The sequence below is a fragment of the Oryctolagus cuniculus genome, chromosome 4 (assembly GCF_051225735.1).
Source record: "Oryctolagus cuniculus isolate XC-2025 breed Fujian yellow rabbit chromosome 4, ASM5122573v1, whole genome shotgun sequence".
Lineage (NCBI taxonomy): Eukaryota > Metazoa > Chordata > Mammalia > Lagomorpha > Leporidae > Oryctolagus > Oryctolagus cuniculus.
Genome location: NC_142870.1, coordinates 100074506 through 100651221, shown reverse-complemented (window position 1 = coordinate 100651221; position 576716 = coordinate 100074506). Strand labels below are relative to the sequence as shown.

Sequence of the window (576716 nt, the reverse complement as noted above, 5' to 3'; positions counted from 1 at the left end):
AGGTATAGGGTATTGTTCGACTAGTAGTGTTGTTTTTGAGTTTCATAGATAAACATATTAAGGACAGAGATCCTGCGAAGGAAGCATGAACCCATTGACTCCCGTTGTTGATTTAACAATTGGCACTCTTATTTATGACGTCAGCAATCACCCGAGACTCTTGCTATGAGCTGTCTAGGCTATGGAGGCCCCTTGAGTTCACCAACTCTGAATTTGTTTAGTCAAGGCCATATCACAGTGGAGGTTCCTTCCTCCCTTCAGAGAAAGGCGCCTCTCTCCTTGATGGCCTGATCCTTCTGCTGGAGTGTTGTTCGCCAAGATCCTTCATTTAGATTGTTTTTTGCCACCGTGTCATGGCTTTCCATGCCTGCGAGACTCTCATGGACCTTTTAGTCAGATCCGAATGTCCCAAGGGTTGATTCTGAGGCAGGAGTGCTGTTTTGGGCATTTGCCATTCTATGAGTCTGCTGTGTGACCTGCTTCCCCCGCAGGATCATTCTCAACCCTTTTGATTCTATCTTTCATTATTTGCTTACACTGGTCTTATTTGTGTACTCTCTTCGACACTTACCCTATCTTTTGGATCGGTTGTGTATTTATATTTGTCTCTTTATCAAGTGTGCTGGCATTGGAACCTGCCTCCTTGGTAAGATTGAGTTGAAATCCCCTGGCACATTTCCAGTTCCACCATTGGAGGTAGGTCTGATTGAGTATGTGCCGTCCTATATATCTCCTCCCTCTCTTATTCCCACTCCCATGTTCCACAGAGATCAATTTCCTATTAATTTTTAAACGCTTAAGAATGGTTGTGCATTGATTGCAGAGTTCAACCAGTGGCCTTGTGTAGAGCATACCGAGCAACAACAACAACAACAAAAATACTAAAGGAACAAAATAGTAAGTTTTTCCTCAACAGTCTAGACAAGGGCTGCTCATGTCATTGTCTCTCATAGTGTCCATTTCACTTCAATGGGTATCATTTTAGGTGCTCGTTTAGTTGCCATCAATCAGGGAGAACATGTGATATTTATCCCTTTTGGACTGGCTTATTTCACTCAGCATGATGTTTTCCAGCTTCCTCCATTTTGTTGTGAATGCCTGGATTTCGTTGTTTTTTACTGCTGTATAGTGTTCCATAGAGTACATATCCCATAGTTTCTTTATCCAGTCATCCGTTGATGGACATTTAGGTTGATTCCATGTCTTAGCTATTGTGAATTGAGCTGCAACAAATATTGAGGTGCAAATGGCTTTTTTCACCCCTTTAATTCCATTTGGGTATATTCCAAGGAGTGGGATGGCTGGGTCCTGTGGTAGTGCTATGTTCAGGTTTCTGAGGACTCTCCAGACTGTCTTCCATAGTGGCTTTACCAGCTTGCATTCCCACCAACAGTGGATTAGTGTCCCCTTTTCTCCACATCCTCGCCAGCATCTGTTGTTGGTTGATTTCTGTATGTAAGCCAATCTAACCGGAGTGAGGTGGTATCTCATTGTGGTTTTGATCTGCATTTCCCTGATGGCTAGGGATCCTGAGCATTTTTTCATGTGCCTGTTGGCCATTTGGATTTCCTCTTTTGAAAAATGCCTGTTAAGGTCCTTGGCCCATTTTTTTATTGGGTTGTTTGTTTTGATTCTGTGGTGTTTTTTGATCATTGTGTAGATTCTAGTTGTTAATCCTTTATCTGTTGTGTAGTTTGAGAATAACGTCTCCCATTCTGTTGGTTGCCTCTTCGCTTTCCTGACTGTTTCCTTTGCTGTTAAGAAACTCTTCAATTTTAGGTAATCCCATTTGTTTATTTTGTCTTTGATTACCCGTGCCTGTGGGGTCTTCTCCAGGAATTCTTCACCTATTCCAATATCTTGAAGGGTTTCCCCTATGCTCTCAATTAGTTTCATGGTGTCGTGGCGCAACTCTAGTTCTTTGATCCATGTTGAGTGGATTTTTGTATAAGGTGTAAGGTAGGGGTCTTGCTTCATACTGCGGCATGTGGACATCCAGTTTTCCCAGCACCATTTGTTGAAGAGGCTGTCCTTGTTCCAGGGGTTGGTTTTAGGTCCTTTGTCAAATATGAGTTGGTTATAGATGTTTGGATTGATCTCCGGTGATTCTATTCTGTTCCATTGGTCTATCCATCTGTTTTTGTACCAGTACCAGGCTGTTTTGATTATAACTGCCCTGTAGTATGCTTTGAAGTCTGGAATTGTGATGCCTCCAGCCTTGTTTTTATTGTAAAGGATTGCTTTAGCTATTCTGGGTCTCCTGTTTCTCCATATGAATTTCAGCATCGTTTTTTCTAGGTCTTTGAAGAATGACTTTGGTATTTTGATTGGTATTGCATTGAACTTGTAAATTGCTTTTGGGAGAGTGGACATTTTGATGATATTGATTCTTCCAATCCATGAGCATGGCAGGTTTTTCCATTTTTTTGTGTCATCTTCTATTTCTTTCTTTAGTGTTTTGTAATTTTCATCATAGAGGTCTTTGACCTCCTTGGTTAAATTTATTCCAAGGTACTTTATTGTTTTTGTGGCTACTGTGAATGGGATTGATCTTAGTAGTTCTTCCTCGGCCCTGGCATTGTCTGTGTATACAAAGGCTGTTGATTTCTGAGCGTTGACTTTGTATCCTGCTACTTTACCAAACTCTTCTATGAGTTTCAGTAGCCTCTTATAGGAGTTTATTGGGTCCTCTATATATAGTATCATGTCATCTGCAAACAGGGATAGTTTGACTTCCTCCTTTCCCATTTGTATCCCTTTAATTTCTTTTTCTTGCCTGATGGCTCTGGCTAAGACTTCTAGGACTATATTGAATAGCAATGGTGAGAGTGGGCATCCCTGTCTGGTGCCAGTTCTCAATGGAAATGCCTCCAACTTTTCCCCATTCAATATGATGCTGGCCTTTGGTTTATCATAGATTGCCTTAATTGTGTTGAGGAATGTTCCTTCTAACCCCAATTTGCTTAGGGTTTTCATCATGAAGGGGTGTTGTATTTTGTCAAATGCTTTCTCTGCATCTATTGAGATAACCATATGATTTTTGTTTCTCAATTTGTTAATGTGCTGGATTACGTTGATTGACTTTCTCATATTGAACCATCCCTGCATACCAGGGATAAATCCCACTTGGTCCGGGTGAATGATCTTCCTGATGTGTAGTTGGATTCGGTTTGCCAGAATTTTATTGAGTATTTTTGCATCTATGTTCATTAGGGAGATAGGTCTGTAGTTTTCTTTCTCTGCTGTGTCTTTTCCAGGCTTAGGAATTAAGGTGATATTGGCTTCGTAGAAGGAATTTGGGAGGATTCCCTCTCTTTCAATCGTTTGGAATAATTTGAGAAGAACTGGGGTTAGTTGTTCTCTAAATGCCTGGTAAAATTCGGCAGTGAAGCCATCCGGTCCTGGGCTCTTCTTTTTCGGTAGTGCGTTTATTACTGATTCAATTTCTTCCATGGTTATGGGTCTGTTTAGATTTTCTATATCTTCACGGCTCAGTTTAGGAAGGTTGCATTTGTCCAGGAATCTATCCATCTCTTCCAGGTTCCCCAATTTGTTAGCATACATCTCTTTGTAGTAGTTTCTGATGATTCTTTTTATTTCTATTGTGTCAGTTGTTACATTTCCATTACTATCTTTGATTTTACAGATTTGGGTCTTCTCTCTCCTTTTTTTGGTTAGTTGGGCCAATGGTGTGTCAATTTTGTTTATTTTTTCAAAGAACCAGCTCCTGGTTTTGTTGATCTTTTGTATTGTTTTTTTGGTTTCAATTCTGTTTATTTCTTCTCTGATCTTTAGTATTTCTTTCCTCCTTTTGGATTTGGGCTTGATTTGCTGCTGTTTTTCTAGTTCCTTGAGGTGCATAGAGAGTTCATTTGTTTGGTTCCTTTCCAGCTTCTTGATGTAGGCACTAATTGCTATAAACTTTCCTCTTAGCACTGCTTTTGCTGTGTCCCACAGGTTTTGATAGGTTGTGTTATCATTTTCATTTGTTTCTAGAAATCTTTTGATTTCTCTTTTAATTTCTTCGATGACCCACTGTTCGTTTAGGATCATGTTGTCCATTCTCCATATATTTGCATATGGTGTAGAGATTCTTGGGTTGTTGATTTCAAGTTTCACTGCACTATGGTCTGAGAAGCTGCATGGTATAGTTTCAATTTTTTTGAACTTGTTGAGGCTCCCTTTATGGCCTAGTATATGGTCAATCCTAGAGAATGTTCCATGTACTGGGGAGAAATACGTGAACTCTGTGTCTGTGGGGTGGAGGGTTCTGAAGATATCTATTACGTCTATTTGGTCTATGGCGTCAATTAGCTCAGTTGTTTCCTTGTTGAATTTCTGTCTGGTTGATCTGTCCATTGGTGAGAGTGGGGTGTTGAAGTCCCCTGTTACTATTGTATTTGAGTCTATATCTCCCTTTAAATCCTTTAGTAATTCTTTCAGGTAGCCAGGCGCCCTGTAATTAGATGCGTATACATTTATAATAGTAATGTCTTCCTGTTGGATAGATCCTTTAATCATTATATAGTGCCCTTCTCTGTCTCTTTTAATAGATTTTATGTTAAAGTCTATTTTGTCTGATATTAGGATGGCCACACCAGCTCTTTTTTGATTTCCATTAGTTTGGAGTATCTTTTTCCATCCTTTCACTTTCAGTCTGCGTGCATCTTTGCTGATGAGGTGTGTCTCCTGAAGGCAGCATATAGTTGGATCCTCTTGTTTTATCCAATCCTCTAGTCTGTGCCTCTTTGTTGTGGAATTAAGACCATTCACATTCAGTGTGATTACTGTTAAGTACTGTCTTTTTCCCTTCATGTTTCCTGAAACGAGCTGTTTATGTATTTTGAACTTTGTTTGTGGGTTACTCTACATTCGCTTTTTTTTGCAGTGAAGTTCTTGTTTTTGTATTTCTGTGTGCAGCACGTCTTTGAGCAAGTGTTGTAGGGTTGGACGCGTGGATACAAATTCTTTCAGTTTCTGTTTGTCGTGGAAGATCTTTATTTCCCCTTCACTCACAAATGATAGCTTTGCAGGATATAGTATTCTAGGTTGGCATTGTTTGTCTTTTAAAACTTGGAATATATCATGCCATTGTCTCCTTGCCTGTAGTGTTTGCGATGAGAAGTCTGGGGTGAGTCTGATTGACTTACCCCTGAATGTGATTTGTCGCTTTTCTCTGGCACATTTTAGGATTTGTTCTTTGTGTGTCACTGAACTGAGTGTTGCCACAATGTGTCGTGGTGAATTTCTCTTCTGGTCTACTCTGTTCGGGGTCCTGGTTATCTGTTGTATTTGTGTGTTGTTATCCAGCTGTCTTTGTTTAAAGTTTTCTGATATTATTTCATTGAAGACACCGTCTAATCCATTCTCTCTTTCCACCCCCTCAGGGACTCCTATTATCCAAACATTACACCGTTTGATTGAATCTTGCAGGTCTCCGACTGTGTTTTTTAATTTTTGAATTTCTTCTTCCTGCAATTGAACTGACTGTATTATTTCTGGAAGTTTGTCTTCGAATTCTGATATTCGGTCTTCTATTTCATCTGTTCGATTTCCGAGGGATTCCACGGTGTTTTTTATATGGTCAATTGAGTTTTTCAGTTCTAGTATCTCATTCTGGCTTCTCTTTAAGATCTCTAATCCTTGGGCTTGTTTTTCATTCAGCTCTTGACACTGTTTCTCATTATTTCTAAGTATTCTGATTATTAATTTTCTGAATTCTTTTTCTGGCATGTTTTCAACTTCTTCTTCTTCTGCCTCTGTTGGTTTAGCCTGCTCCATTGGCAAATTTATATTATCTTCTATGTTTTTTTGGTTTTTGGTTTTGTTTTTTGGCATTCCGTCTGGGTGATTTTTCGGGTTGATTTCCCTCTACTATAGGCTGCTGTGAGTCTCTACCAATATCCTGTGTAACCAGGCTGCTCTACACAGCCCGCAGGTAAACAGACAGGATGGCTGCTCTCTGCCCACTGCAGCTCTGGATCCTGTGCTTTTTCCCCACCAGGAGGCGCTATTCAGTAACTTGAGTAGTCGGGTCTCAGGGCTTCGGGCTGCCCTCCCTCGAGCACCTTCAGCTCCACCTTTGGGCTCCGCCTCCGAAGGTTAGTGTGGAGGCAAAGATAGTTCTCCTTTAAGCCCAAATGTAAACAAACAAAATGGCTGCTTCCCGCCCGCTGGAGCTCCGGGGAGGCGCCAAGAGACACTGGCTTACTCAGTCTCTCAATTAGTGTCCCTGAATCGTGCACTCTCTCCGCCGGCGCCACTCACTCTGTTCCCGTTCTCTATTTGCTCTCCCACTCAGTCGTGCACGTCCCAGTGTCCGTCCATCTAGGTGATTGTCATTATGATGCTCACTCCCTAAATGACTGTGGATAAATCACTTATTAGCTGTGAACATCACCATCCTTATTTGCATACATGCTTCAGACTAAATGGTATCTGAGATCATATCCAAATATATTTTATTTTATTTTAAAGATTTTATTATTATTCAAAAGGCAGAGTCACAGAGAGAAAGGGAGAGACAGAGATCTTCCATCCACTGGTTCACTGACCAAATGGCCACAACAGCCAGGGCTGGGCCAGGCTAAAGCCAGGAGCCTGGAGCTCCATCCAGGTCTCCCATGTGGGTAGCAGAGGCCCAAGTACTTGGGCCATCTTCTGCTGCCTTCCCAGATTTATTAGCAGGGAGCTGGATCAGAAGTGGAGCAGCCAGGACTCAAACTGACACTCATATGGAATGCCAGCATCACAGGCATCAGCTTAACCCACAATGCCAGCCCCACAAATGCTAGCTTTTTAGTAGATCTATAAAATGCCACCATCTTCTAATAGTATTTTCTAAATATGAAGAATGGCAGGCATGCCTGACAAAATTCCAAAAGATCATTCTAGTGCTACTGTCCATGAATGTCAGGGTGAATCAGAAGTCACATTTGAAAGGCAAGCACACTTGAAGTTGATACAGTACTATTTGTGATTTTCATAACCTGTTCCTGGACTTCCTTGTCAAATTAATTTTTCTTTATGAGCAAGACAAATCCTCCCTCCTTCTGCCTAACAAAACAAGGGCTAGGTAACAACAAGCACAGGTTATAAAATCATATCCACAGTTGAAGTTCTAGCAGGAAAGGGATGAACAGAAAACAGCTGCCTGGCCACCTCATTCATGTCTTCATTCATTGAACAAATTCGGATGAAAATGGCTTTGTGACAGGCTCTGTGAGTGAGAACAAGACACGCAAGTTCTGTGAGTACGTAAAGCTAATGGAAAAGATAAAGAATTAGTGCATAATAAAGACATGGATAAAATAACATCAGAAACCCATAAGTACTAGGAAGAAAAAGTGATTTAAGACAAATGACTAGGAATATGGGTGAAGGAAGTATCCTGAGAGGGGGGTCTTCAAGGGACTCTCGTTAGGGTCTTATTCCTAAGAAGATAATGGGTCACCTGAGGTCTGAAAGAACAAAAGAAGCCAGCCAGGTGAGGACTTAAGAATATGGTGGTACAGTCAGACTGCAGGGGCCCTACAGTGGGAATTGGTATGATGTGTTCCAGAAATGGAAAAAAATCCAATATGAGTGATGGCGGAAAAAGAAAAGGACAGAGCTTGGGGGCCACAAAAAAAGAGTTCAGATTTTATTCTAAGTGTGATTAGAAGGGGTTGAATTCTCTTGAACAGGGAATAATATTATTTCATTTATATTTCTATGAAGATCACCTTGTTATTGTGTGAAAATAGCCTGCAACATTGGAATTATTCTAGAAATATGACATTAGTTTAATGTTAAAAAATTATGCAACTAATCATATTAGCAGATAAAAGAGGAAAGTTATGATAATTTCAACACATATAGAAAAAGCACTTGATTAAAAACTTAATATGTAATCAAGATTTTAAAATTACCAACCCAGTAATAAGAATTTCTTTAAATTGGTAAGATCCATAGCAAACATAATACATAATGATGAAAAGTTAGAAATATTTCTTTTTTTTAAGATTTATATTTATTTATTTGAAAGTCAGACTTACACAGAGAAAGGAGAGGCAGAGAAAGAGGTCTTCCATCTGAAGGTTCACTCCCCAGTTGGCTGCAATGGCCAGAGCTGCACGGATCTGAAGCCAGGAGCCACGAGCCAGGAGCCTCCTCTGGGTCTCCCACATGGGTGTAGGGGCCCAAGGACTTGGGCCATCTTCCACTGCTGTCCCAGGCCATAGCAGAGAGCTGGATAGGAAGTGGAGCAGCTGGGACTCGAACCAGCACCCATATGGGATGCTGGCACTTCAGGCCAGGGCATTAACCCCTGCGCCACAGTGCCGGCCCCTAGAAATATTTACTTTAAAATTAGAACCAATACAAGAGTACCCACTATAACATCCTTTCAACATTGTACTAGATATTCAAACAAGGAGAGTTAAAGAGAGGGGGGATAGGGAGGGGCCGGTGCTGTGGCGCAGTAGGTTAATCCTCCGCCTGTGGTGCCAGCATCCTGGGAAAGCAGTAGAAGATGGCCCAAGTGCTTGGGCCCCTGCACCCACGTGGGAGACCCGGAAGAAGCTCCCGGCTCCTGGCTTTGGAACGGCGCAGCTCTGGCCATTGCGACCATCTGGGGAGTGACTCAACAGAAGGAAGAGCTTTCTCTCTGTCTCTCCCTCTCACTGTCTGTAACTCTACCTCTCAAATAAATAAATAAAATCTTAAAAAAAAAAGAGAGAGAGAGAGAGTGAAAGAAAGTGATAAAGGTTCATAACAATAATATATAAAGCTATAACACAAGAAAAAACTGTCATTAGTCATGAAAGATTGCTAATATAAAAATTTCAAAGAGTTAATAAGGGTCTTTAGCAATATTATTAGACACAAAATAAAAATCAGCTGTATTTCTATTCTGCAATAACTGGAAGATAAAATTTTTAAGTAATGCTTATAAAAGGTTTTAAAATTAGGAGCTGGCATTGTGGCACAGCAGATTAAGCCACTACCTGTGATTTAGTTCCTTGCTAGTACACTTGAGAAAGCAGTAAGAGACAGCCCAAGTACTTGGGCCCCTGCACCCATGTGAGAGACCCAGAAGAAGCTTCTGGTTTCTGGTTTCTGGCTTCAGTCTGGCCCAGCCCTTGCCACTGTGACCATTTGGAGAGTGAACCCTTAGAAGAAAGATATTTCTCTCTCTCTCTAGCTCTCCTTTTGTCTTTCAAATAAATAAATAAATACATCTGTTTAAAAGTATCAAAAAGTAAAAGTATAAAAAGTAAAAAGTAGCAACAACTAAAAAGAAACATTTTTTTAGAACTAACTCTAACAAAAGAGTTACTAAAAGAGTTTTTAAGTAGAAGTGCTTTAAAAAGATAAGCACAGGGGCCAGCGATATGGTGCAGCAGGTTAACATCCTGGCCTGAAGTGCCGGCATCCCATATGGGCACCAGTTCGAGACCTGGCTGCTCCACTTTCAATCCAGCTCTCTGCTATGGCCTGGGGAAGCAGTAGAAAATGACCCAAGTTCTTAGGCTCCTGCACCCTTGTGGGAGACCCAGAAGAAGCTCCTGGCTCCTGGCTTCAGATCAGCACAGCTCTGGCTGTTGCGGACAATTGGGGAGTGAACCATTGGATGGAAGACCTCTCTTTCTCTCTCTCTCTCTCTGCCTCTCCTCTCTCTGTGTAACTCTGACTTTCAAATAAATTTTTTTAAAAAGATAAGCACAAGTTTTATTGATATACACAAAGAAAATCCAAATAAAAAGGAAAAATATCATGTTAATAAGTTGAAAGCTTGAAATCTTCAAGATATCAATTTCCTAAATTATAGACCTAAAGTAGTTACAATCAAAATCACAATAAACTTATTTGGTGGGACTTGAAAAACTAATACTAAAATTTGTTTATATGCACTTTATATATGAATTCCAAGTTGATTAAAAGCCAAATACTAGAACAAAATTATAAAACTTCTAGAAGACAATGTAGAGGACTCTATTTATAACCTCAAAATAGTGAAGGAGTTCTAAAACTAGACACAAAAAACATAGCTCACAAAGACAAAGACTGGTAAAGCTGGATACATTACATCTAAGAACAGTTAATCCTCAAAAGACATCAGAGAGGGAGCTCTCCTGCCAGGTGCTGTGCTGGGCTTCAGAAGTTCAGGTACTCACAGCATATTGTTGCTGAGGTTCCCCAGCAGAAAAGACAACCCTGTTCCTAAGGATTGGAAGAGAGTTTCTGTTAGGAAAATGGCGCAGACTTATCTATGGCGCAATCTACACCCTGACACCGTCCTAGGCTCTAGCCCCCACTGCCATTGCTGGAAGCCAGGTGGCCACATGGCCCAACTACCAGTGTCAAGCTCCACCCCCAACCTAATGGGATTTGCTGCTCCTACTGCCCTGCCCGCCACCCCAGCCCCCGAAGTTTTAAAAGGACCTGTTTCTGAACACGTGTCACTCTCTTCTTTTCTCTCTCTCTCTCTCTCTCCTTCTGTCCATCTCCTGATTTCTCTGTCTCTCTCGATCTCTCTTATGTTCTCCTTCTCCCTCTTTTCTTTCTTCACCCCTTCCCTCCAGTCTGCTGAGTTTCCCGCAATAAACCCTTTCCTCTCCTCCAATGTTTGGTGTGTTTTTTGGCAGCCTTACAACTTCTTTTGATTTTCTCAGCATCATCTAGGAAGTATATCGCTGCACTTTCCAATGTATCCACATTCTTTGGGTACTGAAGTAGTAGAAGTGTTGCTTCAGAACTAAAACAGGAAATGTGTATCTCAGGAAAAATTAAATTTTACTCCAGGTGGGGGTCCTCTGCAGTCACCGACAAGCCTGATGTTTGTCATCTAACACATGAAAATTGTACGTCAGACTTAACAAGCGTTCAACATAAAATGATCTGAAACAGTGTAAATAAGCATAGGCACCTCTGAAACAATTCTTAGTCACCTAGAATAGTTGAACACGACAGTGCCCTGTCGTCTACCAATTTCAGCCCTAGATATAAAACCTAGAAAAACTCTTACCCATGTTCTTCAAGACACACGAACAAAAATGTTTATAACAGCACTGCTTCTAGTGGCAAAAAAAAATTGGAAATAACCTCAATGCCCATCAAGGCGGGATTTATAATATGTTATGATACATTCATTAAGTAGAATACTATACAGCAATGAAAATTAAACTACAGCTACATGATCTAAATGACTAAATCTCAAACAATGTTAAACTAAAAATTTAAGCCACAAGAGTATACATGAAGAATGATTTTTATATAAAATTCAAAAGTGGGCAAAATCATGTAGTGTACTATCTAGGGATATATTACTAGATGGTAAAAACAAAGAAGAAAAGTAATGAAATGATTAATGCAAATTCTAGGTAGCAATTACTTCTGGGGATGAACTAGTGCCATACGACTCAGCAAGAGCACACACAGGGATTCTGAGGGATGGTACGGTGAAGTTCAATCAATTAGACTGTGAGTAGGCACATGACTGTTCACTATTATTCCTTAAACTATACATAAAGGTTTTCATACACTTTTTTATGTGTATGCTGTATCTCATATAAAGTGGGAAAGTACAGAGAGGCTGTAATAGAGACAAAACAAAAATTCTACCAACATCTAAGAGTAATTATCAGGATGTTAATCTACAAAATGTGAAGCTAATCAGTTAAACTCTCTTGCGGCAGTTTTTGGGGTCATGTCATTATTCCTCCATTCTGTTTATATCTGACTATGATAAATGTTTGAGACATCCTTGCTGAACTTTTACCACAGGAGACATTCATGTGGGTTTTTTATATTGTTTAGAAATAATTGTGATAGACAACAATTTTCACACTCTATTAATAAATCATGTGGCCTTGAAGAAGTTACCAGACTTGGCTGAGTCAATTTCCACTTTGCAAGATAATGCTGTGGCAAAGACACCAACTGCTTCTTATCTCTGTGCAATTAGGTGGGGCCCTATGACTAGTTACAACCAATGGGCTGCAAGGAGAAGTGATAGGAAACTTCCTGGACAGAGGGTTTAAAACCATTCACACGCTATTGTCCCCCTGCTGAAGCTCTCTGGAAGCCACATGAGAAGTAGTAACAGAGAGTTCTTGCTTATAGAGCTGCCCGGGAAACCACCAGACTGAGGATGGACTCTGTGAGTGGAAAACAAACTTCTATGTGCTAAACCACTGGAAACTCTAGCTCTGTTTTTAATCACAACATAACCTAGCCTATCTCTGATAATACAAAAACTTACCTTGGAGTTAGAAAGCATGCTCCCCAATGGTTACTATCCTCATACTATTTTTGCAATTCTCTGGGTATCCTTCAATGAAATTTTTTGCACATGTCAAATAATTTATTATTTTAAATATTTTTTATTTTGAAATAATTTCAGACTTATAAAAGAAATACAAAATTAGAACAAAGAATTTCCACATACCTTTCACACAGCTTCCCCACATATTAACATACAATATAACCTATAGTATGGTAATCAAAACCAAGAAATTCAGTATTTTGACAAGACTATCACAGAAGTGAGGCTATAGTCATTTCTGTGCAGCATAGCAGAAGGCACATGATGTGACTGTGCCTAATTATAGGGGATATGACCTTTGATGAATTGTTGAAGGTGGTGCCCACCTGATTTTCCCACTATAAAATAACAATTTCTATGCTATGGTTTGGATGGGTCCCCACAAATTTGTGTATTGGAACTTTGATCCCCAACGCAGCAATGTTCAGAGGTGGAACCTAATAAGAGGTGATTGTGTGACGAAGGCAAAGTCCTCATGAGTGGATGAATGTTGGTATCATGGGAGTTAGTTATGGAGACAGTGGGTTGTTGGTAAAATGAGGCCACTCTGTCTTTTCTCTTCAGTATGCCCTAGCCTGCCTCTGCACCTCTGGTCATGTTACAATGCAGCACAAAGGCTCTGGCCTGAGGTCATGGCTACACACTTGGACTTTCAGCCTCCCAGACCATCAGTTAAATAAACTTTATCAATTACCTAGTCCCCAGTATTCTGCTAGCAGCAGAAAATGGACCAAGACAGTAACTAAAAGTGCCTTGTGGAGAGATACTTTGACACTATGTGAATTTTTTTTAAAAAGATTTATTTCATTATTTGGAAGGCAGAGTTACAGAGAGAGAGAGAGAGAGAGAGAGAGAGAGAGAGAGATCTTCCATCCTCTGGCTCATTCCCCAAATAGCCACAAGGGCTGGGGCTGGGTCAGGCTGAAACCAGGAGCCAGGAGCTTCATCCAGGTCTCCCACGTGGGTGTCAGGGCCCAAGGACTTAAGCCATCTTCCACTGCTTCCCTAGGAGCATTAGCAAGAAGCTGGATTGGAAGTGGAGCAGCCAGGACCCAAACCAGGGCCTGTATAGGATGCCAGCATCAGAGGCGGTGGCTTCACCCTCTATGTCATAATGCTGGTCCCATATATGAACACTATGTCTAAAAGATCACAATACTTCCACTAATTTAGTATCCATTGCTGTTTCGTGCCTGAAACAATTCTCACTGTAGTGTTAGCCAAATGTGAACATTCCATTTCCGTTATCATTCAACATTTATTAACTAGACTTCAACTGTTAGGAAGAGCTTTTCTGTCTCCTCCATTTTTAAATGTATTCAATTATTTATTTATATTGGTTTGGACTCACATACATTCATTTCTGTGAACAATAATTCATTACTGTCATCATTTAATCTAGATTTGGCCATGAGGAGGTTCTTAAAGTTATCTCATGTCATTCTGATGTGTTCCCATTATTATTTAAGCACTTTGTTATTTTCTGGCACCACGAGATGTTCTAGGCTTGTTCTCCTACTTTCCTTGCCCCAACCCTGGAATCAACCATTTCTCCATAGATCCTGGGTCTTTTTATTGGAGTGTGATGTTTAGAAACCAAGATCCAGGAGGCTGACACTGTGGCATATCGGGTAAAGCCACTGCCTCCAGTGCTGGCATCCCATATGGGCACCAGTTCAAGACCCAGTTGCTCCACTTCCAATCCAGCTCTCTGCTATAGCCTGGGAAAGCAGTAAAAGATGACCCAAGTGTTTGGGCCCCTGCATCCACATGGGAGATGGGGAAGAAGCTCGAGGCTCCTGGCTTCGGATCAGCCCAGCTCTGGCTGTTGCAGCCAAGTGGGGATTAAACCAGCAGATGGAAGACCTCTCTCTCTGTCTCTGCCTCTGCTTCTCTGTAATCGTACCTTTCAAATAAATAAATAAATCAAAAAAAAAAAAAAAAAAACACAGTAGAAACCAAGACCCAGCACTAGTTGTGCCTGACAATTTACAGTACCTTGGCATTTGGGAATTTTCAGATCTCTTCTTGTACTGATTATTATGATTTTTGTTAACAAAAAAAAATGCCTTTTATCTTCTGTTTACAGCTCACCTATTTATGCTAAAAATAATCCAAAAGTCCTAAGGGATGCCCATGCATCAGTTTCAGACGTGGACTTAATTTGCTGGGTCACTAATACTTTTTAAATTAATAGATTTCACATAAACAAAGTGTGGTTTCTCTTGAAAATCAGGAATTCAGCTGAGCATAGTGATTAAGCACATGGACTCAGGAGTTGAACTTGGGCTTAAACACTGGATATGCCTCTCAACAGCCATGACCCCTTGGGCAAGTTACTTAACTATGCCTCAGTTTCTTCATCTTCTAAACAAGGAAAACAACTGTATGCAATCATAGGATTGTTCTTAGAATTAAATGAATTATTTATAGAAACTATTTATTTATTTATTTTTAGAACACAAATTGTAGTTTTTACTTAAGCAGTTACATGAATGAACTTTTCTTTCACTGACAACCCCATTTTAATCATTGAACAAATTGTACTTAAATTAACAGTAGTAAAAATGTAAAAATTCAAATTTAAACATGAAAATATGGAAGAATAATGATAAAAGAATAGGAAGTATCTTCATTACCAAACAGATTAACAAATTTACAGACACTCAAATACTTTCTGAAGCATATCAAAACACCTCATTAAAAGTCACATTCATTTGAGAGGCATCAATACATATTCAGTACTGAGGCTATTTGTAGCATTTATAGTACATACAAAGCAGCGTTGGACAAATATGGTTCACATTTGAGAAATACAGATTTAAGCTTTATGCTACAACTTGCCAATTTAACATTACATCTAATGCAGTGACAATTACTCATTTCATATTTTTTTCTTCTGAAATTCAGTAAGCAAGTTATCATTTAAGCACATGGAATAATGCCATATCTTCTTCCTTATAATAGCAAATTTTGAAGTCCAAATATTTTATATCATGGACACTTTACCTATCTGTACAAAGGCTCCCAAATACAGTACAGTCATAAAGTTTCTTCTTTTTAGATTCTATTAATTTATACTTAATTTAGTACAGAAATATGCAGGACATTACTCCAGATTATTGGGCAACAAAAATGTCAGTGTGTCACTACCTATATTAAAGTGCAAGCATACCATAGCCACAACCATGGCAAGTGAATGCCCTCACTTGTCCTACACTGCTTCTAGGTTACTTTCCACATCACAGGGGTTAGTTTAATGGATACCGACAGGTCTCAACTTACCTCTGAAAGTCCCATTATTAAAAATCTTGAAATTTAATTAATGGAACATCTACAGTCTCAATAAGCTAGTTTTTTTTTTCCTTACTCTTTACTAACTAGTTCAAATACAATATGTAATGTTTTAAATTTTTATAGACACCTTATTAAAATGATTAAGGGTATCTAAAACAGCATGAGAAGGTAAAATGTTAACCAAAAAAATAACGCTAAGAGTATTTTTAAGACTACTTTTTCCTAACTAGAAAAGCTATGAGATTCATAATGAACACAGATATAATGACACTTTAACCCTGCTGTTTTACAGCATCAATAATAAGAGTAAATGCATGAAGCACAGAGAAGAAGAGCAGGATTTCAGGGGAAGACTGTGGTAAACACTTGAACTTTGGAAGCCTCAAATACAAAAGGGGTCACAGTGCTCAGAAGCACTATCATTATTTTCATCCTTTAAGTAGCTCAGATCATTTCTAATTTTATCATTTCAATTCATTTCTAATTTTATCAAGAAATAAAACCTAATTAATTACATAATGCATCTTACAATTTCAGTTTTCAAGTATTCAAGTAATGAAAACCCAAGTATTTTCTTTCGTGGCAACAACACACTTAAGGATTGAATTTCTTTTTTTTTTTTTTATCTTTTATTTAATGAATATAAATTTCCAAAGTACGACTCATGGGTTACAATGGCTTCCCCCCCCCCATACCGTCCCTCCCACCCACAACCCTCCCCTTTCCCACTCCCTCTCCCCTTCCATTCACATCAAGATTCATTTTCGATTATCTTAATATACAGAAGATCAGCTTAGTATACCTTAAGTAAGGATTTCAACAGTTTGCTCCCACACAGAAACATAAAGTGAAAAATAATAGATGATTTTTTTTTTAAATGATGATGAAATCAGATCAGACCTATTGTCATGTTTAATCCCAGTGAGAGTCAAGTTGGGAATTGATAATTTCTTTTTTTTTTTTTTTTTTACAGAAGATCAGTTTAGTGTACATTAAGTAAAGATTTCAATCGTTTGTACCCCCATAGAAACACAAAGTGAAATATACTGTTTGAGTACTCGTTATAGCATTAAGCCTCAATGTACAGCACGTTAAGGACAGAGATCCTACATGAGGAGTAAGTGCACAGTGACTCCTGTTGTTGACTTTACAAATTGACACTCCTGTTTATGGCATCAGTAATCTCCCTATGCACCAGTCATGAGTTTCCAAGGCTATGGAAGCCCCTTGAGTTCTCCGACTCTTATCTTGTTTAGACATGGTCATAGTCAAAGTGGAGGTTCTCTCCTCCCTTCAGAGAAAGGCACCTCCCTCTTTGAAGACCTGTTCTTAAGGATTGAATTTCAAACACAGGGAAAATTCATTTAAAATAACTGATACACTCTTCTGCCCAAAGACATAAGAGCTAAGACTTAACACTGTAATCACACAAATGGTATGTAGTAAGAGAAGGAAAAAAAAACAAGATGGTCCAATATAATCAATGTCTTTTTTTAAAAAAAGGAAAAAAAGAGATTCAGAGACAGATTGCCTTGATAAATGGCTAGACCCAGCAACAGGATATTCTGAAACCTATGGAACTACAGAAAAAAACAACAACAACAACAACAACAATAACAACAACAAAAAACAGAGTAAGTTCAATTTCCCTGCCATTTTTTCATAAATGTTCCTAATGTTCCTATTATTTACTTTGGATCTCCTTTGTACTTTTACTGGGAAATTTTCTGTCTTCACATTCTTTCGAAGTAATGAACAATGTTCCTGTGTTTCTGTGTGTAGCATATCCTTAAGCATCTTTTGTAAGGCAGGATGATAAATTCTTTCAATTTCTGTCTGTTATGGAAGGTCTTTATTTCACCTTCATTCATAAAGGAAAGCTTGGAAGAGTACAATATTCCAGGTTGACAGTAGTTTTTTCTTAAGACTTGGAATATATCTGGCCATTCTCTCCTAGCCTGCAGGGTTTCTGATTAGAAGTCAGCTGTGAGTCTAATTGGAGATCCTCTGGAAGTTATCTGGTGTCTCTCTCTCTCTCTCTCTCGTGCACATTTTAGAATCTTTTCTTTATGTTTTATTGTTTGACTACAATGTGTTGTGGTGAGGATCTTTTCTGGTCATGTCTATTAGGGGTTCTATGTGCTTCCTGTACTAGGACATCCCTTTCTTTCTCCAAATTAGGGAAGTTTTCTCTAATCATTTCACTACAAGAACTTATCCTTTCTCTCTTTCCACACCTTCAGGAACTCTTTTTTTTTTAATATTTATTTTATTTATTTGAAAGACAGAGTTACAGAGAGAGGTAGAGACACAGAGAGAGAGGTCTTCCATCCACTGGTTCACTCCCCAGATGGCTGCAATGGCCAGAGCTGCACTGATCTGAAGCCAGGAGACAGGAGCTTCTTCTGGATCTCCCTCATGGGTGCAGGGGCCCAAGGACTTGGGCCATCTTCTACTGCTTTCCCAGGCCATAGCAGAGAGCTGGATAGGAAGAGCAGCAGCTGGGACTAGAACCATTGCCCATATGGGATGCTGGCACTTCAGGCCAGGGCTTTAACCTGCTACACCACAGTGCCAGCCCCCAGGAACTCTTAAGACCCATATGTTGAGTCATTTGATAGTTTCCCATAAATCTCCAACACTGTTTTTCAGTTTTCTAGTTTCTTCTTTTTGTTTGGTCTGACTGTAAAATTTCCAGATTTTTCTCCTAACTTGGATACTCTTTCTTCTACCTCACCAAGTCTGTTGTTAAGGCTTTCCACCGCATTTTTATTTGATCTGTTGATTCCTCATTTCTAATATTTCATTTTGATTTCTCTTTAAAATCTCAGCTTCATGGAGAAAATGTTCATTCATGTCATGTATGGATTTACTTCTAAGTAATCCTATGATCATTCTCTCTCTATTTCTCTGTCACTCTGCCTTTCAAGTAAATAAATGAATCTTTCATACAAGAAAAGATATGTTTATTTTGGTGCAAAAAAAAAAAACTTACCAAATAAAAATTTTGTATTCTTCTAAAAGTTCATTAAAAAACACATTATGAAAAAATTAATCATGAATTGCAAAATATTTTTGCACCAAAAAGAAATTATGTTTTAATTCCACTTTTTCCACAAACCTATTGAAGTCCTCTTATACAATGAATATCAATCATAGTGACTCATTCTCCTAGCCAGAAGGTAGGAACAAGATCCAAGCCACTCCCAGGAATCAAAATTTTGGATTAAGTGGACAAGAGTGGGAACAGTTGCAGACAATTCATCTTGGTAGTGACACCTTAAAGAGGCTTCCATACAGGTAGTTTCAGACTCCTGAAACTCAATAATATTAGTAACTTAACCTCTCTATGCCTTAAATTCCTTAATTGAAAAATAAGTATAATATTAAAAACTATGAGTGGAAAGATGCTGAAACTAAATTAGATAAAACATGGACGCAGAAAATCCATCACTGTGTCTCAGAAGGGCATTGGAGCTCAATAAAGCAAAAGAAGGAGCCAGATTTCATAAAGAGTATTATCAAAAATTTTCATCAGAATTGCTAGAAAGGAGAAACTACAACTTTTCCTGGCATAAATGCCAAGAATTTCCAACTTTCTTGCCTATATGTAAGATCTTATATCCCTCTCAACATAACCTGGGGGATACAGGCATTTCAGCTTCATTCAGCCTGAGCCATCATTTTCTCTAAGCTTCTAAGAGCCACCCTAGCAATGAGCTTGCAACATCATCTGAAGTCCTTGCCAGGGTATCAAATCTCATATCCCAAGAGAGTGGCCCCAACAAGCTCATCCTTATCCAGTCTTTAGTTTTAGCCACGTTGACCAAGAACCTCTCCTAGCTCCTTCCAGTGCATGCTAATTCTTGCAGCTCCTTTAGGGTATGGTCTTTTTCTCTCCATGTCAAGGCTAGCATGTCGCTGGATGGGTAATAACTTAATCTTAGTTACACATTGGCCTGGCAGCCAGGAAAGGAAGTAAAGACAGATCTCAGAGAGCCCCTAGAGCAGGGCAGAGACCTCAGTGATGCCCATTGGTAATATGAGATGGGAGCACCAGATTTCAGAAGGGAAGGTTGGGTGCCTCTGGAAGCTCTAAGGGTTCAGAGAACTCTGAGGATCCGAACCCTTAGGCGTTATCCACAGATGTCCTCATCCATGTCAGGATCTCCAGCTTCCCTCCAAGCCTTCACCCTGGAATACCAAGCAAGCCTTGGTTGAGCATTCCATTGTCTCTGAGGCTTGGTGACTCGGGCTGTTAAGATTTGAGTAAGGATTTCAGCTATTTCTACTCTCCCACCGCAGTTGATAAAAAGGACTTTTGGAGTTACCAAAAAGTTCCCATGACCTTCAAGTGACTTTGCAAATGTTTTTTCAATGCCCTCAACTTTTTATTATTCCTCAGTAACACACAGAGGCAACTTAACAAACCAATTTCATGAGCTGGTATACACTGTCTCCCCACTGCCATATGAGCACTCTTCAAAAATCTGACTTATTGTACCAGCTAAGGTGTTCTACCTTATATATACTTAATATGTATAAATATTTATATATATAAAAACTTATACACAAGATTTATCATTTTTGCCATTCTGGTCAATATATTATGTAAAGAGGCAAGTTTGGGGCCAGCATTGTGGCATAACGGGGAAAGCTGCCACCTGTGATGTTGTCATCCCATATAAGCATCTGTTCTTGTCCCAGCTGTACCGTTTATTATCCAGCTGCTTGGACAATGGCCTGGGGAAAGCAGCAGAAGATAGCCCATGCACTTGAGCCCCTGCCACCCAAGTGAGAGACCTGGATGAAGCTCCTGGTTCCTGGTTTTGCCCTGGCCCAGTTCTGGCCATTGCAGCCACATGTTTATGCCAGAAATAAAAAGATGATAGATAGGTCAAAGCAATAGTGTAAAAAATTAATTTATGAGGATACTTCAGAAGGTTTATGGAAAATACATATTATGAAAATATTATGTATGGATTGTAAAATTTTTGCACTAAAACTTATCTTTTAATTCCAATTTTGCACAAATTTTTTGGAGAAGCTTGTACCTCTCTGTAAATAATTAAAAATCAAGCCAAAATATCATAAGGAATATGTAGAATTAAAATAATACTCTTAGGGCTGGCACTGTGGTACAGCAGGTTAAAGCCCTGCTCTGCAGCATTGGCATCCCACATGGGCACCAGTTTAAGTCCCAGATGCTCCACTTCCAATCTAGCTCCCTGCTATGGCATGGAAAGCAGTAAAAGATGGTCCAAGTCCTTGGGCCCCTGCACCTGCATGAGAGACCCGGAAGAGGCTCCTGGCTCCTGGCTTCAGATTGGCGCAGCTCTGGCCATTGCAACCATCTGGGAAATGAACACCAGATGGAAGACTTTCTCTCTCTCTCTCTCTAACTCTTTCAAATACATAAATATAATTTTTAAAATTATTTCTTTATTTGGAAGGCAGAGTGACAGAGAAAGAGGGAGATCGTCCATCCACTGGTTCACTTCCCAGATGGCTACAACACCCTGGTCAGACTGAAAGCCAGGAACCAAGAACTCCATCATGATCTCTCACCTGGGTAACACAGCCCATGGTACCTGAGCTGTCTTCTACTGCTTTCCTAGGTACATTATCAGGCTTCTAGATTGGAAGCTGAGCAGTTAAGAGATCCACTAAGGGTTGCCAGTGTGGTAGGTGTCTGTTTAACTTCTGTACCACAATGCCAGCCCCAGGTGTAGGCATCTTAACAAGCACATTAACCACGAGGCCAAACACTCACCACAGAACACACAGTTTTGCATATATGTGGACATTTGTCAAAGTTAATTCTGTGTTTGGCTACACAGTGTGCCACAGAATGGTCACCAGACTGAAGTTACATAGTCTCTGACAACAGTGGAAAAATGCTGGAAATCAGTGATAAAAGGTAACCAGAATGTTCCAGGTTTGGAGAATAGATGTGGTTATGGGACTTTGAGATGTTTCCTAATTCTATCACTTAGAAAACTGAGACAGACTGTTGCTCCCCCTCTTCATGGAGGAACGACACTAAACCCTGCCTAGGCTTCGTATCCGAGTCACGGCCCCATTATGTCGCTCCCCCTCTTCATGGAGGAACGACACAAGACCCTGCGCTGTTCTTTTGTCTGCTCGGCCCTTCCCAGGTTTGCTGCTGGTTCTTCCCGGGTTGGCTACCGACCCTTCCACCTCCGTGGAAGGGCGGTTCCCCCTGCCACTTTCCCCACTTCCGTGGGGGAGCGGCACACCGCCGGCCGGCTCTCTCGGGGGCTGCACAGGTGTTCCTTCAGATAGATGTTCCTGGTGCATGTTTTTTTTTTTTTTTTTTCTTCATTTCTAGAATTTTTTTTTTAAACTTTTATTTAATAAATATAAATTTCCAACGTACAGCTTTTGAATTACAGTGGCTTCCCCCCCCCATAACTTCCCTCCCACCAGCAACCCTCCCATATCCCGCTCCCTCTCCCATCCCATTCACATCAAGATTCATTTTCATTTATCTTTATATACAGAAGATCAATTTAGTATATATTAAGTAAAGATTTCAACAGTTTGCAAGCACACAGAAACAGTACTATTTGAGTACTAGTTATAGCATTGATTCACATAGTACAACACATTAAGGACAGAGATCCTACATGGGGAGTAAGTGCACAGTGACTCCTGTTGCTGATTTAACAATTGACACTCTTATTTATGGCATCAGTAATCACCCTAGACTCTTGTCATGAGCTGCCAAGGCTATGGAAGCCTTTTGAGTTCACCAACTCTGACCTTATTTAGACAAGGGAATAGTCAAAGTGGAAGTTCTCTCCTCCCTTCAGAGAAAGGTACCTCCTTCTTTGATGGCCCATTCTTTCTGCTGGGAATTTACTCACAGAGATCTTTCATTTAGGTGTTTTGTGTTTGTTTTTTTTTTTTTTTTTTTTTTTTTTTTTTTTTTTTTTTTTTTTTGCCAGATTGTTTTGGCTTTCCATGCCTGAAATACTCTCGTGGCCTTTTTAGCCAGATCCGAAAGGGCAGTGTGGATTCTTTTTTTTTTTTTTTTTTTTTATTTATTTTTTTTTTATCTTTTATTTAATGAATATAAATTTCCAAAGTACGACTCATGGGTTACAATGGCTTCCCCCCCCATACCGTCCCTCCCACCCACAATCCTCCCCTTTCCCACTCCCTCTCCCCTTCCATTCACATCAAGATTCATTTTCGATTATCTTAATATACAGAAGATCAGCTTAGTATACCTTAAGTAAGTATTTCAACAGTTTGCTCCCACACAGAAACATAAAGTGAAAAATAATAGATGATTTTTTTTTAAATGATGATGAAATCAGATCAGACCTATTGTCATGTTTAATCCCAGTGAGAGTCAAATTGGGAATTGATAATTTCTTTCTTTTTTTTTTTTTTTTTTACAGAAGATCAGTTTAGTGTACATTAAGTAAAGATTCCTGGTGCATGTTGTCTCTCTCCTCCTTTATAGTCCTCTTCCACCAATCCCAACTCTGCTACCCACACGCCGAGTACGCTGCTCTCCTCCAATCAGGAGCAGGTCCTACAGTTTATTGGTTGAACTGGAGGCAGCTGTGTAGAAGCTGTTTCTCCCTTCTCAGCACCATATTGTGGGAGAGCAGATGCATAGAATAAGTCTTAATTCCAGTAACTTAGTCTAGTCCGAGTTGCTCCCCACAGATCCCCCTTTCTTTTTATTTTTGGCGTTGATAGGCACCTGTCTTCGGTGCCCCGCAGCACACACTCTGCTCTGCTTGCTAGAGTTGCCCACAGGTGCTTACAAGCCCTACCAATCAGGCAAACCGAATCCGGGTCCTCTCTTCACCATGTTGTGAGGAGGTTTTTAGGCGCTGATGCGTGCCTGTGTTCGGTGCCCTACAGCGCATGCTCTGCTCTGCTAGAACTGCCTGCAGGTGCTTACAAGCCCTACCAATCAGGCAAACCGAGTCCAAGCCTTCTCATTGCCGTCTTGTGGGGAGACTTATTGGTGTTGATAACGTGCCTGTCTTCGGTGACCTGCAGCCGCCCACAGGTGCTTATCGTCTTACTAATCAGGCAGACCGAATCCAAGCTCTCTCATTGCCGTGTTGTGGGGAGGCCTTATTTTTCTCTATTTCTCTATCTCCGGGCATTCCTATTTCTCCTATTTCTATCTGCCAGCATTCCTATTTCTCTCATTTTACTTCTAAACTTCTGTTTCTCTTATCCCCGCGGCTTCCCAGCGCCCGCCCCGAGGCTGCTTCTCGGCACCTCACCCCGCGGCGGCTTCCCGGCTTCGCGCACACTCCGCGGTCTCTGCGCCCTTCGTGCCCGCACCACGGCCTCGTGCTAGCCCCACGTTCCCTATCTATTCGCGCCCCGTGTGCTCTCCCCACTTGTGCCCCACGCACTCTCTCTGTGCACAGCAGCTTCCGCGAATCACACAGCCTAGCTTACGTTTCCACCACCGGTATTCAGTCTAAGTTCCCCGGGCTAACCTGGCGAATTCAACCTAGCTCACGTCTGCGCCTTTCGGTTTGGCTTCCCGTCTTTTGCTCCCCGGGCTAATCTGACGGATTCCAACCTGGCTTACGCGTCCGCCTCTAGTTTTAGCTTTTCGCCTTTTGCTCCCCGGGCTGACTTGAAGAATCCCAAGCTAGCTTACATCTCCACCTCAGCCTGCCCCCACGGCTTCATCCTCCCTAACATTTTTCTCTACCCGGTATGTTTCCTAACTTTTCTTCCAACAATATTCCCCTCTCACTTTTCCTGGCTTCTCCCCACAGTCCGTGTCCGAGTCTAAGTTTCTTCTAGGTTTCACTTTTGCTTTCAACCTTAGAGATTTCTCCCAGCTTCCCCCCGTAGTCTGTATCCGAGTCTATGCCTAGGCTTTTGATAGCTTCTTCCGGCACCTTTTCCGTCCGGCTTTTCCCTAGGCTCTTTGCTAGTCTCTCTCTCCGGTATTTTTCCCACTTCTTCCCGCTTCTTCCCTCCTAGGTTTCCTATCCGAGTCACGGCACCATTATGTCGCTCCCCCTCTTCGTGGAGGAACGACACTAAACCCTGCCTAGGCTTCATATCCGAGTCACGGCCCCATTATGTCGCTCCCCCTCTTCGTGGAGGAACGACACAAGACCCTGTGCTGTTCTTTTGTCTGCTCGGCCCTTCCCGGGTTTGCTGCTGGTTCTTCCCGGGTTGGCTACTGACCCTTCCACCTCCATGGAAGGGCGGTTCCCCCTGCCACTTTCCCCACTTCCGTGGGGGAGCGGCACACCGCCGGCCAGCTCTCTCGGGGGCTGCACAGGTGTTCCTTCAGATAGATGTTCCTGGTGCATGTTGTCTCTCTCCTCCTTTATAGTCCTCTTCCGCCAATCCCAACTCTGCTACCCACACGCCGAGTACACTGCTCTCCTTCAATCAGGAGCAGGTCCTGCAGTTTATTGGTTGAACTGGAGGCAGCTGTGTAGAAGCTGTTTCTCCCTTCTCAGCACCATATTGTGGGAGAGCAGATGCATAGAATAAGTCTTAATTCCAGTAACTTAGTCTAGTCCGAGTTGCTCCCCACAACAGACCTTCAGAAATACTAGGAGAGACAAAACACCACAAACTCCTATTATGTGAAAGTAGAGAAAACAAATTGTTCAACCAAAGTTTCCACTGTGTACCACTTAATGGCCAAATTTTCACATTTCTTGTAGATTTAATGTTTTGTAATTGTTTGGTTTTCAGTCCCCCTGGCATGTTCATATGCATAATCCTAGGGTAAAATTATCCCAGTTTGAAAAGCATCATTCCAGTTTCCCTAAAGAGAATCTGTGGATTATGCTGGTACATGTGAACACTTCAGATTTTGACTGACTGGTAGATTTTTCCATCAGTGCTGAATGACATTTCATCTTTATACTATTGATTTACATTAAGGTAGTAACATAAGAAACATTCATATGCAATTCACTAGTACACCTGTTTTAGTTCTATTCTTGAGAGATGGACACAATTTCATATAATATCTCCTTGATGCATTTCCATGAAATAAATCTCTTTGATATCTCAGTCAAAAAAAAAAAAACTTTCCTTTTCCCCAGAAACTGGTTTGTTTTTAAACTGACACAGAATATTATAATTTGATCACTGTATCGATCATCTACCAAGGCAACCCCAATGATTCCAGGCTCCTGATACTCTCATTCTGGCTTAATATGTCCCACAATGTATCAGCTGTGGTCTATGTGACCCACAAAATACTACAGAAATGTCAGTATATTGTTCCAAGACCAGATCATAAAAAGCAACACAACTTCTCGCTCCTTCTCTCCTAATCACTCTGGGGAATTCAGCTGCCACACTGTTAGGACCTTTACTCAACCCTGTGGAGAGGTACAGGGGATAACTAATGCTTTCTGCCACTTGTAGACCAGCAAGGAGCTGAAGTCCTTAGCCTCAGCCAGCTGCCATGCCATGAACTGTCTTGGAAGTCAGTGCTTCATCCCCAGTCAAGCTTCACATTACTGCAGGTCATGAAAAACTCTGAGACAGGCCGGCGCCACAGCTCAATAGGCTAACCCCCTGCCTGCGGCGCTGGCACACCGGGTTCTAGTCCCAGTTTCTGTCCCGGTTGCCCCTCTTTCTGTCCAGCTCTCTGCTGTGGCCTGGGAGGGCAGTGGAGGATGGCCCAAGTCCTTGGGCCCTGCACCCCATGGGAGACCAGGAGAAGCACCTGGCTCTTGGCTTCGGATCAGCGCAGTGCACCGGTCGCAGCACACCTGCCGCGGCAGCCATTGGAGGGTGAACCAATAGTAAAGGAAAACCTTTCTCTCTGTCTCTCTCTCACTCTCCACTCTGCCTGTCAAAAAAAAAAAAAAAAAGAAAGAAAGAAAGAAAGAAAAAAAAGAAAAACTCTGAGGCAAAACCACCTGGATAAACCCCTCCTAGATTCCTTATCCTCAGAGACAATAACATTTGTTACTTGAAGTAGTTAGGTTTGAATAATTTTTATGCATTGACAGATAATTTACAAATCTGCTTTCTTTTGGCTGTTCAGAGTTTTAGGCTTGTATATGAGGCTTACAGGATACCGAATGAGTATTTCTTTATCTGGAATGCTAGGAACCAGAAGTGTTTTGGATTTCAGATGTATTTGGATTTTGAAATATAGTATTTGCATATACATAATGAGATCTGGGGAATGGTACCCAAGTCTAAACATGCAATTCATTTCTGTTTCACATGCCTTTTAACACATATAGCTTGAAGGTAATTTTATGCAGGTTTTCAGAATGCCTGCATTTTTGTTGCTACCTGTCACAAGAGGTCAGGTATGGAATTTTCCACTTGTGACATCATGTTGACATGCAAAAAGTTTTAGATTTTGAGGTACTTCAGATTTCAGATTAGGGATGCTCAATCTGTACAGGACCCTCATCATGTGTTTTTGTCTCCTTTTTTCTTTATTTCCTGATTTTTGCTTTTCCCTTATTTCAATTTCCTCTCTTGTTGATTTAGTTTATTATAATATATGCTCTAAGCCAGTTCAAATAGTTTTGGGGAATGAAGCAATGTATTTTTATCATAGAATATATCCAGAGGAAGATAATAGAATTTAATCAAAGAAATAAACATTGCATTTAGACCTGTTTGAAGCTTTGTTCATCATAGAAGAAATTATCCAAGATTTTCTTAAAATACTTTAAAATAAATTCTAGGTAGAAGGAATGGGAAATTATTGAATAAAATTTAACTTAATTAAAATTAAAATTATACTTCTATCCTCTGAGAACTGATTCCCAGTTACTAATCCATAAAGACATTTTACCAGTCTCCTGGAAAACAAGAAAAATAAGGACAGTGCAGTCAATTTTCCATTAAATTAAATTCATTCAACTTAAACTGGTGTTGGGATTATGTTCTTCCTCATTTTGACATATGTATTTTTTATAATATGATCATAATATTGGATGGTGATTGTTTTTCTGGTTTTATTAATCATACAGTTTCCCCATTTTCTCCTAGCATTCATGTGTTTCAGTTTGGCTTTGTCTTATTAAATGTTGCCTGTACGTGAAACCACTAAGCACAGAAACCACCCCTCTTAGAGAAGTACTGAGAGGTGGGGGAGCATGGCAGGGCGATGCACAAATCTTACAGCAGGACAATGTTCAAGGGAGGAAAAAAAACTGACCTATTCTTTCCATACATGCTTTGTTGCCATAACACTAACTTCAGAAGGAAAGCTCAACCACCATACACCTTATGTGTTCACCCCCACCCCATGGCCTGGATGGCTGTCCTTGCTGTGGAGAGGTAGATAGTACTTTCTACTTTTGAACCTCGTGCTCTGCAGAGATAATATGAGAGATCATCCAGGTTGTTTTGCATGCTAAAATTACCTGTAGTCTGCAGAGTGTCTCCAGATAACATAAGCAATTTGCTTTAAATGTATACAGCTACTAAGTATAATCAATCAAATTTCATTAATAATGGCCTAAATTCATGGCAGTTTTTGTATATAAGGATACTTCACAAAGCTTTATGGAAAATGGAAAGTTAATTTTACTGCAAAAATATGTTTAAGGGCTGGTGCTGTGGTGCAGTGGGTTAATTCTCCTCCTCCAGGGCTGGCATCCCATATGGGCACTGGTTCTAGTCCCAACTGCTCCTCTTCTGATCCAGCTCTCTGCTATGGCCTGGGAAAGCAGCAGAAGATGGCACAAGTGCTTGGGCCCCTGCACCCGCATGGAGACCCAGATGAAGCTCCTGACTCCTGGCTTCAGATTGGCTCAGCTCTGGCTGTTACATTTGGTGAGTGAACCAGCAGATGAAGACCTTTCTCTTTCTCTCTCTCTCTCTCTCTAACTCTACCTCTCATGTAAATAAATGAAATCTTAAAAATAAATAAATAAAAATATGCTTAAATCCACTACAGTTTTTTGGTACTACATGCTTTCCATAAACTTTTTGAAGAATCTCTTGTGTTTTTTTTTTTTTTTTTTAAAAAAAGAGTTATTCATTGGGGTTGGCACTGTGGTGTAGCAGGTAAAGCTGCCGCTTGCAGCGCCGGCATCCCATATGGGTGCTACGTCGAGTCCCGGCTGCTCCACTTCTGACCCAGCTCTCTGCTATGGCTTGAGAAAGCAGTGGAAGATGGCCCAGGTCCTTGGGCCCCTGCACCCACATGGGAGACCCGGGGGAGTCTCTTGCTCCTGGCTTTGGATCTGCGCAGCTCCAGCCATTGTGGCCAATTGGGGAGTGAACCAGTAGATGGAAGACCTCTTTCTCTCTCTTTCTCTCTCTCTCTCTGCCTCTCCTTCTCTCTGTGTGTAACTCTGCCTTTCAAATAAGTGAATAAATCTTTATTTATTTGAAAAGCAGAGTTACACACAGAGAGGAGAAGCAGAGAGAAAGAGAGAGAGAGAGAGAGAGGCCTTCCATCTGCTGGTTCACTCCTCCAGATGGCTGCAACAGCTGGAGCTGTGCCAATCCAAAGGCAAGGGCCAGAAGCTTCTTCCAGGTCTTCCTTTTGAGTGCAGAGGCCCAAGGACTTGGGCCATCTTCCACTGCTTTCCCAGGCCACAGCACGGAGGTGGATCAGAAGTGGAGCAGCTGGGACTTGAATCAGGGCCTATATGGGATACCGTTACTGCAGGCAATGGCCTTACCTACCTTGCCACAGTGCCAGCCCCTCCTTGGTACTTTTATCTTCTCCCAATTACCAAATATAAAAATATACAAGTACTCTGAAGTGGGCATCTTTAAAATTTTTCTTTTGTGCTTTTAAAAAGGAGCCCTTGAAATGATATGGAACCTGGGGCCGGCGCTGTGGCACAGCAGGTTAATGCCCTGGCCTGAAGCACCAGCATCCCATATAGGCACAGGTTCTAGTCCTGGCTGCTCCTCTTCCGATCCAGCTTTCTGCTGTGGCCTGGGGAAGCAGTGGAAGATGGCCCAAGTCCTTGGGCCCCTACACCCATGTGGGAGACCCAGAAAAAGCTTTTGGCTCTTGGCTTCAGATCAGAACAGCTCCAGCCATTGCGACCAACTGGGGAGTGAACCATCGGATGGAAGACCTCTCTCTCTCTCTACCTCTCCTCTCTCTGTGTAACTCTGACTTTCAAATAAATAAATAAACATTTTAAAAAAAAAGAAATTATATAGAACCTCTAATCCTAAATAATTGCTTTTGAATAGAGGGAACTAAACAAAAAATCATAAAGCATGATGAAGTACTTGAATCTTGTTTCCCATAATACAGTCTCCTGCAGAGGGTTTTTAGCAATGATAGATTCAATCTGACATGTGATTCTTCTTTATTTTCTTTGTAAGGTCAAGTGGTTTCTTTTCTGCTATCACCAAATGAAGTTAAATGGCCTCACTTTTTATTTTTATTTTATTTTATTTTATTTATTTATCTATTTTTGACAGGCAGAGTGGATAGTGAGAAAGAGAGACAGAGAGAAAGGTCTTCCTTTGCCGTTGGTTCACCACCCAATGGCCGCAGCAGCTGGTGTGCTGTGGCCGGCGCACCACGCTGATCCAATGGCAGGAGCCAGGTACTTATCCTGGTCTCCCATGGGGTGCAGGGCCCAAGCACTTGGGCCATCCTCCACTGCACTCCCTGGCCACAGCAGAGAGCTGGCCTGGAAGAGGGGCTACTGGGAAAGAATCCGGCGCCCCGACTGGGACTAGAACCCAGTGTGCCAGCGCTGCTAGGTGGAGGATTAGCCTATTGAGCTGCGGTGCCGGCTCACTTTTTTTTTTTTTTTTAAAGATTTATTTATTTATTTGAAAGTCAGAGTTATACAGAGATAGAAGGGGAGGCAGAGAGAGAGAGGTCTTCCATCTGCTGGTTCACTCCCTATTGGCTGCAACGGCCAGAGAGAGCTGCGCCAATCCAAAGCCAGGAGCCAGGATCTTTTTCTGGGTCTCCCACACAGGTGCAGGGGCTCAAGGACTTGGGCCATCTTCTATTGCTTTCCCAGGCCATAACAGAGAGCTGGACTGGAAATGGAGCTGCCAGGACTCAAACCAGCTCCCATATGTGATGTCGGCACTGAAGGCTGCAGCTTTACCTGCTATGCCACAGTGCCAGCCCCATAGCCTCACATTTAAAGGTGAAGTTATATCTTCCTCATATTATCACAATAATTTGATCATTAGTCTAATATCTTATTTATGAAGTAATAAAGACCAATTTTCATAAGCCACACTAGAAAATCAACAGCTCCATAAAACAAAGGGTTCCAGTTTCCACAAATAATGGAGGTAGGCAGAGCTCGCAGCTGGTCAGTGGCAAGTCAGTAAGTTCTTTATCTCTGATTTTTTTTTGAATGTTTAAATAGCCTCTAGGATTTTACTGTACTTCCCATTCCATTTTATCTCACCTGAGCTTTGTCTTCCCTGTTGATAACCTATATATTGTGAACTTACATCTTTCCCAATGCTTTACATTGTACCCTTTTTGTAACAGAATCTCAAGTTCAGACTTAATCTAAACAGTGTTAAAATGTGGGGAGGATGTGTCTGAAACTATTCTGCTACTTTTTAGCAAATGGACCTAAAAGAAGAGTGGCAATTAGTTCACCTCCCTTATTTCTCAGACAACTCTTCCACTACTGTTTTTCAACTTCTTTGATGCTTGTTTTCCAAACAAGGTTTCCTTTCTCCTTGCATCTGGAGAATAAATAAAGCTCAATAAAGTTAAGAAGAAGAAAAATCTTGCATCTTAGAGATGGAGAGGAAGGATAAAATCATACCTAAACTCTATGCTTGACTTCAGAAGAGGCACTCAGTGGCCTGTGGGACTTGACTAATGTCATACCATTGCTTCTAGTAATCAGGACTAGACTTCAGGAGTGCTCGTGCCAGCCTGGAGTTTCTTATCTGTAGGAATTTGTGCTACTAACAGTACAAATGGGTGGAGAGTTGAGAAAAAGAATAAAGGTGAACTATTTTAATAGAGCATTCCTATTCCTTTTTGATGGCTCTCAGAGGAAACTCTGAGAGGCCCTAAGAGTAGAAGGACAGAAACTCCTCTATCCCCAATCCTTTCCATCATAGCAAGTGCTGGCTTGGAAAAAACTTAATTTTACATCTGCCTTGAAGGTCTAGTAATGACATCACGATGAGCCCATCTAGCCAACATTTCCTTCAGATCCACAAGTTTGCTAAAAATGAAGTAAAATCCAAAAACATATTATCCTTTCCAAAATGCAGAATGAAAGGGGAGAAGGGAGGGAAAGAGAGAAAACTACATCATGGTAAGTATGTAAGCACTGTCACAGTCCCTCCCGACTGTTGTAATCAAGCATCTTAGACTGGGTCATTGAAAAACACCAAAAATGTATTGCTCACAGGTCTGCACAGGAGCAAGTCCAAGGTCAAGGCAGCAGAAGACTGTCTGGTGGGGGCTCCCCTCTCAGAGCTGGTGCGTTCTGCATGGCTTCATGAGGGGGAAGGGGCAAACCAGGGTTCTTGGGCCTTTCTCTCAAGGTCACTAATCATTCATGAGGGCTCACCACCTCCCCAGTTCCCCACCTCTTAATACTGTCATTGCGTTGGAGATTAGGCTTCAACGTATGAGTCTGAGGGGCACACACACATTCAGGTCACAGCAACAACAAGTCAGAGGATAAACTAAATATCTTCTGACATGCATTCACTTAGATTTTTTTTAAAAAATCAAGAAATAATATGTGGGCCAGCGCTGTGGCATAGTGAGCTAAGCCTCCACCTGTGATGCCGGCATCCCATATGGACACTGGTTTGTGACCCGGCTGCTTCCCTTCTGATCCAGCTCTCTGCTGTGGCCTGGGAAAGCCGTGGAAGATGGCCCAAGTGGAGACCTGGAAAAGCTTCTGGCTCCTGGCTTCAGACTGGCCCAGCTGTAGCCGTCGTGACCATTTGGGGAGTGAACCAGTTGATGGAAGACCTTTCTCTCTGTCTCTCTCTCTCTCTCTGTAACTCTACCTCTCAAATAAAAAAATAAAATCTTAAAAAAAAGTTTCTAAGAATCCTGCAGGACAAAATATGAAGGAAGGAAGGAAGGAAGGAAGGAAGGAAGGAAGGAAGGAAAGAAAGAGAGAGAGAGAGAGAAAGAAAGGAGGGAGGAAGGAAGGAAGGAAAGAAAGAAGGAAGAGAAAGAGAGAAAGAACTGAGGTCAGCATTGTGGCATAGCAAGTAAAGCCATGGCCTGCAATGCAGGCATCCCATATGGGTGCTGGTTCATGTCCCGGCTGCTACACTTCTGATCTAGCTCCCTACTAATTACTAATGGCCTGGGAAAAGCAGCAGAAGATGGATTTAAGTCCCTGTCACCCATGTGAGATATCCAGATGGAGTTCTTGTCTCCTGACTTTGGCCTGTCCCAGTCCCAGTTATTGTAGGCATTTGGGGAGTGAATCAGGAGATAGAAGATTCTCTCTCTCTCTCTCTCTCTCTCTCTCTCTCTCTCCCTCTCTCTCTCTCACTCTAAATCTGATTTGCAAATAAATTAATAAATCATTATTTCAAAAAAATAAATAATATGACCTACTTCATTTTTGTATTTAAAAATCTTCGCTCCCTCTCCAAATCCGGCTGCTCTCTATGTTTGCTCGCCATTCCGCTGTCCGCTGCGCTGACGACGGCCATGGAAGAGGAGATTGCCCTGTCTGTCATAGACAGTGGCTCTGGCATGTGCAAGGCGTTCCCCTCCATCGGCACCAGGACGTGATGGTGGGCATGGGCCAGAAGGACTCGTACATGGCTGATGAGGCACAGAGCAAGCGCGGCATCCTGAGGCTAACGTACACCATCGAGCACTGGCACTGTCACCAACTGGGACAACTGGCACCACGCCTTCTTACAACGAGCTGGGCATGGGCCCCCGAGGAGCACCTGGTGCTGCTGACAGAGGGCTCGCTAAACCCCAAGGTCAACCGCGAGAAGACGACACAGACCATGTTCGAGAGGTTCAGCACGCTGGCCATGGCTATCCAGGCCGTGCTGCCACTTGCATGCGTCCAGTCGCGCCACCGGCATTGTGATGGCCTCGGGCAACGGCATCAAGCACACGGTGCCCATCTGCGAGGGTTACGAGGTGCAGCACGCCATCCTCCCGCTGAGCCTGGCCGGCCGCGACCAGACGGACTACCTCGTGAAGATCCCCACAGAGCACGGCTCCACCTTCACCACTACGGCTCAGTGCGAGATCATGCCCGACATCAAGGAGAAGCTGTGCTGCGTGTTGCTAGACTTGAACAGGAGATGGCCACGGCCGTGTCCTCCTCGTCCCTGGAGAAGAGCTAAGAGCTACCTGACGGCCAGGTGATCACCATCAGCAAAGAATGCTTCCGCTGACCAGAGAAACTCTTCCAGCCCTCCTTCCTGGGCATGGAGTCGTGTGGCATCCATGAGACCACCTTCACGTCGATCATGAAGTGTGATGTGGACATCCATAAGGACTTGTACACCAACCCGGTGCTGCCGGGGGACCACCATGTACCCCCGCATTGCTGAGGGCAAGCAGAAGGAGATTAGCACCTGGCGCCCAGCACCATGAAGATCAAGATCATCACTTCCACTGAACACAAGGACTCGATGTGGATCGGCGGCTCCATCCTGGCCTCAGTGTCCACCTTCTAGCAGGAAGAGTACGACGAGTCGGGCCCCTCCATCGTGCACAGCAAATGCTTCTAAATGGACTGCGGATAGATACTTAAGCACCTGCCATGTAAGCTGATTCGGAAGTTAGGTTTGCTCTGGCAAATGTACACACCTCGTGCCAGCCTTGCCAAACTAGAATAGCCTCTAAAAACAAAGTTGTCATAATGTCAGCATTGGGACACAAAACTGTTGCTGATTTCTGACCTTGTACTTGAGTCCTCTTTTTTTAATTTTTTTTAATTTACAAAATAATTATTTGCCCATTAGCAATACATATTAAAAAGTAACAAGGAAATATAAACAAAAATGCAATTACATAAATTAAAAAATTAATCTCATAGTTAATTCTACTTTCCTTTTTTTTCTAAAAGCTTTTATTTAATGAATGCAAATTTCATAGGTACAACTTTAGGAATATAGTGGTCCCCCCCCATATCCATCCTCCCACCCCCACTCCTGTCCCATCTCCCAGTACGTGTTTAATGCCCTGTACACATCTATGGTTTAACTTCCGGCCGTGTGGCTCAGTCACCTGGTGGCTGGAGTGAGATGTCGGCTGCGCTGCGCCTTGGTGGGTCTGCGGGTCTGTGCAGGGCATAAGCGCGGCAGAGCGGACATTCCAGGCTTTCTCCGAGGCTGGCAGGAGTTGCTAAGGCAGCTGTCACTTCCTCGCTGTCAGCGGGGCGGGGTTCAGAACTTGAGGACCAGTTTCTTATCTTACCTGGTTTTCCTGCTGGAACACCGTGGGTCATACCTGCCTTGAGTTGGAAACGGTTTGCATTTACATCTGTAAGTTTATTCATCCTTTTAATTTATGTAAGATAGACAATTCTTAATTCTTTAAGAGATGACAACAAAACTTGTTTTTCTACTGTTACAAGAGAACATTAGGCCCCAGCAACACTCGTGTATGGAGAAATAAAAGTGCTGTGATAAAAACAAACAAGTAAATAAATAAATAAAAATAAATCATCATCAGGGGTGGTACGGCATAGCTGGTTAAGCGACACCGGCATCCCAAATCAGAGCATGAATTTGAGTCCTGGATGCTCAGCTTCTGATCCAGGTCCCTGCTAATGAGCCTGAGAATGCAGTGGAAAATGGCCCAAGTGCTTGGGCTCCTGCCACCTACATGGGAGACCAATATGGAGTTCCTGGCTCCTGGCGTAGTTCTGGCCCAGGCCTGGCTGTTGCAGCCATTTTGGGAATAAATCGGCAGACAGAAGATCTCTCTTCTCTCTCTGTTTAGCCCCCTTTCTCTGTCACTCTGCTTTTCAAATACATATAAACATACATACATACATACATACATACATAAAATATTTTTTAAAAATTATCACCAAGAAAACATCAATGAACTTTCAGCCATTAGGAACCCAGGACACGGCAATACTGTACAAATGTTCTCCAAGATGCATGCCATTCCATAGCATTATCTTAAAGTGGTTACTTTCTTTTTTTCTTTCTTTTTTTTTTTTTTTTTTTTTTGACAGGCAGAGTGGACAGTGAGAGAGAGAGACAGAGAGAAAGGTCTTCCTTTGCCATTGGTTCACCCTCCGATGGCCGCTGCGGCCGGTGCGCTGCGGCTGGCACATCGCGCTGATCCGATGGCAGGAGCCAGGTACTTCTCCTGGTCTCCCATGGGGTGCAGGGCCCAAGCACTTAGGCCATCCTCCACTGCACTCCCTGGCCACAGCAGAGAGCTGGCCTGGAAGTGGGGCAACTGGGACAGAATCCGGCGCCCAGACCGGGACTAGAACCCAGTGTGCCGGCGCTGCAAGGCAGAGGATTAGCCTATTGAGCCGCGGTGCCAGCCCGGTTACTTTCAATTATTAAAACTATATTGGGGGGCCAGCACTGTGGCACAGCAGGTTAAAGCCCTGGCCTGCAGTGTCAGCATTCCATATGGGCGCTGGTCCAAGTCCCAGCTGCTCCACTTCCTATCCACCTCCCTGCTATGGTCTGGAATAGCAGTGGAAGATGGCCCAAGTCCTTGGGCCCCTGCACCCATGCAGGAGACCCAGAAAAAGCTCTGGCTCCTGGCTTCGAATCGGTGCAGCTCCAGCCATTGCAGCCAATTGGGGAATGAACCAATGGATGGAAGACCTCTCTCTCTCTCTCTCTCTGCCTCCCTGCTCTCTGTGTAACTCTGACTTTCAAATAAATAAAAATAATTCTTTTTAAAAAACTATATTGGTTATCCTTATTATCTCTTAAATTTTATGCAGGTTCTTTTACTGATTTAGTTTAAAACATCAGCTCTAACGTAAAAAGTCAGTTCATAATATTATATAGCAACATTATGATGGCACCTCCTCTTTTTATTGAAATTTTAACAATGGCTCAAATTTTAAAATGAATCACGAAGGCCAATACTCCTCCAAACAGCAGAATACCATTTTCATTAAAAAGAGCACTACAGTGTCAGCTCTATTACACTAGAGGGCAGCAAACAATTACAGAGGTCAAATAAAAGGAAACACTTGACTATCCCCTGCATACTGAAGCACTGGGGTAAGTGGGGAGATCATAGTGATACTGGGGAAAGAGAAAGAAAACTTTTAGCTGGATGACTCCTGAACATACTTCAAGATGTATCATTTACTTATTCCTTCATCCAACAAACATTAACAGATTAGTGAGCAAATAGACGCAAGTACTATGGGAATATTTCCTCTCTGCTGATTTTATAATTCTCAGAAACCAAGTGAAGGCTTAATTTGTTACTCTTGTAGGTGCAAGAACTATATTTTCATCTTTGTTACAGCTTTGATACATAGTAGGACCTCTGATTTTATAGCCTGCAATCATAACAGGCAGTCTTATACCTCTGTAGTTTACAGATGTGTTCTCTGTATGTGGAATGATGCCCCAACACCTACATACATAAATGCACACACACACACACACACATCTACACCACTCCTTTCTTTTTTTAAGGCTTATTTATTTATTTATTTTTATTTGACAGATAGAGTTAGACAGTGAGAGGGAGAGACAGAGAGAAAGGTCTTCCTTCCATTGGTTCACTCCCCAAATGGCCGCTACAGCTGGCATTGCGCCGATCCGAAGCCAGGAGCCAGGTGCTTCTTCTTGGTCTTCCACGTGGGTGCAGGGGCCCACGCACTTGGGCCATCCTCCACTGCCCTCCCGGGCCACAGCAGACAGCTGGACCGGAAGAGGAGCAAACAGGACTAGAACCCGGCACCCTTATTTATTTATTTGAAAGGTAGAGTTACAGGGGGGTGGGGGTGACAGAGGGAGAGATCTTCCATATGCTGGTTCAGTCCCTAAATGGCCACAATGGCTAGGGCTGGGGCTGTGCCAGGCAGAAGCCAGGGGCTCCTTCTGGGTCTCCCACATGGGTTCAGGGGTCCAAGCATTTGGGCCATCTTCTGGTACTTTTCCCAGGCACATTAACAGGGAGCTGAACCAGAGTGGGGCAGTCAGGATTCAAACCACCTCCCCTTGCAGGCCACAGCTTAAAAAGCTGCACTACAGCACCAGTCACCACACAACTCCTTTCAAATAGTTTTTGTCAAGCCTTCAGTGACCATCATAAGCATATCAGCATGATATATCTTCTCACAATTTACTGAGAGTGGGTACATAGAGTAGTTCTGTGTTACGTAAATATAACAAATATAGACTGACTCTTCCACTTGACCTTGAACAACATGCTATATTTTATACAGTCACTATCCAGTAGGTTTCCTTAAAATTATATTAAGTGATTATGTGTGTTATAGGAAATCAAGCTTCTATTTTTATGTCAGCAGTCTGACTATAACTTACAAATGTAGGTGCTGATGTCTTCTAATTTGATGGGGTAGCTTATGGGTGAGACATATGAAACTGGCAAATAAGTCAGAAGTCCCTCCAAGAGATATTCAGATTCTTAATAATACATTGTTTTGTCATAGTGATACTCAGAAGAAATACAAAGTCAGAGAGAAGAAGCAGAAAAATAGAAATAGAATATGAGAATAAGGAAGAGAATAAGGGGGAGAAAGAAGTAGAAGGGGAAGAACAAGAGAAAAGAAGGAGAACACCACGTCACTCACGATTCTAAACACCTTACTTCACTGACTCATTAGAACAAGCTTATGGTAGATACTGCACACATTCCCATTTTACAAAACAAGCTCTTAAAGTTTGAGAAACTTACTCAGAATCAGTCATTAGGTGATAGGGTACACAAAGATTCCACTGACCTTCAACTTTGTCTGAAAATTTCTATTAGACTAATTCAAAGCTCAGTTTACATGTTAAGCAAATAATATGTAGGTTTTCTCAACCTAGTCTTGTAACACCTTGGCTTTTCCATTGTATATCATTAGGAATAGGAAAATTCAAATAAAACAGTATATAATTATAAGTGAGTGCTTCTAACTGTATTAGAAATATTTGCCAAAGATGATAAGGATTAAGGAATTTGAGTACTGGTGATATTTGATAAAATCAGATTCATGGACTTTATATGTTTAATGCACATCATGATTTATGAGTGAGCAACACAAGCAAACCTCTAGAACGTATTTAGAGCTATCTTTCTCTTACAGGATATTTATCTTTTCCCCCCAGTTTGCTTTTCTTGATTCCTGTGATATATATTTCCCATTTGTTTGTCTTTCTCACCTTCTCCCTTCCAGAATCTGGATCTCCTTCTGTCTCTTTGAAGTTTGTCAATTATCATAAATTAAAGGGAATTAGAGACAATACAATGAGAGAAAGAAAACTTAAATAAAGACTATCAATGTCTCATGAGAGAACAGAGGATATGGCTTCTATGAAACAAGAACGGGGGCTGGCGCTGTGGCTTAGCAGGTAAAGGTGCCGCCTGCAGTGCCAGCATCCCATATGGATGCCAGTTCAAGTCCCGGCTGCTCCACTTCCGACCCAGCTCTCTGCTATGGTCTGGGAAAGCAGTAGAAGACGGCCCAGGTCCTTGGGCTCCTGTACCTGCATGGAAGATCCAGAAGAAGTTCCTGGCTCCTGGCTTCAGATCAGCACAGCTCCAGCCGTTGCAGCCAATTGGGGAGTAAACAAGCAGATGGAAGACCTCTCTCTGTCTCCCCTTCTCTCTATGTGTAACTCTGACTTTCAAATAAATAAATAAATCTTTAAAAAAAAAAAAAAAGAAACAAGAACAGGATGCTATGAAAAGGAACACTCAAGGACAAGGTATGTTGGTTATCTGTTTTTGCACTAAAAATTATCTTAATTTATAAAAAAAATATTATCTAACACAGTTTCTGTGAGTCAAGAATCTGGAGGGCCTTAACTGCATGGGTCTGGCACGGAATCTCAGCCTGAGACTGCCTTCAAGCTGCTAGCTGAGCCTGTAGTTTTCCGGATTTGGAGGATTCTCTTTAAGAGGACCCATTACCTGACTACTCCCAAGAAATCCCAGTCTCTCACTATACCAACCTCTCCATGAGACTGTTGTGCATCCTTAAAATGTGGCAACTTTCTTCCCCCCAGAGCAAATCATCCAGAGAAAAAACCATCAGAAAGCCACAGGGTCTATAATCTGTCATCCAAAGTCACACATCTTCTCTTGTATTTTTTTTTTTTTTTGGTCTGTTCATCAAATGCAATTCACTAAGTACAACCCATATACAAAATGAGGAATGTAAAAAAATGAGGAATGCAAAGCTCCAGTTTTTCATGTATCAGAAATCTGAACCACAACACAAAACAAAAAGAAAACAGCTGTAAAAAGCTATCAATGAAAGTAATCTGCAAAAGATTATGAATAATACATATTATGAAAAACTGATGCCTGGATTTTAGAAGACTTTTGTAACAAAATAAACTTTTCTTTTAATTCTGGCTTTCTGTGAATTTTTGAAGTACCTTCATGTGAGCCAAGCATGACCATCAAAATAAAGATTCAATAGATATACTATAAAAGTTGAAAAAAGTCCCAAAAGTCAGAAATGGTTAATAGGAAGAAGAAAAGGAAAGAGGAACTAAAGTTTAATACAGAACTTCAAATTCCCAACTATTTATTTATTTATTTATTTATTTATTTATTTTTGGACAGGCAGAGTTAGACAGTGAGAGAGACAGAGAGACAGAGAGAAAGGTCTTTCATTGATTCACCCTCGAAATGGCCTCTACAGTCGGCGCTGCACTGATCCGAGGCCAGGAGCCAGGTGCTTCCTCCTGGTCTCCCATGCGGGTGCAGGGGCCCAGGCACCTGGGCCATCCTCTACTGCACTCCCAGGCCGCAGCAGAGAGCTGGACTGGAAGAGGAGCGACTGGGACAGAATCCCGCACCCCGACTGGGACTAGAATCCAGGGTGCCAGCACCATAGGCAGAGGATTAGCCTAGTGAGCCACAGCACCGGCCCATTCCCAACTATTTGTAATTTCAGGAAGGGAAAACAAAATAAAAGGTAGAAATAATTAATGCAAAAATGTTCTGGGGCTGGTGTCATAGTGTAGTGGGATAAGCCGCCACCTGCAATGCTGGCATCCCATATCTGAGAGCTGATTTGAGTTGTGGCTTCTCTGCTTCCAAACCAGCTCCCTACTACTGTGCCTGGAAAAGCAACAGAAGATGGCTCAAGCACTTGGGTCCCTGCTACCCATGTTGGAGACCCAGATGGAGCTCCTGGCTAGTGGCTTTGGTCTGGCCCAGCCAGGACATCGAGGCTATTTGGGGGATGAATTAAAGGATGGAACATCTCTGTCTCTCTGTCATTTTGCCTGTCAAAAAGTTAAAAATAAATCTTAAAAAAAAAGGAAAAATTCTCAGAATTGAAGAATACAAATACATAAACAAATTCATAACATGGTCTCTTACTGCTAAGGATAAAATGACCCAAATCAAAGCACAGAAACATCAGGAATAATGAGAATATCCTAAAAACTTCCAGAGTGGAAATCCAGGTCACATATAAAGGACTAGAATAAGAATAACATGGGTCTTTTCAACAACATTGCATCTAGAAAACAATGAGGCAATGTCTTCAAAGTTCCTTACGAAATGCAATTGCCTCTCTTTAATTCTATAATCAGCAAGATTATTTACTATGGCCAAATTGTATACCCTCAAAATTCCTGTGTTAAAGCTCTAACCCCAGTAGGATGGTTCTTGGGGATGGTAGTCTTTGGAAGATAATCAGGGTCAGATGAGGCCATGAGGGTGGAGCACTCATGGAATTAGGATCCTTAGATGAGATAACAGAGAGCTCCCATGCGCGCACTCTCTCTCTCTCCACCCCCACCCACCATGATGTGAGGACACAGGAAGAAGGCAGCAGCCTGTAAGCCAGGTGTAGAACCCTTACCACAACTCTATTGGCATTCTGGTCCTGCACTATCAGCCTCCTGAACTGTGAAAAATGGGTCCCTGTTGCTTAAGCCGCCCAGTTTATGGGACTTTGTTATGGCACCCCATGCTGACTGGGACACTATTAGTCATTTGTAAGGGCTGAACAAAGACATTTTCAGAAACATAAGGCTTCAAAAACACATGCTCTCTGCTCCCTTCCTTAGGATGTTAGGGAGTGTGCTTCATTAAAATGAGGGAATTTAAAAAAAAGGCATTAGGTACAAGAAGCAGGGGATTTGACATGGCCAGTGTCGCTCCCCGTCTTCATGGAGGAACGACACAGGACCCTGCGTTGTTCTTTCGTCTGCTTGGCCCTCCCCGGGTTTGCTGCTGGTTCTTCCTGGGTTGGCTACCGTCCCTTCCACCTCCGTGAAAGGGCGGTTCCCCCTGCCACTTTCCCCACTTCCGCTGGGGAGTGGCACACCACCGGCCAGCTCTCTCGGGGGCTGCACAGGTGTTCCTTCAGATAGATGTTCCTGGTGCATGTTGTCTCTCTCCTCCTTTATAGTCCTCTTCCACCAATCCCAACTCTGCTACCCACACGCCGAGTACGCTGCTCTCCTCCAATCAGGAGCAGGTCCTGCTGTTTATTGGTTGAACTGGAGGCAGCTGTGTAGAAGCTGTTTCCTCCTCTCCCAGCACCATATTGTGGGAGAGCAGATGCATAGAGTAAGTCTTAATTCGAGTAACAGTCTAGTCCGAGTTGCTCCCCACAGCCAGTGCATAAAGTGTCAGGATAATAACAGTGCAGCTTGATGTTCTAGACTAAAACAACTCAAATTTGACAACAGTGGAGGATTCCAGGAAATAAAATTGAGAGGTATATTATCTGACAGGTTTTACTATACATAGTTAATGGCATATAAAAGGAATTTTTGGGGCCAGAGTTGTGATGAAGCTGGTTAATCCCGAATTCTTGAACCTTGAGTGCCAGTTCAAGTTCAGTATGTTCCACTTCCACTCAGCTCCCTGCTAATGTGCCTGGGAAAGCAGTGGAAGATGGTCCAAGTGCTTGGGCCCCTGCACCCACATGGGAGACCTGCATGGAGATCCAGGCTCCTGTCTTCAGCCTGGCCCAGCCCCAGCTGTTGTAGCCATTTGGGGAGTGAACCAGGGATGGAATCTCTCTCTCTCTCTCTCTCTCTCTCTCTCTCTCTCTCTCTCTCTCTGTATTTGTGTGTGTGTGTGTCTTCCTCTCTCTCTGTAACTGTGCCTTTCAAATAAATAATCTTTTATAAAAAGTAATGATGAGAATATAGAAAATGAAAGAAATGAAAATATTGGATAGTTTTAACTCAAAGAAATATAACAAGTTATGTGAGAAATCATAATTATATGCATCATATGGCTCAAAGTAAACAGAATTTACATAATTAAAGGAGTCTCTGATTATAGGAAACTTTATAAAGTAAACATGGCCATTCACCTGGAAAATTATTGTTAGAATTTTTTGTTTATGTATTTTATTATATTATTCTAAGCATCACCCATCTAGGATTCAAATTCTATAATTTGAAGTAGGAGCTAAAAATATTACATTTATCAAAGTCTTCTGCTTTTAAAAATTGGCTGTATTTGGAAGCCATTGGTTGAAAGAATTCTAAGGAGAATGAAATAAACACCTTCATGTTTAAGTACTACCTTTCTCTAAAATTATTAGACATGTTTTAATATTCTACAATAAATGTATTTACTTATTTTTCCATTTAAGTGCCAGAATTATCCTCATTTTATAGATTTATGGTGGAGGAAGGAGGAAAGAATATTTAAAGCAAAGCTGAAACTAAATTTTGAGTTCTATGTAATGATCCTCATATTTATACACAGGAATGGCAACCAGTTCTCTAGCAGTACTAAGGAAAGAATAAAAGGAAATGACTAAAACTACAGCAAAATAGCCTTAGAGTAAAGAGGTTTCCTGACATTGAGATTTGTTAAACACTAACATGGATTTCTAGGGATTATGAAACATTTACCTTAAAGAGGTTTTAGAAAATCTTCCCTCCATCTGTTTTGAATTGGAGAACAAAGCCTGAAGGAAAGAACATGGCTGAGAATTCACGCATTCATTCAATAATTAGTTACTGAGCTACTGCTAAATGACTGTCCCTGTGCTAGCTTTGGAGTATTTTAAGATGGCATTTTTCAAATTTATTTGATTATGAAATAATTTTTTAAAGATTTATTTATTTGAAAGGCAGAGTTACAGAGGGAGAGGGAGAGAGAGAGAGAGAGAGAGAGAGAGAGAGAGAGAAATTGAGCTCTTTCATCCACTGATTCACTCCCCAGATGGCTACAACAGCCAGGGCTGGGCCAGGATGAAGCCAGGAGCTAGGAGCTTCCTCCAGGTCTCCCACATGAGTGCAGGAGCCCAAGCACCCTTGAAGGTGGTGGGGCCCAAACACCCTTGATAGGCCATCTTATGCTGTTTCCCCAGGCACATTTGCAGAGAGCTGGATTAGAAGTGGAGCAGCCAGGACTGAACTGGCTACCTTATGGGATGCCGGTGATCCAGGCAGCGGCTTTACCTGCGTGCTACACCACAATGCCAGCCCCGAAATAATTCTTTAAATGAGTGAATAGATATCTACAAAAGGAACTTCTAATATAAAATGCTTATTTAGATAAAAAGAAATAGAAAAAAAGCATTACAGATTAATTTTTGCATGAAAATAAAATATCATAGTTATTAACAAACTGTATCAAGCTGAGAAAACAGCTTTAATCTCAGACTTTTGTTATAAAACATGATACACATTTGCAAATTATATTTATGCACAGTTTTGTTTTTTTATTATTTTTAACTTTTATTTAATGAATATAAATTTCAAAAGTACAGCTTATGGATTACAATGGCCCCCCCCCATAACTTCCCTCCCACTCGCAACCCTCACCTTTCCCACTCCCTCTCCCCTTCCATTCACATCAAGATTCATTTTCAATTCTCTTTATATACAGAAGATCAGTTTAGCCTATATTAAGTAAAGATTTCAACAGTTTGCACCCACATAGAAACACAAAGTGAAATATACTGTTTGAGTACTGGTTATAGCATTAAATCACAATGTACAGCACATTAAGGACAGAGATCCTACATGAGGAGTAAGTGCACAGTGACTCCTGTTGTTGACTTTACAAATTGACACTCTTGTTTATGGCATCAGTAATCACCCTAGGCTCTTGTCATGAGTTTCCAAGGCTATGGAAGCCTTTTGAGTTCACTGACTCTGATCATACTTAGGCAAGGTCGTAGTCAGAGTGGAAGTTCTCTCCTCCCTTCAGAGAAAGGTACTTCCTTCTCTGATGACCTGTTCTTTCCACTGGGATCTCACTCGCGGAGATCTTTCATTTAGGTCATTTTTTTTTGCCAGAGTGTCTTGGCTTTCCATGCCTGAAATGCTCTCAGGGGCTTTTCAGCTGGATTCGCATGACTTAAGGGCTGATTCTGAGGCCAGAGTGCTGTTTAGGACAACTGCCATTCTATGAGTCTGCTGTGTATCTCGCTTCCCATGTTGGATCATTCTCTCCCTTTTTTATTCTATCAGTTAGTATTTGCAGACACTAGTCCTGTTTATGTGATCCCTTTGGCTCTTAGTCCTATCATTACGATCAATTGTGAACAGAAATTGATCACTTGGACTAGTGAGACGGCATTGGTACAAGCCACCTTGATGGGATTGAATTGGTATGCACAGTTTTATAAAAGAATTAGTTTTTTCAGAACTTGGAGGTGTTCATCAAGGTGATCAGATGAGAATTAAATACACTAATCAATCTACCTCTCTGTAACTCCATGTTTCAAATAAATAAATAAATCTTTTAAAAAATGACTGCTCTCCTCAGTGTAACTGCACAGTCGAAGTGTGAACCTTAATGCAGCTATTTTTAAAGTTCACCTGTAGAACTTCACCTTAGGATTCCATTTTGTCAAAATTTTCTGACATCAATACTTTTTTTTTTTTTTTGACAGGCAGAGTAAGACAGTGAGAGAGTCTGTCTCAGAGAGAAAGATCTTCCTCCTGTTGGTTCACCCCCCAAATGGCTGTCACGGCTGGCGCGCTGTGCTGATCCGAAGCCAGGAGCCAGGTGCTTCCTCCTGGTCTCCCATGCGGGTGCGGGGCCCAAGCACTTGGGCCATCCTCCACTGCACTCCCGAGCCACAGCAACTGGGTTCTAGTCCCGGTTGGGGCACTGGTTCTGTCCAGGTTGCTCCTCTTCCAGTCCAGCTCTCTGCTGTGGCCCGGAAAGGCAGTGGAAGATGGCCCAAGTACTTGGGCCCTACACCCGCATAGGAGACCAGGAGGAAGCACCTGGCTCCTGGCTTCGGATTGGCACAGCGCACCAGCCGTGGCGGCCATTGCTGGGGTGAACCAACGGAAGGAAAACCTTTCTCTCTCTCTCTCTCTCTCTCTCTCTCTCACTGTCTAACTCTGCCTGTCAAGAAAAAAAGAAAATCTGGTATATATACACCATGGAATATTGTTCAGGTATAAAAAAATAAATTGGGGGTCAGGACTGTGGCATAGCAGGTAAAGCCATTGACTGTGATGCCAGCATTCCAGATGAGCCCTGGTTCCCATCCTGGATGCTCCACTTCTGATCTAGCTCCTTGCTAATGGCCTAGTAAAGCAGTGGAAGATGGCCCAAGTGTTGGGCCCCTGCCACCCATGTGGGAGACTTGAATGAATCTTCTGGCTCCAGGCTTTGGTCTGGCTGTTGCGGCCATCTGAGGAGTGAACTAGTAAATGGAAGATGTGTGTGTATGTGTGTGTGTGTGTGTGAACTCTGACTTTCAAATAAATAAATCTAAAAACAAACAAAAAAGATATATATTTTACCATCTGCAGCAAATTGGATGCAACTGGCAGAAATTATGTTGAGTGAAATAAGCCAGACCCAGAAAAGCAAATACTGCATGTTCTCCCTTATATGTGTGAGCTAAAATTTTAAAAACAAGTAAAAAAAAAAGGGGGGGGGGAGGGAGAGAAAAAAGAAATGTCTCTTTGCATCAGTATTGCTGCAAATAAGTTTTTTTTTTTTTTTTGCAAATATAGTTTTGTAAAACTTTGTTTTAGGGGCCAGTGTTGTGGTGCAGCGGGTTAAACCCTAGTGCCAGCATCCCATATGAGCACAGGTTCAAGTCCTGGCTGCTCCACTTCTCATCCAGCTCCCTGCTAGTGTGCCTGAGAAAGCAGCTAGAGATGGCTCAAGTGCTTGGGCCTCTGCACCCACATAGGATACCTAGAAGAGGCCCTTGGCTCCTGGCTTCAGATCAGCTCAGTTGCAATCATTTGAGGAGTGAATCAGTGGATGAAAGATTTGTATCTCTCTCTGTCACTACCTCTCTCTGTAATTTTGCCTTTCTTCTTCTTCTTTTTTTTTTTTTTTTTTTTTTACAGGCAGAGTGGACAGTGAGAAAGAGAGACAGAGAGAAAGGTCTTCCTTTTGCCATTGGTTTACCCTCCAATGGCCACCGCGGCTGGCGCACCGCGCTGATCCGAAGGCAGGAGCCAGGTGCTTATCCTGGTCTCCCATGGGGTGCAGGGCCCCAACACTTGGGCCATCCTCCACTGCACTCCCTGGACACAGCAGAGAGCTGGCCTGGAAGAGGGGCAACCGGGACAGAATCCAGTGCCCCTACCGGGACTAGAACCTGGTGTGCCGGCGCTGCAAGGCGGAGGATTAGCCTAGTGAGCCGCGGCGCCGGCCTAATTTTGCCTTTCAAATAAAACAAATCTTTCAAAAGAAACCACTTTGTTTTGTTTTTGTTAAACCAATGCTTAAGAATGTTATACTCATACAGTTTTAATGACCTGTGATTAATTTAAAATTTATTATGTTTGGGTGGAATGGTCATTTCTCCATTCAATTATTGTTTATAGCTATTGTCTATATTCTCACTAAACTAGAAATTTTTTTCCAAAGAAACCTTTTATTTAAGCAGTACAAATGTCATAAGCACAACTTTAGGAATACAGTGATTCTTCCCACCATACCCACCAGACCACCCCCACTCCCACTCCACCTCCTCTCACTCCCATTCCCAGTCCCATTCTTCATTAAGATTCATTTTCAATTAAGTTTGTACGCAAAATACCAACTTTACTAAGTAAAGATTTCAACAATTTGCATGCATGCATACACACATACACACACACACAAATGTTTGAAAACAAGTTTTAAAATTGACACTATGAGAAGCAATTATTTGAACAGCCCTTGTCTTGACCATCAAGGAACAGTTTATTATTTCATTTTATTTATTTTTTTATTCTTTTTTCTTCTCTACCTAATACCATTGGTTGAACTCCTTACTTAACATAGAATTAATCATAGATACATTAAGTCAATTGAAAATAGATCCCAATTAAAAATAATAGTGGGAATGAGAGAGGGAGGAGCTATAAAGATCAGCACACATTCCTACAGACTTACCCCTAAGGGTGAAACTAAAAATTTGCCATGGGACTCCAAATCCCATTTAGCTGGGTGGCACTAATCCCATCTTATGTGATAAAGTGATCATATTAAGTATGGAATTGATCATATATATAGGATCATAAGTCAAAAGGATCACATAAATAAGACCAAGTGCTTGGTAATAACAATAGATAGAATTACAAAGGAGAGAAAGTTCCAACATGGAAAGCAGTCCACACAGCAGTCTCATAAAATGACAAATACACTAAACAGCACTCTGACCTCAGAATCAGCCTCTAAGGCCTGACTGAAAACACCATGAGAGCATTTCAGGCATGTAAAGCCAAGACATAGTGGCAAAAATGGTTCTGCATGAAGGATCTGTGTGGGTGAGACCCCAGTGGAAAAAAGGAGCCATCAAAGAAGGATGTACTTTTCTCTGAAGGGAGGAGAGGACTTCCACTTTGACTATGGCCTTGTCTAAAAACCAATGGAGTTTGTTAACTCAAAGGCTTCCATAGCCTTGGCACTCATGTCAAGAGCTTCGGGTGATCACTGACATCATATATAAGAGTGTCAGTTGTTAAATCAATAACAGGAGTCACTGTGCACTTGCTATCCATGTTGGACCTCTGTCCTTAATGAGTTGTACTATGAGAATTAATGGTAAAACTCGTCTTCAAACTGTACTTTATACTTTGTATGTCTGTGTGGGTGCAAATAGTTGAAATCTCTACTTAGTATAGAGTTGGTCTTCTGTATATAAAGTCAATGGAAAATGGAATGGGAGAGGGAGTGGGGGGTGGGATGGGAGTGGGGGTGGGAGGGCAGGAATGGGAGGAAGAAACACTATATCTCTAAAAGCTGTACATATGAAAATTTGTATTCATTAAATAAAAACCTTCAAAAAAGAAAACAAGTTTTACAGAAAATTCTTGTAATACAACTCATTGAGGACAGAGGTCCTGCATGGGCAGTAAGTGCACAATTAACACTCTTATGCATGACATCAGTGATCACCCGAGGCTCCTCCCTCTCTTATTCCCACTCTTATTTTTTACTGAGATATATTTTCAATTGACTTTACACACATATGATTAACTCTATGTTAAGTTGTTCAACAAACAGTACAAAGAAGGAAAAAAAAAGTCCTCAACAGTCAAGACAAGGGCTGTTCAAATCATTGTGTCTCAAAGTGCCAATATCACTTTACAGATTTCCTTTTAGGTGCTCTATTAGGTATCACAGATCAGGGAGAACATATAGTATTTGTTCCTTTGAGAATGGCTTATTTCACTAAGTATGATGTTTTCCAGATTCATCCATGTCGCTCCCCCTCTTCGTGGAGGAACGACACAGGACCCTGCGCTGTTCTTTCATCTGCTCGGCCCTTCCCGGGTTTGCTGCTGGTTCTTCCCGGGTTGGCTACCGTCCCTTCCACCTCCGTGGAAGGGCGGTTCCCCCTGCCACTTTCCCCACTTCCGCGGGGGAGTGGCACACCACAGGCCGGCTCTCTCGGGGGCTGCACAGGTGTTCCTTCAGATAGATGTTCCTGGTGCATGTTGTCTCTCTCCTCCTTTATAGTCCTCTTCCACCAATCCCAACTCTGCTACCCACACGCCGAGTACGCTGCTCTCCTCCAATCAGGAGCAGGTCCTGCTGTTTATTGGTTGAACTGGAGGCAGCTGTGTAGAAGCTGTTTCCTCCTCTCCCAGCACCATATTGTGGGAGAGCAGATGCATAGAATAAGTCTTAATTCCAGTAACTTAGTCTAGTTCGAGTTGCTCCCAGTTGCTCCCCACAATCCATTTTGTTCCAAATGACCAGATTCCATTTATTCTCCCACTGTGTAGTAGTCCATAGAGTCCATATACATATCATAATTTCTTTTTCCAGTCTTCAGTTGATGGGCATTTAGGCTGATTCCATATCTTAGCTATTGTGAATTAAGCCACAATAAACATGGGTGTAGAAATAACTCTTTTTTTTTTTTTTTTTTTTTTTTTTTTTTTTGCTGATTTCATTTCTGTTGGACAAATTCCTAGGAGTGGAATGGCTTGGTCATATGGTAGGTCTATATTCAGATTTCTGAGGTATTGCCATACTGTCATTCATAGTGGCTTTACCAGTTTACATGCCCACCAACAGTGGATAAGGGTACTTTTTCCCCCACATCCTCAGCAGCATTTGTTGTTTGCTGATTTCTGTATGAAAGCCATTCTAATGCGGGTGAAGTGAGACCTCATTGGGGTTTTGATTTGCATTTCCCTGATGGCTAGTGATCCTGAACATTTTTTCATGTGTCTGTTGGCCATTTGGATTTCCTCTTGAAAAATGTCTGTTTAAGTCTTTTACCCATTTCATAACTGGGTTGTTTGTTTTGTTGTTGTGGAGTTTCTTGATCTCTTTATATATTCTGGTTATTAATCCTTTATCAGTTGCATAGTTTGCAAATAATTTCTCCCATTCTGTCAATTGTCTCTTCACTTTCCTGAGTGTTTCTTTTGCAGTACAGAAGCTTCTCAATTTGATGTAATTCCATTTGTTAATTTTGGCTTTGATTGCCTGTGCCACTGGGGTCTTTTTCAAGAACTCTTTGCCTGTGCAAAGGTCTTGCTGGTATCAGATCATAGCTTTAGGTCTTTAATCCATTTTGAACGAATTTTTGTGTAAAATGTAAGGTAGGGGTCTTGCTTCATACTTTTACAAGTGGAAATTCAGTTTTCCCAGCACCATTTGAAGAGACTGTCCTTGCACCAGGGATTGGTTTTAGCTCCTTGTCAAATATAAGTTGGTTGTAGATGCTTGGATTGATTTTGGCATTTCTATTCTGTTCCATTGGTCTATCCATCTATTTTGTGCCAGTACTGGGTTGTTTTGATTATAACTGCCTTGTAGCGTGGCTGGTTGCTGGGTGCTGACACAGGCTGGTGCAGCTGTTACATACGTCCAGAATGTCACGTGCTGTCTATCAGCTTGTTATAGGATGCCATTGCAGAGTGATCAGGGAGCGAGAAACGTGCCTCCCCTTTGTTTTTTCTCCTTTAGTTCGGCAGATACACTATCCCCTAGGGGCTTCAAGCTGGAATCTCTCTATGCTCTTCCTGCAGCTTTTTCACCAGTGGCTTGGGCTGCTGCAGTCTGTTCTCACCTCACTCTCTAATGCTGGTGCATAGGGTCTCAGCTGCTGGGGTCCTGACTTGCGTACGTCCACACCCTCCACGTAGGTCCATTATGTCCCTCCAATTTGCATAGAATTTCCTCTGCTGTTTTCTCCCTAAATCTTCCCTGAGACTGTACTCTTTCCACTTTTTTAAAACCATCTTCTCTAGACTAGACAAATCATTTTGCTTTTTGCCTTTAAACTTCTTATTTGGTGAAGCATTAAACCTTCTTATGGTAATGTCATTTTAAAATATGTTATCTCAAAAACTAAAAAATAAGAAAGGGAGAAGGAAAGAGGGTAGAGGGAGAGGGAGAGAGAGAGGGAAGAAGGGAATAGCATTATGTCTTAGAATTGAATCCACAAATCACATTGAATTTGTTAAAAAGTAATTAAAATTTAAAATTATTTTTAGGGGCTGGCGTGTGGTGTAGTGGGTAAAGCCGCCACCTATAGTGCCAGCATCCCATATTGGTGTTGGTTCAAGTCCCGCTGCTCCACTTCCAATCTAGCTCTCTGCTGTGGCCTGGGAAAGCAGTAGAAGATGGCCAAAGTCCTTGGGCCTCTGAATCTGGGTGGGAGACCCGGAAGAATCTACTGGATCCTGGCTTCAGATAGGCTCAGCTCTGGCCATTGTGGCTATCTGGGGAGTGAATCCGAAAAGGAAAATCTCTCTTTCTCTCTCTCTCTCTCTGCCTCTCCTTCTCTTCCTGTGTAATTCTGTCAAATAAATAAATAAATCTTTAAAAAAAGAAAGAAACCAATCAGCAGTTAAGGGCGATTAAGAAGGTGCTCCATCTTCAGAATGCAACCATGCATCAAATGGAAGAGAAGGAGGCTGCTTTATAAAAAAAATTAATAATTTTTTAAATATTTGAGAGTAGAATGGTGGTGTTCAGGGACTTGGGTGAGTAGCAGGGAAGGTTAGATGTGGAAAGGTTATTTAATGAGTGTTAAGTTATAGTTAGATAGGTTTAAGAAGCTCTAGTGTTCTGTTGCACACTTGGGAGACTACAGCAATAATAATGTCCTGTATATTTGTCTAAAAATAACAACTAGGCAAAAGGATCTTGAATGTTTTCACCACAAAGAAATAATGAATGTTTGAAAAAATATTTTGCCCTGATTGAGTACAACACAATGTGTGTGTGTGTGTATATATGTAATGAAATATTACATGCTATCCCAAAAATATACATAACATTCATTAGTTAAATTTTTTAAATTTATAAATTTATATTTATAAAATTTTAAATTTATAATCTTAAAAATTATAAAAAATAATTTCTATTTTATAAGGGAATACATACTTCAAAATTTAGTGGGAAGGGAATATTTTGTTTGTGAGAAAATATATTTGTGAGTTTGTTTACTCACAAATGGCTCAAAAAAATGTGCAATAGAATGGCGTCTAATTTCACAGTGGCAAGAGAGGAAACTAAAAGCCAATGGGACAATATCTCTAAAATTCATAAAGAAAATAATTCCTTCACAGAGTTTTATACCCAGCCACATTATTATTTTCTGTTGCTGCATACAAAATTACCATAATTTTATCACACATCTTATTAACAGAAAGTTTCTGTGGCCTAGAAGTGTAGGCCTAGTATCTGGGCTCCCTGCTCAGGGTATTACAAGTTGCAATCAAAGGTCAGCTACATCTGTTGTCTCATCTGGAGCTCAGGTTCCTCTTCCAAGCTCATTCAGGGTTTTAGCACAAGTTAGTCCCTTAAAGTTGTATGACTGAGGTTCTTGTCTTCTAGCTAGCCTACAACCTGAACTGCTCTCAGCAGCATGGCTTCACTCAGGTCCTTGCACTTGGGCCCCTCCCCTCAGAACATAGCAGTTTGCTTCAACTTCATGGCCAACAAGAAAGCAGCTTTGTCTTCTGTTGAAGGCCTCGCCAGATAGGCAAGCTCCTCACAGGATAATCTACATTTTGATTAACATTTTACCCTATGTGCTGGTACCACCCACATTCAAAGGAAGGGTATACTATAGGCTGTGTGTATGAGGAGGAAATCTTGGGAACCAGCTCAGTCATCTGCATTCCATGTCCAGCCAAACCATCAGTTCAACATTGAGACATCCGGGCTCTCAACTCTAGTGTCACATTAGAATATCCTGGGGAAGTATTAAACCCTAGTATCATAAGTTCTTATTTTGATGGTCTGAGGCAGTGCCTGGGAAGGTTTTTTTCATTAATTTATTTTGTTTTTCAGCCTCTCTCATGTAATTCTAACACGTAACTGGGATGGTGAACCATTGAATAAAAATTAAAACATCTTAAATATCTAAAACTTCAGAGAATTTGCCTCCTATTCACTCTCTCCGGAACCTGCTAAAAGCATTTTCCTCCAAAACGAGGAAGTAATCAAGAAAGAGAAAAGCGTAAGATCCAGGAAAGAAGAATCCTAGAATAGAAAATAGCAAAGGGAAGTCCCAGCTGACAGGTAGCCCTGCCCGGGAGAGAAGCATGACATTCTTCAGGAGGGGATCTCTGAGAAAATAACAAGTGTGAACATAGATTATCTCATGTACCTGAGCACTGGGGGAAGAAAATTAGTACTAGGAATGTGACAAAATTGAATAATTGGGGAAAAAAAGCAAGAATAGGTAAATAGAAAAATTATCTATGTGATAAATGTTGCAATTATTTCTTTAAGAAAAATTTAAGATTTCCAGAGAAGAAGTATGCAGTATTTGGCTGTGCAGTTAACAATTTTAATCCAGTCATAATGTAATTATTGATGCTTAACTGAAAATTATATTATTATACTGAGAATATAGGATGAAAGGAAGCAAAGGTACCTATGTTTTTATATAAAAGAGCTAAATAAAGAAATTGAAAAATAATATTATTATACTAATACCTAAAATAACAGAAGAATTTAACATATTGGCTACAGAAACAAGAGTAAATAGGGAACTGCTTTTTGCACAATTTGTTCTATTTAACTATGTGTACATGTTACTGTGTTAAAAAAATTTTTAATATTTTAAAAATTTTTTAAATTTATTTTTCCCCCAAAGAAACTTCTCATTTAAGGAATACAGACTTCATGCATTTCATAAGTACAACTTTAGGAAGATAGTGATTCTTCCCACCATACCCACCCTCCCACCCACTCTCCAACCCCTCTTCTCCCTCTTCCATTCCCAGTCCCATTCTCCACTAAGGTCTATTTTTAATTAACTTTATACCCAGAAGAACAACTCTATACTAAGTAAAGAGTTCAACAATTTGCACAGTAAAAACAAAAACAAAAACAAAAAACCTGTTCCTCAACAGTTGAGACAAGAGTTGTTCAAAGTTATTGCATCTTGAAGTTAATTTCAATTCTTCTTCTTCTTCTTTTTTTTTAGAAACTTAATTAACTTTAATGAAGCACCCAAAATGATACATCTTTTGGGAGCACTTATATATAGTTATAATACAACTGTCTGAGGACAGAGGTCCTGCATGGGAAGTTAGTGCACAGTGACTCTTATTAATTTAACAATTAACACCCTTATGTATGATGTCAGTGATCACCGAGGCTCCTGACATGATCTGCCTAGGCTATGGAAGCCTTTTGAATGCACAACTCTGTCAGTATTTAAACAAGGCCATAAGCAAAGTGGAAGTTCTCTCCTCCCTTCAAAGAAAAGTACCACCTTCTTTGATGACCATATAGATTTATTTATCTGAAGGGCAGAGTCAGAGAGAGAGAGAGAGGTATCGTCTATCCACTGGTTCAATTCCCAGATGGCTGAAATGACCAGGGCTAGGCCAAGCTGAGGTCAGGAGCCAGGAGATTCCACGTGAGTGGAGGGGCCCAGGAACTTGGGTCATCCTCTTCTGCTTTTTCAGTCACACTAGCAGGGAGTTGGAAAGGAAGTGGAGGAGCTGAGACTAGCACTGGCACTTATATGGGATGCTGGCACCGCAGGCTGTGATTTAACTGGCTATGTCACTGTGCCAGCTCCCTGTGTTAAAATTTTAAAAACAGAAAAGGAAACTCACCAGTAACAACATTAAAAGAAAATAAATTACCATTTTCACCCTGCAGATTGGCAAAAGCTCAAATAATTATGACATTATCAGAATAGTGAAGTAGTTAGGGAAGGTAACAGGAAGTTGATAGATAGTTTTACTGACATTTTTCATATTTTAACTGCCTATATCTTAGGAATAAGAAATAGCTTACTATTTCTAGTTTTTAAAAATAGTTTCATATGGTATATTTATTGCTACAGTTTTTTTTTACTCAACATTATCTTTCTGAGTTCCATCCATGTTGCTATTTGTTGATCTAGTTTATCTATTTTTACTGTTTAGCAGACTCTTTTTCCACCCTCAATCCAATATTCACTTGACTTGCTCCTATATTTTTGCAGTGTTTATTCAAATCTCAGCATGGACTTTCCTGATCATCCTTTCAGAAATCACACACTTGATTTAGCACTTCTGTTAATCCTTCCCAGATTTTTCTCCATAGATCTATTACCCTCTAACATACTATGTACTTTTTAATTATTGGTCTTCCACAAGAATGTAAGCTACATGAAACCATGGGTTTTTATCTGTTCTCTTAACTGCTATTCATTTTATTCACTATTCTCCAGTTTTTTTGGAGGAGTGCTTGGCACACAGTATCATTTAATAAATATTTATTGAATGAACAAATGAATGAACTTACAGATAAGCTAATCAATAATTTGATTATTTGCAGTTTCTCCATGTTACAATACTGCCATGCTAGCATAGATAGAGTAACAGAACAGAATACAGTCCAGAAAGAGATTCAGGTATATATATGAATTTATTATATGAAAAATACGATATTTAAAATCAGTGAAGAAAGAAGACATTATTTAATAAATTGTATTTAGTTGATGGCTTCAAATGAACCTCACCTTATAGTATTCATGCCTCTGTATAGTTCTCTCCCCCCCCCCTTTTTTTTTTTGACAGGCAGAATTAGACAGTGAGAGAGAGAGAGAGAGAGAGAGAAAGGTCTTCTTTCCATTGGTTCACCCCCCAAATGGCTGCTACAGCTGGCGCTGAGCCAATCCCAAGCCAGGAGCCAGGTGCTTTTTCCTGGTCTCCCATGTGGGTTCAGGGGCCCACGCACTTGGGCCATCCTCCACTGCCCTCCTGGGCCACAGCAGAGAGCTGGACTGGAAGAAGAGCAATGGGGACAGAATCCGGCGCCCCAACCGGGACTAGAACCCAGGGTGCTGGTGCCGCAGGCAGAGGATTAGCCAAGTGAGCCACAGAACCGGCCATGACTTTCTTTTAACAAATAGAATATGGCAGAAACGAAACTGTTATCTATTCCATAACTAAGTCTTAAATAGGCTTGGCAGCTTTCACTTTTGCACTCTGAAGAGTCCCAAATTGCCCAAGAAGAAAATCAGTGACCTTGCTGAAGAAAGGACAGGAAGAGGCCACGTGAAAAGAAGAGGCTCTGAGATCACATAAAGAGGAACTGAGAGACTCAGCAAAGGGTGAGAACCGGGGCTCCAAGCTCCAACTGAGCTGTTCTAGAAAGTCTCCAGCCAGTTACATCAAGTGATCTAGTTGAGACTCGAGACTAGAGTGAAGTATGTCTCGAATATTCCAGCCAGAATTGCAACAGAGAAGAGTCATCTCTACTGTGTCCTGGGTTAAACCCTGACCTACAGAATTAAGGGAAATGAACAGATGGTAATTGTCCTAAGTTACAAACTTATGTTTTTATATGATAATAGATAACCAAAACAATTAGTATTTTTAAAAAAGCTAAATCTCTATTCATACCATACATGAAAGAGAATTCCAAATGGATTCAAAGTACATCTGTCAAAGTTAAGGGGCCAACACTGTGGCGCAGTGGGTTAACGTCCTAGCCTGAAGCGCTGGCATCCCATGTGGGCACCGGTTCGAGACCCAGCTGCTCCACTTCCAATCCAGCTCTCTGCTATGGCCCAGGATAGCAGTGGAAGAAGGCCCGGGTCCTTGGGCCCCTGCACCCATGTGGGAGACCCAGAGGAAGCTCCTGGCTCCTGGCTTTGGATCAGCTCAGCACCAGCCATTGCAGCTATTTGGGGAGTGACCAGCGGATGAAAGATTCTCTCTCTCTCTTCTCTCTTCTCTCTCTCTATCTAACTCTGTCTTTCAAATAAATTAATTGATTTTAAAATATACAATAATATCTCATCATTATTAAATGCTGGTGAGTTTTCTCAGTATGACTTCACACCTGAAAACTAAAAACAGAAGATTGACGGAATTGACTTCATAAACATTTACAAGTCTGCACTATATAAGAGACCATGAACAAAACTGAAACACAAATGACAAACTGGAAAACAGTATAGTGACATTTAAGACAAGGGTTACTAACCATAAAATATAAAGTAATTCATACAAATAACAAAAAAGGAAAATGATCTCAATGAGTAAAGGCCATGATAAAGCAACTCAGAAGAATGAGCAACTTCATGTCTAATACCTCAGGTTACTATTTTGTTATAGTACTGGCTGGCTTTTATTTACACACATTTATTTCTTATAGTTCTCAAAGCTCAGAAGTCCAAGATCATGATGCCCACGGATTTGATTCTTGCTGAGGGTCCTCTTTCTGGCTTACATATGATCCTCTTGTTGTGTCCTCTCATGGCAGGAAGATTAAGCTCTGGTCTAGCTGCTTCTCCTTCTCCTTCTCCTTCTCCTTCTCCTTCTCCTTCTCCTTCTCCTTCTCCTTCTCCTTCTCCTTCTCCTTCTCCTTCTCCTTCTCCTTCTCCTTCTCCTTCTCCTTCTCCTTCTCCTTCTCCTTCTCCTTCTTCTTCTTCTTCTTCTTCTTCTTCTTCTTCAATTTGAGAGGCAGAGGAGAGATGGAGGGAGGAAGAGGGGACTTATTTTATTTGAAAGGCAGTGAGAGGGGCCGGCATTGTGGTGTAGCAGATAAAGCTGCCACCTGCAGTGCTGGCACCCCGTATGGACAGAGGGACAAGTCCCACTTGCTCCATTTCCACTCTGCTATGGCCTGGGAAGGCAGTAGATGATAGACCAAGTCCTCGGGTCCCTGAACCCTCATGGGAGACCCAGAAGAAGCTCCTGCTCCTGGCTTTGGATTGGCCCAGCTCTGGTCACTGTGGCCAATCGCAGAGTGAACCAGTGGATGGAAAACCTCTCTCTATCTCTCTGCCTCTCCTTCTCTCTCTTGTAATTCTTTCAAAGAAATAAATCTTGAAAGAAAGAGATAGAGATAGAGATAGAGATAGAGATAGAGATAGAGATAGAGATAGAGATAGAGATAGGAAGGAAGGCAGGCAGAGAGACAGAGATCAGAGATAAATCTCATCTGCTGCTCATGCCTCAGATGCCCTTAATGGTTAGGGCAGAGGCTAGGGCTGAGGCTGGGGCTGGGCCAGGCTGAAGTTAGCAGCCAGGAACTCAATCCAGGTTTTCCATGTAAGTGACAGGAACCAAATTATTTGAGCCATCATCATTGCCTCCCAGAATCTTCATGAAAATGAGAAACAGAGGAAAGGAGAAAATGAAGTACACATTTTCAGATACTCAGGTATTTCTGAATTAAGGTATGCAAAAATAACTAAGATAAATTTTGAAGTTTTGGTTTGAATTCCAGCTGTTCCACTTCTGACACAGCTCCCTAATAATGCCCCTGGGAGGGCAGGGGAAGATGGCCCAAGTGTGTGGGTCCCAGCCAACCATGTGGGAGACCCGGATGGAGTTCCAAGTTCCTGGCTTCAGCCTGGCTCAGCCCCAGCTATCAAGGGCATTTGGGGAATGAAGCAGCAGCTAGAAGATCTCTCTGTGTCTTTCTCTGTTGCTCTGCCTTTCAAATGAATAAAATGTCTTCACAAAACTGTTCTACTTGACATTGAAGTCTCCCTTCTTTCAGAACCCCATGATCCTATTCTTCTAACACAACTAATCTAACTGGTAGGGAGGAGCAAACAAATATTTTTGTTGTTTCTGGATAGAAATATTAAACAGAATAGTAGGCAAATCCTTTCCTCTACAATGGTATTGCAACTATCTTTGGCAACTACAGAATTAATTTTAAACATAACTATTTTAGCTTAAGAAAACTGTTCTCTACTGTGATTAAAGTAAAAAATTTGTTTTCTGAGTAATATATTTTTAAAAAATGCAGTAAAACTGGTTATGCTTCCCTTAAGAGCTGTTTCTACCCACTTAACTTTATAAAAATATCTGCAAAGTATAAAATCTCAGGAGATAAGAGGCACTTGTAAGCCAGATAGTTAGAAACTAGGAATTCCTGAAGATGATTACTTCATAAAGTATCTCAAATAAATTCACACAAATTTTACTTGTGGATGTTAGTTTACTCCATACTTTAAAGAAAACTATTTGCAGAAATTCATTTCCTCGCTCCAAACTGCATATTATTTAGTCATAAAGAGATGATGTGTTCTTGATGGTTGAGAGGTACAGGTTTATTCTTTTCTTTCAGTGCTAGTGCTCATCTCTGTAACACAGGAATATAGGTAACTTCTGGCCCTACACTTCCATCTCTAATATAGGCTTGTTCCCTTTGTCACAAATCAGCACGTTATCAATATGTTGCCCATTAAATTTGATATTCACATATAAAACTGATATAAAAGTTTATTCATTCAACAAATATTGAATTTCTGCTATAAATCTCACATCTAAGTACTTTGAAAAAGCCACTGCTTTCACAGAACTCCATTGTAGTGTCATGACATATAAACAAACCCTAATAACAAATATGTATAGAGTAATTTCAGAGTTCTATTTCCAACATGGTAGTATAAGCCAACTATAACCTAAATCTCCTTTTAAATCTCCAGATAAAATAAAACAGCAACTATCTGAAAAGTACACAAAAGTGAGTGAAACATGGTAGGTGATCAAAAATTTGGAAGTATGGTCTACAATAAGATAAGTTTCCCAAGTTGTTGTTTGACCTTTAATCTAATGGTTTTGCCCCTGCATGGAAAGGCCCTCATCACACAACTGTGCAGCAAGTAGCAGCCTGGATGGCTAAAGCTAAAAACCCATTTTTCTGGCCAGGGGGATCAGGAAAAGAGGGCTCTGAAGGACAAAAGTATGGGGGAATTTCCAGAAAGGAGAAAGTGCTAGAAAAAGGATCCTTTAATTATGTATATGAAGCTACATGAATCTTGGGTTCACTCCTGAGCTATGTATATGTTGAATAGATCAAACAAAGCATAGCAATGATTTTGAAATCTGAGCTAAAATTTAAATTACAGCTAAAGTCTCAGGTTCATCCTTGAAGAGCACTTATACAGGGTAGGCTCAAAGCAGCATAGTAAAGTCCCTGGAAACTAAACTAAGATTGGAACCATTTTCCACAGAAAGCAACACTGTACCTAATCATGTTGATTTCCTACTAAAACAACAATCAAAAATTAACCTTATCCAGAGGATAATAGAACTAGAATCAAGCCAAGGTAACATTCAAATTTCCCAGTATGCAACCAAAAATTAATTGACATATAAACAGGAAAATGCACCCAATTTTCAAGAGAAAATACAACTAACAGGTTTCAATATTGAGATGTCCTAAATGCTAAAGTTATCAAAGAAAAACTTTAAAGTAACTACTAACTGTGCCCTGAAGTTAAAAACTAACACACTTCAAATGAATGGAAAGATACATTTTCTCAGCAGAGAAATAGAAACTATTTTTTAAAGAGCCAATTAGCCAATTAACAATTGAAAAACACAGTATCTAAAATTCTAAAAATCCCTTGATGGCCTCAAGAACAGAATGGAGGGGCTGGCAAAATGTATTACACCACTGCTTGCAGCATTGGCACCCCATGTTGGAGTGTATGTTTGAGTCCTAGCTATTCCTCTTTCAGTCCAACTTCCCAAAATGCACCTGGGAAGCGGCAGATGATGGCCCAAGTACTTGGGTCCCTTCTACCCATGTTGGAGACCAGAATGGAGTTTGGCTCCTAGCTTCAGCCTGGTCCAGCTCTGGTTGCTGCATCCATTTGAGGAATAAACCATGGGATAGAAAATCTCCCTCCCTCCTTCTCTCCCCATCCTCTCATCACTGTGTCTTTAAAATAATCAATCTTTGAAGAAAAAAGAATAGAATGGATATAAGAGAAACAAAAATAAGTGAACTGCAAGATAGATTAACAGAAAATATTCTGTAGAGATAAACAGAAGGAACATGAGAGAGGGGAAAAAAAGATTGGGGGAAAAAACTGAACAGAGCCTTGGAAACATGTAGGACAATATCAAAAGATTTTACACTCTCATGGTTAGATTCTCAGAAAAGGACAAAGAAATTAGAGCAGACTATATTTGAAAAAATATTCCTGAGACCTTCTCGAATTTAGTGAAATGAAATACACATATAAATTTATTTTTAAGGATTTATTTATTTATTTGAAAGTCAGAATTACACACACACACACACACAGAAAGAGAAAGAGAGAGAGAGAGATTGAGAGATCTTCCATCCACTGGTTCATTCCCCAAATGCGGCTAGACCAGGGTCTCCCATGTGGGTGCAGGAGCCCAAGCACTTGGCCATCTTCTGCTGCTTTTCAGAGACCATTAACATGGAGCTGGATTGGAAGTGGAGCAAATGGGAATTGAACCAGAGCCCAAATGGGATGCCGGTGTCACAGACAGCAGCTTTACCTGCTATGCCACAATGCCAGCCACATAAAATACATATATTTACAAATCAAGAAAAATAAAAAACCACATAGAAAAGTCAAAGAAAACAACACCTAGATATATCATAAGGAAACCATTAAAAACCCAAAATTTTATATTCTGAAATAATCCAGAGAAAAATGACAAGTTACATTCAGTGAGAAAATATCTGAATGATCACAGATGGGGCAGGAAGACAGTGACAACATCCTTAAAGTACTGGGGGGAAATGAAAAACTATTAACTCAGAATTCTATAATCAGCTAAAATATCCATCAGCAATAAAGGCAAAATTCAAATATTCTCAAGTGAAGGAAGTTACAAGAGTAATCATACTAGTAGGAAACATGAATTTTTAGGAAAGAAAAGTGGAAATTAGATAAGCAAATATAAAAGACTTTTTTCCTCTTAAGTTCCATATGACTGCTGAAAGCAAATGCAATACTTATACCCACTCTGACATAATGGCCAGAGGTTGGTTGGTAAGAGAAAGCAGTAAAATATTCGTGAAAGTTTTCTTTCCACATTTTACTTGCAGTGGTATAATATTAACACGAAGCTTACGAAAGTTTAGATGTATAAAGTTACCAACAGAGCAACTATAAAAAAATAGATAAGAATATATCCAAAAAGACAATATCTTAATTAAAATGGAATATTTAAAATATGTTCAAATAATTCAAAAGAGGACAGCAAAGTAGGACCATAAAAACAAAAGCATAGAGGAGAAACAGAAAATAAAATGATAAGACTAACCCCAACTATATCAATTAACTATAAATTATATAAACACAGAAACTAAGAAGAGATTGCCAGATTGGAATTCTTTTTTACTTTTTACTTTTTTTAAAAGTATTTCTTTTTTTATTTTGAAAATAAGAGTTACAGAGAGAGAGAGAGAGAGAGAGAGATCTTCTATCCACTGTTTCATTCCCCAGATGATCACAATGGTCAGCTCTGGTCCAGGCCAAAGGCAGGAGCCAGGAGCTACTTCCAAGTCTGCCACATGAGTGGCAGGGCTCCAGGTACTTGGGCCATCGTCTGCTGCTTTCCCAGGCACATTAGCAGGGAGCTGGATTGGAAGTGAAGCAGCCAGGACTTGAACCAGAACCCATATGGGATGCTAGTGTCACAGGTGGCAGCTTTGCCAGCTATGCCACAATAAAAAAAAAAAAAAAAAAAAAAAAAAAAAAAAAAAAAAAAACGACACATGTGTTGCCTACAAGTAACCCACTTTAAATATAGCAACAAAGTTAAGCAAAAAAAAAAAAAAAGTAAAGGTATATTATGCAAAGATGAAGCAAAAGAAAGCTGGAGTGGCTACATTTGTAACAGACAAAGGAGATTTCAGAGTAAGGATTTTGGGGCTGGCAATTGTGGTATAGTGGCTAAAGCTGGTGCCTATGACACTGGCATCCCATATGGGTTCTGGTACAAGTCCCAGTTGCTCCACTTCCAACCCAGCTCCCTAATGTGTCTGGGAAAGCAGTGGAGGATGGCTCAAATACTTGGGCCCCTGCACCCACATGGGAGACCTGCAAGAAGTTCCTGGCTCCTGGCTTCAGACCAGCCTGGCTCTGGCCTTGGTGGCCATTTGGGGAGTGAACCAGCAGATGGAAGATCTCTCTCCTTCTCTCAGTCTCTCCTCCACCACACACTCTGCCTTTCAAATACATACATAAATCAAAAAAAAAAAAAAAGGATTTTACCAGGGATAAAGAGAGATGGTACATAACAATAAAATAATCAAGTCATAAAACACTTAATTCTAAATGTGTATGCATCAGACAACAAAGTTAAAAAATATATGAAGCAAAACCACCTAGAAATCAAAGAATAGAAAAATTCACAATTATATTTGAAGACATTACTGCCTCTCTCTTACCAAAGGACAGAACTAATAGAGAAAATCAGAAATGACATAGAAGACCTCACATTATTAACCAACTTGATATAATTGACATTTATATGGCATTTCATACAAGGACAACTCATGAAATATCCTTTTGTAGGTAGTGCACATACAACATTCACCAAGATATTCTAGAGAAGTTGAAAAGAACTAAAAATATAAGAGCATGTTTTCTGATGACAATAGAACTAATAAATGCTATATAGTAGTTCACTTCTTTTTCTCTGGATTCTCCTTACAAATGATTTCAAAGCTTAGTAATAACTTAAGTGCTATTAGAGACTGTATTTTGGCACATCATGCACATTTGAGTCTCTGTTACCTTTATTTTTAATGGAAATAAATCCCTAAGGCAAATAACTATTCTCATAATTTCAGTGTATTGAACAGAACAATAACTTCAACTTGGACATTTCGCTTCATAAGTTTAGGACTCTTGGGATGCAATTGTTTAATTCTGAAGCATTCCATTTTTTTTGGTTTGATTTACAGTGTCACAATCACTATATCTTTTTCCTTTAAAACATTCGTCTTTCAATCATTAGTCACTGAGCAATGAGTTTTGTCGGATGGCTCACATACTTTAAACACTGAATAATACTGCAAATACTTTGAAAGCAAGGTAAGATATGTAAGATGAGCAGCTACCAAATAAGCTAAAGGAATCAATTGTGAATTAAATATTAAATGGTACTCTGGCAACCAACAAGAGTGTCATGCAGTCAAGTACCAGGTATGGCATTTCCTGCTATGACACGAGATTGACACGGTCAAATTATTACAAAATTCGTATCATATAATTCTCACTTATTTAAACATTTTATTCTTAGCATAATTTTTCCACCAAGAACTATTTATTAATATTTCACAGAACACTGTACTTGAAAACACAATTTGGGAAGAATGCCTTAGGTTTACTCTAACTAGAAATTGAATGTGCTTTTTAAAAATTATTATTCCTTGCTCTGGATGAACATGATGTTTTGAAACTGCTGAAAATCAAGAAAAATATTTAGGAGCAAAAATATCCTGAAATGTGAGATGAAAACTAGAGCTGACGTGGAAGAGAAAAATGGAAATTCAGTCAAGTGAAACTATGACCACATGGAGGAACAGATTCAAGATTGAGTTATACACCTGCCGTTCGAGAGGACTGGTACTGGGCAGGTTTATGCTCTAGGTGTTAAACTGGACTGTACTATCTCTAGCGTGGTTCAAGTCTAAGTTTTCTTTTCCTTAAAAGATTCAGTGGGAAACTAACCTCACACTGCTCCTACGCTCTTTCAATACAATGATAAACCACTAGGGGGAGAAAACGCAGAGCGCCGGATCCTCTACCGTACTGAGAATCTCCAAAGTCACAGATCCCCAGGGCTGTACCCTAAGGGGACTGGGGTACGAAGCACCAAGACACCAGCTTGGATCTCATCTACAGCCAACATTGCTCCTCTGTAGTCTTTTCTGTAAAAACTGGCTTCACGTGAAGGAAAGTTCGTTTTCTCAGCACTCAGAACTGAATCCCACAAGCCGATTCAAGTCGCAAAAACAAAAATGGAACACAGCAAAAGGTTTTCCCGAAATGAGTCAAGGGATTGCAGAGGGCTGTGGCAGTGCATTCCACCTTGGGGTTGGGCTACTACTTCAAACTGATTCTGGCAGAAAGACGCGCAGCAACGCTGCGTGAAAGGCCTTCTTTCTACAACCCATAACCGCTGCTGGTTAGCCACTGACAGCCGCGGTTAGCCACCGCGCCCCTCTCTCTCGCCCCCCAACTAATCTCGCTTCCTCTATGGGCGTAAAACTGAATCTCACTTGCTCCCAATATTTCATTCTACACCTCTACCCTAGCTTGCGTGCGGCTCGTAGAAACAAATATACGACGCGCACGCTGTCCTAGGATGACACAACACGCAGAGTACTGCAGAAGACGGAGAAATAAACAGTCACACGCCTGAAAAGCAGACCCAACAACACCCCCACTCCGGGCGGAAAAGCAAGGCGCAGACGCAGTGGCAAGCTGTTACCCGATTTGCCCACTTCCCCCGCCTCCTCTCTTCCATTTCACTTCCGCTCCTTTGCCCATCTGCTTCCGGGGCATTGTAGGCTCGGCCCCTCCTCAGCTCTTACCCTCCTCTGCCCGAGGAGGGGGGAGTCGAGGGGGTGGGGAAGAGTTCGTTGTTTGTTTACACGATGTGAGCGGAAAAAGACCAATAAAGTTTATTCTGGAAACAAAAGGAAAAAAAACAGGGGCGACAGAGAAAGGAGACGGGGGCGGGGGCGTGTGGCGGGGGCTAGCGAGGAGAGGGAGCGAGAAGGAGAAAGCGGCAGTTCCGGTGCCGCGGCTGAGGTCTCGGGCTGCTGCTCCCGCGGCCGCTGGGGCTGGGGCTGGGGCCGCCGGCGAGGCAGGGCTCGGGCCCGGCCGGGCAGCTCCGGAGCGGCGGGGGAGAGGGGCCGGGAGGCGGGGGCCGTGCCGCCCGCTCTCCTCTCCCTCGGCGCCGCCGCCGCCGCCGCCGCCGCCGCCGCCGCCCGCGGGGCTGGGACCCGATGCGGTTGGAGCCGCGGATCCTGGAGGAGCCCCGAGCGTGAGTAGAGCGTGGACTGGCCGGGAGCGGGTGCGGTGGCGATGGGGACCGGGTGGGTGCCGGGGACTCCCGGGCGCGCCTGCAGTGTTGGGCGGGGGCTCCCGGCCGGTCGTCTCCCCGCGGCGGAGTTCGTCTGCTATCGCCGCTCGCTCTCCTTCGCCTGCCCCTGGCCTCTCCCAGCTGCAGAGGCTACGGCTTGCCGCTCCCTCTCGGGCCGCCGCCTCACTCCTCATTTCCTCCTTCTCCTCCCATTTTTGGGGATGGGGCGATCGGAGGCTGAGGAAGTGCACCCAGGGCCGCCGCCCCGGCCGCGCTGGCTCTGTCTCCGGCGCCCTGCACGCCCACCCGGCCCGCGGGCGGCGGGGTAGCGGCGAACATCGCGGCGTGAGGGATCCGAGCACTGAGCCGCGAGCTCTTCCTGAGGGGCTGTCACACCCTAGGACTCCGGCCCCGCCACCCCGGCGGCCCTGCTTTTGCCTCTTACTGGGTTTAAATCGCCCGGCAGGGGTATTGAGGGAAAACCGGTCTCCCCACCCCATAACTCCCCTCCCACCCTTCCTTTTCGAGGTTGTTTTTTCCTTTTAACCGAGACAATCGAACGTTTGGTTCCTTCATTCATAAACTAGACACATTATCTCATGTGACTTGTGTCTTTACGAAGTCTATTATGTGATGACTGTTTGAGAGCTCCGAAGTGGCTCGGAAAGGTAGGGTAGCGCCCCGGATCGAGCTATGTAAACAGCAGACGGTTCAGCCAATGTGTTCTGACCGCGGTTTGAGGGGTTTATTTTAGGATGCTGAAGGAATTGTGGTGATGGTGGCCGACCATGTTACCAGACTCGGGAATCGAAAGCTCTTTTCTTAGATGTCAGTTGGGAAGCTGTTTACACAGTTACATAAAGGGTAAGGGGAGCCCAACAAGAAGGAGCTTTGTAGAAAACAGTCTGCATATTCTCTCATGATCCGAGTTGTGATTGCATCTTGGTGAAGCTTCCTCATTCCAGCACTGAGCCTTTGTGCACATGCAGGCTATGGATTTGCGGAACGATATTTTGGATGATAGGTGGGGAGGACGGGGTGGGGGGGAACCCCTAGGAGACATGAGTAGGTAAATGCCAGGTAACTCAAGTCGGGTGATTTCTATTGCCATTCTTGAGTCACTGCGGGCAGTGTTGATTCTCTGGGTTTTTGCTTGCACCAAACAAAATTCGTTTCGTGTAAGAAAAGACTTGGAAAATACTTGGGATACTGTGTAGCTAGTTTAGTTCGGTTCTCCAAGCAACTGCAGTCTAAGAATTTGTTAACCTGTCTGTGTATTAAAGTTTTAATGTTTCTTTAACTGAAGCATCAGATTCTGGTTAACAGTACAGATCTCCATTTAAACATCACATGTTCTGGAAAATTTTAATTATCAGACTAACAGTTCTGCAATGTCATCAGCCAAAATTATCTGAAGACAGCCGTGTATTTTGTGTGTTGGTGTTTTGTTTTTTAAATTTTCTCATCACATGTTTTGGAACAAGATTGAATGTCATTCATAACTTTTTTCAAAAATTTCTTGTTCATTTTCCCACTAAAATCACAAAATAGGTGATTGAAAGAAATGATAGCAAGTCGTAATAGTAATAGCATCATTGAAATAACAAGAAAATAAAGTAATATCAGGTTAATTATCGTTGACTATGAGTATAAAGTTTGAAAGACATTTATTCAGTTTTAAAGAATTACAAAAATAACATATATAATGCAGACCAATGTTTTTAGATTTTCAGTGAATTGGATATGGCATTAAATACAAATACCGTACATAAGCTGAAAAATCACTTTGAAAGCATGTATTCTCATCAAGTTAGGTATGAGAAGATGTTAAAGAGAAACTGTGAAAAAGCATTAGCTTTGCCTTATTCTGTATGGGACAAGACCTTCAGGAGGCAGAGTTCCTTCCTGTCAGGACAAGATCCTCTTCATCCCAAATGAGTATTCCCTTAACAAAAGGCAACAAATCTTAAAGGGGGCCCCATCCAAAATGAGTATTCTCTTAAAAGATACTTGAAGTAGATCTTAGTAACTTTTCCCCAGGAACAGTTTACTTTGTGTGTAGCTTATTCCTTAATAGTGCCCTTTACTGAGTAAAGATTTTTAAATAGTTGCAATTAGCATTTGAAGGGTATTTGCTGTGTTGATCTGTTTATTTGGAGAGAGCTAACTTTAATCCCATTTGATCTCTTCAGCAGCTAGAATAGCATTAAAAGGATCAATTTTCTAAGTTACTATTTTATATTGTGAATTCTGGAGTGGGGATGATTCTTTAAATGGAATGTGTTTCTTAAACATCCAGTGGTAGTATTAATGATTTTAAAAAATAACTTAGAAGTGTAAGCTTTAGAATGTCATGACTTAAGCAGTTTTCTTAAGTATATTTAGCTATATAACAGTCCTGTAGCTCGAACAATGTTGTTATCCCTAGGAATGATATTCTAAGTCCAGAGGTGGTGGAGGATAGATTCATTGACAAAACTGACACTTTCTGATGCCTTTCGCTATGTCATGCTACCTTTGGTTTTTAGTAAAGCTAATGAAACTAAGAGCCAGAGAAGATTCATTAGTTAAGATCACCTTTCTCTGTATTCGTAGTAATAAATATGCATAACTAATTTCAAATTGGGGATTCAGCCTGGTGGATAAGGCTTCCATGTCCCCTGTTGCCTACGTTCAGTGTCTGGCTCCAGCTCTTGACTCCAGGTTTCTGCTAAGGCAGACTCTGGGAGGCAGTGATACGGCCCAAGTGAATGATTTTCTGCCACCCATGTGGGAGACCTGGATTCAGTTCTTGGCTCCTGGCTTCAGCCTGGTCCTGTCCACCCTTGCATTATAGGCATTTGGGGAGTGAACCAGCTGATAGGAGCACTCTTGCTTGCTATTCTCTCTCTCTCTCTCTCTCCCATCAAATAAATTTTTTAAAGATTTTTTTATATTTATTTTAAAGAGTTACAGATAGGGGAGGAGAGACATACACACATATACACAGGGCTTCCAAACACTGGGATCACTCCCCAAATGGCTGCAACAGCTAGGGCTGGGCAAGGCCAAAGCCAGGAGCCAGAGCTTCTTCCAGGTCTCCCATGTAGGTGCAAGGGCCCAAACACTTAGGCTATCTTCCACTGCTTTCCCGGGTGCCACAGCAGGGAGCTGGATCTGAAGTGGAGAAGCCGGGACTGGAGGTGGTGCCCACATGGGTTGCCAGCATCAAAGGCAAGGCTTTACCTTCTATACCACAATGCTGGCCTCCAAACAGATTTTTTTTTAAAGTTAACCAGGAGTGGCCGGTGCAGTGGCAGAGCAGGTGAAGCCACTGCCCTCAGTGCTGGTATCCCATATGGGCGCTGGATCGAGTGTTTGCTACTCCATTTCCAATCCAACTCTGCTATGGCCTGGGAAAGCAGTGGAAGTTGGCCCAAGTCCTTGGGCCCCTGCACCTGCATGAGAGACCGAGATGAAGCTCCTGACTCCTGCCTGCGGATTGGCTCAGCTCCGGCCATTGCGGCCAATTGGGGATTGAACCAGCAGATGGAAGACCCCTCTCTCTCTCTCTCTGCCTCTCCTTCTCTATGTAACGCTTTCAAATAAATAAATAAATCTTTAAAAAAAATCACCAGGTAATTCTAATAGACAAGATTGTAGTGTCCTGGCTTTAAAAGACCTTTTGATCTCTCTAACTCTGCCTTTCAAATAAATAATCATTAAAAAAAAAAAAAAAGAAAAGAAAAATATGAGTTGGTGCTTGCTTCTCTCATACCTCCCCTTGGCTTTCCATGCAAATGTTGTTTGTACTTACAGAAATATTTATGTACCCTGTTTCTCTTCCTTAACTAGCTGATTCCTACTCATGTTCCATATCACCTCCTTTGGTCTGTGTTAGGTGTCTCTGCTTCCTGTTCCCCTAGCATCTTGAACTCCCACTATCATAGCATTGATCATACTGAATGCCTACTTGTTTGTCTGTATCCTGCACTGGTATTTTTTTTTAAAGATTTTTTTATTTATTTGAAAGGCAGAGTTACAGAGAGAGAGGGAGAGACAGAGAGAGAGAGAGAAAGAGAAAGAGAGTAATCTTCATCAGCTTGTTTACTCCCCAGATGGCCTCAATGGCCAGGGCTGGGCTGACCAGGAACCAGGAGCTTCTTCCAGGTTTTCCACATAGGTATAGGGGCCCAAGTACTTGGGCCGTCTTCCCCTGCTTTCTCAGATGCATTAGCAGGAAGCTGAATTGGAAATGGAGCAGCCAAGACAGGAATCGGTGCCCATATGGGATGCCAGCACTGCAGATGGTGGCTTAGCCCACTATACCACAGTGCTGGCCCCAAACCAGCCCTGTACAAGTGCTAAATTCCATGAGGGTAGGGACTCTGTCTTATACACAATTATATTCTTATTGCCATGCATGGTAGCTAATACACTATAAGCACTTGAGTGAATAAGTATATTGGAGACAGACTTCTTTACAACATGTAATAATTTATAACCAGATAAGTTTTTATTCTTGCCAAATGCATTTAAAATTTTGGTCACTACAAATATATATCCTTGAAATTAGTATGCATATGATTTTTATTTGTAGACACAATTGAGATGTTTCAGATTGTACCAGAAGTGACACTCTACTTCAAACACATACACAGGCAGAAATGATTATCATTTTTATACAGAGTACTGTACTGGAAGTCAGGAGACTGGAATTCAAATCTGTTTCACCATGAGCATTGTGTCTTTGGGCAAATCAATCTCAATATCTTTGGTCTTTATCTGTAACGGGGATTGTACTAGATTCTCGATATGGTACTTGGTGATCTCACCTTAAAATTCTGAGTGTTAACAATATGGGCTTTAGAATATGATGTCTTGGTTCAAAATCTGATTCTTAAAACTTAACTTGCAGGATTACTTGACAGATTTCCAAATCTGTATAGTGGGGGTAATTACTTAGAGTTGTTGTTGAATTAAATGAGAGAATGTAAATCCAAGAGAGTTATTTATCTGGATCAGTGCTTAATAAACCTTCATTTCCATTCCCCTTCTCAGATGTTAGATCCCCTGAGTAGATTTATGGAGATAACAGAAAGACACAGTCTGTGTATTAAGTCCTATTTTCCCTGTACATGCTAGGCACTGCAGGTGTGAAGCATTGTTGCATAGTGGGTTAAGCTGCCAACCCCCAGCGCCTGTATCCTATATAGGCACAGGTTCAAGCCACATCTGCTCCACTTCCAATACAGCTCACTGCTAATGTGCCTGGGAAAGCCATAGAGGATGACCCAAGTGCTTGGGCCCTTGTACCCTCATGGGAGACCTGGAAGAAGTTCCTGGCTTCAGCTGACCCAGCCCTTGCAGCCACTGGGAAGTGAACCAGTGGATGAAGGATGAAAGATTCTATTGGCCAGCGACACGGCTCAATAGGCTAATCCTCCGCTTGGGGCGCCAGCACACCGGGTTCTAGTCCCTGTTGGAGCACCGGATTCTGTCCGGGTCCTCCTCTTCCTGTCCAGCTCTGTTGTTGCCCAGGAGTGCAAGTGGAGGATGGGCCCTGCACCCACATGGGAGACCAGGAGGAAGCACCTGGCTTCTGGGTTCGGATCAGCGCGGTGCAGCTGCTATGGGAGGGTGAGCCAACGGAAAAAAGGAGCGATTCTCTCTCTCTCTCTCTTTATTTATTTATTTGACAGGCAGAGTGGACAGAGAGAGAGAGAGAGAGAGAGAGAGAGAGAGAGAGAAAGGTCTTCCTTTTGCCGTTGGTTCACCCTCCAATGGCCGCCACAGCTGGCGCGCTGCGGCCGGCGCGCTGCGGCCGGCGCACCGCGCTGATCCGAACCCAGGAGCCAGGTGCTTCTCCTGGTCTCCCATGGGGTGCAGGGCCCAAGCACTTGGGCCATCCTCCACTGCCCTCCCTGGCCACAGCAGACAGCTGGCCTAGAAGAGGGGCAACCGGGACAGAATCCGGCGCCCCGACCGGGACTAGAACCTGGTGTGCTGGCGCCGCAAGGCGGAGGATTAGCCTAGTGAGCCGCGGCACCGGCTCGCTCTCAATTCTACCTTTCAAGTAAGTAAGTATATTTCTGAAAAATAGGTCAGCGCCGCGGCTCACTTGGCTAATCCTCTGCTTGGGGCGCCGGCACAACGGGTTCTAGTCCCAGTCGGGGCGCCGGATTCTGTCCGGGTTGCTCCTCTTCCTGTCCAGCTCTCTGCTGTGGCCCGGGAGTGCAGTGGAGGATGGGCCCTGCACCCACATGGGAGACCAGGAGGAAGCACCTGGCTCCTGGCTCCTGGCTTCAGATCAGCGCGGTGCAGCTGCCATTGAGGGGTGAGCCAACGGAAAAAAGGAGAGATTCTCTCTCTCTCTCTCAATTCTACCTTTCAAGTAAATAAGTATATTTTTGAAAAATAGGCTGGCGCCGCTGCTTAATAGGCTAATACTTCACCTTCGAGGCCGCCACCCTGGTTTCTAGCCCTGGTCGGGGTGCCTGGTTCTGTCCGGGTTGCTCCTCTTCCAGTCCAGCTCTCTGCTGTGGCCCCGGAGTGCAGTGGAGGATGGGCCCTGCACCCGCATGGGAGACCAGGAGGAAGCACCTGGCTCCTGGCTTCTGATCGGCGTGCTGCAGCGGCCATTGGGGGTGAACCAACGGAAAAGGAAGACCTTTCTCTGTCTCTCTCTCACTATCCACTCTGCCTGTAAAAAAAAAAAAAAAAAAAAAAAAAGTTTGCCCAACTTTGGATATACTAATAATATATTGTAGTTGTATCCTTTATTTGCATTTAATCTTTTATTATAATCAGTTGATTTGGTTAAAAACTTTTTTAGATGTTCTTACTTCCTCACTCCACCTATACAGTTTAGGGAGTTTAAAGTTAAAACACATGAGTAAAAATATATTGCTTGCTAAGTAACTCACATTATTATGAGATAATTTAAATTGTTACAGATTTCACAAATCTTTAGGAAAAAATGTATACATGTTATTTATGTTGTAAATTTATATCTAATACAGGAATATCATGTTTTCTATTTGGCCTAACAATTAAATACTCAAATTATCTGTTTCATTTTGGTTTTGAGTTTGACAGTTTATCTAAGTTGTTGTCATTTATGTTAGTGGTTAAGTTTTAGTAACTTTTAGATTTCAATTGCAGGTTTTACAAAAGAGTCTTTGTATCAAGGCCAGGATTGCCATTTGAAATAAATGTGACATTTAAAAAAATTTTTAAAGAATTTTTATAGGTAGTGCTTATCAGGTGCACTTCAGATTTTAAATATTTGTGTTGTAAAAGCCAAAGAAGTCAGTGTTGCGATGTGAAAAATGCTACTCAAGGATAGATCATTTCTGCTCTGATCGTCTCTTTCCTTACTCAGCAGGAGTTTGTATGTCTCAGTGGAGAACTGCATTTTATAAAGAACTACAAAAACATGAGGCAATATTATGAAGAGGATGTTAGGCATAGATTTTTGAACAGGTGAGGACCGTGTTGTGTTCATTTTTGTATCCTCTCAACATCTAGCATAGTGCCTGAACGTAGGTTATCAAAAAGCACTGATTAAAAAAATAAGTAATATTATATTGGGAAATCAAAATACTATTCTTAGATTTCTGTCAGTTAATAGCTGTATACTTAGAACTCTGAAAATTAGATACATTGGGTGTACTAGTACAGTTGGTCATTTATTGAGTTTAGATTTGAAATATATAAGAAACATTTTTCTTTAAGTTGTTAACTAATTGCATATTTCTGTTGCTATTTGTAGACATTTTTCTTGAAAGGTTAGGGAGAGGTGGTGTGCTGTGATGAAAAGAACGTTGGATTAGGAATTAGAAAGTATGGGTTCTCCATTCAAACATTAATTAACTGCTTAGCCTTAGATCTTGATCTTTCAGAGCTTGTTTCTTCACCTGCAAAATTCTAAGGTCTCTATAATTCCCCAGCTCTCAGATCCCTAGCATTTTAAAGTCTGTTTCTGATTTCAGGAAAGAGCAAGTAAGCCACTCCCTAGAGGAGCAAGTCTATCAGTTGTGTTTTCAGAAGCTACAATCTTTCTGTCTCCTTGTTTATAAATTTGTGCGTGTTTGAAAGCCTATTTGTGAAATTCTGTGGCAGAGAAAAAGTACCATTGGAAAACAGAGGAAAGCATTATTATTGTTACTATTTTGTTTCTTAAATGTTTTTCTTCAGTAACTTTGGAGATTCACACTTAACACAGACATAGTCATCTTGGTGACTGGCATTGGAAGCAGTTAAATGACAGGCATTAAGAATAGGTCATTCACTACACACCAGTGGCCAGAGTTAGAAAGGCCAACAGACCTGTCACAGCACCCTGAACAGCCATTGACCATCACCCTTACTTATTAAAAGACTTCTAGGAAAGTATTGGTAACCTATCCCACTAGATGGTTTTTGGAAAATATATTCTAATCTTAGAAACATAATTTCAAAGGCATAGTAAGCTTCTTTTTTTTTTTTCTGTGTCTGCCTTCAGTTGTGAAGACACATGTGTGGAAAGATAAAAAATTATTGTCCTTGGTCACAAGGCAGTGATGTTTATGCTATTGATTTGTTTCTGTTAATGTTCAAATTACTCATCTTCAGCTTTTGAATATTTTTTAACAGCAAACTGGTCAGCTAGTGAGATATTGTTTAGAATTATTTTGAGTAGGTACATACTTTCAACAAGTTAGTCAGATTTCTGTGTCTTACTTTTCTTTGAGAGATCTTGCTTTTCCAAGTGCTTCTCGTGATTAACTTCCTCAGGTCTGGACCTGAAACTACTATTGTATTTCAAAACAACTGACTGACTGCCTTTACCTAAGAGCAAATGAAGTGTACTTTTTTCTTAGAAGTTTAAAAAAAAAAAAAACTTAACATACTTATTTTTAATGTTCACACGTATTTCTTAAGGTTTATTTATTTATTTGAAAGGTAGAGTGATGGGGGTTGGGTAGGGGTTCACTCCCTAAATGGCTGTAGTAGCTGGGGCTGGGCCAGGCTCAAGCTAAGAGCCAGGAACTGCATTTTTGTTTCCTATGTGTATTGTAGTGGCCCAAATACTTAGGCCACCTTCTGCAGTTTTCTCAGGTGCATGTGCAGGGAGTTGGTTTAGAATGAGAGCAGTTGGACTGAAACCAGTGCTCTGGCACTCTGATATTGGAAGTAGTATCACAAGTGGTGGCTTACCATGCTGCGCAACAACACCCGCCTCTCCTTAGCAGTTTAACTTCCTAGGCAGTTCTAAAACATTGGAGCTTTAACTAAATCATTTACTATTATTCTGTGAATATAGTTTTATGGAGCACATCATATAAAGCAACATTAGTGGGGAAAATACAGAATCCAAACTGAAACGAAACCATACATGACGACAGGGAAAGGAGAGAATTATATTTTGAAACTTATTTTTTTATTTATAAATATTAATAACTTTTAAAGTCATTTTGTTATAAAAGTTTTCTTAAAGTCTAATGGCTATTATTTGTAATTGATACATTTAGGCAGCATCTTAAAATATTTATGAAAGTGATATTTGAGTTCTTTCTTCCTAATTATACACCAGGTATAAAAGTTAAACATGGTTTTTCAAAGCAGTCTCTATACTTGTCTTGATGATAATAATAATAATAGCAAAGCTCTAAGCAATTTAGAATATTAGTAATTTAGAATATTAGTAATTTTATGACATGGACACTGGTTATTTTTTCTACAATTAAAGTGGCTAACCTTAAACTTTCTTAGTGATTGTGGGACTCCTGATTCTCCCAAAATAATTTTTAATAAATATAAGTACAGCTGTTGAAGCAGAATTAAAATGGGTCATGTTATGGTCTTTTTGTTAAGTTTAATATCTGATACAAATTGTACTCTTCCCGTTAAGTACTTTCTTTAAATTTTTTTTTTTTTTTTTATTTTGGAGGTAAAGAGAAAGGATAAGAATTCTCCTCAAATGGGACAGGCTAAAGGAGAGAGTGAGAAGGGAACTCAGTCTAGGTCTCCTGTGTGGATGTCAGGGACCCACCAGCAGGAAACTAGAATCAGGAGCCAGAGCCAGGCACTCCAGGAAGAGATATTGATGTCTTAACCCCTAGCTCAAATCCCATCACCAGCGAATACTTTTTTCCCCAGCCAAAACTGGGGTAAGTAATCTAGCAGTAGAATAGAGTATTTGAAGTAAGACAATCCTGGAAAACCCACTAAATAAGGTTATATTCTTTAGTTTTCCTTTCCTTTTCCTCTGCTAAATATTTGGCGAATGCAGTGTGTACTGCAACTAGACTATCAAGATTACTAGTTTTGTAACTTTGGGCAAGTAACTTAACTTTGGTGGCTTAGGTATTCTTTGAATGACACGTTTTGTTGCTTATCAAAGAGGGATTTTAACTACCTACAAAATAATACTTTAATGAGGATTAAGTGAATAATACATGAAAGCCTTTTGGTCAGTGCCTACCACATAATAAGCACTTTATAAATATTTGTGAACTCCTTGAGGGTAAGAACCATTTCATAGTCACTGATTTCTTTTGAAACTTTAACACTGAATAGTGTATTGAATTCTCACCATTCTGAGAATTTACTAGTGGATCCAGTCTGGGTAATGAACAATATAGATTGCCTTCTAACAAGTTTGGAGTAGCTTTCAATACTTTATATCACTGCTTGCTTTTTGTTCTATTAAAGCATTTAGGGGCTGGCAGTAAAGCACAGTGGTTAAGATGCTGCTTTGGATGCCTGCATTCATTATTGGAGTGCTTGGGTTCAAGTACTGGCTCTGCTTCCAATTCCAACTTCCTGATAGTGCACATCCTGGGAGGCAGCAGGTGGTGGCTCAACTGCTAGAGTCTCTGCCATCCATGTGGGAGAACTTGATTGAGCTTCTGCCTGGCCCAGCCCTAGCTGTTTTGAACAATGTGGGATGAACCAGTGGATGGAAGATCTCTGTGTCTCTGCCTTTCAAATACAGTTAAATAAAAATCTTTTAAACTTTTAGATTTCATTCTAGCTCAAGGAATCTGAATTGGATTTCATACCTAATTCTTTGAGAAATTAGCATATGGAGATTTAGCTTGATGGAGTGCAGGAATTAATGGACAGAAGATATTAAGTAAATGGATGTGCATTTTTTCACATGTAGTCTGAGTGTCCTGTGGATTGATTTCCCCTATCTATTTCAGGAATCTGAGAATCTCAGGAGGTATCTTAACAGCATTATACCATTGAAGCAGTGCTTGTTTTGCACTACTGGATATTTTCTTTCCCTATCTTCATACACTAAAGATAACAGTTGTGTCATATTGTCTCATAGTCCCTATGTTACTTGCTTTTTTAGAATTTCAAGTCCTGTTTTGAAATTGCTGGCATATCTGCCAATCCTACTTGCACTGAAATCTTTATTGAATGTAATATTTAACACTTTTGTTTATTATGCTGCTACCTAGTATACACTGACAAGATTTCTAAGCCTGCCTTAGAAGTCATTTATGTGAAGATAGGAAAGCAGCTGTGTGTTTTGATTATTTTCATCAGTCCAATCTCTAAGTCTTTGCCTTTAATTACAAAGGTAAATAACTTGCCACTAATAATAAGTTTCTCTGGTATTATTTCTTTGGTTTCAGTACTGTTGTTTTTATCTTATATAAATGATGCTATTAGCTCATATTTAAGTTTGTGGCAAGTGTGTGTGTGTGTGTGTGTGTGTGTATAGTTTATCTCTCATGTTTTATCAGTTTTGGCTAGACTGCCCTTCATACTTGCACAAGTATACTCAAAATGATGATTCCATAGTCTATGTTTCACATAAAATGAGATAATAAAAATCCATACTTAAAAAGACTAGCTTATTAATTTATAGAGATTACTTCAGAAAATTCTGCAACTTTTGATATAATTTGTTCATAATTGTTCAGAATTTTCATTGTCATTGGCTTTCTTTAAAAAAAAAAACACACACACACAAAAAAAACAAGATTTATTTATAGAGAAAGATCTTCCATTCACTGATTGATTCCCCAAAAGGCCAAAAATGGCCAGGAGTAAGCCAGGCAGAAGCCAGGAGCCAGCAACTCTGTCTAGGTCTCTCATGGGTAGCAGGGGCCAAGCATTTAAGCTGTCTTTTGTTAGCTTTCCATGTGCATTTTTTTTAACTTTAATAAATATAAATTTCCAAAGTACAACTTTTGAATTATAGCGGCTTTTTTCCCCCAAAACCACCCTCCCACCTGCAACCATCCCATCTCCCACTCCCTCTCCCATCCCATTCTTTATCAAGATTCATTTTCAATTATCTTTACATATATAAGATCAGTTTAGTATATACTAAGTAAAGATTTTAACAGTTTTCACCCACGCAGAAACACAAAGTAGAAAGTGCCATTTGAGTACTAGTTATACCATTAATTCACTTAGTGTAACACAGTAAGGACAGAGATCCTACATGAGGAGTAAGTGCACAGTGACGCCTGTTGTTGATTTAACAATTGACACTCTTATTTATGACATCAGTAATTACCCAAGGCTCTTGTCATGAGCTGCCAAGGCTATAGAAGCCTCTTGAGTTCACCATCTCTGATCTCATTTAGACAAGGCCATAGTCAAAGTGGAAGTTCTCTCCTCCCTTCAGAGAAAGGTACCTCCTTCTTTGATGGTTGATGGCCTGTTCTTTCCACTGGGATCTCACTCACAGAGATCTTTCATTTAGGGTTTTTTTTTTTTTTTTTTTGCCAGAGTGTCTTGGCTTTCCATACCTCAAATACTCTCATGGGCTTTTTAGCCAGATCCTAATGCTTTAAGGGCTGATTCTGAGGCCAGAGTGCTGTTTAGGACATCTGCCATTCTATGAGTCTGCTGAGTATCTCGCTTCCCATGTTGGATTGTTCTCTCCTTTTTAATTCTATCAGTTAGTATTAGTAGACATTAGTCTTGTTTATGTGATCCCTTTGACTCGTAACCCTATCATTATGATCAATTATGAACGGAAACTGATCACTTTGACTAGTGAGATGTCATTGGTATATGCCACCTTCATGGGATTGAATTGGAATCCCCTGGCACGTTTCTAACTCTACCATTAGGGGTAAGTCCGATTGAGCATGTGCCGAACTGTACATCTCCTCTCTCTCTTATTCCCACTCTTATATATACCAGGGATTGCTTTTCAGTTAAATTTATTTATAATTGTGTGTTAATTAAAGAGTTTAACCAATGGTATTAAGTAGAACAAAAAATACTAAAAAGAATAAAGTATTAAGTTGTTCCTCAATAGTCAGGACAAGGGCTGATCAAGTCATTGTTTCTCACAGTGTCCATTTCACTTCAACAGATTTCTTTTTAGGTGCTCAGTTAGTTGTCACCGATCAGGGAGAACATATGATATTTGTCCCTTTGGGACTGGCTTATTTCACTCAGCATGATGTGTTCCAGATTCCTCCATTTTGTTGCAAATGACCGGATTTCATTTTTTTTAACTCTGTATAGTATTCTATAGAGTACATATCCCATAATTTCTTTATCCAGTCTTCTGCTGATGGGCATTTGGGTTGATTCCATGTCTTTTTTTTTTTAACTTCTATTTAATGAATATAAATTTCCAAAGTACGGCTTATGGATTACAGTGGCTTCCCCCCCATACCGTCCCTCCCACCCGCAACCCTCCCCTCTCCCACTCCCTCTCCCCTTCCATTCACATCAAGATTCATTTTCGATTCTCTTAATATACAGAAGATCAGTTTAGTATACATTAAGTAAACATTTCAACAGTTTGCTCCCACACAGAAACATAAAGTGAAAAATAATAGATGATTTTTTAAATGATGTTGAAGTCAGATCAGACCTATTGTCATGTTTAATCCCAGTGAGAGTCAAGTTGGGAATTGATAATTTCTTTTTTTTCTTTTCTTTTTTTTTTACAGAAGATCAGTTTAGTATACATTAAGTAAAGATTTCAACAGTTTGCACCCCCATAGAAACACAAAGTGAAATATACTGTTTGAGTACTTGTTATAGCATTAAATCTCAATGTACAGCACATTAAGGACAGAGATCCTACATGAGGAGTAAGTGCACAGTGACTCCTGTTGTTGACTTTACAAATTGACACTCCTGTTTATGGCATCAGTAATCTCCCTATGCTCCAGTCATGAGTTTCCAAGGCTATGGAAGCCTTTTGAGTTCTCCGACTCTTGTTTAGACAAGGTCACAGTCAAAGTGGAAGTTCTCTCCTCCCTTCAGAGAAAGGTACCTCCTTCTTTGAAGACCTGTTCTTTCCACTGGGATCTCACTCACAGAGATCTTTCTTTCTTTCTTTCTTTCTTTTTTTTTTTTTTTTTTTTTTTGCCAGAGTGTCTTGGCTTTCCATGCCTGAAATACTCTCATGGGCTTTTCAGCCAGATCCGAATGCCTTTAGGGCTGATTCTGAGGCCAGAGTGCTGTTTAGGACATCTGCCATTCTATGAGTCTGCTGAGTATCTCGCTTCCCATGTTGGATCACTCTCCCCTTTATTTATTCTATTGGTTAGTATTAGCAGGTACTAGACTTGTTTATGTGCTCCCTTTGACTCTTAGTCCTTTCATTATGATCAATTGTGAACTGAGATTGATCACTTGGACTAGTGAGATGGCATTGGTACATGCCACCTTGATGGGATTGAATTGGAGTCCCCTGGTATGTTTCTAACTCTACCATTTGGGGCAAGTCAGCTTGAGCATGTCCCAAATTGGACATCTCTTCCCTCTCTTATTCCCACTCTTATGTTTAACAGGGATCACATTTCAGTTAATTTTCAACACTTAAGAATAACTGTGTATTAATTACAGAATTAAACCAGTCATATTAAGTAGAACAGACAAAAAAAAAAACTACTAAGAGGGATAATGTATTAAGTTGTTCATTAACAGTCAGGGCTATGCTAATCAAGTCACCATTTTTCATAGTGTCCATTTCACTTCAACAGGTTTCCTTTTTGGTGTTCAGTCAGTTGTCACCGATCAGGAAGAACATATGGTATCTGTCCCTTTGGGACTGGCTTATTTCACTCAGCATGATGTGTTCCAGATTCCTCCATTTTGTTGCAAATGACTGGATTTCATTGTTTCTTACTGCAGTATAGTATTCTATAGAGTACATATCCCATAGTTTCTTTATCCAGTCTACTGTTGATGGCCATTTAGGTTGGTTCCAGGTCTTGGCTATTGTGAATTGTGCTGCAATAAACATTAGGGTGCAGACCGCTTTTTTGTTTGCCAATTTAAATTCCTTTGGGTAAATTCCAAAGAGTGGGATGGCTGGGTCGAACTGTAGGGTTATCTTCAGGTTTCTGAGGAATCTCCAGACTGACTTCCATAGTGGCTTGACCAGTTTGCATTCCCACCAACAGTGGGTTAGTGTCCCTTTTTCCCCACATCCTTGCCAGCATTTGTTGTTGGTAGATTTCTGTATGTGAGCCATTCTAACCGGCGTGAGGTGAAACCTCATTGTGGTTTTGATTTGCATTTCCCTGATTGCTAGTGATCTTGAACATTTTTTCATGTGCCTGTTGGCCATTTGGATTTCCTCTTTTGAAAAATGTCTATTGAGGTCCTTGGCCCATCTCTTAAGTGGGTTGTTGGTTTTGTTTTTGTGGAGTTTCTTGATCTCTTTGTAGATTCTGGTTATTAACCCTTTATCTGTTGCATAGTTTGCAAATATTTTTTCCCATTCTGTCGGTTGTCTCTTCACTCTCCTGACTGTTTCTTTTGCAGTGGAGAAACTTCTCAATTTGATGCAATCCCAATAGTTGATTAATTTCATGTCTTAGATATTGTGAATTGAGCTGCAATAAACATTGAGGTGCAGACAACTCTTTTTATTTTATTATTTATTTTATTTTTATTTGAAAGGCAGAGTTACAGAAAGAGAGGTAGAGGCAGAAAGAAGGAGAGATTGATCTTCATCTAATGGCTCACTTCCCAAATGGCCACAGTGGCCGGGGCTGGGCCAGACTGAAGCCAGAAGCTTCATCTAAATGTCCCACGTGGGTGCAGAGGCCTAACTACTTGGGCCATCTTCTGCTGCTTTCCCAGGCAAATTTGCAGGGAGCTAGAGCTGAAGTGGAGCAGCTGGCACTCAAACCAGCACCTATATGGGATGCGAGGCTTGCAGACTGCAGTTTAACCTGCTGTGCCACAACACTGCATCCCTGCCCCTGTTGCATTTTTATTTTTTAATTTTAAGATTTATTTATTTGAACTGTAGTTAGAGATCTTTCATCTGCTGGGTCACTCCCCAGATGGCTACAACAGCCGTTGCTGGACCAAGCAGAAGTCAGGAACCAGAATTCCATCTAGGTCTCCCATATGTGTGGCAGAAGTCCAAGAACTTGGGCCATCTTATGCCGCCTTCCCAGGCACATTAGCAGGGATCAGCTGAGAACTGAACTGATGCTCATATGAGATGCCAGCATGCTCACTCACTGTGCCACAACACCCTCTGTCCTCCCAGTTGCCAAGCATTATGAGCAGGGACCTGGATCTGAAGCAAAGCAACTGAGACTCTTAACTGGTGCTTCAATAACTGGTGGTAGCTTAACTTGCTTTGCCACAATGCCAGCTCCTGTCATTTAATTTCTATTTTTTAAAGATTTATTTATTTATTTGAGAGTCAAAGCTACAGAGAAAGAGAGGAGGAGAGGCAGAGGCAGAGAAAGAGAGAGGGCGATCTTCCATCTAGTGGTTCACTGCCTAAATGGTCAAGGCAGTGGTCAGGGTTGGGCCAGGTCAAAGCCAGGAGCTTTATCTGAGTCTCCCACATAGGTGCAGGGCCCAGAGACTTGAGCCATCTTCCACTGCTTCCCCAGGTACATAGGTAGGGAGCTGGATTGGAAGTGGAGCAGCCAGAACTACAACCAGCGCATATGTAAGATACCGCCACAGTGCTTGCCCCTGTCAATTGCTTTTAAGGAATGAGTTATTAAGCATACTTCCAAACATTTGATACATGTGAAACTTTATAGAATTTAATCTCTTTTGTGGGTTAGTATGTACAGTGAAACTAATATGACGTTGGAGTACCCTAGAACTGACTAGTGTATTTCCATATTGTGGGATTTTGTCTAACCTAGGTATTGAAGTTAAGAATTAATTATTTTAAATGGCATAACCAAGAATTATAGCTGGGAAACTATACCAGAAAGTTTCCCTGATTTTCCAGATGTACCCCTGCGTGTGTATATTTTGAGTTTCCTCAAACCCAGACTTTAATATGAATCTGAGGAAGTGGAATATTATGGACTTTTTAAATGTTATGTGCCTTAATCCTCATGATAACACTGCAATATACCTGCAGTCTATCCATTTCAGAGATTAGGAAACTGACGTCCCACATCCAATCAGGACAGTAGAATCTCATTTCATTTATATGAAATCAACTGTATATATTTAGCCTAAGTTAAAAATGTGACAGAATAATAACAATTTGGATATTTGTATCATTTACCACTATTGAACTTTTGCTTCAAAGTACACATATTAAAAAAGATGAATTTGCTGTTTCTTTCCTTGGTCTCATTGCATAGGGATGAATATCTCACTGTGTTAAGTATGATTCTGTTATTCAGATGAATGTTATGGTGGCCTCAATACCCAGCCCCTGGTACTCAACTTAATAAACAGAAATTTGTTCCAACGCTGGAAGAAAAACTGCTGTTTGGGCTTGCTGAGTGATTGTCTTGGTCTCTAAGTTTGCCCAAAGCTATGGCCACAACAAACTATCATCTGTACATGTGTATTCTCTTGGATACATGCACACATACACAAACACACCCAGAGTTATGTATAAGCCTATACAGTTTAAAATAGTCAATATATTGTATATACTGTACATATAACTTTATTGGTGTTTTAGGTTGTTGTGTGTATATCGTATCTTCATATAAACCGTTTTTGTACAAGGAGACATACAAAATCCATATATGTTGTGCTTTATGTACTGACATAAAGCACATCTATAGATTATGTTTTCCCAAGCTCATTTCTGGAAGCACCCTAGAAACATCTCTTTTGGTCACTAGCCTTTCAGAAACAACTTTTTTAAAATAATATTTTTTAAAAGATTTATTTATTTGAGAGGCAGAGTTACAGAGAGAGGGAGAGACACAGAGGTCTTCCATCTGCTGCTTCACTCCCCAAATGGCCACAACAGCTGGAGCTGGGCTGATCCAAAGCCAAGAACTAGGAACTTCTTTCAGGTCTCCCGTGTGGGTGCCAGGGCCATCTTCCACTTTTTTCCCAGACCATCAGCAGAGAGCTGGATTAGAAGTGGAGCAGCTGGGACTTGAACTGGTGACCATATGGGATGCTGGAGTCACAGGCAGAGGTATAACCTACTACGCTGTAGCACTGGCCCCTAAAAATAATATTTTTGCCACTATTTTTTTAAAAGTTTATTTTTGTTTCTTTGGAAGGGGGAGAAAGCAAAAGAGAGGGCTTCCGTCTTTTCATTCACTCCCTAAATGCCCACAACAGCCATTGATGGACCAGGTTGAAACTAGGAGCTCAGAACTCAGTCCAGGCATCCCCCACATGGATGGCAAGGACCCAAGTACTTGTGTCATCATCTGCTGCTGTCCCAGGCAATAAGCAGGAAGCTGGATCGTAAGCAGAGTAGCTGGGACTTGAACCATCACTTAGATATGGAATGTGGGCATTCCAAGTGGCAGCTTGACCTGCTGCAACACAATGCCAACTTCAGAAACAACTTTTGAGGCTCATAAAACATAAGTGGCTTGTTGAGTGTAGATTAGCAGGAAGGTTAGTATTCTGGTTCTGATCTAGAATTATAAGCTAATATTCTACTTCACTGCATCAAACCCTCCCTTCTCCCCCAGTTTAAGAGAGATCATGGCCGGCGCCGCGGCTCACTAGGCTAATCCTCCGCCTAGCAGCGCCGGCACACCAGGTTCTAGTCCCGGTCGGGGCGCCGGATTCTGTCCCGGTTGCCCCTCTTCCAGGCCAGCCCTCTGCTGTGGCCAGGGAGTGCAGTGGAGGATGGCCCAGGTGCTTGGGCCCTGCACCCCATGGGAGACCAGGAAAAGCACCTGGCTCCTGGCTCCTGCCATCGGATCAGCGTGGTGCGCCGGCCGCGGCGGCCATTGGAGGGTGAACCAACGGCAAAGGAAGACCTTTCTTTCTGTCTCTCTCTCTCTCACTGTCCACTCTGCCTGTCAAAAAAATAAATAAAAATAAATAAATAAAAAGAGAGATCATATCTTTTTTTTGGTCCAGTAGTCATTTCTCCTAGCCAGCTAGCAAGAATGGCACATGATGACTTAAGGTACACTTTTCTGTTTACAAGGCTCTAGGGGAAGTGCTTCTCCCACACAGATCAGATAGGACATAATTGGGTGTTTGTACAAAGGAAATGAATATTACATAAGGTGGTGAGAGAAATATGCTAATTTGTTGCCTTGTTTGTCTTTTCTGTCTTGTAGTTTTCTCATTCTTTTATGCAAAGGGGTTAGCAGAAACCCACTTAGTCCTAAATTCTGCTTAGTATGGTTCAGTTTCCTTTAGCAAATCCATACACATAAAAGAACAGATAGGGGAAAGAAGTACAAATAATGAGAAAAGAGCAAGAAATATAAATGTTAAGTGCAGTAGTCACAGTGCAGATGTTGTGAGATAGTTGTAGTTCCTAATAATATGTTTTCATACTGTTTTAATGTGACTGAGGCATAATCCATATGGGTAATGAATGATTTTTCAAAAGTGCCTTCAAAATTTGGTTTAGAAAATATGAGCATCTTATGTATATTTATACTTTTTAAAATGAATAGTTGAGTGATTAAACAGTATTTCCCATTTATTCAGTAAACTCTGTGCTTGACAGTGTGCTAGATTCTTGGTGTATAGAGATGAACAACACAAACGTAGTGTGTAGATGTACAGAAACAACATTTTCCGGCCGGCGCCGCGGCTCACTAGGCTAATCCTCTGCCTTGCGGCGCCGGCACACCGGGTTCTAGTCCTGGTCGGGGCGCTGGATTCTGTCCCGGTTGCTCCTCTTCCAGGCCAGCTCTCTGCTGTGGCCAGGGAGTGCAGTGGAGGATGGCCCAGGTGCTTGGGCCCTGCACCCCATGGGAGACTAGGATAAGTACCTGGCTCCTGCCATCGGATCAGCGTGGTGCGCCGGCCGCAGCGGCCATTGGAGGGTGAACCAATGGCAAAGGAAGACCTTTCTCTCTGTCTCTCTCTCTCACTGTCCACTCTGCCTGTCAAAAAATAAATAAATAAAAATAAATAAATATTTAAAAAAAAAGAAACAAGATTTTCCTTGAAACCCATAAAGTACAACATAGATGGTTTTGTATCCCATTTGTATGGGAATATCTTTTGTACAAAGATATAATGTGAACAGACATTACATCTAAAACACACAGTAGTTATACACGCAGTACATACAATATGTGTAGTATTTTTTTTTTACAAGATTGATTCATTTTGAGTCACAGAGAGGAGAGACAGAGAGATCTTCCATCTTCCAGTTACTCCACAATGGCCCTAACCATGGGAGTAGGCCTGGCCGAAGCCGGGAACCAGGGGCTAATTCCAGGTCTCCCACATAGGTGACAGGAGCACAAGGACTTTGGTCATCTTCCTCTGCTTTCCCAGGCGCATTAGTAGGGAGCTGGATTGGAGTGGAGTGGCCAGGGACTCAAACCAGCACCCATATGGGATGCTGGTGTCACAGGTGGAATTTAACCTGCTGTGCTACAAAGCCAGCTCCCACATGTAGTATTTAAAAGTGGGATTATGCATGAGTTTGTGTTAGCCATATTAAACCATCTTTGCATTCTTAGACTAATTCCTACCTGGTAATCTTAGATTTTCTATTTTATTTGAGTTCTACTTTCTTCAGACCAATACAAAAGATGACTTAGAAAAGAAAGGAATAAATGCTGAAAAAGGAGTTCCACATTTCCCATTGACATGGTAAGACTGCATTCTTGGGGAGAACTAAGGGTCATCTGAGGAGGCGGTGCTGTGGCATAGTGGGTAAAGCGGCCACCTGCTGTGCCGGCATCGCATATGGGTGCTGGGTCAAGTCCCAGCTGCCCCACTTTCCATCCTGCTCTCTAGTATGGCCTAGTAAAGCAGCAGAAGATGACCCAAATCCTTGTGTCCCTTCCCCAATGTGGGAGACCTAGAAGAACCTCTTGGTTCCTGGCTTCAGATCAGTGCAGCTCCTGCCATTGCAGCCAGTTGGAGAATGAACCAGTGGATGAAAGAAATCTCTCTTCTCTCTCTCTGTGCCTCTCTCTAACTCTTTCAAATAAATAATAATAACTCTTTCAAATAAATAAAAGTCAACTGATAAATTATTAAAATGAATAAAAATATATAGCAGATATGATAAAATTTGGAAGTATTTCTCCTTTATAATAGCTGTAATTATTTAGAAACCATAACAAAATATCATTTATAACATTAACAGAGAATGTAAAAGTATATTAATAAAAAATGTAGGGGCTGGCGCTGTGGTGTAGTGGATATGGCTGCTGCCTGCAGTGCTGACATCCCATGTGGCCGCCAGTTCAAGTCCCAGCTGTTCCACTTCTGATCCAGCTCTGTGCTGTGGCATGGGAAGATAGTAGAAGATGGCCCAAGTCCTTAGGCCCCTGCACTGACGTGGGAGACCTAAAGGAAGCTCCTGGCTCCTGGCTTCGGATTGGTGTAGCTCGGGCTGTTGTGGCCAGTTGAATAGTGAACTGGCAGATGGAAGACCTCTCCCTCTCTTTCTCTGTCTCTGTCTCTGTCTCTCTCTCTCTCTCTCTGCCTCTACTTCTCTTACTCTGTAACTCTGACTTTCAAATAAATCAATAAATCTTTAAAAAAATAAAATAAAAATAAGACATGTGAGCCCCTGTGAAGAAACCAAAAAAAAACTATGTTGGGATGTATGGGTAGATGGAAGGAGGAATCTCATGTTCCTGAATGGGAAATTTTTCTATTATAGACACCCATTTTTCTCATTAACTTACAGGTTAAGCATATACCCCCTTCATTGAAAAAAATTTTTTAACGTTTGACAAATAAACAAGATGAAGATTTTTTTTTTTTTTTTTTTGAGATACTGTAAACAGGTAAGAGTGGAACAACTTTGAAGTAAAAAACTAACAACAGTCATGGAGAACTTAACCTGTATCCCTGTCATGTATAATAACCTACTATAAAGTATTGATAGTAAAGTTAGTAAAGATAGTAAAAGGAAACAGAGAGTCCAGAAACAGACACTGTAAATATGATAAAAGAATCACCAAAGATCAGTAGAAAATGAAAGACTTAATAAACATTTCTGAGAGTGTTAAATATTTGGGAAAGTGATTTGAATCTTTGTCTCATGTTATTTACTGAAATGAAGTCGAGATAAATTGGGTGAAGATTAGGAGCGGGCATTTGGCATAGTGTTTAAGATGCCTCTTGGGACACCCGCATTCCATATCTGGTTTGAGTCCTGGACCCACTCCTGATTCTAGCTTCCTGTTAATTACCCACCCTGGGAGGCAGCAGATGATGATAAGTAAACTAGTTGAGTCCCTGTCACCCAAAAGGGAGACCCAGATGGATTGAATGGATTCCTGGCTTCAGCCTGGCCTAGCTCTAACTGTTACGGGCTTTTGAGAAGTGAACCAGTAGATGAGACATCTCCTTCTGTCTCTGTCTCTCTGCCTTTCTAATCAATAAATGATTTTTAAGAAAAAAAGTAAGTGTCTTTATACTGGTCTTATTTTAAAAAGACATTTATCTAGATGGGGAAATATCCTAGGAGCTTTAAAGAACTGAAAAGACTGGAGAGGGAAAAGTTCATTACGCTTGACTCCTATGTGAAATACTGACATTTATTCTGTCTTTTTCTCCTACCTCCTTCACCCTCTTCCAGTACAAATGAGCAAGTTAAAAGATGTGCAAACCAAGGTTAGAATTCTGCAAAAGAGAAACAGATGTTTATCTTTAAATTTTAAAGCACAAATAACTTTCAAAAGCACCAGGTGAATGGGCAAAGATTTTGGGTCCATTTACTGAAGAAGATACAAGCATGTGGATCCTTGACACACAATCAGAGTAGTAAAATTTGAAAATGGAGTGATACAGTATTATTGAGCTAGCAAGAATATTTTTCTAATGGTGTTTTTGCAGATGAAGGTGTCATCAAGTGTACTTTCTCATTTATTTCCATTGTGTGTCTAAATTGGGTCAACTCTTCTGGAAAATAAGTGGCAGTTTATTCATTCATTTATTTGAGAGCAAGATAGAGCATGCATAGTACCATCTGCTGGTTCTCTTCCCAAATGCGCCCAACAACTGGAACTTTGCTGGGCCAAAGGTGAGAACTGGGAACTCAGTCCAGGTCTCCCCTGCTGGTTGCAGGAATCCAATCATTTGAGTCATTACCACTGCTTCCCAGGTTCTGCATTAGGTGAAAGCTGGAGTCAGAAGCTAAAGCCAGGTATTGAACCCAGGCATTCCAATGTGGGGTGCAGGCATCCTAATTGGCATCTTTTTTTTTTTTTTTGACAGGCAGAGTGGACAGTGAGAGAGAGTCAGAGAAAGAAAGGTCTTCCTTTTTGCCGTTGGTTCACCCTCCAATGGCTGCCGCGGCCGGCGCACTACGCTGATCCGATGGCAGGGTGCAGGGCCCAAGCACTTGGGCCATCCTCCACTGCACTCCCTGGCCACAGCAGAGAGCTGGCCTGGAAGAGGAGCAACTGGGACAGAATCCGGTGCCCCGACTGGGACTGGAACCCGGTGTGCTGGTGCCGCAAGGCGGAGGATTAGCTTAGTGAGCCGCGGCGCCAGCCTGGCATTTTAACCACTAGGATCTGTGCTCACTCCAGTGGGCAGTTCTTTTTTTTTTTTTTTTTTTTTTTTTTTTGACAGAGTGGATAGTGAGAGAGAGAGACAGAGAGAAAAGTCTTCCTTTTGCCATTGGTTCACCCTCCAATGGCCGCCACAGCTGGCGTGCTGCGGCTGGCACACCGCGCTGATCCGAAGGCAGGAGCCAGGTGCTTCTCCTGGTCTCCCATGGGGTGCAGGGCCCAAGCACTTGGGCCATCCTCCACTGCACTCCCGGGCCACAGCAGAGAGCTGGCCTGGAAGAGGGGCAACCGGGACAGAATCCGGCGCCCCGACCGGGACTAGAACCTGGTGTGCCGGCGCCGCTAAGTGGAGGATTAGCCTATTGAGCCACGGCGCTGGCCAAGTGGGCAGTTCTTATATCTTTAAAATTAACATGCCTTTGACCTAGTAGTTCCATTTGTGGCATTAAATATAATGGACAACAACTTAAGTATTCAGCAAGTAAACTGTGTTACATCTCCCATAGAAATAGGTGATCATAGAAAGTATATTTATGCAAAATTTATAATAATTTGAGGAAATGATTTTGAAGTGAAAAAATGCAAAATTATGTATGTTTTATAAGTATTACTGTGCAATATGCTTTCTCAAGAATACAAATGAGCATCACCAAAAACAGTTTAGAAGGCTGGATGTGAAAGCCAAAAATATGCACAGAAAAAAAATGTAAGAAAATATATAAAAATGCTAACAATGGTTATCTTAAACATATTTTTCAGTTTTGTTTTCCTCATTCACATATGCATCAGTGTTTTTTTTTTTTCAAAACATATGGAACACAGTCCCTTGCCCATAATAGACACTGCAGTCAGTACTTAAGTGAATTAATTTCAATAAAAAGCATGACTGACTTTTACATTGAGAGAAGTGTGTATAAATACACTCACCATCTAAGTTAAGAAAAGGAAAGGTGGGGGAAGCACTCTAGAAAGGAGCTTGACTAATAATACCTTTCATAATGTTATCACATCTCTATTTTATTTGATTCCTTTTCTGTTCTAATGTCATTACTTGCCTAAGTTAGAAATAACTGATAACCAAATCTTGGGTATTCTTTCTGTGAAATAATCTCTTGATTCCATCTCCATCTTGTACTGTAATCATTGTCTTAATTAGTCCTTTCCTATACAACTGAAATATCTTAATCAGCCTCTATACTTTTCTGCTTTCTTTTACTTTTCACAGTTATTGGACATATAAGTAAATAACAGAATGTCCTATATGTGCTGTGATAAACAGGTTTTATGTGAGAGATTGATGTGTCTTCCACACTACTGCTAAAATAATCACCCTAAAATGCCATGTTTGAGAAGAAGGTGTTCTAATAAAGTTCCCTGTCATAGTCAGACTTTAAAAATAATGCCTGTACCTCTAGGGCAAGAACTGTTTGCTGGATATCAAACTGTCTCTAACTTTCACATCCAGCCTTCTAAACTGTTTTTGGTGATGCTCATTTGTATCTCTTGCAGAAAGCATATTACAGTGTCTAGAACCTAACTAGATTGATCAGATAGGTAGGAGACATTTTATTTTCCCAACAGTTAAGGCAAAAAAGCTATGCAAGAATTCAAGTCCATTTCCATCATAGCTTTGAAAGCTCAATTTCCCAAGTTTATATGTGTTTAGCTTTGCTGTAGACTTCAGTTTTAAGGTGTTGATGGAAATCAGTTGCCAGCTGCAAAGTTCAGCTCCTGTATGCCAGAGAATACGTGTAGCTATGGTTTAAACCAAATGTTAGCAATGAAATATTTAGTAGCAACTGTTCTTTTAAAAGAAACATTTTAGATAATTAGAGTCAACTTGTATTATCCTTATACCCAGCTGTCAGCTTTTTATATTTTTGCCAATATTTCTGGAACTGAAACCAAGAAAATGGAAATTAGGGTACCACATTTTGAAATATACCAAACACTTGAAAAAATGGTATAAGATTTCCAAAAACAATATTTCAGTACCTCAAAAGACTTTCATAAAAACAGATATCCATGCTTACCTTCCCCAACACTAGTCCAAAATACAGACTTTAACAAATAGTGGGAACACTTGGAAAACTGAAGAATTTCCTCTATTAGTAGCCACCAGACTTGAAGATTATTAAAGTAAATTTGAGCATTCTAATTCCATTGCAAAAGGTTTGTCTGTTTGTAGAAACAAAGACACAGAGTTCCCCATCTGTAGGTTCACTCTGCAAATGCCTTCAATAGCTGGGGCTGGGCCACCCAGAACCAGCAGCTTGGAACATAATCTACATCTTCCACATGGGTGGCGGGAACCCAGTAACTTGAGCCATCATTATGTTTTGTACTTGAGCCCCCTTTATGTTTCACATTGGTGGGAAGCTGGAATCAGGAACCAAAGCCAGGCATCAAACCTGGGCACTCTGATATGAAACTGCAGATGTCTGAACCACTAGGCTAAATTGTCTATTCTTGTTTCTTAATTTTGTTACCGTGCTTAATCAACACCTCACTAGCTTTAGCTTTCATCTTTCTACTTTTAAGATAGTGAGTCTCCATTTCCTATCACATCAATTTTCAGTAATATTCCTGGTTCCTCACTATGATTGACAAATGATAAAAGTACCCTGTTCTTCCTTTTGAGTCTTCTCCCACCCTGCCACAGAAAGTATATACAGTTAAATTTTATACTCTCAAGTTATGACATTTACATTTTTTCTATAACCATAATGAAATCCTCTTGTGTTCTGAGTATAGGTAACTTTCAATAGTTGAAACTAATATTATTTACATTAAAATGACTATGCAAAAATGTTGTATTAGATTTCTTTCTCTAACTCTGTTCAATACCATGAACCACACAAAGAATATTCTTAACATTCAAGTCATATGGTTTATATTTTTATACACTCCTTAGAATCATGCTGTTTTCTTCATTTTAAAAATGATTTTATTTTTTATAAGCTATTCTTACTTTTTAAAGATTTATTTATTTATCTGAAAGAGTTATAGAGATAGATGAAGAGAGAGCTCTTCCATCCACTGGTTCACTCCCCCAGTGACTGCAACAGCCAGGGCTGAGCAAGGCCAAAGACAGGAGCCAAGACCTTTATCCAGGTTTCCCACATAGATGACAGGGGCCAGTGTACTTGGGTCATCTTCAGCTGCTTTTCCCAGGGCATTAGCTTGGAGCTGGATCAGAAGTGGGGCAGCCAGGATGCAAACTAGCACCCATATGGGATGTTGGCATATCAAACAGCTGCTTTACCCTCTGTTCCACCACATCGGCCCCCAGCATGATTTTATTGTTTTGTTCTTTCCCTAAAGTTTCCAGTTACTTCCTTTTTTTTTTTTTGTTATTTTTGCAAAACATATGCATTCTTCAGCATGTTGTTAATGCTGCCTAGATCTTCAAATCTTTTATTGGTTGCTTAGAATCTATTGTATTTATTTTCCTGAATGCTTGTGGACTTCATATTCTAATTTGTGCTCATTCTTTTCTTTTTTCGAAAAAAGATTTTATTTATTTATTTGAAAGGTAGAGTTAAAGACAATGAGAGGGAGAGACAGAGAGAAAGGTCTTCCATCCATTGGTTCACTCACCAGGTAGCTGAAACGGCCAGAGCTGAGCCCATTCAAAACCAGTAGCCAGGAGTTTCTTTTGGGTCTCCCATGCAGGTGCAGGGGCCCAAGCACTTGGGCCATCTTCCAATGCTTTCCCAACCCATAGCAGAGAGCTGGATTGGAAGAGGAGCAGCCAGGACTAGAACTGTTACCCTTAGGGGATGCTGGTGCCGTAGGCAGAAGATTAACTTACTGCACCACAGCATCGGCCCCTTATTATTTTCCATATTAATGCGAAACTATTTCAGAGTTGCTTTTTCTTATGTATGTTTTCTGGCCATAGGTCAGTTCCACCATTTTTCTTTTTTCTTTTTTTTTTTTTTTTTAACCTTGAATTATTGAAAGAGTTAGAAAGAGGGAGAGGTGGGGTGGGGTGGGATATTGATCTTCCATCCACTGGTTCACTCCCAAATGACCACACTGGCCAGGGCTGGACCAGGTCAGAGCCAAGAGCTAGGAGTTTCTTCTGGGTCTCCCATGTGGATGCAGAGGCCCAAGGACTTGGGCAATCTTCTGCTGCTTTCCCAGGCACATTAGAAGGGAGCTGGATTGGAATTGGAGCAGCCAGGACTTGAACAGGTGTACATGTGGGATGCTGGTGCTGAAGCCATGGTTTTACCCACTATGCCACAGCACCAGCCCCTCCACCATTTTTCAGAATATGATATCCTTTTTCTTGACCACCATCAAATGCCTTAGAATTGACTTGGGTTGGGGGTGTCATTGTGGTGCAGCTCTTTATCTTTGGCTAATACAGATTTTTTTTTTCAACTTTTGTTCATTGATGCTTTAAATCTGAGCATGTTTCTCAAACTCACTAATTTTTTCTTTTATTTCTTCAATTTTTTTTTCTTTCATTTATCTCATATTTCAGGACTGCCGAGATAACAAATATTTGGTAGCTGGACTGCATTGGTTCGTTGTATCTTTCCCCCCCTTGTTTTCATTGTGTCTCTTTTTTCTCTATGTTCTAGAAGCTCTTTTGAAAATTTGCAAATCTTAACAGGTGAAATGTTATATCATTTAATTTGTATTTTTTGTTATGAATAAAGATGACAAATTTTTATTGGCCATTTGCATTACTTTTTCAATTCATATTCTTTTACCCATCTTTATTACCCATTTTTATTATTATAAGTTTGTACCTTTTTTTTTTAAGCTTTATTTATTTGTTTGAGAGGCAGAGTTACAGACAGGGAGAGGGAGGAGAGAGAAAGGCCTTCCATCTGCTGGTTCAATTCCCAAATGGCTTCAATGACAGGAAATAGCTGATCCAAAGCCAGGAGCCAGTAGCTTCTGGGTCTCCCATATGGGTGCAGGGGCCCAAGTGCTTGGACCATTTTCCACTGGTTTCCCAGGCCATAAGCAGGGAGCTGGATCAGAAGAGGAGCAGTCTGGACTCAAACCAGCACTCACATGGAATGCCGGCACCACAGGTACAGTGCCAGTGGTCATTAGGTTGTACTTTTTATAAAAGAAGGGGTTTCTCTCTTTGTTTGTTATAAGAGGAACAAATAGTTTTTACTTCTTTACCTTTTGTTTTTGCCTACAGTTATTTTTTTCCTACCTAAGAATTTCTTTTTCTTATTGGGTTGCATTTATCATTCTTTTGTTTATTTCACTTTTACTTAAAGTCTTCATATTAAAAGAATTATATTTTTATAGTACTTTTATGATTTTACTTTTACATTGTGTTTGTTATTCTAAGAATTTATTTTAGTGTAAGGTATACATTGAAAACCCATGTTTTTTTTCCATCGTCTAGCTAATTCCAAACAGTGTTTTCCTTACTAATTTTAAGTAATTGCCATTATTATTTTTTATACCTATTTTTAAATTTCTGCTCATTGGTCTGTTGTTTGGTATAGCAGTTAAGACACCCATCTACTGTATCAGAGTACCTAGATTGGAGTCCCCTTTCTAGCTCCCAGTTCCAGCTTCCTACTGATATGGATCCTGGGAAGCAGAAGTGATGGCTTAAGTAGTTAAGTCCCTGCCACCCATATTGGAGACCTGGATTGAGTTTTCTTCATTTATCTTAAACAATACAAATTCAACATGGCTAGATATTTGTACCAGAACCATCCATTATATAACCCCTCTTAAATGTCTGAAATGATCCATACCCAGTTAGTCTGATCTGATCGTTAAGTTTGTATGCATGTGTTGAAAGATCACACTATAACCCAAAAACAAATACAATTACATTGTGTTAATTATATAGTCAAGCTTACTTTAAAAAGTTCATGGAAAGTGATATTAATAGATAAGTTTATTCTGATTAAAAAAATTTTTGAAATCAGTTCATACAAGGAGGTCTTCAGAAAGTTCATGAGGATGTATATTGTGAACAAACTTTACATGGATATCAAAAATTGTTCTCACTAAAATAAACTGATCTTCTAATTTAATTTTTCACACACTTTTTGAGGTCCCTTCATGTGTATGTATATTCTCTCCTGTTACTTCAATTATTCTAGGGTTTTTCTCTACAAAATTTTATCAACTATTTGGGTTCATTTCTGTATTTAGTTCTGTTCCCTGGGCCAATACTATACTATTTTTATAATCCAGGTTTCAGTACCTATTAGGGCTAGTCTCTTTTCATTATTTTTCTTTCAGATATTCAGCATATTAAAAGCTCCACATGTATTTCAAAATGTTCATAGAAAATGGAATTAAAAATGAGTTTGGGGCCGGCACTGTGGCAAAGCAGGTTAAAAGATGACTTCATTTTAGTCAAAACATATTGAAATTTGTGCATACAAGGGGTCTCAAAAAGTTATGAAAATGCATATTAGGAAAAAACTTTACATGATTTCAAGAATGTTTTACACCAAAATAAACTTATTTATAATTCCATTTTCCCACGAACTTTCTGAAGTATGTCATATTATAAACATTTTTACACTGGTTTAGGTTGACATAAACATTACACTTAAAGAAAACTACAAACCAGTCTCACTTAGGTATTAGTTATCCTAAATAAATCTTATGTTCCAAATTCAGTAATTTGTTAAAACATATGCACGTATCACAGCCAAATGACATTTATTCTACAAATACAGAATCATTTTATATTAGACATACACGTATTCTCTCTCTCTCTCAAACACACACACATACCCCTTCGTAAAATAGGAATAGAAAGCTGTTCTTTGACGTATTAGTAGATATCCCAAACCAGAAGCTTCATTAAGGCTTGATATTGAAAGAACAATCTAGCTGTTGTTGTTTTTTTTTTTTTTTTTAATGTGTGTTGGTATACAAGTGTGCTTCAAAACTTCTTGGGAAATTGAATTAAAAGGTGAGTTTATTTTGATGCAAAAATGTTTTTAAAGATTTATTTGAGGGCCGTTGCCGTGGCTCAATAGGCTAATCCGCCACCTAGCGGTGCTGGCACACTAGGTTCTAGTCCCGGTCGGGGCGCCGGATTCTGTCCCGGTTGCCCCTCTTCCAGCTCTCTGCTGTGGCCCGGGAGTGCAGTGGAGGATGGCCCAAGTGCTTGGGCCCTGCACCCCATGGGAGACCAGGAGAAGCACCTGGCTCCTGCCTTCGGATCAGCGCGGTGTGCCAGTCGCAGCACGCCAGCTGTGGCGGCCATTGGAGGGTGAACCAATGGCAAAAGGAAGACTTTTCTCTCTGTCTCTCTCTCTCACTATCCACTCTGCCTGTCAAAATAAATAAATAAATAAATAAATAAATAAATAAATAAATAAATAAATAAAATATTTATTTGAAAGGCAGAGGGAGGGAGAGAGAGAGAGGTCTTCCATCCGCAGGTTCACTCCCCAGATGGCCACAACAGACGGAGCTGGGCCAATCCAAAGCCAAGAGCCAGGAGCTTCTTCTGGATCTCCCAGGTGAGTGCAGGGGCCTAAGCACTTGGGCTATCTTCTACTGCTTTCCCAGGCCATAGCAGAGAGCTGGATTGGAAGTGGAGCAGCTGGGACTTGAACTGGCGCCCATATGGGATGCCAGCACTGCAGGTGGTGGCTTTACCCACTATGCCAAAGCACCGGCTCCACAAATATTTTTTGAAATCAATGTGTTTAAGGGGTACTCAAACAGTTCATGAGGTGCAGGCATTTAGTATAGTAGTTAAGACCCTCATGTCCCATAAATGAGTGCCTTAATTTGATTTCTGGTTCTGGCTCCAAACTTGACTTCCTGACAGTGCAGATCCTAGGAGGCAGCAAGTGATGATACAAGTAATTGGGTTCCTACTACCCATGTCAGAGACCTGGATTGACTTTCTATCTCCCAACTTCAGATCACATGGGGAGTGAGCCAATGGATGGGGGGAGCTCCCTTGTACTCTCTTTGTCTCTCTGGCTTTCATATAAAAAAAAATTTAAAGTAAAATGTATATTTTGGAGGGAGATGCATTCCATGTGGGTGCTGGTTCAAGTCCTGGCTGTTCCACTTTGATCTAGCTCCCTACTAATTAATGATCCTGAGAAAGCAATGGAGGATGGCCCAGGTGCTTGGACACCTGCACCCACTTGGGAGACTCAGAAGAAGCTTCTGGCTCCTGGCTTAGGCCTGGCCCAGCTCTGGCTGTTGTGGTCATCTGAAGAGTAAACCAGTGAATGGAAAACTGACCTCTCTGTCTCTCTAGAAAAAAAATTGTTTAAAAATTTTTAATATGTATTATGAAAAACTATGGATTTCATTTTTTTTAAAGATTTATTTATTTGAAAGGCAGAGTTACAGAGTCAGAGGAGGGGAGAGAGAGAGAGAGAGAGAAAGAGAGAGAGAGAAAGAGAGAGAGAGAGAGAGAGAGAGAGAAAGAAAGAAAGAAAGAAAGAAAGAAAGAAAGAAAGAAAGAAAGAAAGAAAGAAAGAAAGAAATCTTCCATTCGCTGGTTTACTCCCTAAATAACCGCAACAGCCGGAGCTGGGCCAATCTGAAGCCAGGAGCCAGGAGCTGCTTCTGGGCCTCCCACATGGGTGCAGGGGCTCAAGGACTTGGGCCATCTTCTGATGCTTTCCCAGGCCATAGCAGAGAGCTGGTTTTGGAAGTTGAGCTGCTGAGACTCAAACTGGCACCCATATGGGATGCTGGCACTGCAGACAGTGACCTTACCCACTACTCCACCCACTACTCAGATTTCCTATTTCTTGGGCCAAAAGAAACTTAAGTTTAAATTCCATTTTCCACGAACTTCCTGAAGTATGCTTATACAGGTTAAGTGTCTCTTATCCAAAATGCTTGGGACAAAAGTGTTTCAAATTACAGGATTTTTTTAAAAAATTATTATTTTTAAATATTTGCACAGACTTTAACAGTTAAGAATTTGTAATCAAAAAATCTAAAATGCTTCAAAATCTGAAACCTTTTGTGCTCTTATGTGATGCTCAGTTTTAGATTTTGTAGCATTTCAGATTTTGGATTTTTGTGTTAGAGATATTCTGGTACAATTAGATAAGAGAAAGAAAAAGTAAGAGAGAGGAGGAGGAGGAGCTGGCTCAGCAGGTTAAAGCCCTAGTCTGCAGTGCCGACGTCCCATATGGGCCCTGGTTCAAGTCCCTGCTGCTCCACTTCCAATTCAGCTCCCTGCTAATGCACCTGGGAAAGCAGTGGAGGATAGCCCAAGTACTTGGGCCCCTGAACCCACATGGGAGACCTGGAAAAAGCTCCTGGCTCCTGGCTCCATATAATCTCAGCTCTGGCCATTGAGGCCATTTGGGGAGTGAACCAGCAGATGGAAGACATGTCTGTGTCTCTACTTCTCTCTGTAACTGTCTTTCAAATAAATAAAAAAATAATTTTAAAAAGAGAAAGGATGAGACATTTTTATTTGCCAAGTTTACTTTCCATATCCATTTCTATCTCTGCTGACCACTCATATCTAACCCAAAGTGTAGCCAACATTAAAAACATTACTTCTAGGGGGACATAAAAATATTTTTACATATGCCTTTTAACCCAAATTTGTAATCCTATTAATAAAAAATTATAGTCATTTTATTATTTTAATTATTTTCTGGGTCTATAATCACATTCCCCATTTATATTCTTATTTAATTTTCACCATCAAACTAAGTGTATTATCTAAAAGTAACAAAATGACGAGGTTGGATGATTTCCCTCCTCAGAAAGTAAGCCTCAGAACTAGAATAAGTTTATTACTGTCAGCCAAGAGATTTTTTAAAAAAAATGTATTAAAAAACTTTTGACCCAGAAAAATTGCATGCATTTATGATATTCCATTACATGTCTACATTGTAATAATGTCTGCTTAGTAAACTTATCTATGTAGTCCTTAACACAAAATAGATTGTAGAACAAAGGAATATTACCAGAGATGAAGGACATTTCAGATTTATAAGGTAACAAATAGAGCAGGAAAACATAAAAAAATCTAAATATATGTGCTAAAAGAAGGCATGAAACAAAGATGGATATAAATGAAAGAACAGGGGCAGGTGGTGTGGCACAGTGAGTTAAGCCGCTGCCTGGGACTCCTGCTTCCCATATCCAAGTGCCTGGTTCCAGTTCTGGCTACTATGCCTCCCATCCAGGAAGGCAGCAGATGGAGGCCCAAGGACTTGGGCTCCTGCCACCCCCATGGGAAACCAGGATAGAGTTCCTGGCTCTTGGCTTCAGGTTGGCCCTGACCTGGCTATTGGGCTATTTTGGAATGAACCAACAGATGGAAAAGATTCTGTCTCTCTATGTTGCTCTGCCTTTCAAATAAATCAATAAAATTTTTAAAACAATTGTATTGTTAAGTGCTACCAATGAACATTCCAAAAATGAAATTAAGATACCATTTACAACAATATTACATAATTATTTAGAAATAAATTTGATAAAATATACATAGAATTGTTTTGTACACTGAAAACTACAAAATATTGACAGAAACTAAAGACAACCTTAATTGAGAAGCCATGTTTGTGAATCAGAATGCAGCATATTCTTAGAATGACAATTTTCATGAAATTGATCTATAGAGTCAGTGCAACTGCAATCAAAATCTGGTGTATCTTTTTCATAGAAACTGACAAACTGGTTCTAAAATATGTATATGGAAATGCAGAGCCATAAAACAGCCACCTACCCCCAATCAAACTTTAAAGTCTGGGAATTTACCTTTCTTGATTTTTTAGACTTTCAATAAAGCAACAGTAACCAAAACAGTGCAGTACTGGTATAAGGATAAACATAGATAAGTGGAAGAGATTTGGGAGTGTAGTAATAGAATCAATTGATTTTTTTAAGATTTATTTTTATTTACTTGAAAGAGTTATAGAGGTAGGTAGAGACAGAGAGAGAGGTCTTCCATCCTCTGGCTCACTCCCCAGATGGCCTCAATGGCCAGAGCTGCGCTGATCCAAAGCCAGGAGCCAGGAGCTTCTTCCGGGTCTCCATGCGGGTGCAAGGGGCTGAAGGACTTGGGCCATCTTCTGCTATCCCATGTCACAGCAGAGAGCTGGATTGGAAGTGGAGCAGCCGGGACTAAAATCGGCACCCATATGGGATGCCGGCATTCAGGCCAGGGCATTAAGCCACTGCGCCACAGCACCGGCCCCCATAATTGGTTTTTTAAATTGTTTTCATCTTTTGGACATTGATACCTCCCATATATCTTTCCTGCATGATATTAATGGAATAATGGAATACAACATTTTTTTTTTTTAATTTGAAAGAGGGAGTCACAGAGAGGAGAGATCCTCCATTTACTGGTTCACTCCCCAGATGGCTGCAATGACTGGGGCTGGGCCAGGCGGGAGCCAGGAGACTTCTCTGGGTCTTCCATATCAGTGCAGTGGCCCAGTTGCTTAGGCTGTCCTCTGCTGTTTGCCCAGACCATTAGCAGGAAGCTGCATTGGAAGTGGAGCAGCCAGGACTCAACCAGCACCCACATAGGATGTTTTTAACCTACTGCGCCACACCACAGGCCCCTGTTGTGTTTTTGTTTTATTTTGGTTTGGTTTGTTATTTGAAAGGGAAAATCGCAGAGAGAGACAGAAAAATTTGTTTTACAGAACATTTTTACTTTGTATATTTATTATTTTATTTGCTGAGAACACATAAGTAAACCAGAAGAGGTATTTATGTGGAAACTTGATTTTTAACAAAGTTAATTCAGTGTTGATAAAAAAAAAAAAAGTCAACAAATAGTGCTAGAATAACTGGATATCCATGTGAAGGAATTCTGAAAAGTATCTTTAACATTTTATCACCAAACCCCCAAATTCATTCAGAATGGATCCTATACCAAAACGTAAGTGCTTCCCTAGTAAATAGCTAGGACCTATTGCAGTTATAGGAACTGCAAAGGGAGAAAACTTTTAGAAGTGAATAATAAAAGTGTTTTGAAACAGCGCTATGGTTTTACCAAGACTCATAAAACTGAATTTTAAATTATACTCAAATAAAAGAAAAATAAAAATAATGCATGTATATGGTTTTAAATTGTGACCGAAAGATGAGTTAAAAACAGCAGTTCATTTCTGAACCTTCCAACCACCCTGCCTCAATTTGTCTGTTCCTAGATCAGTCCTCAGGAGAAAACCCCTTGTAACTGTTGTACTACTTCTGGCATTACTACTTTATAGTAATGGGGTGTTGTCCTGTCTCTTGGTCCACCAATATTTGACATTACATGTTAATTTCCTTGTATAACATAGTTTTAACTGTATCTTCCTTGACGTTATCTCTTCATCCTCATATATGACAATACTTCAGAAAGTTCATGGAAGATGCATATTATGAGAAAGCAGTTTGTGGATTTTGAAAGTGTTTTGTACTAAAATAACTTTTGTCATTCCATTTTTCCACGAACCTTTTGATATAGACTCGTATTTAATCATTACTGAATAAATCTGGATTTATTTAGTATTTTTGTTATTCTGGCCATATAGTATGATAATGTGAATACTGCATTGGGTTATTATTTTTTCTGTTACAACTTTGTTGTTGTTTTGATTAAATAAAGGCCTAATCTTAAAATTTTTTCTTCACTAGTTTTTCACCTGAAGTTGTCATTCCACAGGCTTCTTTGTAATAACTCTCCTGTGAGGCAGTTTGCTTATTTTCTTAAGATATCCTTCAGTCTTCCTGATTTAATCTTCAGTACTCTGTAGATCTGTTTCACAGCTGTTTTCTTAAGAGCTTCTCTTTACTCTCATCCTGGAAATTCCCTACACCTGCTTCCTGTGTTCAAGCCGTGATGTCTGTGCCCAATACCTTTTGGTTTACTCCTTCATTTTACAGGAACATGTCCCTTAGTGGCTTCCTGAAGAGGGATAACCAGGAGAGGTACATTTTTTGAGATTTTACACTATTGAATCTATCATAGTCTGTTCCCCTAGTTATGTGATATTTTAAGTGACTATAGAATTCTAGGTTGAAAATAATTTTTACTCAAAACTTTAAGACTATTCCTCTGGTATCTTCTAGCCCAATTTTGCTATTTAGAGCTGTTCTAGTTCCTAATTTTTTATTTTTGTGTTTATTTATTTTTCCCTCTTTGCAAGTGATTATTATCATTTATTTTTACTGATGTTCAGAAATTTTATGACTTGTGTGTTTTCTCATTTATTCTGCTGTGTACTCAGTTTGTTCTTGTTTTCTATACACTTGTATCCTTTAATTCTTGGAAGTTTTCTTGTGTTACTTTTTTGATGGCTTCCTCCTCTGTATTTTTCTTTGTTCTCTCTAGAATTCTCAGCAATGAAATGTTACATTTCCCAGATTGCTTTTCTAAAGTTTTACCATTCTCTACAATTATTCATCTTTTTCTTTTTATTCTGCCTTCTGGAAAATCATCTTGACTTTAACATGAAGCTTTTATAGAATTTTTTTAGCACTTAATCTCTGAGTGTTCTTTTCTTACTGGTTCATTTTGTTAAGAGTGTAGAATATTTTAATTACAATGAAATATTATAGTTTGTTTGGCATTTTCTCTGTCTCAACATTCTCTGGTTCCCACTGTGCTTTGGTCTCAGTCTTTAGTATTGAAGACATTACTCAAATGCATTAAGATCTTTGCTTGTCTTCATATTTTGAAGACATTGAAAGCTCTGAGTTTGAGGTTAGAACTCTGTTTATTGGCGGACTGTGCTATATGAGATCCTTAATTATCACTGTCTGTCTCTAGATTAATTTTAGATCCTTTCTGGAGAAAAACTATAGTCTCTTGAACGGGGCTGCTTATGTTCTATAGCTGTACTGAAGAAAAGTGGCTTTGGGTCTCATTATACCTTCACATATTCCTCTGGTTTTTGTCATAACTTTACCCATACTTACTTCTATGACTGTTGCAGTTCAAAAATCTTGTTCTGTGAGAATTATTTAGCTACTTCATTTTAATGTTCTTCACATTTGCTATGTCAGTGTTCATTCTCTCCTCCCCCCATCTTTGTATATGAAGGAGCTTCAGAAAGTTCATGATGATTGGGGGCCTAATGGTCTTGACTCCTATATTTTGAAATCAGAAGTCTATTTTCCTTTTTCAACACACTGTTCTGTAGCTTTTCCCCCACTTTTTTTTCTGCTGTGTATTGTAGATATTTCCATATCTATACATGCAGAGACATAGCATTCATTTTAACGCCTATGAAGTATTCCATAAAATGCTGTACTACTTTTGAGGCATACTTTGGTTGTTTCTATTTTTCACTTTCATGAATAGTACTACAGTGAAATTTTTTTTTAGCCTACTTTTTGGTAAACTTTACAGATACACCCATATAATAAATCCCTAGCAGTGGAATTGTGTATTACATTTAAATTTTGAATCACTTTGTCTGACTGTCTCCCAGAAAGTTTACATTCCCTCAAACAATTGGAGAGAGTTGGAGCTGGCACTGTGACACAGTGGGTATAGCCACCGTCTGTAGCATAAGCATCCTATATGAGCACTGGTTTAAGTCCTAGCCATTTTCTGATCCAGCTTCCTGATAATGTGCCTGGGAAAGCAGCAGAGGATGACCCAAGTACATGGGCCTCTGCACCCATGTGGGAGACTGGGAGACCCTGAGGAGGTTCCTGGCTTCGGAACCAGCGGATGGAAGAGCTCGCTTTCTCTAACTCTGCCTTTCAAATAAATAAATCAATCTTTAAAAATATATATTGGAGAAAAATATATTGGAGAAAGTTCTCTTGCAATTAAAGAGTTTTGTCAAGCTTAAATTTTTTTCAATCTGATAAAAACTGGAGCTATATCATTGTTTTATTTTTATATTTTAAATTATTAGGCTTGCTGCCTAATTAAATTACTGTGTATTTTTAACTTTTAAAAATTCTTATTACCTTGTCTGAGCTAATTGTAAATTACAGAAATCAGCCATTTGTCTTATGTATTGCAAATATATCCTTCCAGTTTGCCAGTGGACTTCCAGTTCAGTTTATGGTGCAGATAGTCTTTCACTTTTATTTAGTGAAATTCATCCATCTTCGTTTGTTTTGTTTTGTTTTGTTTTGTTTTTCATCTTTTTCTGTATGGCTTCTTGGTAATACAGCATTAATCTATACACCATAGTTTTCTTTCATGCTTACACAAATAATAACCAATTATAAATCATAATAGACAAAAGAACCCATTCATAAAATAAACAAAGTGATCACTTACCTATGAATAAATTGGTGTCATATTAGAACTTCCATGAAGAAATATTTTCAAACAATCAAGAAGGCAAAGATATCTTGAATAAGACACAAAAAGCACTAATCATAAAGGAAAACTTGATAAATAGAACTTAATCGAAGTTAGTCATTTTTGCTCATAAAGAAACAACATTAAGATGTCCTACAGCATGGCATAGCAGGTTAAGCTGACGCCACATCCCATATGGGTGCTGGTTTGAGCATAGCAGGTTAAGCCGACGCCACATCCCATATGGGTGCTGGTTTGAGTCCCAGCTGCTCCACTTCTCTCCAGTCCCAGCTACTGGCCTGGGAAGGCAGTAGAGGATAACCCAAGTGCTTGAGTCCCTGTACCCACATGAGAGACCCTGAGGAACCTCCTGTTTCCTGGCTTCAGGTCGGCCCAGCTTCGGCCACTGAGGCCATTTGGATGGAAGATATCTCTGTCTTTCCCTCTCTCTCTCTCTGTAACTCTGCCTTTCAAATGAATTTCTGAAATAAACATTTTTAAGATATTAAAATGGGCACAACAGTCAAACATATTTCACAAGATATACAAATGACCAGTAAGCACATGAAACAATCTTTAGTATCATTAGTCATCAGTAAGTACAAATTAAGACCATTTAATTAATAGTTATCACTAGAAATTAAAATTATAGTAAGATTCCCTCTAGAATAGCTAAAATAAAAGATTGACATCACTGAATAGTTATGAGGATGTAGAACAACTGGAACTCTGGTTTATTACTGATTAAAATGCAAAACAGTCAACCACTTTGGAGAACTATTTCTTATAAAGTTAAACATAACATTTACTTTATTGTCAAGAGGTTCCCAGAGACCATGTCTAGGTTTGATGATTTGCTAAGAGGACTCATCATGTAGTAACACTTGCAGCTGTATGACTTAATATAATGAAAGGATACATGACATGGTCGCCAAACAGAAAAGGTGAATGGGGCAAATTCCAGGTGAGACCTGGTGCAAGCTCTCAATGGTATTCTCTTAGAGTAGTTACACAAGACACCCTTTATTTGCCAAGTGAGTTGTCCTGACAACACCTGTGAAATATTAGCAACCAGTGAATTTCACTAGAGATGGGGAGGGATTTTTATCAGAAGCTTATCATACCCTCTTCCCTACACAAACCCAAATTCCTAACTCCCAGAAAAAGCAGGTATTCAGCATAAACCATATTGTTGTCAGAAATAGTTGAGACACAATGAGTCACTCTCACTAGAAAGGGGGTGAGAATCTTCCCCAAATCCAAGATTCATGTTTCCAGACCTTTCAAATAGGCCCTTTTAAGGATAAACATTCATTTAAAGAATGTAAACTCTTCTACACACCTTACAAGCCAGTATTTCAATCCATAAGTTTTTACAAAGAGGTAAATGTAAAAACAAAGTTTTTACAAAACTCTTTGAAAGAATGTTTACAGGGCCGGTGCTGTGGCTCACTAGGCTAATCCTCCGCCTGTGGCGCCGGCACCCCAGGTTCTAGTCCCTGTTGGGGCTCCGGATTCTGTCCCAGTTGCTTCTCTTCCAGTTGCTGTGGCCTGGGAGGGCAGTGGAGGATGGCCCAAGTGCTTGGGCCCTGCACCGGTGTGGGAGACCAGGAGAAGCACTTGGTTCCTGGCTTCGGATCGGCGCAGTGTGCCAGCTGTAGTAGCCATTTGGGGTTGAACCAATGGAAGGAAGACCTTTCTCTCTCTCTCTGTCACTGTCTCTGACTGTCAAAAAAAAAAAAGAATGTTTACAGTCAAAGTTGGAAACAGCCCATATCTTCAAAAACACAAGAGTAGATAAGCAAGTTGTAATATATTTTGGAATACTACTAGTCCCGGTTGGGGTGCCAGATTCTGTCCCGGTCGCTCCTCTTCCAGTCCAGCTCTCTGCTGTGGCCCGGGAGTGCAGTGGAGGATGGCCCAAGTGCTTGGGCCCTGCACCCACCTGGAGACCAGAAGGAAGCACCTGGCTCCTGGCTTGCGATTGGTGCCGCACGCTGGCCATAGCGCACCAGCCGTAGCAGCCAATTGGGGGATGAACCAATGGAAGGAAGACCTTTATCTCTGTCTCTCTCACTGTCTAACTCTGCCTGTCAAAAAAAAGAAAAGAAACAGTACCATTGAGAGACAGACAGATAGATACAACACAACCAACGCCATCCACTGGTTTACTCCCAAATGGTCACAATAGCTGGATCTGGACCTTGTGGAATGAAGCCAGGCACCATGAACACCATCCTGGTCTCCCACATGGGTGACAGTGGTCCAAATAATTGGGCCATCTTTGCTGCCTTTCCAGGCACAATTAGCAGGAAGCTGGATCTGAAGTGGAGCAGCTGGGACCTGAATTGGCACTCATTAGATACCAGTGTCAACCTGCTGCACCACAGTGCCAGCCCCTTCTTCTGGATTTGTGAGCCAAGTTTAATGAAACTATGGAAGAACTTTTAGAGGAAGGCATTTGGACTTAATTTAAAGGACGAGTATGATTAAAATGGCAACAAATGAGAGTAGAAGTAAAAGACCCTATTTACAAAGGCAATGAAAACTATAAAGGGAAAAGCTTGATCTAGTAAAACTAGAGCTTAGAGTAGGAAAAAGAGAGTAAAGGCATGGGCCAGCACTGTGATGCAGCGGGTTAATGCCCTGGCTCGAAGCGCCGGCATCCCATATGGGCGCTGGTTCAAGTCCCTGCTGCTCTACTTCCAATCCAGCTCTCTGCTGTGGCCTGGGAAAGCAGTAGAAGATGGCCCACGTCCTTGGACCCCTGCACCCACGTGGGAGGCCGGGAAGAAGCTCCTGGCTCCTGGCTTCAGAGCGGCGCAGCTCCAGCCGTTGCAGCCAATTGGGGAGTGAACCATCGGATGGAAGACTTCCCTCTCCCTCTCCCTCTCCCTCCCTCCCTCCCTTCCTCCCTCCCTCCCTCTCTCTCTCTCTCTGCCTCCCTGTGTAACTCTGACTTTCAAATATATAAATAAATAAATCTTTAAAAAAAAAAGAGTAAAGGCAGAGCATAAGTGCAGTGATAGGTGAGGCTTTGACTCTGAGTCATATTCTGTAGGCAGTTGATTCACTGCATTTTTTTTTTTTAAATTTTTTTTGACAGGCAGAGTGGACAGTGAGAGAGACAAAGAGAAAGGTCTTCCTTTTTCCGTTGGTTCACCCCCCAAATGGCCGCTATGGCCAGCGCACCGCACTGATCCGAAGCCAGGAGCCAGGTGCTTCTCCTGGTCTCCCATGAGGGTGCAGGGCCCAAGCACCTGGGCCATCCTCCACTGCACTCCTGGGCCACAGCAGAGAGCTGGACTGGATGAGGAGCAACCAGGACAGAATCTGGCGCCCCAACTGGGACTAGAACCCGGTGTGCTGGCACCACAGGCAGAGGATTAGCCTAGTGAGCTGTGGCGCCGGCCCACTGCATTATTTTCACTGAGTAATGTTATAATTAGATATGTGTTTTAGGTGATCAGTTCTGGTGACTTTATGGATAATGAATTGGGGAGTAAAGAAATTTAATACTCCAAACTTTCAGGCCCACTTTGTATGCTGTACCCTTCTTAGAAATCCTTTTCATTAAGTGCCTGTCTCTCAAACACCACACATACACATGCGCACACACACACACACAGAACCACACATACTTTCTCTGTATTTACTGTATTCTGCCTCTGTAGACTATGAGGCATAAAGGCTAGAACTCTGTCCTTTTTACTGTCATTTATATAGACATATGGATATTTTTCCTCCATCCCATTATCCATCCCTTTACTTCAACTGCCAGTGTCTTGTTGATATCAATTGCTTAACGAATGCCTGTTCAATTAAATACAGTTCAGCACTTTCTATACAAGCTCTTGGGAGTTCAGCCCAGCAGTTAAGATGTCCATGTCTCACGTTAGAATGCCAGGTTTGATTCCTGACTGTGGCTCCTGACTCCAGCTTCTCATCTGTGCACACCATGGAAGGCAGCTGTAATGACAAGTACTTGACTTCCTGCCTCCTGTATGGGAAACCTGGGTTGAGTTCTTGGCTCCCAGCTTTGGCTCCTGACTGGCCCACACCACTGGGGACATTTGGGAGGTGGATGGGAGCCCTTTCTGTCAGTCTTTCCCTCTTTCCATCTCTCAATTTAACAAATAAAAACAAAAAACTCCTTTGGTGCTAAAAGAGAGAAGATTGTGGTGAAAAGTGGTGAATTTGAGAGCAATTTAATCAGAGGAACTGACACTACTTGAGAAGTTAGTTGGATACTCTGAAGGTCTAACCTTGGAGATCAAGAGAAGTAGTGAAGTCCTGAAGAATATCCACATTTGAGTAATAAATGGAGTCAATAGGTACCAACAAAAGAAGCAGTTAAAGGAGCTCATAGGTTATTTTGAATTCTTATTCTAGAAATGGGCTTTTCAAGATTTGTGACATCAATATTTCCTTAGCTTTGTAACTTTTAATTTATGAAAATATTTTAAGATGAAATGTAAAACATAAACCTGAGAACTTTTTAACGTTTAACATTCTGCAAATAAATATCCACTTTTAGAGCATTCTGTATGTATTCAACTATTTCAATGATTTTGTAAGAGTTGGAGGTAGAATTTTGTCCTTGGAAAATAACGTTCTGCCATCAAATGGAAGATTCTCTCTCTCTCTCTCTCTCTGCCTCTCTGCCTCTCGTCTCTGTGTAACTCTGACTTTCAAATAAATAAATATCTTTTAAAAAAATAAAAAAATAACATTCTGGCAAGACAGAACAAAGAGCAGTACTGAAAAGAGCTAGACTGAAGGTAGTTTTTGTCACCACACACCAGCTATGGAAAGTAGTAAAAGCAGACAGATGGACAGTTCTGCTAGTTCTGGGGTCTGCGAATAGGAAAAAGAAACATTCTGTTCCTTTTATTCAGAAAAAGAAATTTCTAGTCTAAATTACTGGTTTTAGTAATAAGTTTCAAATTCTGACCAAAGAAACATTATTTTTTTTTACCCTGGGGATAATGACTCATGTTCTTCTCAGAATTTTGCTTTTGTGGAAAATAAATTGCAGTCATAAATACGACACTGTTATTTGAATCTTAGTGCTAATGATATGATTGTGAGTAGACCAGCAATGAGTAAGAATACTAGTATTATAAACCCCAGTTGTAACAAAGGAACAAAGCACATTTTAATTAGTCAATTCTTTTTTCTTTTTTTAAAGATTTATCTACTCAAAAGGCAGAGTCACAGAAAGGCAGAGGCAGAGAGAGAGAAAGAGGTCTTCCATCCAGTGGTCTACTCCCCAAATGGCTGCAACAGCTGGAGCCATGCTGATCCAAAGCCAGGAGCCTGGAGCTTTCTCCAGGTTTCCCACATGGGTGCAGGGGCCCAAGGAGCTGAGCCATCTTCCACCGCTTTTCTAGGCCACAGCAGAGAGCCAGATCAGAAGCAGAGCAGCTGGGACTTGAACCAGCACCTCCATGGGATGCCAGCACTGCAGGTGGCAGCTCCACCCACCACGCCACAGTGCTGACCCCTTAATTACCCGATTCTAAGAGATACCAAAATAGATTTTTTAAACTAATTAGCTTATATGCAATCTCACGAAATGTGCAATAAAAGCAGGACTCATAATTTCGCTTTTAAAATGTTTATTTGAAAAACAGAGTGACAGAAACAGATCTTCCATCCACTGGTTCACTCTCCAAATGGCCCCAACAGCCAGATCTGGGTCTGGCCAAAGCCAGGAGTCAGAAACTCCATCTGAGTCTCCCATGTGAGTGGTAGGGGTCCAAGTCCTTGGGCCATCTTCCCCTGCCTTCCCATGCACATTAGCAGGAAGCTGAATTGGCAGTAGAGCAGCTGAAAGTGAAGCATCTAGGACTCAAACCAGCATTTTAATAGGGATGCTGGAATCATAAGCTTTGGCTTAACCTGCTGCACCACAACACCAACCCTCATAATTTCATTTTTTGAAATAAGTCATTTTGAGGTGTTGTATCAAAGGGTAGATTTCTAACTTCCAGTATTGACAGTAATTTGATATTTTCCATGCCCTTTTTTCTAATGTGCTTCAAAAGCAATACAAGACTATCAAATTATAATTACATAGACCATGAGACAACTATCAAGTAAAGAGATTATTAGTATTGGCTAGATGATGTGCAAACGTTATGTTCCAGTTTTATTTTAGTCTCAATCTTGTACTTTGATAGAGGTTTGAGTATATCCTATTTGTACCACAGTAGATGTTCTCACTCTGAATTTTCACTGAATTAGTATATTAAATCATATATTCATCCTTATAATTGCTGTTACTGGGACAACAGTCTCCTTTCCGGCAGAGTCCCTGAGAGTATCTCTTTTTAAACTAGAGACTTTCCCTTTTTTTTTTTTTTAATTTATTTTTTGACAGGCAGAGTTAGTGAGAGAGAGAGAGAGAAATGTCTTCCTTCTGTTGGTTCACCCCCCCAAATGGCCGCTACGGTCAACGCACTGCTGTTGGTGTGCTGCACCGATCCGAAGCCAGGAGCCAGGTGCTTTCCCCCTGTCTCCTATGTGGGTGCAGGGCCCAAACACTTGGGCCATCCTCCACTGCACTCCTGGGCCACAGCAGAGAGCTGGACTGGAAGAGGAGCAACCGGGACAGAATCCGGCACCCCAACCGGGACTAGAACCCCGGGGTGCCGGCGCCGCAGGGGGAGGATTAGCCAAGTGAGACTTTCCCTTTTCCATTCACTTTTAATCTTTGCAGTCAATTCCTTTCTCCACTTGCCTCTATAAACTGCTTTTTAGTGAAGGCTTACAGTTTTTAAGTCCATCTCCTCTGTGTCTTACTTTAATTTCAACAAGTTAGCTAATGAATCATGAATGAAGTTATTGAGATTATATAAGCCTAATGACTTATATTAAATAATTGGATTAAAAGGGTCTATCAGCAAGCTTTATAAAAAGCACTTTAACTTACTGAATTATTATTCTTTTAAAGATTTATTTATTTATTTCAAAGTTGGAGTTACACAGAGAAAAGGAGAGGCAGAGAAGAGAGAGAGGTCTTCCATCTGCTGGTTTGCTGCCCATTTGGCTGCAATGGCCAGGGCTGCGCCAATCTGAAGCCAGGAGCCTCCTCTGGGTCTCCCATGCGGGTGCAGGGGCCCAAGGACTTGGGCCATCTTCTACTGCTTTCCCAGGCCAGAGCAGAGATCTGGATCAGAAGTGGAGTAGCCAGGTCTCGAACTGGCGCCCATATGGGATGCCGGCACTGCAGGCGGCAGCTTTACCTGCTATGCCGCAGTGCTGGCCCCACTTGTTAAATTATTATAAGTAAATTTTTTGACTCTGTGCCTTGGATGGTCAACTTTTTAATTTATTTTTGTTCTATCGAAAAATAGACAATATTGAATTCCTTCTGCTTATCACTTATTTTGTTGATTTTAAGATTTTATTTTTTGAGAGGTAGAGTTACAGACAAAGGGAGAGACTGAGAGATCTTTCATCTGCTAGTTCGCTCACCAAATGGCCACAATGGCTGGAGCTGGGCTGAGCCAAAGCCAAGAGCCAGGAGCTTCGTCTGGGTCTCCCACAAGAGTACAGGGACCCAAGCACTTGGGCCATCTTCTACTGCATTCCCAGGCCATAGCAGAGAGCTGGGTCAGAAGAGGAGCAGCCAGGACACAAACCAGAGCCTATATGGGTGCCTGTACCACAGGCTTAGTACACTACACCACAGTGCTGGCCCCTATTGTTGATTTTTTGTAAGATTTATTTTAATTATTTGATAGCCAGAGCGACAAGAAAGAGGGAGAGACAAAGGAAGAAGGTTCGCTCTCCAAATGGCTGCAATGGCTGTACTTGGCCACACCAAAGCCAGGAGCCAGGAATTCCACCCATGTCTCCCACATGAGTGGCAAGGACCCAAGTGTTTGGGCCATCTTCTGCTGTTTTCCCAGGCACCTTAGCAAAGAGCTACATTGGAAATACAGCAGCTAGAACTCTAACCATTGCTCTGATATGGGATGCTGGCATTGCAGGTAGAGTCTTAAAGCCACTGTACCATATCAGCCCTATAGTTGTTGTTTTAATTGCATCCATTTCAGTTTGTCGTTCTCATTGCTTTTTTTCCCCCTAAGGCATAGTAACATAATTTACAAGATATTTGGTACATTGTGCAATACAAAATAATTTACTTGCCAATAAATGCTTGAAAGGGCATAATAAAGGCATCTACTAATTTTTCTCTTCTGTGATTAGATTTATTCGGAAATACTTTAACCATATTTCGTTGTCTACAAAGATTTTTTTTTAATGTCTGTTCTTATGTGACTCTACATTGTTGTTGTTACTGCTGTCATTCATAGGTTTACTTTTTTTCACATCTTGGTTTAGTGACACTTAATTCTGAAATTAAGCTACCTTCTCTCTGATTGCCCTTCTGGGAGATCTTTGTTTCCTTGCTTACCAAATAGTTGTCCTACTATTACCTCAAAGTTTGTTTTAGTGAAATACCCTTTTACCAGCAGTCAAATGCTTAAGGACGCTAAGTCACTATTGAAGTTGTCAGTAATTGCTTACAACAGACCTTTTCATCATTACTAATGTGATATTAGAGTAGCCAAAAAATGGGACAAATGGCAAGCAGTCATATCAGAATATATTATTATTTGGTCTTTCTCATTGTAAAAGCAGTGCTTTGTTGGTTTTTTTGTTTGTTTGTTTTTTGATAGCAGAGTTGACAGTGAGAGAAAGAGACAAAGAGAAAGTTCTTCCTTCTTCCGTTGGTTCACCCCCCAATGGCCGCTGTAGCCAGCACACCGCGCTGATCCGATGGCAGGAGCCAGGTGCTTCTCCTGGTCTCCCATGAGGGTGCAGGGCCCAAGGACTTGGGCCATCCTCCACTGCACTCCCTGGCCACAGCAGAGAGCTAGACTGAAAGAGGAGCAACCGGGACAGAATCTGGCGCCCCAACTGGGACTAGAACCCAGTGTGCCGGCGCCTCAGGTGGAGGATTAGCCTATTGAGCCATGGCACCAGCCCAAAGCAGTGTTTTAAAATAAAATTTCCCCTATATTTCCTGTCTTTCACTCAGTGGTATAACATTTCTCTTAACATATATTTATATATGGAAAAAAAGAGGGAGTATTCACTGAATAAATAATAAAATATTTTATATATGCATTAAAGTTTAACTCAAATATTCCTGCCACGAGCTCTTTATAAGTTTATCTGGTTAAGTAAAACTGGGAAAAACTTGATTTAGCCAATAAATTTGGCATGTACGATGAGCAAGTTATGACTAGACATTAAAATATCAGCTTTAGTAAAATAAAATTTCAGTGCACTGTACATTCTGCACTTTATGTCTGTAAGAATGACAAAAATATGGTACTCATGTAAGAGGAAAGAATAACAGTTTACAGTAGTAGCCTCTAAGAAAGGTATCAGTTCAGGAACATAAACTGAGATTATGATGAAGGCAAAAGATAACAATGAGGAATAAATAACTATATATAATAACTAAGTATTGATATGATAAACAAGGATACTCCATATATCTAGAGCTAGATTTTTTTTCAGTGTCTAATTCTGGTTATGTATTAAATGCTTTGTGACACTATATTACACTAATGCCTGATTACTGCAAGCCACTAGGGACTATGCCTTGAAATGAATGAAACTAAAAGCAAGGTTCCCCTATTGCTTTTCATACCTGTTCATTAGACAGTGCCTGTTTCCACAGCACATACTACTAAAATTGAAATGACAACAGAAGACTAGCACGATCTCTTCCAATACAGAAGTGACACACTTGGCCAGTGCTGTGGCATAGCAGGTAAAACTGCCGCCTACAGTGCCGGCATCCCATATGGGATTAGTGTAATATAGTGTAATAATTAGTGTAATATAGTGTCACAAAGCATTTAATACATAACCAGAATTAGACACTGAAAAAAAATCTAGTTCTAGATATATGGAGTATCCTGTTTATCATATCAATACTTAGTTATTATATATAGTTATTTATTTCTTATTGTTATCTTTTGCCTTCATCATAATCTCAGCTTACGTTCCAGCTGCTCCACTTCCCACCCAGCTCTCTGCTATGGCCTGGGTAAACAGTGGAAGATGGCCCAGGTCCTTGGGCTCTTACACCCATGTGGGAGACCCGGAAGAAGCTCCTGGCTTCAGATCAGCTCAACTCCAGTCATTGCAGCCATCTGGGGAGTGAACCAGCAGATGGAAGACTCACTCTCTCTCTCTCTGCCTCAGCCTCTCTGTAACTCTGCCTTTCAAATAAAATAAATAAATCTTAAAAAAAAAAAAGTACAGTCACTAGGTATCTAAAAAAGTGACATACAAGTTCAGGAAATATTCCATTTTTTAGAAAAAGATTTATTTATTTATTTGAAAGGCAGAGTTTATAGAGCAGGGGAGGGAGGACAGAGAGAGAGCTTCCATCCACTGGTTCACTCCCCAAATGGCCTGTCTGAAGCCAGAAACTTCCTCATGGTCTCCCATGTGGGTGGCAGGGGCTCAAAGACTTGAGCCATCTTTTGCTGCTTTCCCAGGCATATTAGCAGGGAGCTGGATCTGAAGTGGAACAGATAGGACTTGAACTGGCTACCTTAGGGGATTCTGATGTCACTGCAGCTTTACCTGTTAGGCACAGTGCCAGCTCTGATATTCCATATTTTTTAGCTAAGCTTTTCATTTGATTTATTTATCCACAGACTATTTTCCTGCTGCAAAGTAAATTGGTAGAATCCATGTATACCTCCTCCTTGGCATGTCAGTATTGGCAGCATCACCATCATGATCATGACAGCACAAATCAGACTTTGACATTACATTTTAAGAGTACTGTCTTGCAATGACCAGTTAGGACAGTGATATATTAATGACTGCTTTGCTCATTATTTGTGTCTGGGATAGTACAATCATAGACACAGATACCTAAGGAGATAAGGAACTCTATTGGAAATAGGATTTCCTAATTCTTTCCCCCTAGCCAGATCAGTTGCACCTTTTACATAATTCTAAAGAGATGGGAATGTTGAGCTGGTTAAAAGGAAAATGATAGTTGAAAGAAAAGAAACCTAAGAAAGAGCACCTCAAAACATTCATGGAAAATGGAATTTAAAGATTTATTTTGATACACAATTTTTTGCATATGAAAGATATTCAGAAAGTTCATGAAATTTGTATTATGAAGAGCTATGCATGGATAAACATTTTTCTAAGAACTTTTTGAAGTACCCTCCTTTCTGGATGCAGCTGGTTGACTTACTGTGTCAGTACCCTCAGTCAAAGTTACTAGCTCTGTCTTCACTGGACCAGACTAGATGGAAAACCTTCTTTATGGGCCTTTTTTCCCTCTTGTGTGGATGCAAACTGTTATATACAAGAAAGATAGAGCAGTAAGTTCTACTGAGAAGCCTACAGCTGACATAATTTCACTTTGTTTATAATGGCAGCATAAGGTAGATATGTAAACTTTTCTTTCTTCTCAAGATCACAAAGTTAATCAATGGGATGCAAGCAAGTTTAAATTCATCTAAATACTGTAGAAATTATTGCCAAAAGGAATAATACTTAAATTTAAGTCCCAGTTGTGATTAAATCATTTCCTCATTCCTCATGGCATAAGGAAGTAGAGTAGCTGTTCATTTTTGCTGAAGAGAGACCAGGAGAACAGTTTTAGCAAGAGTTTGCCTAGAGGTCACACAACTCATCCATACTTGCAAGAGGACTGTTGAAGTATTGAGGATCATGTAAAGGCTTATGAGGTCATTAGGCTATATCAAAAAGAGAGGAAAGACCATTTGATAAACTTGAGGTAAAGAGTTTCTCATTGCAGATGGCTTATAGAAACATCTTGCCTTCAACTTGTTAGTTACAGATCCTTAAAATAATCAACTCAAGGGGCTGCATAGAAGGTTAAGCTGTCACCTGCAGTGCTGGCATGCACCTGTTAAAGTCTCAGCTGCTGCAATTCCGATCCAGCTCCCTCCCTCCCTCTCTGTACTCTGCCATTCAAATAAATAAAATAAATCTTAAAAAAAAAAAAGTCAAGTGAGCTGGAAGAACATTTTGATAGCCCTACCATTATCTAGCTGTTCTTAATTAAGATTTTTTAAATCATTCTTTCTTTAAAAAAGACTTACTTATTTTTTATTTGAAAGGCAGAGTTACAGAGAGAGGGAGAGACAGAAAAATCTTCCATCCACTGGTTCACTCCCTATATGGCCACAATGGCCAGACCTGGGCTAGACTGAAGCCAGGAGCCAGGAATTTCTTTTGGGTCTCCCATGTGGGTGCAGGGGCCTGAGCACTTGGCCATTCTTGGCTCCTTTCCCAAGCATATTAACGGGGAGCTGGATTGAAAATGAAGCAGCCGGGACTTCAGCCAGCACCCATGTGGGATGCTGGCTCTGCAGGCAATGTCTACACATTATGCCACGGCGCTGGCCCCAATCTAAACATTATTAAACTCTTTAATGAACTCATCTGCGTGGACCCTGATGATATACTCTTTTGTTTCCTTTTTTCCCCCCTAAATCACTAGCAGCCAGGAAACAACTGTTTTACAACTCAACCAAGTCCAATGTGGTGTTAACTTCATTGTGACAAGATAGTGAAAATACTTTTGGAGAACCTCCCAGGTTTCTGAAAGAAAAAGAGAGGAGAGAGTTGGTTTTAATATTGACCTTAGGGATGGACACTGTGGTACAGCAAGTTAAGCTACCGCTTGCAGTGCAAGCATCCCAAATTGAAGGGCCGTTTTGAGTCCCGGCTACATTGCTTCCAGTACAGCTCCCTGCTAATGTACCTGGGAAGGCAGGAGTGGATGGCACAAGTGCTTGTGCCCCTGTCACCCATGTGGGAAACCCAGTTGTTGTGGCCATTTGGGAAGTAATGCAGCGAATGGAATACCTTCTCTCTCTCTCTCTCCCTCTCTCTCTCTCTCTCTCTCTCTCTCGCCATCTCTGTCACTCTAGCTTTCAAAATAAATAAATAAATACATCTTTAAAAATTGACCTTATGTTGAAAAGTAGAGCCATGTGGTGTACTTTATTCTTAAATGAATCCATCAGCCAAGAATGGAACAATGCACAGGTGGCATCATATTTGAAGTTCCAGGAAATAGGGGAATTTTCTTCCTGAAGTGTGTAGGAGTCTCATTTTTTAAGGAGAATTACAAAGGACTGTTAGGATTGCTTTTTGGTTATCATCAATAGTAAGTTTGGAAACTTTTAATTCTTATAAAAGGTTAAACTTTTAGAACTTTTTCTCTTCACCTTCCACAAGAGCTAAAATTTTTGCTTACCAGAAAATTTGAGCATCATTTAAAGAGCCCCTACGTGTTTTGCATTTATATTAGCATGCTTCCTTGCTGGGCTGGTCTTTTCTTTGAGAAAGTCAGGTACATAATTAGACTTATGTTTTCACTGTCTTAAGTATAAAGTCGGCCTATAAGTGGAGATGTAGCTGCCAAATGTAAATAATTAGGATGGTTTTCTCCATCTGTGTGTGTGTGTGTGTGTATATATATATATAGTACTTATATATATAGTACTTATATATATATATATAATACTACTTTGTGGCCATTTTATAAGGAAGGTATCCTTTTTCTAATTAAAGAATTACCATCCATATTATAACAGAAGCATGAGACAAAGTTTTTACCCTTTTCTGGATCTGAGATGGTATTGATCCAGTACATAAGAAAGAGGGAAACTTTGTTCAGTTTCTTGCTCCAAGAACTATGTTAAAGACTTTGTGGGGAGCAGGTGTTGTGGAACAGTGGATTAAGCCACCACCTGCAAAGCAAGCAGCCCATATAGGAGTACCAATTAGAGTCTTGACTACTCCCCTTCCAACCTAGGTCCCTGCCAATGTGCCTGGAAAGGCAGCAGAAGATGGCCTAAGTGTTTGGTCCCTTGCCATCCATGTAGGAGACCAGGATGGAGTTAACTGGCTCCTGGTTTTGAACTGGCCCAGACCTGGCTGTTATATGGCCATTTGGGGAGTGAACTAGTGGATGGAAGATGTCTCTGTCTCTCTCTGTCTGTTGACTCTGACTTTCAAATAAGTAAATAAATCTTTTTTAAAAAAGACATGAGGATTGCACTGTGGCATGGCAGGGTAAGCCTCCACCTGCAGTGCCAGCATCCATATGTGCACAGGTTCAAATCTCAGGTGCTCCACTTCTGATCCAGCTTCCTGCTGATGCACCTGGGAGGGCAGTGGAGAATGGCATGAGTGCTTGGGCCCCTGCACCCATGTGGGATACCTGGGAGAGACTCCTAGCTCCTGGCTTTTGCCTGGCCCAGCCCTGGCCATTGCAGCTATTCGGGGAGTGAGCTAGTGGATAGAAGATCAATTCTCTCTCTCTCTCTCTTTCTCTCTACCTCTCCCTCCCTCCCTTCCTCCTTCCCCCATCTCCTCTTATCTCCATTTTTATTTATTTCAAATAAATAAAGATTTTATTTATTTGAAAGGCAGAGGTAGACAGAGAGGTCTTCCATCTACTGGTTCACTCCCTAAATGGCCATAACAGCCAGAACTGGGCCAATCCAAACCCAGGAGCCTGGAGCTTCTTCTGGGTCTCCCACATAGGTGCAAGGGCCCAAGGATTTGGGCCATCTTCTACCGCTTTCCCAGGCGATAGCAGAGTGCTGTATCGGAAGTGGAGCAGCAGGGACTCAATCAGCATTCATACGGCACTGCAGGCAATGGCTTAACCCACTAATCCACAGAGCCAGCCCTGTAAATAAATCTTTTTTAAAAAAAGGATTTTACATATTTTACCTCATTTAACTCTTGTAATATCACTATGAGATAATAACGATTTATTCACCTTTTACCATTAAGGTAACTGCTTTCAAATAAGCCTACCACTCCTAAGGAAGTTTTTTAAAATAATTTTTTTAAGATTTATTTATTTTACTTGAGAGGCAGAGTTACAGGCAGAGAGAGGGAGAGACAGAGAGAGAGGTCTTCCATCTGCTAGTTCAATTCCCGGAGTGGGCCATCTTCTACTGCTTTCCCAGGCTCTCAGCAGGGAGCTGGATGGAGCAGCAGCCAGGACTTGAGCAGCAGCCAGGACCTGAGCCACAGGCAGATGCTTAACCTACTATGGCACAGTGCCGGCCCTCAGGAAGTTTTAAAAATTTATTTAAGAGTTCTTGGCCGGCGCCGCGGCTCACTAGGCTAATCCTCCGCCTAGCGGCGCCGGCACACCGGGTTCTAGTCCCGGTCGGGGCGCTGGATTCTGACCTGGTTGCCCCTCTTCCAGGCCAGCCCTCTGCTGTGGCCAGGGAGTGCAGTGGAGGATGGCCCAAGTGCTTGGGCCCTGCACCCCATGGGAGACCAGGAAAAGCACCTGGCTCCTGGCTCCTGCCATCGGGTCAGCGCGGTGCACCGGCCGCAGCGCGCCGGCCGCGGCGGCCACTGGAGGGTGAACCAACGGCAAAGGAAGACCTTTCTCTCTGTCTCTCTCTCTCACTGTCCACTCTGCCTGTCAAAAAAAAAAAAAATTTATTTAAGAGTTCTCAGGGCCAGCACTGTGGTGTAGCAAGTAAGCTGCCACCTGCAGTACTAGCATCCCATATGGGCACTGATTCAAGTCCCAGCTGTACCACTTCCCATCCAACTCTCTGCTGTGGCCTGGGAAAGCAGTAGAAGATGGCCCAAGTCCTTGGACCCCTGCACCCATGTAGGAGACCTGGAGGAAGCTCCTGGCTCCTGGCTTCAGATTGGCACAGCTCTAGCCGTTGCAGCCAATTGGGGAAAGAACCAGGGGATGGAAGACACCTCTCTCTCTCTCTCTCTCTCTCTCTCTCCCTCCCTCCCTCCCTCCCTCCCTCCCTCTCCCCCTCTCCCCCTCCCTCCCACCCTCTCCCTTCCCCTCTCCCTGCCTCTCCTTCTCTCTCAGTTTAACTCTGACTTTCAAGTAAATAAATAAATCTTTAATTTAAAAAATAAGAGAGTTCTCTGTAAGGTCAGTAGAACTGAACATGATGGAATATTGATCTGAAGTGAAGCAAAAACACTGTGGTTGGACTATTTCTGCCTAAGACTAGACTGACTTAATATACACTATTTTCTTTGCTACTTCATACTGAATAAAACCATAAATTAAGAAATCCAGAGGTTTCTAAGATGTTTTGAGTTTCCTTGGTTACTCATTTGCCACAAGTGTTGTTAGATGTTAAAGCTCAATTCACTGGTTAGACTGTCTTTGTAGAATGGTTAGCTTATGTCCTTTTCTTTGTTCAGAAGGAGGCACCCCTAATTCTGTCCACTTGTCTTTACCAGTGCATGCCAATTGATCACAAGGTAGGCTGGTTAATAAAGATGAATCAACAACTTAGAGCAGAAGTATTCTACTACTAGAAAAACAAAAGTAAAATGTTAATGTTTTTTCATTTTAAGGATTAGTCATTCTTTTAGTTGTGTATTTTGAAATTGCAGTTTACTAAAAACTGTCATCTTGATCTGAAAATGTAATTGAGGTTTCCAGAGTTGCCTGATTTACAATTTACTTCTGTTTGCGTGTTGCTTTTTTTATGCCAAATCATGTGGTAATCTGCATTGACTCTTAGGAAAGATGGGAGAAGAAATATTTGGTAGAAAACTCTCTCACTCTCTCAGTTTTATCTTACGATTGTATATTACCAAATATCTCTTTGTATTTTCCACATTGTTTGACTATACTTATCTTTCCTCATAATTCTTTTTCTCTTTCACTTTTATTGATGTCTAGTCTCTTTCTGAGCTTAGACTTTAAGAAATTTTCATTCATCCTGTTGGGCACTAGAATTTTAATTTTTGAAGCTCTAATTGAGAAAAATTAGTGACTACGTATTTTAGGTTATGGTACAGTTTCTTTATGTCTCTATGAAATATTAAATTTAAAATTCATGATTTATCTAATATAAAATCAAGTATTTATTAATCTGTACTTCATTAAAGGCTCTTTATCAAATTTGATAAATTCTAACCAGATTCTTTTAACTCACCTTGTTTACATTACTGATAATTAGGCATCTACATTGCTATAGACTTTACTACCTGGACCTTAGTTATTTATTGTTGCTTTTAAAATCTGTTAACACAAGCCTTCCTAAGCTTATCCATGAGCCTCATATTAGGGAGCCCATGGCTTCATAATGCATCATGTTTCTGCAATGTATTTTCATAACATCTTTCATAGCATCATGAATATGAATTTAATAGTGAGAATGAATTGAAGTCATTACTATAGAAATATGTATTTTTTACGTACTAGTCATGAGGACTTCATTTTCTATCTTGGAGTGGTAAAGTTGTTTCTGTCATACTCAAAGCATGAATTAAATCTGTTTTCTCATGGTCAGCTTATGAAGGTCAATGAAGGACAGCACTTTGAAAGAAATGGATAATATGCATCCTTCCAGAGCTAGTGTATATTACAGCTGTCTGTTTGGACCTACTCCAGCAACAGCTCGGTGACTTTTAGTGAAAGAGTAGTGCAGAGGCCCTAACAGGGTCTCAGAAATTTTACTGAAGGACATTGGCTTCTCGTGCATTTCCAACACAGTGATACTTGTTTGAAACTATCTTCCTTGTTCCTCAAATCCAGCTGGTCTCTGAGTACCTTGGATTTTCCTTTACAAGATCATCTTCATCTATTTCTTTCTTGCTGTTCCTAAGTGCTGCTTCTTTGCTCTGGCCCATGTTAAATTTTTCCTGGAGTAATTTCAATGATTTAGTTTTTCTAGTTACTCTCCTATGTTCTAGGATAATAGTGACTGAGAAAGACCCTATCCTTGAAAAATTTAGTCTAGTAGGAAATCAAACATAGCCATAGATAATCTTGGGCTGTAACATTAAGAAAGGGAGTAATTAATTCTAGAAATATTTAAAGTAACTTTGAAGTAGAGTGATCAGAACATTGAATTATTAACCTAGATTTTAATTATGTTGTTTCTGCAGCAAACATGGACAGTTTTGTTTTCCTGTTCTAAATCAAACTAAACTGAAAATTCATTTGATAATTTTAAAACCAGAGAGTTTTATTTTTATTTTCTAGTTAATGAGCAAATAAAGAAATGTAACTTGCCATAAAAGTAAATACTGGGGGCCGGCATCCCATATGGGTACCGGTCGAGTCCCAGCTGCTCCATTTCTGATCCAGCTCACTGCTGTGGCCTGGGAAAGCAGTGGAGGATGGCCTGAGTCCTTGGGCCTCTGCACTCTACTGGGAGACCTGGAGGAAGCTCCTGGCTCCTGGCTTCGGATTGGCACAGCTCCTGCTGCTGGGGCCAGTTGGGGGAGAGAACCAGCAGATGGAAGACCTCTCTCTCTCTCTGCCTCTCCTTCTCTGTGTGTGTAACTCTTTCAAATAAATAAATACATGGTTTTTTGTTTTTGTTTTTGTTTTGTTTTACTTGACAGGTAGAGTTAGACAGTGAGAGACAGAGAGAAAGGTCTTCCTTCCATTGGTTCACCCCCCAAATGGCCGCCACGGCCAGCGCTATGCTGATCCGAAGCCAGGAGCCAGGTGCTTCCTCCCCGTCTCCCACGTGGGTGCAGGTGCCTAAGCACTTGGGCCATCCTCCACTGCCCTCCCAGGCCACAGCAGAGAGCTGGACTGGAAGAGGAGCAGCCAAGACTAGAACCTAGCACCCATATGGGATGCCAGCACCGTAGGCGGAGGATTAGCCTATTGAGCCACGGCACCGGCCCATAAATAAATCTTAAAAAAAAAAAAAAAAACTGTTGATCTGAGAATGGGGGTAGAAATGTTTTGTCAAGATATATCAAAATATACACATTTTTAAAAGTGTTGCTTTTATTATCAGAAATAAGTAAAACCATTGATCACTCAGTAGATATTTAAGCAATATCTACATTTGTGGAACATAGATATCTGGGAAGCACAAGCTGCTTATTTTAGCAATTGTGGCTGGTTGAGGTGAATAAGCAATTGAATCAGTATAGATCTATCCCCTAATCTTGCAGGTGCGTGCTTCAAAATAGCTTTCTTATTTTTAATGACTTTCTGATGCAAATATTATGTTTCAGACATAATGCACTTCTGAAATTAAAACCTGAATTAAAAATATATAAAACAGGGGTCAATGCTGTGGCGTGGTAGGCTAAGCCTCCACCTGTGGCACCAGCATCCCATATGGGTGCCAGTTCTAGTCCCGGCTGCTCCTCTTCTGATCCAGCTCTCTGTTATAGCCTGGGAAAGCAATGGAAGATGACCTAAGTGGTTGGGCCCCTCCTCCTGTGTGAGAAACCTGGAAGAAGCTGCTGGCTCCTGGCTTCAGATCTGCCCAGTTCCGGCCATTTGGGGAGTGAATCAGTGGATGGAAGACCTTTCTCTCTGCCTCTCCCTTTGTCTGTAACTCTACCTCTCAAATAAATAAATAAAATCTTTAATATATTAAACATACCTTATGTATGTTTCAAAGTATTCAAGTCAGAAAAGGAGACTTATGATTTATTTTATAGAGACTCATAATGAGCTGTCAAATAATAACTTTCTATACTCTTTCTTGGTAATATTGACTATACAATTTGTACTCAGTTTTGGTTGCTACATTTTCAGATGAATATTAGCAAATGGAGCATATCCAGTGAAAGCAAAGAAAATGATGGTAAACTGTCTTACTTGAATAATGATTGAAGGACAGTCACAATTCGGATAACTGTCAAGTATGTAATGAGATGGAGAAAACAACTCAGAATGAAGAAGATAACTTAGGAATAACATTTAGGAATAATGTTAAGTGCTCCTCAAAAAATTCCTTATCAGGTTATAAGATTTTTTTTATTTTTTAATTTTATTTATTTATTTATTTTTGGACAGGCAGAGTGGACAGTGAGAGAGAGAGACAGAGAGAAAGGTCTTCCTTTGCCGTTGGTTCACCCTCCAATGGCCGCCGCGGCCAGTGCGCTGCGGCCGGCGCACTGCACTGATCCGATGGCAGGAGCCAGGTGCTTCTCCTGGTCTCCCATGGGGTGCAGGGCCCAAGCACTTGGGCCATCCTCCACTGCACTCCCTGGCCACAGCAGAGAGCTGGCCTGGAAGAGGGGCAACCGGGACAGAATCCGGCACCCTGACCGGGACTAGAACCCTGTGTGCCGGCGCAGCAAGGCGGAGGATTAGCCTAGTGAGCCGCAGCACCGGCCTAGGTTATAAGATTTTAATACTGAAAGTACTCAGTTAAGATTTTAACTTTGTTTGTATCCCCCAGAGAGTTTCATTTGACAGTGTTATGGTGTGGTTGCAGAGGAGGGTTGTGAATGACTTCTTAGGCAGTGTGCATTTAGAAAAGTCTCCAGTTGATGTCAGATAGTTATGCTATCTCTTGGGGGGACAGCATACTGTAAAAACTACATGGTGGTTTCCATAACTTCTGCTCAACTCTGCTATTATAGTATGAAAGCATCATTGGCAATATATAAATACAGTTTGTTGAGTCTGTAAGTGTGCTTCACAATAAAACTTACTTTATAAAAGTAAGCAGTGAGCTGAATTTGCCCTGTAGGCTATATTTCAACCACCCTTACCTTAAATGATAAACTCCAGAAATACATCCTGGAATCAAAATTATATTCACCAGCATTAAGAAGAATGAAAGGGCAAACTTGTAAGCTTATATCGAAAAAAGCTAATGAGTAATAGTTGGCTACTGCCTTATTTATTACAAAAACAGAAATGTCTCATGTCTTTTTCTGTGCACCATAATTTAATTCTCATATACCAAAATTCATTCATGAATGGCTGACAGAATATTTTGTTCAACAGTTGATTTAAATAAGATTGCCTTGTGTAGTTAAATAAATATGATTGGGTTTATAGAAATTTGGGTAGTAATTCCAGTTCAATAAATGACCTCACTGTTTTCACCTTCTAAGGATATGACTGGAGTTAAGTAATAATGTTCAGCTTTTTGAAAAATTGTGAATGCCATCCCAAAACCTGCTGGGAGATTGGATTTATATTTAAATATTGGGGAAATCTCTTCACTGTCTCAGAACCGAACAAGGCTCACTTGTGTTTCAGTTTGCGTTCTCTACCTGCTAAAGATAAGAGCTGAAGATAGGTAGAAATGTCTACTTCATATTTCTAGTCTTATCTATGTCAATCTAGTTAGAATTTGCTGTATCTAAACTGCTGCCTTTTACTTATTGGAAGGCATTTTAGTGTGGTTTATCTATATCAAGTAAAAAATATTGAACACGTCTCACATTTTATAGATGATCTTTTTTTATTCATTTATTTTGTTTTCTTTTTTAAGAATCACTTTATTTATTTGAAAGAGAGTTACAGAGAGAGGTAGAGTCAGAGAGAGAGAGAGGTCTTCCATCTGCTGATTCACTCCCCAGTTAGCCACAACGGCTGGAGCTGTGCTGATCCGAAGCCAGGAGCCAGGAGCTTCTTCCAGGTCTCCCATGCGGGTGCAAGGGCCCAAGAACTTGGACCATCTTCTACTGCTTTCCCAGGCGATAGCAGAGAGCTGGATCGGAAGTGTAGCAGCTGGGACTCGAACTGACGTTCAGTCAGTTTGCTGGCACTGCAGGCAGCAGCTTTACCCGCTATGCCACAGCACCAGCCCCATAGATGATCTTTAAGGTCAGGTACTTTAAAAGTCAGCATGACCAGATTAACAAGTTAAACTTCAATTTCAAATTCTTTACTACCTTAGACTAAGTTATAAATCAAGATTGTCTATAAACAGCTATTTGGAAACATAAAATTGAGGAACTACTGTATATTTGTGTTTAGTAGTACTGCTTTGGCCAACTCATTAAAATGATGGAAATAGAGGAGATACACCATCAGCACAAAATTTCTACAGTGTGTGATCATAAGACAAGATAATTCAAAACAAAATTACAGATGAAAAAATTTTTCCTTCTGTGATCTCAAATTTCCAAATCATAGAAATTAGTATTACAAAAATTAATTTTATAATGATTTATCTTCCTCTACTGCTCTTAAATAATTTTCTTTGTAAATAGAAAAATATGCTCTTAAATTTGGTAATTCCATCTTTATCAGCATTTAATTTTTCCTGTGATTTAGCCAAGCCCTTTTATTTTACATTTTTGATACCTGGATTTCTTAATTTTAAGGATTTTTCCCTTAAAATCAGAGAATTGAGAAAATGTACTTTTTACACTTTAATGTTCATTTGTTTATATCTTTATATTTGAAAGCAATCTTTAAAGAAATCAGAATTTAAAAATAATGAAAAATATTTTTAGCTCAATATTTTAGACTCCTTTATATTCACAATGTACAACATAAAATTCAGACTGTTTAACATGGTTTTATTATCTGGCGCCTGCCTGCCTTTGGCCCTCTCTCCTTGTCACGGACCCCACCTGTTACCAACCACTTTAGACTCAAATAATAGAAAAAAAAACCAGCTTGCATTGTTACTAACAGTGGTGGCTGCATGCTTTTGTGGTCTGTGACTGTACAAACACTGTGGTGATCTGAAATGCCCTCTTCATCTAGCTGTCCTGCAGCCAAGCCATTCCCACTGTGAAATTCCTACCAATCTATAATACACTACTGAAACTTGACCTCCCAGAAGCCTTCCCTGACCCTTTCAGGCTTTTCTATAGTTCATCTTCTGTCTTGAAATAATTACCACATTGTTAAAGTTGTTTTGCTAATAATCAGTGAGTCCCTCAACAAAAGAAGGGAAAGCATCTTATTCACCTTTCTTTTCATATTGTGCTTAGCCTAGATGCTGATGTAAACAAGTACTTCTCAATAAAAAGGAGAGAGAGACGATGGTAAGGGTTTCTTTATACCTAAGCTCTAGATAGATACCATTTAAATAGGAAATTGAGCAGTTGGGGGAACTGGAGGCTACTGAGAAAGCACCAGCATCTGAGCCACTCAGAACCTTTCCAGTCTGCTGTGAGAGCCTTGCATTACCAGTGCTACCTTAGAGGTATTAGCACTAGAAATGGGCTCTGCTTTATGAAGCTCCTTATTTACTTGCTTCCCTTACTGGAAGAAACCACTTTTTTATACTCCCATCTGGCGAGTTCATAATAATTTGGAAAGATAATATTGTTAACTCTTCACCGGTTTATTAGTAATATTTAACATTCACTGAGTATTTACTGTGCGCTTATACTTTTGTTCCATATTTTCTTTTCATACATTACTTAGTAGTCCTCACAACAATCCAATAAAGTGGATGCTGTTATCCTAATTTAACAAATAGGGGAGTGGGGGATGAGGGTCAATGAGATGAACTTAACTGTCCAAGACCACACAGCTATTACCTGTGGGAACCAGAATTTGAATCCAATGTAACTTTACAGCTCATTCTCTCATTCACTGTCAGTGAAGACTGCCAATCACTAATTAAAGCCCAAATAGTATCATGGTTATAGTGTGCATTTTAAAATCATCTAAACATGGATTCCAAATTTATTTTCTGGTAGCAAGTAACCTTACTTTTCTGACCTTCAGTTTTCTTATAATATAAAATGATAATACATATCCCAAAAGGTCTGTTGACCACCTAAATGCATGGTATATACTAAATAATAAGTATTAGATCCAGTTGCCTCTTCTATACTTCCATTTATGTGAGCTCTGGAATAATGATTACTACAAAATAAGACCTGACACAAGAAGGCAAATAGCCATTAAACAAATGAGAAGGTTAGTATCCTCTATTTTCTGTGGAGTACTACCATATTGTCGCAAACCAGAGCCTGCCTTCAGGATTCCCAAGTGTTTTGTGTCTGTGATCACACTTATTCTGTTAATTTGAAGACTTATCTTCAGTATTTAATGGTTAATAAACAGAATAAATCTGTCTACTAGACTTCTGTCTTACTAACTTTTAGGAAATGTATGAGACTGTGTGAGTTATTTTTTGCACGAAATGGTTGCCCTAGTGGTTCTGTAACATAGACCTTTTAGTACCATTCAACAAAGAGAAACCATAAACACAGTTGCTGTTTTGGTGTGGCTTGTGGTTTTGGTTTTGTTTTTATTTGAACTTTTTCATGCAAGCAGATGTTCATTTAAAAGTAGTCGTTTGACATTTTTCCTTTGCATTTTTCACATTTTTTTATGTTTTTTAAACGTTTAGCTTAAGTCACTTCTATAATTGTGATTGTTCTGGTCCTTTTACTAGGCAGTGAATTTTCTTTTAAAGGTGTGGCAAATGGAATAATTATATTTTAAAAACTATTTCAAGGGATTTCTATTTTAAGTGTGAAGAAAGGTATTTCAATCTATCAAAACATAATTTTCCTATATTCTTCATTGCCCTTCAGTTAATTTCTGTTCCCAGAGGTGGGAGTAAGGCTGGAAATGTCTGCTATTCCTACTCCTCACCTTCTTCATATATTATAACTATGAACCATACCAACATCACTTGTTTGCATCCAAGGATTTGTACAGCAGAGATGTCTGATCAAATTAGCTCTTTGCTATTTCTGGGCCACAGTGGCTCTGAAGTGGAGGGTGGTAGGGGACAAAGATGCAAAGGAAACCATTTAGGCAGATCTTTGCAGTGATCTAGACAAGAAATGGTGAGGGCCTGTCCTTAGGTACTGAGAGTGGTAGGGAAGGAGTGTAGACAGATTAAAGAGCATTTGTTGATGGGTTTCATGGGTGGGGAACATCCTGCCTGCGGCCATATAAAGCCCATGAAATCATTTGGTCAGGCCTTGCCAAGACAAATGCAGGCCATACTCAAAATTCAGTAAATCTATTGCAGGCTAATTTTTTTAAATTGATAATTGTGTATGGCCTGTGAATGATGTTACAAATATCCCAATGGCCCTTGGCAGGAAAAAGATTCCCTACCCATGGATATTGACAGATAGGAGATAGATGAGAGGAGTGAAAAATGGGGATTTCTGGATTGGATGCATCATGTTGCTCACTTGCCTCTCTTTTTGTTTAACTCCTGCTTCCCTTAAAAGATTCTCTGTATGTTAACCTCCACTGATTTAGATGACCATACTGTGTACTTTCATAGAACCTGACATTTCTCTATGATAGCATTTATTCAGTTTTACAGTTGTGAGATTATACAACATACACATAATCTTCATTCTTGACTTTGTCTTATGAGGACAAGGGCTGTGTCTTATTCTTCATTTTATTCCCAGTACCTAGCATGGTCCTGAGGACAGCACCAGTACACTTTTGGTGAAAAAGAAAAAGTGTAATGTATAGCTCTTGCCTATAGTACTTGATAGAATAATCAAATATGTTAGGTTATTGGAGCCTTCTTGATAACTTTTTCTAGCTTAATTTCTTCTGCAACTGGTATTGTTCATGTTACCTTTGGTTATAGTCTTACAGTTTACCTTACTGAATAAACATATAAAGCAAGAAATAAACATGCTTTGTGGGTTTCAGTGAGATTTTCTGAAAGAACTCTTTAGAACATTAAAGTCTTAAAAAATTAAGCATCCTTAAATTATAATAACACTTAACAATTTTTAAAATATTACTAATTCTTAACTCAGATGGTAGAAACATTATACTGACAAAGTCATGATACCCTATTGTGTGTAAATCAATTCATTTCAATTAGAAATAGTAGGAATAGTTTACTTGAGAAAGTGCATGGATCATTGCAAGTTCATCAGATTTCAAGGAAAATATCTTGATGACACTTTATGTTATTATGAATATACACCTAAAGCTTACTTTAAGAGCAGAATGAGCTACAATATTAATTACCTAGGCTAGAATCAAACTACCCTTCACCCCCCAAAAAATGAAGGAAATTTAAAATATGGATTTAAGAAAAAGAGAAACTAAGCCATATAATTTCTCATTACAGCCCATTAGGAGTAGAAGTGAAAAAGGAAAAGGATTTAATTTCTCTAGGACTTACTTTTCTTTAAAATAAGAGCAGTGGATGTACAGTCTAAAAGATTATTTTTGGCTCAAATTCTGTTACTCCATAAAATAGAAGAGAATGATAAAGGTGATAAAGAATGATAAAGAAAGAATGATAAATGATATGTGATGGGAATTTTGGTTTGAATTATAGCTTACTCGTCATTCTTTCTATTGCCTCAGCTTTGTCTTAGAAAATCCACTCAAATGTTTTTATGTGACTTTATTAAATTTAATACAAGTGATTTTTCTAACCAACTGAAGTATAAGTGTTATCTAGAGCAACAGTCTCAATTAGAATATTTAAGATGAGTTTGTTTTAGCCTTGCCCATTTAAAGTACAGAAAATGAATCAGTTAACAGAGCCATTAAATGTATTCTATAGTTGCTTCTCTTTTAATAGATGTTTTCTTTCTTTGATTTAGGTGTCTGCTTTGGAACAACAATATATATAATTCCTTCAAGTAGTTTTAAATGTAAAACTTGTAAAGGATCAGAACAATGCCTCCACGACCATCATCAGGTGAACTGTGGGGCATCCACTTGATGCCCCCAAGAATCTTAGTAGAATGTTTACTGCCAAATGGAATGATAGTGACTTTAGAATGCCTCCGTGAGGCTACATTAATTACTATAAAGCATGAACTATTTAAAGAAGCAAGAAAATACCCTCTCCATCAACTTCTTCAAGATGAATCTTCTTACATTTTCGTAAGTGTTACCCAAGAAGCAGAAAGGGAAGAATTTTTTGATGAAACAAGGCGCCTTTGTGACCTTCGGCTTTTTCAACCCTTTTTAAAAGTAATTGAACCAGTAGGCAACCGTGAAGAAAAGATCCTGAATCGAGAAATTGGTATGATACAGTTTTAACTTAATGACATTGTGATCCTGCTCTAAGATGCAAATAACTATGAAGTTTAGCTATTATCTGTTACTAAAATACCTATCTGAGCCAGTACTTTTATAATCAAATAAATTGTTTTCTTAATAAAAAAAATTAGAAATCTGAAGTACTTTTTACTGATGAACTATGGAACTATTTTTAACACCCTAATGTTACCCTGTAAAGTTTTCTTTAAGAAATATCATTTGTGGGATGATGTAGATTTGTTGTATCCCAGTTTTGTTTACATAATGTTTCCTGCCTTTACTCTAAACTGCTGAATATATTACCTTTTATATATTCAGATCTACTTGGGACCTTGTCACCTCTTACTATATGTATTCATCAAGTTTTTTTTAACCCAGAGAAACTTCTTTACTCTTTTGTGATCTTCCAGATTTACACAGTTCCCTGTTTGTAAGAAACTAGTCCACATGGTATGTTTAATAGAATGTTATGTTCTTTATATAATTTTTTTAAGGTTTTGTTATTGGCATGCCAGTGTGTGAATTTGATATGGTTAAAGATCCAGAAGTACAGGACTTCCGAAGAAATATTCTGAATGTTTGTAAAGAAGCTGTGGATCTTAGAGATCTGAATTCACCTCATAGTAGAGCAATGTATGTCTATCCTCCAAATGTAGAATCTTCACCAGAACTGCCAAAGCACATATATAATAAATTAGATAAAGGTAAGAAAATTGTCAGTTTGCCATAATCATTACTATAGCAAAATTTTATGTCTGTACCTGTTTTTCAGTGCAGTCTTTTCCCACCTAGAAGATAAGCTTCTGAAAGACAGGGATTGCTTATATTGACAAGACACAATTGAGCACCAAGTATACAACTTATGTGTAATAAACTGTGTATGTATCATGCTGATCCCTACGTAAATTATTTAATCTCAAAATACTGAAGAATTTGAGTTTGAAATTTACTTTTTTTAGATACTAACAGAATTAAAGCTGATTAACTGAAAATAAAAACTAGGATAAATAGAAACATTTTATAAAATTTTGGGAAGCTTTATACATTATTTTTATTATATATCATATAAATATATGTTTATAAAGAAAAAATAGTTTTATTGTTAAATATAGTAATTAAGTCTGATCATAATGAGTGATCTTATATAGGTAGACTTGACATTTCATATATCAATTTCTAAAATGAAATGAACATGACATATAAATGACTGTTTTGGAAGTAAATGTCATAGCATTGAAGAAATACCTATATTTTTCAAGATTAAAAAAGTGAAGCTTTCAGTTTAAAATAATGTACTATATTATTCTCACACACTATTAACTATAAAATTCTGTTAGAATAAATTAAAACTTTTTTTTAATATTTATTTATTTTTTTGAAAGGTAGAGTTAACACAGAGAGGGAGAGACAGAGAGAAAGCTTAACATCTGCTGATTCACTCCTCAAATGGCCACAACAGCTGGAGCTAGGCCAATCCAAAGCCAGGAGCCAGGAGCTTCTTCTGGGTATCGCACATGGGTGCAGGGGCCCAAAAACTTGGGCCATCTTCCAGTGCTTTCCCAGGTGCATTAGCAGGGAGATGGATTGAAGTAGAGCAGCCAGGACTTGAACCAGCCCCCATGTGGGTTGCCAGGGCCACAGGCAGTACCTTTACCCACTATGCCACAGCCTTGGCCCCAAAACATCGTAACTACATTTCACTCATAGTGTTCACAGTAATTTATTATAACAAAAAACTTAATTCAAAATATTTTTCTACTACAGCATACTTTTTAAAATACTCTTCACTTTTCTTCAACATTTTACCAAAAATTTCCAATATAAAAAAGTTGAAATAATTGTACTGTAAACAGCCACACCTCTTTAACATAGTTTTTGTTAAATTAATTAATTTTATTTGAAAAGCAGAAAGAGAGAGAAACAGGTAGAGTTCTCCCATCAGCTCCCCAAATGCTCATAACATTCAGAACTGGGTTATGCTAAAGCCAGGGGCTGGAAACTCAATCCAGGTTTCCCACATGGATGGCAAGGACCCAGTTACTTGACCCATCACTTAATACCTCCAAGGATGTGCATTAACAGGAAGCTGGAATTGAGAGCAGCACTTTAACCATCAGGCCAAATACCCACCTTGCAGTTTTAGTCCTTACATTTTAATCATTTTTGTTAACTCCCTGACTTAATTGATCTTAAAAAGAGAAAATTAGAAATCCATTTCCTGTCCCTCCTAATCTCTAATACTTCCTGTTCTGTCTTTTCTATCATTCCAGTTCAGCATATGTATGTCTGTTTATTCTCTTGTTTTACTTCCCATAGCTACCAAAAATTCTGTTAATTTTGGTACTGATAAAATTCTCGTGCTATCATGAGTCACTCTTCACAGGAGATACACACATGAAGTATGTTCTGTAGTTTTAGAAGGGAAATGAGCTTAGTCCCAGGTAGTTGTGACTAGGCACAGTTTTATTTGCTTTCATAAAACATGAGATTTGGGTATGGCCTGGCAGCCCTGTCAGGTATGAAAATTCCTGTTTCTACCTGATATTTACCAGTACTTTAATTAGTTTGATTATAGTAGTCATCTATACTTTTTGAAATTTGTCTCTTGAAGTAGATATTGTGATTGCATCTAATAATGTTTTCCTGTTAATAGGGCAAATAATAGTGGTGATTTGGGTAATAGTTTCTCCAAATAATGATAAGCAGAAGTATACCCTGAAAATCAACCATGACTGTGTGCCAGAACAAGTAATTGCTGAAGCAATCAGGAAGAAAACCCGGAGCATGTTGCTATCCTCTGAACAACTAAAACTATGTGTTTTAGAATATCAGGGCAAGTATATTTTAAAAGTGTGTGGATGTGATGAATACTTCTTAGAAAAATATCCTCTGAGTCAGTATAAGGTAAGTAAAAAGTTCAAAGAATATTAATTTTTTTAAGATTTATTCATTTTATTTGAAAGAATTACAGAGAGGCAGAGAGAGAAGTCTTCCATCTGCTGGTTCACTCCCCAAATGGCCGCAACAGCTGAAACTGAGCCAATCCAAAGCTAGGAGCCTAGAGCTTCCTCCGGGTCTCCCACAAAGGTGCAGAGCCATCTTCCACTGCTTTTCCAGGCCATAGCAGAGAGCTGGATTGGAAGTGGAGCCGCTGGGTCTTAAACCAGCATCCATATGGGATGCCAGCACTGTAGGCAGTGACTTTACCTGCTACACCACAGCACTGACCCTAAGAATACTAATTTTAAATTTAAAAAGGGATAACATCAAGGAATAGTATCTTTTTTAGGACATCCTTCTAATTAATATTAGTAAGTAATATTTATTAGTTTTTATACTGAAATTATTGTTTAATTTGAGAAACTGATAATATTGGCAGTTATACTAATTCCAAAATATGTACTGTTTCATGATTTTTATCCCCTGTCAAGCAACGGTACTAGAAAGGAACTAAAATAAGCATTTTTAAAAATTCACAATCAGTTGTTCAGATGTACTATTAATAATGTCTTACTAATACTACTCTACCTTCTTTTCTATTCATTAAATGCTTATAAGAAGTAACTATGTATCGAGTATATGCCAAATACTAATTTACAGTATCAAAACATGGTATTGGCCTTCAGATTCCTTAGGGTCTAATGAGTCATAGGGGTAAGAAAATAAAACCTTATAATATATGTACAGAAACATTTATATTAAAAATGTCTGTCCTAACTACTATTTCAATGTTCAGACCAAGGCTGTTTAATATTTTAATACATCCATAATTTTGTGAGCCTCATCTATTTATGGTTTGTTGCTTTAAGAAAGCAATTGTTTCTTAGGAAATGTTTGAACAGAATATGACTTAGTAGATTGAATGTTTGTCTTGCCAAATGATTTTTCTTTTGTTAAATATGGTATTTACATAATGAGTATCTTCTGACTCTTACTGATTTTGGTTTTGTTTGTTGTGTTTTTTGCTTCCAATTAAGGATAGAACTGTAGTGTCAAAAGCTGATCTAGTTTTTTTCATATATATACTTTATATTCAGAGGTGCTTGGTTGATCGGTACTGTAACCTAATTCTAAAATGTTAGTATTTTTTAATGTTACAGATATAGCAACTACTAAGAAATACTATCTATAATGTTAGATTTTTTTAAACACCTATGCAGATTAATGTATAAATTCTCATAATACTGTTACTTGTCACTTTTAAAATGAGAAATTTTATGGGAAATGATTCCCTCCCTTTCTCCTTTCTCTCTTACAGTATATAAGAAGCTGTATAATGCTTGGGAGGATGCCCAATTTGATGCTGATGGCTAAAGAAAGCCTTTATTCTCAACTGCCAATGGACTGTTTTACAATGCCATCTTATTCCAGACGCATCTCCACTGCTACACCATATATGAATGGAGAAACATCTACAAAATCCCTTTGGGTTATAAATAGTGCACTCAGAATAAAAATTCTTTGTGCTACCTATGTGAATGTAAATATTCGAGACATTGACAAGGTAAGGTACTATGCTTATTATTTTATATAAATTATTTTACCAAAATATTTTATTGATAATGTAATAATCTGTTGACCTATAGTATATTTTCATATAACTAGAAAAGCACCTAAATCTCAGAAAATAAAAATATGTAATGAATTCTATTAGTTTCCATCTACTATAGCTATCACACAGCTCACAGTCCTTTGTCTGTAATTCTAATGTCTGTAACTCTACTAATATTCAGATAATTCTCATATCCGTAATTCTAAACTGTTAAAACTGAAAACTTTGGGGCCAGCACTGTGGCGCAGTGGGTTAACACCCTGGCCTGAAGCACTGGCATCCCATGTGGGTGCCGGTTCAAGACCCAGCTGCACCACTTCCCATCCAGCTCTCTGCTATGGCCTGGGAAAGCAGTAAATGATGGCCCAAGTCCTTGGGCCCCTGCACCCAAGTGGGAGACCAGGAAGAAGCTCCTGGCTCCTGGCTTCGGATCAGCACAGCTCCGGCCGTTGCGGCCATTTTGGGGAGTGAATCATCGGATGGAAGGAAAAAAAAAAAACTGAAAAATTTACAGGATTCATCTGGGCAACAGAACCTCATTTCACCTGAAATGAAGGTTTTCATGGTCTTTATTAATCCTACTTACTGGAAGTAGCCTTGTGTCATATTAGAGAAACATTAATTTCCTTGACATGCTATTTCAGCTCCTACAATTTTTAAGTAGTATTTAGTATATATGCCAATTTATATTTCTAAAATATGAAAAACTTTGAATTACATTCCTAGCTTAAATGGACTGTGGTCTTATTTTAATATTTTATTATTATTAATCTGTTGTTCCCATTGTTACTAATGGATGAAGGCAGCAGCAAATTTTGATGAAGAATCTATATCAGTATTAATTTATTATTACAAGCACGTGAAGAACAGAAAAGTTATGTCTGAACAAATTTTTTCATTCTCTTCATATCAGTCGCATTGTTTATATTGTGTAACATTTTATTCTGTCCAATTTGTGTGTACATATGTATATGTTGAGTATATCTATTTGTACACTTTTTTTTTTTTTTTTTTTTAGATCTATGTTCGAACAGGTATCTACCATGGAGGAGAACCTTTATGTGACAATGTGAACACTCAAAGAGTACCTTGTTCCAATCCCAGGTAAGAAAATATATGAATTGTATTTCCAAGGGTATATCAATATTTAGCAGTAGGGTCAATAAAGGGGTTTTTTGTTTAATTTATTTATTTTATGTGAGAGAGTACGAGAGAGAGGGTAAGAAAGAAAAAGAGAGAGAAAGTGGGATCTTCTACCTGCTGGTTCTCTCCGCAGATGGCCACAATAGCTAGGGCTGGCCAGGCTGAAATCAGGAGCCTGGAACTCCATCTGGGTCTTCCACTTGGGTAGCTAGCAGGGATCCAAGCACTTTTAGGCCATCTTCTGCTGCTTTCCTAAGCACTTTAGCTGGGAGATCGATCAAAGTGGAGCAGCCAGGACATGAACTGGTACTCATACAGGATGCTGGCATTGTAAGGTGGTGGCATCAACTGCTGCACTACGTTGGCCCCAATCAATAAAGTTTTATACAAGTTATATGAATTACCAGACATTTACATATAGAACCTAAGGACTTTATCAAATGAGTATCAATCACAAGATCACTTCATTGATTCTTCCTCAAATTTTACTGGAAGGGTTTTTTGATTCTCTGTTCCTGTTATATCAAGGAGGAAACAAAATCTGGCTACAGTTTGCACTAATGATTCCCCATGTTAGATTAAAAAAATCTGGCATTTTTTTTATCTCCATCAAGATAAGTAAGAGTTGTATAACAACTCCTGAAACAAACTACTCGGAAGCCATTTCCTTTAAATCACTCCCCCAAATAAATATTTATAGTATTCAATTAACAGATCTTTGGGAATAAATCAGTTTCTTGGGTGGAGTCGGGGGGTTGTTGGGAGCATTTTAAATTACTACTGAGGGTTGCCTTTGTGTCACAGTGGGTTAAGCCATGCTTGCAACACCTGCATCCGATATGGATGTTGGTTTATGTCTATTAGATCCCTGCTAATGTGCCTGGAAAAGCAGCAGAAGATGTCTCAAGTACTCATGCCACTGCCACCCATGTTAAGAGACCCAGGTGGTATTCCAGTTTCCTAGCTTCGTCCTGTCCCAACCCCTGCCTTTATGCCCATCTGGGGAGTGAACCAGCAGATGGAAGATGTTTTTATCTGGTTCTCTCTCTGTCTCTGTCTCTGTCTGTGTAATTCTGCCTTTTAAATAAATAAATCTTTTTTGAAAATTACTGATTCCATGTAATAAAATAATAAACGGTAGTGTAATTCAGGAGTAGACATTTGGCCTAGTGGTTAAGGTACCAGTAACGATGCCTACAACCTATAAGGGAGTATCTGCATTTGGATTCTGGATCCACCAATTCTAGCTTCTTGCTGATGCAAACTCTAGGAGACAGTAGGTAATGGGTCAAGTAATTGCATCTCTGCCACCTACATGGGAGACCTGGATTGTACTCCTGGCTCCCCAGATTTCAGCCTGGCCCAGCTCTGGCCATTGTGCACATTTGGAGAGTAAGCTAGCTTTCTAAGAGAGCTGAGTCCTATAAATCTATTTGTTCATCACTTTGCGCTTACTCTGTCTCTCTCTCACTCTCTTTGTGTATCTCAAAAACTTAAACAACTAAATAAATTTTAAAAGGTAGTGTACTCCAAATCTTGCCATCCTATTTCTTAACTTATCTTTATAGATTCACTTGAGAATCAGAATCCACTCCTGAATATAACAGCAGTGGTATTTTAAGAGAATTCAAATTGATATTGAAAATTAACTGTATAGAATCACAATAAAGCTGAAGTGAACTCTGTAAAAATACAACTCATAATGAATTTAGACTGAGTTCTAGGAAGTCAAGGAAAAGGTCAAGTCTTATAATTAAGTTGTTACAGAGCCTTAGGTAGAGTTCAAAGAGATAGTAGATTTATTTACCAACAGGAAGAGACAGAGTCCCTTACCCTACCTGAACCAGTATCGATCAGAAAGAACATCACTTAAGTTAGAAATTATGCTGGGCAGGGCAGTATTGTGGCGTGTGTTAAGCCTCCGCCTGTAGTGCCAGCATCTCATGGGTGCAGGTTTGAGTCCTGGCTGCACCCACATGGGAGACTCAGAAGAAACTCCTGGCTTTAGATCAGCCCCAGCCACAGCCATTTGGAGAGTAAGCCAGCGGATGGAGGATCTCTTTCTCTCTCCCTCTCTCTCTCTCTCTTCCCCTCCTCTCTCTGTATTTGTGCCTTTCAAATAAAAATATCTTGAAAAAAAAATGAAAGAAATTATGCTTGGGCAACAAACAACCTCAAGATGCCTTACTTTTTGCTGAAACAGTTTATTTTCTAGTCATGCTGCATGTTTGTCATGGTTGGACAGAATAGTTATAAGAGGAACAGAAAAATAATACTTGAGGAAATAATAGCCAGATGCTTCCAAATTTGGTGAAAACTATAACCACCAACCCAAGGAGTTCAGCAAGCATCAAGCAAAAACTCCAATAATATTGGATAAATTTATCCTGGTTGTTTCAGTACTAAAAATAAACTAGCTTTATAAAATTAAAAGATAAATTGTTAAATAATATACAGTTTAAATGTTAGAATTCTAATAAGTTAAAGTTAACTATTTAGAAAGGACTATATTTGATTAAATTTTCTTCCAGAATTCTAGTCTAAAAGGCAAAATTTTAAGGATAATATTAAGATTTGGGGGGGGGGGCAGCACTGTGGCCTAGTAGGTTAAGCCTACACCTGCAATGCCAGTATCCCATATGGCACCAGTTGAGTTCTGGCTGCTCCACTTCCCATCTAGCTTCCTGCTAATGGCCTGGGAAAGTAGTGGAACATGGCCTAACTGGCTGGGCCCATGCAACCATGGGAGACCCAGAAAAAGCTCCTGGCTCCTGGATTTGGATAGGCCCAGCTTTGGCCATTGCAGCTATTTGAGGAGTGAACCAGTAGATGGAAGAACTCTCTCTGTTTCTCCCTTCTCTGTCTGTAACTCTACCTCTCAAATAAATAAATAAAGTAAATCTTATTTTATAGAATTTTTTAAATTCTATAAACTCCGAAGTGAATGATTATGAAATTTTAAGATGGAAAAGTAGATTTAAAAATTCTTACTGAGATTAAGTGCTCATTATAAATCTGTGCTTTCCATAAACCAGATAAGTTAGCTACTTTATGATTTCATAAATATCACCAGTTATACCTCAAAGACAGACATATTTTGGAATAAACACTCATATATGAAACCATTTTCTAAAACTAAAGCATTGTGTGTGTGTGTGTGTGTGTGTTTGTGGGTAGGATGGATTGGCTTTAGAAGAGGGAAACGTGCTTTATTCTGACAGCACAGTGATGAACAAATATATTCATGAAACATAGCTCTCTGAGCATATGGGGGCAGGGATTGTGGTGCAACAGGTTAAGCCACCTCTGAGGACGTGAGCACCCTGTATCTGAGTGCCTGGGGTTTCTTCTCATCTCGTCTCTGCTTCCATCCAGCTTCCTGCTACTGCAGTCTGTGGAATGCAGCAGATGATGGCCCAAATATTTTTTTACTGCCATGTAAGAGACCCGAATGGAATTTCTGGCTCCTGGTTTTGGCCTGTCCTACCCTCGACTACTAGGGGCAGTTGGAGGGTGAACTAGCAGATGGAAGGGCTATCTCTTTCTCTCTCTTTCTCTCTTTCTCTCTTTGTCTGTATCTCTATTACTCCATCTTTAAAATAAATAAACTTACAGAAAACAGAAATGTATAGAATACTCTCTATAAATTTATAAGCAATTCTAAATATTATCTTTAGGGCAAGTGTTGTGGTGTAGCAGGTAAAGCTTCTGCTTACAATGCCAACATTCCATGTGGGCATCAGTTCGGGTCTCAGCTGCCCCACTTCTGATCCAGCTCCCTGCCAAAGTGCCTGGGAAAGCAGTAGAAGATGACCCAAGTGTTTGGGCTCCTGCACACACGTGTTGACCCAGAAGAAGTGCCTGGCTCCTGGCTTTGGATTAACCCAGCTCTAGCTGTTGTGGTCATTTGGACAGTAAGCCAGTAGATGGAAGAACTCTTTTACTGTCTGTCTGTCTCTCTCTCTCTTCCCCTGTAACTCTGCCTTTCAAATGAATGAATAAATCTTTTAAAAAAATGTATCTTTAGAATTCTGTTTTTTAAAGATTTATTTATTTATTTGAGAGTCAGTTACACAGAGAGAGGAGAGGCAGAGAGAGAGAGAGAGAGATTGAGAGAGAGAGAGAGAGAGAGGTTTTCCATCCACTGGTTCACTCCCCAATTGGCTGCAACGCCTGGAGCTGCGCTAATCCGAAGCCAGGAGCCAGGAGCCTCCTCCAGGTCTCCCACGCGGGTGCAGGGGCCCAAGGACTTGGGCCCTTTTGCACTGCTTTCCCAGGCCATAACAGAGAGCTGGATCGTAAGTGGAGCAGCCGGGTCTTGAACCTGCACCCATAGGGGATGCTGGTGCTTCAGGCCAGGGCATTAACCCTCTGTGCCACAGCACTGCCCCTAGATTTTCTTAAACTACTGTGGACTTACTAAATTCCACAGAATTTCTTCTCCCTGTATTTGTACAATAAGACTTACTAGGGATTTTGTCTTTAGAATTCTTGCCAAATTATCTTATTTTGTAAATGTTTGTTTATTTTCATTTATTTTGTAAGTAACTGTTGTTTATTTTAACTGCTATGTAATATTCTATTATTTTAATATCCCACAGTTTATTTTGCTTTGGATGTTTGGGCTGCTTGTAGTTTGGAGATGTTATAAATAATTCTGCTTGTAACATTCTGTGCATAAAATGCACACATTTCTTTGGTTTCATTTTTAGATGGGAAACTTAATTGTAAGATATATATATATATATATGTTTACTTTTTTTTCTTAGAGATTATTTATTTGAAAGGCAGATTTACAGAGAGGCAGAGGCAGAGAGAGAAAGAGAATTTCTTCTATCCACTGGTTCACTGACTTCCCAAATAGCCACAACTACCAGAGCTGCACCGATCCAAAACCAGGAGCCAGGAGCTTCCTCTGGGTCTTCCACGTAGATGCAGGGGCCAAAGGACTTAGGCCATCTCCTACTGCTTTCCCAGGCCATACAGAGAGCTGGATCGGAAGTGGAACAGCCGGACTTGAACTGGTGCCCGTATGGGATGCCAGCACTGCAGGCAACAGCTTTATCCACTACGCAACAGCACCAGCCACCATATGTTTACTTTTAATAGATTGTTTTCCAAATTGGTTGTAAATTATACCCCCACTTTTAGTGTCTGATACCTCCTATTACTACATATTCTTTCCATTCCTTTGTATCACTATCTTATAGTTTTAACCAGTTCCCACAAAATTTCAATTTGCTTTTTCCACGTGACAATTAATTTTGATGTTTATTAGCCATTTGAATATGATCCTATAAAGTACCTATTCTAGTTGATCATTTGCCTATTTTCTTGTTTGGTTTGTTTTTTTCTTAGTGATTTATAGACGTCATTCATTTCCTTCTGGGTAAAGGCTTTTTCTTGATAAGTTCTCTTTTTCCTTAAAATTTTACATAGGTGGAATGAATGGCTGAATTATGATATATACATTCCTGATCTTCCTCGTGCTGCTCGACTTTGCCTTTCTATATGCTCTGTTAAAGGCCGAAAGGGTGCTAAGGAGGTAAAGTATTTCAGAAGAAACAATTATATTTTCCTATAAAAACTATTAATTATACTACTAATTGAAATGCATTCTTTTCTTTATTTAAAAATTAATAAACCCATTTTAAATTTTAAAAATGTTTAATGAGTTGATGTACTATAGAAGAATATATTGGGAAAACTTCTGGCCGGCGCCGCGGCTCACTAGGCTAATCCTCCGCCTAGCGGCGCCGGCACACCGGGTTCTAGTCCCGGTTGGGGCGCCGGATTCTGTCCCGGTTGCCCCTCTTCCAGGCCAGCTCTCTGCTGTGGCCAGGGAGTGCAGTGGAGGATGGCTCAGGTGCTTGGGCCCTGCACCCCATGGGAGACCAGGAGAAGCACCTGGCTCCTGGCTCCTGCCATCGGATCAGCGCGGTGCGCCGGCCGCAGTGCGCTGGCCGCGGCGGCCATTAGAGGGTGAACCAACGGCAAAGGAAGACCTTTCTCTCTGTCTCTCTCTCTCACTGTCCACTCTGCCTGTCAAAAAAAAAAAAAAAAAAAAAAAAGAAGAATATATTGGGAAAACTTCTGAAATTTACTCATGATTAGTGAGTATATCCTGAGTTCATATTAATAGAATTTTTTAAACATACAAAATAACTGCATAGCAGTGACTAAATACAATTATCTGTCATCCCTGCATTGGTTCATATTTCCTACTTATTATTAAAGAAAATACATGTAATTTCAAATGATAAAAAGAGAATGAAGCAGTTAAACGTTGAAAAATCAGTCTGGCTTTTTATAAGTCTCCTATCGCTGTTACTCTAGACGATTGTTGAATTCTCCTTTCCAGGGAAGAAAAGTCTTTTGAAATGCATTTTATACTTTAATCCATAGAGGAGTGAATATTCTGCTTTGTTTTTCATAAGGAACACTGTCCACTGGCTTGGGGAAATATAAACTTGTTTGATTACACTGACACTCTGGTATCTGGAAAAATGGCTCTGAATCTTTGGCCAGTACCTCATGGATTAGAAGATTTACTGAACCCTATTGGTGTTACTGGGTCAAATCCAAATAAAGTAAGCTATTTACTTTCACAAATTAGATTTTTTAAATGATAATTAAGCATTACATATATACATATAATAAAATAACTTTTCTTCCATCTCTTAGGAAACTCCATGCTTAGAGTTGGAGTTTGACTGGTTTAGCAGTGTGGTAAAGTTTCCAGATATGTCAGTGATTGAGGAACATGCCAATTGGTCTGTATCCAGAGAAGCAGGATTTAGTTATTCCCATGCAGGACTGGTAAGGCAATTCACTCGTTGAGTTTCTTAGGTGTCAATCATAATACATAGAGTACATAATCATTATATGGGCAAGGTTTATGTATTTTAGTATATAACCCATAGATACTATGAACTCTAGGACAATATTGCAAAAGAGAAAATGCCCTATATGTTAATATTTTCATTGCAACTCTGTTTCTTTGTTTATTCAGAGATCTAGCCTGCCTATATTCAATTAACAAATATTTATTGAATCCAGTCTATTTGTAAAGCACCTGGGTAGGCAGTAGGTAATTAAGCTGTGAACTAAACAAACCTCTGTTGAATATACAGTCTAATGATAAAGTAAATATTAAACAGATAAAAGCTGAAATTTAAGGTTATAAATCATGGTAGGTACAATGAAGGAATAAAGCACGTGTTAAGAGTAAAAGAGTTGAGGGGGAAAGACTACTATTTATTGGGCTCAGGAAAGATTTTTCTGAGGTAGTAAACTTTGAACTTGAGACAAAAGCATAAATACATTGTTCTTTGAGCTTGGAAACAGAGGAAATAGCAAATCTTCACCACATTAGTTCAGGTTCCCCAGAGAAGAGGGTATATAGAATGTGATTTAAATATTAATTTAGTTATCTACTCTTGGCCATAACTTTGAAACTACAGTAAAACTGGATTCAGGGAGCATTAATTCTAATTTCTCAATGGCAAAGATGTCAGTGCTAAGATAAGATGTTTCGTTTTTTGTGTGTCTCTTTTTCTCATTTTCCGAATCCATCACTTTTTCTTTGGCCCATTTGTAGGTAATAGTTAGACCAGCCAATGAATATCGGGCCAAGAGGTCTGAAATATGTCTGTCTCAGGAACAGTAACAGCAGCACCAAGAGGTAGCATGGAATACTGCACTTGGGAATTTTGTTAATAGTTTACAGTGATCTTCCCAATAAGTTTAGCAATTCCTTTTATAAACTAAGTAATATAATAATATATTTCCTGCATTTAATTCCAACGACAAGATTCTTCCTTGAACAATTCCCTTTCTGAGTATTGGTATTTTATAACTTGTATTCTTTTTTTGAAGATTTTTCAAAGAAAAAGAAAAAAAATATTTTTACAATAGAATGAGTCACATTCTATCTTTCAAGTACCCTTTGGATCTGTAAGCAACTGTTATAAACCTAAGATACATTGTGAGATGTTAGTTCTCCTGGTTCTTTTTTTTTTTTTTTTTTTTTTTTTTTTTGACAGGCAGAGTGGACAGTGAGAGAGAGAGACAGAGAGAAAGGTCTTCCTTTGCGTTGGTTCACCCTCCAGTGGCCGCTGCGGCTGGCACACTGCGCCTATCCAAAGGCAGGAGCCAGGTGCTTATCCTGGTCTCCCATGGGGTGCAGGGCCCAAGCACTTAGGCCATCCTCTGCTGCACTCCCTGGCCACAGCAGAGAGCTGACCTGGAAGAGGGGCAACCGGGACAGAATCCAGCACCCCGACCGGGACTAGAACCTGGTGTGCTGGCGCCGCAAGGCGGAGGATTAGCCTAGTGAGCCACGGCGCTGGCTCTCCTGGTTCTTAAAACATTCAACTACTTCATTCTAGGAATTATTTCATCATTGTTCATTAATTATTTTCAACTGTGGCCGGCGCCGCGGCTCACTAGGCTAATCCTCCACCTTGCGGCGCCGGCACACCGGGTTCTAGTCCCGGTCGGGGCTCCAGATTCTGTCCCGGTTACCCCTCTTCCAGGCCAGCTCTCTGCTGTGGCCAGGGAGTGCAGCGGAGGATGGCCCAAGTGCTTGGGCCCTGCACCCCATGGGAGACCAGGATAAGCACCTGGCTCCTGCCATCGGATCAGCACGGTGCGCCGGCCGCAGCAGCCATTGGAGGGTGAACCAACGGCAAAAAGAAGACCTTTCTGTCTGTCTCTCTTTCTCACTGTCCACTCTGCCTGTCAAAAAAAAATTATTTTCAACTGTGCTAAATTTTAGCTAAACTGCTAAAAAAAAGACTGAAATAATAGGAAAATATAAAAGGACAGAATAGCCTAGAAGGATGATACACTAGTGAGATAAATCATCACTATTATATCATCTTTCAGGTTTTTTATTACACTTTCATCAGGTTTCCAGAAGTATAAAAGAAGTCTGCAAGCACCATCTTTGCAGTTTTCTCATTGGTTGGGTTTTTAAGGCTTTCAGTGAACACTGTTGAGAATTCATAATTTTTCACTTTCCACCCATAGTAACAAACAGAAGATAATTGAAGATATTTCCCAGTTATTAGACAAATTACAATATGAGGGCAAAGAGATAATAGGACTCAATAGTAGAATTTCTCAATCTAAGCACTGTTGGACCAAATAATTCTTTGTTACAGGGGATATCCTGTGCACTACAGGATGTTTAGCAACAACCCTGACCTCCAGCCAGATGCCAGGAACACCATTACACCAAGTTGTAACAACCAAAAATGTCTCCAAACATTGCTAAAGGTCTCCTGGAGTTCAGGGGAGAAAATCACCCCAGTTGAGAACCATAGCTCCTGACTGATGATGATGTTGAAACTTACTGTATAAATGAAATATCAAATGACAGTATACTTTATGAATTTTCTCAAACTTGAATAACAATGAATGGATCGTAGCTTTTTTTGAAAGATTTATTTATTTGAAAGTCGGAGTTATGGAAAAAAAACAGGCATCTCTCTCCAACAAAATTATGAGCCATTGGTGTTTTCAAAAGTAATACATTTAGACAATGTGGTTCATAACTGACAAACATACAAAATAATATTAGAGTCCATTGGACCCAAGTGATAGCAATAATGACTATTTTTCCTGGTGAATTGAGGGATGCGTATTTGTTATCTATTGCCTGGACTATTGCAATAACTTTCAAACTTGTCTCTCTCCTTCCACATAGCAGCAGAAATAATCTTTATGAAATCATGATACTTGTGGCCTGCACTGTATACAGTGGGTTAAATGGCTACCTTCAATGCTGGCATCCTATATGAGTGCCAATTCGAGTCCCATCTGCTTCACTTCCAAAATCCAACTCCTTGATAATGAGCCTGGGAAAGCAGAAGATGGCTCAAGTGCTTGGGCCCCTGCTGCCCACATGGGGGACCCAGATAGAGTTCCAGGTGCCTGGCTTCCGTCCCCTGCCAGTCCTAACTTTGTGGCCATTTGGGGAGTGAACCATCAGTTGGAAGCACACTTGTGCTCTCTTTTGTCCTCACTCTCTCTCTCCCTGGTTCTCTCTCTCTCTCTGTAACTCCTTCAAATAAATAAATAAATCTTTAAAAAATATATCACGATATTCACCCTTTAAATTGCCTTCACTAAAAGTAGAATCCAGGGGCCAGTGTTGTGGTACATTGAGTGAAGCTACTACTTGCAATACCAGCATATCATATCAGAGAGCCAGTTCAAGTCCCAGCTACTCTGAGCTTCCAATCCAGCTTCCTGCTAATGCACTTGGGAAGGCAGCAGAAGATGGACTAAGTACTTAGACCCCTACCCACCACGTGCGAGACCAGAATAGTGTTCTTGGTTCCAGAAGTTTTGGCCTGGCCCAGACCTGGTTGTTGCAGCCATTTGGGTAGTGATCTAATGGATGGAAGATCTCTGTCTCTCCTTCTATCTCTGACTCCCTCTCTGTCACTCTGCCTTTCAAATAAATGTTTAAAAATATAAAAATAAGGGGCTGGTGCTGTGGTGCAGTGGGTTAACACCCTGGCCTGAAGCGTTGGCATTCCCATATGAGCGCTGGTTCTAGTCCCAGCTGCTCCACTTCCGATCCAGCTCTCTGCTATGGCCTGGGATAGCAGTAGAAGATGACCCAAGTCCTTGGGCCCCTGCATCCACGTGGGAGACCTGGAGGAAGCTTCTGGCTCCTGGCTTCAGATAGGCGAAGCTCCGGCAGTTGCAGCCAACTGGGGAGTGAACTAGTGGATAGAAGACCTCTCTCTCTGTCTCTACCTCTCTCTGTCACTCTGTCTTTCTAATAAATAAATCTTTTTTAAGAAGAGAAAGGCGAAGTGATAGAGAAGAAGAAAGGGAAAGAGGATGTGATGAATCTTCCATCTGCTGGTTCACTCCCCAAATGGCTACAACCACCAGGGCTGGGCCAGGCTGAAGCCAGGAGCCTGGAACTCCATCTAGGTTTTGTACATGTGTGGCAGGGACCCAAGTACTTGAACTACCATCTGTTTACTTTTCCAGGCACATTAGCAAGGAGTCAGATCAGAAGTGGAGCAGCTGGGACTCAAACCAGCATTCCTATGGGATCCCTGTTTCTCAGGCTGTGGCTTAACTTGCAGTGCCATAATACCCGCCCTCCACGTATTTTTTTCTTTTAAGAACCTTGTATTATGTTCTCAGAAACCATTTCCAAATACTCAGTCAAAAGTAGCCACTCCGGCATTTTCGGTTATGTCACTCAGAGTACTTATGTCAACTATCCAGTCTTTGTCTTATTTGTTTGATTTCCCACTAAAATGGATACTCTGTTAGTACAGTGTTTCACTGTTTTTAACCCCAAAAGAAGGAACAGGACAAGGCATGCGGTGCATATTTAATCAATGTTTGTTGAACAAATAGATACCACTAATATTTCTTCAAACTGTTGAATAAATTAAACATGTTAAATGCATAAAAACTAAGTAGCTTGGATATGTGCTTTCATTTGTAGTCATTACAAATGATTGGGGGATATGTATTTGTCCTGTATAATGTTAATATACATTCATAATTATTTAAGGTAATACATCTATATTAAAGGGAATAAACATATTACTTGAAATTATATAAAAATTTATTTCCTTTTTTGTTTCCTAATATCCAGTGGGCAGTGCTTAAATGACATATTTCTTCCCCCTTATTTATTAATTTTTCCTTTTGAAATTTGAAAGCCTTGTAACAATTAGAAAGATGTGTTCCAGCAAGGAACATGAAGCAGTTTAATTTTTATTTATTGTTTTATTGTTTTTTATTCTATCAGAAGATTAGCAGATTAGTTAATAGGCAAGGACCTCATCAGGAAGAGAAGTAAGTTATTTGCTACCATCTCCTCATATCTCAATCTGGTCTCCCTGATTATCTTGGGCAGTTGCTGTTCTCTGATTGGTGGGAATGTTAACCATGTTAAGTTACTGGATCTCTGAACATAAAGTCTTGCATGAAAATGAATTATTTTATAACATTTAACAGGAACAGGCAATGTAAAGTTTATTGAAAATTGATTTGCCTTTTTTGTAGATCAGTCATGAACCCAGAAGGAAAATATGACCAAGAAAACCATATATTACTTCTTTTTACAGAGTAACAGACTAGCAAGAGACAATGAATTAAGAGAAAATGATAAAGAACAGCTCCGAGCAATCTGTACACGCGATCCTCTATCTGAAATCACTGAGCAAGAGAAAGATTTTCTGTGGAGCCACAGGTAAGTGTTGGGATGGAGATCTGTGTTTTCTGTATTACAAACGGTGAAACTTTGTCTTTAGCTGATATTATCATATTTTTACCATACTTATTACAGTAAATCATAATTTACATTATTTTTATTAACATTTCCTTTTTTTTTTTTGGACAGGCAGAGTGGACAGTGAGAAAGGTCTTCCTTTTGCCGTTGGTTCACCCTCCAATGGCCGCCTTGGCTGGCGCGCTGCGGCCGGCGCACCGCGCTGATCCGATGGCAGGAGCCAGGAGCCAGGTGATCCGATGGCAGGAGCCAGGAGCCAGGTGCTTTTCCTGGTCTCCCATGGGGTGCAGGGCCCAAGCACCTGGGCCATCCTCCACTGCACTCCCGGGCCACAGCAGAGGGCTGGCCTGGAAGAGGGGCAACCGGGACAGAATCCGGCGCCCCGACCGGGACTAGAACCCGGTGTGCCGGCGCCGCTAGGCGGAGGATTAGCCTAGTGAGCCGCGGCGCTGGCCAACATTTCCTTTTTTAAAATTATGGTTATCAATTGATATTTCTAGAAGAGCATGCTGTGTTGGATCTTAGTTTCCACATTGAAGGCTGTTTTCATTCTCAGCCTGTGATAGGATTTTTTAAAGGATTTTTGCACATCAGATTCAAGATTTTTTTAAAAGTAGTTTTAGATCAATTTAGTTTTTTGTGATTTACTTGATCTGAATATCATAGTTTTCAGTTCTCTCCCGTTTTTCTTTTTTTCTTGCACTTTCTCAGAGGGAGAATATAATGCCTTTATTTCACTTATAAAGAAAGTATCCTGCTACTTATTAAGTGACATTGTATATGTAAATATAACAGTTACAATTGATTTCTGCAGGAAGACCATTAGAATATGTTTTGTCCAGTGGCAGCAGAATTGGTGACTCTTGTGGTTCAGGTTACCTAAATAGGTGAACAATAGAAGTCATATAAAGAGTGGTAGAACATAAATTCATAATTTTTCTTAACTACCAGCTAAATTTAAGTACTTCTCCGTTTGAATTTTCCTCCTATCTCTTTGCTATTTAACTGTGTCTCAGTATATTTGTAGATACATATACAACTAGAGTTAAACACTGATATCTTTTGATTTTAAAAACCAAGATGTAAGAATGTTTTTTATTTTCTTTCACCTTTTCCACACAGACATTATTGTGTAACTATCCCAGAGATTCTACCCAAATTGCTTCTGTCTGTTAAATGGAATTCTAGAGATGAAGTTGCCCAGGTAAATGCATGTTTGGGATTACCACTTGAAATTGGCATATTATTCAAATTGGTTTATCTCAGAAAGTCTGCATAGATATAACATGAATTAGATGGTTTTTTAAATTAATTAATATTGGTAATGTAGTGGAGAAAAATAACTTCACTTCATTTCCACACATACAACTAATTAGAAGTGAAAATTTTAATCCATCTTTCAGGGAATCTTTCATATAAACTCATTTTAAAAACAGAGTTTAAGACAAGGTTTTAGAGGGTTCATTTATAACTCTCATTGCTTTTTTAAGAATGATGTCTTGTCTTCCTTATACACAGATGTACTGCTTGGTAAAAGATTGGCCTCCAATAAAACCTGAGCAGGCCATGGAGCTCCTGGACTGCAACTACCCAGATCCGATGGTTCGAGCTTTTGCTGTTCGATGCTTGGAAAAATATTTAACAGATGACAAACTTTCTCAGTATCTGATTCAGCTAGTACAGGTAAAATAATAGAAAATGGAAAAATGATGTTTTATTCTAAATCTGTGCCACATCCACAGTCTACTGCATTAAGTAGTTTTATGCTTTAAAAAGTAATAAATTTTATTATCAGTAATATCTACTTTTTTTTCTGAAAATTTTTCTTTAAATTAAGCCATGTAGAAACTGACCCTCATGGATCTGGGATTTTTGTTTTTTAATCACTAGGTCCTAAAATATGAACAGTATTTGGATAACCTTCTCGTGAGATTTTTACTCAAGAAAGCATTGACTAACCAAAGGATTGGGCACTTTTTCTTTTGGCATTTAAAGTAAGTCAAAATATTTCCCTCCTAAATTCTTTAAATATATATTTACTTGCTTTCTTAATAAATATATCAATATTTATTGCTTTTATACTTCAGATATTTTTAATAAAGATTTTTTTGGGGGGTCAGCATTGTGGCATAGCAGGTTAAGCCTCCGCCTACAGCGCCAGCTTCCCATATGGGCATCAATTCAAGAACCAGCTGCTCCACTTCTGATCCAGCTTCCTGCTAATGCACCTGGGAAAGCAGTGGAAGATGGCCCAAGTGCTTGGGCCCCTGCACCCAGGTGGGAGACCCAGAAGAAGCTCCTGGATTCAGCCTGGCACAGGCCTGGCCATTGTGGCCATTTGGGGAGTGAATCAGCAGATGGATGATCTCTCTATATCTCCTCCTTTCTCTGGAACTCTGCCTTTCAAATAAATAAAAAAAAAAATCTTTAAAAAAATAGGTAAATAAATAAAAGAAGAACCTCTAGTTTTTTTTTTTTTTTTAAAGATATAAATGTATTTTTTAGATTTATTTATATATGTTGAAAGAGTTACAGAGAGAGAGGTCTTCCATCTACTGGTTCACTTCCCAGATGCCACATCTGGGCCAGTTCAAAACCAGGGTCCAGGAGCGAGCTTTATCCAGGTCTGCCACATGGATGACAGGGGTCCAAGCACTTTGGCCATCTTCTGCTGCTTTTCCCAGGCCATTAGCGAGGAGCTGGATTGGAAGTGGAACAACTTGGACACAAACCAGTGCCCATATGGGATGCCAGCTTAGCAGGTGGCTGCTTTACCTACCACACCACAATGCCAGCCTCTATATTTTAGATTTTGTTTGGCTGGAAGAATTTTTCATAATGAAAGTATGGTACTAGTGATGAGCATTTCAACTTTTTCTCTTTAAAATTAAATAAGCAGTAAAATTCAAAACAATTTCATTCATGAGTGAGAGCTGTAACATTTTTAGATTATAATTCCATTTTAAGCAAAGCAAAATTTGCTGGGTCCAGGTTAATGTTGCCATAGGTTTCATACTACGTATGGATTGAAATATCCCAAAATTTAAAAAAAAAAATCTTACCTTGGATTTAAGAATAGTAGTGACAAAAATCCCATGTTTCTTACTAGAAAATAGGCTAAGAATACAAGATATTTTGCAGAATGTGACATTTCAAATAGTCAAAGGTCATCAACTGTATTTTTTTTATAAATCAAAAACAGATTGTTACCTAATATGGTTTTTATAAAATATTAAGATAAAAACATTGAGCCTAGAAGCTAGGTTTAAAATATCTTAAATTTAGAGGCAGTATAGAAAAGTGTGGACACATATGCCAGAAGAGTTAAAGGAGCTGGATTAGACTCTGTGAACCCTGCCTACTTATTTCATTTTGTGTCCAATTTCCTTTATTCATTTTTCAGTGTCTTACACTGAAATTAATGAATGAAAAGTAGTTGTAATAAACCTAAAAACTATAATTGTTATTAAATTTACCTGTCCAGGAACTACCTGAAAACTTGTTTTGCTTCTAAGTGATAGGTTTTGTATCATCTTATTGTTATAGTATATGTTTACTCTTTTAAGACCAATTTTTTCTTTTTTTCATTTAATCTTGTACTGATCTTTTAGATCTGAGATGCACAATAAAACAGTTAGTCAGAGGTTTGGCCTGCTTTTGGAGTCCTACTGCCGGGCATGTGGAATGTATTTGAAGCACCTGAATAGGCAAGTTGAGGCTATGGAAAAGCTCATTAACTTGACTGACATTCTCAAACAGGAGAAGAAGGATGAAACACAAAAGGTGTGTGACTGACTGTTTAGTTTGTTTTTTAAGACTCCATTCCTTCAGTGAGCAGCGTTGTTTATAAGTCCAGTGTATATTCAGATCATATAATCTCTGGAATCAAGCAGCTTAGAATTTGGGTCCAAGTTCCACTCCTCTCCTATATACAAAATGACAATAATTCTTTCTTCATCGGGTTCTTGTGAGAATGAGATTACATGAAATATGCAAAGCACCTGTTACACAGTCCTTAGAACATACAAGGTGCACAAGAAATATTAGTTGCCTTTACTTTCCTCTCCTTTCTTTTCTATATAGCCCCAAATATTAAAAATTATTCTTTCCTCATTCAATTTTATTTTCTCTTAGTACTGTTTCTGAAACTGTAATTTATGGGCAAGAGGGGATGGTACACCTTGAAAGAAAAAAATTTACCATATCCATATTGTATCTAAGTTATGAAAAAAGAAGCTAGATATAGGCATTTCTTCTAAGCCAGAGTTTTCATTTCATAAATTAGCTGTGATACAGCAGATTAATCAGGAACATGAAATTCATTACTCAGAACATTGTTGGCTTAAATAAAATTCTGAATTCTGAGAGGGAACTAAAATTGCAGGCATAGACGCAAAAGCAGTTGCTTTGAGTGGTTTTATTTTTTATTATAACAGTGGATGATAAGGTATATAAATATGTGTTGTATTAATGTTAGGATTGACAGCGGTGGGAAAAGAAATGCCTTTGTGTGAGTACAGGACACCTAGTCCACAATGGCTATTCAATTCAGTATGAAAAAAATTTTTATTACTAAAATTTAAGCATGAAAATTAATTCTTATTAATTCTTAATGCCTAACCTGCCCCTCCTCACATTTATATTTCTAATAGATGGAAATTTCCTAAAATAAAATGCCAGGTACTACATGATAGCTCAACAATCTAGACTTCAGTTTGAATTGATTAAAAGGGAATATTTCTTATAGCTATCTACCAGAACCTGAATGTAGTGTGTGACTTCATGTAACATATTTTTGTAAGTCTTTTCCCCACACTTCTCTTTAGCCTCACTAGACCTTTTTACCCAACAAAGTATAAATGTGATATTTTCTGAAAAGCCCAAAGTAAGGTCTTTGAACTACAATACTGTGGTCTACTTAGTTTTTCCTCTAGAACAAGGTGTAGCAGAGTTTTTCTTAACGGGTCAGATAGTCAACTTTTTACTGTGGTCTCTGTCTTCACTATTCAACTCTGTTATTCTAATGTGAAAGCAGTTAATATGTAGCTATATCCTAATGCAAGTTGATTAAAAAAAAAACAAAAAACTGGCTACTGACCTGCAGGCCACAGTTAGTCAGCCCTGCTCTAGAACCAAAACTCAGCAAGCAGAGTTTATCCAGCCCCTGGAAGATGTATGGCGCTGCCTTTGTTGACTCTTTCATCGAGGTACAGTGCTGTATTATAGAAACCTTCCTGTTTAGAGTGCAACCCATCCAGAAAGTGAATTCAGAGATAATACCATACCAAGGCATCAGTGTTAAAAGAGATAATAAGTTAGTTTTACTTTGTATAACATCAGTTTCTAACCATGTTGGCTCTTTTAAAATCAGGTACAAATGAAGTTTTTAGTTGAGCAAATGAGGCAACCAGATTTCATGGATGCTCTACAGGGCTTTCTGTCTCCTTTAAACCCTGCTCATCAACTGGGAAATCTCAGGTGAGGTACTTTCTTGGGAGTTTGATATATTTAAATCAATACCTTTTGTAGATAAAATTTTGATAAAAGTCAAAATGTCTATTATAATGAGTTTCTGCTACTTTAAAAAAGTTTAAAACATTTTATTGCTAATAATATAGCTAAAATTTTTGATGTCATAGGATAAGAAATGGAATATTATATCTAGAAAATTAACAGTATGTCCCCATGTCATATAAAAATGCTTAAAGCCTAAGATTTATTTTTTTCCTTGCACTCCTTAGAAGCAAATTCATAAATAAAAATTTAGAAAGTTTAAAAATTTTGCACTTCCAAAAGCTATCCTGTATATGTAGTTTACAATAAGTTTAAGGATAATAAGAATAACAAGGCTAAGGTACTTAGTAAAGTTTTTAACTATTTTAAAGGCTTGAAGAGTGTCGAATAATGTCCTCTGCAAAAAGGCCACTGTGGTTGAATTGGGAGAACCCAGACATCATGTCAGAGTTACTGTTTCAGAACAATGAGATCATCTTTAAAAATGGGGATGGTAAGGAAGAGCATTAATGAGCCTATGATCCGTGAATTTAGCTACTTTTTTCTACACAGGATATTTATGAACTGTGAAAACTAAGGAAAGCTATTTAAAGAATACACATGAGAAAAAAATATATAACAGTAAGCATATGTTTTTAATTGTTGGAATACACACACACACACACACACACACACACACGGAGTTGAGGAAATGTTACCCCAGAAGATGATACTTTAATATTAATTACTTTGAGCTGAGGGCACTTGGGGAGCAGTAGATGCAGGCAGAGGCTTTCTCTGCATTCCCCTTACCTGCCTGAAGATGGATCCTCCAGAAGGAACTCAGTTGTCCTGAGAACCAGTGAAGATCAACAGGAGGGTTGATCCCTGCAATTCCAACCCAAGTACTTCTTTAATTTTTTATGAGAATACCTGTATAGGGAAGAGAAAAATGGCTTCTCGAAAAATGGCTTCTCGCTACTCTTCTGTTTCATTGGCTGGCCTACAAATTAACTTGACATAAGACAGAGTAACAGAAGAAAAATAATATTTAATTAGATACACACAGGAGTCCCACAGAATAGGAGACATGAAGAACATTCAGATAGTTAGAGCTTCATGGCATCCTGAGCTACAGGAAAGAATAGGGGTTTTTGGCTTCTTGGGTATGAAGCATGTTATGGGAGGTTGAGGAGAGGAAATGTCTGTTAAATAAAGGTTGTCTTGATATGCTGATGAAAAGTCTCTAAGGTGATAAATGTATAGGAGCAGTCCTAAGAAGAGTAAGTGAGCGTCTCTCTGAGTGTGGTATCTACCTCCAGTTGATCTTCTTTGGTTGAGGTGGCATTTCTGAACTCCTTCAGAATTAGAAATCCTAAAATCAGTTTCTGTCATTTGCATGAATGGTGTGAGCATCCATTCATTCCATAAATACTTTTTAAAAGTATGGAAAGCTATGGGGTTGTAGCAATAAAACAGAACCCCAGCCCTCTTGAAGTTTATATTCTATCAGGGAAAAGAGGCACATTACACAAATAATTATAAAAAATACAAAGGAAGAATGTAGTCTGTTAAGGAGACTTGTAAACAAAATTCAATTTATTTGGAGTCTAGGCTGTTGGGGGAAACAGGGAGGATAATCCTTGACTTTCTATTAGGGAATGACCTCTCAGCAGGGAATTCTGTTGATCCGTCTGTTAGAATAAACAGATGGTTAAGTGAAAAATAAATAACTTTTTAAAAATTTTTGTGAAATAAAATAATGCATGCTTACACTAATGTTACACAGATATGTTAATGAGAATACTTTAGAAGTAGATTAAAGAATCGGAATTTTGCTTTCTTATAAATTATTTTGAAGAGTAGATTATAGCTTTATTTGTTTTCATTCAAAAACAATGTGCTGGTATGATCCCCAAGTTGCATTTATGACATTCAGTGGTACATATTATTTGAATTTCAGATTTACGGCAAGATATGCTAACACTTCAAATTATTCGCATTATGGAAAATATCTGGCAAAATCAAGGTCTTGATCTTCGGTAGGTAGCCATAAAAGTAAACTATTAATAAACATTAATTATAGAAGCGTATATTTATAAGGAAATGTATATATTAATAATTAACAAGAGTTGAGTACACTATGGTACTTTCATTTGTCCTCCTCTTACTTGGTTTAGAATAGCTAATGAGGTCCAGCTAGGTAAGAGCTACCTCTGACAAGCTAGTGCAGACTCTGCAACTGTCTCTGGAATGTCACCTTTAGGAACAAGATAGAGGAGACACAAAGTGCCTTTGTTTATAGTCTGAAGTAAACACATATAATAGAAGGTTCATCATAGAAATCATCTAATTCTAAAGCTTTATAAATTTTCTAATCTTATTTTGCAGCAAACTTTTTACTAAAGTTTATTGTTTTCTGTCAAACCTTGTACAATTACTAGTATTAGATCCAAATTTTATCAAGTCACTGTTTGCTTTTTAAGTTACTGTTGCTTCTGTTAATTTTTCCTTCTTCCAACTTGTCTCTTTGCAAATCGTCATTCCAGCAAAAGCCACCTTCTCTAAAAGTACTTTTCTCTGTAGGTAAGCATAAGAGTCAAGTCCAGTGCAGCAATAGGGTAGATAAAGTAGAAACCACAGGTAATAGTAGATCAGGATTTATTTGTATGCTTCTTACTGATAAATAATAGCTAGTATATAAAAATGTAACAAGGGCATATAGTACCCTTTTGTTGCAAAGAAGGAGATGAATATTTCAAATTACCTGCTAAGGCACATAATTAAGTTACTAACTTCAAATTCTTAATTCCTGACTCATTGCTTAACCTCTATTGCTTTCCAGGGACAATTGATGTTACACAAATCAAGTTTTTCTTTTTGGGGTAATTTTTTTGTCTCATAAGCCCAGCCCCATGCCACTACTACTGCCACTCCCAGAGGAACAGAATGTAAAAAGATACAGAACTAGAAAGAGTAAAGGAATCAGCTGTGTAACCCTGGTAGCTACAATATTTAATTGTAATCTTATGCAAACCATCTAAGGTTAATTTAAGTAAAATCATTGGAAATACTAAGGGTTTTTCAGTCTTAGAAGATTTTCTGGTTTAAAGTTTAATTTTAAGTACTTAAGTAAAATATAATTAATTTAAGAAAAATCATAGCCATTTTTTATTTATACTTGACAAAAGTAGAATTAAGATTCAGGTTTATTTATAACTTTTATACAACAAGACTTATTGCACTCTCTTAACTATGAGCATGCTCAGTTGCAATCAAATGAAAACATAAGGTAAAAAAAAATGAACAAGAGTAACAACCTTAAGAAGTTTTTGTATTTACCAGGGCAGATAGAAGGAAAGCATCTACAAGAGGAATGGCAAGGGAGTAGGAAGACCAGAGTAAGTTATTCATAGAACCCAAAAGAGAAGAGAGATCGACAGTTTGTAGTGTATTTCAAGGGGTGTACAAGAATAAGGACTATGAAAAAGGCCCTTGGATTTCAAGGCTCATGGCTAGCTTTAGTAAGAGTGTATTTAATGGAATAGTAGACACAGAAGCTAAACTATAAGGAAGTAAGGGAGAAAATGAAAGTAAGTGACTATTAGTAAGACTGTTTTTGGAATTTAGGAAGTGAAGATAAGGTGGAAAGAATGAACAATAGCTTATGAGAACAACACAGCAAGGAAAACCAGACTTAAAGTGTTTATGTGTCAATTTGAATGTTAGGTGCTTTTTTTCTCATTATTTCTTTAAATCCACATATCTCTACCTTTGACTGCCTGTCCTACTTAATATTCCTTTTCCCCCCCTCTTTAATATGTGATGAAATAGGAAGTACTCTAAAAGCACCCTGCACATCCCAAAGTATGGTTGTTACCAGGGAAAAGGCTTGTGGGATTGAGCTGTGAGCGGAACTTGTAGTTTTTTTTTTTTTCCTGGAACATAATTTTTACCTAAAATAATAATAATAATAATAATAATAGGCAAGCTACAGTTTTTCAGAAATGGGTATTTGGCAGGCATTTTTTTTTTAAATGAACAATATGTGCCTATCTCTTCAAAGAAAACAACTGTGACAGTATTTGCTGCCAACAATAACTTTTGAACTTTCAATCAAAAATTAAAATTTTGGAAACACTTGTATCCACCACTGAACTTAGTAGTGTCCCCAAACTTTCTGAAAAGATTGGTGACAGTATTAACAATTGTGATTTAAAATGTGATATAAAAGTGCCAACATTTGGGAGATCTGTATAAATCAGTAAACTGTATCTTCCAAAAGACCACTGCAAGATATGATAAAGTCGTATATGGGTGAAAGATCCATTCAGAGGAAAGACAGATAATTCAATTTTAATGTAGCATTGTAAAAAGCTTATTGATATAGTTTCAGATTCCATATTGCAATTTGAAAAACTGTCTCTTGTCAGCGTGGCATACTGTCAAGGAAATACTTGATAATTATCTGAGAAGGCTATTATGACAATATTCCTCCTTTTTCTAATTACATGTCTGTGTGAGGCTACATTTTATTGATATATATCAATTAAAACAACACATGTGATTGGTTATAGAGGTATATAAGAAAACCTAGAGAAATACTGTAAAACTTACATTTAAAAATTTGAAAGAACTGTCACTCTTCACTCTACATGTTTTTAAATACTTTTTTGGTACAAGCTGTTGTTTATATTAACACATAATTTGTTTTAAAATGAATTGACTTTTTAATTTTTTTTTTAATTTTTTATTTTATTTTATTTTATTTTTGACAGGCAGAGTGGACAGTGAGAGAGAGAGACAGAGAGAGAAAGGTCTTCCCTTGCCGTTGGTTCACCCTCCAATGGCCGCCGCTGCAGCCGGCGCACCGCGCTGATCCGATGGCAGGAGCCAGGATCCAGGTGCTTCTCCTGGTCTCCCATGGGGTGCAGGGCCCAAGCACCTGGGCCATCCTCCACTGCACTCCCTGGCCACAGCAGAGAGCTGGCCTGGAAGAGGGGCAACCGGGACAGAATCCGGCGCCCCGACCGGGACTAGAACCCGGTGTGCCGGCGCCGCAAGGTGGAGGATTAGCCTATTGAGCCACGGCGCCGGCCTTGACTTTTTAATTTTTATCTTCTTTTTGATTTCTAATATCAACAGCTGTAATATCAATAGATGTAATCCATATAAAACCTCTTTTGGATCTTCAGTAATTTTTACAAATGTAGAGGAGTCCTGAGACCAAAAATTGAAGAACTTCAACCCTAGGCTTCTTTTTAAAGATTTATTTCTTTTATTTGAAAGGCAGAGTAAGAGAGAAAGACAGAGACAGAGAGACAGAGCTTGCATCTGCTGGTTCACTCCCCAAGTGGCCACAATGGCCACAGCTGGGCCTGTCCGAAGCCAGGAGCCAGGAGCTTCTTCTGGGTCTCCCACTCGGATTCAGGGGCCCAAGGACTTTGGCTGTCTTCCACTGCTTGCTCAGGTCAGAGCAGAGAGCTGGATCAGAAGTGGAGCAGCCCATATGGGACGCCAGCACTGCAGAGTGGTGGCTTTACCCACTACATCACAGTGCTGGCCCCTACTCTAAACTTTTGTTTAGATATTAGTTAACCATCTTTAAATTCACCCATATTTTTAAAGTTATGTTTATATTTTAATAGCCATAATAATTTTCTTTTCTCTTCTGATGAATGGTTAAGTGCTGTCTCAATTGAAAATTACAACAAATGTGGTAGATAATTTTCAGGATTTTTTAGAAATATGTCACACTGGCTGGTGCCGCAGCTCACTTGGCTAACCCTCTGCCTGTGACGCCGGCACCCCGGGTTCTAGTCCCGGTTGGGGCACCAGATTCTGTCCCGGTTACTCCTCTTCCAGTCCAGCTCTCTGCTGTGGCCTGGGAAGGCAGTGGAGGATGGCCCAAGTGCTTGGGCCCTGCACCCCATGGGAGACCAGGAGAAGCACCTGGCTCTTGGCTTCGATCGGTGCAGCACCAGCTGTAGCAGCCATGTGGGGAGTGAACCAACAGAAGGAAGACCTTTCTCTCTGTCTCTCTCTCTCTCACTAACTCTGCCTGTCAAAAAAAAAAGAAAAGAAAAGAAAAAGAAATATGTCACACTACAAAAAAGAAAATTAGGAGCAGGCATTTGACACCGCTTTAAGGAACACCTGCATCTCACATCAGCGTGCCTGTGTTTGAGTCTCAGCTCTATTTTCAATTCCAGTTTCCTGCTAATGCACACCCTGGGAGGCAGCAAGTGATGATTCAAGTACTTGGGTCCCCCTGCCACCCACAAAGGAGACCTGGATGAAGTTCCTGGGTCCTGGCTACAGCCTGGCCCAACCCCAGCTATTGCAGACACTTGCGGGGTGAACCAGCAGATAGAAGAGGTCCCCTCCCTCCCTCTCTGCCTTTCAAATAATTAATATAAAGAAATTTTAAAAGATTAAAATTAGTAGGACAGTAAAGATCATGCATGCATGACAGAGTTTCAAATAGAATAGTTATGTTTTAGTTTATTTAAATATTTCTTTTTAAATTCCATCATATAATTATGTGTTTCCCCTTTTATAGAATGTTACCTTATGGTTGTCTGTCAATTGGTGACTGTGTGGGACTTATTGAGGTGGTGAGAAATTCTCACACTATCATGCAGATTCAGTGCAAAGGTGGCCTGAAAGGTGCACTGCAGTTCAATAGCCATACACTGCATCAGTGGCTCAAAGACAAGAACAAAGGAGAAATGTGAGTTTTATTGTTCTTTCTAGATTAGTCTAACTTTTTTGTTAGATGAATCTGTTAGTGGTTATATATGTTTATATATATATATATATATATATATATCTTAATGGTTGTGTATGCCACAGAAAATAGTTAATCATACTTATTTGGAAAAAATATGCCTCAAACTTTGAAATATATGAGGTTATTATGTTTAGATGATCAAAATTGCTCTTACTTTGATAAAATCCTAGACTTTTAACTTGCGTATCTAAAATATGTTATTATTAGCTCATTTTTTAAGTTAACATTGCACATTTGAATTTCATTTCTAATTCATTATGTAAATGATTAGAAAAATTAATTTTAATGATTTATTTTTCACTATAATAAGCACTATTCTTTGGTCAGAAACATCTAGAAATTTTCTTAGGAACCCTTGAAAATTCCTTAGATTGCTGGACTTCGTTACTTTCTTATGTAATGTCAGTGATTATTTAATTGTTTCAGTAGCAACCTTAACCATCTTTTTTTAAGGTAGCCTGTATCTCTCTATATTTCCACACTACTCATAAGTTATTTCTTTGTAGATATGATGCAGCCATTGACCTGTTCACCCGTTCATGTGCTGGCTATTGCGTTGCAACTTTCATCTTGGGAATTGGAGATCGGCACAACAGTAACATCATGGTGAAAGATGATGGACAAGTAATGGCTTTCTCTCTTTATAATTAGTGCTCTTTAACTGCATTTATTGAGACACTGGATAGCTGCATACAGAAACCATAACATAATTTCTTATTTTTGAAAGCTGTTTCATATAGATTTCGGACACTTTTTGGACCACAAGAAGAAAAAATTTGGTTATAAGCGAGAACGTGTACCATTTGTTCTGACACAGGATTTCTTAATAGTGATTAGTAAAGGAGCCCAAGAATGCACAAAAACTAGAGAATTTGAGAGGTAAGCTGAAGAAATCAAAAGCACAAAATAAAGAATTCTTGCTACAGTACCAGAAGCAGTTGATGTTTTTGAAGCAATTTAGAATAAAAACATGTTGTTTAACAAAATGACTTTTGTAAAAACAATGTTTTAATATTTTTGTTTATCTATTTTGTATGATACTGAGAATTAAAATGGAAAGGGAAATCAGTTTAATCTGGTGAGCTAATTAAGACCTAAAAAGAAAATATTCCTGAATTTCATAACACATTAAAAATTTTTACTTACTGCTATGTGAATAATTGGATTATACCTTCTCTGTATTGACAAACAGTGGCTATTGCCTGGAAACATTTTTCAGTCATACAATGTGAAGAAGTCAGTGAACTATAATTGCTGTGATTTTTTTCATAATTTTTCTTACCACCTGATGATAGTTTATTAGTTTGTCTTAGTCCTTAAAGTACTTTTTAAAGCCTTTTATAAAATTATTTCTTATCTATAACTCAGTCCTGGCCCTAGCCTAAGCCTAAAAGCTCTATAATGGACCAGTTACTCAACTTCTGATGTGTCAGCTGTTGTTCTAGGTGCTGATGACAACACATAATTAAGTCCTTATCTCATAGAGTTCACATTCTAGTTGGGGAAAGGGAAAAGTGTTGGTGGAGACAGCAGGGAGAGGAATGTGTTTTTTATACTTTCATATTAAAAAGCCTCTCTAATTGTGTAGCATGTGAGCAGAGACCTGGAGGTAATGGCTTCACACTGACCAAACTGTTCTTACTACTTATAGGTTTCAAGAGATGTGTTACAAGGCTTATCTAGCTATTCGGCAGCATGCCAATCTCTTCATAAATCTTTTCTCAATGATGCTTGGCTCTGGAATGCCAGAACTGCAATCTTTTGATGACATTGCATATATTCGAAAGACCCTAGCCTTAGATAAAACTGAGCAGGAGGCTTTGGAATATTTCATGAAACAAATGAACGATGCACATCATGGTGGCTGGACAACAAAAATGGATTGGATCTTCCACACAATTAAGCAGCATGCATTGAACTGAAATGATATCTAAGAAACTGAGAGCTCAATATCTGGATTCTACACCGCACTGTTAATAACTGTCAGCAGGCAAAGACTGATTGCATAGGAATTGCACAATCCATGAACAGCATTAGAATTTACAGCAAGAACAGAAATAAAATAGTATATAATTTAAAATAATGTAAACGCAAACAGGGTTTGATAGCACTAAACTAGTTCATTTCAAAATTAAGCTTTAGAATAATGCGCAATTTCATGTTATGCCTTAAGTCCAAAAAGGTAAACTTTGAAGATTGTTTGTATCTTTTTTTAAAAACAAAACAAAACAAAAATCCCCTAAATATATATAAATGATGGAGAAGGAAAAAGAATGATGTTCTATTTGTCTTGCAAATGCTCTGCGTTTCGACATGTGGATACAACTATAAGGCTGTTATTGCATTAGGACTGAGTCAACTGGAGTTTATGTTGAATTACATAGAATGGAAAAGGATGACAGTTTCTTATTTTTCCATTGCTGTTCAATTTATAGTTTGAAGTGGGTTTTTTGACTCCTTGTTTAATGAAGAAAAGTGCTTGGGGTGGAAGGGACTCTCGAGATTTCTCCAGAGACTTTTTCTTTTTAATAAATCAAACCTTTTGATGATTTGGGGGTCTTATCTGCACAATTTTGGAAGCAGTCACAAATGAGACCTGTAATAAGGTGGTGTTTTTGGTTTTGGGTTTTTTGCTTTTTGTTTCTTTTTGACAGTATTCTTAATACCTAGGGAAATTCTGGGCTCCCACAAAGTGAAGTAATCATCATAGAAACAGAATGAGCAGGAGTAGTTCTCATTCCAGGATTGTACAGTATTCACCTTAAGTTGATTTTTTTTCTCCTTTTGCAATTGAACTGAACACATTTTTCATGCATGTTTTCCAGAAAATAGAAGTATTAATGTTATTAAAAAGATTATTTTTTTTATTAAAGGCTATTTATATTATAGAAACTATCATTAATATATATTCTTTATTTACATAATCTGTCCCATAGTCATGCATTGTTTTGCACCCCAAATTTTTTATTGTTGGTGGCAGCATGGTTAGCTTTTCTCTTGGTCTATAGGTGAGGCTCAGGCACTATCCAATTTACACCGTTAACCAGTGTATAACTACTTAAGGAAAGCAGATTAAACTTCATCCTTCTTCCTTTTCTTCGCTTTTGTATTCACATGAATCCCTGATCTTCCATCCTCCTTTATGGTTGAGAATGGCTCAATCATGAAATTAGTTGACAAAATTAACACCATTTAGACTATCTTCCTGAATGCTGAAACCCCTCTATTGAGGTATGCTGATGAATAATACCTTATAATATGGGGAAATAGAAACCATGAACCTTTTACCTTTTTAAGCTATATATTCATATCTGAATAATATAAGTAGGACATTAAACCATTGTAAGGTCATATCCTATTATCAAGTGACCAGAGCTTACTCTCTGTCCTTATTAAATCCCATTTAAGCACAGGACCCATTCTTAAATATGTTGAAAAGCATTAACCAAGATGTAGGAGTTAATGCTAGTCATCACTCTAGAATCTGATATTTTACTCAGTATTTGAAATGAATGGTTAATGTCCTAGGAAATAGCTTTAGCAAATGCCCAGGTGCCACTCAAAAAAAAAAAAAAAGTGCAATAATTTACTGACAGTTTTCTAGATATTATTGGAAAACAACTTTTAAAGAGTGCACACTGTATACTCTAGTACAACATCATCACTTTTAAAGTACTCATTTATGAAATCAGATACCTATAGTAGAAGTCTTGGATAGTGAACAAGGGACTCTAATACAAATATTCTTAATATCTGGCTATTTTAGAACCCTTAAAGGGCATAATTATTGAAGATTTAGGTACTTCACTAAAGCATGTATATAATATTGCCAACAAAAAGATGAATTTGAAAATTAGGGTAACTTCTGTCAACTGTCTTGGAATAGTTAAGCAGAATTTAAACTGTTTTAATGAGGAAACCAAATAGATTATTTTGCAGAGACAGAGTTCATAACTTATTAACACTTCACAGTCAGCATCTTGTATTATTTAGATATAAACCGCCAATGCATACTAATATATCCCCGTGTTTTCTATATCAGGGATAGATTACAGGAAAACTCAGTGAATAGTATAAATCTGAGACTTTAGGGGTAGAAACTGAAGATTTAACAGAGAACTGTGTTTTACCCGAGTGCCAAAACTTTGAGCCTCCCCTCACAGAATTCATACAGTTTTCGCATTTTTTTCACATCAGTCTAGATATTTGCCCACCCATCTTCCCCTAGGTCCTCTCCACCATTAAAACACACAAGCCACATAACTTAATTCATCATTTATATTTATTTTCAAGAGTTATTACAACCAAATTAATTCTATATGATGAAGTATAGACAAATTCTATAAAGAATACAGATTAAGTAAAGAAAGAAAGAAAGGACAGGTAATGCTCAGAAAGGCAGAAAAAACAAGAATCGAATCGAATGCTACACGGGGTGCCTAGGATCTGTTTCAAGTCAGCGACAACATAGCCACTTCCAGGTACTTCAGTATCCGAGATCAGTTCACATGGATTGATCAGTTCCTATAGCCGACCCTCCTTGTCACTGAATATGGTGTGACTGACTTTTGGCTCTACAGTTTCATTGGGTCACTCAAAACTATTTCCTTCAATAATTATTTTGGAGAAAAAATAAATATATTGTAGCAAGAAATAATCAACTGTTTGAAAATCATGCTTTAAACTTTTTACCATATTCTCAGCTATACAAAAACATTTATTTTGAAGATTTTTAGACTGCTGTTAATTTGAAATCTGTTAATTTTATTGTGGAATTTGTTTTTTTTTTAAAAAAAGATGTTTCTAATTGGATTTTTTAAAGAATGGAATTTGGTTGCTATTTTATGATAGAACCTAAGCTTTTTGTGGTTCTTAGTGTCCTCTGTAAAATTTAGTGTCAAAGTAATCAACTTTGAGGTTTTCCCTTCTATTATGCTTTATATTACAAGCCCATTAGGAAATGGGAACCTGGTGAATATATAATGAATTGTAAAATATTTTAATGTGTAATTTTTTCAACTGTGAAACTATGAGTATTGGTTTTTTGATGAAAACAGCTGCTGATCAAGTATCTTGTGTAAAGCGTAGTTCTTATTCATCAGGAAAATGACGACTTGATTAGACTGTATATACCCCCTTGGATTTTACCTTAAATGGATTGGTGACTTTCACATAGGTAAAACACAATCCATCTATATTCTTTTTTCCACCTAAAACTCAGTGCTTTGGCTCATAGAAAAAAATTGTGAGCAGTCTATTTCAAAGGCACCTTGGAAATTTCACAGCACATAAAATTGATTTTATTTTCTGAATGATTTTTGTACATCCAGTTTAATTCATGTTTTAATCGGTAGCCCATCCTTGCCAACTCTTTGATAAATTTAATTTCAGTAGTATTTTAAAACTAGCACATTAACTTCTTCTGAATATTATTCAGTTCCTTTTGTTTCTGTGTCTGCACAATTTTCAGACCTGGGCTGGACCCAAACACTCAAAGTCCACTTTAAAAAATAATTTGGTGTCCAAGACATCACTGAAATAATTCAGTTTAAAGGCAATATGTGGTGTTAATAGATTGTGGTGCTTCTACTATTTAAAGACAACCTTCATACTTCAGATGTTTTTGAAAAAAGGGGAATACGAAGGAGGGGGCAAAACAGGGAGGAGCCATTTGAATGAACTCCATTCTTTGTATCCATCCTGCTCAGATGGGGTGTCTCTAAGAGAAGGCTGAAAGTTGTGGGAAGACGTGAGTACCATGACAGTTAACTCTTCATGAAGGATGGGATTGTGAATGTTGAAATGTAAAATTCAGCATCAACAGTATCGTCAAATAATAATTCTTGGTGACAGAATAATACAGCTGGGCTGTTTTTTAAAACAACAAATGCAAAACCATTTTTAATTATTACATTAAATTGTAAATATATTGTATGTGCCATGGCCTGGGAAGCCTGTTTTCTTTTCTCTTAAAAGTTATTTAACTCTCTGAAAAGATTATAAGGTTTAGCTCAAGATAACTATGGTCCTGACAAAATTGGATGGTTAACTCTACCTCAGAAGACTAATAAGAAAAAAAAAAAAAAAAAAAGATGACTCACAATTCAATACATCAGACAATGTTTTGCAGAGCACTCTATTTTAGAGCTACAAAGACCAGAGTTGGCATGCCTTCTTTTAAATGGAATAGCAGATATTAAGAAAAGATTTAGGCTAAAATTCAGTCATGGCTCCAGCCATTTTGGAAAGGCTATCATGTGAGGAGGTTCATGGTACGAGGTTCTTGAATATGGCATTTAAAATTTGTTTTGTTCTCTTTCTTCACTATTAGTACATCTGATGTGGTGTATTTGCACACATTTCGATTTGTATATACACTGCTTTACCAGTCCTACTCAAGAGACATCTTTTATAAAAGGTGTAAACAAATATCAAAGTTCTAAAATTCCGACGAGTTTAGAATTTATTAGGAGTCTCCCAAGTTGGGATGTTAGTCTTTAAAGACACTTATTTCATTCAAGTATTCCACTTAAGAGTTTTGTACTTCCTTGTTATTAGTACAGCACCATTCCTTTTGTTTGGTTTTAGGTGTGTTAATATTCCAGCATTGCCAACTAGCAGAAAGTGACAAGTGTGAGCCATAAGGATATTTTCTGACAATTTTTTCAGAAGTACATATAAAAGATGTAATGGGAAAAGTAAAAATTAGTGTATTGTATATATAGTGTTAATTAGGTAACTGATTTTCACTACCAACAGTAGCTTCTATTCCTCATGTTGGTAAGTACAGGGAAAGTTTTTAAATGAATTTTGTAAGCCACTTAAAGTCAACGAGTCTGTTTGCAAACTTATTTAATCTGTCACTACGATAATTTTGTGGGTGTGCTAAGACTGTATATTTTTAGGTATTCTTATTTTTGTTAATCCTTCCCCTTAGCAAGAAGGCAGAAAACCTTCAATGTTTCCTATTAACATATCTTTAATAAGATTAAACTCCTCAATTCTAGTATCAATTTCTAAATGTGGTCATTATCTATTGATTTCATATGACAAAATCCCTTATCAAGATTTAATTTATGTTCCTAAGAGTCATTGAAGAACCTGGCCTTCATCTAATTTCTAGAAATGTATTTTGTTATGGAACCCAAGTTTCAAGTGGAATTAGTGGTTTCATTGTAATTCAGTCCTTGGACGTAATTGAGGAGAAAAAAATCTAAAAGAATATATCCTTTTGGGACATAACTTACTACTTTAATATCTTGGGGAATGTAACACTACCAAAAGAAGACTAAAACACATCATATGTTTACTTTGGAAACTTCAACAAAGAACTCAAACCATCCTTTTTGGCCCCATTAATTGTAGCAACTCTATTTCTCTATATTTTGCTCATTCAACGAATTGAAGACCTGTGGTATAATGCATTAGTTAGGAGAAAAATGTTTTAATGTTCTTTTAATGATGACCCAAAAAGTATTTGACACAGCAAGATGCATGTGTTATTATATTGAGAATATAGAATAATTATACAATATCACTAAATTTAAGACCTCTTCCCAGTCTTGCTGTTCCTAGCAAGAAGTTTGGCCTGTGACTGCACTTCCTGTTTGTGCTCATCAGAAACTGTCAATGTCTGCTTTTCTTTAACTTTGCAGTCTGTAACATCACGCTGTTTATTAAAAAACAAAAAAAATTACTTTGACTTGTGTCCAAACAATCCTTAGTGTACTATGTAAACAAAGAACTGTGGTAATTCTGTTTTGACATTTCTTTTGAAAAGCATACCAGTGTTGCTAACAATCAAAATTTAGCTGAATTTGAGTTCTTTTCAATAATAACTAAGAATACTTACTTGAACCCATCATGTCTTAAAAGCCAATTTTTCTGCTGCAGTTAAAGTGATAAATATTAGAGAAGTATAGCATGAAGAATTACATTCTAAGTTGACATGTTTATACATACACCTGTGAATGTATGTAGATTGTGTGTGTGTGTGTGTGTGTGTGTAAGCAGATGGACCAGAATCTAAAAGGCTAAAAGTAAACTGGTTTTTCTGTCAGTTATCATAAACTTTGCAAAAGGTAAGTCTGGGCTTTTCTTTGAGCAGTGATGCACATGGGCATTGATACCAATGTATCAGTGTGTATACTTTTAGGTATATTCTAAGGTAAAAGTATATACATTCTATCAATGTGTATATTTTTAGGTATATTCTAAGCAATTAAATCATTGCATAAATTTTATTTCTTTGCCTCTTAAGATACTTTGAAAAAAAACATTTATTTGAAAGGCAGAGTTGGAGAAGGAGAAACAGATCTTTCATCCACTGATTCACTCCCCAAATGACTAAGTGGAAGCCCAGAGTCAGGACTTTCATCTAAGTCTCCCAAGTGGGTGGCTGATGCCCAAGGACTTGGGCCATCCTCCACTGCTTTCCCAGACACATTAGCAGGAAGCTGGATTGGAAGTGGAGCAGATGGGGCTCAAACAAGAGCCACAACTTCTCTGAACATAAGAGCTCTTTCCTGGGATGGACCAAGTGGACACTGAAATTGAAAACTGCGGTATTTGGAACATAAACTTTAGATTTCAGATAATGGTTTTGAATTTGTTCACAGGAAAAAAATTCAGTAATCGTATATTGTTAAGTGAAAAATGTACTAAGAAATAGAATAGAGGTGTCCTTAATTTAAGAAAACTACAGAATCGTGGTTTGCTGAATGATTTCAAATGTGCGTGCATACATGTTTTATTAGAGAATTATTTAGTATGCAAAATAATTTATCACAGCCTTTATACAGCACATGCTGGGGTTTAGATATATGTTACATTTAGTCAAGAAAGGGGAGCAGGCATGCAGAATCCTCTCTTGCAAGCCTCCTGCTCTATGCTCTGTACCAGCTGTTCACTAAAAAGTGCCATGGCAGACTGAATATTGCAACTTAGCACAAGATTTTTTCTTTATCTGAACATTTTTTAACACCTCTACTAGATGCCAGAAACTAAGCCAGATGTTTCTCACACACCCTCGCCTTGTTGTTTCCTTAAAAGAACCTCATGAAAGAAGAGGTTATCCCCATTTTATAGATAAGAGTGATTCAGACCATTGAGCTGATTTTCCTGAGAGTAACCTACCTAAAAAGCTACAGTTATTGCCTACAAATACAAATAAATCCTACACATGTTTTTCTCCAGCACTCCACAGGAGAAAACAGGAGACACCAAGATTGCTCTTTACTGCATAAATCTGTATTAGTCTATCTATTGTTTAGGAATTCCTGACTTGAAAGTAATTGATGAGGCATGAAACTATGTAGAATTAGTTTTTGGTTTGATTACATCTACATGTAGAAGTTGCTTTCAAAGTCTCATTCTTTTGATTGTCCATGATTTAAGACTTTTTAGTAAAATTTTATAGATACTTGGAGGCACATGGGAAAATCAGAACAAAGCTTGATCTGCGAAGCATTTGTTGGGAGTGCCTTATACCGCCATTATTTAATAACCATGATTGATTAAAGTACAGGCAACTGCTGGCTCTCTTCTCAGGATTCTCTCCAGTGTGGATTATCTGAGGTGAATGTTGAAACGCAGTACAGCTCCTCCCTACTGCACAACGCATTGCCAGCCTTTTCTCCCACTCCCAACAGGATGTACACAAGGGATAACATGAGCTTATGAAAAACATAATTAACTGGAAAAACGTTGCTGAAAGACAAATTACATGGTACATGGCAAGGTTAAGTATAAATAACTCTAAACTTAGTAAATCTAGGCAGCAGCTTTCTTCATCATGAATGGTGATGAACAAACTATAATAAATATGTTAAAGTCTACATTTTTACAATTTTCTGCCAAAGCTTCATCTTCCGTAGTGAATGTAATGCTCATGACAGATTTTGTATGAGAAATATTGTCATGTGAGCTATACTACATAGAGTGAGGCAGAAAGTTCAGTGCTCAATAGACTAGATGCCTTCAGTATTTCCATATTTACAAGTTCAAACTAGAGCAGAATAACTCCGTTGAACTCATTTTGCCACAAGGGAACAAGAAGTGCTTCCTTGGCTCGTTGTGGAAACAGATTTGAAGTAGAAAACGTGGTGAATTTGTATGTATGTATAGAATAAACATAATACATAATGAGGCGTTTCAAAAATTTTTCCCACACATGAAAATACGATTACCCAACTACATGGTTAGTTTGCAAGCAGGCATAATTAGGCCTTCAACCGCAGAAACTGCAGGTGTCTGTGTGAAGGCCAGTACTTTAATTTGGCCACCATCTTAAAATTTCTCTGCTCCTTCCACCGCTTCTCCCTGAACTCCACAGTTTGAGTTGGTGTTGCTCTGTATGGGGTGCTTTGCCACCTACCTCATCTCTGACTGCAGGCTGTGTTTTTCACACAGTAGGGACAGGTGCTGTGTTAATCTCACCATGCCAATGATCAGGATACCACCTACCAGAGTCAGTGAAGGCCAAAATAAACAGTGGAAGATAACCATTTGGTCATACTTTTTAGTGAGAACCACGTCTTCAGATTGGCTGTCTGGGCTGTAGAAGCACGAAAAGGGGGTCCCATTTTTGTGATCGAAGAATTCCTTTATGTCCCGAGCACTGTTGAGCAAATCATTCCCATCCCGGTGGCACTTGGGTGTGTAAAAGCACTAGGAATATGGAGGAGAGAAAAGGCAAGGACACTGTCACCAACACCAAGCGCCTAACAATTTTAATTCTGAAACTGCTGAAGCTATTAGTTTCAATCTTAAAAGATGATTAAAAAAAAAATAGTACATAGCCTCTAGCAAACGGTTGGCAGGAGGACAGTGAAATGGATGTTCCCAGATGCCGTGCAGAGGATGTGGGAAGGAATTCGTAACATTATATGATACTGCAGGAGACCAACCTCATACTGTGTCGTCTGCCCCCATCTTTTCCTGAACAGTAACCCACCGAATCCATTTGTTCATTCAACAAACAACACCTGTCTATAGGAAAATCTCTTCCTAACGAATAGCACATTGAGACTTTTGCCCTCGGCCCACAGAGAGGGAGTCCCACTTTGGGGTTTGGGTCCTGGGAGGTAGAACCAGTGGAGAAGAAAGAAGCTCTGTCAGCTGATCATTTTTTAAAAAAACTTGAGGTTTATCACCATACCCATTAGGCACTTGTGCTATGCTAAGGGCCTACAAGAATGTTTTGAGACCTTAAAAATTATTGCATCTAAACTAGAAAACAGGAATACTCAGATTGAAATTAGTGCTTGATTAAGGACTCCAAAGAGTTGGCCGGTGCCGCGGCTCACTAGGCTAATCCTTCACCTGCGGCGCTGGCATCCCGGGTTCTAGTCCCCATCGGGGCCCCGGATTCTGTCCCGGTTGCTCCTCTTCCAGGCCAGCTCTCTGCTGTGGCCAGGGAGTGCAGTGGAGGATGGCCCAAGTGCTTGGGCCCTGCACCCGCATGGAAGACCAGGAAGAAACACCTAGCTCCTGGCTTTGGATCAATGCAGTACGCCAGCCGCGGCGGCCATTAGGGGGTGAACCAACGGAAAAGGAAGACCTTTCTCTCTGTCTCTCTCTCTCTCACTGTCCACTCTGCCTGTCAAAAAAAAAAAAAAAGGGACTCCAAAGAGTAACAGGCCAACTAATCTAACACAACTCAACTTACAGTTAGGTGTAAATATAAACTTTAATAAGTCATATAAACCAGTTGTGTAACTTACTAAAATTATAATTTTGAAATTTGGTTAAAGAAAATCTCTTGCTTGATTTAAGGTAGACCAAGTATGTTGTCACATGTTTGACCCAGTGGGTAGTGAGGTCTTGAGAAGGACTGCCCACAATTTCCTCATTGGCTAAAACTGTAAGTTCCAGATGGCAGCTTATGAAATCAGAATAATTCCTCTCCTTTCTATGTGCTCAATTTCTCCTCCAACAATACTTTTATTTATCTTCATTTATACTTTTATTTAGCTTCATTTATCCTCACTTAACCACTGTAAAATTATTCACTAGAAGGAAACAAATTTGCCTGCTAGGATCGGCACTGGGTTCGTCATCCTGCGTGGGGCAGTCTGGCATGGAAGGGTTGCTATACTAAGAGCTCTTTAATTTCATGAACTTGTCATTACCTCGGAATTTATCTGGGCAGCCTCTTCATTGTAATGTAGGAGAGCTTTCTGACCCGAGTGGGTGAGGTTCACAAGCACCTGAAGACAGGGGTACTTGCCCTGACCTCGGCAGTCCGCGCCACAGGTGAAAACACAGTCCAGCCAGTCATCCATGATGTGTGTGTGGATGGTAGTGCAGTTCGACTCTTCTCTCTGAGTGCTTCAATTTAAAAAACAAAAAATTTCTCCACCTACTAGAAATGCAGTTTACGTGTCCACTGTGGCATCCCAGGGCAGCTGTCTATTTCAAGGTAATATAGGATCAAGAGCACAAAATGCTTAGGGAGCATGGAGGTGACAGAGACAGGGCGAACACCAGTACATTACCAAAACTCATCTCAATTCTGCTCCTACTGGTGTATTTCTCACTGTACCAACCCTTATAATGGCTGTCAAACTTCAGAATCACCCAAGGGGCCAGCGCTGTGGTGCAGCGGTTAACGCCCTGGCCTGAAGTGCCGGCAATCCCATATGAATTGGCTACTCCACTTCCAATTCAGCTCTCTGCTGTGGCCTGGGAAAGCAGGCCACCCACGTGGGAAACCAAGAAGCTCCTGGCTCCTGGCTTTGGATCGGCACAGCTCCGGCCGTGGCAGCCAATTGGGGAGTGAACCATCGGATAGAAGACCTCTCTCTCTCTCTCTGCCTCTCTCTGTGTAATTCTGACTTTCAAATAAATAAATAAATCTTTTTAAAAAATCACCCAAATAAATTTGTTAGGATGTGTTAAAATGTGGATTCCAGGGTTTCAATCTGAGAGATCCTAGCACAGGAGGTCTGAGTTAAGATCCAAGAATCTGTTTATTGAATATTATTTAGATGCAGTTATTTGAAGAACCCTAAATACTATAACCACCAAGAGCCATACTCACTTAGAAATCCATGCTTCATCATATCAAAATACACCCACTGGCTTGTCCTGATGAAAATGTGCCTTTGAGAATCTAACTACAGGTCTTTCAGCATAGTCTCCGGAAGTTCTAGCAGCAAGGTGCAGGTCTGTGGGCCCATTCTACTTCTAAGTAGGCAAATGTAAAACAGGAGTGTGTCTCGGAAAACCCGTGGTTTTGCTGTCAGGCTGTGGAGGCCAGGAGCTACAGCCTGCTCGTCTTTATGCTCCTCAAAGTGTTAAGCACAATGTCTCAGATGAGATGCTCTGTAAGACTTGTACTGAATTAAATATTACTTGGAAAAAGTTCCTTGAGAATTCGCACAAGCACTGCATACGCAGGATGTCCTAGATGCGAGAGAGGTGGAAGGCAAAATCCCTCTCACAAACACCTTGTGGTGGTGGTGGTGAGGAGAAAGGACAAATACGTACAAATGTGTAATCAGAGAACAGGGCCAGGATAAAGTAAATGAGGGAGAGGAAATGCTTTGATTGCATGTTGGGACCAGCTTCTTGCTCACCAACACACTTATCTTGGTGGGTCTTTGTGTTAGTTTCCTAGAGCCTTAGAAGTTAGATTACCAAATTCCGCAGGCAAATTGTTTGAAAAGGATTATCCAGCTATGTTCATACTGTATTTTCCTTAATATCTAAAACAATAAATAGATTCATAAATATCTGGAACTAACTTTCTTTGGTAATACACTTTTTTTTTTAAAGATTTACTTATTCATTTGAAAGTTAGAGTTACACAGAATGAGGAGAGGCAGGGCAGGGAAGGGGGGTCTGCCATCCGCTAGTTCACTCCACAGCTGGTCACAATGGCAGGAGCTGCACCAATCCAAACCCAGGAGCCAAGATCTTCTTCTGGGTCTCCCACATAGGTGCAGAGGCCCGAGGAGTTGGGCCATCTTCTACGCTTTCCCAGGCCATAGCAGAGAGCTGGATCAGAAGTGGAGCAGCCGGGACTCTAACTGGCGCCCATATGGGATGCCGGCACTGCAGGTGGCAACTTAACTCACTACACCACAGTGCCAGGCCTGTAATATAACACACTTGAGATGTACCATGACTACAAGGCCTAAGGCATAAAAACCACTGAATGTGGCCTAATAAAAAATACTGGACAACTGAAAATACAAAAATGAAAGATACGGTTCTCTCATAGCACAGGCTTGTTTTTTCACCAAATTAATTTGTATATTTATTTAAACTAGGCATCTTGAAGTAATAATTTAATGTTGCCTGTTTATTTCTTAAAATTAAAGATCTATGTTGTGGGCGTGTGACACAACAGGTTAAGCTGCTCTTGGGTTGCCCACACGCCATATCTGAGTGCTTGGTTGGAGTCCCGGCTCTTCTGCTTTCAATCCTGCTTCCTGCTAACGTACCTGGGAGGCAGCAGATGGTAGCCCACGTAGTTGAGTCCTTGCCACCCATGTGGGAGACCTGGATGGAATTCTAGGCTCCTGGCTCTAGGCTTCTAGGCTCCTGGCCTAGCCCAGCCATGGCTGTTGTGGGCATTTGGAAAGTTGGAAAGTGAATCAGTGAACAGAAGAAGATTCTTTCTCTCTTCTCTCAAATCTTAAAAAAAAAAAAAAACTTAAGCTCCCTAAATCCTCCTGACCAAGTGCCGACCTAAGTAGGATATTAATATTTCTTGAAGATTTTTAGAAAATTACAATATAGTGAAACATTCCGGCCTTTCAGGTGGAACCAAGAATGTATTTAGAGGGGCCACAGCTGTGGCATAGCAGGTGAGGCCACCGCCTGCAGTGCCGGCATCCCATTCAGGTGCCAGTTCAAGTCCTGGCTACTCCACTTCCGATCCAGCTCTCTGCTATGACCTGGGAAAGCAGTAGAAGATGGCCCAACTCCTTGGGCTCCTGTACCTGCATGGGAGACCCGGAAGAAGCTCCTGGCTCCTGGCTCCTGTCTTTGGATTGGTGCAGCTCCAGCTGTTGCAGCCAATTGGGGAGTGAACCAGTGGATGGAAGACCTCTCTCTCTCTCTCCTCTCTCTGTGTAACTCTGACTTTCAAATAAATAAATAAATATTTTTAAAAAGATCTATTTATTTTGAAAGAGTTACAGTGAGAGAGCGAAAAAGAGAGATCTTTCATCCACTGGTTCACCCCCGAGATGGCCACAACAGCTAGGGCCAGGCCAGGTTAAAGCCAGGAGCTTCATCTGGTTCTCCACATGAGTGACAGGAACCAAAACACTTGGGCCATCTTCTGCTGCTTTTCCCAGGCCATTAGCAGAGATGGATCGTTAAGTGGAGCATGTGGGACATGAATCAGCACCCAAATGAGGTGCTAGCCTTACAGGTGGTGCCACAGTACTAGTTCCCAGCTTACTTTGTAAAATGATGCATGTGGGAGATTTTTTAAAAGATTTATTTACTTATTTATTTGAAAGCAGAGTTACAGAGAGAGGAAGAGAGAAAGAGATCTTCCATCCTCTGGTTCACTCCCCCAATGACTGCAACAGCTGGAGTTGGGTCAGGCTCAGTCCAAAGCCAAGAGCCTGAACTCCATCTGGATCTCCCACGTGAGTGGCAAGGGCCCAAGCAGTTGAACCATCTTCTGCTGCTTTCTTAGGTGCATTAGCAGGAAACTGATTGGAAGTGGAGCAGCTGAGACTCAAACCAGCACTCATATGGGATTCCAGTGTTACAGGCAGCAGTCTAACCTGCTGTGCTACAGTGAAGCTCCCTGGGAGAAATTTGGAGGACACCTTGTGCAAGATGGCACAAAAATTGTTACTCATATTTAAAGTCTACTTAGTTTTTCTGGAAATTATTTGGTTAAATCAATTAAGTGAATACCCACATGGGTGCCAGTTTGTGTCCCGGTTGCTTCTCTTCTAATCCAGCTGTCTGCTTATGGCCTGGGAAAGCAGTAGAGGATGGTCCAAGTGTTTAGGCCCCTGCACCTATGTGGGAGACCTGGAAGAAGCTCCTGGTGCCTGGCTTTGGATCAGCACAGCTCCAGCTATTGAGGCCATTTGGGGAGTGAACCAGCAAACCCTCTCTCTCCCTCTCCCTTTCTATAACTCTGCCTCTCAAATAAATAAATAAATCTTTAAAAAAATATTTTTCTTGCACTCACAAAGAGTGCTTTGTTTTTTTCTGGTAAACCAGGAAACCAGCATTTTATACTTTAATTTTTTGTTTGTTTTTTGAAGAGCCAGAGAGAGAGAGAAAGAGCAAGCTTCCATCCTCTGGTTCACTGCCAGATGCCTGAAACCAGGGCTGGGCCTGGCAAATGCTAGGAGCCCAGAGGTCTCCCATGTGTGTGGTAGAGACACAACTACCTGAGCTATCACCTGCCTCCCAGGGTTTCCGTTAGCAGGAAACTGGAATCAGAAGCATGGCTAAGACTTGAACCCAGACACTTAAATATGGGATGCAGGTATCCCAACAGATGTCTTTACTGTGCCAAACATTCACCTGGAAATTGACATTTGAAAGGGTGAGCTTATGAACTATATGAGTATCTAATGTCTGGGTTATCATATGTTGAAATATATGTAGATTATGAGATGTGTGAGGGGTGCAAATACCTTCCATTTTCTTACCACTTCCCTCCACATCCAGCTTTCCCCAGCGCTGAGAGAGTAACAGGTCATTGATTGTTCCCTGTCCTGATCTGCTGTCACAAGAGTTAAGACCAGAGAGGGGCTGGTGCTGTGGTGTAGCAGGTAAAGTGCCAGCATCCCATATGGATACCGGTTCAAGTCCCGGCTGCTCCATTTCTGATCCAGCTCTCTGCTATGGCCTGGGAAAGCAGTGGAGGATGGCCCAAGTCCTTGGGCCCCTGCATCCATGTGGGAGACCCAGAAGAAGCTCCTGGCTCCTGGCTCCTGGCTCCTGGCTTTGGATTGGCGCAGCTCCAGCCCTTGTGGCCATTTGGGGAGTGAACCAGTGGATGGAAGACCTCTCTCTCTTTCTCTGCCTCTCCCCTCTCTGTGTAACTCTGACTTCCAAATAAATAAATAAATAAATCAAAAAAAAAAAAAAAAAAAAAAAGACCAGAGAAACAAAAGCCATCCTCCCCTCCTTTACCTTTTTTTCAAAGAAGATTCACTTGAATGAATTAGAAAGAGGGAGAGAGAGAGAGAGAGAGTGCGCGCTTCCATCTACTGGTTCACCCCCCAGATGGTGGCAATGGCCAGAATCCAGGAGATTGATCTGGGTCTTCCACATGCATGCAGGGGCTCAAGCACTTGGGTCATCTTCCACTACTTCTCCCAGGCCATCATCAGGGAGCTGGATGGGAAGTGGAGCAGCGGGGACTTGAACCGGCACCCATATAGGATGCCAATTTTGCAAGTTGGACTTAACCTGCTGTGCCACACACCAGCCCCCACTCCTTTACCCTTGGGCCTAGGACTGATCTGAATTGGAAACTCTGGATCACATTTCTTACCTAAGCATGAAAGGCTTTAGGATGGTAGTTCCAAGCAAGAAGAACATGAGGACCGAGAAGCCCATCATAGCAAACCCCAGCAACATGGCTCGGTCCTCTCCAGCACTGGACGGCAGCTTCTTGTGCACATCAGGCAGGTCTCCATCATTGTGGTGGACATATGTACTCTTTCCTGAGGCAGAAAAGACTGTCCTGGAGGGAGAGAAGAGGAAGTACTGCAATAAGTTCATTTGTACGCAGGGGAAACATTTACCAACCCATGGAGGGAGAGGGTGAGGGAGAAGAGAGGGGGAAGGAGAGGGGGGAGGGAGAGAGGAGGAGGGGAAGAGGGGGAGGGGGAGAGGAGGAGGGGAAGAGGGGGAGGGGGAGAAAGGGGGATGGGGAGGGGGAGAGAGGGGGAGGGGGAGAGAGGGGGAGGGAGAGACAGGGGGAGGGAGAGAGGGGAGAGAGGGAGAGAGGGGGAGGGGGAGGGAGAGGCTTCTCTGTGCTGAAGGCCATGAACAAGTTCAATGCAACACAATGAGATCCTCCATCAGAGCAGAGTGAAAAGCCCACCCAACCAATGAAAACCACATGTTATCAAATATTTTTATTTATTTATTTTTAAAGAATTATTTATTTATTTATTTGAAAGAGTTACACACAGAGAGAAGGAGAGGCAGAGAGACAGGTCTCCCATCTGGTGGCTCACTCCCCAGTTGACCGCAACAGCCAGAACTGTACAGATCAGAAGCCAGGAGCCAAGAGCTTCCGCTGGGTCTCCCACACAGGTGCAGGGGCCCAAGGACTTGGGCCATCTTCTACTGCTTTCCCAGGCCATAGCAGAGAGCTGGATCGGAAGTTGAGCAGCCAGGACTAGAACTGGTGCCCATATGGGATGCCAGCACTGCAGACTGCAGCTTTACCTGCTACACCACAGCACCGGCATAATCAAATATTTTTAACAATACTGTAACAAACAAGACCAAGGAATGCTGCCAACTGGAGGTCTTCAGAGATCTGTTTAGCCGGTGACTAGAAAAGAATTGCCTAAAAGTAGCTGTCGTTTATTTTGTGTAAACAAGTGTTAGGGACTTGTCTGTTTTAGGGATATTGCACATTCCTTCTGAAAATATTTGTAACAGTCCCCTATAAATTCCAAATGGAAAGAATGATGCAAAAGTTGACATTCAGAATTAACATCATCCTGAAATAATAAGGTTTGGTTCTTTCATTTTCACTCATTGGAAAGGCACCGATCCCACTGGACCCTCTGGCCCATGGCCCAGAGCCCTCAGAATTGGGAAATTTCCACTGCTGTCCTCTCCCTTCACCCTTCTTGTCCTGCTCCCTGTCCACTCGCAGCTGTGTGAGGTCCCTGCATTTCTGCTGTCCCTGTCTCTGCTCTGCCTGAAATCTGTTCCAGCAAAGTTGTGATCAACTCCTTCACAGCAGGGCATGTAGCCAACAGTGCAGTCCAACACGAAGGCCGCACACTGGCAGTTGTGGAAGCATCCTGCCCATGCATGCACTTTGCTGGGCCTTCTTGGTGAGTTTATTAAAATGTGGAATTAGTTGCCAACACTTTACAAACCATGGCATTTCTCATAAAAAAAAAAAAAAACACAGCTGAGTTATGACTTCTGGGGAAAACAAATCACAAGACATCCACGTTCCTGCACATGAATAACTGGCCAAGCAGCAGCCTCCCCGTGAGCAGGGTGTGTGTTCCAGTTTGCGACAGTCTCACCACTGTCTATGGTCCGTGTCACTGAGCTGTTGTTCCCTGCTCAGGATCTATGAGTCCCAGAGGCATTGCTATTTTCAGAGACTTAATGAAATCTGAAACCAAACAAATGCAATTCTAACTCGGGCTCCATCAAGCTGCCAAAACATCAGACGACATTTTGGAGTGTAGCAAAAACACTCTCAAGGGTGTTGCTGGTTGTCTTTCCTACCTTATCCTGGCCTTTGCCCCTTGTTCTCCCTGGCTTCTCTTTCATCAGACTCTGGATTGAGCCGGGGGCATGTCGGGAATCCAGGGCGTCCTAGGAGCCAGCTCTGGGAAGCACTGACCTCAGAAGACAGCGGTCCTGTGTGGTTATTATTTCTTTGGCAGTTAAGGATCTGTTTTGGGAATGTTTAGTCCCCATTGATGTTTTACTCATCCTCTATCATCCCACTGTTAGGGGCCGGCCATGGAAAGAAATTCTAATGATTTTTGAACCAGTGTACTTTATAATTTGTCCATAAATGATAGATCAATTAAGACAGCTTTAGCTCTATAATAAGATTTGAGTGTTTTCTGATGCCCACACCTGCATTTTCCCTTGTGCTGTAAATTGGAATTTAGTTGTGTATTTTAATGTGTCCTAGAGACTGAAAAGATTTATAACGTGATCTCTACGGCATTTCAATACATTCATTTAGTATCCCCTATTATCATGGTATGTTACGTGAAACCAGCATTGTCTGATTCCAATCTAATTTAGAAATAAGACAAATCTGGTAGCATCCTAGATCAGACCTTCTATTTATCATGCATCTGTCCATTTTGTTCCAAGGCTTAGATGAAGAGTTGGCAGCCATATAAAGAAATTATTCTAGGAGGGCATTTGGTGCAGTGGTTAAGAAAACACATGGAATGCCCACATCCCCTGTCAGAATGCCTGTTTTGAGTCTGCTCAAACTTCCAATCCAGCTCCCTGCTAATGGCCTGGGAAAGCAGCGGAGGATGGCCCAAGTGCTTGGGCCACTGCACCCACATGGGAGACCTGGAGGAAGTTCCTGAATCCTGACTTCTGCCTGGTCCAGCCCCAGCTGTAGCAGCCATTTGAAGAGTGAACCAGCAGATAGAAGAGCTCTGTGTGTGTGTGTCTATCTCTCTCTGTGTAACTCTGACTTTCAAATAAATAAATAAATCTTTTTTTCAAAATTCTCTTTCTGTCTCTCCCTCTCTCTCTGTAACTCTGCTTTCAAATAAATAAATTTTAAAAAACCTTTAAAAACAAAAAATTGCTACTAATTTTTAAGGAGTATGTACTGTCATTCAAAAGTCATGAGGCTGGCACTGTGTCATAGTGGGTAAAGCCACTGACTTCAATGCCAGCATCCCATATGTGCACCTGTTGGAGTCCCAGCTGCTCCACTTCCAATCCAGCTCTCTGCTATGGCCTGGGAAAGCAGTAGAAGATGACCCAAGTGCTTGGGTCCTTGCACCCACATGGGAGACCCAGAAGAAGTTCCTGGCTCCTGGCTTCAGGTTGGCCCATTTAGGGTGTACACCAGCAGATGGAAGACCTTTCTCTCTCTCGCTTTCTCTCTTTTTCTCTCTGCCTCTGCCTCTCTGTAACTCTGCCTTTCAAATAAATAAATAAATATTTTTAAAAAAAGTTATAAGACACATGGGGAAATAGGGTCCCTTAATACAAATTATTATACAGTAGAATCAGATCCACATAAAATTCAGATATTTGAACAGAATATAAAATATATACTGCAGTATTTTTAAAGAAATAGGAAAGGACTGAATATATCAGAAATACAAAAAGACTCCAAAATATGACCAAGCTAATATAAAAAAGAATCAAGCAGAATTTTTAGAAATGAAAAATGAAACAGTTGAAAGGAAAACTTAATGGACAGATTTAACATTCCATTAAATATAACTGAAAAGATAATTAGTAAACAAAGAGCTGAGCTCTATCTACAAAGTAGCAACAGTACAATAGACTGGTTTTTAAGTGAAAAGAAAATCCAATGCCAGAACTTGTAAAGGACCCAGTTTGCAGTTTCCAGCTTCCCCAGAGGAAACAATGAAAAGCAACCACACCTGGACAACATCACAGGTGCATTGCAAGCCAAAGACAAGAGAAAAATCTCAACAGCAAGGGAAAGACAGATTAGCCTCAAAGGAATTACAACTAGGCTGAGAGCCCACTTCTCTGTCTGTAATAAGAATGGAAGCCAAAAGGCAGGAACATTGTTGATGCACTGAGAAAGTGACTAACAGAATTCGACACCTAGCAAAGCTTTCTCAAGCTTATGCAGTAAGTGAAGACATTTCAGACATACACAAAACTGAGTTTGCCCTCAACAGCCCCTCCCTAAAGGAAACATTCAAGAATTTAAGCTAATGGGGCTGATGGTGTGGCCCAGCAGGAGTGCCAGTTCAAGTCTTAGCTGTTCCACTTCCAGCCTCCTGCTAATGTGCCTGAGGAAGCAGCAGAGGATGGCCCAAGTGCTTGGGACCCTGCCACCACATGGGAGAATCAGATGGAGTTCCTGGCTCCCTGCTTCGGCCTGGCCCAGCCCTAGCCATTATAGTCATTTGGAGAGTAAACCAGCAGATGGAAGACCTCTCCCTCTAATGTTGCCTTTCAAAGAAATAAATAAATCTTAAAAGAGTCTAAATGGAGTAAATGACCAAGTTAAAGATTGCCAGAATTTCAGAATTGATTTAAGTTTTATATTTACATGTTTACAAAAGGGACATCTAAAATACACAGAAAGTGAAAAGTTAAAAGTCTTCAGGAAAAATGTAAGAAAATCAAGATACTATGAATCTTAAGATTTAAAAGCTTCAGTTCCTGGTTCCTGGGCTTTGAGGTGGTGAACCACCACTTCCCCAGTGGATGAGAAGTCTCTCTCCATGTCTGTTGCTGTCTCTCTGCCTCTCAAACAAAACAAATAAATAAAATTTTTGGAAAAGATTTAAATGTTCCATTAGAAATAAAGAAAGTAATAAGGTTCAATTCACCTGGAAGATGATTTGTTATTAATATTATTTTGTATGTACCTAATAGAATTGCTTCATTGATAGAACTGTAAGAGAAGTAGATAAAATCCACTATCAGATTATAAGGTATTTTTGCATACTACCTGAGTAATTGGTAGCTCAACCAGACAAATTAGTAAGAAAATAGATATGAGCAAAGCATCGGCAAACTTTAGCTCAATGATGGAAAATTGTCCTCTATAAAAAATACATTCTTCTCAAGTATATTTCATTTACAAAACCTCATCCCAAATTTGGCCATAAAGAAAGGCTCACCAGGGGCCAGTTTGGTGGTACAGTCAGTGGGCTAAGCTGCCGTTTGCGACACTGGCATCTCAGACACTAGTTCAGATTCTGGCTGTCCCACTTCTAATACAGCACCCTGAGGCATGGAAAGGTGGTCCAAGTGCCTGGGCCCCTGTTACCCATGTGCAAACCCAGATGGAGTTCATGTTTCTCCTGCTCTCTCTGCTGCTCTGCCTTTCAAATAAATAAATAAATCTTAAAAAAAAAAAAGGGGGGGGAGGGGGTGCTGGCCAGCGCTGTAGCTCACTAGGCTAATCTTCCGCCTGCAGCGCCAGTACTCCAGGTTCTAGTCCCGGTCGGGGCACCGGATTCTGTCCTGCTTGCTGCTCTTCCAGTTCAGCTCTCTGAACTGGGAGGGCAGTGGAGGCTGGCCCAAGTGCTTGGGCCCTGCACCCGCATGGGAGACCAGGAGGAAGCACCTGGCTCCTGGCTTCGGATCAGCGCGGCACGCAGGTCGTAGCGGTCATTTGGGGGGTGAACCAATGGAAGGAAGACCCTTCTCCCTGTCTCTCTCTCTCACTGTCTAACTCTGCCTGTCCAAAAAAAAAAAAAAAAGAAGAAGAAGAAGAAGAAAGAAAGCCTCACCAAATGCAAAAGGATTCATGAAAGTAATAATATATTTTTCATATGTGTACTAGCTGGAACTTGGAAAATAAGGAAAAGTCTATGGAAGAGACCAAAACAAAACCCACAATTCTACCTCTTAGAGGTCATTGGTGTCCACCAGCTGGGTTGTTTCCTGTCTTTGTAAGCTAGTCCCCGCTTTTCCATGGGAACACTTTCCAAGACCTACGATGGAGGCCTGAAACCATAGCTAGTACCAAACCCTATATACACCATATTCATTCTACATCTGCATAGCTATGATACAGTGTGATTTATAAATTAGGCATAGTAAGTGGTTTACTACAATAACAATCAAATAGAATAATTAAAATAATGTACTGTAATAAAAGCTATTTAAAATTTGTAAATTATTTCTGGAATTTTCCATTTAATATTTATGTACTATGGTTGACTGTGGGTAGCTTAAACATTGGAAAGCAAAATGACAGAGAAAGGGGGCTAGTGCATTATAGAATGAGAATCATACTAGTTATAGCTTGGATCCTTTTTGAATCTTGTCTTTTCCATTTAGCATAATAAACACCTTCTCATGTTATCCCAATTTTTCGTGACCCTTCTATTGGCTGCATACTGTTCTGTCAGTTGGATATGTTTTAATTTGATAATCATTTTTACTGTTGAATATTATTAGGTTGCTTCTAGTTCTCTGAGACCATAAATAGTCCTGTAAACAACTTTGTGGTACTTAAAAGCACCTTGCATCCAAGGGTAAGAAGCATTGTTACTCTTTTTACTTGTAACTCAGGTTTTCCTTTGAGATGTTTTTATTCAAATCGAGCAGTATCTGCTGGCTGTTGTTGCCTTCACTACAGATAGGAGGACTGAGTACAACACTGAGCCCCTGCTGGTTTGCCCTAAGGCAAAATTGACTACAAAGAGGTTGAACTCTCATCTGGGTGTGATCCCTATGAAGTCAGCAGCCTCTCGCTTCACTGAATTTGTGCAAGAAGCATTCCTTAGGAAGAAGTATTGGGGCTGGCTGGCATTGTGACGGACCACCTGCAGTGCCGGCATCCCATATGGGCACTGGTTTGAGTTTCTGCTGCTCCACTTCTGATTCAGTCCCTTCCTAATGTTCCTGAGAAAGCAGTGGAAGATGGCCCAAGTGCTTGGGCCCCTGTACCCAGTGGGAGATCCAGAAGGAGCTCCTGGCTCCTGGCCTGGGATTGGTCCAGCCCCAGCTATTACAGCCATTTGGGGAGTGAGCCCACGAATGGAAGACCTCTCTCTCCCTCTTTCTTTCTGTAACTCTGCCTATCAAATAAATAAAATAAATCTAAAAAAAAAAAAAAAGAAAGATGCACCAGAATTCATATAACATTCATCTCATATGTGAATGTAACTTTCAAGCATTAAATTAATATTTCCCTGTAATTTGTTTTCCTTGCAAAGAAGACTTTGATAATTATTTTACCCTTCTTTTTTTAAATTTACAAAATTATTTAACAACTTATTTCGAAACAGCAAGAGTGTCCTCAAAGCAACACAATATCCTATTTTTATTTCTGAAATGCCCTATTGAGTTAGTGCTCTGTCCTGCTGAACTTCATGAACCACGCTGACTTTACTCAATCTCATTTGCTGTTTCCTCTGTAGTCTGTCTGTCCCTTCCTCTCCAAACTCCAACTCCCTCTACACCCCTATATCTCCCGCTCCTCCTGCATTCTCTCCCAAATTCTCATGCATATTATTAAAGGCTGATGGAAGTGCATCCCCCAAGACCATTACGACCTTTCATGTTTCCCCTGCTCAGCTCCCAAGTTCACTTGAGACATGAAAAAATCATCCAAGTTTCCAGACAGTGAGTGAACCTGGCTTTACGCATTCCCTTCCCAAGAATGAGCTGATCAGCTTTTAATACCTCAGTTCTCAAGCACCCTCAGGCATTGCTCTTCCCTGCATTTCAGTGCCTGCTTCCAACTGCCTCACTGCCCCAAGCTGGCCCGCTTCACTAGGCTCTCAGCTGCTCTGCTTTGCATTGCCCTGGGGAGAAAATGGTTGAAAGGTCAAGCTCTCATTTCCCCTTTAAAGGGCAGAGGTGGGAGGTGAATAACAGCAGCTGAAATGTGTTTAGGGTACAATACTGCCGTTCAGGGAGAGTAGAGAGAGGTGGCCCACTGTACCAAGGCAGGCAGGGGGTCGAACTACCTCCAGCTCACACATCCCCCATTCCTTCATTCAGCCAAGCAATAGGTAGTGAGCACCAATTCGGTACTGGGGGGCATATTCTAGTGCTGAGGATCCAGAACCTCCAAGATCTTGGGATCTAGAGGAGGGAGCCACAAGGAGGCAGCCCAGTGAGGTCAGGGCTGCTGGGCAAGCCACCTCGGCACTCTGGGGGGCATGGCAAGTGGGCCTCCTCAAAGGACAAAGACCACACTCCAGCTCCAACCTCCTCGTGGCCCCTCATGGACCCACTTGGGCAGCAGGGTGCCCAGTCTGGGCCCAGAGCATCTGAGAGCGACTTACCTCCCCTGGCGCCGCCGGCTACCCTGGAGTGTGATTTGCACAGGGATGCTGAAGGGCTGCATGAGGGCTGGGGGCTGGGCACAATGGACCCCTTTCACCTGAGTCAGGCCTTGCAGCTCCCAGGACACCCGAAGGGTGAGGCCTCAGCATCAGCGGAAGTGGAGCCCCAGGGGGAGCCCCCAGAGCCCAATGCAGCAACTGCCATCAGCAGCCTGGGCCTGCAGAGCTGTCCGCCTGCCAGTGATTCCTGGGGATGTGGCAGCTCAGGCCAGGCTGGCTCGGCTCTGCTGATTCTTGGCCAGGCAAAGCAGGCGGTCCCAGAGGCCCAAGGAAGGCTTGTGTGGTTCTCTGCAGCCACCTGCGGCCACCTTGTCACCTGTGCTTCCGCTGCAGCAACCCCGTGCATCACCATAGAGACCTCAGGGCTTGTGGAAAGTTCTGAGGCCCAGGGGACCCTATCTAATTGGTGAGGGCCGTGCACAGCTCAAGGTTTATACCAAGAGGAAGTGTTTTACCCGAGCTGCGTTTCCTCTTGAAACAAGTGGTCTGTTAGAGGACAAGTTGAGTTTTTCTGGTTAACTGCATGTTCCCATGAAGAGACTTAAGCTTTTGTATCATATGTCACTTCCCAATTTTTCAAGACTCAAAGAAACATAAGATAATCCATCTTAAAATTATTCCAAAGATTTTCTTACAAAGACAGTATGGAATAACATCTCATTCTTTCTTTGGCCATTTTGGCCATTGGGGCTCTTTGATTTCCCCCAGTTACAACCACGAATTACCACTGTGCAGTACTGAAGTTATTGAGATGTGGATGACAGAATGACAAATAGATCACTTTCACTGTAGGTTTCTTAGTCAACACAATATTATCTTTTTTATTATTATTTGACAGGTAGAATTATAGACAGTGAGAGAGAGAGAGAGACAGAGAGAAAGGTCTTCCTTCCGTTGTTTCACTCCCCAAATGACTGCAATGGCCGGTGCTGCGCCGAGCCGAAGCTAGGAGCCAGGTGCTTCTTCCTTGTCTCCCATGCAGGTGCAGGGGCCCAAGCACTTGGGCCATCCTCCACTGCCTTCCCGGGCCACAGCAGAGAGCTGGCCTGGAAGAGGAGCAACAGGGACTAGAACCTGGCGCCCATATGGGATGCCGGCGCCACGGGCGGAGGATTAACCACGCGAGCCATGGCGCCAGCCCAGCACAATATTATCTTTTTTTTTTTTTTTTTTTTTTTTTAACAGCCAGAGTGAATAGTGAGAGAGAGACAGAGAGAAAGGTCTTCCTTTACCGTTGGTTCACCCTCCAATGGCCGCCACGGCTGGCGTGCTGTGGCCGGTGCACCACGCTGATCCGATAGCAGGAGCCAGGTGCTTCTCCTGGTCTCCCATGGGGTTCAGGGCCCAAGCACTTGGGCCATCCTCCACTGCCTTCCCGGGCCACAGCAGAGAGCTGGCCTGGAAGAGGGGCAACCAGGACAGAATCCGGCGCCCCGACCGGGACTAGAACCCGGTGTGCCGGTGCCACTAGGTGGAGGATTAGCCTATTGAGCCGCAGCGCCGGCCACAATATTATCTTAAAAATTCTTCCAAAATGTTGGTTTGAGCAAGAATGTGAGGATGGGGGCTGGCATTGTGGCCCAGGTGGTAAAGCTGTCACCTGCAATGCTGGCATCCCATATGGGCACTGGTTCCAGTTCTGGCTGCTCCACTTCTGATGCAGCTCCCTGCTGATGTGCCTTGGAAAGCAGCAGAAGATGACCCAAGTTCTTGGGCTCCTGCATCTACGTGGGAGACCTGTAAGAAGCTCCTGGCTCCTGGCTTCAGCCCGGCCCAGCGGCCATTTGGGGAGTGAAGCAGCGAATGGAAGATCTTTCTCTCTGTCTTTCCCTCTCTGCCTTTCAAATCTTTAAAAGAAAAAAAAAGAATGTAAGTGTCTATGTATTTATAAATTATAACTACATAAACTTACTAGCAACCATTTAACATTGTTAAATGAAAATATATATACTGTAATTTGTATCATTTTTTTATTGATGGTTATGGACTAGGTCCATTGGTTCTTAGTGAACCAATGGAATTAAATAAAATTAAGAACAACTAGACATTTTTTTCCTTCTGCATCACAATTGCAGTTTCTCCATGTATATAAAAGATAACTTTTTTGTCTCAGTTCTGATGAGCTAGCACATCCCCTGGCCCCCACATCTTGGAATGGAGCTCTGTTTCAACAAGAGAATGATTTGCTGCCACTTTTAGGTACTTAATTCAACCTCAGACATTTATGTCTGAACCCTGAGATTCTTGGCACCGAGAATTTGCCCCTGCCTTTACTGCAACCTCCCAATCCTTCCCAGCTTATTATTCTAGCTCCATTTAAAAGAAAACATTTACGTACAGCCTTTAAAAAAATCATAAAAAAAAAAAAAAGTAGAACAGAGAAAGCCAGTTACTTTAAATTACTTTGAGTCCTCATTCAAGAGCTTTGAGGGGCCAGGACAGGTTTGTCTGTAGTACGGGACAGGTCTGGGCCTGGCCATGTCTTAGCTGTGATGGTCACTGGACACTGAGCTCAGACTTTGCATGTGCTTGGATTTTTTCTTCCTTTCTCATAGGATCCAGATGGTTAGTGAGAAGTAGTAATACCACCTTTGCTCTGTCATTTCTTTTTCTTTTTTTTTAGATTTATTTATTTGAGTTACAGAAAGAGAAGGAGAGACAGAGAGAGAGATCTTCCACCTGCTGGTTCACTCCCCAAATGGCCAGAATGACCAGGGCTGGGCCAGGCCTAAGCCAGGAGCCAAGGGCCAGGAGGTTCTTCTGGGTCTTCCACATTGGGGCAGGGTGGCCCAAGTGCTTGGGCCACCTTCCATTGCTTTCCCAGGCACATTAGCAGGGATCTGAATCAGAAGTGGAACAGCAGGGACTCACTTGAACTGGTGCCCATAAAGGATGCCACCATTACAGGTGGCAGCTTTACCCTCTATGCCACAACGCCAGTCCTGGTGAGACCCAATTTGGCATTACAATGACCCTGCTTCATTATACTATCATTATAATGCAGTTAGCATTGTAGTTTTGCCCCTGTCCCAGTAGGCATCCCCAATGCATACTGGGAAGCCACAAGCACAGAGAGCCCAAAGGTATGCAAATCCCAGATGATAATCAAAAATACCAATCATGACCATCACAGCCACATAACTAGTCAACATCCCTCACGTTTTAGGGATAAAAGCCCCAAACCCAGAAGAAAGGGACTCATGTTCTCTCTCGACTGGCCCATTCCTCTCTTGGAATGTACTTTAATAAACTTTGTTGTATTATCCCTGCTTTAGTCTCCTTGAACTGTAATTCATTACTCCATTGGTGAAAAGAATGGGGACACACTGGCAGCTACAGGTAACACCACCCATGTGGAAGACCTGGATTGAGTTCCCGGCTCCTGGCATTGTTCCAGCTGGCTGTTCCAGCCATTCAAGGAGTGAACCAGGGGATGAAAGATTTTGTGTGTGTTTGTGTTTGTGTGCCTGAGTGTGTGTGTGTTTTCTTTGCCTGTTAAATAAATAAAGCATGTAATCCACTTGCCCCACCAAACATCACAGCTTAGCAACACAGTCCACTGTAGCTGTTTGCCCCTGTGATCCCGTAGCAGACCAGGAGCTGTATCACAACAGAGTATCATGCCACATATCACTAGCCAAGAAAAATGCCAAAATCCAAAATTTGAAGTATGGTTTCACTTTTGCACCATTGAAAATTCAAAAAATCATATGCCTGGCCACCGTAAGTCAGGAATCACCAGTAACCCTATCTATCCTGCTTGACCTCCACACTTCCCTCCAGGTAAGGGAGCAGTGGGGCCCAGGGCCTGGGTGCTTGCTGACATTCCTGCATGCTGTATTCCTAAACATCAGGAAGCTTTTCAAAAAGCAATTAAGACCAGATCAAATGAAGATGTCTTAGCTTCCAGGCCAGCTCCCAAAGCACAGATCTGGGCAGCAGAGAGGTGGCAGATGTGGTGCTGACCACAGATGCTCCTGGACCCACAGAGCAGATGAATTGCGAATGTGAAGCCACAGAGTGATTATGTCTTGTGCTTTTTCTTCCAGGAACCTGTACTTGATGGCTGGTGTTAAAAAGTAAAATCTAGGGGCTGGTGCTGTGGCACAGCAGGTTAATGCCCTGGCCTGAAGCGCCAGAATCCCATATGGGCGCCGGTTCTAGTACTGGCCGCTCCACTTCCGATCCAGCTCTCTGCTATGGCCTGGGAAAGCAGTAGAGGATGGCCCAAGTCTTTGGGCTCCTAGCACCCGTGTGGGAGACCCAGAGGGGCTCCTGGCTCCTGGCTTCAGATCAGCGCAGTTGCAGCCATCTGGGGAGTGAACCATTAGATGGAAGACCTCTCTCTGTGTCTCTACCTCTCTCTGTGACTCTGTCTTTCAAATAAAATAAAATAAAATAAAATAAATCTTTAAAAAAAGTAAAATCTAAAGGCGACTAAATGCTTAGATTTTTAAAAATTCCTTTAGTGATTTCTCCCCATTTTCTAGACAGAGACTTTAGTGTCAAGTTCATCAGGGCCTTTTAAGCATCTGTTTGCTTGTGGAAGGGCTGAGAACATCAGAGGACTTCAGTTACCTTAGTTTGCCTTTATGGAATGCACAGGAGCAGCCTAACAAACTAGTGACCACCGAAATGAAGTCAGTCTCAAGTCACAAGTGAGGATATTTTCTGATTTATATTATAATTCTTTAAGAGACAAGTAACGAAGAAAGCAACCCTAAGAGAAGTCAAGCAAGAGGTAAAAACTGACTACCATAAAAGGAGACCAACTTTATGTCACTTTGTCAAGTAATATCTGTGGAATAATAATGTTTAAGAGCATTTTGAGTTAAGCCACTATTTGTGACACTGTGACTCATATCAGAGTGCCAGTTCCAGTCCTGGTATCTGATTCAGCTCCCTGTTAATGTACCTGGGAAGGCAGTAGATGACAGACCAAGTACTTGGTCCCCTGGCACCCACATAAGAAACCCAGATGGAGTTCCAACCTCCTGACTTCATCCTGGCTCAGGCTTGGTGGTTGTAGCCATGTGAGAGATAAACCAGTGAATGGAAAACTCCTCCTACCCCTGTATTTCAAACAAATAAATAAATCTTTTAAAAAATAATATTAGAGAAATAAAAAGGGGTGGGCATTTGGTACAGCAGTCAACATGCAGCTGGAAACACCCATATCCCATATCAAAACGCCTAGGTGTGAGTCCCCGCTCAACTTTTGATTCCAGTTTCCTGCTAATGCACACCCTGAAAGCCAGCAGGTGATGACTCAAGTACTTGAATCCCGGCCACCCTTGGGGAGACTTAAATTGAATTCCTGGCTCCTGGCTTCAGCCTGTTCCAGCTTTGCAGGCATTTGGGGGAGTGAACCAGCAGTTCAGAGATTCTTTCTTTGTCTTTCAAATAGACATATATACGCTGTTTAAAACTATGACAAGAACCACAATAGTCACCATTCTTGTGAGCCTTTACCAGCCCCAGGTACTGCTGAGGACAGTGCTGTGAGGGGGACGCGATCAACTGAGGAAGTGAGGCTCAGAGAGTTTAAATAGTTTACCTAAAACTCCACAGTAGTGAATATTGCAACTAACCTTCAAATCCAGGTTTCTCTGCCGCAGGGCTGATTCTCTTCATCAGAGCATGCCATGAGCCTTTCCTCCTGTTCACTTGGTGCCATCCCAATTCCTAAAGCAAGTATTCTATCTCTAGCTCTTTTGATCTTTCATCGTCTGTCTGAGGAATCTCTGTGAAGGTTGAGGTAGCTGGGAGAACAAAGCAAGATGACCTTGGCACCAGCTACAAAGTGGTTTTATTTCTTTTTTCTCACCTGCATCCAGTGAAACACAAAAAGGGAGGAGACTGTACCTTCTTTCCCAAACTGTCTGAATTATATCTGACAGCAACTCTCCATCACGCAAGGAGCAAGCTTTAAAAGCCTGGAACTAATAACTACTTAGACTGACTGTCAGGGCAAAGGGGAACAGTGAGGAAGGGAGAGACACTAGCAACACAGTTAGAAAGTGGGCATCTGGATCAAGCCAGCAGTCAAACCTGAACCTGGCTGAATCACGTTAGCAAAGTCACATGTTTTCTGTGACCTCCTGAATCTCCTCCCATTGGTCTTTAAAAGAAGTGGTGCAGGGCCAGCACTGTTGAGCAGCGGGTTAACACCTTGGCCTGAAGCACCGTCATCCCACATGGGTGCCAGTTTGAGTCCCAGCTGCTCCTCTTCTGATCCAGCTCTCTGCTATGGCCTGGGAAAGCAGTAGAAGATGGTCCAAGTCCTTGGGCCCCTGCACCTGCGTGGTAGACCTGGAAGAAGTTCCTGGCTCCTGGGCTTCGGATTGGCGCAGCTCCGGCCGTTGCAGCCAATTGGGGAGTGAACCATCAGATAGAAGACCTTTCTCTCTCTCTCTCTCTCTCTCTCTCTCTCTCTGCCTCTCCTCTCTCTGTGTAACTCTGACTTTCAAATAAATAAATAAATATTAAAAAAAAAAGAAGTGAGGCCGGCGCCGCGGCTCACTAGGCTAATCCTCCGCCTAGCGGCGCCGGCACACCGGGTTCTAGTCCCGGTCGGGGCTCCGGATTCTGTCCCGGTTGCCCCTCTTCCAGGCCAGCCCTCTGCTGTGGCCAGGGAGTGCAGTGGAGGATGGCCCAGGTGCTTGGGCCCTGCACCCCATGGGAGACCAGGAAAAGCACCTGGCTCCTGGCTCCTGCCATCGGATCAGCGCGGTGCGCCGGCTGCAGCGCGCTGGCCGCGGCGGCCATTGGAGGGTGAACCAACGGCAAAGGAAGACCTTTCTCTCTGTCTCTCTCTCTCACTGTCCACTCTGCCTGTCAAAAAAAAAAAAAAAAAAAGAAGTGGTGCTTGGGCTAACATCTTCATGTCCTGATTTCTTCTGTCCTCATGGGTACTAAAAATCACAAAGAGAGAAATGGGAAAGCTGGGGAGACGTCCTTCGTTTGACCCTTACGATAAGCCTCTGAAGTAGATTTGTTTCTTTCTTTTCCTCAGTTGAAGCAGCTGGGTCCCAGTGAGGTTAATTGACCCCAAATGACTGAGAACACAAGTGGGCATCACAATTCCTACTCCCTACTGTCAAAGTTCATGCTCAAAGCCACTTACACCTGACTCTTCATAATAGCTATTTGGAACAATCGACTTTACTACTGGACAATGTAGTTGGGATTATCTAAGCCATCCCTATACCAAAAAATACAATATGACCAAGACATATAATTTAAATGTTTCTAGTAGCCACATTTTTAAAAGTTATAAAAAAAACAGCTTAAGTTAGTTGTTTTCTTGAAAAGATTTATTTGAAAGAGTTACAGAGAGAGAGAGAGAAAGTCTTCCATCCACTGGTTCACTCCCCAATTGACCGCAACAGCCGGAGCTGCGCTGATCCGAAGCCAGGAGCCAGGAGCCAGGAGCTTCCTCTGGGTCTCCCACGTTGCAGGGGCCCAAGGAGTTGGGCCATCTTGTACTGCTTTCCCAGGCCATAGCAGAGAGCTGGATCGGAAATGGAACAGCCAGGACTCCAATCGGCGTTCATATGGGATGCCGGCACTGCAGGTGGCAGCTTTACCCGCTATGCCACAGCGCCAGCTCCATTCTTCCAGTTTTTAATTTAAATTTAAAGGCATTAAAATTAAATCAAATGGGGATGGTATTGCGACAAAGGGGGTTATGCCACTGTCTACAGCACCAGCATCCCATATAGGCACCAGTTCGAGTCCCTGCCACTCCACTTCTGATCCAGCTCCCTGCTAATGCGCCTGGGAAGGCTACAGAAGAGTTCCAAGGGCTTGGGCCCCTGCACCCATATGGAAGACCCAGAAGCAGCTCCTGGCTCCTCGTTTTCACCTGGCTCAGCCCCAGGCATTGAGGCCATTTAGGGAGTGAACCAACAGATAGAAAATCTTTCTGTCTCTCCTCTCTGTAACACTACCTTTCAAATAAATAAAATAAACCTTTAAAAATTAAAATGAAAAATCCAGTTGCTCCTCAATATCACTAGCCACCTTTCAAGAGCTCAGTAGCTTTATGTAGCTGGTGACCACTACCCTGGGCAGTGTATATATCTCTAACCCAGATTCCCTGGACTTACAGACAAAGAAACTGAAGTCCAGACTCTAGGAGACTTACTCAGGGTTGCTGTCAGCTGGTCGTTGTCACTATTGAACTGTGATGGATTTGCTGGAACTTTGTGGATCATCTCTCAAACTGGCCACATCCCATCCCAGTCCTTCCCCTTCTTGGATAAACTCTCTTTGGGGACCTGCATTCGCACCACAATTCAGTCTGTAAAATTTGGCTGTGGAGTGCCCCGAAGCCAGGACCCACATGACCCTGTTCATGGAGAAAACTTGAAGGATGAACAAAGATTTTTTTAAAAGACTATGACTAGGGTGCTGGCGCCTCTGCAGTGCCAGCATCCCATGTGGGCGAATGTTCAAGATCTGGCTGCTCCACTTCCAATCCAGCTGTCTGCTATTGCCTAGGAAAGCAGTAGAAGATGGCCCAAGTCTTTGGGGCCTTGCACCCATGTGGGAGACCCAGAGGAAACTCCTGGCTCCTGGCTTCGGATTGGCGCAGCTCTGGCCATTGCAGCCAACTGGGGAGTGAACCAGTGGGTGGAAGACCTCTCTCTCTGCCTCTCCTTCTCTGTGTTAACTCTTTCAAATAAATAAATCAATTTTTTTTTAAAAAAAGACTATGACTAGATAATGCAGTCATTTTACACTATTTCTGTTAATATAATTTAATATTATATGCCAAGGTTTTTTTTTTGTTTGTTTGTTTTTTTAATGCCAAAGATTTTTAAACATAGCCCTATCCTCCAACAGGAAGGATCTGGTACATATTTCTCTTATTAACATTATTTTACTGACAGGATCATGAGATTCTAAGAAGTTGGGCAAATATGTAAGACTGCAGAAGCAGACACTTTACTCATGTTCTGGGTCTCTCTAAGTCATAACACTTCTCTTCAATCAACTCTTTTCTAAATAGGGAAAGAGGTCTGAATTTAAAGTAGAAAATATCGATGTATAATGGCCTGATAGTTGACAATTTTATGATCCAAACAAAATCCAAGGTAAAACTAATACTTTTAACCCAAGGTAACATACATATTAATCACAAGATGATGCACTATAATACTACCAAGGGCAACAGATACATCACTGTCTATAGAGACAAATTTCTCACACTGATTTATGGGGAGTCCTGAGCAAAATGATACCCATCAAGAGCAATGCTGTGGACGTTTGCACAGCTCTGAAATTGACTGGTGTCTTACCAGATGTCTTCAGTCCTGCTTTTACAGACAAAGGTGGAACTGCATACGACTCTTTACTGATTGTAGCCAGAGACTCCTAAGCCTTGAAATGTGTATGTGACGACTGAGAGAGAACATCATTCTTTAGGATGCAGAGAGATAGATGGAGGCTGGAGCTTTCCTGCTGAATCAGGGAACTCACAGGAAACCTTGGGAGAAAACCAGAGAATGAATACAGGGGGAAATGAAGTGCTCCACAAAAATGCCTTGAAAAAATAATCCTGAAAAGGAATGCAGTATTGTCCTCTTACTGGTTTTGGTTCACACTGTTCCTCTGCTGATACGGGCTGAATTTAAAATCTGCCTATGGGAAGTGTCCACATAGTGTCCTCATTTTACTTGTTCTGCCAGGTGTTCGCTTCTCAAATATAAAAAAAAAAAATCTTGTTTCCTCTCCAAAGACTTTTCTTTCTCCAGGTTAATCATGCTCAGTTTCTTCTCATTATAAATTTTAAAACATTTTTGTTTTTTTAAGAAAACTTTTATTTAATAAATATAAATTTTTAAAGTTCAACTTTTGGATTAAAGCAGTTTTTTTCTCCTATAACCACCCTCCCACCCACAAACTATTTCGTTTCCTACTCCCTCTCCCATCCCATTCTTCATTAAGATTCATTTTAAATTATCTTTATATACAGAAGATCAACTTAGTATATACTAAGTAAAGATTTCAACAGATTGCACCCACATAGGCACACAAAGTATAAAGTACTGTTTGAAGACTAGTTTTACCGTTAATTTGCATAGTACAACACATTAAGGACAGAGATCCTACATAGGGAGTAAGTGCAACATTTTGGCTTCATTCATGAGATAGAGACACAGAAAGCTCTAATCTGTTGGTTCATTCCCTAAATGACCTACTGGCCAGGACTGCACTGGGCCAAAGCTGGGAACTAGGGTGGCAGGAAGCCAATGACTGGAGCCATCATTGTTGCCTCCCAGGGTCAGTATCAGCAGGAAGCTCGAGTCAGGGGCTGGAGCTAGCAATTGAACTCAGGCATTCCATTGCAGATGCAGGCATCTGAACCACTAGGCCCAGTGCCCACCACAGTCTTCTTTATAGGATCCATTCATGCATTCAATCAACTCACCTGAGTCCTATTATGTAGTTACATAGAGAAAACAAGAATAATAATGCTGGCACACCTATACACTACCTGTTTCAAGGCTTATTTCCAACAAGCAAAAAATGCTGCAAAGGGCATGATTTGCAATGAATTAAATTATCACTCCAGGCAAGCTATTTCAAAATGATGTTCTCTGGATATTTTTTGAGAAACTTTTATGTATAGAGCCTATTTTAGGCATTTCTGAGCCTGAGGATCCTTAACAAAAAGAAGGCAGGCAAAGCATGTTTTCCCCCAAGAACTAAGGCTATAAGTTTACTACTGGTATATTCTGGCTATATAGCTATTTTTATTTCTATTAGTTAATTATATGCACTGTCTACTAAAGAGCAAAGATTGTGCTTCTTTTTCTTTGAGAAGCCATAAATGTACTTAAGTTATAGTGTTGTATGGTGTGTTTGTATGAGTTTGCATAACAATAAGCATCTGTTTTTTCTAAAGCTTTATTTATTTTTTGAAAGACAGAATTACACAGAGGGAGAGACAGAGGAAAAGACCCTCCATCCACTGGTTCACCTCCCAAATGGCTGCAATGGCCAGGAGCTTCATCTGGGTCTCCCACATAGGTAAAGGGGCCCAAGTACTTGGGCCATCATCTGCTTTCACAGGCACATTAGCAGGGAGCTGGGTTGGAAGTGGAGCAGCTGGGGCTCGAACCAGCACCCATATGGGTTGCAGGCAGCAGCTTAACTCATTATGACACAACGCTGGCCCTCAAGCATCATCTTTTTTAAAAACCATTTTATTGAGGTATGACTGACAAGACAAAACTTGCACATATTTGAAATATTACTCTATTGTAAAAAAAAAAAGTGAAATCCTGTCTTTTGCAACAAAATGGATGCAACTGTAAACCATTGTACTTAGTAAAATAAGCCAGTCCCCAAAATGCAAATACTAAATGTTTTCCTTGGCTTGATATAACTAATAGAGTACCAAAAATGTAATGTATAGGAGTGAAATTGACATTTTGAGATCAATGATTGTTTATAGCCCTTGTCTCTACAGTTAAGGAATAGCATTTTTTTCTTCTATTTGTTGAACATTTTACTTAGTGTAGTGGTAATCTTACGAGTATAAAGTAAACTGCAAGCAGAAAATTGTAAAAATTGAGAGGGAATAAGAGAGGAAGGAGGAGGAAGGGTGAGAGCATGGGCAGGAGGGAGGGTAAGGAGGGAAGCGCCACCATGTTCCTAAATCTGTATATACAAAGTACATGAAATTTGTAAACCTTAAATAAATTTTTTTTAAAAAGTATTATACAGAAAAAAAATGTTGCACATATTTGATATATACAATTCAAGGAGTTTAAGGGATGTATACACCCATGAAACCATCTCCAACATCAAGGCCATGGATATACACATCACCTCCCAAAGTTCCTCCTAGCCCCTTGATGATGATGATGATGATTGCTACTACTGGGGTAGAAACACTTAACATAAATTTACCCTCTTGGCAAAAAAAAATTTTTTTAAGCCAAAACATTTATTTCTCACTGATCTTTGAAATTCTTGTAATGCTGCAATGGTTGCCCCCTGTAGCTAGTTTTCCTTCACGCAATCCTCACCTAAAGCCATGGTCGAGTAGTTTCAGGTGTTTCATTCAACCAGCGGCAATAGTGTATATGATCTTTTAGTCTTTTTTTTTTTTTTTTTTTTTTTTTTTAAGATTTACTTATTTGAAAGCCAGAGTTACACAGAGAGAGGAGAGTTCTTCCATCCAATGATTCACTCCCCATTTGGCTGCAACAGCCGGAGCGGAAGTGGAGCAGCCGGGACTCGAACTGGCACCCATATAGGATGCCAGTGCTTCAGGCCAGGGCGTTAACCCACTGTGTCACAGCACCAGCCAGCCCCGATCTTTCAGTCTTGACAATCTAGTTAAATGCTCCCTTCCATTTGCTGGAGTAGCCACATTTGCTGAGGCTGACCTTTGCAGGTGGTCAGCCTTCGAGTCACAGCAGCAACACACCACATTTACCTCATTGTGATGCTTTCTGGATGATGGCATTCCCCTCATCATCTCACTTCTGTGGCTGCAGCCAGAGGGCTCGGAATATTGTAAGCATGCATTATTATCTAAAAGCAGTATGCCGCATAGGAAATCTCCAGAACTTATTTATCTTGCATAACTGAAACCTTCCACCTTTGCTTTACTTCTTTCTGCATGTACAAGCCTCTTAGCATTCAATACCAATCAACGCACAAAATAAAAATAAAAAATTGTGAGGTGGGCGCTGAGGTGCTGTGGGTTAAAGCTGTCTCCCATATCGAAGATGGCCCAAGGACTAGGGTCCCTGCCACTCATGAGGTAGACCCAGATGGAGTTACTGGCTCCTGGTTTCAGCCTGGCCCAGCCCTGGCTGTTACAGGTATTCAGGGAGTAAACCAGCAAACTGAAGCTCTCCCTCTCTTCCTCTGTTGCTCTGCCTTTCTCCTTCCTAACTTCCTTCCTCCCTCCCTCCCCCTCCTCTTTTTATTTCTTTCTATGATGTATTTATTTGAAAGTCAGAGCTTGGGGCCGGCGCTGTGGCTCACTTCGTTAATCCTCCGCCTGTGGCGCTGGCATCCCATATGGGCGCCGGTTCTAGTCCCGGCTGCTCCTCTTCCAGTCCAGCTCTCTGCTATGGCCCAGGAAGGCAGTGGAGGATGGCCCAAGTGCTTGGGCTCCTGCACCCTCATGCGAGACCAGGAGGAAGCACCTGGCTCCTGGCTTCGGATTGGTGCAGCGCCATTTTGGGGCTAAACAAACGGAAGGAAGACCTTTCTCTCTCACTGTCTGTAACTCTACCTGTCAAATAAAAAATAAAAATAATAATAATAAAAAAAGAAAGAGCTGAGAGAGAGAGAAGGAGACAGAGAAGATCTTCCATCCACTGGTTTACTCCCCCAAATGGCTGCACCAACTGGGGCTGTATCAGGCCAGAGCTAGGAGTCAGGAGCCAGGAACTTCTTCCAGGTCTTCCATGTGGGTGGCAGGGGACACAAAACAGTTGCTCATATGGGATGATGGTATCACAGGTAGACGCTTTACATGCTATGCCACAAGGCCATTCCCTGTTGCTCTGGCTTTCAAGTAAATAAAAATAAATATTTTAGGGGCTGGCGCCATGGCTCACTTGGTTGATCCTCCGCCTGTGGTGCCAGCATCCCATATGGGTGCCAGGTTCTAGTCCTGGTTGCTGCTCTTCCAGTCCGGCTCTCTGCTGTGGCCCGGGAGGGCAGTGGAGGATGGCCCAAGTGCTTGGGCCCCTGCACCTGCATGGGAGACCAGGAAGAAGCACCTGGCTCCTGGCTTTGGATCGGATCGGCGCAGCTCCAGATGTGGTGGCCATTTGGGGAGTGAACCAATGGAGGCAAGACCTTTCTCTCTGTCTTTCTCTCTCACTGTCTATAACTCTGTCAAATAAAAAATTAAAAAAATAAATATTTTAAAAATCACTTGTTCATTCACTTATTCAGTGAATATCTGAGTGCCTATTGTATACCAGGCAGTGCCCTAGGCTCTAGAAAAACAATGGTGAATATAAGAGCTGCAAATTTCTGTGCTTGTGGGATTTATTAAAAACTATACTTCCAGTGTTTGAAGAATATACATATGCGTGGATTCCAATTTTTTTATTTATTTGACAGATAGAGTTGGACAGTGAGAGAGAGAGAAAGGTCTTCCTTCCGTTGGTTCACCCCCCAAATGGCTGCCGCGGCCAGAGCTACGCCGATCCAAAGCCAGGAGCCAGGTGCTTCCCCCTGGTCTCCCATGCGGATGCAGGGCCCAAGCATTTGGGCCATCCTCCACTGCCTTCCTGGGCCACAGCAGAGAGCTGGACTGGAAGAGGAGCAGCCGGCACTAGAACCCGGCACCCATATGGGATGCCGGTGCCACAGGCGGATGATCAACCAAGTGAGCCACGGTGCCAGCCCCAGGATTCCAAACTTTTTTGCATCAAAATTAGCATACCTTTTAATTCCATTTCCCCACATTTTTGAAGTACCCTCCTAATGCTTTGGAAAATTGCTAGCAGCTGAAGCATTACCCCAAACAAAACAAAAAGCCTAAGATTAATCATCTGTTTAAAAAGTGTTTCAAGCATTATCAGTCATTACATTGCCAGTTAGCTCATCTGCTCTTCTTTTTCATATATCTTTATTTTTCTGTAAATTAAGATAATTATTCAAACCCATTCCACAGTAATATTGTGAAGACATATGGTAGCACCTGAAAAAAAAGTGGTTTTTTTTTACATTTTTACTTTAATAAATATAAATTTCAAAAGTTCACTTTTGGATTATAGTGGCTTTTCCCCCCATAACCTCCCTCCCACCCGCAACCATCCCATCTCCTACTCCCTCTCCCATTCCACTCTTCATCAAGATTCATTTTCAATTATCTTTATATACAGAAGATCAACTTAGTATATACTAAGTAAAGATTTCATCAGATTGCAATCACACAGATACACAAACTATAAGGTACTGTTTGAGTACTAGTTTTCCCATTAATTCGTATAGTACAACACATCAAGGACAGAGATTCTACATGGAGAGTAAGAAAAAAAGGGTTTAATCGGCCTGCACTGTGGCTCAGCTGGTTAAAGCCCTGACCTGAAGCGCCGGCATCCCATATGGGTGCCGGTTCTTAGTCCCAGCTGCTCCTCTTTGATCCAGCTCTCTGCTATGGCCTGGGATAGCAGTAGAAGACAGCCCAAGACTTTGGGCCCCTGCACCCACATGGGAGACCCGGAAGAAGCTCCAGGCTCCTGGCTTCTGCTCCGTTGCGGCCATCTGGGGAGTAAACCAGCGGATGGAAGACCTTTCTCTCTGTCTCTACCTCTCTCTGTAACTCTGTCTTTCAAATAAATAAAATAAATCTTAAAAAAAAAAAAAAAAAGAAAAAAGGGTTTAAGAACTACCACATGTTTTACCATTGCTGGGATTGATTTTCAGAAATTAAGGAAATTCTTGATTAATTAAAAGGAACACTTTCCTAAATAATACATAGATGAGCTGTGGCTCAAACATACAACTGCAATCATGATGACTTGGATGTTTTTTTTACCCACTGCTCAGAAACATTTTACAGTATGCAGTAATCTTGCTAGAAACTGCTACTTAAAGACACTGGAAACAGATCAAGGTGCTATTAGGGACATCTTTAAAATGTAAGCTAATCCCAGTAATTCAATATTTTAAGGAAAAATAGTTTCTTCCACCTCTGCTCCCCATTCATCTGGCACCCCAAAAAGTTCCCTACCTAGCTGAAGGACTCTTTTCTAAAAGATGAGAAAAATCAAGTCTACATATGCTGACCATCGGATCTTCATTGTAATGGTCAGCTGAATCCACCTGATTCCTATTCCTCTCCATCAGGGTCTTTGAAAGACGACCAACCAATTACTGAGAATAAATGCACATGTAAATTGACTGTACAAAATTTCCTTGGCTGTGAACTCAGGCATGGATACAAAATAAGCTATAGAAAATATACCCTATGATGCTGGTTTAAATTTGAGTGCCCCTTTGTGAGTAAAATGGTATAAAACAAATCCATCCTGCTTACTTTCAGAGCCTCCTCTTTTCTAAGCTTGGTGCTGGGTTGTCTGTTGTTGGAAACCCCGCCTTCCCCAGGCCCACGTGAAAGCTCAGAGCAATCACAATGATCACAGTCCTTCCATCAGAGCTTTCGTGTTACCCTCACCAATCAGGATGCCAGCTGTATGCACTGTACTCCACAGAGATCATGGCAGATTATAAAGACCAAGCTAGTCCCAAACAATGCAAGCGCCATCCTCAGCAGGTGTTTGGGACACACCTAATTTTCCCCATGTCTTGGGAAGGCCTTGATTCAAGCTTTGTCTCCCAGTTTTGCTCTCAGTTCTATTCATTGGACTTGAAGATTCACCTTATTTTCTTCAGGTTGTCCACTGGATCACTCCAGTGGTTTTGGCTTTAGCATCCAGCTTTTTCTGTCACATATATCAAGGCTCCTTCTCTTCTTTCTGCAGAGTAGTCCTTGCTATCCAATGAAAGTTGCAAGGGTACTTCAAAACGTTCATGGACTTGGGTAAGCATTGCCTCTGAAGGAACTAACTCACACGTGTCAGAGATGTAGGGTTCTATGGCTTTTCCATAAGCTTCTAAAAGAATGTTTCAAGAGACCCAAAGAAGTTCTAGTAGCTACTTTTTACATTCTGAAATTAACTTTCTCCTACTTTCCTCTCTGACCTCTACTTTTTCTTTATTTAAGGGAACGGAAAATGTATTTCTCCAAGGGTTTGTTTCAGAGAATCCCCTTCTCGTTTGGCCCATTTCCAAGTAAACAGTAGTTTCCAGAGGACTAATAGGTCTAGTGGGAATTTGAATATCTTCAAAGCACTGGCTAAAGAGCACTCATCAGTTTGAGGAGACTGATGAGACCAGGTTCTGCTCTCTGCTTTTAGCAGTAATCAACCAGAGACCTTCCCTGGGCAGTGGACATCCCTTGGTGTGCCCCACTCATGCTCTCCTGTTTATCTTCCTGTCCCCTCCTTTGATGGCACTTACTTGGGTCCTACTGAGTAAGAGAGTCAGTTTCCTAGGCCTCAAGAGCAGAAAACTCATGAAAGACCTAGATGTAACCTTTGAAAATGAGATCCTATTGACCACAACGTTTTCCAACTCCACCAATAATTTACACTTATTTTGCGGTTTTCTTAAAGATAGGACTTGACCACAGTACTCCACTCTCTGTTTATCAATGGACACCTTCATAATGCAAGAAGGACAGGCCAAATTTACGGAGAAAAAAGGTGCACAATCCAACAGATACTTTACAAAACAGGAAATGCAAATTGCCAGTAAAAATCCATCAAACCTCATTAGTTATGAAATACACTATTCTAGCACCAGAATAACTGCAATTAAAGGGAAATTTAAAACAAAGATGCCAAGTGTTGGCAGAGATGTGGAGGAATTGGAACTCTCATACATTGTTGGTGATATTACAAATTGGAACAACCATTTTGGAAGATAATGTGGTAGTCAGTTGAAGATGCACAAACCCAGAGATCTAACAGTTAAGTTCCTGGCATCTATATTACAGACATGTGAGTACATATGCACCAGAATGGATTCATGAAAAGGTACAGGGACCGGCGCTGTAGCGTAGTAGGCTAAACCTCCACATGCAGCACAAACATCCCAGATGGGCACCGGTTCACGTCCCAGCTGCTCCTCTCCCATTCCAGCTCTAGGCTTATGGCCTGGGAAAGCGATGAAAGATGGCCCAAGTGCTTGGGCCCCTGCACCCACATGGGAGACCTGGAAGATTATGGTTCCTGGCTTTGGATGACTCAGCTCTGGCTGTTGCAGCCATCTGGGGAATGAACCAGCAGTTGGAAGACCTTTCTCTCTGTCTCTCCCTCTCTCTGTCTGTAACGCTACCTCTTAAGTAAATAAATAAAATCTTTAAAAACAAAACAAGAAAATGTATATAATAAGCAACCCATTTTCAGAATAGATAAAATTATAGTATATTCACGCAGGAATATCATTCAACAACAAAATTAATAAATACAGCTACATGCAATACTCTGAGTAAATTTTAAAACATAATGTTGGGGCCTGCGCTGTGGCACAGTGGGTTAACGCCCTGGACTGAAGTGCTGGCATCTCAGATGGGCACTGGTTCAAGACCCCGCTGCTTCACTTCCAATTCAGCTCTCTGCTATGGCCTGGGAAAGCAGTGGAGGATGGCCCAAGTCCTTGGGCCCTACACATGCATGGGAGAACCAGAGGAAGCTCCTGGCTCCTGGCTTCAGATCAGCGCAGCTCCGGCCATTGTGGCCAATTGGGGAGTCAACCAGTGGATGGAAGACCTCTCTCTCTCTCTCTCTCTCTCTGCCTCTCTTCTCTCTGTGTAACTCTGACTTTAAAATAAAATAAATAAATCTTTAAACAAACAAACAAAAAACATAATGTTGAGCCAAAAAGAAAAGACACAAAGGATTATATTCAATGTTATTTGTATAAAATTCGAAAACAGTTAAAAACTATGCAATCTAGTTTAAGGCTGTATACAGATAAGGTAAACGTATAAAGAAACTCAAAAAATGATTAATATAATAGAAAGATAACTATCCCCTCAGGGATTTTGATCAAAATTTGATACAAAGATTAGGATGTGCTTACAATGTTTGATTTCTTAATCTGAGTACCATTCACATGGTTGTTTGCCTTATAAAAGTTTGTTAAACTGCACAAAGAAGTTGATGCATATTTCCAAACAAAGGGGCACTATTTTGCAGTAGAAATGTTTTAAAAAGGGTCCAGCACTGTGGCACAGCAGGTTAAAGCCATTGCCTGCAGTGCCAGCATTCCATACAGGTCCTGGTTCATGTCCCAGTTGCTCAACTTCTGACCCAGCTCCCTGCTAAATGCCTGAGAAAGCAGCAGAGGATGGCCCCATTACCTGGGCCCCTCTTCCCATGTGGAAGACCTAGAAGAAGTTCCTAGCTCTTGGCTTCTGCCTGCCCCAGCCCTGGCTATTGTGGCCATTTGGGGAATGAATCAGAGGATGAAAGATCTCTTTGTCTCTCTTCCTCTCTGTAACTCTCTACATTTCAAATAAATCAATAAATAAATAGAAAAATGTTTTAAAAGATAGGGGTGGGGCAAGTCTCATAACCCTATTGATCATCTCCCTCAGCCTCTTACCTGTGCCATTCATTTTGATGCTTTTTATTTTGAATATCACTACCCGTCTGGGAAGTGCTTTCTTTAAGAAGCAATAAAAACTTCAAAGGTGATTTTTATCTAATAGATACCCTGCACATGAATAGAAGAGCAGAATAAAAGAGAGCTCAGCAGAATAAAATGAAGAATTAATTCTGCTATGGTGAAGACTAAATATTCTAATGCTCATTTTACTGAAATATCTGTAACATAAATCTCTCTGTTCTCTATGAATCTCCATCAGTCAGCAGAAAGAGAAAATAGTAATTGCCTTCCTCTCCAAGTTGGGGAGAACACTTGCATCTAGAGCCTACAAAACTTCATTCAAATCTCACTGTATGAAAATAGACTAGCAGGGACAGCATTGGGTGTAGTGGTTAAGAAGCTGATTGAGATGCCTGCAACCCATATCAGAGTGCCTTGGTTCAAGTCCTGGCTATGCTCCCAATTCCAGCTTCCTACTAATGCACAACCTGGGAGACAGCAGGCAATGGCTCAGGCACTTGGGTCCCTCCCACCTATATAGGAGACATGAATTGAGTTCCTGGCTCCTGACTTTCGCTTTGCTCAGCCCCAACTACTGGGGTGTGAAGCAACAGATGGGACAATCTCTCTCTCTCTCTTTCTGCCCCCTCCCATATCTGCCTTTAAAATAAAGTAATAAATAAAATAAATCAAACAAAAAAGCAGAATGACTTCAGGAAAAAGTAACTGTAGTAAAAAAAATGGATGATGCAGAACAAAATTACGATGTTGAAAAATTCATGTATTATTCACTTATATCAGGGATTCCAATAACCCATCCTCCATTCATTCATTCATTCATTCCACAAGCATTTATGGAGCCTCTGCTACTGTTAAGCATTGTGGGAACTCAACAAGACATGTTACCTGTCCTGAAAGGGTTTATAATTAAGTAAAAAAGAAAACATCCCTGTATACTTTCTAGTTAGTTCTCAATTTTTGCCAAGCACTATATGCTAAACCATTAATCATTATTATCTTATTTAATCCTTATTTTTTTTTTTTTGATAGGCAGAGTTAGACAGTGAGAGAGAGAGAGAGAGAGAGAGAGAGAAAAAGGTCTTCCTTCCGTTGGTTCACTCCCCAAATGGCCGCCACGGCTGGTGCTGCGTTGATCCGAAGCCAGGAGCCAGGTGCTTCTCCTGGTCTCCCATGCAGGTGCAGGGCCCAAGGACTTGGGCCATCCTCCACTGCTTTTCCAGGCCACAGCAGAGAGCTGGCCTGGAAGAGGAGCAACCAGGACAGAATCCAGCACCCCAACCGGGACTAGAACCCGGTGTGCCGGCGCCACAGGCAGAGGATTAGCCTAGTGAGCCGCGGCGCTGGCCATTTAATCCTTATTAACAAATCTTTTGAAGGAGAATTATAGATATGAACACAAACCCAAAGAGATTAAGCAATGCATCCAAGGTGAAACCCCAGTAGCTAGAATCTGTACTTGGCTCTCAGCCCAAGCTCATTAGCATACTGCTTCAGTGTTTAGAGAACACACAGAGAATGAGCTAAATGACATATACAAACCAAATGTTGATGGAAGCATGCTTCTTTAAGGCTCAAATTTATAACTATAACTTGTATTTCTTAAGTAATTTTTAATGAAAACAATTATGGTTTGGAATGTTGGACAAACCAGTATGTATTACCTTAACATGAGGTCTATCATTTCCTGAAGTCTTAATTTGGCGATATTGAGTGGGAAGATAAATTCAGCCAAAACAATTCTTGAATTCTAAAGTTTTCCTACATTTGAAATTTTAAAATTGCATACTTGACATACAAGGGTACTTCAGAGAGTTCATGGGAAAATGGAATTCAAAGATTATTTTGGTGCACAATTATTTTTAAGTTCATGCATTTTTCATAATATATGTATTTTCCATGAATTTTTTAAAGATCTACTTATTTATTTGGAAGTCAGAATTAGAGAGAGGAGAGACAGAAAGAGACATCTTCCATCCACTGGTTCACTCCTCAAAAGGCCATAATGGCCAGGTCTGAGCCAGGCCAGAGCCACAGGCCAGGAGCTTCATTCAGGTTTCCCACATGGGTAGCAGGAGCCTAAACACTTGTGCCATTTTCCACTGCTTTTCTCAGGCTATTAGCAGGGAGCTGGATAGGAAGTGGAACAGCCAGGACTTGAACTGGTAGCCTTATGGGATGCCAGCACTGCAGGCAGCAGCTTTACAGCAACTTCAGCCACTATGGCGTGACACCGGCCCCCTCTCTGAGTTTTCTGAAGACTCCTTGTCCTTCGATTTTTTTTCCCACATCCTCAGTAGGATTATGTATCACTTCTTCCCTTCTAACATTTCTAATTTCAGAATTAATATGGGTGATTAGGGACAAATAATTAGTTTCCCCTTGTGCTTTTATTGTTGTGACATAGGATGTGCCCTTCACCTTGAGTGCAGGAAGAGGAGGGCACTCTAGGCAGAGCAAAACAAGGGAGGGTCTTCCTTTTCCTTTACTGTGTCTGGGAGCTGCTCACACATCCTCCAAGCAGCTCTCGGCCACAGCACGAGGCCAGCAGCAGAAGGCAGCAACAACCAGCTAAGGAATGGTCTCTGTGTGCCTGCCATCCCACTCACTCAATAGAAGGGGAATGTTCACAAACTGACATCTGGAATCTTGTCACACTCATTCCTAGGTTTTCACACCCCAGGTGTATTCTGGTTGGGGCAACCTGACCTTGACAGATTAAGGATACAAATACCAACATATGAACAATTTCACAGACAGCTTAAAGAAACTGTACTTTCAACTCTCTTTCCCCCCGGAAAAAGTAATTTTGACTTTGTCTTTCACATATTTTTGCAATCATGGTGCAAAGACAGAAAGCAATTAAATAGAGTCAACAGGAGGTAGGGGTGTAAGAGGCAGGATTTTCTCAATACTCAAATATGGCCCAGTGCTTTGAAGACTGAGAAAAAATATTATGGGAATTGAGATGAGCAAGGAGCTGGCAGGGAGGCATTGGGCTCAGACATTTTGTCTTAAAGATTTATTTTATTTAGTTGGAAGGCAGAGCTACAGACAGAAAGGGAGAGAGATTTTCCATCTACTGGTACACTCCCCAAATGGCCACAACAGTCAGCTCTAGGCCAGGCCAAACCCAGGAACTGGGAATTCCATCCAGGTCTCCCACATGTGTGGCAGGGAAAAAAGGATTTGGGCCATCTCCTGCTGCTCTCCCAGGAGCATTAGCTGGGAGCTAGATCTGAAGTGGAGAAGTCAGGACTTGAACCAGCATCCACTTAGGATGCCAGCATCACAGCAGCTTAACTCATGCACCATAACGTTGGCCCTTGCACTGAGACTTTTGAAGATTAAGTATGGTAGGCAGAAGGAGGCTAGTGAGGCATTACAAGGAAAGTGCAAGGCCTGTTGAGGAAATCTGGACAAGTCCAATTTTGCTGTCTCCTGGTTCGGAGAGGAGAGCAAAAGCAGATAAAAAAACAAAGTTTGAACAGAAGAGACTCCCTAATGGTAGACAGTTATGAAAACAAGGTGAGGGGCTGGCACTGTGGCATACGGGTTAAGCTGCCACCTGCAGGGCTGGTATCCCATATGGGAGCTGATTTGAGTCCCAGCTGCTCCACTTCCAATCCAGCTCCTTGTGAATGCTCCTGGGAAAGCAGGGGAAGATGGTCCAAGTGCCTGGGCTCCTGTATCCACGTGGGAGACGTGGAAAAAGCTCCTAGCTCCTGGCTTCAGCCTGGCCCAGCTCCAGTCATTGCAGCCATTTGGGGAATGAGCAGTGGATAGAAGATCTCTGGATATCTCTCCCTCTCTCTCTCTCTCTCTCCCCCCTCCCTCTCCTCTGTAACCCCATCCTTCAAACAAATAAATAAATCTGGAAGGAAGGAAGGAAGGAAGGAAGGAAGGAAGGAAGGAAGGAAGGAAGGAAGGAAGGAAAGGAGGGAGGGAGGGAGGAAGGGAGGGAGGGAGGGAGGAAGGGAGGGAGGGAGGGATGGAGAGAGGGAGGGAGGGAGGGAGGAAAACGGGCTGACACTGTGATGCAGTGGGTTAAAGCACTGGCCTGCAGCACCAGCATCCCATATGAGCAGCAGTTCGAGTCTCAGTTGTTCCACTTCCAGTCCAGCTCCCTGCTAATGCACCTGGGAAAGCATCAGAAGATGGCCCAAGTGCTGGGGCCCCTGCACCTACATGGGAGACCTGGAACAATCTCCAGGTTCCTGGCTCCTGGTTTTGGATCCACTCAGCTCCTGCCGTTGGAGCCATCTGGGGAATAAAACAGCATGGAAGACCTCTCTCTGTCTCTACTTCTTTATGTAACTCTGTCTTTCAAATAAATAAAATGAAAGGAAGAAAAGAAAACAAAGAAAGGAAGGAAGAAAAAAAGAAAAGAAATGAAGAGAAAACAAGGCAAAGGCATCTGAAAAATTCAGCAGGTCATATTTTAAGCATATGATTCAATGGCTTTTAGCATATTTATACAGTTGTGCATCTGGCACCACAATTGGTTTTATTTCCCAGAAAAGATGTCCCAAGCCCCTAAATGTTACATCTTTGATACACCATTTCCCCCAAACCCTAGGAAACCACCAATCTATTTTCTTTCTCTATAAATTTGCCTACTTTGGGTGTCTCATATAAGTGGCATTTTATAGTATTTTCTAGCTAGCTTCTTTCAATTAGCATAATGATTTCAGGGTTCATCCATGTGGTAGCATGTACTTTGTTTCTTCTTATTGCTGGATAATATTCCATTGTGTGTACATATCACATTTTATTTGTCCATTAATCATTAATGGACATTTCAATTGTTTCCACATTTTGCTATTATGAATAACACTGCTCTGAGTATTTGGTTCCAAGTATATGGAACCAAGCTTTGGTTCCATAGGTTTTCAATTTTCTTGGATATATACCTAGGAATGGAATTGCAGGGCCACATGATAACTCTCAGTTTAACTTTTTGAGGAACTATCAGACTATTTTCCAAGTGTGCTGTACAATTTTCTTTTAAGATTTATTTATTTTTTTGAAAGAGTTACACACAGAGAGAAGGAGAGGGAAAGAGAGGGGGCGGGGAGAGAGAGATCTTCCATCCGCTGGTTCACTCCCCAATTGGCCACAATAGCTGGAACTGTGCCGACCCTAAGCCAGGAGCCAGGAGCCTCTTCTGGGTCTCCCACGAGGTTGCAGGGGCCCAAGGACTTGGGCCATCCTTTACTACTTTCCCAGGCCATAGCAGAGAGCTGGATCAGAAATGGAGCATCCGGAACTCAAACCGGTGCCCACATGGGATGCCAGCACTGCAGGCAGCAGCTTTACCCTCTGTGCCACAACGCTGGCCCCAATGTACCATTTTCTATTCTCCAGCAATGTATGAAGGTTCCAGTTTCTCCATATCTTCACCGGCACTTATTACTGTCTGTCTTGTTGATTATAGCCATCCAAGGGTGTGTGAAGTGGTATTTCATTGTGGTTGTGACTGGCATTTTGCTGATGACTAATGACACTGATCATCTTTTCATATGCCTACTTGGCCATTGTAGATCTTCTTAGAAGGGTATCTCTTCCTTTGCTTATATTAAAATTGAGTCATTTGTTTTGTTATTCCTGAATCATACTAGTTCTTTATATAGTCTATCAAATGTATGATTGCAAAAATTTTCTCCCAATCTGTGAGACATGGTATCCTCTGAGCCATAAAACTTTTAATTTTAGGCCAACACTGTGGCACAGTGGGTTAAAGCCTTGGCCTGAAGTGCCAGCATCCCATGTGGGCGCTGTTTCTAGTCCCAGCTGCTCCACTTTTGATGCAGCTCTCTGCTATGGTCTGGAATAGCAGTAGAAGACAGCCCAAGTCCTTGGGCCCCTGCACCAATGTGGGAAACCCAGAAGAAGCTCTTGGCTCCTGGCTTCAGATTGGCGCAGCTCTGGCCATTGTGGCCATCTGGGGAGTGAACCAGCGGATGGAAGACCTCTCTATGTAACTCTGTCTTACAAATAAATAAAATAAATCTTCAAAAAAACTTTTAATTTTAGTGATGCTCAATTTATCTTTATCTTTTGTTGCTTGTGCTTTTGGTGTCATATTTCAGAAACAATCATCTAATCTAGAATTCACAAAATTTAAGCCTATATGTTCCTCTAAAAAACTTGTTGTTTCAGCTCTTACATTTAGACCTGTGATCCATTTTAGGTTAATTTTTTACATGGTGTGAAATAGGCTACTTTTAAGCTTTTAAACTGATCAAGGTGTTATAAAACTCCCCCAAACCTGGATGGAGGGAGCTCTATAGAACCCCCAAAACTGGGTCTGCTTACCCAACATGCATTAAGCCAATTACTTACAACAGGGTAGTGAAAGAAAGTAGATGTTGATTGCAAAGCTCAGAGCAAGGATCCAGGCAGCTCTCACTTAATTCCTAGGCTCCTTGAGGGGTTAGGGGTGAAGGTTCTTATAGAGGGAAGTTGGCACTATGAGGTGTGTTTTCAGCTCATATATGTGTTTCTGGCTGGTCTGCAATTCTCACAGCCCTCCTTTTGTTGGCAATATCATACCCTGCAGCAAATTGTGATGGTGGCAAACTGGCCTCCATCCACTTAGTCTGGGGGCTACACACAGGTGGTAGTTATTTTTTACTCAGGATCTGGGGTTCCTGGAAAAGAAAGCCCTCAAGACAAGACTGAACACCAAAATGTTCTCTATGGGGGTGGGAGGCGGTAAATGACCTCATGGGTCTTCTGTTCTGGGACTCTATGGAGCCAGCTGCACCACTCCCTCAATTTAGTAAGCTAATTTTCATAAGAGGTTGATTTGCAGTCACAAAAGCAGAACAAGGGCACTTTAAGCTAAGGGAGGGAGATTTGGAGGCTGAAGGAGACTAACACCTGATGATATCTAACATATGCATCCAAGGCACTGTACAGTGACTCTGCTTCAAAGAGAGAAAGATTAGCTTGGTTAGTCTGGTGGGAATATGTAAAAGGAACTAATTTGGTAAGAGACTAACATGATTAAAAAATTAATTTGGTAACAGACTAACACATGCCATGTGGGCACCAGTTGGAGTTCTGGCTGTTCTATTTCCAATCAGCTCCCTAATGGCCAGGGAAAGTAGCAGGAGATGGCCCAAGTGTTTGGGCCCTGCCACACATGTGGGAAACCCAGAAGAAGCTCCTAGCTCCCAGCTTCAGCCTGGCCCAGTGCTGGCCTTTGTGGCCATCTGAGGAGTGAACCAACACATGGAAGATATCTCTCTCTCTCCTCTCTCTCTCTCTTTCTCTGTAATCTGACTTTCAAAATAAATCTTTATAATATATGAAAAAAATTAAAAACATAATTGAGGAAATTAAACTTTTGGGGGTAGGAACTTAAGCATCAGTGGATGTTTAAAAGCTCACAAATGGGGGCCTGGCGCTGTGGCTCACTTGGCTAATCCTGCGCCTGTGGCGCCGGCATCCCATATGGGTGCAGGGTCCTAGTCCTGGTTGTTCCTCTTCCAGTCCAGCTCTCTGCTGTGGCCCGGGAGGGCAGTGGAGGATGGCCCAAGTGCTTGGGCCCCTGCACCCGTGTGGGAGACCTAGAGGAAGCTCCTGGCTCCTGGATTCGGATCAGCACACCACCGGTCATGGCAGCCATTTGGGGAGTGAACCAACGGAAGGAAGACCTCTCTCTCTCTCTCTCTCTCTCTCTCTCTCTCTCTAACTCTACCTGTCAAATAAATAAAATTTAAAAATCTTTAAAAAAAAAAGCTCACAGATGATTCTAATGTGCATTCTGAGAGGAATAGGTAAGAAAAGACATTGCAGAATAATGAACTACAGAGAAATGCAGGAACGTTCTTCTGTGTCTAAGCAGGGTTAGTCCTGGTGTTGCTCTGGTCTGAACAGTCTACACTCCTATACAAAAGAAAATGTACAGAGGATAAGATGAACTTCTTAGCGAGAGGATGGAAATATCCATCACATCAATGCCCTGAACAGATGAGCACAGGCTGGGAAAACTTCAGAAAAAGTGCTTCAGAATTGGTAAGCTTGAGTTCTTGCTGTAAGTGACCTATGACACACAATTTCTCTCTTGTAGGAGGTAAAAGTGCTCCTGTTTTGGATGCTATCTTTATTTCCTGAATGGGAAAATGTTGTGGAGCTCAGTTACAGCTCCGGCCAGGCTAAGGGATTCCCAGCTTGGAGTCATGGAAATTCACCTGATGAGACAAGTACATTTAATATGCAAGTCTAAGCACAAAGGAAAGAACTGCCCTTTGGGAAATGCTTTCTCCATTCAGAAGCAGGAGATTAATTACAAGAAAACACCTTGGCAGATGGAACACAGGGACTAACATGCTAGGTTAATTAGAATTTCCACCCTGGGGAAGCTCAAAGATGCTGTAGCTGACCTTTGTGAACTAGGTTAACCATACCTGTGTAGGCTTTAATCCTAAGAATTCTGATTTAAAGTTGCTTAGCACACCTTATAGACTAATTGAGTGACCCTCAACTCTGGCCTCTCATTAGAGCTACTTGATGCATTGTAAACATATTGTTTTTAATTCTATGCCCTGGTTCTTACTGAAGAGTTCCATGATGAGATTATCCAAGGTGGGTTCCAGGTACCTGCATTTTCAGGAAGCTCCACAGGTGATTCCTCTGCCAACCAGGACTTAAATAATTAGGTTGGAATGAAAAAATCTGGTTCTAACCTAGGTCTGCCATAATTAGTCCTTTTAGCTTTGGACAGCTCCCTGAAATCTGTCTGAGCCTAGATTCCTCATGAAAAAAGAGATAATAATGATCATAACTACCTCCCACTACCTCAGGTGAGAGCAAAATCCTGAGACTCCAGATTTTATAAAAGTGCTCCAAAATGTATTACTCAGAATTACTGATATTATCAAATCAATCCAATGCTCATTCATTTCAGTTTACCAGAATTTGAATCATTTAGCCTCCTTCCTTCTTTTTTTTCTTTTTTAAGATTTATTTTAAAGGCAGTTGGAGAGAGAGAGAGATCATTTATCAGCTGGCTTACTACCCAAATGGCTGCAATGACTGGGGCTGTGCCAAGCTGAAGCCAGAAGCCAGGAATTCTATCAGGGTCTCCCACGTGGTTGGCAGAGGCCAAAGGCTTGGGAATCTTCTGCTACCTTCCCAGGCACATTAGCAGGGAGCTGGATCAGAAGCAGAGTGGCTGGGACTTGAACTGGCACTCAGATATGGATGCTAGTGATTTAACCTGCTGTGAGCCACAATGCCAGCTCCCCTGCTTCTTGAAACAGTCTCCTCGTGGCTCCAGCGACATGATGCTCCCCTGGTTCTCTCCTATTCAAGGACCACACCTCTTTGATCCTTTTTTTCTGGTTTCCCCTACTTCATTAGAGCTCTAAATGTTGGACCACCAGGACTCAGCTGTGGTTCCCCTTGTTTTTTTCTGCATCTACACTCTTCCTTAATGATCTTATTCAATCATGAGACCCAAGGTTTAAAATAAGCATCTCTAAAATCATCTCTCCAACCATTGTGCTTATTAGCCACCCACATGCCTTTCTGAGCTCTCTATCTGGAGATCTACATAATTTAAATTGAGAATGTCTGAAAGAGAAGTCCCTATTCCCACCCCCAGAACTGTTCCTCCCATTAATACTTTCCACTGTGTGTTTGTGTGTGTGTGTGTGTGTGTGTGTGTGTGTGAGAGAGAGAGAGAGAGAGAGAGACAGAGAGAGAGTTATTACAAGGCTTATGTAATCTGGTGAACTACCTAAGCAAACCCAAAACCTTTAGGGCAGCCAGTCAGGAAGGGAAGGTCTGGTTGAAACCTCACAGGCACAGGCTGAAGACATCATATCCTCTCTCCCTTCTCCCCCTTTTCCCTAAAAGGCTATCTGGCAATAGTCAATAATCAAGATATTCAAAGGACATTCCGTGCTCCCTGCCACATGCGGGCATTTGGTATTGTAGCGTACTGAAACAGCCTCTCCAAAAATGCAGCTCAGAAGGATTTAAGGATTTCTTAGGCCATCTCCCTCACCTCCTTCTGGTCCACACACTTTAGTAAGGCAGTTAGGTCAATGAATGTGGCTATCACCAGAGAAAGACCATTTTCTATATAACAATCAGGAAGACAGAAGACCTATTTTGAAAATGAGAGATTCCATTCTGCACATAATGCTTCCTTCATTCCCTTCACTGCACCCACAGACCTGTGTGTTTGGCATACCCTCTAGGTAGCAGCCAGGCCAAAAGGAAGCCTAAGATTTAAAACTTACTTTTTAATTATCTTATTGAATTAAACTTATCAGATTGACATAGTCCTAGATCCCAAAAATAATGATTACTTGACTGAGGATCAATGGCCACGTCCTTGGATAGTAGCCCCTGCGGCCAAGGTGAAGGATACAATGGATCTTCATAAATTTTATGAGTGTCTGTTGGAACCTGCTAGGCCACTGAGGCCTGAAACCTCTGGCCTGATGACACTAGGCACAGATTGGTAATCTAAAGGCATGGAATGTGTATTGCTCAGGAAAGCCCCCACCTGGGACATTCCAAACTACTAAGACAATGCTTCGTAAACTTTACCAAGGAATCCTTTTGCATGTCCTCCACCTGCTTTATTAGAGTCTATGTGGCTCTCTGTACCTTCCCCCAACAAGCCACTTAATGAGGGACTCTGCCTGCTGCCCAGATGGAATGAAGCCTGGCTTCAAACTCCCTGCCCTTGTCCAGGCAGCCTGAAACCCACCTATCTTTACCCCACCAACTGTATCCCCTGCAAAACAAAGTCTTTCCTACTTTAACTGGCCTCCTTGCCCTCTTCCATCCTAAAATCCTTAAACCCACAGTACCCATGTCCCTCTCTTACCTTACCCCTTTGGGTACACATAAGCGAACCTCAGAAAAAAAGATGACATCATTGCTACTTGAACAGGACACATCAATTTCACAGGTAGGGAAGGAAAACGCTAACACAAGGGAGGGGATACCTTAGACCCTAGGAGCATGGGGAGAGGGATAAACAGCTTATGTTCTGTCTGGCAAAACAATCATGTGGTCCACCTGTATCGGGCAACAGCTGTGAGGGGCAATCAGACACTGATCGTGTCATCCCTGCCCATATTCCAAGAAAACACAAAAACTCTTGCATACGTGTCTGAGACTGAATTTCTCCTATATCTGAAGCCATCAATGACAGCCCCTAAATGTGTCCACTCATGCCCTCATATGTACAGGCACAAGCACCAGCACAGCTTTGTTTCAGCCTCACAGATAACAAATCCATACACTTCTCTTGTCTTAGAAGCTGAGATATGGTTTGTTGGGAGAGGCTCCACCTTGGGATTCCTCGGATACTGTTGCTGAGAATGCCAAGAACACAAGGCCCTTGGTGCCCTTTCCCAGGCCATTTGTCAGGATTCTTGCTACAGTGAGTAACCCTGTAGGGATAAAATAATGTCTCCTTCCAGGACAAAGTGGCAAGTTCCCCAGACTCACTGATCTTCTGTAAGGCAACCCACTGCACATGCAGGCATCCATTGGTTCATCTATGTCACCATACACGGCTTGAGAGACAGGGAAAGCAACCGAAACACACTGATGCTCATGTAACTTGCTGCACTATGGATATTAAATCCTTTTTCTCTGAGCCAGGAGTCTCATGTCTCTGCCAGCATCCTTGAAAAGTAACAGCTAACTTATTAGCTTATAAATAGTGTCTGGGTATAATCAGACCCCAGATCTGTTATATATGTAAGGACAAACCTTAATTTGAAAAATTCATGTGTGTGTGAATTTTCTAACATATCTGTACCTCCCCAGTGGTTCTGATTTTTTTATTGAACATTCACTGATAGATCTGTTAAAGGATTTCTATTCAGAATATAACAGAACCCTTTTGAGCTTTATAATTCAATAAGATAAATCATTCAATTAAAAATAATTTGCAAAAGATTTTAATAAATAGTTCATCAAATAAAGATATACAAATAGCATGTGGAAAGTTGCTCAATATCATCAGTCATTAGGAAAATGCAAATTAAGATCACAGTTATACAACATTATATGCCCACTAGGCTCACTAGAATAAATAAGACTGAAAATATCAAGATTGAGGAGAGTCTGGAGAAACTGAAACCCTCACAAATTGCTGATGGGAGCATAAAGTGGTTAAACCAATTTGGAAACAACTTGGAAGCTTCTACAAAAGTTAAACATAGGGGTCAGTATGGTGGCACAGCAGATTAAGCCACTGCTTGTGACACCAGCATCCTGTATCTGAGTGCTGGTTTGAGTCCCTTCTGCTCTGCTTCTGATCCAGCTCCCTGCTAATGTGCTTGGGAGAGCAAAAGACAGACCTAGTACTTAGTTCCTACAACCTATGTGGGAGACCCAGATGGAATTCCTGGTTCCTGACTACAGCCTGGCCCAGCCTAGGCTATTGTGGCCATTTGGGGAATGAACTGGTGGATGGAAGATCTCTGTCTCTTCTTCTCTCTTTGTCACTCTGTCTTTCAAATAACAACCAAATAAGTGCCCAAATATTCAAACTATAGTACACCTACACCATGGAATACTTCTCCACAATGAAAAGGAACAAACTATTAATATATGCCACAAATTAAATAGAGGAACTATGCTGACTGAAAGAAAAAAAAGCAAATCTCAAAAGGCTATAAATACACCATTACATTTATATGATATTTTCTAAATGACAAGATTGTAGAGATGGAGCCGGCGCCGTGGCTCAATAGGCTAATCCTCCACCTTGCGGCGCCGGCACACCGGGTTCTAGTCCCGGTCGGGGCGCCGGATTCTGTCCCGGTTGCCCCTCTTCCAGGCCAGCTCTCTGCTATGGCCAGGGAGTGCAGTGGAGGATGGCCCAGGTGCTTGGGCCCTGCACCCCATGGGAGACCAGGAAAAAGCACCTGGCTCCTGGCTCCTGCCATCGGATCAGCGCGCTGCGCCGGCTGCAGCGGCGGCCATGGGAGGGTGAACCAACGGCAAGGGAAGACCTGTCTCTCTCTCTCTCACTGTCCACTCTGCCTATCAAAAAATAAAAAAAAAAAAAAAAAAAAAAAGATTGTAGAGATGGAGAACAGACTAATAGTTGCTGGGTTAAAGATGGAGTTGAACAGGGAATCAGGTTAGGCTTGAGTATAAAGGACTAACAACAAGGGATCTTTGGGGTAATATAATAGTTTTGTAACTTTTTAAAAACATTTATTTATTTACTTGAAAGACAGAGTTACAGAGAGTGGGAGAGGCTGAGAAAGATCTTCCATCTGCTGGTTCAGTCCCCAAATGGCCACAACGGCTAGGGCTGGGCAAGACTGAAGCCAGGAGTTAAGAAATCCATCTGGGTTTCTCACATGAGTAGCAGGGGCCCAAGTACTCAGATCATCCTCCATTACTTTTCCAGGTGCATTAGCAGGAAGCTGGGTTGGAAGTGGAGCAGCTAAGACTCAACCAAGCTCAAATGGAATGCAAAAGTCACAGGCAGCAGCTTAACCTACTGTGTCACAATGTCAGCCTTGATAGTTCTGTACCACGATTGTGATATTGGTGTAACTAATCTACACATGTATTACAGTTGCAAAGAACTATATACACAGGCACACACAATGATTGTGTGTAAAAGTATAGAACTTTGAATTAGTTCTACAGATTACACTAGTGTCAATTTTCCTGGGTTTACTATTGTACTATTGTTTTCCAAGATGTTACCATTGGAGAAAATTGGGTGAAAGGTTATACAGGACTTCTCAATACTGTTTTTGTAATGTCCTGTGAATTTATAATTCCCTTCCTCCTCCACTCTTCCCTACCACTCAAAGAGAACTACTACTACATGCAACAACTTGTACAGATCTCAAACACATTATATGAAATGCAAAAACAAACACATTGAATGATTCCACCTACATAATATTCTAGAGATGCAACAGATTAGTGGGTATCAGAGGTTACCTGGAAAGTGGCAATAAAAGCATATGTGTGATTATAAAGCTATAGCATAAGGGAGATCCTTGTGGTGACAGACAAGTTTTCTGTTGTGATGGCAGTTACAGGAAATCACATTTGAAAATGACAATTTAGGATCATACACACACATTGTACCAGTGTCACTTCCCAGGTTGTGATATTATACTGAAGTTACATAAAATAGAACTATTGGGAGAAATGAGTGAAGGATACCCAACCTCTCTATAATGTCTTAGCAAATTCCTTTTAATATGGTCAGCTCTCCATATCCACAGGTTCTGCATTCAGGGGTTCAATCAACTTCAAACGGAAAATATTGGGGAAAGAGGCTGTATCTATAATGAACCTGTCATTATCTCCTAAACAAGAGTGTAACAACTGTTTACACAGCATTCACATTGTATCAGGATCATGGAAAGAATCTGTCAGAGATACTGAGAGGCAACCATATTTCAAACTAAGAGGGGTCAGCATTGTGGCACAGCCAGCCACCACCTGGGATGCCAGCATCCCATATCAGAGTGCCAGTTATAATCCTGCCTGATCTACTTCTAATCCAGTTCCCTGTTAATGCACCTGGGAAAACAATGGGAAAAGGCTCAAATGCATTGGCTCCTACCACCCATGTGGGAGACCTGGATAGAGCTCCAAGCTCCTGGCTTCTGCCTAACCCAGCCCTGGCTATTGTGAGCACTTGGGAAGTAAATCAACAGATGTAGGGCCAGCACTGTGGTGTAGTGGGTAAAGCTGCTGCCTGCAGTGCCAGCATCCCAAATGGGTACCAGTTTAGGTGCTGATTGCTCTACTTCCGATCCAGCTCTCTGCTATGGCCTGAGAAAGCAGTAGAAGATGGCTCAAGTCCTTGGGCCCCTGCACCTGCATGGGAGACCCAGTAGAGTCTCCTGGCTCCTAGCTTTGGATCAATGCAGCTCCAGCTGTTGCAGCCAACTGGGGAGTGAACCAGTGGATGGAAGACCTCTCTCTCTCTCTCCCTCTGCCTCTCCTTCTCTCTGACTTTCAAATAGATAAATAAATCTTAAAATAAGTAAATAATAAATACATCTTTAGAAAAATCAATAGATGTAAAAACTTCTCTCCATCTGTCTCTCAGTCTTTCAAATAAAGTGAAAATAAATTAAAATGTTAAAATAGCAAGTTAAAAAATAAAAATAAGAAGTTAAAAAAATAAGATCCCTCAGTGTTTTATATGCAGCCAAAACTTTGAGATACAGTGGTTCTGTTTGTTAACAGTGCTATGGTTTGAATATTGGATCTCCCTGAACTCAGGAGTCTTATGTTTATGACACTAAGAGGCTGAAAGCTTAATTACAGAGGTGGGACTTTTGGAAAGCAATTACAGTGGGTGGAGCCCCATAACTGCATCCTGGTGTCTTTATAAGAGACCACATAGACATACACAGATACACACACTCCCTGTCCCTGCCCCATACTGTTTCAGGACTCTGCCCACAAGAACACCCTTGTGAGAGTGGGGTCTACCTGAACCTTCAAAGCTGTGGACCAAAGTAAGCTTTTCCTTTGTAAAGTTAGTTTGTTTCTAACTTCACTACAGTAGCAAAAAGCCGACTGACACACTCAGTTACAAATGTGAAATGAGCAGGAATAGGAGTTATGATTTGCTCAGATTACTGAGTAACAGCTTAATCACCTGAGGAGCTGGCAGAAGAAAGGCCTGACCTCCAGACTAAATCAGATCCTGACACAGTGGGGCCTGAGATTTTACATTTCTAACAAACTCGAAGATGAATGGCAAAGTCCAACACCTGCTGAGAAGGGAGTGAGACTGGACCAGAAAAGAGGCAGCATCACCGTGTAGAAGCTTCTGCTGATATGCATGGGAAAGGTGGTCTTTGTTCTATTCTTTATTTCCTCAGCAAAACAGTAATAACCATTGCTATTGAAACTGACCCGCATACAGTGTCTTTAAAGCAGGGGCAGGATATCTCCTGGACCCAGTCCCCCGGCCTTCCAGCCTTAGCTCAAGGTGTCCTTGCCCTTCCTTTAGGGTTGCTGGTTAACTACTCATCAAAAAGAATCTGCCAAATGGAGGGGATGGTGCAACTGACCCAGGAAAATTCTCCCATCATTAACATCTACCACCCATATCTTCTCACGCAGTCTCACTTCAGGGGAGTTCCAGTCCAGGGTGGAAAGCAGCTACCACCTACGCATAGCCCCTAGTCTGACTGAAGCCCTCCAGGCCATCATAAAAATTCCCTGGAGAGCATAGCATCACCAACCACCAGTGACCAACCAGGAACTTGTACATGAGCTGAACACGCACCTCCCAGTATGACCTTCATCCTACAAGAACCTTAATCTCTAACCTCTCAGGAGCCCAGGAATTAAGTGATACCCACCAGGCTCCTTATCCTGTGCTTTACAATAGATTTCTTTTTTCTACCACCCTGACGTCAATGGCTGGTTTTCTCTGTGTCAGGCAAGTGGACCTAGGATTGGGGGTTCTACAGCAACATCTGCGACCAGTTTCTTGGATTGTTCTGTAACACTATAACTAGAAAACATTAGAAGGTTCCAGATTGTTCTGATAAAAGAAATAATTTGCAAATAAAACTCTACTTACAAATATTTCCATAATCACCAAAAATATCTTCACCAGGAAGAGGGGTCCTGAAGACACCAAAACACCTTTCGCAGATAGACAAGAGGGCTGTGAGGGAAGAGCGTAAGTCATTATTATAACAACTGGAGCTGGGAGGAAGAGCCCTTTGCTCTCTGTAAGCACAGCTATGATGAGTCCAGAACTGCTAGGAGCCACCTGTTTACCCTGTGACAGCCTTGCTAGTGCTTCAATCCCTAGGGAGTACTGGTAAATCTGACCCATGGTGAGGGAGAATGGATCAGATGCAAGAGAAAAACACGAGAAAAGAGACTATTTCAGGGTTCTACTTGTTTCGACCTTTCCCTTTTCCTGTCTCAGTTATTATGATTTCTAAATTTTTTATTTTATGTTTTTATGAACCACACTCAGCTTCTATTTTTTTCCAAATGATTTTATATTTAATAACTTGCAGCTTTTTCATGGGCAAGGGCTTTTCTAACTTGGCAAATGCCAGCTAATGACCAAGCTGGGGTTGAACTGGTTGAGGAAGATTGCAGGGGGTAAGCCTTCTCAGCAGAGCCAGGACAGGAACCTGCTCTCAGTCATGTAGGCAAGGATCTAAAATAGGTCTAAGCTTTTATCCTTGATCCATCAATGCTTGCCTTATACAGCATGAGTAACAGAAGTAATGAGACTGACATCCAGGCAGCATGGGTGGGAAGAGGGATTCTCGCCTCAGAGATGGAAGTGGGGCTTTTCTTGTTTCTTTTACATGGAGTCTTCCAGGAGTAGCAGGCTGCAGAAGAAACAAGAAACATGACATTTATTAAGGGACCCTCAGAGCACAGGACAAGGCTGCTGGATCATGAGCACCTTGAAGCGTTTCTTGGTGATGATTCAATGTCACCAATATTTATCATCTGGAGAGAACTGAGCAGAATGGGTTGAGCACATGTGCTGTCCCATAGGATCAGATGTCTTCAGTGTATACACCAATCTCCCTGCTCCTTCAGATAATGCTGGAGAAACACAACCTCACTTCAGCAGAGACTCCAACGTAGTCTGCCCCCCACCCAGTTTTTTATCCAAAAACTTTTTGCCCCTCGCATCCTTCCTATAGTAATCAGCATTCTGTGTTCAAATTGAGTTTTTTTTTTTTTCTTTTAAGTAAATTAGCTCCCACATCTAAGGAAGGACATGGGTATTTGTCTTTCTGTGTCTGGCTTATTTCACTCAAAAAAATCCTCCTTTATAAAATAAGATTTTATTTATGTCATGTTATATATGTAATTTTAAAATAAGGGTTTTTTTAAAAAGATTTATTTATTTATTTGAAAGTCAGAGTTACACAGAGAGAGGAGAGGCAGAGAGAAAGAGAGAGAGAGGTCTTCCATCTGATGGTTCATTCCCCAATTGGCTGCAACAGCTGGAGCTGCGCTGATCCAAAGCCAGGAACCAGGAACTTCTGGGTCTCCCACATGGGTGCAGGGGCCCAAGCACTTGGGCCATCTTCTACTGCTTTCCCAGGCCATAGCAGAGCTGGATCGGAAGTGGAGTAGCTGGGTCTCAAACCAGCGCCCATATGGGATGCTGACGCTTCAGGCCAGGGTGTTAACCCCCTGCGCCACAGCGCCAGCGCCAGGATTATTATTATTTTTTTTTTTTAAAGCAGGGCTACAAAGAGAGGGAGATATGTAGAAAGAGGGATCTTCCATGGGGCCAGCTTGGTGGTGTAGCGGTAAAGCCACCGCCTGCAGTGCCAGCATCCCATATGGGTAACAGTTCAAGACCCAGCTGCTCCACTTCCAATCCAGCTCTCTGCTATGGCCTGGGAAAGCAATAGAAGATGGCCCAGGGCCTTGGGCCTCTGCACCTGCATGGGAGACCCGGAAGAAGCTCCTGGCTCTTAGCTTCAGATCAGCACAGCTGCTGCCTTTGTGGTCACATGGGGAGTGAACCAGTGGATGAAAGACCTCTCTCTCTCTCTCTGCCTCTCATTCTCTCTGTGTAACTCTGACTTTCAAATAAATAAATACATCTTAAAAAAAAAAAAAAAAAGAAAAAGAAAAAGAAAAAAGAGGGATCTTCTACCTATTGATTCACTCCTCAAATGGCTGTAACAGCCAAGGCTAAGCCAGGCTGAAGCCAGGGGCATGGAACTCCATCCAGGTCTCCCATGTGAATGGCAGGGGTCTAAGCACTTGGGCCATCCTCTGCTGCTTTCCCAGGCACATTAGCAGGGAGCTATATTGGAACTGAAGTAGCCAGGACTCAAACCAGTGCCCATATGGGATGCTGGCGTTATGGGCTATGGATTAAGTTGCTGTGCCACAATGCCTGTGGGCCCCTATATGTACATCTTTTATTTGTTTTAAAGCTTTTGTTTAATGAATGCATTTTTCATAGGTACAACTTTAGGAATATAGTGGTTCTTTCCCCCATACATGCCTTCCCACCCCACTCCCATCCTACCTCCTACTCCCTCTCCCATTATTTTTAGTTTAACTTTATATACAGAGGACTAACTTTATGCTAAGTACATATCAACAGTTTGTACCCCCCCCCCACACAACATATAAAGTACAGTCTAAGAACAAATTCTGCAGTTAATTCTCATAGTATAACTCATTAAGGACAGAGGTCCTACATGGGGAGTAAGTGCACAGTGACTCCTGTTGTTGATTAACAACTGACACTCTTATTTATGACATCAGTAATCACCCGAGGCTCTTGTCATGAGCTGCCAAGGCTATGGAAGCCTCTTGAGTTCACCAACTCTGATCTTATTTAGACAAGGCCATAATCAAAGTGGAAGTTCTCTCCTCCCTTCAGAGAAAAGTACATCGTTCTTTGTAGGTAAATCTTTTAAAAGTGAATTGTTCCAGAAGGCTTCTAACAAGCAACAACAGGGCTGGTGCCGTGGCTCAATAGGCTAATCCTCCGCCTTGTGGCACCAGCACACCAGGTTCTAGTCCCGGTCGGGGTGCCGGATTCTGTCCCGGTTGCCCCTCTTCCAGGCCAGCTCTCTGCTGTGGCCAGGGAGTTCAGTGGAGGATGGCCCAAGTCCTCGGGCCCTGCACCCGCATGGGAGACCAGGAGAAGCACCTGGCTCCTGCCTTCAGATCAGCGCCGTGCGCCGGCCGCAGCACGCCGGCCGCGGCGGCTTGGAGGGTGAACCAACAGCAAAAGGAATATCTTTCTCTCTGTCTCTCTCTCTCTCACTGTCCACTCTGCCTGTCAAAAAAAAAAAAAAAAAAAAAAGCAAAAGCAACAACAGTGCCTTCTTCACCCTTCCCTGCACTCAGTTTCTGTCCCTGCAAGCAATGACTTTCAACTCTTTTGGTTATGTTGTCTGACACATCGCTCCATGTTTCTAAACAACATGATTACACAGGAATCTGATTGTTGAAATTCAGATATTTTCTATTGGCATCCTACTCCTGTTCAAAAAGGCTTAGATATCTTATACCTTCATCCATTTCTGAGGACCAACAGCCTCCAACTCATTATCCACATCCCCTCCCTAACAGTTACTTCTGTTAAATATTTAGTATTTATATAACAACAACTTTGTAAATATGTATTACTCTTACCCAAGCCATTCCACTTCTAATTTTCCCTGGAGTTAATATGTGTCTCATTTAACTTAATTTCTAATTCAAGCACTGAGTCAGAAGTGTAAATTTCGTTTTCTACTTCAGAAAAGCTCAAGTACCCTGTTTTCAAGTTGAGACAGGTCTGGAGTTCTCTGCCCTGCTGTGGTCTAGTGTGTTTGTATCATAGGCCTCTGACATTACTGTGTTGTGGGAACTGTCCTTCCCATCATCCTGGGAATTCTCACCTTTCTCTTGCATTCCTTATTATTTGAGGTCCCATAGAACTTTCTTTTTTTTTTAATTTTTTTTTTATTTTTTGGGCACCAGTTCTAGTTCCAGCTGCTCCACTTCTGATCCAGCACTCTGCTATGGCCTGGGATAGCAGTAAAAGATGGCCCAAGTCCTTGGGCCCCTGTACCTGCATGGGAGACCCAGAAGAAGCTCCTGGCTCCTAGCTTCGTATCCACACAGTTCCACCCATTGCAGCCAACTGGGGAGTGATCCAGCGGATGGACGACCTCTCTCTCTCTGCCTGAGCCTCTCTGTAACTCTGCCTTTCAAATAAAATTAATAAATCTTGAAAAAAAAGACTATATGAACAGATCTTAAAATTTTTTATACCAAGGTAATTTTATCTTTTAGTTCTATTGCTGTACTAACTTTTTTTTAAAAAAAAAAGATTTATTTATTTATTTATTTGAAAGACAGAGTTACAGAGAGAGGTAGAGACAGAGAGAAAGGTCTTCAATCTGCTAATTCACTCCCCAGATGGCCACAATGACTGGAGTTGCACCAATCCAAAGCCAGGAGCCAGGAGCCACTTGCAGGTCTCCCATGCAGGTGCAGGAGCCCAAGGACTTGGGCCATCTTCTACTGCTTTCCCAGGCCACAGCAGAGAGCTGGATGGGAAGAGGAGCAGCCAGGACTAGAAATGGTACCCATATGGGATGCCAATGCTTCAGGCCAGGCTTTAATCCGCTGTGCCACAGTGCCTTCCTCTGCACTAACTTTTTGAAGTACCTTCATATGGTAGTTACAGAGTTCTAGACTGAATTTCATTTTTCCTTGGAAATGAAGTTGTTGCTTCCATGTGGTCCAGCTTTTCTATTCTTGGTATGTGACCCATTCTCCTCCTCATGCCTAGAGTCTAAGATTCTCCTTTTTAATACGAATGTTCTAAAACCTCACAATGCTTTGTGCAGGATTTTTTTCCCCATTCATTTTGCTGAATGCTCACTGGACTTTTCAATCTGAGGACTCATATACTTATTTTCTGAGAAAGTTTCTGGTATTATTACTGTTAGGAAAATGGCACAGTCATATCTATGGTGCGATCTACACCCTGATTTACATCCTAGGCCCTAGTCCCCTCCACCATTGCTGAAAGCCAGGTGGCCACATGGCCCAACCACCGGTATTAAGCTCCACCCCCATCCTAATGGGATTCGATGCTCCTGCTTCCCTGCCCACCCTCCAGCGAAGTTTTAGAAGGACCTGTTGCTGAACACATGGCTCTCTCTAGCCTCCTCCTCTCCTCTCTCTTTCTCTCTTACTCTCCTTTTCCCTCTTCACCTCTTCTCTCCAGTCTGCTGGGTTTTCCCCAACAAACCCTTTCCCTTACTCTAGTGTTTGGTGTGTTTTGTGACGGCATAACAATTACTCCTTCATCTAAGTATAAGACCTAATCGAATGACCCTACTTCCTACTGATGGAACAAGGACATAAATCTCAGCCATTCTTGCTCATTGCCCAAAAGATAAACTTTGGAATGTATTCCTTGCCCTTGAATCTCAATTGGGTCTCACACACTATTGCCTTCATACGTACTCTGCATTCTTTTCCAGGTTCCCAAGGCCCCGCCCAATTCCAGGAATTCCCCTCCATCTGCTTACCCCTACCTCCACCCCCATCCTTAGCCCTCCTTAAAAAGGCCCGGCCCCTGGGAGTCCAGGCCTTCTGCCACCTGTTCCATCAATGTGCACACGGGCAGTTGGTCACCCACCTCTATGAATTTATTTTCCCTGAATAAATTCAGTCTGGCTGTAAATTTGTACACTGTCTCCTCTTTTGCTAACATTTTGGTGCCCCTTGTGAGGAGGCACCAATCTGCAACTCTTTTCCTAACACCTACATTACTTCTCATTTGGTTCTCTTTTGGTTGGAGATGTCTTCAACTTTATCTTCCAAAGTTTCTAATTATGTTGTTTGGTTTTTTTTTTTTTTTTTTTTTTGACAGGCAGAGTGGACAGTGAGAGAGAGAGACAGAGAGAGAAAGGTCTTCCTTTGCCGTTGGTTCACCCTCCAATGGCCGCCGCTGCGGCCGGCGTACCGCGCTGATCCGATGGCAGGAGCCAGGAGCCAGGTGCTTTTCCTGGTCTCCCATGGGGTGCAGGGCCCAAGCACCTGGGCCATCCTCCACTGCACTCCCTGGCCATAGCAGAGAGCTGGCCTGGAAGAGGGGCAACCGGGACAGAATCCGGCGCCCCAACCGGGACTAGAACCCGGTGTGCCGGCGCCGCTAGGCGGAGGATTAGCCTATTGAGCCACGGCGCCGGCCTGTTGTTTTTTTTTTTTAAAGATTTATTTACTTATTTCAAAGGCAGAGAGAGAGAGAGAGAGAGAGAGAGAGAGAGATCTTGCTGGTTCACTCTCTAAATAGCTGCAATGGCCAATGGAGCTGGGCCAATCAGGAGCCAGGAGCTTTATCCAGGTCTCCCACATGGGTACAGGGGCCCAAGTATTTGGACCATCTTCCACTGCTTTCCCAGGCACATTATCAGAAAGCTGGATTGGATGTAGAGCAGCCAGGACTCCAACCAGAGCCCATATGGGATTCCTGTGCTACAGGCAGTGGTTAACCCACTAAGCCATAGCACTGGCCCCATTATGTAATTTTTTTTAGCTAATGCACTTATATTTTTAGTCTATCTTTAATTTATGCAATAACTACATTTATTTATGGGATACAGGGTTATACTGTGATATCTGATTATAGTGTATAATAATCAAACCAAGTTGTTGACAGAAATAAAACTGATCCTATAAAAAGAGTAATGTAATGTTTATTCAGTCAGAGTATGAATGACCCAGGCTTGGGAGACACAAGCCAAACAACTTGCAATGAGTCTTAGGAAGTATGTGGTATTTACCTCTTTTGTGGCAGTGAATGTTCACTTATTACTCAGTGAGTTAGTTTGACCCGAAAAGGCAGGCTTTAAGTAAGCAGGGGCGAATTTCTCAGAGGTTGAAGAATACCTTCTTTAGAACACAATTGGTTACAAACATCATTTCCGAAGACAGACTACCGAAGAGAAGGCTACTGATTAATTTTAAGAATGACATTTCTGGGACTAGTTAAAGGATGTATAGATAAAAAACAAAGATTGCTCAGGTTTGCTCCAGATGTCAAAGATAAAACAGTTCATTTGTGCATCTCACTCAAGTCAAATTAACCTAGTGCATCAGACACTCCTCACACAGGTCTCAGTAAGTGTTCCTCTTGCCTTTCAGGCTTTCCGGGAGCAACTAGTTTTCAAGGGTAATTAGCATATCCATCATACATAACATTTATCATTTCTTTGTGGTTTGAGAATTTTCTAAAACCTCTCTTCTCACTCTTTTGAAATATACAATAAATTACTGTTAACCAGAATCAATCTACTGTGCTATAGAATACCAGAGCTCATTTCTATTGTCTGACTGTAATTTTGTAGCCATTAATGATCCCCTGCCTCCTCTCCCTCTCCCCTTCTTCCCTTCCCAGCCCTGCTAACTACTATTTTACTCTCTTTTCCCATGAGATCAACTTTCATAGATTCCACATAGGAGTGAGAACGTGTGGCACTTGTTTTTCTGTGCCTGGCTTATTTCACGTATCATAATGTCCCCCAGACTCATCTCTGCAAACAACAGCATTTCATTCTTTCTTATGACTGAATAAGTGGATGCTTTTTTAGTTGCCAACAATGCTTTCTTACCTGCTCAATGTTCCTGTTTTAGAGTATCCTATTCCTATTTCCTGAATCACTATCTTATTTTGCTCCCTGGATTGGCTCTTTTCTTCCAAATTATGAAGAGCATTTGTCTACTTTCTCTAATTAAATGCTTTCCTAAGTCTCTTGGTTGGTGCCCATATTTATAAGAAAGGCACAGAAAGCCACTTGAAGCTAAGAGGTGGGCTGCATTCTGGGGTGATCAGACTGAGACCCTCAGTTTCCCTTAGTACCCACATTCTGCTGTTGTCCCTTCTCTCTAGTTTCCCAGGAGAGGACTCACTCTATGTCTAGGTCAGGAAGTCAGTTGAAGTCTGACTATTGTTAGGCAAACTTTCCATTCTTAGTAGGACCTCCGGCCCTTTGCTGTTTCTCATACTCCCAAGTCCAGAGTCTCTCTGGCTCAACCTTCACTCTTTGGGTGTGAAGCGGTACCCTGGCTAGGAAGGAGTTCCTAGAGGCTTGCCTGCCTTCATTTTCAAGCATTTTCTCATGTTTTCAGATGCAAGTCTGTTGTGTCTTATTTGGCCCTTTCCAGAATTCTGCTGTGAAAATCTGCCTCTTGGAGTCACTCTCCCTGTGGGCAGTTACATTTAAAGAATGAAAATCAGCCCTGATGGTAATCAGACTGCCATGCTCCTAACAGAACAGAACGTAACAGTGTTTCCAAGGCACATGGGCAAGGTCACCCAAACAATGTTTCTATCCAAGACCATAGTATAGTTACAAAATGATGAATAATTCAGGGATGTGGAACTTTTTTTCTGCCACCAACTTTTTGGATATTTATATCATTCGGGTGCCATACAAAATTATCAACTTAAAAATTAGCCTGGGGGCCGGCGCTGTGGCGTACCGTTTGAAGCCGCCACTGCAGTGCCAGCATCCCATATAGGCACCAGTCCAAGTACCGGCTGCTCCACTTCCAATCCAGTTCTTGGCTATGGCATGGGAAAACAGTAGAAGATGGCCCAAGTCCTTAGGTCCCTGCACCTCTGTGGGAGACCCAGAAGAAGCTCCTGGCTCCTGGCTTCGGATCCGCAAAGTTTTGGCCGTTGTGGCCATCTGGGCAGTGAATCAGCAGATGGAAGACCTCTCTCTCTCTCTCTCTCTGCCTCTGCCTCTCTGTAACTCTGCCTCTCAAGTAAATAAATAAATCTTTTTAAGATTTTTTAAATTTAATTACATGAGAGGCAGAGTTACAGAGAGAGAGGTCTTCCATCTGTTGGTTCATTCTCCAAATGGCTGCAACAGCTGGAGCTGCGCCCATCCGAAGCCAGGAGCCAGGAGCTTCTTCCCGGTCTCCCAAGTGGGTGCAGGGACCCAAGGACTTGAGCCATCCTCAACTGCTTTCTCAGGCCATAGCAGAGAGTTGGATCAGAAGTGGAGCAGCCAGGACTCACACTGGTGCCCACCTGGGATGCTGGCACTGCAGGTGGTGGCATTACCCGCTACGCCACAATGTTGGCCCCAATAAATACATTTTTAAATAAAAAAAAATCAGCCTGCAGTAGATTCATTAAATTTTGAGCCCTGCCTGTGGTTGTCTTGGCAAGGCAAATGACAGGGCCTGTGGGCTTGGTGTTCCTCACCCATGTGAGATGACTGCTGTTTGGTTCCAATGACATCCCCAGTCTGGTTTTGTTCTTCAGCCTCTGGAAATAAGCAAAAACATTTGAAAATAAATTTTTTTCTGAGACCTCCAATTACTGAAATGCCTCCTTCTTGACCATATTACATCCAGACATGAAATCACTTCCCTAATCCTTTCTGAGAATTATAAAGCCCATAAGGGTCCCACCCTATCCCCTCCTTCTCTGAGATGCTCCTGAGGCTCCTCTGGGGGTGTGTTCTCCCAGGATGCAACAAACAAATCCAACCTAAATGTAACTCTGTTGAAACTCCAATATGCTCCTGGTGATCTCTGGATGGTAAACTTACACAGATGCAGCTTTCTATGATCTGCTGAGTTAACTCTTTTTTAAAATTTTTATTTTATTTTAAAATACATTTATTTATTTATTTAAAAGGCATAGTGAGAGAAAGAAAAAGCGAGAGAAAGAGATCATCTTCCATCGTCTGATTCACTCCCCCAAATGCCTGCAATAGCCAGGGCTAGGCTAGACTGAAGCCAGGAGCCTGGAATTTCATCCAGGTCACCCTTGTGGGTTGCAGGAACCCAACTACTTGAGCCATCATCTGCTGCCTGCAAGGTGCATTAGTAGGAAGTTTTATTGGAAGCAGAAGCAGAGTTTACCACAGCTGCTCTGATACAGGATGCAGGCTACCAACCAGCAGATTAACATGCTATGCCACAATGCCCATCACTAATTGATTTTTAAATTATTTATTTGAGAGGCAGAGCGTGAGTGTGGGTTCTAATCCACACTTATGCTCCAAATCCCTCCAAAGGCAGGACTGGGCCAAACCAAAGGACACGAGAACTAAACCCAGGTCTCTCACATGTGTGACAGGGACCCAATTACCTGGGTCATCACTGCTGTCTCAGCGTCTACATTAGCAGGAAGCCAGAGTCAGGAACCAGAGACAGGACTCAAACCCAGGCACACTGATATGGGATTCAGATGTCTTAACCTGCATTTTAAGTACTAGGCCAAACGCCTACCCAATAAGTTAATTATGTGTAAGTGCTTCCCACGTCCTAAAATATTCCTGACCTCACACACTCTCCCTCTTTGATGTTGCCACGAATTATATTCTCTGTCCTTCCTTTCCCTCTTGTATGTGAATCAACACTCTTACCCAGGTTGTTCAAACTGGATTTCTGCCACTTGCAAACGTTTTCTGACAGTGTTGAGAGTAGAAAGTATACTGGACAAGAAGCATGAATCAATAAAATCCAATGTCCTGTGCTACATACACAAGCTGTGACAGTGAATCTTCACTACATGTCTATTCCTAGATCTGGTCCCTACAGAAAGTATTAGACTTGCCTACCAAACTCCAACTGTATATCACATTCAACAAAACCCAAACTTAATTCATTCTCTTTCCCCAGAAGACTTGCTCCTCCTCCCACTTTCTCTATGCCAGCTAATCCACCACATCACCAGTCACATAAACTGGACACTGAGGATCATTCTAGACTTTTCCCTCTTCCTGTCTCCAAACGTCCCGTTACACAGTTCTGACTCTCTACCTCATAAATATTTCTTGAATTTATCTTGTTCCTTGGTACCAACCACCACCACCACTACTACGACATTTCACATTCTTTATCATGTATCAGAGAGAATTGCAACATGTTCTAACTTTTCTCTTCAAGAAAACAACCCTTACTCCATTGTTCCTATAATTCATTGTTAGAATGCAACTCAACAGTCATTCCACTACTTATCAATGGCTTCCAATTGGCTATAGGATAAAATCCAAGCTCCTTAGTGAGACATACAAAACCCTTCTAGACCTATTTCCTGCCCATTTTAGTAGTCTATGAACACATCTCACTTTAACTATAACCTCTCCTTCCAGAGTCACCAGGATATATTTGTTTCTCATGGCTTTTGTCTCTACATACCTACTAGCTGACAGCCTTCCCCTCCTTGTCATTAACACCATAGTCCTCCTAGAAACCTCCCCTATCCTGTATCTACCAGCTTAGGTAACATTTGTCTAACCCAGAAGACTATGGGACAGGGACTTTGCTTTATTCAACTTTGCATTCCTCAGTGAATAGCATAAACAGAGACATATAATTATTCAATAATAATGTTAGTGTTTTATAACATGAATAACCCCAGTATGAAGGAATTATCACCACTCCCTTTTTCTGTTTCTCTCTTTTTTACAAATTGAAGATGCTTCTTTTCATAAATTTGTATGGGGCCGGTGCTATGACACAGCAGGTAAGGCCTCTGCCTGCAGTGCCTGCATCCCATATGGGTGCCAATTCAAATCCTGGCTGCTCCACTTCCGATCCAGCTCTCTGCTATGGCCTGGGAAAGCAGTAGAAGATGGCTCAAATGGGCCATGCACCCGAGTGGGAGACCTGGAAGAAGCTCTTGGCTCCTGGCTTAAGATTGGCCCAGCTCCAGCTGTTGCAGCCATCTGGGGAGTGAACCAGCAGATGAAAGACCTTTCTCTCTCTGCCTCTGCCTCTCTGCAACACTGCCTTTCAAATAAATAAATAAATCTTTAAAAATTATAAAAATTGTAAACTTTTTGTAGTTAATAATAATGTGCCAATATTGATCCATCAGCTGAGACAAAATACACCATAGTTATATAAGATGCCAGCAATTGATGAAACTAGGTAAAGGGTATATGAGGACTGTCTGCACTACTTATAGCATTATTTAGTGGAGTGCACATTATATGAGGAAGAAAAGCAAAAGATAATTGTATTTTTAAAAGTTTTATTTATTTATTTGAAAGGCAAAATTACAGAGAGAGGGGAAGAAAGAGCAAGAGAGAGAAAGACCTTTCAGATTCTGGTTCCCTTCCCAAATTGCTGCAACAGCCAGGATTGGGCCAGGCCAAAGCCAAGAGCCAGGAGTTTCTTCCAGGTCTCCCACATGTGTGGCAGGGGCCCAAGCACTCAGGCCATCTTCCTCTACTTTCTTTCTTTCTTTTTTTTTTTTTTTTAAGATTTATTTATTTATTTGAAAGTCAGAGTTACACACAGAGAAAAGGAGAGGCAGAGAGACAGAGATCTTCCAGCCGCTGGTTCACGCCCTAATTGGCCGCAACAGCTAGAGCTGTGCTGATCCAATGCCAGGAGCCAGGAGCTTCTTCCAGGTCTCTCACACAGGTGCAGGGGCCCAAAGACTTGGGCCATCTTATACTGTTTTCCCAGGCCATAGAGAAAGCTGATCAGAACAGGTGCAGCCATGACTCGAACTGGCACCCATATGGGATGCAGGCACTGCAGGCAGTGACTTTACCTGCTACACCACACCGCTGGCCCCCTCTCTACTTTCTCAGGTACATTAGCAGAGAACTGGATTGGAAGTGGAGCAGCTGGGACCCCCAAATCATGCTCATACAGGGTTCCAGGGCCACAGCTTAACCTATTACCCAAAATGCCTGCCCCAATAATTGTATTTTTTTAAATACAGAGATTAAAGAAAATTTAATTAAATCAGCATTGTACATTTCACTTGGAGCAGTAAAATATTCATACTAATAGCCTCTATAAATTTCATGTATATACACACACACACATATATATATACATAGTGATACCTATAACAAACACTAAGAAAACTGTACAATGCAATATACCAAACCAAAACACTACAAATAAATCAAGACAGAACCCTAAGAATATTCAAATAACTCATAAGATACTAATGAGAGACAGAGTAAACAGAAAACAACTTTTAAAATAGCAGAATTAAGCCCTAACATACCAAAACTTACTTGCAATTCAAACAGTATGAATATGTCATTAACAGAGAGATTAGCAGAGTGGACAATATTCCAGTTACAAGAAACTTCAAGTTCAATAGCATAGGTAGGATGAAAATAAGAGGAGAAAAAAAATAAAAATATCTAAATCTACATGATTTTTATTTTGTAGGCTTCTGATAACATTTACAGTGAAAAAAGGTTTTTATCACATTCCTATAGAAAGTATAAATTTGGGGCTGGCATTGTGGCACAGCAGGGTAAGCCACCGCTTGCCATGCTTTCCCCCTGTATCATTGCTGGTTCCAGTCCTGGCTACTCCATTTCCACTCAAACTCTCTGGAAATACTTCTGGAAGGCATCAGATAATGGCTCAAGTAGCTGAGTCCTTGCCACCCATGTGGAGATCTGGATGGAGTTCCTGGCTCCTGGATTTAGCCTGGCTCAGTCCTAGCTGCCTTTTGGGAGGGAGCCAATGGATGAAAGTTCATTCTCTCTCTCTACCTTTCAAATAAAATAAATAACATAAATAAATTAATCTTTTTTAAAAGAAAATACAAATTTAAAATTCTTATTTATTTGAAAGACAGAGAGGAAAACAGAGACAGAAATACAAAGAGATCTTCCATCTGCTGGTTCACTTCCCAAATGCCTGCAATAGCCAGAGCTATCCAGGTTGAATCCAGGAGCCAGGAATCCCTTCTGGGTTTCCCATGCGGTTGGCAGGACTGGAGTATTTGAACCATCATCTGCCATCTCCCAAAGTGCACATTTACAGGAATGTTGTGTTGAAAGAGGAGTAGAGAGGATTGAACCTGGCATTTAGATAAGGGATGCAGACATCCCCAAATGATGGCTTAACAAGTTGTGCCACAATGCCAATTATCTTTGATTTTTTTTTTTAAGATTTATTTATTTACTTGAACAAGTTACACAGAGAGAGGAGGAGAGGCAGAGAGAGAGAGAGAGAGGTCTTCCATCCACTGGTTCACTCCCCAACTGGCCACAATGGCCCGAGCTACGCTTATCCAAAGCCAGAATCCAGGAGCTTCTTCCAGGTCTCCCATGCAGGTGCAGGGGCTGAAGGACTTGGGCCATCTTCTACTGCTTTCCCAGGCCACAGCAGAGAGCTGGATCAGAAATGGAGCAGCCAGGACTCGAACCGGCACCCATATGGGATGCTGGCACTGCTGGCGGTGGCTTTACCTCTATGCCACAGCGCCGGCCCCTTGATTCATCTTAAACTCAACCTTTTATTGTTGGATTTATATTTACAGAAAGTTTCAGTTTTGTTCAAAACACACACACACACAAAAGCACACCTTGAACACACGTGATTTCATATTTGTATTGGTGTGTTTTAAGGATAAAATTCCAGGGACTAGCATTGTGGCATAGTGTGTAAAGGTGCTGCCTATAACACCAGCATCCCATATGGACATGGGTTTGAGTCCCAGCTGCCTCACTTCTGACCCAGCTCCCTGCTAATGCACTTGGAAAGCAGCAGCAGATGGCCTGAGTGCTTCGGCCACTGCATCCATATGGGAGACCTGAATGAAGCTACTGGCTTCAGTCTGGCCATTGCAGCCATTTGGGGAAGTAAACCAGTAGATGGAAAAATTTCCCTCTACATCTCTCCCTCGCTCTGTCTCTCCATCTCTTTCTGTAACTCTGCCTTTCAAATAAAATAAAAATCTTTTTAAAAAAGGATAAATTTCTAGATGTGAGATTTATTGATCAAATGGTAAATTTATCTTCAGTCTTGCTGGTATAGTCCAAATCTTCCACTGAGAGAGTGCATTATTTTGTGCTCATGAAATGGCTAGTTCTCTGAGTCTCCCCAAAAGACTTTGTTGTCAATGGGGCTGCTGCTGTGTTGTAGCAGGCTAAGCTGGCATCTGATATGAGCACTGGTTTGTGTCCCAGCTGCCTCACTTCCTGCCCAGATCTTTGCTAATGTGCCTCAGAGGGCAGTGGGGGATTGTCCAAGTGTATGGGCCCCTATCACCAATATGGGAGACCAGGCTCCTGGCTTTGGCCTGGCTGGGCCAGGCCATTGAGTCACTTGAGGAGTGAACCAGTGGATAGAAGATCTCTGTGTGTGTCTCTCCTTCTCTGTAACTCTTGCAGATAGATTACATATATTACCCAAAAGTTTGTTGTCAAATTTCTATATTTATACCAACTGGAGAGCAAGAAATGATAGTTTAAGGTAGTTTTGATTTCTAATTATATTATCATAAATTAACTTGAGCATTTAAAAAATATGCTCAAAGGCCATCTTTATTTCTTTCCCTATGAACTATTCTGTCTCTATATTTTAAAGGAATTTTCTGGTAACTCCTTATCACCTCTGCCTATGTCATTGATGAAATCTCTTTTTTATTTTATTTTATTTTATTTATTTTTTTTTTATTTTTTGACAGGCAGAGTGGACAGTGAGAGAGAGAGACAGAGAGAAACGTCTTCCTTTTGCCATTGGTTCACCCTCCAATGGCTGCTGCGGCCAGCGCGCTGTGGCCAGCACACCGCGCTGATCCGATGGCAGGAGCCAGGTGCCTCTCCTGGTCTCCCATGGGGTGCAGGGCCCAAGTACTTGGGCCATCCTCCACTGCACTTCCCTGGCCACAGCAGAGAGCTGGCCTGGAAGAGGGGCAACTGGGACGGAATCCGGCGCCCTGACTGGGACTAGAACCCGGTGTGCCGGTGCCGCAAGGCGGAGGATTAGCCTAGTGAGCCGTGGCGCCGGCTGAAACCTCTTTTTATAACACCTGTGTCTGTAAGAGAAGCTGGTAGAAGCCATCGCTGTGGCATAGTGGGTAAAGCTGCTGCCTGCAGTGCCAGCATCCCATATAGGTGCCAGTTCGAGTCCTGGCTGCTCCACTTCTGATCCAGCTCTCTGCTATGGCCTGGGAAAGCAACAGAAGATGGCCAAGTCCTTTGGTCCCTGCACCTGCCTGGGAGGCCCAGAAGCTCCTGGCTCTTGGCTTCAGATCGGCACAGCTCCAGCCATTGCAACCAATTAGGGAGTGAACCAGTGGATGGAAGACCTCTCTCTCTCTCTCTCTCTCTTGTGCACACGCGCTCTCACTCTCTGCCTCTCCTACTCTCGTGTGTAACTCTGACTTTCAAATAAATATATCTTTAAAAAAGAGAAAGAGAGAGAGAAACTGGCAAACATAATTTGTAAATTGGGTATCTTTCAGTTCCCAGTCAAATCAGAATTTAATTTGTAAAGAAAGTGACATATACGGGGCCGGTACTGTGGCTCACTAGGCTAATCCTCTGCCTGCGGCGCTGGCATCCCATATGGGCACTGGGTTCTAGTCCCAGTTGCTCCTCTTCCAGTCCAGCTCTCTGCTGTGGCCTGGAAAAGCAGTGGATGATGGCCCAGGTGCTTGGGCCCCTGCACCCACATGGAAAACCAGGAAGAAGCACCTGGCTCCTGGCTTCGGATTGGTGCAGCTCCTGCCGTTGCGGTCATTTGGGGAGTGAACCAATGGAAGGAAGATCTTTCTCTGTCTTTGTCTCTCTCTCTCTCTCTTGCTGTCTGTAATTCTACCTGTCAAATAAATAAATAAAAATCTAAAAAAAAAAAAAAAGTGAGATGTACACCAGATGGGGAACTCTTCGCTTAACCTTTTATTACCATAGATCCTTATAGGTTAAAAAAAAATTAAGCCATTGTTGTGGCACAGCAGGTAAAGTCACCACCTGCCAGTTGGATCTGGCTAAAAAGCCCATGAGAGTTTCACAGGCATGGAAAGCCAAGACATTGTGGCAAAAATATAAATAAATAAAAATAAAAAATCTAAAAAAAAACCAACACCTAGATCTCTGTGAGTGAGATCCCAGCAGAAAGAAGGCAGTACCTTTCTCTGAAGGGAGGAGAGAACTTCCACTTTTAATATGGCCTTGTCTAAATAAGATCGGAGCTGGTGAGCTCAAGAGGCTTCCATGGCCTTGGCAGCTCATGACAAGAGCCTCGAGTGATTACTGACGTCATAAACAAGAATGTCAATTGTTAAATCAACAACAGGAGTCACTGTGCACCTGCTCCCCTTGTAGGACCTCTGCCCTTAATGTGTTGTACTATGAGAATTAATGGTAAAACTACTGCTCAAACAGTACTCTATACTTTGTGTGTCTTTGTGGATGCAGTCTGTTGAAATCTTTACTTAGTATATACTAAGTTGATCTTCTGTATATAAAGATAATTGAAAATGAATCATGATGAAGAATGAGATGGGAGAGGGAGTGGGAGATAGAATGGTTGTGGGTAGGAGGGAGGTTATGGGGGGGGAAAGCTGTTGTAATTCAAATGTTGTACCTTGGAAATTTATATTTATTAAATAAAAGTTGAAAAGAAAAAAAAAGTCACCGCCTACAGCACCATCATCCCATCCCATATGGGTGCTGGTTTAAATCCCAGCTACTCCATTTCTGATCCAGCTCCATGCTAATAGCCTGGGAAAGCAGCAGAAGATGTGCTTGGGACCCCACACCCACATGGGAGACCCAGAAGAAGCTCCTGGCCCCCAACTTTGGATTGGCCCAGCTCTGGCCATTGCTGCCATTTGGGGAGTGAATCAGTGGATGGAAGATCTGCCTCTCCCTCTTTCTCTGCAAATAAATAAAATAAATCCTTTTTTAAAAAAATTAAACAGAGGTAGGTGCTGTGGTGTAGTAAGCTAAGCTTCCGCCTGTTAAAATGAAATGAACACTATGAGAAACAGTGACTTGATCAGCCCTCACCCTGACTGTTGATGAGCAACTTAATGTTATCCCTCTTAGTATTTTTTTTTTTTTTTGGTTTGTTCTACTTAATACTTTTGGTTGAATAATGTAATCAATACACAATTATTCTTAAATGCTGAAACTTAACTGAAAAGTGATCGCTGTTAAATATAAGAGTGGGAATAAGAGAGGGAAGAGATGTGCAATTCGGGACATGCTCAAGCTGACTTACCTCAAATGGTAGAGTTAGAAACATACCAGGGGATTCCAATTCAATCCCATCAAGGTGGCATGTACCAATGCCATCTCACTAGTCCCAGTGATCAATTTCTGTTCACAATTGATCATAATGATAGGACTAAGAACCAAAGGGATCACATAAATAAGAATAGTGTCTGCAAATACTAGCTGATAGAATAAAAAAGGGAGAGAACGATCCAACATGGGAAGTGAGATACACAGCAGACCCATAGAATGGCAGATGTCTTAAACAGCACTCTGGCCTCAGAATCAGCCCTTAAGGCATGCGGATCCAGCTGAAAAGCCCATGAGAGTATTTCAGGCATGGAAAGCCAAGACACTCTGGGGGGAAAAAAAAAAAAAAAAACAAAAAAAAAACAAAACACCTAAATAAAAGATCTCCACGAGTGAGATCCCAGTGGAAAGAACAGGTCATCAAAGAAGGAGGTACCTTTCTCTGAAGGGAGGAGAGAACTTCCACTTTGACCATGGCTTGTCTAAATGTGATCAGAGTCGGTGAACTCAGGGGGCTTCCATAGCCTTGGCAGCTCATGACAAGAGCCTAGGATTACTGATGCCATAAACAAGAGTGTCAATTTGTTAAGTCAACAACAGGAGTCACTGTGCACTTACTCCTCATGTAGGATCTTTGTCCTTAGTGTGCTGTACATTGAGATTTAATGCTATAACTAGTACTCAAACAGTATTTTTCACTTTATGTTTCTGTGTGGGAGAAAACTGTTGAAATCTTTACTTAATGTATGCTAAACTGATCTTCTGTATATAAAGAGAATTGAAAATGAATCATGATGTGAATGGAAGGGGAGAGGGAGTGGGAAAGGGGAGGGTTGCGGGTGGGAGGGACGTTATGGGGGGGGAGCCATTGTAATCCATAAGCTGTACTTTGGAAATTTATATTCATTAAATAAAAGTTAAAAAAAAAATTAAACAGAGGTAGGTGCTGTGGTGGAGTAGGCTAAGCTTCCGCCTGAAGCACTGGCATCCCATATGGGTGCTAGTTCGAGTCCCGGCTGCTCTTCTGATCTGGCTCTCTACTATGGCCTGGAAAAATAGTGGAGGATGGCCCAGGTGTTTGGGGGTGTGGAAAACTCAGAAGAATCTCCTGTCTTCCGGCTTTGGATTGGCCCAGCTCCGGCCATTGCAGTCATTTGGGGAGTGAACCAGCGGATGGCAGACATTTTTGTCTCTCCCTCTGTCTGTAACTCTACATCTCAAATAAATAAATAAAATCTTTTAAAAAAATTAAACAGTTCAGGGGTTAGTGCTATGGCATACCAAGTAAAGCTGTCACCTGTGATAATGGCATCCCATATGGGAACTGGTTCATGTCCCAGCTGCCTCACTTCTGATCCAGCTCCCTGATAATGTATGGGGAAAGCAGCAGAAGATGGCTCAAGTGTTTGGGCCCATGTCACCCATGTGGGAGCCCTGGATGAAGCTCCTGGTTCCTGGCTTCATCTATCTGAGGAGTGAACCAGAAGACGGAAGATCTCTCTCTCGATCTCTCTCTCTCTCTCGGACTCAAGTAAATAAATAATTTTTTTAAAAAATTGAAGTCAAAAGTGCAGGAAATATTAATACCAATAAGCTAGGAAAATGATTGTATTACCTATGCTGTATTGAATGCTGCTTTATTTCTCATTGGAAAATGAGAAAATCCAATATATTATGGAGCCAAATAAACTCAGAAAATCATAGCCCTCTTTTCTCCATAAGGCTAATTATTGTTTCAAAGCTTTGCTTTTTGTAAACTTGCAAAACGACTTGGGTACAAGATTCTTTGACGTACAAATTTTGCAATTTTGCTTGTAATGAAATTTAAAACTTTTTAAAAATTTATTTATATGAAAAACAGAGAGACAAATAGAGAGGAGAGACAGAGAGAGGTCTTTCATCTGCTGCTTCACTGCCCACATGGCTGCAACAACCAGGACTGGGCCAGGCCAAAGGCAGGAGCCCAGAATGGGCAGGGGGCCAGGCAGGTCTAGGTGAGCTGGAATCCTTGCAGTCCTGCAATGTAACTTTAGCTGTCAGTTTGATACGTCCACCTTCCCTTGGTGCACCTCTATCTCCTCTAGGACCAGGAAGGAGGAGACTATATGATGACCATGAAATTTATCCACATGGAGGTATTCTAAATGTTCCAACAGGCTTTGTGCATGCTAAGACCCACCCTCCTACTTCATAAAAGAGGCTTTTTGCCAGGGACCATGCTTGGAAGTACTACTTGGGTTTCCACTCTCTCTCACACATACATGGACATCACTATGGCCCACTCACAATGGGTATTTCTCAGTGTGGGGTGGCTTATACTCATGCATGGATGTAAGTTTATTCTCTCACCTTTAAATAAATCCTGTTGGGGCCAGCGCTGTGGTGCAGTGGGTAAAACTGCTGCCTGCAGTGCTGGCATCCCATATGGGTGCCAGTTCAAGTCCTGGTTGATACACTTCCCATCCAGCTCTCTGCTATGGCCTAGGAAAGCAGTAGAAGATGGCCCCAGTCCTTGGGCCCCTGCACCCACGTGGGAGACCCAGAGGAAGCTCCTGGCTCCTGGCTTCGGATCGGCGCAGCTCCGGTCCTTGCAGCCAACTGGGGAGTAAACCAACGGAAGAAGGACCTCTCTCTCTTTCTCTCTCTCTCTGTCTCTCCTTCTCTCTGTAATGCTGACTTTCAAAGAAAAAAATAAATCTTTAAAAATAAATAAGTAAATAAATAAATCCTGTTAGCACCTGTGCACATTACTATGCCTCTGCTTAGAATTCTTCTCCTGTGGGAGGCAACAATCTGGAATAAAAATTAAAGTACAGGGGCTGGCTCTGTGTAGCAGTGAGTTAATGCCACAGCCTGCAGTGCTGGCATCCCATATGGATGCCAGTTTGAGTCCCAGCTGCTCTACTTCCCATCCAGCTCCCTGACAATGCACCTGGGAAAACAGCAGAAGATGACCAAAGTCCTTGGGCACCTGCACCCATGTGGGAGACCTGGAAAAAGCTCCTGGCTCCCGGCTTTAGTCTGGCCCAGCCCCAGGTATTGCAGCCATTTGGGGAGTAACCCAGCTGATGGAAGATCTCTCTCTGGCTCTCCTTTTCTGTCTGTAACTCTGCCTTTCAAATAAATAAATAAATTGGTAAAGAAAAAATTAAGGTACATAAGCCCATATTATAAGTCCTTGAACCATTATCTGCTGCCTTCCCAGATGCATTAGCAGGGAGCTGGATTGGAAGTGGAGCATCCAGGACTATAATTGGTGTTCAGATATTACATACAAGAGGCAGATAATCTGCTGCACCACAACACTGGCCCCCAAATTTAAAACATTGGAAAGTAAAAAATATGAATCCATCTTCCACAAATCAATGGCATGAAAAGGGTGGGAAGAGGTCTTTCTGCAACTTAAATGAGATGAAAGGGACCTGAAACTAAGTTTCATGGATGAGTCTGGTTTGGTTCTTGGTTTTGAACAAGACAACTGAGAAAAGACATTTGTGAGATGGAGAAATATGAGTACTGAAGGACAGTAAGGCATTAATGTAATTTTTGCTAGGTGTGAAAATGACATTGTGTTCATGTAAGAAAATAACATGTTTTATAGAGAAGCATGTAGGAATGAAGTGCCCTAAGATTCTCTTAAAACATTTCAGAGAAGAAAGAAAAGAGGGAGAGAGGAAGAATAAATTTAAAAAAAAAGATAAACCAAGTAGAGTGTGGAGAAATCTGGGCAATTATTGAAAACTGGTGATAAGTATAAGAGGACTATTTATTATTCATTCTATCTAATCTGTTTTTAAAGATTTACTTATTTATTAGAAAGCCATAATCACAGAGAGAGGGTTGGGGGAGAGAGAGAGAGAATGAATCTTCCATCTACTGGTTCACTCCCCAAGATGGCCACAATGGCCAAAGCTGGGCCAGGCTGAAGCCAGGAGCCAAGAGTTTCTTCCAGGTCTCCCAGATGGGTAACAAGGATCCAAACACTTGGGCCATCTTCTACTGCTTTTCCCAGGCATGTTTTCAGGCAGCTGGATTGGAAGTGGAACTTCAACCATAGCTCAAATGTGATGCTGGTATTGCAGGCTATGCCACAATGCCAGTCCCTCTATTCTCTTTTTTATGTCAACAAAATTTTATTTATTTTGTAAAAAGATTTAATTATTTGAAATGCAGAGTGGTAGCGAGAGATGGAAAGAGAGAAAGAGAGACATGAAGAGAGAGAAAGAGAGATTTTCCATTACACTTGCTCAATCCCCAAATGGTCACAACACCCAGGTCTGGGCCAGGATGAAACCAGGAGACAGGAACTCCATCCTGGTCTCCCATGTTGGTGGCAAGGGCCATCTTCTGCTTTGAATCAGGTTGCTAGGACTCAAACTAGCACTCTGATATAGGATGTCAGCATTGCAAGCAGTGGCTTAACTTGATGCACCACAACACTGACCCCCAACAAAACTTTATTTCTAAAAATATTTCTGTGATTCTGACTTTTATAGTTTTATTTTTATTGATAATTAATTATATGGAGCAAAACATGACATATCAATATAAATATACACTGTGTAGGACCAAATTAGAGTAATTAGGACTGGGCATCAAGGTGCTGCAGTAGGTTAAGCCACAGCTCAGGATTCCACCATCCCAACTGGAGTGCTGGTTCAAATCCCAACAATTCTGCTTCCAATTCAGCTTCCTTTTTTTTTTTTTTTTTTTGTTCAAGATTTTATTTATTTATTTATTTGAAAGTCAGAGTTACACACACACACACAGAGAGAGAGAGAGAGCGAGAAACAGGGATCTTCCATCTACTGGTCACTTCCCAGTCGGCCACAACGGCTACAGTTGGGCCAGGCCAAAGCCAGCAGTTAGGAACTTCATCTGAGTCTCCCATGTGTGTGCAGGGGCCCAAGTCTTATGGGCTAGACTGGGCCTAAATTTCTGCTCCAGACTCGCCTTTAATTTGGAAAAGAAATCTAAATACAGGCATAAATATAATGTGCAGGGCGATAAGGTTTACTTAGAAAGTTTAATTACATGAGGACTTTATTAAGGAGAGTGGGCCAGGAAAGGTAAAGGAGATTTTGTTACCCTTCTCAATCCCCATCCACAAGAAGAGAGAGACAGAGCTTCTGCTTTACCCAGCTTCTTATGAGCTTAGAAAATGGAAGTGCTTACAAGGTACTGCCCTTTGGTCCCAGGTAAGGAGAAGTACTTCCTGGGGAAGAGGTCATCTGATTGACAAATAGGTGGATATGGTAACATGGAGTGGAAGAGGTGTGGCTTCCAGCTCATGAGCTTAAAATATCTATCTCACTTATCCCATATCACAAGTACTTGGGCCATCTTCTACTGCTTTCTCAAGCATATTAGCAGGGAACTGGATTGGAAGTGGAGTAGCAGGGTCTCAAACCGGTGCCCATGTAGAATGCCAGCATTGTAGGCAGTAGTTTTACTTGCTATACAACAATGCCAGTACCCCAATCCAGCTTCTTGCTAATGTACCCTACGAGGCAGTAGATGATGGTTCAATTGCTTGAGCCCATGCCACCCATGTGGGAGACTTAGGTAGAATTCACGGCTCTTGGCTACACCTTAGCCCATCCCTGACTAGGCATTTGGGAAGTGAAGCAGTGAATGAAAAATACTCTCCCCCTTATACTCAGCCTTTCAAGTAAAATAAATAGGTAAATATTTTAAAAATAGACTATTTAGTATATCCATCACCTTAACCCTTTTTCCTTTTTTTTTAAAGATTTATTTATTTATTTATTTGAAAGACAGAGTTACAGAGAGGCAGAGGCAGAGAGAGAGAGATCTTCCATCTGCCAGTTCACTCCCCAAATAGCAGCAAATGCCAGAGCTGGACCAATCTGAAACTGGGAGCCAGAAGTTTCTTCCGGGTCTCCCACATGGGTGCAGGGGCCCAAACACTTGGGCCACCTTCCACTGCTTTCCCAGGCAAGGAGCCGTATTGGAAGTGGAGCAGCCAGACTCGCGCTGATGCCCTTATGGGATGCCGGCACTGCAGGTGGTGGCTTTACCCACTGCTTTTTCATTTATTAATGGTGAGAACACTGTCTTCTACCTACTTTGAAATATACATTTTTAAAGATTTATTTTATTTATTTGAAAGGCAGAATTACAGAGAGAGGAGAGACAGAGATAGAGAGATCTTCTATCCACTAATTCACTCCCCAAATGGCCATGGACTGGACAAGGCCAAAGCCAGGAGCTCAGAGTTTCATTTGGGTCTCCCATGTAGGCAGCAGAGCCCAAATACTTGGGCCATCTTTTGCTGCTTTCCCAAGCACATTAGCCGAGAGCTGGATCAGAAGTGAGGCAGCCAGGATTGAACTGGCACTCATATGGGATGCTGGCACCACAGGCAGCAGCTTAACCTGTGGCACCACAATGCAGGCCCCAATACACAAATTATTAACTATGGTCACCTTTCTATGAACTAGAACATCTGAACTTGTTCCCTGTGCAAAACTGTAACACTGTACACATGGACTGTTCTCTCCCCATCCCTCCTCCCCTCTGCAGCTTCTAGTAACCAGTATTTTACTCTTAACGTCCTTTTTTTTTTTTTTTAAGAATTATTTATTTATTTGAAACAGTTATAGAGAGAAGGAGAGACAGCGAGAGACATCCTCCTCCTGCTAGTTCACTAGACAAACTGTTGCAAAAACTGAGGCTTGGCCAGGCCCAAGCCAAGAGCCAGAAGCTTCCTCCCTGTCTCCAACGTGGGTGGCAAGGGCCCAGGGATTTGGGCCATCTTCCACTGCTTTTTTTTCCCAGGCACAATAGCAGGGAGCTGGATCAGAAGCGGAGCAGCTGGAACTCCAGTTGACACCGATATGGAATGCCAGCACTGCAGGAGATGACCTAACCTGCTGCACCAAAGCACCGACCCCTACTCTTAGCTTCTGTAAAATCAACTTTTTTATCTCCCCTATATGAGTTAGAACATGTAGTACTTGTGTTTTTGTGTATGGTTTATCTCACCAAACTTCCTATCTTCCAGATTCATCCATGGTGTTACAAATGACAGGATTTTGGCCAGCGCTGCGGCTCAATAGGCTAATCCTCTGCCTGCAGCGCCGGCACGCGGGGTTCTAGTCCTGGTCGGGGTGCCGAATTCTGTCCTGGTTGCTCCTCTTTAAGTCCAGCTCTCTGCTGTGGCCCGGGAGTGCAGTGGAGGATGGTCCAAGTCCTTGGGCCCTGCACCTGCATGGGAGACCAGGAGAAGCACCTGGCTCCTAGCTTCAGATCAGCGCGGTGTGTCGGCCCCAGTGCGTTGGCCACAGTGGCCATTGGGCAGTGAACCAATGGAAAAAGGAAGACCTGTCTCTCTCTTACTGTCCACTCTTCCTGTCAAAAAAAAAAAAAAAAAAAAAAAAAAAGAAAAAGAAAAAAATACAAATGACAGAATTTTAACCTTCCTATGGCCGAAGAGCATCCCATTATGTATATATACTATGCTTTCTTTGTCCATTCATCTGTTAATGGACACAGAGATTGATTTCATATATCAGCTATTGTGAATAGTACTGCAATAGTTACAGGGGTGCAGATATCTCTTCAGCATACCAATTTTATTCCCTTCGGGTATACACACCGGGTTGTCAGATTTCTGCATCATAGGGTAGCTCTATTTTCAGTTGTTGTTTTTTTAAGGATGTTAAGCAATTTTAAGACAATAATTTTGGCAAGTAATGATGTGAAACACACATGTTCCTTCAAAAACACAAATTCAGAAAATTGATGTGGAAAGAAAAACATTTTTAACAGCCTCATATGTGTTAAATTTGTTTTTAAAATCTTCTCCCAGAGATAATTAAAGGTCTAAATATTCTCAATTATGAATTTTACTAAACATTTAAGAAATAAAAAATAGCACAATAATATGTCCTTTCAGAAAACAGAGAAGAATGAAATGTTTTCCAATTCATTTTAACAGATCAACATAACCCAGATTTCAAAATCCAGTGAGTACAAGGGGAAAAAAATTACAAAACTAGGGGTCAGCGCTGTGGTGTAGTAGGTAGACACCATCTGCAGTACCAGCATCCCATATGGACGCCAGTTCAAGTCCCAGCTACTCCACTTCTGGTCCGGCTCCCTGCTACTGCGCCTGGGAAAGCAGCAGAAAATGGCCCAAGTGCTTGGGCCCCTGCACCCACGCAGGAGATATGGAAGATGCTACTGGCTCCTGGCTCCAGATAGGTTCAGTTCTGGCCGTTGTGGCCATTTGGGGAGTGAACCAGCAGATGGAAGCTCTCTCTCTCTCTGCCTCTCTCTTTCTGTGTCTGCAACTCTACTTTTCAAATAAATAAATAATATTTTACAAAAGAAAAAGAAAAACATTACAGTCTTAATTAATACAGGTAAATTAACCATTAACAAGATATGTGAGTACAGCAAATCAAATCCAGCAAAAAAGAGAAAACAAGATATGAATCATTAAATTTTCCTTCTTTTTCTGCTTTACTGTTGGAATTTGTACTTGCATTTTTTTGTGTGTGATATTAGTTGTTATTCTTCCACTTCTAATGCAGGACTTCCTTAATCACTTTTTTTTTTTTTTTTGAGATTTATTTATTTATTTGAAAGGCAGTGTTGCAGAGAGGCAGAGGCAGAGAGAAAGAGAAAGGTCTTCCATCCACTGGTTCACTCCCCAGATGGCCGCAACAGCTGGGAGCTCCACCGATCCGAAACCAGGAGCCAGGAGCTTCTTCCAGGTCTTCCACATGGATGCAGGGACCCAAGGACTTGGGTCATCTTCCACTGCTTTCCCAGGCCATAGCAGAAAGCTGGATCAAAAGTGGAGCAGCTGGGACTCGACTGGCGCCCACATGGGATGCCAGCACTGCAGGCGGCAGCTTTACCCACACCACAGCGCTGTCCCCTTGTAGGGACAGTCTTGTCATGTAGGGACAGTCTGGTGGTGATGAATCCATCAGGTTTTACTTGTCATTAGAAGTCATCATTTCTCCTTTATTTCTGAAGGGTAGTTTTGCTGGGTATAGTACTCTTGGCTAGAAATATATTCTTTTAGAACTTTGAATATTTCATCCCATTCTCTCCTGACCTATAAGGTTTCTACTGAGAAGTTTGCTATTAACCTAATGAGGATTCCCCTATGAGGAGTTTGGCAGTTATCTCTTGCTATTTTAGAATTTTCTCTGTCTTGTATTTTTGATGGTTTGACTACAACATGACTTGGAGAGGACATTTGTGGCTGAATCTATTGGACATGACATGTTTGGGCTTCCTGCAGTTGATGTTCTCATCCCTCCCAGATTTGGCAAGTTTTCAGCAATGATTTCCTTGAGTAAGTTTTCTATGTCCTTTTCCTTTTCTCCTCCTGAAACACCCAGAATGTGAAGGTTGGCTTTCTCAAAAATGTCCCTTAAGTCCTAAAGAGTTTCTTTTTTATTTTTCCCCCTTTTAAAAAATTTTGACTAGATATTTCTTTTTTGTTTGTTTTCAAAGACTTATCCATTCATTTGAAAGTCAGAGCTTCAGAGAGAGGGAGAGGCAGAGATGGGGAGTAAACCATCTGCTAGTTTACTCCCCAAATGACCAAAACAGCCAGGGCTGGGCCAGGCTGAAGCCAGGAGCTTCATCAAGGTCTCCAACGTGTATGCAGGGGCCCAAGCACTTGAGTCATCTTCTACCCTTTCTCAAGTGCACCAGCAGGGAGCTGGATCAGAAAGGTGCAGCCTCATCTCAAACAGGCACCCATATGAGTTGCCAGCGCTGAAGGTGGTAGCTTAACCCACTTCACCAAAAGATCTATCTTCAAACTCAGAAATTTTTTCTTCTATGTGCTCAATTCTGCTGTTGTGGCTTACCACTTTATATTTTGAATTCTCACTTATGAGTTATTTAGCACTAAGATTTAGGATTATGCCTTTTTATGATTTCTATCTCTGTTGAATTTCTCATTCAGCCTTGCCCAGCCCTGGGAGTTGTTGCCATCTGGGAAGTGAGTCAATGTAAGGAAGATTTCTGTCTTTGTCTCTCCCTCTGTCACTCTGCCTTTCAAATAAATAAATCTTTTTTCAGAAAGCAATTAAAATGCACAAAAGGCATACAGATTAAAATGGAAGGCATACAGAAAAAAATCATTTAATAAGATTATTGTGCAAATTATCTTTTTGAATATACCAAACCTCATCATTTTAATGAGCAAATCAATTACACATAAACCATATAAAAATTCATAAAATGACTTTACATGTATAAAGAGCAGAAAAATCAAGAATGGCATTTCCTTAAATCTTTTTCTTAACAGCTTGAAAATATCTGAAAACTTTGAAGCTGTAACGATAACTAAACAATTGATACTACCATAAATTCGACATCAGTTTTCTGATTTCAAATCAATGACTTCAAATTTCAAAACGTATTTTTGACAAACATTAAAATGAGAAGAAATGTTAACAAACCTTTTGCTATTAAACATAACTTTGAACACATAGAATGAACTAGACATTGTATGAATATTTACATTGTGCTAGGGATTTTGTGCATTCCTTCCTTGTGTCCATCATTCACATAATACATATTTATTAGGTGATCCCTCTGTAGCAGCAGTGTACTAGGCTTTAACTGGAAGTAAACAAGGCAGACACACACTTTTCCTATCTTTTTTTTTTTTTTTTTTTTTGACAGGCAGAGTGGACAGTGAGAGAGAGAGACAGAGAGAAAGGTCTTCCTTTGCCGTTGGTTCACCCTCCAATGGCCGCCGCGGCCGGCGCGCTGCGGCCGGCGCACTGCGCTGATCCGATGGCAGGAGCCAGGAGCCAGGTGCTTTTCCTGGTCTCCCATGGGGTGCAGGACCCAAGCACCTGGGCCATCCTCCACTGCACTCCCTGGCCACAGCAGAGGGCTGGCGTGGAAGAGGGGCAACCGGGACAGAATCCGGCGCCCCGACCGGGACTAGAACCCGGTGTGCCGGCGCCGCTAGGCGGAGGATTAGCCTAGTGAGCCGCGGCGCCGGCCCACTTTTCCTATCTTTACAGAACATACAGTCTACCTGGAAAAACACCACGGAACTCTCCTGTGCCCCTGCAAAGAGGTTGTTTATGTTGTGATTAGAGGTTATTACAAATAATTATGCTTTGGAGCTTTTTTACTCCCATTGGCAACAACAGGAAAAGCAGTATCGATTTAGGATAATCCAAAGTTCAAGGTAGGTAAACGCTGTGGACATTCTTGATCATCATAGCTGTTCTCCTGAGCACCTGTTTAGTCGACTTTCCACAAACAAGCTTTTCTGCTGAATTATTACTAAGTGAATCTGGAGCAGGTTAAGAATTCATAAAACTGCTTTTTCATAAAACTGCTTTTCACTTGAGAAAAAAAAAAAAATAAAGCAAGCTGTTCCCACAGATAACATTTAGTATGTGGCACCACTCGGTGTTAAGACATGAGAATTGCAGCATGAAAATTTGCCCAGTAACTTGCAGTTTTAACAGATTTACAAAGATTTTTTGATGTCATTCTGTAAGACTGCCATAAAAGAGATTAAAAACATATTTTTCAATTGCCTTCTCTACAGTGACTTCCATATTTATCTTGAAAGTAGTAGGCTTTAATAAATGTGTGTTAAATTAATCTAGATGAATCTGCAATAACAAACTATCCCAAAAGCTAAGCATTCAAACAAAACAAAGTTTGTTTCAAGTTCACATGTTTGCTATGGGTCCAGATGACTCCACCACTGAAGGGAGACCTAAGGAACTGAGTAATGGAAATGAAATGTCTCTACTGAGAAGTGACACATAACACTTCTACTGATATTTCAATGGTCAAAGCAAGTCATACAGCTATCTCTAACTTCATGCAGGTCAGGCAATATAATCTCTCCTATGCCTGAAAAGTGGACAGCATTACAAAATTGGATATTGCTGAGTCAACCACCCATACCTACCCTAGACCTATACAATGAATTTTCTTCCTAGGGATAACATGGAAAGTCTTCCTTCATCATCTTTTATTCTCAGTTTCTCTTGATGTGTTCCATCCCTCAGATCTTTGCAGATATGTGTGTCTAAATTCAAGTCTATCAAATGGATACAACACTTGACCTTCAGTCCCAAGTGCTGTAAATATGATCAATGCTCTAGATCATGAAAAGTGCCACAGAAACACTTTATAAGATATTGTTATTAACTTTCTAACAAGGACTAATGTGATTTCCTGGATTTACTGATTGTTATTCCCACAGCTAAAGCAAAAATGAAGAGTAAGACTGAAAATTGAACACTGAACAGAAAGGTTTTGCAGTCAAGCTGAGACCTTGTTCCAGTAGAGTCTGAACAGGCCACCAGGGATGAGGTTCACAAAAAGAGAAGGGTGGGATGGCATTGTAGCACAGAGGATTAAGCTGCCAGTTTTGACGCCAGCATGCCATGACTGTTGGTTTGAGCTTCATTTCTGATCCAGCTCCCTGCTAATGTGCTTGGGAAAGCATCAGAAGATGGCCCAAGTCTTTGGGCCCCTGCACCCATGTGGGAGATCTGAAAAAAAGCTCCTGGCTCCTGGCTTTGTATAGGCCCAGCCCTGGACATTGTGGCCATTTGAGGACTGAACCAGTAGACTCTCTTCTTCTCTGTCTCTACCTCTCTAATTCTTTCAAATAAATAAAACAAATCTTTATCCTAAAATATAATTTACATAAAAAAATCAATGAGGGGGCTGGCACTGTGGTGTAGTGGGCTAAGCCTCCGACTATGGTGCTGGCATCCAATATGGGCACTGATTCTAGTCCCAGCTGCTCCTCTTCCAATCCAGCTCTCTGTTATGACCTTGCAAAGCAGTAGAAGATGGCCCGAGTCCTCTGGCCCCTGCACCCACATGGGAGACCCAGAGGAGGCTCCTGACTCCTGGCTTCACATATGCTCAGCTCTGGTCACTGAAGCCATTTAGGGAGTGAACCAACAGATGGAAGACTTTTCTCTGTCTCTCCCTCTCTCTGTCTGTAAGTCTACCTCTAAATAAATAAATAAATCTTAAAAAAAAAAAAAAATCAATGAGGTAGGGCCAGCATTGTGGCGTAGCAGGTTAAGCCTCCACCTGTGGCACGAGCATCCCATATGGGCCCTGATTTTGAGACCTGGCTGCTCCACTTCCAGTCCAGTTCCCTGCTAATGCACCTGCGAAAGCAGTGGAAGATGGACCAAGTGCTTGGGCCCCTGCACCCATATAGGAGACCAGGATAGACTTCCATGCTCCTGACTTCTGCCTGGCCCAGCCCTGGTCACTGAGATGATTTGGGGAGTGAACCCATGTATGAAAGATCTCTTTCTTCCTCCCTCCCTCTGTCACTCTGCCTTTCAAATAAATAAATAAAATAAATCTTTAAGAAAAAAAAAAGATACACAGCCTGTAAAAAAAAAAGTATAAGAAAACAAACTAAATGGGAAAAATATTTTTTAAACTGGAAATGACATGACTTTCCACTTTTTTTAAAAAGATTTATTTATTTATTTGAAAGGCAGAGTTACAGAGGGGTAGAGGCAGAGGCAGGGAGAGAAAAGGATCTTCCATCCACTGGTTCACTCCCCAGATGACCGCAATGGCCAAAGCTGGGCCAATCTTAAGCCAAGAGCCTGAAGTTTCTTCTGAGTCTACCACATGGGTACAGGGCCCAAGGGCTTGGGCCATCCTCTACTGCTTTCCTCTGTACATTAGCAGGGAGCTGGATCAGAAGTAGAACAGCCAGGACTCAAACTGGTACCCATATAGGATGCTGGCACTGCAGGCGGTGGCTTTACCTGCTGCACCGCAGCACCAGCCAATGAAAGTCCACTATTTAACTCTATAATCACTTATAGTGGTTCTAAGGTGCCATTAATATTTTAATAGCATAAGGGATGATCATGCCATATTAAATGGTGAGGAGAAACTGTTACAAAGCAAAATAAACAATAACACTCTAATTTGGAAGAAATTTAGATATGTATACAGGTAAAAAAAAAATGGAAAGACATGGAGAAAATGTATCCCATGGATTAGCTCGGAGTTGTAGGATTATGGTACATTTTTCTATTTAAAGATAGATAGAGATTTATTTATTTATTTATAGGCCAGAATTACAGAGATAAGGAGCCACAGAAAGAAAGCGCTCTTCCATCTGCTGGTTCACTCCCCAAACAGCTGCAATGGCCAGGACTAGACCAGGCAGAAACCAGGGGCTTGGAACACCATGCAGGTCTCCCATGTAGGTGTAGGAGCTCAAGGACTTGGGCCATTTTCTGCTGCTTACCCAGGTACATTAGCAAGGAACTGGATCAGAAGTGGAGAAGCCAGACTTAAACTGGCACCCAAATAGATACCAACATTGCAGATAGTGACTTAACCTCCTGCGCCATAGGGCCATCCCCTATGGTACATTTTTCTTTTGCTCTTTATACTTTCCTATTTTCTTCATTATATAATAACATATATTCTTTTTTAAAAAAATAAAGATTTATTAGGGCTGGCATTGTGGCATAACTGGTAAAGCCACTGCTTGCAGTGCCAGCATCCCATATGGGCACCAGTTTGAGTCCCAGCTGCTCTACTTCCAATCCAGCTCTCTGCTATGGCCTGGGAAAGCAGTAGAAGATGGCCCAAGTCCTTGGGCCCCTGCACCTGTGTGGAAGATCTGGAAAAAACTCCTGGCTCCTGATTTCAGATTGGCCCAGATCCAACCATTATGGCCATTTGGAGAATGAAACAGCAGATGAAAGACCTCTGCCTCTGCTTCTCTATTAATTCTCCCTTTCAAATAAATAAATAAGTCTTTATTTTATTTTAAAGATTTATTTATTTGAGAGGCAAGGTGACAAAGAGACAAAAAGAGCTTCCATTTTTTCTGGTTCACTTCCCAAATGGCCACAACAGCTGGGGCTAGGCTATGCTGAAGCCAGGAGCCAGGAACTCTATGTTGGTCTCCCACATTGGTGGCAGGGGCCCAAGTATTTGGGCCATCTTCTGCTGCCTTCTAAGGCATGTTACCAGGAAACTGGATTGCACATGAACCAGCACTCCAATATGGGATGCTGGAATCCCAAGTGGTAGCTTAACTGGCTGTGTCAGAACACTAACTCCAGAATCTCTTAAATAAGATTTGAAAGTTGAACTTAGTCCTTGATCCATTGGCTACAGAATGGATGTTGAGTTAATAAGCCTGAAAACAACATAAATCTCAACATACATCTCTATCAGAGGTCTTGGGTACCAAGGTATAGTCACTGAACAGCAATATTTTGAAAGGAATCTTTTCTTCTAAGCAATAGATCTCAACAGTGGGCTTAAAATAGTCACTAAATCATGTTATAAATAGATGTTCTATCATCCAGACTTGGTTGTTTTATTTATAGAATATAGGTAAACAAACAAACAAAATAGGCAGAGTAGAGTTAGCATAACTCTTAAGGGTCCTGGTGATAAATGAATATTAGCTTCAACTTAAAGGCACCAACTGTATTAGGGTCCCTAATACAGGAGAGTTGGCCTGCATTTTGAAACCTTGAAGACAGGTGTTGACTTGTCCTCCCCAGCTATGAAAGTTCTATTTGCAGCTTCTGCCTAAGGCTGTTTCATCTACACAGAAAGTCTGAGTTAGCATAACCACCTTCATCAAGGATCTTAGCCAGTTCTAGATAACTTGGTGCAGCCTCTCTGCCAATCAGCACTTGCTGCTTCACCTTGCACTTTCATGTGACAGACACGGGCTTCCTTTCTTAACCCTCATGAACGAACCTCAACCAAAGCTTCAAACTTTTCTTCTGCAGCTTCCTCACCTCTCAGACTTTGAAGACTTGAAGATCATTAGGAACTTGTTCTGGATTAGCCTTTAAGGGAACCTGTGACTGGTTTTATTTTCTAACCAGACCACTAAAACTTTCTCTATGACAACAGTAAGGCTTTTCTAGTATCTTATCATTCATACATTTTTCTAGAGTAGCACTTTTAATTTCTTCCAATTACTTTGTTTGTATTCAAACTTGGCTAATTGGTACAAGGGACACAGATTTCAGCCTGTGTTGGCTTTTGACATACCTCTTCACAAGCATAATTATTTCTAGCTTTTGTTTTTTTTTGCTTTTTTTTTAAAAAAAGATTCATTTATTTATTTGAAAAGCAGAGTTACAGAGAGAGAGAGAGAAATTCTTCCATCTGCTGGTTCACTCTCCAAATGGCCATAATGGTTGGATCTGGGCCGATCTGAAACCAGGAGCCTGGAGCTTCTTCCAGGTTTCCCACATTGGTGCTAGGGCCCAAGCACTTGGGCCATCTTCTACTGCTCTCCCAGGCCATAGCAGAGAGCTGGATCGAAGTGGAGCAGCTGAACCTGCGCCCATACGGGATGCCAGCACTGTGGACACTGGCTTTACCTGCTATGCCACAGCACCAGCCCCTCTAGCTTTTGAGTTAAAGCAGAGCTGTGACTCTTTCCCTTGAAAACTTAGAGGCCATTGCAGAGCTATTAATTGGCTTAATTTCCATATTGTGCTGTCTTAGGAAATAGGAAATCCTGAAGAGAGGGAGAGAGTCAACAGAAAGGTCCTAGGTAGAGCAATCAGAACACACACAGCGTTTATCAATTAAGTTTGTCATCTTGCATGAACATGGCTCAAGGTACCCCCAAACAATTAGAATAGTAACATTAAAGAGCACAGCTCAGGGCTGGCGTTGTGGCTCACTTGGCTAATCCTCTGCCTGCGGCACCGGCATCCCATATGGGTGCCGGATTCTAGTCCCGGCTGCTTCTCTTCCAGTCCAGCTCTCTGCTGTGGCCGGGGAAGGCAGTGGAGGATGGCCCAAGTGCTTGGGCACCTGCAACCTCGTGGGAGACCAGGAAGAAGCACCTGTCTCCTGGCTTCGGATCGGCGTAGCTCTGGCCGTGGCGGCCATTTGGGGGTGAACCAACGGAAGGAAGACCTTTCTCTCTGTCTCTCCCTCTCACTGTCTGTAACTCTACCTCTCAAATAAATTTAAAAAAAAAAAAATCTTAAAAAGAAAAAAAAAGAGCACAGTTCAAGTCCCAGCTGCTCCACTTCTTGTCTAGCTCTGTGCTAACATGCCTGGAAAAGCAGCTGAAGATAGTACAACTACTTGGGTCCCTGCCACCCTTGTGGGAAACCCAGATAGTTTCAGGCTCCTGGATTCAGGATGGGACAGCCCCGGCCATTGCAGCCATTCAGGGAATGAAACAGTGGATGAAGGATCTCTCTACTCTCTATGTAACTCTACCTTTCGAATAAATAAACCTGTAAAGAAAAAATCACTGATCAAAGATCTACTGTTCATATAATAATGAAAAAGTTTGAAATGTTACAAGAATTACCACAATGTGACACAAAGTTAGCAAATGCTGTTGGTAAAATGGTGTCAACAAATTTGCCGGGTTCAGGGTTGTCACAAACCTTCAATTGTAAAAACTACAGTATCCTCAAAGTGAAGCACAATAAAATGAAGTGTGCTTGTATTCTACAAGGGTGGACAAAATTGGAAGAACGATGCTTGAATGCCCTCTATACCAAAATTATAAAAGTATTTAACAAAAAAACCATTTGGTACTCTTATGAGATTTCAGGGTTTTTTTTTGTTTGTTTGTTTGTTTGTTTTCCCAGCTGCCTCCCTGCCCTGGAGGAAGAGAAGAAAAGAGAGCCACAACATTGCAACTAATCCAAGAACTTTATGTTGTGTTCAATTTGTGATTACATTAAATGTTAGCTGAGGGGCTGGCACTGTGGCGTACTAGGCTAAGCTCCACTGCAGCGCCAGCATTCCTTACAGACACCAGTTCAAGACCTGTCTGCTCCTCTTCCTATCCACCTCTCTGCTGTGGCCTAGAATGTAGAAGATGCCCAAGTTCTTGGGCCCCCACATCCGCGTGGGAGGCCCAAAAGCTCCTGGCTCCTGGCTTTGGATCGGCCCAGCTCTGCTGTTGCAGCCATTTGGGGAGTCAACCAGTAGATGAAAGACCTTTCTCTCTCTCTCTCTGTAACTCCACCTGTCAAATAAATATTTTTTAATAAATGATATCTGAACATTTTAAGGCTCTTCTAAGTGGTAACTGTGAGGATTTTTTAAGATAATACACTTGTGGAAGTGGGGGTGCTCATACCACAAAATATTTTAAAACGAAACATCCAAAATATAAAGATTGACACAAGGCTCTATGTGAACAAATCACTAACTCAAGATGGTGTCAGGACACCCTCTTGTGGCTTCCAATGTATCAGGGAGGGAAAAAGCCCAGCCACACCAGAGAGCAAAAGATACATGCTGTATTTTATAACTTTCACAAACTTGTATGCTTTTCTATTCTGTGCCAGGTCCTACTCCTACTAGGACTGAGGGTTCTTCTAAATCTCTTTTACTTTATTCTGGCTATGCTAGCATGCATGAATATTCACTTATTTGGGATGAGTCACACGCAAAAGTTCTGAGGTAATAGACTGAAACTAGTTTTTCAAACAGGTCTTTATCCCCTGGGACGGAGTGAAGGGGCTTGCTTGCGGAAGGGCTGTGATTCTCCCTTTCCAGCAGTTGATCGGTTGATCAGCGCGTGGTTCCCAGAAATAGCACCGCCCTGCAGCCCCGACTTTCCCAGTGACCTTGGGCACCCGATAATCCACAAGGGCTTCATTCATCCACTTAACAAAGATTTGAACCCCAGTTGTGCAGGTTACAAAAAGGAGTTAAGGCCGGAGACTTTAGCCCCTCACAAGCCCACTTTTTCTAATTTGTAAATTGGAACTAACAACCTCGACCGGTTGTCAAAAAAGATTAAACACATGACCACATTTTTAAAGTGATTGTTTTTGAAATGGTGTTCACAAATATATTTTTGCTCATTTATTTATTTTGGAGGCCCCACTGGGATTCCTTTAATCCTCCCTACATCTGTTCCCAGAAACTCAAGGTCAGAACACGATTTAAATAATCGAAACCAATCTCCAGAAACTTTACATTCATTCCACCAAGATTTCCTGACCCAACGAACCGGGCGGAGACCTAAGGATTGACTCACGGACCTTCAAGGGGTCCTCCCTCAAGCCCGGTAACGAGCATCCCAGCTCTGTGAGGTTCTCGGGCGTCGCAAAAGCCACGACGCGGTCCCGCTCTCTCCGTCCCCCACAGGCTGCTGGCTTATTTAGGGTTACAGAACGCCATCTGCCCGGCCTAATCCGGACAAGGCCATTGTCGCGCGTCCCCGGGAGGGGCAGGGTGGGGAGAGGGTGACTCTCGCGGGCGGCGCGCCTTCCACTTCTTCCAGGGCGGGAGGGAGGGCTGGGGACAGGCAGGTCAAGGTCGTCGCGCAGCCAGGCGGGCCGCAATTCCAGCGACTGGAAGCCCCCGCCGCGCTCCGCAGGGGCCGCACCCCGCTCGGGAGCGGCCCGCGGCGGCGCAGAGAAGCCGGCAGGGGGCGCGGGCCTCGGGGCCACCCCCGGGGCTGCCGGCCGGTGGTCCCTCCCAAGCCCGGTGTGCCGTGTGGCCGCGCAGCCCGGTCCCCTGCCCCCAACTCACCTCGTCACCTCCCCGCCCTTTCGGCGGGCCCCTGAGGTGCGCGGCGCAGGCGCGGAACGAGGCAGTGAGTGCGGCCGCGGAGCTGGGGCCTGGCGGACAGGGCGTGGGGCGCGCGCAAAGGAGAGGGGCTGGCCCGGCTGAGTGCCCGGGAGCGCGAGAGCCAGAGCGCCGCCGCCGTGCGCCCGCCGCCTTGCGCCCGCGGGTAAGGCCGCACCGCCCCTCAGAGCTACGCCCGGACCGGCCTGGCGGGCCCGCAGGCACTGGTGAGTGTGAGGGAGGAGCGGGCGGACTGGGCGCTAGACCGCTGCAGGGGACGCAGGCGTGCGGGCGCATCTCCCGACGGGAGAGGGCTGGAAAGACCGGATGGCTTGTTTGAAACTGAAACCCTGTCTTCGTTTTACGGCGGGAGGGCTTCCCCTCCCCCATCCCGAAGGCAGTTCCAGGCCCGGCGAAGGACGCCTCGGCCCCACCTCGCCTCGGCTCTCAGCTGCTGCTTTCCTTACAGCTCCCTTGGGGTCGGGGCTTCAGCGTGCCCTCAGCTCTGGCCGTCAGTCGCAGGCCCGGCGAGGCGGGTGCGTGGCGCTGGGCTGGCGGCTACTGGTCCGGGCGACTCCTGCCGGGCCCGGTGGAGGGCAGCTGAGCTTGGGCCTCTGGGCTCCGGCCGCCCTAGGGTGCCACGCTGGCCCCCGGCACTGCCCGGCGGCTTCGCGGCCCTCCCGCGCCGCAGCCCGCTGCGCTCCGCAAGTTGTCGCCGCGGGAAGCGGGCATCGGCCCTGCCACCCAGAGACTCCCCTCTCGCTCGGGTGCTTTTAAGCCCTTTCTGGTTTTGCTTTCAAGTAGGGCCTAGGGACACGAGTCCTTTGAAGAAGCTTATTTCTGCAAAGAGATAATAGAGTCGTGCCTGAACAGTAGCTATTCGAATATTTGACCAGGTATTTTCAGTACATTCGCTGACATGTGGAGGGCTCTAGTTGAAGCTCCTATGCAGCCATTTTTATGTTTTGTTTCTTTTAAAATCTAGAAAATATATACTTTTATTAGGATGAAAAGGAAACTTTAGCCCTGTTAACTCGTTTAAAATGTGCCTTTTTTTTTTTTTTTTTTTGCGAAGACTTACTATACATGTTAGGAAGAAAGACCACGTTGCCTGAAAGGCCTATAAAAGGTTCAGTGATTTGATAAACACTATCATGGGTATTGTGTTTTTTGTGTATATATATTCTTGTGTGTGTGTGTGTGTGTGTTTTAAATGACATACCTGGACAACCGTACATATTTGGTTGGGGCCGTAACTAGTTGGGTTGGCTCAGGAATAAATATATGAAACCTTAGAAAACAAAAATGACAGAGGCTGGCGTGTATTGTGTAAGGTGCTTAAAAAAAAAGTTTCCTGTGGGATGATGCCATATTTTGTAAGTTTAAAATATAAACTCATAGGAAAAAGTAAAATAAAAAAAGTAAAAATAAAAGCATAGGAAAAAGTCTAGATAATATACAACAAAATGAACAGTGGGTGAATGGATTCTATTTTTGTTATGTTTTAATCTTCTGATATTCCTGCAGTAGTAGCATGTTATGTGCATAGGGTGTATGAGTAAAATGCCAAACGTGTTGATTATGCATGCAAAAGGTACATAAAAATGTTTGGTGAAGTGAAGAGTGGTTAGCAGTTTTGCTCTGGAGGGGCATCTTACTACTGTGCTGAAAGGAGGTCTAATAAGCATTTTTCAATGTTGTTTTGACTTAAGTAGGAGTTGAACCCTCTATGATCGGTGGTCCTACTTTTCTATCACTTCACAGTTTGAGTCCTGGCTGGCTTACAACACTGGTTTTAATACATGCTTGATTTCCTCTTTCTTATTCAAGCCCTAAAGAAATTGAAATGTATTCTGAAAAAATAACAGTTTTTAGTGTCTTCTTGATGCTTTTTTTTTTAAGAAGGATTTATTTTATTTATTTGAAAGGCAGAGTTACAGAGAGAGGTAGAGATAGAAAGAGGTTTTCCATCCATTGGTTTACTCCCCAGATGCCTATAAGAGCCAGGAGTTTCTTGGTGTCCCACGTGGGTGCAGGGGCCCAGGGACTTGGGCCATCCTCCACTGCCTTCCCAGACACATTAGCAGGGAGCTGGGTTGAGAGTGGAGCACCCAAGACTCGAATCAGCACCCATATGGAATGCCTACTGCAGGCTAGCACTTTAACGCACTGCATCATAGCATCGACCCCCCCCCCCTTCTTTTCAGTTTATTTTTTAAATATTGTTTATTTGAAAAACAGAGTCACAGAGAGATAGAGGCAGACAGAGAGAGACAAGTCTTCCACTGGTACACTCCCCAGATGGCTGCAATGGCCAGAGCTAAGCCAATCTCGAGTTAGGAGCCAAGAGCTTCTTCCAAGTCTCCTACGTGGGTACAGGGACCTAAGGACTTGGGACATCTACTGCTTTCCCACACCATAGCAGAGCGCTGGATCAGAAGTAGAGCAGCCAGTACTCGAACAGGCGCCTATATGGGATGCCAGCATTCAAGGTGGTGGCTTTACCCACTATGCCACAGCACTGGCCCCTCTATACTTTTAACACAGGTAGAACATGAAGTGTGAAGCATATCACAACATTTCTGTTAATCTCATGGTTGTCAGTTTCTTTAGGTGATTCTCTTCCCTTCATCACAACTGGTGACGAAGTAAGAACTGAAAGCAAAATGTAACTTGCTGGGGCAGTGCTTAGCAGTGAAGATTTACATACGTAAAATGCTCAGGAGTCCGAAGACATGAGTTTTCATTCCTGGTTCTGCCACTTTGTTGACTTGGCTTTCACTGAATCTGTTTCCTCATCGGTAAAAATGAGGTGGGTTTGGTAGAAGTTCCTTTGGGTACCCCATAGGATTGTTGTGATGATGAAATAGAATAAGGATTAGAAGAATGCTTAATGAACTGAAAAAACACTGTCTTATTACTATATGAGTGCATAATAGATGTTCAGTAAATTATTGTTATTTTAACTTGTGTTATTAAATCTACGAGAATCTTAACAGTGAAAAGTCTTAGACTTAATGTTTGCTTTCATGTACCTATTTTTCCTTATAGCTGAATAAATTATGCAAATTTATATTCCTATTTTGGTGTCAAGATTTAGCTTTAGAAGGTAAATTTGATTTCCAAAAAATAAGAAAAGTTTGCATGTAACACATACTTAGCAACATATACAATTTTTACTAGTAAGTATAATATATTCAAAATAATATTATACCTGAATTCATTCTGTATAACTTTCCAGCTGACTAAAGGTCTGGTACCATGATATTCCTGAATCTTGGAAATGAGCCACATTTTTGTTGATATAATTTCTGTCATGGTTTACTTACAGGCATTTTTTACCATATGAGGACACTTCCCTGTAATTCGTTTTTTTTTCTCACTACAGAATTAAGAATTATACCAAGTAAGTAAAATGTGGTGAAACTAGTTAATTTTTAACAGTTCATTGGCATTTAATCATAAAGTAGTTACTATACCTGTTCTGTTCAAAGTAGAATATTTAATGTGATTATATAAAAAAGGAATTTTTTTAAATTATATTTTGAGATTCTGTGTGTCAATGCTAGTTTTCCTGGAAGCCATGGGGCCAATACAGATTTGTGACAGTATTTTTTAAGGAAATGTATCTTTTTTTTTTTTTTTTTTTTTTTTTTTTTTTTTTTTTTTTTTTTTTTTTTTTTTTTGACAGGCAGAGTGGACAGTGAGAGAGAGACAGAGAGAGAAAGGTCTTCCTTTGCCGCTGGTTCACCCTCCAATGGCTGCCGCTGCAGCCGGCGCACCGCGCTGATCCTGGCAGGAGCCAGGAGCCAGGTGCTTTTCCTGGTCTCCCATGGGGTGCAGGGCCCAAGCACCTGGGCCATCCTCCACTGCACTCCCTGGCCATAGCAGAGAGCTGGCCTGGAAGAGGGGCAACCGGGACAGAATCCGGCGCCCCAACCGGGACTAGAACCCGGTGTGCCGGCGCCGCAAGGTGGAGGATTAGCCTATTGAGCCACGGCGCCGGCTGGAAATGTATCTTCTGTATGAAAATATTCCCAGTTGTAGGAAATATGCCTATAAGACTTTTCATTTATTTATTTGAAAGGCAGAGTTGCAGAGATGGAGGGAGATGCAGAGAGAGAAAGTGTCTCTGTCTGTTGGTTTATTCCCCAAATAGCTGCAAGCCAGGAGACTGGAATTCCACCCAGGTCTCCCATGTGGGTACAGGGCCCCAAGTGCTTAGGCCATCTGCTGCTGCTTTTCAAGGTACATTAGCAGGGAGCTGGATTGAAAGTGGAGCAGGGGCCGGCGCCAAGCCTTGCAGCGCTGGCACACCGGGTTCTAGTCCCGGTCGGGGCGCCGGATTCTGTCCCAGTTGCCCCTCTTCCAGGCCAGCTCTCTGCTATGGCCCGAGAGTACAGTGGAGGATGACCCAAGTCCTTGGGCCCTGCACCCCATGGGAGACTAGGAGAAGCACCTGGTTCCTGCCATCGGATCAGCGCAGTGCGGCGGCCATTGGAGGGTGAACCAACGGCAAAGGAAGACCTTTCTCTCTGTCTCTTTCTCTCACTGTCCACTGTGCCTATCAAAAAAAAAAAAAGAAAGAAAGAAAGTGGAGCAGTCAGGACACTCATATGTCTCAGGCAGCAGCCTAACCTGCTGCACCACAACACCATTTCCCTATTAAACCTAATATTAATGTGGTGCTATAGGCATTATGGGTTTTTTTATATATAATAATAATAATTTAAGTATAAAGTTTACTGTTATTTGGAACTATCCAGTTCTCACGATTACATCAACACTAAAAACCCAGGCAGAGCAAGGAGGAGCCTGACCTTGCCAGTCTTTTCTAGGTCCCATGGCAGGTTACAGGAGATCAATCACAAGGACAGTCCTGGGCCTCAAGCATTTTTTTTTTTTAATTAGTCATAGTATTTTGGGAAGTACAAGAAAACAAACAAAAGTTCTGCATTTAAACTTGACTGGGAAAGTAATCCAAAATTTCTATTATAAGGTAGATTTTCACATGGCACACATATTTCCTATTGCCTATAAATTCTTCACTTAGAAATAATTTTTATAACTATATCAACAGTTGTTAATTGTGACTTGCTACATGTTTTTTTCATTTTTTAGATTGAAAAGATATGAATGAGTATCCTAAAAAAAGAAAAAGGAAGACTTTACACCCTTCTCGTTATTCAGGTCAGTATATAACTGAGTTATTTTAAAGTTGTGGAATCCATCTACTTTCTCATAAATGATCAGATGAGATTTAAATGTCTGGATCAATTTTTAGGTAAGAGAACAATTTAAATAGATTTCCTAATATATATTTCTCATTGTCCATGTGCTAAGCTCACATCGGAACTTTACATATATTATTTTATTTAAAAAATTTTTTTAAAAATATTTTAATGTGTTTGAAAGGCAGAGAGAGACAGACCAAGAGAGGTTTTCCATTTGCTTATTCACACCCTAAATGCCCAAAACAGTGGGACTGAACAAGGCTGAAGCCAGAAGCAGGGGATTCAGTCTGTATCTCACATATGGGTGGCAGGGACCCAAGTACTTGAGCCATCACCACGGCCTCCCAATGTGTATGTTAGCAGGAAGCTGAAACTTGAACCCAGGCACTCTGATGGAATGTGGGCATTTAATGTGGCCTCTTAACTGCTGTACCAAGTACCCTCCTTCAGACTTATAGATATTTAAAGTTAGACAGTCAAGGTTATTTTTTTTAAATAATAATTGTCTCATTTAAAATATTTATTTGTTTGAGCAGCAGAGGGAGCTAGAGACAAAATGAGTTCTAGTTTACTCCCCAAATAACTGAAATAGCCAGGATTGGGCCAGACAAGAACTGGGAGGTAGGAACTCAATCTGGGTCTCCCTCATGGGTGGCAGGAACTCAACCACTTGAGCCATCACTTGGCTGCTTCCCAGGATGTACACCAGCAGGAAGCTGGAATTGAGCAGAGCTAGGATTGGAACTCAGGTACTCCAGTATGGGAAACAGGAATCTCAACTGGCATCCTACACACCAACCAAATGTCCACCTCCATGGTTGCTTTCTCATGTAGCCTATCTGATTCTCAAGCTGTGCTTAAGATACCTCAGTGAAACAAGTTTGCATTGTTAGGGGAGAGGGGGAAAAGGTGAGACTTCTCTTGTACGTTATTTTCAGTGGTGCAGTGGGTTAAAGCCCCAGCCTGCAGTGCCAGCATCCCATGTGGGCGCCAGTTCTAGTCCCAGCTGCTTCACTTTGGATCCAGCTTTCTGCTATGCCCTGGGAAAACAGTTGAAGATGGCCCAAGTCTTTGAGCCCCTGCACCCGTGTGGGAAACCCAGAAGAAGCTCCTGGCTCCTGATTTCAGATTGACTCAGCTCTGGCCATTGCGGCCATTTGGGAAGTGAACCAGCAGATGGAAGACTTCTCTTTTTCTGTGTCTCTGTCTCTGTAACTATGTCTTTCAAGTAAATAAAAATAAATCTTTTTTTAAAAAAAAGAAATTATGGCCGGCGCCGCGGCTCACTAGGCTAATCTTCCGCCTAGCGGCGCCGGCACACCGGGTTCTAGTCCCGGTTGGGGCGCCGGATTCTGTCCCGGTTGCCCCTCTTCCAGGCCAGCTCTCTGCTGTGGCCAGGGAGGGCAGTGGAGGATGGCCTGGGTGCTTGGGCCCTGCACCCCATGGGAGACCAGGAAAAGCACCTGGCTCCTGGCTCCTGCCATCGGATCAGCATGGTGCGCCGGCCGCAGCGCGCCGGCCGCGGCGGCCATTGGAGGGTGAACCAACTGCAAAGGAAGACCTTTCTCTCTGTCTCTCTCTCTCACTGTCCACTCTGCCTGTCAAAAAATAAAAAAAAAAAAAAAAAAAAGAAACTTTCATTTTTTGTGATTGAGGTTGGTTCTGCTGTCTTGACATTATGAGAAAAGGGATCTTATTGATCATCTGTAATACACCTCCTGTACACATACGTGGTACATCTCAGGCACACCTGTTAGTCTCCTAACCTACCTGTTCTTTATATCTGAGGAAATTTAAGTCTGGTTCACTACTTTCTGGTCCTTCCCAGTCAAGATTTTAGTCAGAGTTGAATACTATATGTTATGTTTTCCCTGTATTTGTGGCATATCTTCTGGTAATTCTCTGTTTGTATAGCTAACACAGTGTTTATCATATTTATATTTTGTGATATTCTAATTATAAGACAAATATATCCTTGTATGTTTCAAAGTTTTATATATATATATTTAATTATTTTATTTATTTGAAAGGCAAGGTTACAGAGAGAGGCAGAGACAGAGAGAGAGGACTTCTATCCATTGTTTCATTCTCCAAATGGTTGCAATAACCAAGGCTGGGCCAGGCCAAAGCTAGGAGCCAGGAGCTTCTTTCAGGTCTCCCACATGGGTGCAGGGGCCAAGCACTTGGGCCATCCTCCACTGCTTTCCCAGGCGCATTAGCAGGGAGCTGGATCAGAAGTGGAGCAGCTAGGACTCAAACTGGTACCCACATGGGATGCTAGCACTGCAGGCCAGGGCTTTACCCCACTGTGCCACAGCAATGGCCCCTCAGTTATATATATATATAAAAGATTGATTATTTGAAAGGTAGAGTTATGGAGAGTCAGAGGGAGAGGGAGAAAGAAGTCTTCCATCTACTGGTTCACTCCCCAAATGGTGCAAATGACCAGAGCTGTGCTGATCTGAAACCAGGAGCTTCTTCTGGGTCTCCCACGTGGGTGAAGGGACCCTAGGACTTGGGCCATCTTCTACTGCTTTCCTGGGCCATAGAGAGCTGGATCGGAAGTGGAGCAGCAGGGACTTGAACTGGTGCCCATATGGAATACTGGCACTGCAGGCGGTTGCTTTACCCCCTATGCCACAGTGCTGGCCCCCAAAGTTACATTTTAAAGTGTGTTCATCTGTGGCTCTTTAAAAGCTTAGTGTCAATATTAGATCTGAAATGAAAATGCTTTAAAAATTTAGACAAATATACTTTCCTTATAGATACAATAATTAAAATTATGAAAATCTGTATGTTTGATGGCGGGATGGCTTACTAAATGTGTGTGTTTATTGTACTTGAATTTTTTCATTTTGTTTTATGTTCAGATTCTTCTGGAATAAGCCGAATTGCAGATGGATTTAATGGAATTTTTTCTGATCATTGTTATAGCGTCTGTTCTATGAGACAGCCAGACTTAAAATATTTTGACAACAAAGGTATAACTAATATTCTCCAAAATATTTTTCTTCAAATTACTTTTACATATTTTCCCCTATTTGAAGATATGGGTAAAATGTAATTGAGGATTTCAAAACAAACAACTGCTTATATATTAGTTAGAATATAAGAAAACAAAATAATTTTTAGCATTATTTCAGACATATAAATAAAAACCACACTCTCCTAAACCTGTTTTAGTTGGCTCAGAATTGGCAAAGCAGGAATGATCCAGAGTTGGGCACCTTGATGGTGAAAGATAAAGAATGGTGTTAATAAGCACGGTTCTTCCTCTCAGTCTGGAGGGCTTATACAAGGCAAGAACAGAGTGTGGCATGGTCTTTTTCAATCTTGCACTTTCTACTGACATTTCTAGAGCATTAGGTCAATGAAAACCTGTACTTTTCTCCTCTGCAACCATTGATACTTCCAGTTCCCTTAGGCTCCTCTTAGAAGCACAGAAACATAAAACATAAGGTCAGAGGCCTTGATATGAATTCATGTTTAGCTTACTGAAGAGATAATGCACACATACACACTCACACTTTTTCCTGTTAGCTGAGAGAAACTGAAAGAAAGAACATACCAATAGCAGCGAGCACATTTTGTGCCTATATCTTGGTTTCTAATACAGTTATTCAATAAATGGAACTAGAGCTCCTCATGGAAAAATTGATTTTAGACCTGAGGTAGAAAATATACAGGATGAGCCTGGACAATCTTGTAGTGCTGGAAAATAAGGAAGTGCTTAAAAAAAATCCCAAAACAAAACATGCAAACATGATCAGGTTGTATTGAATGAACCCAAAACCAACTGAAGAAGCTCCTAACAGCCAAAGCTGAAACCAGATGAGAAAAAATTGTTTTTTAAGTTATAACCCAACGTATAAAATAAATATCAAACCTGATTGAATAAATGATTAAATAAATGAATAGGAGGGATTGAATAAATAAATAGGAGGGAAGAGAAAACTCACACAGAAGAATTTCAAATAATTTTTGTAGATACTCCATTCTTGAGGTGGAACATAACTCTCCACTCCTTAATTGTGGGCTGCACATAATGATTTCCTTCCAAAAGGTAGAGTAGGGAAAACAAACTGCAGTGTTGATTGGAGACAGCATCAGCAGTTACAACAATCACAAATCTTGTTGATGGTGTGTAATCTTGATAGGAGGTGATAAAAATGGTAGATTACCTGCCTGCTCTACTTCCCATTGACCCATACTTCTAGTCTAATCCTGAGGGGGAAAAGAAACGTAAACATTCAGTTAGTGGAGCTTCTTACAAAATACATGACAAGTGATCCTCAGACCTGTGAGAAGTCATCAAAAGCAAGGATAGTGGGAAACTGTCCTAGCTGACAGTAGCCTAGAGAGACATGAGAGTTAATGTAATATGTATTTTGGGTGGGAACAGCTAGATAATGGGTAAAAACTGGCAAAGGAAATGTAGATAAAATATGGATTTTAGTAACAATAATGATGTGTTACTTTGGTCATTGTAAAGTTTGTTTATTTTCAACTACTAAAAGAAAGAGCCCTTCTGTCTACTGGTTCACTACCCAAATGCCAGCAACAGCCAGGGCTGGGCCTGGCCAAAGCCAGGAGCCCAGAACTCCATCTGGGTTTCCCGTATAGGTTGCAGGGGCTCTCTTCAGCTTGCATTAACAGGATCAGAACTGGAGTAGCCAGAAGTTAAACTGGCACTCTGTTATAGGATGCAGGTGTCCCAAGCAGTGGTGAGCCTGTTGTACCAGTGTCTACCCAGGCTCAGTAATTTATAGACATAACATCCTAAATAACTTCAAAAACAGTATTCTAGTCCATTTGGGCACAGAGGCAAAGGCAGTTGGTTATTTGGGGAGATTTTCTGTGTTTGGAATATACAGCTGATATCTCTTTTTCGTGGCTAAATATATATCCTTTCTTCCTATTGGAATTTAAAATTATATTAAAAATAATTTGTGCCTTGTTTTGTAATAGCTAATACTTGATGTGATAGATGTGTTTTTCCAAATCTCTTTTTACAGATGATGATTCTGATACTGAGACAGCAAATGAATTGCCAAAATTCACAGATGGAATCAAAGCCAGAAACAGAAATCAGAACTACCTGGTTCCCAGTCCTGTACTTAGAATTCTAGACCACACTGGCTTTTCTACAGGTTAGCAAAACTAGTTAATAGCATTGGCATTGTGTAGATGAATGAAAAAAAAAAAAAAAAACTGCAAACGGTAAATATCTTTTTGCCCAATTGTGTTTATCTAACAGATTTTACTTGGTAGTAGCAATATAGTAATGGGTTTGTTGTATTTCTTAGAAAAATCTGCTGATGTTGAAATTTGTGATGAAGAGTGTGATTCACCTGAATCTGTTAACCAGCAAACTCAGGAGGAGAGTCCTATAGAAGTTCACACTGCTGAAGATGTTCCAATTGCTGTAGAAGTACATGCAATTTCTGAGGATTATGATATAGAGACAGAAAACAATTCCTCGGAAAGTCTCCAAGACCAAACTGATGAGGAGCCACCGGCAAAACTTTGTAAAATTCTTGACAAGAGCCAAGCTTTGAATGTGACTGCCCAGCAGAAATGGCCTTTACTGAGAGCTAATAGCAGTGGCCTCTATAAATGTGAACTATGTGAGTTCAACAGCAAATATTTTTCTGATTTAAAGCAACATATGATCCTGAAGCATAAACGTACTGATTCAAATGTGTGTCGAGTATGCAAGGAAAGTTTCTCTACCAACATGCTTCTGATTGAGCATGCAAAATTGCATGAAGAGGACCCCTACATCTGTAAATACTGTGATTATAAGACAGTAATTTTTGAAAACCTCAGCCAACATATTGCGGACACCCACTTCAGTGATCACCTCTATTGGTGTGAGCAGTGTGATGTACAGTTCTCCTCAAGCAGTGAACTCTACCTGCATTTCCAGGAGCACAGCTGTGATGAGCAGTATTTGTGTCAGTTCTGTGAACATGAAACTAATGATCCTGAGGACTTGCATAGCCATGTGGTGAATGAGCATGCCTGTAAGCTAATAGAGTTGAGTGATAAGTATAACAATGGAGAACATGGACAATACAGCCTCCTAAGCAAAATTACCTTTGACAAATGTAAGAACTTCTTTGTATGTCAAGTGTGTGGTTTTCGGAGTAGACTTCATACAAATGTTAACAGGCACGTCGCTATTGAACATACTAAAATATTTCCTCATGTTTGTGATGACTGTGGAAAAGGGTTTTCAAGTATGCTAGAATATTGCAAGCATTTAAATTCACATTTATCTGAAGGAATTTATTTATGTCAGTATTGTGAATATTCAACAGGACAGATTGAAGATCTTAAAATTCATCTAGATTTCAAGCATTCTGCTGATTTGCCTCATAAATGTAGTGATTGCTTGATGAGGTTTGGAAATGAAAGGGATTTAATAAGTCACATTGCAGTTCATGAGACAACCTAATTTTTCTCTTTATTTTGATTTTCATAATGTTTTTGTAAAATAATAAATTGAACTTTTTTTTGGAGATGTTAAAATGGATGACTTTAAACGTGACAATGAGATTTGCCTTTAATAAGTTTTTAATTGCCCAGTTTTTTTGGCATTGCTAAATTAAATGCCAAATGTATAATTGTACCTTAAATATGGTATTTTCAATTGCATGTAGTTCATAGTTTTAACCGTTCTTGGTAATACCCATCCAGTTTCTTGCGCTCTGATTTTATGAATTAGAAAAAAACAGATGTATGGAAGAAACTAGTTACAGTTTTCCTTCCTTAACAATAGGTGCTATTAACTTTTAAACTCAAGACAAGCTCTGTTTTATGTGTATGAAATCATTGAATTATTGCACTGCCAGAACTGAAGTGCAACATAATATGTAATAAAGCCCACTGATAGTCCTATTCCCATCAGTAATTATCCCCTAGGCAATCAGTGCGCTCTGTGTGAATCTTTTAATAACACTAGCAGGCCAGTATTAGGGTAGGAAGAACAGTCTTTGTTTTTGGCTTGTTTTTTAAGCCCCTATCTATGTGTTGAATAATTTAAGACTGGGGTGAGGAGGAGATGGTAAGGGATTGGACAAAAAATTTAACCATTTCATAGCTAAGTCATAACACCTTTACATTTCATTTTCAGTTGCACAACTGTAAAGTCATGCCCAAACTTCTGATGTCAGATTATTGACTAAGAAGCCCACTGAATACGAATATAGTTAAATCTGAGAGTTAAGGAGTTACTGGCATGATAATGTATAAATTACTTCTGATAGTGTTAAACTAATGTTTAGCATCTATATTAGTTTCCTGGGGCTACCTAACAATTTACTGCTTACTGGATTGCTTAAATAGCAGAAATCTATTAATAATGTTATGGAGACCAGAAGTTCAAAATCAAGATATTGGTAGAGTTGCATCCTTCTGAAGGCTGTGGTGAGAGAGGATCTATACCTCTTAGAAGAACACTTGTCATACTAGGGCTCTTCCTAGTGACCTCATCTTAGCTTGATAGTGATCCTATCACCAGATATGGTTAGATTCTAAGGGATGGGACTTAACATCGATTTGGGGTGAGCACAATTCAACTGCAGTTAGTCACAGCATCTGAAATAGCAGTATCAAGAAGACATTTATATCATTGCCCTTGAATTTAACAAGCATTGCTGCTAACAATATTATTGTCCAGTTATTCAATATAGTTGAGAAGACCAGTTTATGACCAGTGGTTTTCCCACTTCACAAACCATGGGAATTGTCTCTGTTGTGAAAATCACAGCTGCAACAAGTATTGTCAAAACTTTTCACTTTTATCTGTCTTGTTTTATGTGTACACCTGTTCCTAGAAACCCAGACCTTCTAATTTTAACATTCCTGGTAGGGCTGTCTTACACAAACATTTCTCAGAGACTTGAAATTTTAAGTTTAGATTTAAGGGAGTCTTAAAAACCAACTGATCTAAACTCTTGGGTTTCTGCTTTTTGTAGAAACAGAAAATTGGATGGTCCTGAGACCAAGGGCATATAACCTGTTAGTGGAATTCAGGTTATTTGGCTCACAGCCCAGTCTTGTTGCCGTTACTCTATACGACATTAACCTTTGTTCCTGTGTGTTTTTCGTGACTCTGACCTAGTTATTCACCTGGTTTCTTGATAATTCTGTTGCTTATACTTATTGATACACATCCAGCTTCAGGAATTTAATTTTCAGGAAACATTAAGTAATACCCTTTTTTTTTTTTTTAGTTTGTATTTTACTGAGTTATGTTTCATCAGGTGTTCATAATTAGATCAGAGATTGTGATTAAACTGCTCAAGATGTAAATCAATTTTAGAACCATATAATTCTGTGCTTTTTGATGAATCTGCAACATACAGTCACATCATACTGACAGTTTGTCCCATAAAAACTTTGCCATTAATAATTTTTAGATAAGTCTGTTGATCATAAGTCATTGAAGTAGTTGTATGTAATTTTAGCTTAATGAGCTTCACTTGAAAAAGCTTCCTAAATTTTTTAGCTACTTCTGAGGTTTTTGTTTTTGTTTTGTCCCTTCAGAACCATTTCCACTGCATTCTTTTGTGATTTGAATCAATTCTGATTTGAGAATAATACTACCTGAACTTATGGTGATATTAACACTACAATAGAATTCTTGGTAGCAGTAAACTTGAGTGATGGTCATCATTGTTTTTCTCATTTTTTTTTTCATCTCCCCTTGCAATGAATTATTACTTTTGGAATTCCAAAGGATTTCCCTGTACTCTATAATTATTTTATTTATTTAAAAGGTAGAGTTACAGAGAGAGGTCTTCCATCCACTGGTTCACTCCCCAAATGGCCACAGTGTCTGGGGCTGGGCCAGGCTGAAGTCAGAAGCTTTTTCTGGGTCTCCCATGTGGGTGCAGGGACCCAAGCACTTGGGCCACCTCCCACTGTTTTCCTAGGCCGTTAGCAGGGAGCTGGATCAGAAATGGGGTGTCAGCATCACAGGTGGCAGCTTAACCTGTTATGCCACAATGCCGGCCCCTCTATAATTTTTTTTTTTTTAAGAGTTACCTATTTTGAAAGAGAGACAAGGAGATCCATCTTCTATTTGTTGGTTCACCCAACAGATGGCTGCAGTGGGCACTGCTGGGCGAGGCCGAAGCTAGGAACCAGGAGCTTATTCCAGGTCTCCCACATGTATGGTAGGAGCCCAAAAACTTGGGCATCTTCACAGCTTTTCTGGGGCCATTAACAGGGAGCAGTATTGGAAGTGGAGCAGCGGGGACACAAAGGAGTGCCCATATGAGATGCCAGTGTCACAGGTGGCAGCTTTACATGCCACACCACAATGCCTCTAATCTCCATAACTTTAAAGTATGCACTACTCAGAGCCCTCTTCCTACTTATAAAATTTTTGCCAACATTACCACTTTAAATCACCTTTCTTGGATTTCTCTGAATGTCTTCATATATATTTTTTTTAAGATTTATTTATTTATTTGACAGAGTTACAAAGAGAGAACAGAGGCAGAGAGAGAGAGGGGTCTTCCATCTGCTGGTTCACTCCCCAGATGGCCGCAACAGCCAGAGCTGCGCCGATCCAAAGCCAGGAGACAGGAGCTTCCTCCGGGTCTCCCACGTGGGTGCAGGGGCCCAAGGACTGGAGCCATCTTCTACTGCTTTCCCAGGCCATAGCAGAGAGCTGGATTGGAAGTGGAGCAGCCGGGTCTGGAACCGGCGCCCATATGGGATGCCAGCGGTTCAGGCCAGGGCGTTAACCCACTGCGCCACAGTGCCGGCCCCATATGTTAACCAAAATCTCCATTTCACTAAATTTATCACCTATGATCAGGTGATTGTTGAATTGTTACATGTATAGTATAAATAGGCATTTTTTTAAAAATTGACATTAAGGGCCGGCAATGTGGCATAGTGGTTAAAGCCGCCACCTGCAGTGCCGGCATCCCATATGGGCGCTGGTTCGAGTCCCGGATGCTCCACTTCTGAACCAGCTCTCTGCTATGGCCTGGGAAAGCAGTAAGAGATGACCCAAGTCCTAGGGTCCCTGCACCCACGTGGGAGACCCAGAAGAAGCTCCTGGCTCCTGGCTTTGATTCGGCGCAGCTCCGGCTTTTGCAGCTAATTGAGGAGTGAACCAGTAGATGGAAGACTCTCTCTCTCTCTCTTTCTGCCTCTCCTTCTCTTTGTAACTCTGACTTTCAAATAAATAAATCTTTAAAAAATAAAAATTGACATTCTTAATTTTTATATCTATTTATAAGACATTAAAGCTAATAAGCTCATTCCTGACACTTTTCCATTAATGTTATTTTCCTTGTTGTGTCCTAACTACATTTTGCAAGCTGTTTGTGTTTCCCAAACTACTGTAATTAACTTTAATGCCTAAAAAAAAAGCACTATATGTTACGTACATTTGAAAAAGCTAAAAAAAATGAAATGGCCAAATCCTCTTGGGAAGTAGATTGGCTTACCAAAAAGTCAATATTCATTAAGAATTAAAAATAAAGTCAACTGTTAATTCCAATGGAGAAGCAAATTTAGTCAGTTGAATTTACCCTACTGTTAACACAGTTTCATTTCTATAAATTAAAACTGAAATTTTGTAATATAAATTCCTATGCCTGTAACTTTTAACCTCACTTATGATGTTAAAGATAGGGTATCAAAAGAAATTTTTTAAGATTTATTTGAAGGGCCGGCACTGTGGTGCAGTGGGTTAACACCCTGGCCTGAAGCGCCAGCATCCCATATAGGCGCCGGTTCATGACCTGGCTGCTCCACTTCCAATCCAGCTCTCTGCTAATGGCCTGGAAAAGCAGTAGAAGATGGCACAAGTCCTTGGGCCCCTGCACCCACGTGGGAGACCCAGAAGAAGCTCCTGGCTCCTGGCTTTGGATCGGCACAGCTCCAGCCATTGCAGCTGATTCGGGCTGAACCAGCGGATGGAATACCTCTCTCTGTGTCTGCTTCTCTTCTCTCTGTGTAACTCTGCCTTTCAAATAAATAAATAAATCTTAAAAAAAGAGATTTATTTACTTGAAAGGCAGAGTTACAGAGAGAGAGGTAGAGAAAGTTCTTCCATCCAGTGGTTCACTCCCCAAATGGCAGAAACAGCCAGGCTGGGCCAAGCTGAAGCCAGGGCTTCTGGTTCTCTCAGGCGGGTGTAGGGGCTTACGCACTTTCACTGCTTTTCCAGGTGTATTAGCGGGGAGCCAGATCAGAAGTGGAGCAGCCAGGACTTGAACAGGTGCCCATATGGGATTCCAGCGTCACAGGCCACAGCTTAACCTGTTATGCCACAATTCTGGCCCCTTCATATTTTTTTTAAAGATTTATCTAATTTGAAGGTAATAATTAGAGAAAAGAAGAGACAGATCTATTTGCTGGTTCACTCAACAGATGGCTGCAGTGGCCAGCACTGGGCAAGGCCAAAACTGGGAGCCAGGAGCTTCTTCAGGGTCTCCCATGTGGATGGCAAGAGCCCAAAAACTTGGGCCATCTTGCCTGTTTCTCCCAAGCACATTAGCAGGGAAGCTGGATCAGAAGTGGAGCAGCTGGGACTTGAATCAGCATCTGAATGGGATCCAGAGTTGCAGGCAGCAGCTTAACCCACTAAGTCTCAATGCTGATGCCACAAGAAAGCTTTTATTAATGGCACTGAGTTTATAGATTTACATATTTTATGTATTAATTTAATTTTCCATAGATTAATTTTTTAAGATTTATTCATTTGAAAGGCAGAGTCACAGAGAGAAAGAAGGAGAAACAGAAGGAGAGATCTTTTATCCACTGGTTCAATCCCAAGCGGCTGCAATTGCCAGGGCTGGGCCAGGCTGAAGCCAGGAGCTAGGAGTTTCTTCCAGGCTCCCCCATGGATACAGAGGCCCAAGGACTTTGGCCATCTTCCTCTGTTTTCCCAGACACATTAGTAGGGAGCTGGATAGGAAGTGGAGCAGCTGGGACTCAAATTGGCACCTATATGGCATGTTGACACTCTAGATGGCAGCTTAACCCACTGCACCACAGCACCAGTCCCCATAAATTAGTATTTTAAGACACTATTCAAATCTAAGAGAAAAAGATGTGCATGTCTGTGGCTTAAAATATAAATTCCCAAAGTTAAAAGCAGTCACATGTCATTTTCATGTTTTTATGAAGCTGTATATTCAGTTTGAAAGTTTAGATGTGAAGAGTTTAAGAACCTTTCAAGCACTGTGGCATATTAGGTTAAGCCTCCACCAGTGGTGCCAGAATCCCTCATTGGCACCAGTTCAAGTCCTCACTGCTGCTCCGCTTCCAACACAGCTCCCTGCTAATGCACCTGGAAGGCAGTGGAAGATGGCCCAAATGCTTGAGCTCTTGCACCCATGTGGGAGACCTGGAAGAAGGTCCTGCAGCCATTTGGGGAGTGAACCAGCAAATGGAGGACTTCTCTCTCTAACTCTGCGTCTCAAATAAATAAATCTTTGTGAGGTTTTTTTATTATTATTATTATTTAAAGATTGTTTAGTTGAGAGGTAGGATTACAGAGAGAGAAAGGGAAAGACAGAGAAAGGTCCTCCATCGCTGGTTCACTCCCCTAATGGCCACAATGGCCGGAGCTGCCAGAGCTGGGCCTATCCGAAGCCAGGAGCCAGCAGCTTCTTCTGGGTCTCCCACGTGAGTGCAGAGGCTCAAGCACTTGAGACATCTTTCACTGCTTTCCCAGGCCATAAGCAGAGAGCTGGATCAGAAGAGGAGCAGCTAGAACATGAACTTGTGTCCACATGGGGTGCCAGAACTGCAGGTGGAGGCTTAGCCTACTATGCCATAGCGCCATCCCCAGTACATAAATATATTTTTTAAGAAAGAAGAACTCTTCAGAGTGTTTAGAATATACATACTGTTGATCTGAAAAGCAATTTTCTGGATGAATATTTGCCATATTACCAGTAACCAGAACTTCCTTTTCATTCTCTTTTTAGTAACATTGGAGTTAAACTGGTGACTACTGGAACCCAAAATGAACTTGTAAAAAGAAATTTTCTCATTCTAGAAACAACTTTCTCATTTGCAAAACAGGAATATTATATCCTAATCTAATTTAAGAGAAGTGATTACTTGGGACATTTTTAATTAATTCGGATGTTTTAATTAGTGTTATCACAACTTTTGAAAGTTTATTGTTTGTTTTTAGATAGGCAAATGAATCTTACCTGGATAATCTTTTATTTTTTCTTGTTAAAAATACAGAGTAACTTATTTCATGAAAAATGTAATGAAAAATACATACTTTTAATGAAAACTCAGAAGTTTTCTAGTTTTTTATATCTTAGGCAGATGGTGTCCACTATCGAAAAATATTGCAATTGAGGGGGCTGGCGCTGTGGAGCACTGGGTTAACACCCTGACCTGAAGCACCGGCATTCCATATGGGCACCAGTTTTAGTCCCGGCTACTCCTCTTCTGATCCAGTTCTCTTCTATGGTCTGGGAAAGCAGTAGAAGATGGCCCAAGTCCTTGGGCCCCTGCACCCACGTGGGAGACCTGGAAGAAGCTCCTGGCTCCTGGCTTTGGATCGGCACAGTTCCGGCTGTTGCGGCCATCTGGGGAATGAACCAACGGATGGAAGACCTCTCTCTCCCTCTGCCTCTCCTCTCTGTGTAACTCTGACTTTCAAATAAATAAATATTAAAAAAAAGAAAAATTTTGCAATTGAAACAATTGATAATTTTGGCTTTACTCCTCAGAGCAAAGCTGAGATCAGGAATTAGAATAATTTTCATCAAATGTATTTTCCAATTAATTTTTTTTTAATTTATTTAAAGTACAGAGAAAGGAAGGATACATGTCTTCCGTCTGTTGTTGAACTCACTAAATGCCTGCAACAGCAAGTGCTGGGCCAGGCTGAAGCCAGGAGCCAGAAACCGAATTCAGTCTCCCATATGAGTGTCAGGAACCCAAATACTTAAGCTATCATCACTGCCTCCCAGAGTGCACACTAGCAAGAAACTAGAATTGAAAGCAGAGTTGGGACTCAAACTCAAAATTCACTAACATAGGATGTGGCCTTCCCAAATTTGATCTTTACTGCTGCTCCAAGCACCCATACCCTATTTTCGAAGTTTTTGGTTAATTATCACTATCTTTGCAATTCTTCACCTTGTTTAGGTTTTCAGTAAGTATCCAGTTTTTTCCCAACCAACAAGGTGAGTTGCAATGGATTAAATGTTTGTGTCCTCCTAAAGGTCATTTTGAAATCCTGGTCTCCACTGAAATGGTATTAGGAGATTGGACCTTTGGAAAGTCAATAGGTCAAGAGGATGAAGCCCTCATGAATGGGATTAGTGCCCTTAGAAAAGAGACCCTAATGAACTATCTTATCCTTTTTCCATGCAATGGTATGAGAAGTCAGCCATTTGCAACCTGGAAGAGGGCCCTTAGGAGAACCCAACCATGCAGACACCCTGATCTCATACTTATAGCCTCCAAACCCGTAAGAAATTTCTGTTGTTTGTAAGCCACCAATCTATAGAACCATATTTTAGTAGCCTAAGCTAAAACACAATGTATATCCTTCCTTTAGTCTTCTCTCTATTCTCTAGACCTTTAAAATAAAGTAATTCCTTCATGTTATATAGCATACCACTTGCTTTTATGCTCTATAAATATTTTATGTATAAGTGCCTTAACAGTGGGTTGGGGCCTCCTGCTGTTTACCACAGGCTGAGTTCTTACACTGACTGTATAGAGGACTGTAAAGAGGAAGAAGAGCTGGCCCTCCCCATGTACACCTCAGCTAAGGCCTCGTCGTGCCTGGGCTGTATTCTGAGTGGGGGAACAAGGAGTTGAAAAAGATGAAAGAAAAAAAAAGTGGGTTGGCTAGGGTGAATTTTAAAATTTCACACGTGCCTATTTTAGATTTTAATCAGTACATCATGACAGATCTTCAATAATTGTTTTACATTTACAAAATTATGGCATTCCTGATGGCATTGATCCAATTCATTGGTGAGCAATGAAAATGCTGAAGTAGAAGGATCTAACCTTAAGTGAAATAGTGTTAAGTCTGGGTGGGTCCTCAATGATCTAGTGCATTTATAAAGTGCACACAGGACATATAAAATTTTTATATGGGATATAGTTTTTATTTCCATGGTTGTAAATTATATACTGTAAAATTCAACTAGCATGTCATGAGCATTTTAGTTTAGAATGAAACTGCTATGGATTGAACAGGATTTGGCTCCCTAAACTCATGCAGACATTTAAACAATGAAGTTTTATGTTAATGATGAATGGATTAGTTGGTTGTTGATAGATACTTGATTTAACTATGCCGTCTAAAGATAGGGCCTGTGGGAAGTGATTGGACTGGGTTGCATTGATAGGGTGGAGCCTTGATCCAATCATGATAACATAGGGAGAGGCTGCAGAGGGTATGTGAAGAATATGTTGGGCTTCCTGGTTCACTATGTGATCACCCTTCTGTCATCCTCTGGCCTCATCAGATGCCAAATAGCTTCTAGATGGAAAATAATGGCCCCAGTGCCATGATGCAGCAGGTAAAGCTGCTGAGTGCAGTGCCTGCATCCCATATGGGTGCCAGTTCGAGTCCCAGCTGCTCCACTTCCAATCTGGCTCTCTGCTATGGCCTGGGAAAGCAATGGAAGATGGCCTAAGTCTTTGGGCTCCTGCATCTTGTGGGAAACCCAGAAGAAACTCCTGGTTCCTGGCTTCAGATAGTTGCAGCTCCGGCTATTGCGGCCATCTGGGGAAAGAACCAGTGGATGGAAGACCTCTCTCTCTCTCTCTCTCTCTCTCTGCCTCTGCCTCTCTGTGACTCTGAAACTCTGCCTTTCAAATATATAAATACATCTTTAAAAAAAAAAAAAAGTGGAGCAGCTGTGCTTGAACCAGTGCCCATATGGGAGACCAATGTTTCAGGAGGTAGCTTTATTGCTACCCAACAACGCTGACCCCCACCCACTTAATTTTCACAAGTTACAATATAGGTATTATTAGTATTTGTGTTTTTTTAATATTTATTTTACTTGAAAGTCACAGTTTCACATAGAGAGAAGGAGAGGCAGAGGGAGAAAAAGAGAGGTTCTTCCATCCACTGGTTCACTCCACAATTGGCTGCAACAGCCAGAGCTGCACCAATCCAAAGCCAGGAGCCAGGAGCTTCTTCTGGGTCTCCCACACGGGTGCAGGGGCCCAAGCACTTGGGCCATCTTCTACTGCTTTCCCAGGCCGTAGCAGAGAGCCGGATGGGAAATGGAGCAGCCAGGACTCGAACCGGCACCCATATGGGATGCCGGCACTGCAGGTGGTGGCCTTAACCACTACACCACAGTGCTGGTCCCCAGTATTCGATTTTATAGATGATCCTGAGGCAAAACAGATGGAGTGGCTTCATCTGGGAAAAACATGACACTTGGAAGCTCTGGAAAGAAATCCCTAGGACAGGGGGCTATTGAGGCACAGAAGGTCAAGCCACTGCCTGCAACTTTGGCATCTCATGAGTGCCAGTCAAGTTACAGCTGCTACACTTCTGATCCAAATCCAGCTCCTTGCCAATGTACCTAGGAAAGCAGTGGAAGATGGCCTGAGTCCTTGGGCCCCTGCCACTCAAATGGATGGAGCTCCAGGCTCCTGGCTTTGGCCTGGCCCAGCTCTGGTCATTGCAGCCATTTGGGGAGTGAAGCAGTGGATGGAAGATCTCTCTTTCTCTCCCTTCCTCTTTACAACTCTGCCTCTCAAATAAATAAATAAATAAAAGTAAAAATCTTTTAATATCTACTTTTTAAAGATTATTTATTTTAAAAAAAGAGGCAGAGGCAGACACAGCGAGAGAGCAAGAGTGTGTATATGTGTGAGAGAGTGGTCTTCCATCTGCTGGTTCACTCCCCAAATGGCCACAATTGCTGGTGGTGGGCTGATCCGAAGCCAGGAGCTTCTTTGGGGTCTCCTATTTGGGTACAGGGGCCCAAAGACTTGGACTATCTTCTGCAGTTTTCCCAGGCCATAGCAGAGAGCTGGATCGGAAGTGCAGTAGCCAGGACTCAGACTAGCGCCCATATGGGATGCTGGTACTGCAGGCGGCAGCTTTACTAGTCCCAAATCTCTTAATATTAAAAGAGAGGGAGGGGGAGAGAGAGAAAAGACATCCCAGAATATTTTCTTGAGCCTTGAATAGCAGCAGCACTTTGATAGGGTTGTGAGAAACAGTCTGGGGTTGTGATGCTGACCCCAGATTTGCAGTTTAAGGGTGTAAGGTGTCTGGCGCATAACAGATCTTCCCAGGCAGACGAATCAATTTTTTTTTTTATTTTTTTTTTTTATTTTTGACAGGCAGAGTGGACAGTGAGAGAGAGAGACAGAGAGAGAAAGGTCTTCCTTTGCCGTTGGTTCACCCTCCAATGGCCGCCGCTGCAGCCGGCGCACCGCGCTGATCCGATGGCAGGAACCAGGATCCAGGTGCTTTTCCTGGTCTCCCATGGGGTGCAGGGCCCAAGCACCTGGGCCATCCTCCACTGCACTCCCTGGCCATAGCAGAGAGCTGGCCTGGAAGAGGGGCAACTGGGACAGAATCCGGCGCCCCGACCGGGACTAGAACCCGGTGTGCCGGCGCCGCAAGGTGGAGGATTAGCCTATTGAGCCACGGCGCCGGCTCAGACGAATCAATTAATTCACAGGCTTTTATTAGGATTCCGCTCCCGGGCAGGGTTCCCCGGTCCCAACAGAGCAACAGAGCGGGGGCCGGGGAAGTCGTGCATCAGATATTGGGAGAGCTTCTTTTATAGATTCAGGGCATGGGAGTTAAAGGTTGAGGCGGGTCTGATCCTCATGGTTGACCTTTAGGTACCCGCAGGGACCCTGACAAGGACTTTTCTTCCCCGGAAGTACAGGTAGGGACTTCTCCATTCCTGGAAGTACAGGCCTTCCTCCTTGCGGATCCCAAAGCTACCAAAGGGCAGCTTAACTACAAAGTTTAAGGATAGTAGCCAGGGCCAGCACTGTGGCACAGCAGGTAAAGCAGTTGCCTGCAGTGCTGGCATCCCATATGGGAGCAGGTTCAAGTTCCAGCTGCTCCAATTTCAATCCAGCTCTCTGCTATGGCCTGGGAAAGCTGCAGAAGATGGCCCATGCCTTTGGCCTTCTGCACCCATGTGGGAGATATGGAAGGAGCTCCTGGCTCCTGGCTTCAGCTCGGCCCAGTCCCGGTTGTTGCTGCCATTTGTGGAGTTAACCAGCGGATGGAGGAGCTCTCTGTCTCTCCCTTTCTCTCTCTGTAGCTGTGCCTTTCAAATAAATAAATTTAAATAAAATAAAAAATAAAAACAGTAGCCAAGGACACACCAAGTTTCAGGTCTGACGTGTAAAGTAATTACACACATACAGGGTGAGAGGTACCCCAGAGAGGCAATCACACAAACACAGATGTCCCTTCTGTCTCACGACGTCCTAACCCTACCTCACTCCACCTCCTTCTCCCTAAGGCAGCCATGACAGTCAGCTACGCCTAAGATGGACAGAGCTTTAGGGAACTTCGAAGTGAGAAGGGAGGAGGAAAGGAAGTTGCAGGGTGGAACGAACCACTATCCTGCCAAGAGCGTCCCTGCCCATAACAAGTTTTGCCTCTGCCCTCAAGAGAAATGGCGCCGGCATAGACGCGTTTCCGTTCACGGAACCAAACAGAATAGGAGAGGACCAGGGACCGGAAGTGACCGCCCTTTTGCCACTCCTCCTGCCTCCAGTTAGCTTATATCCTCTTTGGGGAGGATGAGGCAACCTGAGAGCTTGGATCGAGCTGTGGTTGCTGAGTGACAGTCGGAGTTGGGACCGTGTGAGTGTCAGCTGCTTCGACCGCTGGCGGGTTCGCGACTCTCGGGGTGACCTTCGAGCGGCCGGGGACAGGGGGCGGGGAGCCGTGAGCGGAGCGCTCTGTGACGAGACGCTGCCGCCGCCGTCCTGCTGGAAGGGAGCGAGCGAACCGGATGGCCAGCGGGGCCGGCGGCCGGCTCAGGCCCGCGGAGCCCACGATGCTGGAGCCCGGGGGTGGTGGTGAGGGCGGCGGGCCGGGCCGGGCCGGCGCGCGTGGGGCGGCGGCGGGGTCTGGCCCCGAACCTTGCGGGCGAGGCTCCCGCGGCCGTGTGTATGGCGTGGAAGGCCTCTGCCCAAGGTAGGTGTTCACACCGGCCGAACCGGGTCGTTGCCCACACCCTGCTTAGCCCACGCTTATCCCTTCGCGCCGTCCTCTCTTGACCCTCTTGGCAAGATCTGCCTTTTTCATGAGCCACATTCCACACGGACTAGGATTAGACTGGGGCGTAATGGTTTGTCCTTGGTGTGTGTTTTTCTGAGAAGCGGCCAGGGGCAGAAAAACTTCAACATTCACCCAAGTTTTTGGTTCTGCGGCCGGAAGCGTAAGCCTTGTCTCCGGCTTTGTTGTGATGAAAATGTCTTTCCAAACGTTAGTTTTACTTTGTGATTTTGGATTCTGGGTCTTTCCTCTGCATATCCCTTTCCACCCTCACAGAGCTCCAGGTTGAGAAACTTAGTTATTGTTTGCGAACTTTGCTTCTTGGTAGCTCAGTTCCCTGAAGTACTTAAAACTCACTGGGAGTCACAACTTCAACCACAATTAGTTTCATATTCACCAGAGGGAAATAAAGTAGAAACTTGGGCTAACAAATTTCGTTTATTTTAGTGAAGTGGCTTTGAATAGTAGTCTTTAATTGCCCGACTAAAACATTTCTCCCCGAAAAACAACTACCTAAATATATTTTGGCAGTTTAATTGCCTAATTTATTCCATTTGGGAGGTAATGACCTAGACGGTGTTAATCATTTACATGTAATTATCACTCTGTAATTTGTGCTTTTTTAACTTTATGTTTCTCCCTTTAGGAGCATAATGGCAGAAACTGCATCTCCACTGAAGCATTTTGTGCTAGCTAAGAAGGCAATCACTACAATCTTCGACCAGTTACTGGAGTTTGTTACTGAAGGGTCACGTTTTGTTGAAGGTTAGTTCTTAAGTTCTTAAAATGACTACTAGTGAAAATACATAAAGGTACTTTATTCTTTGAACTGTAGCTATTGGGTGCACACACATATAGGGCACTATGGTGAACAGTATGAGGGATACCAGAATGAGGAAAACCCATTTCTGTCCTACAAGAGACGAAGATTAAATGTTATTAATCACAACTAAGAAATAAATGCTTCTAAATAAAGTACTGTTTTAGCATTTTATTAGTAATTCGTTTACTCATGTCATCAGTAAACAGATTGTAATCATACTCACTTGAAAGATGAAAAAAACCAGGATGAGGAAAAAGTAAAGCAGGTTACCCAAGATTATACAACTAGAAAATGCTCAGATGAAAAACTCAGGCAGCCTGCGGTTAGCCATTATATTTGTCTCTCCAGCTTAGCTAAGCCAAGACCTCAGATCTATCTTTCAAGTAAGGCTGAGTTGCAGAAGGAAAAGGGCAAAAAGGAATTTTCATAAATTGAGTGTAACTGTTGAAACAGTTGAAATAGCAACAATGGGCAACGGTGGAGAGGAATGTCTTCCTAGGAAATGTTATTTTAGTTTTTTTTTTTTTTTTTTTTAGATTTATTTTATTTGAAAGAGTGACAGAGAGGTGCCCATATGTGTCTGGCATTGCAGGCGATGGCTTAACCTGCTGTGCCACAATACTTTCCCTGTAGATAACTCTTGAAATTGTGTGTCCAGCAAGTATACAATGAAAAGGGAAGGATTCAGGAAAATTCTCAAGTGACAATGGGGAAATATTTGGTAGGTTGGTAGAAAACAACTTTTTTTTTTAAAAAATTATTTATATATTTGAAAGGCAGAATGACAGAGTGAGATCTTCCATTTGCTGGTTCACTCCCCAAATGGTCACAATAGCTGGGACTGGACTATATACAGGTCAGGCTGCTGAAATGTCTCCTGCGTTTCCCGTGTGGGTGCCAGGGGCCCAAGTACTTGGCCCATCCGCTGCTGCTTTCCCAGGCACATTAGTCCATAAGTTGGATCAGAAGTGTAACAGCTGGGGCTTGAACTAGTTCCTAACCCACTGTGCCACATTGCTCAGAATCAAACTTTTGTTTCCTTGTTCTTCCTAACCCTTCTATTGCTAGATTTGAATTCCTGTAAAGCTGGGATTTGCCTGGTTGTGTCCCTAGCACCAAACTTGACACAATTCCAGATTTTGTTGCTGAATGAGAAAGAAAGTACTGGTAGAATTTTTGAGTTTCTACTTTGGAAAGAATTTGAACTAACACATAACATTTACAAAATTTTGTTAAAAAAAATTGATGGGGATGCAGCACTGTTGCATAGTGGGTAAAGCCACTGCCTGTTCCTGTTCTGGCTGCTCCACTTCCGATCCAGCAACTTGCTAATATGCCTGGGAAAGCAGCAGAAGGTGGCCCAAGTGCTTGGGCCCCTGCACCCATGTGGGAGACCTGGAAGAAGCTCCGGGCTTCAGACTGGTCCAGCTTGGCCGTTGCCAAGTGGAGTGAACCAGCTGATGGAAGATTTCTCTTTGTCTCTTCCTCTCTTTCTCTGTAACTCTGCCTTTCAAGTAAAATTAATCTTTAAAAAAAATTGGTAGGAAATTAAGATGAAGTTAAATGTAATATCTTCTGTGTATTAAATAAGCACTGTGCTAGGAGTTAGTGAAATGGCAAATTTGATTTTACTGGTTCTAAAACATCAGAAAAATGTGAAAGAGACAAAGCAGATAAGAAGAATATCGAAGAGCAAAAATAAAATGAAAAACAAAAGTGAGTAATGACTTTCAAGACAAGTTTCTCCATTATTCACCAAATTGTTGGTAACATATTAATGTATTAGAAAAAATGTAAAATGAGCCGGGGGCTTCCTCTGGGTCTCCCATGTGGATACAAGGGCCCAAGCAGTGGGGCTGTCTTCCAGTGCTTTCCCTGGCCATAAGCAGAGAGCTGGATTGGAAATGGAGCAGCCAGCACACAGACTGGCACCCATATGGGATGCCAGCACCATAGGCAGAGGCTTAACCTGCTAGCCACAATGCAGGGCCCAAATTTTAAGTGGCAGTGTTTGTCTCTAATTAGGGCCATTGAGATAGCCAATGAACCTCTACCCCTTTACTTTCAAAAGAAGCGATAAGCTGAAGGGCATTTGCTATAGAGGCTGCTTGCTTGAGACATATAAGATGCCTAGTTCTAGTCTAGGCTCTGCTCCCAATTCCAACTTCCTGTTAAGGTGTACTCTGGGAGGCAGCAGGTGAGGTCTCAAGTAGTTGAGTCCCTGCCACCCACATGGGAAACCCTAGATTGAGTTTCCAGCTCCTGGCTTTGGCCTGACCCAGCCTTGGATGTTGCAGGTATTTGGAGAATGTACCTGTGAAAGAGAACTCTCTCTACCTTTCAAATAAATGTTAAATAAACAAAAGGAGTGATAAGAAAGTGAATGCCCGATTATCTTCTGTTGCTGAAATATAAACAAAACTGAAAGATTCTTCCACTTTTTAAGTTTGGACTCTTTAAGCTACTTCTGTTTTTGGAGCTTGGGGCTAGAGTGGGTGGTTATCCTAAGCCTAACAGGAGAAGGATACAACCATAATTCTCTTATTTTCTGTTAAATGTGCTATTTCTTTCCAGTGCTGTGGGAAGCAGACATGTGATAAAAGTAGTAAGGTCTTTTCCTAGCTTGGAGATCTTGAACCATATCTTAATTCTAAGGGGCTGCTATTAAAATTCCACAGTATCAAGCAGCCAGTTTCTTAGCATGTGGGCCAGGGTGGAACAATAATAGCTGGATATTAGGTTCTTATTTCCTTTTGTCATAAAAGCATTTTTTGTCTCAGGTGGAAAGTTTGTATTTTTTTAGAAGGTGATAAATAAATTTCCTTTTGAGGTGGGTATTTGGTACAGTTAAGATATTGCTGGGGACCCAACTCTTCTGTACCTGATCCAGTTTCCTGCTAATCTGCACCGTGGGAGGCCATAGGTGATGACTCAAGTAGTTGGGTTCCTGTCACCCATGTGTCAGACCTGGATTCAGTTCTGGGTTCCTGGCTCAGCTCTGGCTAATGTGGGCCTTTGGGGAATTAGCCAACAGATGGAAGATTGTTTTCGTGTCTCTGTCTCTTTGCCTTTCAAATAAAATGAAAATAAATTGTTTAAAGATTCATTTATTTATTTGAAAGTCAGAGTTACACAGAGAGAGAAGGAGAGGTAGAGTTAGAGAGAGAGAGATCTTCCATCCACATGTTCACTTTCCAGTTGGCTGCAACAGCCAGAGCTGCACCTATACGAAGCCAGGAATTTCTCCTAGTCTCTCACATGAGTACAGGGGCCCAAGGACTTGAGACATCTTCTGCTTTCCCAGGGCATAGTAGAGAGCTGGATCAGAAGTTTAACAACCAGGACTCCAACTGTCTTCTCATAAGGGATGCCGGCACTGCAAGTGGCAGCTTTACCCACTACACCACAGCGCCAGCCCCAAAAATAATTTTTTAAAGTGTTGAGTAACACTAGCTTGAAAAAATAAATTCTTTTTTGACTAGGGCCTTAAAATTTTCAGTATTTTTGAAATTCTTCAGGGTGGGATTTTTATGAATCACTGCCATAGGGCATTTATGTTTTACCAAATATTCAGATGCTATGGGTGTATTTTTTTCCTAAAAATTTATTAAATTATTTGAAGTGGAGAGGGTAAGAGAAAAAGAGATCTCTGGTATCTAATTTATTCCCCAAATGGCCTCAATATCTGGGGCTGGTCCAGGCTGAAGCCAGGAGTCCAGAGATCCATTCAGGTCTCCCACGTCAGTGATAGGGACCTAAGCACTTCGACCATCTGCTGCTACTTTCCCAGGCACATTAGCAGGGAGCTGGATCTGAAGCAGAGCAGTCAGGACTCAAACTGGTGCTCCATATGGGATGCCAGCATTGCAGGCAGCAGCTTAGTTTGCTGCACCATAATGCCGGCTCTGTTGTGGGCATTTTAATTTTTATTTCATTTTTTAAGAAGGTTTATACTTTTGTATTTTTTTTGACAGGCAGAGTTAGAGAGAGAGAGACAGAAAGAAAGGTCTTCCTTCCATTGGTTCACCCCCAAAACGGCCGCTATGGCCGGCGCACTGTGCCAATCTGAAGCCAGGAGCCAGGTGCTTCCTCCTGGTCTCTCATGCGAGTGCAGGGCCCAAACACTTGGGCCATCCCCGACTGCCTTCCTGGGCCACAGCAGAGAGCTAGACTGGAAGAGGAGCAGAATCCGGCGCCCCAACCGGGACTAGAACCTGGGGTGCCGGCGCTGCAGGTGGAGGATTAGCCAAGTGAGCTGTGGTGCTGGCCTATACTTATGTATTTTAAATATTATTTGACAATTACAGAGGGAGAGATCTTCCATCTACTGGTTCATTCCTCCAAATGGCTGCAATAGTGAGAGCTAGGTGAGGCTGAAGGCAGCAGCCAGGATCTTCATTCTGGTGTCATACATGAGTTGCAGGGGCCCAAATGTTTGAGCCATCTTCTGCTTTCTTCCCAGGTGCATTAATAGGAAGCTAGATCCAAAACAGAGTAACGGAGACTTGAATCAGGACTCCCATACGGAATGCCAGTGTAACAAGTGGTGGCTTAACCTGCAGTGCTATAGTGCCAGTCCCTGTCATTTTTATTTTAGAACAAAGGCAATATATACAATCTTAAATATCTTGTAATTAACTTATTATAAATTGATACCACTTTTTCTAATACCATTTCAATTTTTCAGCAACATATAAGAATCCAGAACTTGATCGAATAGCCGCTGAGGATGATCTGGTTGAAATACAGAGTTACAAAAACAAGCTTTCCATCATTGGTGAGGTGCTATCCCGGAGACACATGAAAGTGGCATTTTTTGGCAGGTAATCCTGTATTATTTCTTCTAAGATTAGTTTTCAGAAGTCAGTGTTTCTTCATCATATCCCCAGCTGTGTGTCTGATGTTTCAGCAATTTATATTCTTCCCTTTTCCTTCCATAACAGTTTCTACCTGTGTTGGATATTAAAGTTGGTAGTATATAAAATATTTTGTTTATTTTAGCTCCTGGGTTTAAGTGAAGTTTTGTGAAGGTCACCATATATTTTTTTAAAATTTTAAAGCAACATTTTTATTTTATTCTCACTGTTACTATACTAAATCAACTGCAGGGAAACCTATGTGAGTTTGCTGTTAATTTGTACATGGGAAGTCCCACAGTGGAAGTGTCCCTTTGTTTCCAGATGTAGAATTTCAAAGACATGCCAGCCTCTGTGCTTTCAGATTGCTCAGATTTTCTCCTACAAAGTTTCACCTTTTGAGAATTTACTTCTAAGAATTGGCTCTTGGCTAGTTATAAGAATAGAAATATAGGTAATTGATAAACATAATTTGTGAATTTTTAAAGTTTACACTGAGTACTAGTTATGCCTCCTGGAAGAATTCTGAATCTATATGTTGAGGTAGGATGTGCCATATGTCCGTGTTAACTGTCCAGAATGATAGAATGATCTGTGCCAGTCTACTCATTCTTTTAACCATCATTTGCTAACTACATGTGTGCTATATGGTCTGTTAAATACTAGAGATATAAACACAAATGACTGGGCCTGTAGTTGGTGACTCAAATATCCTGTGCTGTATACCAACAGAGTCATTTACTAAACTAAACTCATGGCCCTTCTAAGCTGTTTCCCATCTTAGAGCTTTTGCACTTGCAGTTTCTAAACCTTAGAATTTTTTTTTTCTTTAAGATTTATTTATTTGAAAGGCAGAATGTCAGAGACAGAGAGGTCTTCCATCCACTGGTTCACTCCCCAGATGACCGCAACAGCCAGAGCTTCTTTCCCAGTTTCCCATATAGGTACAGGGGCCCAAGGACTTGGACAGTTTTCTACTGCTTCCACAAGCCATAGCAGAGAGCTGGATCAGAAGTGGAGCAGCTGGGACTGGAACTGGCACGCATATGGGATGCTGGCACTGCAGGCAGTGGTTCTACTCACTACACCACATTGCTGGCCCCCTCAGAATTCTTTTTGCCTTGTCTGGCTCCTTCTCACTCTTCAGATTTTCTCCTTAATGTTACTACCTCAACAGTAGTCGCTGACCACTATCTAAAGTATTCCTTCTCAGTTATTCTCTCTTAAAGCACAGTTTGTGTCCTTCAAAACTTTTCACAGAACTATTACACTGTTTGTTTTCATTGTCTGCTTCTTTCATTTGACTATTCTAGAGCCATTCATAGAGCCTGAAGAGCCTCCACCTCAAATTAGGGTGGAGTAGGAGTAGAAAGAGGCCTCCTGGAGAGCTGATGGCTCAGCTGCCCCACCTGAGAAGGAGAAATAGCTGTGGAAGGCCCCTTCCCCATCCTACAGTGGCTTGACTTAACTCTGCATTCTCTACATTGGTGTAAAACCAATATATATTTATCAGAAATTATACCTCAAATTCTGAATTTAGGTCTTTGCTTTGCTAGCAGTCTGTGATACTGTACTCCCGTGCAGTGGCAGTGAGCTGCAGCTCCCAATCAGCTGTGTGATCACAGGGTTGAACAGCTGGTACTCAACAGTGTTGCTAACCTGTGATGTTGGTAGGACAGGTGGATTAAATATATTTTCAATTTAGGATGGCTTTCTCAGGATTTAATTCCATCTTGAATTGAGAGGCATCCTGTATTAGTTTTGGTTGTGAAAAAGATCCAAAAGCCTATTCCTTGCAAAGAGCCACAAATAGAAAGGGAAAGACCATGAGGTGTTTGTAGAACTGTAATTGATGACAGGAGCCAGATTTTGAGGGACCCTGTTTATCATGGAAGGAATTCTGCATTCTTTTATTTTGAAAAATAATGATGAAAGGATTGTGTGTTACAATTATGACCATAAATACTAGGGGATTTTTTAAAAGATTTGTTTATTTGAAAGAGGGAGGGCCAGGGCCAGCCTTGTGGCTTAGTGGATTAAACCACTGCCTATGCTCTCAGCATCCCATATAGGTCCCATTTCATATCCCAGGTGCTCCACATCTGATCCAGCTCCCTGCTAATGGCCTGGGAAAACAGTGGAAGATGGCCCGAGTGCTTGGGCCCTTGCACCCATGTAGGAGACTCAGATGAAGCTCTTGGGGCCTGGCCCCACCCCAGCTGTTGTTTGGGGAGTGAACCAGCAGATGGAAGCTCTCTCTCTAACTCTGTTTTTCAAATAAATAAATAAATAAATAAATAAAAACAAGGGCAGAGAGAGAGACCTTCAGTCCCTTGGCTCGCTCCTCAATTGCACACACACTTGATCACTTGATCTTAGCCAAAAGGCCAAGAAGCTATTCACTCCTCAGTTGGATACAGCAGCCAGGACTGCGCCAGGCCAAAGCCAGGATCCTGGAACTCCATCCTTATCTCCCACATGGATGGCAGGGGCCCAGTCATTTGGGCCATAATCGGCTGCTTTCTTAGCCTCATTAATGGAAAGCTGGATGGGAGGTGTAGCTAGGACCAGTCCTCTGATATGGGATGTTGGCATAGGAAGCTCTGGCTTAACCCACTGGGCCACCACACCTGTCCCTGGGGTAGGATGGATTGAATTAGAACACGAGGTAGGAAACAATTGCATTACTGTAGGCAAGAAATTTTTTAAGAGCTTAGCTTATGCACTTGGAGAAGAGGAGTTAATAAAAAAGAGTATGTTATGCTGGCCTGATAATTATCTCAGGAAGATAAGAATCAACATTCCTTGGCTGTTGACTGAGAGCCTTTCATTGCCATGGGTTTGTGGAAGATAAGTAAAGAGTTTGGTTTTTGATGATTTAGGTGTGCATCTGTGATATCCATTAGGCATTAGAGTAGAATTATCAAAAGGGCAGTTGGGTATGTGAAACTGGAACTAAGGAGAATTCTGAAAATTTAGTCATCATTGACTTGTGTTGGTTATTGAGATAATAGGAGCTGATGAGATGATTCAAGGAGAGGCTATATGAATGAAAAAAGAATAACAAGACTGGAAAGAGGAAGAGGGAACTGTCTATGGAATATAGATGCCAGATAGATAAAAGGAAAATTATGAAGCATTGGTATTGTGAAAAAAGAAATCCTTATTCCTTTTCCTGTCACAGAGTGCCTAAAACCCTTGGAATTTCTTAAGTTATAGGAGTATTTTTTGTTACTTGTCTTTTTTTTTTTTTTTTTGAAACATTTATTTATTTATTTATTTGGTAGAGTCACAGAGAGAAATATCTTCCATCCACTGGTTCACTCCCTAAGTGTCCGCAATGGTCAGAGCTGGGCCGATCTGAAGCCAGGAGCCAGGAGCTTCTTCCGGGTCTTCCATGTGGGTGCATGGACCTAAGGACTTGGGCCATCTTCTACTGCTTTCCAGAGCCATAGCAGAGAGCAGGATCAGAAGTGGAGCAGCCGGGACTTGAACTGGCATCCATATGGGTTGCCGGCACTGCAGGCAGCAGCTTCACCCTCTACACTACAGCTCCTGCCCCTTATGATTAGATTTATTTATTTGAAAGGTACAATGACAAAGAGAAAAAAAGAGATCTTCCTTCTACTGGTTCATTACTGGTTCATTGCTCAGATGACCTCCATAGCTGGCGCTGGGTCAGGAGCCTGAACTTTGTCCTGATCTCCCATGTGGGTGATAGGGCCCAAGCAGCTGGACCATCTTCCATTGCTTTCCCAGGCATATTAAAGAGCTGGATTGGAAGCCAAGCAGCTACCAATCCTTTTGTTAAAATCTGAGTTTATGGCCGGCGCCGTGGCTCAATAGGCTAATCCTCCACCTTGCGGCGCCGGCACACCGGGTTCTAGTCCCGGTCGGGGCGCCGGATTCTGTCCCGGTTGCCCCTCTTCCAGGCCAGCTCTCTGCTATGGCCAGGGAGTGCAGTGGAGGATGGCCCAGGTGCTTGGGCCCTGCACCCCATGGGAGACCAGGAAAAGCACCTGGATCCTGGCTCCTGCCATCGGATCAGCGCGGTGCGCCGGCTGCAGCGGCGGCCATTGGAGGGTGAACCAACGGCAAAAGGAAGACATTTCTCTCTCTGTCTCTCTCTCTCACTGTCCACTCTGCCTGTCAAAAAATAAAAAAAAAAAAAAAAAAAAATCTGAGTTTATGCTAATCATTTGACTTAGAGTGGGTACTTGATGGCCTCAGGACAGAGCCACTGAACAGAAAGATGAAGTGATAAGAGGGTTGGAACTTTGAGGTTGTGAGCCCCACCTACCAACTTCCAGGAAGCAGGGTGGGGAAAGATAGAGGTAAAGCCCTGTATAAACTCTTGAACATCAAGACTGATGTACTTCCAGTTGCTAACCAAGAGGAAGTGCTAGGAGGGTAGTGTGGGAGAGAGAACGCAGAATGCTTAGGTACATCCCACCCTATTATTTTCTTTTTATCTCTTCATCTGTCCTTTCAACATCTTTATAATATCCTTTATAAGAAACCAGTAAATTTAAGTAAAATGTTTTTCTGAATTCTGTGAGCCATTTTAGCAAATTACTGGACTCAAGGAAGAGGATTTGTGGGAACCCCAATTTCTACTGGTTGGTCAGAAGCACAGATCACAATCTAAACTTAAAGTTGGAGAGCCTTGTGGGACTAAGCCCAAGGCTTATGGTATCTAACACTATCTCCAAGTGTTATCAGAAATGAATTGACAGGCCCATTGGTGTGGGTTAAGCCTCCACCTGTGACACCAGTATCCCATATGGATGCTGGTTCAAGTGTAGCTCCTTACTAATGTGCTAAAGTAGCAGCAGATGGCCCATATGCTTGGGTCCCTGCCACCTATGTGGGAGACCCAGAAGAAACTACTGGCTTCTGGCTTCAGCCTTGCCCAACCCTGGTGGTTGCGGCCATTTGGGATTAAACCATTGGATGGAAGATCTCTGTCTCCCTTTCTTTTTCTTTCTTTCTTTCTTTCTTTTTTTTTTTTATTATTAAAGATTTATTTATTTATTTGAAAAGCAGACTTAGAGGTCTTCCATCCTCTGGTTCATTCTCCAGATGGCCACATGGCAGGAGCTGTGCTGATCCACAGCTAAGAATCAGGAGATTCTTCCAGGTCTCGCACGTGGATGCAAGGGCCCAAGAACTTGGGCCATCTTCCATTGCTTCCCTAGGCCATAGCAGAGAACTGGATCGGAAGTGGAGCAGCTGGGACTTGAACAGGTGCCCATGTGGGATGCTGGCACTTTACCCGCTAAGCCATAGTGCCAGCCCCTCTGTCTCCCTATCTCTCTGTAAATATACCTTTCAAATAAATAATTGAAAGAAAAAATAGAAATCAATTATAGGATACCAGTAGATGTCTGCTGAAGAATTGCTTGGTGTGTGTGGGGAAAATACAGAAGTATTTTGTGTTGATTATGAGTAGAATAGAAAGGTTGTTGGTTTTTTGAAAATGTTTTGGAAAGGCAGAGTGTCTAAAATTTTAGTATTATCACTCAGCATCTCTCTTTTAGTCTTTAGAGTCATCTGTAGATTCACCTGAGGTATCTGCATCATTAGTGGACTCCCCAGATAATTCTGATACAGGGTAGGGAGACTGAAGCCACTCTAGAGGATCAAGACTGCTACAGCAGGCTTCTCTCCAAGGACTGGAAGGATTAATTTTAAGGGAGCTCATAGGTGTCTTTAAAGACGTCATAATGGCAATGAAAGTCAATGTTGAGATGATTAAGGCAAGATGGCTCCCTGGGAAAAGGTGAGTCACATACCATAAAGATAAGATGCTGTGTTTGCAAAGAAGCAAAAGGCTTACTATGATTGTATAACAAATGATCCAGAACTTAGCAACTTAAAAACAGCCATTTCATGATGGTCACTGATTCTGTGAGTCAAAAATTCAGACGGTGTATATCAGGGATGTCTTGTTTTTACTCCAAGATATTTGGAACCTCAGCTGAGAAGATATAGCTGTTGTGAGTGGCTTAGCAACTGAGGGAATGAATCATGTGAAATCTTCGCTCATGTACCTGGAACCTAGGCAGGGATAACTTGAAGACTAGGATTGTCAACCCTACACCTCCCCAGGCCTCTCCATTTAGCCACACTTCCTTGAAACACAACAGACTCAGGGTAATTGGACTTGTTACTTGTCAAGGCTCCAAGTGCATATGGTTCAATGAACAAGACAGTGGCAGTCTTGTTGCTTATAAATTTTTGGTGAAACAGACACAGACCAGCCCTGATTTAAGGAGATGTGACATTAGATCCTGTCTTGTGATGGAAGGAGTGTTCCAGAATTTTTACTTGCGATTTGAAATTGCCATAAGAAGCAAGAAAGAAAAGTCAAGAATAGCTATGTGGGAAAGGTGAGGTTTATTTTCCTGTAGGTTTTTTTTCCCCGGACCCTGTATGGATGCATTTTGATATTTGGGTAAGTCAGGTTATCCACCTTTTCATTAAAAATGCAATCTGATGAAATTTTTAACAAAATTAGAAATTTGAAAAAGTTGGCCTGAGACTTTTTGAAAACAATTTTTTTACCCTTGTTTTTCCTGATTTTGCTTATTCTTCAGGACAAGCAGTGGGAAGAGCTCCGTTATCAATGCAATGCTGTGGGATAAAGTTCTCCCTAGTGGAATTGGACATACAACCAACTGCTTCCTGAGTGTTGAAGGAACTGATGGAGATAAAGCTTATCTTATGACAGAAGGATCAGATGAAAAAAAGAGTGTGAAGGTACAATAGTTAACCGTTAGCCATAGAATGTCCTTGAAATAACGTCCTTAATTTGTTTTTTAAAAACATTTTTATTCAATGTCTATATTGTTAGAGAAATGGAATAGCTATTATTTCTATTTGTAACTTTCAAAGCCATTGTGAATATTTTAAGATCTTAAATTGTTTTGCTTCAGAGCTAAATTATTTGAATAAAACCTGTACTTAAAATAAAAGTTTATTAGAATAAAACTTTTTTAAACCTTCCAATGAGAAGAGCACTGTTGGTATATTGTTTCCATTTAATCTAAAATTTGTCTTTTATAAGAAAACTTTGTTTAAAACATTAGTTGATGGAATCTGTTTTGATAGATATCTGTTTCTAGAAACAGTGTTTTACCTCAGTATTCACTGAAAATGTTAATGAATAAATGTTACAGCTTTATTAAATAAGGGCTAATGGTAGTCTCCTACTTTCAAAAATTTCAAAAATTCAGTGCCACTGTACTCCTTCAACCAAAATAAATAAATAGAAAGGAACAAAAATTAGGATGTAAGATGTTGATTCTGGAACAAAAGTAGTTGGTAAAGGCACTGTTTCTTATGGTCACTATATCTTTTTTTTTTTTTAATTTATTTATTTCTTTGAAAGTCAGAGTTAGAGAGAGGAGAGGCAGAGAGTGTCTTCCATCTGCTGGTTCACTCCCCAGTTGGCTGCAACAGCCGGAGCTTCTCTGATCCAAAGCTAGGAGCCAGGAGCTTCCTCTGGGTCTCCCATGTAGGTGCAGGGGCCCAAGAACTTGGGCCATCTTCTGCTTTCCCAGGCCATAGCAGAGAGCTGGATTGGAAGTGGAGCAGCTGGGACTCGAACTGGTGCCCATATGGGATGTTGGCACTGCAAGCGACAGCTTTACCCACTATACCACAGTGCTGGCCCCATGGTCACTAATATCTTATGTCAAAATCTCTGCTATGAACAAAGAAGTTCAGTATTTGAAGACCCATGCCATTTCAGGGTTTGTTGATGAAGTCATGGGTCTGGTTTTTGTATATCAGATTAGTTATGAGAAAATATTAGATAATATTTAAGAAAGTGTGTTTCAAACTTTTCCAGGGGTGGGGAATGTCCAGCCTTCAGGCCATAAAAGGTCTATGAAGATCATTAAGTCTGGCATTGCCAAGGCAACAACAGGCAGGACTCAAATCCAGTGAATCGGGGGCCAGCATTATGGTATAGTGGTTAAAGTGAGTGCCTGGGACACTGGCATCATATTGGCGTCTGTTCATGTCCAATAGATAATCTTTTTTTCAAAAGTTTTATTTATTTGAGAGGTAGAGTTACAGACGGTGAGAGGAAGAGACGGAGAGAAAGGTCTTCCATCCACTGGTTGAAATGGCTGCAACAGCCAGAGCCGAGAGCCAGGAGCTTCCTCCAGATCTCCCACATGGGTGCAGGGGCCCAAGGACTTGTGCCATCTTCCACTGCTTTCCTAGGCCACAGCGGAGAACTGGATCAGAAGAGGAGCAGCTGGGACTCAAACTGACACCCATATGGATGCTGGCACTGCAGGCTAGGATTAACCTGTGTCACAGTGCCAGCCCCAGATAATAATCTTTAAAAAAAACATAGGTCTGTTATCAATTTGTTAGCTTTTTAAAAAAGATTTATTTATTTGAAAGGCAGAGTTACAGACAGAGTGGGAGAGACAGAGGTAGAAATCTTCCATCCTTTGGTTCACTCCCCAGATGGCTGCAATGGCCAGCACTGGGCCAGGCTGGAACCAGGAGCTTCATCCAGGTCTCTGGGCCAGGCCAAAGCCAGAAGACTGGAACTCCATATGGGAGTGTGCCACATGGGTGGCAGGGGCCCAAGCACTTGGGTCATCTTTAGCTGCTTTCCCAGATATATTAGCAGAGAGCTGCTAGGGAAGTATAGCAGGTGGAACTTGAACCTGTGCTTGTAAGGGATGCTGGTGTCTCAGGTGACATGTTAATATGCTATACCATAACATTGATCCCTCATTGCAAGTTTGCAAACCTATAAAAATGATTACTAAAGCTAGCAAAACAAAATACCCCAAAAAACCTACTGAACATTATCTTCATGAAAATTTACTTCAGCCCTAATCAGGACTATTGTGCCTACTTGAAAACCGATGTTCCCTTAAAATTTGATGCAGAATCGCAGATGAACCATAGAAGTTGTAGAGGTCTGTGTGCTGATGCCCTTTCCTTGAGTTAGTTACTAAACCCTCTGAATATATTGTGCAGTTAATATACACATGAAATGTATTAAATGAATACATTAATTTCAGAAATTAATGTATATCATATGTCATCCTAAGAAAAATAGATATTTTAGGAAATTAGGTGGAAAGAAAAAGCAGTCATTAGTTTCAATTAGATTTGTGTGACTAGAGAATCACATGTTGAGAAAAACCTTTCATTTGGAATTGAGTAAATTGGGGTCAGCGTTGTGGTGGAGTGGATTAAACCACTACCTGCAACCTGTATATGGATGCCAATTTGATTCTTGGCTGTTCTGCTTCTAAACCAGTTTCTGCTAACATGCCTAGGAAAGCAGTGGAAGATGGCCCAAGTGCTTGGGCTTCTGCACTCAAATGTGCGAGACCCAGATGGGAGTTCTGGGCTCCTGGCTTTGGCTTGGCCCAGTCCCTGCTGTTGCAGCCATTTGGGAGTGAACTGCCAGATGGATATCTCTCTCTGTCTCTCCCTCTCTCTCTCTGACTTTCAAATAAATAACAAATCTTGGGGCTGGCATTGTGGCATAGCGGGTAAAGCTATCACCTGCAGTGCCCGCATCCCATTTGGGCGCCAGTTCAAGTCCTGGCTGCTCCACTTCTGATCCAGCTCTCTGCTGTGGCCTGAGAAAGCAGTAGAAGATGGCCCAAATCCCTGGGAGACTTGGAAGAAGCTCCTGGCTGCTTCTCTCTCTCCCTCCCTCTCCCTCCCTCTGTCTTCCTCCCTCTCTCTCTTTCTCTGTGTCTGTCTTTCAAGTAAAATAAGTAAATTTTAAAAATTTAAAATAAGAAAAAAGAAGAGTATGCACTGACATCCTGTGTTGCCTCCACTTATTCCTTTGGGGCTTTTAAATCTATTTAACTTAAACCTATTTCAATAATGACATTTCCTCTAATAATGCTATTTTTCCCATATTACTCAGCAACACACATTCATTACAGAAGAGCCAGAAATTACAAATGCCAAAGAGAACAGACTCAAACTCACATACTTCACAAAATAAATAGGAATTTTATGAATTGCATAAGATTCCATTACTAGAGTTGTTGGATATTTATAATATTTCCAACTCTGATTAATTTTGCAGAGAATGAGTATGCTGTTTTAATGGATCTTTTTTTCTATTTGATAATTTAAAAACTTGGGTTTCTCAAGATTGCTCAGGTAGTTTTATTTCAAACTGTTTAAAGTTCTACCTTTTGTACATTTTTTAAAACAATGTACCAAATTGTATTTTAATTTTTATTACATTTTATTGCAAGTAGATTTTTTTATATTTTTCTTTGCTTTAGACAGTAAATCAACTGGCCCATGCCCTTCATATGGACAAGGACTTGAAAGCTGGCTGTCTTGTACATGTGTTTTGGCCAAAGGCAAAATGTGCCCTCTTGAGAGATGACCTGGTTTTAGTAGACAGGTAAAATTACATGTGAATTGTGGTTTCCCTTGTTAAAAGTTTTTTTAATAGCATGATGCTACTTACTTTAATGCATACTACATAAAAATCTAAGATGTTGTATTGCTGTTCTTTTCTCTTTTGAAATTGTTGGTGTTTGTCTTTTAATTAGTTATATAAAACTGCCAACTATTCATATAATTTAATTACAAGAAATTTTAGAGAGCCATTTTTGAAGTTTCTTTATACTAATTTTGTGTTTTGGATAAGTGACTCAGTATTAGAAATTGCATATTTAGATAATACTAAGCATTTTAAAGTAATTTATACAGAAGTAACTTTAGATAATTTTCTTTTTTAAAAAATGTTTATTTGATAGAGACAGAGAGTGCATGTACATGAGAACCTCAGCTCACCAATTTACTCTTCAAATGTCTGCATAGCTGGGACTGGGTCAGGCTGAAGCTGGGAACTAGGAACTCAATCTAGGTGTCCCAAGTGGGTAGCAGAGACCCAACTACTTGAACCATCAGCTGCTGCCTCCCAGAATGGGCATTAACAGGAAGCTGAGTTGGGAGTAGAGCTAGGAGATGCAGGAATCATAACCCTTAGACCAAATGAATGCCCTCATAAATAGATATTTTTCTTAACCATTAATGAATGAATTCTATTTTTCAAAAAAAAATATTTATTTACTTGAAAGAGACAGAGAAGGAGAGGCAAAGTGAGAGAGGTCTTCCATCCACTGGTTCATTCCCCAACTGGCCACGATGGCCAGAGCTGCACTGATCCGAAGCCAGGAGCCAGGAGCTTCTTCCAAGTCTCCCACACAGATGCAGGGGCCCAAGGACTTGGGCCATCTTCTATTGCTTTCCCAGGCTATAACAGAGAGCTGGACTGGAAGTAGAGCAGCCTGGATGAGAACTGGCGGTGGCTTAACCTGCTATGTCAGAGCGCCGGCCCCAAGTGAATGAGTTCTTGAGAAAGTTTCCCCAAATAACTTTGATGGACAATTAATGTACCATTTTGTCTTTTAAGAGTTAATAGAATTGAGGTGGTATTGTGGCGTAGCAGGTAAAGCCACCACTTGTGATACCAGTATCCCATATGGGTACTTGTTGGTGTCCTGGCTGTTCCACTTCCGGTTCAGCTCCCTGCTAATGGCCTAGGAAAAGCAGTAAGATACCCTCAAGTGTTTGGGCCTCTGCCACCTGGGTAGGAGACTTGGTTGATGCTCCTGGCTTTGGCCTGGCCCAGAGCTGGCTGTTGCGGCCAGCTGGGAGTGAACCAGGAGATGGAAGACCTCTGTCTCTGTTTCTCCCTCTCTATAACTGCCTTCCAAATTAATAGAATGCTTTTGGAATTCTTTTTCATTGCTTTTGGTTACTTTTTGTTTATTATGTTTAAAAATTATCCTGTGAATCTAATGCTTAATTAAGCAATATCATGAACAAAAAATACTTGAGTGATTTTAAAAAATTCTGGTGTGCCATTATGTTCAGTTAAAATTTCAATGTTCTATGGAAACCATTTGTTTTTGATAATAAACTTTCCTTTTAATAGGAAGAGTTTTAAGTAATCAATAGAAATAGCTCAGATGAGAGAGAAGATGCTTGCAAAATAAAAATATTTGGTTTAAATATATCAATGACTAGTGATTAGTTTATTTCATGGCCATATTGCGTCGATGTTAGGATAGACAGTTGGCATATTCTTCACTGCAATTTAGAAAAATAAATTTCTATTCAAATTTGAGAGACATAGAGACAGCAGCTGTTACCTGGTGGTTTGTTCTTCGGTTGCTCATAGTGGCCAGGACCTAGACAGCTTGTTGGCAGGAGCCAGGAATGCAATCCATGTCTCCTATGCAGATGACAGGACTTCACTACTATTTTTACAGCTTAAGTGGTGTATTGAATTTATATCTCTCAGAGGGTATTGTATTTTACTATTTGTGTTTATAAGCACTCAAATTTCTGAGCTGTACTGGACATGGCTAATAGCACCATTTTTGATTATCTGTTAGTCTGGCTTGTTTTATGCTTCAGTTTTTCAGTCTTTCATTTTTTATTTTTTATTTTTTAATTTTTGGGGGGGACAAGCAGAGTGGACAGTGAGAGAGAGACAGAGAGAAAGGTCTTCCTTTGCCGTTGGTTCACCCTCCAATGGCCGCCGCGGCCGGCGCACTGCGCTGATCCGAAGGCAGGAGCCAGGTGCTTCTGGTCTCCCATGGGGTGCAGGGCCCAAGCACTTGGGCCATCCTCCACTGCCTTCCCTGGGCCACAGCAGAGAGCTGGCCTGGAAGAGGGGCAACCGGGACAGAATCTGGAGCCCCGACCGGGACTAGAACCTGGTGTGCCGGCGCCGCAAGGCAGAGGATTAGCCTATTGAGCCACGGCGCCGGCCAACCTTTCAAAACATAAAGATAAAAAAGATTGAAAATTGATCATATAACCTGTTTTGTCAAAAATCACTGGGTTAAAAATTTCCTAGGAGTCATATGAATGACTGGCAGAAATCCTATCCTTCAGGTTTCAAATAATATATAAAAATTAAAAATTTCTGTAACCCAAATTTTCTCTCTAAAAATGTCATATAATACAGTTTTTGTTTGACTTCCATTAGCCCAGGCACAGATGTCACTACAGAACTGGATAGCTGGATTGATAAATTTTGCTTAGATGCTGATGTCTTCGTTTTGGTTGCAAACTCTGAATCAACACTAATGAATACGGTAGGATTTAATCATATTATTGTTTGGGTAATAGGAAATTAATTAGGGTCTTTTAAAAAAATTTATCTTATTTGAAGGGAAGAGGGAAACACACACACACACAAACACAAGAGAGATCTATTCACTGTTTCCCTCCTCAAATACTCACAATAACCAGTGGGTCGGGCTGAATCCAGAAGCAAGAAACTCAGTGTGAGTTTCCAATAGGTGGGAGAGACCCAAGTACCTGAGTTATCACCTGTTGCCACCCAGGGTGCATAATAGCAGGAAGCTGGAATCAGGAGCTGAGTTCTGACTTGAACCCAGGCATTCTGATATGGGATGAAGGATTTTTTATTACCATAGGACTAGAAAGGCCACCTTTGATCTTCTGTAGTGTTTCCTGGGTTTCTATAGCAATCTAAGCTTTAGCTTCTGGTGAATCTTTATGAATTTAAGGTGATAATGTATATAATGTTGACATTTGGGTTATTTGCCAGTTTCAGAGAGAATGGGTGCCAGAGTTATTAAGCTGTTAAGTCTACTGAATAAAGTGTTCCCACTCTTTGCCATCTGTCAGATGAGATGTTTAATTTTTTCAGTTTTGTCAACATTTTCCAGCTTTACCCATATATACCCTAGGTTCCAGCCTACCTGCGTATACTTTAAGCCATTGTCAAACCTAGAACAATTTAGATTTAGTTATTATTTTTTTTTATTATCAAGGGTGGGGAGAGGGAGAGAGAAAGTATATCTTCCATATCCTGGTTCACCCTTCAAATGGCCACAACAGCCAGAGTTAGCCAGGCCTAAGTTAGCCCAGCACTACATCTGTCTCCAATGTAAGCATGAGGGTCCTAAGCCTTGGGCCATCTTCTGCTTTTCCAGGCACATTAGCAGGGAGCTGGATTGAAGTGGAGCAGCCAGGACTCAAACCTGTACTCTCATATAGAATGTCGGCATTGCACATTGTGGTTGTTCCCCCCCTCCCTTAAGATTTATTTATTTATTTTGAAAGAGTTACAGAGAGAGAAGGGGAGAGAAAGAGAAAAGGAGATATCTTCCATATGCTTGTTGACTTCCCAGATGTCCACAGTGTCCAGTGCTGGGCCATGCCGAAGCCAGGAGCCAAGAGCTTTCTTTGGTTTCCCATGTGGGTGGAAGGGGCCCAAGCACGTGGGCCATCTTCCACTGCTTTTCCCAGACCATTTGCAAGGAGCTGGATTGCAAATGGAATAGCCAGGACACAAACTGGCACCCGTATGGGATGCAGATAGCATTATCAGGTGGTGACTTAACCCACTACGCCACAATACCAGCTCTGCATGGTGTATTTATTTATTTATTCGAGAAGAAGAGTTAGAGACAGAGGGAGAGACAGAGGTTTTTTTTAGAGTTTAGGTGTTTAATATTCAAACTACGATATGATTTTAAAAAATTCTTACTAGCAGCATGGGAACAATCAAATATCCTAACAGTCTAGGTGTTACTAGCAAACTTGTTTGTCATTATGTTAAAGTTTGGATGGCTCAGTATGTATCACATTGACTAGGCTGCTGCCAACAACACTGATGGTTGTTTATAATCTGGTGATAAATGAATAAATGCTGAAAATCTACTTTAGGAGTGGGTATTTTGCTTAGCTGTTAAGAAATTGAGTCCGAGCTTTGGCTTCTGATTCCAGCTTTGTGTTACTGTGTACCCTAGGAGGCAACAGGTGATGACTCACGAATTTGGGCCCTTGCTGCCCACTTGGGACACCTGGATGAGTTTGTGGCTCCCAGCTTTGACCTAGTCCAGCCCTGACTATTACAGGCATTTGAGGAGTGAACCAACAGAGTGAACCTCTTTTTTCTCTCTGCCTCGAAGATAATGTTCATGTTAGAATTCCATTTGCATGTTACATAGAGAAATTTCTGATACACATTGTCATTTTGGTGCCTTTGCTTATGCTGCTCCTTGGACACAACTTATACACCTCCAAATTTTTCACCTTTCAAAATTCCCAGTTGACAGGAATTTTAAGCCCATCTTTATCACCACTTCTTTATGGAGCTTTTCCCAAAAAGTCAGCTAGATGTGGTGTCGCCTTCCTCTGAATATTCACAGCATTTATTTATAGTGTTTATGGCATACACCTTACTTTGTTGTTCATTACAATGAGTTTTACAAGTCTTACATTATTAGCCTTTTTACAAGTTGTGTTTGAGAGAGCAAGTGAGAACGTGTGTGTGCAAGCATTCACTGGTTCACTTCCTCTTCCTGCAACAGCTGGGACTGGACCAGGCTGAAGCCAAGAGCTGGAAACTCAATCCAGGTTTCCCACATGGGTGGCAGGAACCCAGCTATCACTGCTGCCTCCCATGGTTTGCATTAGTGGGAAGTTGGAAAAAGGTGTCAGAGCTGGGAATTGAACCCAGGCAGAAGAGTGTAGGACACAGGCATCCTAACTGGCCAGGGCAGTTAACCTTTAGGCCATAGGCACATGCACATAAGTTAGCCTCCTTTACTGCAGAGCAATAGAGAGAGGGAGGGAGAGATATTTTCCATCCACTCATTTCCTAAATGGCTGCAACAGTTGGTCTGGGCTAGGCTGAAGCCAGGAACCAGGAACTCCATCCTAGTCTTATATGTGGGTAGGCCCAAGTGTTTGAGCTGTCTTCTGCCTTCCTAGGTTCATTAGCAGAAGCTGGATCAGAAGCAGAGCAGCTTCGACTCAAACCGTTGCTCAGATATGAGATGCCTTTGTTGCAAGCAGTGGTTTAACCTACCGCACCAAAATACTGGCTACTAGCCAGTATTTTGAGGTAGCTTTTCAAGAACAGGGCTACAGGGATCTTGAAAAAGTTTATGGAAAATATTATGAAAAAATTGTGCATGGATTTCAAAAATTTTTGCACCAAAATAAACAAACTTTAGTTATATTTTCCATAAATGTTTAGAAATATCCTTGTATCATATCTAGTAGTTTTACCTCCTACATGTAGTAGAGCCTGATGAATATTTGTAAAATTAGATTTTCAAAAAGACTCAATGGTGGCAGGCAATTTAGCCTAGGGGTTGACACCAATTCCGCATTGGAACTTCAATTCAGTACCTGGCTCTGGCTTCTGACACTAGCTAATGCAATCCTTGGGAGGCAGTGGTGATGCTCAGGTAATCTGAGTTCCTGCCACCCATGCAGAAGACTGCATTGTGTTCCTAGCTTCAGGCTGGCCCAATCCCAACTGCTGTGGGCATTTGAGGATTGAACCAGCAGGTGAGAATTTACTCATTCATTCATTCATTCATTCTCTCTCTCTGTCTCTCTCTCTCACACACACACACACACACACATTAAAAAAATTTTTTTTAAAGAATTATGGTAGGAGTGGGAAAATCTATACTGTAGCCTTTGTATGTGCTAATTTTCTCATCTTTGAAAAATTTAATGCCCATAGAATGCTTTGGGATCCTTTATCAATGGATGTTAATCACGGTTGTCTTAAGTGGTTCAGACCTTTAAAATGAGGTGTCAATTCTAAATTTAAATATAAGAGATCTTTTATAAGTGAACTTACCATGGGGTTTTGTTGTTTTTCAGGAAAAACATTTTTTTCACAAAGTGAACGAACGGCTTTCCAAACCTAATATTTTCATTCTGAATAATCGTTGGGATGCCTCTGCATCAGAGCCAGAATACATGGAAGATGTAAGTTGTTTTTTCTCTAAAGTGGTTTTTTTTTTTTTTTTTTTTTTTTTTTTTTTTTTTAAGATTTATTTATTTGAAAGGTAGATTTACAGAGAGGGAGAGACAGAAAGATCTTCCAACCACTGGTTCACTACCCAAATGGCCACAATGGCCAGAGCTGGGCCGATCCGAAGCCAGGAACCTGGAGCTTCATCTAGGTCTCCAATGTGGGTATAGCTTGGGCCATCTTTTGCTGCTTTTCCAGGCCATAGCAGAGAGCTGGATCAGAAGAGGAGAAGTTGGGAATTGAACCCATGTGGGATGCTGGCGCCACAGGCAGTGGCTTAGCCTGCTACGCCAGAGCACAGGCTCCTCCCTTAAGTTTTGAAATGTAGTCATGTTATCTGAGAAGACAATACACATTATAGAATAGAACTATTCTATTACTTGTAGAAAGAATATTATAGAAAAGTGATATGGATGTGTGAGAGAGACCAACTGAGCTACTTGAGGGAAAACCTAGTTATTTCAGAAATTTAAAATTTTGTTTTAATTTTTTGTTGAAATATGCATAACAGAAAAATACATAAACTGTACATGTTAAGCTCAGTGAATTTCACAAATTTAACACTTGTTTCAGGATCTATGTCAAAAGGCATAACACTCCCAACTTCAGAATCTACCTTCCTGGTCTTTTCTATCCTCTACCCTCCCATTTAATGAAAACCACTTATCAGAACTTTTTTTTTTTAAAGATTCATTTTTTTTTTTATTTGAGAGGTAGAGTTACAGACAGTGAGAGGGAGAGACAGATAAATGGCCACAGCTGTGCTGATCCGAAGCCAGGAGCCAGGTGCATCTTCCCAGTCTCCCATGTGGGTGCAGGGCGGACCATCTTCCACTGCCTTCTCAGGCCACAGCAGAGATTGGAAGTGGAGCAGCTGGGTCTAGAACCGGCGTCCATATTGGATGCCAGTGCTGCGGGGGAGGGGGGGAGGGATTAACCTACTGCGCCACAACGCCAGCCCCCTTTTTTTGGTGTGTGTGTTTTATTTTTTGAAAAATAATGGATACAAATAATTATTGTCAGTATAATTGATAGGCTTTGTGTCTCTTTTTTAGAAAACTTTTATTTAATAAATATAAATTTCAAAAGTACAGCTTTTGGATTATAATAGCTTTTCCCCCCATAACTATCCTCTCACCCACAAACCATCCCATCTCCTATGCCCTCTCTTATCCCATTCTTCATTAAGATTCAATTTGTAATTATCTCTATATACAGAAGATCAACTCTATACTAAGTAAAGATTTCAACAGTTTGCAGCCACACAGATACACAAAGCATAGAGTACTGTTTAAAGACTAGTTTTACTGTTAATTCTCATAGTACAACATATTAAGGACAGAGATCCTACATGGGGAGTAAATGCACAGTGACTCCTGTTGATTTAACAATTGATTTATGACATCAGTAATCACCCGAGGCTCTTGTCATGAGCTGCCAAGGCTATGGAAGCCTTTTGAGTTCACAAACTCTGACATTATTTAAACAAGGCCATAATCAAAGTGGAAGTTCACTCCTCCCTTCAGAGAAAGGTACCTCCTTCTTTGATGGCCCCTTCTTTCTGCTGGGATCTCACTCACAGAGATCTTTCATTTAGGTTATTTTTTGCCAGAGTGTCTTGGCTTTCCATGCCTGAAATACTCTCATGGGCTTTTTGGCCAGATCTGAATGCCTTTAGGGCTGATTCTGAGGCCAGAGTGCTATTTAGGGCATTTGTCATTCTATGAGTCTGCTGTGTATCCCACTTCCCATGTTGGCTCGTTCTCTCCTTATGAATTCTATCAATTATTATTAGCGGACACTGGCCTTATTTATGTGATCCCTTTGACATTTAATCCTATCATTATGATCAGTTATGAACTTAAACTGATCACTTTAACTAGTAAGATGGCATTGGTACCTTCCAACTTAATGGGATTTGGATCCCAAAGCAAGTTTTTAGCTTTACCCTTAGGGGTAAGAATGACTTCTAACAACATAAATTTTTCTGGTATTCAATTTTATGGCATGGAATCAGAGTATCTGCTTTTTTTTTTTTCTGGTTTCTTTGGCTCTATATTTTGTTGTATACATCCATATTGTTAGGTGGATTTGTAGTTCATTTTTTTTTTTTTTTTGAGATTTATTTATTTGAAAAGCAGAGTCACAGAGGGAAAAACAAAGAAAGACCTTCCATCCACTGGTTCACACCCCAAAAGGCTGCAACAGCTGGGGCTGACTAGGCTGAAGCCAGGAGCTTCATCTGGATTGGATTCCACATGGGTGTAGGGGCCCAAGCACTTAGGTCATCCTCTACTGCTTTCTGCGGCCATTAGCAGGGAGTTAAATTGGAAGTGGAGCAGCCAGGACTTGAACTGATGCCCATATGGGATGCTGGTGTTGCAGTACTGGCTTATCCCACTATGCCAGAATGTCAGCCCCAAGCTGTGCATTTTCATTGCTTTATAGTATTTTATTCTGTGAATATGCTTAAATTGATTTATTCATTCAGCTAGAGATAGGAATTTGGGTAGATTTCCTATATTTAGCTATTTGTATAATGCTGTGTATTTTTTTTTGTATATGCCTTTCTGTTGTGCATATGTATGCACTTTTTTTGGGTATATAACTGATTTTTATTGTGGTGGTTGGTTGATCATGATCTCTAGGAAATATTCAGCAGTGTCTGAAGATGTTATTTATTGTCACAGCTTGGGAGGTGTGCTACTGGCATCTAGTCAGGTAGAGGCTTCAGATGCTATTACACAACCTTGTAAATCAGCACAGCCCACCAAAGAAAGATTAAGTTGACCCAAACCTCAATAATGCAAATGCCAGTAAGCTGAGTGTATCTGTCCGTGGGTAGAAGTGCTGCATTACACGTCAAGAATATGTCTGATTTTAGTAAACACAGCCCAAGAGTTCTCTAAAGTACTCAGGCCAGTTCATATTCCTACCAGCAGATTGAGAAGTTCAGGTTAATTAACATCATCTACAACACTTTTATTTTGTTTTACTTCATTTTAGTCACATTGGTAGTTATAGAAACTTCTCAAAGAATAGAGTTTCTGACATTTGGTCTGTAAATATTTAATTTGCATGATGCTTTGATTTTAATAATATGAATTTATTATAGAAAATTTAGGAAAATTTACCATCTCCCCTCATTGCTCATATTTTAGATTTCATTTCCCCCAAATTAGAATTTTATTTATTTAGTGTATTTTTTTAAATTAATTTTTTAAGGAATATAAATTTCATAAGTACAACTCTAGGAATATAGTTATTCTTCCCACCATACCTGCCCTCCCACCTACACTCCCATCCCTCTCCTCTTCCCTCTCCCCTTGCCAGTCCCATTCTCCATTAAGATTCATTTTCAATTCACTTTGTACACAGAAGACCAACTCTATGCTAAGTAAAGATTTCAACAATTTGCACACACACACACACACATACATACAAACACACAAAACTGTTTGAGAACTAGGTTTACAGTTAACTCTCATAATGCAACTCATTGAGGACAGAGGTCCTAAAAATGGGAAGAATTTTATTTAATATACAATTTTATATCCTGTATTATTTATTGTAGTTTTATAATTATGTTTTCAAACTGGGGCTCACTTAATCATCAGAGAATTAGGAAATTTCACCCACAAACTGATCTTCCCCATGTAGTTTAGCATTCTACTTTAGCTTAATTTTCTTACACTGTAATATAAAAATTTCTTACCATAGCCCTAATGCTAACAGCTAGTATTAAATTTTACCTTCTCACCCTTTATCTTAACTTTAATATTCAAGTGCTAGTCTCAAACCTTACATTGCAGTTCTAATCTCTAGTTAATGCACTCTCCCCAAATTTAGTTCCTACTGTTTTTAAGAGAAAAATAAACCATTTTTGCTGATTCCAAAATGAAAGTGGCCTCATTGTAGCAATATTAGTATAGCACTTATTTTCTGATTTCAGAGGTATTAATAGTTTCAATGAAGAAAATTTGGAAGATAAAATCTCCTTTGGGTATTGCCTGCATGCCACAACTATTAATTTGTACACATTTATACGTTGTTTTTTTGTGATATAATCACATACATCACTAATATTAAAATGGTAGCTTGATCTGTGCCACAATGGTAATCACTTGTCTGCAATGTTTTATAATAGTTGTATAGTATTTGATGGCCCACCAGAATTTTAAATATTTGTTCAAAAGGAGAATCCTTAATTTAAGAGAGATTTCTTATTATGAAATATCAAACTTCATTTATTAAAATATCATGGACTTGTTAAGTGTATGGGAACTATTACTATACTTTCACTATAAATGAAGTGTAATATTGGACTATAGCTGGTTTTTACTTAAATTTGTTTAAATTATTCCGATTCCTTTTATACTCTATTTTTCTTTGTAGGTACGCAGGCAGCACATGGAAAGATGTCTTCATTTCTTGGTGGAGGAGCTCAAAGTTGTGGATCCATTAGAAGCACAGAATCGTATCTTTTTTGTTTCAGCAAAGGAAGTTCTTAGTGCTAGAAAGCACAAGACACAGGGAATGCCAGAAGGTGGTATGTATTAATTATAGGATTCCTTTTGAAATCCAAGTACACAGGTTATGAAAACAATAGCATTACAGAGATCTGATCTTGCTATATATTCTAGTTCTCCCCTTTTCTACAGTTTTGTTTTCCATGGTTTTAGATACTCACAATCTGAAAATATTACTGGAAAATTCCAAAGTAAGCATGTTTTAAATTGTTTGCTGTTCTAAGTGATGGTACCTTGCCTTGCCTAGGATATAACCATCCATTTGCCTAGTGTTTCCATGTAGTATATGTTACCTACCCATTATTCACTTAGTTATCACTTATAAGGTTGACTGTTATGGTATTGTAGTACTTATGTTCAGGTAACCCTTATTTTATTAATGACCTTGAAACAAGCATAGTGATGCTGGCAATTTGGATATGTGAAAGACAAGCTATAAACTGCTTCCTTTAAGTGAAAAGTTGAACGTTCTTGTCTGAATAAGGGCAGAAAGAAATTTTGTGCAGAGGTTGCTAAGGTCAGTGGTAGAAATGAATCTTCTGTCCTCAAAAGTGTGAACAAGGAAAAAGAAATTCATGTTTAGTCTTGCTGTTGCATTTCTAGCCACAGAAGTTATGGCCACAATTCATGGTAAGTACTTAGTAAAGATGGAGAAAGCATTAAATTAGCTATGTATGAAGAGGGAAAAACACAGTATAGTATATATAGATTTCAGTTCCACCTGTGGTTTCAGGCATGCACTGGGATTCTTGGAACATAACCTCCTTGATAATGGGAATGACTGCTAGGTTTTATAATCTTTGCCTATGTGTTACAGGTGGAGCACTTGCTGAAGGATTTCAGGCAAGACTACAGGAGTTTCAGAATTTTGAACAAATTTTTGAGGTAGGAATTTTGTGATTGCATTGGCTAGTATAAAACTTTGGTATTGGTTGGAGAGTGTAATCTACTTTTTGTTGTTTATCTTTGTCAATAACCTTTGCTGTTATTTAGTGTAGTTATTGAAACAGCTGAAACAAGGAAAGTTTGAAGAAAAGAAGCCCCTGAAAATGGATGATCTGTAAGAATTCAGAAATAGATTGTAATTTCTTTTTCTTTATATACTTATATATAAAAATAAGCTATTTCCAATATTGCCTATGTTTTGCAATGAATGAAATTCTGTGTTTAGCCATTTGGAGCAAGAGCAAATGAGTAATTATTTGAATGGATAATAGAGCAAAATATATATAATTTATAAAGATATGGAACATGGCTGATGTTTTTTGGGTAAATTTTATTATATTCATTAGTTGTTTCTACTTTTGAAGGCTTCACATTCTGTGCAAGACTTCTGAACAAATGAATGAATAGAAAAATAATTAAGATATAGCTCCAGTACTTTAGGAAGCTGGTTGGAAACTGCTGAAGCACATCAGTAGCTACTGTGGACAAGCATTGTAGAGGAAGGATAATTTTTTATAAGTTAAGAATTTGCTGCCTTTTCCTCATCTTTATCTTGGTGAGAGGCAAAAAGACCATTAGGCAGATGAAGGTGAATTGTTTGAGAAAGAAAGCCCACTATGTTGGTAAAAGCTCTCTAATTGTTAAGAAGCTACTAGAAGGAACATCAAATCTTCTCAAGCTAAAACATAAGATAAGTAAGTAAAGTCTCAGTTATTCAAAGATCATTGTTTTTCTTTTTTTTTTTTAAAGATTTATTTTATTTATTTGAAAGTCAGAGTTACACAGAGTGTGAATGAAGGAGGGAGAGGCAGAGAGAGAGAGAGGTCTTCCATCTGATGGTTCTCTCCCCAGATGGTCGCAACGGCTGGAGCTACGCCGATCTGGAGCCAGGAGCCAGGAATTTCCTCCAGGTCTCCCACGCGGGTGCAGGGGCCCGAGCACGTAGGCCATCTTCCACTGCTTTCCCAGGCCATAGCAGAGAGCTGGATCAGAAGTGAGCAGAAAGGATTTGAACCGGCGACCATAAGGGATGCCGGCACTGCAGGCGGTGGCTTTACCCATTACGCCACAGTGTCAGCCCCCATTGTTTTTATTTTCTTTCCTTTTTGATTTCACAAGACAGTCGATCCTGTCCTCACTCTTAATCAGTTGTGTAATTCATGGAGAAAATATGGAGATGATCAATTTCTTTATCTTTCCTTATTTATTGGCCTTTAAAAAAGTTTTTTGTAGGTGCTTATCATTGGTTTCTTCTACCAAATCATATACCGTCCTGTTATGCATTTATACCTCTTACATCATACTAGTTCATGGTATACTTTTTGCTTTCTCTGACTATATGAGTGAAAAATTGGGAATGAGAATAATAAAAATGTGCTATAGAGCATTGGTTCCCAGTGGAACCAGTCACATGAGATGCTTTAGAGGATGGCAGGCCACTGACCTATTCCAGAGACTCTGATCCAGGGTTCATTGGGAATCTAAAATTATATATAGAAAAAGTTGGTTGTAAGCAATAGCTCTTACATAAAATCATGGAGAATGTCATACTTTAGAGTTTAAGTAGGGGGGCCAGCGCTGTGGCGTAGCGGGTTAAAGCCCTGGCCTGAAGCACTGGCATCCCATATGGGCACCGGTTCTAGTCCTGGCTGCTCCTCTTCCCATCCAGCTCTCTGCTATGGCCTGCAAAAGCAGTAGAAGATGGCTCAAGTCCTTCAGCCTCTACCCACATGGGAGACCTGGAAGAAGCTCCTGGCTCCTGGCTCCTGGCTTCATATTGGGGCAGCTCTGGCCATTGTGGCCATCTGGGGAGTGAACCAGCAGATGGAAGACCTCTCTCTGTCTCTACCTCTCTCTGTAACAAATAAATAAAATAAATCTTAAAATAGGAATGTGGCATACCTAAAATAGAATCAACTAAAATTATTTGAATTTGTATAAAGAAATGTGAGCTAGACAAAAAAATTTTTTGTCTGGATCTATTATAAAGGATCAAAGCATTTTCTGAAGAATTATAATGACAACTTTTGGCAGCTTTTTCCCAAAGCTAAGATTTGTCACTTTTTAAATCGGGTTTAGTAATTGATGATTTCTTAGAAATTGATGACTTTCTGGGACTTTATGGTTTGGTACGTTTATAATATAGATATCTTGTGTCCTTTCCAACATACTTATGTTTACATATTAATTTTAATTGAATCTGCTAGTGATTTAATTGCTTTATCTTGTAAAGAAACTGTCTCCTGTCCTTAGTTAATTTATTAATTGATAAATACTAATTTTTTGGGTTTTAAGCATTAAGTGAGCATTCATCTTTTTTTTTTTTTTTTTTTTTTGACAGGCAGAGTGGACAGTGAGAGAGAGAGACAGAAAGAGAAAGGTCTTCCTTTGCTGTTGGTTAACCCTCCAATGGCCGCCATGGCCGGCGCTCTGCGGCCAGCGCACCGCGCTGATCCAATGGCAGGAGCCAGGTGCTTCTCCTGGCCATTGGAGGGTGAACCAACGGCAAAGGAAGACCTTTCTCTCTGTCTCTCTCTCTCACTGTCCACTCTGCAAGTATGTTTACCTCTCCCACCAGAGGGAGAGGTAAACAAATAAGGCTGAATATTAACATGTGGTATTTTGAGATAAAAGCTATATTGATATTCTTTCTAGTCACTTTAAGGTACATTGAAATAATACATGGGAACCAGTGTTTGTGGGGTCTGTTGTCAAGGCGACTTGACAAGTTTGTTGGTTATGTTTTTAAATTGCTCTTAAAAATATTAATATTTACAAATACATAACTGTGATTATCAGCTCCTTTAGATATTATTGGGAAATCAAAACTCTTAATTAGGATGTGGATAAATCTTTAATAAGTTTTATAGTAGCCTACAGGACACCCTGACAAGATGGCATTTAAATTAGTTTAATATTGGCCGGCACTGCGGCTCACTAGGCTAATCCTCCACCTGCGGCGCCAGCACACAGGGTTCTAGTCCCGGTCGGGGCACCGGATTCTGTCCCGGTTGGTTGCCCCTCTTCCAGTCCAGCTCTCTGCTGTGGCCCGGGAGTGCAGTGGAGGATGGCCCAAGTGCTTGGGCCCTGCACCTGCATGGGAGACCAGGAGAAGTACCTGGCTCCTGGCTTCGGATCAGTGCCATGCATCGGCAGCAGCGGCCATTGGAGGGTGAACCAACGGCCAAAGGAAGACCTTTCTTTCTGTCTCTCTCACTGTTCACTCTGCCTGTCAAAAAAATTAGTTTAATATTTTAAATTTCTTGGAAATGTAGGGTTCCTGATGAAATATGTCTGGGAACTGCTGCACACAGTGTATGCATGCTCTCTGTGGAGATCATTGGTGTATTAATAAGGACACTGAGAAATAACCCAGAAAACAAACTATTTAGATTAGACTTACTCTCAGTACTGTATTTGAGAATAGAGTGTTTCTTTTTCAGGATGCTTCTTAATACTCTGCAGACCAATGGGAAAACTTGTGTGGGATACTTAAAAGAAGTATTAGAAGAAGATTCTATTTTATTCTCTATATTTATTCATCATCATCTTTTTTTGAATGAGAAATGACTTATATTGCCTGATGACTACTGGAGATCTTTTCTTTTCTGTCCAGTCTAGCTCTAACATTGTGCTGTTACCTACAGATTTGGATTTTCATTGCTGATATCTAGATCTACTTCATCGAGGAACATAGAATTTATTTTGTTTTCTTTTAAAAATATTTTTATGCTTTCATTATAATTTTTTGTTAAGTTTAACTTGGCACATTTATGAGGCAGAGTTATTTAACATAAAACCAAAGGTTTGTTTTGGTCATTAAAAATAAGTAGTTTACAATTTAAATGTCTAGTGTTATGTAATTATTGGTGGTTTTAAAGGAAAAAATATTCAGCAGTGTTTTACATTTCCTTTAGGCACATAGAAAATAGGAATAATGTTACTTCCCACCAGCAGTATTTTTTTTTTTAAGATTTGTGAAAATGGGTGATGTACAGTGATTCATCATGGGCAGAGGGGAAGCTCTGCAGTGCAGGAAAGTGATGGGTTCTGAGCTAACTATAAACTGCAGACTAAATAAATTACCTTTATGTCCCCTGTAGCTGAAGAAATGAATTTGTTTTGTTTTCTGTACTTCAAACAAATTATTGACGAGGGGAGCTAAAATGACAAAAGATTATACTTTTTTTCTGAGTGAAAATCAATTTCTGATTTGAAGGCTAAACATAAGATTTTAAATGATACATTGATTGAATATATAAGATACTAGTGATTTCAGAGTAATGTAGTACTAGATAGAGTATTAGGTGAATACCATTTTGAAGCTTGAGAGATTGGAGAAAGAATAGTCTACAAATTTTATAGTTAATAGTAATTATAATTGTATCCCTAGTCTTTGAAAAGTTTAACACAGAGTATGAACATATTCTACAAAACATCTCTGTAGTTACTAGGGTGTATATGATTTGGATCAAAGATAGAAACCTGTCAAAGACTGTATAGTGTTTCTCTGTAAAAACTTGTAGTTATTTTCAAATGTTTTTTATTTCAGAATTTTATTTTCAATGAAGTAAAAATGAAATGAGGGTAATTGTAATTATAATAATTTTGCAAATTTTTTGATTCATAGTAAAATCTAGTGAGATAAAAATAGTACAAGTTTTCATATGTTGAAAATTGATACAAGAATTGCACAAAATGGATGTACCCATCATGTGTGTAATGCATTCTGATGTATTCACTTTCTTTTAAAACAATGCTGGTTATGAAACACTGATTTGTACAATTAACAGGTTGTGAACTGCAGTTAGCTTAAAAGTGAAACAGATGAGGGCATCATTCAGACTTGTGCACATACCTTAGTTTGAGGACAACAATAAGATTATTTTTAAATAGTTGCAGATATTTTTTCTTTAGATAATTTAAAAGATAATTTAAAATGTTATTTAGATTGTTTACAGTTTTTTTTAGATTGTTCGCTTCTAATCAATATGCATCCTTTTTAGTAACCTGAAATGAATCATATTCATAATTCAATTCAGAACTATATTTAGATTATCTGTTATGAGAAAAATCAAGAGAGGTAGTCTAGAATAAGGTTAAAGATAACCCAGATAAAATTAACAGTTCTATAGGAGAAACTTTTGTTTAACACAAATATTTCTATTTGTTTTTTTTAATGTTGTAGTCAAACCATTGCACATTACTGTGTAAGAATACACAAAGATATGAACTTGCTGTTAGTTTTTTTTTACTTTTGAATCATTGTAATTCTTTTAACTTTTATAACTTTAAGTTGTTTTTGTCATAAATTTATTTTCTGTCCTTGCTTCAGTTTTAAGTTAACAAACAGCAAGTTTTTGTGTTTAAATTCCTGAAAACGTTGGGATGGAATTACAGTAATGTGTTATGGCTTGGGCCCCTCGCAGGAGTGTATCTCGCAGTCAGCAGTGAAAACAAAGTTTGAACAGCACACTATCAGAGCTAAACAGATACTAGATACTGTGAAAAACATATTGGATTCAATAAACGTGGCAGCAGCAGAGAAAAGGTATGAGTTCATCTTATTGAAACATAAAAATGTTAGCTTTTTTGTGTCAGACTTGTTAAAACTAAGATTTTTCATACTAAAGTCAATAATGTGGATTTTAGTGATGCTTATTTGTTTTTAAATGAGTATTTGAAAGTATAAATGTTAATTTTGTAGTCTTGAACATATCATTTATGTTCCTTGGAGCTCAATATTGCCGTGTATGAATTGTGATCTGAAAATGTTTAGTGGCTTTCAAATGTCTTTAAAGCAGTGGAAGAACCATTTTCTTTCAAGTGGAACTTTATGAAGAAATCCAGAACATGCATTCAGCCATGACTCATTCTTTTATATATTAATACACCAATAACCTTGAAATTATTCTTTTATGCCAGTTGTGTGTTTTGTTTATCAGCTGGTGAAAAAATAAGGTAATAGTACCTGCCAACCAAAAAGTTGATCTGGTAAGCAGTACCCTTATATGTCATACTGTACTGCATTATTTTATTCCATTTGTTGTCTTATAAAATTGGAAATTAATACATCAAAGTACCAACATTATCTCAATGAAAAATATAGTTCTCACAGACTTTGTATACTTGAAGTGAAGATCAGGATGTTATTGGATATGACAGAAGTACTGATGATAAATCTCAATTGGATAATTAGTGGGTGGGCTTAATCTAGTTAAAGGAAACAAAGCATCCAATATTAAAGTTCAAAATGAATTTATGCTTGCTGGGAACAATATTCCCCTCATGCCCCACATATTACATGATTTGGATACTTTGCATTATGTGCAAAAGTAGAAAACTGTCCACGTGTAAAACAGAAGGTAAGAACCTTGAGTCTGATCTCAGCCCCTGTACAGCCTCTGTATAATGAGGTTGTGTTGCTATAGGGTCCCTGCTAGCTCAGTTGCTTTATTTTAGTGCCCAAAATTTGGATTGGCCTTATTTTTAAAAATATAGCACACTGTAGTTGGGTTTTTGGCCTAGTGCTTAAGATGTCCGTGTCTCATACTAGGTTTGATGCCTGGCTCTTCTCCTGAGGCCAGCTTGCTGTTAATGCAGACTCTGGGAGGCAGTAATGATGACTTAAGTGATTGGGTTCTTGCCATCCATGTGAGAAACTGGATTGAGTTGTGGCTCCTAGCTTTGGCCCCAGCAGGGTGGTGTTGTGGGCATTTGGAAGTAAACCAGTGAATGGGAGCATTCTGTTTCTGAAATAAGTAAATGGAAAAACTATATGTGTATTTATCTATTGAAGTAACTATGGCACAAAGGAGATATATTTGAATATAGTTTGTGTAATCATAGAGACTCTTTACACTAAAAATCGTACTAAAGGGATCTCAGGTTTTTCTTTTCCTATTTCTTCCTGGGATCAACAAACTTTCTGTAAAAGACCAATTTGTAAATTTTCTTGGCTTTGTGGGTCATATTGTCTTGCAACTATTATTTCTATAGTTTTAGAGCAAAAACAGCCCTAGACAGATAATAAAAGAATGCTTGTGGCTGTGTTCCAAGAAAACTTTAACAAAAATGGAAGCTGGCTGAATTTGGCTTGCCACAGTGCCATTTGCTGCTGACCCTTATTTAACTAAAATTGAATTCTTTTAGATATTTAAGTATAGATTTCTTTTTTCTTGTGTCATACTAATAGTTGGTTCAAATCATTTAATGTGAATGCTCTTCCTTAATTGTTTTGGGATATTAATATACCCTGAATATTGATTACTCTTCATACCATAATAGAGTTTATTCAATGGAAGAGAGGGAAGATCAAATTGATAGACTGGACTTTATAAGAAACCAGATGAATCTTTTGACATTGGATGTTAAGAAAAAAATTAAGGAGGTTACTGAGGAGGTTGCAAATAAAGTGAGTAACAATAATTTCATGCTTAATATATCTGAAAATGCAACATGTTTTGATAATGTTTTCCCTTAAAAGGAATATTTTAAGTGTTTTTTTTTTGTATTTTCAGGTTTCATGTGCAATGACAGATGAAATCTGTCGACTATCTGTTTTGGTTGATGAATTTTGTTCTGAGTTTCATCCTACTCCAAGTGTATTGAAAGTATATAAAAGTGTAAGTTTAAGGTGTAGTTAAATTTTCTGAGGGGTGGGCATTGTGGCTCAGCTGGTTAAGTTATTGTTTTTAAAATTGCCTGCATCCCATTATTGGGGTGCCTGTTTAAGTCCTTGTTGCTCCACTTTTTTTTGTTTAAATTTATTTATTTATTGGAAAGGCAGAATTACAGAGAGAGAGAGAGAGAGAGAGAGAGAGAGCGAGCACCCACTGGTTCACTCCCCAAATGGCCTCAATGGCTAGAGCTGGGCCATTCTGAAGCCAGGAGCCAGGAGCTTCTTCTGGATCTCCTACATGGGTGCAGGAGCCCAAGCACTTTTACCATTCTCCACTGCTTTCCCAGGCACATTAGCAGGGAGCTGGGTTGGAAGTGGAGCAGTCAGAACTCAAACCGGCACCTAAATGGGGTGCTGGCACCACAGGCAGCAGCTTCACCCACTATACCACAGCACCAGCCCCGCTGCCCCACTTTTCATCCAGCTTCCTGCTCATGCATCCTGGGAGGCAGTAGATGATGGCTGCAGTGCATGGGCCCCTGACACCCACGTGGGAGACAGGGAGAAAATTCTGGACTTAGCTGTGGTTGTAGGCATTTGGGGGAGTAAACCAGCCGATGGAAAATTTATTATTTCTCTCCACCTCTTTCTGTTAGTTTTCATTTCAAGTAGATAAGAATAAATACTAAAAAAAATATTCTGAGACAGCTCCCTCATCTTATTCCATACTCTTACTTGTTTAGTGCCAATTTTTTTGCTTAGTGCCATTTTAATATCTATGTGGCAATCAGTACACAACCTGTTACTCTCTCTTGTACTTGGCAATAAATGTAAATTTACCTTGTAGATAAAAACTATACAAGTTTTCCCTGTAACAATGAGGTTAACATCATTTTAGTGCTTATTATGTTTTAAATGTCTTTATAAAATATATTTTCTGGGGCTGGAGTTGTGTAGCTGGTTAAGTGACCACCAGCGATACTGATATCCCGTATGGGCACCAGTTCATATACTGGCTGCTCTACTTCTGATCTAGCACCCTGCTAATGGTCTGGAAAAAGCAGCTGAAGATGGCCCAAGTGTTAGGGCCACTACCACCCATGTGAAAGACCCCAATGAATCTCCTGGCTCCTGCCTTTAGCTTGGCCCAGCCCTAGCCATTGCAGCCATCCAGGGCATGAATCAGTGCATGAATGATCTTTCTATGTCTCTCCCTCTCTCTCTCTCTCTCTCTCTGTAACTCTGACTTTCAGATAAATAAATAAATCTTAAAAAAAAAAAAAAAAACTGACACTTTCTGGCAAAGAAATAATGTAGACATTTACTATTTTCAACAGGAGTTAAATAAACACATAGAAGATGGTATGGGAAGAAATTTGGCTGATCGGTGCACCAATGAAGTGAATGCTTCAATGCTTCAATCCCAGCAAGAAATTATTGGTACTATTTATGTCTACATGTCATGAGGTGGTGGTGGTCTACTTTCCTTTGGCTGTTTCATAGAAGGTGGAACATTTTCTTTTGTTTGTTAAAGTAAATGTCACTTTGTTTTCTCTAGAAAATTTGAAACCTTTGCTTCCAGCTGGTATACAGAGTAAACTACATACACTGATCCCATGCAAGAAATTTGATCTCAGCTATGACCTGAATTGCCACAAGTTATGTTCCGATTTTCAAGAGGATATTGTATTTCGTTTTTCTCTGGGCTGGGCTTCCCTTGTACATCGATTCTTGGGCCCTACAAACGCTCAGAGGGTGCTCCTAGGATTATCAGAGCCTATCTTTCAGGTATGTATCTTGATTCTACCAGTTAGAACTCTCTATTTTTTGCTTTTGTGATTTCTCAAAACTAGGTTTACCAAATCTGCATATTTATTTGTAAGCTGATACCTATCTCCTAGAGCCATCTGGGTTGGGTGTACCAGGCAAAATGGAAAGGCAGTCTGAAAGTTTTCATCCAGTACAAAGTGGTTCTACATTCATTTTCGAAACTGTATTTTCCTAAAAAGGTTTTGCTATCAGACTTCAAATAACTTGGAATAAATGTGGGCATTTTAAAAGGAAAATTTAAAATTTATCAATAAATTCAGTACTTTTCCCGAAAATGTATAGAATAAAAAGACCACCACAATTTGGTGTTGGAACATTTCTGCAGCCCCACCACTAATCTGCCTTCTGTTAATATGGATTTGCCTTAAAAAAAAAAAAAGTTTATTTATTTATTTATTTGAAAACGGAGAGTTGGGAGTGAGTGAGTGAGTGAGTGAGTGCTTCTTTCTACTGGTTCACTCTCCAAATGACTGTAATGGCCAGGGCTTGGCCAGGCTGAAGCCAGGAGTTTCATTTGAGTCTCTCACATGAGAGAGCCCAAGTATTTGGGCCACCTTCCACTGCTTTCCCAGGGAGCTAGATCGGAAGTGGAGCTTCTGGACATGAATTGGCACTCATAGTGAATGGTGACCTTGCAGGCAGCGCTTAACCTGGTACACCACAACGCCAGCCCTGGGATTTGCCCTTTCTGAAAATTTCCTGTAAATCGGATCATACAAAAACCATGGCCTTATATGGTTGATTTCTTTCACTTAGCATGTTTTCAAAGTTTATCTTTATAGTATTAGTGTTGAGTGTTGTTTGGATATTTCATTCCTTATTATGGCCAAGTAGTATTTCTTTATTTAAAAAACACATCCATTCATCAGTTGGTGGCAATTTGTTTTCACTTATGAATAATGCTGCTGTGAACATTTGTGTGTCTGTTTTTATGTATCTTATGTGTTTTGAAGACATATATTCTGGATAGAGCTCCTTTATCAGATATGTGATTTCTAAATACATTTTTGAGTCTGGCTTGTCTTTCAGTTTTCTTTTGTGTAATTTGAAATTTAAAAGGTTTTTGTTCTTAAGTCTTATTATGTTAATGAATTGTGCTTTTGATATAATTTATTTTATTTTTAACAGTTTATTTATTTGAAAGTCAGAGTTACAGAGAGGCAACGGCAGAGGGAGAGGGAGAAAGCGAGGGAGAGTAAGGGGGAGGGAGAGGGAGAGGTTTTCCATCGGTTGGTTCACTCCCCAGATGGCCACAGCAGCCAGAACTGTGCCTATAAAAAGCCAGGAGCTTCCTCCTGATCTCCCACATGGCTGCAGGGGCCCAAGGGCTTGGGCCAGCCTCTGCTGCCCTCCCAGGCTACAACAGACTTCTGGATCAGAAGTGCAGCAGCCGGGACTCGAACTGGCGCCCATATTGGATGCCGGCGCTGCAGACCGGGACTTTAACCCGCTGTGCCCCAACACTGGCCCCTGATACAATACTTTTAAAAAATAGTTTTAATTCCTTTTGAGAGCTGAGGTTTCAGTTACCAGTGGAACCCATTATGTATTATGAAAATTATTATTGGCCGGTGCCGCGGCTCAATAGGCTAATCCTCCGCCTGCACCGCCAGCACACCGGGTTCTAGTCTCGGTCGGGGCACTGGAATCTGTCCCAGTTGCCCCTCTTCCAGTCCAGCCCGGGAGTGCAGTGGAGGATGGCCCAAGTGCTTGGGCCCTGCACCCGCATGGGAGACCAGGAGAAGCACCTGCTTCGGATCAGCACGGTGTGCTGGCCACAGCAGCCATTGGATGGTGAACCAACGGCAAAGGAAGACCTTTCTCTGTCTCTCTCACTGTCCACTCTGCCTGTCCAAAAAAAAAAAAAAAAAAATTATTGTTAACAGTATCATTGGTCCAGTGTTACAGAAAATAATTTTTAGTATAGTTTTTTTTCTTAGTATATTATGATGTACTCATTATTTGGGAACATTTTATTCTGTAGATTTACTTTAGGAAATTAAATAATTTTACAGATATAAGTATTTCACATAAAGTTGTGTAATTTTTTTTCCTGCAAATTTATCAGCTTCCTAGATCTTTGGCTTCTACTCCCACTGCTCCTGCCAATCCAGGAATGCCAGATAATGCATCACAGGAAGAACTCATGGTTACCTTAATAACAGGATTAGCTTCTCTAACATCCAGAACTTCTATGGGCATTATTGTTGTTGGAGGAGTGGTAAGAAACATTACTTTTACTACAATTAAAATTTAAATTTTTGTAAAGCTGCTTGTTAGATCAGTTATTTTTATTTCTAGGATCTATAAAATGATAGGAAAATTTGTTAAAAGTAATGAATTAAAAAACTTCGAGAAGTCTAATTTTAAATTTTATGTATCTGTATCCATCTGTATATCTATATGCACAAATACATCTTTTGAAATACCACCAACTATCTAATCTTTAAAATAATGCTTCCTAATTATTTTCACATATTTGTACACTGGAGTGACATAAAAGGTCTAAGTGTTCTGTCTGGTATTTTCTGAATGTTGAGGGGATCTGTCTTGAAGCATTATTTATTAATGCATTTTTTTTTTTTAATTTATTTGAAAGGCAGGGAAACAGAATTCTTCCATCCAGCGGCTCACTTCCCAGTGCCTGAAACAACCTGGGCTGGACTAGGTCATAAAACAAGCACCCAGAACTCAAGCCTAGTCTCCCATGTGGTGGCAGGGACCCAAATACTTGTGCAGTCACCAATGCATCCCAGGATGCACATCCGCAAGAAGCTGTAATGGAGAGCACATCCAGGAATAGAACCTGGGCACTCTGATATGGGATGCAGGCAACTCTCGTATTTCTTAGTTTAAAATCATTCACCTAAAACAAATTTTTTTTTTTTTTTTTTTTTTTTTTTTAAGATACATGAAATCAACTTAACAAATCTGGCAGGTTATAAAAGTTCTTGCCTGATATTTATGTGTGATCCCCTTTCAGCTGATAGAATTTTCATTAACTTCAGATTTTTTTATGGACAAAGAATATATTTCAGAAAATGGATCTGAAAGATGTATCAGGAGGGGCAAGCATTTGGTGCATCTAGAATTAATATGCACTTAGGAATCCCACATCCCAAATCACGGAGCCTGGTTTGAGTCCTGGCTACCCTGCTTCCTATCCAGCTTCCTGCTAATGCACCTGGGAAGGAAGCAGATGGCCTGAGTACTTGGGGCCCTGCTACCCATGTGGGAGAACAAAATGGCATTCCTGGCCTCTGGCTTTGGACTGGTCCAGACCTAGCTGTTATGGCCATTTGGGGATTGAACCAATGGATGAAAGATACCTCTCTGCCCTCACCCCTCCATCTCAATCCCTGGTTGCTCTGCTTTTTCAAATAAGTAAATATACAATTTCTTTTAAATTGAAGATTAGCAGTCAATTTTAATATTGACCACGGCCCAAGCACTTGTGCCATCTTCTGCTGCTGCTTTCCCAGGCACATTAGCAGAGTGCTGGGTTGGAAGTGGAACAGCTGGGACTTGAACCAGTGCTCATAGGGAATGCTAATGTGGCAGGTGGCAGCTTACTACTGATCTACAACACTGGCCTGCTACAATACCTTTTAATAATACTCCTAAGTGTTGTTTTGTTTTTTGTTTTTTGTTTTTTGTTTCATTCTCATTGTAAGCTATGACTTTATCTTACAGATTTGGAAAACTATAGGCTGGAAACTCGTATCTATTTCATTAAGTATGTATGGAGCTTTGTATCTTTATGAAAGGCTGACCTGGACAACCCGTGCCAAGGAGAGAGCCTTTAAACAGCAGTTTGTGAACTACGCAACTGAAAAACTGCAGATGATTGTTAGCTTCACGAGTGCAAACTGCAGCCACCAGGTGCAACAGTAAGTGGAAAGCTTATTATGGAGAATGAAATTTATTTTCACTGTTGCAGTCCCAGTTTATAAGTTTAAAAGTATTCTTAGATCTCAGGAGAATTACATAATAAATGCCTAGTTTTACTCAGTCTCTACTTTCCTACATCTTGAATATTTGTTTCATTGCTTTACTAAAAATATGTAGAGCATCAGTTAAATCAAGGCACATCATTCTGTGTTTGGATGCTGCTGAGAGCAGAACTTAAAAGTTCTGAGAACTCAAGATCATTGCAGTTTAATAGAAGAAATAATTATAGCACAAAGTAAAAGTAGTAATATGAAAAAGATAAAAGTGTTCTAATAATGTGGGACTCTAGAAGTTACTTAAACCAGAAAGGATACTGTTCAAAAAGGTGTTGTAGAGGAGAGGTAGCATATGAGATTGCAAAATAGGAAGATCAGAGAAAATCCTCCAAACCAGAAGCAAGAAGATGGGGGAAAGGAATGTGTATAAGAAGTTGGAGAGAAACATTCAGTATGGCAGATGTGGATATAAAGGCGGGGAGATGATACATCTGATCATAAACCTGACACTAGGGACCATGCCATTGTCTGTGTGTGTAGGAACTGGGAGGTGGACAATTACGAATCTGGGGTGATGAGCCATGAACACTTAACTCTAGAACAGATAACCTTGCAGTGATGTGTATAGAACGGTACAGACTAGGGAAACAGGAATTGCAGAGAGACTGAGCCTCAACTAGAAGAATTAAAGCAACATAGAACAGAAACAAAACACTAATGATTTGAGGAACCTGTTCAGTCATTCACCAGATATTTTCTTGTGTTCCTATTTTATATGATAGGTGTTTTTTATTTGTTTTTTTTGGTGTTTTTTGTTTGTTTTTTTGTTGTTGTTGTTGTTTTTTGTTTTTTTTTTTTTGGACAGGCAGAGTTAGAGAGACAGAGAGAAAGGTCTTCCTTCCGTTGGTTCACCCCCAAAATGGCTGCTAAGGCCGGTGCGCTGTGCCGATCCGAAGCCAGGAGCTTCCTCCTGGTCTCCTATGCGGGCGCAGGGATCCAAGCATTTGGGCCATTCTCCACTGCACTCCCGGGCCACAGCAGAGAGCTGGACTGGAAGAGGAGCAACCGGGACTAGAACCCGGGATGCCGGCGCTGCAGGCAGAGGATTAGCCAAGTGAGCCACGGCACCGGCCTATATGATAGTTTTAAATTTAGCTGATTTATATTAAGATAGATCTTTTCTCTAATGAAAATTCCTTGACTTCCAAAAGATATCAGCTGAGGCTCATATAAGTTAATGTAGCTTTCCACACTTGATCTTAGCCAAAAGGCCGAGAAGCGATAATGTAGCTTTCCATTTGCAATTTGTGTCATCAAACATTTATTGTCTACCATGTAATAGCTGTAATAGGAGTCACAGGAAATATAAAGTTGAAGATAAACTGATCCTTTTTCTTAGAGAACTTTACACTGATAGAAGCAGTCTCAAATAATTAAAATATACTAGCTGAATATTAATATTTAACAAAATATTAAAGGAATGAAACATGCTTCATTTGTCTAACTCTGGGATTTGGTGGAGGGAGAGAATGGAATGTAAAAAGACCATGAGAAAGATGAAGGTACACAGGAGAACAGTTGTAGGGAAGAAAGAATAATTTAACTGGGCTGAAGGTACACACATGCCAGTCATATTTTCGGTTGTAAAAAATGTCACGTAATGTTTGCCAAAGCTGATGTTGAAGCCAGCAGTCAAATTAAATGTAACTGTTAGTATTTTTGTCAGTAAAGGTCATTATTAAATTTTTTTTCTGTGCTGTTCTTGGCAATTTATTGTTTTATTGTTATACTTTTGAAGAAATATGCCCATCTGCATTTTTATGCATTATCCATGTTCAAAACCATACAGCAGAGGTAATAATACCCTCTTGAACATCTGTCTTGAGGCTACACAAAATTAAGCATACAGTCAATAAATAAACGAGTGCTATACCTTCTATCATACCACTACTCTTAGAAGTCTTTTATTCCTTATTATTTACATATTTATAAAAACTGTGTTCTCTTTAATATAAGGTTTACAATAAGGCTCATTCATTTTAGCAGATATTCATGATTGCTAATCAATTTTATTTTAAGAGAAATGGCTACCACTTTTGCTCGCCTGTGCCAACAAGTTGATATCACTCAAAGACATCTGGAAGAAGAAATTGCTAGGTTATCCAAAGAAATAGATCAGCTGGAGAAAATACAAAACAATTCAAAGCTTTTAAGGTATTCAATTTTTTTTTCTAATATAAAGATTTACTTACTGGTCTCATAACCAAAATATAAGTATGTAAGATCACAAATGAATTTGGATTAAAACTTAGCATTCATTGTTGGTTTAAATTACAATCTTCCAAATTTAACTCAGTATGTTTTGCAGTTTCAGTGGCATCTAATTTCAACAAGAGAACAAATACAAATGTAAATGAATTTTCATAGCTCTAAACTTCCTTTTGTTAAGGCTGTGTTAGTTCCCTTTCAGAACAGAGAATCTATTTAAAGTGAGTTTTAGGGCCTATATGTCCAACACCTATAACTTTTGTCATTATGGGATTGTTGAGTGTACTTAAATTTGAAGCAGTAAAAGTACACAAGATTTCCTAATTAAATGTGGATTTCTGGCTTACTATCATTTATTAAGGATCCTTTGGGGTCTAATATAATGGAGTGGGGGCAATAAGACTGGAAGTGTCCCCCTCAGGTCTTTACTTGGCAGTTCTCTCAGCTTTCTGGTTTGCCAGCATCTCTGGGAGAATTGTTAAGAATCACTTAATCTCTGCTGTTAGGTCCACAGCACATTCTACCTGAAATTGCCCATGTAAGAGCAGCTTAGTAGTCACTATCTATCCACATCACCCAAGTGAATTTTATGAATTTCATTGTTCATATTTTAAGTTAGATAAATACACTTTTCAAACTTGATAACTATATCCAAATTTTTTTTGGTCTTAGGTAAGTTTTTAAATGTTTTATTTGGTTATAAAAATGATAAGACAGATTATTGGGAAGTATTCTGATTTTGGCAGAACTGACTTGTATAAGCATGAATGGTTTGAATATTCTAAATCTAATTAATCATCTTTCTAGTAGGAAACATTTTAAAACAACTACTATAATATTTGAATCTCCATTGTTATAGATTAGGCAGTCACTTGGATAGAATTTAACATGCCTAATGCTTCAGGAGAGTTGCCTGCAGAAATATAGAAAGTGGGCTTAATGTCATATACACATTTAATTTGCATAACCTCAACCACATGTGCACAGTAATGAGACAAAATAAGACCCCCTTGTCGACATAGTATGAAAGAATGAGATACAAATTGGTATTATTCTGTCAGTTTTATTTCCAGTTCTCCTTTTTAAAAAAATATTTATTTATTTGAAAGAGTTACATAAAGGAAGAGACAGACTTTTTTAAATGATTTATTTGAAATTGTTAGAGAGGGAGAGACAGAGGAGAGCGATCTTCCATCCACTGGTTCACTCCCCAGATGGCCCCAACGACCAGGGCTGGGCCAGGCCAAAGCTAGGAGCTTCATCGGAGGTCTCCTACATGGGTGCAAGGGCCCCAAGCAATTGGGCCATTCTCTGCTGCTTCCCCAGACACATTAACAGGGAGCTGGATCAGAAATGGAGCAGCCAGGACTTGAACCCCTGCCTATATGGGATGCCAGCATTGCAGATGGTGGCTTAACCCATTGCACCACAGTGCTGACTAGAGAGAGACTTCTTCCATCCACTAGTTCACTCCCCAAATGGCTGCAAAGGCCAGGGCCAAAGTCAGGAGCCTGGAGCTTCTTCCAGGTCTCCACATGAGTACCGGAGCCTAAGGACTTGGGCCATTCTCTGCTGCTTTTCCAGGCACATTAGCAAGGAGCTGGATTGGAAGTGGAGCAGCTGGGTCTTGAACTAGCACACATATGGGATGCTGGTGTCACAGGTGTTGGCTTTACTTGCTACACCATAATTCAAGTCGCTCCATTTCTCCTTTCTTGTGGACATTTGACTGCATTAATACATATGAGTGTACTGTTTTGTTTTTGTTTTTTTCAAAGATTATTTATTTGAAAGGCAGAGTTATGGAGAGGCAAAGATAGAGTGATCTTCATCTGCTGGTTCATACCCCAGATGGCTGCAACAGGCCTCAACAAGCTGCAATGACCAGGGCTAGGACAAGCAGAAGCCAGGAACTTGATCTGGGCCTCTTAAGTGGGTTAGGGGGCCAAGGACTGGGGCGATCCTCTGCTGCTTTCCTAGTGCATTAGAAGGAAGCTCAATCAGAAGTGGAGCAGCTGAGACACAAACTGACACCCACGTGGGATGCCAGCATTGTACGTGGTGGCTTAACCTGTTACATTGCAACATTGGCCCCACTTCTAGTGTTTTAAAGAACTGTATATTATCTCATCCCCTTTGACATCTACCAGCCACTTTGCATATACATAAAACCATTTATTCTCTATACTTTACTTAATGGCAATTTTCAAAGATAATCATGATTGTGTGTGAACTTCTATGCTAGGTGATGATTCTACTGTCTATTACACTTTCAATCTTATTAAAGTTTGTAACTTTTATTTTGGTGTAATTACTTTTAGGTCTGTGTTTACTGTAAAGCTACAATAGTACATATAATGAATACTTTAAAAAGGATTGGTAATAGATGAGTTTGAGTTCAGATAAATGTACCAGTAGCTAGCTAGTGAGTTTTTTTTTTATAGTGGAAGAAATGCATTTTTTTCATTGACCTTTATGATAACTAGATTGTTTCTTTCTTTTTTTTTTTTCAATTAGAAATAAAGCTGTTCAACTTGAAAATGAGCTGGAGAATTTTACTAAGCAGTTTCTGCATTCAAGCAATGAAGAAAAATCTTAACAGAGATTGCTTTGGTGTGACCATCATAGGAAATGGAACTTGGAAGAGTGGGACAGTTATTTTTATGAAATAATTGTAAACATGAATTATACTAATTGTACCTAAATAGCAAATCCCTGCTAGGTTCTGATAATGATCTATTTAGGGTATTTGCATTTCTGAAGAGTGTTGGGACAAGTCTTCAGTTTTAATTTGGGTATAGAAAAGGCTAAATCATTTTTGTTAAAATAATAAACCTTTTAAGATCAACAGAACCACCTGTGTGACCCCTGAGGGGTGGGGCCTTGAGCTCTCAATTAGGGCTTGCTTTGTTTTTGGTTCTGAAAAACTCTGCTTCCTGGCATCCAGGAGTTAGAGTATGACCCTTTCAGCTTTCTCAAAACTGGTTTTTGATGCTGTCTTTAATGGAAATAGTCACTTTCTTGTTTTGTTTTATAAACTGCATTGCTCTGTGAAGGAGTGTGGGATGTTCTTGATTGTATCATTTTTGCAAGTTACAATCCCTTCTGTTTTGGCAGGTATGTAAACCACTAATAAATGCTGTTTTTATTCCCTTTAAGCCTGGTGTAAAACAGTATAAAGGTTCATTATTATAGTCACTTATAAAAATATTTGTATCTAAATAATTTTTGACCTGTTTTTGAAGAAATATTCTCAGTTTTGCTCCAGTTACGCTTCCTGTAAGGAGAGCTTTTCTATCTCAGATTTAGGAGTGAAGTCTGAAATGATAGAAATAGCCAAAGATACAGGAGGTCTGAGTTTTGGATAACAACAGTGATGGTTAAAAGTTATTCTTCAGCAGGCATTTGCTGAATTGTACTCCATTTTAGGTCTTTAATTGTATGAATTTATCAGGGCTCCATTAAATTGTTACTGTATTTTTTACCTCAATGAAAAGTTTGTGAGTTCAAGTATCCTATTTGCTTCTGTATTAAAATATATTGAACTTGAATGGAAATACTGAAAAAAAAAAAAAAAAAAGACATTCTAGCCCCTTGTTGCACAAAATACAGGACCACCAGATCAGCATCACCCAGACACTTGTTAGAAATGCATAGTACATTGGCTGGCGCTGATCTCACTAAGCTAATCCTCCCCTTGTGGCGCCGGCACACCGGGTTCTAGTCCCGGTCGGGGCACCGGTTCTGTCCGGTTGCCCTCTTCCAGGCCAGCTCTCTGCTGTGGCCTGGGAAGGTAGTGGAGGATAGCCCAAGTCCTTGGGCCCTGCACCCGCATGGATGACCAGGAGGAAGCACCTGACTCCTGGCTTCAGATTGGCACAGTGCGCTGGCTGTAACAGTCATCTGAGAGGTGAACCAATGGAAGGAAGACCTTTCTCTAACTCTGTCAAAAAAAAAATTAAAAAAAAAAAAATGCATAGTACATTTGGCCAAGTACAGTTTATGCTTCCTTGTTATGGGAGGATAAAATTTCAGGCTTTTAAAGATACTCAATACTTCCTTTTCTGTGCCTTTTAAGGTTCTTGGATGCTAGTTAAGTCTTTTTAGAACAGGTGCAACTTTTATTTTTAAAGATATTTTAAGGAGAAAATAACTTAGGCCACAAAAGTCTTTCAAAAATAACTGTTTTTATGCAAATCATATTAGGAAGCAGTATACAAATTCAACTACAACTGGTTATTTTTAGCTTTTTTTTGCTCATATAGGTCACCAACAAGTGAGATTAGATGACAACGGCAACATGAAAAACAATGTCTAAGACTGGGAATTACTAATTTACGTTACAAATTCAAGACCTTAACCTCTTTACAAATGTGAACTTTGAAGTCACAGAGTGGTCTGGTGTCACATTAGTACAGTGCAGTAGTTCTCAAAGTTTGGTCTCTGGGTCATGAGTATCACTTTCTAAGAAGTGTAGGTTCTTGGGTATCAGCCCTGACTTACAGTCTCAGAGACGCTAAACTAATGTTTTAAGAAGCTTTCCAGCTAATCTGATTCATGCTAAAATTCGTAAATCACTGGTATGGTGACTCTGGTATAGTACATTTTCCATCACTAGTGTGAATGTCATTCCATCTGATCAAGTTTGAAAATGTATGAATGTTGGAAATGGAACACTAAAATAATGAAACCCAATTCTTCTGGCAGGATTTAAATGCATCTGTGAGCAGGCCAATAGAAATTATGTAATTGCAACTGACATAGTTCTGCACATATACTTGATTGTTTACTATATTTGTTTGCAGGGTTATTTATACACTTTGTATAATCTTTATACAGAACTTTTTTATAAGTATGCAAGGTGAAAATAAAAACCTATTTGCCTAATAGTTGATAAATGTAGCATTTATACTAGTATTAATAGTGAGTTTTAATCTTTCTTAATCATTTTTAGGGTAGGCATATAAGCTATGTTGAGTGGACTGGCTCATTTGATTGTGCTACTGTTGTGTAGTTCTGGTCATGTACTTAAAGGGTAAGTAAAAGTTTCATACACCAATCCTTAGTTTGTAAACAGGCTACCATTGGAGGAACATATTTTTGAGAGTATATAACTAGTATTCTTCCTTGGAAAAATAGAACATTATCTAAAATGCCTCATTCATTCTTCCCCAAGATTATGATAAAAGAACATAAGAATGTTTTAGCAATACCATAAGCAGAATTGGCTATAAGAGAGCTCTATAAGGGAATAAAGATTTTTGCTTTTTATGAAAATCAGGCTTTATATTAATAAGCTAGAAGGGCAGGTGTTTGGAACAGCAAGTATGATGCTGCTTTGGATGCCTGCATCCCATATCAGAGTGCCAGGTTCAAGTCCCAGCTCTACTTCCATCTTCCTGCTAATATGCACCCTGGGAGACAGCAAGTGATGGCTCAAGTACTTAGGTCCCTGCCACCCATGTATGAGACATGGATTGAGTTCCCAGCTCCTGGCTTTGGCCTGGCCCACCCTGGCTGTGGTAGAAATTTGAGGAGTGAACTAGTGAATGGAAGATCTCTTTCAAATAGAATAAAAAATAAAAATAAGCTAGAAGTTTACAGTCTGAAAGGATGGGTTAGTAGTACTCCAAGCTGTTCTTTGCTTATACAGCCTATTCATTTTTTATGGTGGAAAAAAAAAAAAAACTGTTTAGATAAAGGAATTGGGACAGAGCATGAAATACTGGGCTTGAAGTTTTGTGACTTAATTTTTAAAATAAATCATATTGAAATTGACTTAAAAATGCTACAGTGAAATCAGGTTAAAAAGTACTTTATTGATTACAATATCAATTCACAGCAACATTTCACAAAGTAACTGTACAAATGAGTCGATCACTGTGTAAGAAAGATCCAATAACACTGTTAATCATGATCCAAGTCTGTATTGTATAGTTTAAAGCTTTTATAGGAACTTTAAGAGCTTTATCATGTTTACCTTTTCTGTAATTATATAATTGACTTTCATAGTCAGTTGGCCACAAGTGTATTAAAATCATATTCTAGGTGAAAAAAACTTTCAAAATGCTGAAAATGTTAACTTTAATAACACTTAGATGTGGATGCCTTTGGATAAGGTAATGCAACTGTTCAGATGCTTCTTTGAAGAGAGAAAATGACAGGATAAAAGCACCATTGTGTAAGACAGAACAGGCTTTAAATATCTACTAGTATATCATTAAAGTTCTGTTAATTAAAAAATATTTAGTTGAGTACATTTAAAACCAGATAAGCTGCATTATCATAACTATTTTATAAAATCAGTGATTGGATTTAAGAAAACTGACTTTTAGGAAATCTGACATGCAAACATTTGCTAGATACAATATGTACTATCAATCTGACTAATAATTTACTTTTTAAAACAGAATGCTGGCCAGCGCCGCGGCTCACTAGGCTAAGCCTCCGCCTGCGGCGCCAGCCACCCGGGTTCTAGACCCGGTTGGGGTGCTGGTTCTGTCCCGGTTGCTCCTCTTCCAGTCCAACTCTCTGCTGTGGCCGGAGAGGGCAGTGGAGGATGGCCCAAGTCCTTGGGCCCTGCACCCGCATGGGAGACCAGGAGGAAGCACCTGGCTCCTGGCTTCGGGTCGGCACAGTGCGCCGGCCACAGCATGCCGGCAGTAGCGGCCACTTAGGGGGTGAACCAATGGAAAAAGGAAGACCTGTCTCTAACTCTGCCTGTCAAAAAAAAAAAAATCATAAAAAAATGAACAGAATGCTAGCTTAGCCATTCTATAACTCATTTTAATGAGTACCTATTATTGTAACCAGTAGTTTTTAAATGCCGATTTTTTCATTCTGCTACTTTTTCTCATAAGATGGTCTAACCTGTGGCTGGCTCTTAAAAATTCCAGCAGGATGGCTGGCGCCGCGGCTCACTAGGCTAATCCTCCGCCTGCGGTGCCAGCACCCCGGGTTCTAGTCCTGGTTGGGGCGCTGGTTCTGTCCTGGTTGCTCCTCTTCCCTTCCAGCTCTCTGCTGTCGCCCGGGAGTGCAGTGGAGGATGGCCCAAGTGCTTGGGCCCTGCACCCGCATGGGAGACCAGGAGGAAGCACCTGGCTCCTGGCTTCAGATGGGCACAGCACACCGGCCATAGTAGCCATTTGGGGGGTGAACCAACGGAAAGGAGACCTTTCTCTCTGTCTCTCTAACTCTGCCTGTCACCAAAAAAAAAAAAAAAAAAAAATTACAGCAGGAGGTAAGAAATAGTTTAAAATTTTTGCTCTTTACTATGACGAAAGCGAAAGGGGAAGCTGAACAGAGTACTTAACTAAAGGATTTTTAAAAGTCCTGATAGACACTTAAGATCCTAAAAGAACATCTTCACTTTTCTAAAGGGGGTTGTTTAAACAAGTTACACACATAAACAAGCCACAACTATTCAACTGTGTTATAGTTTAAAATCCAAGACATTCACATCATGGCATCAATTTCTCTGAAGTCTCAACTGAAATCAGAATTGTTGTAGAATATTGGAACGCAGTCTTCAGCAAATATGAAAACTGTTTTGTCACTGGAGAAGTCAGGATCCATTTTTCTTAATAGGTGGGTTAACTTTAAAGTTCTTAACATACTCCCAAAGTACTGACATCCAGTATTTCAAGAAATCTAGTTTACTATCCTCATGCAATACTGATCAGTTCATCTGTCTAATCTGAAATGAGAATTACCTACTAGCCCTCTTGCTGTTGAAATACTAGGCCCAGGGCCGGTGCTGTGTTATAGCAGGTAAAGCCATTGCCTGAAGCGCCAGCATCCCAGATGGGCATAGGTTCGAGACCTGGCTGTTCCACTTCCAACCCAGCTCTCTGCTATGGCCTGGGAAAGCAGTGGAAGATGGCCCAAGTCCTTGAGCCCCTGCACCTGTGGGAGACCCGGAAGAAGCTTCTAGCTCCTGGCTTCGATCGGCCCAGGTACGGTTACTGTGGCCATTTGGGGAGTGAACCAGCAGATGGAAGACTCTCTCTGCCTCTCTAACTCTTTCAAATAAATACATAAATCTTAAAAGCAAAGACTTGGGCCTAGTATTTTTTTTATGAAGATGATGTGTGTAATCATAATAAATTTGAGCTAAGGGTGTGCCCTGCATAATGTTGCCAGAAACGAGGCCTGTCTGTCCAAGTGGAGGAATTATCCTTGCTGGTAGCAAGAATTTCTTTCTTGATCAGATTTCTGTGATGATTTACAGGACTGCAAGGGGACCACTTTGTTTTAGAACAGAATGTATGCCTTTATAATACTCTGTCAGATCTCAAGACACTACTCTGATGTGGTATAGAGTCTACAAATCATTTTACTGAGGCATGATATATTTTTTCTTGTAAGGTAAAGAATAATCAATTAGCTGAACTTCAACTGCACACAAATACATTTAGCAACTGGTACTTCTAGCACTAGAAAGCAAAGGTTAGACTAGTAAAGTCATTAATGTAGTGATGAGGTACTTTTTCACTGTTTGCTCATGTGTATAATGATCCACAAGTGTTCCACAGCTGCTACTTTATAGCAGTCTACTACATAATTATAGGAATTGCTTTAAGTTCCTCTCTACATGTCATTTCAAAATATATTAAGATCATAAAATTACTATTTTCTGCATGCCTCTTTGACTATCTTGTTACTACAGTAACTTTTAAATAGAAGAGGTACTCATATCAACTTGTTTTTACACATAACAGAAGTGTTTTTCAACAGGATTTTGAAATTAATCGCTGAAATACACAGCAGGCTTTGACTACCACTGCTTCCTTTACAGAAATGAGTATGTTTCTTTACAATATTCTTGCCTTATCTCAAAGTACTGCTTTTTATGAAGTGATATCGAGTCCAGAAATAAGCATTAATTGCAAAATTCATAGATATCTTAACCACAATATAAATATACATTCACACCTGCCATTTACAGTGTTCTGTTTTGACTTATATCTTCATTTGCCTTTATCCATTTTACTCCCGTATCAACTTGACCTTAATAAAACTTTGATCAACTGTATTGAAGTCAGTCTAAGTATTACCACACTCACAATATAAAGATGAAAACAGATAAAGTTTGGGAGTGTTTAGGTTAGGGTTATGGTGATCAGAAGTTAGCAGACCTATCTGAACATAACTTACACAGTTCATTAAGTTACAAAATGCAATGCATTTCTTGATATCAGAATAACCTATGACTTTATCGTCAAGCAAGGCTAACAGTCTTATATTATTCTTCAGATTTATTTGTAAAAGAACATCCAAGACAAGTATCCTTGTTTAAATTAGGGGACAAGAGTCATTCTAATAATTGACATTATACCACTGACAAGAAATATGGGTACATTCAGATCTAGGCATAGTTTGAAGCAGAACCACTTAGAAACTGGTATTTTGTGCTAATAATTAATAAAGAAGAGTAAAAAGCATAAATGTTTCACTTTAAGAAACTTGAAAACATACTTTTAAATCAATTCAGCTCTTATAGTACATAAACATAAAATTCAGAAACCCACCTTACTAACAATTAAAAGAAATCCGTACCAGCAATTGGTTAGAGTTTTTACTCTTCTTTGAAAAATGTAACACTGTCACACTCTATTTCCTATCTAGATGTGTATTGGTAGAGAACATTAGGAAAGATTCTTCAGATGCAAGGAAAATCCAAATATTTATTAAACTTCTGAAATACAAGTATGCTGTACACGCTTAGTTCTGGAATATGAAATCAGTAGGGAATCCTGCTATGTAGAGGGCTGCTCAAACTGACAACTGATCATAACTAGCCTTCTAAACAAGAATTACTTATCTACTATTAACTATTTATTCACATAGTACATTCTAGTGAAATTTCTTATGTGTGTCTAAAATATCAGAGTGAAATCTTAATTCTCTGGCCTTCGGATTATCTGTCCCCTCATGGGACTGAAAATGAGCACTACTTTAGATGGAGTATGCAAGGGAAGTGCAGGAAACTCAGTACTCTGCAGAGGTTCCTGGCCTGTGGACACTCAAACATTCAACAACCAGGATCTCTTTCTAAAGGAATGTCACAATTCAGGCAGACGGTCTTCAAACTTAGGTACACACATACAGAACATTCCATCTACTACCGTGACATCTTGTATATACAAAGTTAGAAATGTAGTTCTTGAGAAATGAAAACACAATGACAAGCTGCAAAAATGTATACATTCTGTTCTACACAAAACACTCATTACAAGCAAAGATTCCAGAAGGTTAAATTAACTCAAATTAACACACTGGTCCTTTTGATCTTAGCAGATATCTTTGCCTCCCATCCCCCACACTGTTTTTGTACTTTACTGAAAGCTTTTTGTGTGTAATAGTCTCAATAGAAAAATCTTTACCTGCAAATATAAGGTAGGATTTTCTTTTTTCACAGCTATAGGCTGTAGCACTCAATTCTCCAGATATCAGTGGAGAACACAAAATAGGTAAGACCACACTATTAATTCCAGATTCTAAGAAAACTGTCCCAAGAGCCTGTTGCCACAGCCATGCCATCGTCGGTTACACCTAAACAGCTGACACGGTTGTCATGACCAGCAAGCACACCTGAAAAAAGGTATAAAATGTTAGCAACTATAGAGTTTTAGAATTAAACAAATGCATACGTTAAACATCTAGATGGTATTTAAAAACAAATGGAGTCCTCTGAAATAAGGAGAGAGCTGGACATGTATGTAAAAGGTAATCTTGTATTACTTAAAATGATATACATCAGAAATTAGTTTTTAATTTTTGAAAAATCACTTAAAATATTAACAACGTACTTTATTTGAAAGTTATAGAGAGTCTGGGAGAGACAGGTCTTCCATTTGATGGTTTATTCCCCAAATGGCCACAATGGCTGGGGCTGGGGCTGGGCCAGACCAAAGCCGGAGCCATGAACTCTATCTGGGTCTCTCACGTGGGTGCAGGGACCCAAGGACTAGGACTATCTGTTTTTGCTTTCCCAGGCACACTAGCAAGGAGCTGGACTAGAAATGGAGCAGCCGGGAATTGAAAAGGTACCCACATAAGATGCTGGTGTCACAGGCAGTGGCTCAACCCGTTACACCACAAAACGGCATTTTTTCTTTTTGTAAGATTTATTTTTGAGAGGTTAGAAAGAAAGGCTTGGGGGGTGGGGGATCAGTCTTCCATCTGCTGGTTCATTCCCTAAAAGACCGCAACTGCTGGGGCTGGGCCAATCTGAAGCTAAGAACCAGGAGATTCTTCCGGGTCTCCCACGTGGCTGCAGGGGCCCAGAGACTTAGGCCACCTTCCACTGCATTCCCAGGCTACAGCAGAGAGCTGGATCAGAAGTGGAGAATCTGGGACCTGCCATATGGGGTGCTGGCACTACAGGCAGAGGCTTAACCTACTACGTCATAGTGCTGGTCCCTCTTCCCCCAATTAAGCTTTCTTACATGAGAACAGACAGATGTATATTCCACATCTCTAATAAGTTCCTGGTATTCCACATTTTGCTATTGGATCATGCTATTTTTAACAAAAAATTTTTAATGAATTTCAATGAAGTTGTCTTTTTCCACCACGATAAACAAAAATGAAAGCATGAAGTTGCCTTACATCACCACTTCCAAAATTACTGACATTATCTACTTTCTTCTGCAATCCCCCAATCACTGTGTTGGTTACAATTTCCTGAAACTATCAAATTCATCTGGGTTAAGCTACTGCCAAGGATGCCGGCATCCCATATGAGTGCTGGGTCATATTCGGATCAGGCTCTTGCTAATGTGCCTAGGAAGGCAGCAGATTATGGCCCAAGTGCCTGGACCCCTGCCACCCATGAGGGAGATTTGGATGAAGCTCCTGGCTCCTGGTTTCAACCTGGCTGGATCTGGTTGTTGTGGCCATTTCGGGCGTGAGCCAGCAGATGGAAGATCTGTCTCTCCTCTCTTTGTAATTCTACCTTTCAGGTAAATAAATCTTTTTTTAAAAAAGTGAAGTTAAACCTGATATCCTGATCACCACACAGCAGAAAATGAAATATTCCCAATATCATAGAAGAAAATGAGAAAATATTAAATCCTCAACAACAATTTGAGAGCCAGAGAGAGCTCCCATCCACTAGTTCACTTCCTAAACCCGCGCAACTGAGGCTGGGCCAGGCAGGTCCCAGGAACCAGGGACTCAATCCAAGTCTTCCACATGTATGGCATGTGCCTCTCAGAATCTGCACTGGTGGGAAGCTGGAATGTGGAGCAGAAGCCAAGAATTGAGCCCAGACACTCTGATGTTGGATACCAGTGTCAACATTTTAACTAGGCCAAATGCCTGTACCTCCAAACTTTTTTTTAACAGAATTTTCATTAATCTATGTATTTGAGCATATCATTTTCATTCAGTCTCAGTAACAGAAGTTTATCTTGTTAAATTCTTTTTAATAATCCTGTAATATTTCTGATATGGCAGTATTTGGCAATGAGCAAATTTATCATTATGGGGTGAAATAACAAAAATGAACACTAAAATACTTCAAGTCATACTGGAGAGGAGAATGATTAGCAATCCTACAAATCAGGATTCCATTTTAAGGAAAAATTCCAGTTGAATCAAACTGAAACTAGCTATAAGGAAAAGCAAAGTAAAAGCAAAGTGTGAGGCTACTTCAAAAAGTTGGTGGAAAATGAAAGATAAGTTTAGGGGTGGGTGTTTAGCCTGGTAGTGGTTAGGATGCTGGTTGGTATGCCTGCATCCCATGTTAGAGTGCCTGGGTTCAATGACCAGCTGTGGCTGATTCCAGCTTCCTGCTGGTGTAGACCCTGATAGGCAGTAGTGATGGCTCAAGTGGGTGGGTTCATGCTATCCATGTTGGAGACCAATGTTGAGTTCCTGGCTCCTGGCTTTGGCTTGGCCCAGTCCCAGCAGTTGTTGGCATTTGGGATTGGGGTGGGGAGTGGTGACCTAGCAGATAGGAGTTTATCAAATTTTTTAAATGTTTATTTAGGTGCAAAAAAAAGTTAAACCCACACATGTGGGAGTCTTTAAAAAGTGCAAGGAAAATGCAGATCATGAAATAACTATGCATGGATTTCAAAAACTTTTGCATGTACCAAAATAAACACTTTTTAATTCTATTTTCCACAATTTTTTTTTAATAGGAGGAGCTCCCATCCTCTGGTTCACTCCCCAGATGCCTGCAATAGCTAGGACTGAGCAAGGGTGAAGCTAGGAATCCAAGCCAGGTGTCATGTGAAGTGCTGGAACTCAGCTACTTAAGGCGTCATCACTGCCTCCCATGGTCTGCATGAGCAGGAAGCTGGAGCCAAGAGCCACAACTGGGCATCATATCCAAGTGTTCCAAAACAGGACACAGGTGTTTTGACTGGCATCTTAACTGCTAGGCTGAATGCCTGACACCCCCACCCCCGGCATGAATTTTTTTTAAAGATTTATTTATTTGAAAGTCAGAGTTACACAGAGGAGGAGAGGGAGAGGGAGAAGGGAGAGGGAGGGAGAGAGAGATGTCTTCATCTGATGGTTCACTCCCCAGATGGCCACAACAGCTGGAGCTATGCCAGGAGCCAGGAGCTTCTTCCGGGTCTCCCACGTGGGTGCAGAGGTCCAAGGACTCGGACCATCTTCTGCTTTCCCAGACCATAGCAGAGAGCTGGATTAGAAGTGGAGCACCCAGGTCTCGAACCTGCGCCCATATGGGATGCCGGTGCTGCAGACCACGGTGTTAACCCGCTGAGCCACAGTGCCAGCCCCTAAAAAGCACTTTTAGACAGTGAATTTTTTTTTTTTTTTGGAGTTATAGACAGTGAGAAAGATCTTCCTTCCATTGGCTTACCCCCTAAATGGCCACTATGGCCAGAACTATGCCGAACTGAAGCCAGGAGCCCGGTGCTTCCTCCCAGTCTCCCATGTAGGTGTGGGAGTCCAAGTACTTGGGCCATCCTCCACTTCCTTCCCGGGCCACAGCAGAGAGCTGGACTGGAAGAGGAGCAGCTGGGACTAGAACTGGCACCCATATGGGATGCTGGCACAGCAGGTGGAGGATTAACCAAGTGAGCCATGGCGCCAGGCCTCTACCCCCATGAACTTTTTGAAACTCCTTTTGTATGTTTAAAACTTGGAAAACATTTTAACTTTGTTATGGTTACTAATTGATTTATTCTAGGCAAACACTAGTACCTTAAAAAAGTAACTGGCTTTGGGCAACAGAATATGTCCAAAAATCTGTTTGCTAACTGAAAACTCTGAACCATGTAGTCTGTCGACAGGGGTCACTGAAAACTTTTCATGGGAACGATGATATTGCTTGTACTCAGAAATGCCAAAAATTGTATAGTTCCTTTAAAGGGTAAGAACATACATTGACAAGGTCAGTTGGAATATGAGAGCAGGTAATGGCAACAAATTTTTTTTTTTTTTGGACAGGCAGAGTTAAACAGTGAGAGAAACAGATCTTCCTTCTGTTGGTTCACCCCTCAAATGGCTGCTACAACCAGTGCGCTGTGCCGATCCTAAGCCGGGAGCCAGGTGCTTCCTCCTGGTCTCTCATGCGGATGCAGGGCCCAAGCACTTTGGACACCCTCCACTGCACTCCCTGGCCACAGCAGAGAGCTGGACTGGAAGAGGGGCAACTGGGACAGAATCCGGCACCCTGACCGGGACTAGAACCCGGTGTGCCGGTGCCGCAGGCGGAGGATTAGTCTATTGAGCTGCGGCGCCGGCCGCAACAAAATTTTCTAAGCTGAATGATGGTAATTGTTAGTAAATCCCAAAATGCTAAGTTCAAAATGAATATTTTGGTAAATTGAGAAGCAAAATTCACTTTCAAATCTCCAGAAGGGTCCAGACTAGTAGAATCAAGTATCTCTAGAACCAGGTAAGGGCAAAGATGGTGCAAAATAAAATTGCATTAGACTTTTCAAAAATCAGTAAGGGGGCTGGCACTGTGGCATAGCAGGTAAAGCCGCTGCCTGCAGTGCTGACATCCCATATGGGCACCGGTTCAAGTGCTGGTTGCTCCACTTCTGATCCAGCTCTCTAAGGCCTGGAAAAGCAGCAGAAGATGGCCCAAGTCCTTGGACCCCTGTACCTGCATGGGAAGATCCAGAAGAAGCTCCTGGCTCCTGTGTTTGGATCGGCACAGGTCTGACCATTGCAGCCAACTAGGGAGTGAACCAGGAAGATCTCTCTCTCTCTGCCTCTCCCCCCTCTCTGTAACTCTTTCAAATAAATAAATAAATCTTAAAAAGAAATCGGTAAGATTCCCCCAGGAGGCACCGGAGCTGTGGTGTAACCTACCCACTAAATCCCATGTGGTGCCTGCTCCTGTTATTTGGGCCCCTGTCACCCCACGTGTGAACCAGGACAAAGCTCTTGGCTTTGGCCTGCTCCAGCACCAGCAGTTGTCACCATGTGGGGAGTGAACAGGTAGATGAAGATCAATCTCTGTCTCTCCCTCTCTCTGTAACTCCTTCAAATAATATAAAAAAATATTTCCTCCAGGAAAGGTCTCCTCTTCCTCCACTCTGCAGTGGCAGGTGACAGATCATGGCTAGAGACTGGAGAGAGTAAAACAGTGTCTCAGCTGGAAGAAAGCAAGCACAGTTGAGACTGATGAAACTATGCTCAAAATGGGGAATAAAGGAAGTTGACTTGCTAATTGTTTTGTGGCCCTCAGTTTTCCTCTTGGAATCAGTTCCTGCCTGGCAGCGAGCTTATACACTCCAGGTAGGAAAGTGGAAAAGCCATCTCAGGAAACATGATTGGCCCAAGGACAAAGGGTCATAAGAGATACCAGAGGTTCCCCAGTGGTCATGCTTCAGTGAGGCCTGTGCTCAGGACACCCAACCACATGCACACAGCTTTGAACAAGAAGCTAAGAACCACCAGACTTATAAGGAAATATTCTAAAAACAAGGACTGGGACTACAAAAAATAAAAACAAACCCTGGAAACTCAAAGGACTAAGCCTGAAGGAAGAAAACTTCCAAAAAACTATTTCACTAACAATGTCAGAGAAACAACTCCATGAATGAAAACCAGAATGGGTGCCATAGAAAATAAGAGACCAAAAGAGCTCTCAAAATGATGGTAGCAAAAAAAAAAAAAAAAAAAGAAAAAGAAAAAGAAAAAAAAAAAGTCCAAAACTTAAGGGTTGAAAGAAAAGGTGAGGATTTCTCCCTGAACATAAAGCACAAAAGAGATGGCAAATAGACGAGAACACAAAAATGTCAAAGGGCCAGCCCAGGAGGTCCTTCACCAATATAAGGGGAATGTCAGAACCGCATTAATGGAGAAGAGCTAGAATGTAATATGTAAGCCTTCAGTCTCCCTGCACTGCAGTCCACAAGTCCAGGTCTAACAGGCCCCCAAGTGCAAACAATTGATGAAAAGAGATCCACTCTAAGATATTATCAACACTGGCAGAAACTTTGAGGGTTGGTTAGTGAGAAATACATTAAAAAAAAAAAACTAAGAATATAAACCAAAAAATTAATTCAGCCCTGGGAAATACAAAAGACCTACATAGCAAAAGAAGTCATAATACTCCATTGTTCAGCAGTAAATGCATCTTGTGCCATAATTATGTAAAGACTGTATGAAAAAACCTGGAGGATGGACAGGTATGGCTGTGGGGAGAGCAAGGATTATTTAAAGCCAGACCCTCATTATCTGTGACCAACCACAGATCTACCTAAAAGTTTAAAAAAAAAAAAATACAGCCATGTTATTTAAAGTTATGGAAGAAATACTTAACAGTTAAAGGCAGTTACTTAGGGGATAAGAATATATGGTTTATGGCCAAAGGACTGCTGTCATTTTGGTAACAAGCCATATATAACTAGTTGGTTCCTTAAGTATAATTTCAAGTATAACTCTTACTGTTAAAAAACAATTTTAAATCACTCAATCGTATAATTTACCAATGACAGTTCCCATTAGGGCTTGATGTAGACTTGAGTATTTTAGAACCTGGAGAGTGAGGCTAAGGGAGGACAAGGAGACCATGTCCTGTCCCATTTAAGATCTGCTACAGAAGGAAAACAAGCAGTTAACAATGTTTCCCATGTGGTTATCAGAAAATTGTGATTTGTAAGAGACTACACTGAATCAATCACAATTCATGTTTCTATCAAAGCTTACCAAACTTTGAAATCAGAGAACTACATGTTACTCTCTAGGAAGCAGAAGTGTGGCTTACGGCTGTGACTATACTCAAAGGGTAACCACGGAGGAATGAGGGACTGCCATAGCTACCATTTTCCACAAACAAGATGCCCACTGAAGGCCTGGGAGACTACTGAAGGACCCTCATATGCCCTGAAAATCAGAACTCAACGTGGGCTTATGTACTAACCTGCACGGTCTCCTTTTAGTGTGTCCCATACATTGCAATTAAAGTCATCATAACCCGCTAAGAGGAGTCGCCCACTTTTTGAGAAAGCCACAGAAGTGATTCCACAGATGATATTGTCATGAGAATACAATAATAACTCTTGATCTGCACGGAGGTCAAACAGCCGACAGGTGGCATCATCAGAGCCGGTGGCAAAGGCATATCCATTTGGGAAAAACTAGAAAGAAAACACAACACACATTTATCTTAGAGATGTATACAGAAATCATGGGAGGTGGTGCGACAGCAGATGCTGGTGTAAGACAGTCCTAGATTCAAATTCCAACTTAGCTACTTACCATGTTAGGCACTGAAGATACTTAAATAATTAGCTCCAGAATGTCGGTTAGGATTAAATGAAAAATAACATGCAAAGCACATAACCCATTGTTCAGCACACAGCAGGTATTCAATAAATACTGACTCTGGCCTTATCCAAAGTATGTGGATGTTTGGCACAGTGGTTTACGATGCCACTTACAATGCTTGTATCCCATATCAAACTGCCTGAGTTCGAGTCCCAGGTTGGCCGTCGATTCCAGCTTCCTGCAGATATGTACCCTGGGAGGCAGCAGGGGACAGCTCAAGTGGTCGAGTCCTTCCTACCCCTGTGGGAAACCCAGATTGCATTCCTGGCACTTGGGCTTCAGCCTGGCTCAGCCCTGGTTGTAGACACTTGGAAAGTGAATCAGTGGATGGGAGAACTCTAGGTCTCTGTTTCTCCCCTCTCTATAACTCTGCCTTTTAAATATATAAATATTTTTTAAAAGATTTATTTATTTACTTTAAAGTCAGAGTCACACACAGAGAGAAGGAGAGGCAGAGAGAGAGAGAGGTCTTCCACCCACTGGTTTATTCCCCAACTGGCTGCAACAGCTGGAGCTGCACTGATCTGAAGCCAGGAGTTAGGAGCTTCTTCTGGGTCTCCCACATGGGTGCAGGGGCCGAAGGACTTGGGCCACCTTCCACTGCTTTCCCAGGCCATAGCAGAGAGCTGGATCAGAAGTGGAGTAGCTGGGACTCGAACCAGCACCCATATGGGATGGCGGTACTGGAGGCGGCAGTTTACCCGCTATGCCACAGTGCCAGTCCCATCAAATAAATAAATCTTTAAAAACAAATATCCCAGTATCTCATGAGAAATAAACATGAGAGGGAATATAAAACATTCCAATTATAATAAGTAATAAAGAAAACTATGCATGACTAATAGGTCAATGCCATTTTTCAGATACTGGCTCTACTAAACAATCATACTTTTTCACACATCTGCTGGCCATCTGTACTGGGAATCAATGAATGACCTTTGCATCTATCCCACTGTGCTGCTGGTCCTTAATTTCTTGATTTGTAGGAATAAAGTGAATATAATTTGTTACAGCTTATCATTTATCTTCTAATAGTTTTTAAAAATGTGTAACAGTTTCAACTTTGTGAAGTCAAGTTTATCCTTCATATTGAAATTTCATTGCTTTTATGAATAAAGTCTTTCCTCATGCTACTGACTGATAAATGTTTGGTGATTTTTTTCTAGTTTCTCTTAATAATTTCATTTCTTATACCTTAATTTTTGATCCATCTGGAATGTATAAATGTCATTGTGTAAGGATCTAAATTTCTTAATTAAGCAATTGTTCTAGCTGTTAAAAATAATTTTTATACTTTTTTTTTGCTGTATCTATCATTCACTAAATCTCAAAAAAAATTATTTACTCATTTACTTGTCAGGGGGCTGGTGATGTGGTGTAATGGGCTAAGCTTCAGCCTGCAGTGCCAGCATCCCATGTGAACTCCAGTTTGTGTACCAGCTGCTCCTCTTCCAATCTGGCTCTCTGCTATGGCCTGGGAAAGCAAAAGAAGATGGCCCAAGTGCTTGGGCCCCTGCACCTGCGTGAAAGACCTGGAAGAAGCTCCTGGCTTCAGATGGGCCCAACTCCAGCCACTGCAGCCATTTGGGGAGTAAGCCTATGGAAGACCTCTGTCTCTCCCTCTCTCTTTCTCTGAAACTCTTTCAAATAAATACATTTTTAAAAGGCAGAAAGATAAGAAATCACCTATTTACTGGTTCACTCCCCAAGTGCCCTGGCTGGGCCAGGCTGAAACCAGGAGCCATGAATTCAGTCCAAGTCCTTTGAAGATGGGGCAGCAGGACTCAAGCACTTGAGCCTTCACCTGCTGCCTGCCAGGGTACATATGAGCAGGAAGCTTCAAGTGGGAGTGGAGCAGTGACCTGAACTCGGGCCCTCCCCTGCAGCTGAGGGCACTCAAGTGGTGTCCTAACTGCCAGGCTAAACGCCTGCCCCTCATTCACTAAGTTCTTACATACAAAATCGCATTAATTTGTTTCTCAAAATAGTTTCTAAAAAATTATAATTAAATAGTAAACTTCTATAAACTGGCATGGCAAAACAGTCTTGTAATTCTGCTTCTACAGTCATTTGATCAAGTTAGTTGAGGGACAAATAGTTGATTCAAAATATGAAGTTTTCCATTCAGGAACACAGAATGTATTTCCAGTTATTAAATAAAAATGATTTTCAATTAAGTTTGCTATTCCCTGCATACAGGTATATATATATATTTCTTGGTAAAATTTACTTTGTCCCTTTTTAAATTCTTTTAACTCTCAACAGGAATTTTTTTCTATTTTTTAGCAGGTTGTCATTAGTATAGGAAAGTGATTGATTTTTTAAAAAGATTTTATTTATTTGAGAGGTAGAGTTACAGACACAGAGAGGGAAAGACAGAGAGAGATGTCTTTTTTTTTTCTAAGATTTATTTACTTATTTGAAGGTCAGAGTTACACAGAAATAGGAGAGGTAGAGAGAGAGAGAGGTCTTCCTTCCACTGGTTCACTCCCCAAATGGCTGCAATGGCCAAAGATGGGCCGATCTGAAGCCAAGAGCCAGGAGCTTCTTTCAGGTCTCCCGTGTGAATGCAGGGGCCCCAGCACTTGGGCCATCTTCCTCTGCTTTCCCAGGACATTAGCAGGGAGATGGATCAGAAGTTGAGCAACCAGGACTTAAACCTGTGTCCATATGGGATGCCGGCACCACAGGCGGAGGCTTAACCTACTATGCCACAGCACCAGCCCCAAGTGATTGATTCTTAAATAGTTTTTGTAACCAGAAAATACTCTGAACTTTTCTGGGAATTTCTAGGCATCTAACGTATCACCTGTAAATATTTTTATACTTTCAAATGCATTCTTATTTCAGTTTTGTACCTAACATACATTGCCTATAAGTTTCAGAACAATCTAAATAATGGTGATCTTGAAATTACTGTCCTGCTACTTACTATGAGATGCCTCCATTGTGTTTCTCGAAAGTCCCATAGTCAGGGTTCCAGTAGGGTGAGCAGTGTTAGCAGGTTCTCAGAAACGCAAATACTTTTAATGCTTTTAGGATGGCTAAAGCCTGGTCCCAGTGGAGATGGTTTTTCCACACTAAATATGAGGAAATTCTTTTCTTTTTCAAGTTCCCAAAAGGCTCAAGGAGGCTCTAGCCACAAATTCTTTCTTCTACCTACCAAGCCCTGAAGTATTCATCATTCCTGGCTACAATGAAGTTTAGAAGCCCTTCATAAAGTAAAACCTTCACCACACCCTTACTACTTACACTCCAGTGTTTCTGACAATTGCCTTCCATTTTAACAATCATTGTTTCTTTGCAGGAAGTGTAACACTGTCATTTGCACCCATCTTAGCAAATACGGACTGAACCTATTCTCTACCACAGTGATGAAGCCTACAGTGAAGCCGCATAATCCAAAACACCCCCATTCAGATCACCCTTTCTTAAATTCTTCCAAATTCATTATCTTGATACCAAAACCAGATAACACAACAACAAAACAAAGCCACAGGCCAATATCCTTGATGAACAAGGATACGAAATCCTGGCAAATCCAACAGTATATTAAAAAGATCACTCATTGGGGCTGGTGAGGTAGTGTAGCAGGTAATGCTGCTACCTGTGGCACTGGTATTCCATATGGGTGCTGGTTCAAGTACCAGCTGATCAACTTCTGATCCAGCTCCCTGCTAATGGCCTGGGAAAACATCAGAGGATGGCCCAAATGCTTGGGTCCCTGCACCCATGTGGGAGACCCAGAAGAAGCTCCTGGCTTCAGATGGATCCAGCTCCAGCCGCTGCAGCCATTTAGAGAGTGATAGAAGCAGATAGAAGATCTCTAACTCTGCTTTCAGATAAATAAATAAATATTTTAAAAAATCAAATCACTCGCCATGATCATCCCAGGGATGCAGGGATGGTTCAACAGACACAAATAAACATGATCTACTACATCAACAGAATGAAAGACAAAAACCGCATAATCATCAACAGATGCAGAAATGGCACTTGAAAAAATTCAGCATCTCTTTGTGATAGAAACCCTGGCCAAATCAGGTACAAAAGGAACATATCTCACTATATTAAAGGGCATATATAACAAGCCAACAGCTAACATCATACTGAGTAGGGAAATACTGAAGACTTTCTAAGATCCGAAACAAGACAATGATGCCTACAATCATTCTCATTAAACTCAGTTCTAGAGGTCCTATCTAGAGCAATTAGGCAAGAAAAGGAAATAAAAGACATTCAAATTGGATAGGAAGAAGTCATATTGTCATTGTTTCAGATGACATGACTTTATATATATATTTATATATTTATATATTTATAATATATAAATATTTTATAATAAAGACTCTGCCAAAAAGCTATTAGAATAATTCAGCAAAGTTGCATGATACAAAATTAAAGTGCAAAAATCAACAGTGTTATATACCAATAGTGAATCATCTGAAAAACAAATCAAGAAAGCAGTCCTATTTCCAATATCTACAAAAAAAAAAAAAAAAAAAAAAAAAAAAAAAAAAAAAAAAAGAAAGAAAGAAACAAAAGTCCTGGGAATAAATTTAACCAAAGAAGTGAAAAAATCTCGGGGCCGGCGCTGTGGCGTAGCAGGTAAAGCTGCCGCCTGCAGTGCCAGCATCACATATGGGCGCCAGTTCTCGTCCTAGCTGCTCCACTTCTGATCCAGCTCTCTGCTGTGGCCTGGAAGGGCAGTAGAAGATGGCCCAAGTCCTTGGACCCCTGCATCCATGTGGGAGACCCAGAAGAAGCTCCTGGCTCCTGGCCTAGGATCGGCGCAGCTCCGGCTGTTGTGGCCATCTGGGGAGTGAACTAGAGGATGGAAGACCTCTCTCAGTCTGCCTCTGCCTCTCTGTAGCTCTGCCTTTCAAAAAAAATAATTAAATATTTTTGAAAAAGTGAAAATTCTCTATAATGGAAACTGTCAATCACTGAGAAAACTTAAGAGGACAGAAAGAAAGACATCCTGTGTTCATGGATTAGAAGAATTAAATCATTAAAATGCATACTACCCAGTGATTTACAGATTCAATGCAACCCCTATCAAAATCTCAATGACATTTTTCACAGAACTAGAAAAAACATTATTAAAATTTGTGTGGAACCAGAAAAGACCCCGATTTGCCAAAGTGATCTTGTGTAGGAAGGATAAAGCAGACAATATTTCATTACCTGACTTTAAAATTAATAGAAATTTATAGTAATCAAAATATTATGGTATTGGCATAAAAACACATCCAAGAACCAACTGAACAGAATAGAGACCCTAGAAGTAAATCCGTGCATCTACAATTACTTGATCTTTGACAGAGGTACTAAGAACATGCATTGGAAAAGAATAGTCTTTTTAATAAATGGAACTAGGAAACCAGATATCCACATGAAGAATGAAATTAGATTCCTCTTTCTTACCAAATATCAAATAGATGAAAGACCTAAATGTGAGACCTGAAACTCAGACTACTAGAAGGAAATACGGGGCCGACACCGCGGCTCACTAGGCTAATCCTCCTCCTAGCGGCACCGGCACACCGGGTTCTAGTCCTGGTTGGGGCGCCGGATTCTGTCCCGGTTGCTCCTCTTCCAGGCCAGCCCTCTGCTGTGGCCAGGGAGTGCAGTGGAGGATGGCCCAGGTGCTTGGGCCCTGCACCCCATGGGAGACCAGGAAAAGCACCTGGCTCCTGGCTCCTGCCATCGGATCAGCGCGGTGCGCCGGCCGCAGCGCGCCGGCCGCGGCGGCCATTGGAGGGTGAACCAACGGCAAAGGAAGACCTTTCTCTCTGTCTCTCTCTCTCACTGTCCACTCTGCCTGTCAAAAAAAAAAAAAAAAAAAAAAAAAAAAGAAGGAAATACGGAGCGGAGATGGCAGAGTGAGGTGCACCACCTAAGGGCATCTGGGCTGGGGGGGGGGGGGGCAAGGCCCCCAGGAGGCCAAGTGTAGCAATTAGGCTGTGTAAGGTTCCCTATCACAGGAAAAACATTTTCCTTGACATTTAGGTGCTTTTTATTCATCTCAAAAACAAAATCCTGAACTCAGGGTTTGGAAAGTATTTCTGTATTGACTCCTAGCGTGGGCAGTCCTGCTTCCTTTATCTAGTCACTTCCCCTGCTCTTAAAATGTGGGTATTTCTTCTCTTACATTGCCTCCATGATTTGGGATGCAAAAGACTGCTTTTTTGTTGTTTCTTTTTTTTTTTTTAAGATGTATTTTATTTGTTTGAAAGAATTACAGAGAGAGGTAGAGACACAGAGGTCTTCCATCTGTTGGTTCACTCCTCAGATGGCCACAACAGCCAGAGCTGCATTGATCCGAAGCCAAGAGCCAGGAGCTTCTCCCACGCAGGTGCAGGGGCCCAAGGATTTGGGCCATCTTCCACTGCTTTCCCAGGCCATAACAGAGAGCTAGATCAGAAGAGGAGCAGCCGGGCCTCGAACCAGTGCCCATATGGGATGCTGGCACTTCAGGCCAGGGCTTTAACCTGCTGCACCACAGCACCAGCCCCAGCTTTTATTTTGTTTCACCACTCAGATTCAGCGGAGAAGCCAGTGGCATACAGCTGTCCTGCTGACTTCTCCAGAAAGAAAGAAGCAACAGATATGAATCGTCTGCTGCAGTTTGCCTAATTATAAAGAAGTTATTTTACACACTGAAGGCTGATGTTTAATTTGAAATGTGCTTAGGTGGTGGCACTTGTCAATTCTCTATCTTTTGTTCCAAACAAGAAGACTACAAAAGTATGGATGACTTCAGGGCTTTTAAAATTGTCTTCCAGTTTCAGCCACGACTATGATAAGCTCAGTTGAGACTGCAGCAGTATATTCCAAATCTACATTCTAATTTGAAATGAAAACAGATGCTAAAAAGTGACATTTATTTATTTATTTATTTATTTATTTGAATCCTGGCTCATCCTGTGACATAGATTCCTGGATAAGATCAAAGGCCCAGTCCACTGCAGTGGTTTTCAATGTGGTAAGCCTGGGCTTCAGCAGAAGTCAGCTTATGAAGAGCCCCAGCAGCTCTGCCAGCCAAGAGAGTTGGATCACCAGAAATGGAACTGCCCTGGAGTCGAAGGATGCCCAGGTCAGAGCCGCAGATCTTGCTGGCTACAAGCTCAAAAGCCCTTCACTTGGCCCAGCCTCCAAAGTGACCACCATTGCTAAAGGGATGGCTGAGTAGGGTCAGTAACACTGCAGGCAGAACAGTAAATTTCCTGTTACAGATGCCACCTGCCTTTACCTGCCCAGCTCTCCTCCCAGGCCAGATAGGTAATGGAAATCAACAGGGTGTCTTCCCAAGGAGGTTCAGACCTCCCTTATGATGCACCCCATGTGAAGAGATAGGTCTGGGCCTTATAACTGACAAGGCTTTAAAGCCCACCTGATTATTATCAAGCCCCTTCTGTCAGTTTCTCTTTGCCTCTCAATCAGAAAACTTAGTCATGGCTTAGCACCCTTCTTAGATCCTCTAGTAATGACTGTGTCCTTTGTTCTAGACCCTGTCTAGCCCACTTGGGGCCTCATTCCTTTGTAATCATAGCTTCTCTAGTCTCACCCTTTTATACTACTGTGTCTGCTTAAGTGTTTACAGAAGTTAATAATGGAACGAACCAAGCTCTTCAGCAACCAGGCAGTCAACCAAATGCTGCTGCTGCTACAGGGATATACTCGGCTTCCCACCCAGGAGACAGCGGCTTGAGACATCACCCCATGCCAGCGAAGAGTACCTCGTCGCCCCATGTCAGCAGGAAGTAGCTCTAAAGACAAATCATCGTCCCTCTACCCCTCCTGGACTTTTGGGACTAATGTAACCCCATACAACTCCTGCTTTATAAAAAACAAAAGGGGGATATGTTAGTCAAATGGCGCGGTCTTATCTATGGCACAATCTACACCCTGACACCATCCTAGGCTCTAGCCCCTGCCACCATTGCTGGAAGCCAGGTGGCCACATGGCCCAACCACCAGTGTCAAGCTCCACCCCCATCCTAATGGGATTCACTGCTCCTACTTCCTGTCCACCCCCTGGAAAAGTTTTAAAAGGACCTGCTCCTGAACACGTGTCTCTCTCTCTCTCTCTTCCTCTCTGTCTCCTGACCTCTATCTCTGTCTCTGTCTTATGCTCTCCTTCTCTTTCTCCTCCTTCTCCCCTTTCTTCTGGTCTGCTGGGTTTTCTCCAATAAGCCCTTTCCCTTAAAAAAAAAAAAAAAAAGATCAAAGGCCCAGTTTTGTTGTCAAAGAAGCATTAAGACAGGATTTCAAGGTTCATTTTATGTGTGAATAAACCATCACAGTTTCTTTTCAAATACACATTTTTACATGTGTAAACGCACATTTTTGGATAAAAAGAGAGATTTTTCTCTTAGAGAAGAAAGTTGTTGACTTCTTTCCCAGAAGTGTTGACAGTTGATTTTTTTAAAATGTGCTTTCATTTTTCTAAGGAAGGATGAGATTGTGCAGTGGCCAACCCTGTGAATGAATGCTTGGATTTAGTTGAAAGCAAAAGTTTTGTGTCCAGTGATGCAACCCTATTCACCTCCCTAGATGAGAGGCTGACGTGTTATAAATTACTTCATCGGTTTCTGTGGACTCTTACATAGCACACGAGACTGTTTTCTGTGTTGCTACAGCTAGAAGAAAAATGGCATAAGTGGCTTTTCAGTTCAGAAGATGTGATGGACCTTATAATATAACCTGCCTACAACATAGAGGATTGAAGAAACGAAAAAATAATTTCCATATAATTCATTTCTCCTAAAAAAAAAAAAAAAGAAACAAAGATATCTTTTGTAGCTCCATCTGACATTATGGCATTTTACATTATATCCTGCATTCTTTACAAAAGCAAAAAAGAAAATACAGGGAAAATACTTCAGGACATTGAAAGATTTTCTAATCAAACCCAAAAAGCAGAAATAGAATAGTAAGATTTAATCAAGCTAAGAGCTTTTGCACAACAAAAGAAGCAATTAAAAAAGAGAGAACCTACAGAATGGGAGAAAATATTTGCAAGCTATACAGTTGAGAAGTAGTTAATATCCAGATTATATAAGGAACTCAACAGCAAGAAAAAAATCCAGTGCAAAAATAGGCAGTAGATCTAAAGAAATATTTCTCAAAGTAAGACATAAAATGACCGAGAGGTACATGAAAAAATGCTCAACATTACTAATTATCAGGGAAACACAACTCAAAAGTATGATGAGATATCACCTAACCCATTGATTATTATCAAAAAGATGAAAGATAACAGTGTTATCAAGGCTGTGGAAAAAAGGGAACTCTTACACCTCTGTTAGGAATGTAAATTAATAGCCAGAAATGGAAACATCCTAAGCATCCATCAGCTGGTGAATGGATCAAGAATGGCATTGTGGGTAAAACCACCACCTGTGATGCCAGCATCCCATATGGGCACCACCACATGGGAGATCAAGAAGAAGCTCCTGGCTCCTGGCTTTGGACTGGCCCAGCTCCAGCTGTGGTAGTCATTTGGGGAATGAACCAGTGGATGGAAGACCTCTAACTGTGCCTTTCAAATAAATAAATAAATTTTTAAAAAACAGAATGACTGAAGAATGAGTGGATGGAAGGGAACTCTTGTACACTGTTGGTGGGAATGTATGTTAATAGCCAGAAATGGAAGCAACCTAAGTGTCATCAACTGATGACTAGATACAGAATGGATAATGAATGGTTGGAACTGAGGGTCATCATGTTAAGAAAAATAAGCCAAGAACAGAAAGACAAATAGCACAGATCTCCCTCATATGTGGCATCCAAACAATAGGTGACTAGTTAAAAAGAAAATGGTGGTCTCTTGGGGGCCAGAGCTGTGGCATAGTGGATAAGGCCACTGGCTGCAGTGCCAGCATCCCATATGGGTGCCAGTTCAAGTCCCAGGTGTTCTACTTCTAATCCAACTCTCTGTTGTGGCCAGGGAAAGCAGTGTAAGATGGCCCAAGTGGTTGGCCCTCTGCACTCGCATGGGAGACCTGGAAGAAGCTCCTGGCTCCGGATTGGCCCAGCTCTGGCTGTTGCAGCCATTTTGGGGAGTGAACCAGGGGATGTTAGACCTCTCTCTCTCTTTCTGCCTCTGCCTCTCTGTAACTCTTTTAAATGAATAAATGGAAGGAAGGAAAGAAGGGAGGAAAGAAGGGAGGGAGGGAAGGAAATAAATAAATAAATAAATGGTGGTTCCCATAACCTGGTGGGAGAGGGGAAGACATGGAGAGGTAGGGATAGGGAAAGGTTGATGGGTTGTAATGAGATAAGAGTAAGAAGTTTGGGGTTCTGCACAGCAGGGTGACTATAGATCATGTACTACATATTTCTCTTAAAAAAAAAAAACTAAAGATAGGATTTCGGATATTTTCACTACAAAGAAATGTTAAATGCTTAAAAGGATAAATAAGTTTGCTCTGATGATAATTTACATAATGTATACATGTAACAAAGCAACACACAGTGTCCCATAAGTATGTAGATAGCTTATGGGCCAAAGATAAAACCCAAAGGAAAATCAGAATTCTGAAGTGAACGAAAATGAAAACACATCACAATGTATCAGGATGCATAATGTTTAGAGTATTAGAAAAGAAAAAAGTTTCAAATTAATGACATAAACTCTACCTTAAGAAAATGAAAAAAAAAAAAGGGTGGCTGGTGTTGTGGTGCTGCAAGTTAAGCTACCACTTGTGACACCAGCATCCCATGTCACACTTGGTTTGATTCCTGGCTGCTCCACTTCCGACCCAGCTCCCAGCTAAATGCAGCTGGGAAAGCAGCAGAAGATGGCCCAAGTGCCTGAGCCTCTGCACTCACATGGAAGACTCAGCTGGAGTTTCTGGCTCCTGACTCTGGCCTGCTCTGGCTCTGGCCATTGTGGCCAATTGGGGAACGAATCAGCAGATGGAAGCACATGCTCTCTAATGCTCTAACTCTGCCTTTCAAGTAAACAACCTTTTTTTTTTTTTAAGATTTATTTATTTATTTGAAAGGCAGAAATACAAAGAGAGAAAGGACATGGGGGATGGGAGAGAGAGAGAAAAAGAGACTGAGATCAAGAGATCAATCTTTCATCCACTGGTTCAATGACCAGACTGGCTTAACCTTCTACACCACAGTACAGGCTCCAATAAATAAATCTTTAAAAATATATACACTATCTGGGGCCGGCACTGTGGCACAGCGGGTTAAAGCCCTGGCCTGAAGCACCAGCATCCCATATGGGTGCCATTTCTAGTCCTGGCTGCTCCTCTTCCCATCCAGCTCTCTTCTATGGCCTGGGAAAGCAGTAGAAGATAGCTCAAGTCCTTCGGCCCCTGCACCCAAGTGGGAGACCTGGAAGAAGCTCCTGGCTCTTGCCTTCAGATCAGCACAGCTCTGGCCATTGTGGCCATCTGGGGAGTGAACCAGCAGATGGAAGACCTCTCTCTCTGTCTCTACCTCTCTCTGTAATTCTTTGAAATAAATAAAATAAATCTTAAAAAAAGACATTAAAAAAAGACACAGACTATCAAAGCTTAATCAAAAGAAATGGATAACCTAAATAGCCCTATGTGTAATAAGACATTACATGTGTAGTTATTTTTCTCAAAGGAAATTCTATGGCCAGACAGCATTACAGGTGAACAGAACAAAATTTTTAAAGAAGTAATACCAATTCTACAAAAATTCTTCCAGAAAACTAAAGGGGAAGGAGTATTTCTCAACTCTTCCTTTAAGTACAACATTCAAATGAACCAGAGCCAGACAAAACATTTCAAGAACATGAAAAATGGAACAATAACCTTTATGGATACAGATGTAAAACTTCTCAAATAATCTTAGCAAATCAAATCCACCAATACAAGAATAGTTCAAAAAGGTCATGGAAAAATGGAATTAACAGGTAAGTTTATGGGGCCTGAATTGTGGTAAAACAGGCTAAACTTTGGCTTTCAATGCTAGCATCCCATTATCAGAGAGCTGGTTTGAGTCCTGGCTGTTCTGCTTATGATCCAGCTCCCTGCTAACACACCTAGGAATGCAGTAGAAGATGGGCTCAGTACTTGAACCCCTGCATCCACCAAGGAGACTTGGATTGAGTTCCAGGCTCTTGGTTTTGGCCAGGCCCAGCCTTGGCTATTGTGACCATTTGGGCAGTGAACCAGCAGATAGAAAATCTTTTATCTGTCTCTCCCTCTCTCATTCTGCCTTACAAATAACAAATGAATAAACACTAAAAAAAAAGGGGGGGAGGTTTATTTTGGTGCAAAAAAAACTGAAATCCATGCATAGTTTTTCATAATATTCATTCTCCATGAACTTTAAAAAGATCCCTTTTATATAAAATAGATAATGAATTACTGCATGAAATTTGTTCCAGAAATGCAGGATTGGGTAAATATTTGAACATCAGTGATAGATTTGTTAATTAGCGTGATTTAATAATTTCACAATGTATATATTCTTTTTTTTTTTTTTTTTTTTTGACAGGCAGAGTTAGACAGTGAGAGAGACAGAGAGAAAGGTCTTCCTTCCGTTGGTTCACCCCTCAAATGGCCTCTGCAACCAGTGCGCTGTGCCGATCTGAAGCCAGGAGCCAGGTGCTTCCTCCTGGTCTCCCATGCGGGTGCAAGGCCCAAGCACCTGGGCCATCCTCCACTGCACTCCTGGGCCACAGCAAAGAGCTGGACTGGAAGAGGAGCAACCAGGACAGAACCAGCACCCCAACCAGGACTAGAACCCGGGGTGCTGGCAACGCAGGCGGAGGATTAGCCTAGTGAGCCGCGGCACTGGCCCATAATGTATATATTCTTATCAACTTAAATATCACATTATATACTCATAATAGAATTTTTGTTAATTATATCCAGAGTTTTGATCTATCATAGAAAGGGCTGAATTTGGCCTAGTTGAATAAAATAATCACATTTTACAATTATTAATGTTTTCACTGCTTAGAGACACTGAAGGCCCCACAAATAAATATTGAACCCAGTGAAAAATTTCACTTAATGAATGAACAGTTTTATATGAGGCTCAACTGCAAATGAATCTATGATGGCTTGATTTTTAAGCCTTAAATTCTCAACAGTGTGAGAAATTTCACTGTGCGGGGCAGGTGCTGTGGCATAGCAGATAAAGCTGCCACCTGTGGTGCTGGCATCCATATAGGCACTGGTTTGAGTCCCGGCTGCTCCACTTCCGATCCAGCTCTCTGCTGTGGCCTCAGAAAGCTGTGGAAGATGGCCCAAGTCCTTGTGCCTCTGTACCCATGTGGGAGACCCAGAAGAAGATCCTGGCTCATACCTTCAGATCGGCTCAGCTCCAGCCATTGTGGCCATTTGGGGAGTGAACTAAAGGATGGAAGACCTCTCTCTCTCTCTCTTTCTCTCTCTCTGCCTCTGCTTCTGCCTCTCTGTAACTCTTTCAAATAGATAAATAAATCTTAAAAAATAAAGAAATTTCACTGTGAAAGTAAAATTATTACTGAATATAATTTAAAAATGCAAATTATCAGTAAGCTGATCATTTGGAGAAAAAAGAAACAATTATAATACTTATACTTAAACCTTTTGATTTCAAAAAGAAGCCCAGTTTTTATTACATTTTAATAAAGAAACTCCAAACACCCACTGATTTAAAAAAAAAAAAAACTAGAAAAATGAAATCAAACATCTATTCTTGATTTAAAAAAACTTAAAAATATAAAATCAGGCCAGCACCGTGGCTCAATAGGCTAATCCTCCACCTGCAGTGCCAGCACCCCAGGTTCTAATCCTGGTGGGGGCGCCGGATTCTATCCCGGTTGCTCCTCTTGTCCAGCTCTCTGCTGTGGCCCGAGAGTGCAGTGGAGGATGGCCCAAGTGCTTGGGCCCTGCACCCGCATGGGAGACCAGGAGGGGGTACCTGGCTCCTGGCCTCGGATCAGCACAGTTCCGGCTGTTACAGCCATTTTGGGGAGTGAAGCAACAGAAGGAAGACCTTTCTCTCTGTCTCTGTCTCTAACTCTACCTGTCAAATAAATACATAAATAAAGATTTATGTATTTATTTGAAAGTCACAGTTACACAGAGAGAGAAGGAGAGGCAGAGAGAGAGAGAGGTCTTCCATCCAATGGTTCACTCCCCAATTGACCGCAACGGCCGGAGCTGTGCCGATCCGAAGCCAGGAGCCTGGAGCTTCTTCTGGGTCTCCCACGCAGGTGCAGGGGCCCAAGGACTTGGGCCATCTTGTACTTCTTTCCCAGGCCATAGCAGAGAGCTAGATCAGAAGTGCAGCAGCCAGGACTCTAATCGGCGCCCACATGGGATGCCAGCACCACAGGCAGCGGCCTTACCCACTACACCACAGCACCAGCCCCATTATTATCCCCTTTTAAAAACAGAGTATCTGAGGCTCACAAAGGCTACCTAGCAGCCTGAGCAGCCTCACATAGCTATTTCACTCGAGAATCAGGCTTTGATTCCAGGTTTGCTTAAGCTCAAAAGCCTTACTCTAGAGGCTACATTGCTGCCTTTTTCTCCCTTCATGTGTCCAATTGCATTGCTATCTCCTTTCCCCTAGAGGTTAGGACCTTTTTCTCTTCTGAACACACTGCTGTGGACATCTGTGATCTGCCTGTTTGCTCAAGATGATCTATCCTTCTAATGTGGGGAATAAAACTTACTGTCCAACTGAAAATAAAGACCTAGCTTATAATTAGTCAAAACTTAAAAAATCTCCTTTTCATTTGACAGTCAATGTAAATTAGTACATAATAAGAATTTCCATAAAGACATTTTGTTGCTAAAACCATGCCATAGACTTCAACAGTTTTAAAAGCAAAATAAAGCTTCTTTGGAAATGCTATTCACTTACGCTGACAGCATTAATATCTGAAACGTGTCCTGTGAAAGACTGCCTACACATCCCATCTCGAATATCCCATAATTTGGAAGAGGCATCGCAAGCACCAGACACAAAAGTCCTCATGTCAGGACTCAGGGAAAGGCTCATCACGTCTCCAGAGTGCCCAGTGAATGTGGTGGTCTGCTGGCCAGTTTCAATGTCCCACAATGCACTGTAATAAAAAATAAATAAAAATACTTAATGACGATTCTCTCTTCTTACCTTAGCTCCTACTAGTACCCTTAACTCCCAAAACAGCGTTCTGGAATAAACTCACCAAGTTGTATCTCCTGAACTTGTAACAATTTGGCTGTCATCTAAAAAACGACAGCAGGACAAGTAGCCTACAGAGAGAGAACAGGAATATTTAGGTTAACAGTGATCAGATGACTCAATTACCATATGAAATAGTAATACATCTGTTTAAAAATACAATGTCAGGGGCCGGCACTGTGGCAGAATGAGTTAAAGCCCTGGCCTGAAATGCCAGCATCCCATATGGGTGCTGGTTCTAGTCCTGGCTGCTCCTCTTCCCATCCAGCTCTCTGCTATGGCCTGGGAAGCAGCAGAAGATGGCCCAATTCTTTGGGCCCCTGCACCCACATGGGAGACCCAGAAGAAGCTCCTGGCTTCAAATTGGCACAGCTCCAGCTATTGTGGCCATCTGGGTAGTGAACCAGAGGATGGAAGACCTCTATGTCTCTACCTCTCTCTGTAACTCTTTCAAATAAATAAAATAACTCTTCTTAAAAAAAAAAAAGCCAAAGCAACAAGTGTTTGTCAGTGTAGTCTAAAGTTTTGCTTTTAATTACTTTAAGCTTGATGTGTTTGCAAATGCATCTGATCAACAAACCATTTTTAGGCATTTAGTGTGTCAATGACACTGTCCTGGGATGGCCCCTGACATCTAAGACAATTACATAAGCAAAAGAGATTCCTTCTCAGAAATCACTATGATCCACAGCAGACTGTGTAAAGACCTGGAGGAATACTAAAATTAACTGTGAGAAATTACAAGAACATCAGTGAAGGCTTTATGAAAGATGTGTCATTTAAATATTTAGCAATCATCAATGTATCAAAACATGGGAATGACAAGAGAATATCATCCAAGACATTTTGGAAAGGCATGGTTAAACAGTACTGCCAAAAATTCACATGGCTGGAAATCAGATGAGTGGCAATAAACTCCCCATTAACACCGGTAACCAAACACTACACTGTACAAGTAGGGTGGACACACAGGCAAAGAAAGCCAAATGTCTCACGTAGTGAAAAACACCTCATCAGTATCTTAATAGAATGCTTTCAATTATATAACTGAGCATAGATGCCACAATCTCCTACTACCTGGCAGCAGAAAATAAGGGAAATTATATTTGCCTCCTTTTTGTACATTAATTGGATTCTTTTTTTTTGCGATTCTACCATTTTTACAAAAACAATACTGCTATTTTGAAAAGTGTTTAAAAATTTATTAGAGAGACAGAGGAGGAGAAGGGAAGAAGGGAGGGGGGAGAAAGGAGGGAAGGAGGGAGAGAGAATGCTCCCATCCACTGATTCACTCCCAAATGCCCACCACAACCAGGACCGGGCTGGGCTGACGCACGGAGCCAGGAACTCAATTCAGGTCTCTCACATGAGGAGCAAGAACCCAATTACCTGAGCCACGACTTTCACTGCCTTCCAGGGCCTGCATTGGCAGAGAGCTGGAATCAGAAGACTGAAACCCAGGTACTCCGATGTGGGATGTGGAAATCTTAACTGCTACGCTAAATTCTCACTCCAACAATACAGCCATTTTTCAAAGAAAAGTAAAATTATGGACATCACATATATGATTATTAAAAGCAACTGTTTTCCTGATTCATAGTAATTTCTACTCTCCCCCGATTGACTACTCATCTTTTGACCAGCAGAGCCTAATTTCTCACTCATTGTCCTTGATCACTGCACTCTGTGGAAGGAGTCAGTGTGCTAGGAGAGTAAGACCTAACGATGCTCACCTGTGTGGCCCGGCAATTCTCGGCTCACTCTCACGTTTCCCTCTCTGGTTTTCAAGTTATATATAGAGCAGATGTTGTCCAAGCCTCCACAAGCCACATAATTACCAGAGGGAGCGTAGGCACATGTCATCACCCAGGAGGACCTCAAAGGAATGGCGTGCATCTGCAGAACACACACAATGCACACATGTTTAGTATAAGGAAAGGAACAGGCATTCATTTTCAAAATCTATTTACAATGAAGTAAATATTACTAACAAATACATCTAAGAAAAACAAGCCAAATAAAAACAACGAAATGGCTTGAGAAAATGAGCAATGAAAAATAAAATAGTAATCACATAAAAATGCCCATTACTTTTTCCGTATTAGTAAACCTTTTGGAACTACGAAGTGCCCTTTTTAGAAATAATTCTTTTAAGAGAAGAAAGGACATAAAGAAGTTTGAATGCCAATATAGCCATTGGAAAATTAAGTGGAAAGTGTTAAAGATTTTACTAAAATTCTGTGTTTTTGCAATAGTGCTCAAAAGAGGAATTTCCCCCAGCAAACCACTGAGCAATAAACAGGGAGAGGATGAACAGGTTTCACAGGGGATTAAAACAGTCCTCTGTGAAGGGAGGACACCAACATCCTTCTACTAACAGGCACACACTCTAGGATCTCATGAAAACAATGACGACAGTTTTGCGCTGATCTGGTCAGGACTGTCTGCAGGCTGGTTACCCCAAGAGCCCTCAACTGCAGGTCAGATGGAAAACTGTAATGTGTGCAGGAAGACCAAGGGTGAGCAGTCCATACGCCAAACAGTGCCCCTGTTGATCATTTGTGTGATCTCACTTAAAACAGTATTTTAAAAGTACAATTATTTTTGTTTCAGGAAAATATAGTTGAGACATAGTTAATGCTAATTAATATTCTAAAAACTGTTATATTACTTAGCTTTAAAATCTCAGACTGAGAGACTGTTTATTTCATAAACAGTATTTTCAAATATTTAATAAAAATACTGGTGTGTTTACACAGAGTATAAGGGTATTTGACTTATGAAAGTATTCATGAACCCTTCTCACTGCACTCAACAACTTTAAATCAGGGATTCCTTCCAGTGGACATATTAAGAGTCTCCACAATCTTTGCCACCAAGACTGTTTGCCTGCAATCCACCCCGTGAGCAGTCCACAAACACGACTCAATGCTTGCAGTGAGCCAAAGAAAAGCTTCACATCAGCCATGACTAGAAATAAAAGTCTCAGGGACGTTGTGTTATTAGGAAATCAGAGGTTTTTAAAAAACTTTTCATTTATATGTAAAAATGGTACTCCCTTCTGTTATTCAAGTATGCTGTAAGATTCATGCAAAACACATTGCATGTTCCCATAGTTTGTCCTTGGAAATAAAAAAAATACCAAATATTAAGAGTAATACTAAAGAGAGGATGTAGATGAAAATAAATAGAATAAATTTATCCCAGAAGGTAACTAAATTTTTAGTAATAAAAGAATTGGTGGATAGTAAATAAATTTAAGAGTATATAAAGGAATGATTAAGAAATTCTACCTTATTTGTTGTATAGCTATCCCAAATAATTAATTTTCCATCTTGGGAAGCACTGACTAGTAGCCTAGAGGAACAAACACAAAAATTATTTGATAAACAGAGGGAAAAAGTAGCTTAGTTATGCATATATAATTTTTCTAATTTAAATATTGATACCATAAATGTTCTTCCAACTTACAAAAATTAATACTATACACCCAAAATTTTGAACATAAATTAAAAAATAAAACTTAGCAACTGATCAAAATTGTTCCTAGTTATGATCTAAATTTTTCGTAGTGACAACATTTTAGTTATTAGTCAAGATTTTGGTAGATAATAGTGGACTAGTTTACTGATTTGCTTAAATTTAATAACACAGTAAGTACATACAGGCCTGACAATCATAGTTCAATAAGTCAATAAACATCAACCTTAAAAGTACAACACAAGATACACTCATGCTCTTGAGACCTCTACCATTTGCTGCAGATAAGACATTTATGCATATTTGTAAGAAATCAACTAAGTGAAAGCTCTCAGAAGACTGGTATAAAATAAAATATCATAGGAGAGTAAAAAAACAAGGATGTGTCTTGAAAAATGGAATTTTGAGAGCTAAAGATAGAGAAAAGTGTGTATTCCAGGAGGAGGGTAAGAATGATCTACGACAGGAGATAGAAAAATACAATGGAGATTCAGGAGTTCCAAGTCTTCCACTTGTACAGAGCTCTGAGACGTAAGGAAAACAAGCTGAGAAAAGCAGACTGGGTTTACACTCCAGAGAGCTCTGTTTACAGACTAAGGACTACGAACTCTTGATTATGTAATTTATTAGTCACCGATTTTGCTTTTATAGCTTTAGTTTTCACGCTGGAGCAAAATTCAAGATCCACAAGGATACACAAGTGAAAAAATTACCCTCCTCTGCCTATCCCCAGCCCCTGTTCCTTTCCCTACAGGTGAATAACATCACCAGGTTCTTCTGTAGCAGTCACTGTTAAGTTTTTACCCAAGGTGATAGTGGCATAAGGGATGGAACTAAAAATTCTTTAAAGATCTGTTGGCATCATCAGCATACGAGTTGAGAAGGACGTAAAGTAATCAGCTGGCAATCAGAATGGGCGGGAAGACAAGCTGAGAAGGTCCTAGGTCACACTTTTGTTTTTCTATGAAGATTAATAATTTTGAGAAAAATTTTAGGAAAGCAAGAACCACTATTTCAAGTGATTCTAAATTGAGTTAAAATTGCTATATCAACAGGCAAATTATTTTTATCTTAAAATTCTTTAAGAAAAAGATGAAGTATTTGTCCTAGCTTTGTAACAGTTAATTTTAAAAAATGCATTCTCCTCTTAAGAGAAGCACATTCTGCATTCTGTACTCAAGTATCCTGTTTACATCTGAGGCTTCCACTACTTTACAATTTTGGTGTCTCCTGGAGAACAGACTCAATGTACAATTCTTACTAAAAAGCAGTTTCTTGGTTTGGACATTTCCCAATAAGATTAACCAACTCAAAGCAACAAGCCAAACACTGCAGCAGGCAGAGCTGCTATTTCCAGACCCTCTGTAAACATCACAGGCTGCACTGGAACCCCATGAACACAGTAAATTGTGGTGCCCAAATCAAACTCCAAGCCAGGTGGCACCATGTATGCACACGTGCACTTGCAGACATTAGTACCTGCACATTTGAGCAGGTGCAATTATGGTTGGGGCTGGGGAAGAAAAAAGACATATTCAATGAAAAGATCCTTGTTTCACATAATTCCATCCTTTTTGAATTTAAATAATAAATAACTGTAGCAATGTCCAGTAACTTACACATAGAAAGTATTCAATCAGTATTTGCCTATTAACTAAATTTCAGGGTTAATAATAAAACTACTTTTGGTATAATTAAAAAAAAAAAACAGAATATACTACCCCAATGCAAAGAAAAGAATCTTATTCTAAAAGTTTCTCCAGATCATTTGATAAGGATATTTTTGAGAGATAAATTTATTTTCTATATTAAAGATTTTTTAATTTCTTTTTTTTTTTTTTTTTTTTTTTTTTTTTTTTTTTGACAGGCAGAGTGGACAGTGAGAGAGAGAGACAGAGAGAGAAAGGTCTTCCTTTGCCGCTGGTTCACCCTCCAATGGCCGCCGCTGCAGCCGGCGCACCGCGCTGATCCTGGCAGGAGCCAGGAGCCAGGTGCTTTTCCTGGTCTCCCATGGGGTGCAGGGCCCAAGCACCTGGGCCATCCTCCACTGCACTCCCTGGCCATAGCAGAGAGCTGGCCTGGAAGAGGGGCAACCGGGACAGAATCCGGCGCCCTGACCGGGACTAGAACCCGGTGTGCCGGCGCCGCTAGGTGGAGGATTAGCCTATTGAGCCACGGCGCCGGCTAAGATTTTTTAATTTCTAAAGTGCTAAAAATACTCTTAGTGAAAACAAAATGGTCATATTGGATGCATTTTCTGAAAACAATACATACAGTTTGTTTTTAAATAAAAAATGTAATTATACTTCTTAACAAAAATAATTCTGCCGGCAGTTTGAGAATGACAGGGACAAACCTTGAGTCATATCCCCAATGCATTGCATAGATCTTAGCGAGGTGGCCCCTCAGTGTACGTCTTGTTCGCATTTGTACTCGGCCCACGGAGTCCATGTTTGATGTGATCTTTAGAAAGTGACAAAAGTTATTCTTTACCTTAGACACAGTTCAGAAGATAAACTAGAAACAATCAGTAGATTAAAAAAAGTCTTTAGTGAAAAACCAGCCATTAATAAAAATCTAGTACTGTGTAATATTCATAATTTTTCTATAAGATAGTTTTATAGTTGTACAGTACATAAAATACTTCTTTAAAGTCATTAATATTAATTAAACTAATGAAACTTTCCTAAGACCTTCTAAAAGAAAAAATTTTTAAAAAATCAATCAAGGTCTACGAAAAAAGATTCAGAAACTACTAAAAAAGCATAAGAGTGAGTGGGGGATGGATTCCTGGCTCCTGTCTCAGGCAGGCAGACCCTGGGAAGCATGGTGATAGCTCAGGTAGTCAGGTTCCTGTCAGCCACATGGGAGACCTACATTGCTTTTCTGACTCCTGACTTCAGCCACAGCCCCTCCCCAGTCATGGCAGGAATTTAGGGAGTGAACCAGATGGGAGCTCCTGCTCTCTCTCAAATAAATAAAAATACCTAAAACATTTTTAAAAGAATCATCAAGTATATGAATCTATATATTTTATAGTATTTATCTCTTCCACATATATTTTAATGGTATGTTTTTTAAAAGTATGTGCTCTGTGAAGTATTTGACAAATTACAAAATGTTTTCATGTAGGTTCATTTGATTATCAATTAAGCACTAATTAAAATAATCTGAATGTCACTTATATCAGTGGCAAGTTGTTTCATGTGAATTACTAAAATGAATTAAGGAAAAAAATATTTTACCTGAACAAGTGTTGCATCATTACATGCTTTCCTAGCATCCTAAAGTAGAGAAAGACAGTTACAACACATTTAGATATGGAATATGCAGATATGATTAAAATATTTTCATTAAAAATGTAGACTTACAAATAAACATTTTACCCTGCCATATAATCGTTAACATTTTATTGAAATAAAATTCCCATAACATAAAATTGACCATTGTAGGGCATATAACTCAGTGATTTTTAATATATTTCTAACGGTGTACAACCAGCACCTTTATCTAATTTCAGAACATTCCCATCGCCCTAAGAAATAAGCCATACACACCCCAAATCCTCTTTCCTCTGCCTCCCACTGGCCCCATCCCCCAGCCTGGCAATCACTGATTCATGTTCTTTTCTGGGATTTGCACTTCATAAAAATGGAGTCACACAATGTGAGGACTTTTAGGACCGCTTCTTTCACGATGCACGATCTTTCAAGGTCCAGTCCTGTTCCAGCGTGTATCAGTGCCTCTTCATTCCCTTATGACAAAATAATATTCCATTTTATTATACAGCATATCCTGTCTATCTATTCATTAAAACTGATGGACCGTTGAGTTAATCCATTGTTTGGCTATTATGAACATTTACATACAGTTTTGTGTATCTCTGTTTTCAATTCTTTTGGGTATCCTGGGTACTTCAAAAGGTTGTAGGAAAATGGAATTAAAAGGTAAGTTAAAATCCACACATTGGTTTTCCATAAAAGCTTCCAGGAACTTTTGAAAGACCCCTCACATGCGCAGGAGCAGAACTAGGGGGTTGCATGGTAGCTCTGATCTGTCTGTTGCTCCATAGCAGCACCATTTTTCAGGGATATCAGCAAGATAGCAGGGTTCCAGCTCCTTTGCATCCTCACCAATACTCGTAATTGTCCTCTTGAATTATTATGAAAGCCATCACAGTGGAAGTAACACTTCATTACAGTTTTGACTTGTATGTATTTCCTTAATGATTAAATTGGGTACCTTTTCATGAGTCTGATGGTCATATACAAGCATTTCAAAAAACTTTACATGTAAACTATATGCTAATTATGTTTTTCCACAAACTTTCTAAGTACTCTCATAAATGTATCTTCTTTGGAGAAATGTCTACACAAAGCCTATGACAACATTTAAGTTAAAATTGAGTTGTCTTTATTGTTCAATTGTAGGAGTTCTTTATATATTCTGGATTCTAGGTCCTTATTAGAAGTGTGATTTGCAAATATTTTCTCTTGTTCTGTGGGCTGTCTCTTCATTTTGTTAATGCCCTTTGACACGCAAGTTTTAAATGATGGTGAAGTCCAATTTATTGATTTTTTTTTCTTTTGTTGCTTGTACTTCTGGTCATATTTAACTTTTACCTAAGTCAAGGTCATGAAGATTTTCACCCATGCTTCCTGAGAATTTTACAGATGAAAATGTAACATTTAGAACTTATTCCTATCTTAATCATTGACTTCCTTAAAATCTTGGCAATAGGTCTGGTTACGACTTCACTCTGCTCAGAACCAACAACTTCCTGGTGAGTATTCTTCATCCATCCGTTGTTTTTACTGTCTCCCCTTCACCTTTTTTTAATTGTAATCTCTCTGCAAAGATTTCATTCTGCACTTAAACAAATTCTTCTGAAAGAGCTCCTGTAAAAGGGTCACACTGGAAAGGGTCAAAGCAGTCTTGAAAGTTATCAGAGATTCTCCATGCTTTGTGCTAAGGTTCTTCATGTGTGTGTGTAAGTGTTTTTAGCTTTTACTTTTCCCTGCACGAAGAAGTAGACGGCTTCCAGGCTACCCACAATCCAGTCTCTTTCCTGCACCCTGCTCACCAAGAGGCTGCCTACAAGATGGCAAGTCTGTATCCTTCCACTCTTAGCACCGCCTTCTTCAGTGCCAACAGAGCTCAAGGAAGCATCTGTTCCGTGGTTCCAAAGAAGCGCTGGTTGGCTTGGCCCTTCCACAGTGCTCCCTACTTTGCATGAGACTTGCAGCTGCAGGCACCTTCCCACAGGCTGTTGCATCCGTGCATTTGGCAGCTCTTCCCCATCCTGTTATGGTGTGAAGTTCTAAGTGACTTAATTTGGCTGGAGCTGGGGCTGGTATTTGTTTCCCATCCTTTTTGACAGGCAGAGTGGACAGTGAGAGAGACAGACAGAAAGGTCTTCCTTTGCCATTGGTTCACCCTCCAATGGCCACCGCGGCCGGTGCGCTGCGGCCGGCACACCGCGCTGATCCAATGGCAGGAGCCAGGTGCTTCTCCTGGTCTCCCATGGGGTGCAGGGCCCAAGCACTTGGGCCATCCTCCACTGCACTCCCAGGCCACAGCAGAGAGCTGGCTGGAAGAGGGGCAACTGGGACAGAATCCGGCGCCCCGACCGGGACTAGAACCCGGTGTGCTGGTGCTGCAAGGCAGAGGATTAGCCTATTGAGCCACGGCGCCGGCCTCCCATCCTCTTTACTATTTTGAGTTGATTTCCAAGGGTAAAACATGTCAGACACATCTTGATTTTGCCACTAATTTTAATGTTTCTGTAATTGAGCATTTTAGAGATTTGTACTTTCCTAGTATATAACAATAGAACATCTGCCTTGTTGTATTGCTCCCAAAATCTATGATTCTAGGGGAGTGAGTAGGGAAAGGATTGTTTGTATTTCAGCTGTGACTACAGATACTCCTAACTTTCCAGGAACACGGGAGCCATTCATCCATACAGGAATTCATTATGACTGATTTTTGGAGAGTTACTTAAAGGCATAATAAAGACAAATCGACCTTTTCTGGCCTTAAAATTATTTATTATATGTACATTGATAAACTAATAAGCAAATGTTGTACATTGCTGATAATAAATACAAGTGTAAACATTTCAAGATGAAAAAGTTCTTACCTGGATCTGATTCCGCAGCTGTTCTGCTTCCTGCCTCAACTGTTCCAGTTCACTCATCCTTGAATCTGTTACTTCACCACTAACAAGTAAAACTGAGTGAGAGAGAGAGGGAGACAGAGGCAGAGATTTTGATTGTTTTCCATTTACATCTTAATCTGCTTTTAAAAATACTGAAATACTACTTCTTTTTGAGTCCTTCTGAAAATGAGATACCCAATTATGACTGGAAGTTCAAGTTGTTTAGTAAATCAAGATCTGGATTATTCACTGAAGGGTTTGGGTTTTTTTTTTAATTTTTTTTTATTTTTATTTATTTATTTTTTATTTGAAAGGCCAATTTACAGAGAGACAAAAAGAGAAATCTTTCATATGCTGGTCCACTCCCTTATGGCCACAACAGACAGGCCTAGGCAAGACAGAAACCAGGAGCCAGGAACTTCTTCAGGGTCTCGCACATGGGTACAGGGGTCCAAGCGCTTCAGCCATCTTCCACTGTTTTCCCAGGCCATTAGTAGGGAGCTGGATCAGAAGTGGAGTAGCCACGACTCGAATCGGTGCCCATAGGGATGTCTGAGTCACAAGTGACAGCTTTACCTACTACGCCACAGTGTTGGCCTCTAGGCGTCACCCTTAATTTCTATTTCTTTCATACCTTCCCCATCTAATCTACTGGCAAATCATGTCAATTATTCCTTAAAAGTGATTTAATGATTTAAGATCTAATTTTGATTAACTCCACTTCTGCCACCTCAGTCCAAGCCAACATCATCTCTCACGTGATGATGTGAGAGATGCCTCTGACCACTCTCGAGTCTAGTCTAACTACAGGAACTAGTGAGCCCTTTAAAGGTACATCTCTTCTGCTCCGAGTACTCCAATAGACTGAACTCTTTATCTTGACCTGTAGACACAATCTCTACCTCTCATAAACACACACACACACACACACACACAGGTGGACCGTGGGGAGAGAGTCCCTTCATGCTTCTGACCTCATTTCCCTCCATCGCTCACCTTGCCCCAGCCGCTTGAAAGCTTTCTTGAAGTTCCTTGAATACACTGAACAGGCTCCAGCCCTGTGTCCTCAACACTTGACCTTCCCTCTGCCTGGACCATCATCACTTGCTCCCTTACATCTGCTCAGCTGTTCCCTTCTCAGAGAGCCCATCACTGCCAACACACATGCACCCAACCACTCTCTTCTTCTTGGCCCCTAACCCTGTCTTATTTTTCACAATAAGACCCAATACCATGTAGCCTGTATTGACTTTTTTGTGATCTATTTTCTTTTGGTAAAATCTAAGCTCCTTGAGGCAGAGTCTTTGTTTGCTTTATCCTTTGCTATATTCCTAGCATCCAAGATACTTTGGTCTCCAGTAAATAAACCTGAAATAGCTTGAGAAATAAAAGAAAATTCATTCCAATGCTGGGATAAAACAGAGCCAAAAGCAGTAAGAGTGCTACCTCTGGGAGAGACCAGGAACGAGAAGCAACAGGACTCTCTAGCTAGCTCTTCCATATCTTTCTCTCTCCACATCTGCTGTTTTTCCTCTTTCTTTATTTTTTATTATTTTTTTTTATTTTTATTTTTTTGACAGACAGAGTGGACAGTGAGAGAGAGAGAGAGAAAGGTCTTCCTTTGCCGTTGGTTCACCCTCCAATGGCCGCCGCGGCCGGAGCGCTGCAGCCGGCGCACCGCGCTGATCCAATGGCAGGAGCCAGGTGCTTCTCCTGGTCTCCCATGGGGTGCAGGGCCCAAGCACTTGGGCCATCCTCCACTGCACTCCCTGGCCACAGCAGAGAACTGGCCTGGAAGAGGAGCAACCGGGACAGAATCCAGTGCCCCGACCAGGACTAGAACCTGGTGTGCCGGTGCTGCAAGGCGGAGGATTAGCCTAGTGAGCCGCGGCACCGGCCTTTCCTCTTTCTAAGGAGTGACTTTCTCTGCTTCTTCAAGCATAAGAACCCAATTTATATTTCCTTGGATCAATGATGTATCCCAAAATGACCATCCCAAGTCCAACTCAAAAGAGAATTTGATTTCCCATAGAAAGAATTTGTTTCTGGCACCTATCCTCCACTCATATCAACTACGGCACAAAGAAATCTACTTACTCTTTCAGAATTAAGTTTAAACTTATTTTGTCAAATTAAAAAATAAATCTGTTGGGATTGACTGGAATGGCACCTAAGTATAAAGCAGTCTGAGAAGAACTGAAATCATTCTAACATTCCACTTCTAGTTTAATATTGTGGCCTCTCTACAAATTGAAAATTTCTATCTTCCTAAATATTTTTTTCCTTTTGCCAAATTGACAATAAGCAGTATGCAGAATCTCTGGAGTCGCAACCCTATTGCCCTTGCTGAACCATACCTGGGATATCTTAGATCCCCAGATCCTACAGACCCTGATTGTTTTTGACAGGCAGAGTAGACAGTGAGAGAGAGAGAGAGAGAGAGAAAGGTCTTCCTTTGCCGTTGGTTCACCCTCCAATGGCCGCCGCGGCCGGAGCGCTGCAGCCGGCGCACCGCGCTGATCCAATGGCAGGAGCCAGATATTTATCATGGTCTCCCATAGGGTGCAGGGCCCTAGCACTTGGGCCATCCTCCACTGCACTCCCTGGCCACAGCAGAGAGCTGGCCTGGAAGAGGGGCAACCGGGACAGAATCCGGCGCCCCGACCGGGACTAGAACCCGGTGTGCCGGTGCTGCAAGGCAGAGGATTATCCTAGTGAGCCACGGCGCCGACCTTAAAGTCTCTCCTGCTGAGTTGCCAGTATACTAGAAAGGAGTATCAAAGGGGTTGACAGGGTCTCAGAACTTCAAAGCACATTCAAAACCATCTGTCACCCCACCTACCTCTGTTCCACCCCAAAACCACATCCATATATAGGTGACCCTCTAAAATGGGAGCTATCTGCTGCAAGTTACTTGAGACCGACAATGATCTGCAACAAATGAATGAAACTTTCCAGGCTGAGTGCCCCACAGAATGAAGCTTCCACGAATAGAAACCCCAAACAGAAAGCAGTTCCCTCGCCACTCCACCTGGTGGATGGGGGACGACTGAGAGAAACAATCTGCCAGGGAGCCTGAGCACTATTGCACCTTCTTGCTGAGCACAACAGTAATTCAAGGCCTTAGTCCCTTTCACTTGGCTCATCTCTCCAGGTGATATTTTCGACAAGTAACATTGAGGAATGAGACAATGTCTCCTCAAAAGACAAAGAGCAGGTTTCCTTCTGCTTACTACATTACCCAAACTCAGTATTTCTGGGCTGTGATGTAAACCCAATACTTGTACAGCATTCATCTATACCCACCTGTGTCACCCGTGTGGCAAGTGAGGAGCTGGAAGAATCAACACAAACCAGCATGTGCCATGCTACTTGCTGTGTTCTAAGTCACAAAATCCTTTGTAAGGTGGGCATTATGGTACAGTAGATTAAGCCACTGCTTGGGACACCCACATCCCACATCGGAATGCCTGATTCAAGTCCCAGCTACTCCACACTTCCAATTTGGCTTCCTGCAAATGAGCCCGGGAGGCAGGCCCAAGTACTTGGGGATCTTCCCACCCATATGGGAGACTGAGATGGAATTCCTGGGTCATAGCTTGGCCTAGTTGGTTGTGGGCATTTGGGGAGTGAACCAGCAGATAGAAGATGGATCTCTCTGCCTTTGAAAAAAACAAACAAACAAATCTTTTTAAAAAGTCCTTTGTCTCTGACCAAGGAGTCTCATGTCTTCTACCAGCATGTGTGAAACAGTAATAGGTTAATTTATTAGCCTGTAAGTAGGTAAAAGTTCCAGACCTTTTGCAGTTCTTGATGGGAATAAGGTTCATAAGCAAAAATGTGTGGGTTCCAACAGGGAAAAGAATCCATTTGTGGCATTTTCCTTCCTATCTGGATTAGATTCCCAGTCTAGCACTTCATCAAGAATTTTCCTGGTACCCTAGTCTCCCATCCTTCTATCTTGTATGCTCAACAGACAAAACCACAGCTTCAAATGAACCAATTACCTACTTTCTTTCAGCCAGCACTGAAGTGGCCAAATGTTGACTGAGAAGTCAAACAATGGTGCATATTAGTTTTATTACACATGTACATCACCAATCTCAACCGGGCCCTCAAAACCAGCTGGCAATTTTAATGCAGTTTTTTTTTTTTTACTCATCAATTTCACTCTTAGTATCAACTATTTCAATTCCTTTGCACTCTCTGCAAACCTTAACCTTCTCATGACCCCACTTGTGGCACACCTTGCCACTCACATCTTTGAGAAAGTAGAAGCCATCACACATGAATGCTTCCCTTTTCCCCAACAGACATACAAAGCTGCACATACATGGACATGACCAACTCATGTTCTCCTCCTTCCCTTTTATTACAATAGAGCAGCTGACTTTTCTGATACTTGGGTCAATTCCTGCACTGGTTATTTAAACTCAGCAATCCTACTCCTCTAGTATATTCAATCTCTCCCCCTTTTTATTTCTCCTTTGTTTTAGTCTTTTTTACTAGGAACATTTTTTAGTACAAAGATAAAGAAATCTGTATAATAAGCATCTGTATTACTCATCATGTATATAAAATGTTAACAGTTTCTGCTGTATTTGCTTCATCTATGTTTGTTTTTTGGTAAAGTACTTTAAAGTTAATTACAGATATCAAGACATTTTACCACTAAATACTCCAATATACAAGTGTACTTCAAATGTTTCATAGAAAATAGATTAGGGGTCAGTGTTGTAGCATACTGGGTTAAGCTGCCACCTGCAATGCCAGCAGTCTAAATGAGCACCACGGGTTCAAGTCCAGGTTGCCCTATTTCTGATCCAGCTCCCAGCTAATGTGCTTGGGAAGGCAGCAGAAGATGGCCCAAGTGCCTGGACCCCTGCCATCCACATGGAGACATACAGAGCTTCTGGCTCCTGGTTTCAGCTTGGCCCAGCCTCAACTGTTGCAGCCATTTGGGGAGTAAACCAACAGAATCTCACTCTTGCTCTCTCAGGCTCACTCTGTAACTCTGCCTTTCAAATAAATAAATATTTTATTTTAAAAAGTGAATTAAAAGGTAAGTTTATTTTGGTGCATAGAGTTTTGAAACACATGCATTGTTTCTTCATAATACACATTTTCCATGAACTTTTTGAATATTCTCTCATACACTCTAAAAATACCAGGACGTTTTTCTACCAACCCACAATCCACAGTCACAGATGCTGTAACTAACAGTAAGCAGCTATTACCCAGTTCATTTTCAAACTTCCCCCACTGTTCCACCAGTGTTTTTTTTTTTTTTAACATCTGATATGTTCAAATCAGGATACAATTAAGGACTACATAATACATATGTTCATGTCTGCTAAGTCTCTCCATCTTTTTTCCTTATTAACTTATGGAGAGACTAGGCCACCTGTCTTGCAGAACATCCCTCATTCTCTTTCCTTCCTCCTGGTACTGTCCAACCTGATTCTCCATCCTCTGTGCAGCCTATAAACTGGAAAGACCTCAGATCCATAGACTAGATTATACCCAGGCCCCTTGTACTCATATTTGGCAAGAATCCTTCATACTATCATATACCACAATGAATTTTACATTTGAGCCCTTTTTACTGAAGCTAACATGGGTCAATCCCTCCATCTCCACCCACCAAAAAATCTGTGAGGAGCCTTCCCACAGTGGTTAAATAAGCCCAAGTTTCCCCCTTAAGAAAAAAATTAAGAAAAGTCCTTGACTCCACATTTCACCATCACTATGGTCCTTTTTCTACCTTTATTAATTAAAAGTCTCTAAAGAGAGTTGCCTGCACATGGCCCCATTTCCTCATGTGAGTTCTGAATTCCCGAACCTCATTCTTGGCCAGCAGACTCCTGCAGGCATGAGAGAATGGGAGTGGGCAGTCACAGGGCAAGAGGCCAGCTGAGACGTGCTCTTAAGCCACAAAGTCTGAACCCTTGGGATGCCTGCACCAGATAAATGCCAGCTTTCTTTGGATGTCTGAAAGAAATGTCAAGCTGCCTTTCCTTCATGCTGCTAAAAAGAGGAACTAACCCTTCACTCTTAAAAAAAAAAAAATCAGATTTGTCACTTAAAGAACATTTTGAATACACAGAGTTCCTAAATTGATCTTTCCTTCCCATTTGACAATGTTTGAATTCCTGAAAATACCAATAAAGCATGAATTTAGCATAGACTAATTATAAATGACTCCCAGACAAGCCAGAAGTCCTCCTAGGGCAAAATGGGATGATGAGATGCCCCTGGTGAAATCTAATTTGACTGTCTTCCTAAATAAATCATGTTTTGAAGGTGAGGATTCAAAGTGGGACAACTATGTATGGACACTATGTATACAAGAGAGCTTCAAAGAGTTAGTGGAAGGGCTGGAACTGTGGTGTAGTGGATTAAGGTGTCATCTGCAGTGCTGGCAACCCATATGGCCACTGGTTCGAGTCCTGGCTGCTCCACTTCCAATCCAGCTCCCTGCTAATGTGCCTGAGGAAGCAGTGGAAGATGGCCCAAGTGCTTGGGTCTCTGCACCCACTTGGGAGAACCTTGGTGCAGCCCTGGTCATTGTGGCCATTTGTGGAGTGAACCACCACCAGATGGAAGACTTCTCTCTCTGCCTCTGCCTTTCCCTCTCTGTAACTCCACCTTTCAAATAAATAAATCAGTCTTTTAAAAAAAGTTAGTGGAACAAACAAGACAACAGGATACATTTATTTTGGTGTAAAAAAAAACACCTTGAAATAGTATATATGAGAAGTCTTCAAAAATGTTAGTGTAAAAATGAATGTTATGAAAAAATGATGATGGATTTCAAATTGTGTTGTACCAGGTACAGTTAAGTAGCTCCCTCTAACTCTCCACCTCAAGCAGGGTCAAATTCAGAGACACAAAGTCCTCTGGAGGCACTGATTGTGACTGGCAGAGAGCAAAGCCGTTTAACTGCTCATCCTCCTGCAGTTCCTTTACACCACAGTTTAATAAAGGACAGAAACCAGGGAAGTGGTCAACTATTTTCTAAAACTCTGAAAACACAATATAGGGAAAAGGCAAATGTGGAAAGCAAGGTGAGGGGAGGATAATCAGTAAGATGAGTCACCCACACCTGAAGATCGGCACAGGGTCCCTGCCAGGCTCACCAACTGCAGTGTAAATGAACTCTAAGCCCTCCTACTCAAAGCTCAGGACAATCAAGACTCCAGTTTAAGAGATGAAACCAAAAAACAATCTATCCCTCATCAGACTGTCCCTAAATCATAAAGAAAAAAGGAAGAGACTATAGACAGAAAATAACATTTTCCATCTACTTGGGTCATGTGTATAACAGAAAGTTGAGGTCAGATTCCAAGATAGCAGAATAGGGAGGGAGCTTATTGTTCTAGTCTAAGGGAAGATAGTAAAAAAAAAAAAAAGTGGATGGGCCGGTGCTGTGGTGTGGTGGTAAAGCCTCTGCCTGCAGTGCCGATATCCCATATGGGCACTAGTTCGAGACCCAGCTGCTCCACTTCCAAATCCAGCTCTCTGCTATGTCCTGGGAAAGCCGTGCAAGATGGCCCAAGTCCTTGGGCCCCTGCACCATGTGGGAAAACCCGGAGGAAGCTCCTGGCTCCTGGCTTTGGACTGGCTCATTTCTGGCCATTGTGGCCTATTGGGGAGTGAATCAGCAGATTCAGATTCTCTCTCTCTCTGCCTCTTCCCTTTCTATGTAACTCTTTCAAATAAATAAATATATATTTTTTTTTCTTAAAAAGTGGAGAGAGTCTAATTTCTGGGAAGAGGAAGAAAACTACAAAGGAAACTTGATGCAAATTATGAACACTGTGGATCTACATGGAGGGTGTGGACATGAACAACTCAGGACCCCAGCAGCTGAGAGCCTCAGCACCAGCTTTGCAGTACAGTGAGATGAGACTGCAGAAGCCCAAGCCACTGGTGATAAAACTGGGGGAAAAACCTGGCATAAGTCCAGCTTAGAGCCCAGTGGAGGGCAGTGTACCTGCCAACCTAGAAGGGAAAAAAAAAAAGAGTGCATTTTTCTCTCCCCTTGACTACCAGGCACCAGTATCCTGTAACTAGTTGAGAGAGTGGAGACACCATTTTGGACATACATAACAGCTATACCAGCTTGTGTCTGTGCACCCAGCAACCAGCTGAGAGGAGATGCCAGAATTTGGCTGAGAGAATTGACAGGGGGCTGGGCACTAGTGACTGTGAAAACACTGTTACTGAGAAGGAAGGCACGTGGTGTGCCTAGGTCTCTGAGCAGTCACTGTGGCTGGCACCACATGCTCAGGGCTCCCTGACTGCTTGATGAGAGTCACTGCGGCCAGATTCGTGCTCACACTGAGGATTGCACAGATCCTTTGTGTGGTTCTTGTGGCAGCGCAGATGAATACTGCACCCACTGAGCTAGCCCTTGGGCATTGGTCTCCTTGGAGGAGAGCAGGTGAATGTTGGGCAATAGAGCTGATCAAACCTTCCCCTCTGATTAAAAAAAAAAAAAATTTACCATGCCCAACTTGGGTGTCACTTTAAACACACCCCTCACCCTGGAGCACTGAACAGAGTTCCCAGGTGACACACAGCACATAGCTCTGAATATTCACTGAAAGAGCAGACACTCCACTAAGCCACAGAGGCATAATCCAAAGATAAAAGCCATAAAAACCATTACAGGGAAAAAAAAATTAGTATCTTCACAAATGCCAAAGATAAACACAGAAACTCAAGAAACAAGAATAAGGAGGACAATATGATGCCTCCAAAGAAGAGTTTGGTAAAGTGGCAGGATATAATATCAACACACAAAAATCAACAGCTTTTGTATACACAAACAATGACATGGCTTATAAAAAAACTTCTGAGATCAGTCCCATTCACAACAGCTAAAAAAAAAAATCAAATATCTTGGAATAAACTTAACCATGGATGTCAAAGATCTCTATGATGAGAATTATAAAACATTAAAGAAAGAAATAGAAGATACAAAAAATGGAAAAATCTTGCATGTTCATGGATTGGAAGAATCAATATTATCACAATGTTCATGCTGCCAAAAGCAATTTACAGATTCAATGCTATGCCAATCAAAATACCAAGGACATTCTTCTCAAATATAGAAAAAATGATGTTGAAATTCATCTGGAAACACAGAGGACCCCAAATAGCTAAAATAATCTTGTACAACAGCAGATTTAAAGACATACTACAGGGCAGTAATAATCAAAACAGCCTGGTACTGGTACAAAAACAGATGGATAGCTGGCGCCGCGGCTCACTAGGCTAATCCTCCGCCTTGCGGTGCCAGCACACAGGGTTCTATTCCTGGTTGCCCCTCTTCCAGGCCAGCTCTCTGCTATGGCCTGGGAGTGCAGTGGAGGATGGCCCAAGTACTTGGGCCCTGCACCCCATGGGAGACCAGGAGAAGTACCTGGCTCCTGCCATCGGATCAGCACAGTGCACCAGCCGCGTTGGCCACTGGAGGGTGAACCAATGGCAAAGGAAGACCTTTCTCTCTGTCTCTCTCACTGTCCACTCTGCCTGTCAAAAACAAACAAACAAACAAACAAAAAAAAAAAAAAACCAGATGGATAGACCAATGGAACAGAACAGAACAGAACAGAAACTACAGAAATCAAACCACACATCTTCAACCAACTTATCTTTGACAGAGGAGCTAAAATCAATCCTTAGAGCAAGGACAGTCTCTTCAACAAATGGTGCTTGGAAAACTGGATCTCCACATACATAAAGAAATATGAAGGAAGACCCCTACCTTACACCTTACACAAAAACCCACTAAAAATGGATCAAGGACTTAAATCTATGACCCAATACCCCCAAATTATTAGAAAACACTGAGGAAACCCTGCAAGACATTGGCATATGCAAAGAGTTCTTGGAAAAAATCCCAGAAGCACAAATTGACAAATGGGATTAAATCAAACTGAGAAACTTCTGCACTGCCAAAGAAACACTCAGCAAAGGGAAGAGGCAACCAACAGAATGAGAGAAAGTATCTGCAAACTATGCAACTGATAAAGGATGAATAACCAGAACATATAAAGAGATCAAGAAACTCAACAATAACAAAACAAACAACCCGGTCAAGAAATGGGCAAAGGACTTAAATGCTTAGGATCACTAGCCATCAGGGAAATGCAAATCAAAACCACATTGAGGTTTCACTTCACCCCCATTAAAATGGCTCTCATACAGAAATCAATAAAAAACAAATGCTGGTGAGGATGTAGGGAAAAAGGTAACCTAACCCACTGCTGCTGGGAATGTAAACTCATACAGCCACTGTGAAAGACAGCATGGAGATACCTCAGAAATCTCAATACTGACCTACCATGTGACCCAGCCATCCCACTCCTGGGAATTTACCCAAGGGAAATGAAATCAGCATATGAAAGAGTTATCTAGGGGCCGGCGCCATGGCACAGTGAGTTAATCCTCTGCCTGTGGCGCCGGTATCCCATATGGGCACCGGTTCTAGTCCTGGCTGCTCCTTTCTGATCCAGCTCTCTGCTATGGCTTGGGAAAGCAGTAGAAGATGGCCCAAGTGTTTGGGCTTCTGCACCTGCATTGGAGACCAGGAAGAGGCTCCTGGCTCCTGGCTTCGGATGAGCACAGTTCCAGCCGCTGCGGCCATCTGGGGAGTGAACCAACAGAAGGAAGACCTTTCTCTCTGTCTCTCACTGTCTGTAACCCTACCTCTCAAATAAATAAATAAATAAAATCTTAACAAAAAAAGAGTTATCTATACCCCCATGTTTATTGCAAATAAATTCACCATAGCTAAGATATGGAATCAACCCAAATGTCTGTCAACTGAAGACTGGATAAAGAACTTATGGGATATGTACACAATGGAATACTATCCAGTGGTAAAAAAAATTTTTTTTTGAAATCCTGTAGTTCACAATAAAATGGATGTAACTAGAAAACATTATACTTAATGAAATAAACCAGTTCCAAAAAGACAAATACCTATGTTCTCCCTGATCTGTGGTAACTAATAGAGCATCTAAAAGATAATCTATAAAAGTGAAATTGACACTTTGAGATGTAACTTTTAATAGCTCATCTCAACTGCTGAGGCACAGTTTTTTTTATACTATTTGTTGAACTCTTTACTTAGTATAAAGTTAACCTTATATGTATAAAGTTGATTGAAAATAGGTCTTAGTAAAAAAATTAGAAAGGGAACAGGAGGAGGAGGAGGAAGAAGGGTGACAGGGCGAGTAGGGCAGGAAGAATTACTATGTTCCTAAACTTGTAGGGGGCCGACGCCATGGCTCACTTGGTTAATCCTCCTCCTGTGGTGCCGGCATCCCATATGGGCACCAGGTTCTAGTCCTGGTTGCTCCTCTTCCAGTCCAGCTCTCTGCTGTGGCCCGGGAAGGTAGTGGAGGATGGCCCAAGTGCTTGGGCCTGTGTACCCGCATGGGAGACCAGGAGGAAGCACCTGGCTCCTGGCTTTGGATTGGCGTAGCTCTGGCCGTAGCAGCCATTTCGGGGGTGAACCAACAGAAGGAAGACCTTTCTCTCTGTCTCTCTGTCTAATAAAATAAATAAATAAATAAACTTGTATTTATAAAACACATCATGGGACCAGTGCTGTGGCATAGCAGGTAAAGCCACCAACAGCAGTGCCGGCATCCCATATCAACACCAGTCTGAGTCCTGGCTACTCCACTTCTGACCCAACTCTCTGCTATGGCCCGGGAAAGCAGTGGAAGATGGCCCAAGTCCTTGGCTCCCTGCACCCACATGAGAGACCCGGAGGAACCTCCCAGCTCCTAGCTTTGGATCAGTGCAGCTCCAGCCATTGCAGCCAACTGGGGAGAGAACCAGTGGATGGAGGACCCCCTCACCCCCATCTCTCCCTCTCTCTCTGCCTCTCCTTCTCTCTCTGTGGAACTCTTTCAAATAAATAAAATTGATCCTTTTTTTTTTTAAAAAAAGTGGGTTTCTTGTAGACCATTTTTTTTTAAATAAATGCATTATGTTTGTATACCTTAAAGACAAGTTTTCTAGATAGAAAAAAAAGTTGAGTGGGACTTCTCTCAAGGACCCAGATCTGACCAGGAGGCCCCAAAGCTGAAGACACAGGCATTAAGCACCCTGTTTTGTTTTTTGTTTTTTTTGTGGTTTTTTTTTTTGACAGGCAGAGTGGACAGTGAGAGAGACAGAGACAGAGAGAAAGGTCTTCCTTTTCCATTGGTTCACCCCTCAATGGCCACTGCAGCCAGTGCGCTGCAACCAGCGCACCGCGCTGATCCGAAGCCAGCAGCCAGGTGCTTCCTCCTGGTCTCCCATGCAGGTGCAAGGCCCAAGCACTTGGGCCACAGCAGAGAGCTGGACGGGAAGAGGAGCAACCAGGACAGAATTCAGCGCCCCGACCAGGACTAGAACCTGGAGTGCCAGCGCCACAGGTGGAGGATTACCCTATTGAGCCGTGGCGCCGGCCGCACCCTGTACTATTTAAGTTTCCAGCATGGAAGAGAGAATATCTTTAAAGGCTCACCAGCAGCTCAAGGACTCTTTGAAACACCACCATCACTACACATACTTCTGCTGCGGCTGCTATTCACAATTACCCCTAACTACCAGCAGAAGACCAGGAAGAGCATCTTGGGCTGGGTGATACAATGTATCCCTGATGAGAAGAGAGTTCTCCTGTACCCCAAAGAGAAAGAAAGAAACCAAAGATAAAAAAACAGAAATCAACTCAGACTGGGAGAAGATGGCAACACGTTAAAATTCAAGTAAAGCTTTAGGAACTAGAATTTTGGAAACAATTCCTTCAAACTGATAACAGAAAAGACTAACAATCCAACAGGAATATGTGCTGAGATACAAATTAGCAAACAGCAGGAAAAACTGCAGAGGCCAATACATAAGTGAAAAGATAGTCTCTGTAATCAGGGAAGCACAAATTAAAACAGGATACTGGGGCAGGCAATGTGGCACAAAGGGTTAAGCCACCGCCTGTGATCCAAGCATCCCATGTGGTGCCAATTCATTTTCCAGCTGCTTCACTTCTGATCCAGATCCAGCCATGGCTGCTTGCAACCATTTCGGGAGTGAACCAGTGGACAGAAGATCTGTCTCTGTTTCTCTTTCTTTCTTTCTCTCTCTCTGAAATTCTGCCTTTCAAATGAATAATTTTTTAAAAGGTTACCATTTCACACATATTAAAGGGACTACATTTTTTTTTATCTCAATCAGAGGTTGGCAAGATTGTAGAAAAATGGCAACTCATACTCTATTGAGACAATTCCTTAGAAAGCAATTTGGCAACATCTAACAAAGGTGATGATATGTGTATCTTTCTACCTGACGATTCAATTCTGCTTCTAGTTGTACTTGTATAAGCCCTAAAGAACACTGCACATATGCTCAAGTGCAAGGTATAACAGTGTTATATGACATTATTGCAATGACAATAGAACATCAATGCCCACTGACAATTAATAACGACCATGCTTTCACAATGAATTATTACACAGCAGTGAACATAAATGACCTGCTATTACACACAACATAGATGAATTTTTTTTAAACAATCAGAAGTTCATTTTTTTAAATTTTTTTTTAAAGATTTTATTTATTTGAGAGGTAGAGTTACAGAGAGCGAGAGGAAGAGACAGAGAGAAAGGTCTTCCTTTGTTGGTTCACTCCCCAGATGGCTGGAGCTGTGCCAATCCAAAGCCAGGAGCTTCTTCCCAGTCTCCCATGCAGGTGCACCGGCCCAAGGACTTGGGTCATCCTCCGCTGCTTTCCCAGGCCATAGCATAGAGCTGGATGGGAAGAGGAGCAGCCGGGACTAGAACCAGCACCCATATGGGATGCTGGTGCCACAGGCGGAGGATTAACCTATTGTGCCACAGCACTGCCCCTCACAGATGAATCTTAAAACAATATAAACAGGGCCAGCTCTGCGGCGTATCAGGTTAAGCAGTGCCAGCATCCAATATAGGCGCCAGTTCAAGTCCCAGCTGCTACACTTCCTATCCAGCTCTCTGCTAATGGTCTGGGAAAGCAGAAGATGGCCCAAGTCCTTGGGCCTCTGCACCCACGTGGGAGACCCAGAAGAAGCTCCTGGCTCCTGGCTTCAGATTGGCGCAGCTCCAGCCATTGAGGCCATCTGGGGAGTGAACCAGCGGATGGAAGACCTCTCTTTCTCTGCAATTCTGACTTTCAAGTAAATACATAAATCTTAAAAAAGCAATATCAAGAGGAGGAAAAGTCCCAAAAGCCACATACTAGCAGAATACCACTTTTACAAAATTCAAAACAGCTAAACCAAATAAATAGTTTACGATACATATGTAATACAAATTTTTTTTCTAATGATTTGACAGATAAAATGACACGGGGGGGAGAGTTCTTCCATCAGCTGGTTCATTCCCTAAATGGCTGCAACATCTGGGACTGTGCAGGAGTCTGGAACTTCATCGGGGTCTCCCATGTGGATGGCAGTAGCCCACACACTTGGACCATCTTCTAATGCTTTTCCCAGGTGCATCAGCAGTGAACTGGATCAGAAGCAGAGCAGCTGGGACTTTAACTGGTGCTCTGAAATGGGATGCTGGTGTCTCAAGCAGCAGCTTAACCCATTGCACAAAAATTCAGGCCCCTATAACTCTTTTTTTAAGATGTATTTATTCTTAGCATATACTACGTTGATTTTCTGTATATAAAGATAACTGAAAATGAATCATGATGAAGAATGGGATGGGAGAAGGAGTGGGAGATGGGATGGTTGTGGGTGAGAGGGAGGTTATAGGGGGAAAGCCACTATAATTCAAAAGTTGTACTTTGGAAATTTATATTTATTAAATAAAAGTTGAAAAAAAAGATGTATTTATTCAATTGAAAGGCAGAGTTGAGAGAGAGAAAGAAGGGAGAGGAGAGAAAGAAGGGAGAGGAGAGAAAGAAGGGAGAGGAGAGAAAGAAGGGAGAGGAGAGAAAAAAGGGAGAGGAGAGAAAAAAGGGAGAGGAGAGAAAAAAGGGAGAGGAGAGAGGAGGGGAGGGGAAGAGATGGGAGGGGAGGAGAAGTATATCTTCTATCCACTGGTTCACTCTGCAAACAGCTGCAACGGTTGGACTGGACCTCTCTGAAACCAGAAGCTTCTTTCAGGTCTCCCACATGAGTGCAGGGCCAAGTACTTGGGCCATCTTCTACTGCTTCCCCAGGTGCATTAGCAGGGAGCTAGATTGGAAATGAGCAGCCTGGACACAAACGAGTGCCCAGATGGGATGCTGGCATCACAGGCAATAGCTTTACCCACTAAACCACAAAGGTTTTCCCTTAAAACAAGGCAATGATAAAACAGTATTTGGCAGGCTGGTGCTGTGATGCAATGGGTTAAAGCTCTGGCTTGCAGTGCTGGCATCCCATGTGGGCTCTGGTTCAAGTCCCAGTTGCTCCACTTCTGATCCAGCTAATGCTCCTGGGAACACAGGGGAGCATGGCCCAAGTCCTTGGGCCCTGCACCCATGAGGGAGACCCAGAAGAAGCTCTTGGCTCTGGGTTTCTGATCAGCTCAGTTCCTGCCATTGTGGCCATTGGGGGAGTGGACCAGCAGATGGAAGACCTCTCTGTCTCTACCTCTCTCTGTAACTCTTTCAAATAAATAAATAAATATTGAAAAAAATTATTTGGGAAGAATACATAGTAGTTGCAAATAATTGAAAATTTTATGATTCTTGAGTTGGGTATTTGCTTTACAGGTGTTTACATACCGTTAGTGAGCAAAATATAAATATATAAAAGTGGGTCACATATGGATCAGAGATGACTGTAGTCTAATTACCCAATGTTTGTGAAGTCCACTGGGGACAATAAAATGAATGAAATGGAATAAACATAAAGAAAGAAAAAGAAACTGAGACTTAGATTAAATAACTTGCTTCAGCTTAGGGTAGAGTTAGGATTTGAATCCAAGTATCCATGATTCTGAAACCCAGGCTTTTCACCATTCAACTATGCTGCCTCTTTCTGTTGTTTCTTTCCTTCTTCCTCCCTCCCTCTCGTTCTCAAGATTTCTTTGTTTAAAAGGCAGAGTTGGAGAGGGAGAGAGTGGGGAGAGGGGAGAGAGAATGAATCTTCCATTTGTTGGTTCACTCCCCAAATAGCCTCAGCAGAAGCCAGGAGCTCAGAGCTCCACCTGCACCTCCTATGTGGGAGGCAGGGGCCCAAGTACTTTGGCCATCTTGTGCTGTTTTCCCAGGCATGTCAGCAGGGAGCTAGTTTAGAAGTGAAACAGCCAGGACTCAAAACCGGCACTCATGTGGGATGTTGGTATTGCACTGCAGGTAGAGGCTTAACTCACTGTACCACAACACAGGCCTGGAATTTCACTGGTGGCGATTTTTGCTCAAGGTCATATCGGAGCTATTTATCACAGCTTTTGAAGTGAAACTGCTGATTAAAGTAATTTTAAACTAACAGCTTAACAGACATGGTTTGATTAAAAAGCACAGTGCTCTTGTTTTCAGTTACTATAACTTGACTGAGTTCTTTTTCCACAGGAATATTTGATTCCTGGAACACATTTTAAATGACGCTCTCATAGTGAAAACATTGTTAAACTGAGCAGAAAGCAGCCCATCAGTTACCTTCTGAAAGTTCAGCTGTACCAGTTACAAATACCAAGACACCAAGGAGTCATTGTAGCTCAGCCAATTTGGTTTTTAAAAAATGGGAAAAAATACAGTTGCATAATTCAATGGCCTTCTTACTCCACATCTTAAAATGCCCACAGAGCTTTTACTAAAGCAAGGCATTATGTAGTCTGTACAATTATACTGCTGTATTAGTGAACAGCTGTTTTAATCTATGAGACAAGGAAATACAAGTTATTTCTTAGCTACTAATAATTTTCATGATCACAAAAGCTCATATAAGGCATGAAAGAATATTTTAAATTTTACTTTAAAAAAATCTACATTTTTTTTTTCCCTTAAAAGTCTGTTCATCAGGGGTGGGTATTCTGGTGCAGAGGGTTTTGCCACAGCCTGCAACTCCTGAATGCTATGTCCAATGCCAGTTCAAGTCCTGGCTCCTCCACTTCCAATCTAGTTTCCTGCTAATGTGCCTAGGAGGCAATATATGAAGGCCCAAGTGCTTGGGTTCCTGCCCCACACATGGGAGACTTGGATGGAATTTCTAGCTCCTGCCTTTTGATATAACTAGGCAGTTAGTAAGCTTAAGTGAGCTGGAATTCTTGCAAGGTAACCTTATGTCTTTAACTGTCAGCTTGATATGCCCACCTTCCCAGGATGCACCTCTGTCTCATCTGGGACCAAGAAGTGTGTTAAGACCCAGCCTGCTTGTTTACCCAATTAAGGTACCACCCCCTACCTCACAGAAGAGGCTGAGACCAAGGAAAAGGGTTCTTTTCACCACAGACCACACTTGGAAGTACTGCTCTTTTCCTGTCTTTCATGAGCAACCCTATGGCCCACTCATGATGGGGTGGTATTTCTCTGTGTGAGGTGGCCCAGACTCATGCATGAATCTATGTTTATTCTCACTGTTAAATAAATCCTCTTCTCACTTGTGCACTATATATAAGGATGCCTCTGCTTTGAATTTTTTTCTTTGTGGGAGCAAGGACCTAGAATAAAAATTAAGATAATCAGGCCCATATCACTTTGGTCTGGCCCAGCCCAGGCTGTTGGCAAGCATTTATGGAGTGAACCAATGGATGGGGGCTGGGGGATGATGGGGTGTGTGTGTGTGTGTGTGTGTGCGCGCGTGTGCATGTTTCTCCCAATCTGTCATTCTGCCTTTCAAATAAATAAATAAATCTTAAAAACAAAAAAGCCTTTTCATCAGAGGGGGGTGTTTGACTTGGAGGTAAGACTCCTGTTAGGATGCTCCCACACTGGAGCACCTGGGTTTGTCACCTGCCGCTGGCTCCTGCTTCCAGCTCTGTGCCAATGCAGACCTGGGAGGTAGCTTTGATAGTTCACATAGCTGGGTCCTTGCCACCCATATGGGAGACCTGAATTGAGTTCCAGGATCCGAGATTCAGCCAGACCCCTCAAACACTGAGGGCGTTTTGGGAGTGAACCACCAGATGGGAACTCTGTTTACCTCTCTCTCTGCCTCTCAAATAAAGAAAAAATTTTATATCTACTAATCAGAAAAGTCAACTTCAAATTTCTTATATTTAAATTTTCTAACTTTTTTTCTCTTTTCAGCTCAGATTCATATTTTTATACTTAAAAATAAGTATTAAAAACCATAATTAATCAGGTAAGGCATTTAACACTTTTATGATCATTCTTACCAACAAATTTAAAAATACACATGCCCATTCACCCCAAGTATTCCATATACAAATATCTCCAGGTGGCTTTCTCAAGAAGTTAGCCAAAACCTACAGCTGCATGTAGCAAGTGGATAAGAGAAGAAAGTAGAAGTTGGAGATGCTGAAATTGTAGTATAGGGCATTAAGTTTTGATTTTGCTACCAAATTACTTTTTTTTTTTTTTTTTGACAGGCAGAGTTAGACAGTGAGAAAGAGAAAGGTCTTCCTTCCATTGGTTCACCCCCTAAATGGCCACTATGGCCACCCCCCTCTGATGAAAAGGCTTTTTTGTTTTTAAGATTTATTTATTTATTTGAAAGGCAGAATGACAGATTGGGAGAAACACACACACACACCCCATCATCCCCCAACCCCCATCCATTGGTTCACTCCATAAATGCTTGCCAACAGCCTGGGCTGGGCCAGACCAAAGTGATATGCGTCAATCCGAAGCCAGGAGCCAGGTGCTTCTCCTGGTCTCCCATGAAGGTGCAGGGCCCAAGCACTTGGGCCATCCTCCACTGCACTCCCGGGCCACAACAGAGAGCTGGCCTGGAAGAGGGGCAACCAGGACAGAATCCGGTGCCCCGACCAGGACTAGAACCCGGGGTGCTGGCACCGCAGGTGGAAGATTAGCCTAGTGAGCTGTGGTGCCGGCCCCACCAAATTACTTTTGATATTGAGCATTTACCCCCAAAGAAAGAGTTCACCCAATCTCTCTGCCTTTACCTAATGGTTATGTTCTGGTAGGATTCATTCTCTCACTATTTACCAAATGTGACAGAAACTCGGGCTACATATGAATAAGTCTTAGGTCTCGGGGATTTGCTGTCTAAAAATGAAGCTGGACATATTAAATGCATATACATGAAGGCCCATAATCTGTCATCCCAAACTAGGGCCAGATGTATTTCAGTATTTGGAAGTTCTCAGGTTTTAAAACAGTACATTCATTGCATACGGCATTAACACCCCACCAGGACCCTAGGGCAGCATCCCACACAATCAAGAAGTCAGATTTCTACAGCACTGATCACATTTGATAGGTAAAAAATAGACTAGCAACAGTTTCATGTTAACTCAGGTCACATTGTGCCATCAAATGAGTGCAGGTCACACAAAGTTTTGCCACTAAATGATTTGGGGGAGGAGGAGAACTATGGTTTTCAGAGCACCTTGGATTTCTAAATTGTGGACAAGATGTGGCCGACCTTTAATACCTATCAGAACAATTACTTGGCACAGGAGCAGGATGACCCCTCAACTTAAAAGATACTAAAGAGGAGTTAGCCACCCAAAAGGTAACGTTTGCTAAGCACTTACTATGTGCATGTGCTGTTCAAAGCTCTTCATGTAACTCAACCTCAGGAGGTGGCAGCAATATTGTCCTCATTCTACTGAAGAGGAAACTTTGGACCTAACCCAAGTTCACACAACTCAATGGCACCTGAAAGTGATTCTTCTTACAGTGTGACTCTAGGAACTGTTTAACTTTTTGGGACCTCAACTGCCTTGTCTGTGCAGCAGGGATACTAACAGCTACCTCATGGGATTGCTTGGGAAATAATACACATTTACTAAACGTCCTTGGGAACTTAAGTCAGAGCTCATTTGGCTTAGCAAAGGAAATACCTGAAGAAGCAACAATCACAAACATTATTCAGTATTTCCCATAGCTGTTGATAGATACATTAACAAAATACTTTACATAGAAAAAGAAAATAGGAGCCAACATTGTGGGACAGCAGGTTAACAGCCTCTGCGTGCAATCCCGGCATGCCTAAGGGCATACTGGTGGGAGTATTCCAATCCAGTTCCACACTTATGCTCTTGAGAAGGCAGTGGAGGATGGCCCAAGTGCTTGGCCCCTGCACCCATGTGGGAGACCCAGATGGAGTTCCAGGATCCTGGTTTCAGCCTGGCCCAGCCATGGCCATTATAGCCATTTGGGGAGTGAACCAGTAGATGAAAGCACTGGCTCTCTTTCTCTCTTTTTCTCCCCCAACCCCGTAACTCTATCTTTCAAATAGATTAATCTTTTTTTAAGAAGGGAAACGAAATCATTACCAGCAAGAATTCCTTTCATGGCCCCAACCCCCAGCTTCCTGGCAGTGCAGCTACTGCTTTCTCTGCTGAACTTCTGGAGAGGCACTAAGGCAGCTGTTACCTCCTCCCTGCTGACGCCAGAGGCCAGGTTCCTTTTCTGGACAAGGACATGAACTAACATCAGCACTCTATCCTACAGAGCAGGGCTCTCATGTGTCTGTGGGTGGGGGGGGGGGTGTGAGGGGGGAAGCTGGATCAGAGAGGGTTAACGGGACAGGAGAAAAACACACCCAACCTCTTGAACAGCTTTCTCAAGGTATGTCTATCCACCTACTGATGATCACAGCCCCACTCCTCTGGGCCAGGTGCTTTGACTCTGGAATTGAGACACTTCTGTTAACATTTTAGCCTTCAGGTATGTGAGGGAAGAACATGATTGATAATCGCAAATATAAATCAGCAGTTTCTGGGGGCAGGTGTTGTGGCACAGGGGGTTAATCCACTGCTTGGGACACCTGATCCATATAGGAATGCTTGAATTTCTGTCCCATCTCTGCTTCTGATCCAGCTTCCTGCTAGTGTGCACCTGAGAGGCAGCAGAGGATAGTCCAGGTACCTGGGTCTCTGTTACCTGCATACAAGATGTAGATGGAGTTCCAGACTCGTAAATTCAGCCTGGTCCAGCTGGGAAATGGACCAGTGGATGGAAGATCGATTGAGCGATCGATCTCTGTCACTCTGCCTTTCCAATAAATAAAAGAAATAAAAAAAAAAAAAACAAATTAAATAAAAAGTCACATCTACTTCAGGCAGTTCATTTTTTTTTTTTTTTTTTTTTGACAGGAGAGTGGACAGTGAGAGAGAGAGAAAGGTCTTCCTTTGCTGTTGGTTCACCCTCCAATGGCCGCCGCAGCCGGCGCTCTACGGCCGGCGCACCGCGCTGATCCGAAGCCAGGAGCCAGGTGCTTCTCCTGGTTTCCCATGGGGTGCAGGGCCCTAGCACTTGGGCCATCCTCCACTGCACTCCCTGGCCACCGCAGAGAGCTGGCCTGGAAGAGGGGCAACCGGGACAGAATCCGGTGCCCGACTGGGACTACAACCGGGTGTGCCGGCGCCGCAAGGCGGAGGATTAGTCTATTGAGCCGCGGCGCTGGCCAGGCAGTTCATTTTTAAAAATAAATAATAGGGGCTGGCCCGTGGCTCACTTGGTTAATCCTCCACCTGCAGTGTCGGCACCCCATATGGGTGCCGGGTTCTAGTCCCGGTTGCTCCTCTTACAGTCCAGCTCTCTGCTGTGGCCCAGGAGGGCAGTGGAGGTTGGCCCAAGTGTTTGGGCCCCTGCACCCGCATGAGAGACCAGGAGGAAGCACCTGACTCCTGGCTTCGGAGCGGCACAGCGTGGGCCGTACTGGCCATTTGGGGAGTGAACCAACGGAAGGAAGAACTTTCTCTCTGTCTCTATCTATAACTCTACCTGTCAAAGAAAAGGAAAGGGAAAGGGAAAGGGAAGAAGAGAAGGGAAGAGAAGAGAAAGAAAGAAATAATAAATCAGTGGTTCTTAAAGGGAGCAGATTAGCAGTACTGGCATCACTTAGGAAATTATTAGGAATGCGAACAAGTCCCTTCCTAGGCCTAGAGAACCAGAAACCCTGAGGGCAAGCCCAGCAGTAAGTGTCTCAGCAAGCTTTCCATGTGCTTCTGACACTACCCAGAGTCAGAGAACCATGGGTCTAAACTCTCCTTAACAAGCAGTCTAAAACTACGACTGGAGGAAAGTTCAAGAACATGTGTTCATACATTAAGAAGTTCCTAAAAACAACTCAAGTGGCACTCACAATGTCTCCCCAGTCAAACATAACAATAATACTGTTAAAAACATGAAGACACAAAAAATTATTCCCATTCTTAACAGGTTTTTTTTTCTTTTTTTTTTTTTAACTTTTATTTAATGAATATAAATTTCCAAAGTACGGCTTATGAATTACAATGGCTTCCCCCCCATAACGTCCCTCCCACCTGCAACCCTCCCCTTTCCCACTCCCTCTCTCCTTCCATTCACATCAAGATTCATTTTCGATTCTCTTTATATACAGAAGATCAGTTTAGCATACATTAAGTAGAGATTTCAACAGTTTGCTCCCACACAGAAACATAAAGTGAAAAATAATAGATGGTTTTTTAAATGATAATGAAATCAGATCATACCTATTGTCATGTTTAATCCCAGTGAGAGTCAAGTTGGGAATTGATAATTTCTTTTTTTTTTTTTTTAACAAAAGTTCAGTTTAGTATACATTAAATAAAGATTTCAACAGTTTGCACCCCCATAGAAACACAAAGTGAAATATACTGTTTGAGTACTCATTATAGCATCAAATCTCAATGTACAGCACATTAAGGACAGAGATCCTACATGAGGAGTAAGTGCACAGTGACTCCTGTTGTTGACTTTACAAATCGACACTCCTGTTTATGGCATCAGTAACCTCCCTATGCTCCAGTCACGAGTTTCCAAGGCTATGAAAGCCTTTTGAGTTCTCCGACTCTTATCTTGTTTAGACAAGGTCATAGTCAAAGTGGAGGTTCTCTCCTCCCTTCAGAGAAAGGTACCTCCTTCTTTGAAGACCTGTTCTTTCCACTGGGATCTCACTCACAGAGATCCCTCATTTAGCTTTAGTTGTTTGTTGTTGTTGTTGTTGTTGTTGTTGTTTTTTTGCCAGAGTGTCTTGGCTTTCCATGCCTGAAATACTCTCATGGGCTTTTCAGCCAGATTGGAATGCCTTTAGGGCTGATTCTGAGGCCAGAGTGCTGTTTAGGACATCTGCCATTCTATGAGTCTGCTGAGTATCTCGCTTCCCATGTTGGGTCACTCTCCCCTTTATTTATTCTATCGGTTAGTGTTAGCAGGTACTAGACTTGTTTATGTGCTCCCTTTGACTCTTAGTCCTTTCATTATGATCAATTGTGAACTGAAATTGATCACTTGGACTAGTGAGATGGCATTGGTACATTCCACCTTGATGGGATTGAATTGGAGTCCCCTGGTATGTTTCTAACTCTACCATTTGGGGCAAGTCAGCTTGAGCATGTCCCAAATTGTACATCTCTTCCCTCTCTTATTCCCACTCTTATGTTTAACAGGGATCACATTTCATCTTAACAGGTTTTAAAGTAGAATGAAATAATTTCCCATTCCTGGAACAAGGCTGTGAATTTCGTTTCTGAAGGATGGCTTCAGGAAGAAAGAGGAGTGGTATCAGCTGCACTTTCACCAGGTTTCTCTGACTCAAACATAAAAACCTCTCGCTAGGCTTTTCCTTTCTTCCTGAAAGCTTCCCTGCTTTGTGCTTTAACCAGGAGTCTGGCCAAAATGCTTTAGTCCCTGCTTTTTAGGATGTGGCCATACATGCACAGATGGGTCCCAGAACACAGTCACACAACCCAGGCCCCAAAGAAGGAAAATCTAACTGGCAGGACCAAAGAGCCCACAGCAACACCAGAAGTTGGGTGCACTGAAACCATTTCAAACTGAGTGGTCCCTCAAACACAGAAATGCAGAATTAAAAGTCCACCTTACCATGCTGGCCTGATTTCAAGCCTCTCCAACCAAGATGTGCCTTACTAGGCATTTCTGGGTCCAGCTTTCTCCTCTCTGATCCATAAAGCTTTGCCCCAGACCCCATTCGAGTTGGTAGATCTATTTCTCCTGCCTCTTTGTTTGGAAGTGGACCTAAAGCCTTTCTCTCCTCAAAGGATCAGCCCCATGGAGCCTGAGTTGGCAGTGTAACAAGAAGCCCTGGAGAGGGGCCACATTGTGGCATGCTGGGTTAACCCACTGCTTGCAACATCAGCATCCCATATGGAGTGCCAGTTCCAGTCCTGGATGCTCTGCTTCTGATCCAGCTCCCTTCTAATGTGCCTGGAAAAGCAGTGGAAGATGATCACCACTCACATGGGAAACCTGGATGGAGTTCTGGGCTCCTGGCTTTGGACTAGACCAGCCCCAACTGTTGTGGCCATTTGGGAAGTGAACCATAGGATGGAGGATCTCTCTCTGCCTCTCCCCTCTCCCTGTAACTCTGCCAAATAAAATAAAATAAAATAAACCTTTAAAAAGAAAAAAAAAAGGCCATAGATTAAAAAAAAGAGAAGTTCTCATATAAACTTCACATTTCTCAATACTAACTTAGATTGCTATTACAAAGAAATCATTAACAATTCTTTTTTTTTTTTTTTTTGACAGGCAGAGTGGATAATGAGAGAGAGAAAGGTCTTCCTTTGCTGTTGGTTCACCCTCCAATGGCCGCCACGGCTGGCGCGCTGCGCTGATCCGAAGGCAGGAGCCAGGTGCTTTTCCTGGTCTCCCATGGGGTGCAGGGCCCAAGCACTTGGGCCATCCTCCACTGCCTTCCTGGGCCACAGCAGAGCTGGCCTGGAAGAGGGGCAACCAGGAAAGAATCCGGCACCCCGACCGGGACTAGAACCTGGTGTGCCGGCGCCTCTAGGTGGAGGATTAGCCTAGTGAGCCGCGGCGCCGGCCTAACAATTCTTTGACATATTACATATATTATTTTCTCTTTGCTCAAAAGGCAGGTATCAGTTCCTTTATAATAATGCTTGTATTTGGTCTTGTTTTACTCATTATGAAATATAAAAATAACACAAACACCAGAGTTGGGAAGGATAGTTTAGTTAAGAACCAAGCTATTTTCGTTTTATCTTGAAATACTCATGCCACTTGAAAAAATACTTGAAGAACAAACTTAAATTGGGCTGGCACTGTGACGTAGAAGGTTAAAGCCCCAGCCTGCAGCATCAGCATCCCATATGGGCACGGGTTTGAGTACCAGCTGCTCCACTTCCAACCCAGCTCCTTGCTAGTGCACCTGGGAAAGCAATGGAGCATGGCCCAAGTCCTTGGGCCCCTGCACCCATGTGGTAGACCCAGAAGAAGCTCCTGGCTCCTGACTTCAGCCTGGCCCAGCCTTGGTCATTGCAGCCATTTAGTTTGGGAAGTGAACCAGTAGATAGAAAACCTTTCTGTCTCTACCACTCTAACTCTTCCTTTCAAATATATAAAATAAATATTTAAAAAAGTAGAAAAGTATATGAGAAAATACTCAACTAGAAAATAGTGTCCCATGTATTTTTGGAATTAACTAAAATAAGAACTTGGATTTGAAATGCCAAAAGTGATTGATAGAGGCAGGCATGGTGACACAGAAGGTTAAGCTTCCTCTTGGGACACCAGCATCCCATATCAGAATGCCTGGAATTGAGTCCCGCCTCTGCTTCCAATTCAGTTTCCTGATAAATGTACACTTGCAAGTCAGCAGATGGTGGCTCAAGTACTTAGGCGCCTGTCACCCCTGTGGGAGACCAGATGAAGCTCCTGTCTTTGGCCTGGCCTAGCCCTGGCTGCTACAGCCATTTGGGGAGTGAACTAACAAATGGAAGATCTGTCACCCTGCTTTTTAAATAAATCTTTTTTAAAAAGGTTATTTACATACAAGGATACATCAAAAAGTTCATGAAAAATGGACTTAGAAGGTAAGTCTATTTTGGTGCAAAAAAATTTTTTTAAATACATTAAGTTGGTTTTTTTTTTTTTTTTTTTAAGATTTATTTATGGCAGGCACCATGGCTCACTTGACTAACCTCCACCTGCGGCGCCGGTACCCCAGGTTCTAGTCCTGGTTGGAGCGCCAGGTACTAGTCCCAGTTGCTCCTCTTCCAGTCCAGCTCTCTGCTGTGGCCTGGGAAGGCAGTGGAGGATGGCCCAAGTGCTTGGGCCCTGCACCCGCATGGGAGACAAGAAAGCAGCACCTGGCTTCATATTGGCGCAGTGCGCCGGCTGTAGCAGCCATTTGGGGGGTGAACCAACGGAAGGAAGACCTTTCTATCTCTCACTGTCTAACTCTGCCTGTCCAAAAAAAGAAAGAAAGAAAAGATTTATTTATTTGAAATAATTACACAGGGAGAGAAGGAGAGGTAAAGAAAGAGAGGTCTTCCACCTGCTGATTCACTACCCAGATGGCTGCAATGGCCGGACTTGTGCTGACCCAAAGCCAGGAGCTTCTTCTGGGTTTCCCATGCAGGTGCAGGAGTCCAAGGACTTGGCCATCTTCTACTGCTTTCCCAAGCCACAGCAGAGAGTTGGATCAAAAGTGGAGCAGCGGGGACTTGAACTGGTGCCCATATGGGATGCCAGTACTGCAGGTGGTGGCTTTACCTACTACGCCAAGCGCTGGCCCCAGTTTGTCATAATATATATTTTCCATGAACTTTCTGAAAACCCCATATATATAATATTTTTTAAAGAACCCGTGATTGTGAGGCCAGTGCTGTGGTGCAGCGGGTTAATGCCCTGGCCTGAAGTGCCGGCATCCCTTATGGGCACTGGTTCGAGACTCGGCTGCTCCACTTCCAATCCAGCTCTCCGCTATGGCCTGGGAAAGCAGAAGACAGCCCAAGTCCTTGGGCCCCCGCACCCGTGTGGGAGCCCCGGAGGAAGCTCCTGACTTCGGATCAGCACAGCTCCAGCTGTTGCGCCCAACTGGGGAGTGAACCAGCAGATGGAAGACCTCTCTCTCTCTCAATCTGAGCCTCTCCTCTCTCTGTGTAACTCTTTAAAAAAAAAAAAAAAAGAACCTGTGATTGTGTTTTCTCAAAAAGTGATCAGTCCACAGTCATAAACTGATTAAGAAGAACAACATTCTTATCCACATATAATAAATGGATCCACTTGAGATGAATCATGTGGATAACAACTAGGTCTTTTGTCATTGATGCAGAAATCTAAATGGGGATAAATTCCAAGATCTTATAAAATTTTATGAATAAAAATAAAAGATGAATAGGCATCCATGGAGTAAGAACACAGTATAGAATGCATGTTTTAAATGTAGCGTTGATACATTTTTATTCTTTTGGTGTATTCTTTAAAATTCCTACATCTATACAGAAACTGAAACACAGTGAAAGCTTTAAATGAGTCAGTTCAGCTCTTTTCCAGTCAACATTTTGGGAAAGTTTCCAAGATTTTCCTGGAGCTGGCACTGTTGTGCAGTTGGTTAAGCTGCCGCCTGCCACATGGGCATTCTATCTCAGAGTGCTGGCTTGAGCCTCAGCTTCTCCACTCCTGATCCAGCTCCCTACTAATGCACTTGGAAAGCAGCAGAGGATGACCCGTCTTTGAGCCCTTGCCACCCACAGAGGAGACCAGGATGGAGCTCCAGACTCCTGGCTTCAGTATGGCCCAGCCCCAGCAGTTAGAGCCATTTGGGGAGTGAACCAGCAGACAGATCTCTGTCTTTCCCCCTCTCTGTCATTCTGCCATTCAAACAAATAATGCTTTCTTAAAAAATCTTCTTGTATTATTCCTACTATTTTTATCTATAGTCTTAAAGTACATAAGAACATGATTCTGACCTATTATCAAATCTAATCACCATGTGATTCATTCTTCTACTCAAACACATATTTAACACCTACTTTGTTACACACAGGAACCCACATCATCAGAAAAGTTCATCTCATGAGAGAGACAAGTAGCAATAATATATCAGGGAGTAAGTACAATGATAGAACATATATTTAAAATGTTATGACACCAAAACCAAGTGTTTATGAAAATGTGGCTGAACTCAACCTACTAAGGATTTCTCTTAAACTTTACACAATATATTTTGAAACTACTGTCTATGAATTTACTAAAACCATCTTTAGAAGGCTTATATTTCCATCAGTACTGCCCCCTTAAAGTTACAAACACCAGCTCTGTAAAACATTTCCTTAAAGTCCTAAAACTACCTTCTCTAATAGCCTCTAGCTTTAGTATTGGAAGATGTTATGAACCAAATGTTAGGAATGTAAATTATAAGTATGTGACTTACAAATCATACCCTTTTCCTCTCTCTTCTCATAGAACTCAAATATTTTCAACTCTTAGATTTTTAAATTTATTTACTTACTTGAGAGGCAGGGAGCTCCAATCACTGGCTCACTTCCTAGTTGCCACCCAATGGCCCTGGAGTGGGTTGGGCCTGGAACTCAATCCAGGTCTCCCACGTGGGTGGCAGGAATTTGACCACTTGAGCCAGCACAGATGTCTGGCAGGGTCCACATTGGCAGGAAGCTGGAGTCAGGAGCCAACAGCAGGAACTGAATAGAGGCACTCTGATGCAGGATGTAGGCATCTCAACCACTATGCCAAATACTTGCCTTTCTCAGATTTTTAGATAGGACCACATGTGATTTCCTCCGGATCACTAAACCATTAACTGATACAAGCCAGTCTTATCACTTAAGAGTCTCATAATTTGCTTTTGTATTTACCAGAAACAACCCCTTAAATTTTTCAGACTTGGTTACATATTACTTTTGATTATATCTAAAATTTTTTAAAAAATCAATTACATCGCTAAAAGAGTAAAATATGACAACTGGAGATATCAGAATTTCATCCAAAAAATATTTATGAGTGCCTAACAAGCATCATCATCCAGCTTCTTTGCTGACTTGACTTCACAGGATAAAATGTGACATAACGCAATTAAAATACTCATGGAAAAGTGACTAAAATTCCGTGTTCACAGTTCAAATAAAAAATGCCTTACCACATAATAAATACCTAGAATAAGCAGAAGCAGCATATAGCCATCAGCGTCTCTCACCGCAGATCTTGAGAGGTTTTCATTAAAAAGGGAGCGTACCTAGGTGATGCTATTCTGAGATGAACAGAGATCTACCTCTGCTACTTCACAATCACACTTGATTTACTAACAGATCACATAATCGCTGTCTCAGGCTTGGACTAACAGCTAATTAGTGACTCGGACTAGTTATTTGGGATTCTACCCTATTCTCATCTCCCTATGCCCACCAAAATGCAAGAATGCTCCCAGAATGCAAGAACCAGAGGGGGCTTATCATCTCTGGGTGGCTTGGACAGTGTGTGCATTGTTACTTACAGTTTTGTTCTGCTGTCCTGGCACTCTCACCACCACACATGCCAGTCTGGAGAAACTCACGTCACCCCTGCGGTTTGGGCATCCCTCAGAATCCCCCCCCCCCCCCAAATCTCTGTGCAGACGTTTCCCAGCTAAAAGGTTAGCACATGACATTAACTAAATTCCCACACCACCCTGTCACTGCCGTCATTTTTTTTGTTTGTTTCAGATTTATTTACCTGAAAGGCAGAGTGACAGAGAGTAAAAGAGACTTCTTCCATCCACTGGTTTACCCCTCAAATGGCTACAATAGTCAGGGCTGGGCCAAGCTGAAGCCAGGGGCCTGGAACTCCACCCGGATCTCCCACATTGAGTGGGAGCGCTGGGCCATCCTCTGTTGCTTTCCCAGGTACATTAGCAGGGAGCTGATAGGAAGTAGAATAGCTGAGACTCAAACCAGTGCTCCAATAGTGGATACTGGTGTCTCAGACATTGGCTTAACCCACTGTGCCACAACACCAGCCTCCTTCTTTACATCTCAAGGAAGGGTAGAGGTTTCCTAAACACAGGATATGCAACTTATGTCCCATGTTAATTAGACAACAACAGGACCGTAGATATGATACATTCACACAATGGAGTATTGCACAGCTATCAAGAGAATATCAGAGCTCCCAGTACGGACTTGCAAAGATGCCACCACTAATGCTATTCCCCTGAACAAAGTCTCCCTTTGCAGGTTCCAAATGTAAGTAAGGTAAGCATGTTGGTGGGAGTCTGTCCTTACTAGGCAAGGCATACTAAATCTCCTTAGCAGTAACTACACAGTATAGGTACCAACCTTGCTAGAGCCAAAATTGGGGAAAAAAAGAAAAACAAAAGAGAAACACCTTCAAGGTGTATGCAATATTAGACACAGACATCAGAGGCCAGGATTTGGTTCAGTCACTAGTTAGATGCCCACATCTCACATCAGTACCCAAACTTGATTTGCAGGCCTGGCTCCTGACTCCAGCTTCCTGCCAGTAAGATCCCTGGGAACAGCAGTGATGGCTAAAAGTAATTGGGTTCCTGCTACCCACGTGGGAGAACTGTATTGAGTAACCAGCTTCTGTCTTGTCCTCAGACCAGTCTTGGTTCTTGTGGACATTTGTGGAGTAAACCAGAGGATGGGAACTCACTCTGTGTTTGTCAAATAAAACAGTGTTTTAAAGTTACATTATTTTGGCTGGCGCCGCGGCTCACTAGGCTAATCCTCCACCTAGCGGCGCCGGCACACAGAGTTCTAGTCCCGGTCGGGGCACCGGATTCTGTCCCGGTTGCCCCTCTTCCAGGCCAGCTCTCTGCTGTGGCCCAGGGAAGGCAGTGGAGGATGGCCCAAGTGCTTGGGCCCTGCACCCCATGGGAGACCAGGAGAAGCATCTGGCTCCTGCCATGGGATCAGCTCAGTGCGCCGGCCGCAGCACACCAGCCGTGGCGGCCATTGGAGGGTGAACCAACGGCAAAAGGGAGACCTTTCTCTCTGTCTCTCTCTCTCACTATCCACTCTGCCTGTCAAAAAGTAAATAAATAAATAAAGTTATATTATTTTAGCAAGTCAGTAGTACACAAGTATAGAAATGATTTCATATGATTCCTACTTCAAAACAATTTAAATAAGATATAGGAGTATCTCTCAGCAATTAAGGCAACAGCTCTCCATGATACATACTGGAATACTAGTAGTGCAGAACACATGCTGTGAAGATACCAGGTATTTCTGTGCATAGCTCTGCTCCACAGGAAATTTAAAAAAAAATGATTTATTTATTTGAAAGAGATTGAGGCATACACACACAGACACAGACAGAGAGAATGAGAATATGAATGAATCTTCCATCCAATGGTTTACCCCAAAATGGCTAAAACAGCCAGGGCTGGGCCAGGCTGAAGTCAAGAGCCTGGAACACCATTCGGCACTTCCACATAGATACAAGGGCCCAAAGACTAGGGTCATCTTTTGCTGCTTTCCCAGGTGCTTTAGCAGGGAGCTGGATCAGAAGTGGAGCAGCCAGGACTCCAACTGATGTTCACACAGGATGCCAGCATCAAAGGCTGTGGCTTTACCCAGTGCACTACAACACTAGTCCAGGAAATCCTCAAGTTCCTGTATGACCCACGGCACCTTAGTTAGGAGGCCGCAATGAAACCTACTCACTGAGAGCACTGCCTCCAGTGTCCAGCCGTGGGGTTTGCTCATTGGCTTCCTCACCTGCATATTAACTGACACGGAAAAAGTTAATATAGGGAAACTGGAATGATCACCACAGTTGAGAACAAGAAGTCTTTGAAAATTAAAATATATTAAGGGAAAGAAGTATATTTAAGCCAGAAGTGTTTTAGGTGATCAAAGCATTAGGGGTGAGCTAAATGGTTTCATTTCTTCTTTCTAAGCAGATAACTTCAAATCTAACTATTGTCTGATTTTCTGATTTCACTTTCCAGTCATAATAATCAATTTGGAAGCTTATATAAAATTAAAATTTCCAAAATCTGATTTTTTAAAAAATTATCTAGTTTTTGGTCAAGGTTCTTGCATTTTTATTTCTTCTTATTTTTCTCTTCTACTTGTGTTGCCGATTAGTATTACCTCCACCAGAGGGCAGACAAAGGTAAAAATGAGAAATACTGAACACAGATAAACTTGGTAGCTTCCAGAGAAGCTGTACCAGTATAACCCAAAAACCTTAAATAGCACTAATGCTACAAGGCTCTCTAGACACTATCCTCTCCAACTGAAATAGCACTAGCCAGAATACAGCAGCAACAGAGTCAGCAAATACTAATGCATGCACACATTCATTCATTCATTCAGACAATATCTGAGTCCTGCCCAAGTACCAGGCATACCCCAAGCTCTCAGGTTTCGGTGGTAAACAAAACAAACAAGTTTCCATTGTCATCCCACTTTATTCCAGGAAGAAAGTAATAAAGGCCAGAAATAAATACCATAACTTAAAGTACAAATCAGTACCAGGTAAGGGGGAAAAAAACCTGCAGATGTTAGAGGACTTAGGAAAGCTATTTTTAAAGGACTTAATCTAAGTAAAGACCCACATGAAGTGAGGAAATGAGCCATGCATCAAATGCAGAAAAGCATTCCTGGAAGAAGAGTAAATGTGCAGGCCCTAAGGCAGACCTGGCTGTTTGATCAACAGAAGCTGGTGAGGAGTGAGGATGGTGAACAAAGCAGAGAGGCAGAGCCAATGACCGTAGGCAGGTGGGCAAGAGCCCCGCCACATGATCACACAGGCCTCTGATCTTGAGGAAGACTGCAGATCTTATCTAACAGTCATGGATTCTGACAGCCGAGGTACAATCTGATTTGACTTACATCTCTAAAAGCTCATGCTGGCTGATGGGGAACAAAGTGGAAGCTGAGAGACCAGTTGAGCAGTAGTCCAGGCCAGGAAGGAAGGTAGTCTGACACAGAGTGGTGATGGTGACATTGCAGGTAACAATAGTCAAATGTGAAGTTCAAAAGAAGGTAGAGTCCATAATACTCGCTGATAGGATTGTCTCCACCAAAATCCATGCTGAAATTTTATTTTCAGAGAGGTGGTGCTGGGAGGTGGGATTTTCAAGGGGTGAGTAGGTCATGAAGGGGGAGTAACGTCATTGTTGCAGGGCTGAATCGGTTACCATGAGAGCTGGTGATCGTAGAGTTGCCTCCCAGGTTTTGTCTCCTTTGCACAGGCCCACTTGCCCCTCCACTTCCCACATCGCCAGGGCCGCACTGTTGGATGTCCCAGCATCGAGAACTGTAAGCTAAGATACACTTTGCTTTATAAATACCCAGTCTCAGGCATTCTGTTGTAACAGAAAAGGGACTAAGACACTTACTGATGGAAGAATAGGCTGAGGATGAGTAAAACAGGAAATTAAAGGTAACTCTTGGACTTTGTAGCCTAAGCATCTGGGGAGATCATGGTACCATTTACTGGGACGGAGAAGAGCTAGAAATTCCAGCCAACAAGGCAGGATAAAACCCTGAACTAGTCGGTTTCCTAGACAAGGAGGGAAAATGTTTTAATAAGGAATTACGTATCGCCTGTGCCAAAGGTGATTGAAAGATGCTGTGTGGCACAACCGACATCCTAGTGACCTTGAGAAGAAGGGTTTCATGGAGGAGTAGGGATAAAGTCTCTCTCAAGTGAGTTTAGAAGGAGGAAGATGAGACAGCCTACATGGAATCTTTCGAAGAATACTCTAAGCAAAGCAATCTTATTGTTTTTCAAAGTCTTATTTTTAACTTTTCATTTAAAAAAAATTTCAAATTTCTTTTTTTTTTTTTAAGATTTATTTATTCATTTGAAAGAGAGGCAGAGACAGGTCTTCCATCTGCTGGTTCACTCCCCAGATGGCTGCAACAGCCAGAGCTGCGCCAATCCGAAGCCAGGAGCCAGAAGCTTCTTCTGGGTCTCCCACGTGGGTGCAGGGACCCAAGGACTTGGGCCATCTTGTACTGCTTTCCCAGGCCATAGTAGAGAGCTGGATCGTCAGAGGAGCAGCCAGGACTTGAACCGGTGTGCATATGGGATACTGGCACTGCAGGCGGTAGCTTTCCCTGCTACACTAGAGTGCCGGCCCCCTGCCTGGAAAAATTTTAAATTTCATTCAAAAATTTTAAACAGGGCCAGCGCTGTGGCACAGGCTCAGCTGACATCTGCAAAGCTGGCATCCCCTAAGTTCCAGATGCTCCATTTCCAACCCAGCCACGAGCTAATGTGCTTGAGAAAGCAGTGGAGGATAGTCCCCATGCGTGGGCCTGTGCGGCACGTGTGGGAGACCAGATGGAGTTCCAGGCTCCTTGTTTCAGCCTGGCCCACCCCTAGCTGTTGTCATCTGAGGAGTGAACCAGCAGATAAAAGAGATCTCTGTCTCCCTCCCACCCCCCGCTGTCTCTAACTCTGCTTTTCAAATAGCTTTTTTTAAAGATTTATTTATTTATTTATTTGTAATTCAGAGTTACACAAAGAGGGAAGGAGAGGTAGAGAGAGAGAGGGGTCTTCCATCCACTGGTCCACTCCCCAAATGGCCACAGTGGCTTGAGCTGAGCCGATCTGAAGCCAGGAGCCAGCAGCTTCTTCCAGGTCTCCCATGCAGGTGCAGGGGCCCAAGGACTTGAGCCATCTTCTGCTGCTTTCCCAGGCCACAGCAGAGAGCTGGATCAGATGTGGAGCAGCTGGGACTTGAACTGGCACCCATATGGGATGCTGGCACTGCAGGCAGCAGCTTTACCCTCTATGCCACAGCACTGGCCCCAAATATTTTTCTAATGTTAAACATAACTTGAAAAAAGTAGTATTGTGATCACCCTCATACCTTCCTACCTTCCACCTAGACTTACCAATTATTAACATGTACCACATTTACTTTATCAGTCTCTATTTTCATAATTATCACTACTACCTATCCATTTAAGAAAAAGCTGAGGACGTTTTGACCCTTTACTCTTAAATAATTCACTGGTTTTTTTTTTTGGTTTTTTGTTTTTTTGTTTTTTTTTTTTTTTTGGCCAGGCAGAGTGGACAAAGAGAGAGACAGAGAGAAAGGTCTTTCTTTTGCCGTTGGTTCACCCTCCAATGGCCGCTGCTGCCGGCGGTGCACCGCACTGATCTGAAGGCAGGAGCCAGGTGCTTTTCCTGGTCTCCCATGGGGTGCAGGGCCCAAGCACTTGGGCCATCCTCCACTGCACTCCCAGGCCTCATGAGAGAGCTGGACAGGAAGAGGAGCAACCGGGACAGAATCCGGCGCCCCGACCGGACTAGAATCTGGTGTGCCGGCGCTGCAGGTGGAGGATTAGCCTAGTGAGCCCCGGCGCCGGCCTCACTGTTTTATCTTCTAAGAACAAAGGCACTCTGTTAGGTAACCCCAGTAAAATTATCAAGTTAAGGAAATTTAACACTGATATAATACTATTATTTAATAATTCAGTATACTTTCAAATTCTGTCAATATCCCATGTAGCACTGTCCTGTCTCTTGAGTTCACTTTGATCAGGAACTGTTCTCCAGCCTTTGTCTTTCACAACACTGACATATTTGAATAGCACAGCCAGTTACTTTGGGAGAATGATTTTTCAATTATGGTTCCCTCATTGTTTCCTGGTAATTAGATTTTGGTTATGCACTTTAGAAATACCACAGAAAAATAATGAAGTTCCAGTTGGAGCACATCAAGAGGGACGTGCTGGTGATGCTAACTTTGATCGCTCACTTGGTTAAGATGATGTGTGCCAGGTTTCCCTACCGTGAAATACTGCTTCCCCCGGTCACGACTTCAGAGAGATCATCTGAAACTGTGTAACACTCACCTGAATTAATATTACGATGACAGCTGCAAACTCCAGACTTTTTGTTCCTTCTGCATTTTTTTAAATGGCTTTCTACTAGGAAGAACCTTCTCCTTATTTTATTCAATGGGTTATAATCCATTACTATCATTATCCATTTGGATGCTCCACTTTTCCCAGATTTAGCCCTCAGGAACACCCTCAAGCTAGCTCCTATGTCCTGATATGCCATCAGCTTTTTGAACACTTCCTTACTTTGACATTCAAGATGTCCAAGGCTCATCTTATACTTTCCCTGCCCCAGCTCGGAAATCAGCAGTTGACTCATGGGCATTAGTGGTGTTCAGTTACTTGGATGTCATTGCTTCCAAGCCCTTTCATCAGACAGAGCTAGGAAATATTCATACATGAATATATATTTTAATCATGAGTTCATATTGACACTTAATTCCAATCCAACAACAAAAAGTTCTTCAGGAGAAATAGTTAAGACGCCACTTAGGATGTCAGATTCCGTATCAGAGTTGCCTGGGTTTGAGTTCCTGCTAGATCCAGTTTCCTGATAATGGACACCTGGGAGGCAGCCAGTGATGGCTCGAGTACTTGGGTCACTATTCACATGGGAGACCCACATGGAGTTCCAGGCTCCTGGCTTTGGCCTAGTCCAGACCCAGCTACTGGGGACACTTGGTGAATGAATCAATCAGTGGATGGAACCATCTCTGTCTTTGTCGCTCTGCTTTTTAAATAAATAACAGTAAATAAACAAAGCTTTTTCAAAAATGAGTTCTTCATTGCCTTCTTCAGGTCCATGTTTTTTAAAGTTGTATTTATTTATTTGGGAAGCACAGAGATAGAGGAAAAGAGAGAGCGAGCTCCTCTCCATTAGTATACCTCCCAAATGCCTTCCTTCAATGGTCAGGACTGGGTCAGGTTAAAGCCAGGAGCTAGGGATTCCATCCATGTTTCTATGTGGGTGCAGGGGCCTGAGTACTTGGGCCATCTTCTGCTGCTTTCCCAGGCCAGAAAGACAGATAGAAGTGGAGCAGCCGGGACTCAAACCGGAGCTCCAAAATATGATGCCAACATTACAGGTGGCAGCTTAACCCACTGCACCACAACACTGGCCACTATATATATATATATATACATATATATATATATTTTGACAGGCAGAGTGGACAGTGAGAGAGAGAGAGACAGAGAGAAAGGTCTTCCTTTGCCGTTGGTTCACCCTCCAATGGCCGCCGTGGCCGGCGCGCTGCGGCCGGCGCACCGCGCTGATCCGATGGCAGGAGCCAGGTGCTTCTCCTGGTCTCCCATGGGGTGCAGGGCCCAAGCACTTGGGCCATCCTCCACTGCACTCCCTGGCCACAGCAGAGAGCAGGCCTGGAAGAGGGGCAACCGGGACAGAATCCGGTGCCCCAACCAGGACTAGAACCCGGTGTGCCGGCGCCACAAGGCGGAGGATTAGCCTAGTGAGCCGCGGCGCCGGCCCAGCCACTATATATTTTTAAAAAGATTTATTTGTTTAAAAGGCAGGGCAGGGGCTGGCACTCTAGTGCAGTGGGTTAAAGCCCCAGCTGCTGCACCAGCATCCCATATGGGTGCCAATTTGAGTCCCAGCTGCTCTACTTCTGATCCAGCTACCTGTTAGTTTGCCTAGGAAAGCAGCAGAGGATGGCCCAAGTCCCTGGGCCCCTGCACCCACGTGGGAGATCTAGAAGAAGCTCCTGGCTTAAGATAGGCTCAGCTCTGGCCATTGCAGCCATTTGGGGAGTGAACCAGTGGATGAAAGACCTTTGTCTCTCTTTCTCTACCTCTCTTTGTAACTCTTTCAAATAAATAAAATAAACCTTAAAAAAAAAAAAAAGGAGGGACAACAGAGAGACAAAGAGAGATATCTTCCATCTAGTGAGTCACTCCACAAATGACCACAACAGCCCAGGGCTGGGCCAGGCTTAAGCCAGGAGCCAGGAACTCCATCAGGGTCTCCTACATGGGTGGCAGGAGTCCAAATACCTGGGTCAGCTTCTCTGGTTTCCCAGGCTTGTTAGCAGGAAACTGGATTGGAAGTAAAGGAGCCAGGAATTGAAACTAGTATTCTGATATGGAATGCTGGTATCTTAAGCTATGGCTTAACCTGCTGTATCACAATAGCAATCCCTTATCTTTTTATTTCTCTTCCTCCCAAAGTAAAAATTCTAGCTCTCAAGATAGTGAACTTTCTCATTCACTAAATGGTGCAATACACATAAAATAGTTTCAGAATTTCTACACATTTACAAGAGCCTACTACAGAGTTCAAGTTTTTATTTTTATTATTATTATTTTTTTAGTTCTTTTTCTCTCTACATTAAGGGCATACCATCAAAGTGCTCTGCTTGGAGCCGGTACTGTGGCGCAGCAGGTTAAAGCCCTGGCCTGAAGCACCAGCATCCCATATGGGTGCCGGTTCTAGTCCCAGCTGCTCCTATTCTGATCCAGCTCTCTGCTATGGCCTGGGAAAGTAGAAGATGGCTGTTGCGGCCATCTGAGGAATGAACCAGCGATGGAAGACCTTTCTCTCTGTCTCTACCTCTCTCTGTAACTCTGTCATTCAAATAAATAAATCTTAACAAAAAAATGCTCTGTTCAAAACTTACTTTAATTTTTATTTTCTTTTGGAAATTTATGTTATTCATTGAAAATACAGACATTTGTTGTTATTTGTATTCAACTGTTAAGCTTCTCCCCAATCTTGTTAACTTTATATTTTAGCATATGAAAGATAAGTTTCCAAAACTCAAAACTATATAAAAAGATATATTCAAAGCAACATCATTCCTTCTGCTATCTCACTTTATTCAATTCCCACCAGGTAATTATTAGTTTCTAGTTATCCCTCCTTAATTTATTTTTATTCTGTCAAAAATTAAGCTTTCTTAGAGTGAAACACAGAAATGAGGCAGTCACTGAAATAAAACACTAGATCAAGAAAAAATTTCATATTAAGATGGAAGATACAATGTTTGTATAATTGTATAATAGTGTAAATGATTCCACAGAAAGTGACAAATTGAAAATTAGGGACAAAGGGGACAATTGTGGGGGAAATTATTGATCAAAATATCTTCGGGGGGGTGTCAGTGCTGTGGCATAGTAGGCTAAGTCTCCACCTGCAGTGCTGGCATCCCATATGGGTGCTGGTGCAAATCCTGGCTGCTCCTCCTCTTTTTCTTTTTTGATTTATTTATTTATTTATTTGAAAGGCAGAGTTAGAGAGAGGGAGGTAGAGGCAGAGAGAGAGAGAGAGACAGTCTTTCATCGTCTGGTTCACTCCCCAAATGGCAGCAATAGCTGAAGCTGGGCTGATCTGAAGCCAGGAGCTTCTTCCAGGTCTCCCATGTGCAGGCAGGGGCCCAAGCACTTGGACCATCTTCCACTGCTTTCCCAGGCACATTAGCAGAGAGTTGGATTGGAAGTGGAGCAGCTGATACTCAAACTGATGCCCATATGGGATGCCAGCACTGTAGGCTGCAGCTTTACCTGCTATGCCATAGCGCCAACCCCCAGCTGCTCCTCTTCTGATCCAGCTTTCTGCTGTGGTCTGGGAAAGCAGTAAAAGATGGTCCAACTGCTCAGGCCCTGTACCCACATGGGAGACCTGGAAGAAGCTCTTGGCTCCTGGTTTCGGATCAGCCCAGCTTTGGCCATTTCGGCCCTTTAGGGAATGAACCAGTGGGTGGAAGAACTCTGTCTCTCCCTCTCTCTGTAACTCTACTTCTCAAATAAACAAAACCTTAAAAAAAAATATCTTCTAGGGGGAGGCATTTGGTGTAGCAGTTAAGTTGCTGCTTGGGATGCCCACATTCCATATCAGAGTGGCAGGATTCAAGTTTTGGCTCCAGACTCCAGCTTCCTGCTAATGAACTCCTAGGGAGAGGCAGCAGGTGATGGCTCAAACCCCTGGGTCCCTGCCTCATACATGAAAGACATACACTGAGTTGTTAGCTTCTGGCTCTGGCCTGGCCCAGTCTTGGTTATTGCAGTTATCTAGGGAAGTAGAAAGTGAATGGGAGATCTCTTTCTGCCTTTCAAATAAATAAAAATTAGAAAATACATATTAGGAATTAGTAGGAATATCAAAGGGTTCCTGTACCACAAAGTAGACCGTTATCCTGTCTGTAACCTTCCAAATGAGTTACATCTGCCTCCAGAAAACGCACCTTAAACGGAGGCTCTTCTGGGAGAGTCAGTCAGTCCACTACCTACTAGTGTCAACAGGACAAGTTCTGCCCTGGCAAGACAGTGATGTGAATTTTGAAGGAGACATTTAACCAGGTGAGGGAGAGGACCAGGGCTGATGTGAGGATGTGTACAATAACACAGAATGACAGCACTGATCGTGTCGGGAAAGCACACACAAGTCTCTGGCACATCGTGGAAATCTTACACATAAGCTGGTGAGTAACTGCGGGTTACTCCTCATGCCCTGACGTTAAGTTAATGTGGCACAGAGGAAAGAACTTGGATTTCACAGACAGAGAGGTCATGCCTTGAGTCCTAGTTAAGTTACTTCACATCTTGTGTCATCTTTTGTCCTTACCCGTAGAAGTGGAAAATGCCTCCTCTGTCAGGTTACTAAGAAATAGAAATAGAATAATGTATAGCATTGCTTCTGGCTCAAGACAGACACTTAAAAAATAATTCCTGGGGCCAGCACTGTGGTGCAGTGGGTTAAGCTGGTGCCTGTGATGCTGATGTCCCATATGAGTACCAGAGCTTTACTTCCAGAACCCAGCTCTCTGCTTCTGTGCCTGAGAAAGCAGCAGAAGATGGCCCAGGTGCTTGGGCCCCTGTCAACCATGTGGGAGACTTCTATGGAGTCCATGGGTTCAGCCTGGCACAGCCGCAACCATTGCAGGCATTTGGTAGTGAACCAGTAGACAGAAGATCTTTCTTTCTCCCTCCCTCCCTCCCACCCACCTCTCTTCTCTCCACAACTCTGCCTTTCAAATAAATACATCTTTAAAACTAAACAACTCACATAATAAACACAGATTAAATTAGCCAGGTAAAGCACAACACAGGCAGCTGACTTCAGTGACACACCTGAAAGAAATCAGAGGAATCCCATCATCTCAGGCGGTTATCTGGTAAAGGGCAGAAAAACGCCCAACACTTCGTTCCAATTCTCAATTCTGAAATTGCCCCGGAGTCTATTTTTAAAGTGTAAAAATATGTGCTGACATACTTTAGCGTCAATGATGTGAAAGAAACAAACCTTACAGGTTACCAGAGACCAATGACTTGGAATAATGTCCTAAATAATGTCTGCAGGCTCACAGAAGGGGAAATCCAAGTGTATGGCTAGCGTTTTGGAATTTTGTTCAAGTGCATACACAAAAAGGTTGCCAACGTTCAATAAGACGGTATGTTTAAAGTTTCTATTTCAGTTTCAAATTTGTCTACAAAACACAACAAAACGCAAATCTGAAGGTGATCTAGAACCAAACACTGAACTACTCCATCGACTTCCAGCCTCGCATCAGGGATCAACAGAAAGCCCCACACAGTAAGAGTGGGGAGAAGTGCTGTGGCAGAGACTCCCAGCACACAATTTTAAATGGACACAGTCCCTGGCTTCCCTGCCAACTAGAAACGGCATCCCCGCATCTTGAACCCTAAGCCTCATGAGCTTGGTCTCCCTCCCCGGAGACGTACTTAAAGGTCACCACCACTGAGAAGCACTGACGATAAAAAGTTCGCATCCGCGATTACGTTTCCAAGGTCTTAAGAAAACTGCCCGGCAGGGTGCTGCTGCACACGCCCAGCGACTGGGGAGGAGAAAAATACACCCTCGCCCTTTACGGAACGAGAGGGGGAAGGAGTGGGAGAGGAGGCAGGAGAGGCAACAATCACAAAGCCTTTCTTTCTGCTCGCATCGACAATGAGAGCCTGGTCTTAAACTTCTGGAAACTCAATCTTTCCTCACCGAATAGCAATAAACATCAAAGGATAAGGCGACCATTTGCGTTTTGAAGCAGACTGTAGAGACAAAAGACACTTTCTCCCCTCGTGAACTTGCAAATACAACTAACCCATTAATTCCACCCAACCCTCACCGCTGGGCATCAGACGAGAAACCGCTGGACCCGTTTTCGCACTCACTGGAGAACTTTTCAGCGCGTTCCCGGCGCTCTGCGCCCAGCACCTCTCCCGGGCGGCCCCGAATAACCGCTATTTTCGGGGCTAGCAGGAGCTCGAACCGGGTCCCTCCAAGGGGGAGGCCTATGAGTCGTGGAGACGAACCCGGGGTCTGGAGGACTCCGACGGCAGCCAGCGCCCTGGCTCCCCGGAGCGAGCGTCCCAGCCGCCCAGGAAGTGCCCGAGACCGCGACCCCTCGAGGGCCGGTCCCGGCGCCGCAGCAGAGCGCCGCCGAGGCGCGCCCGTCCCGTCCCTCCAGGGCAGCGCCGGTCCCCGGAGCCTCCGTCCCCGAGCCCACCTGGGCCAGGTTGCGCCGAGGCAGCCCCACGGCGCCCCCCACGCCCCCTTGGGCAGCCTGGGATCCCCTCACGGGGCGCGCTCGCCGCCCACCTGGAGGGAGCTCGGATCCGCGTCACCTGAGGCTGCGTGGGTCCTCCCGGCGTTCAGCCGCCCCTCGAGCAAGGAGCCGGCGTGCAGAGCGCAGCGCACCGCCGATCTCAGCACTGCAGGCCACACCCAGGTCCGCCAGCCGGGCAGCCAACTCCGCGGCGCGCCGGGGCCGGGGCGGGGACGTGGCGCGAGGCGCGAGGCTCTAGGCGCGAGGCACGAGGCGCGCGGGCCCGGCGGGGACGCGCCGCGAGCCTGCGCATGCCCTGGAGCGCGCGGCCCGGGCAGGGGGCGGGGGGCCGCAGGGAGCGGGCGCCGCGCGCAGCTTCTGCTTCCTATTTTCTCTCTCGTTTCCTGCTAGAAAGAGAAGAAGGACTTTTTAATTCCCGGGCAGTTTCGTTTTCTTGTCGGTGCGGCGCCCGTCGAAGCGGTGGGGCCGCTTTCCTTCCCGGCACCGCGCAGACGTCGGTGTGCTCGTGGGCAGGAGCGTAGGGTCGAGCTGGGGCCCCCACCGTCCCGCTAGGACCGACATGCTGCCTTTCCACGCGCACGAAAGTGAACTACAGGCCAGAACCGGCTCTCACATCGCTAGTGTGACCGTCTCGGGGCCCAGATGCCGTCATCGACAAATAGGGAGTGACACCTGCCTCATTGAAGGTGCCAAAAACGTGAAGTCGGGTTCGCCCGGAGCCCGCCTCCCAGTAAATGCCCAACACTTGGGAGTCATTGTTACACTACTGCCTCTCATGAAACTGGAAGGCCTTCCAGATGACCCTGCCAAGTCTCTCTTCTCTGCATGAATTAAACACCACATACATCTCAATCCACTTTTCCCACATCTCTCTGGAGGTCTTTTATGTTTAAAATGTCATAAAATAAATGCATCTATCCAATTTGCTTCCTCTGAAGTCAGAACCGCCTGGGAGCATTTTTCCTCTCCCCACCCCCCTCTTCCTTTTGAGTTAATTCCAGTTTGACAGACGGTTGCTATAGCAGTCCTTCTCTGACGTCAAACGATTTAAAGAAACAGCCCTGGGTAACTCTACTGCACGGGAGTTCTCTGCGGAGTTTCTGTGCCGGAGAAAGGTTTGAACAGTATTAGAAGTGAACCTGCCACCCCCGCAGCTCTCCACTCCTTCTTCGTTAACTGCTTCCCACTATCACCTGGAATAAATCTAGCCGTACCTTACCAGAGATGATGCCAAAGTACACGCACTCTGATTGCAACTGTGGAAAGAATGTGACCGTCTTACCGAAAAGACAGACCGTGACAAAAATGAAACGCTCGTGGTACTAGGATGATGAAATTGTGTCTGTTTTTTATCCAGATTTTTATTTTCCCTAATGCTGGGTGCTTGCTTTCTGTGAGAAAGAAAAAGGGGAAATGCCAGATCTTCTGTGTATGTCAGAGTGTCAGCAGAGTCGCTTGGGGCCCGATTCCTTTGCATCTGCAACTGCTTACATGTTTAAGCGATTTTTATCCTGAATCCTGAATTTTATCCTCTAGGATAAATTTTATCATCCTAGGTAAAAGCCCTCTTGGAAGCAAAGGGAAATTGGTGTTTAAGGAGTACCTATTACATAGTTGCTTTGCTTTCTGCTTTCAAATGTTGTGCTTGATATTCACAATAACTGCCAGTTGTGCATTTTGTCCCCAGTTCACAGGTAAGTAAACTGAAGCTGAGTAAGATTAAGTTACACGGGGTATAGCAGAGTCTCACATGACATCTGATTGGATCACCTCCAAAACCTATTTTAGGATTTTTTTTAATTAATTTATTTGAAAAGCAGAGTTACAGAGAGGCAGAGGCAGAGAGAGAAGTTGAGAGTTCTTTCATCCACTGGTTCACTCTCCAAATGGCCATGATGTCTGGAGTTGGGCCAATCCAAAGCCAGGAGTCAAGAGCCAGGAGCTTCTTCTGGGTCTCCCATGTGGATGCTGGGGCCCAAGCACTTGGGCCATCTTCCACTGCTTTCCCGGGCCATAGCAGAGAGCTGGTTCAGAAGAGAAGCAGCTGGAACACGAACTGGTGCCCATATGGGAATGCTGGCACTGCAGGTGGGGGCTTAACCTACTAATTACAGCGCCAGCCTCCCAAAACCCATTTTATTTCCTCTGTTTCTTTTCTGCTGTGTTCCCATACACTGGCACTTACCAGATATTGTAGGGTTTTGAGAGGTGGTTGGGTTCAGATTACATGTTGAAAAACAAGTTGCTTGTATTTAGAAAAACCCAGTGGGAAGCACTGAGATATTCTAAGCCAGAAAAAGATTAGGGGAAATAGAAATCAACAGCTCTAAACACAAAATGCACAGCCTAAGAAACAAGAATTTACTGATTTATGATGACTTGAGAATAAATTATATCAACCTGCCTGAAAATTTAAAATGGGCAGAGAAATTATTAGAAGAATAAAATCCCAGAACAAGAGAGGAAAGTTTAGATACTATCCAAACTAATGCACTTCCAAGAATATCATGTTTCTGTTTTGCTACATCTGCTGCATCTCTCTCTGAAAAGAACACTTGTTGAGGACAAGCCTATACTGCCAATCTGAAAGTGGAGCTGATGAAAGGAATTTCACTACTAGGGACAGTTTCCTAACAGTACAGTAATGTGCCTAAATGATTTAGCAATTCACAAATTTTCCAATAATAATGATATCAAGAGAGAGATTGTTAACAGTTTTGATATCTGCTGTTTGTGGAGGTAGTTGTAGTGATATGTCCCACTTCTGATGATTAAGCCCAGTGAGCCCCTGTTTGGGTGTTTCTGCCCAATATTTAGGTTTCTAACCCATTAGGCCCATGTTCTCAAATCCTACTGTGTTAAGGGAGGTTGGTGGGGTTCCTGCTTTGAAAACAGAATCTGGGCCAGCGCCACGGCTCACTAGGCTAATCCTCCGCCTTGCGGTGCCAGCATACCGGGTTCTAGTCCCGGTTGGGGCGCTGGGCCAGGGAGTACAGTGGATGATGGCCCAAGTATGGGCCCTGCACCCCATGGGAGACCAGGAGAAGTACCTGGCTCCTGCCTTCGGATCAGCGCGGTGCACCGGCCACAGCGCACCAGCCGTGGTAGCCATTGAAGGGTGAACCAACAGCAAAGGAAGACCTTTCTCTCTGTCTCTCTCTCTGTCTACTCTGCCTGTCAAAAAAAAAAAAAAAAAAAATCCAGAATCTATATCTATTTTATCTTTGTATCTTCTGTGGTATTAACAGAATACTTTGTAGCACTAGGTACTCAGTGAACCAATAAATGAGTCAATGCACTGGGCCACTTGTTTTACATAAATAACTTTCATACCTAATCCCACCTCCTTTATCTCCTCAGAACGGTAGGAGAGGGAAAAACCATTATTGTTTTAGGGGGAGTTCACAGTTGCTCATGCATGGTATTTTCCTTCCCTGTGACCAAGCTCTATTCTCAGCTTCTCTACTGGATGAATCTGAATCCTGTTCTCAGTGAGCCACCCTAGGCTCCAGAGTACCATAGGCTTGTACCCCTACCTTTAAATCATACCCTAGAAGTGCCCTGCTTTTTTTCTGAACCTACCTTGCATTAGACAATGCCAAGTGCTCTCTGAAGAGTAGAAGGATCAAAGTGTACTGTTTTATCAGTACTGTCCTAATATGTTGTATGCATTCCAATTGCATAATGTTCTGGATGAGGCCAAGTTATATTTCCACAACACTGTAACTAAAGTAGTATGTTCCAGCTACAACAAAATAAGTTAAAAAATGCTAAATGGAAATTGTGTGATACAATCTGCAACAGTGTTGTGAGAAGCAGTTCCTTAGTAGACTCCATAAGAAGTCGGTGTTGTTGCAAGGAGACATCCATGACACAAAGCAGTCATGTCTGCAGCCTTCCCACTTGCTCATGCACGATGCGTTTCTGGATCAGCTTGCATATACAACTTACATTTTGAGCCCAGCTTTGCTGAACTCTCTGGCACTCCTGATACACACCAGTTATAGGTCTAGAATCTTTCTCCTCAGGTTCTCATGAACCATGTCAATATGGAATCTGTCCTCCACAAGCATTCCCATGACCTTAGAAGAGTGTTGTCCTTAGCAAAATATATCTATTGGGCTAGTGTTGTGACACAGTGGGTTAAGCAGCTGCCTGTGACGCTGGCATCCCATGTGGGCAGCCGGTTTGTGTCCCAACTGCTCCACTTGATTCATTCAGCTCCATGTTGATGTGCCTGGAAGGGTGGTGGAGGATAGCCTAAGTGCTTGGGCCCCTGCCACCACCCAAGAGACCTGGATGATGAAGCTCCTGGCTCCTGACTTTGGCCAGTCCTAGCCCCCACCATTGCAGCCACTTGGAGTGTGTACTAGTAGATGGAAGATCTCTCTCTCCTCCCTCCCTCTCTCTGTAACTCTGAGTTTCTAACAAACAAATCTTTTTTTTTTTAAGGTATCACAGGCATAGAAGCAGGAAGGAGAATCACCCAGGCCTATATTTGCTGCTTTATGTCTTGTGATTCAGGTGCCTGGAATCTGTTACTGGGAAGGGACATTGAAAAGTGAAAAGAAAACTAAACTGTGTGTCAAAAGACCTTATTTAAAGCTGTTGATTTTCAGCAGATCACTACCCGCCTGCACTCTGTCTTACCCAATTATACAAAGTAAGAGTCCTGTATTCTAATATGATTGGCAAAATGGATGGCACTGGTGCCATCACTTGGTACTATGTCCAACAGATTACTTTGCTAATCACTCACTCTTTTCTCCTAAACCTCATCTTAGTCCAAGAATTCTTCTGAAGGGCCAGCGTTGTGGTGCAGCATGTTAAGCCCATACCCGGGGGCCAGTTTGAGATACAGCTGTTCTGCTTCTGATCCAGCTCCCTGCTAATGTGCCTGGGAAGGCACTGGAAGATGACCTACGTACATGAGTCCCTGAAACCCATGTGGGAGAATAGAATGCAGTTCCTGCCTCCTGGCTTTGGCCTGGCCCACACCTGGCTGTTTTAGCCATTTGGAGAGTGAAACAGCAGATGGAAGACCCCCCCCCCCCTTGCTCTCACTCTTGCTCTGTGTGTGTGTGTGTGTGTCTCCCTCTCTGTCACTCTTCCTTTCAAATTAATAAATAAATCTTTAAGAGAACAATACTTCTGAATACCACATTCTAGCAGGGCATGCTGATTTGTTGATGAGTAAAAATATATTACTTATCTCTTCCTCTGTCCAACCTACCCCAAAATATCCAACTTGGGTAGATCCTGGCTGACAGTGTTCTCTACTCCACACACGCAGCGCTGGCTAAATTGACTCCATTTCTCAAGATGTTCTCATACATGGCAAGCCAGTTAATGCTGGCTAATGACTGGAAGATTAGCAGGTGTAGGGGCCAATATCTCAGTTCCTCTTCCCATAAGAATGTCCATGGTTTGTTTAGAATTCATCACACTATAAGCCTGGGCTCCAGGAGCAAGTGTTCTAAGAGAATAAGAAGGAAGTGCATAGTGTTTTTATGACTTAGCCTCAGTGATCACACAGTGTAGCTTTCACCATGCTCTTAGTCTCAGCGGTCACAATGTGTGATGGGGCATAGACCTTGTGTTAGTTCATTTTAGATTACTATACTGAAGGGCCTCAGGCTAGGTTCTTTATGAAGAAAAAAGTTCAGTTGGATTACATTTTTGGAGATCAAAGTCTGAAATTGGGCAGTCCCATCAATTCATTCCCTGGCCCTATCACTTCATGTCAGATGGCATCAAAATGGCAGGAATGTGTGCAAGAGGGAGAGATCATATGATAAGATGGAAGCCAGAGAGGGCTTGGGGTCTTGTGAGAACTATGTTAATCCTACCTAAGAACACATAGTCAATGATCTTAATCACCTTTCACTAGGCCCCACCTCCAAAAAACTCCCATTAGAGGACAGGTGTTTGGTGTAGAAGTTGAGAGCTGGGGCCAGTGCCATGGCTCACTTGGTTAATCCTCCGCCTGTGGCACTGGCATTACATATAAGTGCCGGGTTCTAGTCCCAGTTGCTCCTCTTCCAGTCCAGCTCTCTGCTGTGGCCTGGGAGGGCAGTGGAGGATGGCCTGAGTGATTGGGTGCCTGCACCAGCGTGGGAGACCAGGAGAAGCACCTGGCTCCTGGCTTTGGATCAGCGCGACGCGCTGGCCGCAGCGCGCTGGCTGCAGCGCGCTGGCTGCAGCGGCCATTGGAGGGTGAACCAATGACAAAAGGAAGACCTTTCTCTCTGTCTCTCTCTCTCACTGTCCACTCTGCCTGTCCAAAAAAAAAAAAGCCTTGCACATATTGTTTCTGCCATCCTCAGAAATATAATCTTCCACCCGACTATTTGCTAACCCTGAATTAATCTGAGACCCTCACAATCTAAGATTCTGTCTGTCTTTTCTTTTCTCCCATAGAGTATTGACTTTATGTTAATATGTTGTGTCAGGTATTTCAAACAGTGGAAAATATCTTACTTTCCTTATCAGCTTGTTATTTTGGCTTTCTTTTTTAATTGTTATTTTAAATTTATCTGCAAAATTGACTTTTAAAAATATTTATTTATTTATTTGAAAGTCAGAGTAACAGAAAGAGGGAGAGAAAGAGAGATCTTCCATCTGCTAGTTCACACCCCAAATGGCCACAACAGCCAGGGCTGGGACAGGCTGAAACCAGGAGCCAGGAGCCTCTTCTGGGTCTCCTACATGGATTCAGGGTCCTAAGCACTTGAGCCATCTTCTTCTGCTTTCCCAGGCACATTAGCAGGGAGCTCAATCAGAAGTAGAGCAGCTGGGACTTGAGCCTGCACTCATATGGGATGCCAGCATTACAAACTGCAGCTTAACCAACTGTGCCACAACACTGGCTTCAGTTCTATGATTTAAACACACACACAGATTCATATAAGCACTGCCACATCAGGCTACAAAACAGCTCCATCTTCCCCCAAGCTCCCTCATGTCCCTTGTGGTTGCCTCGCCACAATCCAAAACCTAATCTTATTGATCTGCCTATCATTCCTATAGTTTTTCCTTTTGAGAATATAAATGGAATCATATGGGATGCCACATTTTGAGCCTGGCTTCTTTCACTTAGCACATTGCCTCGATTTCTTATTTTACCAAGTGGTATCTCATGATATGCAAGTATCAGAGTTTGTTCATCTATTTGGTAAATGAATAAACCAAAGGACATTTTGGGTGTTTCCCAGGTTAAGGTAAATTATGAATAGTTCTATGAGCAGTCATATACAAATTTTTGTGTTAACAAATGTTCTCATTTCTCTATCATAGTTAACACAGGAATGGGATTATTGGGTTATATGGGTAGTGTATACTTTCTAAGAAACTTCCAAGCCACATTTCACAGTAGCTGATCCATTTTTGCACTCTGAACAGGAATATATAGGAGTACCAGTTGCTGAGACCTTGCCCATGCCTGGTTTTATCTGTATGTATTCTTTTAACTTTAGTCATTCAATTAGGTGTGTAGTGGTATTTTCTAGTGGTGGTTTGTCTTAGTATCTTCTTCAGCACCATGCATACATATTGTCCCCTGCCTTCCCTGCTCTGATCCAGTCCATACATTCTTTTCATATTAATTTCCCCAACACACAACACTGATTATACTTTTTTTTAGCTCAAAGAACATGCAGTGGTTTCCGGTTATTTACTGACATGTATGCATCTGCTTGCCCTTACATGAAAGGCCTTGCAAAATCAGGTGTCAAGTTACCTTTCAAGGCTCATCTTTTACAAATTTCTTTTTCATCGCACCTAATCCTTTTTCTCTTCTAAGAGTAGGTTCTTTGCTTCCCACCTTTGTCAGGGCTGTTCCTCAAACTGCATCTTCTGTACCTCTCAAGGACAAAGAATTTGAGAATTTGAGGAGATTGTCCTTTCTCCTGTGTACCTGAGCTGCCACCATGCAATACCATGCAGTCTGTCCCAGCTACGCGCCCCCAGGCTCTTAGAACACCCTCCTGGGCAGGTCCACAGCTCCTGGGCCAGGCAGGAATCCAGCTGGTAAATGCGTATCATTTGCTGGCAGAGAGCAACAACTTTCCAAGGGTTTCTTTTGAGTCTTGGGGGAGGACTATAGGGAGGGGGATATTGCCTTTTCCGGAGCATCACATTGTACTCAGGGGACTTCCTCAAAACATCCCCTTCTATTCTCCATCTGAGCACCAGAAAGCAGAGTGCAAATGTGGTAAATATAGCATCTTATGCCTGCCCTGGCAGTTCTCTGAGTTTTGAGACTTTTTAAGAATTTAGTTTAATAATATGATAATTTTTCATATTCATATTTTCAAAATTTTATATATTCAATAATTTTATCAGATTTCAAAGCATGGAGAGCTCTGATATCTGTCAACAATATATGAGCTCCCTTCAGCAATATAAGCTGAGAAAGAATAATTTAATAATGTTAATAGTTTCCTGGTGGAAACAGTTGTTTTGTTCCAAAACCAAAGTCATTTAACCTGGACTTCAGACTCTATTTAGGAGGTAAGAAAAGATGGCAAGGAGAGACCTGTGGATCAACTATTTTTCTAAACATTTTTATTTGTTGGTAGAAACACTATTCTCGTATCAGAAACATCAGACAAAGGTGGGCCTTTAATCTACTGGCTAAGATGCCTGTGGCCCACATTGGGGTACCTGGGTTTGATTCTTGGTTCCAGCTCCTGACTTAAGCTTCTAGCTCCTGTGGACCCTGGAGGGCAGCAGCAATGGCTCAAGTAATTAGACCCCTGCCACCTAGGTGAGAGATTGGATTGAGTTTGGCCCTTGCCAGGTTTTAGGGATTGAATCAGCAGATGGAAATTCTGTCTATTTCAGAATCTCTGCCTCTCCAATAAATAAAACTTTAAAAAGAAGAAATAACAAATGTTAATGAACAGAACTGTGAGATTAAGGGAATGATTTTGAAAGCCTCTTTTTGCCCCAAGGCATGTTTAAGAGACAAAGGAGTCATGAGTTTGGACTTCCTTAGTCATCATCTCTGAATAGACAAGGATATCCAAGTCACATTTCCAAAAGTCTAACTTAAATGCCAAGAATATCAAGTGAAATTGCTAATGGCAGCAAATTCAGTTAGGGTCAAGTGTATGATGTATTAAAGTTTCATTCTACAGAGCTTCTGTCTTGTGTATTTTTTTTCCATTTTATAGTCTAGAACATATTATTTCGTGTGAGCTAGAGGTTTACTATTGCAAGACTACTTGACGCCAAAATCTCGCTCCTAGGGTACTCATGTCTGTCGTGCTATATCCACAGTCTTAGCAGAGCAGCTGCACATACTGGGCACTCATCAATGTTTGCTCAATGAACGGATAAATGAATGAATGCAGATCTCTAAGCCAAGGTGCCTGAGAACTCATTTATTCACTTATTTTTAAGTGCTTTATTTCCTCTCAGGCAAAAAGTTCATTCAGCGCTATTCAGGAATGAATAGAATCAGGCTCACAAAATGCTTGAGTCCACATTTATGCTTCTAGGATCAGAGTCTTCCAGTAGGTGAGGTAGCAAAGCTAGGACTAGGGTAGAAGAGGGGTGTGAGTTCCAAGAGTTGGGGCCAGGGCCACGCTCTTCCTTCCCTCGGAGGGACCCTGTGAGCACTGAGCTGCCGTCACAGCTTTACGTTCCCTTGTGTTGTTCTGGTTCTGATTGTGACGCTGGAGGGGACAAGGCTGCTCTTACCGCCATTCACATGATAGCACAAAAGGCTTTGAGAGCAATTTAGCCTCCTCAGGGAGCAGGGATGGGAGAAATCAGCTTCCTTTCTCATGGCGCAGGCAGAGTGCACTCATGGGTGTGATACCATCACCTGTTTTTAAGTGCTCTTTGGAAAAACCCAGTCCTTTGCATTAGAGCACAGAATTAGCAGGGTAATGCTGGCTTATGCAAGAATTGCCTTTCTCTCCTTTAATGTGTCTTTGAGGAGAAAAAAATCAATAATTAGGAATGAATATGTGAAAATGAATACCTCAAATGCTTTAGGAACAGGACAGAATGAAGACATTTCCTGAGAAAATAATCTTCTTTCAAATGCATTTTCTACGTAAGCATCTTCCCTTCGATACTTTTCATGCTTAACATACATTGGTAGGAGGCAGCACTTCACCTTACTTCCCTCCTTTACCATCTACAACAGATGTGTAAGCTCTTGTTACTCCCATTGTGCAGAGGGGGAGATCGAGGCCCAGAGAGCTGAGCATCTTGCTCAGGGTCTCCAGGCAGTGCCAGGGAGTGGCACCGGGGTTTATGTCCCCAGACTCCTTCACCCTCTCTGAACCTCCATCTCCATCAGCCCTCTAGGGTATACAACCCTCCCAGGAACTACACAACCTAAGGAAAAGAGAGTGCTTGCAATGCAAATGAAGCTCCTTCAGCAATGGCACATTCCCTGAGACTCTCCTGTAGCTAACCACTTAAATGGTGGGACTGACAAATGGAGCCAGAACTTTCTGATCCACTGATTGAATATGTTCCTCTCCCTGCTCTTAAGCACCTGCCCTTCAACAGTTACACAATGGCTTTCACTTACGTTGCATTAGGAATATTGTATTTCCTTCTAAATAAATCAGTTCGTTAATGTATGCCCCAGAAGTTTGTCTCTGTCTCCAGGTAAAGTGAAGAATTTAATTACCCCACCCTCAGTCCATTTGGCCAACATTTACCCACATCTCAGGGACTTCACAAGTTCTTTCAATCTGGAAACTTAGATTTTTCTGCTACTCTTCCCGGCCCCTCCCTTATCAGGATTAGCTACTTACTGTTCTTCCTGTTTTGCTTTTACTGAAACGAACTTGAATGCTTATCCCTTCTGTCGGGTGGATTTCCTAGCTTAAAAAGCTTCGACTGAGAATGACAGGAATCCTGCTTTTCTGCAATGTCGCATGACCACTGAGGACAGGTATTTGCACTGCTCCAACTGACTTGCTGAGAATTTCGCAGACTTTTTCATTACAAATGAGTCAGTGTTTTTGAATTTGTGTCCTCTCAAATAACAAATAGATCATCTCATTTAAAAAAATCTCATATTGGCAAAGAAAACTCCACTTAACAACTTTTATAAAATCTGACTTATTTACAATCAAAATCAGAATTCAATTAACTAACATTTACATTATTAACATTTCATAAAAATAAGTAAATTTTCTGTGGAGATTAACTCCAGGGCAGCTGCACAAGTTTCAACGAGAAGGTTCCTCTTTGGTGACAGTGAGTCACATATGCATTAACATAAATGAAATTAAGAAGAAAAAAAAAACAACCCTTGTCCTCTAATGAGTTACTGTTTCATCTTGACTTAGTTGATAAAGCAGTAACTCTAAAAATAAAACTTACTGTGAATTTGTTCTTTTTATTTTAAAAATCAAGCTCTGAACTTTGCCTTTTGGAATACCTAAATTCTATATATTTTTAAAATGCCTTCAAGCAGGAGGATATTTTTAAATTAATGGAAATAGAATTAAAAGAGATCTATTTTGGTGCAAAAAAATGTTTGAAGTCCACACGTATGAAAGGGTCTTCAAAAAGTTCACAGAAAATTCATATTCTGAAAAAACCGCAAGGATTTCAAAATTTTTCTGCCAAGTAAACTTTTCATTCCATTTTTTCATGATCTTTTTTTCTCCTACTTTTATTTGAAAGGTAGAGACAGAGAGACAGATAAAGATCTTCCATCTGCTGGTTTACTTCCCAAATTCCCACCACAGCCAGGGCTGCAGGCCAAAGCCAAGAGCCAGGAACTCCTTCTGGACCTCCCTCTTGAACCATCACCAGCTTCCTCCCAGGGAAGTAGCAGGAAGTTACATCAGCAACCAGAAATCAAGGACTTGCACTGAGCTCTCCAAAGTGGAATGCGGGCATCCTGAGCATTTTAACTGCTGCACCAAACACCCCTGCCCTATGAACTTTTTTTGAAGCACTCCCATCACAGTATTCGGAAGGAGTTGCTTGGTTGGTGGCTAGGGAGCTAATTGCTTGGATCTACATATCTACCTATGTGCTGAAATATAAATTTCAAAGAAGTCTATATGTCCCAGAGTTTAATATTTTCCATGAAATCAGACAGCTTTTTAACATTTTCATGTTGACCAAGATTGCCCAATAAATTACCCTTCTAGACGAACTAAGCAGGTTTTTTTCTACTTCAACCTTCAGCTGCCATGGCATTGTGTAGATTTTGATGACATTTATTAAATCGTGTCTTTTATTGAAGTTATTTGTGTAAATATATAAAAGGTATGTAATAACAGACTTAAAGATATATACTAAATCTAAGTTTGATGCATCTGTGTATCCTCTGTAGTGTTGTTGGGGGGGTCCCCAAGTTATGTTGTGGGGATTGAGAGCACTGGCTGGGCTGGGAGAGATCTCCAGCTAGACTTAATTCAGGTTCTTGTCTTCCAGAGTGTAAGAATAGAACCAGGAGTCATAGGTGGAGGTGAACAGAAGAGCATGATTTATTGAAAGGCAGGAAGATAGTATTCTCAGGCATGAGAGCAGACTAGCTGAAGGGAGAGAAAATTATCCTCCACCCAAGCTAGGGGCATCTTTTTACAGGGTAGGTGGTGGTGCCCAGAGCAGGGTCTGATTGAAGATCCAAAAGAGATTTGGATTTGGGGTGGGGCTACAGTGCACACCTGCTGTCTGGAGCATGATGGAAAGTGAGGCTTAGATGCATGATGAAGAGTGTGCATAGTCTTCAGCCCTGTTGAGTTAGCACAGAAGATGGTGGGTTTGGGGTGGTGCACATGGCTTGGAGGTTGCCAGTCTTTATTACCCCTCCTTGACGTACTGCCTCTCCCACATCAATAGCACCAGAGATTTGTTGTTTTCTCTGCCCCCAGTTTATCCACTTCATCACAGTTGTCAAGTTGATTTTCTCCCAAATTCAACCAAGATTAAGTCACTTCATGTTAAAAACCATTTCTAGTTGTTTACTGAATTCTATGTTCCTGCCTCAGCTGGCTCTGACCTGTCCTGTCTAGCTTTCTCTCTGTGGTATTTTCCATTGAAACTTGTCTCTTCCTACTTCTGAGAAGAGGTCTTGGGATTTCTCATTTTCCCTCTGCTATTCCACGAATTAGAGTGTTTCATGCAGAGACCTATCTCAGAGCAAGCCCTCAGAAGTCATGTCTGCCCTGTCCACAGCACACATCTTTCCTCCGTTCTGATCTCTGAAGCACTGGGCTTACACTACTCTCGTGTTCTTATGTCACTCCTGCCCATTTGAATTATAATAAGTTATGTGCTTGTTTTATCTTCCGCATTTGAAAATAAGCATAGCATGCTTGGAAGAACATGAACCATGAAGTCAGAGAAATTTAGCTGCATATCCTGCCTGTCACTTATGAGCTATGCGACTGGAAAAGTAACCTACCTTTCTTCTTTCTTTTTCTTTTATAGAAAATCATTGGTTCACATCTCTCATATTTTACTTATCACATAGGGGCAAGCATTGTGGTATAGCAGCATAAGCCACTGCTTGCAACACCAGCATCCCATATTGGAATGTTGGTTCAAGTTTCAGCTGCTCTGCTGCCATGCCAGCATCCTGCCAATGCACCTGGGAGGGCAGCAGAGGATGGCCCAGGTACTTGGGTCCCTTCCACCCATGTTGGAGTCCAGGATGGAGTTCCTGCCTCCTGGCTTTGGCCTGGCCCAGACCTGGCTATTGCAGCAACGTGGGGAGTGAACCAGCAGATGGAAGATATTGCTCTCTGTCACTCTGTGTTTTAAGTAAATAATTACATCTTTTAAGAAATAAAGTATCAGGATACTATCGTAAGTAAAAAGATTCTTTCCACCCTACCCAGTCCCATCTAATACATGCCAAAAATGTGATGAAGATGGAAGCCAACCAACAAGGGCTAATGAACAACAGCAGCAACAGCAGAAAGTTTGAACTAAAAGTCTAGGAAAGCTTGAAGAAAAATAACATATGTCATAGCTTCTTAGCCGAGAAAGAGCAGAAAAGTTTTGTTGTATTTTGTTCTGTTTCTTGAAGGAGCTTTATCAGCACATTTGCTGAGTCAGGGAACAACATCTGTTGTCACTCAAAACAACAAGCACCTGGGAATCAGGAAGACGTCAACTTGCTTCTCTCTGATTCAGTTCCTCCCCTCCTGTGTCTTTTGGAAATAAGACAGAAACCGTGCCATCCAGAAATATGTTGGGAAATTAGCTGTGTTATCTCCCCAAACAGAAGAAACTTCTGATTGTTCAGAGAAAAGTTTCTGAAATAAACTTGCCATTGCTGCTGCAGGAAAGGAAGATTATTACTTATAGACTAGATAACAACCCCAGACACTTGTTGAGTATTGGTTTCCAGCCAGGCACTGCCAAGCGTTGTGAATATTATCATCCTCTCAACAGCGCTGTAAAGTCGGTTGTCTTCTATTCCTGCTACAGAGGGTGACACAGAGGAGGTAAAGGGGCCTTCTGTGAGAGATTCGGGCCGGAATGTTGCATCCTGACACTCATGCTCTTTCTACTTCATTGTATTGTCTCTCAGAAAAGCAGAACCAGATTACAGAATAGTGAGGACCTGCAGCTGATTTTCAAAATCAAGAAAATGTGGAATTCCATCAGCAGAACAGCTGGGAATCAGGCAGCCCTCGGGACTACCAGGAGTTATCTCTGCGATCACTTTCGGCCCTTCATGGAGCCTGTTAAAGTATTGGTATCTAAAACTGCTGTCTTTGTTGACAGTCAAATAGCTATCCAAAGAACAGTCTGTGGAGTCTGTCAGAAAGTCACTCATTGTAGTACCGTGGATTAAGCTGCTGCCTGTGATACCTGCTTCCAGCCTATGGAAGCCCCCCCCCCCCGCCGCCTCCCTGTAAATTCTGCCTTTCAAGTAAATAAGTAAATGTCTTTTAAAAATTATCATGAGGTACACCTGAATACATATAGGTTATTTCTTTCAATTATGCCTCAATAAAGCTAGAAAAAATACACTTCATGTGGAAGAGTAAAGGGCAAACAAAACAAAACATGTTTGAAATGAACACAGGCTGGAGCAGTGGCTCAATAGGCTAGTCCTCTGTCTTGCGGTGCCAGCACACCGGGTTCTAGTTCCGGTCAGGGCGCTGGATTCTGTCCCGGTTGCCCCTCTTCCAGGCCAGCTCTCTGCTGTGGCCAGGGAGTGCAGTGGAGGATGGCCCAAGTGCTTGGGCCCTGCACCCCATGGGAGACCAGGAGAAGCACCTGGCTCCTGCCTTCGGATAAGCGCGATGCGCTGGCCGCGGAGGCCATTGGAGGGTGAACTAATGGAAAAGGAAGACCTTTCTCTCTGTCTCTCTCTCTCACTGTCCACTCTGCTTGTCAAAAAAAAAAAAAAAATGAACACAAATAAGAAGTGCTGGTACTTCAAATTAGGTAAACATATTCTAAGAACATTCTTGTTACAGTACAGAAATAGATGGCTTAAGTTCTATAAGGCATGTTATGGGGTAGAGAAAAAAGCTCAGTACACAAATGTTAATCAATCACACTCTAAAAGTCAATACTTTTTAAAAAGTGAAGGGACCAGCATTGTGGCACAAGTGGTTAAGCTGCCACCTGTGACACTGGCATCCCATATCAGAGCGCCAGTTTGAGTCCTGGCTGCTCTGCTTCTGGTTCAGCTCCCTGCTAATGTGCCAGGAGAGGCAGCAGAAGATGGTCAAGTACCTGGGCCCCTGCCGCCCACATGGGAGACAAGGATCAACTTCCCAGCTCCTGGTTTCAGCCTGGCTCAATTCTGGCTATTTTGACTATTTGGGGAGTGAACCAGTGGATTTGGAGGGTCTCTCTCTCTCTCTCTCTCTCTCCACTCCCATCTTCCTCCCTACTTTCCTTTCTTTCTCTGTAATTCTGCTTTTCAAATAAATAAATATTTTTTTAAAAAAGGAAAATATCCCCAGGTAATTCATGGATGTGTTAAAGTTTGAGAAGCACTAATGATTAAGTTCCATTATATGAAGATTCTAAGAATCTTATATGAAGATTCTAAACTGGAGAGGCCATCGCTAATAGAAATTTTTTTTTCAAAGATTTATTTGAAGGGTAGAATGACAGAGGGAGAGAGAGAGAGAAAAAAAGAGACCTATTTGTTCATTCCCCAAATGACCGAAATGGTCAGGGCTGGGCCAGACCAAATCCAAGAGCCCAGAGCTCCGTTCATGGATTCTCCCATGTGGGTGAAGGGGCACAGGAACTTGGGCCATCTTCCACTGCTTTCTTAGGCAACTAAGCAGGGAGCTGGATTGGAAGCAGAGCATCTGGGACTTGAACCCATGCTCTGATATGGGATGCTCCACCACAATCTGGCTCTGTCAACTGAATTTTAAATAGATATTTGTTTAGTACAGCCTTTCTGTAGGACAAATTTTCTGTAGGACATGTTTTAGGAACAATAAAACTCTTTCAATGGGGTGGGTATTTGACCTGGGGTTTAAGTTGCTGGCTAGTGTGCCTGTGTGCCATGCTGGAGTGCCTGGGTTTGCTGCTCACCTCTGACTCCTGACTCCAGCTCCTGCCTCTAGAAAATCTGTAGCTGTAGAACAAGTAGCTGAGTTCCTGCCACCCACATGGGAGACCTGGATTACATTCCCAGCTCCTGGCTTGGCCCCTGTCTGAGGCCTTTGTGGGCTTTTGAGGAGTGAACTGACAGAAGATTTCTCTCTCTCTCTCTCTTTCCCCCCACTTCCTTCCTTCCCCTCTTTCTCTCTCCCTCCCTCCCCCTACCCCCGCCTTTCAAATGAATAAATAAACAAACAAATTTTTTAAAGATTTGTTTATTTGAAAGAGTTACACAGAGAGAGAAGGAGAGGCAGAGAGAGAGAGGTCTTCCATCCTTTGATTCACTCCCCAATTGGCCACAACAGCCAGAGCAGTGCTGATCTGAAGCCAGGAGCCAGGAGTTTCTTTCGGGTCTCTCACGTGGGTGCAGGGGCCCAAGGATTTGGGCCATTCTCTACTGCTTTCCCAGGCCATAGCAGAGAGCTAGATCAGAAGTGGAGCAGCTGGGACTTGAACCAGTGCCCATATGGGATTCTGGCACTGCAGGCGGTGGCTTTACCCACTACACCACAGCGACAGCCCACAAAAGTTTATTTTAAAAAACATGTCTAACAGGTGAAACACTTTAAAAAATTTTTTTCAGTAAGGATTTAATATTATTTGAAGAATTTGTCTTAAATAAGTAATCAAAGGTGCAACCAAATGTTAATGAATGAAAAATTTCAATGTGCCATTGTTTATATTAATGAAGAGCTACAAACACAATGATAGTTAACTAGATTATGAAGTAGCCACATAATAGAATCGTATGAAGCCATTTACATTTTATTTTTTGATTTGGAAAAAAATCACAATATGCTGAAAGTAAAGACAAACTCACCAAATAAAAATGGATTATGGGGGCCAGCTCTATGGTGCAGTAAGTTAGACCTGCAGCACCATCATCCATTTTGGGCAACTGTTCTAGTTCCGGCTGCTCCACTTCTGATCCAGCTCCCTGCTAATGTGCCTGGGAAAGCAACAGAAAATGGCCCAGTGCTTGGGTACCCTGTACCCACCTGGGAGAACTGGATGAAAGCTCCTGGCTTCTGGCTTCAGCATGGCCCAGCCCCCGCCAATGAGGCCATTTGGGGAGTGAACCAGAAGAAGAAGATGTCTCTCTCTCTCCCTTTCAAATAAAATAAATAAGTCTTTTTAAAAAATGGAGTATGAACTCAAGTTTATACAGAAATACTTTTACCTAGAGGAAAAAAAAAACAGAACAGATACACTACACTGTTGACAGTAATGATTGCTCAATTCTTTATTGTATGAAAATTTATTTGCTTATGATACTCAGTATTTATCAAATATTCTGTAGTGAACATGTATTATTTCCATACTCAAGGGGGAAAACTTAAGCCTCGCCAAAACATACAGTTGGTTTCTGCTTTGATTTCCGGTTATGAGCTGGCATGCCTTGGATGGCACATTTCCTCACTCACTGCCTCTGATGTGGGAGAAGAAGTCCCCAGGGACACCAAATATCCTCTTTGAAAAAGACAAAAGTCTGACCACAGATATCCCTTCTCATTTTCTTCTGCTAAATTCTATAAGACAAAAGTAATTCTTTCCAAGTTCAAAAGTCTGTTTCCCATACCGAAGGAACTTTAAAAAAGAAATTTTTTTATTTTGGAATAATTATAGATTCACAGGAAGTTGCAAAAGATAATACCAAGAGGTCATTCATACCCTTCACCCGGTTTCCTCTTGAAGCAATTTTAAGCACAAATGCTTTCATGGGCTTAATTCTTTTATTTTTACAGTACGAAATGAGTGCTGACATGTGGTGTCAATTCTAAAGGCAAGTCCACAATCCTTCCTGTTTCTCTAATTTGAAGATATGAAAATATTTTTTTTCTCTCCTGATACAGTTTACTCCGAATCACAGATGTCTGTAAAGAAATCCCAGCCTGTTACATTGTTCACTGCCACAGCAGCCTATGAATGGGAACACCTAGCAGTGTTCATACAAGAGTGCCTTTGTGCTACACATTTCTGGTTATATAGAAGTAGCAAGGGGCTGGCACGGTGGCACAGTGGGTTTAGCTGCTGACTGTGGTGCCGACATCCCATATGGGTGCCAGTTCAAATCCCAGCCGCCCTACTTCTGATCTAGCTCCCTGCTAATCTCCCGCCTGGGAAAGCAGCAGAAGATGGCCCAAGTCCTTGGGTCTATGTACACTCCCATCTGCTGATTCACTCCCCAAATGCCCCCAACAGCCTGAACTGGGTCAGGCTGAAACCAGGAGGCTAGAACTCAATCCAGATCTCCCACATGGGTGACAAGTATTCAACCACTAGAGCCATCACCTTCTGCCTCCTAGGTGTGCATGAACTGCCATCTTTGATGTGTTGAGACTTCATCATCTTAAAACATTGAGGATGAAAGAATCAGGCTCTTTTAAATGACACCTACTCGATGATTAGATAAAAAATACACATGTGGTTTAAAAAGATGGAGTTTACTTCTCCTGTCCAGGTGCTAAAGGGAAAAGCACAGTAGCACAGAGGCAGCCAGAGGCTATGGTTAAGTGAACACTGCAGAGTCGCAGGGCACTGGGAGGTGGAGTTGGGTTGCCTGCGTTTAAATCCTCAGGAACTTGGTAGCCCTGAGCAGCTTCCTATTATTATATCTCTTCGTCTGCCTGGCCCATAGTCAGTGACTAATGGTTACAAAGTCTTAGCTGTCACTCCTATTTCAGAAATTATGAAGAGCCAATTCACATATTTTGAGATTCTCAACCATCTTACATTGTACAGGAAATCTTTAAGACCAGTATAAAGTTGCATATGTACCATGAGAATGTTGGCTTCCAAGGCACCCAATTATACCTCTAACAAAGGACTCCATACACTCTCTGGTGCCCAGTTGGCATAAGTGGTGGGGATTCTCTTCTGCTAATGCATATTTCCAGGAATTGACTAAATTTCCTGTCTGCTTCTGAAATCTACTTTCCACCACACTTTGTAATTGTCTCTCATGGCCATTCAGACGATTTAACATTTCAATGTTCACTTCATTGTAGATGTTGAAGATTATTTCCGAGAAAATAAAGTGAGATTATTGATTATACAGGCTCTGCTAATCAGGCCAAGAGCCTGTAATGGAAATAACTTGGCTTTGTCTGTCCAAATGAAGGAGGAGTTTAATTGTAAATAGATAAATAAATAATAATCAATGTCATTTTGTGGAACTATTATAGGAGCATTTCCCTAATTCACACAAAGGCAGTGGATGAGCCAACTAATCCATTCAACTAAAAGTAGGCATATTTAAGTGAAAAATGTGGAAGAGCATGTTTTAAGGGGAGAAAACACTTGTCAACAGCTAAAAACTCATCTGAAATAGCAAATAGCAGGATTACTTTTCAAATGTTCCTGAGTGTTCCAGCATCCCTTAGAAATGTTGCAAATCTTCAGGTCACAGAATTATAGAATTCTTAAAACAAGGACTTCTAAGGACTGTGTAGATCAATCCTTCATTTTACAAAGGAATGGCGTTCCCAATGCAAGAGACTTACTTAAAGTCATCTGATACATCTGCTCACTGAATCTAGATGATCTGATCCCTTGTGATAATGGCAATAACAATTTACAATCACCTAGCTCCGAGCACCTTTTCATAAGCTGTCTCTTCCTGACCATACTGTTCTAACTTCTTCTTTCCATCATAAAACAACTTCTATCATCCCCAAGGTCCTGGCTTCCTCTAGGAGGAGTCTGGGAAACTCTTTTGTCTTTTCACTCTTATAGCATGCACACCCTACCCAGTACTTGATACTGTCATCAAGTACAGATTTCTGTTTCTTCTCCACATCTAATAATGGGGATGCAGCACAAACTGATTTCAAACTAAAGTTGTAAGTGTATTAAAGATACAAGAATTCCATGAGGTCCATACATATAAAATTATTCCTGAAGTACAAAGTATCTTAACTTCCCATTCCTAGCTTTTCAAAGATGCCAAAATCATTGATAATGACAATTAGGCAAAGATAAATTTTTTTAAAAATTTATTTTATTTCATTTGAAAAGCAGAGTTACAGGGAGAGAGAGAGACAGAGAGACAGAGAGACAGAGAGAGAGAGAGAGAGATCTTCTATCCACTACTTCCCAAATGGCTGCAGTGGTCTGGGCTAAGCCAGGCCAAAACCAGGGGCCAGGAGCTTTTTCCAGGTCTCCCATGTGGGTGCAGGGATCCAGGTACTTGGGCCATCTTCTGCTGCTTTCCCACACATATTAGCATGGAGCTGGATTAGAAGTGAAGCAGCAGGGACTCAACTCAGCATATGGAATGCCAGTGTTTTAGGTGGTGGCTTTACCCACTCCACCACAATGCTGCCCCAAAGTTAAAATCTTTAAGAAAAGAAAAGAAAAGCAGAGTTTGCAAGAGAAAGAGGGAGAGGGAGAGGGAGAGGGAGAGGGGGAGGGGGAGGGGGAGGGGAAGGGGGAGGGGGAGGGAGAGGGATCTTCCATCTACTGGCTCACTCCCAAAATGGCTGCAATGGCCAAAGTTGGGCCAGGCCAAAGCCTTGATCCAGGAGCCCCATTCAGGTCTCCCATGTGAGTGCAGAGCCTAAGTTCTTGGGTCACCTTCTGTTGCTTTCCTGGGTGGGAAACCTGGATCAAAAGTGGAGCAGCCAGGACTTGAACCAGCACCCATTTGGGATGTGGGTGTTGCAGGCAGCAGCTTAGCCTGCTGTGCCCCAATGCCAGCCCCTACCTGGTGTTTTCATACTTCTTGTACCACATGTTGGTTGTACATCAGGTAAGTCAGTTGTTTCCACAAATTTATAGGATGGCTTTGTAGTAAAAGACCTTTAGGGGCTGGCATTTGGCACAGCAAGTTAAGTCATCACTTGTGTTGCCAGCATCTCACATTAGAGTGCTGGTTCAGGTCTGGCTCTTTCCTTCTTCTTCTTCCTCTTCTCCTCCTTCTTCTCCTCCTTCTCCTTCTCCTTCTCCTTCTCCTTCTCCTCTCTCTCCCTCTCCCCCTCCCACTCCTCTTCTTCCTCCCCTCCTCCTTCCTCTTCTCTTCTCTTCTCTTCTCTTCTCTTCTCTTCTCTTCTCTTCTCTTCTCTTCTCTTCTCTTCTCTTCTCTTCTCTTCTCTTCTCTTCCACCTCATCCTCCCCTCCCCCTCCGCCTCTTTCTGGTTCATTTTATTTAATTGAAAGGCAGAGTGACAGAGAGAGGAAAAGACAGAGAAAGAAATATTCCATCCACTAAATTCACTCTCCAAATGGCCACAACAGAGCTGGACCAAGCTGAAGCCAGGAGCCTGGAACTCCATCTGGGTCTCCCATGAGGTTGGCAAGGACCCAAGCACTTTGGCCATCATTCACTGCTTTCCCAGGTGCACTAGTATGGAACTGGATCAAAAACAGAGAAACCAGGACTCCAACCAGCACTCCAACATGGGATGCTTGTGTCTCATGCAGTGGTTTGTCCCATTGTACCACAATGTCTGACCTGGCTACTGGCTGTTGTGACCATTTGGGGAGTGAACCAGAAGATGGAAGACCTCTCTCTCTCTCTCTCTCTCTCATTCTGCCTTTCAAAAAATAATAATCATTAAAAAGAAAACTGGATCAGTATATCCTTTTGTTTATAACTTTGGGAAAACAGCATTTTTTTAAAAGTTTATGGAAAAAATGGAATTAAAAGATACAACTTTTGGTGCAAAAAGTGTTTAGGAGTAAAGTGTACTGATGTCTGCAATTTAATTTGAAGCACATTCAAAAATAAGATGGATAGATAGGAAAGAAGATGAGAACATACTTGAAGATAGAGCAAAAATGTTAATTATATCATCTAGGTGGTGAATAGCTGAGTGACCACCACAGTTTTACAAGTTTTTGGTATGCTTGAAAATTTTTATCATAAAATGTTAAAAAAAAGATTCCTATCAGCAACTGCATAGTCCACCAGAGTACCCTGGTTGTCAGCTGTCATTCAAAATCTTAACGCCTCTACCTCCAAAAGTGAGCCTCTGCTGTACTCAGAGTGGGCCTGTCAGTTGTTCGGTAACTGTGAAAGAAGGAGATCTTTGATTGTCTTTTGTATTTGCTTCTATTCTAAGACTCTTGTAATTAACACTGTTTGGAGCATGATGTCACAACACCCAGCATTATCCAGTGCCAGCACGCGGCCTCAGACACAGGCTTCAGCCTTCATGATACATTGGCTCATTATCCAAATACAAGGATGCAAATCTGCATAGTGGCATCCAAAGGATTAAATTAAAGGGCAGTGGCTTGAAGTTGTGGAATGAATCACAAGCCAAACTTGTTCAATCTGTTTTTCATTTGCTCAGAGCCAAGGTTTGAAATACTACTCCTGAGGTTCTGCACTGCTTTCTTTTGCTCGTATAATTAATTATAGATAAAGCTGTGATGAACTAAACTGGGGAATGGCCCTGAGTTCTGAATTTCCAGGTTTTCTTAAGTCTGGTTCCCCACCCTGTTTACTGCAGTTTCTGGGGGCAGGTGGGACAGTCACATTTTCATAACTGCTTTCCCTTGGTATCATATCTCTTCCATCCCTCTTAATCACAATTCTGAGCTTTCTAGTATTGCTTCCTCTTTCATAAGTCCGTGTGGTCATATGTTTATGACATATGGTGGAATTTTTTGAATACCTATCATTAACCAGGATTAAATCTTTGTTTATTTTTTTTTTAGAGATATACAATTTATATAAAGGGCCTGGAATTTTGGTGTAGCAGGTTAAGCTGCTGCCTGCAATGTCAACATCCCATATGACCACTGATTTCAGTCCCAGCTGCTCTGCTTTTGATCCACCCCCTTGCTAATGCAACTGGGGAAGCAGCAGAGGATGGCTCAAGTGTTTGGGCCCCTGCCACTCACATGGGAGACCCAGATGGAGTTCCGGGCTCCTGCCTTGAGCCTGGCCCAGTGCTGGCCATTGTGGCTATCTGGGGAGTGAACTAGTAGATGGAAGATCGATCTCTCTCTCCCTCTCTCTCTCTCTCTCTCTCATTGTCCCTCCACTTCTCTGCAACTCTTACTTTCAAATAAAACTAACCTTTGTGTAAGTGAAGAGGCAGGCATGTAACCTAGCAGTTAACACACTGATTATGCCCACCACCCATACAAATCTTTGGGTTGGATTCCCAGCTCCAGCTCTTGATTCCAGCTTCCTGCTAATGTGGATCCTGGGAGGTAACAGTGGTGGCTCAAGAATTTGGGTTTCTGCTGCCCACATGGGCAACATGGAATGAGTTCTCTGTTCCTAGCTTTATCCTGGCCCAGCCCCAGCCATTGCAGGCATATGGAGACAGAACCAGTAAATGGGAGCCCTCTTTTGTCTGTCTTTCTCTTTGTGTGTCTCTCAAGTAAATAAATAAATCTCTAAAAATATGCTTACAGTGAAACACACAAATCTTAAATGTACCCTTTGGCAAGTTTTAACAAACACATACACCTGGAACACTGAGTTTTGCTCTCTGAATACAATGACCATATTTTGCTTTGAGGGCTGCATGTTCCACTTCATCAGAAGATTTTACCTAAGTCCAAAGTTTTTTTCAAACACTTGAATTTTGAAGACTACTAGAAGGATACCCTACAAATCACTGCTGCCTTTTCAATTTTCTCCTCCATCCATTAAATAAATATACCAGGAATAGCAAGCCAGAAAATCCATGCATACATTATTCACAATGCACATTTTTTCTTAAAAATTTTTAAAAAGATTTATTTATTCATTTACTTGAAAGATGGAGTTACAGAGAGGGAAAGGCAGGGGGAGAGAGACAAAGAGATAGATCTTCCATCCGCTGGTTCATTCCCCAGTTGGCCTCAACAGCCGGAGCTGGGCCGATCTGAAGTCAGGAGCCAGGAGCTTCTTCCAGGTTGCCCACACTGGTGCAGGGGCCCAAGGATTTAGGCTATCCTCTACTGCTTTCCCAGGCACATTAACAGGGAGCTGGATTGTAAGTAGAGCACCTGCGACTTGAACCAGTGCCCATATGAGTTGTCAGCATTTCAGGCAACAGCTTAACCCACTATGCCACAGCACTGGCCCCCATAATACACCCACCTTCTTTCTTTCTTTCTTTCTTTCTTTCTTTCTTTCTTTCTTTCTTTCTTTCTTTCTTTCTTTCTTTCTTTCTTTCTTGATTTATTTTATTTATTTGAAAGAGTTACAGAGAGAGGTAGAGACAGAGAGAGACAGGTCTTTCTGCTGGTTTACTCCCCAAATGGTCGCAACAGCCAGAGCTGAGCCGATCTGAAGCCAAGAGCCAGGAGCTTCTTCCAGGTCTCTCATGTAAGTGCAGGGGCCCAAGAACTTGGGCCATCCTCCACTGCTTTCCCAGGCGCATTGGCAGGAAGCTGGATTGGAAGTGGAGCAGCTGGGACTCGAATCAGTGCCCATATGGGACACTGGCTGTGCAGACCGTGGCTTTAACCTCTGCCACAGCACCAGCCCCCACAATGCACATTTCTATGAAATTATTGAAGATCCTTCTATGCACAGATTCCAATTGTTTTGACATAAAAATAAATGCATCTTTCAATTAAAATTCCCATGAGCTTTTGCAATCCTCTGATATAATGACCTTTTCTTCCATTTTTATGACTTTTTAAATTAATTTTTAGTTTATTGGAAAAGTAGAAAGAGAGAAAACTACTGGTTCACTCTCTAAATGCCTACACCAGTAAGGGCTGGGCCAGGCTAAAACCAGGAACCCACAACTCAGAGTTTCCACATGGGTGGCAGGAACCCAAGTCCTTGAGTCATCACCTGCTGCCTTTCACAGTATGCATGAGCAGGAGATTGGAGTTGGAAGCAGAGCTGGGACTCAAATCCAAGCATTCCAATTCAGGATGCCGGCATCTTACCCACCATGCTAAACATTTGCCCTGTTGCTCTCCAGTGTTTTGAAAGAGTTCAAGAAGCATTGGTATTAATTCTTTTAATGTTTAGTGGAAGTTACCAACGAAGTCATAGCTCTTGGGCCTTTATTTGTTGGGAGATTTTCCATTACTGATTCGATGATTTTACTTCTTAATTGTCTGTTAGGATTTTCTATTTTTTCATGATACAGCATTGGGAGGTTCGTGTTTCTGAGAATTTGTCCATTTCTTCTAAGCTATCCAGTTTGTTGCCATTCAGCTGTCCGTAGTCATCCCTTATGGTCCTTTGCTTTCTTTGATATGAGTTGCAATCTCCTTTTTCATTTCTGAGTTTATTTATTTGAGTCTTTTCTTTTTAGTCTGGCTAAAAGTTTGCAAATTTTGTTTATCTTTTCCAAAAGCTAAATCCAATTTCATTGATCTACTGCTTTTCTAATATTTGTTTCATTTACTTCTGCTTTGATCTTTGTCATTTCCTTCTTTCTGCTAACTTTGGGCTGTTTGTTTTTTCTTTTTTCTAGTTTACTAAGATTATTTGAGGTCCTTCTTTTTTCTTAATATAGGTGTTTATTGCTATAAACTTCCCTCTTAAAACTACTTTTGCCATATCCCAGAAGTTTTAGGGTGTTGTTTCCAATTTTGCTTGTCTCAAGATATTTTTTGATTTCCATATTTATTTTATCTTTTACCTGTTTTTTATGATTGTGTTAATTTCCACATGCATGTCTTTGTGGGTAGTGCAGTTTTCCTACTATTACTGATTTTATTTTTATGCAATTGTGATTAGAAAAGATACTTGATATAACCTCAATCTTGTTAAATTTGTTAAGACTTGTTTTATGGCCTAATATGTGATGTATTCTGGAAAATGTTCCTTGTGAACTTAAAAGGAATATATATTCTACCATTGTGGCATCGAATGTTCTGCATATGCCTTTTAGGTCCATCTGCTAAAAAATATAGTCCAAGTCCAATGTTTCCTTATGTTCCTGTCCATTGTTGAAAGTAGGGTATCAAAGCCTCCTGTTATTATTACTTTTCAGTCTATGTCTCCCTCTAATTAGTTAATATTTACTTTGTCAATTTAGATGCTCTTCTGTTGGGCAAATATATATTTATAACTGTTATATCCTTTTGGTGAATTAACCCCTTTATCATTGTATGGTCTCCTATGTCTCTCTCTTTTTTTTTTTTTTTTTTTTTTTTTTTTTTTTTTTTTTACAGGCAGAGTGGACAGTGAGAGAGAGAGACAGAGAGAGAAAGGTCTTCCTTTTGCCGTTGGTTCACCCTCCAATGGCCGCCGCTGCAGCCGGCGCACCGCGCTGATCCGATGGCAGGAGCCAGGATCCAGGTGCTTTTCCTGGTCTCCCATGGGGTGCAGGGCCCAAGCACCTGGGCCATCCTCCACTGCACTCCCTGGCCACAGCAGAGAGCTGGCCTGGAAGAGGGGCAACCGGGACAGAATCCGGCACCCCAACCGGGACTAGAACCCGGTGTGCTGGCGCCGCAAGGTGGAGGATTAGCCTATTGAGCCACGGCGCCGGCCTCCTATGTCTCTTGTTATAGCTCTTGATTATTTGAAAGGCAAAAAGGAGAGAGAGAGAGAGAGAGAGAGAGAGAGAGAGAGAGAAACAAGATCTTCCATCCACTGTTTCATTCCTGAACAGCTAGTATTAGGCCCAGCCAAATTCAAGAGCCCAGAACTCATTTCATGCCTCCCATATTGGTGGCAGTGATCAAAATACTTGAGCCATTACCTGCTCCTCCCAGAGTTCATATCAGCAGGAAGCTAGAACAGACAGTGGAGCCAGGACAGGAACCCAGGAATTCTGATATGGGATGCAGGCCTCCCGAGGGATGGCTTAACTGCTGGGCCAAATGCCCACCCATAGTTTTTCCTAAAATATTTTAACATTCTCCTTTATTATTTATTTATTTTCATTTTATTTGAAATAAAATGGACAACAAAGTTTTTTTTTTTTAAAGATTTATTTATTTATTTGAGAGGCAGAGTTACAGAGAGAGGGAGAGAGAAAGGTCTTCCAGATGGAAGACGGCTGGAGCTGAGCCAATCTGAAGCCAGGAGCCAGGAGCCAGAAGCTTCCTCTGGGTCTCCCATATGGGTGCAGGGGCCCAAGGATTTGGGCCATCTTCCACTGCATTTCCAGGTCATTAGTGGAGAGCTGGATCAGAAGAGGAGCAGTTGGGACTCAAACCGGTGCCCATATGGGATACCAGCACTGCAGGCAGCAGCTTTACCCATTATGCTACAGCACCAGCCCTCTATCCACTGTTTCATACTCCAAATGACTGCAACAGCTGGAACTGGGCTGATCCAAAGTCAGGAGCCAGGAGCTTCTTCCGGGTCTCTCACGTGCCTCCCAGGATGCACAGTAGCAGGAAGCTAGAATCAAAAATGCAATCAAGACTCAAACCCAGGCACTCCATTATGGGACACATAAATCCCCAGTAGTATCTCTCTCTCTCTCTCTCTTTCTCTTTCTCTCTCCCTTTCTCTCTCTCTCTCTCAGATTTCTCAGATTTATTTATTTATTTGAAAGTCAGAGTGACAAAGAGAGAGGCAGAAACAGAGGGAAAGACAGAGAGATCTTCCATCTGCTGGTTCATTCCCCAATTAGCTATAGCAGCCAGGGCTGGGCCAGCTGAAGCTAAGAGATAAGAGTTTCTTCCAGGTCTCCCACATAGGTTGCAGGGGCCCAAACACATGAGCCATCTTCCCCTGCTTTTCCCAGGCCATTAGCAGGGAGCTGGATAGGAAGTGGAGTGCCTGGGACATGAACTGGCACCCATATGGTATGCCAGTGTAACAGGTATTGAATTAAATTGATACACCACAATGCCAGCACCCTTGGTGATGTCTTAACCACTCCACCAAACACATACCCCTCATAGTTTTTGGTTTTTTGTTTGTTTGTTTGTTTGCCAGGCAGAGTTAGACAGTGAAAGAGAGAGACAGAAAGATCTTCCTTCCGTTGATTTACCCCGCAGATGGCTGCTACAGCCGGTATGCTGCACTGATCCGAAGCCAGGAGCCAGGTGCTTCTCCTGGTCTCCCATGGGGTGCAGGGTCCAAGCACTTGGGCCATCCTCCACTGCAATCCCGGGCCACAGCAGAGAGCTGGCCTGGAAGAGGAGCAACCGGGACAGAATCCGGTGCCCCAGCCGGGACTAGAACCCCTGGGTACTGGCGCTGCAGGCAGATGATTAGCCTAATGAGCTGCAGTGCCGTCCCCTCATAGTTTTTTAAACCTATTTTTAAAAACCTTTCTCTTTTAACTTTCATAGTAGAGTTTAAAATGATTTACATACTGTAATGACAATTTTAGAGTATTCTGAATGTGACTATATATTTGTTTTTATCTGTCAATTTTATGCTTTTATATACTTTCATGTTACTGATATATCCCTCTGTTTCAGCTTTAATAAGCAGGTCCAGCGGTGATGAACTCTGTTAACTTTTGTCTGGGAGTCTTTAATGTTTACTTTTTTTTTTTTTTGACAGGCAGAGTGGACAGTGAGAGAGAGAGACAGAGAGAGAAAGGTCTTCCTTTGCGGTTGGTTCACCCTCCAGTGGCCGCCACGGCCGGCGCCCTGCGGCCGGCGCACCGCGCTGATCTGATGGCAGGAGCCAGGTGCTTTTCCTGGTCTCCCATGGGGTGCAGGGCCCAAGCACCTGGGCCATCCTCCACTGCACTCCTGGGCCACAGCAGAGAGCTGGCCTGGAAGAGGGGCAACCGGGACAGAATCCAGCGCCCCAACCGAGACTAGAACCCGGTGTGCCGGCGCCGCAAGGCGGAGGATTAGCCTAGTGAGCTGTGGCGCCGGCTTCTTTCTTTTTCTTTCTTTCTTTCTTTCTTTCTTTCTTTCTTTCTTTCTTTCTTTCTTTCTTTCTTTCTTTCTTTCTTTCTTTCTTTCTTTCTTTCTTTCTTTCTTTCTTTCTTTCTTTCTTTCTTTCTTTCTTTCTTTCTTTCTTTCTTTTTGACAGGCAGAGTGGACAGTGAGAGAGAGAGAGACAGAGAGAAAGGTCTTCCTTTTGCCATTGGTTCACCCTCCAATGGCTGCCACGGCCGGCGCACCGCGCTGATCCGATGGCAGGAGCCAGGAGCCAGGTGCTTTTCCTGGTCTCCCATGGGGTGCAGGGCCCAAGCACCTGGGCCATCCTCCACTGCACTCCCTGGCCACAGCAGAGGGCTGGCCTGGAAGAGGGGCAACCGGGACAGAATCCGGCGCCCCGACCGGGACTAGAACCTGGTGTGCCGGCGCCGCGAGGCGGAGGATTAGCCTAGTCAGCCGCGGCGCCGGCCTTTCTTCTTTTTTTTTAAGATTTATTTTATTTATTTACAAGGCAGATAGAGAGGAAGAGAGAAATCTTCCATGCACTGGTTCACTTCTCAAATGACTGCAACAGCCTGGGCTTGGCTGGGTCAAAGCCAAAAGCCCAGAACTCTATCTGGGTCTCCCACGTGGAGACAGGGGCCTAAGCACATGGACCATCTTCTACAGCATTAGCTGAGAGCTGGATTGGAAGTGGAGCAGCCAGGGCTTGAACCAGCACTCATGTGGGATGCCAGTGTTGCAAGTGGTGGCTTAAACAGCTGTACAACAGTGCCAGCCACCTATTGCTTTGTTTCTTAAGGACAGATTTATTGGTAAAGTATTCCTAATTGGCACCTTTTTCTTTAAACATTCTGAATATGTTATTTCATCCTTTTCTGGGCATAAGGTTTCAGCTAAGAGTCTGCTGATAGTGTTAACAGAGGCTCCCCTGTATGTGAGGAGTCATTTTTCTCCTGCTGCTTCCAAAATTTTCTTTTTATCTTTGTCTTTTAACGATCTAATTACAGTATCTTGGTGAATTCCTCTTTGTATGAATCTGTGCACTCATATTTCTCCCAAAATTTGGGGAGTTTTCCATCATTTTATCTTTAAACTTTCTGCTGCTCTCTTTCTTCTCACTGTGGGACACATAATTTGCACATTTGTTTAATGGTGTCCCATAAGTCTCATGGGCTTTCTTCACTTTTTCCATTCTTTTTTCTCTTGGGATTAAATAATTAAAAAAAAAATCTGTCTTTCAGTTCATAGATTTCATTTTTAAAGAGCTTTTATTTATTTTGAAAGTCACATTTACAGAGAAAGAGGGAAAGGTGGACACACAGAGAGAGATCTTCCACCCAGAACATCTTCACTCCCCAAGATGGCTGCAGTGGCCAGTACTGGGCCAGGTTGAAGCCAGGAGCTTCATTTGGGCCTGCCATATCAGTAGTAGGGGCATGGATTCTTGGGCCATCTTCTGCTGCTTTCCCCATTTAGCAGGGAACTGGATTGGAAGTGGAGCATCTGGGACATGAACCAATGCCCTCATGGGATGCCTACATCATAGGCAGTAGTTTAACCTGCTGTGCCATAATGCCAGCTCTAGATATCTTCCTCAGCATGCTCAAGTCTGATTTTAAAAATCTCTATTGCATTCCATTCAATATACTCATCAGCTCTAGAATTTCTGTAGGTTCTTTTTTTTTTTTTTTTTTTTTTGGTCAAGCATTTGTTTATTCATATAAGATAAATCAGACACTGTGCCAAGGGCTGACAACCCAGAAAGGAGCAGGCTGGGAGCGCCGTCCCCTGCAGCCCCTGGAATGTGTGTTGTGAGCAGGCTGCAGGAGACAGAGCACAGAGAGGGGCGTCTCCACCGCGCAGACACTGCTCACCGAATTTCTGTAGGTTCTGTTTTATGATTTCCATCTCTGTTGAATTTCTCATTTTGTTCATGTAATGGTGTTTCTGATTTTTCTTCAGTTATCTATTTTATCCACAAGGGTTGTTGGGGACTTCAGTAGTGGCAGCTACTGGAGGTTCTCTGTTCTTCTTTTCTTTGGGTGGGGGCCAGAAATCTGAGCTGAGGACCTGCTCTGTGCATCAGGTCTAGCATAGCGGCAACCAGGCAGCCATAGCAGTGGTGAGTTAGGGACACAAACACTTACAGTGGCTGTGGAAGTAGGATCCTAGGTACAGGGGCATTAACTAATGTTAAGCTGGGTCCTGAGTCACAAGCACACTCTACAGTGATTGTACTGGTGATGGTACTGGTGTCTTGGGCATGGCGTGTGCTGATTGCCCATGAAGCTAGTTTCAGGTCTCTGGGTTTACTGCAGCTTTTGGGCTTTTGGACATAGGACTCCGGGACATTTCAGGCCTGAAAGGTGGGCATAACTTAGCAGAACTCTGACCTCATGGATAAAGAGATGCTACAACAATTGAGGTCTTAGGGTAGGGATGCAGCTCCTTTCCCAAGAAAAGCTGTTGTGAACTGTGGGCAGTTCTGTAAACTAGGTTCAGCATCAATGAAGTGAGGCTCCTTGGTGGTGAAGGTTGTGTGTGCACTGTTTTTTTTTTTTTTTTTGAGATTTATTTATTTATTTGAAAGGCAGAATTACAGAGAGGCAGAGGCAGAGCGAGAGAGGTCTCTCATCTGCTGGTTCACTCCCCAAATGGCCATAATGGCTGGAGCTGTGCCAATCTGAAACCAGAAGCTAGGAGCTTCTTCCAGGTCTCCCACACAGGTGCAGGGGCCCAAGGACTTGGGCCATCTTCTACTGCTTTCCCAGGCCATAGCAGAGAGCTGGATTGGAAGTGGAGCAGTCGGGACTCGAACCGGCACCCATAGGGGGTGCCAGCACCTCAGGCAGAGGCTTAATCTTCTTTTTTTTTTTTTTTTTTTAAAGATTTATTTATTTATTTGAAATCAGAGTTACACAGAGAGAAGGAGAAGCAGAGAGAGAGAAAGGTCTCCCATCCACTGGTTCACTCCCCAGATGGCCGCAATAGCCGGAGTTACGCCTATCTGAAGCCAGGAGCCAGGAGCTTCTTCCGGGTCTCCCACATGAGTACAGGGGCCTAGGGACTAGGGCCATCTTCTGTTGCTTTCCCAGGCCACAGCAGAGAGCTGGATTGGAAGTGGAGCAGCTGGGACTCAAACCGGAACCCATATGGGATGCCGGCACGGCAGGCAGCGGCTTTACCCGCTATGCCACAGCACTGGCCCTGAGGCTTAATCTTCTAAGGCACAGCACTGGCCTCATTGTGCAGTGTTAATCATGGCTGCTGGATTTCCTTGGCCTCCTTTTCTACACAAGAGGAATCTCTTTTGGTGCCTGGTTACTCCTGACTGGGGCACAATAATATGTGTGGAATGTTTCCCACACTCTTCTATGCAGCAATCCTTGATTTTTGTGCATTTCTACTTTTTCATTTACTCCAGAACTCCCCCAGACATATTGTCATTGGTATATATTGGTTTATTGATTGGTTTTGCTATTTCCATGTGGGAGGTGAGTGCTGGGACCTCCTGCTCCTCCGTACTGCTGATGTTACTCCACAACTCCAGATATTAGATGGACATACGGCTGTCGAGAATGAAGCTGACATTTCACAATTTCCCTGAAATCTAAGTATGGTGATAGACCTCAGTTCTGGCTAATGATAGGTCAGTAGCTGCTTCGGGGAAATTGCCTTTAAAAAACAAACAGCTGAGCAACACTTTCGCGCCTTCCTTTTGCTGCCTGCTTGAATCATGTCTGGGATGGCCAGAACTCCATCTCAGACCAGGACCTCCACCTTGGGGCCTTAGGGATGGCAGAGCAGATGCTGCAATCATCCTGAGATGCAGGAGTTGGCCAGAGCCTTGATGCTAGCTCTGGAGAGTGCTTCCATATGGACTTTTACAAGGGAGAAAACAATTGATGGGATTTTGTGTCTGTCATTCTTGGACCAGCCTAAAACTAAATAATATAGCTACCCTAACTCCTCTCTATACCTTAAAGGTGGCCACTCTTTCTTTCTGGCTCTTCTGCTTTTTGTTCATGTCTATGTTGCAGTACTTTGCATATGGTATTGCTAGGACTTACCTGCTGTTAGTGGGTGCTCTAAGTTTGTAGCAATCTGTGAATGTATTTCAGATAGTTAATTTGTAACTTTATTCTCTTACATATTATTGGAATTTAAAAATTTCTTCCCTTTCTCTTTTTTTAAAGATTTATTTATTTTACTTGAAAGCCAGAATTACAGAGAGGCAGAGGCAGAGAGAGAGAAAAGTCTTCCATCCACTGGTTCACTCCCGAAATGGCCACAATGGCTGGAGCTGAACCAATCTGAAGCCAGGAGCCAGGAGCTTCCTCTGGGTCTCCCATGTGGGTGCAGGGGTCCAAGGACTTGGACCATCTTCTACTGCTTTCCCAGGCCATAGCAGAGAGCTGGATCTGAAGTGCAGCAGCTGGACTAGAACCGGCGCCCATATGGGATGCTGGCATTGCAGGTGGCGGCTTTACCTGCTAGGCTACAGCACTGGCCCCTCTCCTCTTTCTAAATAGACTGCAAGCTTTTTGAGTACAGGGATCTTTTCCTATTCATTTTGAAAAATTTCCATTCGTTTTATCTTTTTAATCTATATTTCTTTGCTTAGAGTTTCTGTTTTTCTATTTGTTTCAAGAATGGCCACCCTTATTCTTAGACCACTTTTAAAATAGCTGCTTTAAAGACTGTGTCAGACAGTTCCAATGTGCATATCATTCTGTTGCTGGCATAGTTGCTTCTTTTCCCACGTGAGTTGAGTTTCTGCTTGTTCTCCCAGCGCTTAGTTGTGGTTTACGTCTCGACAATTTGAACTCTATAAGACTCTGGGCCTTCTGGTTTTAGATGACATTTACCTCTTGGTTCATACAGGACTTAGAACCTCAAAAACATAAGTTAATCGCAATCAGAGGTGAAAAGTTGATTCAGTTACAGTGTTGAGGAGTTGAGCCTCATAAAAGTCGTAGATCTGTGGGGACACGTCCTCAGAAGGTAGTGCTCATGGGAGCATTGGCTTGCAAAAGCCTCAACTACACCCAGCTGTTCTGTCTGCTTTCTGGCTTCCCATGTGGTCCTTTCTCCACCTGTTGCTTGACCACTGCTGCCCAATCTTGGACTTGAACTTCCGTAAACCTTTTCTCTTTCTAAAGTTAGTTTTCTTGGGTAAAAGATGACTAATACAAGATCTTTTGAAACCCTATCCAGAATAGTTTTGTTTTTTGTTTGTTTGTTTGTTTTTAGCAGACAGTGGACCTGGCTGGATTTATGTGATACATTTTGATCATACTTCTGGTTTGGAGCTGGCTTGAGTTTAACTGAGGGGATATTGGGGGAGGAAAATATAGGAAAGTCTCTGCTAGTTCAATGATACTTCAAATTCTGAACTTCTTCTCTAATCCATGTCCTATATTTACTTTTCAGTGTCCTAAAATGGCTGTTCCTTGAATTCTGTCTCCGTCTTATATTTGTATTCAATGGTGAAACCAGTTAATTATGCTTACTCCGTATTACCCAGTATCGAAACATTATTTTTAAAATTTATGTCCTCAATTTCCATAGAGGTTAAAATAAAATAAATGATTATAGAAAGAATAGTTCCAGGGCCAGTGTTGCAACACATGGATTAAGCTGCCTTTTGTGACACCAGCATCTCATTTCAGAACTCCAGTTCAAGTCCCAGCTGTTCCAATTCCAATCCAGCTCCTTGCTAATGCACCTGGGAAGGCAATGGAAGATGGCCAAGTGCTTGGGCCCATGACTCTCATGCAGGAGACCTGGATAGCATTCCTGGCTTTGGCCTAGCCCAACTCTAGCCATTATGGCTACTTGGGAAATGAACTTGTAGATGCAAGATCTCTTTTTCTGTCTTTCCCTTTGTCTGTGTCACTCTGCTTTTCAAATAAATAATTAAATCTAAAAAAGAAAAAAGAATAGTTCTAAGGGGCAAGCATTTAACTTATCAGTTAAGGGGCTGGCACTGTTGCACAGTAGGTCAATGCTCTGTCTGTGGCATGAGCATCCCATATGGGCACTGGTTCTAGTCCCGGCTGCTCCTCCTCTGATCCAGCTCTCTGCCATGACCTAGGAAGGCAGTAGAGGGTGGCCCAAGTACTTGGACCCCTGCATCCACGATGGAGACCTGGAAGAAGCTCCTGGATCCTGACTTCAGATTGGTTCAGCTCCAGCCATTGCAGGCAATTGGGGAGTGAACCAGTGGATGGAAGACCTTTCTCTCTGTCTCTCCCTCTCACTGTCTATAACTCTACCTCTCAAGTAAATAAATAAAATCTTTTTTTAAAAAAAAGGACACCAGTTAAGACCTTTGTGCCCCATGTCAACCTCTGGCTTCTGACTGAAACCTCCTGCTACTGTAGACCCTATCAGGTAGCAGTGATGGTTCAAGTATTTGCATTCCTACCACCTACCATGGATTCAGTTCACAATTCCCAGTTCCTAGCTTTGGTTCAGCCCAGTCCCGGTCTCAGTGCCAGGCATTTGGGGAGTAAACCAGCAGTTGCATTACATCTCTCCCTCTTTCTCCTTTACAAATAAAAAAGTAAATAAATATTAAAAGAGAGAGAGAGAGAGAGAGAGGCCGGTACCGTGGTGTGCTAGGTTAATCCTCCGCCTGCAGTTCCGGCGTCCCATATGGGCACCGGGTTCTAGTCCTGGTTGCTCCTCTTCCAGTCCAGCTCTCTGCTGTGGCCTGGAAAGGCAGTGGAGGATGGCCCAAGTGCTTGGGCCCCTGCACCTGCATGGGAGACCAGGAAGAATCACCTGGCTCCTGGCTTCGGATCGGCATAGTTCTGGCTGTTGCAGTCATTTGGGGGGTGAACCAGCAGATGGAAGACCTCTCTCTGTCTTTTTCTCTCACTGTCTGTAACTCTACCTGTCAAATAAATGAGTAAAAATCTTAAAAACAAAACAAAACAAAACAAAACAAAAAACAGAGAGAGAGAGATTAGTTCTGAGTTTCTGTATAGTCCTGAAGATGTATCCTGATCCAGTGTCAGTGCTATGCACAAAGCAGTTGGGAAATGTGGTACTGGTATATACAGCAATCCTAGTCGGAATCTACATTTCATATCATGGAAAATGGATTAACGTGAGCTGCTCACTGAGAGGAGTAAATCACACCAAGTGTCCAAATTCTCCAGCATAATCCAGCACAAAGTGAATGTAAATTCCATTTACTGGGCCGGCACCACGGCTCACTAGGCTAATCCTCCACCTGTGGCGCAGGCACTCCGGGTTCTAGTCCTGGTTGGGGTGCCGGATTCTGTCCCGGTTGCCCCTCTTCTAGTCCAGCTCTCTGCTGTGGCCCGGGAGTGCAGTGGAGGATGGCCCAAGTGCTTGGGCCCGTGTACCCGCATGGGAGACCAGGAGAAGCACCTGGCTCCTGGCTTCAGATTGGCGCAGCGCACTGGCCATAGCAGCCATCTGGGGGGTGAACCAACAGAAGGAAGACTTTTCTCTCTGTCTCTCTCACTGTCTAACTCTGCCTGTCAAAAATTTTTTTAAAAATTCCATTTACTTTTAGAGTTTAGTATCAGGAAAAAATTGCAGAAATAGCATACCTTCATATAATAAAAAATTATTTATATACTATTTCTTTTTATGCTTTGGCTGACAGGAGGCTCAGAGGTAAGTGTAGCAAGCAATCAGTATGTTGAACTGTGGAATTGATATATTTGTCTCTATTCCACATAGCGGGTTATTTCCCACTTCTATTTCAATAGCTAACTTGCATAATGTGACTTTTATGATAAAATATATTCAATTTTGACATAGATGTAGCATAACTATTAAAAAGCTAGTGTATTTTGTGCCTTTTCATTGATGTGATGTTAGTTAACATCTTATTTTTATTAATTTAGAATTTGATGCTATTTTCTGATAAAGTAAATTATTTCAAATTAGGATAAAGGTGGTTATTTCAGAATTGTGAACACTTGGTCACAAGAAAGTCTATAACTGAATCTCACATTTTACAGCTGGAGGTAGCATTTTAGACCTTATGTCTGGTGTTGTTCCTATATGTTATTTATCTTATAATAATTAACACTAGGTGGCTATGACACTTGAGGATTTCCCTAACAAAATAAGATTATAAAACCCTGGTTGTATGACTATAATCTTCCTTCAAATATTATTAGCATATTCATCACAGCAACAGTATGCCTTTCTTTGTTGAACACTGTGCAAATGAACTTATTAAATACTCGTATTTTGCTTTCCAAGTCTAAAGACATTCATAGTAAGCACATGTTGCATTAAATGACTCTTATTTAAAATAGATTTGGTTGGATTTTGAAATAATGAAGTGTCTCATGCTTTGGATGAAAGCGCTCTCTGTTTTCCAAATTTTCTTTAGAAAGAGCCATTTTTAAATAGAAATGTTTTCTAACTACAGGCCCAATTTCACCAGCTTGATTTATGCCAGTATATTTTAAAAGAGTTTTATGATTGTTTTGTGAGGGTAGATGTTTAAACAGTTTTTTTTTTTTTTTAATTTGCAGCACAAACTCACCTTTCACAGGGCAAGACAACTTCCTAATTATTGATTGAAAGCTGTTTCTTAGGCGTTATATTTTCCCTAGTAATTCAGTTCTTGGCAATGCAACAGTTTGCTTGTGCTCCCACATTACCAAATTTGAGGCAAATCTGTTTTAAAATGTGGTGGCCAATGTCAGCTTGCTCAAATCTTCCCCTTTGGGCTTCACTGTGACTGTGCTTTGTCAAACCCAGTGAGACAGGATTAAAACCTGTCCCGTGGCATTGAAACTCCTCTTGAAATTCCACTGGAATCCTAAGACTCATTGTTTCCTTGCAGGAGACATCAGGGATATTGGTTTTCTCTTTATATTTGTTTATTCTGTGTATGTGGGACCTGAAAAGTTAGATTTAGAGTTCTTTAAATTAATATAACAAATTTTTAAAGATTTATTTATTTATTCAAAAGGCAGAGTTACAGAGATGCAGAGGCAGAGAGAGAAGTCTTCTGGGACAATAGGAAGCCAGGAGCCTGGAGCTTCTTCCAGGTCTGCCACGTGGGCACAGAGGCCCAAGCACTGGGTCATCCTCTGCTGCTTTCCCAGGCACATTAACAGAGAACTGGATCAGAAGTGGAGCAGCCAGGACTTGAACTGGTGCTCATATGTGATGCCAACACTGCAGGTGGCGGCTTTAGCCATTATGCCACAGTGCTGGCCCCTAATATAACAATATTAAAATGGAGAACAACTCAAAATACATTAAGAACTAGCCACTTAATAAGAGATTTATTAAGTAAATAAGCACATGATTATTTTTAAAAATGTAACAGAAGAATGACTTGGAGAACATTCACAATCAGTAGAGACAAGGCAGATTACAGAATCCACATCCAAACCTACCCCTACCACTGCCCTCCATTCACCAAGCCTGAGACACTGCCTTCCAGATGAACCCTCCCACAGCCTGGTCTTTCTCTCGCCCCCTGGTTTCTTCCAGCTTCAGCTTAAACATCACTTCGCAATCCCAGGGACTAGATCACACCTTGTTTACATTATGTACCTCCAGGTGGTCCCCAAAACAACAGTGGGAGGTGAGCACCCTGCATTTCAGAGAGGAGAGAGAGAGATGAGGAAACTGAGGCACACAGCAGTTCAGAACTCAGGGAAGTATCTTCTGCTGCTACTACAGCTCGTATCCTTCACAAAACATCCTAAAGAAGGGCCTCTCGTGGCAGGAGTTGCAGCACAGCGAGTTGCCACGTGGGACACCTGCATTCTGGTTCAGATAGCCTGTTCTAGTCCCAGCTGCTCGGCTTCCAAGCTCCCTCCCTCCTAATGCACCTGGGAAAGCAGGGGAAGATGGCCCAAGTACTTGGGTCTCCATGTGGGAGACCAGAATGGAGTTCCCAGCTCCTGGCTTCAGCTTGGGCCAGACCTGGCTGTTGCAAGCATTTGGGGAGAGAACCAGTCCATGGAAGATCTCTCTCTCTCTCTCTCCCTCCCCGCTCCCCCTCCTCTTTTTTTGTCTTTCTGCCTTTCAAGTAGATGAAAACACAACAAACAAACATTTTTAAAATATCATGCCCTCCCACAGTGGGAAGAATCACCATGTTCCTAAAGTTGTAATTATGAAGAGTATGAAGAGTATGAAGTTTGTAACTATAAAGCTATATAGTTCTTTTTTTTTTTTTAATTTATTTGACAGGTAGAGTTAGACAGTGAGAGAGACAGAGAGAAAGGTCTTCCTTCCGTTGGTTCACTCCCCAAATGTCCACTATGGCCGGTGCACTGCGCTGATCCAAACCAAGAGCCAGGTGCTTCCTCCTGGTCTCCCATGCGGGTTTATGCGCCCAATCACTCGGGCCATCCTTCACTGCTCTCCCAGGCCACAGCAGAGAGCTGGACTAGAAGAGGAGCAACCGCCAGCGCTGCAGGCGGAGGATTAGCCAAGTGAGACACGGCGCCAGCCCTAAAGCTGTATAGTTCTGTATACATTCCTATGGACTTACTTCTAAGGGTACAGTTTAAAAGCTTGCCATGGGACCCCAAATCCCCTTAAGCTGGGTGCTAAAAATACCATCTTAAGTGTTAAAGCGATCATACAGATAGGATTAAGTGTCTGGTAATAATAATAGAATTAAAAAGGAGTGAATGCTTCAACATGGGAAGCAGTCCGCACAGCAGACTCTGACCTCAGAATCAGCCCTTAAGGCATTCTGGCCTTGCTGAAAAGCCAATTTGAGCATTTCAGGCATGGAAAGCCAAGATACTGTGTCAAAAAAAGTCCTACATGAAGGACCTTGGTGGATGAGAACCCAGTGGAAAGAAGTAGTCATCAAAGAAGGAGGTACTTTTCTCTGAAGGGAGGAGAGAACTTCCACTTTGACTATGGCCTTTTCTAAATACTGACAGTTTCTGGATCCAAAAGGCTTCCATAGCCTAGGCAGTTCACGTCAAGAGCTTCGGGTGATCACTGACATCAAACATAAGAGTGGGCCATTGGAGAGTGAACCAACGGCAAAGGAAGACCTTTCTCTCTGTCTCTCTCTCTCACTGTCCACTCTGCCTGTCCAAAAAAAAAAAAAAAAAAAACACATAAGAGTGTTAATTGTTAAATTAACAACAGGAGTCACTGTGCACTAACTTCCCATGCAAGACCTCTGTCCTCAAAAAGTTGTATCATAATTATGTCTAAGTGCTAGCAAAAGATGTATCATTCTTGGGTGCATTTTAAAGTTAATTAAATTTCCAGGCGCAGTTCCGGCCGTGGTGGTCATTTGAGGGGTGAACCAATGGAAGGAAGACCTTTCTCTCTGGCTCTCTAAAAAAAAAAAAAAAAAAAAGAAAAAAGAAATTAACTTCAAGATGCAATGACTTTGAAAAGCCCGTATCTCAACTGTTGAGGAACAGTTTTTTTTTTTTTTTCTGTGCAAATTGTTGAACTCTTCACTTAGTATAGAGTTGGTCCTCTGTGTATAAAGTTAATCAAAAATGAAAAAAGAAAACAAAAACAAAACCCATGCCCTCCAAACTTCCAAAAATAAACATATCTAAGGGAATTGTACTAGTTTAGACCACCATTTCACATTTGTTAGAAAAAAAAATATGATATCATCACTGCATAATTGAAATACAAGTTTTCCAAAGAGTAGGAATAGCAGAGAGGCAGACTTGCTTTACAGCAACCCACTCTTCAGAATGAAACCACACCTGTGAAACAGGCATTCACCCCTCCTAACTAAGACCCCACCTTCACCACCACCATGATGGCGATCAAATCTCAACATAGTGTCAGAGATGACAAACTATATTCAAACCATAGACGTTTACAAATAAATTCTAGTAAGTAGACACTTTTCCAGATAGAAAAATCTTCAAATAATGAGGATTCACTGTATTGTCCAGCCAGTTGTAACACAATTTCTAGCCCATGAAACAGAATCCCAAGGGTAATGTGTGCCCTGCTGGCGGGTTACCCAATTTTATGACTAGGGTAGAAATAATTAGATTACCTATATAATCTAGTTCTCAATTGCTTTTTGAACTCACTTTAATATCCTATTTGTTCCCTCATTGGTTGATTAAAATATTTGGTACACATTCATTTTATGTTTGTCTGAAAGTCATGTTTCAGACTAAGACACAGAGAAAATATGCTCATAGCTACAAAATGAAAACATTGAACTAGAAAAGTTCTAACATCCTTTTCCTCAGCTCTAAACTTGCAATTTTAAGAGCCTAAACAGCTTTGAGAGGAAATGGGGGAAGGATAACTCAAAATTATTTAAGCTGTATTGGTAATAATAAAATTTGTTAAATATTTTCACCTTAGTTGACATTTTCTAACCCTAATCTTCACAAGGACAATATCAGAAAAGAAAAAACTCTCCTAAAATCAAAAGAAAATAAGCCATTTAAATAATCTGGAGTAGCAAAAGATTAGGTACACCATTATTTGGTGAAAAGTAATTTTTTTCAGTCTTAATAGAGATTATGTTTAGTGTCATGAGAAACAATTGTCTATTTGTCACAGGTTTTCTGTCTTTTGTGATGCTAATAATTGCTTCATCAAGCAAATCAACTATATGGCCCCCTCTGAATAAATGAAGGAGAATTAAATTACAATGATTTTTTTCTATACTTCAGCTTTTTCACCAAGTAGCTTAGAGTAAAATTTGAGGTCCAACTATAACAAGTTTTTCAAGACTGTGCTTTTATGGGTCTTTCCTCTTTCCTAATCTTATTTATAATTCATTTGACTTGAACTAATATAGATTTATTTGTAATACTATGTATAAGTTGATTACAAATTTATTATTTATAGTTTTCTCAGTCCTGACTTCTACATCTTATTTCTTTTTTTTTTTTAAGATGTATTTACTTAGTTGAAAGGCAGAGTTACAAAAAGAGGGAGAGAGAGTGGGGAGAGAGAGAATGGGGGTAGGGGAGAGAAAAAGAGTGAGAGAGAGAGAGAGAGAGAGGGAGAGAGAGAGAAAGATCTTCCATCCACTGCTTCATTGCTCAAATGACCTTAACTGCCAGAGCTAGGCCAAGAGCTGGTAACTCCATCCAAGTCTCCCACAGGGTGGCAGAGGCCCAAGTACTTGAGTCATCTGCTTCTGCTTTCCCAGGCACATTAGCGGCTTGCTGAATCAGAAGCGGAGCAGCTAGGACTGCAGTTGATATGCGATGCTGACTTGCCAGCACCTGCTGATCCAGCTTTTAAGACATGTTAAAAGATACTTTTAAAAAAAAATTTACTTGAGAGGCAGAGTTATAGACAGAGAGAGGGAGACACAGAGAGAAATATCTTCTACCCACTCGTTAACTCCCCAAATGGCCAAAATGTCCAGAGTTGAAGTGATCCGAAGCCAGTAGCCAGGAATTTCTTTGGAGTCTCCCATGCAGGTGCAGGGACCCAAGCACTTAGGCCATCATCCACTGCTTTTCTAGCTGTTTTGGAGTAGGAGCAGCCAGGACACGAAATGGGCCATCTTACACTGCTCACTGCTTTCCCAGGCCGTAAGCAGAAAACTGGATCAGAAGAGGGGCAGCCAGGACATGAATAGGCACCCATAAGGGATGCCAGCACCACAGGCTTAGCGTACTAATCCACTGTGATGGCCTCTAAAATAAACTTTTCTAGGGGTGGCATTACACATTAGTGGGTAAAGTCACTGCCTGCAAAGCTGCCATCACATTTGGAATCCTGTTCATGTCTCTGCTGCTCCATTTTCCATCCAGCTCCCTGCTAATGGCCTGGGAGAAGCAGCGGCCATTGGAAGATGGTCCAATTGCTTGAGCCCCTGCTACCCACTTGGGAGACCTGGAGGAAGCTCCTGGCTTCTGGCTTCAGCCTGGCCTAGCCCTGGCCGTGTGGCCATCTGGGGAGTGAATCAGTGGGTGGCGGATCTCTCTGTCTGTCTCTCCCTCTCTCTGTGTAACTCTGACTTTCAAATAAATAATCTTTTTTTTTAAAGTCCAACAAAAAAAAAGGGACTTTTCTACAGCCTATAAATCAGAAAAGGAAATTGGAGGTAAGAATCACGTTGGAAACAGTTACAGGAACAATGGACATTGATTACTTCCTATGCCACCCCTACCTTATGTGAGACAAGGAGTCCTAAGAGACCATTTCACAGGGCTTGCCAAATCTGTCTAGGTTTCTAGGGGACTTAGAGACTGGCTTGCCTCCTGATAAGTATACAGAGAAGGACTGCTCAGAGCTGGCTCTGGGTACAGAGTAAGGAGTGAAGGCGATAGTGGGAATAGCTAGCATTTTCAGAATTTGGTTGGGTTAGAGTGAGAATGACCAGCAGACCAGAGTGGACACCACAGTAGGTACCCACTGTGAGTTTTCTCAAGGAACCTTTATTCTCAGAGCCTGTCTGCCTGAGAAGGTGTCCCTAAGAGAAAGAGTCACTATCCTGGGGTGTAAAACAAGAAACAGGAGCTGTGGGAACAGGTGTGGGGTCATCTGTAGGATGCTTGTCCACCTCAGGAAATAGTGCAGTGGAAAGTTTCGGCCTGGAATCTGCAAACAACCCACAAAAACACTCATGAAGGGGCAGTAGTGTGGCCCAGTAGGTTAAGCTGTCACCTGTGATGCCAACATTCCATACGGGTGCTGGTTCAAGTCCTGGCTGTTCCACTTCTGGTCCAACTCCCTGCTAATGTGCCCTGGGAAAGCAGCAGAAGATGACCCAAGGGCCCCTGCATCCATGTGGGAGACCCAGAAGAACTCCTGACTCCTGGCTTCGGATCGGTCTAGCTCCAGCTGTTGCAGCCATTTGAGGAGTGAACCAGCAGTTGGAAGATATCTCTCTCTCTCTCTGTAACTCTGCATTTAAATAAATAAATAAATTAAAAAAAAATTTATTCTTTTAGCTTATATGATATAAACCAGGAAATATTTTAAAATGAAAAGAAGAAATTCACATAAATGAAAGAACAGGAAGAAAGCAAGATCTGTGGATAGCAAAGAGTATGAAAAGGAAAAGATGGTAAAAGAAACTGTTAGAGAAGAACTGAGGCACTGGAAACAGGAACAGGGAAGTTTGGAGGCAGAGTTCATTTGTGGAGAAGTCAGATGCTTTGGAATTGTATATATAATGAATTTTAACTGAAAGCATCCAAGTGGAGAAGACAAATACGGACATTTCCTTATGTAATCACAACACTCCTACCACACAGATCCATGGCATATGCACCACCGTGGGCACAGCTGACCCCTCACTGGAGTGGCAGCTACTGGGGCAATTGAGGCTTTCATTGTTATACAAGATGGGGACAGGGTTAAAATAGGTATCTGTCTACTTATTTTAGAGAAAAGAAACTGAAAAGATAAACCAGATTGTTTTCTGTTTATAGTCTTGAATATTTTGTTTAAATTTATTTGACAGGTAGAGTTGTTTCTCTTTTTTTCTTTCTTTTTTTTTTTTTAGACAGTGAGAGAGAGACAGAGAGAAAGGTCTTCCTTCCATTGGTTCACTCTCCAAATGGCCGCCAGAGCCGGTGCTGTGCCAATCCGAAGCCAGGAGCCAGGTGCTTCTTCGTGGTCTCCCATGCGGATGCAGGGGCCCAAGCACTTGGGCCATCCTCCACTGCCCTCCCGGGCCACAGCAGAGAACTGGATTGGAAGAGGAGCAACCAGGACTAGAACCCGGCACCCATATGGGATGCCAGCACCGCAGGCGGAGGACTAACCAAGTGAGCCACGGCGCTAGCCTGAATCTTTTTTTTTTTTTTTTAAGATTTATTTTTATTTATTTGAAAGTTAGAGTTACACAGAGAGAGGATAGGGAGAGGGAGAGGGAGGGAGAGAGAGAGGGAGAAGTAGAGGGAGGGAGAGAGAGAGAGGTCTTCCATCCACTGGTTCACTCCCCAGATGACTGCAACAGCCAAAGCTGGGCTGATCCAAAGCCAGGAGCCAGGACATTCCTCCAGGTCTCCCACATGGTTGCAGGGGCCCAAGGGCTTGAGCTATCTTCCACTGCTTTTTCAGGCCATAGCAGAGAGCTGGATTGGAAGTGGAGCAGCTGGGACTCAAATTGGCGCCCCATATGGATGCTGGCACTGCAGATGGCGGCTTTACCCAATACACCACAGCGCCGGCCCCAGATAAACCAAAATTTTAAACAAGATGGAACTGATTTTTCTAGAGTAGGTCTTACATAGTTTTAGGTCTGATATCTTGGTAATATTTTACATATCCAAAAGATGGAATTCAGTCAGAAAGAAAAAACTACCCTTAAATTTTTTAAAAAAGGAAATGAATGCTTTATTGTTTTTAATTATATTGTTAGTGATATTGTTGCATAGAGAAAATAACACTTGTAATTATTTATGGTATTTTGACTACATATCCTCAGTGTAAGATATGTATATTAAGTAAAGCAGCAAAAAAATGATAGATTTCATGTATTAGTCTTATTATTAACAGTAATAGTTATACTATTTTGAAACTGCTTTATATATTACAGGAAAAGCAAATAACTGTGTTAATAAGGAGTTAACATTTATTTATGCCTGTGCATCACACACAATAAACTTCAAAAACTTGTGGGAAGATGGACTTAAAAGATAAGTTTATTTGGTTTAACAATTTTGAAAATTGAGATTGTTACATAGTTTTTTCATAATAGGCATTTTCTGTGAAATTTTTAAGACCCCTTGTATACACACACATACTCCTGTAATGTTAAATTTGAATTGGAAATATGTCTCAACCTGTGATTTTTAAGAAATTCCTGAAATAAGTATATCCTAGTTCTGTCCACTGAAAAGACTTAGAAGTAATGACAGCACAGACTGTGTCCTTTAAATGCCACATCCCACTCAAGAAACCATGGCTCTTTGGAGGAATGAATGATTCCAAGCCTATGGATACACACACACACACACACACACACACACCACACACCACACCACACCTTGCTCTCTCTCACCAGTATTATAAGACCATCATGGTGAACTTGAGTCACTACCATAGGTGATGAGGATCTGGGGACACACTGGACCTGAGCAAAAGAGGTCAATTTGCAAAATCAAAATGCCCATTTATCATTTTAGGAAGTTAAATAAAAGCACCAAATAAGCTGGATGTTCCTACTTGCATTTTCTATCTATGAGCAGTTCTTCAGAAGCAAATTATAAGCAGAAGTAGCTTCGTGAGGGGCTGGTATTGTGGGGCAGTTAACACCATCACTGTCTGTGATGCTGAAACCCTATATTGGAACATAAATTTGAGTTCTGGCTGCTCCACTTCCAATCCAGTTCCTTCCTACTATACCTAGGAAGGCAGCAGAAGATGGTCCAACTGTTTGGGCCACTGCCACCCACGTGAGAGACCTGGATGGAGTTCCATGCTCCTGGCTTTCACCTGGCGCAGCTCTGGTCATTGTGGCCATATGGGGAGTAAGCTAGCAGATGGATGATCTCTCTCTCCCTCTCTCTTTCCATCTCTCTCTTTCTCCCTCTCTCTAACTCTGCCTTTCAAATCAGTAAATCTTTAAGGAAAAAAAAAGAGAGAGAAAAAAGCAGCAACAGCAGCAGCAGCAGCTTGGTGAGCGCCAAGCCCAAGTAAGGAAAGAGAGCTGGATAACCTAGGGGCTGATGTTGTCAAGTCACAATCATGTGAGGCACACAGCTCCACAGGGATGACGCAGGTGCGGGGTGGAGTGGATTCTTGTGCTATCTCAGTTGGCCTTGAGATGTTGCAGATCCCCAGTGTCTGTTCACTCTCAGGCTTCTCTTTGTTGTGCTTTTCTGGTGCCTCTCATTGCCAGAGCAGCCTCCTTCTTCAGGTGTGGTGAGACTGTCAAGTGTTCGCAAGCAAAAGATTACGTTTGTTGTATTGTACCACTTAGTACACAACATTGGTTGCCTAAATTTCACATGAAAATACAAATTCTAGGTCTAGCACTGTGGCACAATGGGTTAAGCTATGGACTAGGGTGCTGGCAATCCCTATGATGCTGGTTCAAGTCCTGGATGCTCCACTTCTGATCCAGCTCCCTGCTGATGGCCTGGGAAAGCAGAGGAGGATAGCCCAAGTCCTTGAGACACTGTACCCAAGTGGGACACCTGGAGGAAGCTTCTGGCTCCTGGCTTCAGCCTGCTCCAGCCCAGCCATCCGTGGATAGAATCTCCCCCAGCCAACCCCCCTTTGTAATTTTGCTTTCAAAAAAAAAAAATAAATTTTTAAAAGAAAATAAAATACAAATTCTAAATTCTTTTTTGTAAAAACAATTTATTTGAGAGAGACAGGTAGACAGAAAGAGGTCCCATCTGCTAGTTCACTCCCCCAAATGCTCGCAATGGCCAGGACAGGGCTAGATCAAAGCTGGGAACTCAATCCAAGTCTCCCACATGGATGGCATGAACCCAACTACTTGAGCCATCACCTGCTGCCTCCTAGGATCTGCATTAGCAAGAAGCTGGAATTGGGAGCTGGAGTCAGCAATTGAACCCGGGCACTCATATGGGATGCAGGCATCTTAACTGCTAGGCCAAATACCAGTCCCTGAATTCTTTTAAAAAAAAGGAGAAAACTGAATCAGGCAACCATTAGCTGTACTAATAAAAGCAGCACTGAATTTCAATTATCATGGGTCTTGCTCGGGGCAGTGTATTTGTTTCTGTCACTGGTCTTATCTCTGTAGGTACTGGGTTTGCAACTCTGAGTTAAGCTGCTTCTGTAGGGTCAGCCCTCTGCTGAGCACTGTCTCTATTGAGTAGTTAACTCCCAGAAGAAAACCTTTCTTTCAACAACATAGGTTTAAGGCCAGTTCAAGGCCTGGTGGCCTCCTATCTGCATTTGTGCCATTTATTGATAAACCAATGAAAGCCCTGAAATTGTAATGAATTTGATGAAGAGAAAGAAACAGGCCTGAGCCTTGAGGAAAACGCAAGCAGAAAAGTGAAAGGGGAAAAGCAGCCCCTTCTGATGGGTTTCCTGTGGCTTTATTTACTACATTTCTTGAGAAAAATCTCTGTAGCCAGAAGCCCTGAAGCAAATCTCTGAGGTGAAGTTCCCTGCCTCAGGTCACTCTCTGTCTTTGCACACGTTCCCCTCATCACATGCTGGCTTTACTGACAGGCATGTGCATGACCGTCCTCTGTGTGCAAGCTCTGTACGGGCTGAAACTGTTTTTGATCCCCATTACAGATGTTAGCCTGCATTCCATTTTTAACTCTGACGTAGGCACATTCACTGGTTGCCCAGGAGATTCAAGTCTGGGCAAACTAAGGAAAGGAGTGGCCTAAAGGATGGCAAATTTTGTCTCTCTGTGGTCCTGCTCACCAACACCTCCAGCCCACACTGGTCCTTGGTAAAGCCACTGCCCTGGGGGGTGCAGTACCTGTGCAGTTCTGACCCTGGACTGGGGGACAGCAGCTGGGATGGTGAGGCTCTGTGACCTTGTCTCCTCTCAGAGCTGGCCATACTGCTCAAGTTCCACCTGCTGAAAAGCCTTTCCAAACACTCTTGGTACCCAAAGCCTATTCTTTGTCACTCCACTCCACAATGCAGTTTTCCACCTATGTGTGTTTCGTTAATGTCTCCTCTCACTGTGAGAGCAAGGCCCAAGTCTGCTTGGTACCTACCTCCAGCATCTAACAGAGCAGGCACTCAGTATCAACTATGAATGAATCCTGGACATTGGAAATGCAAAGGACCTTGAATGAAATCCAGTTCTTTTCCCCGTTTGACTCATGAATACAGTGATGAAGAAATTCCCCCAAATCACATGGATTTTCAGAGAGACAGCATTAAGACCATGGACTCTGGAGGCAGAACGTATGGGTTCATAGTCTAACTCTACCATTTACTGGCTTCTTAAGTTGCTTATGTTCTCTGTGCCTCAGTCTCCTTATCTGGAAAATGGGGATAATTGTAGCAGCTCTGGGACAGGCATTGGTTTAGCAGTTTAGACATCCATATCTGATATCAGAGGGCCTGGGTTTGAGTCCTGGCTCTGCTCTTGATTCCAGCTTTCTGCTAATGTGCTCCCTGGAAAGCAGGTGACGGCTCAAGTATTTCGGTCTTGGTCACCCACGTATGAGACCCAGATTGAGTTCCCTGTTCCTGGTTTTGGCCTGGCCCAGCCCTGGCTGATACAGGCTGGGACTGGTCCAGAGGACGAGCGATTGCTATCTCTGTGTCTGCCCATCAGATAACTAAAGTAAAACTTTAGAAAAAAAATGTAGTAGCTCTTAGGATGATGAAGATCAAGTGGTATTTATAAAGTGCTTAAAATCGTACTTAGTACATAATAAACACTATGTGTGTACTTATAAAAAAAATGGGGGAGGCTGGAGCAGGACCAAAATCTGCCTCTTAACCCATTAATGCTACAATGGTGGCCCCTAAAATCTCTCTCTTAACTCCCCATCCGGTGCTTTTTACAAAACTGGCTACTGCTGTTTTGTCGTCGGTGTAGACCAGTGCCGCTCAGTAGAATGTCCTGTGAAGAGGGGAAGGCTCTGCACCATCTGATGCAGCAGCCCACGGGCCGCATGTGACCGAGCACTTGATATGTGGCTAGTGTGACGAAAGAAATTAATTTTTTATTTTAACTAATTTTCATTTGAATTTAGTCAGGAGCAAGAATCATCACAGCAATCAAGCCGTCATGGCTGGTAGAATCAGTGTCCTGCTTCCAAAGCCCAGGGAGATCCTTTTGAACATGAGTATCACAGTGTCCTGGAAGCCAAGGACTCCCCATGTCTTTATTTTGATCAGATCCCCCAGCCTGGACACCTGACTTGGAGGCAAGGTTGCTAGTCTATAGGTAGCTGTGCAGGTTGGCACATCCTCCTATAATTGATTGAATACGCCTATTAAGTGTCTTCCTTTTTTTTTTTTTTTTGGAATATGCCATGAATTTTAAAACAACAACAGTTTTCAGATAGACAGTTTTCAAGGCTCTAGCTTGAACATTTTTTTCCAGCTACTTTTTGAATTTTATATATTCTTCAAGAATGTTTAAAATGCTACATTTGGAGAGCTACTTTTCCATATGTATAACTATCTACTGCCATTTAAAAAAAAGTCAATCCAAGAAAAAGGCAAGACCTCGACTGCTTGGTTTCCAAATTAAGCTACAGCTTGAGCTAAAAATAGCTTGCCAGTGTTGAGAATCTGTTCTCTGAATGTAAATGGCTTGCTTCTCTCCCAGAGGACAACACGCACTGTGTTCCATGGCAGGAATGGACTCTGGGAAAGCACATTGCATGTTTTCTCTGGATTCATTTCTACTTTGGGTCGAAGCAGACGGAGAGAAACCAACAAGAGGGTTTGGATTCTACACATATCCATTAAGTATAATGAGCACGAATCTAGCTTTGCTCATGGTGGAGGGGGAGAGAAAGAAACAGAGATAGATGTTGATAATTCTGCTTCTTCAGGTAATCCTGAAGGCATCTATAAGAGCCTTAAGGTATGTTCTGAAATAGATTCTGCCTTCCTTCCTCCCCTCCTGCAGCTATGTAACCATTTTTTAAAATGTGTTTTTTTTTTCTTTATTTGAAAAGCAGAGTGATGGAGAAAGAGGTTACAAAGAGAGAGACAGTGAGGGAGAAATTGTTCATCCCCAAATGCCCACAACAGCTGAAAATGGGCAAGGCTAAAGCCAGGAGTCTGGAACTCCAATTGGATTTCCCATGTGGGTGGCATGGGCTTAATTACTTGCACTATCACTTGCTGCCCCCCAGGGCGCACATTATCAGGAAGCTGGATAGAAAGCAGAGCTAGGACTAGAACCCAGGCGCTCTGATATGGGATGCGGGTATCCTAAGCAGTGACTTAAACACTGCACCAAATGACTGCTTTTGTGTTACCATTTACTCTACTAAAAGTTGTCTTTTCCTAGTCACTGAAATATTTTATTATTTTTAATTTCAAAAACAATCCATATTTTTCTGGTATCTTGTGGAACTCTGGGATTACTTTCTATCTGGTGACAAAGACCAGGAAAGGAATTAAGAGGTGATAAGTTGTAAGCTCAATATGTAGTAAATATGATATATTCAAATGGATTGTATTCCATATACTTAAAATTCCTTTCAATACCAAAAAAAAGGCACTTATCATGCATACCAATTTTAAAGGGTTTGTTTTCCTACATTATACATGCACATAGTTTAACTGATCAAATAGTTCTACAAATCTTACAGCTACCTAAAAATTCCTCCTCCTTTAATTCTTCGACTACATGGACAAAACATATTAAGCACAAGAGCCCTGCTTTCTAACAGTAGTCCCCTCCCTCCCACCTGCTTCATTTTTTCCTATTTTTAAAAAGTTATGTATTTATTTTTTATTTGAAAGGCAGTGAGATAGACAGAAGGACAAAAGCAGAAAGAGATTTCCCATCCACTGGCTCACTCCCCAAATGCCAGCAAGAGTCAGGGCTGGGTGAGGCCAATGCTGGTCTCCCACATAGATGGCAGGGACCCAACTACTTGAGCCAGCACCTGCTGCCTACCAGGGTGCTCAATAGTAGGAAGCTGGAATGAAGAGCAGAGCCAGGACTGAAGCCAGAAATTCTGATATGGGATGCAGGTATCCCAGTCGATGGCTAAATTACTGAACCGAATGCCTACATCCTTATCTGCCTCTCTTTAAAAGTGGTTGAGGTTGGGGCTGGCACTCTGGCATAGCAGGAAAAGCTGGTGCCTGCAATGCTGGCATCCTATATGGGCGCTGTTCGAGTCCTGGCTATTCCTTTTCCAATCCAGCTCTCTGCTATGGCTTGGGGAAGCAGTAGAAGGTGGCCCAAGTGTTTGGGCCCCTGCACCTATGTGGGAGACCTGGAAGAAGCTCCCAGCTTCAGGTAGATCATGCTCCAGCCATGTGGCCATTTGGGGAGTGAACTGGTGGATGGAAGACCTTTCTCTCTCTCTCTCTGCCTCTTCCTCTCTGTAACTCTGCCTTTCAAATAAATAAATAAATCTTTATAAATAAATAAATAAGCAAAAGTGGCTGATGTCTTCAATATTTTTCTTATTTAAACATTAATTTTGGGGCTGGCACAGCAGGTTAACACCCTGGCCTAAAGTGCCCGCCTCCCAAATGGGCGCCCGTTCAAGACTAGCTGTTCCACTTCCAATCCAGCTCTCTGCTATGGCCTGGGAAAGCAGTGGAAAGTGGTCCAAGTCCTTGGGCCCCTGCACCCGCGTGGGAAACCCAGAAGTGGCTCCTGGCTCCTGGCTTCGGATCCACGCAGCTCCGGTCACTGTGGCGAACTGGGGAGTGAATCATCAGATGGAAGACACACACACTCTCTCTCTGCCTCTCCTCTTTTTATGTAACTCTGACTTGCAAATAAATAAATAAATCTTTTAAAAAAAGATTAATTTTATTTATTTGAAAGAGTTACAGAGAGAGAGAGAAAGACAGAGAGAGGTCTTCCATCCTCTGGTTCACTTCCCAAATGGCCGCAATGGCCACAGCAGAGCCAGGCCGAAGCCAGGAGCCAGGAGCTTCTTCTAGGTCTCTTACATGGGTACCAGGACCCAAGGACTTGGACCATCTTCTGCTGCTTTCCCAGGTGCATTAGCAAGGAGCTGGATTGGAAGTGGAGCAGCCAGGACTCTAACCAGTACCCATATGGCATACTGGCACTGAAGGCAGTGGCTTAACACACTATGCCACCACGCATGCCCCTATTTTTCTTATTTAAACAGTTACACACACTTATAAAATTCAAATAATTCATAAATATAGAAAATATAAAATGAAAGCCCTTTGAAAGCTCATGTCTCTATGGATAACAAGTCAAAGCTTGATATTTATCCTGCCTGATCCCTCATAACTTTGTTGACCCCATGTGGTTATTATTGGCATACAAACACAATTTCATTTTCTCACTCAACACATTTTTAAAATATTGATTTATTTTTGCTTATTTGAAAGGCAAAATTGACAAAGAGAGACACACAGAGACAGAGACAGAGCGGAAGAGAGATCTTCATCTGCTGGTTCACTCCCCAGTGCCCTCAACAGCTGGGGCTAGGCTACAATGAAGGTGAGAGCATGGAACTACATCTGGCTCTCCCTTGTGGGTGGCAGAGACCCAAACACTTGAGCCATCACCTGCTACCTCCAAGTGTGTGTATTAGCAGGAAACTGGGACTGCAACCAGGCTCTCCGATATGGGATGCAGGCACCCTAAGCAGTGGCTTAACCTGTTGTGCCACACACCTACTCCTCAACACAATTTTTGGAGCATCTATGTGGACTAGAGTACTATGCTAGGGAAGAATCATAGCAATGACCAGGATGAATCAATACTCCTCCTAGGAGCTGATAGAGAAGTTGAGGCATGGTCTGATTTAAAATGGAGAAACAGAAAGTGCTAAAAGGGACGCACTGACTTTGGAGCTCAACTGCACAGGGAGGGTTGGAACAGACTTCCTGGAGGAATCTGCGTTTAGGATGGATTCTGAGATGTAGGTGTGGTGTGGTGTAATGATGGGAATAGAATGAATACACAGAAAAATATACCTCCAACAAAATAGTTTAAGACACCGAGTGAGTGTGAAGTATGATAAATAGCCTTTAATCTCTCATGATTTAGTTTGTACCTTCTTAGGGCAATGAGAACTTAAATTTTTCAACACAAGGACATGTGGCAGACAGAGGATTGTGGATTTAAACTGTGACCCCTATCCCTCAAATTCACATGTTGAAGCCTTAATCCCTTAAGTGACTTATTGGGAGAAAGGACCTTTAAGAAGGTAATTAAGATTAACTGTGGGTGGGGCCTTAAAGAGAGGAAGGGACACTGGGAGCACACAAAGAAATGTAAGAAGGTAGCCACTAGCAAGCAAGGAAAGAAGCCTCACCAGAACCCAAACCCTGCCAGGACCGTGCTCTCAGACTTCTGGCCTCCACAACTGTGAAAAAATATATTTTTTGCATTTTCAGCCACTGAGTCTGTGGTATTCTGTTATGGCAGCCCCAGTACACTGATAGGCAGAGCATTCCTGCAGGGGCAGGAGCCTTTTTTCTGCCAAGGGCCATTTGGATATTTATATTGTTTGAGGGCCATACAAAATTATCAATTTAAAAATTAGCCTGCTATAGATTTATTGAATTTTGAGTCCTGTCTGTGATTATCTTGACAGGACCAGCCCATAACATTTTCACAGGGGCCTTGTGCAGCCCCTGGGTGGGGCATTCCTCATCTCAATATTTATCTGTTCTGATAGAATTAAGCTTTTTGCCTGTCCGTTTAAGGAAGTGATATACACTCTTTTGTGATGTTTTGTTATTTAATTTGATGGCTTGATATTAAATACTCATTCATATTTATAATTTGTTAACCTCCACCTCCATATTTGGAAGTCAGAATCTTAGCACTCTGAGTGATTTTAGTGAAATGGCTTAATAATTAAAATAGTAGCAATAAAATTAACATAGCTGCTATCACAGAGTTTTATAATGTATTAAACCCTATTTTAAGTGCTTTGATTTTTAATTTATTAATTTAAGAGGCAAAATGACAGAGAGGGAGAGAGAGAGCTCTCATATTCTGGTTAACTCCCAAATGCCTGCAACAGCCAAGAGTGGACATGGCTGAAGCCAGGAGCCAAGAATTCAGTCCAGGTTCCCAGATGGACAGCAGGGACCCAATGACTTGAGCCATCACCACTGCTTCCCAGAGTGTGCATTAGCAGGAAACTGAAATTAGGAGCTGGAGGTGAGTTTCAAACCCAGGCACTTCCAAATGGGATGTGGCATCTTAACTGGTAAGCTAAACACCTGCCTCTTTAAGTGTCTTTAATGTATTGATTCAGTGAATCTTCACAACAGCCCTGTCACATGGTTACTAATATTATCCTCGTCTCACGGATGAGGGAACCAGGCACAGGGAGGTGAAACAACTGGGCCCAGGTTTTGTAGCTAGAAAATGCAGAACTGAAATTGAAGCTGGAATTGACCCAATTGACTTGACATTTGTTTTTTTATTTTATTTTTTTTTAAATTTTTTGACAGGCAGAGTGGATAGTGAGAGAGAGAGACAGAGAGAAAGGTCTTCCTTTGCCATTGGTTCACCCTCCAATGGCCGCCGCACCACGCTGATCCGATGGCAGGAGCCAGGTACTTATCCTGGTCTCCCATGGGGTGCAGGGCCCATGCACTTGGGCCATCCTCCACTGCACTCCCGGGCCATAGCAGAGGGCTGGCCTGGAAGAGGGGCAACCGGGACAGAATCCAGCGCCCCGACCGGGACTAGAACCCGGTGTGCCGGCGCCGCAAGGCGGAGGATTAACCTAGTGAGCCGCGGCGCTGGCCTGACATTTGTTGTTATCATTACATTCTCAATAGGAAGTAGTACCATTTCACAATGTGTTGAGGACAATCTGTTTATTTTTAAAGGCGGCTCAAACTTTCAGTACCCTATGAATTCTGTGATGCAACTCCGTGATCCATGTTATGTCATGAGTCAAAGGCAAAATATCAGTATTTGGCTTCAAATTCATATACAAACTTCAGCCATTCTTTGCCTCTTTCCATCCTGCTATCACTAAAGATAAGATATACTAACCTTCAATTTACACACATCCGAGCAAACAGCCCTCTTGAGAATCTGCTGTCTAAACCAGAAATGGGAGGTTCTGGGCCCATGAAGCTGAATGCTGCTCCACGGAACCTGCAAGGCCACCCTTCAAAGCTCTATCTGAGTGGTCCGCTACACACACACACACACACACACACACCCCACATGTCTCTATTATATTCTAATTCAGCACTGTCTTTGTCATCTTTATTGCAAGAGTCTGAACTGGGCTTCAGTGCCAAGACTCTGTCTAGTTACACTCTAGATTGAGTTTTCTTAGTCTGGTTGTATAAACTCCAGAAAACAGGGAGCAAATTTTTCCTCTCTTTTTTTCATCAGCCAGTTCCTTAGCTGAAAAATAAATCTCAGTGTTGCACACAGAGAAGATTCTCAATAAACAGTTCTGAGCTATAGAAAAACCCTTTTGGGCACCATTCCCAGAATTGACAACACCAGCAAAAATTAATTTTATACATGAATGCTACAAATGGACTTTGTACAATGCAGGAGGGGGCTTAAGGGAAAGGAACAAACATTCTGTGAAGACTTCTCCAACCTAGAGGCTAAGCCTATTGTGAGTATGTGCATTGTGCCGGGGAAAGAGGCTTCAGCAATGAAATGGTTAAAGCTCCAGTGAATGCAAGCTGCAGCTGGAGGGAGTGTTTATAGTGCAAGGCAGGAAGTTTGGAGTCAAAAACTTCTGCTGGCAGGAAGAGGTAGAGGGGCAGGGGGAGGGAGAGGACCAGGGCGTGCTGGGAGGGAAGATTCTTAGTTGTTCTCAGCCTGCAAGACTTTTCTCTAGCATTTTGAAGCCAGATACTGGCCAGAAAACTTCTCCCTTTGCTGCGAAAAGGATGAAAAGGTACCGAGTGCAGAGGGAAGCCAAAGCTTAGAGTTACAGGCGCTGTGCCCAGAATACAGCTGGAACGTCCAGCATTGGAAGGGAGCTGCACAAAAGTGGGAATTGAGATGCTTAGACATCTAGACAGGGAGGAGATAAAGCTCTCTGAAGTAACAAAAGTAGAATTTCTAACATTTGTTTAGCAACTTTTACATGCCAGGAGCTGCATTAAATGTTTTATTTTCATCACTCCATTCAGTTCTCAAGAACTCTATGAGAAATGTCCCTGTTGTGGAAATGATTGCTCGTCTTACAAACGAGCAAGTTAAGGTTTTGCAGGTTAAATAGTTTGCCCAACATATAAATTCAAGTTATTTGTTCCCACCAAATTTCAAAAATTTAGAAACGTGAATTTAAGACAAATACATGGGGGGAAATGCCCAAGATTTATGAGAAATGAGGGGGAAATGTCCTCATTTATGAGGGAACTAATTGGTTTAAAGAGGAGAATGGGAGGTGTGTGTGTGTGTGCACATATCACCAGTGGAAGGAAAGAATGCTGGATAAATTTGCAAACTTAGAGAATAGCAAATGATGGATGTCCTACAGTACAATAAAACCAAAACCTTTAAGATTCTTTTCTGTTGGACATAAATCATTTGCCTTTCTATTGGACAAAAATAATTGGCAACTTACCAATCATCTGGATGTTCACATCTAATTTTAAGGACTTACAACCCTAGTCAGTAACACAGAGTATACTGAAAAAAATCACATCCTTAGATAATCAGTTGGACTCATTTATACAGTAACTGCTATAGTCTGAATGTTTGTGTACCTCCTCCCCCATTCATCTGTTGAAACCCAATCACCAGTGTGATGATACAGGGAGGTGGAGATGATTTGAGATTAGCGTCCTTATAAAAGGAGACTTCAGAGACTGCCCTGCCCCTTTCCAGGACAGGAGAGCACAGTGACAAGGCGTTTTCTGTGAATCAGAAAGCAGACAGGTGCTGTATCTGCTAGTGTGCCTTGATCTTGGACTTCCCAGCCTCCGGAACTGTGAAATGCAAAGTTGCTTACAAGTCACTGAGTCTAAGGTATTTTGCTATAGCAGCCTGCATGGACTGAGAGAGTGTGGTAGCCTCCGCTATCTGGTAGAACTTTCTGTGCTGATGGAGATGTTGTACAACTGCACTGTCAATGAGGCAGCCATCTGCCACATGTGACTGGTGTGATTAGTGTGACCGGTTATTGAATTTTAACTAGTTCTAATTTAAACAGTCATGTATGACTAGTGATTGCGGTGTTGGACAGTGCAGCCTGTGGTGTTGAAAGAGCACAGTCTTGGCCGGCGCCGCAGCTCACTAGGCTAATCCTCCGCCTCGCAGCGCCGGCACACCAGGTTCTAGTCCCGGTCGGGGCGCCGGATTCTGTCCCTGTTGCCCCTTTACCAGGCCAGCTCTCTGCTGTGGCCAGGGAGTGTAGTGGAGGATGGCCCAAGTGCTTGGGCCCTGCACCCCATGGGAGACCAGGAGAAGCACCTGGCTCCTGCCTTCAGATCAGCGCGGCCATTAGAGGGTGAACCAATGGAAGGAAGACCTTTCTCTCTCTCTCTCTCTCACTGTCCACTCTGCCTGTCAAAGAAAGAAAGAAAGAAAGAAAGAAAGAAAGAAAGAAAGAAAGAAAGCAAGCAAGCAAGCAAGCACAGTCTGGGCTGTCGCCGCGGCTCACTAGACTAATCTTCCGCCTTGCGGCGCCGGCACACCGGGTTCTAGTCCCGGTCGGGGCGCCGGATTCTGTCCCGGTTGCCCCTCTTCCAGTCCAGCTCTCTGCTGTGGCCCAGGAGTGCAGTGGAGGATGGCCCAAGTGCATGGGCCCTGCACCCACGTGGGAGACCAGGAGGAAGCACCTGGCTGCTGGCTTCAGATCGGCGCAGCGCGCTGGCCGTAGCAGCCATTTGTGGGGTGAACCAATGGAAGGAAGACCTTTCTCTCTGTCTTTCTCACTGTCTATAACTCTCTGTCTCTCTCACTGTCTAACTCTACCTGGACAAAAAGAAAAAAGAAAGAAAGCACAGTCTGCAGAAGACGCAGATGATTCATGCACACAGTCAACTCTGAGATGCACTGTTGCAGGCGACCTTAACGAAGGTGGTTTGTAGATCTCATTTTTTTTTTAAAAAAAGATCTATTTCATTTATTTGAAAGACAGAGTTACAGAGAATGGAGGGGGGGGGGAGGTCTTCCATCTGTTGGTTCACTCCCCAAATGGCCAAAGCAGCTGGAACTGAATTGATCTGAAACCAGGAGCCAGGAGCTTCTTTTGATTCTCCCACATGGGTGCAGGGGCCCAAGGACTTGGCCATCTTCCGCTGCTTTCCCAGGTGCATTAGCAGGGAGCAGGATTGGAAGTGGAGCAGCTGGGACTCGAACAGGCACCCATATGGGATGCTGGCGCTGCAGGCCCTGGCTTTAACCCACTGTGCCACAGCAATGGCCCCTGTAGATCACATTTTGAGAAGCACTGCTCCAATCCATGCTTGTCAAGAACCCACTTTTAAAAACTGTCTTTAAATATTTATTTTATTTCCTTGAAAGGAAGAGAGAGAGAGAGAGAGAGAGAGAGAGAGATCGAGAGAGAGAGAGATCTTCCATTTGCTGGTTCACTCCCCAAATGGCTGCAATGGCCAGTGCTGGACTGGGCCAGGCCAAAGCCAGGAACCTGTAACTCCAACCAGATTTCCTATGTGGGTGGCAGGACCCAAGCACTTGGGCCATCTTCTGCTGTTTTCCCAGGTACATTAGCAGGGAGCTGGATTGGGGTGGAGCAGCAGAAACTCTAACCAGAATTCATGAAATAACGGCGTCAAAGGTTGCAGCTTAATGAGCTGCACCATAACACCCAGCCTCTAGAATACACTGTTTAAAAACTTAAACATCTGGAGGAGGGGGCAGTGTTGTGGTATAGTATGCTAAGTGGTCACCTGCGACGCTGGCATCCCATATGGATGCCAATTTGTGTCCCGGCTGCTCTACTCCCTATCCAGCTCCCTGCTGATGTGCCTGGCAAAGAAGCAGAAGATGGCCTAAGTACTTGGGTCCCTGCCACATAAGGGACTCAGAAGAAGCTCCTGGCTCCAGGCTTCAGCATGGCCCAGCCCTGGTCATTGTGACCATTTGGAGAATGAAACAGAGGATGGAAGATCTCTCTCTCTCTTTCTCTGTCTCTAACGTTGCCTTTCAACTAGATAAATAAATCTTTAAGAAAAAAAGGCAAAGGTGATATTATCAATCCCATTTAATAGGTTAATAGCAGATCAGCTGGTGAGGGCAAAATGATTAGTTACTGGTAACAGTGAGATTTGGGTCCAACTGGTTGAAAAGCTGAAATCTCACCATTTCTATACAAGTTAGTTGATCAAGTAGATGGGTCAAGTGGACTGGTTATAAGACAAACTGAAACTGGCCAGTCAAGAGTCAGTTGATGATAACCAGAATTACCATATCCTGTAATTTTTCAGGAAAATCCATGAATTTGATTTTTTTATGTGAGATATTATTGATTTTCAGAATCCTGTGTAGACCAAATAAAATGAGTTTGCAGGCCTGATATGTTCCATGGGCCACCAGTTTTCAACCCTGGCCAGCTCAGTGTATCAACACTTTCCTCTTTCCTCTGTCATCTCTACTAGGGACTAAGGAGAGAACTTTCCAGAAAGAGTCAAGGGTTTCTCACAGCAGTTGTTAATATGGCTCTTTAAATGTTTGTTACATGGGACTGGCATTGTGGTGTAGAAGGTCAAACTGCCACCTGAAATGCCAACATCCCATATGGCCCTGGTTTGTGATCCAGATCCCTGCTACTGCACCAGGAAAGCAGTGGAAGATGGCCTGAATATTTGGCGCCTGCTAACCATGTTGGAGATGTGGCTCAGTCTGGCCCAGTTCTGGCTGTTGCTGCTGCCACATGGGGAGTGGACTAGCAAATGGAAGATTCATTCTCATTCTCTCTCTCTGTCTCTCTCTGTCTCTCTGTAACTCTGCTTTTCAAATAAATAAATAAACCTTTAAAAATAAAATTTTATTAATCTCGAAGGCAAAGAGATAGAAAGAAAGAAAGATAGACAGATTAGATCTCCCATTCACTGGTTCACTTCCCAAATGCCTGCAACAGCTGAGGCCAGCAGCCAAGAAATCAATCTGGATCTCCCATGTAAGCGACAGGGGCCTAAGTGCTGGAGTCAGCACCTGATATTTTCCAGGGTGCACATTAGCAAGAAGCTAGAATCAAGAGCAGAGCTGAGACTTGAATGCAGATTCTCTGATATGGGTTGTAGCCATCCAAATGGCATCATTACCACTAAGTAGATGTTCAGCCCTTATTAATAAAAAAAAACTTAGAATTGGTATAATGTAAACAAATATGTCCAGGTAGAAATATATCAACTAGCCATGCTAATTAATAACCCCAATTCTTTTCCTTCCTTCCTTCCTTCCTTCCTTCCTTCCTTCCTTCCTTCCTTCCTTCCTTCCTTTTCTTCCTTCCTTTTTTCCTTCCTCTTTTTTTTTTTAATAAAGATTTAACTACCTATTTGAGAGACACTGTTACACGGAGAGAGGGAGAGACAGAGATCTTCCATTCACTGGTCCATTCCCCAAAGGGCTACAATGGCCAGGGCTGAGCCAGGAGCTTCTTCCAGTTCTCCCACTTGGGTAGCAGGGGCCCAAGTACTTTCCCAGGTGCACCATCAGGGAGCTGAATCAGAAGTGGAACAGCTGGGTCCCTAACTAGAGCCCACAGGGGATGCCAGCATTGCAGGTGGTGGCTTTATTTGCTAAGCCCCAACGTAAGCCCCAACTGTATTCCTTTTTTGAACAGATCAAATGTTTCCCATGCCTGCCTTTGAGGTAAATTAGATCTTTCTACCAAACTTATGTTATGAAATAGATCCAGCACCTCCTCTCATTATTTTCCCAGAAAAGAATTGTGGTGTGCATAAAAATCTATACACAGCTCTCGAAGAAATCTGATCATTAAAAGCAGAGCTGCAAAGACAAGGGTGGGGAGTTTTTTTCTGTCCTGTGAAGTCTGGTGCTCTGTGAAGTAGAATTTCATCAAACTGAATGTGTCATGAATTTTAAATACTGTATATTTGATGCTAAAAGGGAAAAATAAGTACGTTGTCCTTTCTTGTAGGCTTCTCTTTAGATGTGTGGTCATTACCTTGGCAACCCTTACAAATGGCAACTGACGTCAAGAAGAGACGACAAACACTGCTGAGAGCACACACCCCATGCATTATAGATAATTCTCAGGATAGGCTCAGGCAGGCACTAAACAGCTTTAAGAGAGCAAAAGCAATGTTATGTTCTGCAAACATTCTTCTGAAACTTTTGGAGGACTTGGAGATCTGCAAAGAGCATATTTGAATTTTTAATTTAAGCAAAATGACAGTTCAGCTATTAGTTTCCGTGTTCTGTTCCCCTGTAACCTCCAAGGCCATTTAAATGTTTGGCACAAGTAAATCTCAATAACAAGTGGAAGTTGCTCTTTAAAAAAAGAAGATTTATTTATTTGAAAGTCAGAGTTACACAGAGAGAAGAGGGGCAGAGAGAGAGAGAGGTCTTCCATCCGTTGGTTCACTCCCCAATTGGCCGCAACGGCTGGAACTGCACCAATCTGAAGCCAGAAACCAGGAGCTTCCTCCAGGTCTCCCACACAGATGCAGGGGCCCAAGGATTTGGGCCATCCTCTACTGCCTTCCCAGGCCTTAGCAGAGAGCTGGATCGGAAGTGGAGCAGCCAGGTCTCAAACATAGTTCCTTCCCAATATTTTATTATGAAAAAAATTCAGAAATGTGGGTATAACAAATTGAAAGAATGTTATAATGGATTCTCATATACTCTTCCACCATATTCTCTTCACATATCTTTCTGTCCATGTGTCCATCCATTCCCTTACACATCTAATTTTGATGCATTTCAAAATCAATTGCAGACATGAGTTCACTTCCCTCGAATAGTTCAGCATACATATCATTAACTAAAATTCAATATTTTTTATGTTTTCTATGTGTATAACATTTAAATACATGAAATGTATTGATAACAAATTCTTTTTTGAAGTGGACTTTTTTCTTAAAGCATTTTTAGGTTCGCTGCAAGATTAAGTGGAAAGTACAAAGATTTCCCATATGTCCCCTGCCTCTCAACATGTACAGCCTTTTCCCCATCAAAATCTTGACTTAGAGTGATACATTTGTGATAATCAATAAACCTACAATCTCACTCAAACATACTTTACATTAGGATTCACTTCTGGCTTTGCAATATTTATGGGTTTTGACAAATCTATAATGACAAGTATCCATATTTATAGTGTCATGCAGAATACTTTTCCTGCCCTAAAAATCTGCTTTGCCTGTTTATTCCTCCTCCCACACAACTACTGGAAACTACTGATGTTTTTAATGTATCCATAGTTTTAATTTTTCCAGAGTGTCATAGTTGGAATCATGCAATATTTTAATAATGGTTTTCTTAACAACTTGTATTTAAAGTTCCTACATATCTCTTCCTTACTTGGTAGCTCATTTCTTTTTAGTGCTGAATAATATTCAGTGTCTGAATGTACCACAGTTTATATACCCCTTCTCCTACTGAAGGTCATCTGATTGCTTCCAAGTTTGGGCAATTAGGAGACTGCTGTAAACATCTGTGTGCAGATTTTTATGTGAACATGAGATTTTAACTCAATTGGGTAAATACCAAGGAGTACAACTGCAAGTAAGAGTATGTTTAGTCTTGTAAGAAACTGCCAAACTATATGCAAAGTGGCTGTACCATTTTGTGTTCCCGTTAGCAATGAATGATAGTTCTTGTTTATCCACGCCCTTGTCAACATTTACTGTTGTCAGCATTTGGGGTTTTGGCTATATTAAGAGGTGTGTAGTTGTATCTCATTGTTGATTTAATGGCATTTCCCTGATAACATATAATGTTGAGTATCTTTTCATGTGCTTATTGGCCATCTGTATCTTTGGTATCTTTTGTCTTTTTAAAAATTGTTTCCTTATGATTGAGTTTTTTTTTTAAGATTTATTTATTTATTTATTTGAAAGAGTTACACAGAGAGAGGAGAGAAAGGTCTTCCATCCACTGGTTCGCTCCCCAGCTGGCTGAAACGGCCGGAGCTGCGCTGATCCGAAGCCAGGAGCCAGGAGCTTCCTCCGGGTCTCCCACGTGGGTGCAGGGGCTCAAAGTCTTGGGCCATCTTCTACTGCTTTCCCAGGCCATAGCAGAGAGCTGGATTGGAAGAGGAGCAGCCGGGACCAGAACTGGTGCCCATATGGGATGCCAGCACTTCAGGCCAGGGAGTTAACCCGCTGCGCCATGGCGCTGGCCCCACGTTTTATTTTACTTTATTTTAAAGATTTATTTATTTGGAAGTCAAAGTTACAGACAAAGAGGGAGAGATGGAGATGGAGATGGAGATAGAGATAATGAGAGAGAGAGAGAGAGAGAGAGAGAGAGAGAGAGAGAGAGAGGGAATATCTTCCATGTGCTGGTTCATATCCCAGGTGGCCACAACAGCCAACACTGGGGCAGGCTGAAGGCAGGAGCCAGAAACTCAATCTTTGTCTCTCATGTGGGTGGCAGAGGTCCAAATATTTGGGCCATCTTCTGCTTTTCCCAGGCCATGAGCAGGAAGCTGGATCAGAAGTGGAGCAGCCAGGGCATGGACCAGCATCCATATCAGATGCAGGCATCACAGATGGTGGCTTTACCTGCTATGCCACAACACTGGCCCCTATTTTAATTTTTTGAGATTTATTTATTTATTTGAAAGTCAAAGTTACAGGGAGAGAGAGAGAGAGGTGGAGGAGAGAGGGGGATAGGTGGAGAAGGAGAGAGGGGGATGGGGAGAAGAGAGAGGGAAAGAGGGGGAGTAGGAGAAAGGGAGAGAGAGAGAGAAAGAGAGAGAGCTCTTCCATGTGCTGGTTCACTCCCCAGATGGCTGCTACAGCAGGGGCCAGGTCAGGCTGAAGACAGGAGCCAGGAGCTCCATCTGGATCTCCCACCTGGATGGGAACGGTCCAAGCACTTTGGCCATTTTCCACAAGCTTCCCTGATGTATTCATTAGCAGGGACCTGGATCTGAATTGGAGAAGCTAGAACTTGAACCAGCTGTGTATGGGACGCTGGTATTGTAGGCAGTGGTTTAAATGGCTCTGCTACAATGCCATCCCCCATAGTTGAGTTCTAAGAGTTCTTTGTATATTTTGGATAACAGTCTTTTATCAGATGTATCTTCTGCAAATATTTTCTCCCACTCTTTGGTTTGTCTTCTCATCCTCTTGTCAGTGTATTTCAAGAAGGTATTATACATTTTTTTTTCCTTCAACAAATAATCTATCCAAACTAGGGGACAACTTAGTAGACAAGAAGATCCCTCTGTCATGGAATTTACATTTTAATGGGAGAAATGACAACAAACAATGAATTAAGAAAAATACAGATTTTTTTCTGGGAGGAAAAACAGAGGAAGGGGTTAGAGTGTTTAGAGAAGGATCTCTCTGCTTCTGTGTAGACCTTGTGGGCCCAAGAATAGGAGTGGAGAGACCACTTAGGAGTCTGCTATAGCTATCAGGCGAGAGATGATATGGGCATGGACTGTGGAGGGTGCAGTGGAGGTGATCCAAAGTAACCCGATTCTGGACATTTCTTCAAAGTCGACTCACGTGACTTGGTCATGGACTGGTTATAAAAGAAAGAATGCAGGGGCTGTCACTGTGGCATAGTGGGTAAAAGCTGCTGCAGTGCCGGCATCCCATATGGATGCTAGTTCGAGTCCCAGCTGTTCCACTTCCAATCCAGCTCTCTGCAATGGCCTGGGAAAGCAATAGAGGATGGCCCAGGTCTTTGGGCCCCTGCATCCACGTAGGAGACCAGAAGACGCTCCTGGTTCCTGGCTTTGGATCAGTGCATCTCTGGCCATTGAGGCCGATTGGGGAGTGAACCAGCAGATGGAAGACCTCTCTCTCTTTCTCTCTCTCTCTGTGTAACTCTGACTTTCAAATACAAAAAATAAATCTTAAGAAAGAAAGAAAAGAAAAGAAAAGAAAAGAAAAGAAAAGAAAAGAAAAGAAAAGAAAGAAAAGGAAAAAGGAAGAAAGGAAGGAAGGAAGGAAGGAAGGAAGGAAGGAAAAGCAAGCAAGCAAGCATACTGGGATGAAAGGTAGGCTTGGACCTAAGAAACTGAGTGAGTGGTAGTAAAACTGAGAGGGGCGAGTGTAAGGAAGGGGACAGGGGACCAGGCTGGGAAATGGGGCAGTCAGGTGAAAATCCAGGTGGGGATGTCCAAGCAGGTGACTGTGATTCAACTGCAAAGGTAGGGTGGGATACACACAAATTTGCAAGTCTTCAGCACATAGATAGTGTGCTGTGTATTTTTGTAACACTCTATATTCTCTCTTCATGCCCTTCCACCCTGCTCTCAGCTTCCATACACACCGACCCTTGTGGATTCAGTTAATGGAATCCAGCCCTCTGGTTTCCAGTTAGATTTGGCTTGCCTGGTGCCAGATCAAAAGAAAGGAGAGTAGGTAAGGTGGTTTATTCCCCCGCCCGCTGCCTGTAGTTTCCTCTTTGTTGCCTGAGTCCCTCAGTCAAAAAAGCTGCTATCAGGCAGATGTCCTAGTCCATTTACTGTTGCTATCACGGAATCCTTGAGATCAGGTAATTTAGAAAGACAAACAATTTATTTGGCTCATGGTTCTGGAGGCTAGGACAGCTGCATCTGGTCAGCTTTCAGTGAGAGCCTCAGGCTGCTTAAGCACATGGCAGAAAGTGGAAGGACAAATGAGCATGTGACAGAGATAAAATTAAGAGAGGCAGCTTTTCTTTCTAACAACCCACTTTCAATGTAACTAATCCAGTCCTGCAGAGCAAGAAGTTCACCTCTTAAAGGCCCCACGTCCACCCTCTTCCACTAAAGACAATAACATTTCCTTAGGGGCTTTGGAAGGGACGAATGTGGAGACCAAACCATATTCAAATCACAGCAGCAGGTGGTCACACATCTATCCTTTTCCAGATGCAGTACCTGCTCCCGACTGGCTGGATTGGATGAGATTGCCTGGGGAGCGGGAATAGATAGAAGAGAGGAGGACCTTCCCAGGGCACTCTAATATTCAGAGGCCAAAAACAGGGGGAGGGGTCTGCCCAGGGGGAGCCAGTGCAGCAGAAGAAAACCAGAAGCATGTGGTGTCTGTTGTCTGGTGTCTCCTCTGGGAGGAGGGTCTTGATTTTTTTGTTCCTCAGGAGTCTTGAAATTGCTTTGCCATTTGGTTTCTGACACTTTCAGATCTGCTGTGCATCTGTACTCTCATGGAGGTTGTGGTTGAGCTCTCCTCAGAGGCCCTCAGCAGCGCAGATCTACAGGGCAACAGGCATGGAAGGGGAAGAGATGCAGAGGAGCCACCAAAGAACACATGCTCTGGTGCACACGGTGACTTTTTAAAAAGATTTATTTATTTATTTATTTGAAAGGCAGAAATACAGAGAGAGAAGGAGAGAGACAGAGACAGAGGAGAGAGATCGATCTTCCATCTGCTGGTTCACTCCCCCAATGGCCTCAACAGCCAGGGCTGAGCCGGGCCGAAGCCAGGAGCTTCTTCCAGGTCTCCCATGTGAGTGCAGGGGACCAAGGACTTGGGTCATCCTCCGTTGCTTTCCCAGGCACATTAGCAGAGAGCTGGATTGGAAGAGGAGAAGCCTGGACACGAACTGGTGCCCATATGGGATGCCCCCACGTGGCAAAGATTTAACCTTCTATGACACAGTGCTAGACCCAGCACACAATGATTTTAAAAACCTCTTTCAGGTACTGTGTTATGAATACAGCCAAGATATGAGCTATTTCATATTCACCATCAATGTTCAGTACCTAATCTAACACCTGGCACACAGTGATAGCTCAATATGCTTTTTTAAAATGAATAAATGCTTTTTTAAAAAATGACTTAACATGATATACTGTGCTTTGGGAGCAAGAAGGCCCCTTTAAAAACATGGTAGCTAATTCCTTGAATTGCCCTATTATACTTTGCTAATTATGCTTTTGCATACTATGTAATGCCTGGGTGTCAATGGTTTTTTTAAAAAAAAAAACACAGAGAATTATATTGAGAAGATAACATAAACTCTGTAGAAACAAAGGCTGTAGATTCAGGTCACGTGGGCTCTGGACATTGGATAAATATATTAGTACTGTACTTCTGCAACAATCCTCTTTGTTTTAAAATGTGACACGGCTATTCATTAATATCTTGGTGTCATTCCCAGAAAGCATGCTTTGTGTAATTGGCAAGTTTTTGCGAAGGCTTTTTTGCCAAAGGTTTTCTATTTGCAGCCTCCATGTTAGTGTGCCTGACTGATTTCCTCAACTCTCTTTATCCTAACCCGGCTTACTCAGTTTATGTGGGGGAAAAAATTCTCTCTTTTTGTGGAATTTTAAAAAACTGTGTGTGTGTGTGTGTGAGTGAACTGTACATTCAGTGCAACACTTTTGTTTTTCTAGAAAGTAGGAGGAGACAAAGAAACGGTTTCATTCAAGGAGCTGTGGTGTTCCAATACTGACCAATGACCAAGGATAAACATGGGTTTCAGGGTCTTAGCTTCAGAATCACAAAGATTTATATGGAAGAATGCTTTTGAGCAGGACAACTAAATAAATCAACTGAAGGAAGTAAGGATCTTTGGCAGTTTTATTAGGCTCTAGGGGAGGGGAGAAGAGATTCCTAAACATTACACATAGACAAGAAATGTTGCATTAATCAGGACTCTTTTTTGGTCACAAAAAACTAACCCAAAACAGAAAAATCAAAAGGAGGAATTTGGGGCTCTTCTACAACTGGGCTTCAGGGACTCCTAGAAGGAGGAAATCTAATGCCATTAGCATTCCTGGTTCTGGCCTCTTTCTCACACTGCATGGTGAACAACAAATCAGTTTCCTCCGGGCTCATCCTTCCCAGCTTCATCATAGAGGGACAGTCAATGATGCTTTTGTTCCACTTTGAAGAATCCTGAAGAAGGACCCGGATGAGCCTCACTTGGGTCACTTGCTCAGCCCTGAGATCCGTGTTTGTCAGCCCCATGGGAAGCAAATGGTTGGAGTGAGGGCTGGAGCAGTTCTTCAGAAGAGGATAGGAAGTGCTAGATAGATAAAGTGAATGACCCCCACACTGCTCAAACTCTAAACTGGATGGAGCTCAGGTGAAATGGGTTGCAACCTTCCAGAGCTGCCCTCCGTTATAAGTGACCCTGGACCAGGATTGACCACAATTCTGAGTTGCTCACAAATGCTTTCCTTATCTACAGTCCTCTCAAATGCATTGATACTGATATTTGGGGGAGTTCTGAGTGATAGAAAAAGAGATGACAAGAGAACATTTATGGAGGCATTGCTTTTTAGTGTTTGAGTTGTTAAGCTTTCCTTTTGCAAAACACCATGTGTATTTTTCAATGCCTTTCATCAAAATAAAGAAAGCAAATGCATTATCAAAAAAGCAGAAGGAAGCCTACAAAGAAGCTATCTACCTTGTAATAAAATGCTGCTATGCTACTGAGACCCTGACCTGAACATCAAAGGAGAGGTGGGGCTGGGGGTACTAGGTGGAACAAATATCTAAATACCTCCTAAGAGTGGGCACTTGGCATTGTAGTTAAGATGCCATTTAGGACTTCCACATCTCATACAGGACTGCTGGGGTTTGAGTTCCAGCTCCATTACTGATTCCAGATTCTTGCTAATGCATGCGCTGGGAGACAGCAATGATGACTCAAGTAATGGAGTTCCTATCACCCATGTGGGAGACCCAACACTGAGTTCCTGGTTCTTGGTTTCAGTGCAGCCCAACCCCAGACGCTATGGACATTTAAGGAGTGAGTCAGCACAAGGGAGACCTCTGTCTCTCTGCCTTTCAAGTAAGTAAAAAATAAATAAAGGTGGGCTGGTGCTGTGCTATAGTAGGCTTAGCTTTCATCTGTTCGTGACTTGGCTGCTCCTTTTCTGATCCAGCTCTCTGCTTGGCCTGGGAAAGCAGCAGAAGATGGCTCAAGTGCTTGGGCCCCTGATGCATGGGAGACCCTGGAAGAAACTCCTAGCTCCTGGTTTCCCTCTTGCCTAGCCCTGGCTGTTGTGGCCATTTGGGAGTGAACCAGCAGATGGAAGGCCTTTCTCTCTGTCTCTCCTTCTCTCTGTCTGCAACTCTACTTCTCAAATAAATAAATAAAAAAAAAAACCTTTAAAAAGTAATAAGCAAGTAAATATCTCCTAAATCAAGATTCTAGGTAAATGTGAGTTTGATCAAAATAAATGGATATATTGCTTATACTTCCTCTTTGTGTATTATTTATTTAGAGTACTGAGCTAATGCAGAGCCCACACCAAATTCATTCACACAGGAAAAGTCCCAGGAGACTTTCTCTGCTCCTAAGATTATGATGTTATGATCAATGCTCTTGCTTGTCTTTGGGATTTTGTAGCAAAGGTCAACACTAATGTAGAAGGGGGATTCTAAGCTGCTGACCATATCTTTCTGGTGTGGGAGAGATGGATAGGAGAGGTGGGAAAATAGAGACTCCCTACACACATTGTAAACTGGGAGAGCAAACAAGAACGTATTGAAGGACACAAACAAGGGTTGGTGACATGAGTTTGGGAGGTGTGATGAGTTGAATTGTGGCCCCCGCACACACCCCAAGAAAGGTTTGTTGACATTCTGACCATTTCTACCTGTAAATGTAACCATATTTGGAAATATGGCTTTGCAGATATAGTCATGTTAAGATGAGCTCATTAGCTGGGACCTAATCCAAAATGACTAGTATCCTTATAAGAAGGGGGAATTTGGACACAGAGGTAGACTCTCACAAAAGAAAGACAATGCAGAGACACAGGGAGAAGACGTGACCTGAATGAGAACAGAAAGGAAGCAATGGTACTGGAGTTAATGTTATGAGCAGAGGAATACCTGGGGCTATCAGAAGCTGGAAGAGGCAAGCAAAGATCCTCTTCTAGTGGCTTCTGAGGGAATGTGGTCCTACAAGCACTTTGCTCTTGAACTTCTAATCTCCAGAACGATGAGTGTCAGAGTTACAGAGAGAGAGAGAGGAGAGGGAGAGAGAGAGAGAGAGAGAGAGAGAGAGAGAGAAATCTTCCATCCACTGGTTCACCTGCCAAATGGCTGCAGCAGCCAGGGCTGGGCCAGGCCGAAGCTGGGAGGAGGCAGGAGCTTCTTCTGGGACTGCACATGGGTGCTGGTGTCCAAGGACTTGGGGAATCCTTCCACTGCTTTCCCTGGAGCATTAGCAGGGAGTTGGATCAGAAGTAGAGCAGCCAAGACTCAAACCAGATGCAGTGATAGCAGGTGGTGGCTTAACCCACTGCACCACAGCTGATACCCCAGATTTCTGCTATTTTAAGCCTCAGATTTGTGCTACTTTATTGTGGCAGTCCTGGAAACTGATACAGGAGATGCAGTGGGAGTAAGGGAGAAAACAACAAATGAGAAGAAATCAAAAGTATTAATTGGGAAAATTCAATATGTATAATGTGATAGCATTTATTCTCTATGTAAAATTATAATGTATGTATGTATAAAGAAATTCTAATTTAAGAATGGAAATGAAGAAAAACAATATTTTTCTCACATTTGCAGCCAAGTAGAGATTAATTCAGTTGAGTGCAAAGGCATCTATTTTAAAATACAAACATTCCTTGAGAGTGTCGGTTGGAAATCTTTTGGGGGGGGGTGTTTGAAATCTTATACGCAATGTGCAGATCTATGATTAGCAAACCAAAACGCCTTTCTCCTAATATTCAGCAGATATCAGCATAGAGTGCCTCAGAATTTCTGCTGAGCAAGGAGGGATGGCCTGTAGTATCTCAGTATGATGAACTTATCACATGATTCCAGTATTTTCCATGACAATCCCCACTTTAAAAGCTTCACTACTAGGGCCAGCGATACTGCTCACTTGGCTAATCCTTTGCCTGCAGCACCAACACCCTGGGTTCTAGTCCCAGTTGGGGCGCAGGATTCTGTCCTGGTTGCTCCTCTTCCAGTCCAGCTGTCTGCTGTGGCCTGGGAAGGCGGTGGAGGATGGCCCAAGTGCTTGGGCCCTGCACCCCATGGGAGACCAGGAGAAACACCTGACTCCTGGTTTCGGATCAGCGCAGCGCGCCGGCCGTGGCAGCCGTTTTGGGGGGTGAACCAATGGAAGGAAGACCTTTCTCTCTGTTTCTCTCTCACTGTCTAACTCTGCCTGTCAAAAAACAAACAAACAAACAAAAAAACAACCTCTTCACTTACTAGCTTTGTTATAAACTGTACGCAACTTGCTAGGCCATGTTACTTGACTCTTGGTTGAAGGATATAAAGTTTGGAGAACTCTGAGTGGACTACAAACCTATCCAGAGTTCCTTAATAAGCATGCTTTAAATAATAAAGTAGCAGAAGGAGATTTTCTATGGTAGTAGTGGTGCCCGCAGTAGGAGGGAGGTGGCTAAGAAACCAAGTGAGGAAAAAATTATTACACTAAGTCCCATCATTGTGAAAAATGCTTCTTGATACCAATTGCTATCATTCTGCTATTGCCTTTTCTGTTTACTTTCTAGGTGGTCACTGGCATCTGCATTATTAGTTAACAAACTGTTGCAAAAATGCAGCTACTGATATAACTGATTCTGAATCCCAATTATCTGGCCCAGGAGTGAATATTTTGTCAGTCTCGTGCTTGGGTAGGTTGTAGTGTCCTTTTTTTATTTTATTTATTTTTGTTTATTGAACAAATTACAATTTTCAAATCTTTTGACAAAAGAACATTCTTCCCTCCTCTCCTTAAACCAGAGATGGGAGTGGACACGTTGCAGCAAAGGGTCACTGTCTGAAGACAAAATTTGAGATGGCCTGAGGCAAACAAAAAGATACGTCCCCCCCAAAAAAAAATCACTTGAATTTTGTGTTCTACCTTAGTGCTGTATCTATTTTGGGGCCCGGAGTTGTGCTGCATTGGGTTAAACTGCCATCTGATGCCAGTGTCCCATATGAGCACCAGGTTGAGTCCTAGCTGCTGTACTTCTGATCTGGCTTCCTGCTATGGCCTGGGGAATGCAGCAGAAGATGGCTCAAGAGCTGGGGTCCCTGTACCCATGTGGGAGACCTAGATGAAGCTCCTGGCTCCTAGCTTAGGACTGGCCCAGCCTCGGCCATTGCAACTATTTGGGGAGTGAACCAGCAGATGGAAGATTTTTTTCTCTCTCTCTCTCTGCCTCTCTCTTGCTGTAGTTCTACCTTTCAAATATAAATAATTCTTTTTTAAAAAAGATAGATTTGTTTATTTATTTGAAGGGCAGAGTTACAAAGAGTCAGAGACAGAGAGAGAGAGAGAGCGCGCGAGCTTTTCCATCCGCTGGTTCACTCCCCAGATGGTCACAACTGCCAGAGCTGGGCCACTCGAAGCCAGAAGCCAGGTGCTTCTTCCAGGTGTCCCAGGTAGGTGCAGGGGCTCAAAGACTTGGCCATCTTCTACTGCTTTCCCAGGCCATAGCAGGGAGCTGGATAGGAAGTAGAGTAGTTGGGACTCGAACTAGCACCCATATGGGATGCTGGCACTGCAGGCAGCGGCTTTACCCACTACGCCACAGCGCTGGCCCCAATAATTTTTTTTTAAAAAAGCACAGAATTTGTCTCAATATTAAATGATGTGTTCACTTACTTACCTGTTAGCTTACTTAATTCTCTTTCTCCACATGCCTCTTCTGACCTTTGAGACAAAAGAGAATCTCCAAAACACACTCTGTGTAGGATATGGCTTAGAGCACTCCTCTGCTTGTCCACCTTCTTTGTTGTACCCCAGGAGGATACATACTCCAAGTTGGGGACATGGAGCCAGCATTAGAAATAGGAGATAACCTCCAGGAGTAACTTAAGAAGCATAGGATTTGGGAGTGGTAAGTCAAGACAAACACCTTCCAGTGCCCTACCACTGATGTCCAGTTCTCTTAAAAACCTCAGGAGGAATTCTCAGAAGTGCCGTAAGTTCCAAGTATGTGAGCTCAAAGCGGCAGCTGTATGATTTTCTAGCCTAAACAAACTGCATGAGAAGGGCTGGTCTGCAGAAGAACAGTGAAGGAAGCTGCTTTGGGTTGGGTATGGCTTGAGACAGTAATTGATGTCCATGTTCAAAAATTGCATAACTCAGAGTTTGGACTTTAAAAGCGTGAAATCATTTTGTTGTTGGACATGTTGAGTTTCAGTTCATGTCCAGTGGTGATCCACAAATGCAAAAGTTTAGCAAGTCAAGCCTGCATGATACATGTTTGAGAGCTATTTTCCTAAAAGTGACAGAGCTGAAGAAGTGGATGAGATCAACACTGGAAAGAGAAGAGGGGTAGAAGCTATGAATAGTTATTCTCAGGCTGTGAGAGGAGAAGCAGGAGACTAAGGAGGGATCACAGATGTGAGAGGAAAACCAGGACACAAAAGCCAACAGCAGGGATCAAGCCAAGAGATAACTGATTTGGTTGACTCTGGAAACAGATGGATAGATGAAAATACATAAGAATGGTGTTAAAGCTGTTGAAGTTCAAAGCAGAAGAAATTGATTATAAATAAGTGAAAAACTAACTCATCTTAGAAAGTGGAAAAGAAATTAAAGAGAGTAGAAAAGGAAAACAATAGGTAGTAAATAAGGCTGAACAATGGATTGCTCATCCGAGTGGGAATTCATGTGATATTCTATAGTAGTATAAGGGAAAGTATTAAAGTTTCTTATGTTTATATCAATGCTTTACAGTTGGTTTAGTCAGGCCTTAACTTAAGTTGAAAGTGACAGAAACCCCAATTCAGATTAAAGAAAAAAATGTACAGGCTTATATAACGGAAAAGTCTGAAGAATATAATGATCTAGGCATGGCTAAATCCAGAGCCTCAAACAATGTGATTAAAATCTTTCTTTCCATTGTTTGCCTGTGCTTTTCTAATCACACTCCAAGCTGGTAGCTCCATGAATATAGTGAACTTGCTTTGGCAAATGCATTCCAAAAAGGGCACTATTTTCCCAATTTTTCTAGCCCAAACCCCAGTATAGACCTTGATTGGTCAAGCCTGGGTAATGTGGACACCACTGGAGCTAAGAGCATGGAATAGTTTGCTTTGCTGCATTTGGTCACATGCTCTCCCCTGAAGCCATGAATCACATGGACCCAAAGTGGGGAAAAGGTGATTTTTCAAAGGAATGCTGATGAGGAAAAACAACCAGGTTCACTATAGTTTGAAAACAAGGTGGATCCGTATCTCATAACAGATTAGATCTTGCTCTCATGACAAACAACCCAGTAATCTTAAAGAGTTGAAACAACAAATTTTGTATTTATTCTGTTAGTACATGTCCCTTGTAGGTCAGTTGTAGGAGTGGGGGTTACTGTTCTCATTAAGAGAACATGGCTGGTCACAGAGGAAAAATGGAAAAGAACATGGCATAGAAAGGTTTCTGTCTGAAAATGAGACTTTTCATGATTAGTTACATTTTATTGGCCAAAGTGTGACAGTAAGACCCTGTGACGTACCTGGAGGAAATGGAACTCAAAGTTTTCTAACTTAGCAGAAAGAATATGGCAGTGAAACCAAGACATGAGAGGTTCTGAAATGATTGGGATGTCTGGGAGCATGGCAGGAAGGAAGCCATATAGAAAAGTAGAGGGGCTGCATGAGAGTCTCACAGGCATGGAAAGCCATGGCATGGTGGCAAAAACAATCTAAATGAAAGATCCTGGTGAACAAGACCCCAGTGGAAGGAACAGACCATCAAGGAGGGAGGTGCCTTTCTCCTAAGGGAGGAAGGAACCTCCACTGTGATACGGCCTTGACTAAACAAGTTCAGAGTCAGTGAACTCAAGGGGCTTCCATAGCCTAGACAGCTCATGGCAAGAGCCTCGGGTGACTGCTGACACCATAAATAAGAGTGTCAATTGTTAAATCAACAATGGCAGTCACTGAGTACAGGCTCCCCACGTAGGATCTCTGTCCTTAATGTGTTTTACTATGAAACTTAAAACAACACTACTAGTCGAACAATACCCTATACCTTGTGCGGTTGTGTGTGGGCAGCCTGTTGAAATCCTTGCTCAGTATATACTAAGTTGATCTTTTGTATATGAAGGTGATTGAAAATGAAACTCCATGAAGGGCAGGATGGGAGAGGGAGTGGGAGAGGGGAGGGCCATGGGAGGGAGGGAGGTCTGGGGGGGAAGCCACAACAATACAAAAGTTGCACTTTGTAAATTCACAGTTATTAAATAATAAAAAGAATTTTTAAAAAAGTAGAGGGGCTGTGGGGAAAGGAAGAGATTAAGGGACTGGAGAACACAGGGAAAACGAAACTTCAGTGTGATAGCGGGGGAGGGAGGGCTATATTATATCTGATTTCACAGCCAGGCACAAAACAATTTACTGCAATGTGGTGGGTAGACTTAATTGTAACTGGACCAATCTACTTGGGTGAGCAGTTTCCAGGGAGAGAGACCCAGGTGCTGGTAATGGGAGAATGTCCAGTCAAGCAGACTGAATGCTACAGTTAGGAAATAGGTGGACCTATAAAAGTTAGAGTCCAGGTGAACGATCAGCCTCAGGGTGAAGGTGGCTACTGGCGAATCCAGATAACATTAGTATTCAGAGAGCTGAAATGATACAAGGAAACAGGTCTCAGGCATAGGTACCAGAAAAGTTTGCCACAGATAAAGCCCTAGCCTTGAACTGAAGTCCTGAAAGAGAGAGAGGTCAGGATGGATCTGTGGGGCCCAGGTGGATAGGACATTGTCACAGAGACTAAAGGAACAAGATGCAAACTATGTGACTCCTTGGTAAATTCTTGACATCAAGTCAAAATCCAGTTTCTAGACTTGAACGAGTTAAGAGTTCAACTGCAAGTTTGCTTTCGAGCACCCTGAGTGGAGAAGCAGAACTGCTCAAAGAATTTTGATCATGAAAAGCTGGGGCTGATCAGTGAATCAGGATTAAATAGATCCAGCTTTCAAGGAGACAAGTGAAAGTGAGGGAATTAGGCTGGTTCTAACAAGAATTGTGTGGTCGGACTGTTGGACAGTTCACATGTGGCCCTGCTGAAACTGATGGCAGCAGATATAGTGATGGATGCTGATGTGCTCAAGGAAATTGGAGAGTATCCCAAAGTACCCTGGGTGATAACAGTAAAGATGGAGCAAGGGAAGTATAAATGAATGGAATGGGTTTCCTTCCCCCAAAAGACACAGTGCTGAAAGGATTGTGTGTTGGGGGAGGGACAGTAGGGCTGTAATAAAGCAGTGGAAGATGGCCCAAGCCCTTGGGCCCCTGCAGCCATGTGGGAGACCTGGAAGAATCTCCTGGCTCTTGGCTTTGGATCTGCACAGCTCTGGCCACTGTGGCAACTTGGGGAGCAAACCAGTGGATGGAAGACCTTTCTCTCTCTCTCTCTCTGCCTCTGCCTCTCTATAATTCTGCCTTTCAAATAAATAAATAAATCTTAAAAAAGAAATAAAAATACAACAATATCTCATTGTCCCATGAGCAACAGAAAACATGATGAGAAGTGGAGGTGACAGGGGTGTGAGTGGAAAGCCAAATTTTAACCATAGAGAAACATGAACTATGTTTAAGAGTAACAGTGTGTTCAAGGTTATAAGGGAGCTTGTTGATCCCAGGATGGCAGTTCCTAAGACAAAAAAGGCGACACCAGTTAAAGGCCAGAATGGTGGAGTCAAGTTATGAAGGAGGGACTAACAGGGAGACATGCGGTTATATTACTATAGAGATAGATTTACTCCACTATCCTCTTTCATCTATTTTCATGGGCATACTTGCTGCCTTTATACTTTAGTGGGTTGTTTTAAAAAATTATTTTATTTTATTTGAAATGCAAAGTCAGAGAGAGAGAGAGAGAGAGAGAATCTTCCATCTGCTGGTTCACTCCCCAAATAGCTGCAACAGCCAGGGCTGGGTCAGGCTGAAGCCAGAAGCCAGGAGCTTCCTCTGATTCTCCCATATGGATATATGGATACCAGGGCCTGAGGACTTGGGCCATCCTCTGCCGCTTTTCCAGACACAATAGTAGGGAGTTGGATCGGAAGTGGAGCAGCTGGGACTCCAACTAGTACCCATATGGGATGTCAGCATTGCAGGTGGTGGTTTAACCCACTGAACTACCATGACAGCCCCTATAGTTTTAAAGCCAAAAAATATTAGTAGTGTTTTCCTATTCATGTGTTAATCTAGGCAAAACTATAAAGTAGATGAAGTGGATGAGTAGATTAGGACTCCATCTATGGTAGACAAAGTAATGGTACTTCCCAAAGATGTTGACCTAATCCCTGGATAGTCTCAGTGTATTATCTTCAACAGAAAAAGGGAATTTGAAGATTAAAATCGGGGACCCTGGGGCTGGCATTGTGGCGTAGTGGGCTAAAGCCCCTGCCTGTGGTACCAGCATACCACATGGGCACCAGCAAGTCCCAGCTGCTCCTCTTCTGATCCAGCTCTCTGCTATGGCCTGGGGAAGCAGTGGAAAATGGCCCAAGTGCTTGGGCCCTGTGCACACATATGGGAGACCTGGAGGAAGCTCCTGCCTCCTGGCTTCAGATCGGGCCAGCTCCAGTCACTGTGGTCATTTCGGGAGTGAACCAGGAGATGGAAGACCTATCTCTGTGTTTCTCCCTCTCTCTGTCTGTAACTCTACCTCCCAAAATAAATAAATAAAATATTTAAAACAACAGCAAAAAAATTAAGGACTTTGAGATTGGGAGATTATCTTGGTGAGCACAACATAATCACCAGGTTCCTTGTGAGTGGAGGTAGGAGAATGAGAGTCAGATGAGGTGACAGAAGCAAATGACAGATGATTGGGACCACAGACCAAGGAATGAAAGGAGCCTTTAGAAACTGGAATAGGCAAGGAATGGATTCTTCCCTTGAATTTGAACCTCAGGAAGCACAGTCCTGTTGACACCTTGATTTTATCCCTCTGGGACCCAATTTTGGACTTCTGACCTTCAGAAGCACTAGAGAATGAATCTGTGTGCTTACAAACCATTACGTTCACAGTACTTTGCCATAGCAGCAACAGGAAACTAACACATCATCTAAAGAGATGATTAAGGCAACACCAATTCTGACTCCCCAAGGTTAGGTCAAGACAGGAAAGTGAGGGCTGAAGTTTCGCTACAAAATAAGGAGAGGTTGTCATTTGTTATGCATCAAAACTTAACACAAGTAGCAGTTAAGTTCTCTTTTAGAGCAAACATAATTGCCCTATACTTGTACACAAATTCCACCATGTTTCCAAGGTATGTTTATCAGTCTACAAAGGGAATTAGAAACTTCTTTTTGGAAAGAGTCAAGGAAAGAGAATTATAAATGACAAAAGAGAGGGAGGAATAAAAGAAAATAATTACTGCAGCTTGTATTTTTTTTTTTAAAGATTCCCTCTTTTATTTGAGAGGTAGAGTTACAGATAGAGAGAGAGAGACAGAAAGAAATGTCTTCCATGCTCTGGTTCACTCCCTAAATGGCCACAACAGCTGGAGCTGGGCCAAAGCCAGAAGCCAGGAGCTTCTTTCGGGTCTCCCATGTGGGTGCAGGGGCCCGAGCACTTGGGTCATCTTCCCCTATTTTCCCAGGCCATAACCAGGGAGGTGGATCAGAAGAGGAGCAGCTGGGACATGAACTGGTGCCCATATGGGATGCTGGCACCGCAGGAGGAGGCCTAGCCCACCGTGCCACAGCGCCAGCCCCTGCAGTTTGTATTTTCTAAACACATGTGTGTTTAAAATAAATATTGCATTTTAGCTATTCTACATATTTATTGTGGTCATGTATTCTGTATTTCATGAGAAAATGAATTCCTAGGAGGATCAGCAACTTTTGAGGATCATTCTCATAAACTTCAACAAAGAACTTTGTAAAGTTTATTGAAACTTCGATGGTATGCCACGAATTGTGATCCAGCAGTACCCTCCTCTAGTATTCAGTCTGTTTATTTTTCACAAAAATAATTAAATTTTTTTGTTTTTAACAAAAGATAACTGTTAACAATTAATTTCTGGGGCCAGCATTGTGGCATAGCTGGTAAAGCCACCACCTGCAGTGCCAGCATCCCAAGTGGGCAACAGTTCGAGTTTTGGCTGTTCCACTTCTGATCCAGCTCTCTGCTATGGCCTGGGAAAGCAGTAGAAGATGGCCCAAGTTGTTGGGCCCCTGCACCCACGTGGGAGACCCAGAAGAAGCTCCTGGCTCCTGGCTTCAGATCGGTGCAGCTCCAGCTATTGCAGCCTGTGGATGGAAGACCTGTCTCTTTCTCTCTGCCTCTGCCTTTTAAAATAATTAATTAATTAATTAATTAAGAAAAAAGAGTTAATTTCTGGGGCCAGTGCTGTGGTGTAGTGGGTAAAGCTGCTGCCTTCAGCTCTGCCATCCCTTACTTTTGGCCAGTTACCATGCCATAAAAGGGAATATATTGAATTACACCATACATGCAATGGGTATATTTGTATTAACATATTAACATGAGAAAAAGACAAGAAAAGAGGCTCATGAACATTCAAAGAAAGCAAAAAAGATGATTAGGTAAGTCCTATCATAAACAGTGCCATGCTGAGAAAATACAAATGAAAAAGGTTATTGAGGCCAGCTTTGTAGCTAGAGGATTAAGTCTGCAATTTTGGAATCCTGGCTGCTCTACTTTTGATACAGCTCCCTGTTAATGACCTGGGAAAGCAGCAGAAGATGGCCCAAGTTGTTGGGCCCCTGCACCCACGTGGGAGACCTGGACAGAGCTTCTGGCTTAGGCCTGGTCCAGCTCCAGCCATTGGGGCCATCTGGGGCATAAACCACCAGATGGAAGATGTCTCTCTGTCTCTGCCTCTCTTTCTAACTCTGATTTTCAAATAAATAAATAAATCTTAAAAAAAAAAAAAAAGACTATCAAGATGCATGAAAAGAGAAACACCAAATCAAAAAAATGATGAGAAGACACACAAGAGATCAGTACCTGCCTATCTGCTGGACACAGAGGAACATTCCTAAGCTAAAGTATTTTCCAATATGATCAAACAAAAACAAAAAGAGAGGGACTGGTGCCATGGCTCGCTTGGTTAATCCTCCGCCTGTGGCACTGGCATCCCATATGGGCACCGGGTTCTAGTCCCGGTTGCTCCTCTTCCAGTCCAGCTCTCTGCTATGGCCCGGGAAAGCAGTGGAGGATGGCCCAAGTGTTTGGGCCCTGCACCCGCATGGGAGACCAGGAAGAAGCACCTGGTTCCTGGCTTTGGATTGGCGTAGCTCCAGCCATTGCGGCCATTTAGGGGGTGAACCAACAGATGGAAGACCTTTCTCTCTGTCTCTCTCTCTCACTGTCTGTGACTACCTCTCAAATAAATAAATAAAAAATCTTAAAAAAAAAAAACGAAATGAGAAAGCGGAAGATGGAAAGTCCCTCTGCCTAAAGTTTATGCCCAGGAAAGAAGTATTCAGTTATTGAAACAAGAAAAACAAAAAAGAAGGCATGGGAGAAGGTGCTTTGTTGGAGATGGCTTTCAAGAGAATCACCTATCTATTAGCCCAATGGGCTGACGTTTCAAGAAGGCCCACATAATACATCAAGAACCAAAAGCCACCTTCTGTCTGCCCCTACTTGGTGTAAAAAAGAATTCATCATCCCAATTATGTACAGCTTTGGGAGTAATTACCAAAGACACTATTGTTGAACTGAATGTGAGTGAGTTGGACCTTGTGCCACAAGAAAGCAAAGTTACATGTTGGAAATATACCCAGATTTCCAGGCCTGTTTTCTTTATTTATTAAAGGGAATTAGGCAGCAGATGTAGTTTTTAATTTTAATTTATTTGAAAGGCAGAGGGAGGGAGAGAGACAGATACCGACACAGGTCTCCTATATGCAGGTTTATTCCCCAAATGCCCACAACAGCCAGAGCTAGGCTAAGTCAAACCCAGGGGTCCAGGTACTTAAGGCATCACTTGTTGCCTCTCAAGGTGCACATTAGCAGGAATCTGGATTGGAAATGGAGCCAGGAGTCAAACCCAGGCACTTAGATACGGGATGTCAGCATCCGAATCAGTCTAAACTGCTATGCCCAACACCCGCCTTCAGGCTTGCTTTATAACAGTCAGCTCTTGTAATAAATAACCCACTCTCTCAGGAACTACATTAATTCCTTCATGAAGGTGGAACTTCCATGATCTAATTACACTAATTACCTAATTCCACTTCTCAATACCATTGCATTGGAAATGAAGTGTCAACACAAGCTTTGGTGTGGACAAACCACATCCAAACCATAGCATGGGCCACACAGTCTTATTTGCACCTATTCAGTTCTGCAGGTGCAGCTCAAAAATATCCACAGACAACAGAAACAAAAGAATGCCACGTGTTCTGGTAAAACTTTACTTACAAAAACAAGGTGGCTAGTCCACACACAAGCCTTGGTTTGCTGGCCATTTAAAAACAATTAGATAAACATGCACATCATGTTGTGAAAATCTGTCTAAATTGTATTGTAGGGGTTGGTGCTGTGGTGCAGTGGATAAAGCCTGCAGTGCTGGGGGCATTCCATATGGGTTCAGGTTCAAGTCCCAGCTGCTCCACTTCCAATCCATCTTTCTGCTATAGCGTGGGAAAGCAGTAGAAGATGGCCCAAATCCTTGGGTCCCTGCACCTGAGTGGGAGACCTGGAAGAAGCTCCTGGCTCCTGGCTTCGGATCAGCGCAGCTCCGACCATTGTGGCCATCTGAGGAGTGAACCAGTGGATGGAAGACCTCTCTCTCTCTCTTTCTCTCACTCTCTGCCTCTCTATAACTCTGCCTTTCAAATAAATAAATAAATCTTTAAAATAAATAAATTATATTGTGAAAAATGCCTATTTCAGAACAGAACATGTATTTATATGGTGTGTTGTTCCTTTATTAAAGGGGTTATTTATCAAATTATATAAACAAAACTATATTCATATACTTTTATTATATAATTATATGTAACTATATGTCAACATATCTACATCTTTTTTAAAAAGATTATTTATTTATTAGAAGGGCAGAGTTACAGAGACAAAGACAGAGAGACAGAGAGAGGTCTTCCATCTGTTGGTTCATTCCCCAAATGGCTGCAACAGCTGAAGCTAGGCCCATCTAGTCAGGAGCCAGGAGCTTCTTCCAGGTCTCCCACGTGGGTGTAGGATCTGAAACACTTGGGCCATCTTCTGCTGTTGGATCAGAAGTAGAGTAGCTGTCGCTCCCCCTCTTCGTGGAGGAACGACACTAAACCCTGCCTAGGCTTCATATCCGAGTCACGGCACCATTATGTCGCTCCCCGTCTTCATGGAGGAACGACACAGGACCCTGCGCTGTTCTTTCGTCTGCTCGGCCCTCCCCGGGTTTGCTGCTGGTTCTTCCCGGGTTGGCCGCTGTCCCTTCCACCTCCGTGGAAGGGCAGTTCCCCCTGGCCACATTCCCCACTTCCGCAGGGGAGCGGCACACCGCCGGCCGGTTCTCTCGGGGGCTGCACAGGTGTTCCTTCAGATAGATGTTCCCCTTAGATGTTCCTGGTGCATGCCGTCTCTCTCCTCCTTTATAGTCCTCCTCCGCCAATCCCAACTCAGCTGCCCACACGCCGAGTACGCTGCTCTCCTCCAATCAGGAGCAAGTCCTACAGTTTATTGGTTGAACTGGAGGCAGCTGTGCAGAAGCTGTTTACTTCTCTCCCAGCGCCATATTGTGGGAGAGCAGATGCACAGAATAAGTCTTAATTCCAGTAACTCAGTCCAGTCCGGGCTGCTCCCCACAAGTAGCCAGGACTCAAACTGGCGGCACAGGCATAGCCTATAGCTGCTATGCTACACACCACAGCACCAGCCCTTGTCTATATCTTTATATAGATAAATAGTATAAGCAACGAAAAAATCCTAATGTAATTTGCACCAAGATATTAACCTGTATTACTAAAATAAGGTTGTAAAATTATTTCCTTAATGTAAAATGTTAAATGTTTTCTGAGAAGCCATCATGTTTAAAACAAATTTATGACACAAAGTGAAACGTGTACAAATAACTGTCAACTAGATGCAACCACTTTCATGTTTCTTTTCCATCCTTAACTGCACTTGATGCTTGTAAAAGTATACGTGTATATTTTCCTGGCTTTCTTTGCTTTATTCCTATCATATACTCAGGATCAGTGATTTATAATAAACCACAGTTCAATAAATATTACTCGGAAGTTGTGATTATATTCATGGCATTGATGATGTGAAGTAGAGCAACTTTAGGTAAAGTTTTTTTCTTTAATGAGTTTTCTTTGGGGAGAGCCAGTGGTTGGGATCACAAATGTTACTTCGAGTGTTACATAAGAACCTTTGGGATAGAATATCATGTTGAATGCTTTAGAATCTCTTTGTTCACATGTTGCTGGAGACAGACACCAAGAAGATTCCAGGAACATTCCTATCCCTGTGTTTCTTCCCAATGCCCAGTTGGCATGGTGGGATGACTGATGCTTTTAATAGCTGTCAAAAGATATGGAATGATTACCAGTTCTGCTTGTAAGTTATTCTGCTTGCTTTTGTCATTCAAAGTGTACAGTCCCCAAAATGTACTCCTGGAGCTGGTGTACTGCTGAGGGTGCACACAGCATAATTAGAGGCTTTTGAATCCCTGTGTGAGTTTCTCAAAGTCTGACAGCTGATAACCAATGTGGGCAGCGTAAGGTGTAGGCTGCATGAGGAGTGGGAGGGGTAGGTGGAGAGGCTGCACTCAGAATCAACTCATAGTATTAATTAGGCACAATAGGCTAATTATGGCCTGACTCAAATTCTTCAATGATTGGGGTTTTCCCTTCGGATTATGGGCATTTGGGGACAGTTTTTATTAGAAATCATACAAAATGGTAAACTACATACAGATTTTCTTCCAGCCAGTTTAGTAGAGTAATCAGTTAAATCATCTACAAAGACTGATGGGTTTAGTAATTAATAATTAATCCCTAGGTTTATCATTTTTTCTAAAAAATACTTTAATATTTCCTACTTCCTCATCCCCTGCCAAACAAAGAGAACAAAGGAAACATCTTTTCCCTACCTTACAACAAAATGAAACACTCTACACCAGTTTCCTGGTTTAGACATAGTGTGTGTACTACAATTAAAGCCCACATCTTAGGTGCACCAAATACCTTTTCTTTTATTTGTAATTATCTTAATCATGGACCAGGGTAAAGATAACAAGATTTGACATGGAAAAATTGTGCCATCACCACTCATACCATCTAAAGCTTTAGTAGAAGCCTAAGCCCAAGTGAATATTTAGGATCCGCTCTCCAAGGAGCAAGTAGAATGTGTTAGCAGCCATTATCACCTTAATGGGGCAACTGTTAATAACTGTTGATAGAAACCATGACTCATTTCTGCTCAGATCCCCAGTGTGTGGCCTGGAGCAGGAGTTTAGTAGTTGCTTGATTAAAAGCTCAGCCTGGGGTCAGCACTGTGCTGTAGCACGTAAAACTGCTGCCTGTGACGCCAACATCCCATATGGGTACCGGTTAGTATCCTGGCTGCTCCAGTTCCGATTCAGCTCACTGCTAATGGCCTGGGAAGAACAGCAGAAGACGGCCCAAGTGCTTGGGCCTCTGCCACCCACATGGCAGACCTGGATGAAGCTCCTGGCTCTTGGCTTTAGCCTGGCCCAGCCCTGGCTGTTGTGGCTAGGTGGCCATGCGGGCAGTGAACCAGCAGATGTAAGATTTCTCTTTCTCTAACTCTGGCTTTCAAAAAAATAAGTACATCTTTAACTAAATAAAGAAAAAAAAAACACCTCAGTTTGTAGGGTCATCAGTTGGCTCAGTAAGTTAAGACACTCCATGTTGCAATGCCTTGTTTGAGTTCTTGATTCCAGCTTCCTGCTAATGTACACCTGGAGAGACAGCAGGTGATAGCTCAGATACTTGGGTCCTTGCCACCTATGTGGGAGACCCAGACTGAGTTTTTGGCTCATGGCTTCAGCTTCTTTCTTAGCTGTTGCAAGCATTTGGGGAGAGAACCAGCAGATGAGAGATCTCTATATATTTAAGATTTATTTACTTGTTTGAAAGTCATAGTTACAGAGAGGGAGAGGCAGAGGCAGAGAGAGATATTCCATCCCAAACGGCCACAACAGCCAGGGCTGAGCTTTTAAATTTTTTGTATTTATTTTTCTTTATTTGAGAGTCAGACAAAGACATAAGTAGAGATCTCGTGGCCAGTGCTATGGTTCAGTGGGTAAAGCTGCCGTCTGCAGTGCCAGCATCCCATATAAGTTCTGGTTTGAGATTTGGCTGCTCCATTTCCAATCGAGCCCCCTGCTAAAGTGCCCTGGGAAAGCGGCAAAATATGACACAAGTGCTTGGGCCCCTGCACCCATGTAGGAGACCTGGAAGAAGCTCCTGGCTCCTTGTTTTGGTCTGGCCCAGCCCCAGCCATTATGGCCATTAGGGGAGTGAACCAGCAGATGGAAGATCTCTGTCTCCTCTGTGTGTGTGTGTATGTGTAACTCTGACTTTCAAATAAAAAAAATATATTTTAAGGGGCTGGCGCTGTGGCACAGTGGGTTAACGCCCTGGCCTGAAGTGCCGGCATCCCATATGGGCGCTGGTTCTAGTCCCAGCTGCTCCACTTCCAATCCAGTTCTCTGCAATGGCCTGGGAAAACAGTAGAAGATGGCCCAAGTCTTTGGGCCCCTGCACCCACATGGGAGACCTGGAAGTCGCTCCTGGCTCCTGGCTTCGGATTGGTGTAGCTCTGGCCGTTGCAGCCAATTAGGAAGTGAACCAACAGATGGAAGACCTTTCTCTCCCTCTGCCTCTCCACTCTCTGTGTAACTCTGACTTTCAAATAAATAAATAAATCTTTATAAAATATTTTTAAAAGTGGAATTATATGCTGATGTTAAAAATGAATAAAGCAGAATTATACATAATCTCCAAGATAATATGGGTAATAAGTCAAATACAAAATGTAAGGTACAAAACAATGTGTGTGGCATATAACCACTTATGTAAACAAATTAGGAAATGGGGGCTGGAAAGAATATAAACACACTTTTACTTGAAAAGATGCTCTGAAAGGTTACATAAGAAACTGATAACAGTGCTTCAGTCTGGAAAGAGGAATTGAGGAGTTGTGAGGTCTGAAGAGGAGGGAAGCAGGTTTGCCTCTCACTTCTTTGTATTGTTTCCGTTTCTAGCCATGTATACACTATCTACTAAAATTTTTTGAAGATTTATTTATTGAAAGGCAGAGAGAGAAATCTACCATCCATTATTTCATTCCCCAAATGGCCACAACTGCCATGTCTGGGTCAGGCCAAAGCCAGGGGCCAGAAATTCCCAGATGGGTGGCAGGGCCCAAGTACTTGGGTCAATTTCTGCTGTCTTTCTTTGTGCAGTGGCAGGAAGCTGGATCAAAAGCTGAGCAGCTGGGAATGGAACTGGCAGTCTGATATGGGATACTGGTGTCATAAGCAGCAGCTTAACCCACAGTGGCACAACATTGGCTCCCTAAAATTTTTTTAATAATGTTCAAAGGTGGTATTTCAAGGGTAGGTATTTGGCCTACTGGTTAAGATGCTGGTTAGGGTACCCATATTCCATGTCAGAGTACCAGGGTTCAGTACCTGCTCTGGCTCCCAATCCCAGTTTCTTGCTAATGTGGATCCTGGAAGGCATCAGGAGATGGCCACGTAGTTTAGACCTGGATTATATTCCCAGCTCCCAGCTTTGGCCCTGGCTCAGCCTTGGTCTTTGCTGGCATTTGGGGAGTGACTCAGCAGATGGAGTTCTCTCTGTCTCTTTCTAAAAAATAAAATTTTTAAAGTATTATTGCAAAATTAGTTTCCACACAGAATGCTTCTTAGTTTACTAGCACAGTGTGAATTACCATCAGTATCAGAAGAAATTGGGGGAGGGGAGGGTATAGCTACAGGATTATTTATCTCTGAAGTTGATAATAGGGCAGCTGGGACCATGAGGAGGAGGGAGACTTACATTGTTTTGTAGATTTTTATTTATATATAATTGCATATGTGTATATAAATATAAAACATAAATACAGGACACATTATGTATAGTTAAATGGGCAGTGTGACAGAGTGTGTGTGTGAAAGAGATGGAGATGAGGAGAGAGAGAGAAAGATCTTCCATCCTCTGGCTCACTTCCCAAATGGCCACAACAGCAGGGTTGGACCAGGCTGAAGCTAGGAGTTAGGAACTGCATTCAGGCCTCCCACATGGGTGGCGGGGTCTCAGGTATTCAAGCCATGATTTGCTGCTCCCGGGTGCATTAGCAGGGAGCTGGATCAGCATGGAGTAGCTGGGACTCCAACTGGCACCCATATGGGATGTGGGCATCCCAAGCGGCTGCTTAATCCCCTGTACCACAATGCCAGCACCTGTTACATTTTTTGGAACTTCAGTAAACAGGACATGATACTTGCAATGGTTCCTTAACATGTGCATATCCATACAAAACAGTATTCATTGAAATTTTCGATAATTACTAATTTCATATATTTTCCAGCATGAAATAAATAATTCTAAATGTACATGAATTTTTGGGTCACTTCTTCTTTACAGATGGATGGTAATCCTGTGCATTTGTTTCCTAGCTTACGTGAATAACATATGAAATGTTTAAACTCTGAATTCAATAAAATCTGAGATGGAGGACAAGATCAGTAATATTTTGTAATAACTGCTGGAAATCCACAGTCTGAGTGCAGATGCAGCTGGTGTGAGACTACAGCCATCACAGGTGTCCTGGCGCAGCCCTACAATTACAGAGGAGCAGCGACCCCGTGAGGCAAAGCCAAGTGGTGCACCTGGGCGCCTAGGATATTCTTCTGGCAAGGATATTACTACTAAGGACTTTTGAAAGGTCGCTTGTTTTTACAGCTCTAGACTCAGATCAATCACTGAACGCCCATTTTTGGCTAGTTAAATATATTTTCATGTTACTTCAATGTTTTGTCTGGGGGGTTGGCATATCAAATATGATAGTTCGAGGAGAAAAATGGCAAGCATTGACAGTTGTGGTTATGTTGTGCCTTTGAGAACTGAAGTAACAGACAGTAACTTTGAGTTGTTGCTGTTGGTTTTGTTTTTTTTTTAATCTGATTAGCTATTGGTAATATTAACAAATAGGTTGAGCAAAGACTTTAGATAAAATGTGTTAGGTTATAGAGGAGAAATATTAATGAAAAAAAAAACAAAAAACTCAACCCTCAAATATTTTACATTCCATAGATTTTGTTGGATTAACATTTTATTTTAATGCACTTTCTACTAGTTTTGCTAATAATTAAGAATTAAGAGGCAGGTGCTGTGGCATAGTGGGTTAAGCTACCACCTTCAGCACCGGCATGCCACATAGGTGCTGGTTCAAGTCCCAGCTGCTCCATTTCTGATCCAGCTCTCTGCTAATGCACCTGGGAAAGCAGCAGAAGATGGCCCAAGTGCCTGGGCTCCTGCACCCATACGAGAGAACCAGACGCAGTTCCTGGCTCCTGGCTTCGGCCTGGCCCAGCTCTGGCCATTGCATCCATTTGTGGAGTGAACCTGTGGATGGAAGTTCTCTCTCTCTCTTTCTCTCTCTCTGTAACTCTGCTTTTCAAATAAAATAAATAAAACTTAAAAAAAAAAGAACTAAAAAAAAGAGGATTGAAGAAAACAAACTACCATACTCTAAGTCTTCTCTTAAAGGAGATAATGACACTATTACTCAGGTGGTGTACTTCCCCAATAGTGTTCCCTAGGATGCTGGATAGGTTTTTTTGTTTGTTTGTTTGTTTTTTACCAATAACCCTTTCTTTCAGCAATGAAATATTTTGGGGTAATAATCTCAGTGCTCTATTAAAATCTTTTTTTTTTTTTTTTTTACAGGCAGAGTGGACAGTGAGAGAGAGAGAGAGAAAGATCTTCCTTTTCCGTTGGTTCACCCCACAATGGCCGCTCCGGCTGGCATGCTGCAGCCAGTGCACCACGCTAATCCGAAGCCAGGAGCCAGGTACTTATCCTGGTCTTCCATGCGGGTGCAGGGCCCAAGCACTTGGGCCATCCTCTACTGCATTCCCTGGCCACAGCAGAGAGCTGGCCTGGAAGAGGGGCAACCAGGACAGAATCCGGCACCCCAACCGGGATTAGAACCTGGGGCGCCTGCACCGCAGGCAGAGGATTAGCCTAGTGAGCCGCGGCACCAGCCTATTAAATTTTTGTTGATTAAAATTTTTCAAGGCTTAAGTGTGGGCTTTTATCTATGTTGACATATAATTAATCCCGAGATAGCAGATGTATTGCAGTGAAACTCATTTTCTCTGAAGTTCATTTCAATGATTTATTATTAAATAAAGCAATGATTCCATTGATACAAGAGATTAAGATGATCAAAAATTATGGATAAATGAACAAATGAACGATTTGTTTTCCAATGCCCCCCCCCCTTTTTTAAGATTTATTTATTTGAAATTTAGAGTTACACAGAGAGAGAAGGAGAGGCAGAGCAAGAGAGGTCTTCTATCCACTGGTTCACTCCCCAATTGGCTACAGTGGTTGGAGCTGCGCCAGGAGCTTCTCCCTAGTCTCCCCGCTGAGTGCAGGGGCACAAGGAATTGGGCCATCTTCCACTGTTTTTCCAGGCCATAGCAGAGAGCTGAATTGGAAATGGAGCAGCCAGGACTCAAACCGGTGCCCATCTGGGATGCTGGCACTGCAGGCGGTGGCTTTACCTGCTACACCACAGTGCTGGCCCCTCCAATACCCTTTCAAATGATCAAATGGAGCAAAAACTTTAAACAAAAACACCTCAGTATATTTTCCAGTATTCTCTCAAACTGCCATTTTCTGTGCTCTTATGGCGCAAACGCCATAAATGAATGAAGCTTGGTTGTGTCCCAAATAAAACTTAGTTTAGGTCACAGAAATGTCAATTTCATCAAATGTTCACATGCCACAAAATAGTCTTAAAAATACTTTTTAAAAACCCATTTTAAAAAAATGGAATATGCATTCTTAGCTTGAAGGCTGCACAAAAATAGATGGCAGGTAGGATTTGGTTGTAGGGCCATAGCTTGCTGACCTCAGCATTACCTCACTGGGTTGATGGAAGTTTCCTGTTTGATCAGATACACTTGCGATTCTACTGTCAAGTGAACTGGAAAGAGTTTTCTCACAGGCCTTGCTTGGCACCCAACACTTTGTACCACCCCGCAGGCCTGGAGAGGAGGGAGTTCTATTCCATGTTCCTATGGCTAGGGGTAGCCCTTACATGCTTAGACTGTAGACTTAAGAAGGGCTGTCACAGGCACAGGCAGCGACGTGAAGGGTTTGAGCCTCTTTATAGATGAAGCTGCTTGCAGCCTGTGAAGAGGCAGTGACTAGTGGTTGCAGTAATTGAGGGGAGAACGACAGTGGGCTGGCCTGGGCTGGTGGAAATCATCTACTAAGCAGAGCAGACAGACTGGAGATGTATTTAGGCTTAGATGCTTGCCTGAATGAGCATCGATTAGCTCGTTCAATACCTGTCTCACCAGATAAAAGAAACGGATGACCTATCTAAATGTAGTTGGTACAATGCATCACGTCTTAGCCATGAATAAGCATTTTAAAAAATTGCAGGATCCTTCCCCTGGTGGGAGTTCTGGCGTGCAGAGGCCAGCTGTTTCGGCCTTTGCTGACGCCAGGCAAGGACACGTCCCTGCCTCTCGCTGGACACCTGGGAAAGGCATTGGCCCGTTACCTCCCCGCTGAGTCAAGTGTTTCCTGGTTCAGAGAGGAAGTGGCGTCATTCATGCCTCACTCCTGGCTTCCGGCTTTGATTTTGTAACCTCTGGCCTTTTTTGATCATTGGAATTGTATATCTAAGTCGGCTTGTGACCTGGCGAGGTGGTCACGGGGCTCTCCTGTCTGCCCGCCTGTTGACTGCTTGCTTTATCAATATTGGGGTTCCCAGTTGTGAGGCAGTGGCCGAGGGTGGCATCTGTGGGGAGAACCTGCCAGAGGCCTGCACGCAGGCCCGAGTCTGCCGGTGAACCGCTCTCCCTGCTGAGAAGCCAAACGCCGCTCCTCTGTGTGACTGGCGGCTGAGCCCTCAACTTGCCCTTGACCTCCACGAAGAACTGCGCGCCGTGAGGCTCCCTCCTTGCCGAAGTTCGGATATGAGTTCGTTTTCCTTTGCCAAGGGACCTGCTGGTGATTGGGAAATGCCTGTGTCTGGGGTTAACAATGGTTTCTAAGTGAATAAACGGGCCATTTAATTCTGTAACAAAAAATTTAAAAAAAAATTGCAGGAGCCTATTAATTTGTTTGATTCACTGGTTGACCCTACACAAAGTGGAGTACAATTTTATTCAACAAATGTTGGTTGAAAATGCTTTTTTATGGAAAATCTTTTAAAATCCGTAAATTCACTGCAGTGCAAGGTCAGGAATTACTGCTCGTTGACACTTTATCCTATTTCCATACTTTATCCCATCTCCAGCCTCTTTCCTGAGCCCCTTCCCGCCCCAGGTTCCCACCGCGCCTCGGCGCCTGGTCACACCCCTGGGCCCGCCCCCCGACGCCTGGCTCTCCCGCTCCCTCCGCCCACCCTGCAAGCTCCGCCCCCTGGAGTCCCGCAACCCAACTCCTGCCCTCCTTCCGTCGCTTTCCGCCCAACCCCGCCCCCATGGCCACCTTCGATTGGCTAAACTGGCGGAGCCGCGGCGGGGATGCAGCGAAGCCGCATTATGATTGGCTGAAAGGTAGGCCTCCCTCCTCGTGATTGGCTGCTAAGGGGAGCCAGCAAGTGTGGCTGAGCTCTCGGGTGTGTGGACGCCGCTTTGTTGCCGGAGGGGGGTGGCGGTGGAAGTTAAGGGGGTCGGGGGCCAGCGCGTGTGGCGGCCGCTGTAGTCACTTCGCCCGGCACCTTTTCGCCCAGGAATCAAGCCGACGGCAGCCATGAGCGGCGGCGTGTACGGGGGAGGTGAGTGAAGGCGGCCCGGCCAGAGAGCGCGCCTTTTTGGCGTGTGGGGTTTGTAACCGCCGCCCCCAGCCCTCCCCTACCCGGCGGTCCCTTCCGGTCTCCCCCTCTCGGGACCCCGGCCTCCCCGCCCCATCCCCGCCCCGCGCTCTGCCCGCCCCCGGAGCCCACCCGGCTCAGCGTGCGCCTCGGGCGCCGGAGGAGCTGGGCTTTTGGGGTCGCGCGTGCTGCTTCCAGCGGGCCGGCCCGCGGCGCCCCGGCTGGAGTGTCTCGCCTCGGGGTGGCAGCCCCGCGTGTGTCTGCAAAATTCGCCCGTGTGGGGCTTGCGTCTGCGTTTAACCTGGGAGGCCCCCAGCAGTTGGCGAGCGCGGACGGAGGGTGTCCGCAACGTCCCATAGAAGGCAGAGCGGCCGCGAGAGGTGGACCGAGGGGAGAGGGGGCGGCCGCCTCGGTCTGCGCCCTGCGCTCGCGCTGCCTCACGTTCCTCAGCAGCTCCTGCCCATTCTTGACCGTGGAGTCTGCGGAGTTACTCGTGGGAGGGCCTGGTTGGGATGAATCTAGAGACACATGCAATTTAAGGACTCCCGGAAGCTTTGCCTGAGGTCCCGGGCGTCTGTTCTCTGGCTTTTCTTGAGTAGACTGTGTTGTGGTACAAAGATTACCACGGGCTGTGGGCATCGTCAAACTTCTCAGCGCCTTGGCCTTGGGCAGTTTACTTTCCCCGACTTTGCGCCGCTCGCTCGTGGGATGGGAATTCCTTAGCCAACGAGGGTGGCTGCCAAGATGGACCGACATGAAGCTACACCTGCTGCTCCAATTGAAGTCCGTGGAGCGGCAATATCAGCATCACCTGCAAGCTGTTTAGAAAGAATCTCAAGGCCCACCCTCCGTTCTACAGAGTCAGGGCTTCCATTTTTGAAAGATGCCCCAGACAATTGGAGCACTCACTGTTGGATTCACATTTTGGGGTGTGTTTGAGTTAGAGACCCAAAAGACAAATCCGAAATACAGTCAGCCTTGAGTAACTGTGGGCTCCACATCTGTGGATCCCACTAACTGTGGACCAGAAGTATTCAGAAAAAATTGCATCTGTATTGAACATGTGCAGATTTTGTTTCTTGTTATTCCCTAAAGTGTAACAGCTGTTTACATAGTGTTTACATTGTACTAGGGATTATAAGTAACATAGAGAACACCTACTTAAAGTATCCAGTAGTCTGTGCCACAGGTTATAGGCAAATGCTACATCGGTTTATATAGCCGACTTGAGTATCCAAGGATTTTGGTGTATGGGGGTAGGGTCCTGTAACCAATCCCCTGCAAACACTGAGGGACTATGTGCTTGCTACTGCTACTGTTTTAGTAAGGATTCTCTTTCTGAAGAGGATGGCATTCCGCAGGTAAAGGGATAGGTAACTTTTCTAAGTTCTTAGTATTTTTGGTGGTGTAGTTTCAGAGTCTTCTCTGAGGCAGCATGCTGATCCTGTTGCCTCCTCCTTCCTATTTTGTGTCCTTGATTTTCTTATTTTTACTTTGGATCTTGTTAATTCACCTCTTCCCCATCTGAAGATTCAGTCTTGACTCCAGAGAAACTGAGTCTAGACTCTTAGGAGCTCCAGGTTCATTGAATCAAGGATCCGGAGGCTGTCCAGTATTCCTTACAAGGCATTGTTTAGTATGACTGGTAGGAATGGGATAATACTAATGCTAGCAGCTAGCATTTATTAGGTGCGTACTGGAGACCAAGAGTATTCCAAAGGTTTTATGTGCATTATTTTTAATCCATGCAGTAACTCCTATAATCTACAACCACCATGTAAGATGGTATTATTATCCCTGTGTTACTGAAGAAAATGATGTAAAGATAGGAAAGGTTAAAAATCAGCCCAAAGTCATAATTATCTAGGGAGTTGAGAGCAAAAATCTCTGAAATAAAGGGCATTTCAGCCAAGCCCTTCCCTACTCCTTTAAAAAAGCCATTTCTTTGGTTATTTCTCTGTGTGTCATGTTTCAGTTATACAACCATAGTATTACCATGTATGACTTAGGTGTTCAGAATAAAACCACTTCTTGCTAGCTTATTCAGAGGAGTGTAAGGATTATTCAGAAAGTTTATGGAAAATGGAGTTGAATGTTTATTTTAGTGTGAACATTTTTGGAATTTAATCAAGAAAGCTTATGAAAAAACATGGATTTCAAAAATTTTTGCACCAAAATACTTAGTTTTTAATTCATTTTCCATGAACTTTTTGAAGTACTCTGATGTTTTAAAGTCTTTCATGTAGAAAGTACTTAGAATTCACAAAAGTAAGTATGATTTTGTGTTTATAGTGGATCATATTTTTCCAAGGAATTTAGTGTTAAAAGCAACCAAACCATTCACTTAAAAATGTTGAGTAATTGGGCCGGTGCTGTGGCATAGTGAGTAAAGCCACCGCCTGCAGTGCCGGCATCCCATGTGGGTGCCGGTTCGAGTCCTGGCTGCTCCATTTCTGATCCAGCTCTCTGCTGTGGCCTGGGAAAGCAGGAGCTTCTTCCAGGTTTCTGACATGGGTGCAGGGGCCCAAGGACTTGGGCCATCTTCTACTGCTTTCTCAGGCCATAGCAGAGAGCTGGATAGGAAGTGGAGCAGCCGCGTCTCGAACCGGCACCCATATGGGATGCCGGCGCTTCAGGACAAGGTGTTAACCCGCTGCACCACCGTGCTGGCCCCCTTTATAAATTTTAAAATTTATGCTTGCCTCTAATTCTAATAATTATTTCCAAGCAAATCTAAAACTGACCTTCAGCTTTAGGTATAATGCATGATTCATCTGGATTTCCATCCTTTCTAAGTAGTTTCTGGGCCTTCTTATTGCTCTTGCAATTATCTTCCATGGCACTTCTCTACTTTAAACTCCTTTGCATAACAAAAATAAATGTGTACTACCAGACCAACTTTGATAAATTGTTAGTTTCATCACTCTTGTACTATCCATCTCTCTCCATCCCCCCTACCCCGCCAATCTCTAACCTTAAGAATTTCTCAAAGTTGTCTTCCTTGTGAGTTGGCCACCAATCATGGGGCACTCTGATCCAAACAAAAATAAAACTACCTCCCCACCTCTTCCCAAAGCCATTTGCCTTCAAGATCACATTAGAATGTTTAAAGACCAGGCTAGAAAATTGCTATTCTGTTTTTGTTTTCTCAGAGAATTACATCACCTCCTAAACTTGGAAGCCATTTACTCTGGGGCAAAACAGAATCCTCAAGAACTACAAACTGCCCCCCTCCATTATTCTTTTAGTAGAAAAGGGATCCACCCTTGAGCTGAACATTGCATCCTAGGTTTTAAGCATCTATGCCTCTGTGGTTAAGCTATCAAGTCACTGGTCTTCCTTTACCACTCTAATATTGGTGCTTGATTTTTTTTTTTAAACAGAACATGGTACAAGAATTAGATGTGTCTTCCATCCTTGAAACTAAAATTAACTATTACAAAATCCCAAGAACTAAGATCCCTACTCAAAATTCCACTGTATCCAGTTTGATATACAAATTAGGAAAATTAACTGATTTATTAGATTTTTTTCATTTCACAAAACAAATTTTTTTGAGTGCTTGGTATGTGCTAGGTATAGGCTGTGCTTTGAAGAAGCTCAGTTTTGAAAGGTGTGTCAGTTAGACTCCATATTTCATTGATTTTTAGTTGTTTATTTTCTCCTAAATTTAAGCAATTGAGGCTTTGAAATCAGCTGGGTGGAACCACTTGAATGTCGTTTTGTAGGTGACAAGAACTACTAAATTATTCACCCCCTTCTTTAAAACAACAACAACAAAACATTGAGAGTCTGAGAGACAGGAATAGAGAAACAAGGAGTGAGAGAGAAGATTCCCATCCACTGATTCACTCTCCAAATGCCCATAACGGCTGGGACAAGTCAGGTCAGAACGAGGAGCCAGAGACTCAATCCATGTCTCCCAAATGGGTGGCAGGAGCCCAATTACCTGAGCCATCACTTGCGCCTTATAAGGTTCACATGAGCGGTAAACTGGAATCCAGAGCTGGGGCTGAAGCCAGGACTGAAATACAGACACTCTGACTTGGGAGACTTAGGTCAGCCACTAGGCCAAAGCCATGTCCCTTCCCCCCTGTTTTCAGTGAAGGACTTATGTACCAATATCATCAATTATGCTTCTGGAAGATAAGAGTGCAGCAGTTTGAAATATGAGTTGAGAAAAAGATGGAAGCATTAAACCTGTTGGGAATTGAAGTTCCCCGTTGAGATTAGAGCTTGATTGAAGGCAGCAGCAATGGCATTAAAGAGGAGGCCATCTGAGTAATATTTAGCAGAATATTTGGCAGAACTTGAAAGATGAAGATGTTCATAACAGCTCTCAGGTTTTTGCCTGTGGTTCCTTGGGTCACAAACTTAGGCAGTGCTGAGATTACATTAGGCAGGTGGAAAAAACTGTTGAATCTGAGGCCACAGGAGACCTTATGTGGAATTGATGTTAATATACAGTAGAACGTTCTGCTTATGAATCTCTAACACTGGTTAGAGAATGAGAGATATTTGACATTGGAATTATCAGTATTTAGGTAGAAGTTGCAGGAGTAGATTACCCAGAAAAGGGTAAATAAGGGAAGAGTGTTTCCGTCATGAGGTTCCTGACCCTGAGTGTGCATTGATGGAACTGTTTATAATTGTGTCTTTTTATAGTCTAAGAACATCGTAAGAAGGAATTTGTTTCCTATGCTTTCTTTCTGTGTTAGTTTGCTAAGACTGCCATAACAAAGTACTACACTGTGGCTTACACAGTTTATTTTCCCACAATTCTGAAAGCTGGAGTCTGAGATCAGAGTGCAAGCAAAGGTGAGTTCTTCTGTGGCTTCTCCTTCGTTTGTAGATGACTGCCTCCTCCTCACACACATCTGTGTCATCTTCTCTCTGTACACATCTTTCAAATTTCCGGTCATACTCAATTAGGGCCCACCCTAATGATCTCCTTTGAACTGTATTTTTCAAAGAATTTATCAGTTATTCTGAAATACTGGGGATTAGGACTTTAGCATATGACTTTAAGGAGACACAATTCAGTTCTTACACTGTCAAAATGGTCCTTTGTGCAGAACAAAAGCTGCACCCTTGAGCATGTATTCAAATTTTGGGTGAACCAGGCAATTAGTTAATTTACTTTGGATTTTTCTTCACCCAGCATTCTGGTTAATCAGGGTGTTAAAGCTCATCCACTCATGTTCTTGCTATACTTTACTGTTTGTACTTGAGTTTAGGTGATGTGGTGAAAACCCATGAAGAACTCTTTTAAGAACTCCTTGTTTTGGATAACATGATAATTATAAGATAAAATAATTGTCAGCAGAGAATTTTATACATAATGGTTAATTACCTTGGGAAATCTAACATATGCATAAACTTCTTTTCAAATTAGAAGTTAGAATAAATGTCCTCTTGTTAAACAAAAAAATATTTTGCAAAGCTACTGTCTCAACTGAATATTTGCAAAATAATTATTGTATTCTCCTTATTTTGAATTAAATTTTAAAATATGTCCAGTGTACTAAAAATCTAAATATATATGTGTGTGTACCTAATAATTTTGTGCTTAGCACTGAGATTAAATAGATGTTATATTTTGCCATATTTTGCCTGTGATATTTTAAGAAATAAGATATTGGGGCAGATCTCCCTTTCTCTCCCTTCTTAGAAATAAGCCCTAAAACTGAAGTTTCCAGATCTCATGCATATTTTGATACTTTCTCTTCATGTGAACATAGCCATAATGAATTAAAGAATGTGTGTGTGTGTAATTAGCCTTTATAATTCTTTTGAAATTGATCCATGTTGATAGATGTAGATCTAGACCATTTGTTCTAACTACTGTATATATAGTAAACCACTGTGAGTAAACTATAGGTTGTCTGTTTCCCTATTGAGAGACTATTAGATTATTTCTGCCTTTTCCTGTGCCAGCAGTGTGACAATCATAATCATAGTAGCGGGTAACACTGTGTGTCAGGTACTATTCTATGTGCCTATATACATTAAACCATTTAACACATTTAGTGATTGCAGACTCTTATGAGATAGGAAATATTATACACATTTTATAAATTAGTAAACTGGGGCCGGCGCTGTGGTGCAGCGGGTTGACGCCCTGGCCTGAAGTGCCAGCATCCCATATGGGCACCGGTTCAAGACCCGGCTGCTCCACTTTCGATCCAGCTCTCTGCTATGGCCTGAGAAAGCAGTGGAAGATGGCCCAAGTCCTTGAGCCCCTGTACCCACATGGGAGACCTGGAAGAGGCTCCTGGCTCCTGGCTTTGGATCAGCGCAGCTCCGGCCATTGTGGCCAATTGGGGAGTGAACCAGCAAATGGAAGACCTCTCTCTCTCTGCCTCTCTCTGCCTCTCTCTGCCTCTCCTCTCTCTGTTTAACTCTGACTTTCAAATAAATAAATCTTTAAAAAAAAATTAGTAAACTGAGTCACAGAGGTTAATAAATTGCCCAAGTTCACATAGCTAGAGAACATTCTTGTGTCTGTTCTTGTGACATGTGACAGTTTCTCAGATTTTTTTTTAACACTCACCCTGGAACACTTTTTTTTAAAAGAATTATTTTATTTGAAAGAGTTACAGAGCGAGATAGAGAGATATCTTCCATTCTATTGGTTCACTCCTCAAATGACTGCAACAGCTAGAGCTGAGCTGATCAGGAGCCAGGAGCTTCTGGGTCTCCCACATAGGTGCAGGGGCCCAAGGACTTGGGCCATCTGCTGCTGCTATCCCAGGCCATAGCAGAGAGCATGGAAGAGGAGCAGTTGAGACTCAAACTGCTGCCCTTATGGGATGCCTGTGCTGCAGGCTGGGGCTTTAACCTGCTGTCCCACAGCACCGGCCCCTCAAATAGATTTAAGTATAACCACTAAGTATGTAGTTTCTTAACTTTAGTGGATATAACTTAATAACATATAGTGTTTTACCAGTTTATAGCTTATACTAGCAAATGTGTAAGAGCTCCTGTTTCCCTTGAGTCCTTGATAGTACTGGGTCTTACCAGACTTAATAATTTTTGCCAATTTAATGAGGTAAATAATATTTATTATTTTTAAATACTTGAATCCTTTGAAAAGTCAGGACCTGAAAACCAAGGTGCTTTGTTTTAGGAGTCCTATTTTGGATGAAGTATTTTAAAAGTATAATTAGAAGCTTTTCTCTGAATTTGGAAATGGACAAATAGTTGCCAGCTTTCTTCTTCAGCATTAAACTTTATCTCCTAATAATCTTTGAAATATGCAGACTTTGATAATACTTTCATTTTGATGATTTTTTTTGGCTATTACATTAAACTCTTTATTCTCCAAGTCCCTATTTTTCCTGGAGTTTCCTGATTACATGAAGTACAATTTCTGTTAATTTATGATAAATTGATACTTACATGAACTTCACTCCTTCCCTTTGGGCCACTATCTCTACTTTCCACCATTTCGCCTCTGTGAAGACTGACACTTAGAGTCCAGGTCATTGAGCCCTCTTGGCCTTTGGCTTTTCCGTGGATGTAGCCAGTGGTAGAGTAGTAATTATTAATGAGACCCCCTTTTGTGTTCAGAAGTAACTGCAGCCCGCAACTGATGCTCACAGCTGCTGACAGGTTAGCCCATCTTCTAGAACCTTTTCACCAGGTTCTGGTAGCAGTTCCTTCTCTTTGAACCTCTGCTAATACACAACGTATAAATTGTTATATTTTAAGTAAATGAATCTTTGAGATGCATTTAAAACTAGGTTCAAACTAATACTATTGTAATTTTTCATAGAGCTTTTACATATATTCTCCCTTTAAGCTCATTAAGTATTCCTTTAATTTTCATGATACGTGTAAGTTGTTAATGTTAATTATTTTTAATCTTCTCAGATGAAGTTGGCGCACTTGTTTTTGACATTGGGTCCTATACTGTGAGAGCTGGTTATGCTGGTGAAGATTGCCCCAAGGTAATGTAATATTAGAGTCAAATGAGTATTTGTATAAGGGCCATTTGTGTAGCATTAAATTTATGAAGATATTTGATTCAACACAAAATGGTTAAAGACATTAGCTGAAAAAAAACTTGGCTCCTTGATAAAAGCTGGTGAAACTTGCATATCATGTTTTTGGCCCTTACAGGTGGATTTCCCAACGGCTATTGGTATGGTGATGGAAAGAGATGATGGAAGCACATTGATGGAAATAGACGGTGATAAAGGCAAACAAGGCGGGCCCACCTACTACATAGATACCAATGCCCTACGTGTTCCCAGGGAGAATATGGAGGCCATTTCACCACTAAAAAATGGGATGGGTATGATATTTTTTTCATGGATTTGGTCAGAAAGTACAGGAAACATTCTAGACTTAGAGGAGTGGCTTCTTGTAAGTTGAACATAGTCTTTTGTGGAGGAAGTATTTAGAGTATTCTATAAAATGATGTTCTAGATATGGAAAACAAAGATGCATAACAAATGTTCCTTTTCCTCAATAAACTCTTACTTGGGAGGTGATACAGTTGTAAACATACAAATATAGTTCCCACAGGATAAGTGCTGTAATATAGTTATGTTCATTATGAAATGGGAGCAAAGGAGAGGAATCTAACTTTGTATCACTGGGGAGTCAGGGATAACTTGTAACTGTGCTGTAACTTGTAACTTATGCTGAATCTTGATCAGTGAATAAGAATTAGCCTAGCTGATGAGATTGGATAAAGCAGAGGAACCATCACAAATGAAGTTGTGAAACAAACTGTTAAGAAATGTTAAACAGTTAAGTATGACTGTAATATTGAGAGCGCTGTGGTCAATAGCAGGAAAGGTAGGCAGAGAAGAATCACAGAAGGACTTGGAGAGGTGAAAGTTGTGTGCAGCGAGTTAAGGGATGCCTGAATTCCAATATGGAGAGCCTGCTTCAAGTCCTGGCTACTCCACTTTTTTTTTTTTTTAAAGATTTTATTTATTTGAGAGGTAGAGTTACAGACAGTGAGAGGGAGAGAGAGAGAGAGAGAAAGGCCTTCCTTCTATTGGTTCACTCCCCAGATGGCCACAATGACTTGGAGCTGTGCTGATCTGAAGCCAGGAGCTGGGCGCTTCCTCCCGGTCTCCCATGTGGGTGCAGGGGCCCAAATGCATGTGCCATCCTCCACTGCTTTCCCAGGGCACAGCAGAGAGCTGGATTGGAAGAGGGGCAGCCGGGACTAGAACTGGTGCCCACATGGCATGCCGGTGCCGCAGGTGGAGGATTAATCTGTGCCACAGTGCTTCTGATCCAGCTTCTTGCTAATGCACCTGGGGAGCAGTGGTTGAAGGCTAATACTTGGGTTTCTGCCACCCACATGGGAAACCTGGATGGAGCTCTTGGCTCTTGGCTCTTGGCTTTAGCATGTTATCTGTTGCAGATTATTTGAGGAAATGAACCAGTAGATGGAAGGTCTCTGTCTCTTCCTCTTTTACTTTGTCTTTCAAATAATCTCTCTCTTTTAATTTCTTGTAAACCATCACAAGGGTCCATTAAGCCAGTAACTGAAGGGTAACCCTAGAAGGGTAACCCAGAAATGTGATATGCTCATGTTTGCCAGTTGGGAAGATTATTCTGAGTGATATTTAGGCTAAATTAGAGGGAGACACTAGACTAGAGACGGGAAAGTCAGTAAGGGAGATGAAAGCCCAAATGAGAAATGAAGTCCTGGTTGCTCCACCTCCACTCCAGCTCCCTGCTGATGGCCTAAGTTCTCAGGCCCCTGTACCCACAGGAGAGACCCAGAAGAAGCTACTTGCTTCGGCTTGGTCCAGCCACAGCCGATGCGGCCATCTGGGGAGTGAACTGGAAGAAGGAAGACCTCTCTGCCTCTCCTTCTGTCTCTGTAACTCTGACTTTCAAATAAATAAAAGTAAATCTTTAAAAAAGTGGATTATATTTATTAAAATATTAATTGCTAAGTCAAAGAATCACTCTCAAAAGATACTTTATTCATCTTCAGCCAAGCATTTGTTTTCAAGCTCTTGCTCTTATATTCTAGTTGAAGACTGGGATAGTTTCCAGGCTATTTTGGACCATACCTATAAAATGCATGTCAAATCAGAAGCCAGCCTGCATCCTGTTCTCATGTCAGAAGCTCCGGTGAGACAAACACTTCCGTGTTTCTTTAGTTGTTCTTTTTTCCTTTAGTTTTCAGCTCATTTGAAGAATATTTGCCTTTTTCCACAAAGAAGTTTAAAAAGTTATATTTTGAGTTTGAAAATTAGGGAAGGGGGAATTAATTTCTAACTACTATCATAACTTTCATTATTTCAGTAAAAGATTCAGAGAACTATAATACACAATAATGGGTCCTAGTGGTTATCTACATTTCCATGGATTTAAAATTTATTTTCTTGAACTGCCTCCCATTCTGGATTATGCCCCAAGGTCATTGTAAATCTGCTTTTATACTCAAGCTCCAAGAAGTCAGATGCTTAACAAGGGCCGACTGTTTCTATGAAGTCTCTTGTGAAATACATTTAGTACCTAGCCAGAAAGGGCCCAGAAGGCTAGCATAATAACCAGCATGATCAATATCTTTTTTTTTTTTTTTTTTTTTGACAGGCAGAGTGGACAGTGAGAGGGAGAGACAGAAAGGTCTTCCTTTGCCGTTGATTCACCCTCCAATGGCTGCCGCGGCTGGCGCGCTGCGGCCAGTGCATTGCACTGATCCGAAGCCAGGAGCCAGGTGCTTCTCCTGGTCTCCCATGGGGTGCAGGGCCCAAGCACTTGGGCCATCCTCCACTGCACTCCCTGGCCACAGCAGAGAGCTGGCCTGGAAGAGGGGCAACCGGGACAGAATCTGGCGCCCCAACCGGGACTAGAACCCTGTGTTCCGGCACCGCAAGGCGGATGATTAGCCTATTGAGCCACAGCGCCAGCCCCATGATCAATATCTTGTTGCTGTTTCTAATTATAGTTTCTTTGGGAGCACCAACTATAAAAGGGAGAGTTTGGTGTTTTAAAATTAATATTTTATTTTGATTACCAGATATGCTCTTAAGATTTAATAATACTTTGTTTCTGAGAATCCTGATTTCCTTGTATTTTTGAAAAGCTTATACTTTCTGGAATTCATAGTAGTTTTACTAATTATAATAAATTTAATTTATATCTGATTTGTCATACTTGTTTACAACAAATGTAGATATTATAAAAGGTCATTTACTATGCTTCATTGTTTTTAAATTTTTGCTAACATAGTACTATAATGTAGCTTGAGGTAAGTCAGCATTTTAATTCTTAATAAGTAATTTGCATTTCTTTATTTTTTTTCAGTGGAATACTAGAGCAAAGAGAGAGAAATTAACAGAGTTAATGTTTGAACACTACAACATTCCTGCATTCTTCCTTTGTAAAACTGCAGTTCTGACAGCGTATCCTTGAAAGAGTAGTACTCAGCTTTTCTCTAGAAGAATATATGCTGCTGCCAAAGATACAAGACAGTCCTGGCAGAAGACGTGAGCCAATTCTCACTCATTCGGAAGTTGCTTTTTTCTCTATACCTTTCCTTTTTAGCTGTCTGACTCATATTGAAACTGATGATATACCAGAAGATGTGAGAAGAAAATAGGAAAGTGACATTCAGATCATATTTGCTTTTTTTTTTTAAAGATTTATTTATTTATTTGAAAGTCAGAGTTACACAGAGAGAGGAGAGGCAGAGAGAGAAGTCTTCCATCCAATTGTTCATTCCTCAATTGGCCGAAATGGCTGGAGCTGCGCCGATCCGAAGCCAGGAGCCAGGAGCTTCTTCCAGATCTCCCACATGGGTGCAGGGGCCCAAGGACTTGAGCCATCTTCTACTGCTATCCCAGGCCATAGCAGAGAGCTGGATTGGAAGTAGAGTAGCCAGGTCTTGAACCGGTGCCCATATGAGATGCTGGCACTTCAGGCCAGGGCGTTAACTCGCTGTGCCACAGCGCCGGCCCTGAGATCATATTTGTCAACTTGTGTGTGTGTGTGTGTTTTTTAATAAAGGGAGTGTGGCTGTACAACAGTGTTTTAGCATATTAGCTAAAATGAATGCAAAGATTGCCATTTCCTCTCTCACTTCTAGTATCAAACAAAATTGGAATTTGGCTATAAATTCATTTGAGATTTAAGCACTCATCAGAAAGTTACTGCAAACACTTTAAAGATAAGGAAATATTATGTCTTGAATGCAAAGAATTTGTAATTTAAATATTCTTCTTAAAAGCTAAGTACTGTAACAGATTTAAATAGTACTTCAAAACATTGGCAAAATTCTTAAAGAAGTACTTGATTAATCTGAATTTTTTGTATAGTAATTGTGATAGTTCAGAGGAAGAATATAATAGCTTGACAGTCCTTTATAAAGATAATAGGATACAGTCATTTGAAGTAGAAGAAAGAGCTCTGCACTTAAGGATCCACTGTTTACAGAAGTGTGGTCCTGAAACATGAGACTAATGTTTTACTCATATAACCTGTATACCTCCCTGGCTTGCTATCATATTCAAGTAAGTTTTTGTATACATTTGAGAATCACTGTGTTAACAGTTATCTAACACTTTTATGTAGTGCTGTATCTCTGAGATGGCTTTAGCAAAAGTGCAAGTACTCTCTTGACTCTTCTCCCATGGGCTCCTATTCTCACCCGTGTCATCCCCAGTTTACAGTTGGATGTCCCAGGAATAGCTTAGGTGGTCCCTCCTTTATACCCCCTGCCCCAGGGTATTCTAGACATTTTACAACTTTAGTGATCTGTTTGACTAAATGAGATATCCTTCAGGGCAGACAGTTTCTGTTCACCTTTATGTGTACTCTGTGCTTAAGGAATCTGTGCAACAGACTAAATAGGCACATAATAATTATTCAATAAGTACTTGAAGAAATGAATGCCCCTGGTCCTAAACATGAGTTTAGGGTGTTCATGTGATATAGGCCTTCAGCAACACAGCTGTAGAAATGGGATCTTGTCGTATTCACTGGATATCCAATACACCTGGAGTAGCTCTTCTACCCCAGTGAGTTGGAAGAAGTGGGAATTGCCACTCAACTGCCAAACTACTGAAATGATTCCTCAGTGCTACTTAAGAATGGGTGTAGTCCCTGGCTCAAATATCACACATCCTACTCGTTCTTACCAAGTTGCTATACATTTTGTTAAAGAAATGCTTTTCAATTTGTTTAAGCTCTTTTATCAAACTCAAGAGATTTTGGATGATTGTATTCATTTTTGCAAGCTTGATAGATGTCTGGGAGAAAGATTTCCCTGAGTTCCTCCCACCATCATTCTAGAAGTATTGCCGCCTGTCATTTGTTTTTAAGCTGGAGCTATTATTTGATACTAGATTTTATTCCTAGATTTACTTGAACATATGTTAAACTGTAATACATGTTTTAAAAATGGCTTCTGAAATACAAGCCTTGTCCTTAGGAACTTTGATACTTTCTTTTCCTTAATACTTTAAACTAGATTTGCTAATGGTCGATCTACTGGTCTGATTTTGGACAGTGGAGCCACTCATACCACTGCAATTCCAGTGCACGATGGCTATGTCCTTCAGCAAGGTAAATATGTTTAACTGGGTACGTTCAGAAGATTTTAGATGTCAGGAGGGCACTAATGAATATTAAAGTATGTCAGTTTCCATATAATGTCTTTTTTATATGAGCTTTAAAAAGTCTTCAGTATATATATTTGAAACTGTTGCATAGCTTTATGTATACTTTAAAGATTTATTTATTTATATTTATTTGAAATTCAGAGTGACAGGTGGGGGGAGACAGATCTTCCATCCACTAGTTAACTCCCAAAAAGACAACAGCTGGGGCTGGGCCAAGCCAAAGGGAGGAGCCTGGAACTTTATCCAGGTGTCCTATATGAGTGGCAGGTTTCCAGGTACTTGAGACATCAAACGCTGCTTTCCCAGGTGCATTAGCAGGAAGCTGGATTGGAAGTGGAGCAGCTGAGATTTGAACCAGCACTGTGATATGGGCTGCTGGTGTCTCAGGCAGCAGCTTAACCACTGAACCACAAAGTTGGTCCCATTTATGTATACTTTAAAGAATAGTTCAGTTAATTCTACTTGAAAAAAAATTGTTCATGTAGAAACATACAGAGGAAGTTTTTCCCAAGGAGTTAGTACTTAATACCTCTTCGATCTCACAGGCATTGTGAAATCTCCTCTTGCTGGAGACTTTATTACTATGCAGTGCAGAGAACTCTTCCAGGAAATGAATATAGAATTGATTCCTCCATATATGATTGCATCAAAAGTAAGTAATAATTGTGGAATTTATCTCCAGCTCCCCATCCCTGTGTTGTGAACTCTGTTAACCTAGCACATCTTGGTATTCCCAGGAAGCTGTTCGTGAAGGATCTCCAGCAAACTGGAAAAGAAAAGAGAAGTTGCCACAGGTTACAAGGTCATGGCACAATTACATGTGTAATGTAAGTAATGTTAAATTTCTTTATAAAAGTGTTACAAGCTGAAATCCTTGAGTAGAATATGGGCACATTATATTTTTAATGATGGGGCCGGTGCAGTGGCACACTAGGTGAATCCTCCGCCTTCGGTGCCGGCATCCCCTATGGGTGTTGGTTATTGTCCCGGTTGTTCCTCTTTGAGTCCAGCTCTGCTGTGGCCTGGGAAAGCAGTAGAGGATGGCCCAGGAGGAGGCTCCTGGCTTCGGATTGGCACAGCGCCAACAGTTGTGGCCATTTGAGGAGTAAACCAATGGAAGGAAGACCTTTCTCTCTGTCTCTCTCACTGTCTGTAACTCTACCTGTCAAATAAATAAATAAAATCTTTTAAAAAATATTTTAATGATAGTTACAAACAAAAGTAATAGTTTTTCAGAGATGGGGGTGTACTTTCATATTTTTGAAACATCTCTACAAACTACTACATTTTCATACAAATTAATATGTTGAGACCTGGAGGGAATTTTGGTTGTAGGGTAGAAGGAAGCATTATGTTATTCTTCACATATTTTGTCTAAGAAAATGGTTTTAATTTTAGTAAACACTGGCTACTCATGAAGAACAGAGGTTTATTTTGGCTTATGGTTTTGGAAGTTCACAGTCTAAGGTCAGTTAGGCCCCATTGCTTCAGCCTTCTGGAAAGGGTGGTGGGTGGCAATGGCAGAGGGTTTGTGGAGGAATGATCACATGGAGAGCCAGGAAGCAGAGTGTTGAGCTAGGCCCAACTCAGGCTTATATAACTAGCCTCCCCAGAACTGCTTTCTGAAGGCAAGCCCTCAATGATCTAAGGTTCTCCCTCCCACTAGGCCTAGCTCCTGAATTCCATAATTGGATTGTTTCTACCCTTACTGCCATTAACTTACAATTTTTGCAGTTTAAACATCTGCATGATTTGGAAGCCAGTCATGTTCAAACTATAAGCTGCCAGTATGACTCAGTTATGTTGTTTCCCAACAGTAGTCAGCCATATCAAAAGTGTGTGTTACTGTTCTTATCAAAGAACTGATGGAAGCTTCTCTTTACTAAAATTCTCTGAACATGTGTCTTGCTGACAGGAGAGACGTTAGTAAAACAGTTTCTCCGGGCTGATGGTATGGCACAGCAGGTTAAAACCTCCACCTGCAGTGGGCATCTCATGTGGGTGCCGATTCAAGTTCTGGCTGTTCCACTTTCAATCCAGCTCCCTGCTAATGGGCCATCCTCTGCTGCTTTCCCAAGCACAAGTCCTTGGGTCCCTGCACCCATGTGGGAGACCTGGAAGAAGCTCCTGGCTTTGGATTGGCCCAGCTCCTGCCGTTGTTGGCCATTTCAGGAGTGAACCAGAGGAAGGAAAACCTTTCTGTCTCCCTCTCTGCCTGTATACTCTACCGCTCATGTAAATAAATAAAATCTTAAAAATAAATAAATAAAAATGTTTAAATCCACTATAGTTTTTTTGTAAGACATGTTTTCCACTGAGAATGATATCTGAGTTTTTTGTATCATATTTTTTTCAAGTATTAGTACAGGATAGATTGCATGATCAATAATTTTCTTTAGATACTTTTCCTTAGCAACCCAGAATTCATGTATTTCACAATAAATTTTTATTTTTTTAATATTTTTTAAAGATTTATTTATTTGAAAGAGTTACACAGAGAGAGAGGAGAGGCAGAGAGAGAGAGGGGTCTTCCATCCATTGGGTCACTCCCCACATGGCCACAACGGCTGGAGCTGCGCCGATCTGAAGCCAGGAGCCAGGAGCTTCTTCCAGGTCTCCCATGCGGATTCAGGGGCCCAAGGACTTGAGCCATCTTCTACTGCTATCCCAGGCCATAGCAGAGAGCTGGATTGGAAGAGGAGCAGCCAGGACTAGAACCGGCGCCCATATGTGATGCCGGTGCTTCCAGCCAGAGCTTGAACCCACTGTACCACAGCACTGGCCCTCACAACAAATTTTTAAACTGCTTCATACTATGTGTAATTATTAAAAGTTGCATAAGATATAATTCTGTATGTATATGTATGTACAATTAAGTAATGAAATCCTACTTATTTTTTAAAGATTTATTCACTTATTGGAATGGTAGAGTTACACAAAGAGAGAAGGAGAGATGGAGAGATCTTCCATCCATGGGTTCACTCCCTAAATGGCTGCAATAGCCAGAGGCTGTGTTGAGCTGAAGCCAGGAGCCAGCATGGGGGTGCTGGACCCAAGCACTTGGGTCATCTTCCCCTATTTTCCCAGGCGCATTAGCAGGGAGCCAGATCAGAAGTGAAGCAGCTGGCTCTGGAACCAGTGCCCATACGGAATGTCAGCACAGCAGGCTGTGGCTTAACCCTCTGTGCCACAGCGCCAGTCCCAAAAGCTTATTTCTAAATTCAAACTTATTGGAAAAAATGATGTTTGGGAACTCATTTTGTTATATGGAAATATGGTACAAGAGTTTCTACTTGTTACCTCTTATTTTTCTATAACTGTTGTAACTTTATATAATTTGACAGCTAATGTAAATGTTTAGAATTGGGTTTTTTGATACTCAGAGTCTTCGTGGAGATTTAATATTCTTGAAAGTTACCCATCCAGAAATGTAGTCGTTTCATTCAGAAAAGTACTTGAAATATAATGTTACAGAAGTGTAGATGGTAAAGATATATCTCAAACTTACTTCTTATATGTTTTTTTTTTCATCCATAGTGTGTTATCCAGGATTTTCAGGCTTCAGTACTTCAAGTGTCAGATTCAACTTATGACGAACAGTATGTTTTATTTAAACTATGCTTCTTCATAAGTGAGGAAATGATTTGCTTATATAAAAAATTATAGAATGTATTTAATTGGTATAAAGATATAAAGTTATGCCAAAATGTATTGATTAACATTTTTAAAATATTCTCATTCTGACTTATTATAAGTTGGTAATTCCTTAGTAGTTTATAATTTTGGAGAGGATTGTTCTTGCCTTTAGTGTAATAAATATTGTTTAATATGTTTTCAGAGTCGCTGCACAGATGCCAACCGTTCATTACGAGTTCCCCAATGGCTACAACTGTGATTTTGGTGCCGAACGGCTAAAGATTCCTGAAGGATTATTTGACCCTTCCAATGTGAAAGTATGAAAGTTTCTTCATAATTAGCCTAGATTTTTCTTTATATGTAAACAGCTTGTATAGTTATAAAGTATAAATAAGACTGACTTTTTGGATATGTTTTACTGTACAAAGTTCTTCCATGTGACTGCTTATTTTCTTTTCTTGTAGGGGTTATCAGGAAATACAATGTTGGGAGTCAGTCATGTTGTTACTACAAGTGTTGGAATGTGTGATATTGATATCAGACCAGTAAGTACCCATCTCCTATTATGCTGTAAAAATGTCTTTTAGGGTAGCAGAATGTCCCAAAAATCACTGTTAGGGTGGCAGCTTTGGCCATTGACTTTGAAGTTCATTTTATAACAGGACTGTTTATGTAAAAAGATGAAGTACTACAAAAGGAAAAATGCAAAACTCTAGAGCTGTAGTGTCTGATGTGGTGGCTAATGGCTGCATGGATCAATGTGAATTAAAAGAAAAATTTAGGGGCTGGCACTGTGTAGTGGATAAAGCTGCCTCCTGCAGTGCCGGCATCCCATATGAGTGCTGGTTCGAATGTGGCTGCTCCACTTCCATCCAGCTCTCTGCTGTGGCCTGGGAAAGCAGTGGAGGGTGGCCCAAGTCCTTGGGCCCCTGCACCCATGTGGGAGACCTGGAAGAAGCTCCAGGCTCCTGGCTTTGGATCGTCCCAGCTCCAGCCATTGTGGCCTTATGGGGAGTGAATCAGTGGATAGAAAATCTCTGTCTCTCTCTCTTTCTCTCTGCCTCTGTCCCTGTAACTGCCTTTGAAATAAATAAATAAATCTTTAAAAAGAGAAGTTTGAAAATTGAGGTCTTCAGTTGTACCAGCCTCATAAATATAGCAAGAGCTGTTATAGTGGACAGTGTAGATAATGGAGCATTTCCTTCATCACAGGAAGGTGTATGGTTTTAAATTAGCTTTCACATGGGGTTTATTTTAGGTGGTGTTCAAAATTTTTCTGTTTCGGCAAGTTTTAAACTCTTGTCAAGTTTTATATACTATATTCATTATTAGATGGATTATATCTTACTTAAACCCTAGGTTCCAACTTATAACCCACAGCCTTGATTTTCTTTGAGTTAATTTGCTTTGAGCATGGTGCTAATAGCATTGGATGTTTGAAAACCATGTTATTCCAAAGACTTTTGATTGACTGTGCAAACCATTCTTTATTTCAACTAGTGACTTAACTGGGTATGTGCTGCTTCTAGGATAATAAATTTGAAATTTTTTAGTGCAAGTTCAAGGCCACTTTGGAAGAAAATTGAAGTAAATTTATTGCAAGAGAGTGATAACTTCCTATTTTTGGTGGAAATTTTTTCTTTTAATTAAACTAACATTAATTGCTGAGGAGATATTTTTCCATTTTATTTCAACATTTAGGTGATTTAGTGCAGGCTTTTGGCTTATTAACCCTTGAGACACCCACATCCCATATCAGAGTGCCTGGGTTTGATGCCCAGTTCCACAATTCCTGCTAAAGTGCACCTTGGGAGATAGCAAGTGATGGCTCAGTGGTTGGGTCCCTGCCACTCACCTGGGAGACCAAGATTGAATTCTCAGCTCTTAGTTTCAGCCCAGCCCAACACAGGCTGTTTTGGCATTTGCGGAGTGAACTAGCAGATGGGAGTACTCTTTCTCACTCTCCTTACTCTTCTCTCTCTTACTATCTCTTTCAAATAAATAAATTAAAAAAAAAATTTTAATTTAGGTAATTTTGACATTTGGAATGAGTTTTTGAAATAGGAACTTAGCTGCCAGAAGAGAAGATTGACATTTAACTTTCCTATGCATATATGCAAATTAGAAGTAAATATACTTATAAATAGAAATTTATACTTGAGAAAGCCTCAGCTTTTTTTTGAAAAAGCATACTGTGTGATTCTGATCCACACCCCTGCAAAAGAGAAGCATAGCGATCATTTTGGCCAGGAATATTTTCAGGGTATATTATTGTCCATCATGATCATAAAATAATCTTCTTGTATAATTTTTATTTATTTAAATTTGAGAGGCAGAAGATAGATCTCCATCTGCTGGTTTGCTCCCAAATGCCTGCAATGGGAAGGGCAGAGTAGGGTTGAATCTGGGAGTTGGAAATTCAGTCCAGGTCTCCCACACTGGGTGGCAGGAACCCCAGCTACCTGAGACATCACCACTGCTTCCAAGGGTCTACATTACTGGGAAGCCAGAACTGGGCTTTGAACTGAGATACTCTGAAGTGGGATGCAGGCATCTTAACTGCAAGGCTAAAATACCTGCCCCTTGTCTGATTTTAAGTACTTCCAAGTGAGCATTCTAGGGTGAAGTTATTGTAAAATGTTCCTCTAGTTAAATATCAGCTATCTGCCAGAAAATTAGGATTTTTAGAATAATTGTGTTAAATGAATGATTCTTAAACTTTATTAGAATTATCTGGGGAGTTTCAAGCAATAAACAAAAACCTCTCCTGGATCTCATCCCTGGAGATTTTTACTTAATTTTTCTCATTGATATATCTTTTTCAATTTGTTTATTTGAATGGTAGAGATACAGAGAAGGAGAGAGAGAGGGAGAGAGATCTTCCATCTGCTAGTTCACTTCTCAGATGGCCATAATGATTATGGCTGTGCCAGGCCGAAGCCAGGAGCTTCTTCCATGTCTCCCACATGGGTGCAGGGGCCCAAGGACTTCAGCCATCTTCTGCTGCTTTCCTAGGCACATTAGCAGGGAGCCGGATCACAAGTGGAGCAGCCGAGACTCGAACCAGTGCCTGTGCCCTGCAGGTGGATGCTTAAGCTTCTATGCCACAGCGCTGGCCCCAGCGTTGATATTTTAAAAGCTGTCCAAGATGGGTTGAACATTTGGCCTAGTGGTCAACATGTCAGATAGGATGCTTGCATACCCTAATGAAATAATAAGGTCTGTTCCTGTCTCCAGCTCCTAATTCCATCTTCTTGCTAATTCAGACCCTGATAGATAGCAGTGATAACTCAAATAGTTGGATTCCTGCCATCCACATGGGAGACCTGGATTGATTTCCTAGCTCCCAGCTTTGGCCCAGCCCAGTCCTAGCCATTGCAGGCAAATGGGAAGTGGAAAGAACACATAGGAACTCACTCTTTATGTCTCTCTTGCTCTCCCACTTCCCCTCTCAAATAAAGATAAAAATTATAAATAAATAAAAGCTTGCCAAGTTGAATGGGTAGCCAAGATTGAGAACCACTGTACTAAACTACTAGGTCTATGTATATAGAAGTAAAAAAATTTCACTGTTGCATGCATTTGGGAGTGCCAGCAGATGGGAGTTCTCTCTCCATCTCTCTGTCCCTGTCTCTTTGCCTTTCAAGTAAATAAAACAATTTAAGAAGTAAAACATTTTCAAAAAAAAAAGAAAATTATTAGTAAAGAACAGTTTTATTGGTGGTTTTATTTAGCACTGTTGAAAACCATTGGAACTAATTTGTTTTTCTTGTTTTTATTCTAGGGTCTCTATGGCAGCGTGATAGTGGCAGGAGGAAACACACTAATACAGAGTTTCACTGATAGGTTGAATAGGGAGCTTTCTCAGAAAACTCCCCCAGTAAGTTCTGTTGGCTCTTTAGTGATATTCTTCATCAAATGCCTTCACCAGTGGTATAGTTTTACAGATAAGCATTCTTTTCTCAGTAGATAGATTTTTTGTGTGTGTTTTGTGTAGAATTACTTAAATTTGGGTAATATTTTTTATTATTAATCAGATTTCTTTAGATGACAGCTATTGGTTACCCTTACATGATGTGAGTTTTATTTTGTTCATTAATTGTATACTTAAATGCCTATTATCTGCTTGACAGTAGGAATATAAAATATCCTGCACACTGAGGGCTAGGCAGGTTAGCCCTGTAAAAGCTGACAGCTGTAATGCTGAGTGCTTCAGCATGTCATGAGCCAGGTGTATCTTGTCACTCAGAAGCAAATACTTAATTCTCAGGACTATCAGGAAGGCATCATGAATGGGTTAACTGGCTGGACAGCAGGGTAGAGGAAATTGCACGTGCAGAAGTGTGATGGGAATAGTGCGTGTTCCAGTAATTCCAAGTAGTCTGCTTGTAGTCTGTGCAGACACAGGGAAAGCAGTATGGCTGGAAAGATGGCTGATGTGTAAGGCACTTCAAACAGCTTCTGGAGAATGGAATTAGAAGAACTTATTTTTGGTGCAAAAACAGATTGAAATCCACACATGCCATGAATCTTCAAAAAGTTCATGAAAAATGCATACTGGATTTTTAAAAAACTTCCTGGATTTTAAAACATTTTTTCATCATAAATAAGCTTACCTTTTAATCTCATTTAAGGACCTTTATATTAGTGCTGTCCTAATGAAGTACTACAAATTGGTGGTTTAAAAAACAGCAGAAATAATTGTCTCACAGTTCTGGACCATACTGTCTCTGAAATCTATGTGGAGAATACTCCTTCCCTCTTTGTACCATTTGGTGGTTTGCAGCAATCCTTGGCTTCAGTTGTGGTATGTCTGTTAAGGACATTAGTCATATAGGATTGGGGGACCACCTTACTCCTGTGTGACCTCATCTTATATCTTAATTACATCTGCAAAGATCCTCTTCACAGATTAGGTCACATTCACAGGTACCAGCCAGGGATGAAGACTTTATCTTTCAGAGGGACAATTAAACTCATAGCAGATGAGTAGAGGTTATGTCTAATTAAGGAGTACTTCAGATTTTTTTCAAAGGTAACAGCAAACTTATAGGGTAAAATCTGGCAGAGGATTGATGAGGTCATATGTATGTTTTAAAAGGATCACTGGGTATGTCATGGTAACTTTTAAAAGGAGAACCTGATTTGAAGAAAGCATTTACATAGAATAGCAGTCATGTTGAAATTTTAAGACTTCTTTCAAGGGAGTTTTTGTAAGGTATTCTTCACCAAATATTACATTTTTAAAATCTTAATAGGAGTTACATATACCCTAAAATATTTAATAATCTTTTACTTTCTCATATAAAGGACTATTTTACCGTAAGCCACATATTTATAAAAATTGAAAGTGGTGTGTGAGTATTGATACAATATTGACATTTGCTTCATATTTACTATATTCTTGGAGATACTGTCTGATCTAAAGCACCCCTCAATTACAGTACCAATCATTGGATTTCATAAAAGTCTCTGAATAATGAGTATAGACATGGGTGATCTAAGGTTTATAAAGACCACTTAGAAACTCTGTCCTTTCGGAAGTAATTAAAAATCAGTTAAATGGGAAAAGAATTTGATTGTGATATTGATCTTTTATCCTCTTCAGAAACCCATGTTCACCCCTCCTGCCTTCAGCAACCCTACATATCCCATACTTTAATAAACCCTGTCACACATTTTGCTGCGAATACGACTTTAACTGTGTTTATATATATAGTAATTGGAAGGTATCTTTTTTTTTTTTTTTTGACAGAGTTAGACAGTGAGACAGACAGAGAGAAAGGTCTTCCTTTTCTGTTGGTTCACCCCCCAAATGGCCGTTAACGGCCGGCGTGCTACTGTATCCGAAGCCAGGAGCCAGGTGCTTCCTCCTGGTCTCCCATGCGTGCAGGGCCTAAGCACTTGGGCCATTCCTCCACTGCACTCCCGGACCACAGCAGAGCTGGACTGGAAGAGGGGCAACCGGGACTAGTACCCGGCCCCCATATGGGATGCCAGCACTGCAGGCGGAGGGTTAGCCAAGTGAGCCGCAGTGCCAGCTGGAAGGTATCTTGAGAGCTATCCCCAGAGGTAGATTTCTAAGTGGGGGAAAAATCTTGATGTAGAAAGTGAGACGGGATAATACCAAGCCCTAAGATTGTATGTGTCAGACAGAATACGAACTCACAGGGAAGGAATCAGTCTAGTTATAAAGGAATGCATTTTGATTTGAAGGCCAAGAGTAAACTAAAATAGGGATGAGGATAACATTATAGCCTAAAAGAAAGCAGCAGGACTCTGAGGAGGGCTATAGAAAAGGAGGCAGAGCAGGGTCATAATAATAACATAGGAAGCATGTGGTGAGTACCTGACTTACAGAATTAGATACATGCTCGCTATTATAGGATATAAATCGTGGATGTCACACTTCGTAGTGTGCAGTTTTGTAATGTTTATATGATTTATCACGTTTTGCACATTAAAAGCTTTAATCAAAGTATAAACCTATATTTGAAAATTACCATGTTTAATATGTGTTCAAATGAGTGAGCCATTGGGAAGTCTTTGTCAAAACAATTTCCTGACTTACCTGTTTCGTTTGATTGTACTGATGTTTATTCCTCTTTATTGTAGAGTATGCGGTTGAAATTGATTGCAAATAATACAACAGTTGAACGGAGGTTTAGTTCATGGATCGGTGGCTCCATTCTAGCTTCTTTGGTTAGTAGATAAGCTACTTTATAAAAATATTTTACTGAATGAAATGTATAACTGAAAATATTAATTTAGTAAAGATACTTAATTTATTAAATTATTAGATTAATAAATGCTTATCAAATAAATTATAGACCTAATAGCAATTTTATATGTTCTCCATATAACAAAATACTTTATTGCCTTTTTGGTGGACCTTTGTCAGCCTAATTCAGTTTCCCCTCTGAGAGATGGAACTATGTTAACGTATTTATGTCTCTTCTAATAATGCCCAGTTGGCATTAGTTAGTACTTGTCTGTGGTGCACTTAAAATTAAACAATTCCTTCTTGGTTCTGATCATTCTCCACTATTTTAGTGTGAGGTATAGGAAGTCAGGAATTGTTCTTGGGCCAAATAGTGATGGTGTTGGGTCTTAGATGTGATGTGGACTGGTGTGTACTTTGAATCGAGAAAAAAAATCCTTGTAATTTTTTGCACCCTACTTTGGGAGCATTTCCCCTTTATCTTCAAGCAGCCAAAAGACACCGAGTACTTAAGCTTGTGACAGTTTCTGTTGCTGTCCTCAGAGCCAAGCTCTCACAGCTTCAGTCTTCCTTGCCAGCTGTATTTTTTAAAATTGATACAGTGTAACAGGTATTATAAAGACCTGATATTCTTTGTAACTTTCTAAGGTTAGGCTAACTAGTGTCTTTGGATGGTTTTTGGAGGAATGCAGAAATTAAAAGAATAACATAACTCTGTTAGAAAGGAGGGGATTTAAGAGGTCTGCAAAATTTAGGAGATGTAACAAAGATATTAAAAGTAAAAATGTTTAAACTGAGAATAAGGCATAATTCTATTTCTTTCTATGTTACAGGGCACCTTTCAACAGATGTGGATTTCCAAGCAAGAATATGAAGAAGGAGGGAAGCAGTGTGTAGAAAGGAAATGCCCTTGAAAGAGTCCCAGACCTTTACCTTCCGGTGTCACCTTACGTTTCATAGCTTTAGTCTACTCAGGAAAAGAATGACCATCTTTTGTAGAATGTTTATACATTTTTGCATATTTCAATTTCCACTTAAATTTTTTAAGGCTTTAACTGGCTCTATAAATTAAATGAGTTTGTGCTTTCCTTGAAATGCACTTATTCTTATTACAAGCATTTTATAATTTTGTATAAATGTCTATTTTCTCTAAATATTTTGCTTTTAGTAAAATGCTTTTCAACTGTTTAGTATATTAATTACCAGTGGATTGGTAGAATTGCTTTTTATTGACTAGTAAAAGTTACTGCCTATGCTTTTTACCTTAGGCTTACAAAATTCAATAAAAATTACTAGCCATTCCAGAATTTTTTTTGTACTATTATGCATTGTGACTTGCTACTTTTTAAAATTTTTAAAATTTCATTTTACTTGAGAGACAGAAATATCTCCCATCTGCTGATTTATTCCCCAAATAAAGGACTGGGCCATGCTAAAGTCAGCAGCTTGTATTGAGATCCAGGTCTCCCACATGAGTGGCAGAGACCCAAGTACATGTGTACCCTAGGGTACAGTAGGAAGCTGGAAAGGAAAGTGGAGTGAGGCCTTTGTACCCAGGAACACTGACGGGGGATGGTGGTGTCCCAAGTAGTATCTTAACTGCTGTACCAAATACCTGCCCCTGTAACTTGTTACTTTGAGTATCATTATTTTGAGTGAAAGTTCTTCCTGTTTTGACAGTAATACCCACTTTTGCTTCATATTCTGTTAACAGTAGCTTTAAAAAATGTCCCTGAATTTCAAACACTACCCTGTTGTCTTTGCTATGGCAGTTAACATCATTTCCAGTCTTAAGGTAGCAGGTGATATCAGATTTATAAAAAGGAAACTGACCCTGGACTTTATACCTGATTTTTTGTGTTTTAGAGATTTATTTTTATTTGAAAGAGTTACAGAGATCTTTTGTCTGCTGGGTCAGTTTCCAAATGACAGCAATGACCAGGGTTGGGCCAGGCTGAAGCCAGGAGCCTATAACTCTGACCTAGATCTCCAACATGGGTGCAGGGGCCCAAGGAATTGGGCCATCTCCCACTGCTGTCCCAGGAGCATTAGCAGGGAGCTGGATGAGAAGTGCAGCAGCTACAGCTCAAACTGGTGCTCATAAGGGGATGCCAGCCTTGCAGGAGGCAGCTTACTCCTCTGTGCCAAAATGCTGGCCCAGTATAATTGCTTTTTAAAAATTACATAGCAGCATGACCACTTCCAGTATTAGTTTGTCATATTTACTTGACTGAAAACAGTTTATTTATGAACTTAAACATAGTTTTAATTCTTTATACACTGTTAACGCAAGAAAAATAAAATGGCAAATCAGGAGTTCACATCTTGGACAAGACTTGACTTCTGGATTTCAGAGTGTGGGAACTTTTTCTGAAGAAATTTTACATTCTTTTTCTCTAAATTTTTCTTCCTTACTGCGATGCGAATTTGTTTCTCAAGTCTCAATCTGGAATAATAAAAGCATAACAACAATTTATATAAAACAATTTCCCCATTAATACTATAAAAACATGTACAAATTAATTACATAAAACGTCTCAATCATGCCAGTTCTGTATTTGGTATATTACATATAAAAGTTGAAAAACTGCTTTAAACCTACACAAATGACAATGAAATAAAAAAACTCCTTTAAACCCCGACCACCTCTTCTTCCTGTTTCCAGATGGGAGAGAATGTTCAGATCTTTCTTTCTTTCTTTTTTTAATTAGGCAGAGTTAGATACAGCGATCTGAAGCCAGGAGCCAGGTGCTTCCTCCTGGTCTCCCATGCGGGTGCAGGGCCCAAGCACCTGGGCCATCCTCCACTGCCCTCCCAGGCCACAGCAGAGAACTGGACTGGAAGAGGAGCAACTGGGAGAGAATCCAGAGCCCATATGGGATGCCAGCTCCACAGGCGGAGGATTTAACCAAGTGAGCCACGGCGCTGGCCTCCAGATCTTGAGCTTTTTAACAGACTGGACCTGAAGTTTGATCTGATGTGATTGAGGTTATCTACATTATTTAAGAAACACTCTCTGGGGGTGGTGCTGTGGCGCACCTGCTGTGGCCTAAAGTGCCAGCATCCCACGTGGGCACTGGTTTGAGACCTGGTTGCTCCACTTCCGATCCAGCTCTGCTATGACCTGGAAAAGCAGTAGAAGATGGCCCAAGTTCTTGGGCCCCTGCGCCCATGTGGGAGACCTGGAAGAAGCTCCTGGCTCCTGGCTTCAGATCGGCACAGCTCCGGCCATTGCAGCCAATTGGGAGTGAACGATTGGATGGAAGACACCTCTCTCTCTCTCTCTCTCTCTGTAACTCTGACTTTCAAATAAATAATCTTTTAAAAATAAAAAAAAAAAACTCTCATCTTATTAAGTGTATTGGCTTTTTGACTTCTTGAAATACATCTTAACACTTAGCAGGGGTTCCCTGATTTCAAAAAGCACTCAATCTAGCTTATGATTTTCCCTACACACACAGTAAGACTATGCTAAGAGGTGATGCACTAATTAGACTTACTACTTTTTATTTATTTTTTTTTTAAATTTGAAAGAAGGAGAGGGAGTTTTTATCTGCTGGTTCACTTCCCAAATGGCAGCAATGGCCAGAGCTGGGCCAGTCCAAAGCCAGGAGTTTCTTTCCCATCTCCCACATGGGTACAGGGGCCCACGCACTTGGGCCATCTTCCACTGCTTTCCTGGGCCCATCAGCAGGGAGCTGGATTGGAAGAGGAGCAACAGGGACTTAAACCAGCACCAGTGTGGGATACCGGCATCACAGACAAGGCCAGCCCCACTTAACTACTATCTAAATGAGTTTGTTCCATATACCAGCATCCTAGGATATAAGCAGTTGTGCCTCAGCTAAATTATGTTGAAGTGTAGTGTCCCTTGAATTGTCAAAATTCAAAATGATAAATTCATGGATGCCAAGGTTCTATTGTATTTAAGTTGGTATTTTACAGATTTGTAGGTCTAAGTTCATATAAAATATACAGTTAAACAGACATGTACTTAATAATTACAATATGCAAGTGCTGTGGAGATCAGAGAAAAGACATCTGGGTGAAAACAGAATGTGCATATATTAGAAGGGAATATCATTATATCCTTAGAACTATCTATGAAATACATTGAATTTGTTCTCTGTTAATATTACATTCACATGAAAAAATCTTAAGTACCAAGAAAATTATGTACATGTTCAGAAAAAATAAGTATAAAGTAAACAAAGTCAAAATGAGATTACTCATTCCATTCATCAAATCTTTGCTCTAAATTTTGGCTCTTCACAAAAAATAAGCCCACCTGAAAATAAATATTTGCTATTAAGAATATTCAGAAGATTATTACATTCTGTGAAGGCAAGTCTAAAAAAGGTAGTTTCCAAAATAAAATCATTAGAATATATAAAGCCTATAAAAGTGACATAAAAATGACTAAGGGGCAAAAGATCAAATGGTACAATAACAGGCTTGGAGAAGTCATGGAGAAAAAAAATAGTCCATGCAGTCAGATTTCTTCAATTGCTTAGTACCTGAATGAGGTCCTAAATATGAACAGCTGGAAAGAGCCCCAAACTGTTGAAACAGAAGAAGCAAAAGAGGGGAAAAGAACGAGACACATTAAGGAGAAAGCAAAAATTCTGACTTTGATAAAGGGTAAGTAGCTTAAGACTGAATTGTAGAATGCTGCTTGGGAGTTTGGATTTCATCAACAAACTACTGTGTGTTTCTGAAGAACACTGACTTCAGGAAAGCTTGGAAGCAACATTTCAGTGGACAGCAGTGAGGACAATGTCCAGTAATTCAATGTGATGAAAAGCGATGACTGCACAAGGCCAGAAACAGAAGACATCCCGGACGTTTTGCAGAAAGAATTAAATCAAGAACTGACCGAATCTGTGAACACTGCTGATGAAAGAGATTACTTATGCTTAGTGACAAGACAGAACAGGTTCACCACAGGTAAATGGACTGTGAGCAGATAGCTGGTGCACTGGGGAAGATGAACATTTTAAACTGATTCTAAAGTATACGAACACTTTCTAAAACTCAGTTGAAAGATTTCATTTCTGTTAAAGCTGTTTTTTATTTTTTTAAATTGTGGGTTTTTTTATATGGAAAACAGCTTTTGGAGAAGAAAAATTTCTTAAGAAAGATTGCTCAAAGTAGAATTATCTAAGGCAGTTGTTTAAAAAAAGTTGTGGCTGGGGCTGGCGCTATGGCGTAGTGGGTAAAGCTGCTGCCTGCAATGCCAGCATGCCATATGAGCACTGGTTCGAGGCCTGGCTGCTCCACTTCCAATCCAGCTCTCTACTATGGCCTGGGAAAGCAGTAGAAGATGGCCCAAGTCCTTGAGCTCCTGCACCCATGTTGGGAGACCTGGAGGAAGCTCCTGGCTTCAGATTGGCGCAGCTCTCGCTGTTGCAGCCAATAGGGGATTGGATGGAAGACCTCTCTCTCTCTGCCTCTCTTCCTCTCTCTGTGTGACTCTGACTTTTAAATAAATAAATAAATCTTTAAAAAAAAAAGCTGTGGTGATGGAGCTGGCACTGTGGCGTAGCGGGTAAAGCATCCGCCTGCAGTGCTGGCATCCCAGCTGCTCTATTTCCTATCCAGCTCCCTACTAATGCGCCCGGGAAAGCAGCAGAGGATGGCCCAAGTGCTTGGCCCCGGGCACACAGCTGGGAGACCTAAAAGAAGCTCCTGGCTCCTAGCTTTGGATTGGCCCAGCCCTGACAACTGCGGCCATTTGGGGAGTGAACCAACAGATGGAAAATATCTGTCTCTCCCTCCCTCTCTCTGTAACTCTATCTTTCAAAATCAATAGATCTTGAAGAAAAAAAAAAAAAGCTGTGGTGGCTATGCTGCCAATACTCCTATCTACTCCTATCTCCACTTTAACTTTCCAGCTCCTTTTCTGGCCCTGAATTCTGATTTCTACCACCTTTAGCCAGGAATCTGCAGTTCCCCACCCATGTGTCTCTGTAGCCACAGTGATAGGAGTTGAGAAGCCCCTTTGGCCCAGAAACTCAAATCCTTATCCCATCCAATTGCAGTGTTGATTAAATACTATGGCTTCTGTTTACATTTGGATGTAGATCCAGTATTTTAAAACAGCTTTTAAAACTCTCCCTTAGTTTTTATAATTATCAGCTGGTGGTTCATAGGACAAGTTTGATAAACTTCATGCAAGAGAAAATTTGCCATAGGGAATATGTGGAGATCAACATTCTGCAAGATAACATGAATTCAGATATAATACAAAGGACTTCTCTCAGCCAGCACCATGGCTCACTTGGCTAATCCTCTGCCTGCGGCACCGGCACCCCAGGGTTCTCATCCCAGTTGCTTCTCTTCCAGTCCCGCTCTCTGCTGTGGCCCGGGAAGGCAGTGGAGAATAGCCCAAGTGCCTGGATCCTGCACCCGCATGGGAGCCCGGGAGGAAGTACCCAGCTCCTGGCTTCGGATTGGTGTAGCGCCAGCCATAGCAACCATTAGGGGAGTGAACCAACGGAAGGAAGACCTTTCTCTCTGTCTGTCTCTCACTAACTCTGCCTGGCAAAAAACAAACAAAGAAACAAAACAAAAACAAAAACAAAACAAAACAAAACACACAAAAACAAAGGACTTCTCTCCTTAACCCCATTTGTATCAGCTTTGCAAAGACATGAGCTCTCATTTTATGGAACTGAGTTATTTGGACCTTCACTTTAACATTATAGGAAATATCTTTTTAAATGCAGATGGATAAGCAGCAAGGAAGACAAATTTGGAAGGCTATACACTAATGTTAGCACAGGTTTATAGATGACTTTTTTGTTACCTGATGTTTCCATTTTTCCTTTAATGAATATGTATTATGCGTGCAATAATAGAAATTAAAACTATTTTAAAAGTTCAACATGTCATTTTCTATAAATATGATATGTTTCATTATTAAGGGAACTTGTGCTCACCTGACAAAACGGTCCACATAAGGCATTGCAAAGAAGCGTTTCCTATTGTATCTTTTGTTTAGGTACCATGGTATAGGCCACTGCTTGAACTTGTGCCTGCCAATAAAGAAAAAAGTTATTGCCTTGTAGAAATCATTTAATACATTTTTACTTTCCTAAATGAATTGATCCAAATAAGCATTAGCAGAGAATAAAATGCACTCAATTTTTTAGTGAGATGTTTTTCCAGATCTTTTCTGTATTGGATGAGATGGTTAGACAGCACTATGCTGTCCTAAATCTGGCTAGCTGGCTCAATACCACAAATTTCATTAAAAGAATGTAACAAAGAGGAAGTGCTAGTATATGGTACAACTACAAGAATACAAAGTCTAACTACCCAAAGTACCTACTCCATTTTGCATACTGATGTTTAAAATTCTAATGATGCTTCCTTTTGGCTGTTCAACCCAAATGTAAAAACAACATTCAGAAGAGAAATTTATTTACACTGAGCCTTCTCAATTGTGTGAACTGATTATCAGAGCCTTTTCCAAAGTCTGACTCTTGGACTGGGTGTAGGAGAGACAAGGAGTAATAAAATATGTACTGTCTCATAACTTGGCCTACGGGTTATCCTAGTGGTAATGGGGACAAACGGAAGCTGGTTCATATAACCAGAATCCTCAAGATTGCCTCTATGTAATAGATCTGGGTTTTTTTTTTTTTAATGTTGCTACTCTTTGAAATATTTATTTTTAAATCCATTTTTAACTACTTGAAAGGCAGAGTGAGAGTGAAAGAGAAAGATGTTTCATCTGCTGGTTTACTCCCCAAATACCCACAACAGCTAGGACTGGACCAGGCTGAAGCCAGAAAGCCTGGAACTCCATCAGGTCTCCTATATTGGTGGAAGGGGCCCATGCATTTGGCCCATTACCTACTGCCTCCCAAGATTCATTAGCAGGAAGCTGGATTAGAACTGGAGGAGCTGGGACAAAACCAAACCAATATAGGATCTGATATGGGATGGGAATGTCTCAAATAGAGGATTAAACTGCTGCACTACAACACCCAGCTCAGTCCCAGGTTCTTAATGGGCAAAGAGGGCAAGTGTCATGTTCCTTTTTTTTTTTTAAGATTATTTATTTATTTATTTGACAGGTAGCATTATAGACAGAGAAAGAGAGAGAGAGAAAGGTCTTCCTTCTGTTGGTTCACTCCCCAAATGGTTGCTATGAGCGGTGCTGCACCGATCTGAAGCCAGGAGCCAGGTGCCTCTTCCTGGTCTCCCATGTAGGTACAGGGGTCCAGGCATTTGGGCCATCCTCCCAGCAGAGAGCTGGACTGGAAGAGGAGCAGCCAGGACTAAAACCCGGCGGCAATATGGGATGCCAGGGCCACAGGTGGAGGATTAACCAAGTGAGCCACGGCGCTGGCCCAGGTGTCATGTTCTGAAACTAGCTTCATGGCTGTCTTTTTCTTTTAAAGATATTTATTTCAGGTCGGCGTCGCAGCTCAATAGGCTAATCCTCTGCCTGTGGTGCCGGCAAAACAGGTTCTAGTCCCGGTCGGGGCGCCGGATTCTGTCCTGGTTGCCCCTCTTCCTGTCCAGTTCTCTGCTGTGGCCCGGGAAGGCCGTGGAGGATGGCCCAAGTCCTTGGGCCCTGTACCTGCATGGGAGACCAGGAGAAGCATCTGGCTCCTGGCTTTGGATCAGCGTGGTGCACTGGCTGCAGCGGCCATAGAGGCGTGAACCAATGGAAAAGGAAGACCTTTCTCTCTGTCTCTGTCTACTCTGTCAAAAAAAAAAAAAAAAAAAGATATTTATTTTATTTGAAAGCCAGAGTTATAGAGAGGCAGAGGCAGAGAGAGAGGGGTCTTCCATCTATTGGTTTACTCCCCAGATGGTCACAATGGCCAGAGCTGTGCCGATCCAAAGCCAAGAGCCAGGAGCTTCTTCCGGGTCTCCCATGCGGATTCAGGGGCCCAAGGAATTGGGCCATCTTCTACTGCTTTCCCAGGGGATAGCAGAGAGCTGGATCCGAAGTGGAGCAGCTGGGACTCGAACTAGCACCCAAAAGGGATGCTGGCATTGCAGGTGGCGGCTTTACCCGCTACACACAGTGCTGACCTCGCTTCATGGTTTTATGACTTTCTGAAATTTTATGTGTGCATGTGCATTCAAAAGTTCATGGGAGGCTGGCGCCATGGCTCACTAGGCTAACCCTCCGCCTTGCGGTGCCGGCACATTGGGTTCTAGTCCCGGTTGGGGCGCCGGATTCTGTCCCGGTTGCCCCTCTTCCAGGCCAGCTCTCTGCTGTGGCCAGGGAGTGCAGTGGAGGATGGCCCAAGTGCTTGGGCCCTGCACCCCATGGGAGACCAGGAGAAGCACCTGGCTCCTGCCATCGGATCAGCGCGGTGCGCTGGCCACAGTGCGCCGGCCGCGGCGGCCATTGGAGGGTGAACCAACGGCAAAGGAAGACCTTTCTCTCTGTCTGTCTCTCTCACTGTCCACTCTGCCTGTCAAAAAAATAAAAAATAAATAAATAAATAAAAAAGTCTAAAAAAAAAAAGTTCATGGGAAACAATTAAAAGATAAGTTTAGGGGCCAGTGTGGTGGTACAGTGGGTTAACCTGCCACCCATGATATCAGCAGCACAAACTGGAATGCTGGTTCAAGTCACAACCGCTCTACTTCTGATCCAGCTCCCTGCTAATGTGCCTGGAAAACCAGAAGACAGCGGGTTCCCTGCCACCCACATGGAGCATTTGGAGTTCTGGGCTCCTGGCTTCATTCTGGACTGTTGTGGCCATTTGGGGAGTGAACCAGCAGATGGATGATCTCTAACACTCTGCCTTTCAAATAAATACATCTTTTTTTTGGGGGGTAAAGATGTTTATTTTGGTGCAAAATTTTTGAAATCTATACATACAAGTAACTCCAAAAAGTTCATGAAATATGCATATTATGAAAAAACCATGTGTGTATTTCAAAATATTTTTGCACCAAAATAAGCTTACCTTTTAATTCCATTTTTCCATGAATTCTCTGATGTACCTTCCTACATCTCTACCGTATCTCAGATGGTAAGAGTTTCCTTAAAAGATACTGGGCAGGGAATGAGGCATGGTCTCAGCACTCTGATTTTAAGAGTCACAGTGTAATCTGTGTACCAGATGATTCTTCCGAAGATGTCTCTTCTCCAGGCACCAGGTCGAGCTTTCTCTTGGCCAGTCTGAAGAAGCCTTAGGGCATCTTCTCTTTCCTGGACTACTTTGTCTAAGGCATCCATGGACTCCGCGACCTGAGAACAGAAGGACACAATCCCAACAACTGCCCACACATTGCAGAGAGAACGTGCAAACTTGCGTGGCAGAAAACTCTACCATGAGTATTTATGTGAAGGAGGCACTCTGTCGACTTTTTTTTTTTTTTTTTTTTTTTTTTTTTTACAGGCAGAGTGGACAGTGAGAGAGAGAGACAGAGAGAAAGGTCTTCCTTTGCCATTGGTTCACCCTCCAATGGCCGCTGCGGCCGGCGCACCGCGCTGATCCGATGGCAGGAGCCAGGAGCCAGGTGCTTTTCCTGGTCTCCCATGGGGTGCAGGGCCCAAGGACTTGGGCCATCCTCCACTGCACTCCCTGGCCACAGCAGAGAGCTGGCCTGGAAGAAGGGCAACCGGGACAGAATCCGGCGCCCCGACCGGGACTAGAACCCGGTGTGCCGGCGCCGCTAGGCGGAGGATTAGCCTAGTGAGCCGCGGCGCTGGCCTTGACTATTTTCTAAAAGTCCTCTAGGCACAGGTATGAACACATGGGTGTTTATAATGCTGCTTTCTATACTTTTTAAAAAGTTGATAGTTTCATTTAAAAAGACATCTAGTTCTGATTTCCATATATTAGTTTGTTTGGAGTGGGATAGACTTAGAATGCTTTTGGAGAATCAGCTTGACTCAATTTATGTGTTTCAAAACTCAGTGAGCTAGTACGAAAAAATAACAGGGCCAACATTATGGGGTAGAGGGTAAAGCCGCCACCTGGGATGCCTGCATCCCATATGGGCACCAGTTTCTGTCCTGGCTGCACCAAGTGCCTGCCCCAAAAAGATACTATTAGAACTTCCACCCATTTTCATCAAACTTTCCATAAAGATAAAAAATATATACATATTTGATTATAAAGAAATATTTATTTATGAATATTCATAAGTTACAGATTGTAATATCAGTTAGGTCAGACTTCGTTTTTGCTGTGAATAGTGGGTCATTTTTAGGCATGCATGTGGGTGTGTGTTATCCCTGAGCATCGAACACTGCGTATCCTCATTAGTTTCTGAAAAGAACTCTCAAACAGGGCAGATTAAGTTAACAAATATCCCCCCTGCCCACCCCAGGCAGCTGAGACATGAAATAGATGTGAAAGTTACAATTTAGGTCAATTACCTCATAACCTATTTATTCAGTGTACCCTCAGCACTTCTAGTCTCAATTTCACTCAATGCTTTCTAGCAGATGAATTCACATTTTTCCTCTAACTATATAAAATCCTTAAGAAATAAGAGATGGGTAAGGTAAATCTTGACAAACTTAGGAGAGTGAAGAGACCACTTTGGTAAGGGCCTCATAAAATTCTTTCACTTTTAGGAATTTTTAGTAAATCTGGCTATTGGCTGACTATTTTAGAGGGCTTGTCCAAGCAAGGGCGGGGCTTGAGACCTGTAACCGAATGTAATGTAATATAAAGTACGTGGCCACCAAATCCAGAGTTAACATTCTAATGTTACTGCCAACAGACAAGAAGGCAAACCGAGAGGTAAGTTCAGTATCCCTGTAAACTCAACAACTCAAGAAGCTGCAGATTTTGAAGCTTTTTTTTTTGGGGGGGGGGGGGCAGGCAGAATGGACAGTGAGAGAGAGAGAGACAAGGTCTTCCTTTACCGTTGGTTCACCCTCCAATGGCCGCTGCAGCCGGCGCGCTGTGGCCGGCACACCACACTGATCCGAAGGCAGGAGCCAGGAGCTTCTCCTGGTCTCCCATGGGGTGCAGGGCCCAAGCACTTGGGCCATCCTCCACTGCCTTCCCGGGCCACAGCAGAGAGCTGGACAGGAAGAGGAGCAACCAGGACAGAATCCGGCACCCCGACTGGGACTAGAACCCGGTGTGCCGGCGCCATAGGTAGAGGATTAGCCTAGTGAGCTGCGGCGCCGGCCTGAAGCTTTTCACATTTTGGATTTTTATATTAGGGATGCTCAACCAGTAAAGTCTATGCAAATATACCAAAACCAGAACTCTCAATTTTGCAACATTTCTGGTCCCACATATTTTGGATAAGAGGTTCACAACCTGTAACAATTAGATACACATTATTCAAATCAATCTCAAGCTTTTTTTGCTATCTTATGTTTCTCAGAGCAAATGTGACAGCCAAGAGAATATAAAATTAATGGAACTATGTTCCAAAGTGACAGCATACACTTTTATTTGGAGCCAGGAAAGAATTAAATTTAAGGAGTAGCCCTAAACTCCTTTTTAGAAAAAGAAAAAAAGACTAAAAAATATACTTATAAAAATTATAATCAGTATTTTATCATTTACCTTGTTCCTGTATTACAAACATGGAGGGAATAACATATCAAGTACAAGTATTTGTAGGTTTAGGAGAGGTAGAGGATAACGCAAATGTGCTAACACTCACAGGAGAAACAGAGGTAAAGGGATATGAGAATTCTTTGTATTATCTCATAATTTTACCCTAGCTCCAATATTATGTTAAAATAAAGTTAAAAATGTTATGTTACTAGCCGGCGCCGCGGCTCACTAGGCTAATCCTCCACCTTGCGGCGCCGGCACACCGGGTTCTAGTCCCGGTCGGAGCGCCGGATTCTGTCCCGGTTGCCCCTCTTCCAGGCCAGCTCTCTGCTGTGGCCAGGGAGTGCAGTGGAGGATGGCCCAAGTCCTTGGGCCCTGCACCCCATGGGAGACCAGGAAAAGCACCTGGCTCCTGCCTTTGGATCAGCGCGGTGCGCCGGCCGCAGCGCACCGGCCGTGGCGGCCATTGGAGGGTGAACCAACGGCAAAGGAAGACCTTTCTCTCTGTCTCTCTCTCTCACTGTCCACTCTGCCTGTCCAAAAAAAAAAAAAAAAAAAGTTATGTTACGCAACTTTTCCTGAGTCAGAATAACTTTTCCCATAATTAGGGCAAATAACTGAAGTTTTATTCCATACGTTCTCTGACCATCTCTAGGGATCTTCTGTCCCTCCCTCCTAAAGGCAGTTGTCAGTAATGGCTGTGACTGTGGCGGAAAAAGGAGACTGAAGTAGCTGAGGTTGGGCAGCAGGACTGAAGCTATTACAAAAACTGAGTTTTCTTTGCACTGACTACTTACTGTGGCACAGAAAAATCAATGAAGATTTGACCACAAAGGAAAAAGTATACCTAAATTTGTATAAATAATTAAACTTGTTTCTACATGTGTAGAAAAGTTCTGAAGTTCTGGTGGATCGATAGATAAGAAACATATAAACGATTACCTCTTGGAGTGGGAATAGAAAAGCAAAATGCTTTTTTTCCTATTCTTTGAGAGGCAGAGGGACAAAGAGAGATAGTCCCCAAATGCCTGAAATAGGTAGGCTCAAGCCAGAAGCTGGGAGCTCAATCCAGGTCCCCCACATTGGTGTCAGGAACCTAATTACCTAAACGATCACCACTGCCTTCCAGGGTCTGCACTAGCAGGAAGCTAGGGCTGGCGGCTAGAGCCAGGTATTGAACACAGGAAATCTGATATGGGTCTGGGCACCTTAGCTGGCATCTTCTACGTCTTTCTTTTAATGATGAAGAAAAGCTACTTTAAAAAATAACTGACCTTTTCACAACAATGTGAATATACTTTACTAAATTATACAATTAAAAATAGTTAAGATCGTAAATTTCATGGTTTTTTAAAAAATGCTTATGTGTTAATTTTTACTTATTTGAAAGGAAGAGGGACAGAGAGGTAAAGAAACATGTTCTGGCCAGCCCTCTGCTGTGGCCAGGGAGTGCAGTGTAGGATGGCCCAGGTGCTTGGGCCCTGCACCCCATGGGAGACCAGGAAAAGCACCTGGCTCCTGGCTCCTGCCATCGGATCAGCGCGGTGCGCCGGCCGCAGCGCGCCGGCCGCGGCGGCCATTGGAGGGTGAACCAACGGCAAAGGAAGACCTTTCTCTCTGTCTCTCTCTCTCACTGTCCACTCTGCCTGTCAAAAAAAAAAAAAAAAAAAAAAGAAACATGTTCTATCTGATAGTTTGCTCCCCAAATGCTGCCAACAGCCAGTGCTATACCAGGTCAAAGCCAGGAGCCTGGAATTCCATCTGGGTCTCCCACATGGGTGGCAGGTTCCCATGTACTTGAACTAGCATCTGCTGTCTCCCAGGGTGCAAGTAAGCAGGAAGCTGGAAACAGAAGAGCCAAAATTTGAACCAGGCCCTCTGATACGGGATGTGGGTACCCCAAGCAGTGATTTAACTGCTATACCACAACATCTGCTCCTTTGTTGTCTTTTACCTCAGTAAATTAAAAAAAACAAAACACTTATCTGGTTGGTGAGAAACTAGCCAAAGTGGAACTAGAACTGTAAAGTGGTGCAGCTCCTTTAGAAAACAGTTTGGCAGTTTCTTGATAAATACAAACTCAGAGGCCTACATCATAGCATAGCAGGTAAAGCTCCTGCCTGTAATACTGGCATCCCATATGGGTACTGGTTTGTGTCCCCGGCTGTTCCACTTTCAATCTAGCTCCTTTTTAATGGTCTGGGAAAAGCAACGGGGTGATGGCCCAAGTGCTTGTGCCCCTGCACCATATGGGAGACCAGAAGAAGCTCCTGGCTCCTGGCTTTGGCCTGACCTAGCCTTGGCCATTGCAGTCATCTGTAGTGTGAACCACCAGATGGAATATCTCTGTTTCTCTCTCTCCCTCCCTCTCTCTCTATAGCTCTGATTTTTGAATGAATTAATCTTAAATTAAACAAAATAGGAGCCTGAGACACCATCCCATATGGGCACTGGTTCAAGTCCCGGCTACTCAACTTCAGATCCAGCTCTTTACTAATGTGCTTGGGAAAGCAGCAGATGATGACCCAAGTGCTTGGGCCCCTGCACCCACATGGGAGACCTGGAAGAGGCTCCTGGCTCCTGACTTTATCCTGGCCCAGCTCTAGCTGTTGCAGACATTTGGGGAGTTCACCAGTGGATGAAGATCTCGCTCTGTCTCTCCCTGTCTCTGTAACTCTGATTTTCAAATAAACAAACAAATCTTAAAAACAAACAAACAAGGGGCTGGCACTGTGGCGTAGCAGGTTAGAACCTCCACCTGCCATGCCGGCATCCCTATGGGTGCTGGTTCAAGACCTGGCTGCTCCACTTCCGATCCAGCTCTCTGCTATGGCCTTGGAAAGGATTACAAGATGGCCAAAGTCCTTGGGCCCCTGCACCCAAGTGGGAGACCTGGAAGAAGCTCCTGGCTCCTGCCTTCGGATTGGTGCAGCTCCAGCCATTGCGGCCAACTGGGGAGTGAACCAACAGATGGAGGAACTCTCTTTCTCTCTGCCTCTCCTCTCTGTGTAACTCTGACTTTCAAATAAATAAATAAATCTTAATAAAAAAAAAAAATAAAAACAAACAAAACACAGACTTACCTTATAACCCAGCAATTTCACACCTAAGTGTTTACTTGAGATGAAAACATGTGTCCCTACCTAGAATGTTGGGGGCTGTGGTAAGAGTGGGGGTGGGGGTGGGGGTGGGGCTGCAGATGAGTATGGGATTTCTCTCTGGGGTGGTGGAAATATCCTAAAATGAGATCACTGTGACATCTGCACAACCCCGCAAATTTACTAAAAATCAAACAAAAATAGAAGCAAGAAGCCTATTTGCAAGGAATGCAAGAGCTCATACTCACTCCCTCCAACTTTAATCCCGCGCCTCCCACAGGCCTTACCTTTTCTAACCGCTCGGGACTCGGCATTGGCAATCTCTGCCGCTTGGCCTCCTGCTCTAGAGTCAGCAGCATGTTTCTTTCTTTCAGGAGGACATACCTGTACCAAAAACACAAGTGTGGGGTGATGGCCTGTGCTAGAGCTGTGATTTCTGACATCAACATGTATGATCTGCACTCAGAACTTCTTCAGAAATCTCAACATACAGAAAATCATTACAGAGAATAACCCTTTATACAGAGCTCTAGCTGTGCTTATTCGTCTGTTCCATAAAGTTCCCATGACACACAGATTGTACTAATGCTAGGAGTTACAGAACAGCATAAAACATAGTCCTTACATTCCAAGTGGAGAGAAAAGGAGGAAGATAATAATATTGACTGACTACCAACCACACAACAGGCAGTGTGCTGAGCATTTTATATACATTATTTCATTTAATTCTCACAATCTTTTGAGGTTGGCACTATTTTCACTCTTTAAAGAAGAAACTAAGGCTGAGAGAAGTAAGGTATTCTGGATCACAGTTAATTCAGCATTCAAATCCCTAACTCCCCATGTGCAAAACCCCATTCTACTTTGTTTCCCCACCATGCTGCTGCCAAAACTGTAATACGCCATGCCATACTAAGTGGGACCCACGTGAGAGACCCAGAAGCTGCTCCTGGCTTTGAATCGGCCCAGCTCCGGTTGTTGCAGCCATTTGGGGAGTGAACAAGTGGATGGAAGATCTTTCTCTCTGTCTCACCCTCTCTCCATAGCTCTCTCAAATAAATAAATCAATCTTTTTTTTTTTTTTTTTTTTTTGACAGGCAGAGTGGACAGTGAGAGAGACAGAGACAGAGAGAAAGGTCTTCCTTTTGCCGTTGGTTCACCCTCCAATGGCCGCCGCAGCCCGTGCGCTGCAGCCGGCACACTGCGCTGATCCGATGGCAGGAGCCAGGTGCTCATCCTGGTCTCCCAAGGGGTGCAGGGCCCAAGCACCTGGGCCATCCTCCACTGCACTCCCTGGCCACAGCAGAGAGCTGGCCTGGAAGAGGGGCAACCGGGACAGAATCCGGCACCCCGACCGGGACTAGAACCTGGTGTGCCGGAGCTGCAAGGTGGAGGATTAGCCTAGTGAGCCGCGGCGCCGGCCAATAAATCAATCTTAAAAAAAAAATACAACTGCCTTAAATTCTCAACTATTTATCAGGAAAATCTGCCAGAAAAACCTACCTAAATTCCCTATTAAATGCACCCTTCAACACACACCCTCAAAGAAAACAGCCTAATCTTACATATATCACTCACCATACTATAACACAAATCACTTTATTCAATTTCTTATATCAGACAGACGTGAAGTTGTTAGTGCTCACTGTTAGTATAACTGTTTCAAACACCTTGATGTTAATGTACTTAGTACACATACCAAAGTTTATGTAAATCTTCATTGCTTTTGTTCCTTAACTGCTGACAAGTCCATGAAGCACCTATAACATGATAAATTTATAACATGAAATAATGTTTTTAGCTTTGTGCCCTTGACAAAGTATTTCACCTTTCTAAACCTGTTTCTTTATCTGTAAAATACATAACAGCTTCACTATATAGTGTATAATTACGATTAAATCAGATAACATGAAAATATTAGTAACATGACTGGCAATGGCATTCAAAAAATATGAACATTAGTACAGAATGTATTTTCATACCCTAATATCAAAATATTTCATATCATCATAAACTAATTTTCAATTATCAGTAAAAAAATGACACCTAAAATAAAGCTAAACTTCACTTCAGTTAATAATTTCAACTTACTCCTCTTCTAAGCCTTTTGCCAACTTGCCAAGGAACAATTGACTCTACTATCATACAGTCCTTTTCAATTTTCTCTAGTACACAATTCCAAAGGAAATTCAAAATCGACATTCTTAAATAATTCCCAAACTCGATAACTAATTCTAGAATGACAGAGTTCTATGGACAGTTTTAACGTTAACCAATCCAAGTATCTCACCAGATTTCACTTTTTCTTCCCCCCAGTTCTTTGGGTCATCAAAAAATTCTTCCAGTCCTTTCCTTGACAATGTGGTATGAAGTGATCTACACTGGGTAAAGGATGTGGCATTTTGTGTATTTCTAGGCAACAAACTAAGTGAAAACCTGCAACTGAACACATATGAACAAGTTAATTCAGTGATTCCAGATGTAGAAATTTCAAATAAAGAAGTTATCATAAAAGGGAACTTATAAATTAAGATGTCTATTAAATAAAGCATTATATATGACATCAAAAAGCTAGTAATTACATAAATGTATAGGTTGCCTTTCCCTTTCATAAGGAACATCACGGGATGGGCGTTCCTTTCTCACTACTGCGGGACAACTCTCCGTTCTTTGGCTACTTTGATGACCTAATCGGCACTTACTGAACAATGTCTTCGAGACACTTCCTTAAGTACAGACACCCCTCATCTTTCCCAGACCCTGTTTCTAACACAGCCTAGAAGAAGCTCTTCAGTAAACTTTCTCAAACCTCCCAGCCCTAGAGGACATTTCTCTATCTCTGACTTAATGCAACAAATACTGGGAATCTACGAATCCCGTACACTGCCTGGTCCACAGGAGGCTGCAACAAACCGTCTCAGGACGAATTAGAAACGCGGGGAGTGGGCGAATTCTCCAAGGTCACTCATTACTCACGCAGACGGTTCGCGCTCTGCCATCGGGCTGTCTTTCCATGCAGGCTGGAGCGATTCTCAGTATCTGGGCAACCAAACAAATGCCCAAAGTGGCGAGGTGGACAATCCTACTCCTCATATCACTTACCCTGGGCTAGCAGCGGCCTCAGGAATCACTGAGCACCTGAAAGAATTTAAAGCAGCCGAGAATCTCCTGCAAAGAAGGCCCAAACTCGCCGCTGCCATTTTTTCGCGTAACTAAGGAAACTGCGTTTCCGCCGACCGTGGCGTCACTTCCGGCGCCATCGGCACAGGCTCTTGCCCTCACTCAATATGGCCGTCTTCTACCTTTGCTCCCATTGGTGAATTGGCTCTCTCGGCTCCCGTTGGTCTCCCGGCTTCCTTCTTTTGCCCGTCGTAACCATGGCGGCGATGAGTTTGTTGCAGAGGGCTTCGGTCACCGCGGTCGCGGCTCTGTCTGGTCGCTGTCTTGGCCCTCGACTCGCGTGTGGAGGCTTCCTCACTCGTGGCTTGCCGAAGGCTGTCGGTGGGTGCTGGCCTTAGGAGAAAGTGCGCGCAGGGGTTGCGGGGCGGGGAGGACTTCCCGGGTGACCTTGGTGGGATTCGGGGAGGCAGGGAAGAATTGTGAGCTTGGGGCTTGCGAGGAGAGAGGGAGCTTTGTAAGGGGTTCCTGAGGTAATCATATCGACTGCGCTTAAATTATTAGCTAGCATTTGTAAAACGCTTTTGGCATTCACCATTCCGCTCGGTGCTAGTTTGCGGATGAAGAATGGTGCAGAGGTGACACCTTGCCGGGGCACCAGGTTGGTTCCTTGCCTGTTCCGTCTGCGCTGTTTTCTAGACGCACGGACGGGAAGCGAGGTTGCTGAGAAGCCGGCCGATTATCTAATATGTGACCGGCCAGAGAAGCTTGCTGACATCCCTTGTGGACAGCAGATATGGTGCCTGGAGAGGCCATGGTAGTTTTAGGGGGTCCACGAAACTTTTAATTTAAAAGAATATAATGTTAATATATGATAAGGATTCCAGCTTGGGTGATATGTGTGTTTTATATCAATGCAACCATAAAATATATTTTTTAATATCTTAGAGAAGAAGGGTGCAAGAAGGCAGAAGTGCCTAGGTCCCAGGGAATTTTTGCTGTAGCCCAGGACTGAATTGACCCCTTGTAGGAAGTGTGGGTTGCATCAGGAATATGAATTATAACAGTACAGAAGCAAATGCTTACTATTCAGTTGGTCTCATTCTCTCCAGGACTTTTCAGAGTTAACAGTGTTATTATCCTCATTCTACAGATGAGGAAACTGAATCAATTATTACAGAGATAATGTACCAGTGTACTAAGTAATAATGGCACTCACTGTTTATTGAGCACCTATTATCTGTCAGTCAGCATTCTAAGGCTTTAAACTATTAATTACTTTAATCTTCTTGATCAAAAATACCCTTTAAAGTATCTGTCCTGTGTGTAAAAGTAGGCAGAAAGAAGTGAAATGTTTGCCCTAAAGCCAAAAAGATTTCTAACCTCAAAATACCTTGTTCTTTTTTACCTTTTTTCTCCTAATTTGAGTTGTGCCACTTCACATGATGAGGCATTGTACACAGGGACTTGTTAGAAGCATAATGGAAAGGACCAGTGGTATTCAACAGATTCCTAACAGAAATTTGAACTTGTTACAAAACTTCATGATCTTGATCAAAATCCTCTTCAAAGCCATTTCTGATTACAGCTATCCTCAAATGTTCAAATACAAATACTGCACATGTTCTCTCAGATAGTGTTTATTGAAGTCTGGCTGAAAATAAACTGAGGTAAAATCCTACCGCCAAGTTTCTCTTTCGACATTAGTCCCTGTTCTTGGAGTTCTGGAAGAAGGATCATTATGGAGAGTCTGTGCCCTTTCCCATGGGACCAGGGAAGGATCTAATAGTAGTTGTCTATACAGCTGTATTTCACCTGTGTACCTGCTTTCAGAGGTATTTTGTATCGATTATTGCTGATATTTTATTTCTCACTCTTAGGTTATTTTTTATTAGAGAGAAAGAGTGAGAGAGCAAGCACTAGCTGCCATCTACTTGTTCACTCCCCAAATGCCTACAGTGGCCAGGGCTGGACCAGACTGAACCAGGAGCCAGGAACCCAATCCAAGTCTGTCATGTAGGTGACAACTTGAAGCCATCACTTGCAGCCTCCAGGGTCTGTATTAGCAAGAAGTGGGAATCAGAAGCGGAGCTGGGACTACTGCATCCTTGGCGCTCCAGTGTGGTATATGGGTATCCACAGGGGCTTCTTTACCAGTGTCTTAACTGCTAGGTCAAATAGCTGTCCCACATCCTTGAAACAGATAATTTTAATCTGTTAAAGTTATGAAGAATAAGTGGGAAAAGATCTGCAGCACCTGGCATTGACCTTTTAAAAATTTGTGACACACTACATATAAAATAAAATTCACCATCTTAACCATTTTTAAATGTACAAGTCAGTGGTATTAGCTACATCCCTAAGGCTGTGCAGCCATCACCATCATCCATCTCCGTAAACTTTTCATCCTGTAAAACTGAAACAGCATACCCATTAACCAAGAACTCCCCATTCACTCCTCCACTCAGCCATGTCCACCACCTTTTTATGTCTGTCTCTAGGATATTGCCTACTCTAAGTATTTCATATAAGTAAAATGTTACAGTATTTGACTTTTTGTGACTGGCTTATCAATCAGCCTAACATCCACAAGTTTCATCCATGTGGCATATGTGAGAATTTCCTTCCTTTTTAAAGCTGAATAGTACTCCATTGTATGTATCATCTCTTGGTATCCTCAGAGGCTTGGTTCTAAGACCCCCTGTAGATAACCAAAATCTATGGATGCCTAAGTCCTTTATATAAGGTGGCATAATAGGAAATGGGCATTTGGTGTAGCAATTAAAATGCTGCCTGGAATACCTGCCTCCCATGTTGAGGTGCCTGTTAAATTCTGGTTCTGCTCCCATTTTTCTCTTTATGCTAATGTGCACCTTGGGAGGCAGCACTTGATGGCTTAACCTGCCACCCAAGTGATTGACCCAGAATGAATTCCAGGCTCCTGGCTTTGGCTTGTCCCCTCCCTTACTGTTGTGGGCATTGGAAGAGTGAACCAGCAGATGGAAGATCTTTCTTTCTCCTTTCTCCTTCTGTCTTTCAAATACATTAAAAAAAAAAAAAAAGCATACTATTCTCTTTCATGTTTGCATATAGCCTATGAGCTTCCTCCCATATCTTTAAATCCTCCTTTGATTTTTTGTAACACCTAATAACATTGCAAATAGTATATAAATTGTTATACTGTATTGTTTAAAGGATAATGAAAAGAAAAACAGTCTGTACATGTTTAGTATAGTCACAGCTGTCATAGACCTCATTGCATATCTCTTGTCAACAGTCACATGGCTTTTTTTTCTTTCTGAGGTTGCAGGATATGTGCGCGCAGAGGGCAACCATACATTTTGCTTATCTCTTCATCTTACAGTGCACATTTGTGTTGCTTCCACGTTTTAGCTATTGTGAGTAATGCTGTGAAAATGCCTGTACAGAAACCACCTTGAGATCCCGCTGGTTTGTATTTACCTCCTGAATTGGTGTTGTTGCTCACGTTTTCAGGTGCTTCTTGGCCATTTGTATGTCTTCTCTGGAGAAATTTCTGTTCAAACCATTTGTCTATTATTTAAAATTGGGTTTATTTTTGTTTAGTTTTAAGAGTTCTCTATATGAGCTGGTGCTGCGGCTCACTAGGCTAATCTTCCATCTTGCGGCGCCGGCACACCGGGTTCTAGTCCCAGTCGGGGCGCTGGATTCTGTCCCGGTTGCCCCTCTTCCAGGCCAGCTCTCTGCTGTGGCCAGGAAGTGCAGTGGAGGATGGCCCAAGTACTTGGGCCCTGCACCCACATGGGAGACCAGGAGAAGTACCTGGCTCCTGCCATCGGATCAGCGTGGTGTGCCGGCCTCAGCGTGCCGGCCGTGGCGGCCATTGGAGGGTGAACCAACGGCAAAAGGAAGACCTTTCTCTCTGTCTTTCTCTCTCACTGTCCACTCTGCCTGTCAAAAAAAAAAAAAAAAAAAAAAAGTTCTCTATATGTTCTGGTTATCAATCCATTATCACATACATAATGATAATATCTTCTCCCATTCTGTTGCCTTTTTTAACTCTGTTGGTAGTATCTTTTAAAAATTTTTTGAAATTTAAAAATTTGAAAGGTAGAGATAGCTTGAGATCTTCAATCTGTTGATTTGCTCTCTAAATGCCTGCATCAGCCAGGGCTAGGCCAGGAGCCTGAACTGAATTGGAAACCAGGAGCCTAGAACTCAACCTGAATCTCCTGCTTGAGTGGCAAGGAATTCCAGAGGCAGCTTTAGTTCTCGCCTTAGTTATAAGGAGCAATAGCTTAAAGTTGAACACTGGGGCAGGTATTTGGTCCATTGATTAGGCTGCTGCTTGGAATGCCTGTATCTTAGAGCACCTGGGCTCCAGTTCCAGCTCTGCTCCTGATTCCAGCTTTCTGCTAATATGTACCCTGCGAGGCAGCAGGTAATGGCTCCGGTAGTTGGATTTCTGCCACCCAAACGGGAGACTTGAATTGAGTTCCCAGCTCCCAGCTTCAGAGTTACAGACATTTAGGGAGTGAAGCAGTGGAAGGGAGCTCTCTCTCTGTTTCTCTGTCTCTTAAAAAATATAATAATGTTGAAGAGTGATGTGGGGCAGGCACTGTGGTATAGTGGGTGAAGCCACTGCCTGCAGTGCTGACATCCCATATGGGCGCCGGTTCAAGTCCCGGCTACTCCACTTCCCATCCAGCTCTCTGCTATAGCCTGGGAAAGCAGTAGAAGATGGCCCAAGTCCTTGGATCCCTGCACCCATGTGGGAGACCCAAAGGAGGCTCCTGGCTTCTGGCTTCAGACCAGCACAACTCTGGCCATTGCGGCCATCTGGGGAGTGAACCAGCAGGTAGAGGACCTACCTCTCTCTCTCTCTCTCTCTCTCTCTCTCTCTCTCTTTCTCTCTCTCTTTCTGCCTCTCTGTAACTCTGCCTTTCAAATAAATAAATAAATCTTTTTAAAAAAGTCTATTAAACTGCCATAGAGTTAATTCAGACATGGACTATGCAGTGTTTTAACTGAGTTCTCTAAGTCTCTTGATATGGGGGCTCTTGGGATAAGTGGGTTTTGAGAAAGAAGGATAAGAAAAGAAAGTTGGGACCAAACTGGAGGTGGTAGAGGGTAGTGGGGGTTGGGGGTGATGAATGCAAAGCCAAAGTATCTTTGCTTTATTTTGTAGGCAAAGGCACTCTTCATAATAGAAGGGTTAAACACCTCTCGGGAGTGTGTTTAGAAAGATGTATCTGAATATTGGATGATTACTGGGAATGTTGACTACTTAGACAAGTAAGATAAAGAAGACATGGAAAGAAATGGACAGGATCGTAGAACAGAAGAGGCCTTGACAAATAATGAGTGAGGGGTAGGTGCAAAGAAGACGATTGAGATTTTTAGCCTGGATAATTGAGATGGTGGTGCCTTTAACTGGGAATGAAGGAAAGAAAATGACCAATTTTTTATTTTTAATCTTTGAGACACAGAAAGATCCTACATTATGTTTTCAGTCTTTAAAAAACCACAGTTGTTAAAGACTAAATGATTTTCTTGAGGCTATTTGCAATTTCAATATTGAAGCCTTACCCCTAAGTAACTAGTAAAATATCTGAGAAATTCCAGTCTCCGGAGACTGGTGGAAGTTGGACCTGAGTTCCGGAAATCTCAGCAGTCACGTGATGGTAAGCGATGTTAACCTTAAAGAGGATGACAGCTCAGAACATTTAAGAAGTTTTGTCTGTGAAATATACTTTAGAACAGTTAATAGTAAGAACGTTATCTAGTACTTTTAACGACATGAATAATTGTTTAATAATTGAAAAAGCAAGCAGATCACATTTCCAGCTGCATTAATTATCATCACTAGAATGTAGCTAGACTAACCTTTCTTCCATAATTATTTTTTTATGAAGAATTTATTTATTAATTTGAAAGTCAGAGTTACACAGAGAGAGAAGGAGAGTCAGAGAGAGAGGTCTTCCATCCACTTGTTCACTCCCCAACTGGCCGCAGTGGCCATAGCTGCACCAATCCAAAGCCAGGAGCCAGGAGCTTCCTCCAGGTCTTCCACGTGGATGCAGGGATCCAAGGACTTGGGCCTTCTTCCAGTGCTTTCCCGGGCCATACCAGAGGGTTGGATCAGAAGTGGAACAGCTGGGTCTCGAACCGGCACCCATACGGGATGCCGGCACTGCAGGCAGAAGCTTAACTTGCTATGCCACAGTGCCAGCCCCTCATAATTCTTTGTGTTTGTTACATTTTCCATATTAATAGTGTTATCTGAAAGGCTGAGTGACAGAGAGAGAGGGAGAGACAGAAAGCGATCATCCACCTGCTGGTTTACTCTCCAGATGTCTCCAAAGGCCAAGGCTGGGCCTTGCTAAAGCCAGGAGCCTGTGACTCCATGTAGACCTCCCACATAGGTGGCAGGGCCCAAGCACTTGTGCTGCTTCCCAAGCACATGAGCAGGGAGCTGGATCAGCAGCAGAGTAGCTGGGACTCTCAACAGGTTCTTCCATGTAAGATGGTGGCCTTGCAAGCAGTGGCTTAACCCACAGGGCCACAACATCATCCCCTAATGTTGTCATTTGTAACCAGTGTTCCTTAAAATACACATAGTTTACTCCTTCCCCATTCCCTCCTCTTCTATGTCTGTGTATGTGTCAGATTGAAAGGGAAAGATAGAAAATATATAGTCTCTGGAGTAAATGTAGCATACTTTCACGGACTAAGGAGAGATCTTCTACCAACATGTAACTTAAGAGCTGTAAATTACTAACACTTAGCACCTTCTGTGTCTCAGACACTACAGTGTACTGGAGATAGAGCTGGATAAGAATCCCTGACCTGATGGACTTTCACAAAATGACTAATTAATTCTCCTTACTCTAACGGAAATTACCAATTGATTCTAATAAGTGAGGAGCCAGTTTTGAATAAGGAAGTCAGTGAAGGCCATTCTGAAGCGGTGACATTTGACCTTGGCCCTATGGGCTGAGAAGTGGAGGCCAAGCAGCAAACAGCCTGGGGAAAAGCTCTCCTGGTGGAGGGGAAAACAAGTAGAAAATCTGCACGGCAGGAAACAGTTCTTGGAATTGGAAGAAAACCTCTGGGGGAGTGAGTTTGAAAGATCTGCCTTGTTATTCTAAGAGAGGACAGGAATGCAGATTTCCTGGAGGGGAAGAACCTTAGAAATCCTCTAGGCTAACCTCCTATATTAAGTTAATCCTATTATATCCTGCTGTTTATTGATTAACTCCATAGTGGGGGATCAGTGAGGCAGTCTGGTTTGATTTTCAGTCACTCAAGTTGTTAGATGCTTCTTTTTGTTTCAAGCTGAACATTACTTTTTTTTTTTTTTTTTTACAGGCAGAGTGGACAGTGAGAGAGAGAGACAGAGAGAAAGGTCTTCCTTTGCCGTTGGTTCACCCCACAATGGCTGCTGCGGCCGGCACACCGCACTGATCCAAAACCAGGAGCCATGTGCTTCTTCTGGTCTCCCATGCAGGTGCAGGGCCTAAGGACTTGGGCCATCTTCCACTGCACTCCCAGGCCACAGCAGAGAGCTGGACTGGAAGAGGAGCAACCGGGACTAGTACCCGGCGCCCCAACCGGGACTAGAACCCGGTGTGCCAGCTCTGTAGGCGGAGGATTAGCCAAGTGAGCCATGGTGCTGGCCCAGGGCAACTTTTAAAACTATCTGAAGATGCATTATCTCATCCCCACCTAGACTTCTTTTATGGGGGCCACATAACTTTAGTTTTTCCAGTTTCCATATTGTCTGTTTCCATGTTGTTTGTCGTCCTGGTTGCTTTAGTTGGGGCACGCTCATGACTGTCCCTCTAAGAGTATACTGTGGAATAGACACGACTCCATAGGTGTAGTGAGAGGATTGGTGGCAGGAGGATTTTCCTCTAATACATCAGATTAAGGCTGAAATGGCATTTGTTTTTTGTCAGTGAGTCCAGGCAGCACTTTCTACCTACTTTCCTATATTTGATTATTTTAAATTCAGTCTTTTTTGAATGTGTTTGAAGGCCTTTGGAGGATCCCATGTTATCATCAGTGTGTTAACCTGAATTCATTGCAAGCTGCTGCACCAGGTGATAGCAGAATTATGAAGATGGTTCCTGCCTTTAAGACATTTATTGTTAGAAGTGGCAGCAGTGAAAGCAAATGTACACATCACTGGAATTTATAGCAGTTCAGGCATTGGAGAGAGCTGGGAAGAAGCTTGGCTTTTTGGAAGATAAGATGTCATCTGGGTCTAAAGAATACATTCCATGGAGGGGAGGGCAGTAAGCAGGAACAAAAGCTACACTGGAAATTAAAGTTTTTCATTCCACAGTGAGTCAGATGCAGAATTTCCTTCTGAGCAAATGGAAACAGCAATCCTGGGTTTCTCACAAGCAGCCTTCCTGCTCCCTGTGGAAGGAGCCTAGAATGCCTGTGCCGCTTCCAGACCCCCAAGAACAGGAAAAATAGGGAAAGTGGGTCCAGGACTGAAATTTGCCATTTATCTACAGCAAAGCTTGATTATATTCCATCTGGGGGAGGATTTGAAGAGGATATACGTCAGCAGAAATGGCTTACAAAAGGATGTTATCAAGATATTTGAGAGTGTGTAGTTCTGTAGCAAGTTCACATTTCTGTTGGATAAATACTGCTGGTCTCTTCCATTTATGTTGCAGCAAGTCTATAATTTCTATTACCTCCTCATCTATAATGGCATAATTTAAATTAAATTTACTTCTTTTACAGCAATAGCAAATATTTATGGCAGGAGAAACAAAGATGAGCAGCTCACCAGGAACATCTGGCCTTCCTGTCTGCTATTGGGACAAATAGAAATGATTACTTAGGTATCTCTGTAGCGTTGAATTAAAATGAAGAGAGCTACAGTTTAAAACAGTACATCAGTCTATTTAAAGGTATCCTGTCTGCCCTGGTCTTAGTATGCAAAAAAAGTATTTTGTTAATTTTATATTAGACATTTAAACATTTATTCATGTGCATTTTCTTAAAATTTGATTTCATCTCAGAATGTAACAGTATGCATGTATGAGTTTTGTATAAAACAGGGTAATTTACTTTCTTTAGCTCCTGTTCGGCACAGTGGAGACCATGGGAAAAGATTGTTTGTCATCAAACCTTCTAGTTTCTATGACAGACGTTTTTTGAAGTTATTGGTGAGTTCAGTGTTTTTTGTTGTTGAATGATGCTCTTTGCATACACATAGGAAAAAAACTTTGGCATCTTTAGAAGACATTAATTTTATAAAGGATTGTGTTTTATAAATTTGAATTTCTTTCCTCAGAAGATACTGATTGTAAAATATGATTTGTAATTGCTCTCCTTTTAAATTAGTAACCTTTTCCTTCTTCAAAAAGGTGATTTATGCTAATCAGAAGTAAAACATGAGCCATTCCTTTCTTAAAATTATAGGATTTTTGAAATATGATGTGTTCCTTGCATCAAATAAAAAAAGTCGTTAATTACAAAACTGTGAAAATTGATTCATGCAGTATGATTATTTGATTAGCAAAATATTATTTAAAGATATTTGTAAATAAAGGAGCTTATTTTTGGGGGCTATGATTTTTTTAATTCATATATTGTCTGGGAACATTGATTTCAGAGTAACACAAATCTATAGTGTGATTTTAATTTAGCAGTAATAAAATGATATAGCTTATTTAGGATACTGAGTGTATTTGTATACCTTATGGCTATCTAAAGACACCAGTGGAGGCTTAGCAAATGGAAGGTTATCTGGACCCTGCCAAAGCCCTGACTCAATTTGGGTACTAGCTAGCTTCTCCCTTTGTTCTTTTCTTCCTTCCTTCCTTCCTTCCTCCTTCCCTCCTTTCCTCCCTGCCTCCCTCTCTCTCAATCTTTCTTTCTTTTTTTAGATTTATTTATTTATTTGACAGGCAGAGTTTACAGACAGCAAGGGAAAGACATAGGGAGGTCTTCCATCTGCTGGTTCACTCCCCAAATGGCCGCAATGGCCGGAGCTGCACCGATCCAAAGCCGGGAGCCAGGAGCCTCTTCCGAGTCTCCCACATGGGTGCAGTAGCCCACGCATTTGGGCCATCTTCCACTGCTTTCCCAGGCCATATGAACCACTGCCCATATGGCTACCTGTGCCCCAGGCAGAGGCTTAGCATACTATGTCACAGTGCCGGCCCCTCTCTGCTTGTTCTAAACACTCATCTTGACCTTGACCTAGTGAGCCCCCACTTTTCTTGTCATGATATTCCTTTAACTGAAAAGTGAAAAAGTCAAATTTCTCAGGCTGGCACTGTGGCGCAGTGGGTTAACGTCCTAGCCTGAAGCGCCAGCATCCCATATGGGAGCCAGTTCTAGTCCCAACTGCTCCTCTTCCCATCCAGCTCTCTGCTATGGCCTGGGATAGCAGTAGAAGATGGCCCAAGTTCTTGTGTCCCTGCACCCATGTGGGAGACCTGGAAGAAGCCCCTGGCTCCTGGCTTCCGATGGGCGCAGCTCCGGCCATTGCGGCCAATTGGGGAGTGAGCCAGCAGATGGAAGACCTCTCTCACTCTCTCTCTCTCCCCCTCTCTCTGTAATTCTTTCAAACAAACGAAAAAAAGAAAGTCAAATTTCTACTGAATGATACTTATATAATTACTCCATTTTTCTTTATAAATTAACAATCTCCATCTGAGAAATGTCTCCACAGATTTATGCCTCTCTATACAACTGTAATGGCTAAACCACATAAAGCCTGGATTTTATTTAAGTTTATTAATATTTCAAGACCATCATATTTAGCACTATCATGAGCAGAATTTAAGCATTTTACATGGTCGTGGTACTTCGTTGACTGCAAAGTCCATAGTTCAGTTTTTAAAATGTATTTGTTAGTCCTTTTTTCTTTTACTCTTGGTGCTAAGTATGGGCATCTAAAACCTAAAACAAGAAATCACAGAGATCAATGATTTGATACTGGATCTCGAACGTGGAGAGTTTATTTTAGAAGAGGTGTAAAGAAATCATGTAATGAGGATGATTTGAAAGTAGAGATAGGAAATGGTCATGAGAAAACCTTTTTTATTTTTTATCTTGCCAGAAATTCTACGTTTTATTGACTGGGATTCCAGTAGCAATTGGCATAACTCTGGTGAATGTATTCATTGGTAAGTCCCTTTCCCTACCCTACCTGGTACAATAAAATTGATACATTTAAAAATATATGTACACTCATTTTTAAATTATGGATATTGTACCAAAAAGGTCTTTTATAAAATAAGCATAAGCATGGAAATTTATTTTAGAAATAATAAACCTTAATTTAAAATAGTATACACTTATTTTTGTAAATATCATTTTTTTTCCTTGAAAATCCTTTAAGGTTGCCAATTTGTAAAGGCCACATTGGAGATTTATGAAAGCCTCTTTCTCTTTCTCTTTCTCCTCATTTCCCAAATCAGCTTTTACAATTCTGAATAGGTTAGTGGGAAGAGGCAAGAGGCAGGTTTTTTTTTTTTTTTTAATCCAATCAGGAACATATAAGACTATAATCCTTTTTTTTTTATTTTTTTAAGATTTATTGGGGCCAGTGCTGTGGTGCAGCGGGTTAAAGCCCTGGCCTGAAGTGCCAGCATCCCATATGGGCGCCAGTTCTAGTCCCGGCTGCTCTTCTTCTGATCCACCTCTCTGCTATGGCCTGAGAAAGCAGTAGAAGATGGCCCAAGTCCTTGGGCCCCTGCACCCACGTGGGAGACCCAGAAGAAACTCCTGGCTCCTGGCTCTGGATCAGCGCAGTTCTAGCCATTTTGGCCATCTGGGGAGTGAACCAGTGGATGGAAGACCTCTCTCTCTGTTTCTACATCTCTCTGTAACTCTGTCTTTCAAATAAATAAAATAAATCTTAAAAAAAAAAAAAAAGAAGCAGAGAGAGAGGGAGAGAAAGAGAGAGAGATCTCCATCTGCTGGCTCACTCCCCAGTGACCACAACGGCCGGAGCTGTGCCAATCCAGAGCCAGGAGCTTCTCCCGGGTGCCCATATGGGATACCAGCACTGCAGTCAGCAGCCTTACCCACTATGCCACAGCACTGGCCCTGAGACTGTAATCCTTTAAAAAAGGATAAAAATCTGAGTGAAAGTGAGCATTAGATTTTCATGGGAAATTCTGTTCAAACTATTTCTAGCTCCTTGAATCCTAAAGTATTTTGTCTAGTAGATCTAGGAAAGCACAGGAAGAATAATGTCTTTTATGATATCTTATATAATGCAGAATAGGAAATTCTCATATAATGTAAGTAATGCTGAACAAACAGAAAATGTCTAAAATATGCCCAATGAATGAATTGATTTTCAGCCAGATTAAGTGAATTTAAAATGTTGGATATCCTTATTGGTATAAATACAAGAAAAAATGCTTTAAAACCACAATAAATTGGTTTCTTACTGTATAGGCAAAAGATTAATGTTATAAACTACGTGCTACAGTTGAACATCACAATTTTCTTTTATCAGGTGAAGCTGAATTAGCAGAAATTCCAGAAGGCTATATCCCAGAACATTGGGAATATTACAAGGTTTGTATAAGCCACTGAAAAATACTTTGTTAGGTATCTTCTCAATGCAGTGGTTAATATGTTAATTCAGGGGCCAGCGCCATGGCTCACTTGGTTAATTCTCTGCCTGCGGCGCCAGCATCCCATATGGGCACCGGGTTCTAGTCCTGGTTGCTCCTCTTCCAGTCCAGCTCTCTGCTGTGGCCCAGGAGGGCAGTGGAGGATGGCCCAAGTGCTTGGGCCCCTGCACCCGCATGGAAGACCAGGAAGAAGCACCTGGCTCCTGGCTTCTGATCGGCATAGCTCTGGCCATAGCGGCCATTTGGGGGGTGAACCAATGGAAGGAAGACCTTTCTCTCTATCTCTCTCTCACTGTCTATAACTCTACCTGTCCAAAAAAAAAAATCTTTATTCAGCAACTATGGTAAAGTTTTCTATTCAACTTGTGATAGCAAATAGATGACTTTTTTTGTTCTTATATATAATTATGTTTGGTAGTTCACTTCATTTTCTTTTGTTATTTTAAACTTTACGGTTTTTTAAAGAATGACTACAGTGTATATGAACTTATCCCAAGGTCAATGGAATTGGAAAGATTTTACCAATACCAATGCTGGACGTTATTTATTGGGTACCTGGTGTGCAACAGGCACTATGCTGAATGTTTTGCAAATATTATCCCATGTGAAAGATACTGTTAGTATTGCCATTTTAGAGTTAGGGAAACTGAAGCTTAAAAGTGGTAAGTGACCTGTGCCAAAGATAGGGCCAGTATTTCAACCCAGGTAATCTTGATTCCAGAGCCTGCACTGTTAGTCCTGACACCATACTGTCACTGCTACCAAAACCAAAAATTGTTTCTTGTCTTTGCAAATATTTTAGTGACATGACCTTGAACATATACACATCATGTCTTATTATCTAAGTGAATCACATTTTAGAGAAGAAATGCTTCCTTATTAAATCATAAGATAAACAATACAGGGGCCGATGTTGTGGCACAGCATCCAGCATCTGACATTGGAGTTCTGGTTTGAGTCCTGGCTGCTCCATTTCTGATCCAGCTTCCTGGTAATGCACCTGGGAAAGCAGCAGATGATGGCCCAAGTACTTGGGACCATGCCACCCATGCGGGAGACCAGGATGGAGTTCCTAGCCCCTGGCTTCAGCCTTGCCCATACCTAGCCATTGTGTCCATTTGGGGAATGAACTGGCAGATGGAAGATTTCTTTCTCTCCCTCTCACATTCTGTTTCTCTCTGCCTCTTTACTGTGCCTTTCAAATATAATTAATTAACTAATTAAAAAAAAAAAAAGGATGAACCATAACCATACAGTTGTTTACTCTTGCTGACTGGTGGGAAGAGCTCCGCTCTGGGATCCCTGAAGACTGGGTTTGGCTCCTAAGCCCACCACTTCAGATACTCAGCATCGTGCAAGGCAAAAGAGCACAGGCTTTGGGGTCCAGCCGACCTGATTTGAGTTCAGACGCTGCCATTTAGCTGAATTCCTTTGTGTAATTTACTCATCTCTAAAATGGGGACAGAAATAGTAATTTCCTAATGATTTCAAATTATTTTAAAAATAGATAAAATAGTTGGCACATAGGAGGTGCCATTGATTTTCTAGCTAAGATGATCATTTTCAAAAATAGTCAACTTGAAAAGCAAAGTACTGTTCAGGAACTGATTTTAAACTTTCTCTTGTAGCATCCTATATCAAGGTGGATTGCCCGTACATTCTTTGATTGTCCTGAGAAGAATTATGAACGAACAATGGCCATCCTTCAAATTGAAGCTGAAAAGGCTGATTTACGGTAGGCAACGTGGTTGTGTGGGGTAGGGAAGAAAAGCCTTTCCTCGGGTTGCAAACCACAAGAGAAAAATGAATAAAACTGTAGGCTGCTCCGTGTGAAAGGATGAACACAGGAGATTCTACTAGCTCTAGAGATGGGAGATTCTAAGTTGGTGACTAGGTAACAATAATAGATAATATATGTCGGATTAAAAGGAATCCTTTTGTAAATATTCTGTTTTTTATGTACAAGGTATCCCTTTCCTCGCCTATTTTCTTTCACACCTAGCCTCCCTAGAAACAACCTTGATTTAATCGGATCGTATACACAAGTATGTTCCTCAAGGAAATTTTATTTATTAAGAATATATTTCAGGCCGGTGCCGCGGCTCACTAGGCTAATCCTCCGCCTAGCGGTGCCGGCATACCGGGTTCTAGTCCCGGTCGGGGCGCCCGATTCTGTCCCGGTTGCCCCTCTTCCAGCCCAGCCCTCTGCTGTGGCCAGGGAGTGCAGTGGAGGATGGCCCAGGTGCTTGGGCCCTGCACCCCATGGGAGACCAGGAAAAGCACCTGGCTCCTGGCTCCTGGCTCCTGGCATCGGATCAGCGTGGTGCGCCGGCCGCAGCGCGCCGGCTGCGGCGGCCATTGGAGGGTGAACCAACGGCAAAGGAAGACCTTTCTCTCTGTCTCTCTCTCTCACTGTCCACTCTGCCTGTAAAAAAAAAAAAAAAAAAAAAAAAAAGTATGTTAACGACCGGCGCCACGGCTCAGTTGGCTAATCTTCCACCTGCAGTGTCGGCACCCTGGGTTCTAGTCCCTGTTGGGGCGCCGGATTCTGTCCCGGTTGCTCCTCTTCCAGTCCAGCTCTCTGCTGTGGCCCGTGAAGGCAGTGGAGGATGGCCCAAGTGCTTGGGCCCTGCACCCGCATGGGAGACCGGGAGGAAACACCTGACTCCTGGCTTTGGATTGGCGCAGCATGCCGGCCGTAGCGGCCATTTGCGGGGTGAACCAATGGCAAAGGAAGACCTTTCTCTCTATCTCTCTCTCTCACTGTCTAATCTGCCTGTTTTAAAAAAAAAAAAAGTATATTAACATAAATAAAATCCTCTTGTAAAACACTGTTCTTGGTGATCTTTCTGTGATAGGATATACACCATTCTTTTAATGCATTATACATTTAATTGGATGGATGTGTCTTAATTGTTTTTAACCAGTCTTCCATTGTTGGTACTAGTTTCTTTCCAAGTTTTTTGTTTTGTTTTGTTTTTTTGCAGTTTACATAATGCTGTAGTGAATGGTGAATATCCTTATAAATGTATTTTGCATTCTTACACAGCCTATTTGGAAAATAAATTTCTGGTAATAGCACTGATAAGCAAAATAGTGCATGCTTTTAGAGGCCAGTGTGGTACAATGAGTTAAGTTGCCAATTGTTAGCATCTCATATAGGAGTGCCATTTGAGTCCCAGCTTGCTCCACTTCCAATCCAGCTCCCTGCTAATGTGCCTGGGAAAGCAGCAGCAAATGGCCCAGGTATTTGGATCTCTGCTGCTCATGAGAGAGAACCTGAATGAAGTTCTGTACTCTTGGCTTTGGCCTGGACCAGCTCTGGCCATTACAACTGTTTGGGGAGTAAACCAACACAAACCTCCCTCTCTGTCCCTCTCCCTCTCTCGCTTTCTCACTTCTCTCTCTCCCTCATCTTTCTCTCTTTCTCTCTTTCTTCCTTTTTCCCTCTCCTCCCTTTCCCTCTTCCTCTCTTCCCCTCTCTCTCTTTCCCTCTTTAATTCTACTGTTCAAATAAATAAATAAGTAAACTTTAAAAAAATAGAATATACTTTTAAGTTTTGGACAGATATGACCAAACTCTTCTCCAGAAAGTTGCACCACTTGTTTTTTTCTGGCAGTAATACATGTTAATTTCTGCTTTTCAGGAATTTATCAAACTTTTTTTAAAAAAAGATTTATTTATTTTTTTGAAAGAGTTACATAGAGAGAGATAGAGACAGAGAGAGAAGTCTTCCATCCGATGGTTCACTCCCCAGTTGGCCACAACGGCCAGAGCTGAGCTGACCCGAAGCCAGGAGCTAGAAGCTTCTTCCAGGTCTCCCACATGGGTACAGGGGCCCAAGGATTTGGAGCCATCTTCTACTACTTTCCCAGGCCATAGCAGAGAGCTGGATTGGAAGTGAAGCAGCCGGGACTAGAACCAGCACCCATATATATTGCCGGCGCTTCAGGCCAGGATGTTAACCCACTGTGCCACAGTGCTGGCCCCAGAATTTATCAAACTTAAAACATTTTTACAGATACAGTGTTTTTTGGTTTTTTTTGTTTTGTTTTTTTTTTTGACAGAGTGGACAGAGAGAGAGACAGAGAGAAAGGACTTCCTTTGCCGTTGGTTCACCCTCCAATGGCCGCCACGGCCGGTGCGCTACGGCCGGCACACTGCCCTAATCCGATGGCAGGAGCCAGGTACTTATCCTGGTCTCCCATGGGGTGCAGGGCCCAAGTACTTAGGCCATCCTCCACTGCACTCCCTGGCCACAGCAGAGAGCTGGCCTGGAAGGGGGGCAACCGGGACAGAATCTGGTGCCCCGACTGGGACTAGAACCCGGTGTGCCGGCACCACAAGGTGGAGGATTAGCCTAGTGAGCTGCGGCGCCGGCCAGATACAGTTATTGAAAAATGTTATTTTAATTTTGTGTTTTCTTTTTAAGAGTTTCTAAATAGTACTTGCCACCCATGTGGGAGACCTGGATGAACCTCTTGGCTCCTGGCTTTGATCTGGCCTAGCCCTGACCATTGCAGCCACCTGGGAAGTGTACTAGTGGTTGGAAGATCTCTCTGTGCCTTCCCCTCTCTCTCTGTAACTCTGCTTTTCAAATAAATGAATAAATCTTTAAAAATTATATAAAATAGAGATTCTCTGCCATAATTGTCTCCTCCAGAGATAACTATTATTTTTAGTTCTCCATATTTCTTTATACTGTGTGCATGTGTACCAATACATATTTACAAGTGGTTATTGTTTTTGATGAAATGGGAAGGTGCTAAAAGTGCTACTTTTATTTATTTATTTATTTATTTGAAAGACAAAGTGACAGAGGGAGAGGCAGAGAGACAGATCTTCCATATGCTGATTCACTCCCTAGATGACTGCAAAGACTCTAGCGAAGTCAAACTGAAGCCTGGAGCCCAGAATCCCATCTGGATCTCTAAAGCACTTGGGCCATCTTCCACTGCTTCCCTGGGTACATTAGCAGGACACTGGATTGGAAGTAGAACAGCTAGGACTTAAACCAGTGCTGTGATATGGGGTGCTGGCATTGCAAGTGGTGGCTTCACCTGCTGTGCCACAATGCCGGTCTCCATTCTTTCTAGCAGGTGCATGGTAGTAGTCGTTTTCATGGGTGAACCATAATTTATTTCACCAAGTAATGTCTTGTTGATGAATATTTTATTTACTTGCATTTTTTATAAGTACATTTGAAAAGAGTAGAAAAGAAAGGATGATATTTAATCCTTTAAAAAAAAAGATAAATAGGGGCCAGCATTGGGGTACAGAGGGTTAAGCTGCTGTTTGCAATGCAAACATCAGATGTTGGAGAGCCAGTTGCTCTGATTCTGATCCAGCTCCCTGATAATGTACCTGGGAGGCAGCAGAAGATAGCCCAAGTATTTGGGCCCCTGCAATCCACATGGGAGGCCCAGATGGAATTCCTGGCTCCTGCCTTTGGCCTGTCCCAGACTTGGCTGTTGCGGCTCTCTGGGGAGCAAATTGGTGCATAGAAGGTCTCTCCCTTTCTCTCTGTCCCTCAGCCTTTCAAATAAATAAATAAACTCTTCAAACAAACACATACTTTCTTAAAGTGAATAAATTTCCAGTCATATGAATAAGTTCCATTAAAGAAAGTAAAAAGCTTGATGGAGAAGGGGCTGCTGCAGGAATGTGTGGTAGTTTGCGCACAGTTGTGGACGTGGAAGAGAGAGAGCATTTTTATTGAATAGAGGTTACTCAGTTTGTGAAGAAGGCTGAGGACACTTAAGTAGATTTTGAGGTAGGGAATGTTTTTCTTTATAAATACTGTGTCTAGTTGAGCGAGCACAGAGTAATGCAGATGCCATTTCTCCTCTTGAGTTTTCTGTGTTAGGTGATAGGCTGCCAGCGTAGGATGTGATCTCCTCCAGCAGTGTTTATTCACCCTTCTTTCCGAGCACTTGGCCCAGCGTGTCTGATAGGCGGTCCGTAAATGGCTCTCCCGGCATCTAAAAGGTGGAAGATAGGAAAAGCACTGTCACACATTAGGTGGAAATGATCTGTCTACACAAAAAGCAGGGACAGTGAAGGAGAGAGTTGATTATCAATCTAAGTGATATTTTGGTGATTAAAAGTACTGAATGGCTAACTGTGATAGCAAGATAATGAAAGTCAAAGCCAAATCCCAAAGTTTGCTTGTCTGTATATAAGATAAATGCTTACATATAAGTTTGTTTACAGAAGAGACTTGGGGTAGGTGTTTGGCCTAGCACTTAAGACTCCAATATTGGACTGGTGCTGTGGTATAGTGGGTTAAGCTGCTACCGGGAACACTGGCATTCTATATGGGCACCAGTTTGATTCCCAGCTACTCCAAGTCCGATCCAGCTCCTTGCTAATGTGTCCAGGGGGGCAGCAGAAGATGGTCCAAGTGCTTGGGACCCTGCACCTACGTGGGAGACCCAGATGAAGCTCCTAGCTCCTGGCTTCGATCTGGCTCAGGCCTGGCTGTTGTGGCCATTTGGAGAGTGAACCAACGGATAGAAGATCTCTGTCTCTCTCTTTCTCTCCCCCTCTCTTTCTATAACTCTAACTTTACAAAAATCTTAAAAAAAAAAATTTCCTGTTTCCCATTTCGGAATGCCTGTGATCAAATCCCAGCTCCGTGTTCTGGATCCCAGCTTCCTGTTAATGTGGACCCTGGAAGGCAGTGGTAATAGGTGAAGTAGTTTGGTTCCTGCCACCTGTGTGGGAGACAGGGATTGAGTTCCTAACCCCAGCAGTTGTGGGGGATTGGAAAGTATCTCTGTCTCTTTGCCTCTAGTTAATTAATTTAAAACTTTATTAAGGACTCTGGTGGTTGTTCTTTATGGAGATAATTCATTAAATTTGTAATTAGAAGTGCTAAAATCACAACATTGTTGTTCTATTTATTACAGGTTAAAGGAGATGGAAGTTCGAAGATTGATGCGTGAGAGAGGCGATGGACCCTGGTATCAGTACGTGACCATCGATAAGGCACTTATTGATCATTCACCAAAAGCAACTCCTGACAACTGATCACTTATTTCTCCAAAATATGTTCTCTTTAGTGGAAAATAAATTAATAAATATTTTCCGTATTTTTGTTTTGTGATGAAAAAGAAGAGCGTCTTCCATTACTCTTTCTCAATGTTGGTTCAGATTGAAGCTTTTGATTTTGGGCTTTCAGCCTCCTCTTGGTTTAAAATGTAATAAAGCTGAAGAAATAGGAATCTGTGAAGTCCTAAAGTTGTGATGACTTTAAAAGGTTAGTGTTTTATTAATCTGGTAAATGGAAGTTATAGAAGAGAGATTGAATGTTAAGTATCAGAAAATATGATAGTTTATACATGTGTCCGTAATCTGCATTATTCAGGAATGACTCAAGATTTTAAATTGCACAGGAAGTATTGAACCAACTAATAAAATATTAACACTTTAACAAACAAACCTTAAAATTTAATTTTTTAGCCATATATTGTTTCTTTAAAAACTATACCTGCATTTTTCTTTGATGGAATATCTAGGTTTTATAGTGTCCTTTTTTTTTTTTTGTAAACACTGAGAGCTGATTGCAAAAAGTAAGATGATCACTATAAAGATTATGAAATCTAAGTGAAAGCTAAGAATAATGGCTGTTATTTATTAAGCATTTGCTGCCTACTAAGTACTGTGCCAAATAACTATTTTCACATTATTTTCCAAAATGACCTTACTCTCTGCATGAAACCTGAGGCTCAGATTTTAAGCACGTTCTCAATATTTATAAAAATAAACATTTAAAACATTTATACTTCAACTTCCAAAATAGCCTTTTAGTTTGAAGCAATCATATTTTTAAACCTGTTAAACAGTGTATGAGTTCATCTACTTTTTTTTAAAGATTTATTTATTTGTTTTCTTAAAGATTTGTTTTTATTTATTTGAAAGAGTTACAGAGAGAGGTAGAAACAGAGAGAGAGGTCTTCCATCTACTGGTTCACTCCCCCAAATGGCTGCAGCGGCCAGAGCTGAGCCAATCTGAAGTCAGGAGCCAAGAGCTTCTTCTGAATCTCCTACGCAGGTGCAAGGGCCCAAGGACTTGGGCCATCTTCAGCTACTTTCCCAGGCCATAGCAGAGAACTGTATCGGAATAGGAGCAGCCGGGACTAGAACTGACACACATATGGGATGCCGGTGCTTCAGGCCGAGGCTTTAACCTGCTGTGTCACAGTGCGGGCCCCAAGATTTATTTATTTAATTGAAAGGCAGAGGCAGAGAGAGAGAGGGGTCTTCCATCTGCTGGTTCACTCCCCAGATGGCTGCAACAGCCGAAGCTGGGCCAATCCGAAGCCAGGAGCCAGGAGCTTCTTCCGGATCTCCCACATGAGTGCAGGGGCTCAAGAACTTGGCCAACTTCTACATAGCAGAGAGCTGGATCAGAAGTGGAGCAGCCGGGACTCGAACCAGTGGCCACATGGGATGGCAGGACTGCAGGCAGCAGCGTTACCTGCTATGCCACAGTGCTGGCCCCATCAGATCATCTACTTTTACAAGTATGTTCTTAAGTTTTTCATGAAGAAACCTTACTCTTTGTACAAAGCACAGATATGTGAATACAGTACATCTGTGATATTAAAATATCAGGGCCAGCATTGCATCGCAGTGGGTTAAGCCACTTCTTGAGAGCATCCAATATCAGAGTCTCAGTTTGAGTCCTGGCTACTTGACTTCCAATCCAGCTTCCTGCTAACAAGCCTGGGAGGGCAGTAGAAGATGGCCCAAGTGCTTGGGTCCCTGCCAACTATGTAGCAGATCACAATGGAGCACCTGGCTTCTGTTTTGCCTGACCCAACCCTGGCTGTTTGTATCCATTTGGGGAGTAAACAGCAGATAGAATATCTCTGTCTCTCTTTCTCCATCACTCTGCCTTTCAGAAAAAAAATTTTTTTTTAATACAGATATTGAGTCTTGGGACCCTGATCCCTGGCACATCATGAGATTCTTCCTCTGCAAATTTAATGCCATTGCTGTCCATCACCAGCCCCAGATGTCCAACCAATGGGCCCACCTGATCTTGGGCTTCAACCTCCAAAACTATGAGCTAAGTAAGCCTTTTCTATTTATGATGTTAGTTGCCTCGGGTATTTTTTCATTGTAGTAATGAAAAGCTGTCTAAAACAAAATTGATACAGCGGAATGGGTCCATTGCTATAACTATACCTGAAGATGTTGAAGTGTCTGTGGAATTGGTTAATGAGAAGAGGTTGGAAGAGTCTGGAGCAGCAGGCCCGAGAGTGCTGTGAGCTGAGCATTAAGGGTAGTGTGCTAAGGGCTCAGACAACCAGAATGCTGGTAGACAGGCGGACGGTAAGGGCTACACTGATGAGGTTTCCCTTAGAAATGAGGAGTCTATAAACAAGTTCAGAGTTGGTGAACTCAAGGGGCTTCCATAGCCTAGACAGCTCATGGCAAGAGCCTCGGGTAATTGCTGACATCATAAATAAGAGTGCCAATTGTTAAATCAACAACGGGAGTCACTGGGTACAGGCTCCCCACATAGAATCTCTGTCCTTAATGTGTTTTACTATGAAACTTAAAAACAACACTACTAGTCGAACAATACCCTAAACCTTGAGCGGTTGTGTGAGGGCAGCCTGTTGAAATCCTTGCTTAGTATATACTAAGTTGATCTTCTGTATATGAAGGTAATTGAAAATGAAACTCGATGAAGGGTGGGATGGGAGAGGGAGTGGGAGAGGGGAGGGCCGCAGGAGGGAGGGAGGTTTGTGGGGGGAAAGCCACAACAATACAAGAGTTGCACTTTGTAAATTCACATTTATTAAATAAAAAAAAGAAAAAAAAAAAAAGAAATGAGTCTAATAGCAATAAGACTGAAGGCCTCCCTTTTTACTCCATGGCCAAGAACCTGGCTTTGTTGTGTTCATGCTGCAGACTTTGTGGAAGGCTGAACCTAAAGCTGATGGACTATGGGTCTGGTGCTGTGGTGTAGTGGGTTAAACCACTGTCCGCTGTGGCAGCATCCCGTATGGGCCCTGGTTCGAGCCCAGCTCCTCCATTTCTGATCCAGCTCCCTGCTAATGTGCCTTGGGCCCCTACACCCATGTGGGAGACCCAAATGAAGCTCCTGGCTCTTGGCCTCAGCCTGACCCAGCCTTGGCCATTACAGCCATTTGGGGAGTGAATTTGTGGATGGAAGATCTGTGTGTGTGTGTGTGTGTGTGTGTGTGTGTCTTCCTCTCTCTGATTCTGTCTTACAAATAAATAAATCTTTAAGAAAAGATGATGGACTAGTTTATTTGGTAGAAGAGATTTTATTTAAGGCAGCAGAGTGTTCAGGCTGCACTGTGGATGTTATTGGCTGCTTTGGGTCAGTTTTACGGTGAAAATCAGGAGAAAGGAACAGAGCAGTGCAAGTTGGAAATTTTGCCACTTGGCTAGGGAAGGAGTGAAGGGAAAGCATGTTGCAGATGGGAGAGTACAATAGAAAAATCCTTTTCAAAAGAGATGAGTGCAAATAAGAGGGATCCATGTGCTAACCAGCAAAAAAAAAAAAAAAAAAGACTTTCAGGGCATCTCAGAGATCTTCCAAGCTGCCCTTCCCATCACGGGCACAGGGGCCTAGAAGGGCAGAATATTTGTTGGAACTCCCATCGTACTGTCTGCAGGCTTGCCCAAGACCCGTGAGGATTCATTTCCCTGCATTCAGCCAGTAAAGTACTCGGCAGCTTCAGCCAAGCTTTGGCTGGGTGGAGGTTCAGCTTGTGCTGGGGACAAATTTGGCATCATCCAGGTGAGGCTAATTTTGCAGATGAGCAGAATGTGAGTTACAGGGTCATGGTGGCTTACACTGAGATTTCAAAGGAAATCCTGGGAAGCCAGGAAGCATGAAGTGGGATGGGATCCCCGGCATAGAGCCATTAATGGAGTGATGCTCAGTAGGGCTATCAGAGCCAAGCTGAAGCATGAAGTGGAGACCCCAGAAAGTAAAGGGGCCAGCAATTTGCCATGCCAATCTTGGAAAGCTGCAAATGTCTGTGTGTAGCCCAAGAAAGCATCCATGTGGGCTGCAGCCAGCAAAGCATAGGAACAGGGCTACCCAAGCCCTTGGGAGCCCATCCCTAGCCACATTATGTTATGTGGACATAGAGGGTTTTTTTTTTAATTAATTTATTTGAAAGGCAGAGTGACACAGGAAGAGAGGGGGAGAGAGAGAGATCTTCCATCAGCAGGTTCACTCCCCAAATGCCTGCAACACCTGGAGCTAGGCCAGACCAGAGCCAGGAGCCAGGAGCCAGGAACTCCATCAGGGTCTCCCATGTGGGCAGCAGAAACCCAAGTACTTGGGCCATTAACTGCTGCCTCCCAGGAGTATTTGCAGGAAGCTGGGTTGGAAGTGCTGAGTTGCCAGGACTCAAACCAGAAACTCCAGCATAGGTGTAGGCATCCCAAGCAGTGGTTTGAGCTACTGTGTCACAATGCCTGCCCCATGAACATGGAACTTTAGGATTGATATTTGCCCTGCTTAGTTCAGATCTTGTTTATTTTATTTTATTTTTTTTTTTTGACAGGCAGAGTGGACAGTGAGAGAGAGAGACAGAGAGAAAGGTCTTCCTTTTGCCATTGGTTCATGTCGCTCCCCCTCTTCGTGGAGGAACGACACAGGACCCTGCGCTGTTCTTTCGTCTGCTCGGCCCTCCCCGGGTTTGCTGCTGGTTCTTCCCGGGTTGGCTGCCGTCCCTTCCACCTCCGTGGAAGGGCGGTTCCCCCTGGCCACTTTCCCCACTTCCGCAGGGGAGCGGCACACCGCCGGCCGGCTCTCTCGGGGGCTGCACAGGTGTTCCCCTTAGATGTTCCCTTTAGATGTTCCTGGTGCATGCCGTCTCTCTCCTCCTATATAGTCCTCCTCCGCCAATCCCAACTCGGCTGCCCACACGCCGAGCAAGCTGCTCTCCTCCAATCAGGAGCAAGTCCTACAGTTTATTGGCTGAACTGGAGGCAGCTGTGTAGAAGCTGTTTTCTTCTCTCCCAGCGCCATATTGTGGGAGAGCAGATGCATAGAATAAGTCTTAATTCCAGTAACTTAGTCTAGTCCGAGTTGCTCCCCAGAGGTTCACCCTCCAATGGCCGCCACGGCTGGCGCGCTGCAGCCGGCGCATTGCGCTGATCCGATGGCAGGAGCCAGGTATTTCTCCTGGTCTCCCATGGGGTGCAGGGCCCAAGCACTTGGGCCATCCTCCACTGCACTCCCTAGCCACAGCAGAGAGCTGGCCTGGAAGAGGGGCAACCGGGACAGAATCCGGCACCCTGACTAGGACTAGAACCCCGTGTGCCAGTGCCACAAGGCAGAAGATTAGCCTAGTGAGCCGTGGCGCCGGCCTCAGATCTTGTTTATTCTGGTTATTCCTCCTGTCTATTTCCCTGCTACCACCCTTTTGGAATGTAATTTTGTACCCTGTGCCTGTCCCATCATTGTGTTTTGGTAATGTGTAACTTGCATTTGATTTTATAATTCACAGCTAAAGGAGTCTGCCAGGAGTCTAGGCTTTTGAACAGTGCTAGAATATTAACATGTTGAACTGTTGAAGATGGGATGATCGTATGTTGTATGAATTCATACAGATATTAAACTCCAAAGGCATAGGTTAATGATACTGGGAGAGTGGAAACATAATCCAGTTATGATGTTTAGGAGAACCACTGAGATTCATTGGGAGTGTGCCCCCAGATGATAATTCCTATGAGGTGGTTGGTTACGGAAGTCCGAGTTGGGCCTACTCACTCTCTCACTCTTTCTCTGCTTCCTGGCTTGCTACTACCCTCACCAGATGCCCAATCAATGGGGCCACTTGATCTTGGACTTGAATCTCCAAAACTGTGAGCTAAATAAACATTTCCTCTTTAGTTCAAAATAATTTTTCCATGGAGCAGAATAAGGAGGGGATAGTTAAGGGGAAAAAGTCTAAAATGCTCCTTAAGGAACAATAGTGAAAAGATGTTTGAGTAAATGTGGTCTAAATGTAGGGAAAACCAGTAGGAAGATTGTTAGGGTCATTCAAGTGAAATATGGAGATCAATTGCAATGATCACAAGAAAAATGCAGGTATTTGAATGATTGTGATATGACAGAATTAAAAGACTTTGCAAATCAACTAAGTTTTGGGACTAGGAGAAAAAGAGCAGAGAATAGATCTCAACTTTCTTGCAGTATGGCTGTTGTTGCTAGCTCTGAGACAGGGAACACTGGTAGAAGGAGCAGCTTTGATGAGGAAGATGAGTTCAGTTTGGGGCTTTTCTAATTTTGAGGTTCCTGAGACAGTGAAGTAGGAGGTTTGGATTTGTACCTGGAATCCACACCTCTGCAGACCTCCATGTGACTAGCAGGAAGATAAGAGGACCCAAGAGAGAGCCTTGAGTGACACAGCAGTATTTACAGCAGAAGAAAATGTGAAAGGGCACAGTATACTCGAGGAATTATTGGGACAATAGACACTAAGACATAAACTTGTTAAATGATTACATTTTAAGGCTTGAAGTAAGGGTAACAGATTTCCAGGAACAGTTATAAAATGATGTGTAAAGCAGATAAATGAAGCTGGTTTCAAATATCATGTGTTCCTATTTTTTGAAAATTTTTTTTAGTCATTCATCCATCTACTTTTCTATCTATAGACATTTATACAAAGGCATCTAGAGTGAAGTTCATGTTTTATCAACAGTGGTAATTCTGAGTGGAAGAATTTCGGATAATTCGTGTTCTTTTTTCCCCTCAATTTTGTTTTGCTTCAATGTTTTTGTATTGTTTCTGTTGTTAAGACTAATTAGGGTGAAAAATTTTGAGAATCATTTCTATTTGAAATGAAAATTAGTTCACAGAAACATTTTTGGCTGTATTCTTCAAAACAAGGAAGTAAGGGGGATGGTCTAAAAATAATTTTAAAAGATGTTCCTTTTTTTTCTGGGAAATAACAGAAAAAGAATAAAGTTTAGTAGGAAGCCTGACTGCCTGTAGCAGCATTGTGTGTTTCAGGCTGGGTTAATTAGCTTCTGCTGTGGGAACAATCCCAGCATCCCAGTGCTTACCATAACGGACCATCACTTCTTGACCTTAAGGGTTGAAGCTAAGCTGTGGATGTGGTGGGCTCTGCTGGAACCATGTGTTTTCACTTTCCAA

The 576716-nt window shown here is 41.9% G+C and overlaps 9 protein-coding genes and 4 pseudogenes across 32 annotated transcripts; 8 read left to right on the top strand and 5 right to left on the bottom strand.

The window, feature by feature from the left end:
* The first annotated feature begins 33230 nt into the window (after positions 1 to 33230).
* LOC100359225 (actin, cytoplasmic 2 pseudogene) lies at positions 33231 to 34279 on the top strand (annotated as a pseudogene).
* Positions 34280 to 66210: 31931 nt separating this feature from the next.
* Positions 66211 to 170163, top strand: PIK3CA (phosphatidylinositol-4,5-bisphosphate 3-kinase catalytic subunit alpha). Of its 3 annotated transcripts, none has more exons than XM_070072478.2 (22): positions 66212 to 66352; positions 73758 to 73855; positions 131765 to 132192; positions 132704 to 132913; positions 134863 to 135113; positions 136468 to 136713; positions 137780 to 137865; positions 143344 to 143449; positions 144342 to 144494; positions 144589 to 144723; positions 150018 to 150142; positions 151304 to 151385; positions 151700 to 151864; positions 152072 to 152175; positions 153793 to 153964; positions 155553 to 155659; positions 156067 to 156188; positions 157638 to 157716; positions 162237 to 162407; positions 162974 to 163091; positions 163195 to 163346; positions 164119 to 170163. In XM_070072478.2, the coding sequence occupies exons 3-22, from the start codon at positions 131841 to 131843 to the stop codon at positions 164387 to 164389; spliced, it is 3207 nt and encodes a 1068-aa protein (XP_069928579.1). In that variant the 5' UTR covers positions 66212 to 66352; positions 73758 to 73855; positions 131765 to 131840; the 3' UTR covers positions 164390 to 170163. The 3 variants fall into 3 exon arrangements, with proteins under 3 accessions (XP_008264758.1, XP_069928579.1, XP_069928580.1); XM_070072479.2 differs by having other exon boundaries at positions 66234 to 66352; positions 73755 to 73855; XM_008266536.5 differs by lacking the exon at positions 73758 to 73855 and having other exon boundaries at positions 66211 to 66352.
* A 2552-nt stretch (positions 170164 to 172715) lies between these two features.
* Positions 172716 to 188455, bottom strand: KCNMB3 (potassium calcium-activated channel subfamily M regulatory beta subunit 3). The gene is given in 5 exon segments (XM_051859163.3): positions 172716 to 172859; positions 172862 to 173135; positions 174599 to 174797; positions 179959 to 180150; positions 188117 to 188455. Coding segments are annotated over 5 exon segments (849 nt in total). The 5' UTR covers positions 188179 to 188455; the 3' UTR covers positions 172716 to 172737.
* A 4636-nt stretch (positions 188456 to 193091) lies between these two features.
* LOC138849333 (uncharacterized) lies at positions 193092 to 261977 on the bottom strand. 6 transcript variants are annotated; one of them, XR_016233221.1, is made up of 6 exons: positions 261409 to 261977; positions 233100 to 233162; positions 223941 to 224027; positions 197482 to 197669; positions 193768 to 193938; positions 193092 to 193248 (listed from the first exon to the last, which is right to left on the bottom strand). XR_016233221.1 is itself a non-coding variant. In XM_089332141.1 (4 exons), the coding sequence occupies exons 1-4, from the start codon at positions 261832 to 261834 to the stop codon at positions 197598 to 197600; spliced, it is 648 nt and encodes a 215-aa protein (XP_089188267.1). In that variant the 5' UTR covers positions 261835 to 261977; the 3' UTR covers positions 197476 to 197597. The 6 variants fall into 6 exon arrangements, 2 of the variants coding, with proteins under 2 accessions (XP_089188267.1, XP_089188268.1); XR_016233222.1 differs by lacking the exon at positions 223941 to 224027; XR_016233223.1 differs by lacking the exons at positions 223941 to 224027; positions 261409 to 261977 and adding an exon at positions 260916 to 261090.
* LOC108177898 (H/ACA ribonucleoprotein complex subunit 3 pseudogene) lies at positions 224757 to 228653 on the bottom strand (annotated as a pseudogene).
* Positions 261532 to 275342, top strand: ZNF639 (zinc finger protein 639). Of its 4 annotated transcripts, none has more exons than XM_008266534.5 (7): positions 261532 to 261671; positions 264049 to 264256; positions 264776 to 264850; positions 266566 to 266634; positions 269549 to 269659; positions 271694 to 271828; positions 271985 to 275342. In XM_008266534.5, the coding sequence occupies exons 4-7, from the start codon at positions 266577 to 266579 to the stop codon at positions 273136 to 273138; spliced, it is 1458 nt and encodes a 485-aa protein (XP_008264756.1). In that variant the 5' UTR covers positions 261532 to 261671; positions 264049 to 264256; positions 264776 to 264850; positions 266566 to 266576; the 3' UTR covers positions 273139 to 275342. The 4 variants fall into 4 exon arrangements, with proteins under 4 accessions (XP_008264756.1, XP_002716486.1, XP_008264757.1 ...); XM_008266535.4 differs by having other exon boundaries at positions 261537 to 261671; positions 264058 to 264256; XM_002716440.6 differs by lacking the exon at positions 264776 to 264850.
* Positions 275343 to 281364: 6022 nt separating this feature from the next.
* LOC127483087 (small nucleolar RNA SNORA51) lies at positions 281365 to 281507 on the top strand (annotated as a pseudogene).
* Positions 281508 to 285373: 3866 nt separating this feature from the next.
* Positions 285374 to 332756, top strand: MFN1 (mitofusin 1). 3 transcript variants are annotated; one of them, XM_008266537.5, is made up of 18 exons: positions 285374 to 285513; positions 286577 to 286695; positions 291441 to 291576; positions 298209 to 298371; positions 301905 to 302029; positions 304634 to 304742; positions 308305 to 308412; positions 312854 to 313007; positions 313805 to 313872; positions 319362 to 319483; positions 321220 to 321346; positions 321453 to 321557; positions 322891 to 322993; positions 323112 to 323341; positions 325452 to 325604; positions 327077 to 327273; positions 329410 to 329544; positions 332116 to 332756. In XM_008266537.5, the coding sequence occupies exons 2-18, from the start codon at positions 286584 to 286586 to the stop codon at positions 332195 to 332197; spliced, it is 2229 nt and encodes a 742-aa protein (XP_008264759.1). In that variant the 5' UTR covers positions 285374 to 285513; positions 286577 to 286583; the 3' UTR covers positions 332198 to 332756. The 3 variants fall into 3 exon arrangements, with proteins under 3 accessions (XP_008264759.1, XP_069928581.1, XP_002716379.2); XM_070072480.2 differs by having other exon boundaries at positions 285423 to 285543; XM_002716333.6 differs by lacking the exon at positions 285374 to 285513 and adding an exon at positions 285578 to 285849.
* Positions 332757 to 335397: 2641 nt separating this feature from the next.
* GNB4 (G protein subunit beta 4) lies at positions 335398 to 414669 on the bottom strand. Of its 10 annotated transcripts, none has more exons than XM_051859160.3 (12): positions 414422 to 414561; positions 393188 to 393298; positions 392578 to 392713; positions 372158 to 372249; positions 369261 to 369299; positions 368372 to 368478; positions 365829 to 365892; positions 364269 to 364431; positions 362540 to 362606; positions 362233 to 362434; positions 346964 to 347180; positions 335398 to 340191 (listed from the first exon to the last, which is right to left on the bottom strand). In XM_051859160.3, exons 2-12 carry the CDS (start codon positions 393191 to 393193, stop codon positions 340085 to 340087), a joined length of 1200 nt encoding a protein of 399 aa, XP_051715120.1. In that variant the 5' UTR covers positions 393194 to 393298; positions 414422 to 414561; the 3' UTR covers positions 335398 to 340084. The 10 variants fall into 10 exon arrangements, with proteins under 10 accessions (XP_051715120.1, XP_051715119.1, XP_051715122.1 ...); XM_051859159.3 differs by having other exon boundaries at positions 393188 to 393294; positions 414422 to 414556; XM_051859162.3 differs by lacking the exon at positions 392578 to 392713 and having other exon boundaries at positions 414422 to 414638.
* Positions 414670 to 414948: 279 nt separating this feature from the next.
* Positions 414949 to 506987, top strand: LOC100346731 (ribosome biogenesis protein NSA2 homolog; annotated as a pseudogene).
* Positions 506988 to 507062: 75 nt separating this feature from the next.
* Positions 507063 to 532523, top strand: ACTL6A (actin like 6A). The gene is made up of 14 exons (XM_002716442.6): positions 507063 to 507219; positions 515131 to 515207; positions 515380 to 515554; positions 517265 to 517365; positions 518545 to 518642; positions 520709 to 520803; positions 521405 to 521511; positions 521597 to 521686; positions 524397 to 524458; positions 524698 to 524812; positions 524960 to 525040; positions 528280 to 528375; positions 531111 to 531197; positions 532050 to 532523. Exons 1-14 carry the CDS (start codon positions 507195 to 507197, stop codon positions 532128 to 532130), a joined length of 1290 nt encoding a protein of 429 aa, XP_002716488.1. The 5' UTR covers positions 507063 to 507194; the 3' UTR covers positions 532131 to 532523.
* Positions 532049 to 550057, bottom strand: MRPL47 (mitochondrial ribosomal protein L47). Of its 3 annotated transcripts, none has more exons than XM_008266540.5 (7): positions 549803 to 550057; positions 549117 to 549268; positions 548526 to 548586; positions 547114 to 547210; positions 541314 to 541444; positions 538158 to 538253; positions 532049 to 533662 (listed from the first exon to the last, which is right to left on the bottom strand). In XM_008266540.5, exons 1-7 carry the CDS (start codon positions 549823 to 549825, stop codon positions 533527 to 533529), a joined length of 696 nt encoding a protein of 231 aa, XP_008264762.3. In that variant the 5' UTR covers positions 549826 to 550057; the 3' UTR covers positions 532049 to 533526. The 3 variants fall into 3 exon arrangements, with proteins under 3 accessions (XP_008264762.3, XP_008264761.3, XP_089188260.1); XM_008266539.5 differs by having other exon boundaries at positions 549929 to 550057; XM_089332134.1 differs by lacking the exon at positions 541314 to 541444 and having other exon boundaries at positions 533425 to 533662; positions 549929 to 550057.
* Positions 550058 to 550194: 137 nt separating this feature from the next.
* On the top strand, positions 550195 to 569775 carry NDUFB5 (NADH:ubiquinone oxidoreductase subunit B5). The gene is made up of 6 exons (XM_002716444.6): positions 550195 to 550327; positions 559025 to 559113; positions 561018 to 561084; positions 562428 to 562489; positions 564177 to 564283; positions 569461 to 569775. The coding sequence occupies exons 1-6, from the start codon at positions 550204 to 550206 to the stop codon at positions 569579 to 569581; spliced, it is 570 nt and encodes a 189-aa protein (XP_002716490.1). The 5' UTR covers positions 550195 to 550203; the 3' UTR covers positions 569582 to 569775.
* Positions 569776 to 576716: the final 6941 nt, after the last annotated feature.

What these genes read in the sequence shown, in the direction of transcription:
- ACTL6A (XM_002716442.6), top strand. Translation starts at nt 507,195, where the DNA reads ATGAGCGGCGGCGTGTACGGGGGAG. An exon ending in CGGCGGCGTGTACGGGGGAG is followed by an intron (nt 507,220 to 515,130) that starts GTGAGTGAAGGC and finishes TAATCTTCTCAG; the next exon opens with ATGAAGTTGGCGCACTTGTT. An exon ending in GCTCCATTCTAGCTTCTTTG is followed by an intron (nt 531,198 to 532,049) that starts GTTAGTAGATAA and finishes TCTATGTTACAG; the next exon opens with GGCACCTTTCAACAGATGTG.
- LOC138849333 (XM_089332141.1), bottom strand. Translation starts at nt 261,834, where the DNA reads ATGGGGGAGGGGAAGCCCTCCCGCCGTAAAACGAAGACAGGGTTTCAG. An exon ending in ACAGCAGTCATCTCACATGG is followed by an intron (nt 224,028 to 233,099) that starts GTGAGGAACACC and finishes CTTCCCTCACAG; the next exon opens with CCCTCTTGTCTATCTGCGAA. An exon ending in TGGTGATTATGGAAATATTT is followed by an intron (nt 197,670 to 223,940) that starts GTAAGTAGAGTT and finishes TTTTCTCCCAAG; the next exon opens with GTTTCCTGTGAGTTCCCTGA.
- MRPL47 (XM_008266539.5), bottom strand. Translation starts at nt 550,026, where the DNA reads ATGGCAGCGGCGAGTTTGGGCCTTCTTTGCAGGAGATTCTCGGCTGCT. An exon ending in GAGGCCGCTGCTAGCCCAGG is followed by an intron (nt 549,269 to 549,928) that starts GTAAGTGATATG and finishes ATATGTGTTCAG; the next exon opens with TTGCAGGTTTTCACTTAGTT. An exon ending in GTCCCGAGCGGTTAGAAAAG is followed by an intron (nt 541,445 to 547,113) that starts GTAAGGCCTGTG and finishes TTCTGTTCTCAG; the next exon opens with GTCGCGGAGTCCATGGATGC.
- GNB4 (XM_051859160.3), bottom strand. An exon ending in CAGATATTAATGCTGTCAGC is followed by an intron (nt 347,181 to 362,232) that starts GTAAGTGAATAG and finishes TTTTCTTTCTAG; the next exon opens with TTTTTCCCAAATGGATATGC. An exon ending in ACTAAAAGGAGACCGTGCAG is followed by an intron (nt 340,192 to 346,963) that starts GTTAGTACATAA and finishes ACCTTTTTTCAG; the next exon opens with GTGTGCTTGCTGGTCATGAC.
- ZNF639 (XM_002716440.6), top strand. Translation starts at nt 266,577, where the DNA reads ATGAATGAGTATCCTAAAAAAAGAAAAAGGAAGACTTTACACCCTTCT. An exon ending in AAAATATTTTGACAACAAAG is followed by an intron (nt 269,660 to 271,693) that starts GTATAACTAATA and finishes CTCTTTTTACAG; the next exon opens with ATGATGATTCTGATACTGAG. An exon ending in CCACACTGGCTTTTCTACAG is followed by an intron (nt 271,829 to 271,984) that starts GTTAGCAAAACT and finishes TGTATTTCTTAG; the next exon opens with AAAAATCTGCTGATGTTGAA.
- PIK3CA (XM_008266536.5), top strand. Translation starts at nt 131,841, where the DNA reads ATGCCTCCACGACCATCATCAGGTGAACTGTGGGGCATCCACTTGATG. An exon ending in GTTATTCCCATGCAGGACTG is followed by an intron (nt 144,724 to 150,017) that starts GTAAGGCAATTC and finishes TTCTTTTTACAG; the next exon opens with AGTAACAGACTAGCAAGAGA. An exon ending in AATCAAGGTCTTGATCTTCG is followed by an intron (nt 157,717 to 162,236) that starts GTAGGTAGCCAT and finishes CCCCTTTTATAG; the next exon opens with AATGTTACCTTATGGTTGTC.
- MFN1 (XM_002716333.6), top strand. Translation starts at nt 285,665, where the DNA reads ATGGCCAGCGGGGCCGGCGGCCGGCTCAGGCCCGCGGAGCCCACGATG. An exon ending in GTGGAAGGCCTCTGCCCAAG is followed by an intron (nt 285,850 to 286,576) that starts GTAGGTGTTCAC and finishes TTCTCCCTTTAG; the next exon opens with GAGCATAATGGCAGAAACTG. An exon ending in AAAGTGGCATTTTTTGGCAG is followed by an intron (nt 291,577 to 298,208) that starts GTAATCCTGTAT and finishes CTTATTCTTCAG; the next exon opens with GACAAGCAGTGGGAAGAGCT.
- NDUFB5 (XM_002716444.6), top strand. Translation starts at nt 550,204, where the DNA reads ATGGCGGCGATGAGTTTGTTGCAGAGGGCTTCGGTCACCGCGGTCGCG. An exon ending in GACGTTTTTTGAAGTTATTG is followed by an intron (nt 559,114 to 561,017) that starts GTGAGTTCAGTG and finishes TTATCTTGCCAG; the next exon opens with AAATTCTACGTTTTATTGAC. An exon ending in AACATTGGGAATATTACAAG is followed by an intron (nt 562,490 to 564,176) that starts GTTTGTATAAGC and finishes TTTCTCTTGTAG; the next exon opens with CATCCTATATCAAGGTGGAT.